The sequence below is a fragment of the Eumetopias jubatus genome, unplaced genomic scaffold (genome assembly GCF_037043125.1).
Source record: "Eumetopias jubatus isolate StellerSeaLion01/CBP00866 unplaced genomic scaffold, mEumJub1_p1.0 scaffold_16, whole genome shotgun sequence".
Taxonomy (NCBI): Eukaryota; Metazoa; Chordata; class Mammalia; order Carnivora; family Otariidae; genus Eumetopias; species Eumetopias jubatus.
The window spans coordinates 28,619,820-29,196,535 of record NW_028274822.1 but is presented as its reverse complement, the minus strand read 5'-3'; the positions used below and the strand labels follow the sequence as shown (position 1 = coordinate 29,196,535).

General features: G+C 43.1%; 1 protein-coding gene and 1 pseudogene across 2 annotated transcripts; one reads left to right on the top strand and one right to left on the bottom strand.

Moving 5' to 3' along the window:
• Positions 1 to 82,748: 82,748 nt before the first annotated feature.
• LOC114205116 (U4 spliceosomal RNA) lies at positions 82,749 to 82,871 on the bottom strand (annotated as a pseudogene).
• Positions 82,872 to 108,018: 25,147 nt separating this feature from the next.
• Positions 108,019 to 464,548, top strand: SETBP1 (SET binding protein 1). 2 transcript variants are annotated; one of them, XM_088019447.1, is made up of 7 exons: positions 108,019 to 108,077; positions 127,858 to 128,514; positions 291,226 to 291,279; positions 363,438 to 366,894; positions 441,084 to 441,254; positions 454,010 to 454,042; positions 463,926 to 464,548. In XM_088019447.1, the coding sequence occupies exons 2-7, from the start codon at positions 128,029 to 128,031 to the stop codon at positions 464,546 to 464,548; spliced, it is 4,824 nt and encodes a 1,607-aa protein (XP_087875573.1). In that variant the 5' UTR covers positions 108,019 to 108,077; positions 127,858 to 128,028. The 2 variants fall into 2 exon arrangements, with proteins under 2 accessions (XP_087875573.1, XP_027954212.1); XM_028098411.2 differs by lacking the exon at positions 454,010 to 454,042.
• Positions 464,549 to 576,716: the final 112,168 nt, after the last annotated feature.

Here is a 576,716-nt window from a genome sequence, read left to right as displayed (position 1 = left end):
AAACACAGCTTTGGTCTCTGAGTGAAATAGCCTCCTATCTGTCCTCCCTGCCTCTAAGCTCAATCCACCCCAACCTATCACTAACACTACCATCAAAGTATCCTCCAAACTATAAACCTGTTTATATTATACCCTGTTTTTAATCCCCAGATCATTTTTAGAGGGTTGGAAAACTTCAGTGGCTTAGCCACACCTTAGAATAAAATTCAAAGAACTTAGTGGCGTTTTCATGGCTTTTCTCCCTCTGGAGGCTTACCACTTCGCCTCCTAACATCTAGCCTCTCTCCCTCTCTTTCCAGAAATAAGCTTCTTTCAGTTTGGTGAACTGGTCAGATACAAACTCTTTACACAATGTCTAGACTCCTGGGATTCACACATACTGTTCCTCATCTGAAACATCTCCCCCTCTACCACACAGTTTTGCTCCAAAACTTTCCACTTAGCTCCTGTTCGTCTTTTAGCTGTCAGCTTTGGGAAGGCTTACCTTGGCTTTGAGTATGGGTTAAATTTCCCTGCTACATATCCACTTCCCCTGGTATAACTTTCATCACATTTTATTGGCATAACTTCTTTTCTCATGGCTTCCTCAAGACTATGGGCTCTGTAAATATCAAAACTTTGTCCTCCACATTCACCTCTAAGTTTCTATACATAGTAGTTCCTCAGTAAATATTTGTTGAACTATTTTGAAGTGAATCTAGTTGGAGGGGGCTGTGTTGCTGCTATCATTGAGCCTGAAGATTTAGAATAGTGAATCATGGAGTTGAGCAGAACCAGCATAAACCCTAAACAGAAGAGAACTCAGGCTCAGGTGATGGAACAGTGGCATGTCAATATAATAATAATCTACGAGATTTGAGTTGCTCAGTTACCTTACATTAAGTAAGTCCCTACTGTTTTACCACAGACTAGGAATCAGGGCAAGATTTAAACTGGGAGGCTTTGAAGTCAGGTAAATTTAGATCCGTTGCTTCTCTCTACCACTTTCTATGGGAGTTTGGGCAAATTTCTCAGCCTCTCTGCGCCTGAATTCCCTCTTTTGTAATGGAGAAGCTAATGCCTCTTTCCAAAGACCATGAGATCAAATGTATAGAAAACTGAATACAACTCCCAAACTCTCACATCCACTAAATATTCATTTCTTCCCTCTCCTTCTCAGCTCTTCCTCTTCCTCTCCCTCTCTGAAGAAACTTGGACAAATCACTTCTTCCAGAGTCTTCATGCTCTCTGCTGTAAAACTAAGGGATTAGGAGAAAGCAGTGGTTCCCCAAACTGGTCAAACCCAAGCATCATCAAGAGAGCTTTGGCTGAAAAACTCCAAGAGTGGACCTAGAAGTCAGTTTCTTTCCTTATAAAGTTCCCCAGGTGATCCTGCAGCAGCCAGCCCAGCCCAGAACTGCAGTCCAGTATCATGGAAACACTAGCCTTTTCCAGCTTGAATAGGCAATGGTTTCATTTTTCTTCCTACTTCTCACATGGAAAATGTTTATATAATAAATCAGAATATGACTCACCTGGCTGGCATTTTTTTGTTCCACCAGACCAAGACTGGGCCGTAATTGGCAATGAAGATTGGCTCTCCGTGTGTGCAGGTCTGTTTGCATGCATGTTTGCATGTTGGAGGCGGAGGAAGGAGAAGTATACAAAATTTTTTACTTGCCTCAAACACTTCCTTTGTTGACTGGCATGAGCTAGACCTCCCAACAATGGAGTCACAGCAGGATGGAGCAGTGAACTGCCTACAGAAGGCTGTTCTTAAGTTGGAGACAAAGTAAAGGAACCTTTAGCCTTCTGCTATTATTATTTTATTACACTGGCGGCTTGACCAATGATCATTGCCTTGTTAAGTCAACACCAGAAGATATGGTCATTATGGACTCATAGAACCAAGAAGGGTTAATAAAGACAAAAATCAAGACTAGTTCAGAGATTGGTTGTTAATTTAACAGAGAGTATGAATGGAACCAAAGCCCATGAAGAAAAAAAGGAAGCTGGGTATCCACCAGATACAACAGAAAACACAAAAACTGAATGAGGCATGCAAGTGATTCAAAGCCCGTAGAAAAATCTGAACTCTAAGCCAGCTGAGTTATATGGCAAATTCCATAAACATTTCGTGAACCCAGATGTTATGATAAATTGATGAAAATCTATTAAGACATAGTCTATCCTTTGAAGAACTTTCAACCTATAAAGAAACCTGAGAAGAATGGTAATTAAGGACACGCTCTGTGCTACCTGCATTACACATGACATCTTAACAGCCCTGCATTGTGGATATCATCAGACAGGTTCAATGGCTTGCCCAATATTCAGAGGTAATATCAAGAGAGCTGGACTACCTCTTTACTAATAGATGGACTGTTCAGAAACATCATATGTTATACAGAAGATATGTCTAAACATTTCTTTCTAGTGAATAATCAGAGTTCAAACACTCATCAAAGGGCTATTTCATTAAGAATCATTAAGCCTGATGAGTTTCTCTGTGACAGCCCAGAAACTTAATGGTAACTGGAGTTTTAAGGTCAAAGATTCTGATTCTTGAAATGCCATTGCCATTTGGGTGTTAACCCTAGAATTAGTCCCTGCCAGCCACGTGAATCTGTTCTTCCCTCTTCATTGAGCCAGAATAAGCAAAGAACTTTCCCCGTATTTACACCCACATGTTGGGTAAAATGACAGTCCAAACTCCAAAGAGTCATATGAAATGCTAGCTGGGCATTGGTGGGCAAAGGCTCGTGCCAAAAGTGCTGGAGCACTGGAGACAAAATTCACCCAGTGGCTCCAAGAACAAAAATCCACATATTTTCTTTCTTCCTTTACCAACAAAAAAAACTATCCCAAAATAAACAGTCTATCTAGGCTAATAATTGGACAACCAAGTATTCACTACTCCCCCAAACCCTTTTTAAAAGTCTCATTGCTAGAGCTGGAAAGAAATAGAAATAATCTTTGTGTCTGATTGAAAACAGGTTTCCTGATTCTCTTGGGCTTCCACATTTAACAGCTCATTCCACAAAAACAATCTCCCTTCTCTCTGCTTGGCCTAGAAAGTTTCTGACTTTATTGGTGCATTTTAACACACAGACTGTCCCCCTCCAATGTGACCTGTCATCATTGAACTTTGGATATACAAATCCCAACCATCCACTCCCCCAAATTAGCAGAACACATCTCTCTGTTTTGACTCGCATTAGATGGCCGCTACTGAACTTGAAAAGGTTGCGTCTCACTTCCTGGCATCGTTGGACAGGTTGCAAATCATAACCACGCTAATTAGCACATAGATTTCTGGATTTTAAGCATGCCAGGCAAAGGGAGATGTAAGGTAGAAAGAAAAGGGAGAAGAAAGGGTCACTGAGGGGAGAAAATGGAAGGGAGGGAGCGTGGGCAAAAGGAATTTGAGTGACGTTGTTTTATTCTCCAAAGCAGATACCCCAGGGAGGATTAGCTTCAGGGAAAATCCTTCACTGTTATCCTTACTTATTTGTTACACAGGAATAAATATTCTCATTCTTTCTTATTAGATCCTCTTTTCCTCTTCTTCTGGATCATGGAAACACAACAGGTTTGGGTAGGTACTGAATTAAATTATCCCTGGCCTTGCTATCAACTGCAATCAAGTCAATTGCAATCCTATCCATTACATAAATGAACTAGAAAAAATAGGTCTTTGTTTGGAAAGTTTCGGAGCTAAGTTTTACACTTGTAGCAAAAAAATAGAACACTACCATATTTTTTAAAGTATACAAAGGTGTGCATATACACACATATGTGTATATACATATATATACACACATATAATACACCTATGTATACACACATATATAGATATATGCCCATAAATGTATACATATAGAGATATGAAATGCTTCCAGTCCCCCAACAAATAAAAAGGGGCTTTGCTAGAGAAAAAAAAAAATTTCCCACAGCAGTCCTTGAAAGTGAAGACTTATTTCCTTGTGCCATTACTAACTCCTTCCTCCCTAAAGCCTCAGGCTAATGCATTCTCTAATTCGTAATATGTACAAATGTATCAGAAAAAGCAGACTGTATGTCTTGTTTTCAAACTTTGTCTCTTTGCTTTCTCTGTCCTCCACTCCCCGCCTCCTCCAGCCCTTCAAATAGCTCTGTCCTAAATGAACCTTCCAGGCCAGTCTGATGTTAAAAGGGAAATGTTTATCTTGGAGTGTAGAGATAATTGACAATTAGAAAAGAGGACGCTTTTAGCTCTTGGTCAGGGCACTGCGCTCCTGGACAAAGTGCTCTTTTCTTTGAGGCAGGGTGGAGTGCTGAGTGACTCAGGCAAGGATCTGTGCATGTTTACACTTAGGGCCTACCAGAGTCAAGGACTGGAGCTTTCTGGGGACAGATTTCCCTACCAACTGGTTTCAAATAATATCAATAACTCCTAAAGGGCAAGATCAAATGGCTCTAACTCCTCCTGGTGAGGAGTTCTAACTTTGCCTCCCATGTGCTGGTTTATGGAAATTGACTGGCAGAGTTGAACCCACACATGACCCCAGCTTTTGTTTTCACCTCCCACCAGAAGAACATGCTATAGAAAGAATCAGCTTTCTCCCTGATTCTAATTTGAAGAGTTAGAAAATTGAGGGCATTTAAAACAAAAACAAAAACTGTTATTACACTATTATCTCAAATGTGGTTTGTTCCATTATAAATACATTTTTATTTTATACAATTTTTATACTACTTTCTCTTCAAAATCCACAGCCATTACTCTTCCCAACAAGTGCACTATTCTAATGTGTTTAATAAGCTTGTTTTTAGTTTTTATGTGCTCTTAAGATTAGGTATATTTTATATAAATACATGTATTTTAAATTTTCTATAAAAGTTATTAAATTACATATCTCTGCTTTTTTCTCACTGTATTTTTAAGGTCCATTTATGACATTTTGTGTACATGTAATCTATTGCTATCTACCAGCTCTTATATTTCAAATGCTCTTATGCTGCCCAAGTCCAGAAATGACTGAATCTACCTTTCAAAAGAAAATTAAAAAATGGTGATTTGCTCTATCATATATTAAGACATACTACAAAGCCATAATAATAAAAAAGTGCATTTAGGGGTCAAGAACAGACATATAAATCAATAGAAATCCGAGACAAATGCCTACGTATATAGAGATGTGTGATATATCATAAGGAGTGCACCATAAACAATGGGATAAGGGGAGATTGTTGAATAGGTGATGGTGGGAAACCTTGCTCACTATATATGTAGAAATAACTTGGTATTTAACACCACACTCAAGATGGAGTATAGATGAATTAAAGGCCTCCTTGTGAAAGGTTAAAACTATAAAGTTCTAATATGGAAATATGAATAACTTTGTAACTCGGGAAACCCTTTTAAAAGAAAATCTCAAAAGTGGAAAGGTAAGACAAAAAAAAATGTGATTTATAAATAATTAAGGATTTCTGTTCAATGAAAACCACAAGTGACAAAGCAAATTTTGAATTTACCAACTGGGTAGTAAGAAATTGCTATTGCTTCTTTTCACTTGACCTACTCCAAAGTCCAAAGAATACTCATTCACCCATTCTGTTCAAAATTAGTGAACATATCAGCCTTCATGCTCTCCAAGCTCTGCATGGTTTTAAAGATTGTGACTGAAACACCTTATCTTTTCAATCTAACCCAACTAGTAGCCCCAAAAGGGAAAAGGGAGCCTTGGAGAGTTTCCTGATTATTAAGCAAAAATGTGTGCAAAGAGATATTTTACTTGTTTCAAAGCATCAGAACACATAAACTCATTTCTTCCCCTTCTGTCTCAGGCCTGATACTAAGCATGCATGGAATTCCTTAGATAGTTCCCCTGAAAGAATTCTGAGCTTGCAGAACTAACAGAGGTTAGGAGTGTGTTGGCAGGGGAGAAATGGCTGAATTTAAGACCAATTTTGTCCTCACTTTCAAAAAAAGGATGCAGGAAGAAGTGAATATTTGCTATTTAAGGTAGTAACTTCTTTCCAAGCTTCCTTAGTGGCACTTGTAAAATAAGAATGTGTTCAATTATAGGCATTGAAAGCTAGAAGGAACCATGAGAGACCATTGATTACAACAAGGGAACTGTGGTGAAGAGTACTCAAATGACTAGTTAACTGAGCTAGGCCCAGACTCACAGCTGACTCTTTGCCCTGTTCCACGATTGTCTGACTGTATTAGCGGGAGGCGGGGGCGGAATTCAAAGTGCCATGGTGACCTCACAGTGTTGCTGTCAAACATTTTAAATTCTTAAGGGAAACAGCAATTGTTGACATCGGTCAGAAACTATAAAAACTACTAGGCTCAATGCAGTTCACAGTTTCATGTGTTTTACTCTTCTTGATGGCACCGTATCTTAGCAAAGCTGGATTTTCATCTGTTCCTGTGATTAATAGCAAGTAGCACACAAAGTCAATGTGAAACAGGAAACAAAGGCGACAGCATCTGATTCCAAGGTTCGAGAATTTTACAAAGCCCAACAAGTGATTATAGTTATTTAAGAATGAAATTAAAATATTTTTTCATATATATATATGAAAAAAATATATAACTATTATATATATAGTTTCTCAAATGGCTATTGTTAGGACATAAATTGTATTAAGTTGCTTGGACCTAACTACTTCATAAACAGAAGCTTTAGCTCTTTCCTTTGGCCAAGGAGCGCTGTGCTGGGCTGGGTTGGGGTGGGGGGAATGCTGAGACACAGGGTACAAAAATCAAAGATGTTTTGCCATATTCTTTAGTCTGTCAGAAGGGTAACCTACTCTATAGTTGTAATGGTGCCTCTTCAGAGCCCCTTGAGACTTGGGATGGGGGATCCTGAAGACTCCCATCTGAAGCTCAACAAAGCAGGTTCTTATCTACCTGTTTAACACTTTGCACATATCCATAGCCTTTTATTTGGAGAAAAGGTTGAGGAGCTGGGGACAAATGGATAGAACCCATATGTATGGTAGACGGACTGAATTGGGATTAGGAGATGAATAAATTCCTCTTATTAAAAATGTCAGAGTAAACATGATAAATGTACTCCTGATCAAGAAGAGGATGCTAAAAATACAACACCAAGAAGTACCAGAGGGAGCATTAAAAATAACCCTTAGTAGCTCCAATGGAAACCTTCCCAGGCCTAGCCTCAACTTCTAATTTAGTCCAAGTTTAAAAGTATCTTTTGTTTTAGGGGCCCCTGGGTGGCTCAGTTGGTTGAGCCTTCGACTCTTGGTTTCAGCTCAGGTCATAATCTCATGGGTTGTGAGATGGAGCCCTCAGTGAGACTCCACGCTCAGCACAGATTGAAGCTTGAAGACTCTCTTCCCTCCACCCCTTCCCCCACTTGAGCACACACATGCTCTCGCTCTCTCTCTAAATAAATCTTTTTTTTTAAAGGTATCTTTAGTTTTATCCTAAATAGAAATGATTTAGATTCAAACTCACTAGCCCTTATTGACCCACAGTTTGAGGTGTTATTCATTTCTGTGGCTGGTATTAACTTGTTTGAAGTCACCTAGACTTGAATTATTTTTGTAATTCTAGAACTTAGAATTATTTTTGCCTCCTCCCTCTGTCTTGCTCTCCATCATTAATTCAGGCTCTAAATCCTATATGTTTTATCTAAACCGTCCCTCTCTCATCCACCCTCACCCTGCTTCTTTTCATGGTGAGACATTTAGCTGAAGTTAGGATGTGGTGCTAATTTTTTTAAGATTTTTATTTATTTGACAGAGAGAGACAGAGCGAGAGGGGGAACACAAGCAGGGAGAGTGGGAGAGGGAGAAGCAGGCTTCCCGCAGAGCAGGGAGCCCGATGCGGGGCTCGATCCCAGGACCCGGGGATCATGACCTGAGCTGAAGGCAGACGCTTAACGACTGAGCCAGCCAGGTGCCCAAGGATGTGGTGCTAATTTAGCCAAATAAAATGATGGCTTTTCTGAAGGGCACGTAGATAGTTATAGTAGTGGAATAAAGGAAGAAGCTATGAGTGTCATCTCCATGCAAGGGGTATTTGGGGCAGGAAAAGAAAAGGTCAAGAAGAGAACTCGGGAGAATACATATAACAGCATGAGAAATAGTGACCCCATCAGGAGAGACAGAAAACCAGTCACCTAGAAAAAAAACATCATAGTTCAGGATCATAGACACCAAAGGAAGAAAAGGATTGACTTAAGTTTCAAACTGTATTCATATATCATGGCGGTCAAGGAGAAAAGGAAAATACAGAGAAATAGAATTTCTGGTCTAAAACAAACTACCACCCCACTGAGGACAGAACATAGTCACAGAACAATTTAAGAGTAATGCAGGAGCAATATCATCTTAAAGGCAAAATATCTATTCATTGGGGCCAACAGCAGGGATGATCAAAAAAGTACAATTTAAGGTTTCTATTATTTCTACATTCTTTTAAAGCCTATTACTTGAGCTCCTTTGAAGCTATTTATAAGGTGTTTAAGATATGTATTTTGATGAGGAGGAGGTCTATGGAAGCTTACCATACATTTATACAGAGGAGTTATAAGAAGGCTTATGGAGTCATGGAATGTTAACACGCACCAGTTCTCCAAAGATTTTTGTCATCCAGACATTGCAAACTGATAACTGACAAGCTATTTCTAGGCCACAGGCACTGTTCTTTCACTCAACATTGTGTTTTGTTTATTTTATTATTTTGATCCTTCTACCAACAATTAAAAATAAAGAGATTTTACATTAAATTCTTTATTTCTAACTTCTTTTAAACAATCAGAAGGTGCCTCTGTTGTGGAGCAGCATACCGACATGGCAGCAATCAGCAGATGAATCATAGTTGCCCCGGCTGAAGGGGGCCCAATCTGGCCTGATTCCTCATTGGCACACCTGGCCTGGTTCTTCTAGATATTCTGGTTTGCAAGCCTGCTACAGTGCGATCTATCTGCACATTATACAGATGAGGAACATCCTGGAATCCAGCGTAACAAAAGAAACACACAAAAGAAAAGACACTTGCTCAAAACCCATGGCTCACTAGAGGCAGAAGTTGCCCCAACCTAGAATCTCCCCACTCCTACTTAGGCATTTATGGAACTAGGACATTGTACAATGTGACACACTAGGAAAAGTCCTAAGAGAGAATAATTCCATTCCCAGGTCTATTGCTTATCTTTGGGTGGGTGACCTTTGACAAGTCTGCCCAACTTCCCTCATCTATACAACTATAGTAATGGCATGTGCCCTCCTTCACTGTACTTACAATAGAATAAAATATTTTTAAAATGTTCTCTAAAAATAAGGAAAACAGTGATTTTTAGAACACTGGAATTAGCCAAAAGTCATAGGTTCTAGGGCTAGTTCCTCCACAAGCTAGTCGTATGACCTTTTACAAGTTTCTTAAACTCTCTGGATTCAAATGCAAATATTTTATTTTCCATGATCTTTGCAAGATTAATCTCATTCATCATTTTCTAAAATGTTTCTCTTGAACTAAAACCTTTATTACTTGGGCCAAACCCAAATGTGAATTAAACTAATAGAGAATAAAAATGGACTATTGAGCTGGGTCTACTTTATGGGCATGTCAGGAGCACACAGAGATGTTGATAAGGTACTGTCATTTGAAACCTCAGCATCTCCCACCTTGGCACAAAGCAGACCTCATCAAGAGTGGAGCTCCAGGGCAGAGGTCGGAGAAGAAAAATAGAGATAGAAATGACTGGAGAAGTGCTTCCAGGGTGCTGAGTCACCCAGAACAGAGCATCTAGCTGAGCTCAATGGATCTTTTCTCAGTTACCTGGAGTGTTGGCTGGAGCCTGCTTGGCAGTGCCTCCTGGGAAGACAATTTTTAGTCCATCGATTCATTTCAGCTGGGCAGTTTGCCCTGGTACTTAGGCACTCAGACAAAAATGCCCTTAATCACTGGTAAACTCTGGGATGTAGAGAGGGCCAGTGACTCAATCAGCACCCCAGGTCTGCCTGAAGGAGAAGGATGGTCTAGAAAGCTCAGAGTGTCAGTCACTGAGAAGTCACAGGAACTAAGCCTTGACTTTTCAGGCCAAAACCTTAAATAATCCCTAATTTTAGGGTCAGGAACATTCTACCTTAAGAGCACTGAACTTTTTCTTTTACCCTCAGTCAAAGCAAGAGCAGCTGGAGAGCGGGTTTTCAGGGCATTGCTCACGCTGTACCCTCTGCATATCCCTGTGATCTCTGGGGGGCTGACTACTACTTATCCCAGGGTGTGCGTCCTCTAGGAGGCTTTTCCTGGCCGCCTCCTCTCTATTGGGATCCAGCCCCTACCCTGTCCCTCCTCAAAATTTTGCTCACTTTCCACTATTGTATCACCTTCACAGCATATTGTAACTGCTTCTTCTCTTATTTACCTCCTCGATAAGATTCTTTGAGACAAAGTTTCTATTTGATTATCCATCTGTAGTGTCTAGCGTATGAAATACCGTTAAATCCTGAAATGCTTATGGAGGGAAGGAGGTATAGGTGACTATTATGATGAAAGTGAGCCATGTTTTGACTGAGGGAACAAAATGGTGCAACCAAGCTGGTGACCAAAGTCCCCAAGAGCAGTACTGATAGCAGAATCCAGTGTCTGCAGGATCAATACAGTTTGAGGAAAAACTAGTCCTAGAACAGAGAATTAAAAGGCCTTTGGTCTTACTTTCGACCCCATCACACAGTAACTGCCTAGTTCAGGGCCAGACAACATGTGCTAGGCTTCAGCATCTTCATCTGAAAGTCTTCAGAGGACAGGTGAGATCCTTAGTGTACAGGTATTTTGAAAGCTTAAAACGTCCTATGAATGCAAAGGATTATTAAAGTCTCTATCCCCACTGTGAAGGAATTAGAACTACTTCCTCTCATCGATGTGTGGCTCCTGAAGCCCTTTGATCAAATAAGGGGAAAAAAAATTATTTGCTGCTTGCTTAATGAGAATGCTTTTATAAGATTTCTTCATGAACTAAAATTCATGAAACACAGAGATTATACCATATTTACATAATCATCAGGACGCCTTAAGCAGATAGAACATCATAGAGTCCTCAAAACATAATCATGCTAGCTTTTTAGGAGAACTTCAGAAAGGCCAATCAGATAGGATAACCCTAATTTACAGATGGTTAAACTGAAATTCACTGAGGTTAAGTGACTTGCTCAAGACTGTATACTTGGTAAACATCTAGAATAATGCTAAGCACAAGTTCAAAAACATTTATAGAAATATGGTGCTGGAAAAGGTCTAAAAAGTAAACAATTCCATTTCCATACATACTTAAGGGAAACTTTCTGACAGAGGATACATGTAACAGCTGACAATCACTTAAACACTCTTTATTTTCCAGAAACAAAATGCTTTCCCTTTAATCTTTCATCTCGGGAGCCAGTTTACTCATGGTATAAAAAGAAAATAATTAAAATATAGTCCATAGGTTTTTAAAGGATGAAAACAGATAATGTGTATGAAGTGCTTAGCAAGGACAATTCCTGGCACATAGTAAATATTCAGTAAGTGTCAGTTCTTCCTTATTACTCTTACTCCTATAATTTTCTTTAGTCTACTTGGGTTTCTGATTTGCTTTTTCTGGATTCTCTCCAGCCACTTGCATCATTTTGTTTCAGATTCTTTGACTGTTTCAGGTGACTAGGGTGAAATCTCTTTTCATGATTTTCTAAATCATCCTTGGTGGAGTGGAAATTATTGGTCTTAATCTCTCTCTGCATCATAGAGACTTAGCAATGTGATGAATTGACAACAGCTGAGTCAAAGACAAAGCCTTTCCAGAAAGCTGGATTTTTTTTCTTCCAGAATCTGAAAGCAACCTATTTGGCAACTTGCCATTACAATAGCATGACTGTGTGGCATCCGGCATCCTAAAAATGTAGATGAAATTCTTGTGAAATAAAGTTTTACAGTGACAACTGATTCTGATTTGAAGCACACTACATGAAGTGTCTTATGTTAAATCCTTCGAGTGTGACCCAGAATGTGGGCAAGACCACCCATTGGAATGTAGAAAGAAACTATTGGAATCTGAACTTATGTATTAATGCAATCTCTTCTAGGACTTTTATCTTTAGCGGGTATTTAATGTCTGTAATATATTACTACAGTTGCACATGTACAGAGTTTCTTAGTAAATGTGCATACATTTGGGCATCTGTGATCATAATTTTTATAGGTAAGGCATGTAATCAAGGTTTTGAAATCAATGGTTTATAAAAATCCTGAGATTAGCAGATGTTCAAAAAGTTCCTATGTCAAAATCTTCACCAGTATCCATGAAAATAAAATAGAAAAGATATGCCTATTTATAAAGTAATGTTGCCATTTTACTGTTCTCAGTATGAATTTGAATTTGATAAAATTAGTTCAGTTGCCTAAATCTCTACTCTCTACTCCTTTATAAAACCTAGTTCAGATTTATTACAATCATTGTATAGAAAAATGGGTGCAATATGATACCAACATTCAAAGTAAATATTCCTAAGAGCTGATGGAAAACCAAACCGCAAATCCAGTGAAGATCTTGACACCCTTCCTTTATAGCAATAGACCAAACCTTAGTCAATACTTTTCACAAATTTTCATGGGACAAACATTGACAAATACCAAGTGCCAGGTAACCAAGTTACACCTCACTTCCTTTAGACAATGCTGTCATAAGCCTTGTTCACCTCTCACTTAAGTCTGAGACAATTCCAAATGCATGGCCTCCCCTCCAAAAATGAGGAGACAAACTGTGAAAAATGTCTTCTCCCTGCTCCTCGGTGTAGTTAATCACTTCTAGGGATTGGCAGGTATCTGAGGATCTTTCAGAGAATTTTCTTCCCCATTTGCTGTTCTTTTTCCTCCCCTGGTGGTTTAGTGATGAAAGGTTACAGACTGAATGTGTCCTCCACACAAATTCATATATTGAAACCCAACTCCCACTGTGATGATATTAGGAGGTGGGGACTTTGGAAAGCCATTAGATGATGAGAGTGCAGTCCTCATGAAAGGAATCAGTGCCCTTATAGGAGACCCCAGAGAGTTTCCTTGCCTCTCTATGTGAGGACACAGTGGGAAGATGGCCATGCGCGAGTAGGAAGCAGGCTCTCACCAGACACCGAAGCTGCCAGTGCCCTGATTCTGCACTTTCCAGCCTCCAGAACTGTGAGAAATCTTTGTTGTTTAAGGCATCTAACCTATGGTATTTTTGTTATAGTACTATAAATATATTAAGACAGGGAACATCGTAAGGTAATCCCCAAAGATCTCTACAGACACCTAGAGACACCAGAATCTTTCAAGATTACTTTGGAGAAATATACTACCACACTGACTCCATTCTAACAGTCTCCCTATGACCAAGCAGGCCTGGCAACCTAAATCATGGTACCCTGTAAAACATAACCTTCCACAAATGAATGTCCAAGGCAATGTTTCCTAACCTTTTATGAGTCATAAACCCTATAGCAGAAATCATTCTGAACGATCACCAAAACGTTTCGCTTTCCTTCCAGGCACCAGGAATACTGCATTTCTCAACATTTTTGAATCTAAATGGAGCTATGTGACAAGTTCTATCCAGTAGAATGTACAAAGAAGTGATGGAAGCTATGTCCAAGCCAGGATCTAAAGTGTCCTACAGAATCATCCTTATTCTTTATCTCTTATCATTATCTGACTAGATGCAGAGTATCCACTGGGGAATTTTAAAAAAGATCATGGAGACAAGAAGAACACGAAAGAAACTGAGTCACAACCCATGAAAGGAGAAATTGATAAGATGGACTTGATTAAAATAAAAAACTCCAGCTCTACAAGAGACAAAAGAATGAAAAAACAGCCACAGTCTAGGAGAAAACTCTTACAAGATACATATCTTTGATAAAGGACTTATATCCAAAACATACAAAGAACCCTTAAAAATCAACAATAGGGAAACAAACAGCCCAACCAAAAACAGGACAAAAGATCTGAACAGACACCTCACCAAAGATGGCAAATAAATATATGAAAAGATTCTCAAAATCATTTGTCCATTAGATAATTGTGAATTAAAACAAATATGAAATACTTCTACATACGGATTAGAATGGTTAAAATTCAAAAAACTTACAGTTTCAGGGACAGCTCAGAAAAGGTAAATCAGGACTGAGATGCTTCTATAGAAACTTCTTTCCTCAGAAGAAGCCAGATCTCACAGGATCTCAGATTTTTATGAGGGCCAGCAGGAGAATCCTAAAATGAGAAACACCTGGGTTCTTCCCTCTCTCCACCTGGACCCTGGGTAACACACGGATCTTTCTGCCACGTCCATAGTTTTGTCTTCTCCATAGTGTCCTATATGGTTGCTGTCATATGTTGCATGACCTTTTTGGATGGCTCATTTCAGTTGGTGATATGCATTTGAGGCTCCCCATATGTGTCATCAATGGCTCAGTAGCTCATTTCTTTTTGTTGCTGAATGATATTCCATTACCCAGATGTACCCCATTTTATGTCTCTTTTTGCCTGTTGAGGAACATCTCAGTTGCTTCCGTGTTTGGGCAGTTATGAAGAAAGCCTCTGTAAACAAAAATAAATAAATAAAAATAAACTGACAATACCAATTGTAAACAACAGATGTAAATCAACAGAAACTCTCAGTCATTGCTGGTGATTACAGCTACTTTGGAAGTCACTTTGGCAGCTTCTGACAAAGCCAAACCTAATTTTACCATATGATTCAATAATTGCCCTCCTAGGTATTTACCTAAATGAAAACGTATGTTCACACTAGAACCTGCACATGAAAGTTTATAGCAGCCATATTCATAATCACCAAAAACTAGAGGCAGCTGGGAAATTCTCCAACAGGTAAATGGATGACTCAACTATGATACATCCATATAATGGAATGTTACTTGGTGATTAAAAAAAGGATGTGATCCATGGAACTATGAGGAGACATGAGTTAGTCTTGGATGTGTGTTACTAGGTGAAAGAAATCACTGGGACTGGTTGGGCACTGCTTGCTCTATGGTTCCAGTTGCACCACATTTTGGAAAATACAGAATTGGTGGAATGTTAGTAAGATCAGTGGTTAAGGAGGGATAAAGTGTTGAGTAAGTGAAGCTCCAAAGATATTCTGTGGCATTGAAAACATTCTATATGTTACTGGATGGATGAAATGTGGAATGTGGCAAAACAAACTGTATTACAAATGCCTGAAACAACTCTATAGAAGGGAACAGGGGCAAAAGGTGGTGACCTAAATAACTACAAATGAATAGAATCTGCAAGACCAAGGGAAAAACAACAACATCAACAACAAACTAACATAAGTAATGAACTTTTGCTAATAAAGTGGTCTCCCCGGGGTATACAAACACACACACACACACACACACACACACACACACACGTTAACAATTCTGACACCACTATACATAATGGCAGAATTAGGAAGAAAACGAATGGCAGTTGGGGGAGCCAGGTTTCTCATGCTGAAGTGGGAGGTTACAAATAAACAAGAGACGAGACTGATTTCATGTGGTAATGGATTAGTGTTCAAGATACCAGTAAGAACTTATGTTTAGTGTAATATAGATGCAGACGGTGACATAAAGAAAAACTTGTATGTTTATGTATATATACATACATTTCTTTGCACTGTCGGATGATCCTGCAGCAATAGCATACCCAGCACCCAGATGTTATTTTCTATTATCATTGTCAGTAAGAGGCCCAGAGTCTCTTGGAGAAGTGGCTGATTCTAGGACTAGGGCAGAAAATATACAATATGTACCTGGAGCATCTCCCAGTAGCAGTAGGGGAGTGCTAAAACACACACACAGTGAAAGGAGTATGAATAAATTAATAAATGGGAGAAAGAGATTTGTCTCTTTCTCCCAAATTACAAATAATTTACATAGATACTGCACCTTCAAAACAAGTGTTTGAGCTGCATGTAGTAACTTCCTTTCAAAGAGCACAGTAGACATGGGAAGGGGGTTGGCCAGGGAAGAGTAACTTTGCAGTGGAGATTCACAACACAAACTACTTTAGCCAAGTGATTAAGGTGATCACCAACAATGATAAGTCATGTTGATGAAATGTATCCTTGATATGATGCAATGAAAATGGTATTTTACCTCTGTAATCTGCCTCCCAAATACCCATAACCCCAGTAAAAATAAAAAAAAAAAAGTCATTTATTATCCATGTGGAACAGAACATACTTTCCCAACCTCCCCAACCAAACTGAGCTGGCCATAAGTGAGAAACAAATATTTAAGCCACAGAAACTTTTAGAGTTGTTTGTTCCAGCACCTACAAAAGTTGACTAACACAGATTCCTTTGAAAATAGATGACAAACGTTCCCTTTCTTCATAGAACAGTGCAAGTATGTCCATACACACAAAAGATGGGGTGCAGATTTCAAAAGCATATTAGGGACCCCATTATACTTTTTGCTGGGATGAATCTAGTAATCCATATCAACACAGGGTCCTACCTAACCCCAGTGGTGCTTTAAAATCCTTTCACTTCACACACTTTATTTTGAATAATTTTTATTTGGGGTTTGCTTGATTTGGTAATTTCCCTCTCATCATGGCCCAAATAATGTGAAATCCAATTTCTCTATTTTGGTCTATCATTCCCAGAAGGACAGATGGGTAAAGCATGGCACGTAGTTGTCCAAGGTGTCCAAAGTGTCCAGTAGTGCAGAAACTTTTCCTTCCCACTGGGAAAAACTGAGCGTTTAGTGTAGTATTGGCTCACCAGGACTGAGGACAGCTATGGGCTTTGGTTTAACTAAACAAATTTTCTAGCTTCAACCATGCCAACAAAACACCATTTCCAATATGGTTCCTTTATCTGTCCCTCTTTTATGTCTGCAGACCTGAGTAACTTTACCAAGTTGTACTTGATGTTGAGAAGCAACTAAAAAGCAACCACACCCCAACACTAACATTGCCATGTGTCATCTCAATGGCATAGCCATACTCACCCCTAACTTCGCTTTCCCCAAACTGTCCCCTTCACTCCTCTTATAATCAATATCTGTGTCACCAACTCGTTTGTTCTCCTAGCTCTCCCAGGTTCATCAATGGCACCTGGCAGTAAACGCAGTATTCAAATCAATTGTATAATTTGGCTACATTCAAAAAAAATTGTAGAATATGATTTTGAAATTTTCCCAATACATAAGCAATTTGTAGAAATAAAGGTGCATTTACTTCTGTATCAGCTTGTTTGTGAATTTTTAATTATTTACTGGTAATCTGAGCAGCTTTCTTAACCAGCAAACACAATGTGGTACAACTGACAGTTATAATTAAATTGTGGTGGCTAGAAGCCCAGGTTTTCCCAGACTTCCTCTCCCTCAAGTCGTTCTTGCAATCACTGGAGAGGTTTATATATATCAAGAATCAGCTAGCCAAATCAGGATCATCCACAGCTTCCAGTCCCCAGTAGCTCCCCAGAGCAGATGCTCTTAGCTCAATTAGGCTTTTATGCTGGATGCTGCCAGAAGAAATGAGAATGCACCTGACCCTGATGCTCCTGGACCTAAAACAGAGCTGCTACACCTTCAAAAAACCCATGTGGCTGCTTATCTGGCAGCAGATGACCATTCCTACTTCTGGAGTTGGAGGCTGGGAAGGAGTCATGAACCCCGAAGACTAAACACTTTTAGTGCTACAACTCTCAACTCATACACACACCCAGTCATCTTTTCCTAGAGTTGCTGGAGCAGACCAACTCCCAGCTTCAGCTGCTAGGCTGTATTCAGAAGTTCCATTTCACAGGAGGCTTTTTCACAGGAGCTTCCTCCATCCCTGTGCCCACTTATTCATGCAAATGACCACAAAGGAGAGAAATGTCATTTTGTTCTCATTACCTTGACTGTATCTAAGCCCTAGTATGGGTTCAGGCAAGATAACTTGGTAAGTACTCCATTGCACACCCACATAGTAACAAATAATAGATACAAACTGGTTATACAATAATAGGACTTTCTGCAAATTATTCATAAGTATTACTTTTATCTTTTAATTGTCCTTTATATTTTTATTCTAAAGAAAAATAATGCATACTTATTTATTTATGTATGTGTCTATGTTTCAGAATATCACTGGACCCCCACATGCTAAAGAAGAAATCATTATCCAAGGGAAAACAGAAGTCAGAAAGTTTTTCTTCCAAGTTTATTCATTGTTAACAGTACAGTGATTATTCCATCTTGATAAACAGAAAAGTAGCTTTATCTACATTATGGGATTCTGAAAACCAACACTTTGCCTTGTCCATATAAATGATCAATTTCCAAATTGGTCCTACTATTAGTTTTATTTTTCAATGTCTGAAAGAAAAGATATGAACATGGTATGAAAATATCAGTCACTATTAATGTAATGTAAAGAATATACATGAAGCGGAGGGGCGGAGCAAGATGGTGGAGGAGTAGGAGACCTGGATTTCATCTGGTCTCAGGAATTCAGCTGAATAGGGATCAAACCATTCTGAATACCTGCAAACTCAACAGGAGACCGAAGAAGAAAGTAGCAACAACTCTCTGAACAGAGAAGCGACCACTTACTGGAAGGTAGGACGTGAGTAGGAGTGAATCCGAGGCAATATTCGGGAGGATAGACGGCAGGGGGAGGGGGCCTCCGTCGGCCGCTTCTGGCAAGTGCTAGAGCCGCGGGGCACAAAATTGGAACGTTTAGAAGTCGGCTCCGCTGAGGGACGTCACTCCAGTGGCTAAGTGGGGGGTGGAACCCTCGTGGGACAGTGTGGTCTCAGGACCCTTGGTGTCACAGAAAGACCGGGGGTGCCTGAGTGTGGCAGAGCTCCCAGGGATCGGAGCAGGGAAGCCGGCTGCAGAGACGGAGCGAAGGAGAGGGCTCTCAGCTTGGGGTTGACATAAACTGTTATCAGTGACACAGGTCACTGCTCCTCCAGCAGGGACCCAACAAGAGACAGATCCGGGGAGACTCCTCTTCCTCCCCGGGGAGGAGTGGCGCGGGAGCGCACCGCAAGGATCTGCTGGGTTTGTAGACTCCACACGGGGTCGGGTGCCAGACATAGAAAAGCTCGGTCACAGGCCGGGTGAGCACGGAGTGCGGCCAGAGACCAGGGAGGCGGGAGTGACTGCTTTTCTCTGGGGGCACACTGAAGAGCAGGACCCCGAGTTCTCAGCTCCTCGGAGTGGAGATTGGGAGGCCACCATTTTCACCCTGGTCCTCCAAAGCTGTTCCTAGAGTTTGCAGGGAACAAAAGCTCCTGAGAACAAACCCGAGCAGCTTGCTTAGCCCAGACCGACATGGGTGGGGCAATTCCGCCTCCGGCAAAGACATTTGGGAACCACGGCAACAGGCTCCTCCCCCAGAAGAACAGCACGAACAGCCAGCAAGCCAAGACCAAGGTTACCGATCACGGAGAACGGGAGAACACCAGCGCTAGGGGAATACTGCACATAGAATTCATGGCTTTTTTTACCATGATTCATTAGTTTTTCAAAGTTAATTTTTTTAAACTGTTTTTTTAATTTTTCTTTTTCCCTTTTTCAACCAACATCTTATCAATCCCTTTAAAAAAAAACATTTTTTATTTTTCATTTTTAGAGTCATATTTTATCCCTTCAGAGTAGTTACCCTTATTTTTGCCATATATATATAAGTTATTCTCTCTTTAAAATTTTGAGATACAGTTTCTTCGAACAGATCAAAATATACACTAAATCACTAGTGTATGGCTTTGATCTAGTCTCCTACCTGATCACATTCTCTCCCTTTCTTTTTTAAATTTTCTTTCGTTTTTCAAACAACTTCTTATCGTGTCAATTCCTTTTATAAAATCTTTTATATTTTTCATCTTTACATTCATCTTCCATCCCTTCATTGTATCAACCCTTATTTTGTACGTATATAAGTCTTTCTTCCTTTAAAATCTTAGGAGGCACTTTTTTCTAACAGACCAAAATACGCCCAAAATCTAGTGTGTGGCACTGATCTATGCACTAGCCTGATCATATTTGATCATATTCGGTTTTTTTTTTTGTATTGTTCTGTTTTTGATTTTATCTTTTCCTTTTTGTTTTTTTTTCTTTCTTTTCTCTCTTTTTTCTTTCTTTCCCTTTATTTTCCCCTGGTTTCACGTCTTTTCTGATTTGTATAGAGTATATTTGCTGGGGCCGTTGTTAAACTGTTAGCATTTTGTTCTCTCATTGATCTATTCTCCTCTGGACAAAATGACAAGATGAAAAAAATCACCTCAGCAAAAAGAAGAAGAGATAGTACGGTCAGCCAGGAACCTACTCAATACGGACATGAGTACGATGTCGGACGTAGAGTTCAGAATCATGACTTTAAAGATACTAGCTGGGCTTGAAAAAAGCATGGAAGTTATTAGAGAAACCCTTTCTGGAGAAATAAAAGAACTAAAATCTAACCAAGTCGAAATCAAAAAGGCTATTAATGAGGTGCAATCAAAAATGGGGGAACTAACTGCTAGGATACATGAGGCAGAAGAGAGAATCAGCGATATAGAAGACCAAATGATGGAAACTAAAGAGGCTGAGAAAAAGAGAGAGAAACAACTACAGGATCACGAGGGCAGAATTCGAGAGATAAGCGATACGATAAGACGAAACAACATTAGAATAATTGGGATCCCAGAAAAAAAAAAGAGAGAGAGAGGGGCAGAAGGTATATTGGAGCAAATTATAGCAGAGAACTTCCCTAATGTGAGGAAGGAAACAGGCATCAAAATCCAGGAGGCACACAGAACCCCTCTCAAAATCAATAAAAATAGGTCAACACACCGACATCTAATAGTAAAACTTATGAGTCTCAGAGACAAAGAGAAAATCCTGAAAGCAGCTCGGGAGAAGAGATCTGTAACCTACAATGGTAGAAATATTAGATTGGCAACAGACCTATCCACAGAGACCCGGCAGGCCAGAAAGGACTGGCATGAGATCTTCAGAGCACTAAATGAGAAAAATATGCAGCCAAGAATACTATATCCAGCTAGGCTCCCATTGAAAATTGAAGGAGAGAGAAAAAGCTTCCAGGACAAACAAAAACTAAAGGAATTTGCAAACACGAAACCAGTCCTCCAAGAAATATTGAAAGGGGTCCTCTAAGCAAAGAGAGAGCCTAAAAGCAGCATAGATCAGAAAGGAACACAGACAATATACAGTAACAGTCACCTACAGACAATACAATGGCACTAAATTCATACCTTTCAGTAGTTACCCTGAATGTAAATGGGCTAAACGCCCCAATCAAAAGACACAGGCTATCAGATTGGATTAAAAAACAAGACCCATCCATATGCTGTCTGCAAGGGACTCATTTTACACCCAAAGACACCCACAGATTGAAAGTGAGGGGGTGGAAAACCATTTACCATACTAATGGACACCAAAAGAAAGCTGGGGTGGCAATCCTTATATCAGACAAATTAGATTTTAAAACAAAGACTGTAATAAGAGATGAGAAAGGACACTATATCCTACTTAAAGGGTCTAGCCAACAAGAAGATCTAACACTTGTAAATATCTATGCCCCTAACATGGGAGCAGCCAATTATATAAGGCAATTAATAACAAAAGCAAAGAAACACATTGACAACAATACAGTAATACTGGGGGACTTTAACACCCCCCTGACTGAAATGGACAGATCATCTAAGCAAAAGATCAACAAGGAAATAAAGACTTTAAATGACACACTGGACCAAATGGACCTCACAGACATATTCAGAACATTCCATCCCAAAGCAATGGAATACACATTCTTTTCTAGTGTCCATGGAACATTCTCCAGAATAGATCACATCCTAGGTCACAAATCAGGTCTCAACCGGTACCAAAAGATTGGGATTATTCCCTGCATATTTTCAGACCACAATGCTTTGAAACTAGAACTCAATCCCAAGAGGAAAGTCGGAAAGAACTCAAATACATGCAGGCTAATGAGCAACCCACTAAAGAAGGAATGGGTCAACCAGGAAATAAAAGAAGAATTAAAAAAATTCATGGAAGGCGCCTGGGTGGCTCAGTCGTTAAGCGTCTGCCTTCGGCTCAGGTCATGATTCCAGGGTCCTGGGATCAAGTCCCACATCGGGCTCCCTGCTCGGCAGGAGGCCTGCTTCTCCCTCTCCCACTCCCCCTGCTTGTGTTCCTGCTCTCGCTGTCTCTCTCTGTCAAATACATAAATAAAATCTTTAAAAAATAAAAATAAAAAATTCATGGAAACCAATGAAAATGAAAACACAACTGTTCAAAATCTTTGGGATACAGCAAAGGCAGTCCTGAGAGGAAAGTATATAGCAATACAAGCCTTTCTCAAGAAACAAGAAGGGTCTCAAATACACAACCTAACCCTACACCTAAAGGAGCTGGAGAAAGAACAGCAAATAAAGCCTAAACCCAGCAGGAGAAGAGAAATAATAAAAATCAGAGCAGGAATCAATGAAATAGAAACCAAAAGAACAGGAGAACAGATCAACAAAACTAGGAGCCGGGTCCCTGAAAGAATTAACAAGATTGATAAACCCCTGGCCAGACTGATCAAAAAGAAAAGAGAAATGACCCAAATCAACAAAATCATGAATGAAAGAGGAGAGATCACAACCAACACCAAAGAAATACAAACAATTATAAGAACATATTATGAGCAACTCTATGCCAGCAAATTAGATAACCTGGAAGAAATGGGTGCATTCCTAGAGATGTATCAACTACCAAAATTGAACCAGGAAGAAACAGAAAACCTGAACAGACCTATAACCACTAAGGAAATTGAAGCAGTCATCAAAAATCTCCCAACAAACAAAAGCCCAGGGCCAGATGGCTTCCCAGGGGAATTCTATCAGACATTTCAAGAAGAATTAATACCTATTCTCCTGAAACTCTTCCAAAAAATAGAAATGGAAGGAAAACTTCCAAACTCATTTTATGAGGCCAGCATTACCTTGATCCCAAAACCAGACAAAGACCCCATCCAAAAGGAGAATTACAGACCAATATCCTTGATGAACATGGATGCAAAAATTCTCACCACAATACTAGCCAATAGGATCCAACAGTACATTAAAAGGATTATTCAACACCACCAAGTGGGATTTATCCCTGGGCTGCAAGGCTGGTTCAACATCCACAAATCAATCAACGTGATACAATACATTAACAAAAGAAAGAACAAGAATCATATGATCCTCTCTATACATGCAGAAAAAGCATTTGACAAAGTACAACCTCCTTTCTTGATCAAAACTCTTCAGAGTATAGGGAGAGAGGGTACATACCTCAATATCATAAAGCCATCTATGAGAAACCTACAGCGAATATCATTCTCAATGGGGAAAAGCTGCGAGCTTTTCCCCTAAGGTCAGGAACGGGGCAGGGATGCCCACTATCACCACTGCTATTCAACATAGTACTAGAAGTCCTAGCCACAGCAATCAGACAACAAAAAGAAATCAAAGGCATCCAAATCGGCAAAGAGGAAGTCAAACCTTCACTCTTTGCGGATGATATGATACTGTATGTGGAAAACCCAAAAGACTCCACCCCAAATCTGCTAGAACTCATACAGGAATTTAGTAAAGTAGCAGGATATAAAATCAGTGCACAGAAATCAGTGGCATTCCTATACACCAACAACAAGACAGAAGAGAGACAAATCAAGGAGTCGATCCCATTTACAATTGCACCCAAAATGATAAGATACCTAGGAATAAATTTAACCAAAGAGGCAAGGGATCTGTACTCAGAAAACTATAAAATACTCATGAAAGAAATTGAAGAAGACACAAAGAAATGGAAAAACGTTCCATGCTCATGGATTGGGAGAACCAACATTGTGAAGATGTAAATGCTACCCAGAGCAATCTACACATTCAGTGCAATCCCCATCAAAATACCATCCACTTTTTTCAAAGAAATGGAACAAATAATCCTAAAATTTGTATGGAACCAGAAGAGACCCCGAATAGCCAGAGGAATCTTTAAAAAGAAAAGCAAAGCTGGCGGCATCACAATTCCGGACTTCCAGTCCTATTACAAAGCTGTCATCATGAAGACAGTATGGTACTGGCACAAAAACAGACACATCGATCAATGGAACAGAATAGAGAGCCCAGAAATGGACCCTCAACTCTATTGTCAACTTATCTTTGACAAAGCAGGAAAGAATGTCCAATGGCAAAAAGACAGTCTCTTCAACAAATGGTGTTGGCAAAATTGGATAGCCACATGCAGAAGAATGAAACTGGACCATTTCCTTCCACCACACACAAAAATAGACTCCAAATGGTTGAAAGACCTAAACGTGAGACAGGAGTCCATCAAAATCCTAAAGGAGAACACAGGCAACAACCTCTTTGAACTCACCCACAGCAACTTCTTCCTAGCAACATCGCCAAAGGCAAGGGAAGCAAGGGCAAAAATGAACTATTGGGACTTCATCAAGTTAAAAAGCTTTTGCACAGCAAAAGAAACAGTCCACAAAACCAAAGGACAACCGACAGAATGGGAGAAGATATTTGCAAATGACATATCAGATAAAGGGCTAGTATCCAAAATCTATAAAGAACTTATCAAACTCAACACCCAAAGGACAAATAATCCAATCAAGAAATGGGCAGAAGACATGAACAGACATTTTTCCAAAGGAGACATCCAAATGGCCAACAGACACATGAAAAAGTGCTCAATATCACTCAGCATCAGGGAAATCCAAATGAAAACCTCAATGAGATACCACCTCACACCAGTCAGAATGGCTACAATTAACAAGTCAGGAAACGACAGATGTTGGCCGGGATGCGGAGAAAGGGGAACCCTCCTACACTGTTGGTGGGAATGCAAGCTGGTGCAACCCCTCTGGAAAACAGTATGGAGGTTCCTCAAACAGTTGAAAATAGATCTACCATACTATCCAGCAATTGCACTACTGGGTATTTACCACAAAGATACAAATGTAGGGATCCGAAGGGGTACGTGCACCCCAATGTTTATAGCATCAATGTCCACAATAGCCAAACTGTGGAAAGAGCCAAGATGTCCATCGACAGATGAATGGATAAAGAAGAGGTGGTATATATATACAATGGAATATTATGCAGCCATAAAAAGGAATGAGATCTTGTCATTTGCAACAACGTGGATGGAACTGGAGGGTGTTATGCCTAGTGACATAAGTCAATCAGAGAAAGACATGTATCCTATGACCTCACTGATATGAGGAATTCTTAATCTCAGGAAACAAACTGAGGGTTGCTGGAGTGGTGGGGGGTGGGAGGGATGGGTTGCTGGGTGATAGACATTGGGGAGGGTATGTGCTATGGTGAGCTCTGTGAATTGTGCAAGACTGTTGAATCACAGATCTGTACTTCTGAAACAAATAATGCAACATATGTTAAGAAAAAAGAAAAAGAAGAAGATAGCAGTAGGGGAAGAATGAAGGGGAGTAAGTCGGAGGGGGAGACGAACCATGAGAGATGATGGACTCTGAAAAACAAACTGAGGGTTCTAGAGGGGAAGGGGGTGGGGGGATGGGTTAGCCTGGTGATGGGTATTAAAGAGGGCACATTCTGCATGGAGCACTGGGTGTTATGCACAAACAATGAATCATGGAACACTACATCAAGACCAAATGATGTAATGTGTGGTGATTAACATAACAATAAAAAAATTTAAAAAAATAAATAAAAATAAAAGTAGTCCCTTCTTAAAAAAAAAAGAATATACATGAGGAAATTGTCAGAAAAATGTTAGAATTTCGTTTGCCTTACACAAATCATTAAGTATAGAATATTAAGAGGTCAGATTATTCTGAATACTAAGATAAGTGAGAAAGCATTGGATTTAGCAATCTCATTCTAACTCATAGTTGAAGAACAGTTAATGGTGTTGGCATATGTAATTAATCTACTAGGAGAATACAATACATTGCAAGAGACCTCCTGGGTTTTGGTTTGCTTCCAAAATAATTTGGAAAACAATGTAGAAATTTGTATACTCCTTAGGTTTTCTTCCTCTACTCAATATTTACTTTGTAATTCAATGATACTAATGACTTATGTTTTTATAATACTTCATAATTTTTAAAGACCGTCAAATCCATTGTTTTGCCTGGACTTTCAAACATCCCTGTAAGAAAGTAAAGCAGGATTAACACCTGGTTTTAAAATGAAAGAAAAGAAGTATAGGCAGGAGTGACAAGTATTGGCAAAAACAACATAAATAGAAAATTGGAGTCTAGGAGCGCCTGGGTGGCTCAGTCGATTAAGTGTCTGCCTTTGGCTCAGGTCATGATCTCAGGGTCCTGGGATCAAGTCCCACATCGGGCTGCCTGCTCAGTGGGGAGCCTGCTTCTCCCTCTCCCTCTGCCTGCTGCACCCCCTGCTTGTGATCTCTCTCTCTCTCTCTCAAATAAATAAAATCTAAAAAAAAAAAAAAATTGGAGTCTAGAAATCAGTTCTACAGTACATCAGTAGATGTTTTTATACTCCTTACCTTCTCTAAGTCAAATGAACCAAAATTTGACGCTGGCTTCAGCTTCTTGAGTAACCTAAGTCAAATTAGTCATCAATCCTAAATCTCAGTTTCCTCATCTACAAAATAGGAAAATTTATTGCAACTTCATTAAGGTATGTAAAATTACCAGATCTTGTTTTTTTTTTAAGATTTTATTTATTTGAGAGAGAGAATGAGAGATAGCATGAGAGGGAAGAGGGTCAGATGGAGAAGCAGGCTCCCTGCTGAGCAGGGAGCCCGATGTGGGACTCGATCCCAGGACTCCAGGATCATGATCTGAGCCGAAGGCAGTCGCCCAACCAACTGAGCCACCCAGGCGCCCATAAAATTACCAGACCTTGTATAAGTGCTTAAAAATACTCATTCTTTTCCTCTCCCTTTTATTATTTCCAGAAAGCCCCAGTCACACCATCACAGTCCCTTTGAATCACCAAAAATCTACAATCAGTATCCATCTGGAACCAGGAAAATATTAAGTTGGGAAACCATGTTGGGTAGGAAATTCAGTGCGATGAGTCAGTCTGCTGGGAAGCACTGACATTTCTCTGAACTTTGTCCTGCCCCAACTCCTTGAGACAGTTTGCTTCATCTGCAGATCCCTTCAAGGACAACCTATCTCAAAATATTCACCTCCTCCCATCCAGCTAGTCATGGGTGCCCCTGGCATGCATCACTTTATTGGCTTGATTAGGAAGGGAATCCTTTGGCCTGGGGCTGGATCCCACAGAGCTACAGCATATTTCTTTGTCATTCTAATTCCCAGCTAGACTTCTGAGATTTCAAGGTGCCATATGATCAGAGCAGTCAGTGTGATGCAGGAGAAAAGCACTGGCCAGGATGAGGGCGACATGGGTTAGAACCTTAATCAACATCTAGGTGTTGACTCAAGAAAGCCTTTTAACTCTCTGAGCTTCCTAATCTTCATATACAGAACAAAGATGATGAAGAAGTGGTAGATCAGTCTTTATAATCTTACATGAGACTATGATGCAAAGGGGCCTTGCAGTTTGGGACCCAATGATGTCAAAGAACAAAATTACACAAAATCTAGTAAAGGAACAAAAGTGGCATAGGGAATCTAAGGTGGTAAAAGGGTTAATAACATCTGTCATCTGTCAAGGTATAAACCAGGGGCTGAAAGACTTGTCAACCGCCAACAAAAGCATGGGAAGGAGCCCTAGATGAGATGGGTAGATTTGGTGGAGGGAATACCATGAGGAGTGTGAGAGAGAGAGAGATGAAGGAGAGCAAAACTTCAAAGAAATCTGAGTTGCCTGAGGAGAAAGAACCAGGCAAGGAGCCAGGAAGCCCCTTTTGCAGAAAAATATACTTTGGCCACAAGAAGTAAAAGGTTTTGGCTGGCCTGCTTATTCTATGTCCCTTCTTCCTCCCAACAATTTTGTATTCATTGCCAAATTATTCATCCTAATTCACCTAAATGTGCCTGGGGGATCTTATGAAAGGCTTTGTAAATAGGGTATAATTTGACAGAGTCTTAGGAGATGAGTAGAAACTCAAAGGGCCATTGAACTCCAAGCAGAAGGAAGGACAGAGAGGATCTATTTCATGAAGCACCTCTTCTGTTGCAGATACTGTGCTAGATGCATAGCATGCCTCTCCTATAAACTGCATACCACCACCAGAAAGAAATTACTATCCCCATTTTCCAGTTGAGGAAAAAGAGGCTCAGAGAAGCTAAGGAATTTGCCTATATTTACTTGGCTCCCAAGTTTAAAAACTCCTAACTTCAAAATGTATTCTAAGTCCATTGTGCAATTTCTCCTTTCCCACTGCACCTCTCAACACATGCAAAGGCACAGAGTTACAGAAGAATAAGACTCAAAATGCACTGTCTTTGCTTTCTCCGTATAAACAGAAGTACAGTTAGTGGGATGTGACATTTGGAGATGTGGTTTAAAAGATAGGTTGAGACCACATTAAAAATTGTCTTGAGAGGCACCTGGGTGGCTCTGTCAGTTACGGGGCTGCCTTCAGCTCAGGTCATGATCCCAGGGTGCTGGGATCGAGCCCCACATTGGGCTCCCTGCTCAGCGGGAACCTGCTTCTCCCTCTGCCTGCCACTTCCCCTGCTTGTGCTCTCTCTCTCTCTCTCTCTCTGTCAAATAAATAAATAAAACATTTTTTTTTTAAAGTGGTCTTGAGAGCTTTAATGTAATCTTGTGGACAAGGGGAGATTGATGTTTTGAAGGAATGACAGAAGACAGGCAAGTTGATAGATAATTAGTCTGGTCTCTAGTCCTAGTGTCTAGCATGGCCTTATGCCTCATTAGGTGTCTTTAGGATATTATAAGAATCATTTTATTCTTGAGAAGGGTCATCATCTAAAACAGGTTTGGGTCTTTCCAGGCTACCTCTGTTATCTGTGATTAAATGTCTTTGGGGTCTGTCATCAGACATCAGGACCAAAGGTCTAAATGTATGAAGCCCATTCCCCTAGTCTAAGAGGGTGACGAATGCAGTTGCAGACGTCCTTATCAGACTCCGGTCAAGGGAATATTCTCTTTAAATAATGGTTCCTTGGTGGGGACCCCATCAGGAAGTCTCTATACCTAGTAGCATTCAGAGAGTGTTCTCGTCCCCACTGGAATCTTGGATTCATGTTTCTTTCATGTTTTACGAACCATAACCCCTGCTTTCTAAACCAAGACCAGCCTGTTGTAAGTTCTATTGTTTTTTTACATCGTGCTCTATACAAGAAAAGCAGAAGCTCATGTGTAAAAAAAATAAAATAAAATAACAATAATAGTAATTATGGGACCAGTGCCACATGACAGCCGCAATAACAGCTTTCAAAATCCTTTGAGTGCAAAAGTCTTACTTGTTTTATGAGCCGACACATGGAGCTAGTCTTAAAAATAAAAAATAAGAATGGTTTCTTGCAGTTCAGATTTCATAAGAAAAAAATTGCATCTTTAATTAAGATTTATGGGCCTCAGTAGGGCCCAGCAAGAGGAGAGAAATGGCTCAAGAGTGTAAAAACTAACAGTTAAAAATGGGGAAATATGATTAAGGGCCTTTAATTCCTCCTGCCTCTTTTGCAGGGTTTCCAGTGGCCCCAGGCAAAACCAGGCACTTATTGTCTTTAAAACAGCATTATTCTTGGCATAAAATGTTTATGAATCAAGATGAAACTTGTAAGGAATAATAATATCAACCTTACTTGAAAGGCTTCTCTTGCTAGAAACAATATTTAGTTTAATAAAAAAAATTTCTTAAGAGAAAAAATATGCATAAAAGTTTATATGTAAGGAAAGATGTATATAAATTGATATCTTGCCTGGTGTTGGTTTAGCATTTTTCAGTTTTCAGAGTAGCATATGCTGGATCTTGCTAGATCTTGTTAAAAAATTTGAGATGTAGTCAGGGCAGATATTAGGATCTCTACTTTGAAGATGAAGATTCTTTTCCAAAATTTTAGGTTACTTGTTCAAGAGTAGAAAGGGACATAAATAAAAGTTTGATTCTAAGTTCAGTGTTCATTCCACTGCATCATAAAGCTATTCCTCTAAGAATTTATCTGTGCATGTTATTTCTACATCATGTATACATTTTTTAAGTTTCACTAGGGACATTTCTCAAAAATGTAATGAAGAAACCCTAATATTATGTATTTCAATACTCCACATATTAAATATGAACAATAAAGGTATCTTGTGTGTGGATATTAAAATGTGATCGTGGAATAATATACACTTAATTTGATACAGGAAATGGAATTCATCAAGTTTCAGCCTACACCCCTCCTCAAGACATTGAAAATCACATTTGAGGAAAAAATCATTCTAAAAATACCTGTAGCCATTATTACCCTCACCATCACAAATACAATTAATTATTCAATCTTGTGTTTGTTGTCTTACTGAGAAAGGATTCCATCTACTCTTTCTCTACAAATAGTGTATGCTAGGGAAAGAACTGTGTCATTAACACTTGTTACTCTAGCTGAAGGTGAGAATGCTGTCAGTATATGATTTGTCAGTTATGTAGGACTTGCTTTAATTTTTTTAAATTGCTTCCTTAATGCTTCAAGGCATGTCCTCTTGATCTCGTACTTTGATATTAATACATAAGCCATCCCTTTCATGACTGAATAGATTTAATTATTCCTTACTCAACCCATCTTCTCAAAGTCAAGTTCCAATCCAGTTCTAGCTCTACCACCCACATGACTAGCCTGTTCCTTCCAATGAAAAGGAGGAACACCTGTGGATGTACCTATGCAGCACTGGAATTTTAACAACCTCCATTTTGCTCCAAAGATTCACAAATCTGGTGGTCACTCTTCCAACAACCTCACCTTTCCAGAAAGAGAAGGGAACTCAAAAAGTAGATGAAAAAGGCTCTCCAAAGGGCATTCAATATATTCATTAGGCATAAAAGCAGTCCTTATGTTCTCACCATTCTCACTTGATGAATCACTTCCATGACTTTAGAAAATATCCTTAAGAAGATGATTCCTAAATCAATTCCTTTAGTCCCAAGACTGCTTCCAAATACTAGCCCTAAAGAGCCATCTGCTTAAGAGACAGTGCCACCTATGTATCTAACCACCAATGCAAACTCATTATATCTAAAATTAAATTCATGATTGTGTTCACTAAACTCTCCTTCTTTAGGTCCTCTTGTTGTACTCATTCTAATTCCTTCACCCAGTACTTGCTGTACTCATTCTAATTCCTTCACCCAGAATACCTCCATTTCTATCAAAATCCCTTCCATTTTTCAATGATTGGTCTGAATTCCATCTTTTTGATGCAGACTGATGATCTTTTCAGCTAAAAAGGATCTCAATCACTTTTGAACTTCTAAAACCTACTGTAATTCTAATTGTTACCCAACTATCTAAAACCAGTGATCTCTGTGATGTCAATAGAAATGCCTTTTTTGAAATATCTTTGCTTCAGTTTTAGAAATGAAAAAGGTGTTTAAGGGGAGCTGTCTCTAAAGTAAGTTGTGCAAGGTGATCTAGTGAGATGCAGAAAGAAAACATTAAATTTTCTATTTAAATCTATCTTAAAATTAAGAAATTAATTTTATCTATATTTGATATACAAGTTGCCTGCATTGAACCTTGTGTGAAAATGTCTCCTGTCCCATGCAATGCACAGGATTTCTCAGACAAGAGCAAAAAATCCTTGAATCCAAAAAGTGGACACTGGGTGCCTCATTCTTCCATTTGCTTTCCAATTAAGGCCAGATGTTGCAGTTCATTTGTGCCTAATCAAGTGGATTTATGGGTAAGGTTGTCTATTATTAACTACTTTACCTTAACAATAAAGCAGACTAGTTTAAAATATTTCTTTCAAAGTTATTTGGAAGAAATAAGTTGAAGTTAATAACAGTAACACAAGCACAAATGAATAATAAGAAAATGGCAGAGCTAAAATATCCATGTATAGAATATGCTCTTTGTGAGGAATATTATGAGAAAAAAACAACGGGTTACATAATTAGAATCATGGCAACATAGACTTTTAACCTCATTCTAGTATGTATAGAGCCTTGAAATATAGCTATTATAGTTATGATGTCATCATCCTTGGGGGTACATTTTATAATATTGTATATTTTATCTTACATCATTTAAAAATTATATTTTAAGTATATTTCTAATATTCATAATCTATCAATACTATAGTGTCTTTTATAGTTTATAAATGAATATTCACATATTATGGGTGTTTTTTTGTTTTGTTTGTTTCTTTTTATGAATAGAGATGCACAATTACATAATTCGAAGACCACTGCCCTGGAGAACTGATTCCCACACCAAGGGCTTCTGGATAGTGCACTGGTGGAGAGGTGCTGGTGATGATGGTAGTACCAAATCCCTAGTGTCCCACAGAGATTCAAGTTGATTGGGCAACCCAATGCCACGGGCCCAAATCTAGTGCTTATATCAACACCACCACTGCCACAGATCTCAGCCATAAACATCCTATAGGAAATTGGCCAGACCTCAAATGCTGAAGCATTGTAACAATTAAACACATTGAATTCTTGGCATCCATATTTTTTTTTTTTTTACATGATCCCAGAGCAGCAAGGTCAGAAGACATCACAAAAATCTAGAGCCGGAAATTTTCTCCACTTAGTCCTGCTCTTCACTATGTCAAAAATCCAGTATCTTGCCACTACCACTTCTTCCTTAGCTCTGACAAATTTTATCTCCTGGGACCTTGTATGATCTCTCCTTTCTTCTAACTATGATCAAGACCACCCTAGACTATCAGACATATTCTAATAACTGTGAACTCAAAGGGAAGTAGTAAGATTCTCAGTTCCTTTCTATCAAGGGTCTTAGCTGCCTCTTTGTAGTTTCATGGATTCAAAAATGTAGGGAAGATGCTGTCTTCCAAGCTCCACATGCCAAGACCTGAGACACAAATGAAAGTGAGAAATTTAGAAGAAGGTAGACTCTTACTTCCTCCATATATATCCTCAAAGCCCCCAAGCTCTTTCCAGGCATGGGACCATTACATGGATTTTCTCATTTCTTAATTATAATTCCATACAGGACAAGGGAAAACAGCATAGTGTTGAGGTTTGGGGCACAGCTTAGGGGCCAGATGGTCTGGATCCATCTCACTGACCTGTTGACCTTGGGCAATCTACATGGTCTTTCTGGCCTACAATTCCTCCTTGTTGGAAGAATAAAAAGGAAACTGAGGCACTAGAATTCAATGAACTAATTCTTATAAAATACTTTGAACCAGATTATCTTTCACATGAAAGTACCTAATAAATGTTAGTATTAGGAATTATTATTATCATTATTATTATAAATTTTCTATTTTCCAAAAACCTCAAACACCGTGTGTTGTTCCCCATATTCATTTGCTTAATGGTTAAATTAAGAAATAATTGAATGAATGAATGAATGAATGATGCCTTTTGTCTATTATATCAAAATTGTTTTAGAAGTGTGAATTTCTTTCCTTAAACATAATGTAAGTTCCACAATATTAAGATTGTTTCTAATTTGTATGTCTTCTCCACAAGGCCTCATAATGTTGCAAATATTTTTTGCTTCTCAATAAGTATGGGATAAACACACATGCAAAATAAGAAAGTATCTGCCAAACAGCCAATGCACAATTTTTCTTCGTTGGTCTCAAATTTCCACGACTTTAACCAAGAAAGATGACAACTGATAACAGGAATCTAAAAAATAACATGTTCCCTTCTCTCCTATGCAATTTTTTAGATGCCTTGTATTGTCTGTCTTCCCTCTGGAGTTACCAGTATTCCACCAACATATTTTTATTCATCGGGGAACTCCCAGGAATGACTCCAGAAAAGACCTCTTAGACCTGCACAGACTTATCACCAGCACTTGCATGTGGGAAACTTCCTACAGTGCCTCTACTGTGTGGCCTCAATCTAAAAAGACATAAAAACCAGGAAATCTCTGGGCTTGATCAGAGCCCTAGAGACATACTGGTACCAAGCTGAGAGTAACTGAAAAGGTGAAGACATTGCAAAGTACAGGAATATTAAATACAACAGAAGAAATAGCAAGAGAGGAAGTGATCAAGATATTCAATGATATGCTGCCTGAAAACTGATTGTTTCTTTCCTGTAAAATATACTCATTCCATGTGATGTGAGAGCACATCAGTGAAGTGAAGTTACAAAAAGTATTTTTAGAATGCAGAGGAGAAATATGAGCTTAAAGATAGTTTCTGGAAAGCATACCTGATGCCTGGGGAGTGCATTAAAATATATGCCTGTATGATCTCAGGTGTTATATCATTAATAATATATGCCTCTAAGTCCATGGTAAAGATACTCAAGTATCTTAAGGCACACAGTCTTGAAGACACTAATAAGAGATTCTTATTTTCCTTGTGTTCATGGTCCCACATCTGTCTACCACATGTTGGTAGAACCACATTCCCTCGAGGGGAAGGGACCAAATGTCCATGCTGCCTGGTTAGCCAGAGCCAGGAAAATAAACTAGTGATGTGGTTATCCCCATATATTTGTTTTTTTCTTAGAGCCATTTGACAATTGAAACCTCAAAAGTAATGTCTATTAGTGTATCAGTCATAATGGATTAGTAGTGCTATGATAACAAACATCCCCAAAAATCTGTGTCTGAGAACAACCAAGTTTCATTTCTTGTTCATACTACATGTCCATCTTTGATGATCAGAGAGCTCTGCTCCACCACATGTCCACTTCAGGCCCCAGGCTGACAGAACAACCATTACCTGGATGTTGATAGCTTTGATAGCATTGGGAGAGCGTTCTCTGGTGGGTCTCATCTGTCCTGGAAGACATACAATTCCTCTTACAACTCATTGGCCAGAATCAGTCACATGCCCCATCCAACCATGAGAGCACCAGTAAGTTTAATTTTCACATGTGCCTCAAAGGCAGAAAGAAATAGTGCAAATATCACTAAGAACTCCTTCAGTCAGCAATGATGAGCAAATGTCGTATTATGAACTTAACACCAAGGGCAGCGGGGGTTGGAGGAGAATACAATCTGATCTTTGCCCTCTAAGAGATAGCAATCTTTTGGGAGAAAGAGAACATCCAGAAAAGTTACAAAAGCTAACTAGGAGTGAAGACTGTTTAGTTCTAGAATGCCAGAATAGCACATAATTTCCCCTTTAATATGCTGCAAACTATAACTGAAAATTTCAAATTATACCCTTTAGATCATTAATAGTTCCACATTCCATTCTTAAATTTATTCAAATTACTCTTTTCTAAAAATCGTTATGTTATTGGATAGCTTTCTCTTCACTTCTAATATAATTAGCAAAATTACTACCATGAGGAGATTTTACACACATACACAAATTTATACACCTAAAAAGAACGAATGAATACGCAAAAACAAGGGAGGCTCTCTGAGAAACAATTCTTGACAGTGGTATAACCTCATTCCCAGCACAGGTACGGGTATATGTGCAAGATTGAAGTTTGTACTTCTGCATCACTACTAAGTTTTCCCTGTCAGATTTTGGGAATCACTTCAAACAAAACCAAGAATACTCAGCTTGAAAGCATTAAAATATAAGTGCATTTATAGTAAGGAGTGTATATTTACCCCAACTGCTCTTAATATACTATGTTCCTTAGGAAAGTAACATTTATTCATTAAGTTTCATCATATGTAAATTGAGTGGTAAACTCTATGACATCATCTCTAGGGCCCTTCCTGAGCTTGTATTTCATTCTAGAGAAAAACTGCTATGGTAGTTTAAAGATAAGCGGAGAGGTCTTTATGCAGTCAATGGGAACAGAACGAGTATGACATAAAATCATAGAGGTCATAAATAATAAACAGCCTCTTTCCATTTATTACACACACACATACACACACACACATAGACAATTCAGATACCCTTGCACTCATACTATTTTTCATTCTAAATTCACTCCTTTAAGGGAGAAAATTGACAATCATTAACTCACTTTTCCACTTTCAGGTGAAGGAAAGAGAATCAGATCTGGAAGATTATACAACTACAAAAGCTCTTTTTTTTTAAATATATGAAATAAGAATGCAGTGCTTATCAGATCCATGGTAGATGTTGTGAAATAGTGAAAAACTGTTATCCTAAATGTGTCCAGCATATTCTGACATTCAAGAAGCTTACACACATGACGTGAAGAATTTAAGGAAAATCAAAAGTGAGATTGTATATATACACACATACATATATACAGAAAAGGTTTATAAGAATAACCCACACTGACTACTGACTGCAAGATATTTCAAGAAAAATAATAAAACAGACTGTGATTAGCATATCTTGAAGCATGGGTTACATGCCAGTAGAAGAGGGAGGTAAGGAATGAAAGAAGGTGGATGGTCATACTTGCTGAGTGAGTAATATCAATAAATATATTCACATAAGAACAAGTGGAGGGACTTCTTTCAAGCAGGATGGAGTAGCTTGTGGGATTTCCCAAAGAATAAATAGAAAAGCCTTATAAACATTAAAAGCATATATTTAAAGCTAGGAGGAAGCTGCTGATTCAATGATGATTAGATGAACCAAGATTACAGAGAGTGAGAACTACAGAGAGATGGGCTGGTGATCTGTAGCCACTCTTTCCTTAGGAACATTGGCTGATTCTGGATACAGGAAAAGAGGAGGAAGATTCAGGCCAGATTTTGCCTGGTCAGAGGACTCCTACTGGGGACTAGGTAATTAGCCGATTTGGTGGTCTCACAGGGTTGAAGAGACCATATTAGATATTTGAGAAAATTCATACATCTCTGATTTCTCCCTCAAAATATTTGCTAAATTCTGAGGCAACTCAGGGTGGAAAGTTAAGAAATAATTAGGAGCCTCTGAAAAGCAGAGCAGAACTTTTGGTAGTAGGGCAGTTTATGTCTGTTCTAAAGACAGAAAGATTAGAGTTCAGAAACCACATCTCAGCTGACAGTTCTTCAAGGGTACAGTCTAGGAGAGGAGCGAAACAAGGCAGATTGTGCCTTCCAAAAACTGCAACCCAGCCTCAGTTGAACTCAGTCCCTGATTGGAATAATCAGCCACCCCTGAATCAGCCTAGCAAAGGAAAGGTTGAATCCTCTCAGAAAGAATCTATCATATGGAGTCACTAACAATGTTTTAACACAATATCAGGCATTCAATCAAAAATTACTAAACATGCTAAAAACAGAATGATATTGAAGATGATGAGAAAAAAACATAATAATAAACTGACAGATGATCTATTAATGCCTTTGGAAGAATAAAAAATTTGATGTTAAAGTAATAAATATGTTTTTAAATAGTCAAAGATATGAATAAAATGGATTAAAAGTAGAAAAAAATCTCCAGAAGTTATATATTTAAAAAAAGAATCAACAGAAATTCCAGAGCTTAAAGTATCCGAAAATAAGAATCCAAGAGATAGGTTAAAAAATCATTAAAACACAGACATTGGATCAGATAGATTAGATATAGATATACAGAGATATGGATTAAGATTAAAATATAGATATCATCAAACTGAAGTACAGAAAATAGGAATGGGGTATACAAAAAAATGTAATGAAGCATGTGAATCCAGCAAGAACAAATATAACTGGATACTCAGAAGAAAAGGAGTCAATAATGGGAAAAACAATATTTGAAGGAATTTTCCACTCTACTTCTATGACAAACAAATAAAAAAAATTGTAATGTGTCATTTAACATTATAATGGCATCAAAAACATCAAATACCTAGTAATAAATCTAACAAAACGTGTGTAAGACAGGAACAGTGAAAACTGTTACGAGAAATAAAAGAAAAACTATATAAATCAAAGAATATACCATTATCATGGATTATGAGAACCAATATGATATTAATTCTCCCAAATTGTCTAGAAATTCACATGAATCCAAGTAAATTACAACATGGTGTGTTTGAGTGTAAATTGACAAGCTTGTTCTAATTCTTTATGGTCATGGAAGGGCTAAGAATAGCTCAGGTAATCTTGAAGAAATATAAATCCTCTTGTTGGTCTTCAGCTAAAGGATTTATACTTCCAGATAGCAAAACATATTATAATATTATAATACTTGTGAAAGTGCACTTTTGGCAAAAGGATAGTAAAACAGACAAAAAGGAATAGAACAGAATGAAGAATGTAGAAACTGACCCATATCTAGAAAAATCATCTAATTTATGACAAAGATAGGAATATAGTACCTTAGGAAAGAGATAGGTCTTTCAATAAGCATTTTTTGTGGACAAAAAATATATTGTAAATAAAATATCAATGCCAAATGGACTGTATATCTCAATGTGAACAGAAAACCAGTAATTACTTGGAGGAAATCATAGGGGGATATCTTTATGACTTTGAAGTAGGCAAAGATTGCTTAAACATGATACAAAAAGAGCTAAAAAAAAAAAGAATGCTGATAAATTGGATTTTATTAAATTTAAGAATTTCTGTCTGGGGGAGGAAGAGCAAGGTGGTGGAGGAGTAGGAGACCTAAATTTCCTCTGGTCCCAGGAATTCAGCTACATAGGGATCAAATCATTCTGAACACCTACGAACTCAACAAGAGATCGAAGAAAAGAATACCAGCAACTCTCTGAACAGAAAAGCCACCACTTTCTGGAAGATAACACATGCGGAGAAGTGACTCCAAAGCGCTATTCGGGAGGATAGACGGCGGGGGAGGGGGCCTCCGTCGGCCGCCCTTGGCAAGTGATAGAGCCGGGGAGCACAAAATCGGAACTTTTAGAAGTCGGCTCCGCTGAGGGATGTTGCTCCAGTGGCTAAGCGGGGGGTGGAACACTCCTGGGGACAGTGTGGTCTCAGGACCCTCGGGGTCACAGAAAGACCGGGGGTGCCTGAGTGCAGCAGAGCTCCCAGGTATCGGAGCGGGGAAGCCGGCTGCAGAGATGGAGCCAAGGAGCGGGCTCTCAGCTCGGGGTTGTCAATAAACCGTGATCCGCAGCACAGTTGGGCCACTGCTCCTCCAGCAGGGACCCAACAAGCAGCACATCCGGGGAGACTCCCCTTCCTCCCCCGGGAGGAGCGGAGCAGGAGCGCACTGCAGGGATCGGCTGGGTCTGGAGACTCCCCACGGTGTCGGGAGCCAGAGATAGAAACGCTCAGTCACAGGCCCGGTGAGCACGGAGTGCAGCCGGAGACCAGCGAGGCGGGAGTGACTGCTTTTCTCTGGGGGCGCACTGAGGAGCGGGGCCCCAAGTTCCTGGCTCGCCAGGGCAGAGATTGGGAGGCCGCAATTTTCACTCTCATCCTGCAAAGCTGTACCGAAAGCTTGCAGGGAACAAAAGCTCCCAAGAGCAAACCCAAGCAGATTACTTCGCCCGGACCCCAGCAAGGGCAGGGCAATTCCGCCTCCAGCAAAGACCTCTGGGAACCATGGCAACAGGCCCCTCCCCCAGAAGATCAGCAAGAACAGCCAGCCAAGACCAAGTTTACCGATCAATGAGAACGGCAGAACTCCAGCGCTAGGGGAATACTGCACATAGAATCCTTGGCTTTTTCACCATGATTCTTTAGTCTTTCAAAGTTAATTTTTTTTAACTTTGTTTTTCTTTTTCTTTTGAATTTTTCTTTTTCCCATTTTCAACCAACATCTTATCAATCCCTCTTTTAAAAATTCTTTTTTATTTTTCATTTTAGAGTCATATTCTATCCCTTCCTAGTAGTTAACCTTACTTTTGGTATATATATAAATTGTTCTCTCTTTAAAATTATGGGATACAGATTCTTCTAACAGACCAAAGTATACCCTAAATCTCTAGTGTATGGCTTTTTTCTAGTCTCCTGCCTGATCACATTCTCTCCCTTTTTTTTAAAATCCTCTTCTTCCTTTTTTCAACCAACTTCTTCAATTATCCATCCCTTTTATAAAATCTTTTATAATTTCCATCTTTACAGTCATATTCCATCCCTTCATCGCATTTACCCTTATTTTTGTACATATATAACTTTTTCTTTCTTTAAAATTTTGGGAGTCACTTTGTTCTAACAGACGAAAATATGGCCAAAATCTAGTGTGTGGCAATAATCTATACACCAGCCTGGTCATATCTGATCATATTCTGTTTTGTTTGTTTGTTGGTTGGTTGGTTGGTTTTTATCTTTTTCTTTTTCCCTTTTTTTTTCTTTTTCCTTTCTTCCCCTTTCTTTTCCCCCAGTTTCAGGTCTCTTCTGATTTGTTTAGTGTATATTTCTCTGGGGTTATTGTTACCCTGTTAACATTTTGTTCTCTCATTCATCTATTCTCCTCTGGACAAAATGACAAGAAGGAAAAAAATCACCTCAAAAAAAAGAACAAGAAGGAGTACCAACTGCCAGGGACCTAATCAATACGGACATTAGCATGATGTCAGACCTAGAGTTCAGAATTATGATTTTAAAGATACTAGCTGGGCTTGAAAAAAGCATGGATGATATTAGAGAAATCCTTTCTGGAGAAATAAAAGAACTAAAATCTAACCAAGTCAAAATCAAAAAGGCTATTAATGAGGTGCAATCAAAAAATGGAGACTCTAACTGCTAGGATAAATGAGGCAGAAGAGAGAATTAGTGATAGAGAAGACCAAATGATGGAAAATAAAGAAGCTGATAAAAAGAGATAAACAACTACTAGAACATAAGGGCAGAATCAAGAGATAAGTGATATCATAAGATGAAACAATATTAGAATAATTGGAATCCCAGAAGAAGAAGAAAGAGAGAGGGGGGCAGAAGGTATATTGGAGCAAATTATAGCAGAGAATTTCCCTAATATGGGGAAGGAAACAGGCATCAAAATCCAGGAGGTACAGAGAACTCCCCTCAAAATCAATAAAAATAGGTCAACACCACAACATCTAATAGTAAAACTTATAAGTCTCAGAGACAAAGAGAAAATCCAGAAAGCAGCTCGGGAGAAGAGATCTGTAACCTACAATGGTAGAAATATTAGATTGGCAACAGACCTATCCACAGAGACCTGGCAGGCCAGAAAGGACTGGCATGAGATCTTCAGAGCACTAAATGAGAAAAATATGCAGCCAAGAATACTATATCCAGCTAGGCTGTCACTGAAAATAGAAGGAGAGAGAAAAAGCTTCCAGGACAAACAAAAACTAAAGGAATTTGCAAACACGAAACCAGCCCTCCAAGAAATATTGAAAGGGGTCCTCTAAGCAAAGAGAGAGCCTAAAAGCAACATAGACCAGAAAGGAACACAGACAATATACAGTAACAGTCACCTTACAGGCAATACAATGACACTAAATTCATACCTTTCAATAGTTACCCTGAATGCAAATGGGCTAAATGCCCCAATCAAAAGACACAGGCTATCAGATTGGATTAAAAAACAAGACCCATCCATATGCTGTCTGCAAGGGACTCATTTTACACCCAAAGACACCCCCAGAATGAAAGTGAGGGGGTGGAAAACCATTTAGCATGCTAATGGACACCAAAAGAAAGCTGGGGTGGCAATCCTTATATCAGACAAATTAGGTTTTAAACCAAATACTATAATAAGAGCTGAGGAAGGACACTATATCCTACTTAAAGGGTCTATCCAACAAGAAGATCTAACACTTGTAAATATCTATGCCCCTAACATGGGAGCAGCCAATTATATGAGGCAATTAATAACAAAAGCTAAAAAACACATTGACAACAATACAATAACAGTGGGGGACATTAATACCCCCCTCACTGAAATGGACAGATCATCTAAGCAAAAGATCAACAAGGAAATAAAGACTTTAAATGACACACTGGACCAAATGGACTTCACAGATATATTCAGAACATTCCACCCCAAAGCAACAGAATACACAGTCTTCTCTAGTGCCCATGAAACATTCTCCAGAATAGATCACATCCTGGGTCACAAAACAGGTCTCAACTGCTACCAAAAGATTGGGATTATTCCCTGCATATTTTCAGACCACAATGCTTTGAAACTAGAACTCAATCACAAGAGGAAAGTCAGAACGAACTCAAACACATGGAGACTAAAGAGCATTCTACTAAAGAATGAATAGGTCAACCAAGAAATTAAAGAAGACTTAAAAAAATTCATGGAAACCAATGAAAATGAAAACACAACTGTTCAAATCTTTGGGATACAGCAAAGGCAGTCCTGAGAGGAAAGTATATAGCAATACAAGCCTTTCTCAAGAAACAAGAAAGGTCTCAAATACACAACCTAACCCTACACCTAAAGGAGCTGGAGAAAGAACAGCAAATAAAGCCTAAACCCAGCAGGAGAAGAGAAATAATAAAGATCAGAGCAGAAATCAATGAACTAGAAACCAAAAGAACAGGAGAACAGATCAATGAAACTAGGAGCTGGTTCTTTGAAAGAATTAACAAGCTTGATAAACCCCTGGCCAGACATATCAAAAAGAAAAGAGAAATGACCCAAATCAACAAAATCATGAATGAAAGAGGAGAGGTCACAACCAACACCAAAGAAATACAAACAATTATAAGAACATATTATGAGCAACTATATGCCAGGAAATTAGATAACCTGGAAGAAATGGATGCATTCCTAGAGATGTATCAACTACCAAAACTGAACCAGTAAGAAATAGAAAACCTGAACAGACCTATAACCACTAAGGAAATTGAAGTAGTCATCAAAAATCTCCCAACAAACAAAAGCCCAGGGCCAGATGGCTTCCCAGGGGAATTCTACCAAACATTTCAAGAAGAATTAATACCTATTCTCCTGAAACTGTTCCAAAAAATAGAAATGGAAGGAAACATTCCAAACTCGTTTTATGAGGCCACCATTACCCTGATCCCAAAACCAGCCAAAGACCCCATCCAAAAGGAGAATTACAGACCAATATCCTTGATGAACATGGATGTAAAAATTCTTACCAAAATACTAGCCAATAGGATCCAACAGTACATTAAAAGGATTATTAAACACCACCAAGTGGGATTTATCCCTGGGCAGCAATGTTGGTTCAACATCTGCATATCAATCAATGTGATACAATACATTGATAAAAGAAAGAACAAGATCTATATGATCCTCTCAATAGATGCAGAAAAAGCATTTGACAAAGTACAGCATCCTTTCTTGATCAAAACTATTCAGAGGATAGGGATAGAGGGTACATACCTCAATATCATAAAAGCCATCTATGAAAAACGCACAGCGAATATCATTCTCAATGGGGGAAGAACTGAGAGCTTTCCCCCTAAGGTCAGGAACATGGCAGGGATGTCCACTATCACCACTGCTATTCAACATAGTACTAGAAGTCCTAGCCACAGCAATCAGACAAGAAAAAGAAATCAAAGGCATCCAAATCAGCAAAGAAGAAGTCAAATTCTCACTCTTTGCAGATGATATGATACTGTATGTAGAAAACCCAAAATACTCCACCCCAAAACTGCTAGAACTCATACAGGAATTCAGTAGAGTGGCAGGATATAAAATGAATGTGCAGAAATCAGTGGCATTCCTATACACCAACAACAAGACAGAAGAAAGAGAAATTAAGGAGTCGATCCTATTTACAATTGCACCCAAAACCATTAAGATACCTAGGAATAAATCTAACCAAAGAGGCAAGGAATCTGTACTCAGAAAACTATAAAATACTCATGAAAGAAATTCAGGAAGACACAAAGAAATGGAAAAACGTTCCATGCTCATGGATTGGAAGAACAAATATGGTGAAAATGTCAATGCTACCTAGAGCAATCTACACATTCAATGCAATCCCTATCAAAATAGCATCAACTTTTTTCAAAGAAATGGAACAAATAATCCTAAAATTTGTATGGAACCAGAAAAGACCCCGAATAGCCAGAGGAATCTTGAAAAAGAAAAGCAAAGCCGGTGGCATCACAATTCTGGACTTCAAGCTCTATTACAAAGCTGTCATCATGAAGACAGTATGGTACTGGCACAAAAACAGACACATCGATCAATGGAACAGAATAGAGAGCCCAGAAATGGACCCTCAACTCTATGGTCAACTAATCTTCGACAAAGCAGAAAAGAATGTCCAATGGAGAAAAGACAGTCTCTCCAACAAATGGTGTTGGCAAAATTGGACAGCCACATGCAGAAGAATGAAACTGGACCATTTCCTTCCACCACACACAAAAATAGACTCCAAATGGTTGAAAGACCTAAACGTGAGACAGGAGTCCATCAAAATCCTAAAGGAGAACACAGGTAGCAACCTCTTCGACCTCAGCCACAGCAACTTCTTCCTAGCAACATCGCCAAAGGCAAGGGAAGCAAGGGCAAAAATGAACTATTGGGACTTCATCAAGATAAAAAGCTTTTGCACAGCGAAAGAAACAGTCCACAAAACCAAAGGACAACCGACAGAATGGGAGAAGATATTTGCAAATGACATATCAGATAAAGGGCTAGTATCCAAAAATCTATAAAGAACTTTTTAAAGTCTACATCCAAAGAACAAATGATCCAATCAAGAAATGGGCAGAAGACATGAACAGACATTTTTCCAAAGAAGACATCCAAATGGCCAACAGACACATGAAAAAGTGCTCAACATCGCTTGGCATCAGGGAAATCCAAATCAAAACCTCAAGGAGACACCACCTCACAGCAGTCAGGATGGCTAATTAAGAAGTCAGGAAATGACATGTTGGCGGGGATGCGCAGAAAGGGGAACCCTCCTACACTGTTGGTGGGAATGCAAGCTGGTGCAGCCACTCTGGAAAACAGTATGGAGGTTCCTCATACAGTTGAAAACAGAGCTACCATACGATCCAGCAATTACACTACTGGGTATTTGCCCCAAAGATACAAATGTAGGGATCCGAAGGGGTACGTGCACCCTGATGTTTATAGCAGCAATGTCCACAAGAGCCAAACTATGGAATAGCCAAGATGTCCATTGACAGATGAATGGATAAAGAAGATGTGGTGTATATACAATGGAATATTATGCAGCCATCAAAAGGAATGAAATCTTGCTGTTTGCAATGACGTGGATGGAACTGGAGGGTATTATGCTGAGTGACATAAGTCAATCAGAGAAAGACAGGTATCATATGACCTCACTGATATGAGGAATTCTTAATCTCAGGAAACAAACTGAGGGTTGCTGGACTGGTGGGGGGGTGGGAGGGATGGGGTGGCTGGGTGATAGACATTGGGGAGGGTATGTACTATGGTGAGTACTGTGAATTTTGTAAGACTGTTGAATCACAGACCTGTACCTCTGAAATAAATAATACATTATGTTTAAAAAAAAAAAGAAGATAGCAGGAAGGGAAAAATGAAGGTGGGGAAATCGAAGGGGGAGATGAACCATGAGAGACTATGGACACCGAGAAACAAACTGAGGGTTCTAGAGGGGAGTAGGGTGGGGGGATTGGTTAGCCTGGCGATGGGTATTAAAGAGGGCACGTACTGCATGGAGCACTGGTGTTATATGCAAACAATGAATCATGGAACAGTACATCAAAAATTCATAATGTAATGTATGGTGATTAACATAACATAATAAAAAAAATTTCTGTCTATAAAGAGAAACCAATAATATTTAAAAGGAAAGTCAGAGAGTGAGAAAATATTTTTTAAAGATTTTATTTATTTATTTGAGAGTGAGAGAGAGAGAGGGAGAGATCACACAAGTTGGGGAGAGGGGCAGAGGGAGAGGGAGAATCAAACTCCCAGGAGCAGGGAGCCTGACTAGGCATTCAATCCCAGAATGTTCAATGGACTGAGCCTCCCAGGTGCTTGAGAAAATATTTTTAATACGTCAATCTAAAAAAGACTCATGCCAAAAAAAAAAACAAAAAACACCAGACTCATGCCAAGCATATATAAAGAACTTTATTTAATCAATAAGACAGAAGGGAGGGCATCTGGCTTGTTCAGTGGGTAAGAGCATGCAACTTTTGATCTCAGGGTTGTAAGGTTGAGCCCCACTTTGGGTGTAGAGATTACTTAAAAATAAAATCTTAAGGGATGCCTGGGTGGTTCAGTCAGTTAAGCATCTGCCTTTGGCTCAGGTCATGATCCCAGGGTCCTGGGATCAAAACTCATATCAGGCTCCTTGCTCATCAGGGAATCTACTCCCTCTGCCTGCAGTTCCCCCTGCTTTTGCTCTCTCCCTCCCTCTTTCTCACTCTCTCTGACAAATAAATAAATAAAATCTTAAATAAATAAATAAATAAATAAATAAATAAATAAATAATAAAATCTAAAAAAAAAAAGTCAGCAGGAAAATGAGCAAAAGATTTGAAAAGGGACTTCTTAAAATCCAAATGTCAAAATGATAAATTAACATATGAAAAGGTGCTCAGGTTTATTAGATATCAGGGTATTGTAAATTCAAACCAAAATAAGACACAACACAGAATGGCTAAAGTGAGTAATGATGACTAGAACTCTTGTACCACACTGATGGAAGTGTGAATTATTAATAGTCACCTTATCTGCTACAGCTAAACAGGTACACAAAGTTCAGGAAAAGAACACTGATTGTTAAATAAGTAAATTCACATTTTTTAAATGACTCATTTTATTTTAACACAAGATATTGTTACAACTTTGATGCTTTAGCACACAATCACCTAAAAAATCCAAATATTTATAGACGTATGAGTCAAGTTTCTCTAATGCCAATTGAGCAAAAAAGCAACATTCTTAGTATTCGTGTGTTTATCTCCCATGCTGCACACATCCCTTGGGTTCTGTCTTCCAGCTCAAAATGTCAACCACCATTATAATACGTGTTATTGACAGAAAACATTTTCTCAACAGAATTCTATGTGCCAGGAATAAATGTTTACAATGGAACTACTTTGGCTTTTTAACATTGAACATAATATATATTTCATCCAGGGTCCATCTATCCCACCAAAGTTGTATGTCACAAACAGCTGTCCCAAATGTCCAAACCAATATTAATCATCTAACAAAATTATTAAACTTTATAAAACATCATGGTAGTTATCTTTGCAAGCTTATCTTTTAAACAGCATAGATGTCTAAATATTATCCAAGACTTTAGGTGTTAGTGGAGATCAGAGATGATCATACTTTAACACCACTCAGCAGTGGTAACCAATGACCATATAAACAATGCATGTCCATCTTCTGGGCCTCCGGTGCTCTGCCCTTTTCCTCTTCGCATCTTAACTTCCCACCAAGATTCTATGATCTTCTGTATCATCAAACAATAATAATTAATAATAATGATCCACAGAAGCTATTGCTTTATCAGTAATACCAACAGTATGAATTGAAGCTACAGGGAACAAATGTTTCAGCCAAGAGAGGGTTGAATCTTTACAGAGGTCTCAGTTCTCTTGGTTTATGGAAATAAATACTTATATTCTGTTTGGGTCAAAGAATGTTTTTGCATGTAAGGCAAATATAGTTTGAGTATTTCCCTCTTCCTGTAACCTCTTTTAAAATCTAGGCAGCCTTTAAAGGAATAATATACCCAGTTCTGAATACTTAATGTAAGTTTGATTCCCAGATTGCTTTCTCCTAGAAGGAATGACATCTTAAGATCGTTAAGTCCATGAGAATGACATATGACCGCTTATATAGGGGATACAGAAATTGAAGAGTAGAGGGGTAAGTGGGAAACACAAACATCGCCTTCCTCAAAATTATCTGAGGGACCAAAAAAAATAGAAAAACACAGATTGCTCTTTCTTGCTTGTAGCTGCCCCTTGAACATAAGAAGCCCTCCCATGTGGCACTGGGGTTGACATCAAGACTATAATAAAAGGATGCTGAATCCCTTTCTAAGCCAAACACTGACTGTTAGGCCCCAGGAGCTCAGAAAAGATGTGAGAAAGAGAGACTTCTTCTGTCTCCATTGAAGCTGGAGTTTACAGCAGCCAAAGTCATTTTACCCCATATTTGGCAAAGCAATCCAAAGGCTGTATCCAATCCTGCAGCTAGGCTAGTCTCAACTTTCAGCACTGTCTGCAAACAGATTTGGGAATTGCCAACTGCCTGATTCCACTGGCCTGGGAAAAGTTCTTTAAGCTGAGTGCTGCTCTGTTCTATACTTCAGTATTGTCTTTGGGCTACTAGGTGAAATAGAGAACACTGATTGGACAGGATTTGAGAAGTGGCACATGGGCAGGTTTTGAGGAAAGTAAATTCTCTATTAAAATGCAGTAACTACTCCTTACTTGCTCTTAACATTTTTAGTGAGTCAGTCAGCTCTGAACGTTGGGTCAGTGAGTGTGCCCAGCCCTAAATGACACACCCAAGATTATTACAGTTGAAAGGGGAGCGAAACTGTGAAAATTATCTCCAAAGAAGAGCAGGTCTTTGTGAAGCCAAGCCAAAGCTTAGCATCCAGTCTTAGTACTCTAGTCTCAGTACTCCAGGTTTTAGGTGAAAAAACAATCAGAGTAGGGGGACAACAATAACAAAAAAGTCTGTGAGAGGAAAATGGTGAAAATTCCGAGTCCTGACCCTTTAAGACTGATAGAGATGTATCCTTAAGGTAAAGAGAGAACTCAGGCCCTCAAGAGAAGTCCTGCCCTTAGGAAAAGTTGTCAGGACTATGGTTTCAGAAGGTCACTAGCACCGGTTCCCATGACTTTCTTCTTGTAGGCTCCAGTCTACTTCTGGCCCAGTAATCCCAGACACACCAATTCTCATTAGAATCAGGGTCTTCTATTGTGTGAAGCAGGATCTGACCCTGCCTGAGTTCCCGTTCCCACTTTGTCTTTGTAAGCTAAATTTTGGCTTCTTGCCCAAGTTCCACCATCCAGTGTTTGCCACTTCCTACTTTTGCTTTTGCTAGTCCCATCCCCTGTAAAGATTTTGCCTCCATCAGCTCAGATGGGAATGCACCAGCTTTGCTTGCCTGGAAGTTTTCATACCACCATGAATTCTATAGGATTATCCTGGGAGCCGGTGGGCTAGAGGACTGGGCAGGTGGTGGCACCAGAATCTCTGATAAAGAGAAGCAGCTCCAGTCTTCAGGTAAACTGAAAGGGCTAAAGAAGAGGACATAGGATCACAGAGACAGAGCTCTGTATCATCCACAGCAGCCCCGGGCACCAGCAGAACCCACCTGGAAGCCCCTGCCAATGCACACTGCAGAGCTTATTAGCATTTTAAGGAGGCCTGGAAGCTTCAACCTCCCAGTTGGAACATGATTTCAACTGCCAGCTTAAGGGAATCAAGGCATTTCCCTCCCTTTATTTACATGTAAAGCAGAAAGAAGCACAACAGTTACAAGTCCCAGTGCCCCTGGGAGAGGAAGGTGTGATAATCACAGGATAATATTATCCCTCCAGAACAGCTACTAGGCTCATCCAGCTGTTGCCCTCAGCTAGCCAGCTGCTCAGAGGACCATCTTTTTTGGGGTGAAGGTGGGAGACACTTTCAGGCTTGGGGATAACTGAGTGAGGCAGCAGGGTGAGAGGTGATTGAAGTTAAAGGCAGGGCCAGCACACAGGTTTGGACCTCAGGCTAACCCTTCAGATCCTTTGAACTGACAGTGATTTTTTTTTTTTTTTCTCTTGCTGGAAGAAGAGAGGAGAGAGTCTTCCTAGGAGAGCCTCCAAAGGAGGGCAGAGAAAGAAAAGCTCTGAGGTACTCACCAGGTAGGAAGGAGAAGAAACTCTCAGCTACCCTTTGCTGAGTTTGAATATCCATCCCTCTATGTGTATGTCCTGCATTTATGATGCCCACCATGATGGGAGGAGCAACCGATGCTATTACCACAGAACTTCAAGAAGGAACCAGACCCTGGTCTACGCATTGGTCTGAAACTGGAAAAATACATTACATTCCCTTATTAGCCCAGCCTCAGTACGGTTCAAAACCCTCACACTGAACATTTTCTTCTTTTTTTTAAGATTTGACAGAAAGAGAGATAGAGCACAAGCAGGGGGAGTGGCAGGCAGAGGAAGAGAGAGAAGCAGGCTCCCCATAGAGCAGGTGGAGCCCAATGTGGGACTCGATCCCATGACGCCGGGATCATGACCTGAGCCCAAGGCAGTCACTTAGCCAACTGAGCCATCCAAGCACCCAAGCATTTTCTATAAAACAACTGGAAAAAGAAAAGAATAGAAACAGCTTTGTTAGCAAAATAAAGATGCATTTTCCTAACTAACCTAAAGTTTAGTCATAGAGGTGGCTGTCCCTATACTCTGCTCATCTGCTTCCAGCTGGGAAGGATACCGAACTGTGGTAAGCCCCTCAGACCACCAATCCAAAGCAGAGTTTGGTTGGCATTGCCCCTGAGAATGATGGAACACAGTACCCCAAACACTGGTATTATTGACCTAGAACGTGAACACCCATAGATTCCTCTGGCCATGAGCATGCTGCATTTGAAATATCCAGTCCCAGGAAAGTAATTTTTGTTACCTGCCCTGCAGAAGATCTTTCTTTGTCTTTGGAGTATCTTGAATTATCTTTTAAGTTGCCACTTTCACACCCCCTTACAGTAGTCTCTGACTTCTGCATTTGCAATCACTCCTCTAAACAATTTTCTCTGTCTGGGTGGCTTGTCTGGAACACCTCCACCTGTCTGTCATTAAGCTTCCTTACCTAGTGTTTCAAGTTTAAAACCAGGTTTAGGGTTATTTTACAATTATGTCTGAAGGCTGTGTGTCTCAATCCAAGTATTTATAAACTGAGAGATGCCTCTCATTTCGTATCATTACAAAGTAATAGCTCCACTCAACCTACCTTTCTCTATCACTAAGAGATGGTTCTCAGATTCAGACACTAATAATTAGAGGAAGAGCTCTCTTTAGGATATATGGAGAATTGTCCCTCCATCAGTGGTCTCTGTGCTTTGAAGACCCATGAGTCTAGTGCATAGTGGGAGGGTTAGGGAAGGGAGGTGATCTGAGGTTGTATTAATCAGGGTTTAGTGAGGGAAGCAGTATCACCACAAGTATCATGGAATAAGGAATTCCCATAAGGATTAGACCTTATGTGATTGAGGGAGTCACTGGAGAAGTAAAGGCTTGGAGTGGAAGGGTCAGAGAAAGATCATTAGCTAGCATGGTGTGCCAGAATGAACTGGAGCTTGCAGGAACATCTGGAAGTTAAGAGCACCTAGCTGCTGCAGTCCGACTGTGAAGAAGCCTGTAGAAGTCTGCAGGGCGCCTGGGTGGCTCAGTTGGTTAAGTGACTGCCTTCGGCTCAGGTCATGATCCTGGAGTCCTGGGATCGAGTCCCACATTGGGCTCCCTGCTCGGCAGGGAGTCTGCTTCTCCCTCTGACCCTCCCCCCTCTCATGTGCTCTCTCTCTCAAATAAATAAATAAATAAAATCTTTAAAAAAAAAAAGAAGTCTGCAGAAAGCATTTGTATCTATGTAACTATTGCCTCTCTGAGTTTGCAAGAAAGGGTAAGATGGCAGACCACGAATGCTGTTGGTCAGCAAGGCCACCCGTTGAGATCAAGATCAAACTGGAACCCACATGCAACTCTGTGTCTCTTTCATCACTTCTCACTGACAACCATCCCAACTTCTGCTTCATATCCACTTCCCAAATCTAATGCAACTTCACTTTTGAACCCAACCCAGAAAAATCTCAGGCATTCCCCAAGATTCTGGAAAATCTAGTTTCTGGTGTAACAAAATTAGCAATAGAAATCCAGTACACTTGTATTTAATCTGTAGCCCCTCCCCATTCTCCCATCACCATCATCACTGAGGCAGAAACTGGTTTCCCGCAGAGATCCATAGCCCTCCCAGATCTAAACACACCACCTCCCTTTTGTGATTGACATCTGTTTAAACCTGGATTTCCCCTAAGTTAAATAAACATTAAGGGGTACAGAATACGTAGGTATATGGCTTTGTTTTCCTTCAGAGTTTCATTCTCTTGGCACAGTCTGACTGCAGGTGTCTGTGGGATATACCCATAGGATATGCTATGGGATATGTCTATGGAATATGTCTGCCAACATATATTTATCTGGCCTGATCCCCATCCACTCACTTACACTTAAATTTCCTGAATTTCTTCTCCTGAATACTTCTAGTGAACCTCCTAGTGAACCAAAGAGAGGATCTATAGAGGGCTCTCTGCTGGTTCCAAGTTTTAATCTGAGGGACAGAGTGAACTAATTGCTGTCCCTGCCAACAATTGCAAATGCCAAGGCCAAAATTCAGGAGCAAGTTGTGATAGGACAGAGTTCTAGCAGGCTCCATCCCTTCTCTCCATGACTTGCTGTAAAATGCAACTCTGCCCCATGGCTGCCCTCACTCCTTCATTATATCTGAACTGTATCTCTCTTTCCCTTTTATTTCCCAGTCTTACCCAGTCCCTTTCCTTCTCTCCTCGCCCCTCACCATTTCCTTCTCCATTTCCAAAATACACAGCCCTTGAAAAGTCCCCTGGGAGGTATGAATACAGTGTTTCTTACTGTGACAAAACAGGATCACCTGTTTTGAAATCCCCAGCATTTTATCAACAGACTCTGGGCCTCCGGTTCAGGCCTGATAAACCAGAACCAGGTGATGGATCCACGAATTTGAATCTCTAACAAGCATTCCAAATAATTCTTATGCAAACCCAGTTTTTAAAAGCACTGCCCTAAAGGCTTTAAGGAAATAAGTTACTGTTACTAATGGTTGGTCCCTGTTACCTAATCCTTACACCATGAAAATAGTTTACCCTCCTTTTGTTTAAATATCTTCTAATTGCATTTTTCAATATGTTGTGCTTCTGTTGAAAACAGTCTTGAGCATCCAAGAGGACTAGCATCCAAAGACTACAGTCAGTTGGAACCAGGTGATACTGGAAAGGGGTCATTAGGAGATAGCGCTGGGTGTGAGGGAGGAGGGGAGGGGATGACCCACACTGATGGTATTCACTGGAGGATGGCCCGGGCTTCACGCTCTTGCTGTTTCCCCCATAAGATATTTTCTGTGACTTTGGAGGTCATTATTATGTTCTGTTCTTTTTCTAATTGTTCAAGTTTCCTGACTATCTTAGTCTGCTCAGGCTGCTGTAAGCAAATACCACAGATGGGAGGGCAGGGAGTGGGGAGGGGTTTAACAACAGAAATTTATTTCTTACAGTCCTGGAGGCTGCAAGTCTCAGATCTGGATCTGGAAGTGTCCCGTTTCTAATGAAGCCTCTCTTCCTGGCTTGTGGACAGCAACCTTCATGTGGCTTTTCTTCTGAGTTGCACAGAAAGAGATGCAGCTCCAGTGTCTCTTCTTATAAGAACACTAACCATATGGATCAGGGCCTCACCCTTATGACCTTATGACCTCATTTAACCTTAATTACTTTGTTAAGGCCTCATCTCCAAATGCAGTCACATTGGGGATTAGGGCCTCAACATATGGATTTGGGGGAGATCCAAACCTTCAGTCTGTAACACTGGGCTTAATGCCGGAGCTCCAGACTAGGTGGATGGCTCTCAGACTCAAAAGAATCCCAAATTATCTGCAGAGGACTTGGGCATAAGACAAGGGGTTCATCTGAATGAGACTCAGAGCCTCCTTGTAAGAATTCTTATTAACATGATGCACATATCACTGCCTCCATCAAGACATCCATCTCGTCATGGAATGCTTTTCTCAGGCATCTCCCCACCTTATCACCCTGGCAGGCCATTCTCTTTGGAAGTAACGGTGGTTCTCTGTCCTTTGGCCCTGGCCTTGCCCTCTCTTCTGAGCTGACAGGAACATCTACTACAGGGTTTCTCAAACTTGGCACTATTAACATTTGGGGCTGGACAATTCTTTGTTGTGGGGGGCTATCCTATATATTGTGGAAGGTTTGACCTCTACTTGCTGAATGCAGGTAGCACCCCTTCTAGTTGTGACAACAAAATATGTCTGTAGACATTGCCAAATGCCCCTCTGGGGACAATACTGCCCATGGTTTTGAACTACTTAACCTAAACATCAGCTTCCGCATTTTACCCACATTTCTAGGGACTCAAGTACCCATTCAACATAAATCTTGAGCCTTAGATAGCCTGATTCCTGTTCTGTTTTTATCACCATTAGGACTCTCAGAAAAGTATAATGGCGTGTCAATTTTCTCCTTCTAATGCTGCAAAGTGCAGCCTGCAAACCTCTGAGGCATCCGAGGGAATGTGCTCCGAGAATTTGACCAGGCACACAGCAATGCAAGAATTTAGAGAAGTGATTTGCCTTTGAATATTTTCATTTATAAAATGAGGGGGATCTGATTAGGGCTCGTTAAGTTCCCTTGCAGCACTAATATTCTATGAAATGTTCCAATTTCTGTGTAAAACATCAACAGACATTAAAAACAATTATACTTCTGATCCACAGTCTGGATAATTTAGCTAACTCTGAGAGTCAGATTTCTAGGATGTAAGAGCAATAAAAGTTATAGCCCCTGATCTTGTAAGTAGCTCAGTGTATTGGTCAGGAAGTACGTGAGTATTACAAATGACAAAGTTCAGTAGTTCACAAACAGATGAACAAAGCAGGGAAGACTTCACAGAGGAGTTGGGAATTAAGCTGAGTCTCCAAAAACAATCAGGGTAAGGGGAAAATGAAGAGTGCTTTGAGCTGCTTGCTTCGGATCACAGCTCTGTGTATTAGAATCACCTGGGGGAGTTGTTTTGCTATCCCCCTGCTCAGGCATCACCCCAAATCCATTAAATCTAGTCTCTAGAGATAAGGCCTGGGGATTGGCATTTTTTTCAAAGTTCCCTAGATGATTCTAATCTGCAGGAGGTGTTGAGAATAACCACTAAGCTAGGCAAAGCAAGATGAGCAAGGCTCTCATTATTTTAATGTTATAATAACACTTAGCACCTGCAAGGTCTTTTCATGCTCTTGGCATTTAACTTGAAACATATATTAATTACTTACCAAAAGAAAATCCCAAAGGGCCTCTCCTTGGCCCTGACATTAAGCAGGAGCATGAACACCTGGGGGCTCTATGGGTGCCTCTGTTGGCAAATGTTCACACCTGTGCTTCCTCGCCCACCCACACAGCAGTAAGGATGAAAGCTCCTTCAGTGCACTCCTACAACACCCTGCACATACACACACTGCAGGTGCTTATCAAGGTGCAGGGCAATGTATCTGTGCCCCTTCATTTTCCCGCAACAGATGGTGCAGTAGTACATACACTACTGCCCAGTGCCTTTTGAGTGGCTGGAAGAAGGAATGAACGAAAGGAAGAAAGAAAGAAATGCAGCCAAGGATACCGATACCAACTCAGTTTCAATATCTTCTGCATTTTGGAGATGGCCTCACCAGTTCTCTGACCCCCTGAACTCTAGATCTGACCTGGAAAGCCAGATGATAGCTTCTTGGCCTCTAATGTCATTGAACTTGATCTCTCTCCTATGTTCGCCTATAGAGTGTGGATGGAATCCTCAACCTCCCCTCTCCCTTTGGAAGGAACCTCTTACCTGGCAGACTTTGACCTGGATGCCAAGTTAGACTCTAGGCATGATCTCCACATCTGGCAGAGTCTCCAAGCTGCCACCCATGCCCCAGACAAATAACTGATCTTGAGCATCTAGGTAGAATGTGCTGACAGTATGCTTATTTCATAGACAAGATACTCGAATTTCCACTTTGAAACAGTTTGCCCCAATATACTGAGGGCTGCTATGGCAAATATGAAAACCAAGCTATTCCTGCCTATAGCCGGTGTACAACTGCTTCATGTACTCATGCAGGCTTTTCTTCAGAACTATTCCACAACCTCCTTCCTGGAAAAATAAGCTTTTGTTTTTCTCATGTCATCAAAATCATTAAATTTAGTAACTGACTAATCTTGTATTTTCTTTTGGTAAGGTGTATTATCCTTGTCACCCCCTCCCAAAATTATAAGCTTCTTGAAGATAGGGGCCCTGTCTTTCGCTTTTCAAACATCCAGCATAGCAACTAGAATGTGAACTCTGAGACAAGGGACTGGTTGTTTCATTCACTACAAGGTCTTTTTAGGCTTCTTTAGCACATAAAACATTTCCCGAAATGTGACAAACAGCAAATGAACGTTTGTTGTATATGAAAGTAGTAGCATGAGGATGTAGTTTTACTATTCAGTGTTTACAATTGTTTTGACGTGATAATTTACAATGATTCCTATCTCTTTTCAAAACCAATCATGGACAAACCTCCAATTTAGGCTAAATATACCATTGGGAAGGTTCCCCAAGTTTCCTTTCTGTACTTTTTCTTAACAGCCCAGTATCTATATTCCTGCAATTAAATCTGGCTATATAAACTTATTCCCTACACGAGGCTGATCTTACCCTACAAAGTATCACTTTGAGCAAGAGATCACTACTCTAACAGGACACCTTCCCCCCGCCCCCCTTTCATCCCAGTAAGGTCCACCACATGCACTGGCTTAGCTCAGTCATGTTGTGGAGAGAAAACAATTACACAGAAGCATGTAAAACTAACAGGCCTCTACTCTATTTCACAAAGCATCTGCATTTTATTTTATTTTATTTTATTTTTAAAAGATTCATTTATTTGAGAGAGAGAGAGCATGAGCAGGAGGGGCAGAGGGAGAGGAAGAGAGAATCTCAAGCAGATGCCATGCTGAGCGCTGAGCCCCAAATGAGGTTTGATCTCACAACCCTGAGATCATGACCTGAGCTGAAACCAAGAATCAGATGCTTAACCATCTGTGCCATGCAGGCACCTCAAGGTCTCTGTATTTTCAAAAAAACATTTCTTAACCCAAAAGATATCTTCGGAGATGGGAAAAACAGTAGTAAAGAATTGTAGACTTAAGACATTTTTGGCGAGCGATGCTTTTTATTGGAAACTGTCCTCTATTATAACTGAAAGTGCCCTTGTTTTGTCCTAGCTGGATAATTAAAGGCAATCACTTTCCCTAAATTTTAAACTTCTTATTGAAAAAGTGATGGTATTGAGCCACAACATTAGTTTTCAAATACACGATCTTCCATTTCTCTACCCTGGGATGGGGTGTTACATGGGGCAGCTAAGAGAGACTTCACTACAGAGACTCATTGAATTCACATATGTTCCAGTAAATTGAATAAGTAACATCTCAACAATATATTTTAATGTATATAGGTTCTATTATGATTTATCACATACAAATTCATTTAAAGAAAACCTTACTGAATTTAAAGTGTTTGCTGTTATGCAAATACTCCATCACAGGATATAAACTATACTAACAGACTCCTATTCATCAATACTGGGAATCACCAGTCTGAAGAGTCACTATAGATGCTTCCAACTGTTTCAGGGGAGAAAATAGAAGTTACTCTGGATATACAGAGTTTTAATATTGGAATTATGAGCTTACCCAGCTTTTGGAAGAGCTTGGAGAAGAGAGTTCATTGAAGTCAAAGCTGGGGATTTCAGCCTGAATCCTCCAAAGCCAACAATTCATAAGAGCTTGCCAGAAACTCCATTCAATCCACAAGAGTCTTCATGAAGCTCCCACCAACAATGTCAATCTGTAGCAGTAAACAGTGATTCTCAAGAACTCACCAGAGAACTCCTGCATATCTCACACTTACTCACATGTCTGGCAGCAAGAGAACAGTGACTTCTTCTCTTTTGTCTTCCAAATCTATGTAAGTGGCAGATGCTAAACTAAAACTATACATGAGAGAAGATCCTGGGAAATGTAGACTTTGGATTTTCCTCTGCACTGCAAAGGAGACCTTAGAAGGGTGTGGTATTGGTGCCAATTTGTCAATAGACAGTCCAAGACTACAGACAGAGGACACCATTTGTCAACCAGGCATCCATACATGCCCATTTTGCCCATTTTAACCTTCAAATAGGATATTAAGATCATTTTGACTTACTGTGGTGCAATTATAACTCATACAGCCAAAGACTTTTTCTCACTTTTTGCTCAAAAAGTAGACACAAAGCTCTGTCATCTCATCTTTTTTTTTTTTTTTTGAGAGAAAGAGAGAGTGAGTGAGCACAAGCAGAGGGAGGGGTAGAGGGAGAGGGAGAGAGAGAATCCTAAGCAGGCTCCACACCCAGCATGGAGGCCAACGTAGGCCTCAGTCTCACAACTCTTGAGATCATGACCTGAGCCAAAATCAAGAGTCGGACGCTTAACCAACTGAACCCCCGAGGCACCCACGTCATTTCATCTTTCAATAATGCCCTTCATCTTTTTTTTTAAGATTTTATTTATTTATTTATTTATTTATTTATTTATTTATTTATTTGACAGAGAAAGCGAGAGAGCACAAGCAGGGGGAACAGTAGAGGGAGAGGGAGAAGCAGGCTCCCTGCCAAGCAGGGAGCCCCATGTGGGGCTCAATCCCAGGACCCTGGGACCATGACCTGAACCAAAGGCAGACGCTTAACCATCTGAGCCACCCAGGCACCCCAATGCGCTTCATCTTTAAGCTCAGGCCAAATTTCCATTGGTATCTTGTTACTTTTTAGCCCTGAATTATAGGGTAATCTACAATTAATATATCTCATATTAGAAATAGGAGATTGGGAAAGTGAGAGGAAAGAATAGGTAAACATGTAAACCACATAAAAGCAAGGAAGAAAATATGCATAACCATAAAGTTCTCATTTTTGCCACTAATCACATAGCCAGAGTTGACTTAATAATTTCCTTCTTACACTACACATTCCATGTTTCCTTTGTCCTCATTCAGAACCTCAGCTGGTTGTGAATCTTTACCTGGCAGGGTATTATTTCAAGACTGGATGTCCAAAAATGGTGGTTATAGAGGTTCCATTGAGGGCAGGGAAATCAAATACAAATCTAGGCTACACCTATTTTAGTGAAGATACATTATTATTCTTCATATGGGAGAGGAGGTCCAATCTAATCACCTGTCCAAAACCACATAAGGGTTTCATTTTTTATCTTTTCTACAGGCAATTTTGGCATTCTGCTATGTAGCAGCTAGATCAGTCTTAATGAATAAAGGCCATGTTGCTGAGTTCATATATAACTCCACCCCTGCCACCATGGGCCCAGATTCTGTTCATGAATTCATTGAGCAATGACTGAGGTGTCAGGAAAGAGGCTAATTGACAGAGCAGCATAGGTCTTCTCAGCCACCTGAATTTTGGGAACCTCTTACCAGTAGTATTTGGTGAGCATTTAATGGGACATAAATATCCCCTTATTTTCTGTGCATTCTGTGAGACCTTTCCACAAACTTCTCCCACAGACTTTGTTATTACCAACATTCTAATCTTGTTCCTACTAAGTCCATGACCACCTGGCCTAAATGTGACTGAAAAAAAATGTGTATCCTTGGCCATCTGTCCTCCAGGAAAAGTGAACAAAGAAGTGCAATACTCTTCACCACTATCTCAAATGCTCTCCTGAGACTGGCCATGGTACCCACTCACCCTCTTTTGAGGGTGCAGAATTATTCATAAAACAAGTCCATTTTTTTCTTCCTTGGTCAGCTAGAAATAGAGAACTTCCCATGGAGCAATACATGCTGATTGAGGAAGCTATCAAAGTAGCAAAAATAAGTGCCATGAAAATTATATACATATATATATATTAAAATGACACATTGAAGCTAATACCAAAGGTGGAATCTGTTTTCCCATCTCTTGAATCTGGGCTATCTTAAATAGAATGTGGCAGAAATAACTTTGTTTGAGTTCTGAATAGGCCTCCAGAATCCTCACAGAAATCCTTGCATTTCTTGGAACTCTGTAATCTCCATGTGAAAAATCCTGTCACTTCCAATGTCCCAGCTGATAACCTGTCAACAGCCGCACAGATGAGTAAGGCCATCCTAGATCATCCAGCTCTCTGCCGATCTGCCAGGTGACAGCAGACACATGAGCAAATAATAAATAAATTATAAATTAAAAATATAATAAATTAAAAATTAATTAATTAATTAAAAGCCCAGAATAACCTTGCTCCAAAATCCTAAGGATTTGGGCTATGATTGTCCTGTTGATATTGCACAGTATCCCCTAACTCCTACAGATAGTTTGAGCATCACTGGATCTGCTTGACCCTACAGCTCAAGAAGTAGAACACCTTATGCCTTCTAGAAAGCTTTATCTTTATCTGGGCCCATCTCAAAACTGGTAACAGGTAAACGGGTCAGATTAGCATGCACTCATGTGTATCTATTATTTCTAGAATTTAGAGGCTCACAGGTACTGTGCCCCTTTCTTAGAGGTACAAGATGCAGCAACTTGCTCTTCACTTCACTTTGCAGAGAAATCCCAATATCCCCCAGACCATTCAACACCTAAAAACTTCCTCAAAATGGGAAATACCTGAATTTTTATGGGCTTAATTTTCCACCTTTATGACTTCCATATCATTTGCCAAAGCATCTAGGGTATTTGCTGCATTGTGATCATCATTTCCAAACACCATCATGTCATTTGTGTTACTGATTCAGGTCATTCCCCATGTAATGGTGAGACAATCAAGGTCCCTGCATGCTGAATTGTGACGAAGAGTTTTTAAAGTTTGAGGTAAGACAGTGATAGCAGTAATACTGCTAACCATGCCAAGTAAAAGCAAACTGTTTATAGGATTTTTTTTTTTTTTTTGCTAACAGGTATAGAAGATAAAAATAATCACCAGAGCAATAGTAAAATACCACACATCAGGAATTTAATTGGTTTGTTCAAGTTAAAAACAACAACAAAAACAACTGAAACAGCAGCTACATTAAGTTCACGAAAATTGACTTTTATTCTCCAAATTCTATCTCTTTCACGCAAGGCAGGCATGCATGTTTCAAATCTTTGATCATATCGTTAATCTCTGAAATTTCCCCTAGTGTGTTATATTGATTATGGTTTTCTACTTTTGTTGAGATAAACTACCATTTGGTTCTTCTTATCATTGTACCTATCTTTCCACAGGTCAGGAAGCCAACATGGAAGGTTTTGCCACTTTCTAAACACGCTTATTCCAACAATTCATTCAGAGACTAGAAAATAGTGGTGTTTGGGGTATCACTATACCTATTTTTTAAAATATTTTATTTATTTATTTATTTGAGCGAGAGAGAGCATGAGTGGGGGTGGGGGGGAGGGAGGAGCGGCAGAGGGAGAGGGAGAAGCAGACTCCCTGCTGAGCAAGGATCCCGATGTGGTACTTGATCCCAGGACCTTGGGATCATGACCTGAGCCGAAGGCCTACACTTAACCAATTGAGCCACCCAGGTGCCCCTACCTATACGTATTTTGAGATAGAACTTAGGCCAAAACTCTACTCATCATTTAAGCTTCATTAGCTTCTACTCTACATTTGTAGAATAAAAAGACATTTTGAATCCTCTGGAATTGGCCTCAATGTAGATGTCCAGTAATCACTCAGAATTCTAGGTATTTCTCAATGCATCCTCACCTTTATTAATGACCACAACTCAATCTGAGGAAGAGCAGGAGGAAAATATATGATATAAATGTTGACAGTGGAGCAGAGCCTTCATTGTGGTTACAACTTTCCCTTTACTTAAGAATCATGGAATCTGTGGCATTAAGTCTGAGAATTGGGTTAGGGGCTATGACTTTCTACTGTGATTACTCCAATTCAACAATAATCTCTTTATTCCCTGGTCTTACACCTATAATCTATTTCCACACACAATTATAAATTGATAAAGTATCAGAATTCTTCTTGGGTGTATGGAACTACCTTCCCAATCATAAGTTATGTTTTATTCTTATCCTCCTGGGTTTTACTAGGAGTTAAGTCTAATTATGGTTCTGGAAGCAAAGAAAAGTGGTCCATGAGTCTAAAAAAGAACCCACATTTCTTGCTTCATCCATCTAAATCTTACCAAGGCATCCCCACTGAACATGGGAATTTTTCTCAACCACTCACCTTGGGTACTTTCCTTTTCAGTTCAGCATTGCAAGAAAAGAATCTATTTAGAAATTATTTTTAATGTTTTAAGTGTTTGAATCATCCCAGATGTAAGTGATGTTAATACTATTTCTATGATTTTTCATTGTTCAGTTCAAACTGGAAAGGCATCCTGAAGCTGAAAACAAAAGCTAATACTTGGAACATGGCCAAGTCACATGAGAACCTAGATTCAATTCAACTGGACTCAAGGGTACTTTTTATTTACATAGAGTTTACCTAGTATGGGATATAGGCTAAATGATTAGATTTTTACAGATTAGATCTCCCAGGCAAGGTGTTACCAAGAATTACAAAGAAATGAATTGTCTTGATTCAGAACTTCACAACTCCTGATCTATCTGACTGTGCTTTTCTCTTTTTCCCAAGATAATATTTATCAGAGCATATACATAAACCAAGAAGAAAATTTTCACTTTAGAAATGGCAGAAGATAAGAGGACTAGGGAAGACTAATCACTTAAAAAAATACTTTTAGAACTATGTATATATATAACCCACTGAAGATAACATAAAATAAATACAAATAGCAGAAGAGATTTCGATTTGGGTTTGGCAAATGTTTTTCTTATATGTACCAATTCTAGTCAGTCAGTAGTGGTAGTAGTTAAGAGAGCCTTGTGAGAAGGATTCTGAAGCTGAAGCCTCACTCGGGGAAAAAAAGTGCCATGATCAATTAGTAATGTCAGCCACAGGCCAGGAGCAGAGATTGTTAACACTGTATGGTTGCCATCTTTGGCTAGTGTTATAAAAACCTTGCTAACCAATACAACTTAGCACATTTGGCCATATAGTCTTCCCTAAGTTATGATTTTTATGTCATTCTCAAAAATCACCAGGGAGGAAAGTAGGCCAGATTAATTATTCACCTTTTACAAAGGTGAACTCTGAAGCTTAGAAATCTTCAAAGCTTGGATTGTGGGTAACTTGCTGAAATGATCACTACCAATAAACTAGTATGTGGTAGAAACCACACCAAAACACATCTCTCTGGGTCATACATCCAAGGGTTTTTCTAATAGTCCATGTAGTATAAGAATAACTGGTTTTAGGGAGGGCATGTGATCTGACGAGCACTGGGTGTTATACACAACTAATGAATCATTGAACACTACATCAAAAACTAATGATGTACTATATGTTGGCTAATTGAATTTAAATAAAAGAAAAAAAAGAATAACTGGTTTACTTCTTTTTAGAAGGAAAGAGAAGACATGAAAGTGACTCTTTAAAGATATTGTAACTATTTCTCCATAGGCTAAGATAAATAAGACTGCACCTAGCATTGAAAAGAAGATGTTAGAACATCACTGACCCATTCCTTATGTCTGCCCTCTAAGGCCAATGCCTTGTTTCATAGGGACACATCTAACTGAAGGCTGAACATTTGACTTGGTGCCTAAGGGCTGAGCTAGCTAAGAAAAAGAGATTATTGGTGTGAAAGATAAATAATAATGCTGACCATTCATGGGGATGCAACCATTGTAAAGTACTTAGAAAACAAAATGTGGTATTAATGCTCATTAATACTACTACCAAAGCTAGTTTCATGTTGCTATCGAGTATCAAGGTTCTCAGGGTATTCATCAGACATGCCTTGCTTGCCTGCCCACTTCTGTAAGGTAGCACGTTAAAAATCCTAACTCATTACCACATTCATTTTCCCACACCTATTCCTGTTCTCCTTGAATTCACTGTCTCATCTTTTTTCATGGCCTTAGCTTCACACTATATCCAATTACGAAACAATTTTTGGTTCAGTCATCAGCATTCCACAAAATGTCATTAAACCATAACCAGTTTCCCCTCTTTATGATCAGCTTTCATTTGTGGCTGTCCTACCCAAGTACAGTAGGCAGGCTATATGCCAATGGCTATTTAAGAAATGCCAGTAAGACACAAACACCTCATAACTATCTAGTCTTTTTATTTCTGCAAAGCAGTCTCCAAGCTAATCTCTCATAAATAAATATATGAGAAAGACAGGGCAGGGCTCAACACTATAGGCAGTTGAGTAAACCAGCACATGAATAGTTTAAGTGACTCTCAGGTTCCTATTCATGTGAAAGGGGGCTAAAATATTCAGCTCCACAATTAGGGCAGATTAGCACAGTGCCTGATAAATCAAAGACCCCAAAAATAAGTCCTGTTCCTGTAGGACTGATGCCCTTTATCTACAATCCCTCAAGGAAAAATGGGATTAGAAACTGACCATTATTATCAAAGAGCATTTATTGAAGGACAATTATAATAACTACTCACATTTGAAACTGCTTGGCCATTTGAAAATCACTTTCCCATCCATTAGTCCATTTGTTCCTTCCAATAATGCTCTGAAGAATGTATCATCATTATCCCACATTTTACAGATGAGGAAAATGAGCTAGAGGGAGGTTAGGTAAACTGCTCAGGATTATATAGCTCATAAACAGATCTGGTCTGCAAACAAAATCTACCAACTTTGAAATCAGTGTTCCTTCTACTGTACTGTGTTGTCTTCCAAAAATATGAGAGTCATCTCTGGGAAGATTTCCAGAGAAATGTTAAATTCTCCATCACCTCCATCACCTCTGCCTATACCTTCTTGAGCCCACATACTACCTTGTGAGCCTTGTGAGAAGGATTCTGAAGCTGAAGCCTCACTCAGGGGGAAGAAAAGTGCCATGATCAATTAGTAATGTCAGCCACAGGCCAGGAGCAGAGATTGTTAACACTGTATGATTGCCACCTTTGGCTGGTGTTATAAAAACCTTGCTAACCAATAAAACTTAGCACATTTGGCCATATAGTCTTCCCTAAGTTATGATTTTTATGTCATTCTCAAAAATCAGGTTTTCCCAGCTTTTAGAACAGGGCCCCAACCCAGTAAGCAACTGGTAAAATGCAGCCCATGGACTTGATAACATTCACTTTCAAACCATGTGTATGTGATTTAGAGGTCATCTGGTTATGATCTTTTTTCTTTTATAATGCATTTTTAGATAACAATCTCTTCAAGTGCTTTCCAAAAGCCTGTTGTCTGCCAAAATGCAAAATTATACAAAAATATGGCAGAACTTAGGGAATTTAGCAGGGAGAGCAATTTAAGGTACATGAAGGCAAGACTGAGAAATGGTAGGCTCCTGTTTGTAAATTACTAACCCAAAGGAATGAATTTTCCAGAAGCTTTCAAAATAAGAATTAGTTCATTCACTCATTCCTGCAAATATGAGTGTTTAACTTTTTACTCACAGGCTTGCAAGATGCTGCAATATGATAATGAATGAGAATGAATGGCTTCTAAAATTATTCAGTTAATGTCTTCCTGCTTCCCACAAGTTCATTTATTTCATATGGCTTTTTTTTTTTTTTTTTTTACTGAGACAACTTGGGCCTCACCTTTCCCACTGAAGGTCAGAGACATTTGCTCTAGAGTGGTCATTTCATGCACTGGAGAATGCCTTTGCTTTAAACTTTGCCAGTATCTCTTTTTGTCTGTTGGTTTGAGTTTTGTTCGGATCTGTTGTGTTTTGTTTTTTTAAGGGAAAGCTTGCTAACCGGCAAGGCCCAAGATGCCTTTTTATTTATTTATTTATTTTCTTTTTATTTGTAACTTAAAGAATCTCAGACAACTGGTAAAGATCAGATTAAGGATGGTAGGTCCTCTCTCCCACCTTACCCTAAAGCTTACTGTCCATTTACTTTACAAAGAAAGTCACATGAGAGGGGGAAGAAAGAATTTGGGTTTGAGAATCATCACTAGAAAAGAGATTGAGGATTGACTACTAACACATGGAAGTGACTAGAAGCAAACAGACCAGAAGATTACCATGTTTTTGAGGGAAATGTACTCTGAAAGAAAACTGACTACTTAGGACTTAAAGCAACCATTGAGTCCCCAGATTAGCTGATAATAGGTAATAAAGGATGGGCAGCCCTCAAGAAGAGCAAACTCCCCAAACCAACTTTAGATATGGTCATTGAGAAAATGTTCAAAGGGGGGCCACCAAAAACAGGGCACACAGGCATTTCTCCCAGAGGCCCAATCAGGGTGTCATCCAGAACTTCCCTACCCACTTGCCATAAGGATCCTTTACAAGGACTGCATGGCAAGACTTCATCATTTATGTTCCTCCTTTACAATGTACATTGGAGATGGAGGGTGGGTTGGGGTGTGTCAACAGGGTTAGACGGCAGAAAACTTGTCTTTAGAGTGCATAGGTCACCAGATTATAGGGAGTTATCCAGGGACCTCATGGGTGGGACGTGTGTGATCCAGAGTTCCTGCACATTGAGCTAGATGCACTGAAGGATGGATCCTTGGGTTGACTTCCATGAGCCAGGGACAAGTGTTCTCTGGAGAAGTGCAGGGATATTTGATACCCAGAGAATTGGCTTGATTGAGAAACTTCCATGCTCACCATTGTTTATTCCTTTCCTTTCTGTGCATCCAGGGAGACTACATATTCCAGCCACCATTGAAATGGCACAGGGCCATGTTTTGAGTTCTGGTCAACAGAATAGACTGATGTATATCATGACTTGGCCTGGCCCATCTTGTATCTTTTTCCCCCTACCTACCAGCTAGAAGTAAAAGATTCTAAAGTACAAAAGATGGTAAAACCACCAGATGAAAGGAATCTGGATCCTAAAATCATGACATGGAAGACAGCCCACCAAACACTGGGGTGAGAAGAAATTAACTTCTATTGTGTTAAGCCGCTAAGATTTTAGGATGTCACTGTTTGGAAGTTTGTGACACCTAATAATTCATACAACTTTAATTTGAATCCTGGGGAAAGGGTTTGAATTTTATTTCTGTCTCCTGCAGCTCCTGGCACAGCTTCTAATGCACCTTCCACACAAAGCAGGAGATGAAAAGAAATAGGTTTTCAATAAATATACAAAGAAATGAGTGAAGACAGCTACATCAGAACGTGGAAGGATAGAATGAGAACATTTGCACTCTATTAAATCAACAGTTGATTTTCCCTCTACCTTTCATAATTAAATTAAATAGGGGAGATCCCTTAGTTATTTCAATCAAATCAAATAGGGGAGACCCCTTAGTTGTTTCATCTGCTCAAGGGGTTAACACCTACTTCATAGCAATGTTCTGAGAATGAAATGATATAATACAGATGCAAAGTACTGAGCACAATTCTGAGCACAAAATGAGCATTTAATCATTAGTACACTGTTCTATTATGAACTGTGAACTCTACATAAAGTGGTTTCTTAGTTACAACAAACCATGCCTCTGAGAACAGAGAGGAAGTACTTCTCTTGAAATTAAAACCTGTTTCTCATTCATGTTGTTATTATCCCAAAGGCTCAAGCACAATCTTACACAGAGAGTTGTAGGTAAGGGTGAATTGCCTTCTGTGGGAAGGGCAAGGAAGAGAAGAAATTACTTGAATTGTATTAAGAAGAAACTCAGAAGTAAGAATATAGATAATACTAATAAATGATTCGATTGAGTTATTATTTCTGTTAAATAGAGTGTTGTGGTTTTGAATCAACATTAAGAAAATGTTTATGCTCATAGATATAAATTCACATTTTATTGTTAATTCTCAAGAACTTAACATAGAATTGCAACAAGTCAGAATATTGCTATAATGAAATTTCTTTAAGGTCCAGGATATAATAAAAATCCATGGAGCGGGCACCTGGGTGGCTCAGTTGGTTAAGCGACTGCCTTCGGCTCAGGTCATGATCCTGGAGTCCCTGGATCGAGTCCCGCGTCGGGCTCCCTGCTCGGCAGGGAGTCTGCTTCTCCCTCTGACCCTCCCCCCCTCATGTGCTCTCTCTGTCTCTCTCACACTCTCAAATAAATAAATAAAATCTTTAAAAAATAAATAAATTTAAAAAAAATCCATGGAGCAATGTTCATTCAAACCTCAAATTGTGGGGCACCTGGGTGGCTAAGTTGGTTAAGAGTCTAACTTTGGCTCAGGTCATGATCTTCGGGTCCTGGAATCCAGCCCCGCCTGGAGTCCGAAGGCATCGAGCCCCACATGGGGCTCCACACTCAACAGGGAGTCTACTTGTCCCTCTGCCCTTCTCCCCACTCATGCACTCTCTGCCGCGCACTCTCTTTCTCTCTCTCTCTCAAATAAATAAATGAAATCTTTAAAAAAAAAAACCCACTCAAATTAATTGAGGATAAACCTACATAGACATTCATTTAACATTTCCTACTTGGGAGTATTTGGACGGCATCTCAACACCCATCTCAAGCCCCTGGGAGACTCCCTTATGGGCATTTAAGTAGAGTTAAATAACACATATAGAAATAGTTACTTTTTTTCTAATATTTTCATATAATTCATGTTAAAAATAATTTAGTTATGAAAGGTAGAGGGAAAAGCAAATTATGCTGGCAAACTCTTGAAAATTCAGTCTCAAAACTTTAAAATAGAAGTACATTACAATAGATCAGAAAATGCTCTGTGTACTTAATGCTATGTAAATTTAAATGCACATTTATTACCTATGGAATGGGATGAGATTCAATGGAACAGATCCAAATAGTAGTGCATGTCACCGAAGGGATGTAAATGTCACTGATTTCAGCAAAAATTTCAACTCTGCAGCTCTCTACCATGAGGGACAGTGGGGCCTTTCAATCTCAACCTCATTTTGTCCTCCTGGGTAAATGAATGATCTTTGGTGTCTCTGGATGTTGGGGATGGGTTGCCCAGGCATATTTCCAAAGCCTCCACATTCTTTGGAGAGAAGATATTATCACTTCTCAGTGTAGAGCCTTGTTATTAATTCAGTGAATCATGGGAGAAGAGAGTCGTGGGTGGGCCTCATGTTTCTTGAGCAGCGACGGCAGTGATGCAGGGTGGAGGTCAGGCAGGGATCCAGGACCAGCAAGGCTGGGAAAGGTGGTGATGGAGAGATGATTCTGCCTTGGCTTATGTGAGGATGTGTTGTCAAGAAAGTCTGGGCTACATGGCTAAGTGCCAGCATTCCAGGTTCTTTCTCTTGGCCTGACAAGGAGACAAGCACAGAGTTGATCAGAACTTGCTCCAGGAATGCACTGAGAACACTGACTCTGTCATTGAGAACTGATTGCCTAGGGCAGGTCATCAAGACAGGAGTTCACTTGGAAGCCTAGGGTGTGGACAGCCCTGGGAGCAGACAGCCTGGAGAGCTGAGGATCTGGTTCACCAGGTGAACACTGACAGATACTCCACACTTACGCAGGCAGAAGGCTGTATTTCAGAATGTCAGCTGCAAGGCAACTGGTAGGACTAAGCAGAATTGTCAAAGTCATGAAGGGTTAGCAAAAGTGACCCTACTAAGCAGAAAATATCAAAGAAGGACTCTGATCCTGGTGAAATGTTCTTTACCTTGTTCTGTGTTTCCCCTGGAAGCTGATTAGTCCCAGACTTACTCCCCCATTCATTCACTCCTCATTCAATGTTAAGCACCTATTACGTGCCTGCAATAGTCTAGACACCAGAGAAATACCAATAAAAACAAAACCAAAACACAGGCACAGCTCTGTCCTAATAGAACTTGCAGTCGACAGTTAGTGGACAGAGAAGCAGAAAAGATTTTTTTGTAAAAGTAAAGAAAAAGATGTGGTTTGCAGAGAAAAGAGAGAAAAATAAAATAAGAATAGAGGTCAATAGAATCCAAGAGTTGCTATTTTACAAGTTCAGCTCTGTTTCTCTGCCTGAGGATGTCCTCTGGAGCTAGGGGAGTATGCTCAGCCCATACGCAGGGTTGCTATGCTAAAAGAAAAAAGTCAATTATGATACGACTTCACTCATATGTGGAATTTAAGAAACAAAAAGAGGATCATAGGGGAAGGGAGAGGAAAATAAAATAAGATGAAATCAGAGAGGGAGACAACCATAAGAGACTCTTAACTATAGGAAACAAACTGAGGGTTGCTGGAAGTGAAGTGGCGGGGGATAGGGTAACTGGGTGATGGGCATTAAGGAGGGCACACGATGTAATGAGCACTGGGTGTTACATGCAACTGATGAATCACTGAACTCTACCTCTGAAACCAATAATACACTATATGCTAATTAATTGAATTTAAATAAAACGAAATTTTAAAAGTATGATTAACTAAGTGGCCATTAAGAAAAGTACCAACGACCAGAAATTTGGCACCCTGGGGCAACCCTTTACCAAGGAGAGATGTAACTTGATGGATAGACGCCTAGACTTTCTGACCCTCAGTGGGACAGCTCTGAGGCTCATTCACACAGATTGCTCCCCATTTGCCCACAGAGGCCAACACATGCTTTACTGGGTTTTCTTCTTTCTGGCCTTTCTGCTTCCCAGGTTGTTTCCAAACCCAGTTACTTGCTCTCCAGTTCTCTCCACACTACTTTCAGGGGGATCCAAGTGAAAAGGTGACAGTGCCCTAAACAAGGGTTGGTAGTTCAGGTGAGAAGTTGTTTGACTATTTGGAAGTTGAATAAGTAATATGCATGTGTTGTAGAAAAATAAAAGAGAAAAACATTATCTGTAATTCCACATTTAGAAGTAATACAGTTAGCCTTTTGATATGTATCATTCCTAGCAGTGGAGTCTGCTTGGATATTTTGTACATGACTGTTTATAATTTTTACAGGAAAAGAATCATACTGAACATGCTAGATTTTAGCTGATTTCTCACTTAATGTATTACCAACATATTATTTTTCAGGAAACCCAGTGAATATTCTTATTAATCCAAATACTTAAAGGTTACTCTACATAGCATATTCTATTCTACGTGGTATAAATTTTAAACTAATTCCCCACTGTTGAATATTTCATTTATTTCCAATTTCTCAATACTATCAACAACACTTCAGTGAACACCGTTGTACAAACATCTTTGAACATTTGTCTGATTATTTCTTTAGGATAAATTCTAAAAATGAGACTTCTCTATGACAGCATGTTTATAATTTTAAGTACTTTACATATTGCCAAATTCGGCCACAAGCTTTTACTAATTTACATTCCTATGAGAGTGTGTTTCTCTTTAATCAAGAACAATACCCTAATGCACTTTTGGAGGGAAGGAGAGAAAGAAAGACAGAGAGAGAGAGAGAGAGAGAGAGATTGATTCTGGAGTGCACTAAAATCCATCTATGTTCCTATTAATTATTTAATTTTCATTTTTTTGATGCGTAATTTTTAGAACCTATCAATTTGCTAACATTTAATTAATTGAAAGATTCGATAGTTAATTTATGAACATTCTAAAACGTAAACTATTTTTTAAAGGGTCTTTTTTCTTAGAAAATAAAGCAAAAATATTACCTAACAAAACCTCTGTACCATTTTCCCATTAGAATCCATGCTCCTGGTTCCCTGTATTCTTTTATCAAAGAAATAATACAGTTCTCATAAGCATGAGGTAGGTCCAAGGTGGCTTCCATAATTCTGAGCAACAACAAAAATTTTCAAGAAGAGTAATTTACTAAATTCCACACAAACAATACACAAATCCTGATCTCAAAAATAACATTAGCTTTATGGTTATTTTTGCTTTCACCTGGTTGTTTTAAATCACATTTCTATAATTACTAATGAATATAAAACATATATAAATTATATACACACACACTTTGTTTTACGGTTTTATCTTTTGTTCCATTTTTTCCCCAACTTTACTGAGAGATCATTAACATGCAACATTGTGAAGGCTTAAGGTGTACATGATGATTTGATATATTTGTGACATAATTCCTACAGTAAGGTTAGTTAACAAATCCATCTCCTCAAATAGTTACAATTTTTTACATGTGTGGTGAGATTATTTAAGATCTATTCTCTTAACAACTTCAAGTATATAACATTGTATTGTTAACTATAGTCACCATGCTGAATATTAGATCCCCAGAACTGATTCATCTTACAACTGGAAGTTTGTACCCTTCAACCAACATCTCCCCATCCCCAACCCCTGGCAACTTCCGTTCTACTCTCTCTCTATGATTTTGGACTTTTTTTTTATATTCCATATGTAAGTGAGATTATAGCGTTTTTAATCTTTCTCTGACTTATTTCACTTAGCATAATACCCTCAAGGCCCATCCGTATTGTTGCAAATGGCATGATTTCCTTCCCTTTTATGGCTGAATAATATTCCATTATGTGTATATATATAATACATATACATAATGTATGTGTATGTACATAATACGTATATAATACATACATACATATATGAGATATAGATATATATACATATCCATTCATTTCTTTTATCAGTTCAAGCATCCATGAATGCTTCCACATTTTCTTTAACCATTCATAAGTCGATGGACACTTAGGTCATTTCCATGTCTTGACTATTGTAAATAATGCTGCAGTGACCATGAGGGTAGAGAGGATAGAGATATCTCTTTAAGATAGTGATTACATTTCCTTCAGATATATAGTAACTCTATTTTTAATATTTTGAGGAACTTCCATATTGTTTTCCATAATGGTTGCACCAATTTACATTTCTAACAACAGTGCAGTAATGTTCCCTTTTGTCCACATCCTCACCAACATTTGTGATCTCTTGTCTTTTTGATAATAACTATTTAACAGGTGTGAAGTGACATCTCATTGTGCTTTTCATTTGCATGTCCCTGATGATTAGTAATGTTGAGGATCAGTTTGGGTCCTTGGCCCATTTTTAATTGGATTGTTTATTTTTTTTAACTTTTTATTTTAATGGATTATTTTTGTTTTATTTTGTTGTTCAGTTGTATGAGCTGCTTATATATTTTGGATATTAACTAATTATCTAATACATGGTTTGCAAATATTTTCTCCCATTCTGTAAGTTGCCTTTTTATTTTTCTGATTGTTTATTTTCCTGTGCAAAAGCTTTTTAGTTTGATGTAGTCCCACTTGTTTAGTTTTGCTTTTGTTCTTTGTACTTTTAGTGTCATATCCAAAAAAAAAAACTATTGCCAAGATCAACATCAAGGGTTTTTTCCCTAAGTTTTCTTCTAGGAGTTTTACAGTTTCAGGTCTTATATTTAAGTCTTCAATCCACTTGGAGTCAATTTTTGTGGTTAGTATAAACAGGAGCCCAGTTTCATTCTTCTGCATGTGAATATTCAGTTTTTCCAATACCATGTATTGAAAAGACTATCTTTTTCTCACTGAGTATTTTTGGCTCCCCTATCAAATACAGCTGACCATATGTACATGGATTTATTTCTGGAATGTCTGTTCTATTGGTATAGGTGTCTTGTTTTTATGCCAGTACCATACTATTTTGATTATTATAGCTTTGTAGTATAGTTTGAAATCAGGACGTATGATGCCTTCACCTTTGTTCTTTTTTCTCAAGATTGCTTTGGCTATTTGGGCTCTGTTGTTGTTCCATAAAAATTTTAGGATAATTTTTTCTATTTCTGTTTAAAAATGCCATTGGAATTTTGATAGAGACTGCATTGAATTTATAGATGGCTTTGGGTATTATGGAAATTTTAACAATATTAAATCTTCCTATCCACAAATACAGAGTATCTTAAATTTATTTGTGTCTTCAGTTTCTTTCATCAATGTCTTACAGTTTTAAGTGTACAAATCTTTTCTCTCTTCAGCTAAATTTATTCCTGCATCCCAGGGACAAATCCCACTTGATCATAGTGTATAATACTTTTAATCTGCTTTTGAATTCAGTTTGCTAGAAGTCTATTGAGAATTTTTACATCTATATTTATTAAGGGTATTGGTCTGTAGTTTTCTTTCCCTGTAGTGTCATTATCTGGCTTTGGTATCAAGGTAATGCTGACCTCATAAGATGAGTTCGGGAGCATTCCCTCCTCTTCAAATTTTTGGGAGAGTTTGAGAAGGACTGGTATTAACTCTTTAAATGTTTGGTACAGTTCACCAAGTTAAACCATTCGGTCCTGGGCTTTTCTTTGTTGGGAATTTTTTGATTATTGATTCAAACTCTTTACTCATTATTGGTCTGTTAATATTTTCTATTATTATGATTCAGTCTTAGTAGATTGTATATTTTTAAGAAATTATACATTTCTTCTAAGTTATCCAATTGGCTGACATATAATTGTTCATAGTAGCCTCTTATAATCCTTTGTTATTTCTGTTGTATCAGTTATAATATCTCCTCTTTCATTTATAGTTTTGTTAACTTGATTCTTCTTCTTTTTTTCTTGGCTAGTCTAGCCAAAGTCATCTCTATTTTGTTTACTTTTTGAAAAACCAACCTTTAGTTTCATTGATTTTTGTCATTGTCTTTCTAGTCTCAATTACCCATATTTCTGCTCTAAACTTTATTATTTCCATCCTTTTGCTAACTTTGGGTTTAGTTTGTTCTTTTTCTAGTTCCTGAAGGTGTAAATTTGGGTTGTTTATTGAAAGCTCTTTTTTTACTCTTAATGTAAGCATTTATCATTATAAAATTCCAGCTTAAAAGTGCTTTTGCCACCTCCCATAAGTTTTTGTATGTTGTGTTTTTAATTTTTGTTTTTCTTGAGATACTTTCTAATTTCCCTTTTGATTTCTTCTTTGACTCATTGGTTGTACAGGAGTGATCAGTTTGATTTCCACCTAATTTTTGCTTTAGACCCAATTTTTCAGTTTTCTTCCTTCCTGTTATTGATTTCTAGTTTTATACCACTGTGGTCAGAAAATATACCAGATATTATTTCAATCTTCTTAAATTTGTTAAGGCTTGTTTTGTGGCCCAACTTATGATCTATCCTGGAGACTATTTCATGTGTGTGTGCTTAAGAAGAATGAGTATTCTGTTGCCGTTTGATGGAATATTCTGTATATGCCTCTTAAGTCCATTTGGTCTATAGTGTTATTCAGGTCTGCTGTTTCCTTATGAATTTTCTCTCTGGATGATCTATCCAAGGTTTAAAGTGAAGTATTGAAGTTCCCAAGTATTATTTTATTGCTGCTTATTTTTCCCTTCAATTCTACTAATACTTGTTTTAAATATTTAGCTGCTCCAATGTTGGGTGCATACACATTTATCATTTTCTATCCTTTCGATGCATTGACCCCTTTATCACTATACTGTGACCTTCCTTGTTTCTTGTGACTAATTTTACTAAGCCTATTTTATCTGACATAAGTATAGCCACTCCTACTTTCTTTTGGTTACCATTTGCATGAAATATCTTTTCCCATCCCTTCACTTTCACTTATATGTTTCCTTAAGCTGAAGTCAGTCTCTTGTACACAGCATATTGTTACATCTTGGCTTTTTTATACATTAAGCTACTCTGTGTCTTTTGATTAGAGAATTTTGTCCATTTACAATTAAAGTAATTATTGATAGGTAAGGACTTACTATTGTCATTGCATTCATTGTTTTTTATTTTCTAAGTTACTTTGTTCTTTCTTCCTCTCTTATTGTCTTCTTTTGTGATTTATTCTTGTGGTATCATGCTTTAATTCCTTTCTCTTTATCTTTTGCGTATCTTCTTTAGACCTAAAGCCAAACAGGGCTGTAACTGAATCTTCAGGAGTACAGAGCTGTTTTCTGTGTCTGTAGCCAAGACCACAGTCAATGAGTCAGCTGCCTGGTTGCAAGCCTGCCTTCTAAAAACAGCTCTCCTTAGTCTTGGACTACACTGGAGTTTCACAATCTTCTTTCTGGATCCCAAAGTTCCCAGGGAGGTACTTTTGTCCATGGACAGATGCCAAATTATTGCTGTTGAGGGAAGGCTACCCACGAGGGGCATATTATTCAGCCATGTTCCTAATGTCATGGGTGCCTTTGCTTTATTTTCTTTATTGAAGTAACTTCCTCTTTTCTTATAGATTTAAAAGAGTTTTTTCATAATAAATTTAACTCCTTTGTAATAAGAAAAAATGAAAATAAGCATGATATCTTAAAAATTATGAAACTGAATAAGGTAGCTATTTTGTAAATAGCTATTTTGTTATTTTCCTTAACTTCTATTCCCACACACAAAAAAATTCATTGCTTATGGTTAAAGTAATCATCCTTCTAATCTCCAATTGGCTCTCCCTTTGGGGTTACACTAAGAAAGGACTTTTTTTATCTTGAATTTTCTTTTAGTTTGCTAATGGATTCATTTATTAGCATTTGAATTTCTAATCTACCTGAAATTTATTTTTATATAAAAATCTAATGTTTAAAGTTTTATCAATATTTTCAATGTCGTGACTGAATAATGTCAATAATAATAATAGCTTACTTTTTTCCCCAGCATTTACAATGTGCCAGATATTGTTCCAAATACATTTACATACATTAACTGGTCTCTCTGATTTCATCTGATTTGAGAGTCTACTTTTACCATCAAGTAAATTATTTTATGTCTTGGGTCTATTTCTTCTCCGGAATTTGATCTCTAAAGCACGTGTTACACAGGCAGCTAGAAAGGGCTTACCTCCTCTGATCTCAACAGGGTGAAAGATCTATGCAGGGAAGGATGCAGTTTAAAGCTCTTTGAGGCTACTTTTTTTCACTCTCTACTGTGTATCTTTTATTTGTGTTCATAATTGACAAGGTGTCGTGTTTGATCTTTTTTAGTTTGGTTATTTTTTCTCCCTATGAAAGTGATACATATTTCTAAGGAGGAAACAGAAAACCTAGCAAACTAAAAAGACAGCTATCATTCCACCACTTTCAGTATTTTGGAACATTCCCACCAGTCTTATTTCCTGGCATAGCTGGTTGGGAGAGGGGATTATTTTGTATACTTGTGATTATACCACATATATGATTTTAATTTTTTTGTATAACATTATGTTATAATGCCACTATTTTTTCTGTTAGCATAGAAGCTTTAAGATTTATGTTATTCTTCTAATGGAAATAATAGTCATTTTCATTTAGCTAATTTATTACCCTAATGTACATTTTGTTTGTTATCTTTCCTTTTGTAGCTATGTAATGCTGCTGTGAACATCTTTGTGCATAAAGCTTTTCTGTGCTTAAAATTATCTTCCCAGAATATGTTTCCAGAAGTGACTGTATAGGGCCAAAATCCATGAACATCTTAAGAATGCATATTATTAAATTGCTCTTCCAAGCATTATACCAATGTGCACACTTTCTAACAATGTATGACTGACTCTATATCACAAAGTTATGTTAATATTACATATGATCTTAAAGAGGGCACGTTCTGCATGGAGCACTGGGTGTTATGCACAAACAATGAATCATGGAACACTACATCAAAAACTAATGATATAATGTATGGTGATTAACATAACAATAAAAAATTTAAAGGAAAAAAATTTATCACACTGTAGACATATTTTTGACATAGTTGAATGGAAAAAAAAGCAAAAAAAAAGTGTACAAAATTGTACTTATCCTTAGTATTTTAACTTTGCTAAATAGGTATTCATATAGACAAAACCAGAAGAGAGCCTAGAAATATGAGAATTATTTTTTTGGAATGGATAATATTCTGGATATTATTATTTCTAATTTGTTTTGTTTTTATTCAGCAGTTCATTATTTTCACTCAGTGATCTAATAAAACTTTTTCCATTAAAAAAATGTTACATATGATCATTTTGGCCTCAGATAATCTCACCTGTGTTTTATACCCATCAAGATATAGCCTCTCTGGTTTTTGGTCACAAATCCCACCCTTAATTTCAGCCATTTATTTCACAAATTCAGTGAATTTGTTCTGGCTATATAGATAAATTCCTGATTTGCAGTTTAAATGAAAGTTTTGTGTCTATAAGTACAATGGTTTCTGTCTTAAATCCAAGAATGATCTGCACTGGAGTTCTGATCATGAAGCAGGACTCCAGAGTAATGGATCCAGATGCTGTCAGTCTTACCAGTCATATTGGGGGAAGATTGTCTTGTCTCCCAGAATTTTGGAAACAACACTGGGAAGGTTAAAGCAAAGCTACAAGACTGGGCTGCATTTCATGAGAGAGGACTATTTCTGGAGGGGAAAAAAAAAAAACAAAACAGAATCCTAGACAGGAGGACAGTAGTGCACTCAAAGGAAAAGCCATGACTATGGATTCAGACCAATATGGGAGAAAGAGAAGTGGGAAGCTGGCAACAGCAATGCTGGAACCAGGGGGTGGGGTGCTAACTTCTACATCTGTCTACCAACATAGAGTCTTCCACTGGGGCCTGAGAAGACTTCATTTAAAATCTCATCAGCTGAAGTCATTACTATACTTCTTTCTTCTACCATATTTACTTTGGAAACCTAAATAGGACTGAGCCTACAACTGAGTCTACAGATGTGAGCCCAGCTCTGAAGAGCTAGAGGCAGCCTCAGAAGAAAACAGGTGAGAGATGGCAGAACACACTGTTTGCAACTGAATATAAGGCACCACACTCAAGATGCCCCCAGCACATCTCTACACATTGGAAAGGATCCCTACTAGAGAGTCTAAGCCCAGATCCCTAATAACTATTTCAGTGGTCTTGTACAAATTGTTTAAGACTGCCAAATTTTCTCAACTATTGAGGGAGAAGACACTACTGGAAGATTCATTAGAGGACAATGTGAAAATAAATCATGGTACATTCACGGAATGGAATACTGTTATACAACTGTGAAAATAAATGGACCACAGACACCTATCAAAATAATATAATACCAAAAGAAAACAATAACAGAATAATACTGATGAATCTAAAGAATATAAAACTAAGTGAAAAAGAAGTTCCAGATTACATGTAGAATGATACCTTTTTCCATTTAAGATGATACTTTTTTTAAATGAAATTCAGTTTCAGATGAAATGAAACAATATATTCTAAACAATATATACTTTTAGATACACGCACATGTATAATAAAACTATATTTCAAAAAGGAGGAAATTATAACACAAAATTCAGGATAAGCATTACCTCCGGTGGGAAGATAGTGTGTGTGAGGGAGGGAGAGGCCCACACAGGCAGATGACAGATTCTGATAATGTTCTAGTTATCAGGTTGGATAGTAGATTTATGGTGGCAATTATAATTAACACGTAAATAAATGAATAAATAAGCCTAATACTAATATCATCCTACTATTTTTATTTATTCATTCAGCAAACATTTGATGGATTTCTGCCATGTGCCAGAGATACAGAAGAAAACAAAACAGAACCCATTCTTTGTGGAACTGACATTCCCACTTAGGAGATATATATTAAATGAATGACAAAAAGATGTATTATAAAATGTCAGTTGTGACAACTCCTACGAAGCAAAATAAAGCAAGACAGTGGGCCAAAGAGGGCCAAGGGGCAATCTCACGTACAGTAATCAGGGAGGGCCTCCCTGAGGAGGTGGCCATTAAGGAGAGACCTGAATAACATGAGGGAGTGAGTCATGTGAAGGTCTGAGGGAAATGTGTTCCAGGCAGAGGAAGCATCAAGGAGAAAAGCTCTGAGCCAGAGATCTACTAGTTATCTTTAAAGAACTGTGAAGGACAATGTTGGTGGGATGAACAAAAATGGTAGCAATTAAAAGAGGACCTCAGCCCCAAACAGGAAGGGCTCTTTAGGCTGTGGTGAGGACTTTGCATCTTATTTTAGCTGTAATAGGAAACCATTGGAAGTCTTTGAGCAGGGAACTAACAAGAACTGTCTTACCTTTCAAAAGGATCTTCCTGTCTACTGTGTGGTGAACAGATTGTTGAGGGTCAAAACTGAGCAAGACCAAATCTCTTCACATACTGCTGTATGCATTTCTCTTCCAATCCTGACATGCTAATGGCCAGATCTCAAATAAAATTGTTTGTATATGTGTATAAACAAGTCTCTCCACATATATATATATGTATGTATATATGTATATAAGCATACTTATATGTATTTTATGTGTATATTATAGCTTCAATAGATAATACATTAAAATATGAAAACTGATGAAGTGCATAAAATATTTAGCCTACATACATATGTATGTAGTGCCAACAGAATTTAATAGTACTTTATTCTACAAACAGAGCGATTGCCACATAAAAATATTTGACCAATGGAAGGTATGAACTTGTGAAATTAACACATTTGTGAAATATAATTTTCTTTTATTGACTAAGAGCCTCCACATGAGGTACATCCTCTTGGCTAATCAAGTACAACATCAACTTTGTGAATAAGCGTGCAGACAAAAACGCAACTCATAGGTAGGCTAATATTTTTTCTCTGTGGTAGACAGATCTATCTTGAGTCATGAAATGACACTAAGTCTTATGCCACCCGTCTTTTCCCTTGAATTTTACCCTACTTGGGCAAGAATGTATTTAAGGATGTGGGACACAAGCCCTATAAACAAGGAAAGTCTCTGGATTTGCAGATTATCCTTGAAAATCACTATATCACAGTATTACACAAATCTACAAATCATTTCTTTTTTAAAGTTTTATTTATTTAAGTAATCTCTACACCCACATGGGGCTCGAACTGAAGACCCTAAGATCCAGAGTCACACGCTGTTCCAACTGAGGCAGCCAGGTGCCCCGACAAATTATTTCTAAAGCCTAACTCTTCAGGGTTATTTCCCTCAATGTGGGAAGTCTCGTGAGGAATTCAGGTGTTATACTACGTTTCAGCACATACTCACATATATGTCAAGAATATTCCTGCCTTATCATCGTTCTACTCACTCCTTGGCATGACCTGCTGAATTCTCTGCTGGGATCCTGTATTTTAGAATCCAGATAAAGGCATTTTGTAGGCCTTTTATTATGAGCCAAGCTAAAGTCCTATCAATCTTAAGGGACTGTTGGTCACCCTTCTCTCCAACACCTCAGAATTAGTCATCTATGCTATCCAGGCTCACATTTAATTACACAATACTGTTCTCTCTTGCATAGGGTAAAAGTTTTGGCCCTAGTTTGATGCTCAATTGCTACATATTTTCTATGTTTTTCTGTATTTTATCAGGTTCTTAGTTAAGTGTCAATTACATATAAGATAACAAAGCATTTGGATCAGAAAAACAACAGCAACAACAAATATATACATATGTGAGATTATATGTATTAATATTACTAATTATATAGAGAGAGATATATATACATACATATTTGATTAAATGAATATACTACCTGCCCGCTTTGGAAATTGTAGAATCCACACAAAAACAATGCACTGTTACCTGTATTATTATTAACTAGAGTTAAATACTAGACAAATACACAAGCTACTACTAATAATTCACTCTAATTACCAAATGTCAGCAAAGTAGGTTGGGCCCCCAAGTCATCAGTCAGGCACATTCCTGGCATTTAGGAGGTCAGGCTCTGCGTTACTGGGATATTGGAGAAGACATATTGACCTGAGCCTCAGAAGGCCCTCCAGAAGACCTGGCCTCTGGGCTCTGCTGAGCCTGCTCCAGGGAAGGATTGCTCTGTTCCTCTGGGAAAACCTTATACTTTGGCAGGATTTGGCTGTGCATATCTTCTTTAGCTGTGAATGTTCATTATTTCCATTTGTACCTGAACCTATATTTATGGATAATCTATTGAGGGAGGAAATATGGCTCAGGTGAGTGGGAGTGACAGGGCTGTATTTAATGGCTACAGCAAATAACCTTCTAACGGCCGAAAGAGTGTCATATCTCACAGTTATGATGTCTTCAAAAGGTGATATTTCTGACTGTGTCATCATAGCTGTGAAAAGCATTTTCTCAGCATCTAAGAAAAATGGAAAGACCGTGGGTTGATGGAGGTATACTCTAGACGTATTGGCATTAATCGCAACACCCCAGCCTCAACTTTCACCCACTTTTAAGGAGAGGCATTTGGGGCTGGGGGTGGGGTGGGTGGGACAGATGCAGACTTCCCAGGTTTTGAGGTGGGTAGTTCATAGCAATGCAACAACGATGGGGCCCTGCTTTGAGAAGGTAGCTTAGCAGAGTTGATTTTCTGTGATGGTCCCCACTCCCCTTCCCCATAGCTCTGTTCCTTCTACGGCTTTAAGCCAGAGTTCTGCCTCTGGCCAGCACCAGCGAAGCCTGGATGGAGTTCCTGGTCTATAGCCTCATCTCACCTGCCAAGCCTGTATCAAAGTACTTTGTGTTTCCAATCCACCTGGAAATGTGAACTGAGTTCTTCCCAATGTACTTGGAATGATGCTGGGTGTTATAAGGGCTCAAGAATTATAACACAGCCCTGGAGACACAAATTATACAGAAGCACACGCTTTACTGACTCTGTAAACTTGCACAAAGATATTCACTGCATAATGTAGCTATGAATTTCTTTTCTCTATTTTTTGTATAAAGGGTTCACTTTTGTAGTTGCAGCATACTACGGGGATTACTTAGGACTACGGGTTCACCCTGTTACCTCCACCAGTGCTGTTCCTGAAAATGTATTCCTTTCCTCTCCACCTGGCTGCCTTCTAGATCTGACTGCATCATACCTCCTTCATGGCTCTAGTGCACGTCTCCCTCTGCCTTCCTTAACCCTTTGAGGTCGTACTGTTCTAACATATTCTATTCCCGAATCTTTGACGCAGAACTTTTGCAGTGTATTGGTAATACAAAAGTGTACTTTTGACTGACTGTTTCATGTAGCTTATCCCTTAAAACCTACAGGGGGAAGGACATACTGTACATTTTTTTGCATTTCATTAGTCCAGATTAAGTACAGCTAAAAAGTCTTGGCATGTAAAATTTGATTTCTGGTGGGTAAAGTTCCTGCTTTCTTAACCACACTCTGAATCTAACTAACCGTCTCACTATAATAACTATTATTATGTGTCAATATAGACAAAGAAACTTTTATTATCCCCATGTACCACAAACAAGAAAACTGAGGCTCAGCTGGTTTACTTATCTAAAGACACTTATAGCACACGGGAAAGTGTTCTTTATTGCACCATTTTTTTCTCATGAATATATAAAATAAGGGGATAAGAAAAAGAATGTGGGTGACCACACATAGTTAATTTCCAAACTGTAATAGCAACTCAATGTATTAATCACAGAGAAAAGGTCTCAACCACAGGAAAAAGTAGAGTTTAGGAGAATGTCCAGCACATAGAATACATTCGATAAGTGGTATGTATTATTATTATAATACCTATTGTTATTATTATTAGCAATAATCGTGCCTCAGATAAACCTCATTGACAATGATATTGTCACTGTACAAAGTTCTATTTACTATTATTATTTTATCAGAATCATCTGGGAAGCTATTTTCCCCCCTAAATTCACAGAACTTGCTTTCAAGGATATATTCAAATAAATTGGGGTGAGGGAAAAGACATAAAAATAAACAAGAACACTTGGAATAAGTCCCCGGATGATTCTGGTACATCACCCCTGCCCACCCCCTACTAACCCTTCACACACACACACACACACACACACACACACACACACACACACCTCCTACCATTGATTCAAGGAACTCAGAGAATATAATCAGTACTGTATTGCAGAGTGACTGTGGGACTCCACATAATAAAGGAGGAATGTTGACCCAAACGAACAGAGCCACATATGTCATCCACAAAATATGTGATGCAGAGGGTCCACTGGCAGTTTGATTGCTGCTTGTTTGGAAAATGTGGCAGGATTTCTGTGGTTCTGTTGCTGAGGAGAGTTGTAGTTATTCCAAGTGGGTGTCAGCAAAGTTTTGGGGGCACGCCTCCGCATCATGCCTGTGTCTCTATAAACAAAAGCTCAACAGGAATTAAAATCTCTGTTTCATGGCTCTAAAAGAGGGATATCATTTACCAAGTTACACACACAACAGCTGAAGGGTTTCCCCTTAAAGCAATTTGCAACTTGCAAAAGTCATTGTTCAGCTCTTGGATTTCCCCAATCTAAACAAGTAGGAATAACTCAAGTAGAGAGCCTGGTGGAAAATATTACAGGCTACGCTCCATGCATGCATAAGCCTTAAATCAAAGGCAGGACAGGTAACTTGGTTCTATTTGTTTACTGGAATTTCCATGAGCACATAAGAACAATATCCCATTTATTGTTCAGCTTTCTTGTTTCAAGTTATATTTAAATGTTTTTATTCATCTCAACCCAGACTTGTTTCTATTTCTAGTGAGTCTTTAGGTACTGTGTAAAGTAAAATTTTAGCTATTTGTGAAAAAATGCAGGGAACAAACAATTCAAGAGAGTTATCTACACAAGTAGGTATTTAAGCATCAACATGTACTTTATTTTAACCATTTTTAATGAAAGTCTTTATTCTTTCATAGTATAAATGCCTGCTATAGACCTGGCATGAAAAAGCAGGGTCTTCACAACTTATTGGGGTATGTAGATGTGTTCTTAGATAAATAGCTCTCAACTGCTGTGCTCTGAGGTTCTTGTGTTTAGTTCAGTTTATACAGCTCTTATCTCAGGCCATGATCTGTCACTTTCCCCGGGCAGCATGTCTGACTATGCCAGTCCCTTCTCTATTTCTCTTCTTACCACCGCCATGAAATCCAAGCCAAATTGACTCTACAGGGGGCCTTCAAAGGGCCTCTTCTAAGAGGCAAATGCTCAAATGTACATATAGCTATTTGTGGAATCTATTTTGCTACTGAGAGCCATTGTTTGCTCGTTTCTGTTTCTGCATTCTGTGTTCTGATGGTGAGTGAGATTAGAGGTAGTGAAATCCCAGAAAGACGAGAAGTTACTGACCTCTCTAGACTGCATTTATTTTGCAAATACCTACTGGCTTTATGGAATTTCCAGAATGACAAGGCAGAAATTATCTAATAATAGCTGCCATCTATGACACGTCCACCAATGCTAGATCTTTAACCTGAATGATCGCCCTGGATTCTCACTACTACCACTAGCGATGTTACTATGACAATCTTAAGAGAAGTAAGTGAAGTTTTAGAAGTGAAGGTATTCATCCAAGAACACAGAGCTTCTTAGTGGCAGAAATGAGATTTGAACCTAAATGTGGTTTGTCTCTAAGACCTGTGTTATTTCCATTAACCTTGCTGCAGATAGTCAGTAATTGAAAGCATTAAACTGTGGCAAGATTATCCTGGGATTGTATATTCCTGTTTCCTTGCCAAACTTCTTTTAAATATTATACTTTTAGAATATGTGGTGACCAACCATGCTGTATGTTTTTTCTTTAACTGCCAAATAAAGTTATTACTCAGAAAATACTGAAAATATCCATAATAAAGAATTTCTTCACATCAGGAAATAGAACAAAATGGCACAGGTTACTAAGAGGAATTCACAATTCTCATGGATTTTTCCTCCTCTCTCTCTCTTGTTTTATTTTTTAAATTTAATTATGGATAAATAATGAATTAACATGGTTCAAAAAACAAAAATTATTTTAAGAAAATATATAGAATCAAAAGTCTCACTGCCTTTGGTCCTATCTCCACCCATCCCCAGAAGCCATTGACAAGTTTATATATCTTCTAGTCTTTAATTAAGTCTCTATAAGTATTTCATTTTTGAAAGTTAGCATAATATTCATTCTTTATTTTTTTTCAGCTAATGGTATACTCTGAAGACCTTTTCATATCACTACATAGGGAGGGCCCTCATTCTTCTCTATTTTCAGTGTATTCTATTGTATGGTTACACCACAGTTCATTCAAGCAGTTTCCCATTGATGGACTTTTAGGGTTCTTTCCATTTGTTTATTCTCATAAACAGTGTTGAAATGAATAACTCTGGACAAAAGTCATTTTGCGCTTGTAGAAGCTATAGGATCCGTTCTCAGGAATGAAAATCTGGATCAAAAAGGGCAAACACTTGTTATTTTCGATATTTTCAACTTGCTCTCCAAAAGGCTTGTGCTCATTTGTTCTTCCTCTGTGAATGACAGTGCTCGTTTCTCCTTGCAATAGAATATAATATTAAACTTTTGGATTTTTGCCCATCTGATATGTGAAAAAGTAACATCTCTGTGATACTTGCATTTCACTTATAATGAGGGATGTAAAAAATATTTTCATATGTGTAAAACATTTTTACATTTCTTCAACTGTGAACTGTCTGTTTATTTGCTTTGATCATTTTCCTATCAGGTTATTGGTCTATGAAGGGTTGCCCAGTGCTTTTTTTCTAGTCTTCCATTTGTCTTACGACTTTGCATGTGGTAGGGTTTTGTTTTGCTTTATTTTTGTTGTGTAGAAATCCTTTTTTTCCTTTTTTTAACATAGTAAAAAAATTATCAATCCTCTCTGCATGGTTTCTAGATTTTGACTCATAAGTTAGAAGGATGATTTTGACACTTTAGACCAGGCTCTGGATTTTATAATTTCTAAGTTTGTGGTGTGGCGTAAAGCATACTAGAATAGGACTCAGAAGGCTCAGGCACTAGGCCTAACTTGACATTCATCACTGGGCAAACGTTGCCAAGTTATGCAACCTCTTTGGGTACCAAGCTACAGAATCAACTAAAAACCACCCTCTTGTTTTTTGAAGGTGTAAACAGCTTATTTGAGAAACAGAAAGGGCTTCATAGTTTAATACCCAAGGTGATTCTTGTTCATTGATTAAGAACAAATAAGCCTAAGCAATGTGTGTGTCAGTCAGCTTGGGCTGCCATAACAAAGTGCCATACACTGGGTGGCTTAAACAACAGAAATTTGTTTTCTCACAGTTCTGGAGCTGGAAAGTCCAAGATCAAGGTGCCAGCCAATTTGGTTCCTGATGAGAGCTCTCTTCTTGGCTTGAAGACAGTTCCCTTCTTACTGTGTCCTCATATGGCAAAGAGAAGAAAGAGAGATAGATCTCTTCCTCTTCTTATAGGGCCACCAATCTTATCAGATTAGGGCCCTACATTTATGACCTCATTTAACATTAGTTACCTCCTAAAAGCCCTATCTTCAAAAAACAGTCCCATTGGGGGTTAGGACTTCAAGGTATGAAGACTGGGGGTACACAATCCAGTCCATAGCAAACTGGATAAACAAATTAACTCACTTTGCAATGCAGAAGCAGAATTTCTTCAGATATAAACCAAAACACTGATAAACCAATTCTCCAAAAACATCAGAATGGCAGTATCAGAGCATAAGCATCAAGGTTGGAATCATAAGGCCCTCTCTTAATTTTTGCTTTATTTTGGTTTGGTTTCTTGAGTTGGTGTACAAATGAGTAGGATGGAGAGTGGAGAATGTATTCCCAAGAAAAGCAGCTTTAAGAGAGTCTGATGAAAGCTTTGCCACGAACAGCACTATCAGACCTGATGCCATGCACCTGCTCAACTCTGCTCCAGGCAAAGATGCTGGAGGAGGCTGGCCCATCACCACTTCAGACTTTCTCCATCCCTGGAAGCAGCTCACATCCCAGCAGCCCCCAGTTGCAGAGACTCAGCTTTCAATCCATGTGACAGGCAGAAAAGCCAAATCTACAAGTACAGTAAAAAAAATTATGAGGCCTTCCATTGGCAAAATGCAAATATAAAAATGTAACAACATACCCTTCATCCACTAATTTTATAATTCTTTTGAGAAAAGCTGTAAAGTTTTTTCGCCTGGCTTTATTTCTCTTTCTTTATATACACACATAATGTTTCCCATTCTATTCTTTATGTTTACAGATAGTCTCTTTGCTCCATTACTTTCCTAAATCAGATGGAAATCACTTGCAATGTTTCCAGGGCTAAATAGGAGTAAAAATGGGGGAAAGTGGCAAATTGGGCATCAGGGATGGCCCTTAAGCAGGTTGTTTTTACATGGTAACCAGCTCTCTCCTTCTGAGGCTTGGTTGATCTGATTGATATTAACTGACCTGATTAGACTGTGCAATGGCCAGTCAGTTGATAATTGTCTCATCGACCTATATCACACTTTAAATTTCAGAGGACTGCCATGTTCACAGCCTAATATGATCCTGAGAATAAGTTGAAAAATTAAGTAGGTAGGAATCTGCACCCTCATTTTTTTTCTTTTGGTAACTGTGGACAGAAGAGGTCTAGATATTTGGTATCCAAGGTAGAACTCCAGTTCATGTCTTGGGCCTCCTGTCTTAATTGATTATTTTGGCTTCAGCTGCCTAGATTCAGCCTGAAGCTGGCTGTCATAACATGTTGACCAAATTACGATCAGTCAGAAACTCATGGCCTCCGATAATTGCTGCAGAACAAGGAGCTTTGGATCCAAGTAGATAGCTACACTATTCATGTCTGCTCATGTGCATTTATTATCAGAATTATCTGATCAAGATGGTTCAGACAACATGTGTCTATATAGAACAAAAAGATAGTGAGGAACTGAATCAGTTAACTATAGATTTCTGGTTGAGGGTCATATCTGCATTGAATCACTAAAACTTTGCCAAGGCTCTACTTCAATCTGTTGATGTGGGGATACTCTCCGAAGAAAAAGGAATGCTCTACAAACAGTCTCTTAATTAAATAACCATGGTTATATTAGGAATGATGGAAATGAAGGTGTCATGCTAAAGTGGGGGCATCTCAAGGAGTGAAAAGCGGGCTCAAAGTGTGAAAGTAGAATGATAGGCATACATGTGTCACAGAGGCAAATAAATAAAGGTGACTCGAGTATAAGGAAACCATGAAGAAGGTAGTAAAGACTACATATATTGTAACCATACCTGTGACAGTCACTCTGTTCCTCCTCTCAACAAAAGGGTCAAGCATGGAATCATAGAAATTCAACTTTTAAAACTCCTACAGAGTATAGTTATTATCTTTCTTATTATATTCATCACATTATATATAGTTTTAGAGAATTTGGAAAGTACAAAGAAGAATGGAGCATTTGTCCATATTCCTACCACCCATAAGTAATCACTAACTTGGTATCTTTAGGGTCCTCTCCCCTAGAAACCAGTTGGCTTATGCTCATCTTGGCTCTTCTTTCTACACGTCCCTCTGCAGAGACTCACCTGGGACTCAACTTCAAAACCCAGATGCCTTTTTTCCCTCTCTCCATCATCTAATCATGCCAGTCTTATATCCTGCTCCTTCCCCTCAATGCTTGACATCCAGATTTCCAAAGACACAGACAGCTAATCCGATAACCCCTCTGTGCCAATTAATATGCTGATTAATGGATGCTACTGTGCAAATGGCCCCACCCTTTAGTCTCTCCTGTGTGATCTGTACACATCAGCCATGATATGCCTTCTGCAGGATCTGAGACTTGACTCAAAGGAGAATATAGGTCACTGTCAAGGTCAGGAGGGGACTCTCAGGGTGAGGGGCAGAGTAGACCATCACTTGTTGCAGCTAACACTGAATCAGCTTGTTGGCCAGAGAGTGGCAAGCAGAGATTAAAGAACCCTGAGATCCAACCCAAACTACCTACAGAAAGGGCTTGAGTAGTGCTGGGTCTAAGGTGCTTAGGAGCTGGGAGGCAAACATTAAGCAAGTTATGGAAGTAGCACAACAGCTCTGGCCTTCTCTGAGCTTCATTTTTTTGCAAGGAGGAAATGGTAACAGCTAAATTGGGTCAGATCTGCTGCAGTGGCTTGAACAAAATAACAAAGGCAAAAGCTTGCTGTGCAAAGAATTTTAGGACACATGAAACCTCATGAGACCATCTACTCCATCCCTTGCCAAGCCAAGGCTTAGATGTGCCCAGAGAGACATCTGCCTTTGCCACAATGCTAGGTTTAAAGATGATGGTCTTGGATGTTCCAGCCTCAGAACTGTGGTGAAAACTCCTGACATCATCACTGGGGCTTCTGTATGTTCCTGGTTGGTAAGTTGGTGATAGATAAAGGGTAGCTCTACACCTGCTCCAAATGGCTGCTGGTTGAGATTTGGACATTGTAACTGGGTTAGAAATGAACAATGTACTAGACATGTTTTGCCTATATTTTAATATTTAAATTTCATAAGTATGATGAAGGCAGATATTATTTACAGAAAGGAAATTGAATCTCAAAAATGTTAAGTAATAGGCCTGTGGTCATGCAACTAGTAAAGGATCAGAGACAAAATTGAAATTTGGACCTACATAGTCCTGAAGAACTTTCTATTACACTAAGTTATCACTGAGATGCAAATGAATCTGGGAAATTCACAGATGTTTTCCTTTAGGTCAATCTCTATAAAGATCATATTATGCATATGATATTCACCCAAAGCTTAAAGACAACACATGGGTGGAATGGCAATTCATCATTGCCTTCAATAATTCCATTCACTCGGGGTGCCTGGGTGGCTCAGATGGTTGAGCGTCTGCCTTCGGCTCGGGTCTTGATGCCAGGGTCCTGGGATCGAGCCCTACATGGGGCACCCTGCTCAGCAGGGAGCCTGCTTCTCCCTCTCCTTCTTCTGCTCCCTCTGCTTGTGTTCTCTCTGTCAAATAAATAAATAAAATATTTTTAAAAATAATAATAATTCCATTCACTCTCAGAATTTCTCCCACCTTTTATTTTATTCACTCTTTAAAATATCTGTGAGTTTAGGGGCACCTGGGTGGCTCAGTCGGTTAAGTGTCTGCCTTCGGCTCAGGTCATGATCTCGGGGTCCTGGGATCTACTGCCCTCTTGGGGCCCCTGTCAGGCTCCCAGCTCAGTGGGGAGTCTGCTTCTCCCTCTCCCTCTGCCCCTCCCCCCACTCCTGTGCACGCTCTTTCTGTCAGATAAATAAATAAAATCTTTTTTAAAAAGTAAAAAACATTTGTGAGTTTAAAGCACAAACATAAACATTAAAGGTGGTTCAGAACAAACTCCTGGTTCCACATAATTTCCAATAACTACTTAGCCTCCACCCAAGACTTCGAGTTTTTTGTTAAATGACAAACCCATGTCAAACAGGGGTCTCCAGAGGCCTTTCTTTGCCCTATTCAGAACTAATGCTGGATCACTTCCAATTATTGTTTCTCTTCCTACCGTTGATGAAAATCAATGTGTTTCCTGAATGGCGAAGCCAGATGCCTTAGTTTTATCTGGATCGAGTTTGTCCCTTCCCTTCCCCTCCCAATGTTGGTTTTCCCAAGGAGTCCCCCTAAAAAGAATGCTATCAAGACATACGAGAAGTGCTCTGAGTTGGGAGTCCAGAGAGTGTTCCCAGAAATACTCTCATATAATTCACTTTCCCTACTAACCAGAATAGGGCTGGATGGTGATCTGTCATGCCCACCGTAAGAGGCATGCAATAAGGGGATGGAATTAACACTGTTATGTGAATAAAGGGCTGTCATTAACAGTATGAAATGAATTAATTAATACAATTACTAGTTTTTCCTTGAAAAACTTGAGCTCAGGGAACATAACAGAAAGTAGGAAAATATTAACTGAAGAAAGAGGCTGGGAGTGGGTGTGGAGCATGAGAAGCTGCAATGGGAAACCCCTGGCAGCTCTAGGTGTTCTCTGTAGTGGATCTCATGTTGCTTAAAAATCTTCTTTTCAATTCTGGCCAGAACCCTAGAGATTAACTCATGATGTGCCCCATAAAACTTTGTCAGAAGAGATAAGTCTTCAGCTAACTATTGATTATCTTCACTCTAGAACTAAAACTTTATTCTAGAAGTAAAACTAAAATTGATATTCCCTATTTGCCAATTTTAGATCCCTTAGGACATTAACCTAAAGTGTAAGTGTTAGATACTCATTCAGACACAAACTAATATTTTAACAGGAAACCTTTGGTGACAGTATCTTAAACAAAATTAAATCAGTCTATGGATAGTCATTTCATTTGATGAGACACATAATTTGGGCTAGGAAGGACCCTTTAATAATATAAATTCTTCCTTGCTAAAGAACCAATCAAAAGTAAGAAATGTATACTGACTTTGGAATTTAAGTACAATGAAATTTTACCTCTGTCTAATGTGGCCATTAAAATACAAAGTCATTATTACGATGCTATGAGTTTATTAAGGTACAGGAATATTAGCATCACATCCTGAAGAGCCCTGATTATTTAGAAGTATGTTAGGCAGTGAGTAAAGGAAACCTTAAACTGACAGAAACTGCAAGACAGTGGTTTCTCATGTAAAATCACAGTAGATGATTTGGGACTGGTATAGTGCTCCAAGTGTCAGGCTCTTTCTACCTGGTTGCTTTATAGTGGGTAGGCTCAACCTCATGGTCCCAGACGGCAGCATCTGCATTCTAGGTATTAGAATAGAGAAAGGGAATGTCAGTAAAGACATTTCCTGGAATTTCGTAGTCCGCTGTTGGTACCATCACATTGGCTAGAATCACCTGACCACACTTGGCTGCAAAGGAAGCTGTAAATACAATTTTTATACCCAGTGTTCATCAAAATACTATTTTTTGAAATACTATTGAACAAAGGTACTATTATATTGGGGACTAATGGGTGATATTGAGGCACAACTAGCAGTATCTACCACAAGTCCTATTAAGAATTAGGCAACAACCAGACCAGAAGCCATTGCATGTTTCATGGGTATATGTGGGTGGGTGGGAAGGTATGCTTTTATTATATATTTTCCATAGAATCTAGTATACATGTTTCCTCACTGAAGTGTTTCCAGTTAGAAACAAGACATATACGTGAAGAAAGATACCTAGAGGAACAGGTAGGAAATTGGGAGAGCTGTTACATGGTAAAAATGGGAAGTATAATGGTTTTGCAGAAGATAATGGCTTCATTGGTAGGCTTCTGGGAAGATCGGAGATTTGAGCAAGAGCCATAAGAATCCTGATACTCATAGGTAGGCAGAGAAGAGTAGGAAAAGACATGGGAAGCAAGATATCCCATGGGAAACAACATAAGATGAGCAATGTCTTAGAAAGGAGGGTAGGTCTAGTTGGGCTCCGACATCCCTGCTATACTGTGTAGGAGAAGCATGTTCCATTTTTACTTCCTTCTTTTTCAAATATTTATTTAATAAAAATATTTAATCAGTGCCCAATCTGCACCTAATACTATGTTAAGAGCCATGACTCCATTTAGAACCCTTCCTTTGAAAATCATGGAAACTAGTCAAATGAGGATGTTAGGGGAATATGTAAAATTATAAAATGTTTCATTTATAAAAATCAGGTAAAATAAAGATAGGAAAGAGTTAAGAAATGTAGTCCAAACAAAATCAAAATTGGTAATTAATCTGAATTAATCAGATAAGAGAAAAAGATTACGAGGTTAAAAATAAATGATAAAAGTCTGATTAATTAAGATAATTATTCCCTCTTGCCTTTGTCTCTGGAGTGTGAAAAGCAATATCCTTCTTGCCTTCCTCCCCTCTCTTCTTTTGTTCCTTTTTTTCTTTCTCCACATAAGTATCACCACTAGACTATAAACTTGAGAAAAGCCAGGAGTATATCTTTCTTCCTTGCTGCTCTACTTCCAGGGTACAACACATTGAAAATGCAAAAACTATCTGTTGAATTGAATTGAAACTTTACTCACTAATATGTATATATGTATTTAAGAATATTGTTTATGGAACGTACATATATACAAGCCCAAAGAGATATAATTAAAAATAAACTCATCAACAAAATTATTTTTTCAAAACCCAATACTACCTTTTCCCCATTTAAACAATGACTCAAAGCATCTCAGAAATGCATTTATGGGGGCGCCTGGGGAGCTCAGTCATTAAGTGTCTGCCTTTGGCTCAGGTCATGATCCCAGGGTCCTGGGATCGAGCCCCGCATCAGGCTCCCTGCTCGGCCGGAAGCCTGCTTCTCCCTCTCCCACTCCTCCTGCTTGTGTTCCTGCTCTTGCTATCTCTCTCTCTCTGTCAAACAAATAAATAAAATCTTTAATAAAAAAAGAAATGCATTTATGCATGCAGGTCAGTGGTAAGAAGACCTAGTATATGGTGCTGGGAAAATTGGACAGCCACATGCAGAAGAATGAAACTGGACTATTCTCTCACACCATACACAAAGACAAACTCAAAATGGATGAAAGACCTCAATGTAAGACAGGAATCCATCAAAATCCTAGAGGAGAACATAGGCAGTAACCTCTTCGACATCGGCCACAGCAACTTCTTTCAAGACATGTCTCTAAAAGCAAGGGAAACAAAAGCAAAAACGAACTTTTGGGACTTCATCAAGATAAAAAGCTTCTGCACAATAAAGGAAACAGTCAACAAAACTAAGAGGTAGCCCACGGAATGGGAGAAAATATTTACAAATAACATTACAGATAAAGAGCTGGTATCCAATGTCTATAAAAAAGTTCTCAAACTCAACACCCAAAAAACAAATAATCCAGTCAAGAAATGGGCAGAAGACATGAAAAAACACTTCTCCAAAGAAGACATAGAAATGGCTAATAGACACAGAAAAAAATGCTCAACATCACTAGCCATCAGGGAAATACAAATCAAAACCACAAAGCTTTACACCAGTTAGAATGGCAAAAATTAATAAGACAGAAAACAACAAATGTTGGCGAGGATGTGGAGAAAGGGGAACCCTCTTAGACTGTTGGTGGGAATGCAAACTGGGAGAGCCAATTTGGAAAACAGTATGGAGGTTCCTCAAGATGTTAAAAATAGAGCTACCTTACGACCCAGCAATTGCACTACTAGGTATTTACCCCAAAGATACAGATGTAGTGAAAAAAAGGGGCACATGCACCCCAACATTCATAGCAGCAATGTCCACAATAGCCAAACTGTGGAATGAGCTGAGATGTCCTTCAATAGATGAATGGTTAAAGAAGATGTGGTCCATATATACAATGGAATATTACTCAGCCATAAGAAAGGATGAATACCTACCATTTGCATCAACATGGATGGAACTGGAGGAGATTATGATAATTGAAATAAACCAAGCAGAGAAAGACAATTATCATATGGTTTCACTCATATGTGGAACATAAGCAATAGCACGGAGGACCACAGGGGAAGGGAGGGAAAACTGAATGGGAAGAAATCAGAGAGGGAGACAAACCATGAGGGACTCTGGACTCTGGGAACCAAACTGAGGGTTATAGAAGGGAGGGGGGTTGTGCCATTAGGTAACCAGGTGATGGGTATTAAGGAGGGCACATGTGGTGATGAGCACTGGGTGTTGTATGTAACTAATGAATCATTGAACACTACATCAAAAACTAATGAAATACTATATGTTGGCTAACTGAACAATAAAAACAAAACAAAGCAAAAACAAAAAACAAAACAAAGCAAAAAAATGACCCAGGGGAACCTGGGTGTCTCAGATGGTTAAGTGTCTGCCTTCAGCTCAGGTCATGATCTCCAGGTCCTGGGATAGAGCCCCATGTCAGGCTCCCAGCTCAGTGGGGAGTCAGCTTCTCCCTCTCCCTCTGCTCTCCCCTTGCTTGTGCTCTCTCTGTCTCTCTCTCTCTCAAATGAATAAATAAAATATTTTTTTAAAAAAGACCTAGTATATTTTACCTGGTAAAATTATTTCCAATTTATGAATCATGAGCCTACACATGACTGCATGAGAGACTACTTACTGTTCTTCAAAATACCATCTTTGGGCTTGTTAGTTTACTATATATTTGTTGTCTTTTTTATTAATTTCTGCTATGATTTTTATTTTCTTCCTTCTACTTGTATAGGTTTATTCTGCTGTTCTTTTTCCTCATTTCTATAGATGAATGATGAGATCAGTAATCTTTCAGGTTCTATTCTTTTCTATTACATACATTTAAGGCTGTAAATTTCATACCAAGCTTGACTTTAACTGCATTTCAAAAATTTCAATGTATTATTTTAGTTATTACTTAGGTCTAGTCTATCATTGTGATTCCTTCTTTGACTCATGAGTTGTTTAGAAGTATATTGTTTAACTTTCAACATTTGGGATTTCATGTTATTTCTTGTTATCTCTTTACTGTAAATTTCAATTTAATTCCATTTTGTCATAGATCATTCTCTGACTTTTAAAATGTTTAATCTTTTGAAATATGTTAAATCATGCTATGTAGTTGATGTTACGTGCATGTCTTTTCTGCATTTTCTATTGATTTATGCTTTAATCTGGATATCTTTTATTGAGCTCACTTCCAGCTTACCAATTCTTTCTTCAATTGTACCTATTGAAACCTCTCTGTCACTGAGTTTTTTTCCTTCTAGAATTTCTATTTCTTTCTTTCTTTCTTTTTTAATGGAAAGTATGGATTTGGTGAAATTCTGCAACTTTTCTTGTCTTAAACAAGTTAATTGCAATTATTTTACAGTTCATGTCTGACAATTCCAAAATCTGGATCAACTTTTATTCAGTCTTTATCATCTCTTTTTTCTTTTATCCATCTCCTTAGATCCATAGTAACTTTTGATTGAATGCCAGACATTGTGTATAAAAATTACAGAAGTTCTGACTGATGTTACTTTTCTCCAGGTAGCATGCATTTTTGATTCTTATAGGCAGGTCAACTGAATTTAATCAGGCGTTGAATTAATTTAGAGCTGGGCTTCTATTACTGTAAGGCCTAGTCTGTTTCTAATTTACCCTTGCTCCTCCTAAAATGAGAGCCTTCAAGGACTCCAAATGAAAGCCTGGGAATATTTACCAGTCCCCTCATTCCTAGTAGGGCCTGAGCCATAATATTTCTTCTTATAAGTCTGGCTTCAGAAAGCTCTGTTTACCTTCTTAGCCTCTTAGTGTGTTTTCTTCTTGACCTCACAACCTCTTGCTACGTGCTGCTTAGGAATCATCACATTTCTCAAGAGGAAAAGCAGTACAGGAGTTACTTGCCTGTGTTGTACTTCTTTCTGGGACTCTGGCCCTTCAAGTCCTGGCTGTCTTAGAAGTCGTAAACAACATTTTTGTTTTCCCAGCCTCATGATATTGTCAGACCCTACAACTTTTCAATGTTTTAGTTATTACTTCCTACTTGGTTTCTCAGACTCTTGTTCCACGTGGGGCTTCTGAATCAGCAAATGTCTTGAGGGAAGAAATAGTGCAGCATATCAGTCTTTCCTCAATGCATTTTCTTTCTTTGGGGGAGCTGGCACTTCAGGTTTTGGCTTCCTTGGTTGCTCTTAAACGCCTTCAAACAAATGTTCTTTGTTCTTAGTGGGTGGGTAGGTATGATACAAGCCACTTCATTACAGCGAGAAGTGGAAGTAAATTTATCCTGCCATGTAACTAAAAGCCTACCGTAAGGCATCCTAAGTCTTAACCTTAAGTTCTCCTTAGTCAGTAGACGTGTGGAATGGTAGAGAGAGCTTGGGAATATCAATAACAGAGTAGAGGGGGATACAGGTGGGAGGCTCCTGGCTACAGGTTGCAAATAATCTGATATCTACCACTGTAGATGGTGAGTAAACCAGCTATTGCCTCCCCTGGCCAAAACTCTTGAATGTCCTGAAATGGCCTGCCCTCTCTTTCTCGGCTTCTCCTTCTCACCAAGGGCGGAGTATCCTGACTCTTAGTGTGTGTGACCAGGTAGGACTCCATGTTTCTGGCATCCGTTCTTCAGGGTGCTAAGAGCGAGGTAGACAAATATATCTTATCTAGGCACTATAGAAAGGAATTGGTGAAAAATACAGAAAATAGTTTATGCAGAAGTTTGCAGAGGGAGGTATCATTTGCTAGGGAAGAGTTGCAGCAAAAGAGAAATCTATGGTAAGCATAATCTCTAGCAGTAATTGGTAGCCAATACATAGTTTAAAACTGCTGAAGCAAAGTGCTTGTTTCTCTTCCTGATTCACCTAAAATCCACTGGGCAAGATAGAACACTTGTATTCACGCAAGTGACAAAATAATACTGATTTTTTTTTAAGTGAACCAATTTTCCATCATTTACTCTTTAAACCAACTAAAAGCTGGACCTTAAGTAGAAGCTGTTTTCCAACATAAATGAAATTGTGTTTACAATGTATAAGAACTTTTTAAGCAACTCCCCTTACTCTGCCTCCTCAATTCTTCTGCTTGGTGTCTTCCTCACTTTTCCACAATAGGCACATTGATTTCCACATAAAAATTCAATCCTGCTCCAGGTATCAAAGCAATCTGATTTAAGGACGAACTTAAGTAGTCTTCTTATTCTCCCCTTGAGCCAATCGGGTGATGCTTAGAGGCTGGTCATTGTGTAAGTAATGTTGGAGCAACTTAACATGCCCTGGTACTAAATATTTTATTTCCTTCCAGGATGTCTATTCCTGTACTGATCATTGGACATGACTCATTGCCCCACCAGAGCTTCTGACCACCAGTGCCACTCCACTTGAGTTTCAGAGTCAGAGATACCTTCTGGGACATCACCACCCTACAAGGCATTCACAGGACTCCACTTCTGCTTTAATCTCTCTTATGACCACCATTTCTAATGACCTGACTTGCATGGTATCCCTTTGCCAGATCTGCATTTCTGTATCACTCTGACAATCTCTTTTTTCTCCCAGGCCAAGAACAGATCTTGCAGGTGCTACCTGTAGAGTTTTGTTACCTGCCTTCACTATCACCATTCTCTGCCCACCTCTGGGCACACCCAAAACTTTATCTTTGACCCTTTACTGAAGTGGTGACTAAACATTGATATCACTGTTGGAAGCTTGCCCTACCTTATATGGCTGATCCACTGCTTTTAGGGTGCTTTCCCCACAAACTCTGCTCTACCCTCAGAACAGATACTAAGATCTGACCCTTTTCACACCTACCCTGGTACAACTAATACATATATAAATCTTTAGATAAGGAATACAATTGCCTTTTATCAGTCTTTTGTTTCACATGAGTGAAAAGATTTGGTCACCACTTTCATAGCGAGGAACCCTTATTTAAAGAATAGCATTACATAAATAAGCCAATGTTTTATCTTATGCACAAAGGTTAAACAAAATTAACTTTTATTAATTTGTGTACTTTGTTTCTCCTTTGTTCTTTCAAACTTGGGTATATTGGTTTGAGATAATTGCATTATGTATCACAACTCTGCAACCATATACAGGTTGCTCCAGTGGTTAAAGCATTAAACACAGATAGTAATAATCTTCAAAGGATGATATGTCACCATGAGCAGAATTTTGAGTGACATGAAGAAATTATAATTCATACAGAAGAGAGAAAAAGAAAATCTAGGTGGATAAGATAATGTGGGAACTTCTTCCATTTGCCTACTTGCCATTCTATGTATCAACCACTGTGTTCATTATCTTACACACATCATCTCATCATTTAGAGAGAAGGAATTGACTGTTAAGAAACTGAGGACAAGGATGGGAATACATGTACATGCACAGAATTTAATTGATGGAAGAAAGTTTCAGGACCTGATGGACATCTTTTCTGCAGGGCAGTTTCTTCTAATTTTAAGTGCAGATGATACAGATTGATTACAGACAATATAATCGATAATAATACCCATAATATTGTATATAAGGGAACTCATTTACTTATAACACTATGTGAGATGTTCAGAAGCTGGCAACCTTGGTAAAATTAACTAAGGGTCTGCATAAGCAAACCTACAAGTTGTCCTATGTCATTGTTTCTGACTGAACTTAGAATACTTTATATTCAACTTCTCTGCAGACCTGAAACTAAAGGTTGTGAGTTCTTGTCCAGATTAAGAGTGTGTCCCAGGTTAGGATGGTATCTAACCCTTCTTTACACTTCTCATAGTGCCTATCATTATGTACCCAGTGGCTTCCCATATAGATGGATGGATGGATGGATGGATGATAGATAGATAGATAGATAGATAGATAGATAGATAGATAGATAAATGAATCCTACATCTTTCCTTATGAATATATGTCATTACGATAATTGATTTTGCTTTACAAAAAATTTTACCAACTATTTTCAGAAATACCCCATATACAAATTTATACTTACAGCTTATGCCTAACCCTTCAAACTATTTTTTCTTTTACTCTTTTCCTCCAATACATCTTCTTACTATCAATTACTACAAGATAAAAATTAGAGTAATTGCTGAGATAATATCAGTCTAATTTTGAAGCAGTCAACCTTATTTTCTTTCCTTTGGGCCACAATTCAGAATAAAAATAGACAATCACAAAAATATATGCCAAATTATTTTCTTAAAGAGAACATCCTCAAATTTCCCTTCATAGAGGTGCTCGGTTGCTGAACCTTCTAGTTCTTCATTCTCTTTTCCTAGTCTGAGTTGATCTACAGAGGAAACAACCAAGCCCTTGCAGCGACATATAATGGGAAGGACTCTGTGATTGCAGTCCAAAATGGTTTCTAAACCTGGCTTTGTCACCTGCATGAAAATTTGGGAAAGTCAGTTTATCTTTCTCATTCTCACTTTTCTCTTATCTGTAAAATGAATTGCTTGGTCCAGATGATTTCTAACAAACCTGCCAGCTCTATAATTTGAAGATGTTACTGTGATTCATTTAGTTTAGAAGACTGAAATCAACAAGTTCATTCAATACATTCTAAAGAGGTGATATGAGGAGCATCCAGGTGTCTCTGTGCCGTTTACTAGCTAGGCAATACCATAATAGAGCAGTTTGTATGGAGCCATGGTTAGAAGGGTGGGCTTTGGAGTCAGGCTACTGAGCTTGGAAGCCTAGGTCCACTAATTACTGGCTCTGTAACTTTGAGCAATTTGTCTCCACTTCCTCAGCTGGTTCAGTTTCTTGGCCCTTGTGTGCAATCACTTGCAACTGGGTTTGATACAAAAACATTTCTGAGTATCCATCTAGTTTCAGTATCCATAGTACTATATTTGATATGAATAGCTTAAATATCAAGGGACCAAGAGTGACTCTGTGGATTCTAATCCCAGAGTCTGGAATAAACCCATTAGCCAACAAGCTGGGCTCAAATTAATGTTTGCTCATGGCCATCCTCCTACCATTCTAAAAGCTGTCCTCCCTCCTATGACCATTAGGTCTTTCTAATGCTCATATGACAATGGTCAAGCCAAGACCCAACTCCAATCAGCAATAATGGGCTGACAATTCCACATGTTTATAAAATACTCCATGGTAAAAGTGAGCTACCCAAGTTGGACATCCCAGATTTCTCTCTATTTATGTCCTGTTTCTTTTTTGGCCATTCAAGTTGACCAAAAATTTCTATTTTAACTGTAGCTTACTTGGATTTCTCTTCTCAACTCTTAGTTTCATAGCATCATATGGAGAGATAGCACATTAAAGATCATATCAGTCTCTTTCCTAAGAAGGAATCCTTTCTACATCTTTGTATTTGTGGATAGCAGGTATACTTTGTATTATCTCTTGTATTTTGAATTTACTGGTTCACATATAATCTTGTCTGCCAAAATTGATTACAAGTGCATGAGGGCAGGACAAAGCTGTATACAGAGGATTCTTCTACTATTAAGAGCTATAGCTGGCCTTGGGTAAGAGGTTAAGAATAAATCACAATGTCTCTATTCTTCAAGTTCAACCACCAAGAAATGAAGGGGAAATGACCATCCTGATTCTAACATCGCATGGATGTCTTTTACTAGCTTGAAAGTTCCCAAGGTAAAGGACATTCTTAATAGTTTTTATATGCATAGTACTAAATACAGTTCAAAAACAGTAGGTTCTCAGTGAAACTTTACTGACAAATATGCTATGTATCTCTTGAACTCCTATAGCATCTAGCATAATCTTGGCCACATAGGTACTTATCATACATTATCTCATTTAACCTCACTTAATCCTCACTAATGCCCTAAAAGAGGTGAAGTTTTTATCAGTAGGTCTATTTTTTAGATGAAGCTGAAGCTCAGCGAGATTTTTCTCAGGATGAGTTAACCCAAGCCTGCCTAACTTCAAAGCTCAAGTTCTTCCCATGTGACAAGATGACCTTATGCTGGAAATACATACATTTGCTGAGACTTTTAGCTCTTTATTCTAAACACACCTGGAGTGTCAGCCCAGCCCATTCCCCATTGTAGCCATATTCCCTGTGGTCCTCCTGAAGAAACACTTAAGTCTGGAGAGTCTTGTGTGTGCCAGCCCCTTGGCCTCAGTCATAGGTATCAGGAACACACCTTAGATGCATGGGAGGTGATCAGGTATTTTTTTCTATGAGAAAATGGGAATCACAAAAAAGATTGCAGTTGAGGGTTGTCATGGAATATAAAATAAACAAAAGTCAGACATATGCCAAAGTTTTAAAGGAGCAAAGCCAAGGATCTTACAGAGAAAATTTGTCCCTGGAAGGATGAAACAGACAGAAAAAAACACAGGTAAGAGTCAGTTTGATGCTGGAGAGGGAGAGAGAGAGAGGAGCTGCCTGGCAACTTCCCAGTTCCCAGGAGGCCGGTTACATTTCCTATATCTGCCTTCCATGATGTTCCCCTGAACCCTTTCAATAAGTTCCCCTCACTTTAAACAAGCTCTCTCTATATCACCTTTCTGTGCATACCTCTGCCTGTTATGGCCCAAGTAGGTAGATTCTTGGGGGAAATAAAGAGCCAGCATCTCCCCGTGATATTTCTCCGGGATCTCCTTTTGGCTTCTGTGTGCTATAAACATAAACTCTTTAGAGCTGGGCTCCTAAGGCTCAGCTAGGAATTGGGGGCATTCCAAATCTTGCTGCAGATTTGGGGCACTCTGAAGTCACAGTGACAAAAAATCTGCCAGGGAGCTAGAAAATGAAAACCGAGAAGAATGCTCCTCCCCGCACCTTGTTGCCTTTCAAGTATCAAAACCCGCTCTCTTGGAGCATCTACCAGAAACCACATGCCAAGAATGCTTCTTTTACTGAATTTCTTGCAGCCAGGAAGGCAAAGTTTCCTAAAGTACAATCCAGCCGTTGTCAGACCTGGAATTCCCTTCCTGGGACAATTACATTTTGCTCCTGCTTAGCTCCGTGTTGCTTAGCAACTGCAGTAGCATCAGGAAAGCCACGGGAGAGAAGATTCCTTTCCAAAGTGGGGCTGGGGTGGGAGTAATCAGGAGTGAAAATTAACTTCTCATTTCCTAGAGAGAAAAAAGATATGATGTGGACTTCAGAGGGGGTGAATTAGGCTGCATCTGGAGAGAGTCATTTAAATATCCACATCATGCTGAATAATCAAAACCAGTATTTGAACAGAATTATCTAACTTTGCAATGTAACTTTATACCTGGTATTTCCTGTAAGCTTCATGATGATTGATACCTTAGGACAAGATTACAGGTCTCAGTTTATCCATGAGGAAACAAGATAGAGGGTATTGAAATAGTGTGCTCAGCTTCACCCATGCAGTTAGTGTCAGAGCAGGACTAGAACCCAAATCTACCACTTCTGTCTCTCCACTATAGCCTTGATTGATTCACTCATTCATTCATTCATGATATAGGACCGATGTTCATCTAATATGTATAGACAGGCATGATGGTGTTTAAAAAATTAGAATTTTTAAATAATCACTGCTCCAAACTCACCCTCATGCCCTTCACTCTATTGCCCTGTCCCTCCTGAACCTCCACATGATCCAAAAGGTAAAGAGATATCACCTGGATGAATAAGGCCATGTGATGTGTTCATTCTGACCAATTAGCCTTATGTCATATCAATTGTTAAGTGTTTTTGAGAGTCCACTAACCCTTACCGGACATACACTGGGCTCCAAGAACAACTATATCTAGTGAAGATATAGAGGTATAATACAAAGCCCTTGACCTCAAGCAGTTCACAAATGGTGGCTGGAGGGAAGTGAAAAATAAGGGCACACAGTATCTTCTGGAACACTTCTCATAGAGAGAATTCATTACTATTTAAGACTATCTGTTCTCATCTTAGATCCGATCACAGAGTTCTGCATTATATTGAGCTAAGATCTGCCTCCCCATTACATAAGCTGATTAGGACTTGCTATACCCTTCAGAGCAAAGTCAAACAAACTAATTCCTATTTTTCCTGAACCTTCCTTACATTTAAGGACAGCTTTCACATCTTAATTCAATTGCTCCCAATATGTTCTCACTGTCCTGCTGGGACTCTCCTATGTCCTGGAATCAAAGATGGAGAAAATTCTATAGCTGGCTTGATCCTTAAACATACTCCCAATTTCTACATTTCCAGAATTGCCCCCAAACTCCAAATATGGCCCCATCACTCTACAGTTCATGATGACTGTCACCTCCTTTGGTTAGGTGCACCTTCTATTCATGTACCTTACTTACGAGGTTAGGAGCTTTCTAAGTATCCGGATCATATTCTGGGGGCATGTGCTTTCTATTGGATCAGTGATTCTCAAAGCTGGTTGCATATTAGAAGCACCTGGGGCATTTATTATCAAGACCAGTTAAATCAACATGTGTCCCAAGCATCAGTAATTCTCCTAGGTAATTCTGATTCACAGTAAGTGTTGAGAAGAGTGACATTAGATAATACTACCTCATTTTTCAAAAAAGGTGAGCCTCAATACTGTATATGAACCCAGAAAGTGGAGGTGACTAGCTCTGAGCATGTGATTATATTTCTTGACCTCAACTTCTTATAAAGGAAGAATGGATGGGTTTGACTCTTCTTTCTACCCTCAGCTTCAGAGAGGTGAAAATGACATAATATACCCTTGTACTTTGAGCCATACCTTACTTGAATATATGCCCTTTATCTGGTTCTCAAGTCATGTAGGGAACAATCATCTTGCAGGATCTTGCAGATCCTTGCAGTATCTCTGATGGGGGCCCTGGAGCAGGGAGAGGGTGTTTCATGATGGTTATTTTATAGGCTAGGCGCATGGATGCCTACATCACAAAGCAACAGCAAGCCACCTATTTGGTGATATCAGAGGAACATTTATTCTTATCCATACTTATTGACATTGTCTATGCAAGACACAGCTCAGTCCTCAATGGTTTATTCTTTGTTTGGAAAAACAGATTACAGGGGAAAAAATATATGTGTGTGTGTAAAGGGGAAAAGGCAATGTGTATATTAAATAGATAATAAATGTGCAACAATTCTAAAGAGGATATGATTTCTGACCTTTCCCTACTACTGCCGAATCTGTGTTCCATGAACTTTATCCATGTCTCCTTTCTGGTATTTCTATACATTAGATGTAGTTAGAAGTTTGCATGACGATTTTCCCCAGGTGGTTGTGAATTCTGAGTTAGAATCTCTAGTTGTGCTACTATTGTGTCCTGCACAGTCCATACTACATAATTATTTGCTGAGTGATTGAAAAATGCTATCATTGGAGACTGTGTAGAACTGAGATGTGTGTCGTGTGCATGCCCATCAGCTGCTCAGGTTGTCCCATTATTTTCTCCAGGATCCTGGGGCCCTGGAAATTGGTTTATTAAAATTGCATAGCAGTAATTTTCAGACCCACTTCTTTACCAGCTTCAGATTTTTTGTGTGTGTTTTAGGGTCCAGTTCTCAGATAACCAAAAAGTGGCCTACTAGGGAAAGAAGATAAGAATTGCTGTGATATTTAGCTAGGATGTGAATACAGGTCCTGTTACATCAACATACATCATTCAGGGATGGGGCTTTCGTTTTTAGGAAGCCTTTATTATTATATACCAAAAAGTATTATATATTAAACATTAAAATATAGCCAAAATATATGTAATATATGTGTGTAGGTGTATATATCCATGTAGGTAAATATGTATATACGTATGTGTTTTATATGTAGATACATAAAACAAAGAGCAAGAGGGTTCCCTTTTCCTTATCTTCCTCTCATCTCTCAGGATTGAAAAGATGAGCAGCATGCAAGGAAGGAAACTGGATGAGAAGTCAAGGGACGCAGAGTCTTTTTATGCTTTGCCTTAACCTAGTGACTCTGGACAGTCCATTGCATCTCTGTCCCTGTTTTCTCAGCTTTAAGATGATGAGGTCTAGCTAGGTGATCTCTAAGGTGAATTCCCAGGTGAGAACTCCTCAGGTGAACTTTTACTGTACTATAATTCTATAGACTTACTTAGCATCTATTATAGTGAATTTTTAATAAGGCATGTGCTTCTTTGAGCTGCTCTTCAAAGAGACACAGCACAGAAGGAAGATCCTGTAACTATACCTGGGTTACAGAAAGGCAGGGACTTGGGCAACAAGCTTTAGTTCTGGCTCAGGGGACATCAGAAAGCATAAGCTCATGGGCAAACCCTGCTGATGCCTCGCGCTCACTTCTTCCATTTGGAAAGTGTAGGAAATGGCCCACATGCTATCTCAGTCCTCTGTGGGCTTGAGTATAGGATTTCAGAAATCTGGGTACACAAGGAAATGGGCAAAGGTCATCTGATTACAGAGTATGGTTGTTTTGACATTGTATTTTGTTCCTTGAGCTCCACTTCTATCAACAACTCACTTTGCCCTGATGATTTTTTTTCTAATTAAGCATTACTTGCCCACCAATAATAATATTCTAATATAAAAGGGTAGCCAAAGACCTGTTGAAACCTTGCCACAACAGAGGTCTTGCAGTGATGAGTAACAGAAGACAAGTTTGGGGCCAATCAGAAGATTCCTCTGAAAAAAAAAAAAGAAGACAGGAAGGGCACTTGGGTTAGAGGGGGGTGAACTATCTTTTCAGAATCAGACTGAACCTCATCCTGGGACACGGACCAGGTTGGGAGTTGGGGCATCCCTCCACCCAGACCCCTCTCCCTTGCCCAACTGCACTGCAGCATTACTGTGAGCAGAGTGAAGAGAATGAAGATGCTCTGTAGCAAAACTTAAACCAGCAGCCAACCCTGAGGTCAGCGGCTGAGGTCGTTGGTAGGGGGACATCCCCAATCACTACCAAATCATTCCTCAATCCAAATGTCCAAAACTGTCATATAGAAGGGGCTAGTCAGAGTCCTCCCAGAATCTGAGGTCTGAGTACACTGTACCTGGAGGTCTTTAAGCAAAACCACTTGCAAATCTTCCTGAGTCCTATCTGTCCTATATTGTCTTATAATATAGATATCCCTGAGGAGTGCCATTCCTCAACTGCAAGTGAGTAGCTTGAAAACCTCCCCTTTTGCAACCCAAATACAAACATTCAAAGGGATTAAAATACCACCATATTTTGTATGAACTGAAGATACTTCATCTTATTCTTTCCACCACCCTGAAGAGGGAACTGCATGCCGACCTGCATTTGCCATCTCTCTGCGTCTTTCCCCTCATCAGGCGTCCAATTTTTGTGAATAACAAAAACATGCACCTAAGCAACTGAGTGCGTATATGTCGCTTAACAAAAATAAATAATAAAATAAAATAAAATAAAATAAAATAAATAAACCCCTGAAAGTGAAATGCAATTACCAGGTTAAAAAAATGCACCCAGTTTCCAGAGCCTATCACATCTCGCGCCTCATCGCGCAGCTCCCCCCCAACACTGCTCCTGTTGTGTCAGATAGTGGCAGTGTTGAGCCCGGGAATCCGCGCCGAGCCCGCGGCGGTCCCCGCGGCCGCCCAGTCCCCGCGTCTGACTCCGGCGCGCAGGAGCCACTGGGCCGCGAGGGCGCTGGGGAGCGGGAGGGGCGCGAGGGGCGGCGAGGGGTCACCGGTCGGCCTCCACGAACTGTTTTCCTCCTCCCCCAGCAAGACCCCACTCCCTCCAATTGATCGAAATTCACCGAAATTCACCGAGAGAGGGAGGGTGTAGGGAGAGGTCGCTCGCTGGTTACTGGTTGCGCCTCCCCCGGCTCGAGCCGGGAAGCGGCCCCCGGTCCTTGGGGCGAGCAGTGTGGGCGCCCGCGCCCCCTCCGAGGCAGATCGCGGGGTGGCTGTCCCCGCTCGGCTCGCCGCGCGGCCGCTCCGATCCTCCCCCCTCCCCCGCCCGCGCCCTCCCCCTTCCTTTCACTAGGACTCCGGGACTCGGGAGAGGGCGCGGGAGGCAGGCACACGGGCCCGACCCCACTCCAGCGCTCGCCGGGGACGCGGGCGGGCGGCGAGGGGACGCGGCGGGGGCGCGGGGCGGGCGCGGCCATGGAGCGGCGGCGGCGGCGGCGGCGGCAGCACTAGCGACCGCGGGCGGACGAGCGGGCGGGCAGGGCCGCCGGGCGCCGCGGACCGACCGAACTGCACAGCTCAGCAAAAGCGCCCTCGCCCTCCGCGCGCCGCCTCCTGCGAGCCCAAACCCGGCAACATTTTTTAAAGCTCCAATCCATCCTTTGAAGAAAAGAAAAAAAAAAATAGCATTGGTCGGAGAGACGGGGATATATATATATATATATATATATAATTTTTTTTTTTTTTTGGCTCCTGCTAAAATTAGCCGGGCTCGCCGCGCGCCTGTGTGCGAGTGTGTGCGAGTGTGTGTGCGTGCGGGCGTGTGTGTGTGAATGTGATTACTCCAGGACTCCTCGGGCTCCGGAGACGCCATTTTCCCCCTTGATATCTCTCTCCATAAATCGGTTGCGCGGCGGAGGCGGCCGCGCCGGGCGGGAAGCGCGGGGCTGGCCGGGGCGCCCGCCGCTCGCCGCCGCCTCCGCGCGCCCGGGGGCCCCGGCGCCCCCCGAGCGAGGGCGGCCCGCCCGCGGCTCGCCGTTTGACAGATGCTCATCGCCATGGAGTTGCCGCAGCAGCACCTTTGGGGGCTCGGGCGAGCGACGGGAGCCGGGATCTGAGCGAGCGCCGGCGCCAGCGGAGCCGGAGCCGCCGGGACATGGGTGAGCACGCGCGGCGACCTTGGCCCGGGAGCACGGCGCCCAGCCTCCCGCGGCGCCGCGGGCCCCCGCACGCCCGGGGCCGGGGCGGTGTGAGTGCCCTGTGTGCAAAAGTTAACGTCGCCTCGCCGGGGCTTTGACTTTGCACCGGGCGGGAAGGGGAAGACGGGGCCGAGGGGGCGGGATACCGGTCCCCGCCAGGCTGCGGAGGATGGGCGCGATTCCGGCCCGCCCGCGGGTGGGCAGCGATGCTGGCTCGTTTGGAGTGGCCCGTTGGTGGCAGCGATGGTGGAAGCGTCGGGCGGGAGGGCTGGGAGCTTATTGAGTTTCGCCTAATCTGATTCCCCCCCAACCCCCCCGCCTTTTGCACCCTCCCTCGGTCCAGCCGCCGGCTGCCGGGGCTGGCGGGTTTGGCGTTGGTGGAGTGGACTCGGGAGGGGGAGGGGGTAGGGAAAGGGGTGGGAAGGCAGCAGGACGTATATATATATATTATTTTGGGGGGTCTCTTTGTAACTTGCAGGTTAAGTGGAGCTAGAGAGCTACATTGTAACCTAGTTGGATTTTTTTTTGGGGGGGGAATGTATGAGAATCTAACGTGTCGTTAATAGAAAGAAGAACAGGGAAGAAGTGGTCCAGCCGGCGAAGGTTGGTGTGTGCTTGTGTTGTGGCTCTGTGTTAGTCTTTCTCTTAAAATCTTAATCAATGCATCTGAGTCTTTCTCGTGCTCTCCGGTTTTGGGACTCTGAAAAGACAGGAATTCCCTTAAAAGCAGACGACTGCCTTTTTTGAAAGCACGCATTGTGTGTGTTTCTAGAGGAGCCCTGGGCTGGAGAATTAACGGCAGGCTTCCCCGTTCGGTGGTTTCCAGTGGGAAATCACTCCGGAAAGGGAGCCCTTCAGTATCGATTTATTGTTTTTGTCTTTCAAACCATTATCTCCTTGGCTAAAATACTGTCTGAGAAGTTCCACAGAGACAGAGTCAGGTAAACTGGACTGGGCAGATCTTTAGCAAGATGGTGATAACGGTGATGCTGTTTTGGGTGTCTGTTTGTGATGGAAGCATTGCTGGGTAATAGCAATTTCTGATCGGTAGAGCATGCTGGTTCTAAAAAAATAAGTGACTTGCCTAAATGCTGTCTTCCAGTCCCCCTCCCCTACACGCTGCAAACACCCCTCCTCCCATGACCCACAGGCTTACAACAATTCTGAAATCGGATCCTACTGGAAATATTTTCTTTGGAGATCGGAAAGTTGTGCAATTGGAAGTGGAAGATGAGGCTAGAGGTACCGGGGGTGCGGGGAGGGGGGTTCTTATTGCCCCCTGATGCTGCATTTATTCTTTATGTGTGTCTGTGTGGGTTCTGAGGGTGTGTATATCCATCTAAAAGGACTGTTGAGGGAAGGATTTCCGATTCGTTTCCGCTTCAAATAAACTGTCCTGATAATCTCATGGTTGGCGTCTAATGCTAAAAGGCCAATTTGTGTGTCTCTTTATCGCCTCAGAAACTCTTCCAAAAGGGCCGTTTAATTCTAGAAATCTGTAACAGCTACTTTTCCTTCCAAGCCCCCACCCCCTCCCCTCCACTCTCCACACCTTTTTTCCCTAAAGTTTGGTTGGAGTCTGTGGTCTTTAAGGAAATCTAATGCTACTTGTTTTCCTCTTACATTATTTTTTGTTCTCTTCCTTTTCATTCCTTTGCTCTTTATCCTGTATTTCTTTTTTTCCCTGTAGATTCGTACAAAAAAAAAACTAGTTTCATAAAGTAGCTGTACTAAAACTATCTTGCTGTTGGGGACCCACCTCCTACCCTCCTTTAGTTCACACAGGTAAATCTGATTCGCCCCATTCAAACTCATCTTCATTTGTGAAGCGTGTGTGCACACGCACGCGCGTGTGCATGTGCGTGTGTGCGCGCGCGTGTGTGTGTCTTGGGAGGTGGGGACAGGAGTGGAGTAGAGAAGAGGAACGTGGAGAGGAAGGGTGGTGTTCTGTGCAGGCCACATCTGCAACACTGGGGCCAGACCTGCACGGTCTGGGAGTTTCCTTTGCTCACCCCAGTTAGCTGTCTGGCTGGGATGGGGAGGCGGGGCCAAACTGGCCAGGGGCGTGTAAGGGAGGAGAAAGTTTGTAGCACTTTAAAATGTAGCCAGTTTACAGTCCCTGGTCACTCCCTCCCCTTTCTCCTCCTTTCTGTGGCTTCCACCATCCAGAGACTCCTGGAGGGAAGCTTGATCTCCCGCCCTGACGCAGGAGTCCAAGGTTTCAGAGCGAAGTTGAAGATGTTGTGTTTTCCTCTGTACTTGATGAAATTGTCTGCTACCAGAGAAGGGCGTTAGGACAGATCAGAAGAGTAAGGTCGAACATAAGAGTATGGGCAAACTTCAGGGAAGGTAGCCTGAGAAGATAGGGAGACCAGGTACTCTGAAAGCGCTGCTTTGCACCTTATGCCCCCTCCCCCGGTAAGACAAAAAAATCAAAGTCTTGGGCAGTTGAGTTGGTGCAAAAGCTGGGCTGTGGGCACTGCTAGCCATTCTAGTAACCTGAGCTGGGCTGGGGGGAGGAGGTGGTGAGGGAATGCAATCGGGAGCCAGAGGAGGGAAACGGACTTGTCTCCCGGAGCAGGGAAAATAGACGTGTCACTGGAATAAACAAACTGGAGGTGGGGGAGGGGATGACTTGTAGTGAACATAAGGGGGAGTGGCTGAGAGGGTAGGAAGGGGCCACTTCTGGCTTGGGAGAAAATATCAACTGCCTTATATGTTCATAAATGGGCTAGGCAAGTGAAGGGGTGTAATCCGATCTTTTGTATGTTAACATCACAGTGTTAACATAGGAAGGCACTGCTGGCAGGCCCAGTTTTGGACTTCACACAGGGGAATCCTAGGGGTATCCCTGAGTGAACCTCTTCGGTGATAGGAGGGCTTTTGGTCATGTACTTGCATTATTCACAGCAAGCTACTTTGTAAATCACAAAGTGAAACACAAATTTACTTTGTAAATCGCCTGACCTAAATGAGGGTTTCAAGAAAGAGAAAACAGTGCTTGGAATATTTGTAGAGTTTAGCTGAAAACTATAGGTGGAGAGAGGCAGGAGGCAGGAGTTTGCTGAAGAAGAAATAAATAGGTAGGCATTTCCCCTGGATTCCTGATTCCGTTTCTGCTGTTATCTTGACTTTTAATTCCATTAGGGGCTGAATCGATACTTCACTGGCACAAAAATATACCTCTAGGAGAGTTCTTTCAAGCCGGTCATTATGTTGAGTTGTACTTCAGTCTCTGCTCCAAAGCTTCTCTATAATATGCAAAAAGAGGAAGATGAGAGTGGCTAGATGCATGGGACGTCCTTTCTGGATTCTTGCAGAGACACTGAAACTTGGCTGGGCCTCAGCCTCCCAGAATGCCAGTTTTTCCCTTGGAGACTTGAAGTTTTAATTGAAACCAGAAAGCTATTGAAGGCAGACCCAGCCAATGAAACCTTGTTTTCTCTGCTGCTCAGGAATGGGAAATAAATAATTTTTTGCTGATGGCATTTCAAGTTGCTTCAGTTCTGCTCCTGCCAGAAGAATGGGGTAAATTATTATTAACACATAGGCATTGTCAGGAGTTGCAGGGCCTTAAAAAATGGGATGATGTTATTGATGTTATTGAGTTTACTCAGTGCCCCCCTGTGTGGGAGAGGTCTATGGGGTCCGGGTGGGGGGGGCAGCTACTCTTGTCTGGGAGCGGGACAGCCCTTCCCTGAAGAAAAGGAAGCCTCATAGAGTCCTTGCCACACATCACTGTGCTTGGTTCTTTGGTTCCTGTGTTGAAGGGAACAAAGCCATCCAACTTTGCGCCCATTCTGCGGTCTGTTATAAAACCTGGGGAGCTTCTTAAAAATAGTTTAAGCCAGGGTTGAGTGAGGAACACCACCATCCTACATATTGCCATGGGTTTGAGCTTCCTTTAGAGCTATTTCTAAAGGCCTCCCTGGTGTTTCACAAACTCTTCATCAAACTGCAGACACTTTGGGTGGCCTAACACTTGATAAATGCAGAAAAGAAAACACCAAGGTGTCCAGAGTGCACTACTTCATGAATACGGGGGGTAGATGCCACCCTACGGTCTTGTTTCACTCTGGGTTTTCATTTCCATTTTCACTTAGCCCTCAACTAGATTCTGATGGCCACTTAGACATACCAAGTTGGGGCAAGATGAAGTTTGGGGGGAACCGGTGACCTCAGATGACCGAGTGCAAGTTAATGGGCCCTTAGAGTTCTTATCTGGAATTTTCAAAGGTCTTTCAAAGTTTCAAGTCAGAGCAGCGTCCCTTTCAGAGTTGGTTTTCTTATATCCTTAGAGGTTGCCCTCCAAGGTTGAGGGAGCATGTTTTTAAGCGGCCTTTGGCTTAGAAACCCACAGTTGACTTCCTGTCCAGTTCAGAGAAATGATGCCAGGGTCAAATGGAGAGCGAGAGCAGCTCTGAGGTCCACAGGACACCTTTTGAGGAAGCAGGTAGCCCTTCCTAGGAACTGATGATGGATTGTGATCCACAGACGCTTGAGAAATAATTGTAGGCAAAGCCAGCTGAGCGGACCCCAGGTAGGCTGAGGCTTCCACCTTTCCAAGTGCCGGGAGGGATACTGATGAATGGGGAGCAGATAAGAACTTCAGAACGGTGAGCTTAAGAGAGATGTTTCCCTGACCCAACTTCTGCCATCAAAAGCGCTCCCTTTCATATGCATGGCTCTTTGTTCTTTTCAAGACATCTTCCTGTCAGATTTGCCCCCTTGATTCTCCTAAGGAGGGAGAAGCAGTGTATCCCCATTCAGAAGAGGAGGGACTGACACACTGTCTTGCTGAAATGATGCAAGGTGGTGGCCCACCTGGGACCTGAAGGCTGTGTTAAAGTACGAACAGCATCACACCTGAAGTGACAAGATCTGCTCTGGATCCTGCCCTCACTACCTCCCGCCTAAAGGACCCCTGGCAGGTTATTTAACCTCTTTGAGCCTCAGTAACCTAATCAGGAAAATAGGGATAAAGATGCTTACCCTGCCTACTTCACAGGGGTTGGGAGGATTAAACAATACCAGCTAATTTCTGTAATTGAGCTCTGAGAAGATTTCCAGGCTGCCTCCTGGAAACTGGTGCCTGGAATTATTATCTTGAAATCAGTGGAATTATTAGATGCCTTGTATATGCCATGTGTATCTAAGGCTCAAAGTCTCAGGTAATATCCAGTTTGGGCTCACAGATGTATCGGGGCTCAGGAAAGGCTCTTCGCTAGGAATGAGAAGAACAAAAGGAGATGCACAGAGTGGGGGCAAGCAGGAGAGAGAATGAGGGGCAGGTGCTCCATAGGGAGCCCCAGTGGCTGAGCAGTGACATTCAGGACAGAATGGTTAGCCTCTCTTAAGAGAAGAACTCCTAGCAGGATTGCTTCTGTCCCGGCAAACCTAGTACATTGTCTAGAATGAGGAAAGTTCTCCACAGTCCATTTGCTCCTGACCTCCCCTGGATTGCTCCTCTTTCTCTTTCCCGTGATTCCTGGCTCGCCCTGTCCAGCAACCTGTGTGTAGCACGCACCTGGCTGCATTCTCCAGTGAGCCCCGTTTTACGCAATGCTTGCTGATCTCTGCTCCCATCAGACTGGCTTCCTCGCTCACCTTGGGCCCTCTGGACGTGTGTCTGCCTCCGCACCTGGGCTCACTCTGTGTGCTGCCTCCTCTCTGGAGGGTGTCCCGATGGGTCCCTTTTAGCCCAAGCATTTACCTCTTAGGACATCAGAACCAGCTCTCAGCTCTGCACCGTGGTCTCCAGAGCACTTCGGGTCTCAAGCACTTGCCTGGCAACCGGCTCACGTGGCTTTGCTGTTTGTTGTCACTACTGCCCTGGGCCGTGAGTCCTTAAAGAAAGGGACCAGGTTGGCCCCACAAAGCCCTGCCGCTCCTTACAAGTGATTTCTGTGGCGTGAATGAATCACAGAATTTATGCAGAGATAGAATATTAAAAGTAAATGTTGTTTAAGGTGGACCGGAACTCTGCACCATGAAGCAAAATAGTGTGCGCCTCTTAAAGAGAGTGAATAAGAAAAAAAAAAGAGTGAATAAGAACCACTTATGTTAATGGCTTTTTATACTTTTGGCTATCTTTCAGGGGCAATCACCCACTCTGTCTCCCCCTCCAAGCCTAAGAGGTAATGATGTTTTACCCCATGTACATCCTAACGGGCACTGATTCACTCATTCATTCAATCATCAACTATTTATGAAGTGCCTACTAGAGCCTGATCTCCACACTAGCACACCCAGCTCTTGACTTTCTCTGAAAATTCCAGTTGCATTTTTTTTTTTTTTTTTTTTGTCTACCACACTCATTTTGGCACTTAACCATGCAATCTTCTTTGTTGCTTTAGTCCAAGTGCTTCTCCACTTCTCAGTGACTGAGTGAGCCTGGCCGCAATGGAAAGGAAGCTGGAGCAGAGAAATGCCCTCGGCAGGGACAGGTCCTGGGCAAGGCTCCTGAGAGGCAGGCTGCAGGCTGGGCTGGCCACCCATTAGCCTATGATGGAGGACGGGCTGAGCTGCCTTTCTAAGTCCCTAGCGTGAGGCATCCTGAAGTGAAAGAGTTTGATTGCTATGGAGTAAGGACACCGTTCTGAAATTCTGTGATTGTGTAGCTAAAAATGTCCTGGGAATTTTGAAGCTTTTTTTTTTTTTTTTTCCGTAAAGCTCAGAGCTTTGCAGACCCATTTAGTGACACCCCAACAACCATCCAAACCAGCCCCACTGAGGAGTTGTGCACTTTGCTAAGTGTTTGCTGTGGTGGATAAGTTCTAGAAATGGAAATAGGGTCAGCAGAAGCTCCCCTGTTAGAACCAGAGAGCCAGACTTGGGGGACGGGCATGGGGACGGGGAGAGGAGGAGACAGATGGTGGGCTAAGTGCAAAGAAATACCATTAAGAATACGACAGAGAATAGTGTGGAAGGAAGAAAAGGAAGGATTCTCTACGTCTTTTTTGAATACTGGCCCCCTTTGCTGAGCTAACTGCATTGGGACAAGGGAGGTAGTACAGACGGCTCGGAAAATCTGGAGTATATTCCGTATCTGGGCTTTGCGGCTGCCTCCTGCGCCAAGTAGGCATCTGGAATCTCTATTTCCACGGACCTCCTGGATCTGGGGGGCTGGGCGTTATTGTTTCGTGTGGATTCCATGGGGCATGAAGGCTGAGGCCGTGCCCGTGCTCCTGGCGTGTCTTCTCCATCCCCACAGCAGAGTTTGCCCTGCTCTGGCGTGTGTTCAGTAACAGCCAGTGAGTGCGTTTCTGTGCATTCTGAGGTCAAAGGTGGTGATCCCCAGTTTGTCCTGAGCGAGGAGCCTCTGTGATTTGGGTTGGGGTGGGATCAGGAATGTCGGGCTTTGATCTGAGGCCCTGTGACCTGGTCCCTTTCTTTAAGGACTCATGGCCCTGGGCGGTAGTGACAACAAAGTTCAGCAGGAATTCTTGCTCACTGAGGAGGACATGGTTGGATATTTAGGAAGAGGGAGGTTCTGCAAGCTACCAAGATGTGGCAGTTACGTTTACACAAAGACTTATTTGGGATAGGGGAGAAGAAAAGCAGGCAACACTATTAGCCTAACTTGGTGAAAAGCAATTTCTTCACTGTTCCTTCTATCTGCCAAAGATTTGCAGTTCGGTCAGTGGAAAGAAGATGCTTGAGTTTGAACTTGGGGCTGGAGAGATGGGGAGACTGGAGATGCTGAATTTGATAGATCCAACACAAGTGGCCTGATGAGAACGTTGGGGCACCATTGTTGTGCTTGTAGCAGAATAATGAAATCTGGGTGGCACGCCCTTGCAGTTGGTGGCTCTGCCTGTGACGGATTGTTATTTGAGCAATGAGAGCTTTGATTTTTTTTTTTTTTTAGTATGGATTAATAATGTTGGCCAAAAAGAATGATTTGTTGTGAGAGCCCTGTGGGCCTTCTTTCTGCTCATTACTTTGTACTCAAGAGCTTGCTTACAGTGAGTTTTTTGATCCACGAAAACTTATTAAAATCTCAACATTGCTACTCTGCAAGCCATTGTTCCTGACACTTTAGGTGGAAAAGGTCTGGTAGGAGATACGACTTTTGCCCTTGGAGAGTGGACAGTATATCTGTAGAGAGACACGCATAGCTCCAATGGAAGGCTTCAGTCTGCAGCCAAAGTGGGAGCATGATCTCATGGAATTGTGCTATTTGTGTGATCAGGAGCAGTCAGGGAAGGCTTCGAGGAGGATGTGGTGTTGGGTTTGACAATAGAATTGGAACAGGGGGAGGTTCTTGGTGGGTAGAATAGCTTTGGTACAGGAGCAGAGGTGGGCCAAAGTTCACATGTGAATTTGGCATTGCCACAAGCAAGTGAATGCTACTCATGAACAAGCAGGGCAGCCGGCAGGAGCAGACAGCCCCAATGACGAAGGTCCAGCTGGCTGAGATCGAGGGGCAGATCACCCATGGGAGTCTTCTTGCTGGTGTGAGGTCTTCTCAGGGGGAAGGACCAAGCCCAGGGCCCTCTAAGTTGAACCCAGTCTAGCTGTCCAGAGTTTTCATTCAAACTCATCAACTTTTCAGCCCTCTGATTCAACAGACTTTGTTAGCTCATTGCTATTTAAACATGAGCATGACCAGACCCTGATAGGTTCTGGGGAGATGCCAAGAGATGGAGAGGACACTGTCTCTGCCCTCAGTCTGGTGGAAGACTTTGTAAGAACTTATGAAAACCAGCAGAGGAGTAGCAGAGGACAGTGGCCTAGGCCTAACTGAACTGCAGTGGGAGCACTGGGAAGGCCAGAACGTCAGGGGCTGGACAGATCCCAGAGACCTTCAGGGAGTAGGTGGTGCCTGCACTGGGTCCTGAACACTGGGACATTCTTGCCTAAGTTCAGAGCCACAGCAGAGAAGATACTCAACTTGGTAATGTAGGGGCAGAAAGAAGACCACTTCCCAGAGACCAGGGTTCTCTGGAATGTCAGGGGACAAAACCAATGAAATAGGGCCCTGCGAGAAGGCGGCCAAGGCTGCATGTTGAGATGGGAGCCATGACCAGTTTTCAGAATGCAAGGGGAGTGGATGTGAGGAGCAGAAGGATGTGCCATTCAGGGAACGTTCACACATACCACACAAGAGAGAACCCCAACATCTGACTGTCCCATCCACCACTGAGCCTTGTCAGCCACCAACTCTTCAGTCTGGGGTTCAAAAGAGGCATCTTTAGAATAAACAATAAACTACATACAAGCATTCAGAATGGAGATCAGCCACTCTGGGGAACAAAAATGCTCTGCTACTGGTATTCATCAACAGGGGCTTAATGTATAATTGGAGAAAGACATATACAAGTTTTCATAAAAATGCAGTATTTAAATGGCAGTTCAAGATTGCTGAAGGAGAAATATAAAGTCAGTGGAAAGTAAATGACATTTGGAGTCAAAGAGCACTATATCAGTGATTTAAATTCATTTCTCAACTTCGGTTTTCTTATCTTTAAAATGCGCACATCTCAGGGTTAAATCCAAGAAAAAACCTAAAGCACCCATTATATACTAGATGCATGTTAAAACTTAAGATCATTTTCTTTGCCAGGTGTCACTCTCTATTCTGCTTGGACAGGAAATATTATGATCACAGTTAACTTCTTACAGGTCTACTATATTTCAGCTACTTGGGTGCTATTCTGCATGTTACTTACTGTTGTCCTTGGACAGTTCTGTGAAAAGACTAAGAGGGCGGGTGAGAGAGCTGATGCCCAGGATTTGAAACGATGTGGTGAGTCAGATGGCAAAGACTGGTCTTGGAGCTCACATCTGTAGAAGTAGCCAGGGGTGCTCGGTTAAAAGGTGGCATCGCTTTGTATTTTAGAGACGTTATCACGTAAAAGTAAGACTATAGGCTTTGGAATCGTATAAACTCTGAATTTGATTGTGGATCTGGTAGAAATAGTGTGGGCCCTTGACCAGGTTATTAACCTCTCTGGACTATTATTTCCACATCTGTGAAATGAGGACAGGTCTTCCGTATAGCAGGGCTGCTGTTTCAATTAAACTCATAATGCCTTTTGTGCTCATTGGTTGCGTTTTAAACCCTCACTCAGGGCGAGTGCGTGCTTTCCTTGACTACATGGAGGAGCACAGGCAACAGGTGATACGCCAGAGGTAGAGCTTGCCCTACGAACTTGGGGATTGGCCCAGCCAGAGCTTTAAAGATCTTTCCCCAGGGGGCCCCAAGGCTCATGCTCTTGTATTATGTTATTGGTTCCCAGAGGAGGCACTGTTTTTGAAGCTAGAGCTGGAACTGTTGGTTAATGCATAATGTGCAGCTTCAGGCCTCAGAAGTTTGATTCTGCTTCTCACCCTATTGTGGAGATCCCTGAACACTGGGGCTGATCCTTCGTTTTGTATTAGGCTCTGCCAGATGGAGCCGTAGACCCAGCACGATCTATAAGGAGGTGGAAGGTACCAGTCCAGCCTTTGGAGGACTCTGGTTGTCAAGTTGAGGAGATAAGGCTTAGCACCTGAGAATGCCAGAGCTGGAGGGGGTCGCAGAGTTTACCTTATTTCACTCCTTCATTCTACAAATGAGGTTGGGGAGACCCAGGGAGAAAAAGGAACGTTCCCAAGGCCACTAACTCCAGTTGGCAGAGCAGGGAATTGAGCCTGTAATTTGTACTAAACTCGGTCATTTTCCTCTATAAGACAAACCGGGAAGAAGAAAAAAGCAATACTCAAACAACATCAAACGCTCAAGTTAGCAGGTACAAATTAAACTATTTGTATGTGCTTCCCATTGTATAGGGAGATTGGGGAGGTTGGCCCCCAACCCTTGTGCCTCAGGCTTTCCCCGGGATCTGTGAAGAGAGGCAGCAATTAGCCAAACACTAGCTTAGATGACACAGACTAGGGAGGAAATCAAATTTACCCAAATTTTGAGCATCCACCAAGGTGATCCCAGCATGTTCTTTCATAAATATCTTATTTAATCTTCAATTACTTCTGAAAACAACCCTTGAGGTAGGTTTATAACCCAATTTCCAAATGAGACTTGAACAGTGTAAACATATTTTCTAGGAACAGTTACTAAGTGGGAAAGAGAGGCGAAGTAATCTAAACCTGGGACATCAGATCAGTGCTACTTCCATTCTTCTTTTCAAGGGGAAACATGGCTTGGACACTGTCTGTCGGATCCTTACTGTGTGTGCGCTCCTTGTGCTCTGAAGTGTGTCAGAGATCCATGGGAAACCCAGCCCCTACCCTTGTGGAGTTCCTGGTCTGGTGGGAGAGATAAATAAGTAAATGGAACATTGTAATACAGTTTGCCAAATGCTTTGATAGCAGAATGCCTAGGGAAGTGAGAGCAAGACCATCTGTGAGTGTGTGTGTGTGTGTGTGTGTGTGTGTATGTATGTGCACGTGTGTGCATATGTACACACAAGGGAAAAGGAATGGAAAAGGAAGATCTAGCCGGCCTTCATGAGGGATGTGAAACTTGACCCAAATCCTGAAGGATGACTTAGAGGTGACAATGTAGAGAAAGGAGAAAGAGCAGCTGGAGGAATTAGTAGGGAATCCCATGAAGCGATGCAAATCAAGGGCCTTGTAGCTCAGCAAACACTGTTGGGGAATGTGGGGGGTGGGGTGCAGCACTCAGGGAACACTGCTTGGAGGAGGTGATCTGTGATCAGGAAGGTACCACCCAGGTACATGGTAGAAAAAAGCCACTGAGTCTGACCTTCATTCTTTGCTGTGGGCCACGGTGTGTTTGTAGGGTTAGAGACCCATGGTGCAGAGCCACCTTTGCCCTCACTGACTGAGAGCTGGGTAAAGGTTGGGTCACTTGATCAATTTATCAGTGTTTATGGAGCATTTACTCTGGGTGTTTCTGCAGCAGGAAGGATTTCAGGGACACATCACTGAGAGTCATGGGCACCTGAGTCAAATGGCTTTTGGTGGCCTCTGACACGGTCTCTCATTCAGCATTTACTCAGCGAATAATTTGGAGTGTTGCTCCATGGATCAGGGAGTGGGCTAGACTCCGGGGATTCCATGGTGAGCCAAACAGACATAGTTTATGCCCTCAGGGACTTACCATCTAGTGCGGGAGGAGTAACAGCACACCGCTGTTACTGTTCTCCAGAATCCGAGAGGGTGGGATCACTGATAACAGCAACAGCCCTAGACAAGAAGGATTTGACCTCCTTCTATTTAGATGGACGGAACGTAGAGTCAAAAGCAGCCCGGTGCTTTCTCTGTAGGGGTGCAGAGTTACAACCAAGAGTGGTACGCGTGTTTATAAAATATAATAAATGTCAGTGAAGAAAAGCTCTATGCTGTAAAGGCACAAAATAGGGAGTCCTGATCTGACCGTGAAGCTCAGGGAAGTGCCATTTGACCTGGGCCTGAGTAATGAAGACAGGAAGGCTCAGGCCAAGTCCATCAAATGGGAAAGGCCACTCCTGACTCCCCACCTAAATACCTTAGGTGACATAAAGAAAGATGAACACTCATCCACCCCCCCAAACCAAAGTCAGACTATCAATCTCCTGAAAGTATCTGAGAAGGGATGCTTATAACTTAAGGCCAATGAGCCTAGGTGGAACTACATTAGCTTCCCCAGCTGTCATGAGGTAGGATTACGCTCCATCCTTTTGCACCATTTGCCTTCCAAGATCGGAAACTCCTAATTTCTGTCAACTAGAAAAACTGGCAGTCGTCGGGTCTCCTGCATGGGCAACTTTAATAAGACAACTGGAGATGGCTTCTTCCTTCCTACGGGCGTTATACGTAATCTCAAAAGTCTACAGCTTTCAGAAAACAAATGGAAAAGACAGAAGGAGGGAGGTTTGGGAGGAGTGGAAGCAGGGCATTGACTTCTGAGCAGAGACGGCTCCTGAAGTCCAGCTCTGAGGGAGACATAAAGAGCCCTTGTCACAGTGCCTGTTGGGCATTTCAGCTCTTCAGAGTGTCAAAGAATCTGGCAGAAGAAGCCCTCAGAGGCCAGCAAAACAGTCGCAGGTAGATGTCTACTGTCAGTGGCGTCCTCAGTAAATGCTTAAAACGCCCTGTTCTCCAGATTTGTTTTTCAGCTGCTATTTGTGGAGTTTGCTGATTCCTGTGGTGTAAACGCTCCTGCCGTAGCCAATTTTCAAGCAACCAGCCTGACCCCATTGCATGTGGGATTGGGAAGAGAGACCCAGGAGAGGCCCTCTAGCCCCTCGAGGCTCGCTCTAGCACACCACTGTTACCGTTCTCCAGAATCCGAGAGGGTGGGATCACTGACAACAGCAACAGCCCTAGACAAGAAGGATTTGACCTCCTTCTAGATGGAGGGAACGTAGAGTCAAAAGCAGCCCGGTGCTTTCTCTGTAGGTCCAGATTGCTCTGTAGGATGCTCTCCTCGTTGAGAGCATGAGCAAAGAGGAAGAAGCAACATGAGGCCTTTGAAGGAAAAACACTCAAGTAAGGTAAAAGGAGCAGTATCATGAAAATTAGTTACTCCAACTGCAGAATAAGAATTTTAGGAAGCTGCCAGACAGCTGCAACAGGAAGAAGCGCGACCCCGGTGGGCTAGGATTACAAGTAACGGGGAGGGAGGGGTCAGGGTGAAAAGGCATCAGAGTCAGCTAGCTGGAAGGAGGATGAATGAGGTAGAGAAAGAAGGCCAGGACATGAGCTGTGTAATAGCAGAGTGAAACGTCCCTGGAAAATAGAATTACATCGCTATTGTGGAAGGTAGTTTAGGGTTTGCTCTCCCACAGTGCAAAATCAAGAAATGAAAACAGTGAGAGAGAAAATGAGGGCAACGGAGGACAGAAATGGGAGCTCTAAAGTGAGGATTATGGGGAAACACTGAGAAAGAAGCCTGAACCATTGAATAGAAGAAATACCTAAAGGAATGATCAAAGAGGATGTTCCCAAACTAGGAAGAACCTGCCTCTGTAAATCCAAAAGGCTCATCGTGTTGTGGGAAAAATAAAAGGAAAGAGATCCACGCTGTACTCATTTTGTCATTAATAAAATTCTAACATGATGGAAGGAAAATCTTCGACTATAACAGCATAAAAGAAGTTGCCTACAAAGGAAACAGACCAGGCTGGCCTCCCTCCATTTTCTCCTCCGTGACTTCAAATGTTAGAAGACAGTCTTCAGAGTTTTGAGGGGGAGAGGTCCCGGCCTGAGGATTATGCTTCTACAGGTAAAGATGGGAGAAGTGCCTTATGGGGATTTGCAGAGCAGAGAGCCAACTGAGGTGGGGCCGTAGGGGAAGAGTTCTGGGGGAGTGGGGAAGGTCAGGAATGAGGCAGAGGACTCTTCCCATATTTGTGATGGTTTGCCTTTAAGACTGTATGGGGTGCAAGTGTTATTTTTATTTTTATAAGGAGCATGTGGTTCTATTAAAAAAAAAAAAAAGATAAAAACCATAACCTAATAAGGTAGATCAGGAAGACATTAATTGCATCTTGTTAATGAGACATCCAGGCTGAGAGAGTGCTTCTGAAGGCTCCTGCTTGACAGGATTAGGTCCAGAATCCACATGTTTTGACTTCTGTTAAATATGCCACGGGCTTTGCCAGTTCCACCATATTGTCTCTTTGGAAGCTTACAGTCCAGCTGACGGATGGCCTGCATGTGGGTGGTGCCCTGGGAGCAGAGCAGATGGGAGAGGTGGATGATGGTGGGAAGCCATGTTGGTTTGTTCATTTCTTAATTTGGTCAACCAGCATTTCTTGAGTGTCCGGTATGTGTTGGGCACTGTGCTAGGCATGGGGATTTCAGGCATGAATCAAATGCCACCTATGTGTATTCTTCTGAGACTCAGAGTACTGCTGGTGAGGGAGAAAGACTAAACGCAGAGTTTTCCTTGGTCAAGGCCGGAGGTAGGGATAAGCACATACATTACGCAAAGCCTAAGCCCATCAGAATCATCTGGAGGGCTTGGGAAAGGCCAGAAGGCGGGACCCTACGCCTGGAGCTCTGATTCAGTAGGTGGAGCCCAAGAATTTGCACTTCTGCCACCAAACTCTGGGATTAGTTAAAAGAGTTCCCTGAGGCTTCCGGCTTAGGAAAAATTCATCCATCTTGCACATTTGGAGGGTAGAGAGGATGTATTCCTTGGGACTCATTTAGGTTCTGAGACACATCTAGCCAAGCAGGATTCCCCTGGTCCCTCAGAGAAATAATTCTGAAGGTCCACACTATCTAATTTGGACTGCCCCCATAGGTCTGTGGCTGTGCAGGGTAAAGTTAGAGTCTTGATTCTGGAAGAGCCCTCGCTCCTTTCATTGCTGAGCTAAGTATGGAGTAAGGGACTCCAAGTGGCCTGTGTAACAGTCACTGTGAATGGCAGAGCCAGGAGTAGAGGGCAAGTTCCCAGACGCCTACCCCCCGCCGCACTGTGTTCCTTTCCAACATCACCACCCTGCTTCTCACCCCTCTGTTTCCCTTAGACCTGCTGGGCAGTTATTTCCTTAGCAAGTTTGATTACTCCTATCCCCTGCCACCAGGTCCTGCAGGCAGCCACTGAAGGGTTAACTTTAGTTGGACCCAGAGCCCCGAGCCAAGTACAGTGTGTCCATTGTGCGCCCGCCCCCTCCGCCCCCTCCGCCCCCTCAGGAGGAGTCGCTGACTGCTGGAATGTGACAAGGCAGAAGGTTTTCACCTTGCCTCGTTGACTTTCCTCCTCTGTGAGTGTGCGAGTGGGTGCATGTGCTCACGCTCATGTGTTGGCAGGGGTGCACCACAACACAACTCTCAGTTGTCTCCCTGACTCACCAGAAAAGTGAACTGTGAATTTGGGTTGACCGGTATGTGCTGGGAGAAGGCAAAGGGAGAACAACAGCTTTGTGTGCTGGTGAAGTAAACAGACAGGTTAGGTTTCTTTGCTCTTCCCGTTTGAAGGCTTCTTTTTATTTTTTTAAGGTGAGGGGTGCATGTGGACATGGGGGGCTGGATAATAATCCTTAGCATGGACCTTGGATTTTGCAGAGGGCGCTCGGGCGGGCAGAGAGCTGTAGTTGGAGTCCTTAGAACCACAGGACTTGGAATAACTGTCAGGGGGCTAATTCATTTTCATTCAGAAAGAACTTGAAGTCCTTCAAGTACCCAATCCTGCACTGGGTGCTGAAGCGAATGTAAGAGCTGTGCAACCACAGTCGGTCTCAGCCTGAGCCTGAATTGCAATCGAGGAAGGAAAATAAGATTTGTGTACTCAAAACAGCAAGAAGACAATGCCAGACTAGTATTTAGTGGCAAGCTGTGCAGCCGGGTGCAGTGTAAGTGAGGCCAGGGAGCGAATGCTGTGGTCCAGAGTTTATAAAATGTTGCTATGGAGAAGTGAAGGCTTAGGCATGACCTTGAAATATGGGAAGGCTTGGGTCTGTTTGTTTGTTCCTTTGTGCAACAAACATTTGGTGAGGACCAACTTATGCCAGTTGTTGCATGGGTTGGTGGAAGGAGATACAGAAAAGATTCTATAAAAATACCAAGGTGGAAGAATTCTGTGTGTGTGATGCCACTGTGGAGACTGGTTTGATTTGAACAGGGAATGTGAGTTCCAATGAGCCCTAGGACTGGCTTCTTCAAGTGAGACCAGTGTGCAAAGTCTGGAAGTGATGTGTTCCTGAACACTGGGATGATTTGAAACTGCATTACTGTTTGATTTCTGGTATTTATCATGTCATACTCAGACTGGTCTGGTTCAGGTCCCCATGCAGCAAGAATTGAATTTCAGCTGAGCCTCCTCATGGTCCCCCTGCCTCTACTATCAGGTTCTATTAATCCATCCTTTACACTCCATGCTGGAATTATCTTATCTTCCTAAAGCACAGCTTTGATAGTGCCCCTTCCCTACATCCCTTAAATGGCTTCCCATTACCTGTAAGATAAAATCCAGCTCATTAGCATTGCATGCAAGGGTGTTCCTGATCCGGCTGTAACCTTTTATCTCCAGCTTTACCTTTCACCAGTCCCAATTTCGTACAGCATCTCCTGGCTGAACATCAACATTCTCTTTCCTGAGCATGACCCTGCAAGTTCCTGCCCCAGGCCTCGCCTCATGCTGTCCCTTGTGTCTTCCTTCTTCCCACTCTACCTGTTGAAGCTCCTGAAGGTCAAAGCCATTTTGTGCTCTCCTTGAAACCTTTCTGTGTGCTTTCCCATCGATTTATCTCTACTTTGCCCAAGGGGGAAACGTTTTCTCTTTCCTTTTGTTTCTCCTTTACTACAGGACATGTAATATCTGCTCTGTTTCAGTTATTTTCCAGATCTCTCTTCAAGAACACGAGCTCCCTAAGGAAAGAGATTGTATTTCCATTGTTATCTCAGGGTCTTGACTGGAGGAGCACTGAAAAACAGATTGTTGGATTTTCACTTTTTTTGGACCTCTTATGACTTGAGCTTTAAGTGTTGGAGCATGGTCTTCTACAAATTAGTTAATGATTTATACCATCAAACCTAAGGAACTCTTACAAGGGAATCTTTTTTTTAATGGGAGATACTGTCTTAATAATATGCCCATTTCACACTGCTATCCCTTCCTCTAAAGTTAGATTTCATCATCTTCTGTTTCATCACAGAACCTGCAAAAGACATTCAAAGTTCCAAATGGATTTAGTTTAGGAACTTTTAGTGGAGAACTTGCCTCACTTTTTCCCTGACACAAGGATAACTTCACAGGCTGTGCCAGGGAATTAAAATGTAACACTGAAGATTCCTGCCAGAGGAAGTAAACCACCAGACACGACCGCGAAAACATGGCTTGCAGTTTGGATGGATTTGGGGTACAAGCTGAGAAAGATCCATCGGACAATTGCTGCTTGATGAACAGGAACACTTTCTAAGGCATCCGGATGTCTCCTCCAACAGCTAGTATGGTCCTCAATGCCAAAATGAATGTTGACTTGCATACAACTTTTTAAAAATTATATAAAGTTTTGGGGAGGTGGGCATATCAGTCTAGATGAGACAAATGATCTTAAAAGTAAAAGAATCTTTCATTGTCATCGGGCCTCACTGCCCTCCCCTGCCCCTAAGTGGGGACTTGGTCCATTTGGAGCCTGGGGCACAGGTGGCTGTTCAGTCTTTGTGTGACAGATTCAGTGAAGATGCTCTTACTCTCACTCGGACAGCCTGTTCTCTTCTAGAAATGCTGCTTTCGTCAGGTTTTCCCCTAAGAGGATGCAGTTGTAAATGTGTCTTTCTGTAGGGCCGAGCAGTTTCCAGGAGCCGAGTACGTACCTGGGCGCCTCTGGGGAGCAGGTTCATGTTGAAACCCTGGCTGTCTTGCTGGCTAGCTTCCTTACAGGATGTCAGCTGAAAATGTCCTAATTCCAGAGGGAGAAAATACGTGCCCGGTCTCCAGGCTTCGTTTTTGGCTGTTCTGAATGTGTCTTTACAATTTTTGTTGGGCATTTTCTGGTGGGCACATGTGCTGGTTAATACCTTACGTTGCTGGGCTCCAAGGTAGAAACCAAAGGTGTGGGGTAATGTCTTCTGCTGGGAAACCTCAGAGTTTTGAGCCATTTAAGAAGGCTTGAGTGTGATCTTACCTGCAGCCTAAGGGTAGAAGGAGACAAAGCCTTGAAGTTTTGTGCGGCCTCAGGGCTCTCAATTTCCTCTTGAGAATGAGCATTGGGCTTCCTTTGGGGCTTTGAAAATGATGAGTCTGAAACTGGGAATAATGGGACATGGGGTGAGTAAGGATGAGGGATAGTTCAGCTGATCTTCTCATGGTCTGAAGAGAACCTGACTGATGTTTCTGGTTTCCTCTGGGAGGAAGGCAGAATCAAAGATTCCTGGGGGGTGGGGAGAGGTGGGGAGGCGCGGCGGGGAGAGCCATCCCTGACATTTCCAAAGGCCTGTGAAATGCTCCCTCTCTCCCTCTCTTTCTCTTTTTTGTTGTCGTGTAGACAGAATGCTACTTCGTTTAAGGACCAGAAAGGGAATTAAAACTGTCCTGGATGGCTATTTTTATCTAAATAATTGATCATGACGAAGTATCTTTTGTGTGGACAGAAACATTTTTAGCGATTGTTTTGCATTAATCACAGCATTTGAGGTGCTTTTCCACCGAACTCTTCATGTTTTCCTCTTTCAAGCCTGCATCTAAGCTTTGCATCTGTTTTAAGAAATAAAGATCATTTTGTGTAATTGAAATAATTTAGCATGAAAAATGATAAAGAAAGAATGGTCAGGAGGTTAGGTGAGTGTCCTTCCACCAAGATGACAGAGGGTTTCACCCTGACCGCTCGGGGGGGCGGGCGGGGGGGTGGTGTTGTGTTCAGTTTGCAAAGTGTTCTTCACATGTGAGGGGGAAGTGGTGCAAGAAGCCAGCCCAATGCCATTCCCACAGACCTGCCTCAACACTTCAGACTTCCCTTTCGTCATGGTTGGTTTTGATGGTGACTCAGCTCTCGCTGTGGTTTCAGTATAAAAACCTTCTAGCTTGGTATTGGGCTGGAGGACTGGCTTCTCCTCTCTTTATTCTTGGGCCCATAGCCATAAAAATTAACAATTCAACGAAGGGGTGTGTGTGTGTGTGTGTGTGTGTGTGTGTGTGTGTGTGTGTGTGTGTGTGTGTGTTTCCCTCACTGCCAATAGAATCCAATTTGGGGATATGCATGTTCTGTTTGATTTTTTTCCCATCACTTTTTTTTTTTTTCTGATGGCCGTAGATTAGAGGGAAGGGGCTTCTAGAACTTACATTGAGTTCCTTTTGAGGTCATTTTCCTTCCTGCCACGACTAATTAATGTCTCTGCTTCTCAGTTGCAGATCTGACCTCTTCTGAACACGTGGCCGTGTCTCCATCCCTGGGACTCTGAACCCAGCAGCTGGACCACTTTGTCCTTGGGATTTTGGACGACCTCTCTTCTCACCTTTCCCTTTTCCCCTCTTCCATCCCACCTCCTGAGAACTCCTGAAGACTGTAGGATTGTCATGGAGTCCAGGGAGATCTTAAGCAGCTCCCGGCAAAGGGGGGACGAGTCGGAATTCCTGCCTGTCTCCTCGGCCAAGCCCCCAACTGCTCCTGGCTGTGCAGGAGAACCTCTGCTCTCTGCTCCGGGAACTGGGAAGGGGATCCCAGTGGGCGGAGAACGCATGGAGCCAGAGGAGGAGGATGAACTGGGCTCAGGGCGGGATGTGGATTCCAACTCAAACGCAGACAGCGAGAAATGGGTTGCAGGAGATGGCCTGGAAGAACAGGAATTTTCTATCAAGGAGGCAAACTTCACAGAGGGGAGTCTGAAGCTGAAGATTCAGACCACCAAGCGGGCTAAGAAACCCCCAAAGAATCTGGAGAACTATATATGCCCACCTGAGATCAAGATCACCATAAAGCAATCTGGCGACCAGAAGGTGTCCCGTGCTGGGAAAAATAGCAAAGCCACGAAGGAGGAGGAAAGAAGCCACTCCAAAAAGAAGGTAGGGAGCCCTGTCTTGTAGGCTTTTTGTCTATTCATTTTTGCCATTCTCCCTCCAGCTGTTAAAGGTCTGTGTGCTTATTACTTATTTATTTTGGAATTATCAATCTCTTTGATGGAATACTTAGTGCCGTCTGGGAGAAATGCCTCTGATATCTTGGTATGGTGTCTAATTTATTATTATATCTTCTACCCCCCATGAAAATCAATAGCCTCTAGAATTATAATTCTGGAGCATTCCTATTTACTGTGTAGCCGCCAATTGACTGGGTCGGACCTGGCTAACCTGTGACAAGATATTTGCATCTTTTCGTAGAGTTAAGCGTGGGATGTGAAAAATTTTTGCTCAGTCATAACAGTCAAGAACCTATATAACCTCCTTTTGGTTTCAGTTACTGCTGTAAGTCTTTCTAAAATAGGCAAGTCACTCACTGGACTGAGGAAGCCATCTTCATAGGATTTAGGCTGCTAGAAGGCAAAAAGATCATTGCTCTGAAAACCAGTGGTGAGCCCTGGAGCTCAAGCTAGAGAAAGAAAAAGGGGCCAGTGACTGACCCTAATCTTTGTTTAACACAGTGTAGATTTTTTTAAGACTGGGCATTGAATGTACTCGGTTGTCATTTTCCTCCTAAAAGTCAAATAGGCAACAAGCAGCTCTATAGGTGGTGTCATTTGGTTGGGATTGAATGGGTCCAGGTTTCATCGTATTTGTATCACATCGTATTTCTATCACAGTGACCTCCCTTCTTGGGAGGGGTATGGCACTCAGCCGTGATAGCAGGGGATGGCCCTAGTCTGGGAAGTGTTTGTCCCTAAAACTCTCTGGGGCTGGTGAGTGCCTCTGAAAGGGGCCCTGTTGTTTTCAGAGGTTTTGGGTTCAGGGTGGTAAGAGTTCATCAGCGTCTTTGTAACTTTCCCCCCACATCTGATTCATTTGGGCTCTGGATATGATGGATTAGCTAAAAATAGCACATATGAATGACCCTCTCTCCTTTAGGACTCAGAGATAATCCATAACATTTATGTTTCTAGTGGTTTTTGAGCTTCTCAGTAGTCGCTCTCAATAGAACTCCTAGGAATCATGTCCTTTCTTTGGTGTGGGGCTTGTGTCCTTCCTCATGCTAAGTGTTTTGGCTGATATGTTGCATTTAAAATCCAAAGGCTTGGATAAGAAGAGATTTCCTAGGGTGACCAGTGCCTTTCAGTTCGTTCAGACTATCCCAGTTTTAAAACCCAAAGTCCTACATCCAGGGACCCCTTCAGTCTTGGGCAAGCCAGGACAGTCTTTCGTCTTATTTTGACATTTGGAACACGCAGTCATTTTTAGAAGATGGCTTGTTTTTACAGAACGTAGAGGTAGTGCTTTCCCTCTCCTGTCCTCATGACAAGTTGTGGTGGTTTCTGGGGTCTCTGTCATAAAACCAAAGGTTCTCTAGATGTTTGTGGAACCTTCTGAAATTCTTGAAAGAGAATGCAACAGTTCAAACTGGGCTCCACTTAGAAAGTGAGGCTTTGCTTTGGAGTCGGGTCTCTTCAGCTTTGAAAATGAGTATCTTTGTCTCTGGCCACTGAGATGGCCGGTTCTTTGTGTATTGTTGGATTTTTGTGTGGGTGGGCAGTCTCGAAAACTGTGGTAACTGTTTTCCCTCCATCCCCCTCACTGCCAGGACTTGAGCAACAGCCCACGGTTTGGGCTGTGCAAACTCAAACTCATTACCCTAGAAAGAGCTTCGTTGTCCTGATCAGATAGCACCTTACCTACAGCCACAGGGCTGTTCCCAAAGATAGCCTTCTGCCTGTTTGAATGCCCCAGAGTAAAATTCTGGATTTTGTGACATGGGGATGATTTCGAAGCTGCAGTGTGGTGCAATGGACCTCCATCCTCATATCTGAAATTCTCAGGCTTGTCGTCCTCACCCAAAAAGCCGGATGCCCTTTGTGTGCTTTACTGGAAAGAGGTGAAATCACTTCTTTGAATGTGTGACTTACCAAGTGTTTCTAAGTCTTAGGAATTGGAAAGGAGAGAAAGGAAGGGGAAGGACTGAAATTTAGCTCACAGTGCTGCGTTATGCTGACACTATAAAGGGAGGATCTATAAAAGTTTTAAATTCCTAAGAGCTTGCTTCACGCTGTACGTCTCCATCCTTCCTACCTTTATTTATGCCTGGAGCTGTTACTTTCCAGAAATGAATGCATGAAATTATCAGTACTGAGTTTTAATCACTTGATAGATGATAGAAACATTCCCTGATCTCTATGGGATTAGAGTGTTAACTTTATTACTCTGCAGAGTTCCTGTTGGTTTGAAAAGAGGGAGTTAGCCAAAGCTGAACTTGAGGTGAAGTAGGAACCTTGCTTACTGTTTCAGTGCTTGGAAGAATTCACTTATTCGTATGAACGTGAAATACGTGATCAGTAACTGGGGATGGGGGAAACGATGAGGATGGTATTTCGTAAGCAACAGATGAGTGTCTGACTCTAAAATCTAGTCTTCTGGATTTTTTTTTTTTTTTAAGTAAACTCTGCCCCCAACGTGGGGCTCGAACTCATGGCCCTGAGATCAAGAGTCTCATGCTCTACTGACTGAGCCAGCCAGGTGCCCCCCCTTTTTTTTTTAATAAGGCAAGCCACTCATTGAAGAAGTATGCATGGAGTGGCCCCTGGGACCCAGGTCCTACCTTGGGAGCGAGGAGGGAGGCTCTATTGAGCTGATCGTTGAGTTGGTAGAGATGCCCACTTGGGAGTCACCTGAATATTCGTGCCGACTGAGAGCAGGGGTCGGCAGACTATAGTCCGTGGGCCAAATCTAGCTCTTGGCCTGTTTTTGTATAGCCCGCAAGCAAAGAATGGTTGGAAAAAAATCAAACAAAGAATAATATTTTGTAACATGTGAAAATTATATGAAATTCAAATTTCAGTGTCCATAAATACAGTTTTATTGGACCAGAGCCACATCCATTTGTTTACATTTTGTCTGTGACTGCTTTTGCACTAAAACGGCAGAGTGGAGTGGTTGTGACAGAAACTGTATGTCCCACAAGACTCAAACTGTGTACTATCTGGCCTGTACCAAAAGGAAAAAAAAAAAAAAAATATATATATATATATATATATATATATATATATATATTTGTTGACCCTTGGTTTAGGGAAAGGACATAGAGTTTCAGGATAACAAGGATTTTGTTTGGTTTTGTTTTTAATGATTCCACCTCCAAACTTGGAGGCTGGGGGAAATTGGGTGCTACATCATTATGTGCTTTTTTTTTTTTTTTTTCAGACCCATTAATTTTGTTCAAGTCATTGTTTGACAGCCTCAGGCAAAGATAGCTCATATTGGATCCCAAATGATTTTCTTTTTCATTGGTTTTTGTAAAAAGCACACTCCTTAGGCTAATGATAGCATTCCTTACATACCACAGCTAGTGTTCTGCTAGGCTAACTGTATTTCTGTGTGTTCTGCTACTTTGGGGGGAAGGTGTATGCGTGTGGCATCCTCAAGAGCTTTATTCCAAGTTTCAAACCTAACACCAATCCTCCCAAACTGGAGACAGCCATTGTAGCTGTCCAGGCAACATGGCCCCTTGAGTGGTAGGATGGCAGGAGGGGACCCATGAAGATACCTCTTCACTGGCTCAGGGATGCATGGACTCTTTCTAACCAGGGGTCAGGTCACCTCTCTTCCATATGAAATTAGGATGGCCACAGAAAATGGAAGTGGGTTTATGGTGAATGCATTTACGTGAGGTGTAAGAGCAACATTTGGTGAGAAGTGGAGGCCGAGAAGAGCATTCGGAACATATTCCAGGACCTCAGAATTGTCCTTTGGATGGACCTGCTTTGCAGATGGACTCAGTAAAGGCAACTCCCTCCTTACATCGTTGCCTGTTAGGCTCAGCCAGGCAAGTGATGAAGTAACATGAGCTTCATGTACTTCCCTTCTAGGTCACTCAGTCCAAACAATAGAAAACATGAGACTGAATCTCTAGAAGCAAGTATAGCATGTGAGCATAGAATGTTCCAACAGTGACAGGTTTTTGAAAGGCTCTCAGGTGGGCAGAGCTTAGCAGCTCTCCTCTTTCCTGAGGACTTCCCGCGGGAGTCAGGGACTCCCACCCAGGTTCAACAGCATGAGAGGAAGAGGGGACTCTTAGACCGGCTCCCTTCAGTGACCCAGGCTGGGAAATGTGGGTGGGAATCTGCACCAACTGGCTTGGTGGCTTTGCATCTGGAGTATAACCTTGTTGAAGCCCCGGTTTCTTTATCTGTCAAATAGAGAAGATAATTTCCACATGATATAACTCATTGGAAGATTTTAGGAAAAATGGATAATCGACAGAGCACACATCATAATAAACAGTTTGGATCTATGGAGCTATGTGGCAGGCCCTCTGCTAGCTATTTTATATGGATTCATCTTCACTGTTAGTCCTTACAGCAGTCCTGCCAGGCAGATATTACCTACTTACGGATGAGGAAATTGAGGCTCATTTGCTTCAAAAAAGCAGGAACCCAAATGGGCAGGGTTGGTCTTTGAAGCCGGGTCTCTGTACACCAAACCTAAGGCTATATTCCAGTCCCAAAGTGACCACACTCTAAAAGACCTCTGGAAGGTAGGATATAAACACTGGGGCATTTCTTGCACATCTTCCATATAAGTTAGGGTGACAGGATCATCATCTGGTATATTGTCCTTAATTCCAAGTGTTCCAGGATGTTGGAGAGAAAATTCAAAGCCGCATGAGTTAAAGTTTTTTTTTTTTTTCCTTTGTTCTGCTTTTGACCAAAATACAACTTCTTTGGATTTAGTTTTCCCTTTTCCCAGCTTCATCAGGAGAACCTATTTCCTCCAACAGCAAGGACTTTAACCTTGTATCCACCAGTGGCCTGCTGTGGTCCTAGAAACATGCTCGGGATTTGTTCTTGGCAATCTCCCTACACCATCTTCATATGCCTATGGAAAGACTCTAGCATTCTGCTCTGAGCACTCCTAACCCTCTCTTAGGAAGTTCAGTGGGTCAGACATTCATTTACTTATTCTTTAAAGAGTACCTTTTCTGTGCCAAACACAAAGTATGGATGTAGATGGGAAGCGAGGTTGGCATCAGATTGCAGGGAGTGATGAATACCAAATAAATAAATAAGTGGGTTTGCATTTAAGTTGGTAAATAATGGGAATGCTCAGTGGGCTTTGAAGTGGATAAAGGGAAGTGTTGGGGGCCCAGGAAACATAATGACAGTGATTCAGGGCAGAGAAACTAAAAAGGGGAGCCTTTAGGTAATACAGATGTCAGTGAGGGTTCTCCATTTTTTCCATGGGGTGCTGAGAGGCACATTTCTCTCTTGACTCTCTGTGGTGATAGCAGTTTGGTGTATTAGGTAGTTGGAAGGGGGTGTGGGGCAGGGGAAGAAGGTAGCTCAGAATGCCTGATATCTGACTGCGATACCCATCCTCTCCTCCCCTCTGGCCCTGGGCACCCAGCAAAGAGCCTTCCGTCCTCTTTGTGACTCAGGTGTCCCTCCCTTGCCATCATTTTGCCCAACAGCCTCTCTGGTCACTCCGATGTACATCACTTGACTGTGGGCTTGCCCTCCCTTCTTCCAGGGATGAGAAGGTGGTGTTTCCAACTCTTCTTCCCCCCACAATACCCTCAACCTGATAGGAGAGCAGGTCTTGCCAGCTTTTCTTCACAAGAGACTGAATTTACCCTCTGATTAATTTTACGTTTTCTCTCTATAGATTTTTTTTTTTTTTTTTTAAGGAGCACATTCCTATTTAGTCATCAGAGTGCCTGAAAATTTTCGTTCCTGATAGGTTTCTCCCTAGTTATTTTATGGCTAAAGCTGCATGAGGGGTGGTGAATGACCCTCTCCACAAAGTATCTGTCTCCAAGGGGCAACAGGGGACATTTGACACCTGGAGCTGAAGGTGTGGGGGATAGAACACTGGACTTGGGGATGGGAGCCCTGGACACTAGCTCTGTTTCTGTCACTAACAGTTTCAGCAAGATTGATTCACCTTCCGGGATCTCAGGGTCTGTATGTTAAAAAAAAAAAAAAAAAAATAGAAAAGAAAAAAAGAATGAACCCAAACCAGCTTTTGACCTCTGCAGCCTTATATCTGTTTAAAAACTGGAAACTTTAAGAGCCATTCTGCTAGATGGGGCAAGTCTTTAACAAAACTAGTTACTATAAACAAAATTTTTGACCTCTCTTTGGACCCGCTGTTCCATCATCAGATTATTTCCTTTCTGCCCCAGTGTCAAAAGGCTCACGATCGTGGGAGCAAGTGTCGGAGTTGAGTTTAGAAAGTGGTGAGATTTACCAAACGTGGGTTCCATGACGATATTCTGGGAAACTTTGGTTCTTCCTTCCCTTCTTGTATTTTTCTTTTTTTCCTCTGTATTTGGGATTCTCTGGGGGTTTAAAGCACCATGCTGGCTCTTTTCCTCTTGGCTGTGATATTCCTTTGGTAGTCGGTCTCACTTTGGACATCCCCAAGGAACATTCTTTGGTGAACGCCATGCTATTGCAGAGAAACTGGCAGAGTCATTAGTGGGGAAACTGTGTTCTGTTCTGATGAAGAGCCATTCATTCCCTGAAGTAAGGAATGAGGGATCTGTTAGCAAGAGTCCCTGCCCCGAGAGTGGATTAGAGGTCGGATCCCCTGTATTTTGGACCGGGTTCTCTCTGTTGGTGGAGGAAGAGTCTAACCAGGGCTCTGTATGACCTGAGGCAAGTTACTTAACCTCTTGAAATGAGGTCCCAATTGTGTGAAAATCAGGGATAATAGCAGCACACCTCCTCCTCCTTGGAAGAGCCTGTGGGCACTTAGCCCAGCCTCTCACTCAGTGTGCCTTACTCTCACTGGGCTAGCATCCACCTCATTTGGGCCACCCAGAGGACCTTCCTCTGCGCAGACACAGCTGGCCCACGGTGACCCGCAGTGGTGCCGGGCTCCTGGGGGGGGGGGGTCATCTCAGAAGCTCCTGTGTCTCTAGGCTGGTCCTGCTTTTGTTGTGTTACAGGCTGTGTTGAATTGTGTTCACTGGCTGGCAGTCTCCTTTCTGATGCCCCACAAGCATCAGCTAGGAGAGCAGATCACCAGTGGGTTGGGTCTTTTTTTTTTTTTTCTTTTTTCTTTTTTTGTTGGTGGTGGGGATTGCTATAGGGATTTATTTAGAGATGGTTCAAAGGTCTTTCGTCTCTGCGGTTCTTTATCTGCTGAACCAGGATTGCTGCTGAGCTCAAAGCTTGACTCAAAATGAAAGTGTTAAAGCGGTGTCCTAAGAATGACCAAGTGGGGTTCAGTGGGCGCTGCCTTCTCCCCTGGCCATGTTTCCAGCTTTTGCAAAGTCTCCCCCCTTCTCTGTCACTGCGATTTCATGTCCTCAGAAAGTTCTCTCAGAGCTGCTTTTCCGGTTGATGTTCAGTTTCACTGCCTTTTTTTTATTTTTAATAAAAGGCAAGAGAAACAATCCCTTTTGGCTCTGCTCTACCCCGTCCTTTGGTTCTTCTGATTGCTGCAACTTTAAGTTCAAACGTCCTGCCTTCAAAGCACTGCCATGCAGGACATCCCAGGCCATCCCAGAATGTCCCCTGCCTGCCTGCCTTGTGCGTGAGACACAAGTGGCTTTGGTCAGGAAGTCATTGGGCCTGGGCGAGGGCATAGGCTGAGAGCCTGGGGATGTGGCAGGGAGGTTCTCAGAGCCAGGACCCCCGGCCTTGGTTCAGGCTCCTGCCTGCGTTATATATAGAAAACAAACAGCACGAGCCAATGAAGTCTCATGTTGTTTGGGGGGTTTCTTTATTCACAATAAACTAAACATTCAGTGTGATCATTTGCACATGGCCAAACTGCTTTGAGGAAGGGGTTTCAACGGGGATGGTCTTTGGGGTGACCTGACTTGGAAGGTGGCTGTTGAGGCTCTGGGAACCCCCCAACCCTGCACCCCCCGAAGAGGAACCAGTGGCCAGAGGGTGAGGTTGCCAGAGGGGAGGGCAGAAGTTCAGTGGAGCCGGTCCCCGGGAGGCATACAGACAGACACAGCACGCAAACACCCACATGGACTCCCTGTCATACCCAGCGTGTGCCAGAGTCTGAATTATATGTCCTGGCTGGTGAAGCGGTGAGCCCTCCGTGCAAGTTGAGGCCACTGTCTGAGCGTGTCAGAACATGGCAACCAGAGCTGTGTGTCGTGGACAGGTTTGGGCTACAGACGTTCTAGGGCTCCTTCCAGCTTTCCATCGTATTCCAGGGAACTTGCCCTCTGAAGGTGAGGGGCCTCCCTGTATACCTGAAGTGTGCTTTTCTCTCTGAAGTCCCAGGTTTGCTTTTTTTTCTTCCTGCCTACCCCTCCCTCCCCCGGGTCGACTTCCCTCACCTCCCCACCAGCCTATGACCTCACCAGGGGAAACAATGGAAGCCTTTATTTGCTCTGAAAAGTCCAGGCAGTTCCCATCTTGCTACCTGGCCCGTGAGGCCGTTTGATAACCATCATTAGTATCAAATGCAGATTGCTTCATTGTATTTCCTAGACCTTGTTTATTGTGTTTTTCCCCAGACCATCTTCTTTGCCTCCTACAAGTTTCTAGCCAGCCTCACAGTGGGGGAATCAGAAGTAGGGAAGGGGGAGAGAATACTGGAAGGGAGACAGACAGGCAGCAGCTCTGTCCCTCAAGGTGCACCACCCCGCCTGGCTGATAAGAGGTCTTCATTTGCAAATACAAACGTGCCCAGGAGTGTGGGAAGCTTTTTGCGCCGAGCCAGTTGGTTCATTTGCTTAGTGTTGTGAATGGGAGCTCAGCTCAGGATTTGTAGTATTTTTCCTGACAGACTGGACCCCCCAGAGAACCACCCAAAGGGAATGGTTTCTCATGGGGATCATTGGTGTAGCTAAAGGGAATTTCTTTTTGACATATAATAGGAATTTCCATGTTTCCATCCCTGTCCTTTTTAAGGAGCGAGGAGGTGAAAACCAATGTATGTGAGTGTGTGGCTCTTCCTTGTACCTTAGGTTCTGAACTTCCCTGTCTTCCTACCAGATGGCTGCCATTGAATGGATGGCAGGTCAGCATCATGCTGGCATTTGAATGCTGGCGGGCCGTGAAGGAAACCAAGATTGGGAGATCCAGAAAGGGTCTGAGACTTGGGGTTAAATCCATTGAGGAGGACATAGGCCGGAATTTGGCACCAGCTCAGGGAGCAGGGGAAGGCTGAGCACAGAAGTTGTAGGTCAGAAGAAAAGAAAGGTCCGTGGTTGGGTCACCCTTCCAGAATCACGGAATTCACTGAGAATCAGAAGAGCCTCTGAATAATTCCATTCAACATCCCTCCTAAACAAACAAAAGATACCTCCTAAAATCCCTCATGGACAGTTATTTGGCAGATGCTCAGTGGCCCTCAGGGAGGAGACTTGGTATCTCTTGAGGCAGTCTTGGCTTTAGGAGAGCTCTTTCTTATGTTGCACCGAAGTCATCCTTTTATTTTATTTTTATTTATTTATTTTTAAAGATTTTATTTATTTATTTGAGAGAGAGAATGAGATAGAGAGAGCATGAGAGGGGGGAGGGTCCGAGGGAGAAGCAGACTCACTGCTGAGCAGGGAGCCCGATGCGGGACTCGATCCCGGGACTCCAGGACCATGACCTGAGCTGAAGGCAGTCGCTTAACCAACTGAGCCACCCAGGCGCCCCGAAGTCATCCTTTTAAAGCTTAACTATTTCCAGTCCCTGAAACTATTTCTTGGAGTTCATGGTTTCCCGGTGCCAAACCACCTTGGTTCCTCTGCTAGGAATGCTGGTTTGTCATTGTTTCTCCTAAAAGGCATAGATGGGGAGGTGGGCACTCACAGAACAGAGTACAGGACCCAGGACCAGGAGGTGGTCTGCCCTTGCAGAACGCCAGGGGATTGTGACCTTCTCTGCTCTAAGCACACTACCTCTATTAACAGGACCCTGGGCTATCCAAGCTTTTTGGCAGCTTCATCATTGTTGGTGTTCACCGAACTCAAGGTCAAGGAAACTCTCCAATTTAATTTTGCTTTATGCTCTTCTTGCTGGTCTAAATCATCACATCCTACATTCAGTGGATTTTTTGGACCAAAATTCAGGTGTTTGCATTGTTTTTATTCTCATCTCTTTGAGCAGAGTTCTAGACAGAGAAGTGAATCAAATGATAGTGATGATGGTCTTATGTGGGTCTGTGGACTCCAGAAGAATCACAGAAATAAGGCAACTTTGAAATGTAGTTGGGCATCTCACGCAGAATTCCTCTTCTATGCTTTCTCTAATGGGATGTCTCTAGACCACTCTCCACCATCTGCGAATAGCCTTCTTGGATCTAACAGACAGGGTTGTTAAAGGTATTCTGTCAAAGGTAAAGCATTTTCTTCCAGCTCTTGTATAAGCTCTCTGAGGACAGGCATTGTATCTTTTAATATCATATTCACTTATTTTATTTCCCCAGCCCGGATGTTAAACACATTCATGTTAGCTCTGTGCCAATGAAGATAATTCTATGGAAGACACTCTTTTCTATCAAAACACCTTCTCCCTAGTTAGCCTTGTATATTTTGCTTTGGTGCCTTGGAAACATCTGGAATCTTTCGTCATGTTGCCTTTTTTTGTGCACTCATCCTGATATACTGTAGCAGAGCTGAGACATCTAAATTCTACACGAATCTACAGAGTCGTATGGTGTATTCAGCCTAAGTGCTGTGTGGGGTATAGAAAGACCTTATTAGAAAGAATTGATCTCAGGGCATTTAGGGAAAAACCTAGGGCAGTTTAATAAACTGTCAAACTGTCAAAATATCTGTTGCAGATAGAACATAGTATGAAAAATTGGTAGCAACCATTACACCTGCCCAGCACCTTTACAAAGTGTTCACATCTGCTCAACTGTTGCCTCTTTCTGGTTTGTTCTTAGGATAGTTCCGTGAAGTAGCTATTGTTCCTCTCTGTTTTATAGATTGAGGAAGGGACTTGGAGGGTTTTCAAACGGCTTGCCCCGAGGTTACAGGTAATTACCAGGGGGGTGTGGGGGTGAGGGGAGCCTCAGACCCTCATCGGAGCCTCAGACCCTCATCGGACCCTCAGGTCTCCTGGTTTCCAGCAGCAGGGAGCAATCGTTGAAAGATGCACTCTAGCTGGTTCTGCTGAGACATCCTCCAGGAGAAAATCACTGAGTCTTATGCCATCCACCTGCTTGTTCCTGCTGCCCACCCCTGGCCTAGGCTGTGAATGAACCTGGGCATTGTGGCATCTTCCCAGAGACTCACAGCCCCTTTCTCGACTGCCCACCACTGTCTCCCCACTGGAAGACACTCGGCAGGGCACCCCGGCAGTGAGGTGTGGTAGAAAGTGATGGCTGGCAGCATGGCACAGGGCTGTGGGAAAATAGGTTCCCCTGTGACTCAGTCGAGAAGCTGTTTACCGTGCACTCAAAAGTGTCCTGGCTCAGACCGAAAATGCGGGATGCACAAAGAGCCCCTCCAAAACAAGACTCCGAGAGCACTTTCTGGCCTAAGAAAGGAAAGGAGGTTGACTACCCCATACCAGTGTTTCTGGGTCCGAAACCCTGTTCGGCCTTTAATGAATGAATCCCCGTTTTCTCATATTGAAAGTGGGATTAATACTGTCCCTCTTCCTTCCACATCGCTCTGAAGATAATCTGAGCAAATGCTTCTGAAATGTTTAAAAGTGCAGGGGAAATCCGAGGTGCTCTTCTGTGGAGCCGCCCTATAGTCGATTCCGAACAAACTATAGTCCCTAATTAAACTTTTTCCATGGCTTCCTCCCATAGCCCCTCTGTGCCTGGCCTCTTTCTTCCCCTGCTCTGAACAAAGCCCCCAGACACGGCCGTGATGAACAGCAGCTGCGGGTTGGACGCGGTCAGCAGCCTGGTCCAGATACCCGCCACATGGTGTAATTGCCCTTTGTGAAATTCTGGGGTGAGAGGTCAGCCCCCTTTGCCCATCTTTGTCACTTCGCAGTCATCTGTATCCTGGTAGCAGTTGTGTTATCCCAGGATCCTTCCCGGACCCCCTCCCCTCGCGCCCCCCCCCCCCCCCCCCGGAGCCCAGGAAAAAACCATCTGCTGAGTTGGCTTTCAGAAGATTTTTTTTTTTTTTAAATACCAATTTCCCTTTGTTCCGAGGCAACCTCCAATCAGAGCTGGGGTCTGCTGGGTTTGGCGAAAGGCTGGTATTGTGTTTCGTGCTCCCGGAGGAAAGGTTGTCCACTTGCTTTTCTCTTTGATTCGATTCCCTGCCATTCTGCTGGGGAGTCAGGGGTTGCAGCTGCCGCCGTCAGCTGTAAATAGGGGACCCCCTTGTTTAAGAACCTACATGTTAATCCTCTGGCGGGGGAGGGAAAAAAAAAACCAACAAAAAACAATAACAAAACAGACAACCACAATGAAAACCAGCTCTCACAGACGTCTTTCTTCCTGCCCCTGCCTCATCTCGTAAGTCACGCGAGATCCTACTAGGTGCTCAACCTCGGGCCTTGCTGTCGCTGAGGTTTTCTTGATGAGTTTTTGGTGTCTAGCCTCTTCTGTTTCCTGATTTCTTGCTGAAGAATATGAACTGCCCAGGAGCGGCAGAGGAGAGTTGTTCTTTGATGGAAAACCTGAATGACAGAGAAAGGCCATTGGCGGTGTGGGGTGCTTCTGGGGCCTAACAGTGCCTACCGTTTTGGTACTTGGAGTAGCTGGGAACTTTGTCAAGCATTTGACACATATTGTCTACTAAGTCCTCCCCCTAACCACAGTGGAGATGTTATTAGTGCCGTTTTACAGATGTATGCAATGAGGCACAGAGACCTCCGAGTCGCTTGCCTCAGGTCTGAGTCAGGAAGCCGTGATCCCAGCTTGCCCATCCTCTGCGCTGCAAGGCGGGTGGCCCATGGCCGCTCACACAGGGCTTGGGTGGACTGAGCTTAGCGCGGGCGCCGGAGGTCCTCACCTTCAGAGCCTGCCTTCCAGAACACCTGTGGGCGAGGTGCTTTCTCAAAGCTTCCATTTCTCTGTCTGTAACACCGGAACCGCAATAACTAGATGCCAGGGAACCCAGGGAGAATGGGACAAGTCTCGTGAAAGCTATGTAAAGCTCTTCAGTCTCTGAAGCTAGGGCTTGCTTTTACCCTCTACCCTCTTTTTCTATCACATTCCACAAAATGGGTAAAAGATTTAGGAGATGCTCTGACACATCCTCTCGAAGTTATCCTGCAGATCTGGCTCCTGCCCTCCCTGTGCTCACTCCCATCTTTACTCACGGGCCTCTGCTAGGCGTTGGCCCTTTACAAACACAGGGGTGTGTTTTGCTCCTTTATGGTGATAAGAAGAGGGGTCAGCAAGTGACCACGTGATGAATTCCATACATTGGTGAAAATCCCTGAAATCCAGAAGGCCGTTTTGAAACATGCCATCTCCTCTGTCTTCTTCCTGTTGGGCTGGGACTATGACCCAGAGCACCGGAGGGGCCTCCAGGTTCCCCTAGAAATGGAGTATAAAATAAAACCAACACGAGAGAGAGCAAAAGGCAGGGGGGAGGCTAAAGGTTTCTGTTTTGCTTCCTCCTGAGGATACAGAATTTTCCTGGATAACTTAAAATATGTGCATGTGTCTGTATCGATTTTAGTATCTTAAAATATATTGTAGGCTCCTATTAATGTAGATTATAAAAACTGTAGCAAGTTAACGGAGCAATATACTCATCTGGGCTCTGGAAACTAATAGACTCCTTGCTCAGCAGCTTACTCTATGAAATGAGGTAATTTTTATTAAATGTTCTCTCCTTTACTTTCCACTACAGTCCAGGAGTGAACACAAATCTCAGCTGGAGGAATTAGAAGACCGGGTGAGGGAGGTGGTAAGCCCACAGACTGGCCAGACAGTGGGCCAGGGGTCAAGAGGAATTGTCCCTTCGCTCAGCTCTGCCAGCTGACTCGGGCTGCATACTGGGTTCACTGGGGGCCCGTTCTAGCATGGTGTCAGCCAAGGCTGCAGATCCCAGGGTTGTGAGAGCAGGAGGGGCAGGAAGAAGTAGGAAAGGGAAAATGTTGACTCCAGAACCGTGGGCTCTAACAGAGTCACAGAGCGAGGATGAGCGCCCCTGCTGATGGTGACTGCCCCACTTAACTCACTCTCTTCCTTCTGCATCACTGAGCCATTCACTAATGGATGCATTCATTCATCACCGGTACTTCCTCAATAACTACCTATTGCATACCAAGCACTATTGTGGTGCTATAACTGGGCATTATCTCTTAAATGTCCCAAGGGGGTTAATGTTGTCTGCCTGACTTGCAAGCTCTGTCTAAGTAGAAAATAAGACAGATAAGCTTCTCCATGTTATCTCCACCAGGAAGAAGGGTGCCAAAATTCTCAAAAAATACCTTGTAGTTGATGGGTTCTTTGATAGAGTGACAGGGGCAGTCTGTGACTAATTAAAAAAGAAAACAAGAAACGCTATGTGAGATGAGCTGTGAGTTGAAGGTGTCCATTCTAGTAGACACATGTGGCTTTATGGTATTGATGTCTTTAATCAATGGGATGTCCTTGGGATTGTCAGCATAGAAAGAGGAAGCGAGAATAGCAAGGGTGGCTGGAAACCTGAAAAATCACAGTCACACACATTTTGGTACAGGGACCAGAATCCAGGAAAAGCAGTGGAGGGGACAGAAGTGGAAAGGGCTGGTGTACTGGGGCGAATCTGGTGCAAGGGTGGAGGCCGCTGGAGAGCTGGCCACTCCTGGGGGAGGAAGGGAAGGACAGCATCTAGGAGAAGAGGTGTGCAGGGGGCTAAAGGGTAGGAAATTGCATGTGCTTAGGGGCCGTGTCAGCATGTTAAGGTCTGGGGGAAGGGGCTGTCAGAAAGGCTCCAGTGGTCCAGGTGACCATTGCAGAGGAGGGATGGAATAGTGGAGACCGTGGGTATTCATGGAACAGCCTGGCTTGTGGTCCTGGACCTTCTCAAAACTGTTTGGTGCTTCACCCCAGGTACTGGCAGGTTCCTGCTGGCACGGAAACCAGTGCCGGCAGCCTTCGAGGGGCAGTGGTACGGTTGGGTCTGGAGAGGGGCTGCTGCAGGCCAGGCCGGCTGGGCCCCCTTCTGCCTCCTGGGAGGAGCAGGTGCCGAACCTCTGGATGCCTGGCTTTCCTTCTGGCCTCATTCCTGAATGACAGCTGACCTTAGCTCCCAACGTGAGGCCTGTAGCAGATTCCTTTCTGTCTGGGCCTGTGGCTGCTTCTACTCATCTCAGTTAATGCACAGAGATGATTGTCCGTCCTTGCAGCCTCTCCTCAGGAGAGGACGGCTCAGCTGTGGGGCTTCAGCCCCAGGCACTGGAGGCAGGGCTGGAGGGGGGCACACATATTCAAGGCGATGGTCCAGGTCAAATCTAATGCACGTCAGAGAAGAGGGACCTACAGGCATGTATGTCCTGCCATCCTATTTCTCTGAGGAGTTCTGTCTAAGTAGATAGTATGGTCTGGTGTCTGTTAAAGAGAATTCGGTTACAGGCACATTACGTGTGTGTGTGTGTGTGTGTGTGTGTGTGTGTGTGTGTGTGTGTACAGCTTCTGGGAAGATAGATATTGCACACGCTGTAATAGAGGCCTGACCCAAGAAGCAAGAGGTTAAGTCTCTGGCCTTGACCTAAACCCCAACCCTGGGTTTCCTCCTCTCGCTCTTTTTCCTTGGGGCCCCATCTTGAAATGAAGGCAATGAAGCAGAAGGTCCCAAAGTCTTCTTCAACTCTGATATTCCAAGAAATCCCCATATAAATACTGATTCATACATATGATTCATATGTATGAATTCATACAACGTATTTGCACGTATAACTAGGAAACATATTAATATATAGATGCGATTTTATCTCATCGTCAATGTAATGATGTGCATAGCTTTTTTTTTTTTTTTTGGAATAGCTGCCTGTAAGTATCAAATGCGTTATTTATTTGAGAAAAAGTAGACCTCTGCAGCCACACCTAATATGAAAGATGACCAGGAATGAAAAAGGAGGGGAGTCATGTGGGCATCTGGACAAGTGAAAGAGTGCAGAGCCATTGCTCCCAATTTATATGGACTCATCTGGTCTCCAAAGAAACCTCCAAGCTTCCTGTCTTGCTGGGGGTGGATGCAAGGGTACATGCCCATGTTCTGCCCGATGCTGAGGTATGTACAGAGCCCAGGGAAGGATGGAGGAAGAAGGGGGGCTTGGGTGGATCTTGAAGAAAGCGTAGGACGGAGGCAAGAGGGAAAAGTAACCCGGGGCATTGCGTGAGCCCCGCTGATGGAGGGTGGAGTGCTCACAGTGTGCCTTCAGGCTGCCTGGCTGGTCTGCAGTTTACCTGGAAAGCCTGGAATGCAGAGAAGCCTCGGAGGTCCAGATTAGGGAGATCTGACTTTTTTTTTCCCTGAGTGCAACAAGAAAGAAACAGAATTGCCCCCTCCGGCGCTGGGGAGAAGAGCGTGGCGGAGTGGAGTGTGCGGGCAGCTCTTTAGGAAATCCTACTACAGCCAGGACAGGAGGGAAGCGAGCCCAGAGGTGGACAAGAGATAGAGGTGAACTATAGCACCCAGTGAGGTGAGGAAGGGCCCTTGGTGTTTGCTATTACACTGAAGAGGCCCAGAGAGCCATCAGGCAGGTGAAAAGGGGCCGCCTCTAACATTTTGATTTCTGGGACTTAGAGAAAGCTCAGTCATTTTCTTAAGAATTCATTGATTGGATTTCTAAAGAATTTGTAAGTGTCTTACTAACACTTAGCAAAAGTTGACTGGAAAGTGCCTTGAGAGAAGAAGAGCTTAACGCACGCACACTGAAACCCAGTCTTCTTGTCCTGGGATTTTTTTTCCACAAGCAATGCCGAGCACGGGAATGCCGAAAAGAAGGTGTGCATCAACTTGATCTTCTTGTCCCCTTATAAACTCAAGGCGGATGTCCTCTATGTCGGGGTTGTTGCCCAGGGTGTGGGGAGTTTGGATTTCATCCGGAAGGTTGAAATGTTTCTGGTCTGTTCTGTTTTCTGCTCTGCTTTGCCATCCAATTCCTCTGCTATCGCCGAGTTCCCCAGCTCAGCACAGGGCTCAGTAAATCTCTTCTTTTCCACAAAGCTTTCAGGGAAATGGGGAGGAAAAGCCAGCATATGTTTGCCTTCACCATCATCTCTCCTCAGACCTTTTTTAACCACTTTACATGCGACCCACCCATACACAATGTGGAGGAAACAAACTGCACTTTTTCTGTGTTAGAAAGGAGCAAAAATACATTTAGCTATGATGGGGAATTTCCCCCACCCTCGGAAGGTGGGGGAACAGGGCAATGGTGTGAAAGAATGAATTAGTTATGGCAAATCTTGTTAGTGTCCATTGTAAGCAGAGAAGCTAAGCCATCTGTGGCCACTTGCAAAATTGTTCCTTGTTTGTTCGGGCTCCCCACCGAAGCAAATCTTTGTGGCTTCTGATAATTTGCATACTGTCACTTGTTTGCCAACTGGAGGGTGTCTGGACATGTGTATGTGAGGGGGTATCTGTGTGGACATGTATGTGTGTGCTGAAAAGAACCCACTGTTGGTATGCTGTTGAAATAAATGTCTGGGGGGCTGGCTTAGACGGAGCTCTGGGCTTAGGAAGAGAGGAAGGAGCCTTGGGGGATCCTGTTTATATTATTTTTAGACCTTTCTACTCAACATTTCCAACTGTGCTTCGTGTGCTTCCCGAGTCCCTTGTTGTCCTGATTCCTCTCCCATCCTTGCCTCAATTTCTAAGTCCTTAATTGGTGGTGTGTGTTCTGCAAGAAGCAGAACGTGTTCAGGGCAGCTTTACCATCTTAGTTGTAAGCTAAGCGAGATGCCACTAGTGTGACCGAATCATGCTGTGTCACTGAGACGCTACTGTTTTACCTCCATTCATTCTGGATGTGTTTCCAGTGGACCTCTTGTAGACGAGTGGTATTTCAGATGCTGTAGGGGTCTAAGCGCTGCATGACCTTTATCACCCCTGTCTTCAGGGAGTTTCCACAATAAGCAGCACATGCTCTGTGGATGACGTGAGCACCGTTCTGGAGGTCCTGAGTGAAGGGATTGGTCATTGTGGACCAATGGCCACTGAAGGCTTTGCATCTTTGCATCTAAGGGCCCGTGCAAGACAGATGATTGTGTAGGGTGTACGGTCAGGAGGGCTCCATGCCAGACCTCTGAGATGTCCAGGCTGGCCAAAGAAATTGGCAAATGCAAATCTGCAAAAATCAAACAAAAACACTCCTTCTGCTTATCATCAAGCCATCCTAGGCGAAGGATGTTATAAAAGGATAACAATCTGAGATAGGAGTCGGAGTTCTTCCACATTTGTTTCTAGCTGCACGGGTAATTTATTCTCTCCGTCACGATGGCGGCTTACTTGGCCACACTGCACCTTACGATCTCCTTTGAAGAAAAGGTATCATGCTCTTTCCTTCTCCTTCTCTTCCTCTCACTTTCCTTTATCCCAGGCAAACTCTGACAAAGAAAGTTGGTGCTTTCATCTCTGTGGAGGACCTCTTTTTTGTACTTCTGCGTTTTAGGGTGGCATCCTCCATAGCTATGTGAGCGGGTCACATTGCCTCCCACGGCTTATTGGCTGCACATAAAGAATAGTAAAGATGAAGGAAACCTTGAAGCCCATCAGATCCCTCTCCTCTTTACAGATGAGGCAACAACCCAGATCAGGGATGTTTCATGATTTGTCCAAGATCATATGGCCAATCAGTGACAGTCTGGAAAAAAAGACCATTCTCTCTAGTCATCCCAACACTGGGTGCTAAAAATGAGACAGGACACTTGATTGCTGTGGCTACTCCTTGCCACCGTGTGGGCTTCTGCCCTGCCTGCTTGCTTGGCCCATCTTATGGCAGCTTGGCCCTTCTCTCTTGAACCCTCCTGAACACACCATGGCTTCGCCCGGGAGAATCGGATAAAGGAGCCTTTTATTTCCCAGCTTCCATGTGCTTGCAGCATTCAGAGAAGAAGGCCTGGCAGTGGGAGTGGGGTGGAGAGAAAACATTTGTCTTTCAATACTGGCCTGACATGAAAGCCTCACTGATGGGCACTTTGAGAACCCTGCTAAATAATGGCCACCGCCAAGACGAAAGATAAAACTGACCCACTAGTTATTGTGGTTACTTAAACATGATTTAACCTGCATTATCCTGGCTGGGACCTGGGGGTCTCGTTTCTAACAAGCCAAGAGACAGCACAATTAATTACATGGGAAGGAGCACTATCAGACAGCAAACTAGTCATTGCGAAAGCAAAGGTCCTTAACTATTCCCTACCTTCTCCAGACCTGGCAGAAACCCACAGAAATAGCACAGCTCACATACTGGTGGACACAGGCAAGGATGGAAAGGTGATGCGTGCTAGTGGTCCCGGTGTGGGTTGTGAGCGGGATTAGGGATCACCTGGAACCAGGGAGGCTGTGGTGATGGGGGATAGGGGTGGAGGTTTGGAAGGGAGCGGTTGTGTGATGTGGCTGAAGATGAAAAGTCAACTGGGAGCTCTACATTTTCACTGCCCTGGTGGATGTGATTTCCATCCGATAGTCACCAGGGGCCTCTAACCTCAATGATGTGCCCACTTGCGGTAGTTAGGATGTGGAGGTGGGGAGCTAGAGTCGAAGGAAAGCTGGGAAGGTAGAGAGGCCAGTGAGAATGGGGGCCCGGTTACAGGAAGTGTCCCGTCCACTGTGACTTTTAACCTGCAAGGAAATCCCAACAGCCTTCCTCCGACTGGAATTGCTTTAGGGATGTCGCCATATCTCCCCTTGGTTAAACGTAGTGGCCAGAAGAGTCAGCTCTGGAATGGAGTGTGGAGCTGGAAAGATGAGAAGGTAAAGCCTGCAGGGTTTCAAGAGGGCAGGGCCAAAGGTTAAAGGAGAAAGGTCAGTAGCAGGCGAAGACCCAGGATTGAAATATTTGCTGAAGGCTGACAGGCAACAGAATAGAGGCAGACAAGTGGCAAATTCCTATTTTCTCCTCTAATTGAGAAAATATTTTGAGTGGTATTCAGTCAGACTGCATAATGAGTGGGGGTGGGGGCTGGAGATGGAGAGAGTATGAGTGAGAGAGAATATTACCAAAGTACTGCGGGAGACCAACGTGACTACAGAGTTCAAGGAGGCTTGCAAATGGGCCATCCTCCCTTGGCTCCTCATGGACCAGCTCAGCCTTCATTTCCTCACCCCCTCATTCAGCACGTGGTCACCGAGGCCCTCCTTCAGCTGGAGGGGCTAGTGGCTGCCCCCAGGGTTTAGTGTCGGATAAACAAGACAGAGTCCAGTCGTCCCTCTCAAGGCTAGCCAGGGTTGGACGGACGCACGCCATTCCAGCAGTCTGTGACCTTGACTTGATGCTGTTACTGTTCTTCTCCTTAAAACCTGAACCTTATATCCTCTGGGTCTATGCAGAGGTTAGTGAATAAGTTTCTATAATCCTGCATCTAAGAGATGATATAAAGAGAATTGGTGCTTAGTGGGTTTGCTCTGCACTGCCCAAGGAACTGGGGAGCAGTGTGTGTGGATGGGGGAGTGTGGGTGTTGGCAAGTGGTTAGGACGGAGAGCAGTTGTTTCTTGACTCAGCCAGAGCCATCCCTCCTGCTTTTTCTTGTAAGAAATGGCTGCAGTGTGTGTAAGTTTCCCTGCTGGTGGTAGGAAGCACCAGTGGTCTCCTCATCCGGGTATTTATGAATTGCAAGAGCTTAGGGCTGGGGAGGCCGGAGGGTCCCTTTGCAGAGGGGAGCCCACAGAAGGTAAGTGACGTCCCCACGGTGACTCGCGAGATTGTCGCCGAGCGGGGACCCTGCCCCAGCCCCCGGCCTCCCCAGCCTGCTGAGTGTACTACTGCCTCTTCCAGGAAGTGATGACTCAGATTATTTTCATCAACATCTCTCACCCCTGCCCCCCTCCATTTTCTTCCCACAGCCACCAAAGCCAATAATAGACCAAAGCAGTTTCAATTTTAGGCAATTTCCTTTTTTACTTAGAAATCTATGGTTAGTGAGGGGTGATGGCGGCTGGGGGAAGGAGGCCTAAGCTTCAGAGGGGATGGGCTTCTCCTGGCTGTCAGGTAGCCTGGAGGAAATCAGAACCGGCTACCTTCATGGAACCTTGAGTAGGTCTCTGACAGAGTTCTTCCACTCTGAAGTCCTTTGGCCCTTAAGTTCAGTCTTCCCCACCCCCTGCCAATTCAAGGCCCAGTCCTCAAATTCTTAATGTAAGTTTTAAACTTTAACAACTAATTCGTGTGAGTAGTTACAAATAATTTGTAAGTGTCATTCCAGGTTCTGGATTTTAGTTCCAGTAGACCTAGGTACATAGTACCTTTTTTTTTTTTTTCCCAAGAAGGTAGAAACTTTGCTTTGTTGCAGGGCTTGAAGTTGGAAATCATTGAAAGAGATTGTGAATAACCTAGTAATCGTTGCTGTCTCTGACATTTTGTATATTAGGCTTCAAGCTAAGCCCTTTACGTGTATACAAATGTATACAACAACCCTAAGAGGTACGTCTTATTATTCTTATTTTGCTGATGAATAAACTGTGGCCCTGGGGGCTTAGCTAGCTTGCCAAAAGGCATATAGCAAGCATATAAGAGAGTTAGTACTCCAAGTCAGGTCAGTCTAATCTTAACATTCATATTCTTAATCACGAAGCTATCTGAGACCTCCCATTTGCAGTTTGGAGGTCATCCACAGTAATAATATAGCTTTTAAATTTCATTAAGTGTTTGAGTCCAAATGGCGTGTACTTGAAGTTTATTAAATTTGTAAGGTACACAAAGACTTCATGAAGGCCCTGTTTTAACAAATGCCTTAAGCCACACAACTGTGTGCTCTGTTACATCATTTGTTTTTAAGACTAATACGTGGGGAAGAGCCCAAGATGAAAGAACCTGGCTAAATTGTTTTGTATCAGCTACATTCCCACTCTGGTTGCTCCTTTCACAATCTGGGGTCAACGGGAAGATAAATCCCTTTGCTGTGGGTCTTTGTGAGGAGGACGGAAGACTGTGGGGATGATGGCCATCAAAGGATCTCGGGAAGTTTAAAGCATTATCCAAATGGGGGAAGAAAATATGCTCGCAGCTTTTCTTTTCTATTCTTTTCCTTTCCTTTCTTTTCTTTTATGTTATTTTGTTAACACTCTAAACAAGCTTCAGTCTCACTTTCCAGATCTTTCTCTTTGAGATCCTTTTCCAGAATGTTCACTTGGGTAACTAGAATGAAGCCTTTTTAGTTGGAATGTTTGGGTAGCTCAGTGTTCTGGTTCTCAGGAAGAGTTATATATATTTGACTCAAATATTTGGTCAGGATGTGCGTAGGAATGTGTATGTTTTTGTGTGCATATTTTGATACCCAAACAAAACCATATTTTCTGGTTTTACTGTCACTGTCCTTATTCCTGTCACCCACTTTGGGGTAAGAGATTATGATAAATGATAAATCTGTGGAGGTTTCTGTTTTCAAGACCTTTGCATCCTTTCCAACAAGATATTGTTGCCAAATATCTTGTGTGGTTCCTGAAGATGCTTTCCAATGAGATTCTAAGCTTGCTGTTCTAGAGGCAGCCTGCGCTGAATGGCCAGCATCACTTTTCAGTCCAGGAGAGTGGGAAGTAGGCAGACTCTCTCTTTCTATGAACCACTGTTGGAGGTTTTCAACTGTGTGATTTGAGGTATCCAGAATGTTCCCTCCAACCTCAACAAGAACAGGAATTACTTAAGCAACTCCTATTGTGTCTTCACCAAGCTCTCAAAATACCTTAAATGTGAAATCTCAACCACTTTTATAAAGTTAGATGTGAAGGGGACCCATGCCAATATTCCCAGCAGACACTTAGCCAGCCTCATCTGTGTTTTCTGAGTGGCCTTTCTATTGTTGGATAGTTCTGGGTTTCGATGTTGCTTCCCTTATTGGGTCAGAGTAATCTTCTTTTGTAACCCTACTTTTAGTCCTGTCTAACCCTAAAACAGAAGCTATGCTAGAGAGTTGGTGACAGTTTTCTAAGACCCCAAACTAAAACCCAGATCGTATTGAAAAAAGAGACTTGATTTGAGGGGAAGTCCTTAGAAGTACCATTCATGCATCCCCATGTTTGTTCTGCTGTCACTTATTAGGTTTACTCTAGAGAATTAATGAAGGGTCTATCAGGAAGAAGAACAAAGTCTTCTCTCGTTTAAGACCCATTGCTTAGAAATATTCTGAGAGACTGAATAATGCACTTCTTCTCTATTGTGACCACTTTAACACAGCTTGGCTACTTTATTCAGATTCCTATGTTGTACTGGCTGATTCATTCCAGATAGCAGGGCAGACAGTATGTAGACAGTAGAAGCCCACCTGGTGTTTAGTGACCGTGCACTATTAGAAACCGGTGGTTCTCAGAACTGGCCATCTCCTTGGGTATCATCACATCTCTCTACTACATTTATTTACAGCCTATTAAAAATCACAGAAGGCATGCATGTTTGGGGAAAAAAGTTGATGTTTTGCTTCAAGTGCAAGTAATCAAATTTAAGGTGCATCTGGGCACCTGTTATTAATGTCCCATAGCGATCATTTATTTGTTCCACTAACATTTGATGAGTTTGGATTCTGAGGTTGTCATTGTACTCCACATTAGGAATATAAGCTCACATAAGACACATTGTCTTCCATGAAGAATCACACAAACTTGAATGAGATAGGCAAACAAAGTGGAAATTACAAAATAGTGTATTAAATGCAGTGAACAGAAGGAATGCTCCTCTAAATCACACCGGGGTTGGGGAGAGAAAGCTTCAGGGGTGGGTGTGAGGTAACCCTTGAAAGTTTTCAGGGGCCAGAGGAGTCAGCTGGAGTAAGAAGAACAGTCATTCCAGAAAGAAGGGATAGCCTGTTTAGAGGAATGGGTGGTGAAGCTACAAACTGATTGGATTATAGGAAACACAAGTAGTTCTGCTCAAATTAATGATGCAGAGAGTGTGTTGGGAGCACACAGGAAGGCAAGCCATCGGAAAAATGCAGATAAGAACTAACTGGTATTTATTGGATCTTTGCTATGCGCCAGAGAGAATTCTAAGCCCTTCACACATATATATCATGCAGTCCCCATAAAACATCAAGAGATGGCTACCCTTATTATCCCCACCTTACAGAGGAGGGAACTGAGGCACAGAAACCTGAAGCCATTTGTGTCACTGAGCTAAAAAGAGGTGGAGTTTGGATTTGAACCCATGAAGGCTGGCTCTAAAGTTCACTCTGAATCGCTGTTCGTTGGGCTTGGTGTATGAGGAGATTGGACATTATCTCAAAAACTTGGGTCTGTTTTAGACACAGGAAAGGCATGGACAGAATTATGTTCTGGAAGGGTCACAAGGGGAGCCATATGGACAGCAGATCATAGGGGAGAGAGGCTGGAGGAAAGGAGGCCAGTTGGAGGTCTTTGACATAATCTAGGTGAGAAGTGATAAAAACCTGAAACACACTGGTGACAGGAGCCATCATCAGAAGGGAATTGATTCAAAAAGCGTTGAGCAGGTAGGCTCTGCGGGACTCAGTGGCTAATGGGATTTGGTTGTTGAATGAGAAGGTGGAATTTAAGTTATCCCCTAGGTAAATGGATACCACCATTCACAAAGAAGGGCAGGCTTGGAGTAAGGATGCTAAGGTGATTCAGTGTGATTCCTGTTGTTTCAAGGGCCCATGGGACACTCGTAGCGAGCCTGAATGTTGTGGGCTTGGCACCTGTTAATAGCTGAAAGCGTAGGTGTGGCTCAGTTTGCCTGGTGTAACACGTGGAGCCTGAGGACTGTGGCGGGAGCCTCGGGGATCACAGGCATTTAAATGGTAAGTGGAGGGAAAAAATAAAAATGTTTTCAAAGGCCGATCTGGCTGGAGCAGGAGAAACCCCAGGAAGTCCACAGGAGTGTGTGGTTTACGTAGCACAGGCTTTGGCAAGACTGGTCACTGTGATTTTCGGGAGAGTGTTTTCAGTGGAACTGTGGTAGTCTTCTCTCTCTCTCTCTCTCTCATATGCACACACCAGGATCAGAAGCCAGTGAAGAAGGGGATGCAGAAAATACAGTGTAGACCAGTCCTCCCAGAAGTTTGCCTGTGAAGTGTAGCCTTGTGCCAATATGAGTCAACTTCTTGAAAATACATTCCGGAGATACCTGGAGTAGAGAGGCTGGGACAATCTGCTCTATTGAATAGGACTTGTTTTATTGTGGCCTGGGCCTGATACTATGGAATACGAAGGAAAATTATATAGCATAAGTTCTGCCCGCAAATAATTTTTATTCTAGTTGTAGGGATAAGACAAACTTGCGAAAGTAAGAGAAAAAACTTGCTAAGCTGCCAGTCAGTGGGCTGTCAGAGAGGGGACAGATCAGAGTTTGCTGGAGTCCTTGGGGATGCAGGAGTGAACTCTGTCCTAAAGGTTGGAGCCAGGAAGGATCAGGGAACATGGCATGAGCTTTGATGCAGAGATGCATGGAATGGTACCGGTGGCCTGGGGAGGGGGGCAGTGAGGAGCCCAGCTCGTGCCTCTCAGACTTAAGGCTTTTCTTTTCTCCAGTAGTCTCCTTGACTGCATGCCTTTGTCCGGAGTCCTTCAGGAACTTTCCATGTGCTCCCAACTTGTGTTGCTTGGTCTCTCCATCCAGGAGGCTTGTATCACTTCTGCCTACTCAGAGGGAGGCATTTTATTTTGATGTCTGCTACCTGCTTGTACTTTTCTTAGTCCCCCAACAGATCTTTCTTAATTTCAGCATTTCCCAATGGTCCAAGAGGGATATATCAAGGGGAAAAGCTGTGAGTGACGGTGAGAGACAGAGGAGTTAGATGACTGGATCATGGCGGCAGCCCTTTACAGCGGAGGCAGACATTGTTCTAATAATTATCCACTGTCGTGTAACAAACTACTCCAAACTTAGTGGCATTAAAACTATAGCCATGTTATCATGCTGTCCAATTTGTATCTCTGCTCCTTAAGGACCGGGAACTCAGTCGGAGTGGCTGGGACAGCGTAAATTTGCTGGATATGTGACTAGGGCCTTGGCTCTAGCTGCTGGTGGGGTCTTTTTGCTCTTTTTCATGCTGTGTCTGCCGGGCATGTCTGGGGCCTGGGCTGTGATAGTTAGAACAGCTGGGGCTGCCTGGGTATCTCTCTCTCCACACAGCCTCTCAATATGGCTGACTTGAGTTTCTTTGCAGCACGGCATTCTCAGGGTAGTTGGACTTCGACCATGATATTCTTCCAGAAGAATCAGGTGAGGGCTGCACAGCTTCTGTACCAGCCTCAGAATTTCCAGATGTCACTTCTGTCACATTCTGTTGGTCCAGCAAGTCACCAAGCCCAGTCCAGATTATTATACTGTATAAAAGCCTTGCTTTTTCTACACGGTCGTAGGAGGGAAATGCGCCACTGTTTAACCGATGTGCTCCTGACAGGACACGAGTGTCTACAGAGGAGTTTATAAGATTGTCACAAATCTGAGCTGGGAAGGCGTTTGTCCAGTAGTTTAAAGAGCCCTGAATTAGGAGCCAAGAGACATGGGTTCTAGTTCTTGCTTCATCTTCATCTAACCAACCCTAGAATAACTTTGACTTGTGGATAAAAATCCTGGTCATATTGATTTTATAGTTTTCTAGACCAAGACCCGGGATTGAACAGAGTGAGACTAATTGTAGAAGTTAGGGAATAGTCTTCTCTCTCTCTCTCTCTCTCATATGCACACACCAGGCACACACAAATTCTTATATTCTCTATAAACTGGACAAAGGATTGAATGGCTGACTAATCACCCAGATTTTGGTCTGTTCCTGTTTCTGCCACTTCATCAACACATGATCTTCCAACCTCATTTTCCTTATCTGTCAAAGGGGGATGCTATTACTTACTACTTGGTCAGTTTGTAGCCAGTGTGAAATAAAATGTTCCATGTCTGTTGAATATAGACTCTCCACAAGAATCATCATAGTCAAAAAAAAAAAAAAGAATCATCATAGTCATTCTGATTACTTGCCCTGATAAGAGTCAGAATTCCCATAAAACCTGGCCGGTCTCTTTATTATGAAATACTGGTGGTTGTGTGTGCGTGCGTGCGTGCGTGTGTGTGTGTGTGTGTGTGTGTGGTGCGGGTTCTCAGGTTTGGTGTCGCGGCTGTCTACACCTATTTGATGCATGATGTGCCTGTGCAAGTATACAAGTGTGTTGGACTCTGCATGAAGGTCTGCATGAAGGATTTACAATCAAAGCTGACCTAAGAAACTTAATTACCACTCAAGTAGATGATCACATATACTCATTGTGAGGCTTGAATTGGTTGAAATTTCTATCTGAATATGATATTCCAGGAGTTTATTTTACCGCTCCTCGAAGATTTCTCTTTTCTCTAACGTGCTGCACTTGACTGCAGAGGCCGCCCGCCCTCCAGCCCCCACCGTCTTCTGCATGTACAATCACAAACTCCCAGCTACGGGAACTTGGTGTGCGGAGCAAGCATCCGGCGAAGGAGGAAACCCACAGCCTGTGTCCCAAAGGATAAATTAGTAAAGATGTTTGTCAAAATGCACAGAGTGCTATTTCTCACCCTTGCGCTTTTGACAGGAGCAACCATATTGTATGTTGCATTTATTTAGACCCTCACTGCTGAGGATAAGTGCTCTGCAAACATGCCCTATTTAGCCCTCACGGCAGATACTGCCGCTTTTCTGAAGTCTTTAATTCAGTGAAATAAATTACTTTAAAAAGAAGTGCTGTGCAGCCTCTCAGAGCAGTAAACAGGAACAGTTCAGGTCTTTTCAGGAACCTGAAGCCAAGGGATGGTTTGTTTTTTCGGTCTCCAGGAAGAGCCGGGACAGAAGGAGGTATTGACCTGGCTACTTTGGCTGGCACCCATCGGGTCCCTCCCTGGCGCTCACATTCCCCAAGCATGTAACTTAACACCTGTCCTTCTGCCGGCAAACAGCGCAAACAGAGCTCACAGTGATGGCTGAGCCCCCTCCCGCCCCAGCCCTACAGCGGCTCTGCACCCTTTCCCCTTTCCACCTATGATTTCAAATCCTGACAAACCAGAACCAAGAGAATACATCCCACCCACCCCACGACCCAGGATTCTGATTTTAGGCCAAGAAAATATTTAATTAGGAAAACAACCCCCAGGGGAGGTCCTAGGCTCAGCACATCCCTACATTTCTATTTTGAGACTGAGATGAGGAGAAAAAATGTGGGGATCGCAGAGATCCTTCGGACTCACAGGGGGCTTTCCTCTCGCCCAGAGATGGGCATGTGGGCTGATCAGCATCCTCTCTCACTATTTCGATGCCAGCCCCCATGAGCTACACAACACCCCTGCTATTTCCGTCTGACATAGCCAAGCTGAAACTCGGGTCAGTAAATAATTAATTTGGAAGTTGGGGATGTCAGTGGAAAAGTCAGCTGTGATGAGCTCACATAACAAGCCCCAAATGTGATAGCCACTCTCTGGCCCTCTGAGAGCAGACCTGCCAGCTCTGTTAGACCAGGACTGTCCTGTCTTCTGGCCTGTCTCTCCACGTTAAAGTCAAGGGACTGTATCTGTTCGTCTTCGAATCACACCGTTGTCCCCAAATGCTTGCGCACACTGGGCAGACCGGCGTTTTCTTTCCTAAGTCCACCAGGCCCATGCAAGTCGGCATGACTCACGAGAGAGATGAGTCTCGGTTCCAATATCTCTGTGGGTTTGGGGAGGGGTCAGGCTGTGAATAAACCATTACGTGGCTGATTCTACATCCTTCTCTTTCACCGCAAAAACCTCAATTTCCCTTTTTGTGGAAAACAAAACCCTCTTTCAGCACTTCGTCAGCGGGACTGTGGCCTTTGAATTACACGGTGTCCTTGGAAATTTTAAAGATGAATCGGCTTTTGGATGGAGTGGCTGGGATAGCCCCTGCCCCCTGTCCACTGGGGAATGACTGGTCTCCACTTCTATGCCTTCTGACCTCGCTGCCAATTTCATGTGTAGATGAGGAAATTGATTGGCCTATGAATGCTTTGTGAATCCACAGACGTGTGGCTGAGAGGCCCTCGCCGCAGGACCAGCTGGATCAGAGAGTTCCCTCACCCCCACCACAACCTGAGGCCTCCCTGGAGCTGGTGGAAGGAGTGAGCGATGTTGGAGGCAAATCCCAGACTGCGGCAAATGGGGACAAAAGCTGGGACCAAAAATCAGAGGGCCTCTTGAGGCCTCGTCCAGGGGGCTTTCTAGCACACTCAGTTGAGATCATTTCTAGAAGGAGTTAACAGAACAAAACTGGACACAAACGGAATAAGAATTTGTAAACTGTAAACGTGATGTGAGGGTGAGACGTGATGTTTTATTGCTTGAGAGGGTTGAGAGTTTCTTTCCCCTTTTGCACATCTAAATGTGTCATTTATAAACTGTTAATTAAATACCTACTCTGTGCTCGTTTTAGCTTCCTCCCTGGCCTTGCCAAAGACTCCATGTATATCCTACCGGCTGTCTGCTATGTGAGCTCTCTTGTACACTTTGGGAGTGTATATGGATCGACTTAGGCCCTTGTAAATGCCATTGCTCTTACGAGACATAAAAAGACAGTGAAATGTCTTAGTATGGCATTCAAAGATGCTTCCAATTTCACCCAAACTGCTATTTAAAGACTCATCTCTCACCACTTTCTGAGTGGCCTGTTCATTGCCTGACCAAGCTTCCATTTCCCACCTCCTTTCTTTCTTCACATTGCTGTGACCTTAAATGCCTTTCTCCCTGTCCCTCATGGAGCCAGTAGTCACCTCTCCATGAAAAGTCCTCTCCCTTCCTGTCTCTGCTGAACTTCTATCACCAGTTACTTTGTAGCAAATGTATCCCCATTGTCCCATTTCTTCTTTTGGATGATTTAAATTTTATTTATTTGTTTGCTTCTTATGTTTTCTCCCATTTAGACTGGAAATCTCTTTTAGGGATAAAGGATTTAATTTATTGGCATTCCCCCACAGCTCCTAGCATAGCACCTTGCACATAGCAAGTACTCAATAAATACTAATTGACTTTATATGATTAATGTCTGGACAATACAGAATTTATTCTTTTTTCTTTTTAGAGATTCTGTTTATTTATTTATTTATTTATTTAGTGAGTGGATGCGTGAGTGGGGGGAGGGGAAAAGGGAGAGGGAGAGAATGTCAAGCAGATTCCTTGCTGAGCGCAGAGCCTGATGTGGGGCATGATCCGATGGCTTTAAAAGTGTTTTTACCCCTCCATATATATAGTAGCATCGAAGTCTTTACCAAGCCTTGAACCAGGGAGTCAGAATAATACTACTTGTTGTAGGTGCACAATCTGGGGTTTGCTGAATGTCAGTTTTCATTTAGAGATTATATACGGTTCACTATTTCTGAAAGATGATCTCTGAAACATGGAATTATGGACCACTTTGTAACAGGGGTCAGCCAAATCTGAACAGTGCGTTGGTGCATAGCAAGGATGAGGGAGGAGAGGCTCTGAGCACGGAGGTGGGAGACCTGACTTCTAGTTCCTCCACTTCCACCTGCTAGCAGCTCAGCCTCAGGCGAGTCATGTTATTTCCTAGCTCACTTGCTTCTTCCTTACAATTAAGGTTCCATTAACTGCCTGAGGTTAGAGGTCAGAACCTCTATTAAATCTATTAACTTTCCTTTCTATATCTAAATTCTTTGATTCCATGATTTAATAAGATTAACCTTGCTTGCCATCACACAATACATTCTAGCAAATAAAAGTTCAACGGAACTGACATTGCAGAAACCAGTGCCAGATATCTGAAAGAAGGCAGACAATGGCCATGATAAGAGTGCCATGATAGGTTGCAATGGGCACAGTGAAGGTCAAATCCTGGAGTGGCCACATTTTCCTAGGATGAGAATGAGAAGGATCACAAACACCTTTCGAAGAGATTCTGGATAAAACCTGTGAGGTAGCATGGCCCTTCCTTTCTCATGGAAGCCTCACCCAGGTACCCAAGCTCCACAGAGAATAGAATGCTATTTGGTACCCCATGCCTGCTGCTCTTGGGTTCAAGGAGCCTCCAGAAAGATGTTCTGGTTGGTTCTTCATGGGGCCCTTTCCCATAAAACATCTGGGCTGAATTCGGTATGAGGAATGTACACTGCCATCCTCAGATACTGTGGCTGGGAGGAAAGATCATATTTCTTGGCTCCTGTTTTTAGTAGCTGTCGACCGGTGCTGCCTCGGAATAAAGAAGAACATTTTTACCTCCAAATACACATCAGTCTACTACCCGTCTTTTGGGATGGCAAAGAAGATGCCATATTCCTTAAGAGACTTGGGAACAACTCCTTCTTGAGTGTAAATTGTCTCCCTTGTGTTTGCCTTGTCCCTATAAACTGTACAGAAGAACACAAGATGTGGTCCTCAATGGCCCAACATTGACACTACTGTTGGAGAGACCAGGTGTATAGACCTGAGAGTGCTGTTACCCTAAGGTGGGGGTATGCCGTCATCTTGTCTCGGAAACCTTCTCTGATGACATCAACGCGCTGCGCACTTCCTTTTCTGATTCCACATTGTCTGTATTTTATCATTGGTAATATAGATTCTGTCACATCTCACTTTTTCTATTTTCACACTCCTTTGAAATCAGCATGTATTTCAGTTATATGTAATGTTACGTATATATATTTTATCCCTTCAGTAACTCTAGAAATTTATCAAAGCAGAGGTCTTGACTTATATTCTTCTCCTAACCCACAGCCCACTTAGGATAAGATGTAGACACACAGGTGCTGACCAGGAATTTGTTCGTTGATTGATTCATTGCTACCATGATTCTGTTTCTCATGGAGTTTGCATGGTTTGTTGTTCTTCAAAGGGGTGACATGGCCAGGGCAGAGAGGACAGATATGACTGAGAGGTTTATCAGGGACTGTCTCATAAAGCCTCTCTGACCTCCACTGTGCCCTAGGCTGATGGGGCCACTGTGTTGTCTGTGCTCCCTATACCCTTGGTGTCCTCCCTCTCCAAATGTTTGCCTCCTTAATTCTCTCTCCAGTTCAGGAGGTAGGGCCTGGCACACAGTAGACACTCAACAGATCCTTGGAAATGAACGAGTGCCGAATGAAGTAATGAATGAGTATTGAGCTCTAGGAGCTCAGATGCGATAGATCAAGGTGAGGAGGAGAGGCACATGCAGTTGCAAGTCTGTCAAGTTGCTTGGTGGGTGCTGGCCAGCAGGCCTGGCTTATTGGAATCCGGTGTTGAGTTTGTCCTTCCCTTGTGGGAAGGCCCAGTTTTGTGACCCAGCAGATACAGCTTTCACTACACTGTAGGGCCTAGCCTTCTTGGCTTACTGCCCCCCAAAGTGATGTGTTAGTCTCTAGAAGTATGAGTGGACTGGTGGCTGAGGTGGGTGTAGCCCATTCGGACACAGATGGTCAGCCCTCGGTTACCTGCTCTAGGAGGGGAAACATGGGTAGCCTGGTTTTTCCATGATATGTAGACTCATAGACTGTGTTCTCTCTCTCTCTCTCTCTCTCTCTCTCTCTCTCTCTCTCTCCCTCTCCCCTGATTGGCCCTGGGAGTACATTGTGCCTGTTTGTGAGAGGCCATATGATGTAGTATAAAATCCACTGGATCCCAAATTGGAAGACACAGATTCTACTTCGAACTCTGGCCTTCCCTGAGTATGTGACCTTAGAAAAGCCACCACGTCACCATTCCCAGCTTCTGTTGGTAGGCTGAGCGCACCGGAATTCATCGTCTCAGAGTCCAAAGCTAGGACTTTTCCAAGGTAGAATGGGTTGCCTTTATGGCAGTGAGGGTTCCATAGCAGGAATTCTGGGCCTTGGAGGTGTGGTTTTGTGAGATGACCATGAGTGTCTTTCCAGCCTGAGACTCTGATGGGGCAACTTTCAGCTGATTGGGAATCGCATCAGCATGGGCCCAGCTGATGTCAGGGGAGGGAAGTAGGATTACACTCTTTGTGTACAACCCATAAGTGAATTAATTACCTGCTGTGGCTATTCTGATGGGGACAGTGTCATCCTCATTGCTCACTATTTTGAATCCTCTTTGTTCAGGCCTGTTATTTGTTGGGCATCTGCTTATAGGCTCATGCCCTTTCTCTTCCTCTATTGAGAAGCTGGCACCTGGAGTCCCTGAGGACTTGCCGTGGAAACTACTACTGTACTGGGGCTCAGGGTGCCCTGCACTGGCCGTGTCCCCCTCTGAGGAGGCTCTGGTGGCACTTGCTGGTCCAACGGCGGTTGTTTGGAGAATGACTTCCACTCCGTGGTCACGTGTGTCCTGTGTCAGCATCTCTTCCCACTCACTCTGTACAACCTTGTGCCAGTGTCCATGCTGCTAGAGATCCTTATTAACATGAAAATGCTTCTGAAGCCTCACAGTCCTGAGAGGAGAATTATGTCACCTCCATTTTGCTTGATGTCATTTTCCTGAAACCATAAGGGGATGCATTTTCACATTTTTTATAAATATCTGTATTTTATGGAGAACATACATTGACACACACAGACACACGGAAATGGTCACAACTCCTGTATTAGCTTCCTGTTGCCGCTGTAACAAATTACCACAAACTCAGTGGCTTAAAATAATCCAAATTTATTATCTTACAGTTCTGGAGGTCAGAAATCTGAAATGCATCTCAATGGGCTAAAATCAAATTGTTGGCAGAGCTGTATTCCTTCTAAAGTCTAGGGGAGACTCTTGTTTCCTTTTGTTTTCCAGCTTCTAGAAGCTGCTGGCATTCTTTGGCTAATGGCTCCCTTCTTGTATCTTAAAGCCAGGGACTCATGCTGAATCTTTTTTGCACTGCTCTCACTCTGCTTCTACCTTTTCTGCTTTCTCTTCCACTTTTATGGAGATTCATGAACCCACCTGGTTAATCCAGGACAATCTCCCTTTTTGAAGGTCCACTGACGAGCAATGTGGATTCCATCTGCTATGTTACTTGCCTTTTGCAATGTCACATTACATATTCAGAGGTTCTGGGGCTTAGGACATGGGATATCCTTGGGGGTCCATTCGTGATTCTGCTTACCACACCTTCTTTTAGTAGTGATGATAATTTGGATTAAGAAAACATTAAAAAATCTTACCTTGCCTTTACCTCCTTGATCTGAGGGTACTCCCCCAAGCACAATCCTTTATACATGGAAATGAAAATAATTGCTTTTTGTTTAATCAAATTTGCCATAATTTGTAGAACTATTGGCATCGTAGCACCTTTAGGACATATTTTAATAATAAGACCTTTGTATATTTGTAAAAGAGTCTGACTAAATATTTCCATTCATCAGAGGTTCTGGAAAATCTGCTTTTCACTGCAGTGATATCTGAATTTGGATTCAGATCCTTCACATTTGAAGTACTCTGAAAAGGATAATTTGGCTGTGCTACTTTAATCGAATGGACAAAGGATACAGAAGAGATTGGCGGTGCATTTATTAGATTCACAAAAAACCTGTATACTAGGTTATAGTCCAGTAAGTGCATGCCAGATCTCGCCAGGTGTCTGAAGCCCAGATAGGAGCGATTCTGGGTACTGGGCAAAAGACTTGACTCTCAATTCTCAGCGTTGCACGTACACACACACGGAGTGAGGGAGTGGCCTTGTGAGCTTCCATGATGATCCAAAGAATAGGGAGTTTGAAGAACAGACTTTGGTCTGAAAAACAGGAAGTCTGTCAAGAGTCGTTCTGGAATACCAGAGGCTGAGGTACTCCTGTCTACTGAGAGTTGTCACAATTCCCTGGGCCTCATCTGACCAGTCCCTGGCAGGGAACCCTCCCAGGAAACTTGCCAAGGTTAAGCATTTGCAGGTTTTGCCGGCCTTGAGTCTGGAGGTGCTGAAGTTTTGGTTATTATTCTAGAGCGGGGACCATGCCTGATGGGGCTCCAAGGACTTGATAGCAGTAGAGTTACATTAGCTCCTTTTGGCATTCCGAAGTGAGACGAGGCATCTGCTTAGTGTTTTGCTGACAGCTTAGAAAGTTTTACGTTTTACCTTTACACTGATGGCCACAGTACATATTACATACTGTGGCCATTACACCAGGAACGGAAACAGCAAGAAAGCTGGTATCAGGAGAGCTGAGAACTGCCACTGTTTAACACTTGTGATCAATTGCTTCATTCCCTCATGTTTGGAATGGAAATAATGATTCCTGCCCAATTTATCTCCGGAATTATCATAAAGACCACATATGATGTGGATGTACTTTGAAAGTGTCAAGTATTGAATTTCCAACACTTCAAAAGAGAGTCAAACTGAAAGGGAAGGGTAGAGGTGAGACAGTCCAGTTCGATTCTCTGATCCTATGTTGGGTTTTGTTGTTGTTGTTTTTTTAACCACCTCTCCCGTGGATAATGGGAAAAGGTAGGTTGTCTTTTGTTTTGAGTCACAAACACTGCACTTTAATTGATGTTTCATTAATTGATGGAACATCATTCATGGGATGGAGTTCATGGAGTGTTAAATGGAAGGCATACATGTGTGGGGGTGGGTGAGCTCAAGCTGTGGGATCCATTATCTGTTTATTTCTCAGTTTTAATTGTTTTTATTTTAGTGTTTTATCTCAAATGGTGCTCTACATTCGCGAAACACTATTGGACGGCTCTACAGGAAAAAGAAGGTTGTATTTGGATAACTAACCTTACATCTTGATTTCTCTATATTCTTGTCGATGTGGACTGGAGGCCAGTAGATTCTAGGAGCATGAATTGTTAGAAATGCAAGCAGCTTCAAAAGGATCTGGCCCAGAGGGTTTTTAAAAAAGAAAGAAAAAAAAACATTATGGCAAAAGTTGGGCATTCTTTTGCTATAATATAATATTTTCATTCAATCAATGAATGTTTTTGAGGACTCATTCTGTGCCAGGCCTTGAGCTAAGTGCTAAACACACCAAGATGACAGACTTTGCCTGCCTGTAAGAAGTCCTTGGTCCAGAGCGGAGAGGGGCATTAAACAATTAGTGTTCAGTCCTCGCGCTGGGTCTGGCTGATAGGAGATTCTCTAGGATAAACCAACAACAAATAGGAACCGTCTCTAAGATTGCCTGGGGGTGGCGGTGGGGCTGTAAGGAAAGGCTAAGTATTTCCTATCTCTTTCTCTAGATAAATAAGACTGGGTCCATAAGGGACTAGCTTTCACTGCCTGCCCCATCAGGACCTCTTTTCCTTCTCCATTCTTTGCCAACCTATGACCCTGGAAGCCTAAGATCTATTTTGTACCATCATCCTTCTTATTGTTATTATTTATGACGGTCATTGTTTTAACTGCTCCAAGGAGATAATTGCCTTAGTTGCTAAGGCAACCCAACATATTGGGTATAAGAGCAGCCAGCAGAAAGGGTTTGCCAAATTGCAGGGCTGGGTGGGAGGTGTGGGGTGGGAGAGCAAGGGAGCTCAGCTGTGGAGCTTGAAAATAGCCATGTTCAAATTATCTCTGCATTTCTTCCACTGAGGAGCGTGAAGCCACTTGGAATCCAGTGCCTGCCAACTCCTCACCCACCCCTGACGCTTCCTATTTTCAACCCAGCTAGTGCACTCTTTCACTAACCCTCAGCGCTCAGCCAAGAGCTTCCTGGGGTTCCAGTTCCCAGACTTGCAACTCCTGTCTGCTGCTATTCAGCCGTGGAAATGTTCTTGCCCTTGATTTCTGGGGCCTGCAGGGGTGGAATTGGAGGGGTCGCAGCACACAGGAGCGTGCCTGTGGACCTCCCCCCCCTCCCCCCCCCCGCTCTGGGCACTACTCATTGCCCATGGCAAACAGGTCCTAGTGTCTGGCGGTCTTGCTCAAAGCTTGTAATCTCCTCCCTAACTTGGGGAAGAAAACATGGACCGATGACAATGACCTTTTTTCCATTTTAATTTTTGAAGAAAATTAAATATCTTCAGAGGTCAGCTTTGCTGCCCCCATTAAGTAGATAAATGGAAGCCCAGGGAGAAGAAAATAATCAGATACCTTGATGCTGCAAAAGTGGCTGTTCCAGGCCTCGAACCTCAGGCTTCTTTCATCCTACGCCTCTGGCTTTTGTCCTTGGCTACTGACCATCTTAGTCTGAGGTTCAGGTGATTATGCTCCAGCCTCTGTGTCCTCGAGTTAGCTTTTTGTCTCCTGGCCGCGGGTCCTTATGCCAAGATGGGAAGTGCTCCAGGGGGAACGCTGGGGCAGGAAGATGCCGGAAACAAGTGTATCTTACTGGCTAGCTTTGCTTGGCAACATTCGGCCATCCGGAAGCAGTTACTGCCATCAAATAGGATAATGGACAGAGAGGTAAAGGCAAGATGATAAAAGTATTTCTCACCAGAAGATCTGAGCGTGTGCGCGTGAGTGATTCTTTCAGCAGCCCCTGTCTCCTCTTCCTTCCTGCTCCTCGAGCTCCCGCTTGGCCCTGGGGATGTGTGCGGGGAGGGCCAGGCTGCCTCTGTGTCCTTAGTAGCCCCCAGGCTGTCTCCCTAAGGGTGTCCCAGGGCCCTCTGCTAGAGCGCCGCCTTGGAGTTGATCTATCTGAGCAGGTTAAATAAACAGGTCTGTGTTTGGGTTAATTATCACTGGTTCTGTTGCTCTCCATTACTGCTCCATCCGGGACTCTGGCCAAGGAGCAGATGGGAGAGGCTGCATCCTCACCCCTGCCTCTTCATTGTGTCTGGCTCTCCCTCCTTCTCTCTCTTCCTCTCTCTCTCTCTCTCTCTCTCTCTCTCCCTTATTCTCCTCCCTCCCCTCCTCCATTCGCTGCTTTCCCTTCCTTCCCCACTTCCCCTCCTCCTCCCTCTTTGCTGTCTCTTGCTCTCTCTCTCTCTCTCTCTCTCTCTCGTTCTCTCTCTCTCTGTCTCTGTCTCTCTCTCTCTCTCTCTCTCTCTCTTTCTCTTTTTGGCTGAGCAAATAGGCCAGATGGCAGTGAGGGGAACAGACAACAAGTGAGGCATGGCATATGGGGAGCTTGTTTAATTTCGGCTCCTGGAGGGAAGTAGATTGGAGGAGGTGAGCTAAAAAGCAGAAAATGGAAAGGAGAAGGGTAAAAAAAAAAAAAAAAAAAACCCACAAAAAACACAAAACCACCACCACAACAACTGACCCTTCCAAGGGGGAAATTGGATTCAATTTACTATTGTTGGCTAGTGAAGGCAGTTGAGAATGAAGTGAATCTAAAGCAGAAAATACCCTTTGTGCCTCTCCTAGGTTCGGCCCCCTCCTCCAGTTAGCCCCCTGGGCACCCCCTCTCAGTTCCCCAGGGCTCCAGCTCTGGAGCGCTGGTCTGAAGGGGGCAGTGGGTGGTGGGCAGGATTTCTTATGTAACATGGTGAATGGCTGTTTGTATGTCAATTCCAGGCAGAAGTTTGGCCAGCAGTTTAGAGAGAGAGAAGAAAAATAGAGGTGTCTGTGCCCACAGTAGGGGTCGAGGGAAGACTGGCCCCCAGTTACCTTGGTTCTTTTTTCTGCTCTGAGCCTCTGTGCCTGGTTTAATGTGCCCGCTCAGTTTGATTCAGCTCTTCATCAGCAGCTGCCCACATACCCACACCTCGCCCCGCCGACCCTGTGCACTCCGGGCACTTGCACGGAAAAGGCCAGGCAGGCTGTCGGAGAACAGGGGACAGGGACCACGACAAATGGCCCTTACGCAGAAGCCCTTCGTTTTTCATCACTATTTATTTGTCCTTCATGGTGGCCGCCTAGAATGTCCCACTTCTTTACCTGGAGTTTCTGGACAGGTTCTGGCCCGTGCCTTGGTCGCTGCAGCACACACGTTCCCCCAGTCGGGCACCGTTACCCTGTGACCACAGATCGGACGCTGTTACTCTGTGACTCCTAGCACACTTCCCCTCGGCCATTGCTGGGGGCCCCTACTCCCAGGAGCAGATCCGGTCCTACCATCCAAAGAAGCAGGGGGCACGGGGACTGGCAGAGACCGAGGAGTCTTAACAATGACCCTAGGAAAGAAAGGAGAATACAACCCAGGCTCATCAGCCTGCCCCCCTTCCCTGTAGGAGCCTCCCCAGCTCCACCAGGCAACCCGTTCGTTCAGCAGCTGATAACCGGATTAGGCAGCAGAATGGGGCAGATGAGTACCCCGAGGGGCCCTGCCTGGGAACAGGGGCTCCCTGGCCTGGCGTGGGGGCTGCCACTGTCAACACTGTAAGCTGCTGCCTCGGGCAGGGCATTTGCATGTGTGTGCCCTCCTGGCCAGGCCGCAGCCAGTGGGAAATGCCTGCCGTGGAGGTTCACACGGGCCCGCGGCTGCACAAAGCCCCGAGGCCAAGCAGCGCGGTGGCCGTCGCTGGCGAGTGTTGCACCCTCGGACCCTCGCGGCAGCATGGGTGCCACAGCGGCGGCTCACGGCAGAGCCGGATGCAGCCTTTGCCCGAGCGTGCCCGGCTGCTTGGGCCCGAGCCTGAGCAAGCACCCTCCTGCCTCACCCAGGCTTCCTCTCAAAAAGGTCTCTGGCGGGCCCGCTTTCAGTGGCAGGCCGGCAGTTTGATCTCCCCTGAATGCTGTCCCCTCGTTTGAGCCTTCGATTCGATGAGAAGATTCGGGGCATTGTCCAGGGTGGCGGGATGTCGGATTGATTTCGGGGCCTTTGTGTGGACGTGGGGCTCCTGAATGAAGCTGTTATATGCGTCTGGGGCTGGCGGGCAGGCTGTCCGGCTGCAAGCTGGGCCTCCCTTTGTTGTGGGGGCCTCATTGAGTCCACGGAAGAGGCTCATTTCAGGGTGATTTACTACCACCCAAACACCAGCTGTCTGTTGTGCGGCTGCCTCAGCTGCCCCGCCCTGCTGGCCCCCTCCTGGGAGACCCCCGTCTCCTTCTGAAGCTCTCAGAGGCCCCCCCCCACCCTTTTCTTTAAACACAGGCTCTCTATTCACATTCATATATGTATCCATTCCTATTACAGATTTGTGTATGTGTATAAATACATATGTGTATGCAGATAGATACGTAACATTCTTTCTTGGGTTTGTTTTTTAATAGGGGGCTGGGGGCTGAGGCAGTGAGAGCTGCGGACTGGGAGCTCTGTCCCTCAGGAGCTGTGTGACCTTGGGCGAGTCACCTGATCTGTCAGAGCCTCAGGTTCTTCATCAGAAAAACATGAGAGCATTCTTTTTGATAGGAAGATAGTATGGATACATTTCTTGAAATATTAATGTATTTTTAAGATACAGGAGGGAAAGGAAAGGAGGGTGTCATATTCCTCTGACATTTTTGTAAAGCATTATTCAGTGACAAATCAAGCCACCAGGCAGTGGGAGCAGGGAGTTGTGCTAAATGACCAAGGTCTCTCAACCTTGTCAGGTGACATGCCAGGTACTGGGAAAGCAGCATCCAGGTCAGCTGCCCTGAGATCTCAGAGTCCAGGTGTCGGTAAGCAAGCTGGGGCCAAGTTCTGTCGGAAGTGCTAATGGTGGCTCAGTCATTAGGTGTCTGCCTTTGGCTCAGGTCATGATCCCAGGGTCCTGGGGTCGAGCCCCACATCGGGCTCCCTGCTCGGCGGGAAGCCTGCTTCTCCCTCTCCCGCTCCCCCTGCTTTATGTTCCCTCTCTCGCTGTGTCTCTCTCTGTCAAATTAATAAATAAAGTCTTTAAAAAAAATAAATGGACATCGAAGAGGAGCACAGGAGGAAGCCTTGGGTGAGGGGTGGTGCTCAGGGAAGGCTCCTGGAGGAGGTGGTGCAGAATTATTTTGAAGTTCAAGGTAGTCTGTATGAGAAGGGGCCGAGAAAGTTATTCCATGGAGCCTCAGCGGCCATCCCTCTCTGGGCAGCCTTCCCTGATCTCAGAGGCTGCCATGCACCAAGGAGCCTGGAGAGGGTTTGGATGGGGTAGGGGACATGATCAGCCGTGCCAGGTAAGGAGGTTGCTCTGCCATGTCTGTTTCGGGTGATTTGGGGGTGGATAAGTTGTAGATCAGCCAGAGGACCATTTAGAAGGGGACTCTCATAGTTCAGGCAAGGATAGCGATTAAGGTTTGGCACCTTAATTGGGGAGACATTTATGATGTGCAACTGACCTCACGACTGGTTCGCTGTACAGGGTTAGAGAGAAAAGCATGGCTCTGAGATAGTACCCAGATCTCTGTAAAATAGGGCAAATGATAGCACAAAATCCATAGCATTGCCAGCCTGGTACATAATAAACACTCAATAAATGTCATCTCTAATGATGATAATTATTATTGGTTTTTTAGGTGACTGAGTGAGTGGTTTCTTCCAGGCCATGTCCCCAAATGGGGAGTACAGGAAAAGCAACAGATTTTTGTGGGGGGGGGGATGGGCATAGTAGGGTGACTGAGTTGATAAGTTTGTGGCATAGTTAACCCTTCACAGGTGTTATCTAATGTAATTTCATGGGGAGCAGAGTCTGGGTTGGAACGACCTCTTGATTCCCCCATAATGGGTAGCTTAGTGCTCACAATATGCAAGGCACATTAAGGATATTTGATGAATTTGTAGATTAATGTATATTTTGAGTCTTAACAATCAGGAACTCTCTGCTTAGATAGAGATAACTATTTATTCGGCAGATATTAAAGAGTGCCAGTCGGCGCCATGCATTGGAGACAACAGTGAGGCATGAACAGGTGGGTATGTGCCAACACAGAGATTGTCATCTGATGTGGCCGTAAGGATGACAGAAAAGCTACATGCTCATGTGACTGAAGAGGGCTATAAATGTTGATCTTGGCTGTCTATGCATTACCTTGGGGTAGGGGTGAGAGACAGGTACACCATGCCATGGATGCAGGAGGCATCCTGTTGTGCTGAAATATCCTCATGCTTTTGCCTAGTGCTTGGTGGCCAGTGCCAGATCTTGGCACAATGGCTCCTCACAGGCCAGCCCCGGCTGTCTAAAGCTGGGCTCTTTGTGCTTAGGGAAGCAGCAGGTCCAGGGAGAGGGGGTTGGAGGGGCAGGGCTTCCCAGTTCCGGATGACACCAGCATGGACCATATCAACTCTGACCGCTTCCTCGTACAGGTGGTGACCTTGCTCCAAGGGCCTGCATTGTCCCCATGCCATCACTTTTAGAGGTACCTTCATGACCCATAGGGAGGTTTGCTGTTTTCTCCTACATGTGGCTTGACATCCTCATGAGCTTTTCAAAGTTTAAATTTAGAACAACTATAGGCTCACACTTCTGAGACCTGCTCCAGAAGGTGTTACAGCAAGTACTAGAGTCTCTGTCGGTATCCCAGAAAAGGGAACTGAAAAGACCTTAGAAATCCTTGGAAGAAAAAAAAAATCCTCCTTTTATTGAGAATGAAAATAACTCTAGGGAGGAGAGGTGCTGGCCCAAGCCACACAGCTAGGAGATGGCAGGCAGGCAGGGAGAGGATTCTACCCAGACATCCCCACCTCCCAGTCCCGAGCTTGCTCTGCTTCTTATGAACTGCTTCATATTGCTCTTCACCTGTGAAATGAAGGAAGTTAGTGCCCCTCTCTGTTTCTTCCTTTTCCCTATGAGAAAAATGAACTGTTGAACTAGGTCCTCGTTTTACAATACGTCGTCTGTGGAACACACCAATCCAGAACGTTAAGAGGCATTAGAGGCCAACAAAGATTCCATGAGCAAAAAAGATTGGGAAACACCCCTGGCCAAACAAAGCTAAACAGATGTTTTTGCAGCCGAATGTCTCAGAGCCTTTAATATGTTAATGAGCATCATGGATCTCTAAGTGTGGTTGAGTTTATGGTGTTTCACAAACTCATTAGATCACAAACTGATGCCTACCAGACCAGCTACCCCTGGACCACTCCCAACTCTGATTCTTGTGTGGAGACAGCCTCCTTGGCAGAGAGGCGTCGATCTTTGGGTCAGTGGGTCTCTGTAAAGACAGGCTACACTAATTTTTCTGCCTCGGGAGGCTGGATGGGTTTGGGAGACACAAGGCAAAGATTCTGGAGAAGGAAACTTTGTGGAACACCAATTCCCTTAACTGTCACTAACACACCCCCTCACCCTCCCACCCCCATCACCAAAAGAGAGAGGAAGGAAACGAGGAAGGGAGGGCCAGACCACTAAGATGAAGAGGTGGGACATGAATATCTGTCTTTGAGTTAGGGCAAAAGATGAATCTCTTTGTCTCCTCATGAATCAGGGAGGACCCAGTTTAGAAATGTAGCCCTGAGAAAGAGGTAAAGAGGGGATGAACCAGGCCATTGGTTTATGTTTCCAGAGGAGGAAGAACAGGGGGGATATCTGAGCATGCTAGTTTTAGCAACTTTGGCCCCTTTCTTTTATTAAGAAAACATCAGGATGGTTTCTGGTCTTGGTCATACCTCAAGTAGCTGAAGAGTCCATGGCTTTGCAAAAAGTCGATTGATAGCATGAGCTCAATCTGGGACCATTCATGATGCCTCTCAGAAGGGAGATTGTCTGTGTGCTGGCACTGTCTGCATGTTCATGCGTGCACCTCGAAGGAGCAATGCAAGTAAAGGGAACTGTGTCCAGAGCTCATTTAGCTTCCACCTAATTGGGTTGGTATTCCAGGACCTCGGATCCAGACATAAAGATCAGCCTCTGATAAGCTGCTCTTGGCAACTTAGATTGTGTCTGTTATTTATTGGGCAACACAGGATGGATCATGTAACAAGACATATTTGCACTTGCTGCCTGGGCATGTGGGAGGACACACAAGTAGACACAGACTGATGAGGAAAGGGGGTAAGCAAGTGTCTCCCAACGGCTGGTATGGAACCCTCTGCTAGCTCTTCTTACCATCCATTTCCCCGCATTCTCTCCATGACTACCAAGTCTTCTCTGCTCATCGGCAGAGTATTTCCTGGAGTAGATATTATGGAGAGAAAAGGGGTGAGCTTACAGGGTGTTCTCACAGTAATGCACTGTGTATATACAGAGCAGCAAACTCAGCATCTCTCGGCGTCCTTCCCCCTTTCCATGCTTGGAAGCAACAGGCCCTCAGGACAGGTGCTTAATAATACTCGTGACCTCCTCTGCAGCATTTATAAGATATGATCATTTAGTTCTGTTCCAGTCATTACCCCTTTCTGAGGAGGTCAGTGAAATCAGACCCATTTTACAAAAGAGAAAACAAGGCACAAAGAAACAAGTGTGACTCTGGGATTCAGAGAGAGAAACCAAAGTGCAGTCAGTGTATGCTTCCGATTCCCAAATTCTGTGATGTGGGAAACAGATGACCAAGGATGAAGCCCCCCTCACCATCCACCATACCCGTATCTCTAGCTGCTCTCATCTTTTTTCAGGAGGGAAGGAACAATTAGAGATCTCTGACCCCGGGAGGTTGAGCTTCTTCTTGGATTTTAGGGAGGTAGTTTCCTCCTTTTGCAAGAAAATACGGAGGATCTATGCTGCCCACAGGGTCTTTGCTGGGCACATGAAGGAAAACTGATACATAATGTGTGAGTCCTTTCCTAAAAGAGCTTGCAGTCTCTTGAGGAATAAGGACATACAAATGAAAACTGAAATGCCATATAGCATCAAATCTAAGACGCCACAGACTATAAGACAATTTCAGAGATGTTAGAAAGAAAAAATTGTGCATCTGAGAATCAATGGAATATGGTAGTAATACAAAAGGTAAATAAAAGTAGAAGCTGATTATCCAGAGTTGTCCTACACTCTGTGTGTTCACTCACCAGTTGTTTCTTGCTGATATGCCAATGCATGAGGAAGTCGCCAAGGAATGGTACAGAAAGTCACTGCTGTGAGTTCCCAGTGAGGCAGGCTGCTTGGGGCGGGAGCGGGGCACGGTACTAAAGGAAGGATTTGTGGATGATGTGCCCCTAGATGAGGCTTTGAAGAGCAGGGAAGATGTCACATGAGTAGAGAGGAAGAAGGTGTGGTGGGGGCTATTCTGGGGGTAACAGGCTCTGGGGGTAAACTGCCAGAGAAGATCGTGGAGACACTAATTTATTCATAAGGGCATTAAAATATTGGTATTAGTCAGCCCAGGCTGCTGTATCAAAATACCACAGACTGGCTGGCTTCGGCAACAGACGTTTATCCCCCACAGTTTGGGAGGCTGGGAAGTCCAAGATCGAGGTGTTGGCCTATTTGGCTCCTGGTGAGAGACCTCTTCATGGCTTGTAGATGGTTCCCTTCTTGCTGTGTCCTCACGCGACAGACAGAGAAGCTCTGGTGTCTCTTGTTCTTCTACGGCCATTAATCCCATCATGGGTACTCCATGGTCTCAGATAAACTTAATTACTTCCCAAAGGCGCCATCTCCAAATGCCATCCTGTTGGGAATTAGGGCTTTCACATCAGAATTTTGAGAGTCTTAGTAAGGTAGCATTATCAGGTCGATGTTTTGAGGAGCTACGGACATCTGCTTTCATCAAACCAGATGCCACTGGGATTCTTCTGGGTTTCACGTCTCAGTTCCGTACAGCTGTCACCGAGTTCTGCTCTATAGAGGATGTAAGGTGAGGGGAACACATGGCCTCTGCTCTCAGGCAACTTTGCTGCAAAATTTAAGGGGTACAACATTTAAAGTTGTGAAAGATTTTCAGAATAAGGCCAGGTAAGATGGAAGGTGTGCGAGATACTGACAATTGGTTATAAATTATGAGCAGATAAGAGATCAGCATGGGCTTGTTCAGTAGGGCAGGCTTTCCCAGGGCAGGGGGGATTTGTGCTGAACCTTGAAGGTGGCGGGGCTTATGGAGTGGGGCTGGTGGAGTGGAGCAGGGCATGGGTAAATACACATGAACGTGGAGGAGCCAGGTAGTTGGGGGTCATTAAGAGGTGTAGCTGGAGGAGCGTCATCCAGCATTTACCTATCGCATGCAGGACATGGCAGGGCAGAGTTTGTGGTTGATGGTGTGGGCAACAAATTGTCCAGGGTGTAGTCAGTGAAAGGGCTAGAAGTGCAAGCGGGGGCAGGAAGATAAGGAAAAGCACCTTCCACATCAGCCTCACTGCTGTTCCCCACATCTATGGGAGTGAGCTAGGGGGAAGTTCACAGCTTCCACTATCGAGCTGGAAGATCTTTGCTGCTTCGTCAGCAGCAAGATTTTGAGAGAGTTTCAAAGAAAGAAAGAGAGAGCTGGAGGGGAGAAAGTAAACAAGGGAGCCTATTGGAACGAAAAGGGTAGGGTGTCTGCACTCGGATCAGTGCCCATCCTTTTGCTTTCTGCACCCCTTCCTCTTCTCTCCCGTTATTTGGCAATTTATCTCATAGGGCTGTGGCCTCTCTTTTATTGCTGCTTATAGTTATTTGCAGGTTGTATTGTTCTTTGACTTGCCTCTTACTGGCTTTTTAAAATTGTGTTGTTATTTGATTCATGTCTCCTCTCTCCAATTACAATACCAGGTCCTTGAAAGCAGGAACTGTCTTTCCGTATTTCTCAAAGTCTTGGGTTATATTTTCTTCTTCTTAGTAAATACTCAATAATATTGACTTCAATACTTTAGGGAAATAGGTAGGATACAATTTTTAAGTAAAAGAGAAAAGCGAAAATATCTACAATCCACATCTCTTTATTTGGCTCATATTTATTTGACGAGTTACCCTCCCAGTATGAGACACTTCAGGACCCCAGTGGCACTTGCATGCCTGGCTCATTGGAACATTGGACTGGTGGTCAGTGCTTGAGTGGTCCCACCATCTTTTTCATGGGCAGAGAGCAGGCCAGCTGTCTCTGGAATCATAAGATGCAAAGTGCATGTCATGGTGAGAGACAAAGGCAAACAATAGGCTTCTGCAGAATGTGGCAATTCTTGGGGGATGATCTAAGTGGAGTGCTGGGGGGCACTTGAGTCTTTAGTTGAGTAGAGAGATTGCACTCCAGTAGTGGCAACTGCAGACTTTATTTGTGCTGTTTCTATGTTGTCTCTTAAATTTGAGTACATGTGACACATTTTATATATTAGTTTAAGAGCCCTAGGGGTATCAGAAGAACTCTATATAACTGACTGGGAGCTAAAAAGCAGAAAAGTACTTAACAAAATTAATATTTACAGAGAAGGTGTGATGGAAACCGAGATAGAGAAGCATCCGAGCGTGTTACAACCGACTGGTCCATGGAGTTTTTAATCGAGGGTCCACGGTCGCTCAGGAATCCTATAGGTGTTTTTGAGGTTGTCTTCTAACCTTCTGGAAATGGATGCACAGTTTTGTCTGTATGTGAATTTAAGCATTTTCTGGGAAGGGAATCTACACCTTTCATCAGATTCTTAAGATCGTCTGTGACCCAGAAATGTAAGGAGCTACTTCAAATTCAAACTCCTCAGATCTACAGATGAGGAAACCAAGGCTTAAGGAGGGTTATTGACTTTTTTCAAGGTCCATCAAAGCTGGAACAATCATGCAGGCTTTCAGTCTGACAGCACAGCAGTCTCTCCACTATTCCTCTCTGACAGTTCAAGAAGTCACCTTTGCTTGTGGATTATTTCCAAAATCCTACTGAGAAGGATGAGCCACTAAAAAGAGATTAGAGATTGATTTCCTGCCAGGGCCTCTAATCCACCAAGGCTACTCTTGTGTAGGAACCAATGCGAACCCGCCACGAGCTCACCACAGAAGAATAGGGATTTTGTGCAGTGAATCACAGAACCCTGGAAGGATGATCTGGACAGATCCTAGAAAGCAGGCGTGAAAATGTTCCTCCACCCTTGGTGAACATTGTTTTAAGGAGCCTGACTCCCAGGGACAGGGATGTGAGAATAAGGAATAGAAACCTCGTCTGACTTGTCTAATATCGTAGAAATGCCTTTGCCTCGCCTGTGAGAATCTTGTGTATTAGAACGAGTACTACCTCAAACATAATAGAATCACACCATTATCGAGCCCTTCCAGTCCATTGCTTTAGGTGCCCACACCTAAGGAAAGCTCTCCCTCAAATCCCCGACACATGGACATTGACTTCCTACTCAGTGACCGGTGTGATCGTGGCAGTGATGTTTTAGGTGAGCATGAGCTTTGTGTTGGAGGCAAAGCACGTGTGTGGCAAAGCACATGTCCTGTGTGGAAGTCAGGGTCAGTGTCTGGGGAGAGAATAGTGGGACACGAGATGAGGATGGCATGTGGTGGACCAGGGAGGTGAGGGGGGAAGGGAAGAGAGCCAGATCGCAGTCACGAATGGCAAGGAGGGTGAAGAAACACGACCGAACTCTGGTAGCAATTTGAGGCCATCCCACTCAATTATGGCAGGAGAAGTCTGGTTAGAGGTGGCTGTTTGAAGGATGCTAGACATCTGGCTACCCACCATTCATGGACGGCTCAAACTCTTACAGAGTTAGTGCCTATATTGCGCTTAAGTATAATCTTCTTGTGTTCCTTACAGATTGCCTCTGTGCAGTTTCTTAAAATCCCATCAACCAGGTCTTTCTTTTCTTCTACAGGAGACCTGTCACGCGGAGCCATAGTCTTCTGGATCTTAAACAACCTTAGCTTCTCCAGTTTCTGCTCACTCTGCAGGTCATTCCTTGTATCAGTCCTTAAGTGAGAGACACTCCCTCTCTGAATGCCTTATTTAAATATAACTCAAGTGTCAATGAAGTGGAATCCATTCTACCAGATGTAGTCTGGTGAGGGCAGAACCCAGTGGGATTTGTGAAGGGTACTTTAATAACCATCTTGACTCCTTAGGCTGTGCCTGTAACTTAAACCTAATTGGCTTGATCAGTGCTACGTCAGTTTTGGGTCAGTGTTCAAACCATCTATGAAGATGCTTTCAAATGTGTTCTCTGTCGTTATGCTCTTCCATGTTATGTCATCAGTGGAGTTGACTTTAAAAACAACAACAACAACATCCCACGACTTCATTTCAGTGGATAGAGAAATTGAATAGAACAGGGTTTAGTTAAGAATTCTGGGCATTCTGATAGAGAAGTCCCGTTTATGTCTGTGGTCTTGACCTCCTAAAACGAGCACCACATACAGTAATTAGAACATATAAATACCCAGCCCAGGGCATAGAACTCCATCTCCAGAATTTATCTAGACCCAGTCACCCATGCCAGTGCTAACTTTGTGGTTCTCCTTGGCTCTCCCATTTCCTCTTGGACTCTGCATCTCAACTTCACAAAGATATCGCTGATCTTGATGACCAATTTCAGATAACTTTTTCCTGTTCAAACTCAAAATCATCCCTCGGGTTGATTCTGGAATTTACCATGTCCCAAGCCTCATCATAAAGAATAAAAGACATTCCTCTTCAGCCTACTGTGGATTGGAGAATGTGATCAATAGGTTAATATTGATCTGCTGATCAATCAATATTTTATCCTGGCATCTTTGCTGATTTTCTTGAACCTATCTACAAAATGTCACATACCCTTAGCGTACTAAAAAAGAAGAACCACTAACTTGTTTGTGACCCTTAGTAGGTCACTAGGACCTCAATGTACCTGTTTCATATTTTGTAAAATGAGGGATCTTGGACTAGAACAGGTTTTCTGAAAATGTTTTCCAAAAATGGGATGTTGCTACGTGTTGGGTTGGAAAAAAAAACAAACAAACAAAAAAAAACACGAGGAGAGGCGGAAACTTCAGTGAGTGTTTTATAAAAGCTTGATTAAAAAACAAATTAAACAAGTTTCTTTATAAAGCATTTCTCAGAACCTCTCACATCTTAATGCGCCTTATGAAGCCCCAAGAGTGATATGTCATATGCAGTTTCCCCCAAACACTATTTGATCATGGAGCACTTTCCATTGAGACAGATATTCTGTGGGCAACTCTTTTGAAAAACAGTGAACTAGCTGGTTTTGGCCGAATCTTTAGGGATCTCTGTGCTGACAAGTGCATTCTTCACTCAGAGAGCCCAGGGCTGGATGTGAAGGGCAGGTCACTGCCCAGCCATCAGCCAGGCTCCAGTGCCCACCAGGAGAGCTTGTCCTTCTGCTGCAATTATTACAATGAGGAGGGCACCTCCTGGCCATGCCTGACATTGAAGAATGGAGCAATTCCCTGTACGTGTCTCTCCCACCACCCCCTCCACTCCTCCGCTTGTCCCCTCCCTAGCATTCAGGGCATCTGCCTTGTGAAGCTCATTAACCTCTTTAATGATGCAATATCCTTTTTCCATATAAACCTAGGTCCTGAAAATTCACCACTCTCAGTGCTTCCCAGGAGGAGAGCTTTCAGTCATGCCTGTGCTCTCTCTGGCATGGGGACATGCTTAGGGGAGCACCAGGGTGCGGTTTTGTGGATTTCTTGAATTTCCAGAATGACTTTACTGATGCACATAGGTGACATTTTGGTGCCCTGAAGATGGATTCAGTGCTAAATCCATTTGACAAAAGGCAGATTTCACATTTCTTTATTGTTTTCAGGGGGAGTCACACATCTGAGTCCTGAACCATCCAAGATTAGAAACAGCTCTTAGGATAAGCCTCTTTGACTTTGTTCAGAGGTACCAGGTGATATAGGGCAGTGGGGGAGAGGATTTGGGTTCACTTTTGAAATCCACAGCCCCCTCCCTTCTGCTTTGAGTTTAGGTTTAGGGCTAGACAGGTTGGGTTGGCATCTCAGTCCTGCCACTTTGCTAACAAGTTGGGTGATCCTGCACAAGACACTTGGTCTCTAATCATTTCTGCCAATGAAGTATGATCTGAATTAAATTACTGAATTAAAACTACCCTTAGTAGTTTTTAACCATCTGTGGTCCACAATACAGTTACACTCCTGCTGGGACACATCAAGCATGGCCTTATCTGGAGCCTGCTTTACTGCGGATGCCAGTTCTCTAGACACCCCTCCACTGCCCACCAGCTAGCTGTGGGTACACGCATGCACACATGCACCCAGCTATGTGTGAGCCTGTATGCTCTCTCTCTCCTGCCAGGCTCCCCGACGGTTGATGGGGTTGTTTTTATGAGGTTTAAATAACATTCTGCTAATAAGCCTGGCAAACGTCTATTCAGCATTTACTTTGTGCTTCTTTACTACGTGCTTCATCTGCACCACCTCATCTAATCTTCCCTCCAATTCTGAGGGAAATGTTTAGCAGATGATGGAGCGGAGACTTAGAGAGGTTAAACAGCTGGACTGAGGCCATGCCACTGGGATTTAAACCCTGACTTCATAGTCCAGGCTCTCTACTCTGTTATAAAGTAAGGGAAGCAATTCATAAATCGTAACGTGCTCTGCAGATCAGGGACCGTTCCTATGGCTGCTAACCCTCCCAACACTTGAAAGTGTGCTGAAGGGTAACGAGGAGAATCAAAGTCCCAAGGTGCCCCAGCCACATCACTGATGTTTGCTAGGGAAATGTGTTTCTCACCACCCATTCCTGGTTGGAGGTGCACATGTCTCTGAGGGTCCTAAGACTGAGTAGTAGGAAAACCTCCGTGTCACTCTCTATCCAGAAAGAGTTGGAAAGTTCCAGCTCCCCCCTCTCTCATCTGTCACCCACTTAGAGTCCTGCCCGAATATGGGGAGGGTAGTCTGGGGACAGAGACTACTGAGGTAGAAGATGCTGTCAGGACACCACAAAGCGCAGGGACAGGGCGGAGCACACTCCCGAGCTACAGCCAGGTGGAAGGAGATGACCAAATCAGTCAGTCCTCAGATCATTTCTTTGACTTACCCGCATTTTCCTTAGGGCAAAAAAGCAAGCAGTAGCTGAGAATAGATCTCAGGACCTTAATCTTAAGACTCTAAAAGTCAAAGGGCTAAAATAGCTGTTTTTTAAGATCTTGCTGTTTATTTAATAACTTGCATCAATGAGCCATTGCATATTCTTGACAAAGTCTGACGGCCTCTGTTCTGTTTCTGATTTGATCATTATCATGTCTTTTGGGGAATTATGGACCTGGGCTCCCATCTATGTTTTCCAAGTAAGAGAAGATAGACTTGGGCAAAGGGCATTTCTTCCACTGTCCACTGATGAAAGGGACCTACAGTTTCCTGAGATGCCCGCAGGGACCATCATAGATGCTGTATTTGTGTGATGTCGGTTCATGGTCTAAAGGCAAACTCTATAAGCAGTTTCTCAAAGTAACCACATCCATCAGAAATCTGAACTTATGCATTTCCAAACTGGAGAACATCATCTTTCTTCCTTTTCATTTATAATTGGTGAATTAGGTCCTTTTGGGCCCTTTTGCGATGTGGAAGGGAGACGATATTTATTTTGAGTATCAGATGGAATCCATATTGGGTGGGATCAGTCCTAGAGGTGCTGTTCAGAGGGCATGGGAAGGCGGCAGCCCCTGGATTATCTGTGGTGGTCCACGAGCAGTGATCACTGCCTTCCACTGTTTTATCTCAGGAGGTGTGTTTTCAATCAGCAGACTGTTTACAGCTCTGCAGCTGCCCCCAAGAAATGCCGGGTCTGCTAAGCTTTACCGCGTGGGGGGAATACTTTCAACATGTAGAACATAATCCCTCACTAAAACCTTAAATTATCCAAACTGAAAGAACTTTCAGGGTTTAACTAGCTTTTCTCAGTGAGGTGGTTTGTTTTCATTTGCTTCATTTCTCCGCTTTTGGCCTTTGAGCTGACTCTTGTCAGTTTCGTTCCTATTTAAAGTCAGTTTCACCTTTCAGTTCCCTTCTTCCACCTCAGCCTTGCAGAGTTTCATTTCCTCATACAGGGTGCACACGGGGAGGCGGGGCTCATCATTAAGTCTAAAATAAGAAGATTTCCCTGAAATATGATCAAAATATTGGACAGTAAGGGGAAGGTAATTTGATTTAAGAACAAATCACTCATTCAGAATCTTCAACCTTCATATTTCTCATCTATACCTAATGGTATTGAAGTAGGTCACGGTTCTCATAGTTCTCAACTCTGGCTGCGTGTTGGAATCACTGGGAATTTCTGTAAAAAACAAAAACACCCACCACCACCAACAAAAAAAACCTGATGTCTGCGCTTTATCCCATACCAATTAACTAGATCATCTAGCAGTGAGCTCCAGGCACTGGTATTTCAAGTTCCCCAGGTGATGTTGATGTGCAGCCAGGGTGGGAACCACAGGCCTGGATGCTTGCTGAGGACCTTGGCACCTTCTTGGCTGACCGCTTGTCAGGATTATTATGCTGGTTACAGCAGCACCAACGGGGCAGGCGTAATGTGTCTCCTGCCAGTCCCCTCTCCTAGCTTGGTAAATGCTGTTTCTGAAACCGTGTTTGTTTTAGAGGTGATCATCCAGAATATGGATGGTGACCATCCCATTCACCTTAAACTTCTTACTCCTTCCTTGTTGGGTTAGAGAGAGGGGGCCTCTCCCTCAGCAGGCCTCAGGCAGCTCTTCCAGGATGCGAGGCAAGGAAGCTGGTCTGTGTGGGAGCTCTGCAGAGTGCAGACTCAGTGTCTGTGCTCCAGGAGGCTCAGCCCAGCCTCTAAAGGATCACCCAGGGCCTGTCCAGAAGCCTGCCTCTCCTTGGTAACCCAGGCTGGCAACACAGTAATGGCCCGCAAAGCTAAATTCTAACTCTCAGTCAACTGACCTCATTTCTAGCATCTAAGAATGGAGCAAGGCTCTGACTGACTGAAACTCAGTGGATTTCCTTAACTTTAAATGCCCAAGTGCTTATTCTGAGCCATTCTGGTTCACACACCTCCTCTTTCCCTTCCCTTCATCCCCCTCTCCCCAGCCCCTTGCCAACCCAAACGTGAGAGAAGCACAAAATCTAAGCCAAGTTATAAGTATGGTATGGAATACCGATTTATTTTTTAGTTGTTCCACAGTCCATAAGTGTGGACTTTTGTTTTGTTTTGTTGGGGTTTTTTGAAGGTGAGTGAGGAGTTAGGGAGAAGTCTTTAGGACATCATCTAACACACAGTGTTATTTCATTGACATGTATGCTGATTTCCACGTTACCATTTTCAGTTTGACAAATACAGGTCATGCAAAAAGAAGCAGGGAGTCTCAAATAAGATTTAAATTAGGTTTATGGTAACAGAAACATTTTAACCCTTTGCAAATGGCTGACGCATTTGATATGGTATCGATCATACATGAGGTCTTTGATATTGAAGCTAATTATGAAAATGGCCACAACATTTGCGAGTGTCTGCCGTGTGCCAGGAAGCAACTTAGAAACCTCACACAGAATCATCCCTAATCTTCACCACAAAGTAGGCGATGCTGTTTTAGTTTTACTGATAAATAAAACAAGACAAAAACCAAGGCTTAGCAAGTTTACAAAACTTGCCCAGGGGTCACATAAGATAGCAAATAACAGCCAGGAATCAGTCCAAGTTGGTCCCGCTGCTAGCGTTCTCTCCGTACCCCCACTGATTCCGAAGAACTGACTATAGGGTCCGTCATCAAGAGAATGCACCCTTTGAGTAAGGGGCAGCGATGGATTACAATGCTCTCATTGGGTCTATGCTAAGTTCTACCAATGTATTTCCTAAGACAACCCACCATATTTTGTCAGAGATTTATTTCACATGCATATTGATTCTGAATAGAGTTTTCAGAATCATTACCCTATATGAGCCTCGTGGTAAAGATAAGAGGTAGGCAGTGCCATTGCTTTACCCTTTTATTCCCCTAAGGAAGAAGACCAAAGCAAGGAGAAATCGATTGCCTTGTTTATATTTACAAGTTTTTTCAGTGGCAGAGCTGGGGCTGGGGACACAGGCCTTCTGACTCCTGGTACAGTGCTCTTTCCATCACTTGTGACTGATGGAAGATCTCTGTGCACAGCCTGGCCTCACTGTTGTACCCTGGCTGACCCAGGTGAAAGGCACAGAGGCAGCTATATTAGGACCATCAGGTAACAGACTGGACTAGCTAGCCAGACTGGTCTTTCCAGCTTCATCTCTCACCCTGGCCAACTCACAGTTCTACCAAGCTTCTAAAAACTTTTTTTTTTCCTGCTTCAAGGTCTGCTAAGTTCTTTGCTCACTCCTGACATGCTTTCCTGTCCTGTCACCCTCTAATAAACCCTTCCAGTTCCAGAACCCCTCACCTCAGGTTCTGTTCCTCGGTCACAGCCAGTCTTTGGTATCTCAGGCCCTGAGTTCCTAAGATGTTATCCAAACAGTGCAACGCATTTAGCACTGAGCACATAGAGGTCTGAGTTTTGTTCAGATCCTGAAGTACACATAAAGCTAGAGATATTTGTCTTTTCTATGTGCTGAGTATGGAGATGGACATGTGGGTGGGGGTTCTTAGTGTGGCTCCATGGACCCTATGGGCCCTAGCAGACACGCACCATTAGCTTTGCTCTGGTATACTCGATAGTATTATCTCAATGGTTACTAGGGTATTCAATAAATAGATAGATGATAGATGATAGATAGATAGATAGATAGATAGATAGATAGATAGATAGAATCATTATTTTAAAAACCAGAATGGGTCAAGTGTTTCCCATTGAGGCTGGGAGTGTGGGAGTTGTCCCCAGAAAGGAAAGACTATGCAAGCCCATTTCTGGGGTGGCTGAGCCAAGGCCTTCAGAACATCTTGAACAGTTCTGTCACCATCCACACTTGGCCTGGGCAGAACCAGGAACCAGTATTTCTGAAGAGTGGATCTGGGTGTCAGAATGTAAAGGTCTTGAATTAAACTCAACTATTGACTTGCTTTTAGCTCTTAAGCCCCATCATTCCTTGTTAAGAGTCATTCACTCATCCTCTAAATAATTGTGGAGTACTTATTTGGGGCAAGGCGTTAAGTGATACACAAACAGAGATCATGAAGATAGGGTGCCTGTCACCAAAAATATATCAAGTTAGCCGGGCACAAATGACAACACGTATATAATAAGTGCATATGGGCAGGACAAATAGAAAGGAGAAATTATTCTAGACTTGCAAGGAGCCTCACTTACAGAAATATTCCTTGATGAATGTAACTGGGCCTCAAAACTATCTTAAATAGGCAGAGGTAGGGCGGGAGCCATCCCAGTCCAAAAGTAGGGAAGTGTTCCAGGTGTTGAGGGAAGAGTAAGTTACTTCATGTGTTGGAGTGAGTAGTTGGGATTATGAAATAGTGAATCGTAGAGGTCATCGAATGCCCGGTCATGGAAGTCAAACTTTGGTGGACAGAAGGGACAATATAATGTGGCATAGCACCCAAATGAGTGTTTCAGTATCTTCCCATCTAAAACGAGGCCAGGTAAACAGATTGCTCCCTCTCCGCCTCTGCTTGGTGGTGAGGAACAGGGAGGCAATTAGCACCAAGGCATCTGCATCCCTTAGGTGGAAGCAAAACAGCACCAGCTACATAGAGCATGGAGCTGGGTTACTGGAGGCTGATAGTTATCATATTGACTCTCTGAACTCTGGCTGTGAACAGTTTGCAAACCCAAGAGGGATGGTAAGTGACAATGGTTGTTTAAAGCTGTGAAATCCTTTCTCCAGTTCTCTTCTGATGTACGCTGAAAGCCAGAATTTAAATAATCTTTGGAGAGATGCTCCTAAGCTTCTGATAACATTAATTACTATCTGCCCTCTTGGCCTCGTTTGTCACATTTGATCCTTTCCTCCATGAACCTCTTTTCCCTTGGCTTCTGGGGCAGCACTGTGTTTTCCTCTGAGTTCTGCCTGCTCCTTTTCGGAACCTCTTGCTGGTCCTGCTCATCTCCCTGGCCTCTAAACACTGGAGTGCCCTGGGACTCTGTCCGCCATTCCAGTCTTCTCTCTGGTATATGCTCACAGGACGTTGATTACCATCTATACACACAAGACATTCAAATGTCTCTCTCTAGCCTGGACTTACCAGCAGAAACTCCAAGCTTGTATATCCATTCTGTTTTCCACAGTAGACACTCCTCTGCCCCAAGCCCACAATGGCTCCCATTTCCTTCTGTGCAAAAATCAACTGGCCTCATCTCACTATGCTCCACCTTGCAGAAGGCTCTAAGCACCAATGAGCTTCAGGTATTTGGTTTTTGCTGTTTTCTCCCCCAGACATCTGCAGGGCTTGCTCCTGACCTCTCTGCTTAAATATCGGTTATCCATGATGCCTTTGCTGACCACTCTATATAAAATCACAGACTCTACCTCTTCTGACTTTCCCTGTTCCTCCTAACCTATGTTATTTTTATACATCACATTTATCTCTACCTGATGTGCTATGCATTTTACTTGCTTATTTGTTTATTAGCTGCCATTCTCTACCAGAATGAAAGCTCCTTGAGGGCAGACTTTGCTCACTGGTATGCCCTAGTGTCTAGAACAGTATTTGGTGCAAATAAATATTTGTAAAATGATTCATGAAATCATCTCCTTTAGATACAGAACTCAGAAGAGACAGTCTGGGTTAGGATCTGGCCCAGGATGAACTTGCTCAAAGGTTACTGCCAAGGAGAGTCCTCAAGGTGGAAGTCTTGGGTAGAGACCAGGTTTTGCTGCAAACATGCTCTGTGGTTTTAGGCAATTTGGGAATAAATCTACTAAACCACAGTTTCCTCCTATGTTGAATGGGTCCTGATATCTTACCAATAAGATGGGAGTAAAGATTAATTGAGGGCATGGATGTACTTCTGCCAGTTAGAGGGTTGATCCTTTTCTCACCCTGAAAAAGGAATCAAACTTGGCTCCTCTTTTTTTCTTGGAGAAGGATATGTGTCCAGTCAATTATATTTGTCTTCCTTTGGCACAAGAGAGTAACGTTGGGTTTTTTGTTATTGTTGTTGTTTCTAGCTTTAAGCAGGCATTTTGTGGGTGGATGTGAAGACATTTGGCTTTATTTTGAGGATGGTTTCTTATTTTATCCTCTCTTGTTTATGTAGGTTTTTTTTTTTGTTGTTGTTGTAATGTGATAAATGGCCAGCAACTTCCCTGAACCCTGTGGAAATGGTATCCAGGCTACAGAATAATTATTTAGTGAATGGTGGATCCAGTTTATGTTGGCACAGATCAAATTAATCATGATTAGTCATGCCTTCTCTGACAGTAACCTCATCCCTTGCAGAAAGACTCCTCTTTATTAAGAAGTAATAGCTGTGAGGAATGTCTGAGCCCCACTCTGGTTCACGGTACTGTGGTTTTCCCCATATCTTGGCAAGAGAGATGAAATCCAGATTTAATCCCATCCAGATTAAAGCAAACAAACAAACAAAACCTCCCATGAGGCCTCTCTCTCCTTGCTACTGTTGCCTGCCATAGGAATACAACTTCTAGAATGAAAAAGAAAAGTAAAAAAAGAAAAGAAAAAGAAAAGAGGCTTTGCAGTTTGTTCCCCCACCCCCTCAAAGGGAACATAATCAATAATTATAATGGTAATTAAAACAAACCTCAAGGAAGTGGTGTTTCATTATAGTGGGACTAAATCCACAGACTTCCTATCCTGGTTCCCTCGCCAGCGCTTGTGTCTTAGGCACGGGAGTCGCTAAACCGCTATGCTCCTTATCATCTGAAAGGTACTTCCCCCTCTGGGGTGTGTGTGGATTGGCTTCGAAGAATAAGGCAAGCTGTTGCCCAGGAACCTTGATGAAGAAGCCTCCTCTTCAGCTTCAGTCCAAATGGAAATATAGAACGTTTTCCTTTGGAAAATAGAGAAGGACAACATGGGCAGGCGACTCAGGGGATCTGGCTTCCGTTCTGGTTGTGAGACCTTAGGAAAGCTCTTAACTTCCTGGAGCCTTTCTTATTGCATCTGTAAAATGGAATGGTAATACAGAACATTATTTAGCCTTAAAAAGGAAGGAAGTTCTGACACCTGCTACAACATGGATGAACCTTGCGGACATTATTCTAAGTGAAATAAGCCAGTCATAGAAAGACAGATGCTATGAGATTCCACTCATGGAAGGCATGTCGAATGGTCAGGTTCACAGAGACAGAAAGTGGAATGGCAGTTGCCAGGAAGTGGGGGGAGGCAGGAGGGAATGGGGAATCTGTGTTCAGTGGGTACAGAGTTTCAGTTTTACAAGACAAAGAGTTCTGTGGATGGGGGGTGGTGATGGTAGCACACCAATGTTGAATGTTCTTAATGCCACACTTAAAAGTGGTTAAGAAGGTAAATTTTGTGATATGTGTATTTTACCAAGAATTTTTTTTAAAAGATTAAAAATGGAATGATAATAATCTCTAAAAATTACGTCTTTGAGTTTATGATCTATTATAGTTCCTCAGAGTGGTGAGGAGTCCATGAAGAAAGCATTGGAGGCCAATATATAGGGTCCCAACAGATTTGGAAATGAGCCCCGCATTTCCACCACGACACGTATTTGGAGGCCTGTCTATGAGAGGGAGTGGCGTGTGCTTCCACAGAGCAGATTTAGAACCCATGAGTAGGAGTGACAGGGAGGCAGAACCTTGTATCATGTAGGAAAGTTTTCTTTAAAAAAATAAATAAAAAGGCTGTCCAAGAGAAATGAGCTTCCTCAGGAAGTAGTCAACTCCCTCTCACGGGGGTGTCTGAGCAAATGCTGTGGTCATGTGCAGAGTCCTTCCTACTCGTGGGATGCTGGATGACATAACTTTAAATTGTGTTCCTTTCCAACACTCTGCAGTTCTCTTCTTCTCCCCCTTGTCACTGGCATGAGTGTTTCCTTTCATTCCCCTAAATAACAGCATCTATTACTACAAAAGAGAAAAACAACTCTGGAGTTATTAAGGACTCTACTGGTTACGTGGGAGTAAATTGAATTATCTAGAGACAGATCAAATCTGCTTGTAAGAAACTGTTTTGTTCTTAGAGGAGTCACCAACTGTGACTTGGACCTCAAACTTAGGGTTTCCAGTTCAGCAAAGGGAAGGAAATCAGCAAACTCAACCCACCGAATTGGCTTTAAGCTAAGGAACACTTTACCTCCTTAAAATGGCCATATTAAATGCCTGTAAGAAAAAGATTTTATCGGTTATGAAATTGTGGTGTTATACGTGCTTATAACGTTAAGCTTTGTGATTAGTGCCAACGGAGGCCACTGTATCGGCCAGGGCATCATAATTCCGAGCTAGAGGTGTGCTGTTTGAGAGAGTGTGAAAGTTTTGTTATTTTTAGATCTTTAAAAATTAGGCATCATCACTTATTACAGGGTTGATAACAGGTGCTTTTTACATACTTCTTGGGAATACAGTGAAATAACTTCATGGTATAAAGTCTGTCTCAGATAAGCCTTTAATATACTCATTTCTTGAGCTGGCCAGTCTTCTGTCTCTAATGAGCTGATAATTAAAGTCAGAGTCAGTTCATTCTGAAATAGGCTTAGTGCCCTGAAAACTTTTGGTGAGATGAAATTGGAATTTCATAGAATACTGTGACTACCTTTCTCATATTACTTATCCTAATGTTTTGGAATATTCTGATGATTTATCTTTCCCATCACAGACTCTAAGCTCCTTGAGATCAGGGTTTGTGTCTCTTTCACCTTGGTATCTCTGTATCTCTGTATAGGAGGACAGTAGGTATTCAGTAAATGAACCTCAGAATGAATGGTGAAAGTCTATAATCATCCCCTGTGGAGAGAACCCATACCTGTTGTTGGTAACTGGGACGGTGGTCTTTAAGATGTGATTTCAGGAACCCTAATGCACTGGGGGGCCAATGTTGGGGGCCAAGAGTGTGCTAAACCTAACCATAGAAGCTTTGCTCCTGATCTGTTTTACATATTAGGATCCTGTGTGAAGTTTTCTCTAAGAATATTCTGGAAAACACACATGGACAAATACTTAAAACATTAGGAGATGCTTTCATGGTGTACGTGTACGTGTGCACCTATGTGGTGTGTTGTATATTGCAAAGCTCGGGATGAGGTATGATGTTTTCAAGTTTCTTTACTCAGTTTAACTCTCCATTAAATGCTCCTCTCATTTGCAGGAATTGGGCTGGTCACAATACAAATTGTTCCATTAGGGATCTGTCAAGACTAGCTAAGGATTTTGTTCATATTTATCAAGTTTTTTGGTGATTACCAAGTGTTTTGTTCTTTTCTTTCTATGGAGATTTGAACTTCCCATTAGTGGATTTATACTGATCACTGCTTAACCGTATCAGGCAATGAATTACACAAGAAACCGACAGTTTCTGAATTGTTCCAAACCCTATAAACTATATAGAGAAATGTATTTCATCAAGGACTGTTATTTTGACAGTTGCTTCTGGTTCAAGAAAATCCCTATGTCTCTCATCATTCCCCATGCCCACAGGGGTGCTGCAGTGATAGGCTGATAGACTCTTTTATGTCTGCAAAGGGCTGTATGAAGAGAGATGGGCAGGGTGACCTGTGCGGTATAATATACCTGCTGCTGACTTTCTTTAAGTGGCAGAAGAAGGAGGTGCCTGAGGAGTTGGGGAAAAGAGAAGAAACAAGCTGGAGGGTCAGCTGAATGGTCAGAGCTGTGCCGGGGAGTCTGAGGGTGCCAGGCCTGGGATTTGGTGAGGTGGCTGGTCCAGAAAAAGAATTCTTACCTATGAAGAGTTCAGGGGGCCCCACAGTTGGACACTTCCCATGGGAACATGGATAGATCCCTCCTACTTAACATATTTCCAACCCCGTGTGTGTGTGTGTGTGTGTGTGTGTGTGTGTGTGTGTGTGTGTGTGTGTGGTCTTTACCATTTTTGTCTTTTTTTCCATGGTAGCTCAGCCTCTAGATACTTTTCGCTTAGCCTGAAACTGATCTTTACTATTTGGTACAGTTTCTAAAAACCACAAGTCCCTTGGGCACAAAAAAGAAAGAAGTCCTGATATGCTCTTCAAACTACATAAAAAGGTCTTTTTAAAGTGTATTCTTTATCTCTGCTCTTAGTGGGTGGAAATTTCTTAGACATGTGTGAATTCAAAGAGACCCACCTAGATGACCTTGACTCAAGTCAGGGTATTCTGGAGATTCTAATTTTCTACATGCTTCCTCCTTTTCGTCCACCTGCATGGAAATCAGTGTCTGGAAGTAGGTTTGGGGATAAAAGTGAAAATGGGGAGTATAAGATTAAAATTTTTATTCTTCCCCATGACTATTCTTAAGAAGAAATCTAATACAAACAACCCAAAGAGACACCACACGTGAAACTCAGTTTGCTTCTCACCATTACGTCACAGAAGTTCAGATAGGGCCATTTTTCTGTTGTCACGAGATGGAAAAGGCTGGGGGCTGCCTGGCAGCCTTTCAGACATTCATCTCTATATGCAGCAGTGAGGATCCTCCTTCAGGTCGCACCTGTGTGCCTGTATACCTTCTAGGCAGCGTAAGTGAATGCGCCCCAGCCTCTCTGTGGGCCCAGGATGGACGTTTAATTGCAGAGATTCCAAAATCTTCACTCTCAACCCCACCATTGAAAGGAAACCCTAGAATATTCCTTACTGCTAGCGGGGCCTGAACTTTTTTCAAAAGAAAAAGGAAAATGCTCTCCCCATTTCCTCTTTCCTCTCCCCTCAGCCAAGTGAAGAAATAAAACACAAAAAAATGCAGAGTCTATGGGAGAGAGACCACTCACTGCTTTGTATTCAAACTGAGCTGTCGGTGACTGGTAACTGATGTGTCCATGAGAAGAGTTTCTGCAGAAGTAATTGAGGAAGAAGAGAGTAGGAGGGCCTGGTGTCTGGCATGTTTAGGTGAGAGACAGCACAGAACCAGAAGTAAAGGATGCTGAGTGAAGGCCAGGAGCCTAGAAAGCGCAGCATCTACCTGGTTTGCCTGAGCCTGGCCATGAGATGGTGAAGTAACATCCTCTCCTCCCCTGGCTCTTGATCAGCTTGGCATCCAGCATGTTCTGAGTTTACCTATTTTGTTTAATTTGTTTTCATTTACCTATTTTTCATCTGGTACTTGCCTTTGGCTTACCCTTTTACTCTAGAATTTGGTATTTTTTTGTAGTGTCCTTGGGACTGCCAGTGGCTTCATCGATTTGTCTTTTGTGCTTGGATGATACATGCAAAGTATTTTTGCTTTTTGTTTTTAGCACTTGCCAGAACAAAACATTCCCCAGCCTCAGTTGTTCACGAACAACTCACAAAATACTTTGAGTCATTCCTTCAGAAGTGTCAGTGATAACTATATAGATGTCAGGGAGCTCAGTAAACCAAATCTTGTCCGAAAGTAAGGGTGACATTATAGAACAGGCTGTAGAGTAGGCCACTGCACGTTTCATATAAACATCGCAGGAGAGTGGTGACAGAAAAAGATGGATTGGAGAAGGTGTTCCTGGCCCTCAGGAAGGCACGAGGACCTAAGTGTGCCTCCAGACTCGAAATTGTCACTTGAATGCAATGCAGAGAACTGCGTCGCACTTTGAATGGGGGTTCTGAGTCCGCGGTGGCCCACGGTGGGCGTCACACTGACCTGCTATGAACTAGGCTCCCTGTCCTGGGCCCCGTGTAAGGAGGGCGATACTGTGATCTCTGACTTCCTATAACACTCACTTGCAGACCGCTTTGGGGGTCCCTGACCGCATCAGAATTAGCTGGGAGCTTTTTAAAAACACAGATTCTCAAGATCCACTCCAGACCAGCTGAATCAGAACTTCTGACGGTGGGCCTGAGGAACAGACACAGACATACGCACAAGCTCACAGCCTCACACACACAGTTTTAAGTTCCCCAGGGGACCCAGGTGAGCAGTCTGTACGGGAAGCTCAGAGGAAATAGGCAGAGAGCTTACAGTTGGCAAGGGAACCAAGCCAAGGCCAGCCATCTCCTTCACTGCCTTGGGCCCTGCAAAGGGACATTTGTCATGGGGAGTTCCCCAGACAGAGGTTTGGGATCCTCATGGAATCAGGCACAGGGATGGCACAGACGCCCGCAGTGCCGAGGACGCAGGGGACGCCATTCATCTCAGGCCTCCCTCAGCCCAGTGGGACCAAGTCAGGCCTGGGGAAAGTCAGCAGAAGGCGGAGCCAGCGTTGTGCCCTGTGTTTTCATCAGCATGTGACCCTTTCCAGCCTTATCAAAATCTGCGTGGGTATTTCCTGCTGACAGGGCCCTGGAGGTGCAGCGAGAACAGAGGCCGGCTGGGAAGGGAATGGAGGAGAAACTCTGTATTGTGGATTCAATATCAGCTCTGCGATTTCCCCCCCAAGGGATAAATATTGTGCTTTGCAGCTTATATGATGGAACAGACTTCCTATGTGTACGATTCCAGGAAGAGAGTTAATAAAATCTCTTGATACCTTGCCTCCCCGGCAGCCTGTATTTGTCTAGCAGTGAGGCTGTGTGCTGTTCATACAGTGCTGGTGTTAGGTTGACATTTGTTTTGACCTTTAAACTTTATGCTTCCTCCTTCGCCATGCTCTCCCCCGCCTGCCTCCCCACCTCCTGTTGTTCCTCAGTCAGTGAGTTTGATCTTCCGCGACCTGGGCTTTGCCAGAGGTTGACTCTCCCAGGCTTGGATTGGGCGGGGTGCAGGCTTTTCCTCTTTTCTCGGCGCAAGGGTCATTGTGTGACTGTAAAATTATTGTCTGGTGGCAGCTCGAGAGGCATTTCACATGTGGGGAGTGTGGAGAGTTTTGTTTTTTCTTTAAATAAGAAAAGGAAAAGAAAACACCTCCGGGATCCACATCTGCCCTGGGGAGTGCAGGGTTGGGCCTCCTGCCTTGGCTGGAGAAGGTGTGAGCTCCTCAGGAGTCCTGCCCTGGGCCCAGCGGGGATGGGGAGCCCATCCCTGGGAATGCTGGTGCTTGTCGGGGAAAATGAACATTCTTGGCGCCGAGGCTTCTTCAGGTCCTGGGGGTATTTTCATAAGAGTGTAACCCCGGGGCTAAAGGAAAATTCCACTCTTGGGCAGCCTGATATTTCTGTTCTCGGTCATTCTCCCCAGCTGCTAAGTGCTGTGCTTAACCTTTCAGGCTTTGCCCTCAGACTGGCTGCGTTTCAATCCAGCTCCGTGGAACACCACTGGGCAACCTTGGATGGGTTACTTCATGTTTCTTCACCTCAGTTTTCTCATCTGTATAATGGGACTTATGGGGGCATATTGAGAATTAAATATGACGGAACATACAAAATGCCTAGAACAATACCTGGCATTAACTAGACACCCCAAACATGTCAAACCTTAATGTTATGACTTCTCCTTAAGTATCTCCTACCTGAAAGTATCTTTAATTCCATTGGTATTTTCAGAAATTGGACTTTTGAGGGTGAACTGTGCCCTTTTGTGTAGAAATATCCAGGAGAGGTTCATTTGTTCTTTAATCCTTTTACTTTTTTGGTGTCTGCTAAAGACCAGGACATTTTCTTCATGCAGCTCCATGGAGTGGATTGTTACCATCCCTCACTTTCCTTCCCTACCTACTCCTGTTGAATAAGGGTCTGTAATTGTCCATCTATGGCCTATGGCGATTTATAAAAAATATACGTAGAGGCTGTCTGTAGATGAAGCATGCTCACTAAGGGTGCCCCTAGACCTCCCACCTATGGAGTAGACTTCAAAGCTTTTCCCTGCAGGTGTTTCTTGTGCTGTGAGCAACCTCCTTCACCAGTACATTTTGGGGCAGGGACGTCCGTGGAGGGCATCCTCAAAGGCTGTGACTCTAACCAGTGAGTTTTAGTTACAGATATGCCCCCAGAGTCCTCCTGGCAAGATTGGCTCACAGCCAGGCACTAAGAAAGGGTAAGGAGGAAACTCCAGCAGACACTGTAGTGCCGGCTTGGCAGGACTGGGGTCTGTTGGTCACCTGCCCACTCCTTCACAGCAGGCAGCACACTGAGGTTTTGTTTTAGTACATCTCTGCTACATCAACAGAAATTTGCTTTCTTCTTGCTCCCAGAACGTGGAGAAGTGGTAGTTGGGATGTTTGGAGCCTCACTCTTTAAGTGCTTACTCTCAATTAATAGAAACCAAAACCAGAACCTAAACAAATACCCAATCCAACCATTAGGGCCCTGCTGACTATCTCAGGGTAGCTGAAGAGCATATGGTCAGATTCCACGTAAGTATTCATCTCTCTCTTTCTGCCCCGCTCCCTCTCCCCTTCTCTGGAGGTGTGTATTCATTTCTGTCTTGGCGTAGTCTGGCATGGCAAGGCATAGTTCCTAGGTGACTTGTTGACATACTTCTGTTCTTCTACCACAACCACTTAGAGGTGTCCTGGGACAACGTGGCCATTGAATCAGATGAAAAACAAAAGTCTGAGCCAGTGGTAGATCATAGTTATTGGAGGGTAATCTGAGAAGGAGGAAGGGAGGCCCAAGATTTGTACACTTCTTCCTGGTTTGCTATGGGCTGCAGCTATGGTTTTGAAGATGTTCTTCTTTACAGGATGATAGTCTTTACTGCCTCTTTGAATGTAGGCATGGGTCTCAGCACAGTCAGGTGGGGTCGGTTCCAACCAGAGCCAGGGGTGAGGGCACGGGAAATTGTTCTACGCATAGAACTTTATTGAAACATTCATTCCTGACCTATATCCACGGAAGATCCTTCAGGAGTGTGTGTGTGAGTATGTGTTCTGATCTTCACCCCATACCAACCTGAGCATTAGACAGCCACTGTTACCGATGATTGTCACTAGCTCTGACATGTCTTGGGGATGAGTGAGAGCTATCATGCAGAATGTGACTTGGCAGTAGCTTATTTGTGGAGAGGGTGGGAATACCTCAGGTTTGGGGCACTTTGAGTTGGGGGTAAATCGAGGGTCATCTAACCTAACTCCTCTGCGGACACTCCGGAAGATACTCTTCACCCAGATTGAAAATGTCATAGAGTTTGGAAGTCAGAATTTGAACCTGTGTCGTCATCTAATCCCAGAGTACATACTCTTGACACTTAGGCATCCAGACAAATGACATAACCTTGCTATTTGAGTGAGTCACAAGTCTCTAGATACTTAACAATAGATTCATGGGATTCTACATTTTTACTTGGGTTTTATTCTAAGTCAAATCACTTCAAAGTTTATATAATGCTTTGCAGAAAGGATAATGACAACGTCCCTGGAGGCAAATTTAGATTTTTTTTTTAAACTTTCCTGAAAATGCTAACGAAAACCTTGAGAAGGCTGATACTTTCAAATCAGTGCCCCATGCCTTGCCATGAAGGTCTTGCCAGAAATTAAAACCTTTAGCCAGTGGCCTGGATCTTTTTTTCCTTTTAACTGCTATTGGGGAAAAAGTTCAATGCTTATTCATTCAATGTATTTTTTGACCAGTTATTTTATAAAGGCTCTGTACAAGGTCCTACATATACAAATTTGAGTAAGATGCTCTCCCTATCCTCAAAACACTCGCCCTCTTCTGGGAGAGACAGACAAGTGAATCAACATGTGGATATTTCTGTGTAACAAATGCAGTTAGCAGGATGCAGAAGGTGCTATGGTAACATAGCTGGGGAAGTCAGGAAGGTTTCCAGAAGAGGTAATATAAGGTTATGATGTCTGGACTCCTCTCTTTTTCTCACTGTGTGCCTGTAAGAATTCAGTGCTTAAGTTTTGCTTACTTTTTTTTCTGCCATGACTTCTTCCCTAGCCTTGTTTCCACAAATGAATTAAATATAACTTTTGTCCACCTTAGTTTCTGACCTCTTTTTTTTCTAGTAGATGCATACCTGGTTTTACCATGCTTCACTTTACTGAGCTTCGCAGAGATTGTGTTTTTTTACAAATTGAAGGTTTCTGGCAACCCTGCATTGAGCAAGTCTATTGGCGCCATTTTTCCAATAGCATTTGTTCACTTCCTGTCTCTGTGTCACATTTTGGTAATTCTCGCAATATCTCAAAATCTTTCATTATTAATATGTTTGTTATGGTGATCTGTGCTCAGTGATTATGGCTCACTGAAAGCTCAGATGATAGCTGGCATTTTTTTAGCAATAAAGTATTTTTTAATCAAGGAATGTGTACTGTTTTTGGTTTTTTTAGAGCTAAAGCTATGGCACACTTAATAGACTGCAGTATAGTGTAAACCTAACTTTTATATGCATTGGGAAACCAACAAATTCATTTGGCTCACTTTTTTGCAATATTGGCTGTTTTTATGGTGGCCTGGAACCGAACCCACAATATCTCTGAGGTGTGCCTATAGTTTTCTTTTACCTCATAATTCCTTCACTCAATCCAAGTAATTAAGATGGGGCATAATTTTCAAACTTAGGTCAGTTGAGGAATTCCCAACCTTGGGAAGCACCATTTTTGGTCATTTCCTTCACCTTAGGCTAAAAAATAGTCATACAAACTGGGTTTAGAATGATGAAAATAAGACAACCCGATTTGGAAGGGATGTTGTGTACCTGATGCACTTCTAGATGATTTTCTCAGCCACCCAGTCAGGTAGGCTTGGGCAGATCTCTGCTCAGACTTCTGTCTTTGAACTTTGATCTCTCCCTACAGTGCTCAGTTCAAATCGCCTCCAGAATGACCCCATCTTGCTTCTGCCTCTTAACTGCCCTCCAACATTCAATGAACAAGGGCATTTTAACTTCATTGGTATTTACTTGTAATTCTCTTTTATCTCTTGTGAGGTGGTGAGGTATGGCTATCTATGTGGAGCTGCCCTGGCGGGGAAGGGGGTGGTCATCATGAACAGTCACCCCCTCCTTGAGGGTGTTGTGTGGGCAGGCAGTCCAGGCCTGGACATTAAGTTAAGCACTTTTTTAGGGCACTTTTGCCACCGGCCTTTTCTCCTTGCCCCTCACCCCCAACCCCCATCTCTTTCCATAGCTCAGTTGGATGCCTGGCCCCGAGCGCTCACATTTAGCTCTTCCTGATTCGCTCCACGGCACAGCCCGTGCTTTCCACGAGGATGGCCATTCAGACCCAGCCTCGATTGATTTTTGCTAAAAGGCCAAAGAAAATATGATTTCCAAACCAGACAGAATCTACTCTCATTTTATTTAGCGGCACTGTGAGGTGGAACTGTCAGGGTAAGACTCTATCTAGCAAGTTAGAAACTCCCAAAGCCAGAGGGACAGGAAATTTCATGGTAAATATTTAAGCTCCTGGGCTCCAGGGCAATTGGAAAGTTCGTGTTAAGAAGCTTTCCTCTTTCCCTCTAATTCCCCGTATTCATCACTTGAGCCGTGCCATTTGGGTTTATCCTTTATGCCTAAAGAAGTCTTGCCTTTTAATCTGTTAGCCAGGAAAAAAAAAATTGTAAAGAAATATAAAATACCCTAAATAATGCCACGGGGAGATAATATCCCCGGGGGAACATTTAGCACTCAGATGTCCCTAACTGCATGCACGAAGCTGCTGGCCACCTTCACAGAAGAGGATACTCGATAGAGGATCAGCAGGGCTTGGGGGCTAGTCCTGGACATTCTGCTTAAACTTTTCTGCTTGTGCCTCAGTTTCCACACTGGTGGAAAAATTTCTCCTTAGGCTATCTCCTAGGAGGCCCAGAGGATAACATTAGACAAGGAGGGAAGAAGTGCTTTAGAGGTCAAAGTTGGGCAGTAAAAGTCAGATAGAAGTATGGGGTCTCCTCATTGCCGGCATCACCTTGGTGTGTGATTTGGTGTCTTTTCAGCAGGGAGCACTACCTTCCTCCCAAGTACAGGAGGAGAAACCAGGGATCAAAATGTGAAATAACTTTGCCCAATATCCCCCCACTTGTAAGTGGCAGAACTGGGTCATATACTCAGCTCAGCGCCTGGCACTTAGTAATCCTCCCATCTGCATGGACCATTGTGTCATGGCTATTAGGGTCATCCTCACGGTTCTGCTGTGTTTCCTTGTGAACCTGACTTTGCTCCCTGCACAGGTACCATCCAGGGTGTGTCCTTGTAGGGTTGGGAACGTTCTACCTATATATCTCCTGCCGGTCTACTCTCTCCCCCAGAGCTGGCACCGCCACCCCTTTCCCCAGTATTCTGAGCAGGTAAACTGAGGACACAGGAGGCTCCCGGACACCAGTCAGGAGGAAAGCAGGGGTTGTGACAAGCTAAAATAGGCACATTTGGGGGCCAGTGATAAAAATCTGATTTTGAGAAATTTGTTTATTGGATCAGAATGCCACTGATTAGTACTTTCCATGGAAAAATAGAAGTTGGGGAACAGGCCTTCCCGTTTCTGAACCCGACTGTTATATTTACAACCTCTGAGCAAATTTCTGGAATTTCCCAGACAGATTCCCTGGGGCATGGAAATCAAGTTCCTTGTGTGTGCATGGGCTGGGGGGGCGGGCTGCCATGCCCTGAAGTGTCTTTATCTGCTGGGCCCCCTCCTTCCCTTCTCCCTGAAGGAGACAGTGCCAAGGCTCGAGGTGTTTAGTTTGGCTGAGTTTGGAGGCACTGATACTGAGCTGGCCTTGTATGAAACCCACTTGCTGATTCCTTTCGTCCCAAAGTGGAAAGTGTAACAGCCTCTGGAGGACATAGAGACATCCCTCCTTTCCATCCCTCTCTTATTCAGCCTACAGGGTGCTGAGGCCCCGAGACCCACTCAGCAGACTGTTCAAGCCGGAAGGACGCCCCTAACCACTCACCATCCCCTGCCTCGAGTTTTATTCTGGGCATTTTGTAAATGGGCTCAGTGTAGAAAAGTTCACCAGAAGCTTACCAGTGAGAATTTGGTGTCACTTGCTTGGCCTATCCATACAGAACTCTCAGGTGCTGAATCCTAAATATTTGTTACTGCTAGCACTTGATTTTCTTGATCTCATCTTGTGAATTTTACTAGGAAGGCGAACGCCAAAAAAAGCCGTGTTTTATTTTTTCTGAGGTCAAAAATGTAATTTTTTTAAGTTGGCAAACCCAGGGTTGAGACACGCTACTTTCCATTAAATGACTCACTTTCTTTTACTCTCGAAAGGTCTACTCTAGTTTTCGTGCCCACAGCCCGCCATTGCTACCTGGGGGCCACAGAGAAGGGCTGGGGAGCTGGGGGCGGGCTCCCACGGGGGGGTGGGGTGGGGTGGGGTGGAGCAGAATGGTGGAATTTGTCATTGCTGCCCAAAGCCCGGGGCAGACCTGGGATCTCTCCACTGGAGCCCCTGCAGGGACTGAGCTGCCTGCTGAGGTCTATTTACTTAGCGCGCCCCCCCCCCCCCCCCGCCGCCCCGAGCATTTAATCCTGTTCAGTGTGGGGTGATGTCACTGGGTCAGAGCCTTGGAGCTGGGCAGCCGAGTGGAAGAAGAAGGATGAATGGCTGGTTGAGGCCTGAGGTGTTGGGTGGCCACTGAGTAGTGACTGGAGCAGCCTCCCGGCCACCGCCGCGTGTTGATTTTGTAGTGAGATCATTACCTTTCCTGGGTTGTTAAATGCAGTTTAATCTTCCTTAAGACAGGGCTGGACAATGTTGCTTTTGTGACTTCAGAGAGTCACTAGACAAGTTAGAAGAGGCCGGGTTTCCAGAATTTCACCAGGAGGAAAGCACAGCCCTGTCAGAGCCGGGGATGGGGGGGTAGGGGGTGGGTAAAGCTTCTGTTCTCCGGAAATGTGCACCATGTCATCTTCTTCAGAGCCTCGCACTTGGCCGGGATGTGGGCGGCTGAAGGGCATGCGTGGAGCCCCCGCAAAGTGCTCCAGGCTGGGGAAGGCTTGCCTGGGGCAGAGCATAGCATAGCACACCCCCCAAAACCGGGACTATCGGTGTCCGGGGTGCGAGAAACACCTCATGCGTCACAGATGTCAAAATACATAAACTGCCTTGGTGTGTATTAGTTTCCCTTTGTGACTGAGGGGAGTCTTGCAGTTCCTTTTTCTTTTACAATAATAGCCTGCCAGTGGTTACTTTGCAGACAAAGTTGGCCAGAGAGGACAGATAGGGAGAGGGAGGGAGGGAGAAAAGGGGGACAGGGAGAGGGAAAGATCGCTAGTCCAGGCTGCCCACTGCTAACTGCAGGGAGACTTTGTTAAGAGGTAGGCTTTGAGGAGCTCCTTCCCTGCCTGCCTACCACCAACATGACCTGACCTATGCCCAAGTGTGCGGTCCTCCACTTACACAGAAACAGGAAACGGGCAGGCAGGGCTCTAACTCTGCCTCCCCCCCGGAGGGGGGGCGGCAGGGGGGCACAAGTTGGGGGAGACCTGGTTGTGCTCCATGACGATGATCCTCACAAGGCTCCAGAAAATGGGATCTTCCTCTTCTCTCCTTCATGTACCTTCCTGATCACCCACAGAGGAAGAGGGACAGCTGAGAGGTGAGGAGCCCCATGTCCCTGCCGACTCGTCCCATCCTCGCCCCTCTGAATTGTGTTTCTCATTTTGGAACTGTCCTTTCTTTCTTCCTTTCATCCTTTGGGTGCTTAGGATTTTAAATTATCCCCATCACTTTTTAGGATAACGAATCTTAAGTGTTTGTTTCTTCCAAAGGTCCCTTTTTCATGCTTTAGGACGTACCCCCTTGTTTTTGAGTTCCGGAATTGACTAAGTCTAGGCTAGAACTTTTAATTTCAGTTGTGATTTTGTGGCATCCCTCATTTGAACTGTCCGTATTCGCATCTTCATATATTCATATTCTACCTCTTCATTCGTCTACTCATCCACTCATCCATCCTTCTGTTCAAACAGTGAGTGTTTATATAAAACCGGCTACCAGTCAAGCACTGTTCTAGACCTTGTCCTGACAGTGAGCAAGACACACCTAATCCTGGCCCTCATCAGGTTATAGTCTGTTGGAGAAGAGAGGTTTAAACAACGAAATGTGATAAAGCTGTTGAATGTAGGGCAGAGGAAGCGATGTGCCGTGGCAGCCCAGAGAGGGCCCTCACCTCGTTGGTGAGAGTCATAAAGGTCTCCCTAAAGAAGTGGTGTCCAAGTTGGGAGCTGAAGAGTAAGGAGTCAGCTAGGTGAAGGGTGCATTGGGTGGGATGGCACAATCTGGCTGGGTCAAGAGAATGAGTTCCAAAGAAAGGGGGCAGTTTGCTCAAATGGCCCCAAGGCAAGAGTAAGTCTGGCAAGGGGAGGTGTGCAGCCAGGACTGGGGGAGGGAGCAGGAGCGGGGTGGGGAGATTAAGGGGGTTCATGGTAGGGGTCTTCTGGACTTCATCCCAGGAGCTCCTCAGATGTTTCTCATTGAAGAATTTAAGCAGGGAAACAACATGACCTTAGTTAATTATTTCGATGATTGTCTTTTTTTTTTTTTAAGATTTTATTTATTTATTTGACGGAGAGAGAGAGCACGCACAAGCAGGGGGAGCAGGAGGGAGAGAGAGAAGCATACTCCCTGCTGAGCAGGGAGCCTGATGCGGGACTGGATCCCATGACCCTGGGACCATGACCTGAGCCAAAGACAGACGCTTAACCACCTGAGCCACCCGGCATCCCTTCAATGATTGTTCTGTCTGCTATGTGGAGAATGGGTTGTAGCTAATAAGGGGGAATATGGGAGATATGCTCACCTAAATGAAATTCTTAGAGACACGAAAGAATTGGCCCACAGTGTTCTAATTGGCACCACTCCCACTTGGATATTTTTTTAATGTGTCCCTTTTTTTTAATCACTAAAGCCACAATGTTGTGTTTCTTGAGACAAGCGCGCACACACACACACACACACACACACACACACACTGCGGGAAGGGTGCACATCATTTTCATTTAAGTATCCCCCATTGCCTAGCATAATTTCTGGCATAAAAGGTGCCCACTGAATGTTTGCCAAACTGATGAGTGAAGGAAGAAATGCATAATTCCTCATTAGACACCCTTTTGAAAGACTAGTCCCATGCTGTACATCACAGAATGCAAGGGAGAAGGAAATAGTGCAAAGAAAGGAACCAAGAGCCTGGGTTCTCATCCCACCTCTGCCTCTGAGAAGTGAGCAAGTGGGGCCAAGTTGCGGCTTCTTGATGCTCTGGTTCTCCAAGTGTAAAATGAAGGAGTTGGACTGGAGAAAGCCTATTCATCACCCGGTTTTGGTAATTCTATGACTTAAGGCGCTGTAATACTGTTTCAATCAAATACAACCCTTCCTATTGGCAACCCTCAGCATTTTGAGTTTGTCATAAAATGCCCTTTGCTAGAGGGATGTCCGAAAACCAGGACTGCTTTATCGTGGGTATTGCATTATTCCCTTCTGGTCTGAGGGATTAGGGAAAATGAAGTAGCTGTTAGGAATGCAGGACGACCTCAACCAGAACATTAGAAGCCACTTAGAGGCAGGCTGCTTCCAGCAGGGCAGACGCAGAAAGAAGGGATTCCATTATAAAGAGAGAGATTTGTTTTCTTCTTTCTCTCCCTTAAAGAGAAAGAACGGGGATAAAAGAAAAACCAGACCTGAACTTTCACATCCTGATAAGAATTTCCTGGTATTTACAACATGTAAAATAAACTTTTATTTTTTTTCTAAAGAAAAGCATTTTTGCTGCTTGGCCAACATGACTGCTTTGGGGGAAAAATACAGCCTTTTGGTTCCAATATGTAGATCAGACAGAACAAAAGAGCACACAACTTTCCTTCTTTTTAAAAATATTTATTTACCTCATAGGGGAAGGGGAGAAAAGTCAGGAAGAAACAGAAAGGAAGCCGTGTCAAGAGTGCTAACTCAAAGTTTCATGGCTGTATGGAAATTGCCTAGTTTGGGTGTGTTGTTTTTCCTCCTGCTGGGACTCCAGAGGAGGCCCCTTTCTGAAAGGACTGGTATGGTTCCAGTGGAGAGAGCTAGATAATCTTTTGGGCTAAACTCAGGCCATCAACAGAGATGGATAGAGGCATACTGTGTACTTTTCCAGGTGTCCTGGGGGAGGCAGATTCCTCTTCCTCTTGGGTTATACTCTAGATGGGCAGATACCACGCCAGACAAAGGAAGGTGGCATGTCACAACCACCTTGTCCTCAGAATAATTATATCTGGGAAGCTCTAACGGCTTTCATATATGTGACCCCATCTGATCGTCACTAGATCCTTACCTGAAAGAGTCTCAGTGAACTTCAAAGAGCACTAGACTAAGAGTCAGAATGTGTAGACTTCTGGGATTTTCCATGAGTCGGCCTCCATGTTATCCTCTCTAGATTCGCTTTCCTCATCCCTGTTCTCACTCTTCCCAGGATTACTAAAAGGATCAAATAAAATACCGGATTTGAAATTGCTCCATGAACTCTGGGAAACTTGACAAATATGAGGTATCTTGCACGTTGTGGTGGGCAGATAAGTGTTCTGCATATTCCAGGAATGGAAACACACTATGTTAATGGTAGCCTAACGTTCAGAGACTTACTCAAGGTCCCATGGCTTGTCTTCAGCAGAATCCTGGGTCTTCATCCAGGAAGAGGTATTTCCAGCATAATCTGTGGTTGCTTCTCCCAACAGTGGGAATTCAAATGAAAAGGAAATCAGGGAGAAGCATATCTACGAGGTAGATTTCATAAACCATCAAGTTGTTCATGGAGCTCCTCAGATGTTTTTGTTTGTTTGTTTGTTTGTTTGTTTTAAACTCACACAATAAAAGTCTATTCCCACAGCCGATCCAAGGTAGTGGTGATTGTGCTACATGGTAGAATGTCTGAGGCAGTGTTTGGGCAGTGACCTAAGGAGAGGCTTCGTACAAATGACAAGGGGCATGATAGTCTATTGTCCTTTATAGTTTCTTTAGACTTTCACATCTAGTAGAATATTTGATCCTTTCGGAACTCCTTAATATAGGCAGGAAAGACATTTCTATTACCCTCCAATTTGAAATACAGAACCTAAAGCCTTGGAGAATTTAAATAACTTGTCCAAGGTCATAAGACCTGTAGGGTGGTGAGTCTAGAGTCAAGTCTCAAAGATTCCTATCTCCCTGGTGCTGATGCTACCAGTTGTTCACGTGAAGCCTCGGGCAATTGGTTTGTTTCGCCTGCATTGTAGATTTCTTGTAGTGAAATTAGTCAGCCCTGGAAAAGGAGTGGGCAGCTTTGTTCAAGCAGCCCAATGCAGGGTGTCAGGTGGGGCACCCGGGGCCTGGTAGGCTGCGTCCTGGAAAGCCACTGACATGGTCTTGGCTAAGTTAGTGTCTTTGTTCTCTGATCTAGAAGATGAATAGGTTGGACTATTCTCTCTAGCTCTAAATATAATGTTTTGAGATATGTGGATGAAAGAAACTATAATTCTAACCTTTCCTAAAGATACACTATGGAGGGTAGTAGTTTTTCCTCATAGTATGCTGGTTCTAATAATTCACTTTATTTTGTAGCGTGCTTTAAATTTTTCAAGGGCTTACCCAGCTTGTTTCATTCATTCTCACAATATTCTTCAGAGAGGCTGGCCAATGAATGATTTTTATGACTTCTTCTGACCATTCTTGTCTTTCTGTTCCTTAAATAGCCCTAAACCAGATCTTCATCAGGGGCCTTGGACTTGCTATCACTCTGTTTGGAATACCGTTCTCTGCCATTACGTGACCCGCTCCTTCCTGTGAGTTGAGTTTGGCTCACAAGTCACTTATTTAGAGGGGCCTTTGCAGATTCTCCCACGTAAAGTCCCTATGGCCCAGTCATTCCTTGTCACACTGACCTGCTTTATTTCCTGCAGAGTACTTATTGCCCCCGAATTGTGAATGTGATTTATGTTATCATTATCTGTCTCTCCATGCTGGGATTTCAGCTTCAGTAGAGCTATTTTCCTTGGTCTGTATTGTAGAACAGTGCTTAGCACATGCTGGGAGCTTAATCTTTGTTGACTGAAATAAACATGGGAAATTTAGCAACTTGCTCAAGATGACATAGTCAAGGTGTGACGGACCTAGGACCCGAATTCCATCTCTCTACTCCTGTACAGTTCTTTCCACTTGATATTACTGCAGCCAAAATATATGCATATTTATACCTGGGGGTTCCTGATGACTACCGATAAATTTTAGAACGATTGTGAGGCATTTATGTGAAACTGCATGCATTTCTTAAGGGAAATGAGGAAATCCCTGAGGCTTATACCGTTTAGCTTATGATAACAGAACTTTATAATCTATGTGCTTTGTATATTCAACATCAATCATCCCATATTTGTTTAACTCATTTTTAAAGGAAGCTTATTTTAGGAGCACTTTCAATAGTTTTTATTGATGACGTTTGGATTTTAATATATATACACACCATCATGCACACACACTCACAAGAGAACATAAACAGTGACATATGGGTTAGATTCCCGGTCAAATTGCAGAGCTTTTCTCTCTGACAGACACTCAGAGCCTTTATGCGTGAGACATTAAACACATGAAGTTGCTGGGACATGACTGTTCCCTCCAAAAATCAGCCTCAGAGGTTACATTATGCGTATTTCCTTGACGGCCTGGTTTTCCTCGATCATCCACTATGAATCTGTTCTTTTGTTGGAGCTGGTTTTGGGGATCAGGGGAGTTGGGTACCACTGAGGTTACCTATTACTTGTATGGTTTATATACTGCCATGGGAAGCGAATGGCCTTTTGTTTGGGCTTTTTTTTTTTTTTTCTTTTTTTTCTTTTTGAGCATTAAGGAGATTCCCTATGGATGAAAATTTTTGAGGGTTGGTGAGCAAGGCTATGTTTATTGACTTACCAGTCTCTGGACTTTCTTGACTCTTCACTCAGCCTTCTGCTTCCCTTTAGAGACCAAATGTTATTAATCTATCACTTTAAGACTATTGTCCCCTCTCCTTGTTGATTTTAGTTGCAGTTCTTCTCTTCTGTTATCTCTTTATTGAGATAGAACATCCCCAACAGCACATGACATTTCCAGTTTAGGCTAAGTGTGATTTCGTAAAAGGACAGGTCAGCATTGACTTTTTCTCTTGTGTCTTTAGTGACATGTCAGAATTTTGCCACCTTGGATTTTGTCAGCGTGACCTACTCCTAAATGAAAGAACATTGTCATTATCCTGTAAGTCTTCTCCAATCACTCTCACCCTAACTCGAAGTATTACTTCTATTTGTGCAAGCTAAACACTTTTTAGTTCATTCTTTTTTCTCACCCACTCTCCCACGAGTTTTCCCCTGTTTTTGTAAATGATCCTGTAGAGCCCTATGTTTCATGGGGTATTTCTTCCCCTGGATCATTACTGTCTGTCGGTCCCACTATTGATTTTTCACTGATGCAGCTTGCTGAGATATGCCCATTGGCCCTACCCTTTATTTCCGGTCTCCAAGCCAACTTCCTGTTTGATAGAGCACCTCCTTTATTCCTTAGAAATGCAATATTTTAATAATTATTGGTCGATGTCTCTCCCAAAGGTTTTGAAAGCTAGAGAGTTGACATTCTTGATTTGCCCGGTATACATGCTTATTGACTCATAAAGAACATGTGCATCCTAGACTTCTTGGGTTAATATTGATGTCAGCCCAGATTGAGACCTAAGTGCTAGCACACATAGAAATGCAAACATGTGATTTTAGGGCTGTTGGATTTTTTTTCCCTAGAATTACATATTTTTCCATACCACTTGGTTGTGGCATTCTGTGTTGTTATACAGTTATAAGCAGAAGTCATTGGCCAAAGCGAAAGGGCAGATATGCCGTGGGGAACTTGGAGATCCTAGTTTTGGACAAATAAGCCTTCGTGGTTTAAGACCAGAGGAAGCAGGCAAGGTAAGACCTCAGGTAGGGCCTGTGGGGAGGGGAGAATATGTTTCCAGCTCTAAGACAACATCATCTTTGTTTGTCAAAGAGAAGCTATCCGTGGGAGAAAGAAAACTTCTTTTGGCATCAGTCAGGTATCCCTTGAAGATTTGGGCTTTCTTCTTTCCCCCCTCTACCAGTAAGTTCAGTGGCACAGAGTTGGAAGACCATATGCGACCAGAGGAGTGAGGGGATGTATTGACTTTCGCTTGATTTACTCAAGCAATTGAGTTTGTCGGGGGAAATGTGATCTTCTCCATCAGCTGTCATGCTGAGATGCTCCTGTCATGCTGTCAATAGCTTTCAGTTTCTGATCCTTCTCTGAAATTCGCTATCTGCGAAGAGAGCAGATGAAAGGTACTTTGGGTACCAAGAAGGAGAGCATTTTGAGCTGTTATCTGGGAATCCGTTTACAGACTTTGAAGGCCTGTCAATTTAATCATGATGGTGTGCAGTAATGTACAAGGAACAATAATGCTTTTGAAGGTAATTTAGATTTCTCTTTAGAAATGATTTTATTTATGAGAAGATGAGCATGAATAGTACCAGGACGAGAAAGGGCACTGCTGTGTAGGTGGGCTTGTTTCCTTAGTTATGGTGACATAGCTTAATTCGATATAGTACAGTAGCAATAATTGGAAGGATATTTCATTTATATAGCACCTGTCAGCCTGAAGTACTTTCAGAGTCTCCACAAACAGGCTCTGCTTTCCCTCTCAGAAACATGCTGCAGAGTTGAAGATGGAATTCAGACAAGCCCCAGAAGCTCTGACTAAATACGTAACTGAGTGGACTCCTGTGGTGGACAACCTGGGGACAGGTGCCCTTCCCTTTATGAGACAGGTGAATTACTGAAAAAGATACGTTATGTAGAAACTGAGTTTTTTGGGAAGTCGTTTCTTTAAAAAATAAATACTAACACTGTAGGTGTTGGCCACTTAAAGAAAGTATGGGAAAACCCTTCTTTAAGAAAGGAATGGAAAGAAAAAAAGAAAACATTTCCTGTAATGTGATTCGTCTGTTTCACTCATTTGGACTTGTATACATTCGTTTTTTGAGTTTGTTTTCAAGGCCGGAACAGAGCGACCGCTTTAAAGATCAAAGATAAAATGCAGCCCCAGAGGATAATTTCCCAGAAGATGCGGGGTGGGAAAAAACCCCTCTGGCTACTGAAAGAAGTTCACCCCCCGGGCGTATAGAATCTTTGTTTCTGGCTGGTTCCTGGGAAAGCCAGTGGTGATGGTCGAGAGAAATGGTGCCACCCCTCTTGAGCAGAGGGGAGGGGAGGCTGCCTCCTTTTGGAATCTTTCTCCACCCCTCCCCCCGCTCCGCCACCCAGCCGCAAAATGTGGAGGTAGGGGGAAAGGTGTATCTTTGGGGACTTACCCGGTGACTTTAGGGAATAGCATCTACTTCTTGACACATTATGATGTCATGGCAGAGCAGCGGGCTTGTTCACTGCAGAGCCTGCCGGGGAAGAGCTCCTCATGCCGGCCGCTGTGTCTCCTCTTGCTGAGGATCCTCTGGATGGTCGCAGGGTATACCTTCCAGTGCCTGAGCCGTTGGCCCACAGTGAGGGGGACAAGTGCCCGGAAGCCTGCCCTCACTCTTAACGGGGCTCTGCTGAGCTTCAAGACCTTATCTTTGCAGTATTTTGGCTCCCTTATGTTGTTGTCAGTTCTGCTAGAAACACTCCTACGAAGGGAGTGGAGTTGTTTACGGAAAAGACAAGTACTCCGCACTAATTTAATTAGGAAAATTATCACTCGTAAAAATGATCACTTAAACATATGAACAACTCTCCATTTAAGAAACTTCTTTTCCCCCATGGTTTAAAACCAATCGCTGACTAAGCAAGTCTGACTTATATCCATTGGCTCTGAAGTGATCAGTTGTAATATATGTATTAAGTGACAGCGTTTAAGTGGAGAAAAGGAAACATGAGGTTTATCCCTGCTTTACCCAAAATAGCTCTGTGACCTGAAAGAAATCATTGAACACCCCATTGCTCCACTCTCCCTCTGTAAAATGAAGGACAAAATGGTTGTAGGTGCACTTTGCAGCTCAACGTTCCTGAGACTCTAAAATGTAAAGCCACGTCAAATCCAGTTCTCTAACTGATGTTTCCTTCCTGTGTGTTTCAGCAAGTACACGCATGCTCTCTTGAATCTGACTTCATTCGGTTTATTGGAGGATGTAGGGAGAAAAGGGCGGGATCTAAGTGCTGGTCCAGACAATCAGTGGGGGGCCGCTCAGCGGAGTCTGTCTGCAGGCTGGGCCCACTCTCCTCTCTCTGTCCACCCTGAGCCTCCTGTTCAGGCAGCAGCTCGTCACCTCCTTGCTCTCTTGCTCCAGTTTTTCTCTGCTTGTCTTCTCCAAAAACAAACAGGAGAGTTTATTTTTCTGGGGCTTCTCGGTTCTTACCTGTTAACAGAGAAAGAAGGAGGATGGACAGGGTGCTTTTAGCAGCCCAGAGTCTGTCCCAACCTGTATGCATAGGAAACTAACTCCTCCCACATTCCTGAAATTTAGCAAAACCAACTCTGACACGCCTGGTTTATGTTAGTTTTATTTCAGAAAGTACTTTTCCACACTGATTCCTCCTGATAAGGCCTGCCTGGGGCTGCTTTGCTGGCCCCAGGAGAGTCAGAAGTCATTGTGTGGCAAGCTGTGTGATCCGATTCACTGGACAAACCCAGGAATGATGTAATTTACCCACATCTATTCTTCAAACCAAATCTCCACCCATTATGTGATTTTTCTCCCTTCGCCTTTGAGTCTTGGTAGCTGCTGCCGGGATTACGGTTCTGGGATCTCTGCAGGAGGAACAGCCTGTGTTTTATGTGGAAGAAATAGCCACGTATCCCACTGTCATTTCTTCCTGTGATTATTTTTACTTCAGAAAGGGGAATTTGGGTACTTCGGGTTCAACCTAGACAGCAACACAACAACAACAGCTGCAGCAGCAACAACAACAACAATAATAAAAACCCTCAACTGAATCAGTCTGTTCGTCAGCAAGTGTTACACAGTTCTTTCCTCTACCAGGCCCTTGGGAAGATAAAAGGCAAGTCTAAATACGACAGCATCCAACTTATTAGTCCCACACGAACTCATGTTTACAAAGATTTAGTTTCCTGAGCAGAAGGTATTTATTTGGTAATCATTCATTAATTTTCTCATTTTGATTAATCAAAGCCAACCAGAACTTCTGATCCATAAGAGCCAGTGTAATCATATAAGACGCTATCAACCCATACACAAGCGGAGAACTTTGCCGTTTTAGCTAACACGGGTGGCCTCCTCCCTGGTACCTGTAAGCCTCCTCTGTGCTGCTTGAGGTGGATCCCCGGCATTCATTCCCAAAGCAGTAGGGCAGAGGCTCTCCACACTGGCTGCATCTCAGAATCACCTGGGGGTGCTTTTAAGAACTAGGATGCCTAGGGGCGCCTGGGGGGGTTCATTCGGTCAAGGCTGGACTCTTGGTTTCCGCTCAGGTCACGATCTCAGGGACATGGGATTGAGCCCTGCGTTGAGCCCCGTGTCGGACTGTGCGCTTAGCGAAGAGTCTGCTTGAGATTCTCTCCCTCTCCCCCGGCGCCTCTCCCTGCTCACGTGCACTCTCTCTCTCTCTCAAATAAATAAAATCTTAAAAAAGAAAAGAGCTAGGACGTCTGGATATGACCGCCCTCCCCCCGCCAAGGTTCTGTTTAGTTGGCATTGGGCAGCTGACTGGACCTCGAGGTTTTTCAGAGGTGTGCAGCCCATGTTGAGAACGGCTGGGCCAGAACTTCTTGCCTTAGAGAAGTTTAGCATTTGTTGGGTGGGTGAGAGACAATGAACATCCCTTGAAAGAGAATACTCTGAAGAAATTTGTCACCTGGACAAACTGTAAGAGCATTTGTTTCCTCAAATATATTTACTTACTCAGGAATGGGTTTTTTTCAGAAAGGTTGATGGAACACCTCGTATGTGGCAAGCAGACTCTGGGGGCACAGAGGGAGCAGAGCTGGTGAGGAATCTGCCTGCATGGAGGTCAAGGACGGCTGACTTGCCAGTGGGCTACAGAGACTTTGAGGAACTGGTTGCCTTGGAGGCAGGCCTGGCAGGATTGGTGGAGAAGAACAGGGCAGAAAGGGGCCCTTTGTTGGGGCTGGAGAGAAGATATGAGACTTGGTCATCACACTTGAGACCGGCGAGGTGCTAGTACGTGACCTTGCTTTTTTATGCATTTCACAGTAGAAAATACATGAGTCCTGATCAGAATATGAAGATTACGAGTCTTTGGCTCCTTCAGAGAGGACACACCCCTTCTAGTGAACTTCTTTTCCTAGAACAGTGGTTCTCAGGGGCTGATTTTGCCCATCCCCCCCAGGAGATGCTTCAGCAATGTCTGGAGTTGTTCTTGATTATCATGACTGGGTGGGTAGAGCCCAGGGATGCTGCTGAACCCTACAATGCCCAGAGTGATCCAGTCCCAAATGTCAGGGTTGAGAAACCTTGTTTTAGAGATAAGGAAGAAAGATGGGAGAAAGGCATGCTGTGGGTATTCCTCTGCCTGTAATGCCTCCTCCCCTCCCCCCCAATACAGAGCCCTGTGCACACCTGTGCTCATGCACATTGGTGCTTTGCCTTGTGGGCCCCCTGCCAGCCCTGGGGAACACTTGCATCTTCCAGGGGTGGGGGCCAGAGTCAGGGCCTCCATACCTCCCCTAGAACACATTGTTTCCTTGAGCTTTCAGCACATTGGAGAAATTCCCATGGAGAAGAGGTGCCCTTTGGTGGCCCTTTTTTTTTTTTTTTTTTCCCCCTGCCCTGTGTTACTAGCAGCTGGGCTTCTCCCCGGTTAAGGTTGAAACTGAAAGGTTGATTTTTTCCCTCTGGCAGCAAGAGAGAGCTAACAGACTGCCCCCTGGACACTTAGAAATTTAGACCTTCTAAATAAAGTTTTGGCTCAAGTCTTAAAAAGCACAGGCTGATGTCAGCTGAGGCGGGTGGGTCAGTTGCCCTCAGGCGGTGGGTTCGGGGAGGCAGGAAACCGGTCTCCATTGCTTCTTCCTCCTCTCCCCGATGTGTGGAGCAGAGACCTGCACATGAATCCTGGTTCTGACACTCCTAGCCGTGCGGTTTTGGGCACATCATTTCTTCCCTGACTCTGCCCCATCTCCTATAACCTACAGTTCATTATACACATTGGATTTAATGTGTGTGACGTGCCTGATACATAGTGGGTACTTAATAAATGGTAGTTTTTTCAATGTTATCGTCTGTAAAGGCAGAGGATAGTCTCCGTATCCCACCCAGTTCCGGTACTCAACTATATTGCTGTGTTGTAAAATAGGCTTGGCTTGCATTAAGAAGGAAATGTTTCATATTCGTGGGAAAGAGAAGATACGAATGTCTGCATGTGTTCCAGGCAATTTTTAGGTGACATCGAATGACCCCCCCTCCCCCATCTCACTAAAAGGAGGAGCAAGAACCAGAGGGCAAGGTAAAGTGTCTGCCTTCTGGCTTAGAGATGGTCAGACTGTACCTGCGCCCCCCCCCGCCCCCCCGGGGAGTGAGCTGGGCACCCGACCCGCGCTCTGAGAGCCAGTGCCGGGACGGGGACCCGCGCCCGTGTTGCCCACTGTCACCTGGAGCACCCGGACCTGGTGCCCATGGTCCTCCCCCCTGCCAACCTGGCATGGGGACGTGTTCACTGTCTCTTGCCTGACCACATCCCCCTCTCGCCCTGGCTCCCCTCCATGAACGCCACACACAGAAAGTCTGAATATCCTTTTTGATGTTGGCTGATGTTAGAAGTTTGCCTCCCACCTTTTTTCCCCTCTTTCCAAAGGAGAACAACCTGAATACCACACACAGTGTTATCTCGCTCTGACTTTGAAGAGGAATTTCTCCCCTTAGGGCTCTATTCCTGGTGTAGCATACTCTAAGGAGAGAAAAAAAGTTTATCCCAGGGAAGCCAAATCAGCCAAGAGTTATTCAGAGTGTCTGACTGCCTGGTATATTTAGAAACTACGCAGAGGCCAGCTTTAAGAGTGCTTAGAGCCTTTCCAGCAACGAGTGGTCCTCTTTGAGTCCTTCTGCTTCCTTGGGGTAGCCAGATAAAGAAAGCGCTCCCTCCCCGCCCCCCCCCCCCTTAGCCTGCAGGGTCTGTCTGGCTATCATTATTTGGGTGTGATGGGATGGGAGATGAGGGAGACCTGTAGCTCTAGACTATTTCAGCCCCAAAATTAAAGACTGGGATCTCCAAATTGTTTCGTGTCCAAAGCGTCCCCCTTGGCGGATGCATGGATCAAAGCAGATACCCCTGGATCCTCTGAACCTGTCTTGTTGTCTGTAAAATGAGGGGACTGGACTCAATGCTCTGGACCTTCTCCGCACATTGAGATCATATGGGGAGTTTAAGACTATAGCTGCCACTGCTGCATCAGACCAGAGATTCAGATTCACAGAGTCTGGCGCACTTTGGGCCTTGGCCTGTTGTGTTGTCCGCGCTCCTCCTCAGGTAATTCAGATTCCCAGCAATGGTTGACAGTCAGTCACTGTCAAGTGCTCCTCAGCGGGTGGCCCAAGGACAGCCCAGCAGCAGCTGGGGACTCCTTAGAAATGCATATTCTTGGGGCACCTGGGTGGCTCAGTCGTTAAGCATCTGCCTTTGGCTCAGGTCATGATCCCAGGGCCCTGGGATGAGCCCCGCATCAGGCTCCCTGCTGGGCGGGAAGCCTGCTTCTCCCTCTCCCACTCCCCCTGCTTGTGTTCCCGCTCTCGCTGTGTCTCTCTCTCTGTCAAATAAATAAATAAAATCTTTAAAAAAATTCTTGGACCCCACCCCAGACTTCCTGAATTAGAGACTGGTGGCTGGGACCCGCAGTGTGTTCTGTCAAGCTCTCCAGGTCGTTCTTAGGCGTGAAAAAGTTTGAAAAAGCAGTAGGTTGGATAACTTTGGAAGGGTTCCTGCTAGGTTTCAAAATCCGTAATCCTCTAAATGGCCTAGATAGGGTGTGAGATCAAGCCAAGCCTGCACAGCTAGCAAAATAGTTGGTGGAGCCCTTACTGGGATCTGGGCTTTTCAACTACCATCCAGAGCTCCTTTAATTATCCAATTAGGAAGATGTTTAAGATTCATGGCATGTTTCTCTCTGTCTCTCTGTCTGTTTCTCTCTCCCTCCCTCTGTATTTAGTTTCTCGGGGGCCCCAGGATTGTGGAGAAAGTATTTTTATCTCTTTGGGTACCTGCAGTGCAGGATAACTCCAATGTAAAGAGAAAATATTATTTAATTCACAAATAGGTTCCCCCTTGCCATGTAGCGAGGGCTACATTATTATTGGCCACTTTATTGGTTTCTGTAGCTACTATGACTGAGCAGTTTTTGCTGGAGTTGGTTGGCAGGTAAATACCAGCCTGAGGAGTGTAAAGAGGGGAGCAGGAAACAGGAGGGGAAGTGGCCAAGGTACAGCACCTTTCTCTGAGGACACAGCTGCCGTCCCTTTAGCTCTTCTTCCAAAAGATCTACGATTGCAGTCATTGTCCCGCATTTTGTAAAACTCATTCTCTGTAGTGGTTACAGCAGTTTCAAAAAAGGTGTTCTTAAGTAGGGTCTGGAGTGAGTTTTAGGGCTGAATTTGAGATGTGTTAAGAGACAGTTTTGTCCGATTGTCCTCGAGATTAACGAAGAAGTTGCTCGCAGCACCGGACAAGAGGCAGAATGAGGGCTAAAACCTTGGCCTCCTAACACCCAGGCCAAAGCATTAAGGGTTAGGAAGAATAGGGGGGCTTCCAGGAAGCTTTGAACTTGCATACAATTAGGGAGGATCCTGGAGGCAATGAGCTGGGGGACCACAGGCTAACGGGGTGAAGGGAAAGAGCTGTAGAGATTGTTCAGTACATCTCTCATCTTCTAGAAGGGGAGATGGCAGCCCAGATGGGGAGAGGCACCTGCTGGGGGTCACAGGTGCTGAAATAAATCCCAGTCCTCGCGAGGCCATGCTTATCCAGTGCCTGTCTGGCACATCACGTTAGGTTTTTTTTTTTTTTCATTTTATTTTATTATGTTAATCACCATACATTACATCATTAGTTTTTGATGTAGGGTTCCATGATTCATTGTTTTCGTATAACACCCAGTGCTCCATAAAATCGCCAAAATAGGGGATGTGATGCTCCTCAGGCGTTGTAGTTAAGTAGACGATGTTGAGGAGGGATGTGACTGGGGATCTTGATGCAATTTTTTCAGACACAAAATATTTCTTAGGCTCCAGGATTTACCTGTCATAAATCTTCCTGGGGCTGTGAAACGAGGAAACATCATTGGACACAAGACCTTCTAACTGATGCGGTAGGCAGGGCTCGGCTCCAGTGGAAGATCACGGCTTTCCCAGATTTAGCCAAGGCCCTTACCCTCTGGTTTCAAAGAAAAAAAAAAGTACGATTCCCATGCCACAGAAAAGCAGGTCCCTACAGTGACTTTTCCTGAAGTGTGATACATCTAAAGTAGGAGAGTGGGGTCGTATCAGGCGATGGTGCTGTGAATCACGTCACCGCTTTTGCCATGGCATTTTACTGATCTTCCAGTGCATCTTGCCCCGGTCTCCTCACTGTTTTCCCGCTCATTGCTCACTTCTTGCACACCACGGCTTATCGATGCACCAGCGCCCACTGTGATTATTAAAAGAACATGTGTGGTCTCTTGGTCGGTCCGCCTCAGGTTCTCCTTTGGGCCCCATGACGTCAGTGGTCCCTGAAGAAGTACACCTAAAACCAAGTCTTCCTCATGGCCTGACCTGGGTTCCTTTCATTCACTACAGATTTTATTAGCAATAGAGTGTCGGTGGTGAGATAATTTTAGAGAGGGTTTGCTGACTCAAAGTGGCAGGGGAAACGATTTCCCCTTTCTGGGTCTCAGTCTGCCCACCTGCAGACTCTGGGGTTTCTGAAGTCATTTACTGGTTACATCCAGGGATGACACCATCTGATGAAAACCTGAGGAGCGATTTTGAAGTGGAAAAGGCTGTAGATAGCAGGTCTATTTTAAAATGCCTGAGAAGAACGCACCGCACTCTATGCTGACCCGCACATTTTGAAAGATTGAAATCATTGCTTAGAAAATCACCAACACACACACACACACACACACACACACACACACACACACACACACACACACACACACACACCTTGCCTTGTGCCGTAGAGTTCCCTGAACATAAATTCTTTTCTCCTGAATTGTTAATGATGCAGAGAGATCACCAGCGTCTTTGAAGTTAAGTGGAGCGCTTGCCCCTACACCAAATATCCCCAGACTGTGATATTTAGTGAGCCCTGCACTGTGTTTTTTAGTGTTTTAGCTTTTGATCTCACTGTCAGGATGCTAGTTCTTCCTTTTTCCACTGTTAATAAACATAACCAGTTCTTTCACCAAAGCAACCTTCCAATTTGTGCTTCTAATTCACTGGGGATGGAAAAACCCCATAATCACGCTGGAAACAGGTATCTTAGAAGTCACAGCAAGCAGGTCCCAGCCCAAGACCCGAGCAATTCCCCTCCCTCAGCATTCCCTTATTCGGTTGGCTTTGGTGAACTCACTTGTTGAGTATTTGTAAAGTGTACATCAATATTTTATGGATTGAGTTTCCCTCAGGATTGTGATTCCTCCCAGGGCCACCGCGGACGTGGAAGATCATTATATATGACTGAGTTAAGTACAGTTTCAGAGCTGAAAGCGTTCATGAATGTCACACTCGGGGACACCCGGGGATAAGTTGACCAAGGGCTTGTCCACCCGACTGAGTGTGCATGAGGATGACCCGGGCACTATGGAAACACCAGTGCTTGTTTCCCACCTGAAGAGATTCTCATCTGGGGGGTGGGGGTGGGGTCCCAGGATCTGTATTTGTGATTCTAATTACAGCCAGAGTGGAGAACCAGGCATCTCCTATCACAGAGGAAGAAAAAAGTCCCCAGGAGGGGAGGGGCAGGCGAGACAGCTTTGTCTCTGCGCAGTCAGCCAGCCGTCCTACAAATGGAGGGGTGCTGTTACAGGAGTCTTTGCATGGAGTCTTTCCTTGTCTAAACAGCTCTTATTCCTTCCCCTGTTCCCCAAGTGGCATGATTTCAGGATTTGGCCAACACATACGCATCCCCACTCCACACACACACACACACACACACACACACACACACACACACACACACCATTTTTATCAACTGTGGGGTGTTCTCCAGTGGCAAAATGATAATGAAAATCTCTTTCATTTCTTCTCCTTCTCCTCCCTGTTCTTTATTTCTGGACTTCCAACCCCCTTCAAGAGGGTTAAGTGAGGCCTCAGGAATGCACTTGCTCAATATTGTTCCCTGAACTTGATCTTCCAGTGATGTATTAATTAGCTGGGGCAGTCCACCTTCACAGACAGGTTACAGGTAGGTCCTGGTGTGTGTTAATGCTTAACCAGAGATGCTCAGCAGTGGTCTCATTTGTGGCCTAAATGTAAAGAGAATGTGGTTGACTTTATTTTATAGATGTTTTCTTATAAGTGTTGACATATTGGTTTCAATGCCATATGTCAGCATATTTGCTATGAGTTGTCTCACATATGTTTAAACTTTTGAATAATAGCGTATACTATGTAAGTTACAAGTCCAAAGCCTCAATTTCTACATGACCATGCTTATGTTTTCTCGCAATGTTATATGGTGTGACTTCCACTCTGCCATTATATGTCTCAAATTGTCCTTAAAAATCCATGCGCGAGGGGCGCCTGGGTGGCTCAGTCGTTAAGCATCTGCCTTCGGCTCAGGTCATGGATCGAGCCCCGCATCGGGCTCCCTGCTCGGCGGGAAGCCTGCTTCTCCCTCTCCCACTCCCCCTGCTTGTGTTCCTGCTCTCGCTATCTCTCACTATCTGTCTCTCTCTGTCAGACAAATGAATAAAATCTTAAAAAAAAAAAAAAATCCATGCGTGAGATCCATTTTGCATAATTGCAGAGCTGTTCTGCCTTGTTCCCTGTGATCCTGAGGAAACGCCCCAGACACGCCCATGTCCTTCCCCACTGGGAGGCCTGGTGTGGGGCCTCCCTGTCCCGGCTGAGGAGTCGCAGATGCAGACGTGCGAGCTCCCAGTGTTCTTCTGGCAGGAGGAGCCGCTCTAGCTGGGGCCAACTCCCAGCTGCCAAGCCAAGCCTCGTTCTTCCCTTGAACCCAGAACCCTGGGGGCTGGTGCTCATGGAAGACAGGTGGGGAAAAGTGCGTTACTCTCCATGTGCAGGAGAGAGAGAGCAAAATTAGAGCAGCCAATGTTGTTCGTTTTAATTGAGGATGCAGCATATTTTACCTGCATTATGCTTTTATACCGGGTTCCCAATCTCCGTTTCCCTTCAGGGTTTGTCCACCTCCCTGATCCCACCCCAAATCAGTAGCCATCCTTCTCCTGGAATATTCCTAACCACGAAGGGGTTTTTCTTCCCCTGAACATGTAGCACACAGTGGGTGGATGGGGGTGTCAGCTCCTGGGGTTGGTCTCCCGGGAACACTCTCCCTGACATCTGAGCATTCACACCTGTGTTTTTCTGCTAAAAGCACATGGGACCCAAATATGAATCTAAAAGCCATGGACCTTTTTTTCCAGGAAAAAGATAACGTAGGCACAAAATGGGGTGTGCCATATCAGGAGATTCATGTACCCTCGTAGGAGGCCCATTAACCACACAGAATTCACTGGGGGCATGGATGGTGTGTTATCCTCCAAGAAATAACAAGGGTGAGAACATATTGACTTTTAAGATCTATTTTCTGGAAAAAAAATGTAACTCAAAATCGTAAAATCTGAGATTCTCATAGATCATATAATATAAGCCATTCATTTTACAGATGAGAAAATCGAGCCCGAAGAGAGATGGTGTCTCCCTGGGACCACATTGCAGTGCATTAGAGAGAACTGGGGTTCCTGTCCCAAAGTTCACTTTTTCTATCTGGTGTAATAACCTGCTTTCCGGTAAAGTGAAAGTTGACTTCTTGACTCCTTTTTGGATTCTTTATCACTCTGGGGTATAGGGAGAGACCCAGGAATTAAATTTATAGCCTGAGGTGAAAAGACATTAAAAAAAAAAAAGGCTAATCTAAAATATCACTTCCTCTTTCAGAGAAAAGGCATCATTTATCAGGCATCAGGGCTTTCAACAAAGGTACCTCCAGTCTTCTTTGACGAGCTGCATATTTGTGGGGACTGGGCAGCATGAAACCCCACACCCAGGCTGAATTTAACCCCGTCACCCTGGGAACACCCAGCTCTTCTCCAGGCATTCAGGAGACCAAAATAACTCTCTCGCTTATCTCCTATCCTGGGGCCTGAGACCTGAGCAAGCATTATCTGGAGATAAGTGTCATCTGCCCAAGGTCAAGCTCAGACTTAAGCTGAAGTCCCCGCACCTGCGTGTCCTGCACGGCCCTCCGCAGAGCACAGTGGAGGTCTCTCTGAGGCGCTGCTCCGCGACTGCCGGCTTTTGCCCTCCTCTGGGTCCTCGGTCAGTCAATCGCTTGCATATCTGTCTTAGTTCGGGCTGCTACAATAAAATACCATAAACTGGGTACCTTAAAACAGCAGAAATGTATTTCTCAATTCTGACATCAGAGCACCTGACTGGCTGGACTCTGGGAGGACCCTTTTCTGGGTGGCAGACCACCGACTTCTTGCTGTTTCCTTGTGTGGTGGAAGGGGCAAGAGAGCTCTCTGAGGTCCCTTTTATCAGGGCACTCATCCCATTCATGAGGGCTCCACCCTCATGACCTAACCACCCCCCCAATCCCCCCCCCGCCCCCGCCGCAAAACCCCATCTCCTTTCCTCCTTTCATCATCACATTGGGGGTTAGGAATTTTATGTATGAGTTGGCGGTGGGGGGGTGGTGGTAAAGCAAACATTTAGCCCATCGCAATATGCTTATTAGACTTGAAATACATAGCTGTCCTTGCGCTGGGCACTGTGGACGAAGTCTGGGGTGCCAAGAAGCACTGATGTATCTGAGAGGTAAAACTGACACTCCAGGATTTTTATGAACATGATTATTATTACCATTAACATCTTATATCTGTGTAGCCATTACAGTGGCCAAGTGTGTTCCCCACAAACGCTTACATAATCAAATGTGGAAAAAAAAAAGGCCTAAGACCTTTTGTGTGAGGGTCAGTAGGTGTGAGGGAAACAACATGTGACAGGGCCTTTGCACAGATGGTTCTCCCTTCTGGGATTCCCCTATTCCCTCTGCCCACCTCCTGCCCAGGTCCCTCCCAGACTTGCCTAGATGGGAGGTCAGCTCAAGTCTTGTTTCCCAGAGAAGCCTTTCCTGAGAAGCCTTCCTTTCCTCAGCCACCTCAGATGACAGAAATACAGGCGCTCTCGAAAACACATCCCTGAGTTCCTCAGACTCCTCTGGGCGGAACTCTGACACTCCAGATGTGAGCAGCTGTTGGGAGACCGACTGCCGTATCCCAGGAGCAATAGCCCAGGGGAACCAGGTCACCCTGGACTTGAAATGGGAGGGGCCAGTTCCCAGAACATGGGGTTGTTGGGGAAGGGGAGGAAGCTAGCGAAGCAGCCTGTACTGGGAGAATCTTTTGGTCAAGGGGCACGGCCCGCCCAGGGATGACCCAAGCAGGGAGGAAGCTGGGAGAATCATATGCCCTACCTCCTTCACCTCCCTTCCTGCATCTCCTGCTGGTGCCCCTCCTTGGCTGAAGTCGGAGGGCAAAGGAGCATGAATGTGCAGCCCACAGAGTTCAGCATCCCCAGCAGAGAGAGCAAAGTTTGAGGAGATGTGGAACAGACCCGGAGAGGCGCGTGCACGATGGCCAGCCCTGCGGGCAGGTTACCCCAATCTTCTTTCCTTTCGGCTCCTTTTCGGGTCAGTACCTCGGAAACCGTGGAAAGCTGTCCACAGCTGACTAATCATTCCCTGCCACGGTTAATATTTACTCTCCTTTGGCCACTGGTACCTTAGGGAGCAGGTGTGTCAGGTCCAGGGGACATGCTCCGGCACCGGGGAGACTGTCAGGCCTCTGGCTGGCTGCCGTCAATGGCTCCCCTGGCCTGAGGGAAGTGGGGTTTTTTTTGATGCCAGGAGATCCCAAGATTAATCACTCCCTGTGTCATGCCTGCTACTGTCTTGGTCTAACATAAAAAAAGAGCCTGCTAAAGAAGTCATTTCCTTTGATGTTTGGGGAAAGTGATGCATTGCTCTTTCATTTACATTTTGTTTTGAGGGCAGAGAGTTCCTTAAAGGTAGCGATGGGAAAACAGTGACTTAACACTGGGGTTCTGCTTACGATTCTCCAAGCATTCCCATATCTGTGCTCTGATTAGATCTTTACAACAACCCTAGTGGTGATAGGCATTGAGCAGACCACCAAAATGCAAATAAACAGTTTCAAACCTGGTAAGGACTGTGAACCAAGGGTCCCACGAAGGCCTGGAAGGCTAGGGAAGGTTCTGCGCCAAGACCCTGAGAGGGAGTGGGGGTGGCGTAGGCAGTGCTGAGGAGCTGGAGGGTCAGTGTGGTGCAGATGTGCAGTGCAGGGGACGTGATGTCATGTCCTGTCACGATGACATGATAAAGTGAGCTGAAGTTAGCCAGTGGGAGGAGGTGAGACTGGAAAGGGAGGGGGCACCTGCATCTGCCATTAACGGGTGAAGGGATTCACCTGCCGTTGCTTGCGAAGGGGTCTTTCTGGAAGCTCTACAGAGAAGGGATGGAAGGGGGCCAGAAATGAAATAGGAGGCTATTATGGTAGTTTGGCTTGAGGGAGGGGGATGGGAGATTAGATAGAAAGCATCACACATGTTTGGAAGGTGTTTTGGAGGCAGAAGAACAGGACCTCTTGCAGGGAGCACGGTGATGCTCCACAGGAGTCTTGATTTTGTTACCACTCAGGAGTGTGTGTGTGTGTGTGTGTGTGTGTGTGTGTGTGTGTGTGTGTGTGTGTGTGTACATGTGTACCCAAGTTTCTCGACACTGGGACCATCCATGTTCAAATGGTCCTGAAGGTTTGGATGTATTCTATTTTTTTTAAACCAAATATTAGGCTTGTTTATTGAGCTCACCTTTTAAAAAGAATGAGGTGTGGAAAAGGGATAATTTAACACATACTTTTTTATAGTTCTTTGGTCTTTTATTCAGTTTACACAGAATCCAAAAGGAGCATTTCCCACAGCATGGCTCTTAAACTGTTACCTTTCCAGGCAGACATGCATATAAAGTCATTAATGTATTTATGGGGACCATCTGGCCACTGGAAATGATCCATTTCATACCCTAAAGAGATGGAGATGATCCATTTCATACCCTTCTCTCAGCCCTTCAGTCCAGTCCAGGTTAAAGGAATTAGACAGCCGGTAGGTGACTTCTGGCTAAAGTAAGCTCCTTAACCCACCTGGCACTCACCTCCTCACTTGTGCCGCTTGGCCGGCAGGAGTGATTGGCGTGCACACCCTCCAGGGAGGGCTCAGACCGAGGCAGGCACTTCCATCATTTTCCCCATCAATGTCACTGGCCCTGTATTTGCTTCTGCAGGGGAGCCCATCATTCTTCTAAGGACCCAGACTTTCTCTCGGGCTAGTTTCTGCTTACCCTTCCCAGTCGTGTTTCCTGGAAGAAAGCCATTTAGCTTCTGGTTTGTAGATGAGGAAGTTGCTTCTTGGCAAAAAACTTTGTGCACAGGCTTTTGTTCCAGGAATTCATGGTGGAGAATCTACTGATAATTTGTCAAGGCACAGGATTAGGAACTTTAGTTTTGCAACAGTGCCCGACTATACACAACTGAAGAATAAGGAACATCTTTGCTGATTTTTTTTTTTTTTCTCTCCCAACTGGAATGCTTTCCTCTGTCTTCTCTGCTTACCAATATCCTATTCATTCTTCAGGAAAGGAGTCTCCTCCTCTGAAAACTCTGCCTGGGCTTCCCAAATTCCAACTGCCTCTTCTTTCTCCCTCAGCATTTATCTCGAACCCATTCGTCTATTCCCTGCACCACCTTGTGCGATTGCTGTTACGCACAAATCACACTGAATCTCCTCGAGAGGGAAGGGAATAGCTACGTGTGATTTTGTCCCATGCAATCGAACCAGGATGCCCTACCCAGAACAATGATTCATAATTACTTAGTATTCAGGCCAAGCACTGTTGACTTTCTAAACTATTCCCGGACTTAGCACTTCTCCTGTGTGGTGCCAGGGTTTTCGTTTCTTGGCCCTAAGGTATACAGGTTGGTAACCTGCCAACCCTCCAATAGCCAAACTTTTTTCCAGTAGACAGTTGGTCATGTTCCCCCAGCATCAGAGGAAATCTCTAGGTATTTCGATGGGTCAGCTAGGTCTGGGCATGCTTATGTAGATACCAGAGAGTATTCTCCCAAAGCACAGAGCCCTGTGAGGAGTTGAAGTAAAGACGAGAAAATGAGGGATGTCCTCAGGAGAGAACCCGCCATAAAAGATAAGGGACACAATTTGTTTGCAGGGGTTAGGGGCATCATGAGGAACCGTGAGTAATGACCGTTGTCTTCTGAAAATGCTGTCCTGTTAAACAGCAGACCATCGCACTGTGTTACCAGTCACATCAGTTATGTTCAAAATGCTGCTCTTTTGTAAATAAACACAGTGGAGTTATGTAGCTGTGAAGGCCCAGGCTCTTGGCATGGCTATTCTAGGGTTAGTAGTAAAATATCTCTTCAGGACTGCATGGCATCTGCCCCAATGGGACGCCAGTGACTTGAGCTACCCTGGAACTAAATATAGCCGATGCTGTCATGTACACAGGACCGCAGGGGACAGCCAGGCGGAATGTGCTTCTCGGAGCTACGGACTCCGTAGACCACGTCTCTGCCGGGGCCGCTTCCAGACTCATGCCCTCCCTCGCCTCCTCCAATCGCTTCTCTTTCTCTCCCTCATTCCTCTTGTGACTTTCCAGTTCCTGCTCTTCTTCCTTCCCTCCACAGTGAAAACAAAGAGTTGGACAACTTTTTTCTAACCTTCTTACATGCTCCTTATGTTTCCTTCCGGTCTTTCTTCTTCACCTCCTTTGCCCCATTCTTGTTCTCTATCCTTGTTCTTTATCTTTCTGTATTTTTCTCCAGAACCCCTTCATTTTTATCCATGTCTAAACAGAGCAGTTCATTAAAAGAAGCCTCCTTGTATCCTAGGTATGATTTACTGTTTTCAGGGAGAACACTCTTCACAGATTTAGACAATTACTCATTTTTTCCTTCAGTGGTGATGTCTTCTCACGGTTTGTTGGAAATGACAGAAAAGAATGTGGAAAAATGGTGTCGTGTTATTGGAACAATTTTTTTTTTCTCCCTTTCCTTTGACACACACCACTTTTTTGGCTAATAGGTTACTCTGGAAAAGAAAAGAGATAAAATCTGGGGTAAGTAGATTGTCTTCAGCCATTCCTGTCTCTTGGCAAAGGAGTTGCTCAGATGTGCGCCATTTTGAAGAAATAGGAACACTTGAAACAAGAAAAGGGACCAAGCTGGTATAGAATTGAAGGACTAAACCTTATATGCCTTAAAGTGAACTGTGTAGTGTGCACATGTTCCTGTGAGTCTATGAAGCAGCGTGTTGTGGGTAAGAAAGAGGGGAATAAATAAGTGGGCTTGGGCCAGTGGATGATACCAAAATGTTCTAGGTTCCTCATCATGGGATATTATGCACTGCTTCAAATTCAGTGTACCTCATTTCAAGCAGCAGATATTTTCCTGAAGAGATGTATAAAGTAAACTTTTGTTAATTGAACTGCAGAGTCAGGGCAGAGCCTAAGAAAGAACATTCCGTAACATTTGAGCTTCATTGTTAACAATGAAGCTCAGAGTGACCTTTGAATAGTAGGAGTGTTAGTATGTTTAAAAATCTGTAATGGCCGGTTAAGGGAGTTACCAGACAGAGAGAGAGAGAGAGAGAGAGAGAGAGAGAGAGAGAGAGAAACACGTGAGCTTGCCAGGCAAGGCTTGCAGTAGAGATTTTGTCTTTATCAAATAAACTTAAAGGAACTAGTTACAGTTAAAGTTTGAATGGGAGAGCCTGCCATTGTTGTTCCACATTGGATTGTTGCTGTTTACATTCCTTTGTTGAGCCTACATCTTCATAAGCTCTTTAGCAAGTATATGTAGAACACCTACGTCTTCATAAGCTTTTTAGCAGTATATGTTGAACACCTCTGTTCATGGTCAAGACAGGATCAGAGGCCATGGACACTGACAACTGATTTGTCTGTTTTCCTCTTTTTCCATGACTATATCTACTGCCTCGTCTTGATTTATAAACAAAACCTGGAAAACCTACAAAAATAAGTGTTTTGTGGTTTATCTAGGAATAATACAGAAAATATTGCTGTTATTTTTGGTGAAGAAAATCAATTTTGTACAGTTTATTTCAACCTAAATAAAATGTGAATTTTGTTAAAAAAAAAAAAAAGAAAACATTCTGGCAGACCATAACATGTAAAATGGGGTAAGACGGCTTAAAAGGAATCCTGTGGCTAACTTCTTTTGTAAGGACTGGCTTTTGTGTCTGGGATTCCCTCCCCCCCCTTTGATGGGTACCTTAAAAAACTTAATGTTTTTACTAATGGATCTCAAAGTATTTTTTTAACTCTCATGGTCTGTGAGAAAATCTACATTGTGAGGAAAGCAAAAGCCCATAAATGTGATTCAACTTGCCCCAAACACACAAACACAGAGCTTGAGTATTAGAAGGGACCTTGGGGACCATGAAATTCAGTCTTCTTTATAAGTGAAGAAACTGAGCTAAACGTGGAATGGTGATCTCTGACATAGTGTGCCTCATCCAGTCCACCCTCACTGGAGTTCTATTACGGGATGTTCTTATGTGGCCTAGCCTGAGCTTCTCCAGGCCTTGTTACTTATCAGTTTGCATGACTTGCTTTTCCTGGGAAGATGGGAGTGAGATATCACTAAAGATTGGATGTCCCTTTGGTGGGCGTTTGACACAAGGCTCCTCTGGAATCCTGGCCTCCCCTGGAGGACATGCTATGTTTGCTTTAACCCCTGGACACTGTCTGCCCCCAGGATCCTAGCTGTTCACAGTCCCCACACTCTGCCCACAAAACTGAAGTTTGAGGACGACTAATATAGGAAATTTCCTCTCTCCAGGGACTTTAATGTATAGAATGACGTTGAATGTCAAAATCCCTCAAGACCTCAAGGAACAAAATCATAGATTAATAGAAGTGTTTTCAGCATACTGAAAGTTGGCCCTGGTAACTTGGATGGAGAACCAGCTCTTTGCCTCTCAAACCACGTACCTGAGACATTGTATGTCTCCTAGCTGCCAGGCATTTGGGGGAACGGATGTGGATGCACGTACATGAGTGTGCATGTGCTCACATGTGCGTGCATCTGCTTCTCTTCTCCCAGTTCTTCAGTTTCTTATTTACATTCACCCCTCTTCACAAAGTCAGCTTAGCCTTTTCTAGAGGTGCCCCCAGCCTGGACACCTTTCAGCTTTTATTCTGTTCTGTTATCCTGATACCTTTTATGCATTTATTTGCATGCCCTGTTGAACCATTCTCTCTTCATGTTGGGCATTTACTTTTTCTTCTGAGCAAGATGGTCTGTTGCTTGGAGGTATGAGCTGCCATCCTTCTTCTGGATTTTCCTCCACAGCCTCAGCAAGGCCCTGAGCACAGCTCTGAGACTGTACGGTTGGAACATCTTGGGTTTGGGAGTCCAAAAAGAAATGGACTGGTCCAATTTGTTCATTCAATAAATAAGTTAAATGAACACCTACTCTGCTTGCCAAGTCAACCAGATAAGGCACTGACAGGGCTGGGAGGAGAACCGGCTCATCCAGCCTCACCTCCCCCCTCCTACACACACACACACACACACACACACACACACACACACACACACACACACTGAAATTCACGTATGTGAACCAGATGTCCAAGCAGAAGGCTGGCAGGTCCTCCGTGCTTGTCCAGACAATGTAATGGGCAGTCTTGAAATCATACCTCAAACTTTCCTTTCTTCTTTGCCCCTGTTACACACTTCTGGATATTTCCATTATTCTAAAGTAGCATGTCTTTCCATACATAAATGCATGCAGAATGTCAAAAGAGAAAAATGCCACATTAGGGAACTGAAGAAAAATAAAAACGTGGAAGGAATACTGATGTACCTGTGAGAAAAGCAAGAGAACTTCATTAATTTTTAAAAAATTGTTTTCCCTTATGGATACCTTTCAAACACTTGTTTTTTGTTTTTTGTTTTTTGTTTTAACTGTGAATCTGTCTTCTGGCACTGGCATCCTCTAGCAGGAGGAATGATCACAAAAGCTTGTCCCTGGCATCCTGTCTGAGTCTTCCATGCAACACTGTCTTCTTCTGCTCCTTTCTGGGGAAAGGTTACTTCTGAGTTCTGTTTGTGTGCACATGTGTGTGTGTGCATGTGTCTCAAGGGTCTTTTTTTTTTTAAGATTTTATTTATTTATTTGTGAGAGAGAGCGAGAGAGCACAAGCAGAGGAGTGGCAGGCAGAGGGAGGAGCAGGCTCCCCCGCTGAGCAGGGAGCCGGACGCGGGATGTGATCCCAGGACCCTGGGATCACGACCTGAGCCAAAGGCAGATGCTTGACTGACTGAGCCACCCAGGCGCCCCCTCAAGGGTCTTTCTCGCTGATATCACAGTGATCTCTGCATAGCTGTCTAAAAGTATTTATATCCCCGTTTGCTTGGGTTTTCCCACCTATGTGACTGCTAGTAACACTTAAACTCTAAACGTGCTGAAAACCAAGCCTACATCTTTCCCGTAAGTTTTGTTTTCCTACTGTTTCCATGACAGGAAGCTTTCCTTTCTGGTAGTGGTGCTTTAAGGCAGTGACCTTACAGTGGGAGGACTCAGTTTCCCTCCTCCTTGCCACCTTGGCCATGTCTTCCCATCTTTTTATATCTCAATTCCTACCTACAGCTTTACCCAGCCCCAACTGACAGCTTCCATCTAGGAATTCCACTAACACTTCCAGTAAGTTCTGGGCAGCCAGTGCAGAACTGGGCACATTTCAAGTGTGTTAGTTTTTACTCCCTAATTACACTGCGTGCTCTTCAAGGCAAGGATAGGAATCTTGTATGTTTTCTGTGACAACAATTTTGCAGAGCACGGTCTTGGCAGTATATTGTGAGCCAAGACTGATCAAGGCTCAGGGCACAGGGAACAGTACATATTAAAACCACATTTTATAGCTTCTACATATAGTTTCTTTTCTGATTATATTCTTACATCGTAGATCTAAAGTTTATGTCCACGGATTTCATCTTTCCATCTTAAGAGTTTATTTTTTGTTGTTTTCTGTTAAGATCTTAGTAGCTACTCTACCAAGAAGCATTTTAAATTTGTTTTACTCAATTTAGAATCATGGAACCTTTTCCATCCTATCTTAAATTATCCATGCACCATCATAGAGACATTTCCATTCATATTTGGTGGCTTTTTTTTTCCTTTGAGACACTTTAAGCCAAGAGTACTTGGCAGTTTCACTTTCACTTTGAGAGCCAAAAAAACCCCCAAATGGTGATAGCATAGAATCCCCTGGGCCAGTCAACAGTTTATCCTTGTGAATTTATTTGCTGAAGCCCCTTTATACCTCCTTGCTTAATTTTTCAGTTATTCCCCATGTTGGGGAACTGATGGGATCACTCATTTCTAAAAGATCTATACTGCTGACTTAGGGTATTCTGTACCTCCTGGAACCTAGCACTCTCTGGGGCCTCAGGGACTCCTGGTACCAAAGGGCATGAGGTCAGGGCACTTTAAATAACTGTCTTTGTTATTATTATTTATTCTCCCTGAGCTATCTTCACAATAGTAAGTTGTTTTCCATAATTTTTGTGTACGGATATAACCAATTTTGGCAGCAACAAATGTTATTTCTGAATCTTTCCTAAATTATCTTGACCTTCTGATCACAAAAAGAAGAAATGGGTCCTTTGGGATGTGACCACATGGTAATGTGGAAGAAGTCCAAGAGTAAGACAGAGAATACATGTCTCGTTGGCCCTGTCCCTCTGTCTCTGCCTAAACTCAGACCCTCTTTGACATTCACTGTTTTGGCACTCATCAGAGATACAGGGGTCATAAACTTGGAAGCTGAAGGAAGTGAGTGACGTCACTCAGGAGGGTTAGGCACGATGTAAGGGGAAGAGGGACAAGTACGCCTTGGCTGGTTAAAGATGGCATTCCAGTTGGCACTACCGAGAATCACAGCTCTGGAGCCGCGAATTGGTGAGCTGCCCAAAGGCCCCTGCCTGGGTCTTGATGCTGAAGAGCCTGGAGGAGCAAGCCAAGGAGTTTGGACTTCACCCTCAGGGCAAACGGAAGCATCGGAGCTTAGAAATAAGGCAGTGGGATCCTCAGATCTGCCCCTTAGAAATATGTTCGTTTCCAATGTCAGAATAGAGACTAGATTGGGGGTAGGAGACTGGAGGCTCCTGTGGTTCCAGTAACCACTCCCACTCTGTACCTTAAGTGTAGAGGTAGTAACAGCTTTTCCGGTCATCACTCTTTGTGCTCCTCTTACATGTAGCCACATCATTGTAAATTCATTCCCCTTAACTGTCCTGGTTTGGGTACACCATCTGTTTCATGTGAAGACTCTGGCTGATACACCCTCCTTCACACTTCCTTATAATTATTTGTTTCTATGTTTGTCTCCCCACTAGCCTGTGAGCATCTGAAATGCAGAGGGTGACCATGTGTCTTCATTTTTAGATTTTCGCGAGTTCAATTGAAATTTGCCATTGGCCAACTAAGTTTTATTTGGAACAGTGATTTCAGAGGTGGAAAGGTCAGGGTTCAACAGGTTAGCTCAGGAATCCTTCGAAGGGGACACTTGAAGTGAACCCAATAAGGATCTGCTGGTTGGGATATATGGAGAGAAACTGAGGGCAATTCTAAGAACATGAGAACATGTATTAACAGGAAAGCAGGAAAGACCCTTCCAGGGGACCGCAAGAAGAGAGCGACTTTCCTGGAACACGTGGTGGGTTGTGTGGAGAATCAGCAGGAAGTACACTTGGAAAACCCTGTTTCCCTTCCCAAGTTGCTTCTCTTTCTAATTACATTTGACCCAAGCTAATCTTAACATGATTTTGCTGACCCCTGATCCTTTGCTGTATTAAGACCAGGAAAGAAGTTTCAGAAACTGACCCAAGAAGAAACATTTTCAAAACAAAACAAAACAAAATGTCATTAACCAGCTTTTGGTGAGTAACTGAGAGTCCATATAAATCCTTTATTTCCCCATCCTAAACACCACTAGGATGCAAATCCTAGGCAAAGTAGGAGTAGGTGTCTTCCAGTGGTATATACCTGTGGTGCTCCTTGTTTCTGTTTTAATTGTTGGCGGCAGAATCCTGAAGGGCAATTTTTGGCTGGAAGGTTTCCACTTGCCCCAGTGAGAATATTGTGCTTTGCTTTTCAGGCACTGGAAGGTTGAGATGGGGACATTTGGGAGGATGTAGCAGGAGTTTGGGGAACCAGATTGAAGGAGTATGCAAGAAATGTTTGGAAGACTCTGGGTAATCTGACTTTCAAAACTGCAATTAGATGACCCTAGCATCATGAGATCTCTCTTCATTCTCCTATAAAGGCAGCTCCAGGAAAAACCAAAAGTTCAAAAAATGAATTCCATAAATACACATTACCTTTGTGTTTCCAGTCTGGACTTAGATGTTTCAGGGAAGAGTAGTGTGTGTGTGTGATGCCTAATCTCAGACTTTAAAAGCAGAATTAATCTGCCAACCTGAAGGATGCCCTGGATCTATGAGGGAAGTGGGTATAAGGGAACAGGCCGATAAAGCTGGGTCAGGGGGTTACCCATGGCCTCCAGCATTTTGCTGGATCTAGGGAAGAGGCTCTGTCAAGCAATTTGTCCTTAATGAAGTCTCACATACAGATAATATTGTTCCTTTAAACAAGAGCTTTGTCTGTCATTGGCCACAGCTCATTACCCCCGTGTCCAGAAGTTGGAGGAAAAGCCGAGGGGTGGGTGGAGCAGAGGAAACTCAAACCCAAGTGTTAGGAGGCATGATTCATGAAAGATCTGGCCAAAATGGGCATGCGAATCTCCGGAGCCTGTGGGTCAGTGGATAATAAGCAGGTTATAAAATAGAAACACTCAGAATAAACCTTTTCAGGAAAGAATCTAATGCAGAAAGCAAGAGTCCCTGCACCCTGTTAGAACAGCCAGTGTGGGGACTGACACAGTCCTCCAGGCTCCCATCTGCTGTGCAAAAGGGAAATTTCCCTTCGAGCCTCCCTGAAAGGGTTATTTTCTCCCCCATTTGTACAGGTCCCCATGGATTTAATGGATTTTATCACTGCATTTGTTGGAAAGGAAAACAGCGGGAGAGCTCTTATCCTGGGTACTCTTTTCTTCATTTCACAAAATATCTCCACCTTTCCTCTCCTCCCAACACATATTCAACCTGCTTTATTTTCCTGCATGAGGCCTCTGAAATAGGCGGCAAGGGACAAGGGAGGAAAAAAAAAATCAAGACTTGAGAGTCAATGGCATTGAGTCTGAGCCTCACTTCTAGCTGGTGAGTGTCCTCCTTTCTGAGCATTCGTCTGACATGGAGGTATTGAACTAGATAATGTCCAAGGTGCCTTCCAAGTTCTAAAATTATGTCACTGTAAAGGATGGAAATGAAGAGTATACTAGAACCCCTTCATAAAGATGGAAGGAGAGTAACTTTATAACATTGAGCTGAAAGAAATATGCCCCTGTCTTCATGGTTTCCTGATGTCCATTCACAGTCAGATTCAAGCAACAGTTCAGTTAGGAGATCCCCCAAAACTGAGTCATGTAGGAGATGTCAATTCCCAAGGCTTTCCAGACAATCACTTTCACAGCCAAGTGAATAATGTTTGATTTAGGGATTGGAAGCCTTGACTGTAACATCTTTTGCTTCCTAACGTGTCATGTCCATTTGGATTTGGGAAGCAGTTTTATAGAACATTAGAACATTGGATATATCTTTGCATGTAGATCATTGTGTTGAGTGATGGAGGAAAAGAAAAGTTGGAATGGAAGCCTACAGGCACAGAGGTTTTTGCTCAGAAGTATAAAGAATAATTTTTTAAAGCCAGAAGGGACACTGGGTATCACCTAATTCAAGGAGAGGCTTCCGGTGATAAATCTCTTGGAATGTCGTGCAGACTTGTATTCAAATATGAATATGTGCATTTTCTGGAGAGAACCATGTGAATTAAAAAAAAAAAAATCTGAGCAGGGTCCTAGTGCCAGCAAAGATATAACTTTTCATTTACAGATTAGAAAGGGGAGATCCCCGAGAGAGGAAGCTCCCCATAGTTCATGTCCATCTCAGAGCCTGGACTTAAACATGGATTTCTACTTTCTGCTCATTCTGTTTGGGTCTTTTGCAGACACCTTGCCATCAGCATTTTAGACCAGACCTTAAATTTTAAATTCTTTGAAAATGTAACATACTTCATTTACTTCGGAAGAGACTAAACCCATCTAGCAAGGGATCTTCCAGGCTGCAACCCTGACCCATCCACTCATCTAACCCCATCTCTCTCTGAACATTCATCTCGACAGATGTTTAAATAAATAGACGCAGGGCACCTGGGTGGCCCAGTCGGTTAAGCCTCTGCTTCGGCTCAGGTCATGATCCCAGGGTCCTGGGATCGAGTCCCTCATCGGCTTCCCTGCTCTGCGGGGAGCCTGCTTCTCCCTCTCCCTCTGCCGCTCCAGCTGCTTGTGCTCTCTCACTCTCTCTCTCTGTCAAATAAATACGTGCATGTACACATACATGTGTGCTATCATACACATGTACAGACATGCACATGCACTATTCCATGTATGTCCCTCTGGCACTACCTCACATGCTTTGCGAAAGGAGGCAGACACCAATGAAAATGGTGAGTCATTTCAGCTCGCTAAAAGAAATGGTTATAGGGGCACTGGGTGGCTCAGTCAGTTAAGCGTCCAACTCTTGATTTCACCTCAGGTCATGATTGCAGGGTCGTGAGGTGGAGCCCCACATTAGGCTCCACGCTCAGCGCAGAGTCTGCTTGTCTCTCTCCCTCTCCTCTTCCTGGCACTCTCCACCACGAGATAGATAAATAAATATAAATAAATAAATAAATAAATAAATAAATAAATAAATAAAATCTTAAAAAAATAAGAAAGAACTTCCTGACTCAGTGTTTACAAAAAATAAAAGAAATGGTTATAGGTTTCCTGTGAGGCTGATCGTTATTTACCCTCCTTCTGCAGTACGGTCATGTGACTCTGACTGTAACCACTATCCCGTGGGTATGGGGCACATGTTACCAAGTAGAGTTTGTGTTTTTAGAATATGGTATTTACCATGACTGCTGAAGATACCAACAGATCTAAGGGAAGATGGGGGCACAAAATAATTTTATTTAAAGTTCCACTTAAACCTTTGCATTGACACTGAATACCAGCCTTTGGCTTTCTTCCCTCTACCATGAGGAGGATTAAAGCAACACAGCAGCTCATGGCCCCATATGGGGTACAAACCTGTCGTGGCTTGGTGTCTGCAAGAGGCCTCCAGTCAGGGTCTGTTGGTGGGGGTCCCAATAGGAATGGGCATTCTTGAGATGGCTGGTCTAAGAGTTGACCCAGGTAGAGAGGCCATTGGTTTCTCATACTCCTTAAGACTGGTGTGGTGACTTTTCTGAGCAGGATAGCCGGCCAGCTCAGCAGAGAATAACAGCTTCATCTTGTTGCCCATAGAAATGAGCTCCAGGAGGCCCAGGAGTATTTGACTGGGCAGCCTGAGCAGTTACGCCATCAGCATACCCAGGGCTTGCGGGGTTCAGGACTGCAGGAGGCCCAGAGGGCAGTGTTGTCTTGGGTGTCATGAGACATCACTCTTTGCCTCTATCCCAAACTTCTCCTCTCCCAGCATACAAACACGTAGACAGACTGACAGACAGATGTATACAGACACACACACACACACACACACACACACACACACACACCTGCAGAGGTTGTGCCTTGTACCATAGTGATACTGGTCTTATTCCTAAAAATGCTTGAATAAGTTCCCATTTTTTTCCAAATTCACTCATTTTTTTTTTATTGATACACAGGGTCCTTTTGGACATCTGTGCTTTCGTTAGAGTTCTGATTGATTTTTAGTGCTCCTTGGTTCCTCTAGAAAACAGTTGAGCAAGAGGAAATGGCTTCTTAAGCCATTGTGGGGTGAATTGTTTTCCTAAATGAGCACTATTTTTTATTCTCCCCATCACTGTGTTTGGCTTTCCATGTCAGCTTGACATGGTATGCTGTCCGCCTCTCTGGTGCCCCAAGGGATCTGTTGGTGCCTGGTTGAGCCCCCTTTTTTGGACTCAGGACGGTTGCTCATCCTCGGCAACACTGATGCCTGTCCCCAGTTGTACTTTGAATCACCTCCTGCCAACACCTTGAAAATCAAGTTTCCAGAGGTGAGTTGTGTTGAATCCAATACCTGAGCTGGAAAAGGACAAGTCATGGAGCAGTGTTTCTAAACATTTATCACTGGAGAGCCTTAGAGTGTGGGGTTGCCACGCTCAGCAGGCCTAGGCTTTGCCTCGTTTTGAGACCGTTTTCTTTAACATGAAAACCCCACTGGCGGGAGGTGGTACTCGGATTGTTGCTTCTGTGGCATTAACAGTGGGTGACTCCAGGAGGCCTCTTTGGGCCCATGTCAATGATGCATTCATTTTGAGCATCAGATACCCAGAGGACAGAGAGGGGACAGGCCGTGAAAAGGGAGGATGGCACTAAGCTCCTTCTCTGAGAATCCTTTCCCACTGATGTGCTACAGTCAAACAAAACTCAAGTTTAACAGACCATTCTGTGGCTGTGTCCTTTCAGACTGTCTTTGAAATTGAGGCGTTACCATCGGAAGATACCCTATGATGATGGCTTCTCTCCTAGAATGTCAGAGGATGTGCAAAGTTGGTTCTGGCTGCTTTCTGGGCGGGGGAAAGGCTTTTCTTCTGTTTCCTAGAGGAAGCTGTCCTTCTCTATCGAGAGACAAGTGCTGGACAGAGATAGAAAGAAAGAAGCCAAGAGCTTCGTGGCTCAGCCATAGGCCTGACAGACTCTCGGATTTCCTGCGGAGGGTGACAGTGTGACTGCATTGAACGGGTACTAGGCGGAGAGTAGGAAGCCTTCTGTGAGATCTTGGACCTCAGTGGTGCAATCTGTAGATGAGAAACTGTAATCATCCCCCAGCTCTATCAGGCTCTACATGTCTAGGATTTTGCCTATCATTAAAATGGGAAATTACACAGCTTTGCCTTCTGAGGAAAGAGAGAGTATGTGGGGATTGATCCAGCTTGCACTTAGTAATTAATTTATTCCACAAACACACAGTAATTCTGTAGAGTGTGCCAGACACTCTGTTCTGGGTTCTGTGGATGCAAGATTTGAGTCATCAACTCAGGGTCATCTGAGAACTGACACCCTAATAGACTGCATGTGTTTCTGGACATGGGGATGCTGGTGGGTTTTCGGCTCACAGATACCCCTGCCCCCCTCTCCCCCCTACCCCGATCCACTGGGGTGTTAGAACAGGCGCTGTCTGCCAGGCAGATTCATGAGTCCTTGGCTCAGGTTCCTTATTGAGTTTACAAACACCACTGATCAGGTACTAAAGTTTGCAAGTCCCGTAGGCCGGAAGTACAATGCTCAGTAAGGTCAAGGTTCCTTGTCCTCCAGGAACTCCCTGCTTAACAGGAGATCAAGGCCAAAAGTGACCAGAGACTGAGGTCTGTAGTTGAGGCAAGAACTGAAGGCGCAGAGAAGGGGCACCTGATTCAGTGGGAATATGGGAGCAGTGGGGGCAGTGGGAACAGGTCAGGTCATCAGAGAACCTCACCCAAAAGCAGCGGCTAGCATCTTCCAGAAGCCACCTCTAGCTTCTTCGATTTTGGCAGAGTTCTATAAAAAGATGTCAAGAACCTGCCTCATGTTAAACCTGCACCGGATGCAAGATAGTTGTTGAGGAAATGGAGGTTTCTGTGTGGGGAGAGGGGATCTGGCTCAAAGAAATCAGACTGGCCCCCATGCAATATAGCGGGTGCGCCCTATTTTCTGCGCTCGGGAATCATGCCTTTTCGTTGGAGAGGCAGGTTCTCCATCCACATTGAGGACACGCACAAGCGTGAAGGGCAGTCAGAGAAAAGTGATGCCTGTGACAGTAAATTCTTCAGATGGTCAGGAAAATGAAGCATTTGACCACAGAATGAGGTAAAAGGAAATGACTTTAGAGCCACTGAGCTTTGAGTTTAGTTTTGCTCCGTGGTCTCTAGCTGAGAACAGAAAGTCTTCAAACTTCCATTTCCTTACATGTAAAATGAGGGGGGGGCACTCCTGCCTCTTGAAGTTGCTGTGAAAATTGAGGTCTAGCCATGTGGGGGTGGCGGGGTGAGGGGTATCTCCAGCTTAGATGATGGTTTGATTCTTCACACCATGAGTCAGTCCTTCATCTTTAGAAGATGGGGGGAAACTTGCCTGGATGATATGCCGGACTGAAGGTAGAATGATCTCCCTCTGGAGGTAGGGCCTTTCCCCCATTATGAAGGCCACCCCAAGTTTTGTCCTCTCTTCCTTCCCCCCTCATTCGTTCAGTCCACTCCATTTACCCTCATTGGTGTGGGTCTCAGATTCAACACTCTTTGTGTGGCTGGCTTCTAGAAGGGGTTTCCATTGAAACACCAGTTGTAAGGCTTCTTGTTTTTCATTTAGCCATAAGTCTTGCATTTGTCCTCTTGCTGGATTGAGGTGGGGAGCACAACAGGGAGAGGATGGAGGAAGAAGCTAAGATTTCCTTTCTCTTCAGGCTCAAGGTAGTGCAGGTGGAGGTGGGAGTGGAAGTTGCTGTGTATGGTTGGGAGGACCTTTGGCCCAAAGGAATCAGAAGAAGGTTTAATAGAAGGCCAAGTCCAAGGGCCACATCAAATGCCTCTGGTTCCTTAACGGTTAATTTATTACAATAAATAGGGTAAAAGTTACCTATTCTTACACACCCAGAATGGGCAAAGCAGAAATACTGTCTATTAGCTTAAGTGATGGCATATTTGGCCTAGGAAGTAGGAGCTTCCAGTGGTAGGCAGAGACTAAATAAAATTTCCTTCCTATTTTTTGAAGGAAACTTCCTGACATTTTTGAATGTTTGATTAGTGGACCCACATGCTGAGTCCTTTAGAGTCAGATCCCTGTGAGCAGAGATACTTAGGGCTTCAGGAAGGAGACAGATACAAACTTGCTGCACTGTGAACTATTGCTTTTGATATTTTGTAGTGTACAACTTGTGCAGCTGTGCCTGGCATTCCAGGAGGTCAAAATATGAGCAGAATTTTTTTTTAATTGGATTGCATTTGATAATCATATTTGTAGAAGAGGCTCACCTGGTTGGTGAAATAGCATGAGCACAGGTGTGTGAAGGTGACTTACAAACAAGAAGTTTGTGGACTTCAGGGTCTTTGAATCCTGTTTAGCTGCACTTAATGTCAATTGAAATCTCATAGATTGGGCTATGTATCCTGCCGCTGGTATCAGAAACATATTTTTGGCCAGGGACGTCTGGGTGGGAAGATGTGGAGCTCTTAGGCTTGACATGTACTGTGCCAGGAGTTCAGTCTAGACTTGGAGTCCTGCTCTCTCCTTAGTTCAGAAATCAGTCAACTAACTGATACTAAGCTCTTACCATGGGCCCAGTACCTGTCAGGTGCTGAGGGATGAGAGGGGAGAATGTGGTTCTAATCCTTAAGGATTCATCTCTGGATGAGGAAACAAAAGTTAGACCACACAATCTGACACATAAGTGTGTGGTAGAAGTCATGCAGACTTCAGAACTCAGAGATGGGAGTTATGAGCAGGGGTTTGAATTGAACTTGACACTGAGTCAGATTTAAAGGAGTGCTCTAAGGGTGGGTCCATACCTGCTTCCTAGGGTCAAGGAAGGGAGAAGTGGGTGATAGAAATTCGGATTATCCAATGAAGACTTGCTGCTACTGTTTACTTTGGTCATTTTCTTGGAACTGGGGTTCCAGAAATTTAAGGTTTTGACACTACTCCCCCCTCCCAATTTTCTTGAGATATAATTGACATACACACATTGTGTAAATTTAAGGTGTACAATGTAATGATTTGCTGCACATATATATTCTGAAATGTTTTGCACGATCGGGTCAGGTAACACACCCTTTACCTCCCATAATTACCATTTTTGGGTTGCTGAGGTTACGGTTGACGCGACTTTTTGCTTCTAATACCTGTGTTTAATATCACCGTATGATTTGCATATGTGGTACCTTCTAGGCTGTGCCTCTCTCTTGTAGCCTTGTGTCAGAAGCTTATGGAGTCAGCAGGGTGACAGACAGAACCCTGGTGTTAAGAATGAGGATGGAGCCAGGATTATTGCCTTGGTCAACCAATACAATGACAATCTTCTGGATTTTCTTGGAAGTTGACACATATGTTTCTCTTGCCAGGCAGATGAGGATACTGAGACCCTCACAGGCAAAACGACAGCCGAAGGACACACGCATGCTTAGTGACGGGGCTGTAGCCCCTCTGGGCCTTCTGTTTCTTCATCTGTGATGTTACAGGCTTGAAAGACACGATCGGGGAGGACCCTCCAGCCCAGTGGCCTGAGTCCATGTCTAATGCAGCTTTCCTGATTCCAAATTAATGCGCTCTCCATAACACCAGGCTGTTTCCTTGGCTGAACAAAAGTGATTTGATTCCTCAAATCAATAAACAAATTAGAGAAACAGGAGAGAGAGAGAGAGAGAAAGAGAGCCTGGGAACCAAGGGACAACAGATGAGAGAAGAAGGCCTGGCTGGGAGATGGGAGAGGTGGGAGGGCTCCTGGGGAGCCTCTTACAGAAGCTAGAGCAGGGCAGAGCAGGGCAGAGCAGGGCAGAGCAGGGCAGACGGGGCAGGCAAGGAAATTGCAGCCTCCACTGGCCTTTTTCATTCTGGGAATCTGCTAATGGGTGGGAGAGGGGTTAGGGCAAACCCCTGAAGGGGGAGAGAAGGGGAGGGGAGGTGTATCAGGTGCAGGCCAAGGCTACAATGCAAATACTCCGGAAGGACCGAGGGGCCAGGCTGCAGGGGCATTTGTGAAGCACATCTTGGGAAAATACAGAAAGAGGTCTGCAGCTGGCTGAGGGGAGAAGGTGCAGGAGGGGAGAGGGAGGGAGCCCTCAGGGGAGGAGCTGACCAGATTCTAGAAAAGGCCAGTGGTGAGTTTTGTAGCTCAGTGATACCTCTGTGCCTCCCCTTACTAGAAGGGAAATTTCCCATTGCTGTCCAGTTATCGAGACAGGACACAGCCCCTCTCTGAGCACCAGGGCATCACAAAGAGAAGGAGTACAGCCTTTCTATGAGTGAGTCCTCAGCTGCCTGCTTTTACAGCCTTCAGAGACCAGGGTTCTGTGGAATAGAACGACCCCACATTGTCGCCTCCTTTCAGTTTTTACTCTTCGGGACCCAGTTTGAAGAACAACAACAACAAGAAGGCACTTAGGATTTTTTAAAAAAATACCTTTTAAATTTATCAGTTTGCACACCCCTCTTCCTCCCCGATGGATTCTTTCACCTCTTTCTGACCCAGAATGCTGTGTGTCTTGCTTTGAGTTGACAAGAACACATTAAACATGGGTCCAGCCACAGATTCAAGGAAATTGACCATCTTCCAGGGCTTGTTCCGTTTGGGGTCAGATGGTAATAACTGCCCCCACCCCCCCCCCCGGTTAAATCCAGATGGCACATAGGGATCTCTAGGCTCGCCCTGTGCATTCCCTCAGTTTGACAAGTAGCAGATCTGCACATCAGCACCAGCCCAGCTGCATCCTTGAGGGTAAACCAAGAGGCCATGGATCCAAATGATTTAATGTAGGGGTAAGGGTAGAGCCAAGGGCATGGACTAAGAGACGTTGTTGGGAGTGCAGGCCGCTAACAGAGAAGTATTGCATCTGAAAGCTGGAGGCTTAGTTACTTTCCAGACCAGCCCCCTCAGCAGGCAACCACAGCCCAGAGTGGGCAAGTGACTTTCCTAGGGTCACACAGTTCAGTATTGGGGGCCTCAAAAATACAACGTCCAGCCTCTGTCGCTGTCCATATGACCACCCTAATACAGGACTCAGGCAAGAATCTGGCCAAGTAAGGAGCCTTGCACTTGAGCATTGTACCTACGTGGGGAAAGCGAGGTGACTATAAACACTTTAAAATCAGAGAGTCATCTTGGTCTGGGATGACTGTGGGTCTCAGTTGAGCCAGGAGGTGCACTGTAGATAGCCACACTTTCCAAACAGAAATTGGGGCATGTGTGTCCTGGGGACAGTCGGCAATCAGATTATGAACTGAGAAATCAGAACTGTCTGGAAAAGTCCTCCACTTACGGTTCTTGGAAATACATAACCTTTCAGAGTATCTTTAAATCTTCCAAGAATAGACAGATTACTGTATATGATACATATTTTGCTATATATTTGCTACATGTCTTAACTATTTTAAGCAGGTGTTTTGGTCATTCTGCATTCATGTTGAGTTTTATAAATCAGCACTTTTAATCCTCTTTTACCCCAGCATTACATGATTTCCTAAATAGGAGGTGGCAGGCCAGGATTTGAAACCTAGTCTACCTCCATGTTACACACTCTTTCGTTAGTCTGTTCTGTCTTTTGAGGGGCTTTTTTTTTTTTTTTTTTTAATTATAGAGCTATTTCATCACAAAGTGTTTCATAAATAAAAAGAAATTTATTCTGGTGGAGATGCAGAGGATCATAAAATCACCGAACCTTAAAAAAAGAAGGACTTCAGAGTTGGTTGATCTCAGCCTCCTTGTTTTGCAGGTGAGGAAGTGAGGCTGGAGCTGTGAAGTGACTTTGGCCAAGGTCAGGCAGTAGTAAGCCCAAGACTGTCAGGGGAGTGTGCCTTCCACTCTGATGCATGTATTCTTTTGGTTTACAGTTGGTGTCCATGGCCATGGGGGTCGTGACCAAAGGTTGCCACAGTCATAGGTGTCCTTAGTGGGTTTTGTTTACCCATCCCCTACTGGTATTAACCACTTTTAAGAAGATGGAAATCATACCTGCCTACCTCTTGCAAAGTTAAAGGTGGCCTATAGAGAGCTCGGGGGCATGAATGGTTCTTTCTCTGATGTTTGTTATCTTCACAAAAGCATTTATAAAAACACTGTGAGAGTTCTTCCCGTGAAAAGAAAAGAAACACACACGCATGCACACACACACACACACACACCCCTAACAGGATTATGTTCCGTTGTTAGTGTGCCCTTCTAACCATCTAGCGCTGTGAAAACACACTACAGTTTATATCCGTTTGTTTAGATCCGTTTGCATTTGCTTCCACTTGATATTGTCACAAATACTTCCCCATGTTTTCTTAGTGATTTGAGTGACCAGATAATATTTCATTGAGTGCACACACACACACACACATACGCACCACATTTAATAGACTGCTATTATTGGACTCTTGAAAGCAGTTGAACAATTTTGCACGTAGCTTTTTATTCTCTGGGATTGTTTCATTAGGACAGATACTTGAGACTGAGAACAGACTTCCCTTTTTCTCTTGATGTTTGTGTCATGTCGGTTTTCCAAAGATGAATGGAAATGCCACCTTTAGTTGGGAGTGGGTGATCACCCGATTTCCTTTGATCAGCAGTACCAAGCACCAGATACCCCGAAAGCTCATGCCCTCTCCCAGGAGAACTGCTGAGTGCTTACCCACTGCTCCGTCATCTGAGAGTGTGGGTATAAATTTTCCTTCCCATCCTTCCTCTACATAGCATTGGGTCCTTTCTTTTTATAATAAGTCTTACTATATTACGTTTCCTTCTTTGCAGACAATCCCACAAACATTTTTGGAAGTAGGTGGAGGTGCACACAGAAATGGAAGCTCTTTTGATCTTTACACTGTCCTGAGTGGTGGCAGAGGGCACCCCTGTATGACAGTAGGACACTATACCCCAGAGGTCGGTAGCCCGCTCAAGGTCCTGTGGCAGGCAGGCAGCAGAAGTGAGACTCACATCCAGAACCTTGTACTGGGTCCCCAGCATCTTTCTTTTCTTTCCCTAGTTTTATTGAGATAGAATTGACATATTAGCACTGTTTAAGGTATACAGCATTATGAGTCGACTTGCATATATCGTGAAATGATTTTCACGGTGAGTTTAGTTAACATCCATCATCTCCCATGGATACAAAAAAAGAAAAAGAAAGGGGCAACTACCTTGGTCTGCTTTGGTTCAGGTGATAATGCTGTCCTCAGGTTAAAATACAGCCGGCAGGGCGCCTGGGTGGCTCAGTTGGTTAAGCGTCTGCCTTCGGCTCAGGTCATGATCCCGGAGTCCTGGGATCGAGCCCCACATCGGGCTCCCGGTTCAGCGGGGAGCCTGCTTCTCCCTCTGACCCTCTCCCCTCTCATGCTTTCTCTCTCTCTCTCTCAAATAAATAAAATCTTTAAAAAAAAAAAGAAAGAAAATACAGCCGTCAGGTAGGAAGTGGATGCTAAGCATTTCCACTGAGAAAGACGGTTCCAGAACCAAGTAGGTCTGCATGTATCCTACATGTACACCCTGAGGACAGGGAAGATTGAAATGATCCCAAGCCACAGCAAACAGTGAGGACCCATAGCCAAGGCAGGGCAGGCAGGATAACTCTTTCACAAAAACGGGACACCCCTGTTGTACGTGTCACTCCCTGCTGGTGGTGGAATGAGCAAGCAGCTGGAAGCCATACCAGGCCTGCTAGTCCAGGGGCTTAAGGAGGCTGGCTGGTTCATGGGGGAGTGGCTCTTTCTGGCTGGCTCAGCAGGAGAACATTCCTCACCAGGCCAGCCCAGGCTGGGCTTGGAGCCACCCAGCCGAGCGCCACGTGGCAGGTGGGCAGTAACATGGCCAGAGCTTGGCTTCTGGAGCCCAGGGCTGAAGCTACAGCCTTGTGGTTTTCCTGTTGTAGGGCGTCAGTTTCTTTCTCAATCACACAAGATAGTTAAGAATCACAAAGGTACCCAGGGAAGACCCTAGAAGGCAGGGAGGGCATCCATGCTCCTCAGTTTCCTAACTCTTGCAGCTTCTGATGGGGTGCTCCCCTGGCCACCAGATTCTGAGCGTACCGGCACCTGCTTGTCCTCCTCTATCTGGCCTGGGCCTGGGACGTCCTCAGTCCTAAGCCTAGTGTTTTTGAATGGAGGGGGGGGTGTTGGGCAGGAATGCAAGCAGGGGTTGAGACTCAGGCTCCTTTTCCCCTTTGCAAGCGGTGCACACAGAAGTCACAGCTTCAGGGAATCTCTGCGATGTTGGCGAAGATAGCACCACCGGCTCTGCTCACTCGGTCCTTTACACACACACACTTTTGTCAGAGCGTCGACCCTGTGCCCGAACACTGGAAGTGCAGGAATGGAATGGCTCTGGACTCCATGGTGGGCAGAGGCCATGTCTAGTTCACTTACAGGGAAATATCCCATGTCTACACAGTGGCTGAGACATGGTAATTGCTCACTTAACACTTGTCTCATGCCCCAGCTGAAGAGATGGTCTCTGATTTCAAGGAGCTCACAATTTAGTGCGGAAAGGCAGATGGATAGATAGTCCCAATGACATTCTGGCAAGTGACTTGATAGAAATGTATACCTGGTAGCTTGGGAGCCATCAAACTCACATTTCCTTTCATAGAAGTAAGAGGATTACAATTTCTTATTGGCAGGTAAGGATTCTGCTTCCCACAGGATGTCCAAAGAGATCTATTGCTTCCTGCAAAGATATGTTGACTCTGGAAACAGCATATGTTGGTGGAAAGCAGTCTGGGTTGGGGGTAGGGAGACCTGTGTTCCCGACCTCACTGGCTGAGTGGCCTCAGGCATTATCTCTTTGTGCTACAATTGTTTGCACATATAAAATCAGGACATTTACTCCTTCTCTACCTACCTCCCAGAAAGGTGTTCCTTAAAAGCCCCATTACCCACAGAATAAAGTCCAAACTCTGCAAGGCAGAATCCAAGCTCTTTACAGTCTGTCCTCTCTTTCCTTCGCACCTGGCATTATCCTGAATTTCCCCAAACATTCTTTGTCTTTCTCTACCCCTGTACATCTGTATGTAGTGCTCCCTCTCTCTAGAATGATCTTCCAGAATTGGCCTATCCAGAGACTTTCCAAGCTCAACAGTGGTCCCTGTTTTCTCCAGAAGAGTTGCTCCCTCACTTGTAGCTGCTCCTGTGCTCCTTCAGGCATCCTCCTAACAAAGCATTTGTCCCCTTTTCCCTTTTCCTGTTTATACACCTGTCTTCCTTCTCTTCTGGTTTCTCAAAGGCTTTGGGTTCCCCTCCCAAACCCCTGTTTCTGACACACGGCTGTGTTACGTAAGCACTTGTAGCCAGCATTGTTGAATGTATTGGAGTAGACCAGCTCCTGGGAGAGAAGAACCATGGGTGAAAATAACGAAGAAGCGGATTTCAACTGAGTGTTCGAAGGAATGTCCTCAGAATCAGAGCTGGTCATCAAGGACACGGATACCATGGGCGTATCCGGGGACTTGCATGTTGTCCCTGGCTCGGGATACCTGTGACAGCACAGTTCGTTCTGGTGTGGCTGTGTGGAGAGCAGAAAGGCAGAGGGGACTGTGGTTCTCTGGAGCCACTATCTGAAGGATATATCTCTACTGATTAAATTCCTACTGTCTCTCCCTCTCTTTCTTTGATTTCCTTGTAACTGTTCAGTCCCTGTTGAGTAACTTCATTTATTAGTATAACAGTGACTTATGCTCTGCAGAATGGAGTGACCCAGGCTGGAGCATGACTGATCTGGGGAGAAAGTTTGCTTTCTCCATTTGTGGACCTTTAGTTTGACCTAGCAGCCTCTTCCTTCTTATAGGGAGTGTGGGAAGAGGTGTTTAGGTTTGGGACTACCTATCCCTGACTCCTTCATCACCAGGCAGTCCAGGCGATGGACTATAATCTGGGAAATTACAACTTCCTGAGAGTAATATTCACATTGTCCTCCCTTCTTTATCTTCTAGCATGTCTTCAAAACTTCTCACAGTGTCTTTCACATGAATGTCCATTTAAATTTGTCTTCTAAAATAGTTGACAGTTGATATTTAACCATTGACTCTCAAACAAATTCTAATCAAAATGTCATGCGTGTTGCAGTTCTTTAGCTATTGATCCCATGATTCTTTATAGAATCCATCACTGGCCATGGACAAGGCATCTAGGTACTGCAGTTAGGATGCTAGAATGCGATTCTTTGCAACCTATTTTGCTAATAACCCTCCTGTCCAACCAGCCTTGCCCTCCAGCTGCCCCCACTGAAGATATTGCAGGTGTCAGCCTGGAGAACGGGACTCCAGCTCGCTCCCTACTGTGACAGAGGTAGTGCATGACAGTGGCTGGTCCACTATTGAAAACCTAGGTCTCTGACTGAGATGCCCCCGATGCTCTTCCCCACAGGGATGTGCATGGCTGTGGCCTAGAGTCACCAACTGTGCAGTTATTTCCAGTTTGAGTATAGAAATAAAAGAGACTTTACCTTTGCTTAGCTCCTTCTGAGTTATTCATTAGAATATATTGCTGCCTACACAAAATATCAAGCAGACTCTAAATCCTAGAGTAGATATTGGTTACTTGAAAGCTGTTAGCACTTAATAGCCTAAAAAGAAATAAACATTCCTGGCTTTGTTTTCTTGCAGGTGATATTAATGAAAAAGATACATGCTTCCATCAATCTGGGGGAGAATACCTAACAAAACAAAAACCAATGATAGGTTCCCCCTCCCTGTTCTAGTAATAGCGGTTATATTTTAAGAAAATAAATAAATGAGGAACACACCTTCTATTCAGCGAGACATAGAAGGCATTTATTTTTTTATGCCTAGCCCTGTCATTTGGTGCTGAAAACATTTGCTCTGTGATGAGGACTTGCATCCATTAAGGCTCATGAGTTGGGGGCTTTGGTACCACATACACATATGGGTAGGAAGGCATTCTAGAACATTCTAGAACATGCAGACCCAGTACAGCAGGACCTGAGAGGTGATTCTCAGGTCAAGGAAGTTAAAACCTGGCGACAACACAGATTCTTTGCTTTTCGAATGGGGGCTTTTGTGCAAAAGGGAACTAGGAACTATCTTTATTAGCCAGTGGCCAGAGAGGTGGAAGTGTGGATAACCTAGAACCAAACCGATCTTGGAAGCCAGTCCCCTTGATTCACAAATAAGAAATGATTTGACTTGTCTCTTCATTGTACTGCTTAGTTGTTAATCTGTTCTTGAGGTGAGCAATGGGCGTATTATAAACCATTTGGCTATGGGATTGGTTGAATTCAGAAGAAAACAATACTTGATGAATCTTCAGTGCAAAGGTACCTTGGCTTCAGAGCAACCATGGCAATAATTCCAAGTGTCTGAGAGGATGGCTCCCCGGTATCCTGATGATGTCCCTGTCATCCCTAACTCCACCCAGACTCCAGCTCTAAACGCCCGCGCTAATCTTAAGACTAGTTGTAGTGCCTTGGAAGGTGATGGGTGAGGGGTAGGGGAGGGGAGGATGGATCTTAAGGCTGCAGCCCACTCTGCCTCTTTGCTCTTCTTAAATCCTTTGGTGCCCATATCAAGCTTCCCCTCCACTGAGCCCCTCACAGTGTGCATCCTGCCTCCAGGAGCCGGTGCACGTCTCATCTCTAGTACACTCTACCCTTAGACCTGCTCCCTCGCTGCATGCAGCATCATGTAAAGGGTTTGGTATGATTTGTGTGCTTCCCTTACAGGGCTTTTTAATGTGGCAGGTACACTAGATTGTATCCTAGATTTCTAAGGGAAGGTTTTCCATTAACATTTGTTTTTAATTGTAATACAGTGCTCCATAGGTATTTGTTGACAGATTTCTCAATTGTCCTTCTATATTTCTGAAGGTTCAACAGAACATTTCCATGGGTGTGCCCTTAGCTTTTATTCTAAAGAACCCACTACATATTTAACACTAGCAAAATATTTTTCTAAATGAGAAGTTATAACTTTGGGCGGTCTCCTCTCCCTCTTTCTTTTTCTTTGCCCCAGGGCATTGCCCTCTTGAGGCAGTTTGGAAAAAGAAGAGGGGAAGGAAGAAGCAGGAGGAAGGAGGAGGGAGCAATGAGAAAAGGAAGACAGTGGCTAGGGAATCCGATGTGGAAAGGAGTAGATAACCGCAGACAGTAGGTAAGGGGTCCGGCACCCCGTGCTAGGAGAGAAAGAAGCAAAGAAGAATCTTGGTCTTGCTGGATTCATAGGGTCTACACTCTTCTGCATGGACACTGATCCTCTCCTGGACTTACTTGGGTTAGCTGCCTCTCAGCTCTTCTCCCGGCAGAGAGGGGCACAGACTCTCCAGGACATTGCTTACCAAGTTAGAGTCAGTTTTCCCTCTTTTATTAGGGAACTTGCTCTGTCTTCCTCCACTTGATCCCCAAGTGTGGACATTAGGTAAGGTGTTTCAGATTATGGTGACAGACTGGGATAGACATGCATACTGGTTGCTTACTTATCAAGAAGTTATACCTTGTCTGTTGCTAGAGGAATCTCAGAGGTTTACAAGCATAATACAAAAAGTAGCTGTTAGGGGAAGAGCAAAGCAGAAACCATCTAAACAGAGTGATAGCTCCCTAGTTCCTTCAAGGTTCTGCTCATCTACCTTGGGGGACTGACTTGGGCTGTAGATTTGCTGGAAGCCACGAGGAAAAGGGAAACATTTTATATGACCACTTTCATTGAACAAAGGGCACACATTCGCCTGCAGAATATTTCTGTAAGTATCTTTAAACAAGAATTGTTTCTTATATAGTAGACAATATTTTCAAGTCCAGTTTTAGAAAAGACAAACACTAATCAAGCAGATGGCTTTCAAACTGACCTTCTTGAAATGTAGAAGATATAAAGTTAAATTGGAAATCCATGAAAACATTTCCAAAGTAGAGTAAAATAATATGGTTCATCCACTTTGGGGTAACCCTCATCTGACCCATTCATCCCAAGGCAGTCATAAGGAGAAAAATTATCTCCTGGCTGTCGCAGATTTCTTGATGCAGATTTACTAGATGGTGCAAATAATAATAATAGGAATACTTATAATGCCCCCGCCTTTTCTAGGAGCTTTTTTATTCAGTCATTCTTTTATTTCTCAAAGTTTGCTGGAGCAGCAGAGTAGAACAGGAAAAGCATGGCCCACGGGATCACAGAACCTGAGCCCAATTCACAACACTGCTACACATTAGCTACGTGACCCAGGACGAGGGAATTAATCTCTCCACGCCTTGGTTTCTTCCCCTGCCAATACAGAGTCACTCTTACCTTGTTTCAAGGATTAAATGGAATTATGCCTAAGCAGACAACTAGCAGAGTACCTGGAATTTAGTAGGTGCTCAATGCTTGTTAGCTGAATCTTTTTGCAGCAAAAGACGATGGAATATGTGATGTCTTCTCTTAAGGAATTTCAGGGGAAGCCAATAGAGTCCAAGAGGAAAGTTCTGGTAGAAGGATTTTCACTAGTTCAAAATACACTTGGTCCTTTGGAATCTCAGTGTTGTCACCTTTCTTACAAGGGCAAAGAAAAGGGTGGATAGGAGGATGGAAAGACCCCCTGCCACCCTCTGTCCGAGCTGCCAGGCCCTCGGCCCTAGCACAGAGGTTCACTGCATTCAGCTCTCTGGTTGCTTTGTACCTGTTGGGCCTGCCCCCACCCAGGGCCCCTTTTGGCCTTTCCTTTTTCCTCTTTCAAAAGACCCCAAGGGGGTCCCAGGGCCCAGTGGCTGGACTCCCAGGTCGCCTCACAGAGGCCGTGTTGTCCAATAGAAAGGCATGTGGAGTCCCAGGGTGAGAGAGAGGAGGACATTATCAATCATGAGCTGCGAAAAGCCAGGAGAGAGTGGGAGGGCTAGGAGAGCAGGGAGGACTGAATTGAAGTGGAGGATTTTTTTTTTCCTGGTCCTGTTGTTGTCGTTGTTGAAGCGAGCGTTCTTGGACATCTGCCCAGACACATGCTGAGTTAAAGAAGCAGCAGGATAAATTCTTAAAGAGTGAATTGGGAGAGGGGCAAGAGGTGGGGGTGGGGAGGACTAGTGAAAAGGAACCGAGGAATGATTCCAACTCCCAGACAAAGGCGGCCCCTGTAGACCAGCCCAGCCCCAGCCCAGTCCTTCTGTGGCTCAAATATGGTTTGTTTAGCACAGAATCCAGGAACACCAATGCTCCCTAATAGCTGCTTTGGGCTCACAAAAGGGCCACGGAGGGAAGCTACAATTTCTCGAGCTTTCTTCTTTATATCCAGTGCAGGCTGAGGACGCTTTGGGGAGAGCTTCTCTCTCTTGCTTCATTGGCCCCGGAGATACTTATTGATGAGGCACAGTTCATGATACAGTAGCATAATAACGCAAGCACGGGGCTCCCCGGTGGTGAGGGCATCTTCTGTTTGGTGACAAATGTCTTTTTCTTTTTAAAGAGAAGAAACTTGTGGAAATCTCGCCTGGATTCTATGGTAGGAAATCAGGGACTTTCTAATCGAATTAACTGACCAGATCAGATTTGAGAATAGATAAATCAGTGAGGGTTGAGCGGCCCGAGGGCTCCATGATAGCTCACTCGCCCATTTCTTGGTTGCGACATATGTATCTCTGCTATCCACTGAAGTCCCCTTTTGGCCCAGCCCTGTACGAGGGCTTGGGAAGATAACAGGTGTATTGGGCCTTAGCCTGGCCCATCAAACCATAGATGGCTAGCATTTTCAGTAGGACTTAACAAACCATTCTTCTCCTGGGCAACCAAGTCCATACCACAAGGAGTAGCTGCACAGTTCATAGAGCCCTTGGGGGATCTAAACATTATCATCACAATATAGTTCATGTGAACGGCACCTCCTTGAGTCGAGCATTATACCTTCTGTGTGCCTCCTCGGCCTCCGATTCTCTCCTCCGTGCATGCACCCACCCTCTCTGCAGTTCAATAGGTGAGAGATGGAGAGCAGGAAAAATGGTGACAATTCAACAAAGTGATGCAAATTCAACCCTAGTTAAAGCTTAGAACTCAGTGGCCCCAAAAGAAGGAGGATGGGCATGCTGCTGTCCAAAGCATGAAATAGTAAGGGAGTAACTTTTCCAAACACAAACTGGGCCTTATTATACTTCCAAGGAAGTGTAGTCACCTCTCAAAGGACTCTTCTAAAGAGGCGCTATGCACTAAATATTGCCATTGTTCGCGATACGTTTGAAATATCTCTTTGTTGTCTTCAAGTCACAGGTTTGAAAAAAAGACACCATCACAGCAGTTTGTAACTTACATAGCTGACTTTTCCCAACAGGGCCCAAGGGATCTACAGTTAGGAAGTTCCGTTATGCTGAAATGTGGTAGAGCATGGCCTTGTAACATAGCAGTGAGAGCAATGGGGCTCAGAGTCGGTGAGTGGCGCCAAGTCCTGACTTGTCAGACCCGGCTCTTGAATCATAAGTCATCATCAATGTAGTGGATGAGAACTCACATACCGCTGAACTAGGTCCATCTTTGGATACGGTGATTCCAGCAGCAACCCAGGAAGCAAGGTGTTTATGATCCATTCTGATTTGTTTTCAGTAACTTTGAAAATGATTTCTTGAGCACTGAGTGCTTTTCCTGTTCTGTGTAATTGGAAGGGTTTGACAGAAGGGAGGTGGGTGAAAGGAGGGAGAAGAGAATGAGAGAAAGACAGGAGGCCTCTGCCGACTTGTGCTTTGCATCTTCAGACCTGCTATGGACTGAATTGTGTCCCCTCAAAATTCATATATTAAAACCCTAGCCCATGATGTAACTATATTGGGAGTAAGGAACTACTTAAGGTTGAAAAGTGGTCACAAGAGTGAGTCCCTGAGCCAGTAGGAAATAGTTTCCTTCTATGAAGAGACACCAGAGAGCTTGCTGGCTCACTGTCTCCATCATGTGAGGTCACAGTGAGAAGGTAGCCATCTGCAAGCCAGGAAGGGAGCTTGTACCAGAAACAGAACCCTCCCGGGGCGCCTACATGTTGGACTTTTGAGTCTCCAGCACCGTGAGAAAGGAAATGTCTGTCACTGAAGTTACTCGGTGTATGGTATCTTGTATGGCAGCTGGAGCTGACTGGGACAAACCCTTTATCTGGTGACATCTATCAGATAAGTGAAAAAGAATGAACCACACTAAAAGTTTCTTTCCCAACTCCTTGAAGAAGGCTGAAGCTTCGTTTAATTTAACCCAGGGAGTGAATGGAAATGGCTCCCACAGCAAGGCCTGTGTGGATCTGTTTGAGATTTTTGAAGCTGTGGATGCGACTTGAAGGCTTTATTACAAACTTGGTTGCTAGGGCACCTTCCCATGGCTCGTGATTGCAAATTCATCACATCTTATAAATGTTACCAATTCACTCGATTGCACTGGTGCCTCTCAATGATTTTTTCTTCCCCCTTTTTTAAATTTTTTTTTAAAGATTTATTTATTTGAGAGAGAGAATGAGAGATAGAGAGCACGAGAGGGAAGAGGGTCAGAGGGAGAAGCAGACTCCCCGCTGAGCAGGGACCCCGATGTGGGACTCGATCCCGGGACTCCAGGATCATGACCTGAGCCGAAGGCAGTCGCTTAACCAACTGAGCCACCCAGGCGCCCTTTACTTCCCCTTTTTGGTCAAGTATAAATTCTGTTGATCAGACTGACTTCTGCTGATAAAATGGATCTGAACTGAGTTTACTTAAACTTAAGTCAATCAAACTAGTAAAAATATTTTAGCTTTTTTTTTTTTAATTGCTTAGGAGAAATAATTAGTGAAGTGAAATCCTGGGGCTATTCATACCCCAATTTCCATTCTGCTGAAAGAAGAATCACCATGATCAGATTTCTGTTTTGGCAACATGCCATTTTTGAGCTCATACCATCATTAGGCACCTACTGTGTGTCTGCCATTCTTATGACAGGAGAGTCCCAGAAATGTGGGAATATAGCATTGTAGTAGAAAGTAGGTATCTTGAGCAAACAAGAGTTCTGAAGATTAAACCAGGGGTGCCTGGGGTGGCTCAGTCGTTAAGTGTCTGCCCTCCGCTCAGGTCACGGTCCCAGGGTCTTGGGATCGAGTCCCACATCGGGCTCTCTGCTCGGCGGGAAGCCTGCTTCTCCCTCTCCCACACCCCCCTGCTTGTGTTCCCTCTCTCACTGTGTCTCTCTCTGTCAAATAAATAAATAAAATCTTTAAAAAATAAATAAATAAAGATTAAACCAGGGTGAATTTCTGTAACAGAGGAATAAGGCGGCCAGTTGGTTTAGTCCTTGACTTTGATCCCTTTGGCCTGGCACAGTCCACCCTGTAAAATTTGGTCAAGCCCAAGGTCATTTTTTTGGTCAAAGTTTAGAATGTCTCAGATCCTTCTTCTGCAAATCCAAATTCTTGACTACTGCTTAACCCATCTTGTCGAAAGGGAATTGAGACTGGATACATCCTAAATAATGGAATGTAGATCATTATGAAATACTACCTCTGAGTTATTTTCCTCATGAAGAAGAGAGCACACTGTGACATCATGCAATGTCCCCACATGGCTTACACTGGGACCGTCACTCCTCTGCATGTTAGTAGACACCATATGGTAAAAATTTAAGATAGCTCAATCAGTTTTGGGGGGAAAACAGCTGGGTGCTTAATGGTAGAACCTCTCGGAATCCTTAATACAGTACTTCAGTCCACATTGTGAATCTACAAAAGGGAGGAGAGAGGAGGTGATGTAATGTGTGTAACATTTCCCAAACTGATTTGACCGTGGGACATTTATTTTGACCCAAGGTCAGAAAGGATCAACATTATACAAAACAAATTCACATTTGGGAAATGCTGCTGCAATTTAAAACCTGAATTCTTATGCAAGGCAGTAACCTTATGGAGGTACTCTTTACCCCACCATAAAATTTGGGGACTGGCCTAGCTGATGCAAAGGCTTTTTCCGGATTGTAATTTTATACCTCTCTTATGATAAAAAAATAAAATAAAAAAAAAACAGAAAAAACCTTAGAGGCATCTCTAAGGGGAGGATTTCACATGAAGGGAAGATGTGTAAAGATGTTTGGAGCTTTTCCAATCACACTGAAGTTTCCCCACCTCCACTTTGCTTATACAAAGGGTGTTTTCTGCTTATCATCCTGTGCATTGCCAACTTTTGGGCTTCGATCGGGTGGATGCTGGGTGGAGCAGCCCTCGGAGAGCAGAGTTACTGGGGATACTACTCTGTTTTACTGGCCCGACTACAATTTTCTTCTCATCCTCTGTAAACAATGAATACAGGAAAACCACACACAAGTTTTAAAACATAGTGTTGCAAAAAGATTGAAGGTTACTATGTACTATTGAGGGGAGGGGTGGGGAAGAAACCCTATACATTGAGAATTTGAATCGATTCCAAAAGTCTGGATTCACAAAACAGTACATTATGTTTTCTCCAGTTTGAAGTGTTTCCTTGGTTTCACGAGTTCCTTATAGAGGGAGTGGATCATTCCACAAAGCACTGGGAGGATGGGGAATATGTATCGTTTGGAGAAACTTAAATTCAATTTTCTGCTCAGTGACTTTCCAGAGTGGCTTATTTGGTAAGGCCTTGAATAGAGTCATCTTTCCTTTTTTGTTTTTATTCCCAAGCCTCCTTTAAAAAAAGAAGAAGAAGTGTAGTTGCACATTTTCTGAATCCAGCAGAGGCCTGTTTGTGAACATTGCCAGTGATGCACAGCTCTTGTCCTGGTCTCACCTGATGTAGAGTGGGATGGAGTAGAAGGCCAGCTTAGTTTGACTGGTTTCGGTGGATCCTCTTAGACCTAACCTCTCCCACGGGGAGGCCCCAGCACTTTACTGCCTCTCTCCTCTCTGGAGAAAAGCATGGGGTCTGGGGATATCTCTTAGTTCACAAAGTTTCAGAATCTGCCTTCCGAAGGTCTGTCTCTTCCATGACGTTTACTCCTAAACTTTCCCAACTTCTCTGACCTTTTCTTTCTTCGGGTGCCATTATGCCGTTGAATTGTGCTGCGCATGTCTGACACTTCCTTACTTAGGTTATACTGGGATTAATCATAATGGCAGCGCCAGAGGCTGACACGGATTATTGGAGTCGGGCAGGCCAGACCCGACGCTCTAAAACCGCCCCTTGCTAGCTCTGTGAACTTGGGCAAGTTGCTAATAATATTACCACAGGGCTCAGAATCCTCATTTATAATTGAAAAATAATTGTACCTCCCTCATCGGGTTTCGGGAGAGGATTAAGTTTGCGCTGCGCCTGGTACCATGTAAGTACTCCATAAATGGAGGCTTTTGTTATTGTTGGTTTTAGATTACACAGGCATATAGATTTTCTGAATTAGAACTAATAACATCTAGGTGACTGTGATACTGGTTATCACAGATTTTTAGAAGAACACTCTCCTGTCCCATCTACTCTTGGCGTCTTTGTAGCTGAGCGGCCCGTTGGATCACTCTACACTTCCTCTCCAGCTGTGAGGGACTGTAGCTCATACTTCTTTGTATTTCCCTGGTGGAGTGATAAGAACAAAATAGGCATTCAATAAGTATTTATTGATTACTAAATAGATTGGTCTAGAAAATGCCAAGAACAAGAAGCCAAGTGCTTCCCTTGGCTCTGGAGAAATGTGGTCTCTGGGGGACAGTGTATAGGACAAAGCCCTCCTGATGGTCCAGGGGATCCTTGATTGCCAGAACTTTCAGGTGAGGTTTGACACCACTTACAGATTTGGAGGAAAAGAACTGACGAGGGCCTCAGCTTCTAGCTCCCGTGAAACCCAAGCTGTTCTTGCTGTGGTCCAACACCAGTGATCATACAGTCACTTGGGGAGGTGGCGTAGCATGCAGATTCCCAGGCCAGGCCTGGGGCCACCCCCAGAGATTCTGACTCTGCAGACCGGAGGGGGCCTAGGAATCTGGACCTCCACTGAGTGCCCAGCGGATCCTAATGCTCTGTTTCCTGACCACTCTCTGAGAAATAGCTGCATCCGAGGGGTCCCCTCCAGCCCTTCCTCTGGTGAGGCTGAATTTCCTCAGAATCCCAGGATGCCAATGAGTCATGATAGAACTAGCTATCTGTAGTCACCCCCTCCCTTAAGCATCAGGACATTGGCTGCATTCAGCCTATGCGCCCAAACACAGTGTCCTCAGGGTCTCCCTCCGGGGCTTCCCTCCTCTCACCCTGCTCCTCTGAGGAACAGCTGATGTGCCCTCCAGGTTCTGACTGCAGGGGCCTGGTGGGGTAGTGCTGTGCTTGGCTTCCCACTCCCTGGGCCCTGCTGGTCCCTGAATGAGAAACAGCTGTCTGCCCCACCCCTCCCCCCACTCTGTTTAGGCTGGTTGCGCAAAATGCATGCTGTTCTGCAAGCCAGGCCCCAGCTCTCCCAGTTCTCTGGCCTCTGAAGCATGTCATATTTGTTTTTTAATCACATTGGACAAATGGCTGCAGCAGGCCAGGGCCGCCCCCTGGAGCCCAGTCTCCTTCCTGCCCTATCACTGCCCTGTGTTCCTGGGGGCCGGCGGGGTAGACGGGAAACGTCTGCTCTGATCAGGGGCCCATGATGTGGGGCCGTGTGTCTGAGAGCACTGGAGCTGGGCGTGCTGGAAGTCGGCTTCTGGGCCAGGGCTGAGACACCACCAATCACTTGGGAACTTGTGGGAAGTACAGAGCCTCGGGCCTCACCTCTGAACTTGGGGCTCAGCATCCTCCATGTTTCTGATACACACTCCGGTCTGAGCACCTTTGCTTCTAGAGTCTCGGAAGTTAAGCAGCAGTTGAGTTGAGGCTAGAAACATCTTTCTGGAGCGAGGGAAACTGCTGAGAGCCTAGCAGAGAGGTTCATTTTCCTCCAGTGTTGTGAGAAATGGGAGTGTGGCCTTTCGCTGTGGCCAGAGGGCAGGGAGGGTGATGAGTGAGCTAGACAGAGTCTGGAAGCCCAGGAGAGCAGGCGTGGATACCGGAGCCCACATGTGCCATGGCCTTCCTGGGTCACGTCGGCCTTGGAACCGGATGGGCAGTGGCAGGAAAATAGGGCTGAGCATTCAGAGCCCAAGCAACAACAGTCAGGTCACATGGCAGGTCCCGGGAGGGAAGGATGGAAGTGAGCCCGAGCTCCTGCCCACGAGGCTGGCATGCAAATGTGGATTAGTCGAGCTCAATCCAGAGAGCATGGCTTACCAGTGCTACATTTCCTGCATCGAAAATGGTCACTTTTTATTCCAAGCTCCTCTGGCTTATAGCTTACACTCTGTGTAATAGTTATTTCAGTTAGGAAGGGAGAAGATAAAGATTCTTTCAAATTATGAGGTTTGCCTCCGTTCTGCCTCTAGGACAGTGAGTAGGTTTTTTTGTTTAACAAATATTTGGTTTAGGATAGGAAAGGTAAGGCCTCCAAGGCTTGGCATGAAAGGAAGCTAATGGTTCTGCCAAAAAAAAAAAAAGAAAGAAAGAAAGAAAGAATGAAAATGTGTAGTGGAGACCAGGGTGGAAAGTGGAAAGGCTGGGCTGTGAAGAGGGGAGATCTGGATTCCTATCAGAATAGAAAATCAAAAATAAGAGTACCAGATCTGACTCCAGGAGTTTGCAGAAACCTGGGGGCAGGCATTAGACTTCTCATTTAACCTAAGACAATGGGGGTACATTCATTGTCTGTAGGCCTTCTAGGATGGTTCAGCTGACCTGTGGATCACCTTCCATTTTACCTTATACACAGAAGCTCCCAGAAGGCTGGGGTCTCATTCCTGGCTTCCTTCCTCACCAAGAATGTGATAACTGGGCCTTGCTTACAGAAAGCTCTGAGGACATACTTGTTGATGGGAATGGCAATACAGAAAATAAATCGAGAAGTGGCACAAGGAAATTTGTGGTGGTTAACTGCTAAATACATGCAAACTAGACAGAGAGTATAGGTTATAAAATGGTAAATGCCAACTCAAAGCTGGGAGTTCAAAGGAGGACTTGCTCAGTGCTTGCCAGAGTGCAGGTGGGGGGGTAGGAGGATGGTTAGGAAGTGCTAGTTCCGGAGATGATTTGTGACCCCGAGGAGTTATAAGAGAGGCACGGAGGTGGAGAGAAAGGGGCTAATCATTTCTTCAGCAAGTGTCCCTCGTTCATTAGGGACCAGCAGATGTAATAACTAATCAATCAAATAATTACTGCACTCAACAAAAGCCAGGCACTGTGGCAGGGACTAGAATTTCAGAGATGAATGAAGACTTGTCCTCAAGGAGTTGTGTGGGAGTGACCCACACTGGGAATGCATAAACTAGAATAGCATGTGGTACCCTGCTTACCGGAGGCCCACCTGAGAGACTGGAAACTGGCTGAGCTAAATTCAAAGGAGAGAGCTGGGAGCCAGGGCCAGTTGTCGGGAAAGGGTACAGTCTGTGGAAAGACAAGCGCTTTTGCTGGCAGGTGAGGGAGGAAGGGGTATGGCTGGTTTAGCAAGTAGGAGGTGGTAGAGACCAGAGACCAGGCTGGATTGGGGGTGGGGGGCAATCTATAGCAGGTCAGATGGGAGCCTTCTATAAGCTTCCAGGGAGCTTGGATTTCACAGAGCAGCTAAAAGCACCCATGGAAGGGTATCAGTGGAGGAGGGAGGTGAGGAAGGTTGTGTTTTAGGGAAGTCACTGCATTGGGAGGAGCAGTGGAGGCTCCAGGGCACAGGCAGAAAAGTGGCCCCTCCTCGCTCAGGACAGCTGGGGGTGGGGGAGCTCACTGCCTTCCAAGATGACAGTCAGAGCATCTTGCTGAAGCCCTGGGGCAAGTGCATTTTGTGAACTTCTTCGCACTAGGTCAGCCCTCAAAGAATGGTCAGGGGGACAGCATTGTACTTGCTTGCAAGGGCTTCCCTACCTCCCATTTCTCCTGGTTTCCTGCCTTTCCATTCACTGCCGCTTCTCTCTCTAGGATCTAGAGGAAAAAAAAGCCTGTCTGATTAAGCTTGCCAGATTTAGCAGATAAAAATATAGGACTCCTACAAATAATTTTTTAGTATAGGTATACATGCGACATACTTACAATAAAAAGTATTTGTCCTGTATCCAAAATTCAAATTTAACTGCTCTGCCTATATCTGATACATTTTAGAGTTTAGAGGTCCATCTTATTTACCTGCCCAGTGTCCCTTTCTCATCTGAAGGTGCTGAGGGCCTAAAAGGTCAAGTGGTTGATTTGCCAAGTTCAGACCTCCCTTAGGCTCTCCCAGAGCTGTGACTGCAGACCTCCTAGCTGCCCACTTCACAACCTCTTCTCCACACCTAGGAATGAATTAGTTAAAAGTGTCAGCCTTCCCAGAGGTATTTGCATTTTAAAAGAAGGCCTAGGGCAAAAACTCCCAGAGTGTGCATCTTTAAGAATGTAAATGCAGGTCTTACAATAGATGTGTGGGAAGGCATTCTGGTCCTGGATCCTTCTTGGGATTCAGTGAGTGCCTCTCACTGTCTGCTCTGGTAGCCAGGGGAGCCTGTGTGGGGCCCATGTGGCCTCTGATCCAACAAATAACCATGTGAAGTATTTGGCCATGGACAACAATCCCTTCTATTGGAATAATACCTCGCGCTTTTCAGAGCACATTCATAGACATCTTTTTGCTTAAACTTTAGAGGTTTTTTTTTTTTTAATTGTAAGTGATATTTATGTACTTTACATGTTTCCAATTTGGTTTTTGCCACCAAACAAACCAGAAAAGTTTCCACAAACACTGAATTGCATATCTGCTTTTTATAAACACACTCCAGTCAAATTTTCATTCTTTTCTTCTGCCCGCCAACCCCCTACCTTCCTTTTTTAAGAATGCCATAGCTTCTCTTCCCTTTGGTCATGTTTAGCACACTTCAGCTTCAGGACTTCTGCTGTCCAAGAAAGGACATTGGATTTGCAGATCCAGAAAATGGAAGAGGTGTAAGTCCACTTAGGCCCAGCCAGGCCCAGCCAGGTCATGTTGATGATGGAGCTCACAGGTGTGGAGTCCACAGGCTTCTCCAGCCCACTTCATTCTACTCCATTCCATTCCTCTCCCCTCCACTCCCCTCCATTCTACTCTATTCTACTCCACTCTACTCCACTCCATTCCACCCCACTCCACTCCACTCCCTTCTACTCCATTCCACCCCACCCCACTCCATTCCACTTCATTCCATCCCACTCTGCTCCACTCCACTCTACTCCATTCCACTGCATTCCATTCCACTCCCTTCTACTCCATTCCACTCCACTCCATTCTACTCTATTCCATTCCACTCCATTCCACCCCACCCTACCCCACCCCACTCCATTCTATTCCACTCCACTCCACTCCATTCCACTCTATTCTACTCCATTCTACCCCATTCCACCTCACTCCATTCCACCCCACTCTCCCCACCCCACTCCATTCCACTCCATTCCATTCCATTCCACTCCATTCTACTCTATTCCATTCCACTCCATTCCGCCCCACCCTACCCCACCCCACTCCATTCTATTCCACTCCACTCCACTCCATTCCACTCTATTCTACTCCATTCTACCCCATTCCACCTCACTCCATTCCACCCCACTCTCCCCACCCCACTCCATTCCACTCCATTCCACTCCATTCCATTCCATTCCACTCTACTCCTCTCCACACCATTCCACTCCATTCCATTCCATTCCACTCCATTCTACTCTATTCCATTCCACTCCATTCCACCCCACCCTACCCCACCCCACTCCATTCCGTTCCACTCCACTCCCTTCCATTTCACTACACTGCACTCCACTCCACTCTCCCCTGCCCACCCCACTCCATTCTTTAGCATTCTTAATCCCTCTTCTCTGCTTTGACAGCCATGGCTTGCCCACTCTTTCTTTGTCATAGTTTTTCTTGCTTCTCAATATTAGTCTGGGTAGTTCTAGGCTAATACAGCTTTGTAATTGTCTGTTTGGTAGTTGAGAAAAAGAAAGACCAGGTTTATGAACTTTCCAAGGGAAGGGCAGCACTGTCCTTGGCTTTTCCAGCTCCTGCCCAAGTTAGTTTTTGCTGTGATCTGTCTCTGACAGTTTTCTAGTTACACCCAGCCCATGAGGACCATGGAATTCTTGTTGTGTTCCTCTATACAAGTCACTTGCATTTGGTCAGCCTTGTCACTTACATCCCTATTTTCTTGCAACCGTATGTGGCCATGATGTTCTCACTGTCCATTTCCACTTCTTCTTTAAGGATCTTTCCATGTTAATTTATAAGTTGTTTGTACTCTCCAACCCCCACAAAGGATTGCCAGCGGGCATGACAGGCTCTACTCCACAGACTAAGAACCTTGTTTGATGTCTTAGAAACCAGCAGTGCTGGCGGGTCACCACAAAAGTGCCCTGGATATAGGTCCCTGCTCAACTAGGGCGGTCTTTGATATGTACTCCTTCCTTCAACTAACACCGACTGCACAAGGGAACTAGAAATTATGATCTGAGGACAGAGTAACAGTGCTTCATTCTGGCTGGAAAAGTGTCCACCTTCCCCCTGCATGGGAAAAGTATCAGCATTGTGATCCATAGCAAGTTTATTTCATTGTTAATCATTTATTAACACGGTATATATTTTTTCAATATAGCATATCTTTTATTTGATAATGAATCTGAGGTTATTATATATTCTAGTTCTGCAGAAACTTAAGAGAATATGCCTTTTGTATATAATCATCACATAACTGGCTGCCTTGCCCTCAGCGGGCAAGGTGGAAGGAAGGCCTGGCCTCAGCACACTGGACAGAGTGGATGTTTTGCCTCAGCCTGAAAGGTGATGCTACCCGTTTGCTGGAGGCAGGAACTGGGAGGGACAGATGCATTCATAGAACCAGGTGACAGCTGCTCAGCTCTTTCTTTTTTTTTTTTAAAGATTTTATTTATTTATTTGAGAGAGAGAGAGAATGAGAGATAGAAAGCACGAGAGGGAAGAGGGTTAGAGGGAGAAGCAGACTCCCTGCTGAGCAGGGAGCCCGACACGGGACTCGATCCCGGGACTCCAGGATCATGACCTGAGCCGAAGGCAGTCGCTTAACCAACTGAGCCACCCAGGCGCCCTGCTCAGCTCTTTCTGATCCATGTCTTTTGAGGCATTTCATCCTTTCGTGGAAAGTGTTGCGAGCCCTCTATCTCCTCACAGATCCATATCAACTCCAAGACATAGATACCTGCTAAATGATGTTTTGATTATCTGTCATTTCAGATTATCTGCCCCGGAGTCCTCAGTGTGCACAGAGACATATGCAAACACAGTTCTTTCTCTAGGCGTTCCTAGTTAGTATCCGTTCGGCTGAATTGCCCACCGTTACCTGTTACAGACTGTGTGCCCCATGTTTCCAGAATCCTCCAGTCTCTTTGCAACCTGTGCTTGTTTTCTCTTGCTGGCCTGTGCCTGGTGGGCCCTCCCTCCTCCCTTCTGTAGTGAAGAGGCTCCCAGTCTGGAAGGTTCTTTCAGGGCCCCTCTGCCAGAAGCATCCTATGCCTGGCTGTGCCCTTTGGCTTTCTTAGTCATCTGTGAAGCATATTTTGTAAGGCATGTTTAACACTCAACTGCATTCATTTTAGCATTTTATTATCTACTCCATGTTACCCACCATGTATTTCAATGTACAAGTCTCTCCCTGTTTCTCTCCTCCTTTTGGACTGCCATTTAAGACTGTGCTACCCTCACTGCAGACACTGAGTAGTGTCTTCCCTTTGGTAAGAATGGTGGACTTCAATGGAGAGCAGAACTCTAGAACATTCTGCCCTTTCTTTCTTCTGATACTTTCGCTCAGCTCTTGCTTTCATCCCTAACAAAATGGGAAGGGGTCTGGGCATCACATAACAGCTTTTGAACAGGTATCAAGGATATCTGGAACCTCTGCTGCAGTTGTGATGGGTCACTGGGCTGAAGCTGGGGGGCCCTTGGGGTGTGAGGGAGACACATGCTTACCACAGTTGCCCTGTCCTTGCCACATCTCTTAATAAGGTGATTTGCTACAAGGCCTTCTTGTTGCTGCTTAGATAAGCAGGCCCTAGCTACGGTCTGTGGTTCCTCTTCTTCCCTTGGCCACTGGGGTATGGGATGAGCTGGACAGTAATCTTCTTTCCGGCCCCTTCCTGAATCCAAGTGAGCAAGTCAACCCCATTAATTACTTCTACTCTAAATCTCATTGTTTGCTCCTTTGGCAAACACCCCCCCCCCCCCCCGCCCCGGGAAGACCCTTACCCCTCTATACCTTAATAACATAACGCCTGGAGCTGACAGCTGTTGTGGCAAGCAGGAGCCACGCACAGACAGATGTGATGAAGATGAACTGATCCCATTTTTAAGAGAATGAAATAAGCTCTTTAAAACTAATAATCAGGCTCTCTCTCGGGCTGATACACACTCAACTGTCGGTTTGAAGGATGAGACCCTGATGTGACTTCCCAGCAATGAATGATTTTCTTAATATCTTAAAAAAACCCAGCCTTCTCTTTGCTTCTTTACAAAGAATTAAGTATTACAGAGTAGACAGATGAGAGACCTGGGAAGGACTTCTGGGGAGCCTGAAATTCTCATCTGGCAGCATCTTTAGGCATGTGAATGAGCCACAAGCAATTGCACTCCCTGAAGTGGGAAGCCAGGGAGGTGGGAGACACCCTGCTCACCCTGAAAGTCAAATCCCCTCTCTCCCCAGGGGATGGGCAGGCCGATGTGCAGATATGGAAGGAAGAGATTGATTCAGGATGCCAGGCGAAACCTGGCACTGTCCCTGTGGCACTGCCTATGAGCCTGCACTGGCTTTTTGAGCACCTGCCAGCTCTCAGCTACTATTACAGTTGATACAGAGAACGGGGAGGTGGTCCTGCCCTTAGGCATCATCCATTCTCCTAGGAGCCCAGCCCTGTATTTGCAAAATGCATTGCCAGCTCTAAGGATAACACCAAGGCTGAGGCAAGTGTGTAGTATCATGGGATGCCCAGACTGTCTGAGGCCATTACAAGGGATTAAGGACCAAAGTGGAGCATCCAGATGAGTGGGTCCCCAAGATAAAATGGAGATGTAATAAGCATTCCTAGCCTGTACGGCTATTAGAGTACCTGTAAACACTGACTGAACAGATAGATGAATGAAGGAGGGACTCAGACTTGACATTTGTTAGATATCCAGAAATGACACAGAGGATTGAGTTGAACGTCCTTAGGAAGAACAGGGGTAGAACAGTCATAATAACTTGTGACTTTTGATGGACCACGAGAAGGGCTCTGACCATTTGAGGGCAAATTATCCTTTGGATCCACATTGTTCTTTATTTTAGCTATGGATTTAGTGTTTATTTTGCCTCAGAAGGAGCCCTGTGCTGAGAGTGTGGAATCCTCTCCTGGATTTCCATGATTCAGGCATGTAGCCCTCTGGCACATGTACACTACTATCTAGAAGGCATTCCACCTCTATCGTCTCGTTACTCCCCAGGACAAGGTCCATGTGACAGTTACATAGTTTCTACTGTTACAGATGCAGACCCTGAGTCACAGACATGACCTCACCTGTCCAAGGTCCCACAGCCAATGAGCAGCAAGGGTTTGGGCTCAAATTCCAGTGCATTATTGCTGCCCAGCACCACAGCCACCCTTGCTAGACGAGCGGTGACATGGTGCTCCCCCAAGAGGGATCCATGCTTGACAGCACTCCTCTCTTGCGGAAGGAGTCTGCTAAGCCAAGCATGGCCCACCGTTAACGCTCTCCATGCAGTGGGCCGAGGGAATTGATCAATGCCAGCTCTCCTCAGGTGTGGGCTGTTTCGGATTCCCCAGGATCCACTCTTATTGTAATGACACTTTACATCTTAAAACATACTTCTTTGTCTCAGGCCAGGCTTCACCAGCTGGAGTAAAGGAATTGTCTTTGGCTCCCCTGGATGGTGTCCAGTCATCTGGAGTAATGGGAGGGAGTTGGGAATGAAGAAATAGCCCAACTCTCACATTCCCAGTTCCCAGACCTGCCAAGAGTTTTGTAAAATTGTAAGAAGTATTTTAGAACATAAAATGCATCTAGTTCAGTGGTACTCAATCCTGGCAGTACATTTAGAACCACCTGGAGAGCCTTATAAAATGCCGATGCTGGGGTCTCACATGCCCAGGGACTCAGTTTCAATTGGTCTGGTATAGGTCTTGAGCATCATCAAATGCTTTTCAACTGCTGATGTATAGCCAGGGTTTAGAACCTCTGATTTAGTCTGTCCTTTATATGAAAACAAGGAAACCGATACCTAGAGAGTTTAAGTTTATTGCCTTGTAGTAGTTATCAGTTGCCATATAAAAATTACCCCGGGATTTAGTAGTTTAAAATAATAAACATTTATTACCTCTCAGATTTTCTGTGGGTCAGGACTCTAGGAGCAGCCTTGCTACATCCTTCTGGCTCACAGTCTCATGAGGTTGCAATCAAGAAAGATGTTGGCGATGACTGTAGTCATCTGATGGCTTGATGGGGATGTTGGATCCTCTTCCAAGGTGGGTCATTTACATGCCTGGCAGGCTAGCCCTACCTCTTGGCAGGAGGCCTCAGTTCTTCACCATGTGGACCTCTCCATCAAGCTGCTTGAGCGTCCTCACAACATGGCAGCTGGCTTTTCTTAGAGTAAGTCATTCAAGGGGAAGGCACAATACCTTCGATGCAAATCACACACCTCACTTCTACTATAGTTCATTCGTTAGAAATTCATTAGTCACTGAAGCCAGCCCACACTTAAGGGAAGTGGGACTAGGTTCTATCTTTTGAAAGGAAGAGTATCAAAGAATTTGCGGGTGTATTTTAAAACCGCCCAAGGCCAAAGTGATGTAACTACAGCTCGTGCCAGAGCTATAAGTCTCTTGATTCCTAGTCCATTGCCCCCCTCCACTAGTCTTATAATTAATTGGTTGATTCTAAATAAGGAGATCCCCATAAAATATTTAAGATTCCATCCATTACCTCCTTCCTATGAACAGGCTGGTTCTATAAAACATCAGCATCCAGAGAAAGGTCCCTGACTTGTCAGGCGTGTGACCATCCCACCCCTTGTGAGATTCACTCCTACTTGCCGCCTCTTTTCACCCATTAGAGTCCTCTGGAGGATCGGATTCCCTTGCCAGTGGAAATATATGAGCTCCCTGTGTGATATACCATAACTGCAACAGCACATCATATAATTTTCCCCGAAGGCTTGTTGCAGCCTATGTCGACTCATTTGTATTTATGACAGCTCGGGCGTGATTTAGTGCGACCTCACTTTGATAAAAGCCATTTAAAGCTCATAAATATGGGTGACACGCTGCCTCCCTGGCCAGGGGTTTTTAAGGAGAGACTGAGATTTGCATTGCCATTCAACTTTCATTGTTCAGGGGGAAAGAAAAGGAAAGAAAAAAGCAAGGGAGTGGGAGAAAAGAAAGGCAAGAAAGAGAGGGACAGAAAGACAGGGAGGGACGAAGACCGTCGCAGGTCACCACTTGGGCTGTGGAAATGGGGCTTCCTGCACTGGGAGCCTGCTCATCCCTGTTCTTTCCCTGGGAGGCCTGGGGTATGAAGGGCACCAGCTCAGAGGGAGGGCCTGATGGAGCACACAAGAGTGAATAGGTCACCAGACTTTATGAGCCATTTACTTCCTCTTTTAAAAGCATTGTTAAATCACAACCAAATTACAGTAAATTGTCGATTTTTATTAGAACAGGAAAGCCCTATAGCTTCACTCCTCACAACACTACTCTCTGGGGACAGGTTTACTACCGGGTGGAGCAGGTGACTACCCCGGTCATAGGATCTGAAGGGCACCGGCATAGGGCCCTCCCCAAACAATATCTCACAATGACCCTCAGGGTACTGAAATATTTAAGAGCTAACTTTTTTGTGTGGGAAGACTGCACGGGCTATGAATTCCCAAAGGGAAACTGTCTTCAGTGTACCAAATTAACACAAGGATTGTGGAGCTTAGGCCTCCGATTGTGAGGATGCCTTCTGGGTAGCAGAGCCAGGGTGGGTAGAGAAAGAAGCTGAAAGGAGAGACCACAAAATAAACATGCCCCCATTCTGTGAGTGTGCTCTGGTCTGGCTGCCCTGCTCATCTGTTGCCCTCACTGCCCAGCTGAATGAAGGAACCATTGTAGGGTAGACCCTGATCTCTCATGTGGATTCCCATTGGCTATTTAGTCAAAACCACCTGAAGATGCCAAAGTCATCAGCCATGACCCTTGAGCTGGTGGGGACCCTGGAGACCTCCTAGGCAGCCCTTTCATTCTATACGCCAGGAAGCCAGGGTCTGCCGACTGGTCTGCCAAGGAGACGGCCAGCAGCCAGATCTTTCAGGCCAGAGCTGTTTCCACATGCATGGGAGCCCTGGTGGGCTCAGCCTTCGTTCGCTGGTTCACTTCTCTTGTTTAGAAGTGGTATATGCGTATCAGGAATTCAAGAAGGAGAAACGTGGGAGGGCAGCCCACTAGGCAGTCACACGGTGTGAGAAATGGAAGGGGCTTCTGACAACATCTTGTCCAGAGGCTTCAAACGGGGATGCAGGGCTGGGGGGGGGGCGGCACAGATTCATCCCACAGACATCTCTTTCTTGACCCATGCAGTGTTTGACCACAATTTGCCAACATTTGAAAGTGAGGACATTTCTCACATGCATAGACATGCACATCCACACATACCACACCAATGTTAGAATTTTGTCTTCTGGTGGGAAGTAGGGCTGGCTTTGGTCCTCTAGTTCACTCCAGCTCCTCAGATGACCCAGTACCCTCAGATGACTTATTTGAATTTGTAGCCTCTCCCATTTTACAGATGGGAAAACTGAGTCTCAGAGGGATGAAGTGGCTCATCCATGGAGGCACGAACAAAGTTAGTGGCAGAGCAGGGACCAGAGCAGAATTCTGATAACCACTGTTTAAGATCCTGCTTGAAAACCCTGCCACTTGGGCCAGCCACAGCCCTCTGTATCCACACTCCTAGCCTCTTCTTGATGGTTTGCTGAAGGTCACATGTCTCTGCAGACAGAGGGCAAGCCCTTCAAGGGTATCGTCGTGGGAACAGGGAGGAGGACTGTTTATCTCTCATGGTCCCTCTCCAGTCCAGGCACACAGTGGGACTTCAGAAATGAGCAGCCAATTTGCACATGGAGAGGCTCAGTGCATCCTCATTGACTGTCATCCATAAATTCAGGAACAGTTCATCTTCACGAGCACCTTTATCAGAATGTCCCCACAGCAGACAGAGATAGGATATTATTTTGCACAAATTAAGTCTCTGTTTCAGCCCTGCTGACCTCCCAGGTCCACAAACACTTTTTATCTTTGATCCAGATTCTTATTTATTCCTCTTTCCAAAGGTTCAATTTTCACTCCTTTTTTTTTTTTTTTTTTGCCCACGTGTATGTGAGGGGAATTCTGTTCTTTGACTTATAATACACTTATTTGCGATAAGGGAATTTATTTTCTCACTCAAATAAATTAGTTGTTAATTAAAGCTTTTTGATGTAGTACAGAGAGTATATTTGATACCAGCAGTTATGTGCTCTTTGATTTATGGTTTGTCTAAGTTCTGTCAGGAATATCAGCGTACCTTCTCCCGCAAATATAGTCCCCTCCTTCCCTTTGTTGGATTTGTCCTTTCCCCCACTCTCTCTCTCTCTCTCTCTCTCACACACACACACACACACACACACACTAAAAACTATTAAGCTACTGCTGCATTGCTCTGACTTCAGTTAGAGAGAGACACCCTCCTTCTTGCTTTCTCATGCCGTGGTCTGTGCTCCTGGAGGCCATGGGTGGAGAGAGATGTGTGGAACCTCAGTCTGTGTGGTAGAGGGTAAGCTGACAGAAGTTTTGTAGCTTGAGCAAGTGTGCACTGACGAACTGAGATCGGAAGCCAGGTAGATCTGCTCCGAGGCCCAGCACTCATCATGCTGCAAGGAGAGACTGTGGGCTTTGTCCTCTAGGCTCTTTCCTCCAGCTAGAGGGGCAGGTCAAAACATGACTCAGTTGACCAACTCAACAAGGTAGCATACACTGAGTATTTCCATAAGGATGCTCAGTAATTGGAGTTTCAATGTTCGGAAGAGGCAGTTGTTAGAGAGTGTTGATGGCTGGGGAAGCATTACAAGACACACAGAAGCTTCCAGAACCAGACAATCAGGAATGGTTATGTGGAGGCTAAGTTTGTCAGAGGGGCTGATGCATATGGCCTAGGAAAAGTTTATTTTCCAACATTATGTAACACGCACATTTATGCCTGGGGCCAAGAAAGAGATTGGCTTGGTGGAGAGAAGGGTCTTGATATGCATCAGGGATTGATAAGAATTGATCCTGTGAGTGAGAGGTTTTTTCTGACTGGTAAAAAGGAGTTATACCTGGCTGTTTTCTTTGACTCTAGGGAAATTGCCAGAGAGTTCAGTGGCAGTGATTAAAGAAACAAATACTCTATTTTCTTTTAAACTCAGAAGTGAGGAGGTTTGATTGAATGTGGTTATTGTGCTACGCGGTGCTGCTCCTAACTCTGTTGGTTTTCCCACCCACAGCTAAATAGCGTCTCTAGACTGTGGTTTTTCCAGAGGCCTGGGACATCTCCAGGAGTCTCAGGCGACCATGCAGCCTCTTTTACGCTCCTCATTACCCTTGGCCCCTCAGAACTGCCTGATTGCAGTCATTTACGCACAGAACTTTCCAGGAAGCAGGAGGCTTCACACTTCATCTCATTAACCTACATGGGCACCCGTGAGCTGAATTCCCATTCAAGGCCCCAAGACATTCGGTGTGATGTCCTTTAGCAGATAGGCTCCGGTCCCTGGGTGATTAATTCCCCTGTTGGTTTGTACAGTGCACTGAATATGGAGGAGGAAGACTGCAGCTGGGGGTCTCCAGGACCAGAGGCCCCCTCAGGGGTGGCCCATTTCACACACCCAGCACTGCACACGGGGCGTGGTGTGCTCTGGGCTCTAGGGACCTTCCCCATGGGCAGCTGGCTCATTGCTCCCTCTAAAGCTCGTTCCAGGCAAGGCCAGCCCCCCAACCGCTGCTTTCTCATTTATCTATATTCACCAGGGAGCCCAGTTCTAATTAATTACCATCTACACTCTGCACTCAAGAGGGAAGCCTGCTTGGGGGAAGGCAGGGGGATACATGTAGAAATTCAATCAAGATCTTCAGGTTGCACAGCCTGTTGTTGGCAGCAACACTTCTTCCCAGGCTAAATGAGCAGACAGCATCCAGCTTGGTGCAAAGCTACATCTGAATTTGGCTTTCCTTTTGTCCTGGTGCCTAGCGGAGGGATGGCCTCCAGGTGCCTGAGAGCATGAGCCTCTTTGAGCCTCCACCTGGAATCTCAGGGCTCCTCAGGTTCAGGATTTTTGGAAAGAAGGTCTTGCCTGTAGCCCTGGGAGAGCTTAACCCTTCATCCGCTGCAGTCTCTTTTGAGATGGATCGGTGCAGTGGTTGAGTGCAGTGGTTTTCAGCCCTCGATGGGCTTCTCAGTGGCTTGTGGAATTCATATGCCCAGTCTTAGTCCTTCATTTTCTAAAAAGGTAATGTTCCCATGGCATCTTTTTAATAGTTGAGATACAATTCATGTACTATACAATGCACCCTTTTAAAGTGTACAGTTCAGTGATTTTTTAGTATATTGAAGAGTTGTGCAGCCATTGCCACTATCAAGTACCCACACGTTTTCATCACCCCCCCAAATGAAACCCATATCTATGAGCAGTTGCTCTCTGCCCCCCAACCCACCACCACCAGGCCTAGCACTAAGACATCACTAATCGATTTTCTGTCGCTATGGACTTATCTATTCCAGACATTCCCTGCAAATGGAGTCATACAATATCTGCCCAGCCACATTCTGAACCTTGTGAATGGAAATTTCTGAGCCCTATATGTTTAAAAAAAAAAAAAAAAAAAGATGATGAGGCACATCCAGGGTTGAGCACCCTGGGCAAGAAAGGTTGATGTGTCCTGCCCCCACCCCACTGGCTCTAACAGTAACTGCTCCAGAAATGGTTGTTGAATGACCAAGCCCACATTCTAGAGGAATCTCTCACAACCTAGTGTGATTAGGATGTCTTCCCCCAAAGACACTGTTCATTCCTAACTTCTCCAGCTAGCAGTTCCATCAATACTGCATGGAAATCTCAGCCAGAATCCACTCTCATCTCTACTTACTGAAATCAGTAAGTTGAATGGCCCTCAATGGCTGTTACCATCTCTCCAACCAGTGTAGAACATTTCTGTCTGGGGCTGTGGCTGGGAGCTAATGAAAAGTGTTGTCCTTTCCAGAGAACTCTCTAATAATGGGGTAGTCCCGGTCACTCAAAAGAACTTAACTGAAATGGCCATCCTGGGTTCTCATGAATGCCCCAGAAGAAAGCCAGATGGACATTGGACAGAGGAGATGAGACACAGCCTATAAGGGACGTGACGTTGAGAACGCTGTGGGGAGGGAGGTTGAGAACAGGCATGACACCACAGCAGGTGCAACACAGTTGGGATCCCAGTCTCCCTGATGTCTGTAGGGACTCTTCAGTGGTCTGAGTCCTGCTTCCCCACTTCACTTCCTGTTTTCCAAAGGAGCCAGTCCCAGCCAGAGGCCACTCCGACCACTCTTGTTTGCCTAGTGCCTTACTCAGATCTGCCATGGTGACTGCACTGTCATTCATTCTTCACTTAGTGTTTGCATGCTCTGCTCTGTGCCTTCTGGGTGAGAGCCTGGAGCTAAGTAGTCCAGGGTTACTTTTCAGTGGGTACATGGGGCCATTGGCTGAAAGTCCAAACTTGGCCTGCAGTTGTGTGACAAAGTGGGAATGATTTCCTGCGAACCCATCTCCAGTGCTGGGAACACACAGCAGACCCCTCCTAGTGGTGGCACAGAGAGATACCCATGCAGCGGTCTGCTCCACACATTCTTTTCGAGTTCCTCCGATGTGCTGGGCACAGGTGGGATAGAGCAGGGAAGAAAACAAGACCAGTCTCTGCATTTGGGAGGTTTACACTGAAGGAGGATGGGACAAGGGGTGGGAGAAGGGAGATAGACAATAGGTGACTTAACATTCATAATAAGATGTCAGCAATAAATGCACAAAGAAAGATAAAACAGGTCCAGAGGGTGGAGAGTGATGGAAGAGAGAAAGAGGTGCTGATGTAGAGAGATGAGCCAAAGAAGGCCTCTGATACACATCATGACCTGCAGGAAGTTAGGGGCAGGCAGGCATCTCAGGGAAAAGAATTCCAAGAAGAGCAAAGAGCAAGTACTAAAGCCTTAGTCCTCAACCACGGCTCAACATAATCACTGTGGCAACTCTAAACTATTCTCTAGAGTCATACCTTATCCTGAACAGATTAAATTAAAATCTCCAGTATGTGTGTATATGAGTGTGTGTGTGTGTGTGTGTAAAACTCACCAGTGATTCTAGAGTACAACTGAAACTGAACTGCTATATAAAAGGAACAGCATGGAAGGCATTGTGGCTGGAGCTGGGAGAACCTGCAGTCCAGGGGATGCGAGGGTAGGGTGGAGCGGCAGGCAGAGCTCAGCTCGTTCGTGGAGAGCCTTGAAGGCCATGGTAAGGATTGTGGGTGTTTTTAAAAATGATGGAAAGCCGCCAGAGAGTGTTGGAGCAGGGGGTACAGTGAGCATCATCCCTGCCCTGTGGCAGATGAGCACCTGTGGGACAGTGTTCTCTGTAGGGAGGTCTCGACAGAGGCCGGGAGGGGGCATGCAGAGAATCTGCCTTCACTCCTAGAGAATGTACCCACAGTTAATACATGTTTAGTTTTATGTCTAGAAAAGACATGTATTACCCACATTATGGGCTAGAAGTCACAAAACAAGAAGGCCTCTGAATACACCACGTTCTAATTTTTCCCCTGGCATTTAAGATGAAGGTAAATGCATCTCTAGGGGCACACACAGGGAGGGACTCAACCGTCTCATTTCTTCCCAAAGAGGTGGTTTAAAAAATGCAAACACAATGAAACAAGATGAGAAGAGTTGCAGATTACATTTCTGACAATGCGTAATCTCTGCTTGTTTGAGCATCGTCATTAGGAAGGCTTCTGATTATTCTGGCAGCTCTGGCTCCTAACTCCCCAAGGACAGAAAGAGCCATGAAGAGAATTACATTTCTCCAAGGATGGGGCCAAAGGTCGTTCTGTGCATTGGACAGCTGGCTCCAGTCACACTGAAGCACCATGGCCTCAAGTGTCGCTAACCCAATTGCTGATGGCCCTGTTGTCAGTTTCTTTACGCTCACTATCTATTACAAATAAAGCTGAAATTGTGGATTCTCAAAAATCAGGGAAGAGAATCTCCACCTGCTCTCCCTAGTCTCCTGCATTCATCGAAGTCTGTGCAGCTTTGTAAAGGCCGCATGGATGCAGCACGCGGTGTCCCAATTGGACGCCTGGGCAGGAGCCACCCTGATTGGCTGTTGGGTGTGGAGATGGGCAGGGCGCCCGTGTGCCCCTGTTGGCACCATCTTAGTAAAATACCTCGGGGCGTTTTAAGGAGCTCTTTGCCCCCTTGCAGTGCCAGTGCCTGAAAGACAGCCACCCCCATGCCCCCATTCTATTCTCAGATACCACAATGCAACAGAGATGGCACTGAACGGGGGAGGTAGAGGGCTGGTTTTTAAGCCTGGGCCTATCACCAGCCACAATTGTGGTGTTGAGCAGATGATTAACCTTTTAGAGCTTCAGTTCACTAATCTGTAAAATGAGAGGATTCTATTTGAATATGCTCTGACCTTTCTCCCGGCAGCATGAGTCAGGGACGGCTTGCCTATCTGGTGAGGCACTGAAGTGTGAGTGGGCAAAGAGGTGAGGTGGGCACGACCGTGCCTCAGCTCTGCTCAGCTATGGCCTCTCCAGTGTGGGGCTGAGCCAGCAGTGCAGAAGGCCATGGGGAAGAGTGCAAAGGCTCAGAGGCAGAGAGAGAGGAATTGAGGGGCAAATCAGCTCTCAGCCCAGTCACTCTCCAACATGTGGTCTTGGGCAGATGACTTAACCACAGATTCTTTATCGTTAACATAGGAGAACTGTTGCCCACTCAGAAACATTGTTGAGAAACAAATGAGATTTGTATGGATCACCCAGCACACACCAGAGCTTATCACATAAAGGCTGGCTATTACCACCAGTCACCTCTTCTGTACTGGGTAATTATTGGTTATTGATCCTTTTGGAGAATGAGGTTATCTTCCAGCATGATGAAGAACTCGGCCAGAGAAAGATCCATTCTCTTAGTATTTGAGTCTATTGTGAATGTTTCCAAATAGCCTCCCCAATCTTCCAGTGTAGCGCTCACCTCCCAAACTCGATCATTCTTGGTGTGAAGGACCCCACAATGTTGTACACAAGTTGGATCTGGGGTGTCCCTTTATCTCCTCAATCGGTGGTGAAAACTGTGCCCTTCACTCGTGACATACCATGGAATTTGTATCCCGGGCACCCACTGGGATCTTTAAAAAATGCATGTAACTCGCAAAGACTCTTCTCCTTGCTGGGAGATTAGAATCTGCCCTAACTCAAGATGCCAGTCCCACCCAGCGTTGCTGTGCACCCAGGTCCTATGTGCAAACCATTAATTAGGGCCAGGTTGTTTCTTGTATCCCCAGTGGGAGTGAGGAGCCCCCAGCTTCTTTGCTCTAGGAAAACCTTTTTGTAAAAAAGCAGCTCCTTGGTTTGTTTTCCCCACGTGGCCCCCTCTGCCCTACCCCCAGTCCTTCCCTCTCTTCTACCCCTTGAGAATGGTGCTGAAGTTTGGGTGGAAATAGAGCATCGCTAGGCGGCCTCACTGGCCAGGTCAAAATGCAATCAGCACATGTTTATGCAAAACTCGCTGTGCCTTCCATTCAGCCTTTAGCAGACATCCGTTACAGGTCTCTCTCCAAGGACTGTACTTGGCCTGGAGACAGATGCAGTCATAAAGGTCCAGCTCCGCCTTCGAGGAGCTCCCAGTCTCCTGTCAAAGACTCAGGAACCGTTCCACCCCAGAGCAGGTGTGGGGGGCTGTCCTGAAGTGTACTACACAATAGATGCCCTTGGAGACCTCCGTCTGGCTGATGGAGCTCAACTCGTACACTCATCCTCTTCCAACACTCAAGGAATTATGTCCCCTGTCGCCAGGCGCTAGTAGGACAATGCATGCTAAGTGTCTCATGAGCAGTACATACAAAGAACATGGTAGAAGAGTCGAGGGGTCTGGGAAAGTTTCTTGAAAGAGTGGCGTCTTCATTTGGATCTTCACGACGTCCATAATCCGGACTGCCAGAGAGAAGTGGGATATCAGGCTTTACTCACGCACGATTTATAAGTAGAGGGAAGGGCTGGGCTGGGCTTTCACTGGTTTTAGGGAGATGTGGCTGCGAAAGTTACCAGAGTTGGTGTGTGGGAAGGAATACATAAACTAGTAAAGGCCCAGAACGTCTCGATTCCTTGGCTCTTCCCGCTTTGTCTCCTTAGCAGGTGGCTTGCTTTCTTCTGTTGGCATGAGCCTGCGGTGAGGTCTCCTTCCCAGCTCTGCAGCACTTGGGGCAACGTCCTTTGTCCCGTCCTCTCTCCTGGCCCCTTCCCTCTTCCCAGTCTCATTCCTTCCCTCCACACACACACACGAGTGCCTGCCAGGCATGTTCTGTGTTCCTTGCTCTGGGTCTCGGTGGCCTCTCCTATAAAACAAAGCAGTTTAAGAATCCTTCATGAGTCTAACTAATGCTGAGTGAGCCCTGCTTGTCCTTGGTCTGCCTCGGGGTCCACCAGCTCCCCCAAGTCTCTGGACTGGGAAGGCCAGCCTCCAAAGGGGAAACCGGGACCGTGGGCCTCCCCCAGGGACTTCCTTAAGGCTGCTGAGCCTCACAGGCAAGGCTGCCCTTGCTGCTCCTGGTTCTGCTCAGGGAGCCCACCCTCCTTCAGATTGCCAGGGGCTGCCTGCCCCATGGCCCAGGCTCACGGCCTGCCATGCCCTCCCAGGTGCAAGCAGCTCTGGGACGCGGGCAGGAGCCGTGGCTTTGATCACACACACAATAACCTCAGCACCGAGGCATCCATGCTAATCACTTTTGATTACAAATGGATTAAACAGGACAGCAGCTGCACGGAGCTGCTTTGATTCAGGCCTGCTCAATAATGAGATGCACAGGCACAGGCTGGGAGGCTGGGGCCCTGGGCCCTGCCCGACCTGCCTCCCGCCTCCTTCAGGGTCACCTCTGGGCAGGGGGCACTGCTCAGAGACACAGGGGAAACCAAGGCAGGCCCGACAATCAGCTAGTGGTGCCCTCAGCTTCATTCAAGGTATCCCTTGCAGCCTCCTGGCAGGCCGTGCCCCTTGCCGCTTGTTCAGCCATATTCCTCACCCCTGCTGCAGGAAGCCCAGTCTGTCCCCCCCCACCCCACATACCCACCAAGCAAGGTGCGGAGCCACGGTTACACAGTAGCTGTGCTACTGAGAAGAATCCTAAGTCCAACTCAGGAGCAGCCAGACCCACAGAGGGCCCAGTGGCCCCTCCCCCACCCCTAAGCAAGCCCCATATGTGGTTGCCGATTTCTCGGGAACCAGCACAGCCCTCCGATAGAGACCTGTAAAATGTGTCTGGAAGACACAGTGTTATTTCTGGTATCAGAAGTACTGATGTCCTCAGTAGTCCCCTTCATGTGTAGAACAGGAAGGGCAGCAATGGACATTCATGGCCCCCCATTTAATTTTCCCACAAATCCTGTGAGCTAGCCAGATATTTGGGGACCTCTTTTGGAAATAAGGAAGCTGAAATTCAGACAGGTAAAATTCAGACCTTTCTTTCTTCAGGTGCCTTTGTGTACCCGTTCTGGATCGTTGGGGCCCAGCCCAAGCTCGGTCCTTCTGCCATGTAATCATCTATCAGTTCCTCTTTCCCCTCACTGGAGAATGTCCGGAGTACATCTAATTTCTGGTGATGGCCCCATGAAAGCGGTGAGCGCCTGTGTGTGTCTATTTTTGTGCACAGAGTGAACCACTCTGGGGTTGGTGGGGTATGAGCAGCTGCTTTGGCTAAATCACAAGGCTCAAGGGAGGGGAGGGAGATAAGAGGGATTTGGCACCAAAGCCAAGAGTTCTCAGGGCTGTAAGATGCACTAATAAATTTGACCTTGGGGCATTTCATGTTCGGCCCAAAGAGTTTGAAATAGTAATGGGGAATCCCCTGTTTCTAATAAAAGCTTCCACAGAAGAGACAGCATTTCCATTCACCTCTTGCCCACCCTTGCCCTCAGCCCAGGGAGGCACGTGGTCAACCTTATGCTGAGGTGGCCACTTAAAACCTAGTCACAGCAGAGCCATGGCCAGACCCCTCCGCGTTGCCCACAACCCTCCCACGTGAAAGGATTTGGGAGGGTCATGGGCTTGAGGGCAGGTAGGGGAGAGGGAGGGGTATAAAGCATAATGCCAGCTATCCGGTCTGGTGATGTGGCACAGGACGCTCTCCCCATTCTCCCACTTAAGTGGTCCAAGTTGAGCCTCCTCATGCCCCTGAAAGACCTAAGGAAGAGGGAGGCAGCCCAGCTCTCTGAAGCAACTGCCTCTCCCTGTGCTCTTGACAGCCATTTGTTTCATCACCCCGACATCCCTAGGAGGTGCCTAATGTTATCCACTCTTTATGGCAAAACAGGGGCTCAAGAGTAAGCTGCTTGAAGAGTTAGTAGCTGAACTTGACCCTGGTTGACCGTCGGGCATGGGTTACTTTGCAGGATACCCTGTCTCACCTGCATTCCCACTTCCCAGGTGAATACACTGAGCTCTAGGGATGTGACTGGAACAAGGTCATCGCACTAAGTAATGCCAGCCTTCAGCTTCGAAAGTCTAGCTTTCTTTTCACATTACAGATCGTAGAGGCCATTCCGATTTGCAAGCCATTCTCCTGCTTGAGACCCCTGAGCCTGATGTCCCATTTCCCCCAAGTGCCATTTCCACAGTTCCCTGATTAGCAGTGTCAACTGCATTTAGCTGGGATTTCCTCACGGTACATCTGGAGTTCTTCCTAGTGCGGATTTCTCAACATAGCCTACACGTGGATAAACCCCAAACTCCTCTCAAGTCTCCTTGCCCAGGACACCCTCAGCATACCTAGCGTTCCAGGACAAGCTGCTCATCAGTCCACCAACCCACTGTGTGCCTCCTGTTCTGCCCTGAAGCTCTCAGTTCCCAGCCACATCAAGATGCTCCCGGCTACTAACCCTTCCTACGCCACCACCCACCCCAATCATTCCAATCTTAACAAACGATAGTTCCATTCTTCCAGCTTCATAGGCCAAAACCCCTTGGCATCATCCTCCACTTGTGTCTTTCCCTCGCACTCTATGGGTAACCCATCAGCAAATACTGGAGGCTGTTCTCAAGGGGACCGCTTAACAGGGGAGCTCAAACCATGTCCAGTGTCTGGTCTTCTCCAGTGACTTGCCCGTGCCCTTTAGAGTAAGGTACTGTGACCTAAACGTTGGGATTAATACTTAATGGCTCTGTAGCCTGACTCCACACTCACCTCTAAGCACTGTCGCCCCTGCCCGCTCTGCTCCAGCCACACTGGCCTCCTTGCTGTTCCGCCAACACAGGAAGCACACGTTCCTGTCAGTAACTGTGCACATCATGCTTCCTCTGTTTGGATTGCTCTTCTCCCAAATAGCCCATGGCTCACTTTCTTACTTCATACCTACCTTCCATCCCCCATCGCCTTTCTTCTTTTTTATTTTTATCTTTTATTAAAATCGACAGCTTACACCATTATTAGTATTCCTATTGTTATCGCTTTATTGTCTGTCTCATTGAAAGCAAGGACTTGTTTTTTTAACTGTCATTATTATATCCCCAGTTCCTAGAAAAATAAATATTTATTGCATGACTTTATTGGATGAATATCGGCATCTTTCACATTTATTCCTTTCAATAGCTGGGCTTATTTCACACCAAGATTTGCACAGAGGACATATTAATTCCTGAGCTTGTTGGGATGTGTCGTTCCATACAAGTTACCTGGCCTGAGTTCCAGTACAGCTGTCAGTGGTCTTTAGCAGATAGACCCATGGGTACACCAGCGGTGTGCTGGATAGAGCCAGCTCATGGTGGTGCGAGTCAACTGAGCACATCTGTTCCCAGCTCTGCAATCAGTGCCTTCAGGTTGGTAGCCTGAAACAGCAGGAGTGCTTTACACTATGGGAGTTAACTGGCAAATGCCTTACACTTGGGTTTTGCTACCCTCTGAGAGTCAGTTATTAAAGATTTGTCAGCACAAGACTGATTAGTAACAATTACTCCTCCGTCCGATATGGTGTGCGTAGGGGGGCATTTATAAGCTCTGTGGTGATGACACTGGGAACCATATACAGAGAAGAAGAATCAAAAACACTTGGGATATCCCACCTGGGGATGTACAGATCTGATACCTGTAACCAAAAGTGCCAAGGACAGCTCCTGGCAGCAGGACTGAGCATACTGTAGCATGTGCACATGTGCAGAGCTGGAGAATGCATGGGAAAGGAGAAGAGGCTAAAATCCTTTGGGTTTGGCATCTGGTTCTAACTTGAGATGTGCGGCCTGGAGTGGGCTGATGAGTCCATCTGTTTCCTTATCTGTAAAATGGGGTTCACATTCCCTGCTTGACAGGAAGATCATGATGGTTTAAAAAAACAAGCAGTTAGTTTCTGTTCTCAGGACTCTGGGGACGAGTTTCAGTGAGGCATATTTCAACAGAATAAAGGTAGAGCTTGCTCTAGACTCTTGCTGCGGCACTAAAATAGCAAGTGCCACTTCCTCTGAAGTGTTCAAGCTGGGTGTCCATCTGTCAGAGAAGTTCGAGAAGGGGATTCCTGCTTTGGAGGGAGGCTGGTCTGGATAACCACCCCCCAAGGTCCCTTCCACAGTAAGACTTCTACAGCCAGGAACATGGCCCTGGGCAAGTCACTGACGAATTTTTTTGCCTCATTTCCTCCATCTGTCAAACAAGCAGGATAGTTTCTGTCCCTTTCGGTTTTGTATCGCTGTTGGGATGATTAAGTGAGATCATCATTTGAAATTTTTTAGCTTTAGGGAGTAAAAGTACTTTATCCATCTCATGCTTCCTTCTTGTTATAATGAAAACACTTTATAGCATGAAATAGGGCAACATTCCCTGTGACTTGGCTATGAAGAATACCAGCCATTTTGCACCTGGTTGATTACAGAGTACATAATTAAAAGACAGCCCTATTGTCAAACTCTTAAATTTTATGTGGAAATAAGCTGTGTGTCTTAGAATTGAGATTCCTGTTAGTATCACACAAGGTCAAGGAAAGCCATAGGGTGACTGGAGAGATGGGGCCCTGCCGTTGACATGACTCTCCTTTGCTGTAGCTGTGGTTCCCCACCCCGCCCGCTCTTGTCCCTCTTCTACCCCAGAGTCAGGCTTGCTTCCTATGGCTCCCATGTAGCAGATGCCCTCCAACTGATGGGCCTCTCTCAAATTCCTTAGATCTGGAATTTCTTTTTATCAAAAGACATGCAGACTCCCAATTTTTCTTGCCTGGTTAAAAGTGAAACATAGCAAATAGCTATCCTGAGAATAGTCACACGGTGATTATGATACAACTGATTGATAGTGGATACTTGCCTGAAACCAGGCTTCAGTCGGAAGGGATGTGGAGAGAAACAAGAGACCTCTTACTCTCTGAAAGACCAACGAGGGATGGAGGGCATGGATTCTTCTGAAGACACGCTTAGGCTTCACTAACTCCTCAGTTCTGCCAAGTGCCCTTCTTCTTACCATCTGACCGCTCCACCATCTTCTGTGATATCTCACCCCCAAGTACCTTTAGTGATAGGTGGTGTGTGTGAAGCCTGATAATGCCCTAGGTGAGCGGTGGGACCACCTATAGCCTTTCCCCAACTCACAGGCTGTCAGATCGTGAGGTGATCTTGCAGAGGTCCTCATGTCAGAGGTGGGGAATGCTAAGAGCCAGGTGGAGATGTGAATTGCATGAGGTCGCACTACCAGTGAATTGCCAAATATGACTGCAAAAGTGAACATCGCCAGTCCCTGTGGTAGGCCCTTTGTGTTTGTGCTATAAATAAATGGCTTGGGCATATGATTACTAAGGGTCTCAGACTGAGTTAGCAGCTACATCCAGTCCTGCTGATGCAGCATCTGTGTTGTACATTCATTTTGTTCATTCTCAGTGGGCAATGTATAGAGAGGCATCTCCAACTGAGGCAGCCAGAAATTATGGGCAAGTTTGTCCAAAAATGGGTGGGCTGTGAGTCAGGCACACATGAGACTTCAGGGAGAACAAAATAAGGATACCTTATTTGGAGAAGAGTTGTAGGTAGATAGAATCCACATTTGACTGAGCTACTTTGATAAAGGGGAGACCTCCATTTTCCAGATACCTCTGTGAGACGATCTTCTTGTTCTTGAGAGTGAAATCACAAGAGACCATTTTTAAGCAAACCACAGTCAAGGCAGGACTACATGAAACACAAACAGATACATGCACCTCCCCCCACCCCCAGGAAACAGCCAAACCGTTTCCAGAAGTCCTGTATAAAATACAAGAGGGAGAGATTTTTAACAAAGTACCAGGGTGTATATATGCCATGGAGCCATGCCTCCTTCAAAGTCATCATGATAGGATTCTAGTCCTACTTTCTGAAGGCGTTTTCCTAGCTTTATATATTGGGGGTCATCTTTAGAAGCTGTGGCAGACCCTGTAGCCTATCGTCAATGGTGAAGAACCACTCTGGAAACAGCCAGATGTCTGGGTCCTCAGAGAACTACTGTCCCAGGGAGTGGCAGGACCAAGTGAGGACTCAGCACTTGCAGGGTCTGTAACACCAATGCAAAAGCAGGGTCATTTGTGAAAGAGGTTGCACGTTGGTTGTGCGAAGAGTTTACAAATGGCAGCTCAAAGAGATTGTCATTTCAACCAAAAGCACAGCATATAAACGAGCACGTTTCACTTGGTTAAATAAAGTGAATAAGCAAATAACCAGATCTTCTTTAAAAACACTTAACTAATATTTCTGATGAAAACTGTAAGCAGAGGTATTTGGTAAACAAAGACTGTCTTTCAAATTTTAGTTTGTGAAGGTTGTTTCTTGCAAATGAGAGGAAGGACTCCTGTTTCACTTCTTTTATCTTTGATAAAGATGGTTGTCTGTCTCCCCTGAAGATTGTACCTGCTGCTGCCCAGCTCCATCATTCTGTCAGGTGCAAAACTGCCCTGACAACTTCTTCCTCCTGGTCCTCATGCTCTGCTGCATTCAAGGAGGACATAAGCCATGTTTCATGCCTATAGTAACAGAGATGGAGTACTTGGGATTTCCCATTTTTGTGTATTATTGAAAGTGCCCACTTATGTGACACAATGATATTATTCTTCCTTGGAATGCAACTATCCCCTTCTCATTACTGATTTGGTGTTTTTTTTTTTTTTTTTTTTTTTTTAATGAACACCTGCCTCCTTTGTGTCTTAGTTAGCGTCCCTAAAAGACAGAGATCTTTTCTAAGTGGGAGGAGGTGTGACCTATGTCAGCATCTAGACTGCTGGCAGCACCACACATATGGAGTAGTTAAGAATGAACATAGGCCTTGGTCTCAAATGGAATTAAGCAGACTATCTGGATCTCTCGGTTACTGTCTTGCAACTTTGAATAAGTTATTTCATGTGGCTAAGTTTCTGCTCTCTCATACGTAAAATGGGTGTACTCATGGTACTGCCTCATGAGGTTCTTGAGAAGGTATAATGATATGAGCTGATCCCTGGAAAGCATTAAATAGTTTATGGGGATTCTCAGCATCTGCGATGGTTCCTGGAACCTGGCACTTAGTAGCTGGATAGGAAGAAGGAAAGGAGGAAAAAAAGGGAGTGGGAGAGAGAGTATAAACTTGGTTAGGAAGAGAGGATACACATGATAAGCAGCGGTGTTTGTGGCAGACACTAGTGAGTCTTGGTCAGCCAGAAGTCATGAGCAGAGCTCCTTTGAAAATGTTATCTTTGAGTTCAGAGAAATTTAAGGGGAAGATCGAGACAGTAGGACATTACCCTAAATGCCTATGCTGTGCGGCTGCCCGGGGCTCATGGGAAGCCTGGCTCCTACCTGCGTGGCAGGTCATTTGGGGCACAGCTGTCCATGCTAAAAATGTCTCTGGAGCCAGGGCTGACTCCCTGGCATTGTAGGAAGGGAGAAAGCACCAATTCATTTAGGCATGCCTGAAGGGGGCCATAGATGCCTTAGGCAGAGGACTGGCCTTGTCATGATTCAGCATCATGATCACATTCCAGTTCTACCATTTTTGCCTCCATAACCGTGAATTATTTAACCAGTTTGAGCCTCAGTTTGCTCAACTATTAAATGTTGAAAACAGTACTACCCTGCATTGGTAATGTGAACATTAAGAGGGATAACAAAGCTAAAGCATCTACCTGGCACAATCTCAGGCAAAAGTGGGTCTTGAAAAATAAATTGTTTTTCATATTATCATTCCCAAGAGTTCAGGGTAGGCTTTCTGGAGGAGATCCTTCCATTTTACCCGAGGCTTACAGAAGCTCTGACTACTTGCATCTCCGAGGTTCCGCTCTCACTGGGTCCTGCTTGACTGTATCCCTTTTAGATATTCACCTGTAACTGATAAATTGCTCCAGATTTGGCCTGAGGGACCCAGATTCTCAGCCAAATTGGCCACATCGAGCTGAGGAGCAGAGCTTTTGACTCTAGTGTTCAGACCCTCTCTAAAGCAAGCACCTTCTGACTTTTCCATTCTCTGCTGTGAGTGAGCCTAGGGCTGTAAATCAATTTCCTGGGATTCGCCGAGGGGACACATTTGAAAGCCTTAATACTAGTTTTAGAGCCAAGCGAGCAGATCATCTGGTCAGTTCTAAGCAGAAACTCAGCAAATGATGAGAAGAGGGAGACAGGGGTGGATTCCCTCCCTGCCTCAGCATCCAGCCTTGCTTGGCATATGTTCAATGAGGGGAACCTCCTTTATTGGCCTTTTACCGTCTTTGGAAACAGCCCACAGATGCTTGCAATGCGATTTCTTCATTTCATTTGAAGGAAAGGACCTACAGCCCAGATTGTGCTCCTGAGAAGCAACATATCTTTAGCTCCTTCCTTTCCTGGTAAATTAGTTATGCTTTCTTAAGCATGTAGCTTGCTGAACTTCAGATGAAGAGAGCAGACATCACTGCCAGCAGAAAGCATAGAGAAAGGAAGAGAATGCATTTTTCTGATGAGTAACTCATGGCAAGTATTAAAGGCTGTGTTCCTAAAATGAGGTCTAATGTGTTCTTAAAATGAGTTCTAAAGGTTAATTCTCTTTTCCCCGGGTATATTCTGTTAGCACTGTGAATGGTGCATTCCCCTATCTAAGGGCCTTCGAAGATATGAGTTTTCCAAATTTCTTTTTACAAAGCTTTAAATCATCTTAACACGGAAGTCCAATATGAAATAACTGGATAAAGTGGGTTGGGGGTTGGAACGCCTCACCTCAGCTCGCATCTTTCACCTGCTCATAGTCCCCGGGACCCTTCTGTGGAATCCAGGGCTCCTCAGGGTACTCTTTGAAAAGCACTGTTCTCTAAGTTTGTTATGCATGGTTCATTTTGGGGTGTCGGGGCATCTCAGAGGATGTGATGGAACCTCTGATAACACGCATTCCCCAAAGAGGAGTGTTCAGAGCATTAGGATGTAGTGACAAAAAACATGAGTCAGCCAAACGAGGCTCCGTAGCCATTCTACTTCCTACCAGTTGTTACCTTCAGAAATGACTTAACCTCCTTGAGCTCCTCCTTACCGAAATCCTTAAGAAATGGGGCTGTGAACATCCATGTCACGTGTCACCATTTTATACCAGGTTGACCTTTGTAAACTTCCCACCCAACACCACACAAGATGCTCTCCGTGATATCTGTTTTTCTTGGTCTAAGGAACAAGGCATTTAAAAATAATTCTAATGGAAATTTCAAAGACGGTGGGACAAGCTTCTACAAGTTCACCAGTTTGAAGTAACATAAAACAAGACTCATTGTCTCAGAGAGTTCTAGATTAGGGCCTTAGAGTCCTCTTCTGTCATTAGGTGTCTGTGGTTACAGCTCTAATCTACAAGAAGAAGGATTAAAGACATTCCCACTCAGAAGTGGAAATAGTTGTGACTTGGACAATAACCAAATACACATACCACCATTAGAACATAGACTATATGTGCAAGGTTATATATGGAATTAAAAAAAATAAAAAAAAGTAAAGCTCGTTTGGCTGCATACCTAGGGGATTTTGTTAGAGATCTCACCTGTAAATATTAGAACCCCGTCATTTAAAAAAATAAATAAGAACTCAAGACCAGGCTTGCTTAGAGTTATATTCAGTTATTATTAGTCATCCTTGTTGCTCTTTGGGAAGGGATTCCATAGCTAAGGCTGGAGCTGTCAGTGGTTTCAGGTTCAACCTTTAAAATTCCATGAGGGCTGAGGGGATTTAGCAAAAGCACACTCAACTGGACCAGGATGGCAGCTTTAAGTGTGTTACTTGTTTCTTAGGCTGATGGGAAGCCAGCTGCTTGGCTTCTATACCACACATCCCAAATGTTTTGGCAGGTGGACTAATGCTTTCAGAATTGTAAGGTTGTTTACCTTGAGCTCGAATGTGGATACGACTGCAGGCTCACTGGGCTGATGAGTCTGTATCGCGGTCTGAGTGACCATCTGTCTAAGTTCCTGTCTGCACACCAGTCCAGTAATGGAGACGCGGTACAAGACCATCCCACCGCCTTCCCTTCCCTCCTTCTGATTAGGGATTCTTCCAGGCAGTATAGACAGCCTCTTAAAGGTGTGCGTTTGGCTGGGAGAGTTGCTGGAAAAGAGGAGAGGGAAGAAACTAGAGACAGTCTGTTCCATCTCTTTTGCATCCCTGAGCTAAGGACACTTTGGGGTGCTAGAAGTGCAGGGCCAGAGAGACCATAGAATTCATTCTATAGGCAGTAAAAGAAGACCCGGACAGGTGAAGTGAGCCCATGACAGATCCCACCATGAGTTGAGCTAAAACCAGGCTAGGACATGCGTCTTCTTCCTCCGAGTCTAACTAATACCCTTTTGTACAGCAGTGGCCATTTATTGGCCCTATGAGTGGCGGCAACCTGACGGTTCCGTTTCACCTCCCTGTTCCACTTTCCACATTTCCTTCTGCAGCACCAGTGGAGCAATGGGCTCACTGCTGGTGGGTGCTTCCAGAGCCTGCCGCTTGGTGGTCACCTTCACCTTCTTCCCTTTTTTCTTTCTTAACCCCTGACTTACCTTGCAGCTCCCTGGGGCCCTTTCACGGTCTCCCAGTCCTCCGTGTGAGGGCATCTAAAACTTTCTCTCAGTTGCATACATAGGGTTGGCCTTGTTCCAGATTATCCACTGGGTGACTCACAATCTTTCTGAGCCTCAGTTTCCTTTTTGCCAGGTTAGAGAGTGGGGCTAGTTGGTTTCCAACAAACTCAGTCACACATTTGATTGGGTGTTTGTCTCAGCTTGCTGGGACAGTGCCTTCCACAGAGGCTGTCCTGAACTGTGTGGGCTGAGGGGCTGGGTTGGGAGGGGGTTCAGGTTCCATCCTATAGACAAAGGAGGAAGCAAGTGACACTTCACAAAGTAAAGAGGGAGAAAAAGATCCATTTCCTATAAAATAGGAAAGGGGAACAGTTTGAATATGTGTGTGTAAATGGGGTTAAGTAGAAGGGGTTTTTTTTGAGAGAGTGAGGGTGAGTGGGGGAAGGGGCAGAAGGAGAGGGAGAGAGAATCTCCAGCAGACACCCTGCTGAGCACAGAGCCCAACATGGGACTCCATCTCACGACCCTGAGATCATGACCTTGGCCGAAATCAGGAGTCAGATGCTTAACCGACTGAGCCACCCAGGTGCCCCTTAAGTAGATGTTTTATTTAATGAAAGGATGGTATATTTAAAGACAGTTTAAAAATGGAGCGTTTATTTCCCTAAAGCCATCACTGCTGTGTTCTTTTATCTCTCTGCCTACCTGCCCATGCATCCATGAATGCATGCATCCATCTGCCCATGGATCCATCCATGCATCCAAACATCCATCACCCACCCACCCACCAATCCATCTCCCATGCCATCATTTATTTCTCTGGCCCACAAGGGAGGAAATATGGGGGAAGGGCAAATGACCTAGAGGATCCTCAGTGCAACCAGGCTTCAATCTGTCCAGCTGCTTGTCTGCAAGGTTGAGATCCTTCTGGACAGATGTCCAGGGTGACCCTTCTCCCCCCACTTTTGTGTCAGTGACCCCCCTTCCCAGATGCGTGTGTCCCAGGTCAGCCTGGGGGATCGGTGGGGATGTGTTAGGCTGCACTCGCCCTAGAGGAGTTGTGTCCTTTTGGCCAGGGGCCAGGAGAGGGGAAATGATGTTCCTGGGGCAGGCGGGCATAGGGAGGAAAGGGAGCTGTCTCCTCTCCTCCTTTGAAGGAAACTTTGAACGCTGTAGAAGTTAGCAGCTAGAAGGGTAGCTGCTTGAGGGGCAGTGCTGGAGGGCACAAGGTGGTGCTGGCTGCAGCTGGATGGAGGGGACTTTGGGTGAGGGAAGCAAAGGAAGACCCCCACACAGAGACCTGGGTGGCAGAAGAGCAGGAGGTGAAGAGACTCTTCTCTCGCCCCCTCAGGGCCCCACAGCTTCCTTCATCCTCCTCTCTGCTCCCTAACCCCCGCCCCTCAGGCTTGGAGACACCAAAAAAAAAAAAAAAAGAAAGAAAGAAAAAGAAAAACACAGCCACTTGTGCCAAGAGAGAAATTGCAGCTCCTCAAAAATGGAAAGCAGGGTCATCATCCTAATATTTTGAATGTGGACTGTTCCAGAGAACAGCAAGACGTGTCAGGAATGAGAATGGTCTGAGACAGGGCCCCAGGAACACTGGCCACTCCACCAGGGAGATGAAAGAATTTTCTCCTTCCTTTGCCTTTTAAATGTAATTCTGTCTGCCCTTCTCCCCCAACACCCACTCAGCCCTCTTGCTGGGAGCAGTGCAGACATTTAGCAGTCCTGGGAAAAGGCAGGATCCTTTTCATTAACTTCAGCCTGATTGAAGTCCCCAGAGCCATGGCAGATTGCATTTTCCTCCCTCTCTGCCTCCCTGTCGTGGATCCCTCCCCACACACTGCCAGGCTGCTCTGGGCAGGGAACGTGTTTTTCCAGTGGGACAGAATGAGGCCATCCTCTGAGTAGGGGGATGGTTTGGGCAGTGGCTTTGTGGAGGGACACGCTCATGTCCTCTTGCCCAGGCCTCAGTTTCCCCTGTGTTCTGCGCACATGTATCTCACTTTCACCAGAGGCAGGCAGCCAACTGTGTCTGGGGCCAAGGGTTTCTGCAGAGGGACTGGGGGTTAAAGGCCTCATCCGGGCCTGTTGTTAACTAACCGCGTGATCTTGACAAGTCACTTATCAACTTCTGCAAAATAAGGACTTAGTCTGGAAGGTTTAAATTTGTTTTAGTGGCAGAACATTTGTTTCCAAATTAATTTGTGGATATGAAAGAGAGAAAAGCAGAGCCGCTGTGATTGAAGGGAGAGAGAGGTGGACCCAGTGGGGGCTCTCAGACTCAACCACCTTCCCTTGATCCAGTTCCCCAGCAGAGGTGCCTCCTGACCCCACTGGGGACACGGTGACTTTTCTCATCCACCCAGAGAACTTCAGCTGTCTCCTTCAGGTCCTGAAACTCTTTGGGGGTCCAGATCTAGGTGGGCTGCAATTACAGAATACAGGAGGACTTCCTGTCCTGTATTTCTAAGCCCCATCTGAGCACGACACTTCAGTGCCGAGGGCCAGCCCTTTCTCCTTCCTGGGTGCAGAATGTGTAGACATTTAGGAAATAATCAGCTTGGTAGAGGGGAGTAGTCAAGGAGCAGGGTCTGTGTTTGGCCCGAGAGCTCATGTATTTGGTTACAGCAAGGGTAGAAGCGGGGAGCCAGGCAGGCAGGGGTTCCTGGCTGGATGTTTGGGAGAAGCAGACTTCTGCACACTGTCATTCAGGAACCCTTGAGGGAGGAGGTCGCAAGGTTCACCTTGGGCTGTTTCCCAGGTCAGGTAACACCTGGAATGCATGCTAGATTGTGAGGGAAGTTCAGAATCCCCAAGGTAAGGAATTCAGGAGTTCTAGTAGTTACTTGCTAACCACACCTGATACCTCCTCACTGCGTCCCCCAAACCCACTTGGATAAGCTAACACATCCAGATGGCCCCGGGCCCATTGTATGGTTTCATTCCCAGGAAGGGGAGCTCCCTTCAGTGTGGTAGTGGGTTCCTTCACTGCTCAACTTCTTTCTCTATATCCTGTCTTTACTTCAATTTAACCTTTGACACCGACACTGAAGTATAAGCCAATATTCACTCATAAACCTACAGCGGGAAGAGAAGAGCTTGCTCTCATCATGTAAGTTAATTAATTCATTGAAATATCTGAGTGCCTACTTCATGCCGGAAATGCTCTAGATACTGAGTGCCATTTGCTCTTGTTGACTTGAAGGGTGTCGTAAGCCGTCTCTCGCACTTCTGCTCTCCAGGCTCAGCAGTTGAGGCATTCTCAGTATTGACAGTATTTGACAGTATTCCCCTCTTTCCTTTTAAGTCATTTGGTCAACAGGTATTTACTGACTGATCACCAGTCTAGACTCCTCTCATCACTTTGAGGAATGCAGAAGTTACATAAGATATAAATCATGGTCTTATTGGGCATGGTCTTGTTAGGTGAAAAAATAAAAAATACACAGGACAGCACAAAACAGACCCTTAAACAATGTTTAGTTCTTAAATTAAGAACTAAATTGCATGTATCTGGTTTCCTTTTAAGAGAAGAAAAGAGGATATAGGCTTCCAGGAAGGTAGGATAGATCCTAATTTTGTTGAGCTAGGGACGTAACAAGTAATAACCAAAGATGCCATATCTCTATATCCAAACAGATGGATCTGGCAACTTCTCAATCCCAAAAGCGCTGACATGAGGGAATAGTGCATATGTTGAGATGCTTTGAACACGCTTGTGGTTGATTTCCAGATGAAGCATCTCAGAGCTAGGAGGAAGTAGATGTTTTGTCTCACGCATTCTCTCTGTCTGGTGAACTCTGTTAAGGGGCGGTGGGGGCGGGGGGAGGTGGAGAAAGGTGCCTGCCTGCTGGATTCGCAAAGCCTAGAGAATTCGAGATTTGGTCCTATATGCTAACACATGTTGGTGGCTCTGCCCTTGCAAAGGTCACTCCCATGCTCAAACCTCCCTCCAACTTTTCTGTCCCTCCTCCCCAGCTCCACCCTAACCTTTGCTCAAGCTCAAGTTAGAGGCCTAGACTGCATTGATAAGATCGGAAGAGTAGATGGTCATTGCCAATTAAATGAAAGAATGTCTGGAAGAAGGGTCCATGAGTGGTCATTCATAGGGATATGCTTTATGTTACTGCCTGTGGCACGTTGTCAAAAAAAGTAGCACTCATCTTTTTTGCTACACATGGCACCTCAACAAATTATCTCCAACATGCTATCATCCAGAGGCATCCTTGTACAGAAGAGAGAGGATGAGCTTTGGGAAAATAGAGTTTTGGATTTAAACCCCAAATGCATGTACTACCCGGGTGACCTAGAAAATGCTATTTATCCTCCGCAAAGTCTCAATTTTCCCCTCCGTAAAGTGGGGCTGCTTTCTATCTCACATGGCCGTTGTAAGATTAAAAAAGAAAAAGTGTGGGAAGCAACAGACACTCTGCTGGATACCCCGACCATCCTCGACCCTCAGTGTCTCCTGGTTCCCTCCTTCCTCCTTAATGTGTGCCGTGGCTGGCATGAGCAGATGCCAAGGGAGCGGGGTCGGGAAGGGCACGTTCTTTGTCCATGTCTTGGCCCTTGCAGCTGCCCCACCTGAACCGCCTTGTCCTGCGGCCTTTCCATTTGCAAGGCTCAGTTCAAACTCCGTCTTCTTTTGGCAGCGGCGCCTGACCTCTCCTGCTCTGTGCACGCACAGTTGGGTTCTTACACTCTGCTGCTACCCTCTGCTCACACTGACATACACACATCTGCTCCTTTGACCCAACTGTGGGTTAAAGGCGGGGACTGTCTTATGATTAGGTTTGGCCCTCGGTGACTAGTCAAGTGCCCCAGTGGCTTGTTGCTTGGCTATTTCATAACAAGCAGAGCGGCCAATCTGGCTGTCTGTCTGTCAGGATGAATGCCACCTTCTCTGGGCACCTGCAGCCCTGGGAACCTAGCCGTCAGGACTGGGTGTGGGGACAAAGGTACAGTGTGTACATTCTCTGCCTCATTTCTGCTCTATGCCGGAGTTAACACCACTTTACGTATCATTTTTGGCAAAGTGATACAGAGAAGCTGAACAGCCCAGTTGAGCTTTCCCGAAGGCTGGAGGCACTGGAGCCCAGCATGACTCCCTCTCTTTCTTGAACCAAACAAAATATTGTTACAGCAAACATGAAATCTTTCCTATTTTTCGCAAACTCTCTCCAGGCCTAACAAAGCTAGCAGTCACACTCCTTGAATCAAAATAAGCATCTGCCCTTTTTCTCTTTATGCTACAATTTCCCAGCATTTTTGAGCAACAATAAAGAATGTGATCATTTTAGTAATTAATCGTATGCTTCTATTTAGTGCTTTCTGGAGAGGATGCAAAAATATCAAAACATGAGCTTGACCCTTTAATATTGATTAAACACAGGGACACAGAAAATATCTAAACCATGGCAATTGGAGGCATAAGCCGTGAACACCTAAATAGTATATAAGATCAAAGGGTAATATATAATGAAGGGAAACTGAGTCACATGTAGGTGGGTAAAGGGAAGGGTTATTTTTACTGGTCTGATTGAAGAGAAGAAAAAGGAAAAAAAAAAAAAGAAGAAGAAGAGGGAGGAGAAGGAGAGGAAAGGGGAGGTGTGGAGTGGGGGGGGGGGGAGGAAGGGGAAGAAGCAGCCCTCCCAGAGGAGATGGTTCGTAACTGTCTCCTTAGCTTTGGTATCACAGGCTACTTTGATAGTAGGAAGAAAGTCAGGGCCCTCTCCCTAAGGAAGTGTTATACGTCTATAAATTCATGCACAATTTCAGGAGCCTGTGGACCTGCCAGAGTCCACACGTAGTCCCTGATCTGTAATTTAAGACCCTTAGTAGAATTGGTGGCACACAGAGAGAGGGCAGCAGAGGGAGGTAAAGTCAGAGGTGTGGTGGACACAAGGTGAGAAGGCTGTTGGGTCTAGGTTCCTAGCCCAGAAATATCATGTTTGCCTTTTGCGATTCTGCTTCTCGAGCTCCAGATCTGGGCAGTGGTTAAGTCCATTGCTGATCAGTTGTCCTGGGGATACTGTGGGCAGACGTGGAGAAGTATCACTCAGGAAGACTCCTTTGTTCTTTTCCAGCTCCTCACAGCCAGTGACCTTGCAGCCAGCGACCTCAAAGGATTTCAGCCACAGGTAAGTCCACTGATCCTTTTGTGAAGCTCGGGAGAGAGAAATGCCCCATAGTTTGGTCATGAGCAGACGAAGCTGGGGCCAGGGCAGAAACCCCCATAATGGATCTCCAGCTTCTCTGACAGTCTGACACTGTCAACCTTGACAGTGACCTGGTAGCTTGCCCTCTCCTTCAGCTTCTCCCTCCATGTCTTCGCAAACAAAGCCACCTCTTTCTGCTGTCTCTCAATATTTTATAGTGGGGGGGAAACATAGGCCAAGATGTCTGTAATACATGGTGGTGGGCAGCCTAGCGGAGGAAGAGGCTAAACCAAGGAGGTGGAGGGCAGGCTGGCGTTCTCCCTGTATTTCTCTTCTTGGTGACAGTATACTTAACATTTCTGAACTCTTTTGTGTGTAAATGACTTAGAGTCGAGGCGTGGCAGGCAGGTCAATCTCAGACTCTCGCACAGGCAGATGGTTGTGTTTTGCTGATCCTGGGCAGGAGAAAGCCCACCATTATCTCTGGCCAGAATGCTGTTTGGAGGTCATCACGGGCAGACCATGGAAGGGAGCAGGCAAGGGCTCTCTGAGGAACTCCTTCGTGATGGTAAAGATGGAAAATCACCCTCCCTGTCTCTGGAGGGGGACTCCTGTCAGTGCAGGAATGTGTAAGCACACACACACACACACACACACACACACACAAATACATAGCAGACACACAGAGGTCCTTGAGTTCCCCACACACCCCAGTGGAGACAGAGCATGTATATGCAAAGAGAGGTAAACCCAAGAGAGACAGCTGTGGTCCTCCATCCCTGCCCCTGTCCTTCTTTCAATATGAACCTTTCTATCACCTTTCCAACCCAGTGCCTGCCCTAAGGTTCCCATTGTTCCATACCTCTGTGAGGAGATATCATCGCTCATGGCAGACGCCTTCTGGGACAGAGCAAGTCATTTTCTGGTAGCAAGAATTCCATATATTTGGCAATGTTTTCTTCTTTAAATCTGTTTCACACCCAAGAGTTCACCATGCCCTCACTGTACTTCTATGTGGGGTACATCCTGTGTGTCCCTTTATCCTGCAGGGGTACTAAGGACCTGAGGTCCGGGTAAGAAGTGGCCCCAGATCACACAGAGAGCTGGGGACAAGAACAAAGAGTCGAAAGTGAGGGGTTTGAGAAAGAGACTGAACAAAACAAAGGGCTCCGACGGTGAGGGTCAAAGATGAATCCTTGCCCTGGTTTGGGGTGAGGTGTCCTCGGTGGATCCTTGTTGATCCATTGTTGATGCAAGGAGGTTTTAAAAATAGATAACCAGCAAGCCTTCTGGCAACTATTGACAACTGATACTCACTTATTCACATATTCACACAAATTTGCAGGTGCACTAAGGGAATGTGAAACAGAAACATAAGAAGATCAACATCAACCCATACCCCATCCACGGCTACACTCACACACAGTGGCATCCCAGCTAAAGATTCATTTTTATCCAAAAATTTATAAAAATGAAGAGGAAAAAAAGACTTGTGTGATGTTTTGTGGCTTGAAAAGGCACATGCTAGAGACGGAGTTTGTGGAAGGGATGTGTGTGTGTGTGTGTATGGTTTTGGCATCGATTCTTTCTGAGGTGGTCATTTTCTTGCCATGTCTATTGAGCCACATTTCTAGATGTTAGATTTAAAGTGAATTGTTTAAGGGAAGGAAAAGTTAGGTATATTTGGGGTACGTCCATAACATTTGAGGCCCTGATGCTAGAAAGGCAGCTTTCGTGCTCCCACAGATAACCCCACAGTAGCTGGTGCAGATGGCTCACTCCCCTGGTTCTGTCTGACCTTTCCACTTTATTCCATTTGTGTGTCATTCCCCTGAGGCTGGAGACATAAATGCATATTTTTCACTCCTCAGGATGCGTGTTCCTGAGGCCAGGAAGCCCTGGGAGTCTTGAGGCCAGAGTGTAATGCCCAGATCAAAGTTAATTCTTCACTGTTATTCCTAAATCAAAAAGGCCTGGATGTGTCTCAAGTCAACACCACCCTTTTGGGTGCTTTTCTGAACAGAAACAGAATGCTGCCCACATGCTTTGGGCTGCCTTCTCTCAGCCCCACTGCACCAAATTGTTGGCTTCTGTTATTTTCCTCTTTTAGTTTCAGATGAAACTGAGCCCCACACATCCTGATGTCTGCAGTAATTCACGGACACGTTCCTCTCCGGGAAGTGTGGCGGACTTTCAGGAGGGGAACTCACTGAGACACCGAGGACCCCCCATGTCCCCCCGGGGATTCACTGCAGTCGGGCCTGTCAGCTTTCACAGGATGCACACTTACCAAGTGCATGTAAAGGGTTTTCTTTTCCTTGATGCCTGTTCCTGCTGCAGCCGCTTAGGGAAAAGAGCCACAGTGTCCTCACTCATCTTTGACCGTCCCTGGCTTTGAAAGTGTGGAGTGACAACTGTATGGCACTACACTGTTTTGTCTCTCTGTCTCTGTACTTTCTGCATCCACACAGAGAAGAGGAGGGTAGGGAAGTGACTGTCTGTCTTTCTGTCCATGATTACTGGTTTGTAAAGACAGCATGCTCATTCCTGGAAATAAGCACGTTACTTCCAAGGACGAGCCTGCTGGCAGATGCTAAAGCTTCCAAGGCTTCCAAACAACAGTGGGTGTTCTCTCCAGCCTGGTGCACTTGGCCTCTGCACCGCACAAGGGAGAACCATCTCCCAGAGTCAGGCCGGGGCTGACAGGTGGCTCTTCCCAGCAAGTTTTAAAGGCCCAGGTGGAAAAGCTTCTGAAATTCACATCTAAACCTCTCAGGCCCTTCACTGCCATTTGGTTCCCACCCAAAACACATCTTTATTTTCTATTTGCTTGTTCTTTTGCCTTTTGAAGGAGCAGACACAGTGAGTCTCCTTTTCTTCTTATCTTTGGATGGTTGGAAATAAGGACCCTTATCCCCTTTTGCCCGACCATCCCTTTCCACCCGCCATGAGAATGAAAGCAGGCATCTTATTCCCATTAGTAAAGTCCACCAATTATATGCTTTCTTCTCCATTCTTTTTTTCTCTTTCTCCGCCCCCCCCCACCGCCCCCGGCCCCAGTATAAAACCTGTAAGTAGTCACAGTAGAAATTTTGGAATGTGTGAAGGGAGTCAAGAGATACAAGCTTCCAGTTATAAAATAAATAAGTCTTAGGGGTGTAAAGTACAGCATGGTGACTCTAGTCAATAATACTGTGTATTTGAAAGTTGCTAAGAGACTAAGTCTTAAAAGTTCTCATCATGAGAAAAAAAAAACTTGTAACCTGTGCAGTGATGGACACTATTAAAAAAAATAACTTAAAAAAGGTATCTGGGGAGTAGAGAAAAACATCAAAAATCTCTCACTCCACCCCAGAAATCTAGAAAATGACATTTTGTGGTATAGTCTTACGGTCTTTGTTGTACATTGATATATACGCATCTGTTGGATTTTTAAAAATGTGATATCATATTTTATATGCTTTTTGTTACCTTCTTCTTTGTTTGCATGCTTTCCATGTCACTGAAGAATCTTCTAGCAACTGGCCATTTTTGTCTGCTTGCTGGTCTCGTCATATATTTACCACTTCCCCCTTGCTAGACGTTGCATGACTTTTGCGAGCTGAGATCTCCAGGAGCAAGAGATCTCTAGGAGCAATCCCAGGCAAATGCTGAATCCATTGTCCTCATCTAGGATAACTGCCAAGGCTTCTTGGCAGTTAGTTCTTTGTTTCTTGGCTCCTGCAGAGATGTGAAGGCTTCTTCTTCTTCTTTTTTTTTTTTAAAGATTTATTTATTTATTAGAGAGAAAGAGAGCTGGGGGAGGGGCAGAGGGAGAGAGAGAAAATCCTCAAGCAGACTTCTCACTGAGAGCAGAGCCTGACACGGGGCTCAGTCCCAGGACTCTGAGATCGAGACCTGAGCCAAAATCAAGAGACGGCCGCTCAACCTACTGAGCCACCCACATGCCCCAATGTGAAGGCTTCTTAAATTTTGCAGTGGAGTGTCCATGTGAATGCGCCCATGGGCACTGGTGTGCACACTTACGACAGCCCAGGTGGGGAATGTGGTGAAGAACTAATCATAGCATGGGGCCCACACTCAGATGCAGGGTTTCACACGTCCAGGCTCAGTGCTGGGAAAGTGACCTTGAAAAAATGCATTCCTGCCAGAGGAGCAAGCCCACTAAAGCACATGGTTCTCACCTACTTTATAGACTCCCCATTGTCTCAGAGGAGAGGAGGATACTTCTTTTAGAAAAAATGGAGTTTTACTTCCCGTGTGCCTCATGACAGGATCTCACAGAGCAAGTGTAATAGTTATTCCATCAAGGGTAGCCATTTTTAAGGAATTTCCAAAATGTCCATTGCCTTTATGGCCAAGGGAACATGGTAGTGGAAGGTGAGGAGGGAGTACATCAGAACCCATAGGAAGACATTTTTCAGGGTTGAGAAAATGGCTTTCTGTCACTGAGTTGCCATTTTATTCAAAGGCACCCATGGAGTCCTTTATGTGGGGCTCCCTGCTGTGCAGATGCTTCCCCAGAATTCGTCAGTTCTGTAATGTTCTGCCACTGATACCAGCTTTGTGACCCTGGCAAAGTTACCTCATGTCTTTAGTCCTCGTTTTCCTTATCAAACAAAAAAGTTGTGTCGCTTATCTCACAGATAGTTGTAAGGATCAAATGGGACAATGTTGTGAAAGCAGCCTAGCATGATGCCTGCCGCACACAGTGAATTCAATTTTTTCTTGCATTAGAGAACTACAGGTTAAATTATCTCAGAATTCAGGAGAAGGAGAAAATGTATCTATATAGAGCAAGATAGGAAGTCTTCCAGGTAGAGGTGTCATTGTACTTGGGCCAAGATAGTGATAGTGAGGTAGTAAACTCATTCCAGGGCTGGGGAAGCCGGATGAAGCCCAAAACAAGGGTGGAGATGCTCGGGAATGTTCTGGAGACTTGGAGTAGAGACAGAAGTTACAAATTAGGTTGGAACCAAGTTGCAGAAGGTCTTAAATGTCTGGGGAGATAGTCAGATTTTTTCAAAACTGAACTGTTATTGAAATTTTCAAACTTATACCAAAGTAGGTGCAATAAGCTTCCATATATTACCCAACTTCTATTATCAATTATCCGACTTCAGTGGTTTGTTGCGACAAAAGCCCCGGTTTGTAGCATTTTCTGATTTCTGTGGTGTAAGTATCCCCACCGTGACCAATTCTAAGCTGCCAACGGTTTAATAACATGTTTGCAAAGTCTTTGATAGTCAGCTTTCTGGAGCTGATATGATTGGTTCCCAGCTCACTGCTGACCCGGCTTCCATAATAATTACCATTACCATTTGCCAATCTTACTGTATCTATAATCCTAGATAAATAGATAGATAGATAGATAGATAGATAGATAGATAGATAGATAGATACATACATACATACATCTAAATCTATCTATCTAATTTTGAATGTATAAAATTACAATTTTAAGTTTTGGGGGCAGTATTTTTTAAAAATTCCAGCCATCATGTTATTCTACTCATAGATACTTCAGTAAGCTTCTCTAACAACTAAAGGCTAAACACACACACACACACACACACACACACAACCACAATGCCATTATCACACCTGTCAAAAGTAACAGTAATTCCTTAATATTTTCTGATAGTCAGATTTCTCTGATTATCTTAACATGTCATTTTACAGTTGATTCATTTGAATCAGGATCCAGAGTTTAGAATTTATAATCCATCTGTTGGTGGAGCCGGTGATGGTTTGAGAGTGGGGAAGAGCCAGTGCCATGAGGGGAGACAGTTTCCTCATAGGTAGGTGGGACGAAGTGAGGAGGGAGCCCAGTAATGAGCCTGTGCCACGGGTCCATTTGAGACCTCGGTCAGTGGGACGGTTGCTGAGGGCCGATCGGTGGAGCTGGCAAATACTTGGCTGATTGGAGAAGTAGGGATGCCATCAACCAAAATGGGGGCCCAGAAGGAAGTGTAAGCTTAGAAGCTCCAGTGTTCATCCCTGGATTAAGAATAATTATGGTCCAGTGTTCATAGGAGGAGAGCTTTGTCATCCTTAAATGAACCTTACTCCATTTTCCTCAGGCCTTACTATCAGCTCTGCTCATACATCGTCAGGGGATAGAACCATCTGCATAATATCCTGGGCTCCACGAGTCCTAACCCAGAAGTTTTTAATGCAAGAACCCCAAATATTTTGTGAGGTGAAGCTGCTTTTTAGGAAGGTATAGCCATGGAGTTATCTGAGGAGAAAGATATCCTAACTGTGCACATCTCCAGAGAAGGGGCCATGACAGTAGCCTATGGCTTCATGATGTTCTGTGTTTTGATTGCTACAGATGGGTGCTCCTACACTGAGAAGTAGCAGGGCAGGTTGAGGAATTAGAGTTCTTTCCAAAGTACTTTCTTGTTAGCATGAATCCCTGAGTTCCTAAGTTGCCTGTCCTTCTGGATTTTCCAGAACATCTAGCCCCTGTTGGACTCAACAGGAGTTGTTGTTAATACCTGTTCACCCTGCCTTTGGTTGAGTGTACGTGTGACAACGACTTACTCAGAGTATGCTAGAGGCCAGTGTTCTCTGAACTTTACATGCATTATCACATTTAATCTTTATAACATCTTTGTGAAATCAGTAAAAATATTGTCCCCACTTTACAAGCAGAGAAGATGAAGTCACAAAGCCCTTACGTGGCAGAATTGGGATTTGAAGCCAGGCAGTCTGGATCAAACTTCTGTGTCCTAAACCACTTCTGCTGTGCCACACTGAATCAGAGCTTATCCCTGCTGTTAAGATCAGTCAAACCCGGTAATACACAGGCGAGCAGCCTCCTCTTCACTTTTGTACATTCTGTTGAATTTTCTTGAGCTTCGCCAGGTTCCAGGAGAACTCAGTCGGCACATCTCAGAGTAGTAGAGGGGACTGCTGCAGAGCATTGTGCATACCTCCATCTTGGCAAAGAATTTCCGTTGTTCTCATCCCCGCCCTTCCCAAACTCCCAAATACAGAATCGTGAAGGTTGCTGCCCCTTCTCCAGAGGAGGGAACTGAGTTGAGGCAGAGGGAGACAGTGTCATCTCTTGTCTCAGACACACAACAATGAGGAAATAGGTTGGCATGTTTTGAATTCACCACATAATAACTGCTTTTCCATGTGGGGAAGAATCATCCCAAAGCAAGACGGTACCTAAGGAAGTCCCACTACTGGTGCTTCCTCCCTTCCCCCGGTTTCAAAACTGGAAGAGACACTAGCGAGCAGCTAGAGGACTGGTTCTCAACCTTGAGTGCAGGGGGGGAAGTAATTGCGGGGAGGGTGGTGACTTGTAAAAACTACAGGAGCCAGGTTTCAGCCCGTTCAGTTAGTCTGGGTGGTGCCCAGATATTGGTGTTTGCAGAAGCTCCCCGGGACCTAAAGCCACCTCCTCATTTTCTAGATAAGACTGCAGCACAGAGAAAGTCTTGAAGAGGAGGGAAGGTAAGACCCCACATTCAAATAGTGTCTCCCCTGTGTCAGGAATGTGCGATGTGCTTTCCTCGCCCCCTAGCCCCTAACCCCCACATCGGGCCCCTTGAACCGGAAAGAAACGGCCGTCCAGGCAGAGGGAGCCTAGCTAAGCGTGGATTCGGTAAAGCCTATGCCTGTACACTTCGCCTGCTGTTCTCATTCAACAGTTGTGATTCGCCCAGTGTTTTAAACGAGTGCAAGTGTTTGGGCTTCTGGTCTCCTCTGCTGCCTAGACGTTCTTTCTGGACTCAGAAAGATATCTGAAAAGACCTGGCTTTACAAGGCTACCCCAAGAGAGAATGCATTTCGTTGGCCAGCATACCACAGCCCCTGACTTCAGGAGCCACACTGCTTTTCTCCAGACCTTTCTTCTGGCTTGCCTTCTATCAGCCGCTGTGTACCTCTGCTCCTTGTTCAGTACTATTCGGAGTGGGGGCTGCAGACTAGTGCTGGCCTGTCCAGTGTGTGTCACTGGCCCCGCGTGAGCTACAACTAGAAATGGAGTATTTAGAAACCTCTATAGCCACTTGATGTTTCCATGACATCCACGCATGTGATCATTTTCCTCCTGATTTATCTTTATAGTATTTTGTCAAAGTAATCCTACAAAAATATGGGCTGGGGTAAAAATATCTGGTCATTCATCAATAATCGTTTGAGAAGCTCTGTTCTAATTACGCAGCTTCCTAGTTTTATCAAAAGGGTAGGCTCTAGACTCTTGTTTTTCTTTGCCTTTTTCTGTGAGTTCATGTGAATATATTTGTATTACAAATAATGTCCCCCCTCCCTCCACAGAATGGCTCCACCCGTAAAGGTGTCTTTCTGTTTGTAGGATACCTACACAAAACATGGATCTTTTCCCATAATTCCTAAGGCAACCCACTTAATTATTTATCTTTCCAGACAGGGATATCCATGACAATAGCAGAGCATCTTTAACAAAAATGTTTTGCTCACGTGCATACACCTACCCTGTATTCAACTGACACTTACTTACATGAAATCAGCAGCTTCATACTACAGGTATGCCTTTTTGCATTGTCTGCCTTGACAGTGTTTTTAATGTTTTGTTTAAAAAAAAAAAAAAGAAACAACACAGCATTGGCATTTGGTCCTGGAGAAAGAAGTTCTCCAGGTGTTTCCAGAGTGTCTGGCATTTCAGTGGAATATTCTGAAGTCTTGATAAGTTCTCCTGGGATACTAAATCTCTTTAGACTTCAGTGAATATTTTATTTCTCCCAAGATGCTCTGACCATCTGAGGGCCTTGCGCAGGTGGGCTGAACTTAAAACCAACCTAATGTGCAGAAATTCACACCAGGAAAATTGATGGATGGCAGGTGGGTGTTGGGAAAGGAGGGGTTATTCATGTGCAGACAGTTTTTCCACTTTATCAAAGGAATCAACATAAATTATCCCTGCTAGTATATTCAAAAATGATTGAACCTTTCAAAATCCAATTTAAGCTCAACTCTTCAGAATAGAAATATAACCAAAGTGAGGCCAACCAGTGGGGATTAACTTTGAATGGGATTCTCTTCTAACTGTAGTCTTCGGGTCTAAAACAAAAACAAAAAAACTTAGTAACAAAGGTATAGGATTGGATGAATTCTATCCTCCCTGAGACTCAACACATTAATTACTCTGTGACTTCTTCCACTGTCTTCATGTTTCTGGTTCCCTATTCTTGTTTTTCTCTCCAGTCCTTTTGTTAAGGGGCCGCAATGGGAACTTAAAAATTTCCCTGTTGCTCTGCTTGCTTGAGGCCTGGAGTCATTGATATTTGGTGTTGTATCTCAAATATGTGTGTTTATCAGTGGATTGAGTCACAGTGTCAGATTTCCCTGTGTCTGGATTTTAAAAATGATGCATCATTTTGTTCTTTACATTTTTAGATCAGACATGACTCACATGCAGGAAATGCAAATTCACAGACCACCTTAGGACTTGAAAGAAGATGTCCTCCTCATATTTCCTTTAGCAGGATATTTTCAAGCCTGCCTCATGAAAAAGAAGGCCCAGTGCTCCAACTCACTTTTTAAATTCTTTCCAACCGTACTGCCTAGCTCACATTTCAGCCCTCTTGTCCTGTCACCCATCTACCCAACCCATTTCCTACCACCTTGTTCCAAACAAAAGGGATCTATGGAGAGGTGTGGGAGACTCCCCCCACCCCTTGCAGGAGAAGGGCCCCTCCTAGTAGAACAGCTTGCAGTCCTCAAGTGGCGCCTTTCAGCCATCTGCTGGCTTGTGTCTGGAGGCTGTATTAAGCCTGCAAACAACCTCCACCATAGTTTTTCTGGTATTTCCCTGCTAATGACCATCTCCTTCCTCCACTTTAGCTCTGCACATGAGCTTCCTTCTGCATCTCCCACCTTCCTGGAAATATTTGTCAGAACCTCTGGCAAAACCACCAACAGGTATCCCGAGCCAATGATGCAGGAGATGGAAAAACTTGATGTGTTGCCGATATCATCTTTATCATTGTAACTAGTAAAAATGGATGCTTATTTAGAAGTAGAACATAAACCTCTCCCACCCTTCTGTATCCAATATCTAGCACAGGGAACATTAACTATTGCTTTATTGTTTGGTAGTTAAGAGCACCAGTGCTGAGCGCAAACTGGTAAGTTAGAATCATGGGTCTGCCGTCTGCTAGCTGCGTGTTATTTCACTTTTCCATGGCCCAGATTCCTCACTAGTGAAAGAAAGGTGGGGCGCCTGGGTGGCTCAGTCGTAAAGCGTCTGCCTTCTGCTCAGGTCATGATCCCAGAGTCCTGGGATCGAGCCCCGCATCAGGCTCCCTGCTCCACGGGAAGCCTGCTTCTCCCTCTCCCACTCCCCCTGCTTGTGTTCCCTCTCTCGCTGTGCCTCTCTCTGTCAAATAAATAAAATCTTTAAAAAGAAAGAAAGAAAGAAAGGTACCTTTCCAATGGGAATTTGAGGAGGATTGAATAGATAGACCCAAAGAATAGTGTCCCGCATCTGGTGAGCACTTCATCAGTGTGAGCGATAGTGCTTATGACTCTTACAAATTGTGTAATTAGAATTGACCCTGGACTGCTCAAGTCAGGTTTGAGCACAAATTGCAGCTCTAGACTGGAATTTGGGATTGCCAAAGAATTAAAAAACGTAAAAGCCAAACAAAAAGTCTAGATCTCTCTTAATCTTTTCATTACCTGGTATATGACGCTTACCAATCAAAGAGAGCAATGGCAGACACTCTGGCCCTGAATGAATGACCCTAGAAGGCGATGGAGGAGGGTGGAGATGGACAGGAATGGATAAGGGGTGGAGAAGGACCATGGGCTGGGAGACAAGAACACCCAGAGGTGCCTTCATTGATTGCTTCCTTCTCTTACTACCCATGACACTTTCTGAATTAGCATCTCCTTTCTTCCCCATGGAGAAGAACTAGCCGTACATATTTAAATGATCTTAAATAGGGAGGGGTACCTGAATGGTGCAGTCAGTTAAACTTTCGACTCTTGGTTTTGGCTCAGGTCATGATTTCAGGGTCTGAGACTGAGCCCCGTGTGGGGCTCCACACTAAGTGTGGAGTCTGCTTGGGCTTACCTCTCCCTCTCCTTCTGCCTCTCCCCACCTCTAAAATAAATAAATAAATCTTTTAAAAAAAATGATCTTAAACAAAAGTCCCAAGAGCTTTTCAACCACCAGAGTATTGCCTCATCTGAACCAACCCCCTTTGGGTCCAGTGATCCTCAGCATAATTCTGGATGTCGACTTTGGCTCTAGCCATGTTGAAGAATCATAGGCACAGTGACTTAGTGCCCAGAAAAGTCAGCGAGGAACTGTACCAAAGGGCATTTCAATGGGGGCTGTTCAGAGAGACTGTGTTAGGGATCGGGGATTTGGGGGGGATTTTATATGATGGCTTTCAGATCCATAAATTCAGCTGTTTCTATATTAAAAGTGAGGCAAGGCATGATTCATGGAACCTGTGGGTTCTAGATTTCGTGGGCCATCAGACTGACATGGCACCTGTGGAACAGAGGCACCCTGGCCATAGCAGCCTGTCTCCAGTAAGCAGTCTGTCGTTGACAGGGCAAGTAGCTTGCTGATGGAAACGAGAGGTCTGTGCCCAGACTCCAGCCTTGTCTGTACTGTGAGAAAACACAGCTGGCTAAATTTGGCTTTCCTGCCCTTCCTCTGGGTAGCAGCAGAAGTGCCAAAGTGAGGAATGGGGTGGGGGATGAGCATCATGTAAAGGAAAGAATGTGCATGCTTCCAACAAAAAGTACATGCTCAATAAGTATTTGTAGAACCCACTCTAGGCATGCATGTGCGGATACCAGGGGTGTAAAGAGGTCACCCAAACAAAAATGAATGTATCTACATTTTTATATTTCTCTAATGCCTTCTAGCCTTGTGGTTATAATGAAGGTGTCATCTATTATTTGTCTGATTTTTGGAGCTAACAAATTTCATGAGCCGTTTTTAGTACAGCCGACTCTTTGGAGGTTTACTTGTCTTTCACCATTGTTTTATGGTCTAACAGGAGTGTTCAAGTACCTCTGGAGTTGAACCCAGAAGTAGACAGCTTTGAATTAAATTGAAGTTTGATCCCCCCCCACCCCTGGCCTCCAACCTCCTGCAATACTGGCATCTTGTGACAGGAGACCAAGGCATGGGGGCAGTAAGACAAGTTGGGGGGGCAGTGTAGAAAACAGAAATGCCTGTGAAATCTTAGCCTGCAGGCGTCTGGAGAGACAGTGCGTTTCATTCTTGATAAACTCCAGCAGAAAAGAGCAATCAGCCAAACGAGAGCTGGACAAATTAAATGGCTGAGTATTATTTCAAAGGAGAGCTCGGGCAGCATCAGAAATCCCCCATCAGCTGTAATAACACCAATTACTTTGCCGATTGCAGATTCCACCGTGATGTGTGTAGTGCAATCAGGCGTCGGACTCTTGCAGGGGCCTGGTGGGTTTTGTTTATTCCGAATGTGCATTTGTAGAGCATCTTTTGCACCCAAAGGCTTCGAGCTCCGAACGTACTCCTCTCAGTCCAGATTCATACACAGCTGAGGGAGATTATCTCTGAGATGGAGGCGGGAGCAGCCTGGACCCAGTGCCCCTCTCCCTGGAAAATGCCTGGATTTAAATACAAAGAGCACAGCTGGGTGTGGTAGTTTTTAGTGAGTGTGGCAATCTCTAGAAAACCTGGCCAGATTATGCCACCAGTAAATAAATATATTTTTTCTGATTACAAGCAAGGCTTCTTGGCATGTTGGAGCTTTGGACAGATCACCATTAAACAGTAATAGCAAACATGAAGCTCTGGGAGGAGAGAACTCGCCAAGAGTTCATTAAGCCTTAAATACTGGCGAATGGGGGGTGCGGGGACCTTCATTTTCTCCCTTTGAGAATCATTTGGTTGGATGTCAAACATACAGATCATTTCAAATATGAGAAGAGATCGTAAGAGAGGAAGATACCCTCCTCCCCCCCAACATTTTAGCAAGGGAAATAAAATTTGGAGAGTGTACAGGAACATTCATTTTCTAGTTACATTTGGCTCCGTAGAAATTAACGGGTGTGTGGCTCCAGCTACTTTGGGGAGTGAGCTGTGATTCTCCATTTACACTCCCGACTGAGGAAGGCGCTAATCAGGGGCATTTACTGAGCGCTTTGGCCTGACTGACAGTTGGCGTGGAAGCTGTATCTGTGGTTGCTGGGGGTGCAGACGAAGAGCTAAAGGCTGATTTGATTCCACTTGTGCTCAGCTGTCATCTGAGGCCAGAGCCTGGAGGAGAATGGGAAGCCATTCTCATCCGTCTGCTTTGTGACAAGCAACCTTTGTGTCATCTTATTTTTTTTTAACCTGCCTCTTCCTCCTTCCCGACTACAGTAAAGGTCCCTTCGCCTGGGGAAGTAAGGATTCTCCCGAATTCAAAGACAGCTGCCAGTGAATCCAAGCGAGTGGCCCAGGGCTCCCCCAGCCCTCCCTCTCCCAGCTGCTGCTGAAGGCGCCCTGCCCACCAGACCAACATCGGGGCAGGTCCTATTTTAGATAGGAAGGCAGACACGGGATCACGTGGGGACAGGGGAGAGGTCCGTAGGACATCGGGTTCGCATGGCATGGCTCATGCTCTGGGCTTTGGCAGCCTTGCAAATCATTCATTCCAGGAGTGTGTTTGTGTGTGCATGTACACACATGCACATGTGTCTGTATACATGGTTGTTTCCCCTAAAAAAAAAGTACTTCAACCAGTGCATTTGGTTTGACACCAGCCTTTCTGCAGGTGGCAGCTATTTAGATAACGTCCCTGGCTCTCAGATAAGAGGCAGAGCATGTCTCCTGCGAACCGCTGGGGACAGCAGTGGTCCTCAGAAATCACGAGATAACATACAAAGCATTAAATGGAGGGGCGAGCCTCAAATCATGCCATGTGGACTCTGCATCTGGCAACTCAACAACCAACGGCAAGGGACGCTGCTGCATCCAGCCTCCTCATCAGCACGACCTGGAAAGGATTCAGGGATCTGTTTGTCTGTGGGGAGAGCATTTATTCACAGGTGAACTCAGAGGACAAGCTCTGGCTTGTTGACGTGGCCTCCACCAGGAGCAGGGCGCTCCAAGCTGCCATCCATCAGAAGTCATCCCAGTGGGGTGTCATCTTGGGTGTGCCCCCTTCAGGCTGGGCCAGTCTCAGAGTCACTAACATAGCTCAGCCGTGAAACTCAATTCTCCTCCTGCAGCAAGTAATCATCTCCCACCTTCCTCTATATCTTTTTTTTTTTTTTAATGCCACAAACAATCCAGCAAGGTATGGAACTTGGCCCTTGTACCAGTTGTAGTGATTCTACTTACCCTTAAACCTGTATCCATCTTGATCAGCTTGTCAGAACGTTTGTTCATGTTTGAACTCATCTTCACTAGGTACAGGACCATCTACCAAAAGTTGTGGCCAGAGAGGCTTTTGAAAAAGGTATTTTATTCCTTGTACTTACGAAATTAATGGAGTTAGGCTCTCAACCTATATGCAGGATATGAACAATAAAAATAGCTTGTATTTATGTAGCAGTTTTATATACCTTCTTGAGCACCAGACGCCGGTGAAATAGGCAAGGATAATTAACTCCATTTTACAGAAGAAAAAGTACAAGTGGAGGCAGATGAAGAGATTTGCTCAAAGTCTTCAGCCATTGAGAGGTAAAGTGACAGCAGGGCTTCACCGTGACCTTCAGACTCTGAAACCTTTTCCCCCTTTTGTTCTTTGCTCTCTTGGCCACAGACATAAGATGGCAGGGTAGCTGGTATTGTTTACCTGTAAATGCATGTCTGTGCATTTCTGTCCTACACAGAGAAGAGATTTAGAATTTCTGCTGAACTAATTGTTCCCCAACAGAAAACTACAACCAATGGGCGGTTGTTGAACGACACATATTTCGGGTTTACTTAGGAAGAATTTCCCAGCAAGGGAAGGAACTTACCTGCTGTGCCTAGTTAGTGCCCCATCTCTGGATGCTTTTGAGTGGCATCTGAAAGGAAGGTGGTGCTATAACAGAGGGGGATCTGCAGGTGCAGGTCCAGGTGTGAGACCTGAGACTGCATCTCAGCTTCAACACTTACTAGCTTTGTGATCCCGTTCAAGTTCGATGAGCTCTCTGAGCCTCAGTTTTCCTATGTGTACAGTGGAGGGAGCAATACTCACCTCACCTGGTGTTAAGAATGATTAAGTACACATGTAAGGGACCTAGTGCTTTGCCTGGGACAGAGTATTTTCTCAGTACATGTGACTGTGAGACCTCTCAAGCTTGGTGTTTCTCCAAGACATTACCTTCTATGTGTCTATTTCCCTGCCATCCTTTCTAAGCAAACACCCACTTCATGGGTGAGGGAAGTCAGCCCTAGGAGTTTCCCAGTAGCAGCATTGAGAGCTAGGGGCTGCAGTTCCCACTCCCGGACTGGGGCCCAGAACCTTTTTAAACTGACTTTAGATTCAGAAAACAGAAGTTATTGGAAAAATAGAACTGGAATCCCCAGCAACTTTGAGTAATTTGAAGTGTACCATTAGGGAAATAGTTCATATGTTTGCCAAAAGATGATACATGGACAATGTGTTAGTGAAGATACTCTTGTTCAAATAAAACTTCTTCCAGTTTCCTAATTACGCTAGAGCCTGCTGGCATCTTGAAGAGGTCCTTCCAAAAATAGGGTAATGTGGGTAATCTGAGTCTCTCTGTATCTTATAAGTTCAGTGCCTAGGTGGGTGTCTCAGTTTCCTTGTATCCTCAAGATGACAGCTGAGCACAAGTGGAATCAAATCGGCCTTTAGCTCTTCTTCTGCACCCCCAGAAGCCACAGATACAGCTTCCACACCAACTGTCAGTCAACTCACGTGTCTCACTTTCCTTACCAAATGGAGGCATGTGATGCCTTAGAAGTCTTCCTCCAGCTCTAGTCTTTTACCCTTTTCCATTCTGTCCCATCCCATCCCATCCCATCCCATTCCTTAGAGATCTGACTTCCAGAGGCTATATAGGATTAAATGAAGGTTTTAAGGGTAGGTATAGCTCTGGGGCACCTGGGTAGCTCAGACGATTAAGTGTCCAACTCTTGATTTTGGCTCAGGTCATGATCTCAGGGCCACGAGATTGAGCCCTGTGTTGGTCTCCATGCTCAGCACGGAGTCTGCTTGAGATTCTCTCTCTCCCTCTGCCTCGCCCCCTGCTCACCCTCTCTCTCTCTCTCTCTCTCTCTCTCTCTCTCATAGGTATAGCTCTTCCATAGCTCACTGCTTGGGAGCACTGGCTCCTTAAATCTTTACTTACTTTGTCCAAGAGTTTCCTTGACCCACTTGATTAAAACCTTTCCTTTTCACTTTTTGATGCCTGCATATTTTACCCAATTGGATATGTACTTTTATATTCATATGTAGAAGTGGTTTCGATTTAAAATTAGAATCTGTAGGCCTTGGGTCTGCACAGAGGGGGTCTGTGGGAAGAGCCCCATCACCTTTCAGGTGTATTCGATTCCTCTTAATCTTCAACATCCATCGGAAATACAGAGAAAACCTCATCTTCAGAAGTTTCCGTAGCTTGCAGCCACTTCTTTTGAAAGGTTGCTGGACTGTACACTTACTACTATTGTTAATTAAAAGGATGCCAGCTCTTCTGTTTGATGCCCCACATAAGTGACAGCTTTCTAAAACCCTCCAAAGAGCTTCCCATTAGACACCTCCAAAGTGACCCTCTAATTCCTGGTGAAGGATCTTCCACACTGAACTTAGCAAAGACCCTTGGTTTGCTGTAGACTCTCAGACATTTGCTAACTGACTGAATGAATAAATTGGTGAATGAGTGAGTAGTGTCACCATGTGATATTTGGGAAGAACTTGGAGTTGGTTTGAGCTAGAATTGGGTCTGAATTTTGGTCTTCCGTTTAGTGGGTGTCAAGTGGGGACATGAACGCCCTTTGAGTGTTGCTAGAAGGATTAGAAATGACCAATGTAAACTGCCTGATACAAGGGAGGTGCCATTTAAAAGAAGGCTTTTTGAACTCCCCTACCTCGTGCAGTGCCTGGCACCCAGTTAGCCTTTAGGAATTATTTGATGACTGAAGAGAGCCTAGCACCATTCATCTGAGGCCAAGAGTCACTGACAAAAAGAAATCATACCTCCTTCATCAACTGGCCCACTATTCTCAGTTGGGGAAGTCCCCAGTCCCTTGGTTGGCACATCAGTCCAGCCAACCAGGTGTTTATAGCTCTCTCTCTCTATTCTGAGCATGAAAAAGATTACCTGGGAATTCCCTTCTTGAAAAGACTGGGGACTCCTACTCTAGGGCAGAAAAAGTAGCTCCAGTAACAAGATGACAGAGCAGAGAGCTTTTCCCCGTTCTCAAGGAGGGCTCAAGTGTGGGAAGGCAGGGTGGAGCATGAAAAGGCTGAAGCCAAGGGCTGTAGCAGGTCTTCAGGATAAGAAGACAGTAGCATGTACTGGCTAGGATCAGTTATTCTAGGGTGAACATCCAGGATGGGTATTCTTGGACCAGTAACTGCAAGAGAAGGCACAGGCAGAAAATACAATGAGGCAGTGGCCAGCTCTGTCCCCAGCATAAGATGCCTGGGACTTATCCAAGTTGGGAAAGAACAGATGGATGCCAAGGGCCTAATCCAAGGTGGTCAAATGAAGATCACAAAGAGGAATAGCAGCAGGACATCCAACTGCAAGTATCAGGAACCCAGGCTCCAAAATATAAGGGCTCAGTCGGAGGAAGGTAGGGTTCTTGGGTGCAAGATAGGAGAGCCAAGCTAGAAAAGATCTGAACCAACAAATAAAGGAAGTCATTTTCTGGGCTCAGTAAGGAACTTACACATTAGAGGAGCATCCAGTCTCCATCCTCAATGACAGGCAGCCCCAGCCCCTTCCTTCGTAGAAAAGTCCAGAGTGCTGGTCCTATTCTCTGCCAGGGAAGATGATAAGTTTCTACACCAAGCCTCCAGGGAGTTGAATTATATAGGTTGAGCCTGCAGCCATGTACTTCAGTTGGTGAGAAGTAGAGCTAATGAAACCCAAACCAGGGGTTTCATCACCTTGCGAACCAGTTAGCTCTGCCTGCATGAAGGCGTGTTCTTAGCCCCTCATCAAATGTCACATATTTGGCCACTTTTAGAGCACACTCAGGGGTTTTGTTTTGTTCAGGTCAGTGCTTGGAGGAACCTTTTTACAGGATCCCCTGAAATAGTGTTTCGAAGCTGATACAGTTCTCTCTGTTCTTTAGCTAAAGATTTATCTTCCCTAAAGCTTTATGAATTGAATTCATACCAAAAGGAATAGGCTTCCCATTGGTGCAAAATAAAAAGTTATATAGCAGATAAAGGAGCTTTGTGCTTTTATTAAAACGGCGACAATCAGCCTGTTCATTTCCTCAGACTTAACCTTGTCTACTCAAGGCCTAATGCCCCTCTATTATGTTTATCCCTTGTGTTGACTTCTATGAGCAGTGACTGTCATTGACATGGCCACTGAAGATTAATAACATCGATGCCACTGACAGGTTTTGCCCAGGGGTTTGGAGCATAGAAACTGATGGGTAGTAAATTGGAGGTCCAAGAAAAAGGTACAAAGAAAGGGGGTCTGGAAATAGTTGACAGCCAATCCTTCCTGGGAGCCAAGTCAGCTGATTGCTTTAGTTTTGAAACCTTCTCCTTGGGGACTAGAGAGGTGGCTTGATCCATGTCCCAAGTGATGCCCCCTCACTCTCTCCCAAAGGTGTACGGAGTCCCAAATAACACCCCTGACCACTCACCAGCAAGTGGAAGCTTCTCTCTCTCATACTTTCTTATTCTGGAAGAAAAACAGCCAGCTGATTTTATTTACCTGTAGGTCTTAATTGACTTGAAAGTTGAATATCTTCCCTAACAAATTTTTTATTTTTTCCCCCTATTACTGTAAAGCTGCATCCTTCCCACCTTTTTTCCCTTTAGCATTTCAAAACAGAGATAAACAATTTTGCTGATGCTTTTAGGATTTCTCTGATTCTTTCATTAATCTCCAGGGACACCAAAAGGCCTCTAAAGGCTTTAAAAATGTTCCATTTTCTTGCCAAACTAGGAGGAAAAGAATCAAAAGAGGAAGTTAATTTTGTACCAAGATGTTCATTCTTCCCTTAAAAGTTTAAGGGCTGTCATTAAGAGCCTTATTTACCATCCCCACTCTTGCTTGTCCTTAAAACCAAAAAACAACCAAAAAATAACTTGATCAGTTAACTTAGATTGTTTTGATTCCCTGCAGAGCTCAATTTGAGCTCAGTCATGAGGTGTGTGTACATCAGAAATGCTGTCTGTCGATGCTCAAGTCATCATGTGCCCCAGAGGTCTCTCTCTGAGCATCGCTAAGGGGTGGCAGGAGTGACTCCCAGATGTGAAAGCACTGACTCTTCACTCAGAGGGGCTGAACTGAGGTCCTCATTTATTAGATTCTGCTGTGAGGGGCTCTGTAGATTGCTACACTAAACTGTTGAGGGAGGTAGGACCCTGTGATATGCAATTAACCCGGAACAGAGTTCATATATATATATATATGGATGTCCAGGTATACATAGAAGGGACAGATAAAGGTCCTGTTAAATTTAGATGTCAGTAATTCATTCCCCTCTATGTGGAGAAGCTCTGTTCCTTGATTTTGACAAATAACTGGCCATGAGAAATTCTTCTAAAATTCCAATTTCCTTGAAAATTTTCTCCCTCTTTATTGGATAGTATAGTTTCTCCCAGCATTTAATGGACGAGCTGTTGTTTTATGTATTCTTATTCCAGTAGTTTTTTTTTTTTTTTTTTTGAAAAGCAGGGTAAGAACACCTTTGTAAAACATAGAAAGGTAATTAATTCTATATGTTACTAGATTCTTCTGCTGTCAGGGTTTTGCTCCATCAAAGAGGTTATCTTCTTGCTCTCTGCCTGGTGAGGAAATTTTAGCAAAATAGGGAAACCATTTTGGAGCACTCTGAGATGTTTGTGTAGATCCTATTAAAATGATATATTATCAAGTTGTTATTAGGACACATATGCCCATTTTTCTCTGTTCTTTAATTTAGGGGATCCCCCAAAGTAACCTAAGCCTGCAGCTAGCAGAAGAAAGGTGAAGGGGTGACCTTTACACTATAGCTGACCCACCTTATCTTACACTTGATAGTGCTTTGTTGCTTAAAAAGCAATTTCCTAGTGATGGTTGCATTTAATTTTCACATCAAACCCGTAGCCTAGTCAGGGTAATTACTTTTATCCAAGTTTTAACACTAAGGAACTGAAAATCAGGAGATTAAAAGATTCTCCCAAGCTCCCAGTGTCAGTGACCCTACTGGCTTGGAATTTACATGGGTCTTCTGATTCCAAGTCTAGAGTTCTTGGCAAACACAAAATGCCAAAATGTTGACAAGAAGGAGAAGCACATTAAATAAGACAAAAGCACTGTATGTACTCACTCATTTGGTCACCTATGTTTGTTCTACATTTTATCACATTATATTCAGTCAGCAAATTTTATTAAGTGCCTACTGTTTGTGAAGCGTTCAAGGAAACTGGTTTGAGAAATAGGCCTTCAGTTGAACGGAGTCCTGATTTGTTTGTTTTCTTCCCTTAGACTTAGTGTTCAGGTAGAAATGTTCAGTTCCACCGCACTCTCTTTACAGATGTGGACACAATCTTACACTGTAGGCAATGCCCTGGGGTCTGCCAGTTCACAAGGTGGGCAGAAGCAAAGCAGGATGAGTTGGATCTTGAAGATAGAGCAGGATTTTGATGGAAAAGAGTGAGCTGAGGAGGAGAGAATTTATAACAAATGCAAATTATATCTACTCTGGTCCAGACACTGTGGTGGACTTACTATATCCCAATGCAATGCCTGGTCTCCTAGAGCAGAACAGACAGGAAACAAGTATAAATAAATAAATATAAATACAGTGTTAATTGCACTACTTCTCGCCAAGCACTTCCTGATCCTTTTCCTGGGAAACCTGTCTTCACAACCCGTCTTCCTCCTCCCTATCCACATAAACCTGGGAGCATCAGGCAGGAGTGGGTGAGGGTCTCATTATAACATAACCCGACCTTGGCTTGAGAGGAAGTCCTATCATGGGGTTTTGTTCCAGCTGCAGCATCTAGACTTGTCACGAGTGGGTCTGTTCTACCTAAGGGAGACAAGGTTCCCATAATTGTGCAGTTAACATAGGCTGTGACTGTCCTATGCCTGAAACAAAATGTGTCTGAGGCCTCTGTGATGCCAGTTGGCTGTAAATATTTATCAGATTTCCTGGGCAAATTGCTTGTTTCTGTTTTTTCCTTTCCCTGTTTATCTGACCGATTCAGAGTCCTACTTCAGAAATGTCAGACCTTGGTTCTGTATAATGGAGGCATTTTTTTCCTCTTTAGGTCACATGTCTTTTCACAGAGATTTTTGTCTTAAACAACTTGAGATGGGAACTGTAAAAGACATTATTTTTGAACGTTTGAACATTGCTTTTCACTTTCTCAAAGGAGTTTGCCCATGATCGACGAAAACATATTAATCAAACCCACCTATGAGATGAGAAACCCAGACTCAAAGCTGAGGGGAGGGGAAATCCTGGGTCCTCTAGTGTGAGAAAAAGCAGCAGAAATTAAGCTCAAATGTCTCATAAAGTGAATCCTGAATAATCCATTCAGCATTCAAACGTTTTGACAGTTTTTAGGCATGAGAAGGAGTGAGCAGTTTACATGGAGCCCAAATTATCTCCAAAGTGTTTGTTTGCTATTAAAGGGATGAAACAAAAGAAAAGAAAACAAAAGAAAACAAAAGTCCCCTGGCTCCTCACTGTAGACAAGAAGAAGTTCTGTTGCACAAAGACCAAGCTGTTTGTCAGGGGACAGTCATGTGGCTACCCAAGTTTTTATTTCATCAGGAACTTTAGGACTGGTCATGTATAAGAATTAGGGATGGGAAGCGAAATGTCTTCTAGAGACTTAACACAGACTCTCTGGGTGGTGCAGACAGGTACAGCCAGCACTGAAATCATGTCGATGTGTGTATGGGCATAGCTTTATGCCTTATAAAGCCCATTTATCTGTGGTATCATGTAGAATTTTAGCTCTCAAGAGGCGCTACCCGATTTGATCTTTCTACTAATTCAAGAATTCAATTGGGCACACCTACTAGGTCATCTCATCTCTGTTGAACTGTTTCTAGTGATGGAGAGCTTCCTGTTGGGCCAGGCAACTTATTTTGTGGCTGGACAGCTTTTATTGTTTGGAAATTAGTCTCTATATAGAGTTCAAATCTATTTCATTGAAACTTCTATCTACTGGTTCTATCGTAACTCCTGCACATGAATTTGTCTTCCTCACACACACAATAAATTTTCAACCATTTGAAAGCAGTTATCAAGGTTCCCCTAAATCTTCCCATCTCCAAGCTAAATACCTCTTGTTTTCTCGGGCAAGGCTTAAATGATAGTCTCCATCTCCTCCTCAGTTCTGTTCACCTTTCCCTAGAATAGACTCTTCTGGTGTCTCTCTGACTCTAAACAACGTCCTCAGAATTTGGCACAGTATTTTAAATGGGCCCTGACCAGTGTGATGTGATTGTTAGCAATATCCACTGAAATTTTCTACTTAAAACCTCTGCCATCTAGGATTAGAATGACTATTTCAGAAACCATTGCTAACTCAGAAAGAGCTTGTGGTCAAATGACATCACCAGTCTTGTTCCCAGAACAACTTGGAGCCATTTCTCCCCATTCAGTTCCTTCCATCTTCTGAAAAACAAATAAAAAACCGAAGTGAACAATTTGGTAGTTAGAACAGATGCTATCACTTCAATTTTTAAAATATTAGATAACATTACTGACTGCTTACGAAAGGCCAGGCATTGGCACTGTTCTAAGCACTTTTCCTGTATGAACTCACCAAATCCTCAAAATAACCCTTGAGAGTAAGTGCTATGAAGGCTCCACTGGAAAGATGTAGAAACTAAAGCATGGAGAGGTTCAGTAATTTGCTCGAGTTCGTACAACCTGTAACTAGGGGAGGGGAGATTCAAACAGACTGGCCCAGAGCCTTCATCCTGCTTTCTAATTGGTGCACAGCTGGTGGTCAATGGAAATAGACCCTCTGTCTCCTGGCTCCTAGATCCATGTACTTTCCTCACCCCAGTGGGACCTTTCTGTAGTGGCAAAAAGTCTTTCACTTTTGTTCCGTATAGTAGATTTTTTTTTTCCAAATGGAGACTCATGATCCATTAGCAGATTGTGAGTTCAGTTTAGTGGGTTACTACTAGCAAATGAATGAATGAATGAGAGAAAGAAAGAAAAGAAACAGGGAGGGAGGGAGAGAGAAGGGGGGGGAGGATGTCAAAATGTATCATACTTACTAAGCAAATTTTGTTTCATAAAATTCTTATTTTATTGTACGTGAAACAGACACACAATACACACGGCTATGTGTATACAATTACAATTAAAAAAATGTAGTTTGGGGGCGCCTGGGTGGCTCAGTTGGTTAAGCGGCTGCCTTCGGCTCAGGTCACGATCCTGGAGTCGTGGGATCGAGTCCCGCATCCGGCTCCCTGCTCGGCGGGGAGTCTGCTTCTCCCTCTGACCCTCCCCCCTCTCATGCTCTCTCTCTCTCTCTCTCCCCCTCTCTATCTCATTCTGTCTCTCAAATAAATAAATAAGATCTTTTTTAAAAATGTAGTTTTTATTGTTCCTTATGGTCTAAGCAGTTTGAGGGTTTCTGTCCTACGTATTGGCCATGCCAGACTGTCCGTTTCTTTGCTCCAAGGTTAAACAGACTGTAGGGCACACCTAAGTTTCAGATCTGCATTCTTGATCTGCAGTCAGTGAGAACATAAGTTGCAGCTAAGCTGAAAGTTGAAGCAAAGAACCTCCGAGAGCAAAGAGGTGAGGACTGAACTTAAAAATAAAGAGCTGTTCTAATGACAATTGAGTTTCCGTTCAGCAGCTGCATAGATTCCTAACTCATCTCAAGTAAGTCACTGCTCCTGTCCGCAAGCTGTTGGCCAGAAGCAGCCAGAGAATTCAGGAAATGCTACTCTTTTTTCCTTTGTGAAGCTTGGCAAAATGACATTAATTTAGCCAGCCGTGCAGGAAGCAATTGTAAATATAAATGTGTTTTACATATTCCTCCCAGAGGAGACTTGCCTTTGCCTCCCTAGTAAACAGGGGATGCCTAGACTCGTCGTGTCCTTGGTGACCTTACTTGGATCATTTCTTTTTTTTCTTTTTACCCCTCAGTGTAGCACTGGCCTTAATTGAGGTAGTAATACTGAGCTTGTTGGATTGTCATGAAGTTTCATTTGTATGCATAAAAGACCCCCTCGGTGCTCCGTTAGGAATCATAAGGAGGAAAAGAAAATTATTATGTTGATTAATTATAGGCACATAGAATTCCTGTCAGCTATGTCCACTGTGATATGTAGATGGTAGACTTAAAAATATTAACTCTCCATGGTTATTTCCAGAATCATCTTAGGCATTTGGAAAAACACATTCTCCCATTTCATTCAATTAAGTAACGGGTAGGAATGAAGCAAGTGCGGTACACAAATCTCCATGAATCAACAAAGGGCCATCAAGAGAATCTAAATGGATTTCAGCCACTGAGAACAGAAGATCATTTAGACCCAACTCACTGTTGAAAACATAAGTGAAAAATTATGATTTCACAACAGACACCATGGATAGAAGTCTTGAACCAAGTCATGGAGAATTTTGGAAAATTAAGACCAGTAGAAAGTAGCATGTATTTTGAATCTGTTCTCTCTCTCCGAGTTTTGTCCTCAAATATAATCAGGTACTCAAGTGGTGTTCAGTCTTCTCTGTGATTATGGTTGGAGTACAAATTGGCAGTAACCTTTGACAGAGGAAGTGAAATGGCTGCCCGAGGTGCCACAGCAAGTTGTTGGAGAAGGTAGTTGGAGAAGGTAGAAGGACTCACACATGAGCGCTCTTTCCACAACCCCACGCTGCCTCCAAGTGGGAAGGTGGCAGTGGTGTTAGGATGGAATCTCTCCATAAATCACCATCTTTTCTTCCAACTGGACAAGTGGCTAAGTATTTAGGATGACTTATAAACTTAACAATGTAGTGTTTAACATATAATTTGAAGACCAAATGACTTCTCTCCAGGGAAACTAAAATACTTAGTTTTATTTATTTCAGCCAATGAGAAAAAAACACTTGGGATGCGTTATAAGCTATTCGTTAATATCAAGTGGCAAATCCAAAGACCTTTTTAAAGAGATTTGATATAATGGTGGGGCAAAAATCAATTCCCCATTCCTCCCTGTTCACCCCACCCTCCCTACACACATTGCCTGATAAGAACACCATCAGTCCATCAGTGAAAGCATTGGAGAGGAATGTCCCCTCACGGCAGGGCTTTGTGGGTACTACGTTCCTGTAACATTTGATCCTCTTACCATGACTGATTGTTACATACTTCACGGACTACTCCTGGCAGGTGGGATGAGCAGGGTGGTATGGGGGAGATGATGCGAGCAACCTCTCAGCACACGCAGTCTTTGAATCGGAGTTGAAAGGTGTCTGGGAGGTCCACTGTTCCAGCTTCTCATCTCATGAAGAACTGACTCTGACAAAAGGACATTCTACCTCTTCTAAAATTTCCAGTAGCTTCTTCCATTTCTGTACCATTCTGATTTTCAGAAAACACCTTATGTTTAGCTGAAATCTTTCCTCCTGGTACCTCTCACCCATTAGCTTATTTCTGCCCACCGGAACAAACAGTAGAAGTCCAATCCTTCTTCCGCGCCTTGGTCTTCGATATATTGGAAGAGAACAGTCATCCTCCATTCTCCCCACTCTCCATCCAAACTTTGATTCTCCAGGCTGAATATCCATGTTCTTCTTCCTGCTAACCTCGTACCATTTTTGTCACCATCCTTATTTGTGTTCCTCTTACTCCTCTACTCCGGTTTGTCAGTGTCCTTACTCAGTACTCTTTGCTTACAGATATTTAAGCAGCTACAATCCACCCACCTGTACCATCATCACACACACACAAGGTTCTATCAAAACTGTGAGGCTTTATCAGAAATGTTTACCCAGCTGTCGCCCAGAGCGTGTTGGCTCACTCCTGTTGGGACTCTGCTTCGCTTCTGGCTGGGCAGCTGTGCACTTCTAACTTTTGAATTCCTGCCTTTTGCAGAAGAGAACTGCGGAGGTTGAGATTGTGTTTGAGCTCCAGAGCTGGTGCGTTTCTCCGCTTTTAAGTTCTTCAAGGTCCACTTGGGACTCTTTAAAACCCACATTGTTGAGTTATATCCCAGTCTGTGGCCATGAAACTCACCGCGGGCTGCTTCCCTCTCCCAAACTGTAAGCCAAGGCTTCAGGGCATCACTGCGTTTGAGAAAAGACAATCTGGGACTTACTATATATTAGAAAGGGTGAAGATCTAAAGCTTTTGTGGAGACAATATGGTGTTTCTATTGATCCATGTGAGTTGAACATATGGAGGCTCCGAGAAAAAAAGTCTGCCCTATTTAGCGACCCGGGGCTGATGAGAAGGTGTGTTACAAATCCGTATTCCTCCCAGCAAGCGGTCTGGGACACATCAGCTCATTTTACTGATGAGTTCCTCGAATCAAGCAGGGGCCATCATCTCTCACCAGTTTATGGCATTAATTGAGTTGTGTGAGAAACACTGCAGGTGCGTCTGTGAGGGGGAGAAAATGCAGAAATGCTGTTCCTACTTTCGGAGAACAGGGAAATAGAGAAGAGCGAGCAGACGGGTAACTGGCAGCAGATGAACAAGAGCAGATGTGTGATGGCAAAACAAGGTCATCTTTGGAGATGGAGGTAATGTGGGAAGACAATCAGGTCCTGAGCAGTGAGCTTTTCCTCTGAGTTATGGTGACCATATTCACTGAATAAGAACTACAGACCCATGGCCTGAGAAGGGATTTTAATGTACTTCTGGGTGTGCTGAATTAGTATAATTTGGATATTAAAATGTTGAGATTTCTAGTACATGCCTGTGTTCCCTGGAGGCAGTAAGTGAGAATATTGGCTGTTGCAGAAAGCTGGTGGGTACAACCTAGTCATAGTGCCCAGACTTCTGAGAGGAACAGACACCCTGACTGGAAACTCAGATGAGCTACTAACTTAAGGCACCTTTGCCTGTAACCTACCATGTCTAGAAGTGTAGAGATGCCCATTTTATTGTCCCTTCACATTCTTTCTGGGTCCCACAGCAATGACCCATAGTGATCAAGGGCCTTTTTAGCTACACCATTAATTGAGTCTATATATTTATAAATCATAAGCTTTTTTTTTTTTAATTTTCTTTTTAAGTAGGCTCCATGCTCAGCGTGGAACCCAACACGGGGCTTGAACTCACAACCCTGAGAACAAGACCTGAGCTGAGATCCAGAGTCAGATGCTTAACCACCGGAGCCACCCAGTCACCCCTATAAGTCATGATCTTTAAACCAGTGTATAATGTCAACCACTTGTGAGTTTCCTAGAAGTAACACAGAAATACAGTGAACAGACAATGAGAATGTGGATGGCTAGCCACTTGATTCTCAATTTTGGTACACATGAGAATCACTTGGGAAAATTTAAATATAGATAGATGGTAGATAGATTCCCTGTCTCCAAACTCCAATTTAGTACGGCTGGAATGAGACCCAGAACGTTAGAATTTTAACGAGCCCTCCAGGTAAATCTGCTGCAGGGATCCCAGGTCCACATCTTCAGAATATTAGCTAGAAGAGAATGTCTCCAGGGGCCCAAATTTCCCGAGTTTCTGGAAGGAAGCCTGCCTCCGGTATTCGCCCTCCCTTCTTGCAGTCTGTGCAAGGGCTCCAGGTTCTCCTGTACAGACTCTCGCCGAGCGTAGTTTGGAGCAGAGTAAATTCCTTTTAGGATTATAGGATTAGGAAGCTGAAAGGTGATTCAAATTCTTGATTAAACAGAGAGAAGGAAACAGGAGGGGATGCTCTGGAGCACACACATCACTCCAATGTGTTTTCTCTGTAATTAGAGGAAGTGATTGCAAAATATTTGAAAGGATTAAATGCTCAGAGAATATAGTGATCAAATAACATGAGATGCTGCATTCTTTAAAATGATCACTGGCTTGGCTTTGCACATGTTGTTGAACTGCTGTCACTTACTCCTCAATAGTCATAGGATGCATGCCCAGATGGAAATGCTCTCTGCCATGAGTTTGGGGAGACAGCCCCAGGTTTCACCTTGGGAGACACTGGGTTCTAGTTTGGGGTCCTCCACAAAATTTTGAGTGGTGGCAAATTAAGGTATACTGTCTTTATTGCTCTGCTTTTTCTCTTTGGTAGAATTACAACAGTAGCGGCGCCTGGGTGGCTCAGTCGTTGGGTGTCTGCCTTCGGCTCGGGTCATGATCCCAGGTTCCTGGGATCAAGCCCCGCATCGGGGGGGGTCCCTTCTCAGTGGGGAGTCTGCTTCTCCCTCTCCCTCTGTTGCTCCCCCTGCTTGTGTGTGCTGTCTCTCTCTGTCAAATAAATAAATAAAATCTTAAAAAAAAAAAAAAAGAATTACAACAGTAATGCCTGCAATGTCTGGCTTCACTTTGGCCTTTACTGATAGCTACTAATTCAGCAGTAATTTACAGAAAAGTTATTTTAAAGCCTCTCTGGGACAAGGAGAGCAATTTTTTAAAAATATAAATAATCATGTTTATTGAGTGGCTTCCACATACTTTTTGGGAATACAGAGATTCGTTTGTCCGCCAAGAAGATAATGGGGGCTAAGGAGGGCATAGTTCAGGGTAGTTGGAAATAGACTTGGTGTGGTTTCTCAAGAAAGAAGATTCCATCTCCAAAGGAAAACTGCAGTAGTTGGCAGTGGCAGTGCATGTTGGCCACGGTGTATGAGCCTGGGGGGTCAGCCACGCAGGAGAGAGTTCCAAACATCAGAGCCGGCCAGGTCAGAACTGGGTGCTTGCTCGGGTCATGGGAGTGTGGCCTGTGACGTCACAGAGGGCCCTGCACTGAGAAGGTGCCACACTTGGTTGGATTCTCTGTTCTCATCATCTTGAAATTCTTCATAATTTTGGAACAAGAAGCGTCACCATTTCATTATGCATTAGGCTCCACCAACCGCATAGCCAGTCCTGATTCAGATTCTGTGTGCCCTTGGGCAAATTACTTGACCCTGTGATCTAGAAGGGACCCAGAACCCATCTGTATGATTATGGTGGTAAAATACAAAAATATATATTAAGTGCCTTATTTATGGAAGATGTTTAATAAATTTATGTGTAAAGGGAAGAAAGAAGACCAGAGCTGGAGATGGCCAGCTTTTCTATAACGGGCCAGATAGTAAATATTTTAGGCTTTGCAGGCTATTCTGTCTCTGTTGCAAGCACTCAACTCCACCATTGTAGTTTGAAAGCAGCCACAGACAATACTTAAATGAATGGGAGCAGCTGTGTTGCAATAAGACTTTATTTAGTAAAACAGATGGTCATAATTTGCTGACCTCTGGACTAGAGGCTAGGGAAGTAGAAGACAAAGAAAGCTGAGACGAATAGACCAGTCCTTTCAGAGTATGGTCCCAGGACACGCAGCATCTCTCCCACCTGTTAGAAATGCCTGTTCTCGGGTCTTACCCCAGATGCTGTATGTGGGAATGGGGCCCAGCAATCCAGCAATCTGTGTTTAACAAGCCTTGCAGATGATTTTGATGCAGGGCTTGTGTTTGAGAGCCACTTCCCCTAAAACAAAGAAATTCAGCAGTCCAAATGTGAAGCAAAGAGCAGACGTAAGAAGGCGCCAGCAACAGATTGCGGATCATTACAAAGGCATGTTATCTTGATGCTGCATTATGATGCTGAATGCACCTCAAATGTTCCTCCCGTTGATCCTGGCCAGCAGCCAGGGATCCATGAGAGAATAAGGTCTTACAGAAAATGATTTGGGTGACTGGTTTTTCTCCATTCTCCCCAAGACGAGACATAGCTAGTACCATTCTAGATGCATAGAAGAGCAATTAATGTATTACATACAATGAACTCCATGGGGCATTTGTCTTCAAGGAGTGGTCGCCAGACCAGCAGCAACAGCATCACCTGGGAACTTGGTAGAAATGCACATCCTCAGGTTCCACTCCAGGCCCATGGTGGGAGTTGTAACTGACCCTTCAGGTGATTCTGAGCACACCCAAGTTGGAAAACCACTGGGTTAGGGCGCTCAGGCTTCATTCTCAATCCTGCTTACAAAGGGCTGCCACAACCACTCAGTGCAGGAGATTGGGTGGGTATTGAAATGATTGCTCCGGGCATTTGGACAGTACCAGGAGGAGGGGTGTGGATTTGAGGCCAGGCCTCCTGATTGTGAGTCCAGGGCCCCTTGTATTCTGCCAAGTAATGCTAGAAACAATCAAAATCCCTCCTCTGCCCCCGTGTTTTAATTTAACATATGAATCCGCTTAACTCCACAAGGGCCATAAAGTGCACATGGGTCTTAAATACATAAAACTGAGCAAAAGTGTTTAATCTGACACCCCGAAAAGATTCTCCTTCCTCACTTGAGCTAATAATGTTATTTTAGTTTAAGTCTCTTGCTTTTGGGGGAATTAGCTGCCTCTCACTTTGATAGGTTCCCTCCTTGCCACTTTACCCCTCCCAGCATGAGGATTCATCCCTGGGTCTGCATTAACGTGCAGCACCGACTGTTCTATGCTTTGTCTCTTCTGGGATGAGACTGGACTTTCTTGTCCTTTGTTCAGGCAGGAGCGATGACATTGAAAAGCTGAAAAAAAAAATAAATACATAAAGTCAGCAGGAGATAGACTTTGGAGGTTCTAGCTTTTGAGGCCAAACAGACCCATCTCATGAATTGGGTCTTTTCCTGATCCTTTGTGTTTGTAGCATCATCTTTGCTGCAGGGGAGTGACTTCTGTGCCCTGGAGGGGCAGCGCTTCGGCTCATGGTTATGTGGGAGGCAGCCTTTTCCTCTTGGCTGAAGCTTTTGGTGGAGATGGGGGTAAGGAAGGTGAAGAAGTGGGTGATGTGACCCCTTGCCTGTGGTCTTTAACCCACTCAGTAGGCCTGGAAAGATCCTGAGGATTAATGTATCCCACCTCCTAAAATCCACCTATCCTGTCACAATAGCCCATCGTTTACTACACTTGATGCATAAATATGCTGCATGTATAAACAATACGGAGAGATTTGATACTGGGCTGATCTGCTCTGCAATAATTATGACTTGACCAATTAGAAATAGTACCCAGGGACAAGCATTCCTGGTATGTACCATTAAGAACCACCACTTTTCCTCTTTCATTCTTTCCCCACCAATTATATATCTTAACATATCTTTTTAATTCTCTTAGGAAATGTTCATTCTCCAGTTACCAAATCGATTATTAGACCTAGTTATTCTGACTCATGTCCCTTTCATGGGCTCATGTCCCTCTGGAGCTCCAAAGTTCACTATGGTAGCCACTAGTCACATGTGGCTATATAAGTCTGAATTAATCAAAATTAAATAAAATTTCAGTTGACCTTGAACAACAAGGGGTTAGGGGTGCTGAGTCCCCACGTGGTCGGATATCCGCATACAATCTTTGACTCCCCCAAAACTGAACTACTAATAGCCTACTGTTGACCAGAAGCCTTACCGATAATATAAACAGTCTATTAACACATATTTTGTATGTTATATGTATTATATGCTGTATTCTTGCAATAAAGTAAGCTAGAGAAAAGAAAATGTAAAGAAAATCATAAGGAAGAGAAAATTTTATATTTTTACAGTACTGCACTGTATTTATTGAAAGAAAAATGTGTGTATAAGTGGACCCATGCAGTTAAAACTTGTGTTGTTCAAGGGTCAACTGTAGTTCAGTTCTTTAGTCACACTAGACACGTTTAAAATACCCACTAGTTAGACGTGGCTAATGGCTACCACATTGGATAGTGTAGATGCACAATATTTACATCACTGCAGAAAGTTCTGTTGAACAACCCTGCTCTGGAGCTCTGCCCTTACCTCCATCCTCCATCTCTCTTTCTCTTTCTCTCTCTCTCTCTCTCTCTCTCTCTCTCCCTCTCCCCCTCCCCTCCCCCCTCTCTCACGCAGGAGTGTCATGTAAGCTCTCATGTTCTTTCCTTCCATCACCTCTAACCAGCGTGTATATTAGGCACTCATTTGTACATATTATAGTCTGACTAATTACTAACACCATTTGCTATGTGTACATTTATTTTTTTTAAAGATTTATTTATTTATTTATTTATTTGAAAGAGAGAGAATGAGAGAGAGAGCATAAGATGGGGGAGGGTCAGAGGGAGAAGCAGACTCCCTGCTGAGCAGGGAGCCCGACATGGGACTCGATCCCGGGACTCCAGGATCATGACCCAAGCTGAAGGCAGTCGCTTAGCCAACTGAGCCGCCCAGGCGCCCTGCTATGTGTACATTTAAATATGAATAAAACCCTTCAGCTAAATTGGGTTGGGGGCAGAGAAAGTGGAGAGAGAGGTAGAGTGGACTAGGGTTGGGCGGAGGTGGGTGGGGACACTTCAATGGGCCTTTGAGTTGCCCCAAATCACACATGGTAAATAGGCATTTTCTAACCAGCGTTTTCCTATGAAAATGTTGAAAAATACAGAAAATTTGAAAGAATATGATGAACATCCATATCCTGTTTACCATCAAAATTTACCAATTTGATGACCTATTTGAAAAGCAGATGGCAGGCAGCATGACCATTTACCGCTACCTACTTCAGCATGCATCTCCAAATAACAAGGGAAGTCCCGTACATACCATGTTACCATTACCACACACATGAAATGAACACGAATTCCAAAATCAGTTAAACATTCACTCACACCAAGTATTTCCATTGTAATCATTCTTTCCATGTGAAAAACAAATTTTAGGTGCACGATGGGGATTTTGTTTCCCTTCTACTCTGGGCAGCACCTTTCTGATATGTATACACCTGCTGTCTCACTCGAGGAGACCAGAGGATTTTATCTTCCTTTGGTTGCCCCAGATGTCAAGGAGAAGGTGTATAAACACATCACTATCTGATATTGCCTACAGTGTGGATCCCCTTCACTTACCAGCCATCCTGTGAGAGAGCTTGTAAACCAAGCCACAAGGAGCCCAAGGGGACTTCAGGGAGGTGACTCAGATGATGAGAGAGAGAAACAAAAGAAATGTAAGGAGCAGCACTTGCCCTCAAAGACTTTATGAAATAGGCCAGGCTTTTGAAGTGGACAAATACCATGGTCATTATCATCATAACACCTGTCATTCACTCTCTTTTTCTCTTCAGTCAGCTTCCTGCACCCTCCTTGTCCCCAGTGCTTAGCACAAACTAGCCACAAAATAAATGCTTATTGAAATTAAAATCTTAAAACAACCATCAGAACAGATTTCATCTAATGTCACATGGTAGGTGCTGAATGAATACCATATTGCTTAAATTGAATTATCAATCTTCTTTCTGAAAAGTCTTTGACACTTAATACCTGTACTGCTCATTTGATGGTCTGAAGTTGTTAGTTAATCCTTGACATTTCATTTATTTTTTCTTATATGTAGCTTGCCTCCACATTAAATTATAAAGTCTGTTGGGCGGGCCAGGAGCCATATCTTCTAATTCCTATTATCCTACGTAAAACCTGCTACAGTGCTGAGTCTACAGCACTAGCCATATATATTTGCTGAATGGATGAATGGATGGATGAAAAGATGAATGAATTAGCAGAATTGAATTTTACAAACAGGAAGTATAATTACTTTAGAGACCGGGTTTAGTGTGGATCTATGCTACAAAATCTATGACACTACCTCTTTTTAAAAGTTAAGGGTGAAATGAAAGGCTGCTCTGTGACTACTTTTTCGTGTAAGCATAAGATTTCTGGACTTCTGACAACATGGGTACACAAAACACAACACAAACACAAAGCTACCTGTCGCTCCATGCTTGGGGGGTCAGTGCTCACCTCTTCTTGTCTAGGCATTTGTAGCTTTTATTCATTTTGCCTTGAATACCCAGATCTTGCAGGTGTAACACTGTTGGTTTAAATGCCCTCCTTAGAGCATTTTTCTCATGTTGAAAGATGCCAAGTTGCATTATAAATGAGGCTTATATTACCAAAAAAAAAAAAAAAATCCCCTCCCAAAATTTAAGGCCATTTGCACAAACTTAGCAATGCAAAATCCTATAATTATTTGAAATTAGCTAGGCACGCAGGCACAGGCTGGAGTGGGTCTGACTTGATGACAGTTAATCTGAAAGAAGACCTGGTTATTTATATTCGTTAGGGTAGGCTGGACAGACTAAACAAATATGTGACAGTTTACAGCCAAATGTTTCTGGTCAGTGATTAGTACCTCTCCATGTAGTGATTCAGGGGCCCAAGCTCCTCCCATCTTGTGGCTCTGCCATCTGCCAAGGTCTTATCTCCTTGAATCAAGTAGAAAAACAAGAGAAAGGGGCATGGCAGAGGGCATCCATTTCTCCAAATACTTGCTTAAGAAATGGCACACATCTCTTCTGCTCATATGCCACTTGCTAGAATTTATTCTGGGGACCATCTAACCAAAGGGAGTCTGGAAAATATCATCTAACAGTCTGCCCAAGAAAGACATGAATTTTTTTACGAAGAGCTAGCAATCTTTGACACTAAGTTTTAGGTGACTTCAAAATGAAAAGGGTAAAAGGAAAATGTAAGCCCCATGAACGGAAATATCAGGGTCTGTGGTAAGAGAGGCAGTAATTTCAGGAAAGTACACGGGTCCAGCAGTGGCCAGGTACCACATTTACAGGGAATGTTGAAAACCCAGCGCTGGAACAGAAGAGGACAAGCCAAGATGATGGGAGTTCAAGAAGCCTGTCTAGAAGAAAGAATGAGTGAAATTAGAGATCTTTGTCCTGGGCAGGAGGAGTGTAGGAACACGTTGGTGATTGCTAAAGCTCTATTAGAAGAGGAAGTTGGCATCCTTTGGGGAGTTCCAGAAGCTTGAATGTTCACTCTTTACAGAATTTAGGAGGGTAAAAAATATGTATCCCCAGGTCCTGTCACATCGCCTAAAACATCGTAGACACTCAGTAAATATGTATGGATGGAATTAATTAGTTCATTAATTATCAGGACCCAGATTTCCATGGTGGATCCTGAGAGAGTTCCCTGACGAGTAAAAGGCTCTAATACCAAAGGCACGAAGACTTAGCTGGGGAAGCCGGAGTGCTGCAGCCTTGATACAGCAGAGATGCCTCAACGAGACACAGCATTCACAGTTTTCAGCATCCACTTTTGACGGTCCCTCCAACTGTGATCCAAGGGCTCATCATCCCAGACCAGGCTTTTCAGAGGTGCTATGTTACAGCAGGTTCTAGAACTCTAGCCAACATCAGAAGGAGTCACACAGAAATGAATTGACCTGACGATGTGACAGAGGAGTTTCTCAGAACTGGAAAACACTTTTGGAAAACAATTCTCAGCCCCTTACCTCTGAGCTGATGCTACCATGGGTTGCAGTTTAGGATTTTATCTCTCCAGACTTTGAGCTGTGCTGCCTCAGCATAGGAGCACTCACAGCCAGTGGTCAGACTCAGCGGCCGGCCACCCTTTCCTTTCCATGGGCCCTTGCAGCAATCCTGCAGTCCAGAAAGGTCAGGCGCTGTGTGATGAAGCCTCTGAATCCTACTTAGGAAGTATCCAGGCTTTGGGTAGTTGGGGTCACTAAGCACCAAGATTCCAGGAGACACTGGAAGTCTCTGCCTTTCCAGATGAGTCTGGAGACTGCTTGTGATTCTTGGAACTTATTTAGGAGGAGTCTGAAACACCAGAACTGTACTCTTGAGAAGGCTCCAGGGAAGTGGCTAAGGGCCACCTTCTCCCTCTTCTGATAATGGCCTCAGCAACAACTGAAATGACTAGCGCCCACTCTCTTCTCTCAGCGTTGTTCACGCTCTTAGCAACTTTTTTACAGTGAGTTCGCCAGGTGAGAGTTGAAGGGAGAAAATACTTCCACAAAGATAAAATTTTAGATAAATTACTCTTCAGATCTCACTTTCATCAAGAGAGACTGCCAGAGCACAGAAAGAAGTGGCCTCCTTTTTTTATTTTTATTTTTTAGAAGAATGAAGAAATGCAATATAATAAGAAGTGTCCCAAGTTGTGTTAGGAACTAAAATATGGCTGGAACTAATATAAAATTAGTTTTATATGTTTATTCATAGCTCTCTTTATTCTAGACTTGATTTTAAATGGCTTCAAAGATAGACAAAACTTAACAAGATAGGAAACATGAAAAGATACAAAAGAAGAATATGAAAATGGGGATATAAATTTAAGTGACTAGACTAGTCTAATCCTGTTTGGGTTGTCGGGTCAATGATTCTGTGACCCTGGTAATTCTCTTAAGCTCTTATTTTGCTTTTAATAACAGATTTAATGAAGTATAATTACACACTATAACATTCATCCTTTTGAAGTGTACGATCCAGTGATTGTTAATATGTTTGCAGATTTGTGCAGTGGATACTGCTATCTAATTGCAGAACATCTTTGTAGTTTCCACTGCCCCCCACAAAAGATCCTCTATCCATAAACCATTACTCTCCCTTCTCTACTCTCTCCAGTTCCTAGCAACGACTAACCTACTTTCTGTTTCTAGATTAGCCTGTTCTGGACAATTCACCTGACTGGAAGCACACAATACATGACCTTTTGTGTCTGGTTTCTTTCACTTTGCATAATGTTTTCAAGGTTTATTTGTGCTGTAGTATGTGTCAGTATTTCATTGTTTTTTATGACTAAATAATATTCCATGATAAGGATACACCACATTTTATTCATTCAACAGCTGATGGACATTTGGGTTGTTTTCACTTCTGGCTTTCATTAAAAATGCTGCTGTGAGCAGTTATGTATAAGTTTTTATGTGAGCCTGTGTTTTTAGTTCTCTTGGATATAGACCTTGGAGTGGAATTGCTAGGTCCTATGGTAACTATGTTTAGCTTTTTGAAGAAGTCCCAGATTGTTTTCTAAAGCAGGTACGGTGCTAGTAACATCTGAGGATTTCCTTATCTCCATATCCTCACCAACATTTGCTCTTGTCCATCTTCTTTAGGTACCCTAATAGATAAGATGTGGCATCTCATTGTGATTTTGATGTTTTTCCTAGTAGCTAATGATGTTAAGCATCTTTTTTAAGATTGATTTATTTTTTGAGAGAGAAAGAGCATGCAAATAGGGGAAGGGGCAGAGAGAGAATCCTCAAGTAGACTCCCTGCTGAGCGCAGAGCCCAGGCACACAGGGCTTGATCCCGGGACCCTGAGATCATGACCTGAGCCGAAGTCGGACGCTTAGGTGACTGAGCCCAGGTGCCCCATTTTTTTAAAGATTTATTTATTTGAGAGAGAGAGAGAGAGTTGAGCATCTTTTCATTGCTTTTGGCTACATGCATATTTTGGAGGAGGAATGCCTATTCAAAATTTTACCCATTTTTAAATTGAGTTACTTAAAATAATTTTGTAGGAAACATTCTGAAATACAAGTCCCTCATCAGATCTATGAGTTGCAAATATTTTCTCTCATTCTGTGGGTTGTCCTTTTATTTTCTTTATGGTCACCTTTGAAGCACAAAAGTTTTTAATTTTGATGAAGTCCAATTTATTTCCTTTTTTTCTTGTTGCTTGTGTTTTAGTGCCATACCTAAGACGGCTTTGCCTAACCACAGATCAGGAGAATGTACTCATGTTTTCAGGAGTTTTACAGTTTTGCTGTTACATGTAGGTCTGTGGTCCATTTTGAGGTAACTTTTGTATATGGTGTGAAGTAGGGATCCTACTATAGGTGGCATATACAGTTGTCCCAGCACCACTCATTGAAAAGAGTTTTCTTCCCCATTGTATTACCTTAGCACCTTTATCTAAAGTCAATAAGCAATACATGTAAGAGTTTATTTCTGGACAGTCAATTCTGTTCTCTTGATCTGTGTATCTGCCTTTAGATCAATGCCATGCTTTCTTGATTTCTGTCGTTTGTAGTAAATTTTGAAATCAGGAAGTATGAGACTCCCAACTTTGGTATTTTTCAAGATTGTTTTAGCTATTCTCAGTGCCTGACATTCCCATATTTTAGGATCAGCTTGTCAATTTCTGCAAAAAAAAAGGGCTGTCCTAGGTCTTTTAGGCCTCCATTTTCTCATCTGTTTAAAAAGATGGATGATCTGTGCACTGTGGAGTTCTTGTGCAGCCCTGAAGGACATGAACTTGCTTTAAATGTTAAAAATACTAAACTAATTAAAAAGAAATACTAAACTAATTTTAATCCTCATTTTCTGAAAAAATCTGCCTTTGCCCTTTTTATTATCCTCGCATTGTTAAGTTATGACTGGTATTACCATTGTCCTGCTTCTGGACTCATTGGAAACGATGATACCTTCCAGTTTACACAGGAGCCAGGATGCTGCTGGGGCCCTCTGTTAGAATTACAAAATTCTGAATCCATACAGGGAAATGGCCTCACCTACCTGAAGGTGGGATAGGGTTACTGTCAGAGAAGAGAGAAGGAAGGAGCAATTGGAGGGAAGGAAAAGGAGAAATGGCGAGCTGGCGGTGCATAGAGAGAATTAAACCACAAATGGGTCTGTGTCTTGAGAGGTTAGTATCTGGAGAGGAGATCCAAGTGGAGAGCATTTCCCTGCTCCCCGCAGACTCCACCCCCCCCCCCCCCCCGGTAGGAAAGCCCATTATTAGAATAGATCAGAATCCAAGGATCCAGTTTGTGAATGTGTGCTTGGCTTCCTTTCATTCTGATTGCAGACTCCAAATGCAAACCAGACCAGTGAGACAAGGGAGACCATCTTGGTCAAGGCCCAAGGCTGTGAGGTTTTCTCATGCAGGCTGCCCTTCTGAACTTGGGACAGAGTGGCATAGCCTTCCTGCTTTGGGGCTGGACTCAGAGTGACTGGAAGCTGAGAGCAATCCAACCACAGCTCTTCCTTCTCCCTTTCTCTTCCTACTATTTAGAGTAACTAATGTTAGCACCACAGTTACATTAGCTAAGTTTATGGAAGGTAAGACATTATGTTACGTGCTTTGCATGCAATATGCTTGTTTAATTATAACCACAGCCCCATAAAGTCAGCACAGTTATTATTATCCCCATCTTCCCGATGACAAAACTAAGGCACGGACAGGTTGTATCTTATGTCAAAATTACAGAGATTTAAAGGAGGCATGTCCAGCATTGATCTGAAAGACACTATGTCAGAGTTTGCCAGGCATTCTTTTTCTTGTCTCTTTTGGTTCAAATGAAATTTTATCACTTTACCTATACGTGGTGATCATAGACGCAGCTCAGTTCTCAGAAATTAAAAGATGCTCAAGGTCTAAATCCTTTGGCTCCAAGGAAACATGTTCCAAGTCTCCCTCAGACCACACTATGCTCTCCTTTCTCTGAATTCCTGTGGTATTTATAAAAAGCTAGCCCTGATTTCATAACCACTGGATGAGGTGGTCTGGAGGCTGCGACGCACCTGCTTTCTGGGTGGCCGGCATCAGGGACAATGCCCAGACGGTGCCTCGGCCCTCTCCAAGAATGTTTCCTATGGTGAGCAGGAGGCTCTCAATAAAGATGCACTGACGTCATTCTGTGACCCTCCTGGTGTAACCTGCCATCAGCACCACCACTGTTTGATAATAACAGGACACCCTTCAGGGACTAACCACGAAGGACTGATTCAAGAGACAGTGGTGGGATGAAGAGAGGAAGGGAAGGCCAGGGAAGGGGAGCTGCTCTTGGGGCACTTTTCCTCCCTTTGCTGCTTCATTTGGGCCAAACCTGCTTTTCCCAAACCTTTGTGTCTTTGTTGGAGTCAAGAAGATGAAAGGAGCTGTTTCGTGGATGACCCAGAGCATATACCTATTGACTGGATTTCACCCTAAGTAAACCGAACTGGATTGAAATTCTGCCCCATGTTTGTTAAAGAGCCATGCCCAGATATCTGTGAGGCAGGCAGGTGTCTTGCCAAGGTCAGTGTCAGGGGTACCTGTGACAATGAAGCTTTCCTGTCCTTCTTGGCCACCCTTCTTGTCCCAGGGCAAATGCAAACGGGCAGAGTTTTTGTTTGTTTGTTTTGTTCTGTAAGTACACACAAGAGCTCCTGGTTTGATTTGCTGTTGTCAGCAGCCAGAAAGGGTTATTTCTCCTTTTAGATCCCATCTAGTGCCTCTTCACAGGGAATTCTAGCCAGTGACTCCTGTGCATTTTCAGTTTACAGGCCTCAGGGTTGCCTCCCACCCCGTCCCCCCTGCTCACCCACTCTGCACGACTGGCATTTGCCAGTCTTTGAAGTGATGGGGAAGGTGATGGCCAGGAGTCCTGGGGGTACTGATGTGGCGCTGGGGGTACTGACGTGGCACTTGGGTTTCCCTCAGAACCCTGTGTGTGTGCCCATGTGACAAAGCGGTCCAAAGGTGTGATTTCTTTTGAAAAGAGAGGAAAAGTGAGAGAGAGTTTCCATAAAATCAAAACACCATTGGGCCTGGCCCTGAAGTTGAGGGGAGGGTGAGGGAAACTTTGTAACTATGCCAAGAGGCATTTTGGTCCATTTTGGTCCGCTCTGGTCACCCCTGTTGTCTGTAGCTCACTGTGGCTCCAGTTACCAAAATGCCCCCAGCTCCCAAACTGGGACCTGTCTTGGAGTGTAGAGTGGGCAGAGAATTGAGAGCTGAAGGGCCTTTAGAGAGCCATTGCACTGCCTTCCTGCCCTGCAAATGATGTTCTCCGATGAGGAAAATTAAGTGACTTTCGAAGACTCTCCACAGATTCCAGGTTAGAACCCGGAAGCTGCTTCTGCTGCCTGCCAGCCAACTGTTTTCAGAGCACCTGCGAGTTTTGTTTTGATTCTTACAGATCAGGAGCCCTTCGTTCAGGCGGACGATGGCTCCTACCTGAAAGCTTGCTTCCCCTCAGCCCTTTTCTCTTACTAAGAGTGGGCTCAGAAACAAAGAGCTTTATCTCCCCAGTACTAAGGCAAAGCAATTGCATTGTTTAATTTGGAGAAGTTGAAAACAGCGTCTCATCAAAGGTGTAGAAATGATACCACCCACCTGGGCCTCCCACCATTAGGCGGTAATGCTTCGCCTGTCTAAATTCTCCCAGCACTCCCAGACCTTACTATGAGCCTCTCTGAGCTCTCCAGTGAGATTCTTCATCATAAAGGGCCTGTTCTACACTGTTCAGCTTCCCATATCTTTTCTCTAGTAGACATTGTACCAATATTCACCATTGCCTAACTACATGCTGGGGACTGCGACAGATGCTACGGAGGAGGCACAGACTTACAGGCAAGTCTCAAGGCTCGTGCCTTGAGCTTCTTGGGGCCCCTGCCCTCAAGGCCGTCTCATGGTTAGATTCAAGTGTAAACTTCCTAATTCAAACCATTGGCACTGTGGGTGTCCTGAGAAAAGAGAGAAGTGGATGTTGTAGTATGTAGTGTCAGCTTCATGAAAGACCAAGGATGGAGGTAGGTTAGGACTGAAGGGTGGTGTGTGTGGCTGGAACACTTAGTGAAGGAAGGCCTGGAGAACAGAGAGGAATGCTCTTGGAAAGAGCTAGAGCAGGAAAGAAAGTGGTTTTTTCTGCACTCCAGCAAGGGAAGGGCTGAACCGTGAGCTCACCCTGGCTGCCCCTACCTATTCAAATTAGAGCCTTGTGGTGCCACTGAAGCAGTAAGTAGAATGTGGGTCTCTGCCCTGAACCCGGAACTGTATGTTGTTTCCAGTGTGTTCTCGCAGACATCTTTGAATGGCCCACGGTGACCACAGCTGGCCACGTGAAGGTCGGGGTGACACAATACTATGGCTGGACCCATTCCATTTTTAGTTACTAAGGAGGCTTGGTTTCATGAGTTTATTTTTTGTTTCCACCCTCCCTCTACTCCTTTCTCAGCGTTTTGCAATACAGAACTTGCATGCCATTCTGGTGAGCTTAACAAAACAATACAGGGCTCAGGACAGGCTCCCAGACCTGGCCTTGTGGTGTCTTTAGCTTTTGTCCCTGGATGGGGGACAGACTCTAGGCTTGCAGGAGAGTGCCTGGAGCTGCAGAAGCTATCCTCATCTCCCCTACCCCAGCGCAAGGCATGCCTTTGTTTCATGTTCTTTGTATGTAGTTTCCTTCGGCTACTTGTAAATGCTTTGCGCAGATGTCAATTCAAAGTAAACTGCAGTATCATGAGTTACCTGGGATGAGAGTCTTTGTCATCCAAAACTTGACCATCACTATTAGTTGTTGCTTATGAACACACTAGCCTAGGACAGAATTTGACTAATGAAGCAAGGCCCTGGCCTCTAGGAAATATTCCGTTCTTAGGCAACACAGAGTACACTTGAGTGGGGAAATCATGCATTATATTTTGTTTTGCCATTTCAACACTCAGGTTTGAAGTTTGATTTTTTGATGCAGTTTGTTTTTCCTGGGCAGGATCAAGGTCACGGTTTCTCTATGTGGCAGGGAAAGGTTGGCAGTAAACGAATGGATTTGGCATCGCCTTTGCTCTTTGGGTGGACTATCACCTTCTAGATTCAAATAGAAGGAGAGACATTTTTTCCTAAGAGTCTGTGTAATGAGATGATGGTAGGAGTGATAGGGACAGATAAGCATGGAAGCCATCAGATGTTACTGATTAGACCAAGTTTGGGACTGAAGTTTAGATCTGAGGTAAGGTTTTTTGTTTGTTTGTTTGTTTGTTTTGTTTTGGTTTGGTTTTAGAACATTAAATCTAGAAGGAGCCTAAAATGTCATCATGACCAATCCCTTCGTGTTATAGACCAAATAAATTAGTGACAGAAACAGGACTTGAAACTGGGCTTCAATTCCCAATCTAGTGATCTTTACAATAAGCTTTCTCTGAACACTGTTATGCCAAGACTACCCAGGCTCACATTCTGACAATAGATGCCTTAACACCTGGCTCATGGAATGAGCTCTGATTTTCGAAATCAAGGCCTATTTTAATTCCTTCATGGATCATAGACAGTGAAGGAGTCCATTAAAAAAATATTAAAGTTTACTAAGTAAATGGCTCAGGTTGTGACTGATATCATTACAGCATTGTAAATGTGTGCATTAAATTGATTTGAATATAATTGTGGAAATAATATGTTGAAGAAATATCATCTACTGTCCCTTAGTAGGCAGCCAGAGATTCCTGATATAATGGGGCATCCTCAGAGGAGCATGCAGGAAACATTTGCCCACTCTTTTTTCCCTCGCTCCATTATGCGCCAGGTGACTGCTGTCCAAGCAGTTCTCTTTGATTTCAGAAATCTACACAAGGACTTGTCTCCGAAGGCTGTGTGGGGTTTCACTTGGTGACTCAGAGAAGCATTATAAAACTACTTTTCTTTTCCAAAAGGACAGTATCAAGTGGAAGGTACAAGGCATTCAACTAACCAGTGAGTCATTTAATAAGTATACACAGGTACTTAATAGTGTGCCCAGCCCTATGCCAAACACCACGGGAATTTAAGAGTGAACGTGACCCCAGACCTCAAGGGGTCAGAGCATTGTTTGGAAGAAAGGAAATATAAATCCATAAATATAATAGTAAATTATTAGGGGTTTGTGTTAGGGTTCTCCAAAGAAACAGAACCAATAGATATATGCACCGATATACAGAAGGAGATGCATTCTGTGGAATTGTCTCAATGATTGTGGAGGCTGGGGGGGAGTTCCGATCCAAACCCAAGGCCCAAGACCCAGGGGAGCCAATGGTGTATGTTTTGAGCCCAAGTCCCAACATGTGAGAACAAGGAATTCCAATGTCTGGGGGCAGGAGAAGAGGGATGTTCTAGATCAAGCAGGGAGCAAATCCACCCCTCCCCTGCCTTTTTGTTCTGGTGGGGCCCTCCACAGACTGGGTGAGGCCAATTCGCGTTGGTGAGGGCAAGTCTTACTCAGTCTACAGATTCAAATGCTAGTCTCATCTAGAAATATCCTCACAGACACACCCAGAAATAATGTTTCACCAGCTCCCTGGGCATCCTTAGCCCAGTCATGTTGACACATAAAATTCACCATCAGAGGGCTCAAATGTTCAGTATTGACTAATTGTAGCGATCAGATGCTAGACATTCGAGATAAGACGTAGTTGAACAAGAATCCAGGGCGAGCTTCTGGCAGACGCCAGAACTGGGTTTTACTTAAGTGGAATGTGGTTAGAGTAGAGGAAAGGGAGGCTTGGGGAGAGTCATGCACACGCACCTACTCCACTTACCGAGTGCCCTGGGCAAGGCACTTCACTCCTTTCATCTCCTCTGTCCTTGTGATAAGCCCACTAGGTAGCTATTGTCATCCTCATTTTACAAATGAGGAATGGGGCAAGGAGACTAGACACTCATCCCATATCACCCCACTAGGGCCTAGGAGTTAAGATCTAACCTACTAGACAACGCCAAGAAGTTTCTCCTCAGCCACACTCTTTCCCTTTCCAGTTACCCCATCAGTGTGCTAGTCTCAGTCCCAACAAACACCTGTCCTTCTTGGGATTTCTCGTTTCCAGACTGACTGAAGTTTGTGTGACCAGGAATCCTGATTCCACAATGAAACATTCCTCAGAGTTTTCTCCTAGAGAAAAATCCACTGCCTACTGCCCCCAGATGTTTCTTTCCTTCCTTCCATCTCTCTCTCTCTCTCTCTTCCCCCCATCTGTTTCTCTCTCTCTCCTTTTTTTCATTCCACAAATATTTATTAAGTCCTTCTCAAGCCCTCAAATTTCCTAAACATAATTTGTGTAAATATGGTTCCAATCCAGGTCACAGGGGAATCTGATACTGAGATACCGCCTCATGTCTGCAGATGAAGCATGAATTGGTGTTGCCCTATTTGGGGAATGTGGGATAAAGTGTCCAAGAAACAGCCCAGCGTAGAGAGCATATTTTCAGAGCAGGCAGTATAATGAGGTTGAATGAGTCCTAAACTATGTTAGGAAATCTATATTTAACTTTCAACTTTGCTGTGACTCTTCTCCATCTCAGAGCTGTTTGAGCCCTTTATGCTGCACTTTCTTCAAGTATAAAATGGGACTGAGGATCCCTTCCCTTTTGAACTTTACAGAGGTATTGGGAGGCATGAGAAGTAACGTATGGGTGAAAACTGTTCCAGAAAGCATAGAGCACCCTGGGCCCAGTGACACTTACTTGCCGAATGAGCTGCTTTCCTCGTTCCCAAACCTCATCAACACATGGCTACTGGCCAACTTACCAACTCACTGACTACTCCATGCTCTATTAATTGACTCTAGGGAACCCCATCAAAGGAAGAAACTAATAGATAAAATGGCTTGAAGGTAGCCCCATTCTCCAGAGAACCTCCTGAATGTCCCTCTGAGTGGACATCCGGGGAAGGACACCCTCCTCAGGTTGCTGTGTGGGGTAGAAAGTGGGCCAAGGTACCTGTAAGCCAGTTGAGCTGGCGGGGTGGCTTTGCACCTGCCCTTTCTCTCTAGGCCTCAGTTTCCTTATTTGTAAAATGAAGGATGATTAACTGATTTGGTGGTGTTGAATGGCGCTCTCCAAGGGGTCTGTAGGGTCCACTTCAGGGCCATTGCCTGGGGAGAGATGGTTTAGTGCAGGGTAATTGGGAGCGTTTCCAGCCCTCTGATCACAGGGTGGCTCAGGCCTTATCTCCCTTTTTTGTTTATGTTCCAGCTGAGATGTCATATAAACCAAGGATTACAAAACTAAAAAAAAAAAAAAAATCTTTTTTTAAGCATGGGGTGAAGTGATATTCAAATGCCTAACTCTCTGGCTCTATAATCCAGTTAATGTGCGAGTTATCTTCCATCCCCTTCCCCCAGCCATGAGTAAGTGCAAGGGGTTCAATGCTCTGACTTCTCCCCAGTCACTCCCAGCGGGAGGGTTGGGGCTCTGACTTCTGGCTTCAGGGATTTCTGAGTCCCACAGCACGCTCGGCACCCTCTCCTGCATGTTCCCCAGGCTGCCAGGGTCTGCCTCCGGCATGGGGGCTGGGAGGTGCCCTGCTGTCCTCGCTCTCTGTGTCAGCAACTCACAGCCAGTGTACAGCAGGGCTCTGCGGTGCCGCGCTCCCAGGGCATGATTGCAACGTTCACGGTGACTTTGGGGACTCCCGGGAGCCAGGTGGAGCCAGAAGGAAGGAGGAGTGGAGAGGCAGTCCTGAACATGCCGGCCCTTGTTGCTGTGGGCTTGCGTCTCCCTGAGAGAGAGCCTCATGGTGCTCACGTGCCCTTACATGGACTTGTTCACCATGGCCTGCCTGGAGCACGCTGCCCTCGGCTTGTATTTTTGGCGAGCTTAGTAAAGTAGAGGAGATGTTTGAAAGCCAAAAATCCTTCCCGGTGCTGCCGAGCCATCCATACTTTCCTCTCCATAAACAGTTGTCAGAATTTGATTAAACGACCCCCCACACACCATCTATTTCAAAATAATCCACAGGACAGCCTGTACCTCTGCATAATGTGTGTTTGCCTTGGGGTCTGGTCATGGTGCTCTGGTTGTGCTTCTTGGGGGCAGGGTTCACCAGGGTGGAGTGAGAGCCTCAACCTGAGGAAGAGGGGCCCGGGCTTATCTGGAGTGATCTGGGGCTCAGCTTCCCTCTCGGGCTAGGGCTCCTCCACAGAAGGCCCCCTCAGCCCTGGCCTGACACAGATCCTGCTGTGAGAAGGTCCCAGTGCAAAGAGCACTGGACTGGGAGTCAGGAGAAATGGAATGGATCCCGCCCGACTGCTAACAAGCCACTGGGCTGCCAAGAAAGGAAAGAGATTGCTGTGAGCGCCATGGGTGCTTTGTTATTGGCGATGCTGCAGCACAGATGGCTGGCCGCTGCTTGGAAACACCAAGAAAAGGAACCCAGGTTGGACCAAGAAGCCTCAAAAGTTCTTTGCAACTGAATATCGCCCATTCTGGCCATTTTGCTCAACTCTACCTAAGCCACAGAATTGTTAGAATGAACAAAGTGGTGGATCCAGAAATCTCGGACTACTAGAACATGGCAGGCGGGGTGTGAGAGTTTGTGTTTCAGCTATCAGCTTTAAACCTGAATTGATGTCTGAGCTGCACCCCACAGATGGCCTCATTGCTGTCTCAGTGGACACTTCACTCTTCCTGGATCAATTAGCTGAGATTATGACAGCTATTAGCGGACTCTTCCCCTAGGACCTGATACCTGCCAGCCCTACTTTGGATTTTGTCAGAGATAAAGAAGCAGCAGAGGCACCATAGCTGGTCCCAGCACCCCTTATTGTGTCCATGTGTCTAATGCCACCTGTCCCTTCGCTAGACCATGAGCTCCATGTGGGCAGAGCCATGCCCACTTCCTTCCCCACTGGGTACCCATCGTCTAGCCCACAGAATCTCACATGGAGGGGCGCCTGAGTGGCCCGATTGGTTAAGGTCCAACTCTTGATTTCAGCTCCAGTCATGATTTCAGGGTTGTAGGATTGATCCCTGCATCCGGCTCCAAGCTCAGCATGGGGTTTGCTTGTTCTTCTCTCTCTGCTTCTCCCCCCACCCCACCCCACCCCCACTCTCTCTCTGTGTCTCAAATAAATAAATAAATAAAGTCTTTAAAAAAAAAAGAATCTCACATGGAGTTAGTGCTTAGTAAATATTTATTGAATAAAAATAAAATACACTACGAGAATTAAGAACTAGGGATCTGACTCTACATGTACTAGTTGTTGAGACAAGTGTTCATTTCAGTTAGGTCTCTGCTTGTGTGTCACTTCCTCAGAAGGGGCACCCCTGGCCAGCCTGTCTCAGTCAAAGCTTCCCATCTTTAAACTTTGTCTTCATATCTTGTTTTACTTTTGTCTTAATAATTAATGTCAGGGAATTCATTAATATACATGTACCTATACATATATATATATACACACACTACATGTGCTTGTGTGGAAATACACTTGTGTATTTATAAATCGGACATACGTATGTGTATGTAAGTATAACACATATATAGATGTATATATAGGTTTCTGTTTGTTCCTCTATCTCCCTTCTCCCCACTCGAGTATAAGTTTCATTCCTACATCTAGAACGAGACCTGGCATCTAGTAGTTGCTCAAAAAGTGTCTCTTGGATGAATGGATGAATGAATGAATGTTTATGAGACAAGATGGACTTGGATTGAGTCTTTTAAAACTGGTTATCATTTGACTAAGCCCACAGGAAAGGGAGAATCCTATAGATGAGGGGCAGCAAGATCAAAAGCTGGTTAATGAAAAGAAGCATAGCAAGAGCCCAGTGGTTTAAAAATAGTATCTGTGTTGATTTATTATCATATGGGTGACTGACAGTTGTCAGTGGTTGTCCAGTGTGGTTTGCAGTGGTTTGCAGCTTCTGCCAGGACCGGCCATGAAGGTCCCTACCAAGTGGGTTCAAGCCCGTCAAGGAGAACAGCCGGTTACCGGGAGTCTAGAAAGCTCCTCCACTCAGGCTTCCCTGGAACTTCGGTCTTGAGAATATAGTAATAGATTAGCTAGAAACTAGTTCCCAGCATTGAGAGAGTCACCTTAACTTTTTGCAAATGACTTGCTTGCTTACCCATTGTTCAACTTTCTTCCTTTGTCCTCGTATGTACTCAAATGTATCTACTAGAATATTACTATTAACAGGGATATGGTCTCGTGGAAACTGAGCTGAACTGACAAGTCTGCAGTGTATGTTTCAGTCCTTGCTCTATCATTAACCAGCTGGGTGACCTTTCTAGTTTTCGGTTTCCTTACTCATAAAGGGAGGCAATAGGGCTACGTCAATGTTAAGACACTTTAATTCTCAAATTGAACCTCAAATTCTACAATAAAACCTGGACTTAGAAACGAAGACAATTTCTAAACTCTACTGTCAGGTCCGTTGTGAAGAATCTACCTAAAATGTAATAAATGATGGGTAAGTTCCCGAGCTAGTAGCAAAACGTGCACACATATTTGAAGGGGAAGGTAGTTGACTCTCCCCAGCGTCACTGGTAGTGGGTGTCAAGGGCTAAATTCTTCAGGGGCTCAATTCTTTGGAGGCTAGCCTTGAGCCTTGTGCCAGGGACTGGACATGTCTGATGGACTGGGGCGGGGGGACGGGGGGGCTTAGGGAGGGTTTCAGAGGCAGCAGGTCTTGGAGCAGCTGTGTTAGGGTGGCTAAAGGAAGAGCAGAAGGCACGCATGGAGCACTTCCAGACTAAGGTCTGTGCACTAGGGGAAGCCTGCGATCAAAAGAACAAAAACGCTTTGCTTTCAGTAGTGCTTTACAACTTCTGAAATGCCACCACAATTTTTTTTATCATCATAGTCAGTGCAGGTGCTAAATGTTGTAAGGGATCCCCTCAAAAGATTTACAGTCCATGAGGGAGAATGGTAACAAGTAACTACACCATAAGGCTAGCCGTGCTAAGTCCTATAGGATATGCAGAACGAATATCATGGGAGCCCAGGCAGACAGAGGGATAAATGGCATTGTGAGGCTTTATGAAGGAGGTGGTATTAGAGTTGACTTTTGCCAGATGGGAAACCAGGCATGCAAGGGGAACAGAGAATGGCTTTCCAGGGTAGAGAGAACTATGTGGCCAGCATCACACATGGAGGGTCCTTTATGATGGGGTCTGCTATGGTGCGTGTGTTTCAGGGTGTCATTTAGCCTGGCAGAGGAATTTGAACTCTATTCAATGAGTCAAAGAGCAACCAGAAAAGACTTATAAGCATAAGTGGTTACTTTGCTATGTAAAAATAAAGTAAAGAAGCTTAAAGTAATCTCCATGTTTTCCAAGAGCTTATTATTTAGTATAGAAAAGAGCATGTATATATGAAGAGATGAAGAGAACGTAAGCTATCTCTCCCAGGATCTCATTTGTTCCTCACTATAACCCTGTGTAAAGCATCGTCATGCCCATTTTATACATATGGGCAAATAGAGAAATAGATACGCTTGTAAGTGACTTGCCCAGAATGCCTCACATATTAATTATAGAGCCAGAACAAGGGCTTCAACCTGGAGAGTCACAAAACTGATGGTCTTTCTAATAAAGTACCTACTAGCCATGTCCACGAACCCCCACCAAGATCCTAGGAAGAGAGATGTTCTCTGCTCTATCAAGTGTTACCATGTGAACTGCAGCCACTGTTGGAATGTAACGTGCTGAAGTTTGCGAATAACCGTTACAATGGAGTAAACTATCTCTTCCTTCCCTCCCCCAAGTCACTGGGGCTAGAATCTTAGCTTTGTGTGGCCCAGTTAAAAAATCTCTTTTCCCCAGTTCTTTGAAACAGCTACTGAAAGGACAAAGGCCCTGTTTTTTTAATTTATTTATTTATTTATTTATTTATTTATTTATTTATTTACTTATTTACTTATTTACTTATTTACTTATTTATTTGAGAGAGCGAGAGCAGGAGCTGGGGGAGGAGCAGAGGGAGAGGGAAAAGCAGACTCGCCGCTGAGCAGGGAGCCCGAGGGTGGGCTGGATCCCAGGACCCTGAGATCATGACCCGAGCAGAAGGCAGACACTTAACCCGACTGAACCACCCAGGTGCCCCCAGAGGCCCTGTTTTAATGACAGTTTTCCTTGCCTAGCTGAAGTGAGCCCCCCGTGAGCAGACACACAGCATAGCTTAGCTCTTGCCCCTGGGTAAAGCGTCTTTCTCTTCTCTCAAGCTGAAGGGGCACAGGATCCGTAAGGTAGGAAATCTAATTACATGACACATATTCTAGCTTCAGATAAAATGTTGGAGAAGCAGAAGCATTAGGGTAGGTACTTACCAGAGACAATAGTGTCCTCCAAGTGATGAGAAGAGTATTGGGATCCCTCTGGAGAGTAATTGATCCAGGGCTCAGAGATTCCACAGGTTGATCATCAAACCATGGATTATCCCAATCTTGAAAAGAGCCACTTTTCTAATTGCCACAAGCCAGCTGCCATGTTGGTGAGTGTGTAGCAAGGAGCTGTGGTGTCATGATGCTACAGATTTCTAGGATGGCAGTTCAAGGAAGAACTTTAGAGATCATCTCATCTGATCAAACGGTTTTATGTTGGAGGAAACGTACAGGAAAATGAAGTGAGTCACTGAAGATCAAAGATTATGACACCCTGGGTGCCAAGAGGACATGTAACTTCCCCTGAACGTGTAGATTTCAGCTCAGTACTATTTGTGTGGCGTTAACTAACTCCTTTTCTCCTGTACAGGATGGCAAGAACAGTATTCCTATTTAATTGGCAAACCAACTGGGCTCAGAGATATGTGTGCCCATATCACTAAGGAGTTAGCCTTGCATTCTGTACCAACAGGCAAGTGTCCTGGTGCAATTGAGTCTTTACATGGCATTGACTCACAGTCATTTGGCCAGTTACTTGGGATACATTTGTCCTGAGCCAACCACGCCCTTTAAATTAATTATGCATTTGGGAGCTTACTGACAAGTCAGAGTTACTGCATTTGGAGGCAGAATTGAGTAAAGTTTACTGGTTGACACACTATTGAGCATGGAACCCTCAGCATTGAACAGTAAGTAAATAGTTATCTTCACACACTTTCCTTCTCTTCTGTCTATGGACATGAGTGAATCCTTAGCCTCCCCTTACCGTTAGCCAGAGCTTCAAGAATTTGTTGTTATTGAAGACGAGATACCAAGTAAGTTAGAACCCACAGTGCCTCTCGACCATGCCATAATGCCTCCTGGAAAAGCTAATGCAATCTAAAAGATAAAAAGAAGTATCTTTGATACTCTTAAGGAAGTAAGCCAATAACCCTCAAACCATTGTTTGAGGGTTAAGAAACTAAGGTATTGGTTAGTGTTTATAGAAGCTCTATACCTGCCAAAGAGACGCCCTCTCTAGACCTTTTTTTTTTTTTCATCTCCTGCCAGATTTTCTGCTTTTCAGGAAATCCCTGTAAGCCTGCTTTTTATTTAGTTGCAGATAGACACAAACAGGAAAACTTCAGGATGACCCGGTCATATATGTTGGACCCTTGAGACCGTGACCTCCTTTCTACTGTGCTAAGAGGGGACGACTGCCATCTAGTTAATAAGTGATGCCAGGTTGGAGGTTAGGCACCTCTGAGCTCCCAGGTCCCCAGGCTCTTGTCATTCTGTCCTTCCCACTGATAAACAGGCTTTGGGATCGGGGAGTCAAATGTCATCCACCGCCTGGGGTTTTTTTGTAGAGTCAGCTCAAGCAAACCCTAAAAGAAGTGGCTAGAGAGAGAAAATCACCTCAGCTGTTTTTAGGGCTTTCAAGAATGAGGTTTCTCGGGGTGTCTGGGTGGCTCAGTTGGTTGGGCATCTGCCTTCGGCTTGGGTTATGATCCTGGGGTCCTGGGATGGAGGCCCAAGTCGGGCTCCCTGCTTGGCGGGAAGCCCGCTTCTCCCTTGCCCTCTGCCACTCCCCCTGTTTGTGCTCGCTCGTGCACTCATTCTCTGTCTGTCAAATAACTAAAATCTTTGAAAGAAAAGTAAGAATAAGGTTTTTCCTACATCTTTAATCCTAAATGAAAAATAATTGTGGTTTAGAGTTTACAGTGGTGGAGCCCACACAAACCTTGAACATCTTCTATCACACTAGCCATTTTGTTTTATGGAGTGGGAAACTGAGGCCCAGAGGGGCAGTGCGTGCACTAGAAATCAAGGTTCCTGACACTCCCCCTAATGCTTTATGCACACTGTCTTGAGCTCCCCTTGCCTTCTGGCAGCCAACTTGCCGGCTCAGCAGGGCATGGGTTCACTCTGAAGAAACCTGCACATGCTGTGCCCCAGGGATGTCTCAGGGCCAACTCCTTTGCTCATTTGGTGAGAAACAGACTCCCAGAATGCATTGCTCATGCATCTTGAGGAGAATTGGTTCCTCTAGGCACCCAGTTAGTAAGTCACCTCGTGTATGGCCTCAGATGTTCTTCCAGGTAGCTCAGAAGAGCACAGTCAGCTCTTGAGAACCATGAGAAGGGAGCGGCAGAACTTCAGAGATAGGGGGGCACAGCTTAGCTCTTTTTCCTTCTTGGGACTGTGTGAGGTTTTCTTCTTTTCTTTTCTTTTTCTGTTAATTTCACCAGAATGACCTAAACTTTCCAGGGCCTATTTAATGGCTGAGAAAGTTGCTACAATCTTGCCTGGATTTTTTTATTTTCAAAACCACAGTACCCAAGCTGTCTGGTACATACCCATGAAGCAGTAACCATAAAACAGAGGGACAATTAAATCTTAGTTTCATCTCCAGAATGTATACTTCCCCCCCCCGTAAATTCACACATTATAAAATATTTAAAAATGCTTTTCATTTCCCGATACATACAGAGCTGTGGGGAAGGGAGAGTAGGGGTGAGGGGAGGAGGGCAAGCCGTACCCTGCTCCAGAACTGGGACCCACTCAACCCACAGACTCACAGCAAAGAAACGAGGCTGGGTAGTCAGGCTTCTTTTATGATGGGCAAAACGACAGTTTTTATAGCACACTAAATAAAACCTGCTTTGGAGCTGGAAGTTTATTGCCAGAGTGGGGAGGGCCATTGTTTTGTTTTCGGTTTCCCTCCCTTCTTCTCCCTTCCTTCCCTCCCTTTCAGCTAAGACAGGGAAAGATGTATGGTGAGGTTTTAGGAGTCCTCAGTAAGTGCATAGGAAGAATACGATTTTTGAAGTTATACTAACTCTTATCCTAACTTATCCCTGCATCTCATGCTGATATTACGGGGAGTACGTTCGGCATTCTTGATTTTCCAAAATCATTAGAAGAGTTCTCAACCAAGCAATGACAATAACTTGCATTTATTAGTGCTTCATGTTTTTCAAAATGTTTTCACATCCATTAGATCCCCAGGGCACCCTGGAGAGGCAAGCAGGGCTGGGATGATCATTTCTCTATAAGAGAAAGAAAGATGGATGCCCATAAGGTTAAGTTAATTGCCTAGGTCACACCACTAGTTAAGGGTTGAGCAAAAACTGCAACTCAGATTGATTAAATAAAAAGGAAGTAAATTAAGATCCTTACCTGGGAAGTGGGGAGTTGTCAGGGTCTTAGAATGAGGGCAAGGTAAGGCTAAGACATCAGTGTGAATGTAGATGTTATAGAAGGTGGATTTCTGTTGACTGCAGCTGCCAGTGGGATGTACCTTTGTCTTTAAAAGCCTTGTGTCTTGGTGCATTATCAGCAAAGGCAGGGAGAAAAAGACCTAACATAATTAAGCACCCGTTAGGTCACAGAAGAAAGCTTTGCACCATAAGATTTTTACCTGATGGTTAATGCCATATCATTAGCAAGTGTCTGGACAAGGTGCTCCCCATCTCTAGGATGCAGTGTCCTCTGAATAACAACGTGGTCCCTGAGGGGCTCTCCTGGCTTCCTCAGCCCCCATCTTTTCTTGGGTGCAGGGAATTGCTGAAGACCAGCCTGAAATTACCTGGCCTGAGCCATGGTTAAGCCAGTGGGCCAAGGAAGAAGGTCCTCAGGGTAACTGCTGCTAGAACAGTTATTAGTGAGGTAGGTGTCTGAGAAGGGGGCGACTTAAGGAGCAAGTGGAATGTCCAAGGCCAAGCTCTCTAACCAGAGCTGACAAGGAGCTGACAAAAAGGCAGGCACAAAGTCTGAAAGACATGGTGCAGCAATGAGGCTGGGTCTGCAGAGGCTCCAAGTTGGCCTCATGTTGGAGGCAGGTTCAAGAATCCAGAGCAAAGGGGAAGGTCCAGCAGGTGCAAAAAGGCTCAGCAAAGTGCATGGGTTTGCTGGAGACCCAGAGCATAACATTAGACCAGAGGGTTTCATGACAGTGCCTTGCACCTCGTCTGCTTGTGGAGGAGGTTTCACAAGGGAGATAGAAAGAGCAGCTGGAGATGAGAGTCAGGAAACTGTGGAACAACCCTGGCCCTGATTATCTGTATGAGTTTAAACAACCCATAGTGTTCTAAGACTCACTGTCTTCATCTGCAAAAGGAGAAGAGGATCTCCAACATCCTCCAACTCTGAGATTCTGTAATTTTGTGACAGCACCGTATCTTGTCTATAATTAACCAGATATATATTTGCTTAATGAATAGTTCTAGGATGAATCGAGTCAGATGCATTAGACCATTACCTAGTGGAGGCAAATGTAGATTTTCAGTCCACATCCAAATTTCCCTGTCACCATACAGTGATGCCAACTGCCCACAGACAGGCATAGATAATATGTGGTGCATCTTGTCCCCATGACTTTATAGCATGGCAGCACCCCCACCCCAGAGTAACTCAATGAAGACTGTACAATGTCTGGCTTTCCTTGCTTTGGTGCAGGAGGAGCTGAAAACCCCTGTTAAGCTAAAGCATGACAGTCAAAGACAAGTGGATGAATGTGTGTCCAATTTACAATGCCTAGACAAATGACTAACACTCTAAGATATTTGTACTCCAGGTGGGTACCAGGTACAACTGGAGAGACCAAGGCTAAGCCATTTGGCCCAGAATGACTCTACAGAATCATGACCAGTAAGTTTGCTTGGACTGGATTCTCCTTCAACCCAGTTAGTGTCTCTGTGGTCATCGGAGACCTCCTCCCAGACCTTGAGGAGAATCACACCCTCAGGAATTTTAGCTAAAACTCTTGTCAAAGACGCTATGGGGATCACTAGGGGAAAGGGTACAATGGCCCCTCACCCCGCTTACCGGGGAACTGCGTTTCTGATAAGAGTGATAGCAGTAATCAACAACATCATAATGTCGGTAATAACTGGCATCTGTTGAACACTTACTGTGTGTTCTGTGATAACGTGTTTACCAACATTTTATTTTATTCTTCAAACAATGCTATTAGGTAGGCAGTGTTACTTCCCCTATATTTCTCCGTTTTAGAAGTAGGGAAGAAACAAATCTCAGGTCACACAGGTAGTAAGAGGCAAAGCTGGGATTTGAACTTCGATCTTTCTGATTCCTGAGCCTGAGTGTGCCCTCAGGAGCCTCCGCTGTATAGTGAGACTGAGATAGCCCTGACTGTGGGTAAGGCACTGTTCGATATGCTCTACATAGATTGTTACCACGGCTTCGCCTATTGGCCTTATGAAGTGAGTATATTATTATCCCCGTTTTACAGGCAAGAAACTGGGGCACAGAGGTTAAGTCACTTGCCCAAGTTTACACAGCTAGTAAGACTTGGACTCAGTTGAGATTTGAACCCAGTCATCTTAGCTCGAGTCCGTTCTCATAATCTTCACTCAAGTCCGTGCTCCTACGTGCTCCACAGTTCTGCTCCACCACCTCTCTGAAAATAGATAGAAGACAATCCACAAGTGACAGATGCCACATCACCTTCCGCAGGAAACGTCCTAGAGAAGGCTCAAGAGCACCGATTGAAGAGGAGATTCTGAGGGCAGTCAACATGGGTTGACCTGGGGACCCACGCAGCGGTTACACCAGGACCATCGCTGTGCCCATTCTTGTCCACTCCGGACGTGAGCTTGTTCCTGTGGCACGACAGGGGCGGGACTGCATCCAAGTCAGCCCCCACCCCCGAGGCCGGCGCCCTCATCCCTGCTCTGCCTCCTTGGCCTCTGAGAGCCCGTGTCCTCTTCCCAGACTCTCGTCGGACGAACAACGTGCCGAATGCCCACAGTTTGCAGTGTTTATGGGAATCTTTAAAAGCTGGATTTTCAGGCGAATTCAGCATCTTCATGACATTTCAGACTCAATTTATAATCAACGGTTATTTTAGCTCTAATGGCAAAAAGCACCAGTTTTGCAGTAAAAAGCATTTATGAAAAGGGAAGAAGGAAACATGAGGTAAAGAGGAAAAAAATACTTCTTTCCCTCCACCCTCTCCCAAACTCCTCCCCACCCCCTAACAAGCAAAAGCTAGATGGCATCTCTGGGCTTCATCTTGGAGCCCTGTCCTGCGCTTGCTGGCATTGATGACCTCACGTTGGGCTTTCCTCTGCTCCCCACCCGGGAACAGAGCTGAGCAATTCTAAACCCCCCTTCCTTGTAGAAACGCTTAGGTCACTGTGTTTACCAAACTGGGCTAAAGTAAGGATCTCTGGGCCCCAGCCCAGAGCCATGACTCTGAACTTGCAAGAGAGAGGCTGGGTGAGCTGTTATTTAACACAGTCCACTGGTGATTCTTATCCACCAGTGAGTTTGAGAAATGCTTTGTTCGGGGAGTGAGGGGGCAGGTTAACTATCTATTTCCCTTACGCATTTAACTTTCTTTCACTTTCTTCCTTTGCCATTTTTGGCTCTGCCTCTGGATGCGCTTAAGATGCTGTAACTCTCTTATACATATGGCATTCAGACCTTAATACTTCACCCTGTTAATTCTACCGCTTAATCACATGCTACTGATTCTCAAGGAAGAGCAAGAACATGTTCTGCTCCCTCCTCCTTTGAAGACGTGGAATGAAGAACAAAGCCACAGGGGAGGATAGCTAACAAATTTTTGAAACCTCACTGTTGCTCCATAACTTCTTTAGGATAAATCTGCGATTGCAGCTCAATGCCTTCACTGCAGAATGTGTCCGAGGCCAGGACTGAGCCCTGACTTCTGCTCTGTTCCCCCGGGGGTACCCAGCCCAGGGCTCCCGGGACCCAGCTGGAGGCCCAGAGAAGCAGGGGCAGGGAGGGCAGAGCCTGCTGCTGAACGAAGGTGGAGGAGCATGGAGCTGGCCGTGGGATTTTGGTTCAGCAAGGTCCCTGGCACCTGAATGGCTCAATCAGGAGGCCTCTGGGTCCCCTCTGGAAGGATGCGACCATGTTGCTGCTCTCCCATTAGTCCCGCCAGGCCTGCTCCACAACTACCTTGGAGGAGGCCACCTTGCAGCTCTCCACTGCTTTCTCCCTTTCTCTAAAGTTTCTAAGTCCACTTGCAACTCTTCTGCTGAGAGGCTGGTTTTTTATTTGTAGGTCACATGATTGAGAGCCCAGTTTTTGTCATTCTTTTCCCCCAACAGTAGCACATTTCCAGACTCAATGAGGAAGCCCCTTAAAGTCTGGGAGTCGTGGAAGGGGGCCTAAGAACTCCCTTCCAGGGGTGCATTCACTCGCAGTTGCAGGGACCTGGCCCTCAGATCTAGGCCAACACATGAAGCGATGCTTGTCTCCCTGGCTTGCCAGACTATCCAAGGGGGACAGACTTCGGCTCAAAATAGGAAAGCACTGCCTAGTAGAATAATGTATTTTGTGCAGAAGTGAGCGCCCTGTAAGCACACTGTCAAGTAGCTCCCAGGGAGGCCATGAAGAAAGACCTTGAATTCTGAACATTGGTTTAGGTTGAGGGGTAGGAGGTGGCAACAGACTTGGCTAAGAGGGCCTCTAACATGGGTGATTGCAAGAAAGCATCACCTGAGATTAAATGAGGCTCTCCCTGTCTCTGCCACAACCCCCATTTCAGCTGGATGTTGCTTTTTAGAAAAGCGCTTTACTGAAAAATACATCGGTATGATATCAAGCCATATTTATACAATACCTACTGTGGGCCAGGCACCAGATTAAATATTTGACACCAACTTTTAATCCTTTCAACTCCCCTTTGAGATAGGCACTAACAAACAATCCTAAAATTTGTATGGGGCCACAAAAGACCCCGAATAGCCAAAGCAATCTTGAGAAAGAAGAACAAAGCTGGAGGGATCACAGTGCGGATTTCAAACTACACTAGAAAACCGTAGTAATCAGAAAGTACAGCACTGGCATAACAACAGACACATGGATCAATGGAACAGAACAGAGCCCAGAAATAAACATGTGTATACAGTCAGTTTACAACAACGGAGCCAAGAATATACAACCGGAAAAGGACAGTCTCTTCATGAAATGGTGCTGAGAAAACTGAACAGCCACATGCTAAAGAATGAGATTGGACCATCATCTTATATCACACACAAAAATTAACTCAGAACAGATTGCAGGCTTGAGTGTAACACCTGAAACCATAAAACTCCTAGAAGAAAATAGGCGGTAAGTTCCTTGACATAGGTCTCATTGATAGTGTTTTGAATCAACCAAAAACAACAAGAGCAAAGATAAACTAAAAAGCTCCTGCACAGCAAAGGAAACCATCAAGAGAATGAAAAGACAACCTAACAAATGGGAGAAAATATTTGCAAATCATATATCTGATAAGGCATTAATATCCAAAATATGGAGAGAAAAAAGATATAAAAATTATATATACGATTTAATAGCAAAAGCCCAAATAACCCAATTTTAAAATGAGCAAAATAATTGAATAGACATTTCTCCAAAGGAGACATACAGATGGCCAGTGAGTACATGGAAGATGCTCAACATCAGGAACCATCAGGGGAGGACAAATTAAAACCATAGTGAGATATGACCTCACACCCAGATGTGGAGGAAAGGGAACCCTTGTGCACTATTGGTGGGAATGTAAGTTGGTGCAGCCACTGTGGAAAACAGTATGGAGGTTAACTCAGAAAATTAAAAAAATGGAACTACCATACAATCCAGCAATTTTACCTCTGGATATCTATCCAAAGGAAAAAAAAAAAGACACTGCTTCAAAAGATATATGTACCTGCATGTTCATTGCAGCATTATTTACAAAAACCAAGATATGGAAACAATCTAAGTGTCCACTGATGGATAAATGGATAAAAAAGATGTGTACACACACACACACACACATACACACACACACAGAATATTATTTAGCCACAAAAAAGAATGAAATCTTGCCATTTATGACAACATGGATGGACCCAGAGGGCATTATGCCAAGTGAATAAGTCAGACAGAAAGACAAATACTGTATGATCTCCTAAATATGGAATCTTAAAGACAAACAAAACAATCTCATAGATACAGAGAACACATCGGCTGTTAGATTGCAAGAAGCAGCGGGGGTAAAAATGAGTACACTGTTTTTTGTTGTTGTTTGTTTTAGGTTAAATAAATTGAGTACTTTTTTAAGAGAGAAAAGTACTGCTCTTCGTTGCTAGATGAGGAAGACAAACACAAGAGGCCATGTGACTTGTCCTGTTAATTGTGGGGCTGCACAGAGCCCAAGCCCCCTCACTGAACTGTCGTCTCTCAGCTGTCCCTTGGATCTCAGGAATGGTGATTCTGGTCGAGGGCTTGGGAATTGAGGGTCTAGACCACATCTCAAATGGTTGACCTTGGGCACCACCTTGGAGCTTGTTAGAAATGCAGCATTCAGCTCCACCCCTGAGCTCCTGAATCAGAATCTGCATTTTCAAGGGACACCGAAGTGGATCTTGTGCAATTGAAATTTGGGAAGTTCTGAATTCCAATGTCACTCATTTGTTTGGTCTGGTTCTTTTCATCTGTACTCTGACTGCCCTGTCCCTTAATCTCCTTCCATAGTTGAGATGGGGAGGGAGAGGGAACAATGAACAGACTCTAAATCTGAAATAATGCCCATACTCTTACTGCTTTGACAAATTCCTCTCACCTCCAGATATTTTGGTCAATTCTCATTAAAGTCCTGATTTGTACTGCCTGGGAAAGGGACCCGGGCTAGTTGGAAGGGGAGGGAGGCAGCAGAGACCACTGGTCAGGTCCACTTGGGACCAAGTCCTGTCCTGGGTCCCTGAGTCCTGCCTGCCACCACTGCCCACTCTCCTGCCCGCCCCCCTCCCCGCCCTGTAGGCGGCTCCCCCACCAGGAGAGTTCCTATGAGTCCCTGAACATGACAGTCCCTCCAGCCACAGCCGATGTTATTAATTTTTAAAACAAACTTCCTGATTGAGGTTCTGGCTGCCTCTAAATTGTCTCTACAAGGAGACTGTGTACTAATTAACCCATAGAAACAATCAATGATGTACCTTTTTCAAGTTTCAGGGTGATTAGAATATGAAAATGAAGAGCACAATGGTGCAGATGTTTTAAAATCACAGCAGACAGCAATTAGTGACACGGAAACCAGCTGCTTATCTCTCCAGATAAAGCCTCTTAATAGGGAATTACACTGGAGGAGTCATTACCCAGATGGATCTCGAATGATTTACAGAGGAGGCGGGGCAGCGCTAACTTTGATTTGTGAGCAGGTTCTTGTCAAGCTTCCTTCCTTACCTCAAACAAGGTGGATTTGTGGCTGGGGTGGAGGCAGGCTGCACCTTTCTACTTTTTGCCTGGGGCAGGGATGTTGCCAAGGATAAGGAAAGGAGAGAATGGGGCCTGCAGAAGCCACAAGCACCTGCCTCCTTGATTCAGGCTCCATTGTTTTGGGATCAACTCCCTCAGCGGTCCCTGTGCAAAGCGGGGAGGGAGGACTCTAGGAAGGGGAAACAATGAGTAGCTGCTGCTTCAGGTGTTCCTTTGAGAAAAAAGTCCCGAAGTCCTACAGAGTGGCTTTGGGGGTGTGTGTGTGCATATACATGGGTGTTGGGTATAAGGAGTTCTTAATAATCAGTGCTTGATGTACTCTGTCTCTCTCTTTCATAGTTGAGGTAAAATTTACATATACTGAAATGTATACATTCAAGGGGTTTTGACAAATGTATACAGCTGTGTAATTTGCACTCCTATCATCATTTAAAATATGTCCATTATCCCCAGAAACTTCCATCCTGCCCCTTCACAACCACACCAGTCCCCACTCCACCTTATAGACAACCACTGTTCTGATTTCTATCATAATAGACTAGTTTTGCCTGTTCTAGAACTTTACATAAATAGTATGGTACAATATGTACTTTTGGGGGGGGTCTGGCTTCTTTAGCTCAGCTTGTGTGTGTGATTTATGCATGTTGTGGATTAGCTCTACCCTTTTCTTTTTATTGATGGATTTTGTATTCTCCTGTTGATCAACACCTGGGCTGTTTGCAGGTGCTTTCTACTCAGAATTAAGTTGCTGTGAAGTTTCTATGAAAGTCTAATTGTGGATAAATATTTTCATCTCTCTTGGGTAAATTCATAGGAGTGGAATTGCTGAGTCATAGTGTATATTTAGCTTTAAAAGATGTGACCAAATCAAGTTCCAGAGCGGTTGTACCATTTTGCAACACCTCCGGCAATGGATGAGAGTTATAGTTGCTCCTTATCTTTGTTAATACTTGTCAATCTTTTCAATATTAGCCATCCTACTGAGTATATAGTAGTATCTTCTTGTGGTTTTAATTGGCATTTCCCTGATGACAAATGATTTTTGAGGACACTGGCGTGTGCTCACTGGCCAGTCCTACTTCTTTTGTGTTCCAAAATATATTGGCGAAGGTGTTTTGCTGTTGGGTGAGGTTCAGTTGGCTGCATGTTGATCAAATCTTCCATATATTTTTTTCTGATTTCTTTGGTCAGTTTGTTTTATTACTGAGAGAGGAGTGTTAAAATCCTTTTAATTGTGGAATTGTCTCTTTCTTTCTTTAATTCTCTTTTTGTCTCAAGTGTTTGAAGTTTTGAGTTGCAAACAAATTTAGTAGTATTGTCTGTTCTTGATGAATTGACTTCTTTTTTTATCATTTTGAAATGCCTCTGATTATCTCAGTAATACCTTTTGTTCTGACTATTTCGCATTGTATGGAGTGTCTCCAGCATTCTTAAAATAATGTTTGTGTGCTTTATCTCGTTCTATCCTTTTACTTTTAAGCTGTGTTCTTATATTTAAAGAGTATCTCTTGTAAACAGTCTATAGTTGGGTCTTACATTTCCATTCAGTCTGACAACCTGTCCCCTGTGTTGTTGTTGTTGTTGTTGTTGTTGTTGTTGTTTTGGAGTGTTTAATATATTTTGAGTTAATATAAGTAGTGTCGAGTTTGTCTACAATGTTACTATGTTTTCTCTTTGTCTTATCTCTCTTGATTATGTTTCCTCCTTTTTTGCCCTTTCATGGACTAATTAAGCTCTCTTTAATATTCCATAAATTTCCTTCTGTTGGCATTTTTGATATATGTCTTTGTTTTATTTTTAGTGGTTACTCTAGAGATTACAATGTGCACCAAGTATCACAGACTACTTTGAACTATTATCACATCCCTTCAAGTATAAGAACTGTAACAAGCGTATGTAGTTGACCCTAGAACAACAGAGGGGTTAAGAGCATTGACCCCCGCCCCCGTGCAGTCGAAAATCTATCTACATATAACTTTTGATTCCTGTCCCAAAACTTAACTACTGGGAGCTTACTGTTAATTGGAAGTCTTCCTGATAATGTCAGCAGTTGATTAACATGTATTTTGTGTGTTATAGTACTATATACTGTATAATCACAATAAAGCAAGCTAGAGAAAAGAAAAGGTGTTAAGAAAATCATAAGGCAGAGAAAATAGATTTACAGTAGTGTATGGTATTTATTGAAACAAATTTGCATATAAGTGGACCCACCATCACACCCACGTTGTTCAATGGTCAAGCGTACTTCCATATACCACCCTCTCGTGTTTTGTTTTATTGTTGTACACTTTATTCCTACAAATGTCATAAGCTCCGTGACATATTACCATTTCTGTTTTAAGCAACCATTTGTCTTTTAAACTGTATATGTGCCCACATATTTTCCGCTTTCATGTTCTTCATTTGTTCATGTAGATCTGAGTTTCCATCTGGTATTATTTCCCTTTACCCTGAAGAACTTCCTTTTACATTTCTTATAATTTCCATCTGTCGGCAGTTGATTCCCTCCATTTATTTATCAAAATATCTTTATTTTGCCTTCATTTTTGAAGGGTATTTTCACTGGATATAGAAATGTAAGTTGACTGTTTTGTCTTTATTTTAGCACTTTGGAGATGTTATTTCATTGTCTTCTGGCTTGATTTTTACTGACGAGAAGTCAGACATTATTTTTGTCATTGTTCCCCTATAATTTTGTGTCTTAATTCTCTGGCTGCTTCTAAAAGTTCTATCTGGTTTTCATCAGTTTGTTCACAATATGCCTAGATGTGGTTTTTGTGTGTGTTTGTTCTGTTTATTGAGCTTCTTCTCTATGTTAATCTGCATGTACTATTCTCCTTCTCTACTTCTGGGGTGCTAATTATATATGTTAGACTTCTTGATACAATTCCACAGGATACTGAAGCCTTGTTTTTTTTATTTGTTTCTTTGTTTTTTACATCTTTCTCCCTTCTTTCAGTTTGGATCATTTCTACTCTCTCCCCATCATGTTCACTGAACTTCTCTTCTGCATTGTCCTATAAGCTGTTAAGTTCATCCAGTGAATTTTTAATTTCAGATATTGTATTTTCCCAGTTCAGAATTTTCATTTGGTTATTTTGGTATAGTTGCCATCTCTATGCTGAGATTCCCCATATGTTCATCAATTATGTTCATCTTTTCCTTTCAATACTTGAATATTGTCATAATGGCTGTTTTGGGGGCCTTGGATCTATCTTGGCTCTCCTGGTTGTGGGTCACGTTTGCCTATTTCTTTGCTTGTCTAGTGCATTTTTTATTTTGTCCTGGATATTGTAGTTACTATATTGTAGAGATTCTGGATTTTGTTGTTTTCCTTTAAAGAGTTTGACTTTTGTTCTGATAGATAGTTAATTTACTGGCAAGCTAGCTTTATCCTATTGAGGATTCTTTTCAAACTTTGTTAGGGAGGGACGAACATAGTTTCTATTCTGGGGCTAGAGTAATCCTACTCTTAAAGAGTACCATTTCTGGGATATCAGCTGAGTTCCTGAATATTCATTAAAGTTGCCCCACTCTGGCTAAGCAGAAATCCAACACTGCCCAATACTGGTGATGTCAGGACTCTATGTTCAGCTTGTGGCCCCCTAGTAGCTGAACTCTGCTGGGCTTCATGGAGCCTTGCCCGCAAGTGCAGATTAAAAATTGGCCAAAGATGTAAGAATATCCCTATAAATGTTTCTGGGGTTTCTTTTCTACATGGCTCCCTCTTCTTAGGTACCCTGTCTCTCAAATCCCAGTTCCTCCAGCCCCAAACTCTGATCTCTGTTTTTTCCACATAGATCCCACATCTCTGGCTTCCACTTTTCTGTGCCCATCCTCAGAAAGTGCTCCCAGGTGAAGAAAACTAGGGATACAGGGGCCTCATGAGTTTCCTTCTCTCTAGAATCACAGCACATATTATCTATAGTCCAGTGCCTGAAAACGGTTGCTTCATATAGTTTGCTCAGTTTTATATTTGTTTCCATGGAAAGGGTAAGTCTAATACCTATTATAACATTGTGGCTGGAATGAAGTCAATGATCATTTTAAATTATGCAGAATTACCATGCATTCAAGGAAGCATATGTTAGGGGCCTCTGTCTTTGCACCAGCTGTTATCACCCCCAGGAAAAGGAGTGCATTAGTATCGCTCAAAACAGCCCCCAAATAGTAAGTAAATCAGGAATGGTTCATATGGGAACTAAGTCAAGGTGACTTCCCAGGGTAATTCACGTGACAGGAAATGAGGGCACATTCACTTTATATATGTCATTGGAAACTTTATGTCTGTTTAGGAGCTGGGTAGTGCTTCTGTTCAGGCTGCTATAACAAAATATAATGAGTGGGTGGCTTATAAATGACAGAAATTTATTTATCATAGTTCTGGTGGCTAGAAAGTCCAAGATCAAGGTTGGCAGATGCAGCATCTGGTGAGAGCCTGCTTCCTGCCTCATAGATGGCCTTCTTCTGTCTGTGTGCTTACGTAGTGAAGGCCAAAAGAGCTCTTTGGGGTGTCTTTTAATATAAGAGCATTAATCCCATTCATGAAAGCTCTACCCTCATTAATCACATTGAGTTCCCAGAGAACCCTCTTCCTAATACCATCACTTTGGGGTTTAGGGTTTTCAACATATGAATTTTGGAGGGACATAGACATTCAGTCCCTAACACCCACGGAATCAAAGGATCATAAGGCCCTGGTTGAAATAAGGTGGTACTTAGTGGCATTCTTCTATACCTACCATTAGCAAATGCAGGAATGAACCAGGCTAAAGAGAGATCTTCTGGGGTCAAGTTCAGTGGAAGCTGGTATATGCATTCTTCCTGTTCATGAGCCTAAAGGGTCATTTTCAAAGTCTTTAAGTGACAGAACCATCTCTTCCCACCCCCACTCTCTTAAATGAAATCCTTTGCAAGGCTGTTCTGTTTATTTGGGGGTTAAAAGAATGATGTGAAGCATCTCTCTTGCCCCATACGCTGGCTATGGTTCAGAAAAATCTTTTCAAAATCCAGGACTCTGTGGAGTCCTAGTCCATTTGAAAACCACTGAACTGGAACATTTGGTAATATCAGAACCTCTCTAGTCCCTAACCCAGACCCCCTGTCTTTGATATAATCCAGTGGTTCTCAACTTTTTCTGCTCATTGGGATGGCCAAGAGCTTTGAAAAAAGTACTACTGTTCAGACCCCACTTCTAGAATCCTGATTTAATTGGTCTGGGTCAGATCCCAGGCATGGTGTTCTTTATGAAGCCTCCTGGATAAGTCTAACGTACAGCCAGGATTGGGGACCTTTCATCAGACAGTTTCTGGTTACATTCCTTGTCTCCCACACTCAGTTCTTGCTCAGCCTTGAGCACTTGCTTCAAGCCTCAGAGATAAATGCCAGGATACCCCAGGGCTCTGGGGATTGGCCTGCATGAGTTGGGGAAATAGAAATCCCAGAGTGGGAGGTCATGAACACCTGCATTCCAGATTCTTTCTGGGAGGACAGTACTCTCATCCACCCATGCGGATGATTTTTCTGCCCACCTCACCTTGCAGTGGACTTGGAATACCTAAAGAGGGTACCGTGTTAGAGTTTCTTACTATGTAAATTACAGAGAGTTCAGAGAGCAAAACAAGAATGCTCAATGGTGCCAAATTGCATATCCTAACGGGCCTATGGTGGTTTGTTCTACATATTTACTACCAAAAAGTGCTGCAAATGTCATAGCAACCACAGAAGAGCCCCACCCCAGAGGAATTATGATATTCAAACATTAGATCAGTGCTCTTAAAACTTCATTGTGCATCGGAATTATCTGGAGAGCACGTTTAAAATGCACATTCCTTGATCCCACCCTAAAAGATTGCAATTTGTAGATCCGCAATGGGGCCCAGGAGTTTGTATTAATGACCAGTACCTTAGGTGGTTCTGATACAGTGATCCAGGATCCCATCTTGAGAAGCACCAGTTGCCAAATTAAGAGCAAAAGCTCCCCTCGTGACTTCATACCCAGGCATATTTTCCTACTCTTGTAAAGCAAAATATCTCACGAACAGTAAATTTAAATTATCGGTGTCAGCAGAAAGTAGCACAAACACAGCTAACCCAAAAGAGTAGTTTATTGCTCACAAAGTCATGCTTGATTTTTGATGAGTTATATGATTTTTCTCAGACCCAAATAGCCCTCTTCTCTCATTGTGACAACCCTTACTTCAGATAAGCCATAGATAAGGCTTGGTGACTCATTTTCTTCCCATTTGTATGGATTTTTCAAGTTTTTATGCAGCGATCTAATGCTTGTTTTCAAAAGTAGACAAAAATCAAGTGCTTTTCCAAAAGAAATCTAACTTGTACAAAATTTAAATGTATATGATACATTGGTTGTAGGGGAGGGGATAGTTACCTACTTTACAAAATAATTCTTCACATTCCAGAAGAACTTGCTTCCATAAACATATCCTTTAGGAAGGAAATCTGTCTAGTTTTCAAAATGGTGGTTCACTGATGAACATTTGGCATCTAGGCTCAATGGGCATGGAAAGTATTTTTCTTATAAGAGTAAGCCACACCTTCAAAATGACTGTGTGGGGGCTCTCGGGTGGCTCAGTTAGTTAAGCGTCTGCCTTCGGCTCAGGTCATGATCCCAGGGTCCTGGGATCCAGCCCCGCATTGGGCCCCCTGCTCTGCGGGAAGCCTGCTTCTCCCTCTCCCCCTGCCCCCCGCCCCCCTTATGCACGTGCGTGTGTGCTCTCTCTCTCACTCTTGCTCTATCTCAAATAAATAAAGTCTTTTAAGAGAAATGGCTGTGTGTTTCACAAATAATTTATGGAGGTGGGGGAACAGCCAAGAGATAACACTGGGCTTAGTTGGTACTAAAAGTTTTCCACAAAAATAATTGGCCTAATGTAGAATATCATCAGGCCTTCCCTTATTTGGTAACCATCTTAGGCAACACCCTTGCTGTGGACAGAGGGTAGTATGGAGGCCTTAAAAGATTAAGGTCTTACTCCCAGAAAAATGCAGAATCTAAGGGGAAAATGGAAATGAGTGCTAAGTGGGTCAGTAAAGCCCCCAGCCAGTGACCCCCATGGGAGCCCAGGACCAGAGCACTGGCGGGGTGGGAGGGGAGACTGTACGCCCCCCCACCCCTCCCCTGCCCCTGCCAGCATCGAGCTAGGGGCCCGTTTGCCATGTCCATCTCTGTCTCAATGGAGTAAGTACTCAATTCTCAGTGAAGGACATATTGGAACTGACAGCTTCACCATTGTGTATATAATATGTCATGGCTGACAGATGAAGAAATGGGATTCTGTGAAATGCAGCAGGATGTAGCCATCAGCCAAGGCTGGAGAAAAGCTGTGTTCTCCTGGACCCCTTACAGAGTACTCCTTCTTGGTCCCCCTTACCCCTTCTCCGCAGCCCATCTCAGTGCGGGGCTTTAAAGCACCATTTCCCCCTATTAGTCCTGATCCTTTGTTGTGCTTCCCTTTTGTCCACGCTGCCCTTTGATTGCGGAGCTCTCCCAGCAGGGCAAATTGCAGCTGAAATGGTAGAAACAATGAGATCAGGCAGTGTCCAGATGGAGGCACCGGGAACCAGGCACACTTAACTGCATGACTTTGAGCTGGGCTGCCCTGGGTGTAAGTGAGCAGGCCCCACCTTTCAACTATCACAGTGAAATCCACCCCCCTGACAGTCACGTGGCCTTCCTCAAAGGCAGAGTTAATTGGAAAGTGAAAGAATTAACAGGAGATGAGGGAGAACTAACAGTAAAAATTGCATTGAAGAAGAGTTACCTTGCAAGTGCCTTTAGTCCTTCAGTATTGGGGAAGGATTTTTTTATTCGTTACCTAATGCATTTGAGTGCTCCAATTTCCTTATGAGCCATTATCAAACGAATGATTGGCAGCTTGTTATCTTCTGTGTGCAGCCACGTATTTTGTCATGGTAATAGGCTTCTCAAACATGATTTTGTTTATTCACTCAGCAAACATTTATTGGGAACTTTCTAGGTGGTTTGCTTTGTCGTGGGCACAGGGGATAAGAAGATAAATGAGTCTGTGACCTCAAAGTACTTACAGTCTAGGAGAGGGAGATAGAAAAGTACACAAATAAATGGCACAGAGCATTAGGAGGATTGTGATGGATGTCTTTATGAGAGACAATGGTGCATGCAGAAGGAATGACATAAGAAAATAGGCTGGAGGATGTTGTAATATACAGGTCATTAATCTCACTACTGACCAAATAAAATACCCATCACAAAATGCGTGTTCCTTAATTCATTTAATAAACATTTGTTGAGTGCCTACTATTTGCCAGGCACTGTGCTTGGTACTTCTGTGATGGTGTATACAGGCTAGAAAGGGAAACCGGCATTAATTCAATTAATGCACAAATCAAATATAAAATTAACACTAAGATAAAAGTCCAACAAAGATGACCTACAGGGTTTCATGAAAACTTATAAGAGGAGTATTTCTGTAAGGCAGGGGGCCTCCTATGATCGAGCTGAGAGTTGAACACAGAGAGTTAATTAAGGATTCTGCTAGGCACCAAGAACAGGAAGATGGAGCAATAGAAACAAACAAACAAAAAACTGGTGAGAATCAATGACCAAGAATTCCAGGTTCACTATGAAGCCTCTTTGTGGACTTCTGTGACCAGGTCTAGAAAAGTGGGAGAGGTGGAAGGAGTACGGGAGACAGGGTGACTATAAGTCCTGCTTTGCTGGGGTCCAAAAGAGTAACTCAGATTTTTGGTCCCATGGCAATGTTTAGTAAGTGCCACGACTAACTCTCAAAAATGTTCTAGTATGAGTTATCAATTATACTGTTGCTCTAAAGAGTAGGACATTTTGTTTCCAAGCCCTTTTGTAGACTTGTCATCCTGTGAGTATATAGCCAGTGCCAACTAAAATCTAAAGCACAAATGACAAATCAGCAAAGTTCTGATTCATAAAAAAAAAGATAAGTGGCATTTAATATTTTACGCCATGAATAAGATTTCTGTTTTTAGTTTTTTGTTTTTGAAAATGGGACAGCAGCCTATGTGCCCAGCAGTAATTCCTAGCAAAGTCAAGTGACAGGATTAGTTCTCTAGAAGTTGATGATGGTGGTGTCCACTAACCATTGCAAGAGGAAGAAAAAAGGAAATACATTTTTTGTCTTAATTTTCTCCTGGGCTTAGCTTGGGGGTGATTCTCTCAAGATACTTAACAAACAGAATCCAATACTAGAAGTATAACAAGATTTCTCAATATCAGAGAGGCAGAAAATAAACCTAGGGATTCCAGAAATTAGTGTGAAGGAAACCCTACTTGCTTTACTGCATTGAATTTTACCCATAATGCTTTCTGACATCTGTGTTTTGATTCTTAACAGGGACTATGGTGAAAAGTGTTTTCTAATGAAGTATCAATGCTGGAGCATCAATGGCAAACAGATTGGTATAGATAGATGACAGATACATGGACAGATACATAGAGATAAAGACAGATACATGTTACAGGCTAAAACTTCCTAAATCCACTAAGCCAATCACCCTTTACTTCTCAGTGGAGATATTACCCAAAACTTTCTTCAGTTTACTAGTATCTTCCCTTCTTTAACAAATCTTAGGGTAATGCATGCTGTACATTTACTACTTGTGTGTATAAAACATGACTTACAATAAACTTTGAGGAATGCTTCTTTTGTACTGGTAGCATGGCTTAAAATCTATCGGAAATAACGTTAGCATTTTTACATTAAAAAGTTTTCTGTCTTGGGGCACCTGGGTAGCTCAGTTGATTAAGGGTCTGACTCTTGGTCATGGTCTCAGGTCATGGTCTCAGGGTTGTGGGATTTGAGCCCTATATCTGGTCTGCGCTCAACACAGAGTCTGCTTGAGTTTCTCTCTCCATCTCGCTCTGCTCCTCCCACTCATGCTCTCTCTCTCTCTCTCTCTCAAATTAATAAATAAATCTTTAAAAAAAAAAGCTTTAATGTCTCAAAATGATGTGTTCAGTATCTACCCCCTTAGTGATTTTGTAGACACTAGTTATGTTGGGCCTCTAGCACAGGTTCTGCTTTTCCCAGCTGAGGAGTCGGTCCTAAGGAAGGTGCCAGAGTCTGGAGACTTTCCTTTAGAATTCACGTAGGGAAAACACAGCTGACAAAGTTCGAAGGAGTGATCTTGAATGACCGTGCTTTTTTTTTTTTTTTTTTTTTGGCACATTCGTCCAGGAGACTCAAAGTTCCTTTTGAGACTGTCCAAGAGTTTCCTCAAGATTGCTGTCAGTGCCCAACGCAGGCTTCAGAATGCCTCAGAGGGCTACCTCCCAAACACTGTTCCACTCCTAGAGTCAGAAGGATTGAAGGTCTTTTGTGCTTCTTTCCTGCTTCATTTCTTCTTCTCTGTGTCCTTGACCAGCCCCCTTGGCCCCACACATTCTTCAGACTTCCCTCCCCAGTCCTTCAGCTCGTGCTGTTTTCCCTTGTTGCAGTGGTTCTCAGGGAGCTACTTGTTGGAGCACAAGAGATGCTGAACTCCAGGGTAAAGTGCAAACAGAAGTGAACTTTCGTAGGAGGAAGCAAGGGAAGGACGTGAGTTGGATGGGAAGTGGGGACAGAAATCAGAGGCAGCTTGAGTTAGGCAAAGGGACCAGGGAGTCAGGAAGTTCACAGTCTCTCCTGGACTCTGCCACCATGGGCAGGACTCTCCATTATACAAATTTCAGCTCTTCCATGTGTACGGTCTGGAACTGGCCTAAGTGATGTGCGGGGCCTGTTCTCTCACGAGAGAGTTCTTATTCCGAGATTGCATTCAACCAAGATGGGTAAAAGTTCCTGTTGTTGGGGGGTAAGGAGGAGTGAAGACAGCGACTAAAGCATCTTTATTAATGTTACAAATCAGTGCAACGTATTTTTACTTCTGCAAATGAGAAAACCTCCAAAAGCATTCTGGAATTAAAGGTGGCTGTTTGCAACTTTCAAATAAGTAAGGCTTTTGACATTGAATTTTAAATAGCTCTAACATGTTCATCTTTGTTTCTCTCTCTCTGTGTCTCTGTCTCTCTCTCTCTCCTTCTCCACCCCTCTACCTTAGGCTTACGAGCGGCCACAGAAACACTCAAATCTCCACTATGACCCAGGCCTCCCACAGGACGTCACCAGTGACACCTTAAAACCAAAGCACCAGCAAAAAAGCAGCAGCCAGAACCACATGGACTGGTCCACCAACTCTGACAGTGGACCTGCCACTCAGAATTGCTTCATCAGTCCAGAGTCTGGCAGAGAAACTGCAAGCACCAGCAAGATCCCCGCTCTTGAGCCCGTGGCTTCCTTTGCAAAGGCCCAGGGTAAGAAAGGCAGTGCAGGGAGCACGTGGAGTCAGCTGTCCAACAGCAAAGATCTGCTCTTGGGAGGTGTGGTCCCATCCCCAGGCAGCCACAGCTCCCCAGCCCCACCCAGCAGCTCTGTCGAGTGCAACGGACTTCAGCCCTTGGTAGATCAAGATGGAGGAGTTGCAAAGGAGCCCCCAGAACCACCTACCATAGGCAGCAAGAAAAAGTCCAGTAAAAAAGATGTGATAAGTCAAACCATAGCAAACCCAGACCTGGACTGGGTCAAGAATGCCCAGAAAGCATTTGACAATACAGAAGGGAAAAGGGAAGGCTACCCTGCAGATAATGCCCAAGAGGCATCACCAGCCAGGCAGAATTCGAGTTCTGTCAGTAATCCTGAAAATGACTCAAGTCATGTCCGGATTACTATCCCTATCAAGGCACCCTGTCTAGATCCAACCAGCCATAAGAGGAAAAAGAGACAGTCCATCAAAGCAGTGGTAGAAAAGATCATGCCAGAGAAAGCCCTGGCTTCTGGAATCACTATGAGCAGTGAAGTGGTTAACAGGATACTTTCCAACACTGAGGGAAATAAGAAAGATCCCCGGGTCCCTAAGTTGAGTAAAATGATAGAGAACGAGTCCCCCTCAGTTGGCCTTGAAACAGGCGGAAATGCCGAGAAAGTCATGCCAGGAGGCGTGTGTAAGCAGCGGAAGCCACCCATGATCATGACGCCTCCAACATGCACGGACCACTCTCCATCGAGAAAGTTGCCAGAAATCCAGCATCCCAAATTTGCTGCGAAACGGAGGTGGACGTGCAGCAAACCAAAGCCCACCAGTATGCTCCGGGAGGCAGTCCTGGCCACCTCCGATAAACTGATGGTGGAACCACCGTCTGCCTACCCCATCACCCCATCCAGCCCTCTGTACACCAACACAGACAGTCTTACTGTGATCACGCCCGTCAAGAAGAAGCGGGGGCGGCCGAAGAAGCAGCCTTTGCTCACGGTGGAGACGATTCACGAGGGGACTTCCACCAGCCCGGTCAGTCCCATCAGCCGGGAGTTCCCTGGCACGAAGAAAAGAAAGAGACGACGCAGTTTAGCTAAGTTGGCCCAGCTGGTGCCAGGACAGGACAAGCCCATGAGCGAGATGAAGTTTCACAAAAAAGTTGGAAAGCTTGGGGTGTTGGATAAGAAGACCATCAAAACCATCAATAAGATGAAAACACTCAAGAGGAAAAATATCTTGAACCAGATCTTGTCCTGCTCCAGCAACATTGCTCTGAAGGCGAAAGCTCCCCCGGAGACCAGCCCCGGGGCAGCGGCAATTGAGAGCAAATTGGGCAAGCAGATCAATGTCAGCAAGAGGGGAACCATCTACATTGGCAAGAAGAGGGGCAGGAAGCCAAGAGCGGAGCTGCCACCCCCATCCGAGGAACCCAAAACAGCCATCAAGCACCCAAGGCCTGCTTCTAGCCAGCCGGACGTTCCAGCCGTGCCTTCCAACTTTCAGTCCCTTGTGGCATCTTCACCAGCAGCTATGCACCCACTTTCAGCGCCGCTAGGTGGGTCAAATGGCAACCTGAGCCCTGCCAGCACTGAAACCAATTTTTCAGAGTCGAAAACTATGCCAAATCTCCAGCCCATCAGTGCTCTTCCAACCAAAACCCAGAAGGGAATCCACAGTGGAGCCTGGAAGCTGTCCCCACCCAGACTGATGGCCAACTCGCCTTCCCACCTTTGTGAGATCGGGTCACTCAAGGAAATCACGCTGTCCCCTGTGAGCGAGTCGCACAGCGAGGAGACGATCCCAAGCGACAGTGGCATTGGGACGGACAACAACAGCACGTCTGACCAAGCGGAGAAGGGTTCAGAATCCCGACGGAGGTACTCTTTCGATTTCTGCTCCCTGGACAACCCGGAGACCATTCCGTCCGACACCAGCACAAAGACCCGGCATGGCCACCGGCAGAAGCATCTCATGGTGGACAACTTTCTGGCCCACGAAAGCCTCAAGAAGCCAAAGCACAAGAGGAAACGGAAAAGCCTGCAGAATCGTGATGACCTTCAGTTTCTGGCAGACCTGGAAGAGCTCATCACCAAGTTCCAGGTGTTCAGGATCTCCCACCGGAGTTACACCTTCTACCACGAGAATCCGTATCCCAGCATTTTTCGGATTAATTTCGATCACTACTACCCGGTGCCATATATCCAGTATGACCCGTTGCTCTATCTTCGCAGGACTTCAGACCTGAAGTCAAAGAAGAAGCGTGGTAGGCCTGCGAAAACCAATGACACCATGACAAAGGTGCCTTTTTTACAAGGGTTCAGCTACCCTATTCCCAGTGGAAGTTACTATGCACCCTATGGAATGCCTTACACATCAATGCCTATGATGAACCTTGGTTATTACAGTCAGTACCCAGCTCCCTTGTACCTATCACACACACTCGGAGCCGCTTCCCCATTCATGAGGCCGACAGTGCCACCTCCTCAGTTCCACACGAGCTCCCACATGAAGATGTCGGGGACAGCGAAGCATAAAGCAAAGCATGGAGTCCACCTGCAGGGACCTGTCGGCATGGGTCTCGGTGACATGCAGCCGGCCCTGAATCCTCCCAAGGCGGGTGGCACCGGTCTGGCCAGCGGTCGGCTCCACAAGAGAAAACACAAACACAAGCATAAGCACAAGGAAGACCGGATCCTGGGGACCCATGACAACCTGAGTGGTCTCTTCGCAGGCAAAGCCACGGGCTTCTCCAGCCACATCCTGAGCGAGCGGCTGGGTGGTGCAGACAAGGAGCTCCCATTAGTGAGTGAGAAGAATAAGCATAAAGAGAAGCAGAAGCACCAGCACAGTGAAGCCGGCCACAAAGCTTCCAAGAACAACTTTGAGGTGGACACCCTGTCTACACTGTCACTTTCTGATGCCCAGCATTGGACCCAGGCCAAGGACAAAGGGGACTTGAGTGGCGAGCCTGCGGACTCATGCCCAAAAAGGTACTCCGGCAGCGGGGGCGACAGTGGCGGCACCAGACCCGAGAGCCTGGACGTGTTCAGTGACATGAACCCTTCGAATGACAAGTGGGACAGTGACATGAGCGGGAGTAAAAGGAGGAGCTACGAAGGCTTTGGGACATACAGGGAAAAGGACATCCAAGCCTTCAAGACGAATCGCAAGGAGAGGAGCTCCTACGACTCCTCCCTGTCTCCAGGTAAGGCCACGTTGCTCTTCAGACTCGGCTGTCTTATTATTTAATTGCTGGCCTTTGCTCTTAAGGAGGCTGCCATCCTCGGCACATTGCATTCACCGTTTTGCAGAGAGGTAGGAACTAAATGAAAATGGACGTTCTTGCACATTTGATACATGTTTTTTATTCGGCATTTGCTGTCTTTCCTCTCTCAGAGTCATGTTGGGGAACCGTAGGCCCAGAGACACCCCCATTAGTTACCTAGACTCCAACCACACCCATTGCATTTATGCTTTTTATTCAATATGCCATTCTTAGGTCCTCATCCGATCTGATGGCGCAGTTTGCTAGTTGGATGAAACCTCTGAAACTCGCTAAAAAATGCCAACAAGATCCCAGGGATGTCAAAGCTGAATGGGAGTGATATCTCATTTATCTGGCAGGCCACCTCTAGAGGTCACACATTCTAGGTGAGAAGTCTACAGCAGAGCCACTGGAAGCTCCTGACCAATGAATCCTCTAGTGTAGCTAATGCGGGAGCCATCGCCCCAGGCTCTGTTGTCCTCTCTTTGTCCATGGACATTTGCATGGGCCCCCAGAGAGAAGCCCTACCTCATCATTTCCCTGCAGGAAGGGGAGGGAGCCTGGCCAAAGGGTGTTGCAAGCCTCCTGCCCCCATGGGACCTTACTGCTGTCTCTCTTGGCATGTCCGCAGGGAATGGGATTTTTCCCACTAATCTCTAGACTTGAAGTACTGGTTGCTACTAGAAAGAGCTCACCCCTTGTCAGTTGCTGGCAGAATTTCCTTCCTAACTTTCCCACCCACACAGGCCTTCCTTGCCACCGAAGCTTGACACTTCTGCCTAAGTATCCCTTTGTCCCTGTCCACACATCGCATAAGTGATAACAATCTTAGAGAACAGAACAGTTGTTCATGAGGGAAAGAGTAGAAGCTCCTTTCCTAGGAGCTGCAGAAGCTAAAAGGATTCTCATCCCTACCCCCCCCCCCCCCGCCCCCGGATAATACAAAGCACTCTGGCCATAGCCTGGTTCTAAAAGAGGAATCGTCCCTGGTTCAGGCTTGGGTGCAGTATCTCTCCTGTTTATGATGTGTACCTCTTGCTCGCTGTCTTCCTTCCCGGGGAGTCCATCATTAGTGAGGGTGAGGGCAGTCTATTCATGAAGAATTAGAGTCATTTTTCTAGGCCGGCAGACTTCAGAAGAAATATGATTATGAGTTAGAAAGCACTTAAGGATTGCCCCAAATTGTCACTAGCTTGTGAGTTGCTATAGTGGTAGATGCTCTCCTTGGTTAATGAAGAGACCAATTAGCAGTCGTATTTCCTGCTGAAGGTGATAAATGTCCCACACTTCATGTTTGCCCAAAGAGGGTGTTCTCATCTGGGTTTCCCTGTTTCTCATCATCAGACTTTGTGGAAGGGGACTTGTTTTTTATGCAAAGCCCAAATTAAGCCCACCTGGGCAGGAATGGCTAGATTAAACTTTTTCGTGAGAAAAACTGTTGCTTTCTCATCCAGTATAGTGAAATTGAACCACAGGTCCAAAACCAGCCATGGACAGAGGGTCTTCTTATTTTTTGTATTTTCTTGGCACTATTTAGCAAAAAAGTAATGGTGGCATGTTATCGCTAAGAACCTACAAGCAAGGATCCTAACTTAATAGACCTGAGACATAAGATCTCAGAAGCTGAAACCTCTATCCATTGTTGCTCAGTAGGTTTCTCAGCAGTCTTACCAAGATTTTCAGTGGTTGGACTGGATTGCTGGCTGCTGGTCGACTCCACAAGAGTTCCCAGCTAGAGATCCTTCCCTGATTCCTGTGCGTGTCTCTGAAGGTGCCCACCTCTAGCGTACGGCTCTCTTGGGGTTGGCACTCAATGTAGTGGCCATTGCTTTCTTCTAAATTCCCCTTCTTCTTCCCATCTTCTCATCTGTTCTTCATCTGGCCACATCAGATGGAAAGAAACAGGCATCGTGACAGTGTCCTAAAAGAAAGCTGGATTCAACCTAGAAATTGGGTACGAGGCCCAACTCTGTTATGTGGGCCCTAAGGCATGGCATTCTGTTTCTTTGGGGTACTGTCTACCAGCTGTAACTGACAGGATTGAGCCAGACCTCTTTTGTATAGTATGTTTCAGTTCTTAAAACCATTTCACATACATTTCTTCATAACACTTACCCTACAATCTTAGAAGAGAGGTATTTTCATTCCTATTTTACAAATCAGGATACTGAGGCTCAGAGATCCAGTGACCTGCCCAGGTTTAGAGTCATGGTTAGAATTATGATTGTAATAAGCCGAGGGCTTTGGCCACAGCACTGCAGTTGACCGCATGCCACCCAAGAGCTAAGCCAAATCTAGAACACACAGGTCCTGGTCCTCAGCTCAGTGCTCATATATTCCACCATAGCCCTTCCTCTCAGATACCCAACCATTCTCCAGTTACATGCCTTTCCCTAAGGCATCTGCACGGTGATGATGTGATGATTGCAGAGAGAGTAATTAGGGAAAGATGACATCCCTTTATTCAATTCCCAACTAGTGTAAAAGGACCCCTTAGGGCTCAACCTTTTCTAGCCATCCCCTTGGAAACATCGACATGGACAGGCTTCCCTCTGTATTCTTACTGCAGTGCACTTCTTGGAGTTATTTTCACCACTGCTTTGTGCCTATCTCTATGTTATAGGAGTTTATTTTTTCTTCAGCATTTTAGTGAATCATAATCGTTGGTGGTTTCTATGTCTATATGACTTATGTCAGTTGTCCCTGCACATCTTGTTGAATATCTTACTGAAGCAGATCAGATTTTCGATCATTCTCCTCCCTTCCAAGCTTTGGCCTCTCTTCACCTCTATTCTAAATGTTCCCTCTCTTTCTGAACCCCCAAAGCATCAGGGAAAAAACACGTCTTTAGCAGCACTTAGGATTCAATGTCAGAGTTTGTCGAGTCTCCCTGAAGAGTGCTCACCTTAATGTGATATACTCCAAAGAGTAGCAAAACCCATTCAAAGGTGAGAGGCAGGTGGAATGAGGCTGAGGTTATGAGAAATCTTCCAGAGACATTACCTGAGTCGAGGTGCTCTTCCATGAATGATACTGAGGGTTCTGTTTGAAAACAAAGGCATCAGTATTTCTCACAGCTTCTCTCCCTCCACCCCTTCCTTCTCCACTCTGGATTCACTCCCTTAGCATCCCAATGTCCTATTTCACATGAGCTAGTCTTCTCTGAAATAGATAGAGCATATATAGTGATGTCATCCTTTAGCCCATTGAGGACCAGATTTAGGAGCTAAGTCAAGGGAGGACTCTGAGCATTCCCTGAGATCAGAGCTGATGGAAGACACCATGTAGATGGAAGTCATTACCATTATGGAGACAGAAATTAGAGACTTCATTTAGCTGCACACTCCATTTCCTCTTTCCTGCTTGGAAAAGCATCCATTCTCCAACCCCCCAGCCCCACAGATGGATGCACTGACTTGTTAGCCCCCTTACAACGCACCTAGAGCTCAGAAGTCACAAAGACTCTACCATTTTTCTGCGTTTTACTCCTTCTGCTTTGTTTGTTTCAGAAGGCAGTGGCTCTTCTGACCTGTTTTCTAAATGGATACCATCTGCTAAATCTCCATTTATAAAAATGCTTGCCTGGGACCAAATAATGGATAGGTAGTGGGAAGGTACCATCCACAGACTCCCAACGTTGGAAGAAGCCTGATGGGCTCTCATGTGCACCTCTCTCCCACAAGGCATCACCATCTCTCGTAGACTGACAGGCCGCAGGTTTCCCGAAGAGCAAACCTGTCCAAGTTTGACAACACATAGTCAGAGTGATGCCACGTGCTCTCAAAGCCGACTTTCTTCTTAGCTGGTGGAAGGAGTCTCTAGTGTGAGTGATGTTCTTCCTGTTCAGACCACAGAATAATCTTTGCATACTTTGATCTAATATTTAGACATCCTAACCACTGCTGTCCAGGCTCCCATCAGATGTTGGAGAAACAGTGAAAAGAGTCAGTTTACCTATATTACCTCTCAGTCCAATGCCATTATTAGTCAAGGTAGCCATCCTGAGTCCCCAGATGTCAAGTACTTTCCTCATGATGAATGGATGCTGAGAATGAATCCTTAGCTCACCTCTCAGATATCAGAATCCTGCCACGTAGGTAGCTGGAGTCCCTTGAGCCTGGATGACTCCACCTCTTCTTGTGGCTTCTCTCTTGCCCTTTGCCAGCTCCTCTTATCAGCACCATGGGGCATTTTGGGAGGCAGTCTCTGTTGTCACTCATAGGCAGGAAATGGATGCCCATGCCAAAAATAATACAAAACCCTCCTCCAAGCAGGCATCCAGATGAGGGAATTAACCACATAGATGAGATGACATGAAAACTATACAAAAGAACCATGTGTGGGGAACATTTTCTACAAATGGAATAGAAGGAAGAAGAAGACTCATGAGAGGAGAAAGTTGAGGCCAGGAAAAAAGACAGAGTGAAAAATAAAAAGCTGATGAAGTGTAGTCTGTTTAATCTTAATCCAAGTTGAATTCTGGATCATCCTGTGGGAGGAAATGAAAGATAAATTAGCTAATGGCTGCTGTGTGGTTTAACAGGATTATGAGCACCTGGCCCAGTCTTGTCTCCTACACTAACCAGCTGAAAGACCTCTTCATCTTTCTCACTCTCTGTTTTCCCAGGTGAGCCTATGGTAAGAAAAGCTCTGACCAGACCTGACAGTCTCAGATTCTAAAAGTCTCAAATTTATACAATGCCATTTTTAAATGCAAACACATGCGCCCATGAACGTGCACACACGTACACGCTCACGTGCATGCACACACACACACACACACACACACACACACACACACACACACACAGATTGGACAGTTAGGAAGAAAATGCTCAAGTTATTGGCCAGGTTGGCCAATTAATTAACTGTGCAATGAAATTTCAAAATAGGTCCCTCTGGTCCACGTATTAAATTATGTGACTCACCCCATTCATCTTTGGCTCCAGCCACTTCATCTAGCCATTTGAACTCACCTTTCACAAAAGGTGGAACTCTCCATACCTGACCCCCACCAGCAAGTTAGCTCACTCTTTGTGTATGCTGCAGCCCCAGTCATCACCCTAGAAAAAAGGTTAGAGCACTTGTGCGACCGATTGCATGGGAACAGACAGAGCAGGCTGGCATTTATATTTAGACTCCAAAGTAAAAGAATCTTAACAATGTAATATAAACACCTCATTTTGCTGATGAGCACGCCGAGGCTTAAGAAGGTCAAGTGACTCATCCAGTGATACATATCTAATTGGTAGAAGAGCTTAGACCTGGAAGCGTAACACCAGGGAGAGGGGAAGGCAGAGAGAGAGAGAATAAAAGAAAAAGAACTAGAAAGGTGAGTTGTGGGAGAGATGTTAAGCTATATGTTTTCTTTTGCTGGGAGCCGTTGTAAAAGGTAAGCATCTATTTGACAATAATTTGGTTTCCAGGCTGTCTCTGGGGACCCATGTTTGGGACTGGAAACAATCTTTGTAGGCTCTGATGGAAGTCATTTTTTTTCCTTTCCTGTCTTAACAATTGCACATACTTATTTTATCAGGCCTCCCAAGGTTCCTCCTAAGGTTTTCTCTTGGAAACTAGGAATTAATCAAATTAAATGTTGTGACCCATAACTTTCTGGCAATGAAAGAAAAAAATCTTAGACTCCCAGCATCTCTTTTTCCACATTAAAATCAGAAATCAAGCCATTCTGCCTTGGGAGCAAGAAGTCCCCAGGCCATTTATCTTCCCACAGTTGGCAAACGTTCCGCTGTCCTGTTGGAAGTTTTTATTTATACCTTTGTGGCTTTGGGGAATTATGCAGATTCAGGTGTGGGTGCAGAGAACTTACAGTTTCAACAGACTTGGCTTTGATACAGCATGGAGCCTTTCTTGGCTAGAGAAATCAATAAAGCTCGCTTTCCAAAGACTGGCATGTCATTAGGCAGAGATGAGGATGGTGCCTCTGGAAGGACCCTCCAGAAACCCATCTCTTTCACTCTACAAATGAACAAGGGATGAGACTGAATACTTGCTAGGATTGTAGCACAGGCTCGTGCCAATATAACAGTGCAGATTGGCTGAAGTCAAGGGGAGGGGGTGATAAAGACAAGGGAAAATGTAAAATGGGTTTCTTTGGTGGCTGATACACACACACACACACACACACACACACACACACACACACACACACACACACACAGCTTGGTGCAGTCCTGGGGGAGAAATTCAAGGATTTGTAACTGGATACTTTTGCCCTCAAAGAGATTATAATCCAGAAGTCTCTCCTATTAATGCAGAGGAGGAAACCAGATGGAACTGATCTTACAAGGCAGGCTCTCAGGGCCATCAGAGAGCCTTAGAAGAAGCACTGGGGCTGCCCGGATGAGGGTGAGCCACCTCTATGTCTTCAATGGGAGTAGAGAGCTGGAATCAGGAGATGCTTCTTTGCAGTAGCTGCCATTCAAGATGGGTCCTGAAGGATGGAAGAGGCTTTTGGAGAGTGGAGATGGTGTGGGGTGGAGGGGAGGCACAGTGTAGAAAGGAAACCATGTAAACAAAGGTATTTAGGTAGAAGTACCCAAGAACTATTTGAGAAATGGGGTTTATTCCAGTCTTTTTGAGGTTAGGATCTGCAGTTGGGGATCATGACAGACAAGGTCAGAAGACAATGTTGTCCTCATGAGTTAAAGTGTTTTTCCACCATTCCATGAGGCGTGTGCTTATGGAACAGGACTTGTCCTTCATCAAGGCAGTGGGAAGTCATTTTTTAAATAGGCAAAAGTCATGAAATTATCAGATTATACTTTGTCTTTCTTTTCCTGGCCACTCTCTCCCCCCTAGTCTGGGTTGGGCGAACTTTGCACTCTCCATATGATATTGTAATTATCCATTTCTTGTTTGGGTTGTACCCACCACCCTGCCTTTCCTTCCCCACTGTAGCACCCACATTATAAGTATCTAAAGACATCATTACTCAGGTACTCAAGCGAAAAATAATGAGTCATTCTTGATTCATCTCTTTCCCTCTCTAGCTAAAGTCGAAGATGATTCCAATATGTTAGCTCCAGATAACTGTAGCATATGAACAGAATTACAGAAATCAGAGAAAGAGTCTGGTTGGTGTGCAAGGAAATGAATTGTGAAGGCAGCAGTTGACAGTGCTGTACAGAGCAAGAGAGAGAATTATAGGGAATAAAGAAAAGAGGGTGGAAGGCGGGGGACCCTGTGGCCCACCTAAAGAGAGAAGCAGAATAAGAGCGGATGGGGAAAGACGCAGAGCGGAAATCCTGGAAACGTTGGAGGAAAACCAAGGGGTCAAGGAAGAATGAATTTAAGAAGAATGGGGTAGCCCTCAGGACCAGAAGCTACAGAGAGTTCATGCGAGATGAGAATATGTATGAACATATTGGTGGCCCTGAAGCAACAGAAAAACTAAATATTATGTGTTTAGTGCCTCGTATGGTTAAGGCTTGGTGGGCTGTGTGCCAAATCCAGGTGAGAAGGAGTTAACAAGTGGGTGATGAGAAAATGGGGCTCCAGGTGCAGAAAGTGAAACTTTGCTGTGGTTCTAGCCATGCGCCAGCCTCTAAGGACACTGTATGTCTTAAGTCAGCCCTTGGTGGGAGGTGGTGCAGCCAATCTTAGTACATCTTAAGTCTAATGTCCCCCAATTCTGGGAGCATGAAAAGAATGCCTGAACCTTTTATACTGTCATTCTGCCTTCCTGTGAAGTCCATGTGTAGAAAAGATAAAGGCTATAGTATTTGAGAAGAGGCAAGAGGGACTAGGCCAGCTCCCCCTTCTCTGCCCCACAGACACACAGGCACTTAATTTCTGATCATGGTAACATCTATTTGAAAACTTCTGAAAACTCCTCCCTGTGGTGCCGTGGGATGCTTGTTGGCTGCACTCCTGGGAATGTGTGGAAGAACAGTCCTGGTTACCCCAAGTTCTGATAAATGCATCTTTTATTGAACATTTACTGTGTGCAAAGTATTATAGACTAGAGTCCAACTGTTCGTCCTCCAGAGGTCTTGACTACTTGGAATAAAATATATGCTGGTTCATCAAGAGCCTATATTCTCAAAAGTGATTGTGAGCTCTTTAGTCACTTAATATATATCACAGTGCCAGGGACAGTCAGAGAGACCAGAAGAAAAGAAAAAAGCAACGAAGGGCTCCTACCTCAAGTTCCTTATACTATACTGAGAAGAGGCTAATTCAGCATACATAAAACAACCAGGGAGTACATGCAGACCAGATTTAATCCATGCTAACTCAGTGGCTAACAGTGGGGGCTATAGGGATCCAGGATCAGGAAAGATAAGAGTGTTCAAAAGACAAAATCTTGGAGGTGGACCTCGGAGAGTGGGAGCGGAGTGGATGAGTGTGGCTGCAGGTGGATGAAGATGCACAGTTGGGCATGTGTGGGCAGTACACGAAAGGCTCCCGGCTAGATTGAAGTTAGCAGTTGGGTGGGGAAGGATTTTTAAGAGGCACAGCTGCCACGCAGAGGATGTGGAACCGCATCATGGAGGTGGAGGAGGGGGCACACTGACATGAAAGGGGGCTGGGCGTGAAGGGCGTTGAACTTGGTGCTAGGTGCCCGGTGAAGTGATGAAGTACCAGGAAACATGACGATCCTCAAAGACCTTGCCAAGCTCTCAGGAGACAAGAGATGGATATATACACATCTGCAAAGCAATTAGAGAGAATAGTGAGAGTCCACGCATTTCATCACTAGAAATAAAAGTCCATTCTATGGGAAAAAAGGATCCATAAAATAACTTTCAGAGTAATAAGTCGCAGGTTGTAAAAGCAAGTTGGTGTTGATGTTTGCCCCATTACATAAGGATCCAGAGCAAGTCGGAGGCATTAAGAGGGGATCGATCGGGCAGAGCGAGCACGTCCCTCAGGCGGCCACTGCTGTGGTTTCGTGCTCTTCCGTGAAGGGGCTGCAGAGACTGGGAAGGTGGGCAGTGAGTCCGCGCAGAGATGGGGCTCCCCTCGGGTCTCCCCTCGTGGATGGAGGATCTAAGGACACAGAGAGATAAAAAGCTTTCCCCAAGGCTGCATCCTCATCATCCTTACATCTGAACAGGGTGCTATGCTCTTCAAAGTGCATTTCCTTACTTTTATTTGATCTTCCGAATCCACTGAGGTTTGCAGATAGATGTTGCTCTCCCCCTTGACAGGCAAGGAAATCAAACCCAGAGGGTTAAAGTCTTTGTCCAAAGTCATTGAGCGAGTTTTGCAAAGAAAAAGTGCTGGGTCCCTAGTTTCCTGATTTTTCTCATCAACTCTCTTTTTTCACTAGATTTTCTATGTCTCTGACAAGGTCAGTAATATGACTCAGCTTCTAAGTTATCCTTAAAGCACCCTTGCCAGTGGATTAAATGAGAGAGCCCAGAATAAAGCACTAGCAATTCGGTGTTGGCTGAAATTAGTTTCTTAATAGGAGAAGCTCTTTGGAGCCAGGATCAGCCAAGTCCAGGATGTGAGGCTGATTCTGTGTGCAGAGCCTGGGCAATAGATACCCCAGATGGGGCATGGATACCTCCGAAAATCACAAAGGACACACAAAGGAGGAACAAGAATGTTCTTCTTCACTAAATCACAAAGCTCTAACATTCTGTTGTTTTAAAGAAAAGTTTTACACAGTTTGAGGGACTTTACCCATCTCCTCATAAACATATGGAAACTTTCATCTTGAGAATGATATATGCTAAAAATGAAAACAGAGTGGAATAAGTCATTACGGAAACCATGGGTTTGGGGTTGTATCTCAGAAGTCTGAGAAATTGATAGACAGGAGACCTCATCCCCTTTCAAATGTCCATGAGAACTTGGGATGTGGGCTGGAAGAACCGTTGTCCTAAACCAGTTTGTCTTGTCTTATATTCCAACACCAGGAGGGCAGAAGGGTTCTCTTATAGAATATACCTTTTGTATTGTTAGTTATATTTTTGCTTCATTTATTTACTCTAATTACACACTTAAAAAAGTATCAAGTGGCTAAAATGTATAAGACATACTACTAGGCGATGTTATGACTGTACGTCCTTCAGTGGAGATGTCATAGTCCTAGAAGTCTGTGTCCATATGGCTTCTACGAAATAATGAACCCCTTTCATGCTAGACACTCTTTTTCTCTTTGAGGTCCCAACAACAACAGTAAAAATGGATTCCCCACACATAGCATAAAGCAAATGAGCATTTGGAAAAACATTTACTATTTCTATTACTAACTAAAACCAGATAGCTGTTAGTGTAGAATACTTGGAAAATTTAGGAAACCATGTATAAGAAGAAATAAAAATCACCTATAATCCATTTAAATAACCACTATGCTAATGTAGATGCACAGGTCCCCAACTAATGGTCATTGTTCCCCTTGAGTCCTTTCCTTTCTGCCCCTCTCTCCAGAAGAAGCTAGAGAAAGCCAATCCGTGCTCCCCTCCCCCATTTTCTCTCTTCTTTCTCCACTCTCCCCACCACCACTTTGGTTGCCTGATCTTTTCAACTTCCTCTCAGGTACCTTCCCAGAATTGACCCTGATAACTTTTCCTTCTACATTCTATGTCATTGCCCTAAGAGGGGATTATATTTTTTTAAATAAATGCAGCAGCAGTTGGGCATGAAAACCATCCAGATTTCCTCACTGTCCTATTTAAGATCTCCACAAGAATCCAAGTGCCAGGACAACAACCGGGAAGGAGACAGATTAGTCACGGCTGAAGATGGTTGCCAAAATGTTTTCCCAAGAATCGCTGAGTGTTGGGTGTTTCTTCTCAGATCAGAATCTGACAAGGGGGTGGAGGTGGGATGCAATAAGTTTTCCGGAGCTTGAGACCAACAGCTCCACACCGCAATGGGGAATGCCACCAGTCGGTGTGGCTTGACGAATACCATGCCCACTTTCCAAGTAGATGCACACAGAATAAGCCCAGTTGTAGCTGCTCTAATTGGTCAGTGTTGCTGTCACTCATACTGAGAGTATTTAAAGGGAAGGAGCCAGCTATTAATTATAGGTTTAGGACACAAAGGATTACCTCATACTTGCTTATTTTCCTTCCTGGAATACCTATGGATCTTCCTAAGGTGAGATTTGCTATAAAGCCAATACTTGCCATTGTGAAAAGCAGCTCTCCTCTTTGTTTTTTCTTCAATTCCTCCTCAACCAGAAAGTTAGCATCTCCCTATGCTATGAGCTGGGCATCAGGCAAAAGAGAAGACAAAATCTTCTAGGAGATTTCTTAAGTCTTCATGGATACTGCAAATAAAATCGCTGAAAGAGCTTTTCTCATGGACTTTTCCTCCATTATTTTTCTAGTTCCAGTCGATGTTAATTATAATAGAAGAAAGTCTGTCCCAGTGGTCTTAGAGAGGAGAATCTTCTTTCTGGGTTTCTCTTCCTGTTACCGGTGAGGACTCTTGAGTAATGCCTCCTCCCAGGAAGTCCGCCAGCACAACACCTCAGTGCCACCTGCGTGGAGAAGTTACTCAGACCCCAGGAATTCATGTGGCTGACTTTCCATGAGCCCAGAGCTGTGCCATCTTGGTCCCTAGTGCTACTCCTCTACTTCATTTTTCATTTCGTCGATCATTTTGGCAATAATCAACTCAGAGCAAAAATCTAATTGCATCTATCTTCCCCTTACGGCTCTAACTAAATAAATATATTAATTATTGAAATAGAAAAAGAAGAATGGAGTCGTTTCCATGAAATGTCTAGGAAGGCAGCCATAGGTAAATGAATAATTGATGCCAGATGTAGAAATAAAAATTCCTCTTGCACGAAATCCAAAATTCCTTATCTGGCTTCAAAGAGCCTACATTACTTACCGTCACTACCTCACCTTGTCTCCTGATATTTTCAGCTTACTCCCTTGCTAAATCTCCTCCTTATCCTACAGAAAGTACCATAATTAGCCCTTCTTCTGAGTCTCCAACCACCACATTGCCTCCTTCTCACAGAACATCCTTTTCTTTTCCATCTGGCTTCCGATCTTACCTAGTCATTTTCTTAGCCATTCTGGCATCTTTCTAATATAACCCTTAAGTCTTCACTTTATTTCACTCATCTATATATGGCCTTGAATAATTTACCTTTATTTTAGGTAAGGATGTCTTGACTCACTCAAATAAAATTTGGGTTGTGGGGGGATCAGGATCATGCCGTCCTCTGTGCGTAGCTTACATGACATTAAGAGGATACTGAGCATAGATCTTACTAAGGAACCGATTGCCAGATTGATCTTGAAGACCACCACAGGTTCCTGGCACACACTTTGAGAAACAGCAGCTTAAGAGCAAGTTCAGCAGCTTCTAAGGCGGCCTAGGAGAGCCAAAAAAACAAAAACCAAAAAACTCTCAGGAGTTAACAGCTCTCAGATGTAGATTTGGATGCTAAATCCTCCAATTACTGGTAGTGTGACCTTGGACAACTTAGCCTTTTTGATCTTCCTTTTCCTCATCTGAAGAATGAGGCTATTAATACCTACCTGGCAGAGTTTTGTGAAAGTCAAATAAAAGCAGAATGTACACAGGAGCATCCAAAACACTGCTTACTACGTGATTGTTAATAATGTTCATTTCCTTTCACTTCCACTTTGGATAATATATTCAAGCACAGAAAATACAAACCAGCAGATTGCTATAGAAGTCTTCTTTAAACAGCAGGCTTTCCCTCCCAATTATGCTCTTACTGGGATCAGTTAAATCCCTTTCTGAGCGCACACACACACACACACACACACACACACAGAGGGGCAGACATCAGCTGGACCACAGTTGTATTTGATGACAAAGATAAGGTGTCAGGATTATACAGTTACGGTGAATAAGTAACAAAACACACATCTCACCCAAAGTTCCCTTGAAAGGGGTGGCAATTTCAATCCTCTGGCATTTGGTCCTGTCACAGCAAGAGTTCGTTAGCACTATTCAGTAGCACCTGTTTTGTAGACCGTTTATCTACTAACCCCAGACATAAAAATGCAATAAGAGAAAGCATGGATTTGTATTCGTCTTCTATTGTTGCTGTAACAATTTATCACAAATGTAGCAGGTTGAAACAACACAGATGTATTATCTCACAGTTTCTGTAGGCGGTTCGTCCACGGGGCTCAGCTGGGTCCTCTGCTTAGAGTCTCATGGGGCTGAAATCAAGGTGTGGGCAGGGCTCTGTTCCTTTCTGAAGGTTCTAGGGTAGGATCCGCTTCCATCTCATTCAGGTAGCTGATCCATTCAGTTTCTTGTGCTTTTAGGACTGTGGCCCCTGCTGGCTGTTTCAGGGGCAGGTCTTTGCTCCTAGAAGCTGCCCGCATCCCTTATGCTTTCTCTGTGGCCCGTCCATCAGCAGAGGTCCAATCTCTCTGACTTTCCCTTCTCTCTCATCTCTCTGAGCTCCAGACATGCCTCTCCCCGCCATGCCCCATGCGTGGGGCATCCTGCCGTTCCCTGAACACAGGCTCCAAATACCTTCTGACTTCACACATGCTCTTTCTTTCTCCCGGGACACCCTTCAGAGGGGAAGATACTCACATTTGCTTCGTGACCGATTACCTGTGTTGTTTGTAGATTTCTCCTTGTGATCTGGTAGATGAAGGTCTACCTCGTGGGTAATTTTGGAAACACAGTTTTTAAAAAGTCAATTATCAAACCTCACGCTGCTAAACTGAATGGCAAAGAAGTCAGAAGGGAGACCATTCACTTTAGACTGGAGTAGCTCATGCAGTGCTTCACAAAGGAGGTGTTGCCATACCGGGGCCTGGAAGAATTGGTTGGATTTAGACAGATGGGGAGCAGAGAGGAACAACTTGGGGGGAAATATGAATATATATTTAGTATTCTTCAAAAAATATTGCCTTCATCCATTACATACATATTTTAAAACTTTTGAGAATATAAAAATGAACAAGATAAGGCGCCTGTATTCGTGAAGTTTATAGTCTTCTAGTTGAGGCAGAAGAGGAGAAAAACAAAAAGTAAATAAAGTAATCAAATCACAAAATGTGTTAAGTTTAGAGAGAACTGGCAAAACCAGCGGGGCTTGGTCGGCTTGACTTGATGGGCTCACCGTGTGGAGGGTTAGGGAGGAGGCCTGCTTGGGTAGGTGTGGCCTAATCAGAGAGCTTCTTGCCTCATGCTAGGGTTCAGTTAGGTGCCACCAGCAAGAGGGGACATCCAGGGTCAAAGAAATGGCATGGTGATCACGGTGCCTTCTGCAGTTTAGTCTGGCCATGATATGGCTGACCTTGATCATTTAAGTAGGTCCAGGCCATCTTGCAATTCTGTGATATGTCTGAATAGCTTAACAAACCCTTTCACATAATCAGGTGACGGTGGCCGCTAATCCCTGCCCGAACGATTGAGTTATAATGACTTGCTCTTTGCTCCTGCCCCTGGTGGGCTAACTGGCAGCCAGAACCTCAGTGTGAAATCCGGGCGTAGCTCGCCCACTCGGAGGAGGTGGCTCAGAATGTGTATTAAATCAAACTATTTCTCACTCTTAATTCCTTTTCACAGTTCAGAATCTGTGTTTTATTCCATGTGAAAAGGAAAATAACTCTCTCGCTTGGATTTCTTGCTGACATTTCTCTTTGGCGGAGGTCAGGAGTGTGTGTGTGTTGGGGGGGTTGTTCTGAATGCTTACTATGCCTCATAGTACAGATCTGTGGCATTTTCATAAAATACCAACCACCAAAATTCTAGTAATCACAAAAACGTGTGCTTTCTCCTTATAGCCACTAAAATTCTTTCTCTCATTAAAAAAAAAGAAAGTTCAGAAATTAAATTAGAAAGCTAAACTTGATATCTTTAAATTCTTTTGGTTTCAAGAAGAAGAAAAAAAAAGCTACAGTTTTTCTGATTTCCCTTCAGCTGAATGTTACTCCTGAATGGGGAAAATTGTACAAAAAGTCTGAAGAATTGCGACTCTAACATGAGGGGAGGATTTGTATTTCCTTGCTATTAAATGAGAAGAAGAAGAAGCCCGCAGTTATGTCTAATCTTTAGGAACGCAGTGCCCTGTCCAACCCACAAACTGTTGGCAGTATCAGAACGCTACACAAAATGTTCTTTTAAGCTTTTTCCCCCCCTCCCAAACCTTTCCTGTGAAGTTATAAATCTCAGCATTTAAAGACTCTTTTATTCAAATAAAGTATGGACTTTAGGTTGGGCCCCTTGGCGTCCTTTCTGCTGGCTGTCTGCTGGAGAGATGGTCCCAAGAAAAGTAGGCATACTTAGCTGGCTGGGGCCTAGGTTTGACTTGACTTGTGAAATCCCATTTGTCCATCCTATACCTGGGCCCTACTCTGTGAAGCTGTGATTTAATAGCTCTGTGCCCAGAGGAAGTCTTGCCCAACCCCTCATAACATCCTCTTGATTGTTTAGAAAATGAAATTGTTCTGAAGGTAACCACCCCCACCGCCTGCCCCCCGCAGTTCCTCATCTTGTTATAGCTGGCCTCCTGATTCTGTCTACACCACACTCCCTTCAGCATCACTGCAGCGAGCAGACCTCTGTGGCCTCAGGTGTAGCTGTACCTGGAGGAATCCCAGACAACGTCCATTAAGGTTCAAATAGGCAAGCAGATGCCCTGAATCTGCCGCTGCCTTGAGTCAGAGAATCCGAATTCTCCACATCTGGTTATTTTGCACTTTGAGATAGTGACTTAGAGTTTGCAAAGTATGTCTATGCCCTTTCTGTCCTTGATCATCACAGCCTCATTTGCTGAGAACTCACATTATGTCCTCATGGAACAGGCCCAGTGGGTTTGCTTAGGAAGCTTCTGATTGAGAGGCGTGTGCTATCATTGGAAGGAACTGGGAAAAGAAAGAGGCTGGCCAAAGAGATAACTCCGCCTCTGATTTTGCACGTTCAAACGGGGATAATAATAGATCCACAGCATAGCATATGTCTGCTTATAAAGTTGTAGCATAGTGTCTGACTCATAGAAAAAAATGCAATAAATATTGGTGGTTGTAATTATTGTTATTATTAAGCACGTATTATGCACTTATGGTATGCCATATTTTGTATACAGTGATTCCAGTTGGCTTTCAATCACAGGATATATCACTGTTGGTATAATTTCAAATAATGTGATTGTTTTTAAACAAATATGTATTAAGCATCTGCCTACTTTGTGTCAGAGACTCTTAATACGCAAAGGCCCATATGACCCAGTCGCTGCTCTTCAGGGGTCTCCATTCCGAGAGAGAGATGCACATGGAGACAGAGAAGGAAATTGGGATATTTCTGGTGCTGATACGATGTGTGCCCAGGGTTCAGCAGGGGCAAATGAAGAGAGTTGTCAGTACTCCCTGGACGGCAGAAAAGGTGGCATTTAAATGAAGTTTTGAGGGTCAGGTGGCTGGAAAGAGATGAAGAGCCGATCCAAGCATTGGCAGCAGTGTGAATAAAGACTGGAGTCGTGATGCAGCCTGCCTTGTTGGGGATGGGAGGATGCTGGGTGGCTGCCCATGGATTGAGAGGTGAGGGAAAGCCAGGGGCCATCTAGAACTGCAGGCAAAGAGGAGGGGCTGCTCCTCCAAGCAGAGGGCTTTGGACTGTTGACCGTGTACTTTGGGATACCATCAAAGATTTTAAGTTGGCAGGGGGTGGAGGGTGCGGTGATTGGTATTCCCAGAGTTATATTTTAGAGCAGGCTTTTCAAACTATCTGTGCTCCAGGACTACAGGACTCCGGAAGCATGGGGAGAGAGGGTGGAAGAGGGAAGTGTCTAGATTTCTTCACCTTGTATACCATGATGCTTTCACTACATAAAAGGCTTTGAGGTTTCAAACTAGGGCCCAGAGAGGTTCTCCGCTGATTCAGATCTGGTAGACCGCTCTGAGCGACTGATGTGGCTTCATGAGCCCCGCCCAGGTGAGGTGATTAGATCTACCGGAGCCTGGTTAGACAAAACCCAACTGAACAACAAATACATAGAAGAGGAGAAGGGGAGAACCTGGTCTTTTTAAAACTAAATAAAATGTATTTATTTTTTTAAAGATTTTATTTATTTATTTATTTGACACAGACACAGCGAGAGAGAGAGCACAAGCAAGGGGAGTGGGGGAGAGAGAGAAGCAGGTTCCCGCGGAGCAGGGAGCCCGATGTGGGGCTCGATCCCAGGACCCTGGGATCATGACCTGAGCCGAAGGCAGACGCTTAACGACTGAGCCACCCAGGCGCCCCCTTTAAATAAATAAAATTTAAAATAAAAACCATCACAAGCAAGAACAAGATGAGTGAAGAGTAGATTAGCTTCATCTAAATAACACAGACCTTTTATAAATTTCATTTTTCATTCAAATCTAAAATATGCACATGGAGAAAACGAAAAGCAGTAAGACAAAGATACCTAAGTAAAAATACTAAATTAGCCTGCGAGGGGCTCTCCTTAAAAATTGGATTACTATCTTTTTGCCCCTCATGAAGGCACTTGTTGAAACCTGATTTGACCAAGACGCGTTTAGTAACTTCCATGTGTGTAGCCCTGTCATGAGTGTCACAAGGTGTATTAAATTCAATAAAGGGCACAAAGATAGGACTGGAAGTCTTCAGATCCAAAGAGACAAGCTCTCTTCCACTCAAATATTTGAATTTCTCGGAGCTTAAGAGCCCTTCTGTACTAAAGAAGAAATCCATCATTAAGAACCTGTCAACACTTCACCTGTGGGGACCATTCATTTACCATTTACCATAGAGATGGACTTTAGACTCAGTTCTACTGTCTTATCAATTGATTGCCTTCCATGAAAATAAAGTCACTTTTAAATACCATTTACATTTTTTCCTCATGGTAGCTCTCCAATCATTTAACAAATGCATTAACTATTAAGTTACTAAACTTTGCATGTAGAAGATGTGCTTGAGACTGCATGATACCCTAAAACTAATCCTTGGTATTAACCAGCAGCCCAAGAAATGGTCACAAGTATTCTGTGGAAAAATAGTTTTATTATCAAATAAGTTTATTAAATATCAAAATAGACAAAAATGTATAATTATCTACAACACAACATCTCATAACTTTTAACATAATTACGGGCAATGTGAATCCATCCATAGAGGAAAAGTCACTTTTTCCCAATGTATCTGACTGTACAACTCTTATTTTTCCAAATCTACCCATTCATATATCAAGGAATACTGACATTCTGCAGAAATAGTTTGGAAAATGCTAATCTAGTTTAATCACCTAAAATTAAAAATGGCAGAATCAAGCCTCAGAGGGTCAAGCGTCCTGGCTGAGATCAAGCAATAGTAGCCAAGCTAGGACTAGAAGACAGGCGTACTGATGCCAAGCCTGAGCCCCTTCCACCTTGTAATCCCTCTGCCTTGAGGAATTACTCCCCCAAGCCCCTATTGCCACCTTCCATAGACTGGGTGTGGTTATCAGTTCACAGTGAGACCAGCTTTAGGAGAGGAGCATGTGTATGTGTATATATTTACACATACATCTACACCAGAACTCCTCAGGGCTCCTTTTACACAGCCCCAGGAAGTTCACTGGAGTAGGAAGCAGGTGCAGGGAACAGCAGACCACAGCCACAGTGGGTTTGGAGGGCCCTTGTTTGCGGTCCGCATTAACCTTGGGTTGTTGCAAAGGCCAAAGCTTGGCTCGCATTTGAGATCTGAAGCTCTGACATTCAGGAAGCTCCAAGGCAAATGAACCTGAGTGAGTAAATAATTAAACCACACACACACAAAAGCCAGTACTGAAAAAAAATGTTAGTGATCTGGTGTAAACTCCAGAAAGCCAGGCTGCAGGGAAGTAATCTGGCCTTTACCTGCCCCTCTGTGCCTAGTCTGGGCACCAGAACGCAACCAGAAGGACATTGGTGAGCCATCCCGTGTGTGCGGGCTAAGAATGGTGAGACAGGGCCACGTCCTCAGGGCTAAGGTATACTGTTCGGGACAAGTAGGGAAATAACCCATCGTCTTTATGATAGTAGATGTTAGGGGCCCCAGCTCTGTCCCTCACCGGCTGAGTGGTCCAGGCGCGTTGGGCCCTCCTCCGTAGTTCATGTCCTGTCAGTTAGCTCTGCGATACGTGTGTGATGATACACTGCATCAGAGATGTGCTATGGTCAAAGCAGTGGCTTCATGTAAGATGCTGAAAACAGAGCCTACCATAAACCAAGTGCTCAAAAAGTACTTCCTTATTTGTTGTTGTTGTTGTTGTTGTTTTATTCTGGGGCCCGTGGACCCTGAGGTTAAAATACAAAATACTGCCTTTGGAATCACACCTGCAACCTCAGCTTACAGAATTGACTCCCAACTCTGTAATTTACTACCTCTGAGACCATAGCATAAAACTTAACCTCTCTGTGCCTCAGTGTTCTTATCTGTAAGATGGGGGGAAATGGTGTCTACACTGGCTACAAAGAGCTGATGTGTATGAAGAATGAATGAGAGTTTCTTATCTGTAGTAAATCATCACTACAGGCAGCTCTTCTTATCTCGGAGGTTTGTCCTATCTCAAACCCTGAAATGATCCCTTACCCTTCACTGTGGGGCCGACTCAGGGCATTGAAAGGCTCCTGTGACCATAAAATTGTTCCCTCGGGCAGGTACTAGAAAAGAAAAGAAGGTGTCCTGTCAGATGTTCTTTCTGATCCCAGGTAGAAAGAGCCCACAGAAATATCTTTTGGATACGTTCTGGTCTATTTTGGTTGGATACAGAAAAAGAAATAGAGGAAGTGTGTGTACACGACTGATATCCTGGGGAAAGAAAAATGGGGAAAGGAGCAAAGAAGGGAAGGACAGCAGATAAGTTTAATCTAAGTTTGGTTAGAAACTCTGGCCAATGTTCAATCAAGAATGAGCAACAGCCAGAAAAACTCGCTGCAGCTGGCTAATGTCCCAAATCGTTCTGTAGGCGGAGGGCCCACGGGTGGGGAAATGCTGCTTGATAGATGGATTGGATTGTGAATAAAATGCTGCCTTCCAGGCATGAGCCTTTGAATTACCCTGATATGTTGATTTAATTCAGATCCTTGATGTTTCCTGAACATTGACTTTTTAACTTTAATTGTCTTCTGATTTATTAGTAGTTCGCTGTGCTTTTTATGTTTCCCTCACAGAAGTTTAAACCTGGCTTCCCAGGAAGATCCTAGAACCTGGGGTAGAGCTTAGAGCAGCCGAGCTCAATGCACAGGGGCCAGTCGGGCCTGCACAGGCTAGTGTCCCTGACGCTTTAGCCCAGTGCCTCGTGCGAGAGAGCCACTTACTGCCACTGCCAACAAGAAGCGCTGGTGACCTGGAAAAATCTTCCCCAGGTTCCAGAGGACAGTCTGCAAACACCAAAAAGCTCAGTGGCGTGGTGCACCTTTCCACATAAGGGCCATATGCTCTCCCTATTCTTGAGTCTGAGATTAAGTACACAGCATCAAAAAAACCTTCCACATCCCTAAAATAGATCCCCCCTCCCACCGCAGCCAGGGCTGCGCTCCGCCCGTGGGCCAACACTAGGTTGGAAAGAGCCAGGGACAAAATAGCTCCATCATTCCTGCCCTTGCAAGGGAAACTGACAGTCACAATTGATGACATAAAACACTGAGACAGGCTCATATTTTAAGTGTCGATACAAACTTTACCCTCAGAGGTCCTGATTTCAAGAGGCACCAGATCAACGTTCATTGCAAACCGGCTTCTGTTCTGTTCCCACTGCAGGAAGGGGCAGGAGAGAAACCGGAAGCTGGGCTTTTTAACAAGGGGTCTGTCTCTGCAGAGGAAACAATGTCACTTTATCTTACATCTTGTAGTGAAAATAATCGCGAAGCCCAAAAATCCCGAAGCCCAAAAGGATGAGCATTAGGAATCTAATCCTATTAGCGTAATACCACTCTGTATTTACAGGGCTCACAGTGCCTTTCACCTCCTTTATCTGCCATGATCTTTACAATGTGCCTCTGAGATGGGTGGGGCCAAACATGATCAGCCCCACTGAACAGATGAGGAGACAGAATTTCAAAGGAGGACCATTCTTGAAGGTCAAAATAGAAAGCTGTCTTGATGTCCTTCCGAACAAAGTGGACAACACGGAGCATCGTGACTCTTTGTAGGTTCATGTGGCGATGCATGTTTACCAAGCCCTGTTGGGTCCCACGTGCCCGCGCATGATGGCACTCAGTGGATTAGAGCTGGTGGCTGACATTTGTTTAAAGCTCTAGGATGCGGTGCCATTTGACATTTTTCATAAAATATCCCTTCATTATCCCACATCTCTTGATAATAGGCACTAGGAGCCCAATATTTTCCAGTTTTATTGATGTACAACTTTGTATTAGTTGAGGTGTACAACATAATGATTTGATAAATGTACATATTGCAAAATGATTCCCACAATAAGATTAATTATCTTCCATCATCTCACATAGCTACAGATTTTTTTTTTCTTATGCTGAGAAGTTTTAAAATCTACTCTCTTAGCAACTTTCAAATACGCTATACAGGGTTGTTAACTATAGTCACTGTGCTATATGTTACATCACCTGGAACTATCCCAGTTTTATAGATGAGAATAATGAGCCCTGAGAAATGAATAATTTGTCTAAGGTCAGGTATATAGTAAGTAGCTGAACCCAAATCTGTCTGACTTCAGAGTTAGTGCTTTTCTTTGCCTGCCAAGGTGCTGATTTGAACAACTCATTTGTTGCACAATTTTTGGTGGAGTTGCCTCTGAGCGCCACCCCCCCCCCAAGGTGGGCTTTTCCTCTCACCTCTGGTCTCCTGGTCTAGCAGTTGAGCACAGAGCAGGGCCGGGCTCCCATCTGGTGAACACGAACTCAACAGCTCCGTGAAACACTGGGCATTCTGGCCCTACAGACCCAACCCAAATCTGCATTTGCCTCCCATTGCAATCCAAGAAGTCAGCTCCACTCTGTTCAGTATTTTTCTGTTTGGAACTGTATTCCTGGAAACTGCCTGTTTTTAACTTTATCCCTGTGCCTTTCATATTTGTTTGGCCCTTTGTTCTAGGATGGCTTCAAAGGAGTTGCCTTACTTTCATCAAATACAGCATGCTTTTTGCAGTGACCATTAGAAGTTTGACTCGGCCTGAGGCTCAGTGCACAATCTTGAAACAAAATGGTAGTCAGTGAAAATTTCTGAATACCATTATCTTTATAATTTCAAAGACAATTTGGTGTAAAGTTTGGTCCATGGAGATGATCACAAGGCCACATGATTCCACTCTATATAGTGGGGTGATTTTTTTGTACGTGTTGAACAAATCTGAAATTTTGAGCCATATTGACAGAGCTGGTGGTTTTGCAGAAAGAATTTGGGAAGAGGGACGCCTGGGTGGCTCAGTCGTTAAGTGTCTGCCTTCGGCTCAGGTCATGATCCGAGGGTCCTGGGATCGGGCCCCGCATCGGGCTCCCTGCTCTGCGGGAAGCCTGCTTCACCCTCTCCCACTCCCCCTGCTTGTGTTCCCTCTCTCACTGTTTCTCTCTCTGTCAAATAAATAAAATAAAATCTTAAAAATGAAAATTAAAAAAAAGAAAGAATTTGGGAAGAAAGTGTTCCAGACCTGAGGGCTAGCAAATAATCTACACTAATATAAAAATCATAAATGGCTCTTATATTTAAAGGCTCTGAGAGAAACAAAACATGGTCTAGGTTCAAGAAAACTCAGTTGACACAATTTAATATTCCTTATTTTTCTTAACACCACCTACTATGTATACATATATTGACTGGCAGGGAGGAAATAGGAGACTATCTTGTTTCTCCATTCATGATCTTTATTTAATAAATTTGTAGATATAGGAGTTCCTTCCTGGTGACTAAATTCATACTTCTGAAAACCTCTGCAGATGCTAATTTGGAAGTAAGGAACCTTCAGACTTCATTCACTGAGTGGATACTGTCCAGCGTCACTGTGGGCACGGACTATGTGAGCACTGTGTTTAAGAGCAGTGAACAAGAGACATAACATTTTATTCTCACAGAGCGCGTATTCTGGTCTCCAAGGGCCCAGCCAGTAAGCAAGGCGTTAAATATAATCTCAGATATGGAGAAATGCTGAGGAGAAAATTAAGTAGGTTCAAAGGATGTAAGGTGACCGGGTGTGTTCTGATACAAGGGTCAGGACACGTATTTTATAAATTGCCGAAATAAGACTCAGGAAATAGCAGTTTGCACTGTCAACTATGTTCGGGGCTCAGCATTATTTCGTTACAACTTGCATCTCATTACAAACTCTGGTTTAGTGAGGTAGGAGTGAGGAAATTTTACTACAGTAGGTATTCAGAGAGCCAATTTCATAGATCATAGAATCTCAAAGTTAGAAGGTAACTTAGAGGCCAACCCCAAATAGATTTTCTGATTCACAAATACCTTCTGCCATATTCCTCTGCTAAGGAAAAAATTCTAGCCTCTGAAAACTCATTACGGGGTCAGACAGCCAAGCCCATTTCTGAAGAGCCCCAAGCCTCCCTGGCTTCTCTTCTCCTCCAACAAGCAGGAGTATAGAGTGGCATTTCCAAAGGCCTTTTCCTTTTTCTCAAGCAGGGAGGCTGTTACCTTGAATGAATGCATGGACATTTCCAGCAGGAAGACAAGCACTCCACTCCTGCCTCCAGCTTCAGGAACTCCTTCGTCATCTCTAGATCAAGGTTAGGCTTCTGTGTAGCAGGTAGAAAGGCTGCAGAGCATGGTTTAGGGAAATGGCAAGGGCCCTAAGTATGAAGGCAGGTTCTCTAGGCCTTTGTGGGTGCAGCCTCTACAAATCATTACTTCTCTCTGGGCCTTGGTGTATTCACCCGTAAAGTGAGAGCATTGTGTGAGACCAGGTCTCCCTTGAGAACTTGTTTGAAATGCATCTTCTCATGCCTCATCCCCAACTGGCTGAATTAGAACCTTCCATGCTGAGCACGAGAGACCTGTGACTTCACAAGCCACCCCCCCCCCCCCAGATGCTAACAACCACTGAAGTTTGAAAACCACTGTCCTGGCTGATCTTTAAGCCCCTGGATTCGAGCTGCAGCACGCTGTGACTCCCCAAGGCCAAGCAAAGAAAGCTGGCCAGCCCCCTTGCCCGGTCCCACTGTAATCTCTCCCGTTCCAGTGGCTTTGCGCTCTCTCTCCTTGGATCTCTGAGCCAGGCTGCAAAGCCATCGGCTTCAGGAGGTGAATCTCTCAGGACATGCACCTCCCTTGAAAAAAATCTATATCCGGTCTTACAAGGAATCAATGCTTACAGTCACCTTGTATCTAAGCAAATTGAATAAAGCTGAGAGCTCGAGCAAACCTGCTTATTTATCTCATGACAAGGGAAACAACTTTCAGTTCTGCAGGACTTGACACCTTTGTCAATAAAATCTGCAGATTGCACAGTATAGAGTTGTTTTAGAATTCATCTTTCTGACAATAGCAGGCCTTCCCAAGAGCAGAACAGCTCGGGGTTATGGCGGCCGCCCTGTCTTGGCCCGAGCACCACGGACTGCCTTGTCCAGGTTTCAGGTCTTACATAGGTATCATTCCGTGAATTTGCATCAGCCCAGAGAAGAATAAGAAGATAATTTGAAAGCATGGGCCCCCTTTGGGTTGCTTTTTCCCTTTTCATTCCTCTAAAGGTGGCGACCAGATTTGATTTTTGTTTTTTAGGGAAGCGCTTTGTTTTAATAGCTGATTAGCCTGCAATGAGGTCGAACTTGTGTTTTGTTTCTAATTAGCAATAAAAACAACAGGGTATTACGTTTGCGGTTGCTTCGCTGTAGCATCTTTCCAAGATTTTCTATTCATGCTGTTCGAAAGTGCCATACGTATCGGAAATGTGCATTTGTATTCAGAGCGGGCTTATTGTAGGAAGCATAAAAAAAAAGCTCCCCATAAAGCGGAAGTTTGAGGAAGGTGGGGTGGAGTTAAAGGTAGTAAAAGCCCTTCAATTGCTTGATCCTGTGAATTGAAGCTCCTGGTGGAGTGAATCACCATTTGTGGCTTCACGGCTCCAGAATAAATGACTCTTCCAATAACATTCTCCTATACGGGTATAAAGTATACAAACTGGGTGAGGAAAATGGTAGCATCATTGAAAAGCAGAAAGCCTGGAAAGCAAGAGTATGGCAAGGAGCTGACCTGGGGAGGCAGGGGACCCCGGCTGGAGGATCCACACACCTTGGTTTTGTAGAGCAGTCGCCTCAGGGGGCCGGAGTCCAAGCTCCATCCCTCCACATCTAATTTGGATGATTCTGTGATTATTATATCATTTAGATAGGTATTCCCCACCTAGAGTCTTTTTTTTTTTTTCCTTCATTCACGGCTCTGGTTTACCTTGCTTCCCGCCCACCCCCACCAACTCTTCTGAGTTTGCATGAGTTGTTGAAAAGCCTGTTAAACCAAGGAACAATGCAACTTTTGGGTTGTGTCCATACCAGTAAAGTAACGGATTTGCTGAGCACTAAGATAGATCATTCTCTGGGTAGGTAATTATGGAGACGGAAAGCCCTATGTGTTATGTATGTCCCCTCCAGCTGAATATTTGACTCTTGCTCTTATTTTATTCCTGCTCCCAGTATGTCATAGAATTCCCTGCGGGCTTATGAAGGCTACTTTTAAAGACTTTTGTGACCTCCACTTGTAAAGGCTTTGGAAGTGAGTACGACATTGTTGGTGGAGGGGCATCCGAGCTTCACTGAGGAGGCAGGAGCTCCACTTGCAACGTCCTCTGCAAACCCAGTGCATGGCCTGAGGACACCGTTTTTGTTTCCACATGTGATTTTATAGGTGGCAACACCAAATTCTAGAGCAGTTAAGGGACTTGTGCAAGATCACAGGATAGCCTAACTTCACTCACAACTATAGTTGCAATGACCATAAGTGTACTCTAAGGAATTACTGGAAACCCCTTTCTGAAATTTCCTGTCGACCTGCAACCTCCAGACTCCCAAGCCTTGCAGGGAACTTATTGGGTGGGAGTCAGGCTAGCGAATAAACCCCACTTAGGAACACGGTAAAATGAGGAGAGGGAGAAAGTGAAGAAAGGCATTTTAGTTTCTAGAATAATAGGATTTGATGCTTTTGTACATATCAGAACAAGACGAGAGAATTGAAAAGGCATGAAATAATTTTTTAACTAATAAGTCAGGGCTTACCAAGTGTTAGGTGCTATTCTAAAGTGTTTTCTGGGTATGATCTCATTTTCCTCTGAGTAGCCCTAAGAAATGGGTGTTGCTGTTATACCCATGACACAGATCGGGGAATGAGGCCCAGAGAGGTGAGGTCAACTTCCAGGGACAAAGAGCTCACAGGGAGCAGAACAAAGATTCGTCTTAAGCCAGCCTGACTCCAGAGTCTGTGCTCTTCAGCAGCGTACCACGGCCCTTCCAGCGGGAGCGGGTTTGCAGGTATAATTTCAGTCCCTCCAGCTGCCACAGCAGCCCTTGTCCCTCTTGCCCAGGAGCACCAGAAACGGCCATCAGCCCAGGCTGTGGCTTCTTCTGGGCTTAGTGACAGCTAAGCCATCAGCCTGGTTAAGTAACCCCCTACTTTTTACCCTTTGCCAATGGATTGTGATGGTAGGAAACTTTAGGAAGAAGCCCAGCAGATAATCCCTGTTCAGTGCCCATCTTTGCACGGGGGGACCCATCTTTTCTGAATTTAGGTTTTGTCATTTATCAAAAGATGATTGTTTCCTGCCCTGCCTGTCTTATAAAAGGTGCAGAACCACAAGACCATATATGATAGAACTAGAAAACGGTGTACGATAATAAGGTGGTGCTATGGTCGGGTTATGATTGTTATTATACACCACAAGGGTGTGAAGTGGATTAAAGGGGTCCTACATCTATGAAGTACTTTGCTCTAACAGTGCCTGACACATACTGGGCACAGGTTTGTGATTATGTTACTAATTGTTGTCATTACTAATGTAGCCTGCTATGGTTTGAAGTTTATGGTATGAGGCTCAGTCCATGCTCCATTTGCAGAGAATGTTCACTTGACTCTGAGATGAGCAGCAGGTACAGTTGTGTTCATTCTCAGATAACTTGTAACTTTATTAGAGTCTCACGTTGTCCAGATTTTGCTTCTCTAGAGCTGTGCTTGCTATTTCCCTGACTCTCTTTCCAAGTGGCCCAGATAACCCTGCATGTAACGATATAATTATAATAATTAATAATAATACTAATTCTGGCTTAATGCATTTATTAACGTTGATTATTTTAAGCCATGGAATCCATCGAGGAGCACAGTCATATTTTTATTTCGTATGAACCTCACCCAAGGCCACAGTGACTTGTGTAATGATTCTTACTCCTCTTCTCTAAACGATCTTAATTTAAATCTATAGTACAACTGTTTGGGTTTCCACTGTCTAGGCGCCAGCCTGTCCGTTGTTCAGTAATCACTGAGTGATCCACCGTTTAGTATCCACAGGGTTACTTTTAATCAGCTTTTAGGACTCTTGTTCATTTTCACTGTTCAACCTTTAACCAGCTACACCGTCATAAGTACCACGATTCCCTCCCAGATATACGATGATGGCCAGAGAGATCCTTCAGGGGAAGTTACATAAGACTTTCTGTTTTAAAAGCAATATTTGGAGAAGAGAACTAGAGTCTATAATACCCCATTAGAGTCTTGTTGCCAGAGGAAAAGAGCAGGCAATTCTAGGCTTTTGGCTTTAATGCGAGGAAGAAAAACACACACTATGCCACAGTGTATCCTAGGAACAATTGTCAAGTGATATTGCTTCTACTAGTGTGCATAACCAAACCTCTCCATCCCAGCGGCACTGCTCCTCGAGATGTCACCGTGTCATCTTATCCCAGAGACGTATTCTCAGACTAACATATTTAAAGGTCCTTCTGCAGAACAGCCTTCCGAGTTCCTTTGTTGACTACTCTCCAGTCATATGTGATATTGAGATATACAGGCATAAGGTGACATAAAACAGTGAGACTCATGAAGCCAGTGGCACCCAAACCCTTGAACGAGGGTTGTTGCCTGCCCAGCAGTGACTAGATAACAGAGCTTCTCGACCAGCTGCCTCTGCTCAGAATATTTTGGAGCTCTCTTCGAAATTCTTTCAAAGCCCCGGCACATTCTTTTGAATATCTGAAATATCTTCATCTTTGGGAGGGAGATGTGATTTATGGAAACAGCCGAATCACTTGGAGCCAAGCCTGGCGGGGAGGTCAAGATGGGTAATGTTAGTTTAGAATTACCCATTTTAGTTAGGAGTGCTGTCCAGCTTTTTTTCTCAGCCATGACTGGTTTGGTTCTCTCAGTAAAGATCAAGCGGCTTATTAACCTTAAACTTGTGGTAGAAAAATATACATCATTAAAGCAAATTTATTATCAGGAACTCAATTCTTTATTCCCATTTACTGTTGCATTTTGACAGAGTAGCACGTAGAAGCATATATAGAGTGTGGGCATGCGTGTATGTTGATTCTATGTAAATAGGCAAATCCATCTCTAGTTCGGCAAACAAACATAGATAGATAGATAGATAGACAGATAGATAGACAGATAGATAGATAGATAGATAGATAGATAGATAGATAGATGATTTCTCATGGGATATTTTTTATTCCCTTTTCCCAGACAGTTTCCAGAGTCCTCCTATAAATGTGAACCTTTTTCATTGTTGATATTCCTCTAAGATAAACAATTCATAACCTTTTTTTCTTAAGGTTACATGCTTATTTTAGGTTCTGCTAAAAGTTATAGACCCTTTTTGTAGAAAAAATAGAAATGTATCCACATTTAGGAAATTTGGAAAGGAGGAGATGTGGATGTCACTTTCCAGAGTTTTGTTTTAGGACTTAGAAAGAAAAGTGGCTTAAAATTCCACATCATAAGATATATTTATAGAAACATGTCAAACATGACTTTTCAAGAAGAAGCTGCAAATTATTTATTGTATAGCATCTTTACTTAAGTAACTAATTTTCAGATTGTCTGAATAAGGCTAAGAAAAAAATAAGTGATGATAATAAAGAAGGAGAGAAGTTAGTGGATTACTTTGTATTAACATTTGACATTAAAATAAAAAAAATTTGTTTTCAAGAGATAGACAAGATATGCTTTAAAAATATTAACTAGGCTAATATTAAATATTAAAATATTTAGCTAGGAAGCTAAAATTGATGAGAAAACACTAAGGCAAAGAGGTAAGTAGTCTTAAATTTGATGGATTTTTCTGGGGACATTAGCCTGTCCCTGGATGGCCAGACTTTTTGGTTTATCAGGCTGCATGTACGGAATAGAAGACAAATGTAGTGCCCATACAATGCAGGAAGTATGATCCAAAATCTCTTCACAAAGACTAGATTTTATCATGCAAAGCTCTCAGTGAAACAATAACTAAATTATAACCCACCACCTCACAAAGAGAGAAAGGAATCTTGCCTTTCTCTGTTCTGGTTGGAGGCACCAGGCATCTCTGAGAAATCTTAACCACAAGACATTTCTCACATGAATGAGAGCCAAAATAGATAGCGTTTCTGTGTGTGATCTGAAAATGACCATGCCAGAATTTTAGTTTAAAATGCTCCTGGGTTGGTAGAATTGATAGGTAAGCACCTATCAGATGTAAGTGTGAGTTGTCTCTGGAAAAATACATTTATAAACTATGACTCAAAGAATTCTCACACATAAGATGCTAAAAACATGAATCATAATAAAATATGATCCAAAATGAATGAAGGAGCGAGCTTTTGTAAGAATCAGCAGAAATAAGAAAGAGTACAATTAGACCCACTGAGTCTGCAAAAATATGAATCATCCTCAAACATAAACTAAGCAAGCTTAATATGTTTGAAAACATAAAGTAGGGTATCAAAAGAAGAGTAGGTAGAATAGACTATGAAATAAGACAAAGTAGATTTAAAAACTACCCAAATATAAATTCTAAAAATGAAATATGTAATCGTTTAAATTAGACATGCAGTGACAGAAGATAAATCAAATTAATCATAAGTGAAGAGAGAATTATTAAACTGGAAGATAGGTCGAAAGAAATTTTATATAATGTAGATAGAAAATAGTGGAAAATAATAAGCAAAGGGTTAGAGAATCGTAGGCTAAAGAGTGCATTTTTCACATATTTTATTGAAGGTCCAAAAAGGACATAGTAGAAAGAATCATCCTTAAGAATGTCCAGGACTTGGGGTGCCTGGGTGGCTCGGTCGTTAAGCGTCTGCCTTCGGCTCAGGTTATGATCCCAGGGTCCTGAGATCGAGTCCCTCATCAGGCTCCCTGCTCAGTGGGAAGCCTGCTTCTCTCCCACTCAACCTGCTTGTGTTCCCTCTCTCGCTGTGTCTCTCTCTGCCAAATAAATAAATAAAATCTTAAAAAAAAAGAATGTCCAGGACTGATGAAAGGCATGGACCCCCAAAATTAGAAAGCCCAAGAAATTCCAACAGGATATGTGTAAAAAAAAAAAGGTCTCCAGGTAGACCCACTGTAATCAAACAGCAGCCAGGAAGAAAAGATAAATGACCTTCAGAAAAACCACCATTAGGCTTTTAGCTGACTTCTCCAGGAATAATGAAATCCAGTAGACAGTTGCAACCTACATTTCAAGTGCAGAGAGAAAAATAAATTGTCAGACTGGAAAAATATTAACAGCAATACAATCTTTCAAAAACAAAAATAAGGATATTTTAAGCCTGATAAAACAGAATGTTTACTACAGATAGACTCTCCCTAAAGAGATTTCCAGAGTATGTACTAAGAAGGAAGGAAGGAAGGAAGAAAGAAAGAAAAGAAAGAAAGAAAGAAAAGAAAGGTAGATATATATTCCCACAAAGAAGGTCTGAGATGTGAACAAATATAGTGAACAAAGAGAATGGGGAAAAAGTGTGGATAAATTTAAAAATACAAATACTGTCTATACAAAACAATAAAAATAATGTCTAATGTTAAGAAAAAGATAGAAGTGAAAATACTAAATAATTATAGTATAAGTGCTTAGGAGTAATAAGGTTAAAATACTCAACGTTTATTGCTTTGGAAAAAGCTAACAATAACTAACTTTCAACGTTATTACATTAAATATGGGTTTCAGAATGTCTAGAGTAGCCATAAGCGGGTAGATTTAAAGGTGTAACTTACAAGCTGGTAAGGGAGGGGAGGAGGAGAGGGAAGGAATGACCCAAAAAATAAATTAAGAAAGGAAGAAACATAAGAAAATGAAAATTGTGTAATATAAAGCACAAATAAATCCAAATAAATCAGTAATCACGGCAAACATAAAAATTTTTAAACGATCAGATTGGATCCTCAAATTCATAATCTGGAAGTATACTGGTTATAAGACATGTACCTAAAATATATGGAAACGTATGACTGAAAATAAAGGCATGGGAAAATTATACCAGCTAAGTAGTAATAGAAAGCTGATGCACTGATATACTAATATCAGCCAAAGTAGCCTTTAATGACTTTTGCCTTAAAAAAAGTTAGTGGTGGTCAAAAGGCTCATAGCACCACCTTAATGATATACTGTTCAGTTAAAAGCAAGAATATTTAAAAACTCTAACGTGTATGTTCATAGTAACATAGGTAAAGATTATATAAAGTAAAAATGATGGAATGAAATTGACACCCGATCTCAGAATGGAACATTTCAACCAGTTATTCTCAGTAATAGATCAAGCAAACAAAAACGCATTGAGAAAGGATATAAGATATTGGAGAAAACAACTTGCAAGTCTCATTTAGTAAATATACACAAATGCCACATCCAGCTACTAGAAAATACAACAAAGCATACACAGAACAATAGTGAAAATTGATGACATGCTAGGCCATAGAGCAGAGCTAACAAATTTCGAAGAGTCATGCCATGGTTCATATTGTCTAATGAAAGGCAATTAGATTAAAACCCAATAATGAAAAGGAAATTTTGGAAACCTCAAATAGCTGGAAATTAGAAAATACACTTTCTAAATAACTCCTGGGTCAAAATATTTGGAATTAAATATTAGTGGAAATACAGCAATATTAAAAACTTGTAGGGTATAGCTACGTTGGATTTTAGAAATTTCGAGGTTTAAAGATTTATTTTAGAAAATAAAAAAGGTTCAATAAGAAACTAAAGCAAGAAAAGCTTACCATGCAACTTGAGAAATTAGAAATTATTTTTAAATGAATATACTCAAAGAAAGTAGAAGAGAAATCATAAAGATAAAAGCAGAAATCGATAAAATACAAAACAGAGTCAACAAAGCCAGACTTTTTTTAAAAGACTGGTAAAACTAATGAATGTATAATAAGAAAATTGAGGGAGGAAGGGATGGACAGAAGGCAAAGAAAGATAATAGAGAAAGAAGGAAGGATGAAAACCAGTGTTCTGGAGGTGGACAGCTGCAAAAGCATTTAAGATGAAAAGACTAGGGCGCCTGGGTGGCTCAGTCAGTTAAGCATCTGCCTTTGGCTCAGGTCATGATCCCAGGGTCCTGGGATCGAGCCCCGCACTGGGTTCCCTGCTCAGTGGGGGGAGTCTGCTTCTCCCTCTTTCTCTCCCTCTGCCCCTGCTCATGTACTCTCTCTCTCTCAATCACTCTCTCAAATAAATAAATAAAATCTTAAAAAAAAGAAAGAAAAGACTAATATATTATGAACAGCTAGAGCCAACATATTTGAAAACCAAGATGAAACAGGCAGTTTTAGAAAAGAATATAACTTACCAAAATTGATTCAAGAGGAAATCAAAGAAACAAATTTTCCTTTAATCAGTAAAGAAATTAAATCTATAGTTTTAAATCTTCTCAATAAAACCTAGTCCAAAAGAATTGTAGTAGTTTTACCAAGAATTACATGCTTTCTTTTTTTTTTAGAGAGCGAGAGTGTGCAAGCAGGGCAGGCGTGGGCAGAGGGAGAGGGAAAGAGAATCCCAAGCAGGCTCCATACCTAGTGTGGAGCCCAATGCGGGGCTCAATTGCATGACCCTGAGATCATGACCTGAGCCAAAATCAAGAGTCTGATGCCCAACCGACTGAGCCCCCAAGAATTCCATCCTTGCACAAACTTGCCCATAGCACAGAAGAGGAAACTCTCCCCAAGATGCAGCCTAGATCACTATCAGACAAATACAGAATGAGAAAAACAAATACATAAATTGTCAATCCCCCATATAAACATAGATACAAACATCCCAACAAAATAATAGCAAACCTAATGTAGCCACAAAATTAAAAGGATACATTCAGACCAAGTTTGATTTAAAGTCAGGAATATAATTTTGATTTGACAATAGAAAATATATTAATGTGATGCCCCATATTAACAGAACAAAGGGAAAAAGATGATTATCTCAATTGATACAGAAGTCATCTGATAAAAGTCAACATTCGTTTGTGACAAAAGCTTTCTGCAATCTGAGAAAGAAACTTCCTTATCCTGATAAAGGATATCAAGAGAAAAGCCTCCAGTAGGCATCATATCTAACAGTGAAACATTAGAAGCCATCCCTTTAATATCAGAACAAGGCAAGGTTGCTCATGGTAACCACTTCTGTTCAAAGTTGCATTAAAGGTCTCAGCCAGCAAGATAAGGAAAGTCAAAGAAATAGATGGTATAAGGTTTGAAAAAGTAGAAGGAAAACAGCTTATATATGATTACATTTAAATCCAGAAACAATACAGGTACAAGTTATCAAAATTGATAAAAGCATAATATATAGTTACTAAATGAAATGGAAAAGCCTTTTTGATATATATTTCTATTTGTTGCTGGTACATAGAAATGCAGATTTCTGGGCCCCTGGGTGGCTCAGTCCATTAAGTGGCTGCCTTTGGCTCAGGTCATGATCCTGGGGTCCTGGAATCGAGCCCCGCGTCGGGCTCCCTGCTCAGCAGGGAGTCTGCTTCTCCCTCTCCCTCTGTGCTCTCTCTCCCTCTCTCTCTCTCTCTCAAATAAATAAATAAAATCTTAAAAAAACTTAAAAAAAAAGAAAAAGAAGAAATGCAGATTTCTAATAAAAAATAATATGGGACCTAGAAATAAATCCAAAAGAATATGTTCATGATTTCATTTTTAAAACTGAGACTCACTAAAGTACATTAAAAATGAAACTGGAAAGCTATTTATTGATGGATAGACTCATTATCATAAAGGTATCAATTCTCTCCAAACTGATCTGTAGGTTTAGTGGAATTCCAATCATCAACAAGAAGATTTTTTTTTTTTACTTTATAAGATAAATCTAAAACTCATATGAAGAGCCTTTATGTCAGATACTGGAATAGCTAAAGTCCTCCTAAAGAAGAAAAGATGGAGAGACTTACCCCACCATGTATTAAAATACACAAAACACTATGTATTAAAATATACTTCCAGATGGATTGCATAATTAAATGTGGTAGATGAAACTTTAAAATTTTAGAAAACACTTTATGACCTCAGGATGGGAAAGTATTTCTTAGGGCAAAAAGAAAAAAAAGTGAAAGCCATAAAGAATTGATAAATCTCTCTTTAAAAAAAGGTTATCAAAAGACATTGTAAAGAATGATAACCTACCAACTGGGAAATTATTTGCATTACATATAACCAACAAAGGAGGATTCTGAATATTTACAGAATTCCTACAGTTTAGTAAGAAAAAGACAAGCAACCTGATTAAAAAAAAAAAAACAACCCGGATGAAAGACAAAAAGGCATTTCACATAGGGGACACCAAAAAATTGTCAACCTCATTTGTAATCAGGAAAATGCAAATTAAAGCCCCATCCACCAGATTGGCAACAATTAAAATCTGGTAAAACCAAGGGTTGGAGAAGTTTTACAGCAATGAGAATTCTTCATACCCTGCCAGTGGGAGTATCTGTTGGTACAATCATTTTGGAAAACAATTTGGCATCATTAAGTAAAATGGAAGATGTATTACTCAGCAGCTCCATTCCTCTAGAGGAACTTGTCGTGCACACATGTATGGGGAAAAAAGTGCCAGAGCACTCAGGGGGCACCTTTAAAAAAACAAAAAACAAAAAACACTGGGCACAACTTGGGTGTCCATTAACAGGTAAATGGATCAATAAAGTGTAGGTTATTTATACAAAGGAATGCTATTAGCAAAGAAAATTAGTAACCCAGCCGCAGCTATATATATCAGCCTGGATGAATGTTAGAAATAGAATGTTGACCACAAAAAACGTATGACTCTTTCTGTAAAACTCAGAAGTATGAAAAAAGAAGCAATATAGTGTTTATGGATCCATAAGTCTGTGTATATATGATAGATCTGTAAGGAAGGGAAGGTTGGGCAGGGTTGCCTGTGGATTTTTGTACATCACGCAAAGATATCCAGCCAGAGGGGGCACTGAAGCTAGAATCTAGACCTTTGAAAGCTACTTCCAAGCCTCTTACCCTAGTGTGAGCAATACATCTCAATTCAAAGGAAGGGGGACATTTTTCAAGTTTACTCAAAGGCACCGTGTTAGGAGTGGAGGTAAATTACATGGGAGTGTCACAGGTATTGGCAATATTCTGGGTCTTAAGCCAGGTGGTAGTAAATACATAACTGGCTATGTTATTTTTATTTTGTAAGTGAACATATGAAGAACACATTTTTAAAATGTACATAGACATACGTACGTACAACATACATGGATCATCACACATATAATGTGTCCAGTTCAAATTTGCATACTGTATAGAAATATATGCATTATTGTATGGGTGTATGCTTTGAATCTATGAGGTGTGACATATCTTATAATTTTAAAAATTTGTATAAAGTGTGTGACATTAAGTTTTCTTAACATGGTTATTTCGTTAACTACTTAAAAAAGGAGTGAGTAATGAATTTCCTATGGCCATGACTATTCATCTTGGGGAAATAGTATATATTTTATATTACATACTTCTATCACACATGTAACTTTGTCAAATGGTTTCAATCGATCTTTGTCAGGAAAATGTCTTTTCCCAACTTTAAGAAATCAAAACTTAACAGGCCCATAGTGAACTTCGAATGAGGCTATCCCAAAACCCCAATACAGAAGTTAGGAAGTTAGGTTCTGTTAAACATCAAGTAGCTACTAGTTAGTCCTTGTTAGTCTCCCCCCCCCCCGCCCAAAAAATATAAAATACTCACAAGGCTGCAGAGAATGGCATCTTTAAATAAAGTCTAATAGCCAAGAACAATGTTTACCTGGAAGTTGAAAAGCCTTCTCAAAACAACCTCTCAGAGAATTACCGAAACTAGAATCTGCTCACACTCGCCCAGATTTTCAGTAAAACAGGGCCCTTGGTATACAACATGCTTAGAACTTGCAGAGAACAGGAACTGCCTGTGTGGAGTGCAGAGGCCTTCACTTCCCTCCTGGGCTTCATTCAGCTCTCTGGTCACCTCTGGGAAGTGTCTCTGGGCCATGTCAGCGCCAAAGTGAAAAAGAGAAGCCCCACTGCCTCTCCCTTCACTGCACCAGGCCCTGATAGGTCTACCCGTGAGGACCTATCACAAGGGCTTTCACATGTGTCTTCCCATTCGAGCTTCTCAGCACTGCTGTGCAGAAGGCCTCCAACAGCGGAGGTCAGCATTTCTGCTGCCTACAGCGGAGCACCTCAGGTCCTGAGATGTGAAATGACTCTTGTAAGGTCAAGTAGGGCAGGTCTTCTGGCCCCTCCTTCAATAGTCTTCCTTTTCCAGGCACCTGGGTGGCTCAGTCAGTTAAGCATCTGACTCTCGGTTTCCGCTCAGGTCATGATCTCAGGGTCATGAGATGGAGCCCCACGTTGGGCTTGGTGGGCAGTCTGCTTGAGATTCTCTCCCTCTGTCCCTCCCCCTCTCCTCTCTTTCTCTGTCAAATAAATAAATAAATCTTCTAAAAAATATATTCCTTTTCATTCCAAGGAGGACTGGTTAAGGCAGAAGCAAAGGAGGAGAGGGAATGGGGGAAAAGATTAGGGGCTGGTGGAAGAAAGGGGCAGAGGGGAATGGCAAAGTAGGTAGAAACTCCCAGGCAGATGCAGTGACAGGAACCAGGGGTGGGTCTCAGCCAAAGGCTGAACCCCAGCATGTTTCCTTCCAGCCTGGCACTCTCCAGCAGGGAGCAGATTAAAATGAGGGTCAGCATTTGCCCTAAGAAAAGTGGTGTCTTTGAGGATGAGCAGGCCCACTGGACTGTGTTTGGGACTGAAAGTTGAAATTTATGTCTCTGTATTCCAAGGCCTTATCTTTGTTCTCAGCAAGCCCTATCAGGCCAGCAGCATCTGCCGCTGGGATACAGGCTGATCATCCATCTCCCCAGAATAGGCATCCCTAGTACCCCATGGGTGTCACTCACAGTCAGTCACCAGGACATTATGATGGGCTTAGGTGTTCCCAGAAGCCTACCATCTCAGGACCCCACTCTCCAACAAGCACACACACCTTCCACTTGCAATAAACAGAGGCCTTATGCTTGGTCTCTTTGCCAGTTGGCTCCCAGCTCTAATCCTTAAGCACTGCAACCCATTGCCAGTGTGATGCTGAGTATTCCAGTGTAACTTTTTTGCAAAGTTCTAGCCAAACCCTGGCAAGATGCAGTTGAAGAGAAGAAAAAACAGTCTCCCCTCAGGTGGAGGTCACTATGCAATGGTACAATTCTTGGAATCAAAAGATTGAGTTTTTTAAACTAACGATTTGATCTCCGTTGCCTTCGTGTAAATTGGAAATGGATACCATATCTTTAATGCTAATTAGGCATTGCATTACTTAGTCTTCCAGGCCTCATGTAAATAACAATTAGCAATAATGTAGCAGTTGTGCATGCTGGCATCTTCTAATCCATACCATTGTATACCATTCCAAATTCCTTTGCATTAATTAGGATCATAAGCCAATCAGTACTAATTAGGAAGAAAATAAGTATAATAATAAATGCAGCAAAATTAGTGATTTGTATCTGGTCGGTACTTCCATCCCTCCGCAGTTCATCAAATAGTCTTAATGCGTAGGAACTTCTTGTAATTGAAACTAATTATGAGGTTTCCCCTGCTACTTTGAGCCTCATGTTCAAATCCCACAAAGCTCATTAAATAAGTAACAAAACTGGAATCTTTAACACATATTGTAACTTGGATCGTGTTAATTAGCACCGCACGCAAAAGGCAACGAGAGGCCGTTTAGCAGCCCCTGCTCTCGTTGAAGGGAAGGGAGATTGGGATCTTTACAGTTCTTCAGGGCTTTGAAGAAGCCCGGCCGGTAGTGGGTGGGCACTGTGGTGAGCGAGTTTGTGTGGTATTTCAGGGGCAGAGAGGGGGCATAGAATCCGAGGCTACGCTCTGCCTTCACCAGGGGCATTTCCAGCAGCACCAGCGTGCAAGGAGAATACATGAGTGGGGTTGGTGGCCCGGTTACAGGGGAGTCTGGTTACTCCAGCAGCTTGCCTCAGTCTTGACTACCCTGTGGCTACCTCTCCCTTACTTTGGGCCAGTTATAGAGCTTTTCCCTTCAAGGTTGAGTGGTGAGCATGAAGGACCCCAGAGAATTCACTTGCCCTGCACAGACTGAAATTGTATACACATAAACCCATGTGTCTGTTTCTAGTCAAACATATGTACCATTCAGTAGACATATTGACTGTATTCACAGCTTCCAGCGCTGATCTAAGCGACTGCCGTTCCTTTTCCATATACAGCTAGATCTGTAGATAGCTCTCTAGGCCTCACTGGAAAGATGCTTAGACAAACACTCACCCCCCAGTGTATCTCTCGCCCTCCCCTCCATGCTGTGAGCAATCTGCAGTCAAGCACTGGGGATAATGCTGTGAAGGCTGGACACAGGGACGTCGGTTATGATGTACCCACCTGCAGTACTAGAATGGCATCACAGTATTACTTATTGCTGTTTTATGAGAAGGAGTTCCAAAATAATCCTAACAGAAAACACTTGTTACTCTACAACTGGGACTTCTCAAGTTTGATGGCTTGATGAGAAAAAAGACAGGACAGATTTCCAGGTACCCAGTGCAATCAGGGCTAATGATGTCTTAAGCTGTTAACATTTATGTTATTTATTTAGGGATAGAATCTTCTGGTCCTTATGTAATAAACAGTTAATAATAATAATCCTGAGCATCCATCTAGCCTCAACTAGAGTCTTACTCCTAAATAAAGCTGCTCCTACTGTTTATTCTAGCTCACAAAAAGCATTCCTTAAAAAAAAAAAAAAAAAAACTCGCTTAGCTGTCATTATCAGTAAGACCTACTTATGCATGGTTCCAAGTTGTTTGATGAGAATCTTACAGGCAAGTTTGGTCTCCCTAACAACTAGTAATTATTCAAAAGCAGGAGTCTTCATGTGTCATCCTGCTTTTGAGACCCGTAGTTGGCTAACCCGGGCTGAGAACCAAAAGTTTCCAGTAAGTTCTGATTCATTGATTAAGTGAGCATTATTTAAAAGAGCATTCAGAATACAGCATAAGAATGACACTTTGAAAGTACAAAAATATCATTTTAATTATTATTATATTATTCTCAGGATTTTAAATGTTTTGTATTATGAGTGGGTGGGAATGTGAGAAGTCTGCAGTCTTGATATTATCTACTAAATGATAGCTGGAAAGAACTCTGGGGCATGTGCCGTGTATATCTAAATGACTTGAATTATTTTATCTGACATTAATGGGTTATGAATGTAAGGCTTTGTCTACACTTCAGCACAATGGGATAGAAAGTTAGAACGACCTAACTCATGACGAACCCTCCTACCAGTGCTCCAAAGCAAAGAGGAAAATAATAGTTACGAGTTTGCCTGCACTGCTAAAATTAGCTGACCTGGTTAATCCATTTCAGTGTTTGATTCAAATGGTCTGTGTATCACAGCCCCCAACATGACACACCAGTACTTTTGAGGACATAATTCTACCGCATGAAATGCTGAATAATTGACAATGAAACTAATAAGGGAACAGTTAGACCCTGCCACTAGAAGCTTACAGTCTACAAGTTTTCTTATCAACAGTTTGTGACTGATCATAGTGAAATTAAATATAGCTGAGTTACAGCGTTTGACCAAGAGAGAAAAAAAGCACAACACAAAAGACTTGTTAGTCTTTCTTTACTTAACCAGAAGTTATAGTTGCCAATATTCTCTTGTCCATAGTCCAGTGTTACATTATATCACAATGCTATGTTGGCGTGCCTGCCTCCCCCTACTAGCGTTGGATTCTGACGTCCTTGCTGGCGCAAAGGCCAACAATGGGTCTCAGATGGTGTTTACACAACAGGGATCCGACTTGGCATAAGGAGGCCTAGACTCTGGCCTTCTGAGACAAAACTGCCATCCCCGGTCGAGGATGAAACGGGAGGCTGGTCTTGGTTATTAGGGAACCAGTGCAGACGGTGGACTCGGACAGAGAAGTGCACACTTGGGTCAGCAGAATCAAGTCAGCAGGCGGAGGCAAAGGCCCAAGGGAAGAGCCGGAGCCAGGGATGAGAACCGGGCCCAGGGGCAAAGCAGGGGCTGCAGTAAGCAGCCAAGATGCCGATGCCGGGCAGCCCGTGTGTCACCCAGAGGTTTTTCTGGGCGCTCCTAACTGAAACCAGAGCAAGGATTGGAGGAGGTGGGGAAGGGGACTGGGATAGATTGGAGGCTAGGTAGAGCCCCGTGGGTCCTTACAAAGCTGCCCCCAAGTCATGTTCAAAATGTATCTGTCTAAATCTTCCTAAATACAACTTTAAAATTAATATACCTGTATGTCTTAGGCTTTATAAGAACATCCCTCAGAGTTCTACAACTTTTCCATCTTATGATTTTTCTCACTGGAAAAAAAAAAGAAAGAAAGAAAGAAAGAAAAGAAAAAGCAGAGGAGTTGTCTAGGAATATAATAAAGACCTAAAGCAGCCACTAAGATGCTACTAAAAATCTATATAACTAGACCCAGGGTGCACCCCTGAAACTGCACGCAACAGACACGTGCACACACACCCCTCAGAAACGTTACACTGGACAGAGTGCATACTTTACATTTTTATCCGCTCAAACGTGGTGCTGAGTTCCAAAGACAGCATGAGCAACAAAGGTGAGGTCAGGAGGTACTGAAGGACCCAACGGAGTGGAGATTGCAACAGCACAGGTCCTGCCTGCTTTGCAATAATAGTCTGCTTCTTTGGTATGAGTTCGTTTGTTCCTTCGTTCCCTCATTCCACATTTGCTGAGCCCTTCCTCTGAATCCAACACGGCACTAAACACTCGAGCTGCAGACGACGGCAGTGTAGCCTAGGGATCACTGCATGAATTTGGGATCAGACTGACTTGGGTTCGAGTCATAGCTCTTCCACCTACTGTGTAAGACGTTTCTGGCAAGTTGCATAACCCCCCCCCAAACCCTGGTTTCCTCATCTGCAAAAGGAGGACAATATTAATTTCTGCTTCACTGGGCCTTGGGAGGATTAAATCCAATGATGCCTGAAAGACTAGGTAGGCCAGTGCATGATAGGAAGGAGGTACACAGGCACTGTTGGTTGTTTTTGTTGTTGCTTTTAAATGTCAGTACTCTGAGTAGAAAGCGGAGGGAGGCAAATGCTCACTCACAGGAAGAGTTTTCCAGCAGTCAGGGCTGGCCACACAGGATGGACCACTTGATTAGGTGGCGGGGGAGGGGGGGCTCTCATTTAATCCCTGCCTGCGTTCAAGCAGAGCTTTGATTTCCCATCTGCTGGGGATGTGATAGAAGGGACCCCTGTCTGAGGAGGAGGCTGGGACAGATGTGCTTTACAGGCTTTTCCAACTCTGCCCTCCCCATCCCGTCATTCTCGAAGGGAACCGCACTGGGAGAGGAAGCAACACTTCTGATTGCACCCTGTGTGCTGGCCCACTGCTGGTTGCTTTAGAGTTGTGTTCTGATTTGAGCCTTGCAAAACCCCTGCAATGAAGATCTTGCTACTCTTCTTCTGCCTCAGGGAAACTGAGGCTCAGGAGGGCCTGGTAACATGCCCAAGATGGTGCAACCAGGGAAAGATAGAAAAGACCTTAGATCCCAGATCCATGCTCTTTCACTGCACTACACTCACTCTGAGTTAACTCGTTCAGAGAATACTCAGGAAAGTTGTAAAAGACAGTGAATTCAGAGCGGGATTTTATCCCCACAGAGTTAGAGGGTGAGGCTCCTCCTTGCATCTCTAGATCCTGTGCATCATCCAAAGCCCCTGCATCCAAAAAAAAAAAAAAAAAAAAGATAGAAAGAAAGAAAAGAAAAAAAAAAATAACTTGCCTAAAAATACCTCAAATCCAACAAGTCTGAAAAACTCCCTTAGAAAATCCTCACTTCCGCACAGTGATCTCTTTTTGAAAAAACAAAGCCACTCCATCATCTACCTACACTGATGAGAGACAGGCCCAAACCGAGCATTCCAGAAATTCACTCTGGAATCCCATCTGTCAGATCTGGGATTGGAACATGGCAAGAGGTGGAAAGGGTGGTGGAGGCTGAGGATTGAGGAGATTTTTTTTTTTTTTCTTTTTGTCAAGAGAAACAGATTACATTCTTGAATCCTTTGCCATGTTATAAACAAGACTAAGCGCACAGCATTCCTTCCGAAGCACATGGCCCTGTTCTTAAAACACCGGTCTGGTCTCCCCTGGAATTTAGTGTTTGTCTCAATACTCTTCTTCTTATCCCTTGGGATTTATTATAATTCGGTGCTATTAATGGCGGCCAGGAATGGAACAGCTCTTTGTTCATCCCCTCTTCCCTCATCTCTCTTTCCACACCCTCCGTCTTTTATAATTGTGTTTGTAAGCCTGTAAACGTTTCCAAGAGCGCTGCCAAATTTTAAGTGCTGCTTGTTATTACATCGTGTGGGTGGTTTTACCCTCGTACCTGGATCCGCCGGGTTTTGCTGGCATGTTGTGGCTCCTTCTCCAAAGCGCTCAGACCTCAGCAAGGACCTCACCCGAGCAGATACTACTGATCTTTTCTTTTCCTCCTTTTGGTTCTTTTCACCTTTTCAGGCCAGTTGTCAGGGATCGGCTGGAAATGTAATCCTCAAACTTGGCCCAAGACCAGAACAGTGGGGGCCTTAATTCTCGCTACTTCTTTGGAGACTGGTAGTTCAGGACTTGGGTTGTTGGGGGGCGTGGGATGAGTACTTTAGTATATGTGAAGTATTAGTATTAAGTAATTAGATTAATCCGTTTTAAGAAATATACTGATATGTACAGAGCCGACTGATGAGGTCTTTGTCTCAAGACGATACATCCCTTTCCACAAAGCTGCCATTGGTCAAAGAATTTTTGGAATATTTCTGGAATTGCTTGGCATTTTCTTTTACATGGTCTCAGTCAGGGAAAACCTTTATCCTCTGTGCACAGCACTAGTGAATCAGTGTATTTTTTAATTCCCAATTCGTGATTATTACAGGATCCTGAGACTAATGTTGTTGGTTGGCTCACAGTCTGGTTCGAATGGTTCCAAACTTTGAGCAACATGTGAACAATGACAGTATCATTGGGATGCATTATTTGCTTTCCATGATGACTCCCTTCCATTACAACTCATCTGTGTTCAAGGAGCATGGCAGTCTTTGCAACCCAGCACCATGATGAGCCCACTACATGGGCAGTGTCTGCCCTGGGCACAGCTTCATAACAGCTGCTTCCCCCTGTAAACATGTGAGGAAGACCACCTACATCCTCACAAAACATCCTCATGTGAGTCCACGAAAGACCCTACTTGCCCTTCCACATCAGATGCTTGAGGAATAGCGATGTCATGAAAAATAGAACAGTAATAATCTGAAAGTCACAGGGTGGGGTTTTTTTTTTTATCCTTTTTAAAAGATTTAGTTGCACAAGGACTCAAATGTCTATTGACAGTGAGAGTTTCATGTAGTGGCTCTCTTTTAAAATTCAAGAGAGGTAATCTTTCTTAAAGTTATGCTCTATGATTTGGGTATGGAGAGTCTTTGGGAAAGAGTATATCCTACCAGGACAATGCTTCTCCCCTTGGGATGATTTTGTCCCCCAGAAGACATTTGGCAATGTCTGGAAACTTTTTTTTTTTTTTTTTTATTGTCACACAGTGAGGAAGGGTTTCTACTGACACCTACTGAATAGAGGCCAGGGACACTGCTCAATATCCTGCAAGACACAGGACTACCTATCTCCCTTCACAAAAAAAGAGGGGAATAAAAGAATTATTTAACTCAAATGTCAAGAGTGCTGAAGTTGAGAAACCTACACTAGAACAGGTTTCACCTGATGGATCAAAGAAGCATATGGCATAAGTGTGAAGATAGCCCTGGCAAAATACCATGAACACCCTCTCCTTCTTTGAGCAAGATTTAGCACAGGGGCCAATTACTGTGGCTCTCTTCCATTCATACAATGAAAATCAGGATGTTCCAAGTAGATGTTGCCCTCGGCGTTCTGAATTCATCTTCTCTGCCCCTGTGTTTGGTGTGGACATCACCCTCGTTTAAACATGGGCGTGGCACATCCTATTCCGTGCACTGTGCAGAAGACACAGGACATCTCCACTACCCATGCTTTTGTAATCTCCACCTTCGATTGTGTAACCAGATGCCTCTTACAGAGTCAAAGAATATTTGAGCTGAAAAATATCTTCTGGTTTTCTTACCTGTGAGAAAACAGAAATCTCGAGAATTCAGCCAGCTCTTGGGGTAGATAGAAGCTGAGCCAAGATGAGAATCAGGTCTTCTGAGGTCCAGCCTGGGGCTTATCTCACCACCTTATTTTTTACCACGCTTCCTTCTTGTAGGCATAAAGAGCAGCAGCCCCAGGTCAGTTGTACCCAGCTTGTAACAGATTTCTTTACATGCCCAGGCAGTGAAATCACGGGCTCCACTCAAGGGTGAGAACATATTTCTCTCTGCTGCTGGACCCTGCCGAGTCTCTGGACTGTAAAGCTCAATTCCCTGACTTTTCTGCTGAGATTTAGAGAATGGTTTTCTTCAGCTCACTCCTCGTGTCATTTTTAAAATGTCATTAATTGATAGCAGGAATGATCCTGATAAGCTTCTCCATCATTATAGCCAGGGAACATATCAGGAATATAACTGATGTAGGACTAAGGAATTTGATGGATTGTGATTGCTATTTTAAAGGTAAATGATTAGAAGCCTGGTGATCTGCAAAGTATTGTAAGGGTTTTGCCACAATGTCTCGGTAAAGGAATGAAACCTAATGTTGTGACAAGACAGACACCAACCACCATCACTACACAATGAAAAATTTTATAATAAGGGCTCACAACCTCAGGATACTAATTACATTTTTTTTCTTTGAAATTCACCAAAACTAAAGTCCTGATGGTCAACCCTTTTAAAATCTCCCAAATTGAGGTGCTTGTCAAAACATTCTCAGGTTTACCTTCAAGTAAGTGAAAGGAAGCATAGTATGTGGTATTTCTGATGGGAACACTGAGCAGAAGAACCTTCAGCCCACCCGCCGGAGAATGGGTCTGGTTTAAGAGGAGGCCTCTAATAGAGTTCCGGTTATGGGGAGACTCTTAAAATTGAAAAAGAACTAGGCCACCCAGACCAGCTCCCAGAAAATGCACACTGGATCTGGGCTAAGGACTTTATATAAAGGAGGAGTCTGAAATAAAACTCAGGGAAAGGGATGCAAGTACCCTAAACATGGTTGGAGGGGACAGAATGCCAAACCGCTTGTAGACTCACCAACACGGAATACGCTTAAAAATCTATTCAGAGCCTGACTCAAGCTCTCCCTCCCCTGTGAAGTTTTAAAAACTCTCTTAACCAGAAAATCCCCCCTTCTGCTCAGCACCCCTAATTAATATATATCTGTTCCTACTACCTCGCCCTTCAGTTGTTCTTTGTAGTTGTTTTGAGTCTCTGCCACTACATTAGTTTGTCAGCGCTGCCGTAACAGGGCACCACAAGCCGGGTGGCTTAAACAAGAGGAATGTCCGGTCTCATGGTTCTGGAAGATACACATCCAAGACCAAGGTGTTGGCAGGATTGGTGCCTTCTGAGGGCAAAAAGGGAGAATCTGTTCCATGGCTCTCCTTGCTTCTGGTGGCTTCCTGGCAAACTCTCACACTCCTTTCACCGCAAGATCTGCCTTCGTGTTCATATGGCATTCTCCCTGTGTGTATCTGTGTCCAAGTTTCCCCTTTTCATATGGACTTCAGTCATACCAGATTAGAGTCCACCCTAATGGCCTTATTTTAACTTAGTCACCTCTGTGTAGACTCCGTCTTCAAGTAAGGTCACGTTCTGAGGCACTGGGGTTAGTTAGGACTTCAGCATGTCTTTTGCTGAGAGGAACATAATTCAACCCATAATAGCAACTAAACCTTAAGGTCTTGAGGACAGGAATTATCTTGTATTCATGTGGCTCTGTTACACCAGACTAACCATGCAGCACATAGCAAATTTGTTGGTTAATCGGAGATGCAGTGTGAGTCATGAATAATGGTCTGTCCATGGTCTGTCCAGAGGATGAGCAGAGGGGTGCTTTGTGGAAGAAAATAATTTTAAAAGTTTCACCACAATATGCCCTACTTCCACCAGTTATATACCTCCTCACTTATAAAGTACAAAGTTGAGAAAACTCTGTGACTTAACTGTGCCATTAGTAGAAGAGCTAGCGTTCCATCCTCAGCCAACTCATTCCTGAGCCTACACCTGTCTCGCTGCACATTGTCTTTTCTGGAAATCTATTTCTATTTCCAGCTGACCCCAGTCAATGGATCACATTTGTGTTGTGCAGTTGTTATCTCTTTAATCTGTCCTATATAGTACATACTACATTAGGTGAGTGTTCTTTTCCATTTGTCTTCTTCTGCCTTCCTCTAAATATGCTTACTCAAAAACAATACTCATTTTAAAGGCTGATTGATGAGATGAAAAAAAAAAGATGTCCAATAATGCTTAAAATTCCACTTTGATTATTCTTCTCCTGTTTAAGAACTTAAATTGACTCCAGAGAGCCTAACAGACAAAGTCTACATTCCTTAGCTTGAACATCAAGACATTTCTGTGCCCCTTTCCAGCCATCTTGCCTTATGTCCTTGCAAAAATCCTTTGCATCAGGACATGGTGTCCAAATTCTATCTCGTCCCTAGTTTTCTTCATTAACCTCCTGGGTGTTGAGTAGGTTAAAAGATAAACTGAGGCTTACTAATTTTTCAAGAGTTTATTTGAGCAAAAATCAATTCAAATTGAGCAGTCCCAAACCAGAAGTGGTTAGGAGCACTCCACCAATAGGATCTTGGGAAGGACTTTTATACAGAAGAAACAGAAGCAAAGAAAGGAGATTATTTGATTGGCTCTAGCTTAAGGGGTTACCTTATTTGGGAAAGCCTAGTTGGCTGTTTGTGATCCGTTGTTTTTAGGTTTTGATTTCTTCTTCACCTTGAGGCATTTTAGGGTTAGGTTTTGGTTTGCTTACATAGGCTACTAAGGCATTAGAACCACCTCAGTCTAGTGGCCTCATTGTTTAATTACATTAACAATTACATAGGTATAAAGTCTCAGTGATAACTCACAGAGATCCTGACGAGTCTAGCCTGAAGCCAGTCCTAAAATGATGTGTATGTAGCCTTGATCAGAGACCAGGGATGTTCATCAAGGGCCTGAGGGAAATTTTTCCTCAAGTGTTTGCTTCCCCCGTTCCCCCCCCCCCCCCCCCCGCCCCCAACCTTGAATCAGGATTAAATCCAGATGTACTTCCCGGAAGGGCAGCCCAGAATCTGCTGTCAGGAAGGTGATGATGCTAAAGATCAATCACACCCTGTTTCTCTCCCAAAGACCAGCTTGAGGAGGTTCAAAGAACACAGACTTTAGAGTTTGATTAACCAGACTTGGGCTCCAAATGTTGACTAGCTCTGACCTCAGGCAGAATATTTGAAATAGCTAAGCCTCCATGTCCTCCTCAGAAAATCAAGGACGATAATGCACACCTCAAGATATAAAAGGGGGAGCAAACATAAATCCCCCAACTCCCCCGTTCTCTGTCTTCCAGCCAAGGGCAAGGTTCTGACTGCCCTATAAGCCAGAAATAACAGCCCCCGATCCTTGAGTGGGTCAGCCAGGTGTGGAGGAGGGCAGGCCCGCCTCCCCTCTTCACTGTCCATGTCGGGTTTGGAGCTCATCCATGCCACAGCAGCTCCGATCGCAGAGGCGGAAAGGTGAGGCCACACGACCGCCAGTGTCCCCTCGGCTCTGGGGCGGGCGGGAGGTGCCGCCTGACTCCAGAGCCCGCTCCCGCCGATGAGAAACGGGGGGAGCATTTGCCACCTTGTGCTGTGGTGGCAACGCTTCTTTTAATGAGGGCTCCTCAGAAGTCATGTTCTCAGAAGGGAGGACGCGGGAAGAGCTGTGTTTCCTCGCAGCCGCCAACCGTACCTACAGGGCACCAGAAGGAGTTTCGCTCTCCACACTGGGCCCCGCAGCCAACCTCACAAAATGCTTTTTGGTGTTTGCCAACGGGGAGCCTCGGTCTGCAGCTGCAGCAGCAGGTGCTTGCTGCCAGGATCCCCGTGGCAACCCAGGTGTGTGCCAGGTTAGCGGTTCTGCCTCAGAGAAACGACCTCCATCTCCGAGGCGTGTGGCCCGCAGCACGGACTGGAGCTGTGTCCCCCCCACGGTGGGAAGATAATGACTGTGCGGGTTTTTATGGGGCATAGTATAACCTCAGTGGGTGGCTCAGTGGTAGCAGTGGTTTTTAGAGGGTATGGAAAATTGCAACACGCTTGTTGCTGTCTCTTGTTTGAGGGATTTTCGGTTTCTATTGTCATTATTTCGTCCCATTCGTTATTATTCACGGATCTGCTCAGGCCCTTGGCTAATATGTTTATGACTCCAGGAGGGCTTTGCTTCCAGCCACGTGCTAAATTCAAGTTTCTGTTTGTAGGTTTTGCAGCAGTGTTCACATCCGGGATCTTATGTGGGGCTCTCTAGGAAATCATGAGCGAGATGGATTAGGGATGGCTAACCTGGTCTGTTGGATGTGGAAACTGAGGCCCAGAGAGTCACTCACCCAGTTGTATGCCCTGTGTGATGGAGCTGGGACCCCCTCTCAGGTCTTCTGAGGCTCTGTGCTGCATCCTTTCCAGCCGGCCCGCTGCTCCGGCCTCCCGCTGGCCCCTGTGTTTCTGTTTCCAGTTGCCAGTGAACTGTTTAATCACATGTCTTTTCCTCCGATCGGTTGTGGTCTTTCCTTTGGTACACAGATCAATGCCTGTTAACCACACTCACCGGCCTCCGAGCCTCTGTTCCTGAGCACAGCAGGAGGAGGAGGAAACGGAAGATGCCGAGTCATAAAGGCATCTTGTCCCCTTCCCCATGCCCATCTTCTCCGTGGGCTTCCCTCCCTGCCCGCAGGCCCCCATCTCCCTGCTTCCAGCGACTTGTCTGCTCATGACTTGCTGTACCTCCTGGAGGTGCAGGCTAAGTGGGGCATCAAGGGAGGCTTAACCTGGGCCCCAGAGCACTCTGGTTAAAGATTGTCTGGTGCTCTTGTTCCCAGCATATTGGTAAATTCACATCCTAGTGGACTGCTCACTTTCAATTCTTCTCAATATGGGAGGAATCCTGGGCCTGGAAAATCCATAAAAGCTGATAATCCCCAAATTACATATGTGTACACACACACACACACCACACACACACACACACACACACAAATGCTTCCTGTCACTTTTTTCTGTAACTTTTTAAGAGCTTGACAGTGATCTGTGTCAGGACATTTTTTTGCCTTAGGCAGATGTTAAAATGTGTTTTCATTCCTTAAACAAATAACTAAGTACACACCGAGGCAGCCCAGAAGTTTATCAAAACATGGTCCTGAGACAGCATGCATCCCTGATGGTTCTCATGGGCGTCACCAAGAGACCGGTTCCTGGGACTCCTCCCCTCATTCTTAGTTGCCAGTGAACTACTGAAAATAACAGCCAGAGCAATAATACTAGCAAACACTAGGTGAGCATTTGCCACGTGCCAGACATTATCCTAATTCCAGTGCAAGCATTACTTACTTCTTCCTCACGATGACCTGGCAGAGTTGGGTACCACTCACTTTTACAGATGAGAACAGTCCTGGCTGCCATAGCTGGTGTGGACTCAGGCAAGAATCCAAAGGAAGGCAAAGCTCTTATTTCATTTCTTTTTTAGGCTTCATAGCAAGTTGTTCGTTTATTTGTTTTTACCACTTTATTCAGGTATAATGTACCTGTAAAAAACTGTACAAATGCAGTGTATACAATTTGCTATGTTTGGGGATAAATGTGTACCATTGAAACCACTGTGATCAGCATAGACTTATTCACCAGCTCCCAAAGTTCCTCCCACCACCTTCACGGTTATTTTGTTGTGGTTGTTGTTGTTTGTTGTTGTTATAAGAACACTTAACATAAGGTTTACCTTCTTAGAAAATTTTAGGTATTCAATATAGTAGGGCTGGCAAGCCTGTAATTTTAAAAGGCAAATGTTAATTTTATAACTGGATGCTAAAGAATTACATGTGAACTTCATGTGACCAAGTCAAGTCAAACATTCTACTGACATGGATGCTGTGGGGATGCCACAGAAATATGCAGCCCAATTCTAGGGTTAGAGGTCCTATAGTCTGCTGGTGGTAAGCTCTGCACCTGTGAAAACATAAATCACAAGTGAGGATTCTCCTTTGGTGGGAACAGGGCTGTGTTGTTAGAGATACAGGGTTCCGGTGTAGAGCAGGGATGTAGGTTGTGACCTTAGCATGCACCATGGTGTCACGTACCTGATAAAGATTTGGTCAGTGGTTAAACCTGTAAACCAGCAAGACCATGTAGACAAGTCTCTGTAGTGCAGGAATACTCACAGCTGCAACCCCAGTTACTCAGAGAGTGAGGGGCACACGAACCATCTTATAGCAGGGACCGCGTTCCCTGCTGATGCGCGACAGCAAGACAAGGAAGCGGTGCCCTCGTGGAAATCAGTGCCCTGCTGTCTTCATCCACAAAGTCTTACTTAGAAGAAAATAAAAAGGCTGAACTAAACAGTATGCTCCGTGTCATACTTGATTTATGTACAGGTAACAATCTCTTTCTCAGGAGCCAGGTAACAAATAGCCTGCTGACCAACAGCTGGTTCGCAGACTGTTCTTTGCTCAGCTCCATTCTAGGGCCATACCTTTTAGGTCCAGGGCTTCCCTGAAAAGCCTCCTCCCAGGCACAGGTGCCCCTCAGTATGCACCGGCCCTGCGTGTGGCCTCAGAAGCCAGACAGCTGAGGTCTGAGTGCTGCCTCTGTCCTGCTGTGTCATCTTGGGCAATCCCTTATTCCCTGGAGACCACAGATGGCGATTGTATGAATTAAAGAAAGTAATCCATGGAAAGTGCCTAACATGTAGTAATGGTTTATACCTGTTAGTTCTTGTTGCTGTGGCTGCAGATAATGTTGTTAGAAACACTTGTAAACCTTTTTATTAAAAAATAAGGCTCCCGGTGAAATAAATATCTTGGCACAAAATAAAAAATAAAGATTCCAGATTATATTAAGGCATCCAGGAATGGTAAGAGAGTGACCTCTTTTTAATTCCTCAGCATAATCCAGGGGAGTTGAGAGATTTAGGGGCAGGCATGAATCTTGGTGTGTGAAAATGTACTCAGGATTTGTTTTCATTGGGTTTGGTGAGACACATAGGCAGGAAAAAGGTTGTCATGAAAGAAGTTTATGGTCACATATCCCTTAGAAACAGGAAGTCCATCATGCCATGCCTGTGGCATGCAGGCCCATCTGTCAGGAAGCACCAGGGCAAAAGCCTTTATTGTGGTCTTCATGGGAAGGAATGGTCAAGGTAGACTAGGAAGATTTGGTATTGGCTGATTTGAGTGATTTCAGCAGCGTTCGGGGTGTAGAGGTTGCCCTTAGTTGCCTGGTACCTAGCTCTTGGGTGCTCTTAGGGTAGAGGGAGAGTGGCTCAGCCTGTGGATGCTCCATAAAGGGTGTCATTGGAGAATATCAGCTCTGGGACTGATGGGTCTGCTGAAAGGCACGCTGCCTGGGAAGTCGTTTGTTGTCTCTAGGAATTAGCCAACCCTGGGAGAGGCAGTCTCTCCAGGATCAGTAAGGCCCCAAATGTCAAAGCATCATAAAACACAGAAAATAAAAAACATGATTAATACAGGTGGCATTGCAATCCCGGATAGTAGCAGTAGGGTTGGTGTTTACAAAAGGCATGACCATAGCTTCTGTCGAGCTCACAACCAACTCAGACAGCTTGTGGTTTAAAGAATACCAGGGCCATCTCCATAGTAGGGAGTAGGTGCCCTGACCCCACTACCATTTCCAGGGGTCAAGATGTCTTGGGAAGCCCCAAGAGCTCACCTCTTTGGGCTTCAACCCTACCTACCTGTTTTACCTTTGATAAATCATTTCATGAGGGGTTCTATGAAAATCTGGTTGCCTCGACCTGGTGGCTGTCTGAAGAGATTTGTTCCCAGAGCTGGATCCACTGAGGCACAACTCATTAGGACAGTATCTGATTAGGAGTAGCAGTCACTTGTTGCACGTGCCCTGGTGCCAGGCAGTAGGGCATCCCCAGTCATGCTGTGTAGTCCGAAGGTGTAATGGTTGTCGTTGACAGACCACTCACCCACCAGGTCCCTCCCTGCTCTGTTTTTAAATCTGCTTTCAGAAAAAGGCATGTGGTGTCCAAGACACTTGGGAGTACACAGATGTGATTAAACAACCTGGTTTCCTCTCAGGTTCTGCCTTAATTCAATAATCCATTCATTCTTTCATTCAACAAGCAAATGATGTTTGGCAGATTTTTTTTTCCCCCGAATTCCCAGGCAGCATAGCAGAGTGAGTCACGGAGCTTTGGGACTCAAATTCTCCAAAGTGAGAAGGGCACGGAAAGCCAGTGTCGGCTGTACTATCAGCGGCCAGAATGTAGGCTGAGCCAGTTAGTGAACACAGACTGTAGCCATCTATTAAGCAACCACTGGACTTCATACAGTCCATGGCAAGGAGGTGGAGATTCAAAGGCTCAAAGGAGTCCGTTTCCTTCCCATGTCACCCTGTGAGTTCTGGTCGGCCTCACTGGCCACTGCCTTCCCCTCGCTCTGACCTACCATTCTGCACCGAAAGAGCCAAGGAGGAGGATGTGCTGATGAATCAGGGCACACCCACCACACCACGGGAAGAGTAATTCAGGGTATGTCCTCCTGCTGTTGGCTCAGGACGGCGCATTTCAATTTAAGCCCAACCAAGGAAAGGCATGGTTGATATAGATAGGAATAAATTAATAAATAATGTTCTTATTTAGCTGGCAAAGGTGGTTTAGCTTCCTATTACCATCTGGTCCAGTAGCTACTTATTGAATTTTCTCCTTGCACACACTCAGGAAAACAAAACATAAAGGGAACTCAGTGTTTAGTTCTTAAGAGGGTCAAGTATCCAAGAAACCAGGATTGTTTGGCACTGTTCGGTGGTTGAGTCTTTGAAGCCACCTTGCATGCATTCAGATTCTGACCCTGCCCACCTGCTAGTTGTGCTAGTAACAGAGGGTGAATTGCTTACTCCTTCTGCGTCTCAGTTTCCTCGTCTGTAAAATAGGAATAAATATAATATCCCTTCCACATAGTTTTGTTGTAAATATGAAATGAATTAATACATGTAAAGGTCTTGGAGAGTATTCTAGTAATAGTGCCTGTGCAATTGAAGTATTTGCTATTATTATTACTAGCACAGTTGTGAGATAAAGAGCTTCAAAAACTGGAATTCGTGCTTTAAACAACTAGGGGCGAGCCTTCTCTGGCCTCTCTGTCTTGGCATCAAGCGTTCCCTGATCAGTGCCCAAGCCTTCTAGAGCATGGTGAGGAAGCGTCTGGAAGTTGAATCACCTCCCTGCAGGTTTTCCTGGATTCAAGGCACAGAGAGTGAGTGGAAAGGAATGGCTCAGAACCTGGCCAGACCAGAAGGGAAGGAGCTGCATGGTGCAGGCATCAAAGTGCTTGAGTAAGATGAATTTCTCAAGGGTCATTTCCACTGTCTTTAGGGTCTGAGCCAGATAGGGTGTTAAAGTAGGAGTATCAGATCATCTCACATTGTGGCCCAGTTCAGAAACCTGGTCCCTCTCCCAGCTGTATGTATTAGAAACTGATGCCTGGGTCTTGAGCTGCCTTTACCACTGTCACCCTGAAACCTTTACATAAGAACCTACCCTTACATGGTGTTAAGAAGAACTCTTGCCTTTCCCAAGGCCTTAAAATACAACAGACACATACCTGATTTTCTCTGGGTGATCACAGCATGCCTCCAACCACCCCACCCATGCCCCGGGGCCTGTTAGCATTGTCTAGAATTGTTGGAAGGCTCAGAGGGCTTTTGAAGATATATAAACAACCATGTTTGTGCAAAGTAAAAAAGGAGTATTAGACCACACTTAGACCTGTTCATCTGTACTTATCAGTGTTGCCCACCACCAACGACTACCTGTAGAGTGAAAGGCAATGAGGGAGGGAGTCAGTTTGCAAAATTCTGCTTTAGAAACAATATTGGGTTAAACAGAAAAATAGATTGGTGTCTATACGTACTTATGCCCATAAATCATCTGTTTAACAGAGAGAACGTAAAGAGATTTGACATTTGGTCATGGGAATATTATACTGTTGAGTCAGATGTCTTTATAAGGCATTTTTTTCATTCAGTTCTTATAATTACCATACAAAAGGAATTATTATCATGTATACTTAAGGAACACGAGACCCACGGTCCGACCCACAGTGTGCACCCACTAGGAAGTTACTCCCTAACACAGACAGTCCCTCGGAGCATTACCGAAAGATACCAAACAACAAAAGAAAATACGGCCCAGGCGTGATGAAGCTGACCAGCTACTTGTTTTGCTTTGTAGAGGCAGATAATTAGCTTGAGCTCTTGCGGAGCTTCCTATGAACTGGGCTGGTGGGGACGGGGGAGATTTTCCCTTCCATATACTATTTTAGGAAAGCCCAAAATTAAATCTAATTTCTGCAGCTGCCATTCGAAAGCAGGATGGCGGCAGCAGCATCTGGGGGACAACAGAGGCCCACGGAGCAGGGCAGAATATGCCGGGTGCAACTGAGAGCCCCAGGGCAGAGGGCAGAGCCACCTGCCCTAAAGTGGCCCCCAAGCCGACACGGAGCCTGTGCAGAAAGTGGGAGGAGAGGGTGGCTCCCCAGCCCCCACCCTGCATCTCACAGAGCATCTCGCAGAGCTCCTGGAGCGGGGGGAGCCTTCTGTACCTTTGTTCTCTCTCCGCCACGGCTTGTAAGTATTAGCCTGATGTTGTTTACTTCTTCTCCCCATCTCTCCAAGGAATATGATTCACACGTTTTCAGATTTATTTGAACAAAATGCAATAAATATGCTGCTTCAATTTAACTGCTGGCCTGTAGCCAGGGTTTTTAATGAATCTGGCCTGTGCTACTGAAGTGTTCCAGGATCTCCAGGGCTCTGGGCACTGTGAGATTATACACCCTGGTGTGCGTGCTCGCGCGCTCTCGTGCGCACACACACGTCCCTACCTCCTATTCCCTGGAGGGCCAGTGACTCACAGTCAACTACAGGTTTTTCAGAGCCGACTCTGGTTAAGATTAGCGGGAGCCTTTATTGTTCAAGGATTCCTTCCTCCCCTTTTCATGGCTGCATGGAAATACCATCTTTAATTTTTTCCCCTCTGTTGGAATCGCTGTACCCACCTCCAAAAGCTGCCATCATGAGCCTGGTCTCTTTTCCTTTGTTTCCTTACAAATGGTCACTAGACCAGGTCCAGCCTGTGAAGACTCCCATATAAAAAGAGCTGGCTCTGAGGGCTTAATGTGGAGCTAAAAGGACTCCGAATTGATTTTCACCACAACTAGCCATGCTTTTGAGAGGTGGGAGCAAACAGGAAGAGGGATAGCCAAAAACGTAGTCCCAGGCAGGGCACCCTTTTCCAGAAGGACAGGGAGGAGAACAAGAGATGGCTACAGCAGACATGAGGCACCCATCTCCTGGACCCCACCTGCCAGGAAATACAGCCAACAGAGGGTAAAATTGAGGGATCTGCAGAATGGGTCCCACTTGGGGACCCCAGCCTCCTCTCTCTGTAAGGAAGATGATCACCAGGACTTCCTTCAGCTTCAAAAACCTGAAACTCCAAAGTTTTGTATCCTAAAGAACACTTAGGCCATTATGGATGGGCATCCAGGAGCCCGCTCAGAGGGAGGGGCCTTTTGCAGGGAGGGGTGATTTTAGGCCCTGGGTGTGGTTGCCCACTGGTGATAGAGACAAAGAGGAGGCTCCAAAGACATCGCCTATTAATATGGTGGCCAGCTGCTGCCTCGTTGCTAAGGACACCATCACCCATTTCTCCTTTCAAAGAATACACCATAGTCTGATCTCTTCTATTAATACCAGTGACTTTTATTCATGTCAGCAGCCCACGTTGGCTTTTTCTCTCCCAAACTTACTATCAAAAGCGAATTACAGATTGTTCGGCAGAAGTCTGCCCACCTCACTCCATCCCCATCTCATCTAATCACATCCCCTAACGCGGCCTCACAATCATTAGGCAAAATAAGCAAAGAAGCTTGTGCAGGCAAATAGCACGAAAGGCCTGGCTGCCCTTAGTGCCTGGGGACGAGGAGCAGGGTGCAGGGGTCCAGGCTAGAAGCGCCTCACCAGCAGCACACAGCGGGACTGCCGGGAGCCTCCACTTGCTCATCAGTGCCATGACAGAATCCATTAAGTGATCTTTCCAGCCCCGAGCTTCTGTGGACTGCAGACTTTGGGTGGTTTTCCCTTAACATCTTTTACGCTCATAGTATTTGAGAATTAGACACTTACAGTTAAACACCCTCCTTCTCTGTGTTTCACTTTCTGGAAGTGGAATAATAAATAGCTCTTACTTCTGCTGTGATTCCTCAAATCATAAAAATTGCATCCTCTTATTTATAATATTCATAGAATTGTAGAATGTTTCTTACATAGACCAGGGGGGAAAAAAACACACCATCTTGGTTCTACTTCAAGTAGTAGTGTGAGTGGTGTGGTTCTGTGTGTGTCTCTCTCACGCCCCTCACAAGCACAGATGCAGCTCTGGGAAACACGGATTCGTCAATCACGTGATCTCTTCCTAGCCCTTTGCTGGGTAAACACTGTTAGAAACCTATGAGAAATATAGGACACAGACTCTTTTCCCAACTTACTAATTATCTTATTGGGAGGTCAGGATTACTGCGCATAATAATAATGATGATGGTGATGATGTTAACAACAGCGTACCTGTTAGGAGCCAGGCAGCATGCTAGGTACTTGATGGCTCTTTACTTCCTGCAAGCCTCGGCAGTTTCCATAAGGTATCTCGTGTGTATTTCCATTTTACCCACAAGGAATCTAAGGCTTACATTAATTCATTGGCCCAAAACTGAGCCATGATTGAAAATGTATGCGTTTGAGAGGTCATGTAACCAAGGGTTGAAGTGAATGTAAGCAAGGTCGACGGAACCGTGGTATAGGTGGATTGCTCCCTGCAAGGTCGGGGATATGGAAGTTCTGAGTCAGGAAGGTTACCTGCCACTTGAGTTCCTTTTTTTTTTTTTTTTTTAAGATTTTATTTATTTGACACAGAGAGAGAGAGAGAACAAGCAGGGGGAGGGGGAGAGGCAGAGGGAGAAGCGGGCTCCCGCTGAGCAGAGAGCCCAATGCGGGTCTCGATCCCAGGACCCTGGGATCATAACCTGAGTTGAAGGCAGATGCTTAACCGACAGCCATCCAGGCGCCCCGTTGAGTTCTTATTGAAAAGTATAAGCAGGAGCTAACCCTGGGCAATGGGGAGGAGGCACCAGTCCAAAGGTAAGGAGAATATGGACCCATAGTAGATGTTAAAAGGAACCCTGGAACACCATTGCTTTGCCACCTGCAATCCTCTTAAGCCACCGGCAAGCCTTTGATGAGCCCGTTGGAGAGAGACAGCGTCCACCTGCCCCAGCCTGGACCCCAGTCGCTCTTTACGCTGGATGTCCTTCAAGCAAATTCCTGGCTTGACAAAGAGCTGCCCCCAGATAATTTTGATTATTTTTCAAACGGTGCTTATAAAAACAAACACATTCCACTTATTATATAACCAAGGCTGGAAAAATAACGTTTTACTGTCAGTTTTATTACTTGGGAAATGTAATAATTTCCAAGTTTGAGAAATACAGTCCAGGAATTTTTTTTTTTAACTTTTGTAAATTCTTGCATTTGCTTTATTGGCCCTTCTTGGCTATTCCATTTGCTCCCTGAATTCTGGTTTTAGCCTCCTTTCTCTTCTTAGGGAAGCTTAATTCTCATGTTGATGTCAAATATAGAAGCTATTTTTTAGCTCTGTGTTCGTGGAGATTTTCCACAGTTGCAGCCTCATGGCACATTAATGCCGAATTTTTTTCAACAAGTTCTATGACTTCTTAATCCAACATTGGGCCATTATCTGCTTGTACCCAGGGCTAGCTAGACAAAATTAAGAAGTAAGCCATTTGCTGACAAGAGGTCTTTTCTTAAACCTTTGCCTAAAGAAAGGCTCGCACTCTTTCTGTCCTTTTTTTGGAGTCCAGACACTAAAGCATCAATCTGTATTCCTTATAGCCATGAGGTAGGAAGCCTGTTGAAGGGAAAGCACTTGACCGAGAGATTTGGGTTCAAGTTCCTGCTAACGTTTAGTTGTTGTGACACCCTGCCTGTGTTTCTTAACATCTCTGGGCCTCATTTTCCTCGCATATAAAACTTGGTTAATATTATCTACTTCATAGGGTTGTGGGGAGGTTTAGATTAAAAGTGACACATGTAATGAATCTTCAACCAAGGGCAGTTAGTCAGTCCTGAAGTAACCAAAAGGACTTCATTAAAAAGCGGCTTCCCTGTAAGGCAGCTCTAAGGTGTGCCCTCCTGAATCGTTGTTACCACAAGGCGCCCACAGCCCTGGGTATGGGACACATGACAGAAGCACACAGACGAGCCTAGACCTGACTGTGCTTCTCAGGCCTTTTCATGTCCAGTTACTATTGCATTTATTTGGTTTATCTGGTAGAAATGAGAGCTCTGTTGTCTTCTCAAAAATGGAAGTGATTCCCACTGTTGGCTCTCAGCTCTCCCATTACAATGGCCAGATGATTTCCCTCCCGTTGAAAATCACAGGAGACCCTTCTATTGACCCGAGATGCAGAATCAGGGGGACTTAGAGACCATAAGAAACCCTCAGGACCAAAGCGAGTGGCATGCCCAAAGTCATAGAGCTAAAGATAGTGAGCCTGCAAATCCCACCTCTGAGCTTCTGTGCCCCTCCCCCTCCACACCCTCCAGCTTTCCTGGTGACCTTAAACCCTGCACTGAGCACAGGAAGTCGCCCCTGTGGGGAGAGCTCCCGCCCAGCATGGTTCTAAATGAATCGCTGGGCCAGTGTTCAAACTGTTTCTGACAATATCAGTGAAACATGGCTCATTATCTATTGCACGTTCGCCCATCAGTGTGGGCTGTTTCTGTGTCAGACTCACCCTCCTGCTTACTATTCCTGTGTCTTCATGCTCAGAGTTTCACCTTGTGTGGTTTGCCTTTAGTGAGGGTGATAATCATCACTGCCCTTTCTCAATTATTACACTAATTCCTGCCCATTTTTATGTTGTATGGCACTGGCGTCTTTACCAAGGTCTGCCAAAGTTCCTTCTTCATTGTAGAGGCTCAGTAGATTTTTTTTTTTTGAATGAACAAATGGGTAAATGAATAAACACATGAATATTCCCAGCACATATCAATCCAGTGGTATTTATAACTTGCTAGACTGACTTCAGCTTACAAATTAAACAAGCCATGAAATTTGAATTTAGTAAAAGAACTGGCGGTGGGGGGGAGGGCCTCTGTGCCAACTAATAACCATCTTGACTATTTTTTAACAAGTTGTTAGCACGCAGTGGTTTAAAGCTGTAAGGTGTCTGCTTCTTCAGGCACTGCCCCGGGTGGCCTGGCGTGGTCCTGTGCCTCTGCCCGGCCCTCTCTGCTCTCCTAGTAAGGCTGGCAGCTTGCCGGTCCTCCGGTGCTGATGGAATGTCCACTCCCACTCATTGCTCTTATTTGCTCTTCTCTCCCCTAACCTCTCACTTTCTCTCCTGTGTTCAAAGCTTCTTTAATGGTCTGAGACCTGAGCATCAGTCAGAGATTTTGTATTGGGAATAAAGTCCTTCAAAAAGTATCTCAAATACCCAGCCCATGAAGATGGAAAGAAAAAATGAAACCTCAGGGCAGGTGTCTAAAAACCCACACTTGGAGAACACATACATTAGGTGGGGACTTACCTTCTGGGAAACATAACTTCCTAAAAGCCCTTACCTCCAGCTGTCCAAATGAACAAAACAAGATTTGTTTTACAAACATATGATTTAAACATGGCTTTGGGTGTCTTTACAACCTTCCCCTCAGCGTCTCCCCCATAGTGCTTTGAAGGGAACGTCTAATGCAGAATTTGCCCGATAAAGGCTGAGGAAGGGAAAACGAAACAGAGGGAGGCAGATGGGAATTATTCACAGTAGGGCACACTGGCTAACCGTTCCATGTCAAAGGTTCAATTTCCATCCTTGATTTTAAAATATTTTCTGTTGGCTATCTGCTCAGAAACACCCCGGGAGCAGCCTCCTTGCCTCTAAGGCAAGCCGTGGTAGAGAACTTTGTGTTTCTACATGGAAATCCTTCGGGACTTGCCACGTCCCTCAAGTGAAATCCAGACTCCTGGCACCATCCCCAGCCTGACCCAGGTCCCTCTCTTCTGTTACACTCCACCTGCCCACTCTAGAAGCTCTACCTCTATCGCAGCCACCTGTTTTATGCTTTGAGCCTTTACACCTGCTGCTGTTCCTTCCTGGGATTCCTTTCGTGCCGTTTCAGCCACTACCTCCACACTGTTAAAAGACCCAAATCAGATGTTACCTCCCAGTGAAGTCCTTCCTGACCCAGCAGGGAAGTCACCCATTCCCCTGCTTCCTCATGGCTCTTCTACCTGATCCCATTGTTCTTATCAGAGAGTAGGGAAAATTAATATTTATGGGTTTGTCTCCAGCTCTCTGAGGCTGGAGACATCTTTGTATCCTCACATTGAACTGGGGGGATGGCTACCCTGATTAATTCCATTATTGACGAGAAAACGAAAGCACAGAGAGATTAAGTAAGCTGCCCAGGTTCAGACCACCAGTAGCTTGTAGAACTATGATTTGAACACAGGGAATGTGGGCTCACAGCTCCCCCTTTGAATCACTTTGAAATGCTGTTTTTCCATAAAAATGATCATACTGGTTACCTTGTTACTTTTACTAGGGTGTCTTATTTTTTTTTAATTCTTTTTTTAATAATGTAAATTCTTATTCTTAATCAACCAGATCAATTAATCATATTTGTATATGAGCTATACAGGTAATAAATTCCATCTTAAACTATTGTTCTAGGAAATATGCTAGTGTGGCCCCAGGTGCGAGGGAAGGTAATGTAGGTGTTCTTCGCAGCTCAGGGGAGATTGTTATTTTTATTTAAATTTCTTGTTCCTACAACTTGGTTTTTTTAACTAAATATTTGACTACCCAAAGACTGGACTGTTTCTTATACTTTAAGGGTCCCCCAAAGGACCTGGAGTTGCTGTGTTCAGGGTAGGCACTGAAACTTTTGCTGAACTAATTAACACAAGAACAAAACTGCTTCCTTGTTGTCAACTACCAACAAGAGAAAGTGTCATCAGGTTGAATATTTAAGAGTCAAGAAGCTGTCTTACTGGGATCCCAGCTTTGAGAGCGTTGGGAGTTCGTTGGGATGGTAGAAATGCAGCGATGACTTGGCCAGCAACCTCTCTTCCAAACTGCCAGTCCTTCGTTCAGGCCTCTGGTGGCCTCCATCCTCATCACCTTGCATCTTACAGATATTATCTCATTTAATCCCCATGATAGCCCTCTGAGGTGGGTGGTTCATTAAACTTTTTTTTTAAATAAGGAAATTGAAGCTTTGAGAGGTTAAAAAACTTGAACAAGGTCAGATACCTGGTTTAGCAACAGAGCTGGGATTTAAACCAAGGGCCTTCTGACTCCAAGGTCACGGCCTTTTTCACCAGCTTAAAACTTTTCTTGAAAGGAGTCTATTCCACAATTACTGGCTATTACATTTGGATTCTGATTCCCTTTTACACAGAATATTTTTGCCTCCATGTCTTTATTTTACTTTCCTTATCCAACATCTCCCCCCATTTTTAAATAAAAATAAAAAATTTCCACATATTTTTTTAAACTTTTAAATATTTGTCAGAAAGAGAGAGAGAGGGAACACAAGCAGGGGGCGTGGGAGAGGGAGCAGCAGGCTTCCCGCGGAGCAGGGAGCCCGATGCGGGGCTCGATCCCAGGACCCTGGGCAACTGAGCCAGCGAGGTGTCTCATCCACAGATATTTTTGATCCTGAAAATCAAACCTCACCTTCCTGGTTCTATAACCCTGGATAGTTTGCAGCTACTTCTCCTGAAATGCTTGTTCCTTTTTTTTTTTAAATAGCATCCTACAATCTCCAGTCTTTGGAATCCCATTTATTGGCCTTCCAAATGAAATCCAGAACACAGAAGCCCTTATTCTTTTTTTTTATTATTATTATGTTATGTTAATCACCATACATTACATCATTAGTTCTTGATGTAGTGTTCCATGATTCATTGTTTGTGCATAACACCCAGTGCTCCATTCAATATGTGCCCTCCTTAATACCCATCACCAGGCTAACCCATGCCCCCACCCCCCCTCCCCTCTAGAACCCTCAATTTGTTTTTCAGAGTCCATCGTCTCTCATGGTTCGTCTCCCCCTCTGATTTCCCCCCTTCATTTCTCCCTTCCTACTATCTTTTTTTTTTAACATATAATGTATTATTTGTTTCAGAGGTACAGATCTGTGATTCAACAGTCTTACACAATTCACAGCACTCACCATAGCACATACCCTCCCCAATGTCCATCACCCAGCCACCCCATCCCTCCCACCCCCCACCACTCCAGCAACCCTCAGTTTGTTTCCTGAGATTAAGAATTCCTCATATCAGTGAGATCATATGATACATGTTGTTCTCTGACTGACTATTCCGCTTAGCATAATACCCTCGAGTTCCATCCACGTCATCGCAAATGGCAAGATTCCATTTTTTGATGGCTGCATAATATTCCATTGGATATATACATACCACATCTTCGTTATCCATTCATCTGTCAATGGACATCTTGGATCTTTCCATAGTTTGGCTACTATGAACATTGCTGCTATAAACATCGGGGTGTACGTACCCTTTCAGATCCCTACATTTGTATCTTTGGGGTAAATACCCAGTAGTGCAATTGCTAGGTCATATGGTAGCTCTATTTTCAACTGTTTGAAGAACCTCCATACTGTTTTCCAGAGTGGCTGCACCAGCTTGCGTTCCCACCAACAGTGTAGGAGGGTTCCCCTTTCTCCGCATCCCCGCCAACATCTGTTGTTTCCTGACTTGTTAATTTTAGCAGTTCTGACAGAAGTCCTTATTCTTTATCTCTGTCTAAAGACTAGATCCTCAGGAACTGGACTGACTCCCTGTGAATATTTGAATCAAACGCAACCGTCTCTTCACCAGTTCCAGACCTCCCCAATGACTTTCTCTCTCTGATTTCACGCCCACCAAGGACTTTTCATCCCCATTGTCCACTTCTGTAAATTTCCTCACACTCTTCTCTTGAATGACCAAGAGACCTCCTCCGATGCACTAACTATTAAAATCCTCCCCTACCTTTTATCTGAAATCATATTCTCAGTCTTGCCTCATGTAATGGCATGTTGTCTGTTAGCCCTGTGTATGCACCACACACTGATTGGAACCAACAGAGGCATTATCCAAACCAGACATATTCTGGGCCACTTTGGGTCTGGCAACAGTGAAATTTCCTTAGAGGATGGTTGGAAAAAGTGCACTGCCTCCCATTTCTTGAACAGAGGCTTGCATAATCAACCAAGTAGAAAGAAATGTTGAGGTGCATTTAACCTCATTAGTTTCAGTAGAACTGACTCTCTCCAGTCCATCAGAGTTGAGCTACATTAGTGAAACTCAACTATTTCCAAATCTCATTTACATAATGGATGAGATGTGAAATGAGCCCAACGTGAGGGGAGCCGCCCGGAGGCACTAAAGTTTATCACAATATGTAAGAGTCCTTTTAGATCATTGCATTAAATTTCCACTAACAAGGTAACAAATTAATTGTCTGTATTACTGTACTAGCCCAAAGTCTATTGAGTGCAGAGTATCAGTGAGGAAGCAGTTGAAGTTTCAAGAACTGTGGGCAAGAGGGATGTTTAGAGGGATGTGATGAATGCTACCTTAGCTCTCTCTTCTGCCCCTTTAAGAAATCCTCGGCACCTCTGTAATCTGATGGCGGACTTTGGCTTTATTAGTGAGGTAAGCGAGGATGAGTAAATCAACTGTATCAGACAAGCCTCAGGACATCTAGAAATTGATCATTCTGCCGAAATAAGCACTCAGTGTTTATTAGCTGGGAGTTCATCACTATCACTTCTCCTCATCCAATTCCTAAGAGATTTCAAAGCCATCATCATGGTATTAGCTCGTCTGACTGAACTACTAGAGATAAAGATTAGGAGATCTATCTAATGATGGGTCTGAGTTTCTGTGATTTTCTTCTTCTATTGCAAAGAAGAGAGCTTTTCCAGCACACATTCTGTGTCCATATGTGTATGCCTGTACACAATCAGAATGCATTTGCCTTCTATAGGATGGATTTAAATACTGGAACGAAGTAGGTAGTTTGAGGAAGAGGCCCAGTAGAGGTTTTGAAACAATACAGTTTGACCAAACATAAATCGATGACTACTGAACAAGGGGGATATATGCTAAACTGACATTTCTAGCTGACACAGTGTGTCTATACAGTGGGTGATATTGCACTCAGAAGAATAATTTGATTCTATAACCACATTATAATCCTAACACCCATACATGGTCAGACTCCTACAGATATGTCCGTGAGAAATGAGTGCATATCGGACTGATCTTTCACAAACGGGTAAATATGCATTTATCTATTTATACATATATTTATAGACACACATGCACTTAAGCTCCTGATATCAAGCGCTTTTCTCAATGTGGCTTCTAAATAAGCAGTAATCAAAATGCAAATAAGGTGACCCAGTTAGCATCAAGATCTGTATTACCATGCAGATGTGTTCTGCGTCTCCACACTGCAACGGTAAAAAGGAAGACACTACAAAAGATGCTTATATTAACCAGCCTTGACTGCTAAGCCCTTTATATTAGGAAGAATCTAGGGAAGGCATTCTCAGAGTCAACGGTCTTATAGATTGGATCAAATCTCTAGTTTTTGGCTTGGTCTGTTTGCAAACTGCCCGGTAAGTGTACAATACCGGGCGTGTACCAAAAGAGCAAGAAGATGGCTTCTTTGAAATCTCAGGATGGAACCCTTGCAGCTCAGTGCCAACATGCCAACCTGAGACAGGCCAAAAATAAGGCCGGGGGTCAGAGTCAAGGCTCTGCTATCCTCTCCGTGACACGCTTGACAGAGCCAAATCTCAGCCCCTGTCTGGGATGAGTTGCCCAGGAAGGACCAGACTAACTCTAAACTTGCTTTGATTTTACTTTACTGAAGCTTCTTTGTGTTTATCTGTTGATGAAGCCTGTGACATGCTTATGTACATGACAGCAGCAAATTCCTAAGCTACCTGATCTCTAAGGACATAACAAGAGCATACTTGGTGCATCGTAGTATTAAATTGGTTTTAATTACATGTATGCATTGTTTCTTCCCTAGTGAATACATCTTGAAAGTCCCTTTGTTATATTTTTCAGAGAACAGCTACCACTCTATTGTCTCCACATTTTTTTTAAACGTGGGAGCAGTTATATCAGCATACTGTTTGGTTGTCTGTCCGCCCTTTGTCCTTCTTTGGTGTGTACACATGCATCTGTGTGTACATGTGTGTGTGCATGTAGGAATCAACTTAGGCAGGCAAGGGTTCTAACCTGAGCTTAGAAGTATCTATGAACTTTAAGCTGTTTACAAAATGTGTTCACTGTGCATATATATATATATATATATATACACGCTTTTTCCCCCTAAGAAAAGGTTCTGATGTCTGAAATTCAGGAAGATTAAAAACCTCTTACTCAGTATGTCTCTCTTTGCAATTTTGAAATCTGATGTATTTCCATTCTGGATGATGTAATTGGGTGCTTCTAGAAAACACCTTTCATCTGAGATGAACTTTTCACTATGGGATCAGGAGAGACTGACTTATGCATGATTAGAATTTACTGCATCAAGACTCTGTGAAGTTATAAATCTCTGTGAGGTTCCAGTGGACAAAATATTATCCTCTCAGCCCATTTCTGCACTCCTGAATTAAGAGAAGGAAGAACTAATCAGATTGTTTAGCGGTTTCTCTGAATCTAGAGAGTGCGGAATCAGAATAGTAGAGCTAGAAGAGATTCTGACCAGTAGGAAAATGAAGCTTAGTGAGATTCCACGTCTTGTCCGAGTTCATCCAGTAAGTGTGGGGCAGATCCTGCAATAATTCAGTGTCTCAGAACTTTTGTCTAACACTCATATCAACAAATTATTTGTCTCTGATACAACTTATTGACGCTAAGTACTCATTGACTAATTCCTTTGTGTCAGCCATATGCTAGGAAGATAAAGGAAAAGAATATAAAGTCTCTGCTTCCTAAAGAGTTTAAATCTTATAGGGGACACACATAACTTGAACATATGAAATAAGTTTATAATGAGAAAACTAGTACTAAGACGATATAGTGCTAAGAAATAATAATAATAGTTAACACAGGTGAGTGCTCATTATAGCTAGGCACCATGGTAACTTCTTTTAGATGTGTGTTAGTTTTCTATCACTACTATAACAAATTTCCACAAACTTAGTGGCTTAAACAACACAAATATATTACTCTACACTGTTGGAGGTCAGAAGTCCAAAACGGATTTCACTGGGCTAAAGTCAAAGTCTCAGTAGGGCTGCATTCCTTTCTGGAAACTGTGGGGTAGAATCTATTTCCTTGCTTTTTCCAGCTGCCAGAGCCTATGCGCATTCCTTACCTTATGACCCCCCTCCTCCACCTTCAAAGCCACTAACGTAGCATCGCGCTGACCCTCCTTCCAACACCACATCTCTCTCTGGAACTCTTCTCGTCCGCCTCCTTCTTCCACTTTAAAGGACGCTTTGATTCCATTTCGACCACTTGGTAATCACGGATACTCTCTGTATGTAAGGGCGGCTGAGTGGCCACATTAATTCTACCTTCAGTTCTCCTTTGCCATGTTACATGACACATTCGCGGGTTCTGGGGAGGAGGATGTGGATATCTTTGGGACCTGGGGTTTTATTTTCTGTCTACCATAATGTGTAAACTCATTTAATCCTCACAACAGGTTCATTTCACAGATGAGAACACTGAGGCACAGAGAGTTGATAGGACTTGCCCCAAGTCACACGGCTAGTGAAGCAGGTAGTCTTCTTCCAAAAATATATTCTCTATTGTATATTCTCTATTTTCTACTACATGGAAATAGGGGATTAAAAAAGAGGGCTGTGTGTGGACTAAAGTAGTTAGGGCAGCTTCCCCCAGAAGATTTGGGTCTAGAACAGATGTGTTTTCTCTTTGCCCATTCATCCACCCAACACTGTTGCGTATCTAGTATCTGTCAAGCTACGTGCTGGGGAATCAAAATAAAGCAAGACATGGTTCCTGACCTGTAGGCAATGTTGCGTTTGCCTCCAGGAATGTCAGAGAAATCAACCAGTAATGACACAAGAAGACAGAAGTCTGTCCAAGACGATAAGACATAGAGAGGCTCTAACTCTACCCAACAATGGGTGGTGGGTTTCATTTTTGCCAATGGCCTTTCCAACCGTATCTCCTAGTGTGTGGTTTTTATGACTCATCCCAACCACCCTTGTCTCAGCTGCACAAAGAAGGCTTGTTATTCCTGCTTCTACTCTTGTTGTTTCCCAGTCCTGGTAGAGAGAGCCTCCTCCTTCCACTTCTAGTGATTGAATTTTGTCTGTCAAGACTGGGGTTTCTGTATTTTTGTCTGTCTTCCTGAGTGGATGACTATTCATGTTCTCTGTGCTTAATGGTGCCTGGCACGCACAGGTCCTTAATGAATGTTGAATGAATAAATGGATGAGCACAGACCACCTCAGATCCCACGGAGATCTCATTTTCCTCCTAATTCCCGAGGGACTCATTTGGCTTCCTGTCTTGTTTGGTTTTCAGTTTCCTAAGTCTTTCTGTCCTATGTCACTCTCCACTTCTAAACTTTCTGTGCAAATACAGGGCTCACATCTTCCGAGTTGTGCTAGTAAGCGCTCAAATAATTGTGAATTTTAAAATGATTAACTCTAGGCTCACTGAATAGCATTCTGTTCAAGAGTAACCTTGCCTGAATTTCACCTCACAAGGTCCTAGAATGAAGTAAAACTTATTTGACACAAAACACATGTTGAGAGAGTCACTATGACGGAACAGGCTGTTTACTGTCCACGGCACTGGGCTCAAGGGGGAGGTGGGGTTGAAATCCATCCCATGCTCCTCCCTCTGGACCTGGAGCAATGGAGTTGCATGTGCACACAGGAAGCCAGGTCTTTTTCTAATGTTCACAGTGGTGCCCTCCCTTTGCTGAGATTTGGGTCCTTGGAGCTCTATCCCTCAGATACTGTATGAGTGAATAGCAGAGGCTCTGCCTTTTGATGATTAAAAAACACCTTAAGATCTTTCTGTGTCCTTATAAAAAGTAACAGCTGCCTTTGTGCTATGCCAAGTTTATTAGAATGCAATTCTTAGAAAACAGGGACTTCAATGGTTTTGACAAGTGCTGTGTCCCCGGTACCAATAAACATTCAATAAATAGTTGTTGAATTAATGAATACAATGATGCAACAAAAATAACATTTTTCTTGACTTTGGCACAGAAAAATATTGTTTCCCAAATTCTAAAGGTATCACCTAGTGCTTGATTCACGTTCTTCTATAACATATATCCCCCTATGTGCCATGAGTGAAGTTCATTTGCAAACAAGAAAAAAGAGCAATGGATCAATCCAACAATTAGTTATGAGAATGGGAATTATTATCAAGTTTTCAAGAGTTTTTTTGTCTTGTGCAAAATATGTCACTTACTGGTTTACCCAAAAGGGAAAGAAAAGAACATCGAATTGAGTCAACAGGCATGGATTTCCACGCTCTTTCTTCTGCACATGTGATGTGTGAGTTTGGATCAGAAATCATCTGGTCCTCTGTGGCTCAGTTTCCTTATCTGTTATTTGGAATTTCACCATCTGCCTTTTGTCATCCACAGAGATGCTGCAGGGGCAAATGGCATAATGTATGTCAAAGCTCTTTGCAAGATTAAAAGCCACTGACTGCTCAATATACCTCCCAGTGCATGCCAAAGCCCTGCATTCTGCAGCATGAAGGGGGCCAGGGAGGTGGCTGAGGAACCCAACCACCATCTCAGTGGTGTCAGGCTCTCTCACTATCCCAGACTAAGTTTTGTCACCAGGAAACAACTGCATTTGCAAATCATATAATTAAAAAATTAATTAAGGTGTTCAACAAGCCTATATTAATGACATAGCATTTTCTAGATCTACTGCTCTCTGCAGTGGATGTTACAAAAGGAATTACATATGATCACTAGTGATGATTCCATTAGCCCCTCTGTTTTAAAGAAATTGTGACATGAGGACCCATCAAGGAGTCAGGATCTAGTTCTTACCACTTCTTACCAACTGTGTGATTTTACCTAAGTTACACGACCTCTGTAAACCTCTTTTGTCTGATCTAGGAAAGGGGAGTATCCAGTACTCCTCCTACAAAGATTTTTGTTTGTTTGTTTGTTTTCCCCATAAAGAAGATGAGATAAAGTAGCTTTATAAACCTAGAGCAACATACAAATTACTCTAAGGTGAGGCTGGTTTTTATTATCCAAGGTCACAGAGCTCATTAAAGGGATCCTGGGAACATCAGCCACCATAGACCCTGCTTTTCCTTCATGACCCCTGTGACCTTGAACAAGCCGGGGAAGAGGTAATTGAACAGCAACTACTACTTTGGAAGAAACAGAATCAAAATATTGAAGCTATTGACTCACCCTTAAGGCAGTAAACAGTGCTTTGGTCTCTGACCTTTTCCCATCCTGGGGCAGTCAATAACCTGGCCGCTAGATGCAGCGCCTGCCACTGATTCTGATTTGGGAGTACTTTAACCTTGAACCAAACTCCAAGTAACCAAGGCAACAGGAAGTCAGCTTCTGCATCGGAGGACTGGGAATCCATAAATCAAGTCCCTAATGCAAACACTGTGTGCAGGTGGAGGTTTGAGGGGATAAGTGGTCTATGAGAAATTACGTTTGAAAATGAGTGACTGTCCCTCGATACACTACAGCACAGTTTCAAAGACTTTTTTACAAATGTATCAATAGAGGTCAACAGGTTATTAGAATGTTTTCCTATAGGTTTAACTTTGAAAAAATATTTCCTCTTGGCTCTGTCTTTTAATTATGAACAGATGTTGGATCCACATAGTTATTAGCATTGTTATTTCCTCCGTTAAAAACGTCCTGGCCTCCAAATATGCGAGCCTCAGTACAGCCTGTCCTGAGCTGGGGTTGACGGATGTTTCGAATGCAGGCGCCATGTGTGTTCTCCACACAGTCTGCTGTCTGAGGTGGAAGTGACCCCTTCCCACATCAAAGCTATGCTCACCTTTACTCAGGTCCCGGGGTTAGTTGAAGTAACACATCTCAATGATCCAGGGGTTCTTTCTGGTGGACTTCCAGCTTCACGCATCTCCCTCCTGCAGAGAGAGGGAAGCCAGGCCCATGCTGAGAAGAAAGGTTCCAAATGTCCCAGCACTCCGCCCTCATCCCACGTCTCCGAGAACTTGCTTCTGAACTGTTTCACGCATGTCCGGTCATTTGGGCCCCTGTCCGTGGAACCTCAGCTCCCACTTGGAACAAAGGGAAATGAAGACTTCTGGTGGCCAGGCTGCCCGGTGCTCTCTCCCCGGGGCGGGGGGGGGGGGGGTCACCCACCCCAGGCCCCCGAGCCCTCGGCCCTCAGGCAGATTTTGGGGATTCCGAATGCTGTTAGATTTGTCTTTGTTGACAGCTTATCTAATATACTTGATTCATGTATGCTATTTCTGAGATTGTTTCCATAATCCTTTCAAAACCCAAAAATGTCTGAGAAAATGTCAGGGCTCCTTTTTTTCCTTTTTCCTAATTGTTTTTCAAATTCATTGGATGGCAACTAACAGTTCCATAATCTAGAAAATCCTAAATTATCAAGGGTTTCCAAGACAGCTTGAATAGTGACAATTTGAATTATGGAGTTTTTAAGTGTCATTTTATTACTTTTAACATAAACACTTGAGTAGCAAAGTATGCCCAATAGAGGTATGATCGAATGAACTTTAATGAAATGATGTGGACTGAGACTAATTTGGATGGTGAACATTTGCATGAAAATGGGTACAACGAGAATGACTCGAAATCAGTTTGTTCCCAAGTGGGAGTTAAATATCCTCCTGCTCATCCTGTTTGCGGCTTGTTCCCTGAGCCTGTCATAATTTGCGCAAAGAATGACCTGCCCAACCTGTGTCTGCAGGTACAAGGATGACGCATCAGTGGGTTTTTCCAGAGGAGCTGTTACCCAACAGAACTCTGGGACGGCTTGGACTTCCACAGGCGCGCTATGGCTATGGAGGGCCCACCTGCCTCCATTTAATGGAAGCGTGCCCCGGGTAGCACGGCGAGTACCCAAGTGGGGGGACCGAACTGGGAGGACTTCCATCAGACCCGGGGCTGCTGTCCCCAGTTGAGATTGTTAGCAGCCAGACGTTCAAGCATAGCATTCTACCCCAAAGCCTGTGCTCTGGTAGACTTCTAGATTTTTACTCCCAAAGTCTGTTTATTTTCTCAAAGGAAACAAAGTTTAATATGTTTGTGGCTTGAAAACTATTAACAAGAAAGAAGGCTAGGGAGTAAGTATAAAAACTCCCTCTTCCTCACCAAACTTTGCTGCGCTCTCCTTCCTGAGAATAACCACTGTTAACTGTTTGGCTAGGTCTCCTTGTGGGTGGTTCTGTATGTGTGTTACATGTGTTATGCGTGCGCGCCTAGCCCATCCCTGACACCCCTGCATATTTCACAAATGGACGTCCTGCCCACGTTTGCTGCCCTTCCTAGCTTCCTGATGGTCATGCCTTGCAACCTTTCTGTTGCAGAATTTGATGTCCGCCTACCTCCACTGTCAAAATGCTATGAAAAAGAAAATCCAAAGAAGTGTAAATGGCATTGTTATTCACAACACCAGAGGGGGAGTTTCAGAGGGTGGGATGGAGAGTGGGAGGAAGGTAGTAGTAGGTCAATGAAAATGTCAACATGACTTTCTTCCTTAGATGCTTATAGGTGCTTTTTCCAGGTGCGATGCTAGGGCCTGTGCACCCTCGATGTGAACAATGCTGTGGGCTGACCAGGGCAGTGGACAGGTGTTAGAAGATGACCAGCTGGGCCGGGCTGATCCATGGGTCCTGGATTTAGCATCTGGCTACTTGCAGACTCCCAGCCCTGACATTAGGGCTGTGTGACTTTAGTTAGTTATCTCTTAACCTCTCAGAAATGTGTTTCCCTCATCTGTAAAATTAAGAAACTGGTATCTTCTGCGCTACACACTTCATGGGGCTGCCACTGACCACCCCCCCGCCCCGAGCTGCTTTCACTGTGGTGGCAACGTAACATTACTTGGGGAGAGGACTGAATCACCCACGGTGGTTGGGTTGCAAAAACAAGGGTCAAGAGCTGTGGGATAAAGCCCCATTTGTTGTTGCTGTCAGTGGCAGGTAGCCTAGAAATGAAGAAATTCTGCATGGATGACCATCTGACATGGATTCAGACACGCCCAGCCTCTGGACTTGGGCTTGGATGAGTTGGGAGCCACATTCCTGCAGCTGGGGATGCAGACGGGGCCCAGAAATCCTTGGGCAGGTCAGGGAAGAGAACGGAGCCTGCCAGCTGCCTTCCATTGCCCTGAGGAAGCCGCAGGCTGCAGTACCGACAGTGGTGATAGTAAGAGTAATAGGAACAGGAAACACTTCCTTGTCCGGGAGTCTGTGCCGGCCACTGCTCTAAGCACTTTACGTTAATTGCCTCCGGGATCCTCCCAACCACCCCTGTGAGCCTATATGGTTCCACCCCATTTGTACAGCTCAGGAATCTCAGAGCTTGGAGAGGGTAAGCAACTTGCTTATGATTACACAGCTAAAAAATAAGAGAGCCTGGGTTCGAACCTCGGAAGCAAGGTTCCAGAAGAGCTCTCTAATATGTTATATAGTTCCAGGTCCTTACAGAGGCGCTTCACAAGAGGTGCTTTTCAGCATCACAAAGGCATGACTTTTGATGCTTCTTAGGACCAGAGGCTGAAAAGCCCCCAAATCAACTTTCGCTCGGTCGTGGGGACTGCTATTACACACCAGCCCCCACAAAGGCATCTTTTGCTCCAGCAGACCAGCCTCTCGTCTGGATCATCTTCATTCCCCACCCAGAACTTAGTGTGTGCTCTTCTTGGCGCCTAGAATGCCTTTCCCTCTTCCTTGATGCTTTAGCATAAGCTCTGGAAAGCCTTCCCTCACTTCTCCCCACACTAATCCCGAACTCCTTAGCGCTCCCCAAGCACCTAGGACATGAATGGATGAAGGACACCCAGGCCTGCCCTTCTGTGCCTTCCAATTTTTCCTTCTCCTTTAGTCTCATGTCCCCAGCCAGATGACATGAGAAGCTAGGGTGGGGTGCCCTTCTCCCCTTCACGCTGCACACAGCACAGCCTCCGTGAAGATGGGCTTCTTGAGCCATAGGAGACAAAGGGTAGCTGCTGGCCTCTCCTGCTTCACTGGGCCTGCCCCCCTGCTTCCACGGAGCCAAACTAGAATGTTGTCACCACTGATCTCAGCCACAAAACCAAAACCAGTCATGCTGCTAATATTTTTTTCCTTTAAATGTTCTAAAATTTCATTCTTGTTCTACCAGAAGGAGGTCAGGTGAATTAACAATTCTCTCAGCTCACTTTCAGGTTTTCTGTTGTCTGTCTTCCTGTTCTTTTCAAATAACTGCAAGCTTCGGGATTGTTCTTTTGTAGGGATGCCAAGCCCCCACCTAAAAGTGGACCAAACGGCACCACATAGTAAGAATGAGGGCTCCGCGTCCACCATGATGACCAGGAAGAAGCCAGCCGCGGTTGACAGCGTGGCAATCCCCCCGAGCCCAGTGCTATCGCTCCTTGCTGCATCTGCAGCCACGTCTGATGCAGGTGAGCACTGCGCAGAGGCTTTGGGTCCACCCCTATGAAGGTGGGCACGGAGAAGGCCCGCGGGGAATGTGCTATGGAATGTAGCTTCTCCGCTTAGCAACCTCCCGTAGACACCGAGCATGCTTCTGCACTGAGTTTTCAAGATCAGCTCAGGACCTGGGGGCAAAGGCCCATGAGTAGCAACTGAATGATAACAGTATTAATGGCTTTTTATCAAGCCTTAGTAATTATTAATCTCTGCATCAGGGCCTTATCTGTGTTAATTTCACGTGACTCATAAAAGAGGTCTGTGAAGTAAATACCTACGCCCTCAGTTCAGAAGAGGAAGCCAGGAGTCAAGAAACTCGCCCCAGGAACCTGTGGACAGTCAGGATGCCAACATAGGTCCAGTACCCTTGCTCTCCACCACTGGATTTGATTAGCTCCCTTGCTCACTGGGGGTGGGAGACAGTGATCAGAGTTTCTCAGAGGCCTTGATTCATTCCACCCTATGATGTCAGGAATTCCTCAGTAGTCACCAGACCCTTCACTGGCAGTTGATAAAATATAAACTCCTTCAGACGTCCCAGATGCTCTGCCTTCTGCTCCCCACATAATCTCCCACCAGTGCCTGCACCAACCCTCACTTTGCCATGTTTATCCCTCCTGCCAAGAAAGTGGACCTTGGGCTTGGCTTAACGCTGTTCTTTGAGGACAGCCTTCCTCAACTCCTGTCTACATCCCACAGACCTTGAAGGCCCAGCCTCCCCGCCGAATGCACGCAGCACCCACTGTCTACCATGTGTTTACTACCTACTCAGAGACTACAGAAGAACTGTCTTCTATTCACTTCTATTGTACATACCTCAGAGGTGGAATCCATGATTTAGTTTCTTGCTTCCTTCATGGCATACAGAATGAGGGCACAGCGTGGACTTACTGCACTGGTAACTGTTCAGTGTATTATAGTATTTAGAAATGCCTATTATGATTAGAAGCCCAGGAAGAGGCTCATTATTGATATTCACTCTAAACTCATCTTCTCAGTGAGCAGGATGCTTAGAGCAAAGAACTCAATTTGTCATCATCCCTACCTCCTTCATGGAAATTACTGGTAATTAGAAAATGTGCCCGATTGAAATAACAGAAGGAAATATTTGGAGTGACATTTCCCAAATTGAGTTCTGCAAAATATTAGTAAGTGTCTTGTGATAACAGATATTTTCATAGTTAAGTGAGTCTAGGGAATGCTGCTTTATACCTGCTTCCTTTCCGTAGGGCTTTTCAGAGCCTTTAATTGACCAGTGTCTGCACTGTGACGCTTCAGGGAGGAGAGACTCAGAACTTTACAATCTTAACTGACCACAGAACCCATTTTTCTGGCAATAGCTCTTAACATCTCTTGGAAGTGCCATTCTCCTCAGCCATTTGGGAAATCTCGCTTAGGAGGAATGGGATAGTCTCTCAAACAGGATCGTGAATCTACCCGCTGTTCACATGCTAGGTGTGAAGTGAAAGTTCTTGGTGGAAATGCCAGGTAAATGATGCCTGCAGTGAGAACAGGAAGAGGTCAGAGGGAAAGTTGTAGGTGAGTGAGGAAGAAACTACTCTGAGACTTGACAAATGGGAGCACCTTTGCAGGAGAGTATCCAGGCAGAGGGAGCAATGTGGACATAGTCCTGGATGAGGAGCTGGTGCCAAGCCTGGAACTCTGAGAAGCGATCACTTGGCTGGAGTGAATGATTTGGTTTGGAGTCTGCACTATCCACCCCAATAATTACTTATGCAACCTTCTTGGTTAAGCTCTGGAGACTTCCCTTTATGGATTTAGAAATTAGCCTGTATATTTCTGCCTTTGCTTGCCAAGCCCAGATATTTCCCAGAGGCAAAAGACAGGTGGTCCCCCCCATTTTCCTCCCCTCTTGGCTCTTTCCATTCAGAGTGAGAGAATGCATTCTTGGGACCCCATGCTTTCACGGGCTCGCCTCCTCTATTTGCACTCAGTCATTTACAAGTATGCCAAACAGGCATAGAAACAGGTGGGTATTAAACTTTTAAACCTGCCTCTCTGGTAATCAGAGCTGAGCCAAAGCTCTCCTTTTTCAGGATGCAGGAATGGGCTGTTTATTTTTGGCAGTGTTAAAATGAGACCCTCATTGAGAATTGCATAGATTTGGTCCATTTCCGGGTCTCAGGCTGCTAAGCAGAACTTTGGGGAGAAAACAAGCCAGAGATCTCCCCAGGTGCTGGAGGCCAGACCTCCCTGAGATTCCGCTCCTCACAGATATATGGCTTCCCACAAACCTGAGAGAGTTAGGGTCACACAGCCTGGGCTCGTGTCCAACGCCCTGTTTCACACGCGATGCACACGTGATTGCTTCCAAGATTCAGAGATCTGCCTGAGGTCACGCAATTGGATCGGAAACCAAACTTCTTGATTTATTGCCTGGTTTCCAGTGGATTCTCCCTCTGTCATAGCCCCAACATTAGCAAAGGCGGATTTCTTTCTCCCTAATTATAGACTCCTACTTCTTTTAGGAAATAGTGAGTGAAACTCATCATTTGATGCATTAACCACAGGCAAGCACACAGTAGAAAGTTAATAAATAGTATCTTGGTTTGATTTCTTTCAGTTGTGTGCTTGTGCATTAGTCATATATATTTCTGCTGAGACAATTCACTTCATTTTTGTTTTCTTTGGGGTCCCTTTCTCATCTTTCACTATAAGCAAGGTAATTTAGAAGTACTTCTAGCCTGGGGCACCTGGGTGGCTCAGTATTAAGCATCTGCCTTTGGCTCAGGTCATGATCCCAGGGTGCTGGGATCGAGCCCCACGTCGGGTTCCTGCTCAGCCAGGAGCCTGCTTCTCCCTCTCCCGCTCCCACTGCTTGTGTTCACTCTCTAGCTGTCTCTCTCTCTGTGTCAAAAAAAAAAAAAAAAGTACTTCTAGCCTGTTTCCAGTAGGTCATCATTTTCACAGAGTGGTTTTGAAGACCCAGACAAGTGCACAGTGGGCGGGGGCGGGGGGGGGAGGAAAAGAGAGTTAAACTAAGTGTCTTCAAAAGCAAAAGTAATTTAAGAAATCATGTATTGAGATACAAAATATACTGAAGGAATTCAATTAATTAGAAATTCTTTTCCTTTTAAAGTAATGAATGCAAACATATCTAGTATGGCCCTGACACATAGTAGATGCTCAATAAATAATCACTGAGTGAAATGGATCGTGGTGAGGCGGTAGCTTTGTGATAAAACAACACTAGACATGGAGATAGACATTGGAGAAAAACATGCTCCATCTTGGAAGTTAACAATCAAATGGAAAACATTTGACGGACATGTGGTAGGCTGTTGGTTAATACTTGCCAAACGATCCGTCAGTCTAGAGTTCTAACAGTATTTTTTCAAATAGGTGATCTTGGGTTTTAAAAAAAATTGCCCACCTTATTTTATAAACATTGTAAAATGGGAGAAATGGATGTGGGTCAGAGGTTTAAAAACATGTATTTTCTAGCTCAAGTGTGTGGGGGGCGGGGGTGGATGGATGGGTGATTTTGTGTGTGTGTGTGTGTGTGTGTGTGTGTGTGTGTGTTTTGTTTAAGGCAATTTTTTAGCTTCTCGGAGTCTGGGAAGCATGCTTATAAAGTTATTGATTTGAAGGAAGAGGCAGAAGACGAGCTGCAGGAGAGGGAGGCCAGGTGGAGAACATGTCAGTTTGTGAGCTACTGGGAGGGAGGGATGGCCGTGGCTGCCACTGGGGCTCAAGCAGGTCAGCCTTCGTGATCAAACTGCTCAATCGCTCTCGATCAGCCACAGTCCCCGGCCACAGTGCAGGGTCTGATTCAAGCGAGCACTACATCATCATTGTGAGTAATTAGGGCTAATGCAGTAAAGGCTTCAATAAAGTTTGTTCAAAGTGATATAGAATTTGAAATAACTTCTATTGCGCTGTCCCAATCGTGATTTAATAACCGTATCAGATAATCCATACCTGAATAAATCAGGCTAATTTTTCTGCTCTCCTACATATTGACCTAACTTCTCAGGAATGTCATGCAATGTGGAGAGAATTTGTGATTTCACGACCAAAACATCCCCCACCTTTGTATTTCAGATGAGGCTACATTAGTAAATACATTAAAAATTCTGTAGGAACTCAGTAAAACGCCAAGAAAACAATCTCTACAGTCCTGCACCTGAAAGTCTAGTTGGAACACACACACACACACACACACACACACACACACACACACACACACCCTCAATATCCTTTCATCTTAAATCCAAGGAGAAAAAAACATGTATCAGGGTTGCTATCACTGATCAAATCTCAACTGCTCAGGGTGTGGCCCAGTAGAGATAACAGCGGGAGGCAGGTGGGCACAGCTCATGGTTTCTATCTGTTTCGTATGAAGGCTAATCCATTATTCTCTAAAACTATATGATTGGCCTTGTTTAAAACTACCAGAGCCTATGAGTAAGTGGAAATACTGGGTAGAAGGATGGGTAAAATAGATGAGGGGGATGAAGGAGGGCACCTGCCGTGATGAGCACCGGGTGTTGTATGCAAGTGCTGAATCGCTAAATTGTACACCTGAAACTCTTATTACACTGTATGTTAACTAACTGGAATTTAAATAAAAACTTAAAAAATAATAATGAAAATAAAATAACAAAGTACAAAATAAAGGACAAAAAAACAAATTTCACAAGTATATTAAATGCTTAGACATTTTGCTTCTGAAGGCAGAGACTGGTCTTAGGCAAACCATTTAATAATTAACCAAACTATCAGCACCATTGGAATGGACATACACTTGTAATCAAGATGCAAAACCTTAGACTTGACAAATTACCTTCACAAATAAAAGAATACATTCTTCAGTTTAATAGAATTAGAAGGAAATCCAGTATCCTAGTAGCTGGAGCAAAATAATCACGAAAATTGCTTCTGGCCCCCATATTCTAGCATGCCTGATTTTTCGACTAACCAACTTCCATCCATGGAGAGGGGCCCGGAATAATGAAATCATATTCAGATGCAAAAAGCAATGAATTCTTTTTCAATAAGAATTGTAAAATTATTTATTTTATTTGCTTTGTGCCTATGTGAAATCATCATCTGATGCTCCTAACCAAAATAGTGTATCGATTCAGCCAAAAGTCTTGTCTTTTAAACTGAAATAGAGCAAATAAATGTACATGTTAGTAGGATTTGGAACATCCAAGGGCTCTAAGTATACAAATTGAAGAAGTCTTTAAATTATAAAATAAATTCCTGCAAGGCCAGATTAATCACTTAAAATATACAATAGAAAACTTTCAGAAAAGTCCTAGGGAAAATAAAGCTTTATTTTATTTTATTTTTAAAGATTTTATTTATTTATGTGAGAGAGAGAGCATGAGCGGGGTGAGGGGCAGGGGGAGAGGCAGGCTCTCTGCTGAGCAGGAAGCCCGATGCAGGGCTTGATCCCAGGACTCCAGGATCATGACCTGAGCTGAAGGCAGATGCTTAACTGACTTGAGCCACCCAGGTGCCCCCAAAGCTTTATTTTAAAAATGAATTATTCAGCTTGCCTGAAAAGTGCTGCCTATGGACCCATGTGGAAGCAACACAGAATGACTATTTGCCTAGAGAGGTCTCCTGAATGTGGGGCTTATGGAAAAGCCCCCCTCCCCTTGGCTCTGGGCCATGAAGAGACTCAATAGGGTTGGAAGCTGCTGTGCTTCCCTGAAGATCCCATCACAGCAAAGGCCTTCTGTAAAACCTCCAAAAATTCTTTTTATTTTTGCCCCAAAAGGAGGAAATAAGCTCTTTTCTGATTTCATTAATGGACAGCTGAGCTGTCCCCATGGCCGCAGCTATAAACATCCCAGAGAAGGACCAAACTCTCCAGAATCTAGCCCCTGCCTTCTGCTCCAGCCACATCTCCTTGGAAATGTTAACCAGCACCAGACTCCTTTGGAATTCCACTGTCAGAGTGTAATTTTCAAAAAAAACAAAAAAACAAAAACCCTAAAAACTCATGTCCAAAATTCATTCAACTCTTCAACAAGGAAACCAGCTTGGTGATAAAGCTGATCCAAAGAAGAATTAGAGGGGCAGGACGTTATAGGAATGTAAGCATTGGAGAAAAAACATCAAGCGAGATTGCTCAGTTAATGTCCTAATGGGCGATAAAATCATAACCTCCGGGTTTATCTTTTCTACCAGTCAGAAATCATTTGCATATTTTCTGAGCAAAAATCTTCAGGTTAACATATTACCTGGCAGTAGTGGTTAGCAAATCCAACAAAGGTACATTTCCCTAGATAATTAATCCTGGGGCAGCCCTGTAAAACGACGACTCTGGGAATCCGAAAAGACACGCACCCTTCCATTGGCCTTGTTTCTAGGTTTTGGCCCATTCTTCTTCACTCCACACACGGGCCATGCACTGTTCTACTTGAATGCAGGTGTTCTTGCTTCAGATAGTCTACACTGAGAGCTGGCTGGTCTCAGTCCTCAGTGCTCACATCTATAAAATAGGGGAAAGCATACTACCTAGGGTAGAGAATCGTGGGGAGGACTAAATGAGATAGTCCTTGTGAAAATCTTAGCAGGGTGCCTGCGCATAGCAAGAGGTTAGCAAATGAGCTCTGTTGTAGCCACTGCTGCGCTTGCTATTATTGTTGCCATCATCTGATTTCCATGCTGGAATGTTCCTCATCCACCCTTCAAGCCACGTAGATGGCTAATTCATGATCATCCTTCAAGACGCGGCAGGGTGCCTTCAACTCTAAGAAGCCTTCCCTCATAGCCACTTGGAGATCCACCCCATGGCCAAGTTGGATGCCACATGCTCTGTCCCCCCGGGCTCCCTATTATAAGCCCATTGATGACTGATCCCTACATTTAATATGGTGTCTGTGCTCATGCCTGTGTCCCACACTGAACCATCCCCTCCCCTATTGTCAGATCTTATTCAACTTTAAAACCCCAGTACCTGGCACCCAGGTGGACGAACAATAGATAATCACTGAATATTAGACAAAATGAACTGAACAACAACTGTTTGCTGCATAAAACCATCTGGTGCATGAAAACACATACTTTAGCGTTATATTCATTTGAGTCGAGAGGCAGTGATTTGCCTTTATTTTCCATATCAGTACCAGAAACAGCAAACCATCCTAAGAATGTTCAGCAGAAGCAGCTCCTGAAGGGGACCTCTGGGGCCTCCAGAGTCTTGTGTTCAGTAATGCCGACCAGTTCCTGGCTAATCCACCGGGATATTCTCGGGGGAAGATTATTTTCAAGGTGAAGTGTCAGCCTATACGGCACAGCCTGTTCAGTACGAGAGTATGTGCTTCTTCAGAGGAGAAGGAGCCTGTACCTGCATCTCCCCTCACTCAGCTTTTTTATGGTATTTGGGGGATGAGCCACTCAATGGAAAGCTAGGCTGTAATTTAATTACTTTATATATAAGTGTCTTGCATTGTTACCAGAGTACTGGTTTCCCAAGAGCAGCAATCATATTTCCTGTTTCGGTTTTGTCCCCTTTGATGAGTATCGAGTCTCTCATAAATTCCCAGAACCTTGTGTTCTACGGGACGAAAATAAGAGAAGCAAAAGCCAGGCTATTAAGCAACCTGTAATCATATTTGGGTGTCAAGAACCTTGCACAGTGCTGGGTGCGTAGCAAATACTCAATAAACATGTCTGGACTTGATTTAACTTTTTTTTTTTTTCTCCAGAGTTGAGATTTTAGGAAAGACAGAAGGTATAATAACAGGTTTGAAAAGTGCTGTGTCTGTGAGGAATTTAACTCAATTTATCTTCTCCGAATGCTTCATACAGATTATGCTCCCAACCACCTCTTGCCACAGTCAGACCCTCTTAAAAATAGAGTAATGATAATAATACATTTTCTCTTCTTCCCGGTGATGGTATCATTCCCACCTCCATTGAAGCCCAGTGGGAGGTTTGGCTGTGAGGCGTCACGCGCAGGGGGAGTCAGGTGCGATTACTGTAATGAGGACTCCACGCAAGGCGAAATGCGGCAAAGAAAACCTCCCCTACGTGAAGCGATTTCTATTAAGATACTCATTTTATATCAAATATTCAAGCTCCTCTGTAAATCGGAAAGAATGAAAAGAAACTTCTTCGAGAGGGAGATTTTATGTGGCCAGGAATGAAAGGACACAAATATTTTATGATCAGTTTTGAGATGAAAGTGGTGTGCCTGCCTCATTCGCTGGCTCTTTCCGTTTCCACAGGTCTAATTAGATTGTTGGTTTAATGGTGGCGAGATAATTTAGTGGCCACTGAAAGCAACTGTGTTCATGAGAAGGGGGAGACCGTGCTTTGGGTTTCCTGTAATTAATGGAGAGTTTTTGAAAAACTTCTTGGTTCCAATGAAGTTGGCATAGTGTGCCCAGCCGTTGAGAAAGGAGGCGAGGTTTTTCCTGCTCATTGCTGTGGAAATGGCCTCAGGCAACATGGAAGAACTGTGTAATGACTGTCATTAAGAATGATCTTTAGTGGCCCAGGCAGGCTGTAGTGAGTCTACAGCAAAGAGACAGAGAGAGAGGGATAGGGAGAAAGGAGGCAGTGAGGGAAAGTAGATTATGAGACCGACGTGACAGAAAGACAAACAGACATTCTACCTCTGGGAGCCACTGAAATAATCCCACTGCATCCTCCCAGGGCATCTCCTTCTCTTGTTGCTTAAACTGGAGTTGACCCGACAAGATTGGGTTAGACCAGCCTCAAAGGGCCCTCTGCCATCCCCTTCATGGCCGACGGTGATGAGGAAATTGAGCCCAGAAAGATGAACTGAAGTACAAATCTTACCTGTGGGGAATTAGGAAATCTGGACTCTTTCTGGTCACCACACGGATATATAGTGGAAAATGGATTTGGAATTCAAGGGCCAGGGTTATTGTACAGACTTGCAGGATTTAATCATTCCTGTAGGTAAGTCGCTGAGTCTTCCTGAGACTTCTGAGTCTCAGTTTCCCTATCACTGAAAAGGGAAAAGTAATTTCTGCCTTTTAGGCAGCGGTGAGAAAGAAATAGCAGATGAAAACACCAATCACGTATTCAAAACAATATATCACTGTGTCATGTCCCCTCTCATGTCAAGAATGAAGTCATGCCGTGTCATGATTTAATCATGTTAAGTCATAATTTAGTCATGTTATGACTCAGATCATAACATCCATTAACTATCTTTGGAAGTTTTATCCTCACTCCCTGCTCCAAATACTCCTATCTCAGAGCACAGTCAAACCCCCCACCCCTACCAGTAAGGGTATTAAATGCTATATCAAGTTCATCTTACTGGAACTTCTATAAGGCTTTGTTACAATTGTCAAATAATTTTTATGTACGTGCCACTCTGATACCTACAGGTATAAGATCAGCCCCTGCCCTGAGGAACTTTCACGCTATTTGGAAAGGCCTGACTCCAAAACATGAGATGACCAAATAATATTAACAAGTGAATAAACTGAAGAATAATTTCAGATGCTAACAGAGATATCATTGAACAATTGACAAGTTATTAATTTCCAACCAAATGGTACTAGGGAGCTTGAGGGACATGGTAAAACGATCCGGGAAGAGAAGAGCTGAAAGAGCTTTCTGGGGATGGATTGAATTAAGTAAGCAGACAAGCCGATGGGGCAGATTTACAGCATCTCTGAGATAGGAGTATATGTGGAGATGATGAGCAATGAGGATGCAAGAGAGGTTTGGCGTCAGATTATGGAGTCCCTGAAATTCTAGAATGAGGCACAGTGACCCTTGGGAGAGGCAATGAAGGCAAAACAGCAACCATGAGTCAATAGCTATCTGCAGTTGTACTTTGGCCTACAGGGGTTATACATTCTTAAAAAAAATTAATTTGTCAATATCAGAAGACTTACCTCATAATCAAGAGTTTTGGCTTTTTGAAACTCAGACTACCTGATGACTCTGGGCTCGGATTCCTACCTGGCAACAATTGACTGATACAGAATAACATCCACCCCATTAAATGGGCCATATTCTCTTTTGTTTCTCATTCTTCTCCTTCCCCCCATCTTCCTTCAGAGTCCTGACCAACTTCACTCATTATCCTGGCAGCCTGGCCCCCTAGAAGGAGCCATCAAAGGCATTTGGACTGGACAGAGTAACAGGATCAAAACAATGCACAGGGATACCCCATCTAGCAGAAGTAGCATGAGTAATCGGTAGTAACATCTTATGTTATTCAACTATGGAATTCGGAGGTTTGAAGAGGCCTTTGAGATTGTGAAATTGAGAGGAAATTTGGTACTCTGATGCAGTCAATAGTAGAAAAGTAACAGGGAAACCCAAGCTTTCTTACTCTCTCTAGCTCCCCATCATCTTTGCTTCCTTAAGGAAATATGGTACGAAACTGGCTTTGAAATAGGGCAGCCCTCGCTTGAATCCTGAGTCCATCACTTCTAAGATGTGCGCCCTTGGGGAAAACCATTCAACCTCCGAGGTTCCCATTCTCATCTCTGTACAACAGAGGTAGTAATGTCCTCATGCGGATGTGATCACAATTAAATGAGGAAATGTGAAATACTGCAGCCCGCTGTGGGTGCTCCAAAAATGATTGTTTCTTCCCCTTTCCCTTAGTCTCATATGGCTGCAGGAACACCACCTGGTATAGTCTCACCCTTAGAGTCTACGGTGTGATACAAAGTAGATGTTACCAAAGTAAATGTCGAGTAAATGAATGATCAAAAAGCCAGCACACCCTGCCCCTAGCAAAGAATGGAAGTCCTTGTTCTCACCTCCCCACCCCCACCCAGGACTCCTAAAATGTGACATCTGTTGTTTAAATGTCCTTTGTAACTCACTCTGTTAGTTTGTTTTATGAGGTCTGCTTTTGGAAAGGAGCACAAGGAGGGAACTCGGCTGCCTCTCCCTCTCAGAATTTCCACCTGTTGAATCCTCTTCCCCAACAATTTTTGCATGTGTCCTTGATACATCGTTCAACCAAGGGAGACCAGATAGCCTTCATGCAATAATGAGGAAACACGCATTTCTGCTCCCAATGAGCAGTTTCAAAAGACAGAGAGAAGGTACTAATGAGGGAATTTCAACTGCTCATTGATCCCAGCGATGTCTGAACACCCTGTGTGGCCTGGACCCACGGCTTGCCCCATAAAAATGACAGAGCTCAGAACAAAAGAGAGTAAGCCTCATATTACCTTTCAGTTCAGCAGGGGATGCCAGGCCAGCCTCATGCAGTGTTCCTGGGTGGCTAGGTATAGTTTCCAACTCCTCCAAGGAATTTTCTTGCCCTCCAATACCTGGAGGTATTTTGAGAGGAATTTCCTTATTTTGAAATCCAGGTTTGTTAGTGCCTAAATAGCCACAGTCCTGGTCTTTGTCTCATGCGTGATGCCAGAGTTAAGTGATTTGGGCTTTACATATGGAAAGTTCATTTTGTTGTGTAATTAATGGGAAGCAGACTTTGGGAAGCTGATGATCCAGGCCCTTATTTATATGAGAGCATATGTCTATGTTTTGTTTATGACTCACTCTCTTACTCCACGCATTGTAACTTGGGTTTGTTTACACTGACTTTTCCTAGAATCCAAGCCACATGGTATATGAGCCAATAATTTATGGTCTCTAAAAGGGAAAGATGATGAATGAGCTTTTTCCTCTTAAATTGTCAAATCTTAAACTGAGGAAGAAGTATTTGCTGCCTTGAGTCTGTCCAAGCTTGTATTTGGGGGAGCGGGGGGGGAAGGTAATGGGAAAACTTAAAAAAAAAAAAAAAACTACTGGCATAGTGCTCGGAACTTGAATATACGTATAGATATTTGCCAAGAAAACATATGACCACTCCCCCACAATATACCATGTAATTCTGATCCAAATGTTCAGCAGTGAAAAGACCATTCATCCTCTCTGTTCCTGTCTCTCTATCTCTCTCTCTGTCCCTCTCTGTCTCTCACTCCCAATTTTTTTGATGTTAGATAAGTATTATATAATATGTACATGTCTCCCTTTTCCAGAGGCCCCATAATTTTAACCAATCTGTGGGCTTAAATGTTCAAGCTGCTTTTCTTAAAGGCACTTAGTAAATTCCAAACTTATTTTTGGCGTTGAATTTCCACTTCACCTATAGAGTGGTTTGGATATCAGTCTATATTTCACAGTACTTCCATGTTTTTGGTCATCGCTTAGATACTCCAAACAGTTAATGGTGCTCTGAGGAGAGTAGGGAACAGCTGAAATATGTGAAGATCTAATTTAATTTATAGTGATTTGGATCCCCTTCAATAAATCCTTTCATATTTCACACACAGCCTTTACAAAATAGACAGTAAGTGTTGGTTTAGGTCAAGTCATGTAGATTGATTTCAATTCAAGTAAGTCAGCTGAGCTGTGTGCTGGTCACATGGGGGAGGGAGGCACAGAACTGAGTGTCCAGCCTGGCATGGAGTAGGCTCAGTCAATGCTTCTTCCAAGAATGAATAAGAATGGATAAGGCATGGTCCTTGTTCCTTAAGAAAACACAGTTTGAAAGGAGAGAGAAATGCAGATTAATCCCACAGTCTTAACACAGGACAGACTATATGAAATGCTGCCAGAGAGATACAAGCAATGTAGAGGGGACCAGAAAGATTAATATTGAAATGAGAGTCCTCATTAAACTGAATTCCAGCAGAAATTGGAGAACACTAGACGCATACTGAGTATTGTTTTCTTTTGTTGTTGTTGTTGTTGTTTTTCCTTTCCTTGTCTTTCCTTTTCTCACTAGGGCAGGAGAACTGCCTCTGGATAAAAGAAAAATGTAAGACTCCCCGCCCCCCCCATCCAACATCAGATGCAATATCCTCTCTGACAGAAATAATAGAGTTGGGCACACACCTGTAGGCAATGCAAAGTCCTTGTTTCTGTGGCACATCCATCATCTGCTAACCAGACAGACACAAAAATATGTAAAAGTCTCAAGCAATGGGTAGACAATGCTTGTTGTTTTTATGAAGAATACTTGTTGTGTACATTGCCGTCTTTTTTCTTGAAAAACCTCAATAAAGAGAAAAATAATAGCATGTATTTTGAGTCACTTGAATCATGCTCGGAAGGAGTTAAAGGGGCAGTTGTTAACTCTGAGGGTATTCAAACCCTCTGGAAATTCTACAAATCTGGGCAGTCTTTGAGAAAACAAAATTAAGATTCAAAACTTTCGTAACAGACTAGAACACTGGACTAAAACCAATAAAATTAAACTTTGCAGATTTAAATAGGAAGTTTGTATTTAAGCTCAAGAACCAATTCCACATAGCAATAGCCAGGTTTGGTAGCAGTTTATATGAAAGCATCTAAGGGAGTTAATTGAGCTTCTATTTAATATGAGCCAACAGTGTAATGTTGCGGGGGGGGGGGGGACTTCGAGGGCTTTATTTATTTATTTTTTATGTAGCTCTCATTAACAGAAGTATAGTGCCTTGATCACGGAAATTAATCAACCCGATCTTTCTGTATATTCATACTCGGAAAATCAGTTCAATTCCAGGCACCAAAATTTAAGATGAGATTTGGCAGACGCTAAAATCTCCAGAGGAACATGATCAAAATGGAATATAGTCTAGAATTCATTTCATATGAAACGCAGATGAAGAAAGTGAGGGGTTTTACCTGGAACAGAGAAGGCTTGGAGGTGTTTGACTGTTTTTGTTTGTTTTGTTTCTTTGTTTTTTTTGTTTAACAGAATTGTATTTATTTAGTAAGGGTCCTGCCAAGAAGTCAAGATATTTGTCTGGAAGCACAGAACTGAGGGGTGGAAAGTCTAGACTAGAACCTTATTCTCATAATGTCCCAGGCAATATGTTTTCTATCAGGTCATAAATAACCAGCCTGAGTATTTAAGTAAACAAATGCAATTATTAAAACCAGGAAGAAAATAAAGCATGGATTACCTATCATTTGATGTAATTCTTCAAGCGCCAGCATGGTCAACAGGATTTATTTTAGCTGAACCTAAATATTAAAAATGTGAACATTTCCCGAAGATCATGTTTGGTGCATTCTTCTTTGTTCTTCTCTGTTTTTCTTTTCTTTCTTTCTTTTTTTTTTTCAAAATTTAAAAGAGAGAAAAATCTCTCCCAATCAAGTACGAACACACAGCTACAATAATTGGTGTATTATATAAGGGATGGTATTTATGGTTAAGGATACAGTTATGCCACGTTTGAGAGGAAAGAAAAAAAAGAAATATAAAGAGCCCTTTGAGAGGGTGCGACCACCCCCGCCGTGTGACCACCTGGCGTGCTGTGAGACTCAGCAGATGTAGCGTCAAACTTTTTGGCGTTAACTGCATTTCTCTCCAGCCTCTCAACTTGTCTAGTCAGTCTGCTGGGGCTTGAGCCACAGGCAACAGACAAAAGCCAAAGTTAATTGAAAGGAACAGAGGAGGCCTCCATGGCCCTCATATGCCTGTTTCGGAGTGCCACTACTCACAATCCTCTCCGCGCCAACAGCCCAGGAAGCCACGGTGGCCCTAATAAGCATCACCCCCAGAAAGACTCCCAGCTCTGAAAGACTCCTCTGTGGACCCCTCCGGGGCAATGCCTACTAATGAATATGCCCAGTGCGCCTTAGAGACAGTGGTGTCTGCTGCTGGTGCCCTGATCTCTGAGCTCTCTCCCTCCCCCCAACCCTCTCAGCCACCCCCTCCCCCCCCCCCCCCGGAGTCCCAGTTACCTTCCCTGGAGGCTCTCAGAGCAACCTAGCTCTGTGTTCTTGCTCAGAGCCCGTTCTCTCTGGAGACAAGTTACCACCGCCTTTATCTGTCCAAAGCCACAAGTGGTTTCCCCCACACTCAGCTTCTGAGATGACTGGCATTATTCCCCCGTGGTCAGAGAAGTCAAGGATTCTGAAAACCTGGGCAGCAGGACCTCAGGACTGCCTAACCGAAGAAAGGTCTGCCTCCAGCCCCATTGTAGAGGCTCTCCATGGAGAGGACACTCTTCCAACTGCCTCGGAATTACATGTGATTCAATTACAGCGGCTCTAGGGAATATAAAGATTAATGATATCCAGGCTTTGGTCTCCAGGAGCTTATGATGTGAAATAATCCAGCAAGAAATCTTAAGCAGGCATGTACTGTGAGAAAGGCCCTGCACTCTTTGTTAGGAGGGGATGAAGAAGAGCACACGGTGTCTGTCTTCAAGGAGCGTGAAGCCTTCATATGCCGTGCACTCCTAGAAAGGGAAGATCTTCGAGAATGAAATACGCAGTGAACAAACGCTTCAGGAGTTTAGAAAGAGAAAGGACAACCTCAAAGCAGCCCCAGTTTTTGATCGTGTGGTGATGTCAGTAACAATTTTGAACAGTTACCCCATGTAAATACATATTCAGAACGTTTGCACTCATCTTTTAAAATACAAACTTTAAAAGGTTGAGATACATCTGAAATCATATTGTTAAAATGATTTTAAAGTTCATTTCATTTTGTATTATTAATGAAACAAAACTATTTTCACTGTCATCAAAATTTTACACTCATTTTAATATTTCTAATAATGTTTCAGGAGGGTCGATTGAATGAGTTTGAATACTTCTTTTTGAAAACCTTGGGTTTTGTTTTTTTTTTAACACTTGTGATAAAGCAATTTGAAGCTCTGATTCCAAATTCTGTTTGTTTCAATATTTGTTAGTAGATGTTGTAGGTTAAAAGGCTATTTCACATAAACATATGTCCAAAAAGAGAAAGTGCATCATTTTGCTTAAATCAGAGTACTATTTTTTTCAATCCCACCCATCAATTAAGCAAAGGTTGTTGTTGAAATTTGGCTAACCAACTTCCTTAACAATCAGATGGTCTTGCATATCAAAAGGCATTGCATTTTTTAATGAGTTCAAATCTCTGAAACTCTTCATTTGAAAGTTAACTCTGTTTATGAGATTTCTTAATTTGCAGATTTAAGGGATTTTATAGGTTACAATATATCATTTCGGCAACAAAATTGCCAAACAGTGGAAACATTTTCAGTTTTCAAAAATGCTGTCTCAAGTATTGAGTTTCTTCCTAAAAGCAGTTAAATTCTTGCCCATTTTACCCTAACGAGACATTAAGTTTTTGTTTGTGTTTTTTACTGACAGCCCATTGACAGCACAGAAGAGGTGAGAACATTTAGAACCCTTGTCTTTTTATACAAGAAATTGCCAAAATTTATCTCTGAAAATGGTAATTCTTATACAGTTTGCTAAGGGAAACCGGTAAAACTCCGCATGGCATATAACTTATTTCATGGATATTCCTGATCTTATTTCAAAGTATTTCTTTTTTCTTTTCGAAGACCTTGATTTTCTAAAATGAACCAAGAGGGCTGACCTATTGTAGCGTTTTGAATGTAGGACACAACAACACCCCAGAAGTAATGAACTGACAGGATGCCTGTCAACCCTTTAAATGAATGTGGCCTCTCGTTCTTCTCCTGGGTCCCCTCTGCCCAACTGTGACAGGTGACACATCATCCAATGTACAGTTCTCATAAGGCCGTCACAGTTGCTCCAAATATTAAGCATTAGGATGCTTAACTTAGTTCTTATTTTTTAGATAAAATGTAAGTAATATAAATAGACACTATTCATATGTTTTTCTTGTGGTTGGGTGGAGAGTCTCCTGCAGGGAGAATGCACACGGCACTAAGGAAGGGGCTCAGGGAAGAGGTAGTCAGAACTGGAGAGGCACAGAGAGCATGAGCAGGGTGGGCAGGGTGGCGCAGGCAAGTGGGAGGCAAGTTCCCGGATCCCTCATGCTGGTAACGCCTCCCAGAAAATCTAGGGGAGGCACCCTGGTGGCTCTCGCCTCTTCAGAGCTCCCCATGTAAAATGCACATCCCACACTTCATTTCTCCATCAGCCAAAAGGCCCACTTTGCCGCCACCCATCGCTTGTCCTAGGGAGAATGTGAAATAAGAGCACAACCAAACCAGGGTCCCCCAAGCCACTGAGGCCCAGACAGGAAGTTCCTTCACAATAAACCCCTAAGTTTATTAGGAAGCTGTCCTGGGAGAATCAAGCAGGGACTGTGCTTCAAACAAGCTAGTCAGGTTTCCAGAGAAACCCCAAACTCTATTAAGATGCCTTTAAAAACAGAATGAAAGCACCTTTCTATCGTGACAAATCTCCCACATCTGCTAACCCTTAATTCTAAATTACAGCTTTGAAATTGGAAAGCAGTACTATAGCATTTATGCTGATGACCAACAGCAACTCAGATGTGCCCTGCCTTGCCGAGGCCTCAGCAGCAACTTGCCATCTTTTTTAAAAAGAGCCTTTAAGGCCAGGATTGTATAAGGTTAATTTAAATTCTAAGGAAAAAGGAAGAACGTGTGCATGCCAAGGCAAGTTGCTTCATACTCCCATTAAAAAATAAAAGGCAGCATTAGGAAAACAAGAGATCGTTACTGAGTTAAGTATGAAGTTCCCCCAAAAGGCACGATTTCATGGGAGAACATTAAACAAGTGAATTCCCTTGAGCTTGTATTTGCTGACCACGTAGTGTATACCAGATCGTGTACTACTGTGGGAATGAGCTTGTCCTGGGGACCCTGGGAGTGCAAAGAAAAGACGAGGCTTTGGCCTTGGAAGGATCTTAACGTGAATCACCATACAGTGCAGTTCCCACCACAGCTCTCTGCCATGACTGAGGGAGATGGTGTTCCAGCCCTTTCCACCCTGGAAGGCAACTCCAGGCAGCTCAACAGTCCCCATTATTAACTCCTCCTCCCCAGAGGGATATTTAAACAGCAAGAAACATCCTAATGAATCTAGAGATGAATTTACTTCCCTTTCTGATGCACCCAAAACTTTCTTGTTTAAATTAGGGTGTGTCTTGCCCATGGACATAGTAGTCTCCAAACCACTAGCACCTATTTGGGGGCAACTTCCTGTGTAATGAAGTCCTGTTAGCCTTTATCTTGCTCATAGTCCCTGTCCTCCATCTGCAAAGTCAGAGCGCAAAACGCAGGGCTAAGTCCAGTCTTTGATTATCACAAAAGATGTGACAAAATCAACAAATGCCGATGAGCCAATCCTCTGATAATGGGAGCAGAAAGATAGAAAAGCTAGATCTGGGCCCAAAACCAAGTCAACCATTTGCATGACAATTTTAAAGACAGAGAAAAGTCTAGAAGATGATTTGCTTTGCAGAGTTATGAAGACATGAATTTTCATTTTGCCTTGGCCACTCATAATTATTTTTTTTAAACTAACAAAGAACAGGCAAGATATGGATCCATTATAAGAAGGAGAGCAAATATGGAATCAATCTTTGCTGCAAGAGCTCAGAAATTACTGTCTAATAATGAAACAATTTGAAGAGAGAAAAATCTGAAAACATTTAGAGGGACAATGAAGTCATAAGCAATAAGGAGAAAGATTTGTGAATATCAAACCCTGCCAAGTCCAAAGGCCCCCCACCCCAACACCACTAGGATTTCAAAATCATTAGAGAGAATAAATGTTGTAGAAAGCCACCTCACATTTGGGAAGGCAATTGATAATGAGAATAGGAAAGAATGACAGCAATCTTTAAATCTAGAAGGGAATTTTGAGAGCATCTAGTCTAACTGTCCAGTGTAATAGATGAAGAAGGGGCTAAGAGGGTCGTCCTTGTTCGGATTGGTTTCCAGCTGCCCCCACAGAGTCCTGCTTGCTGCCCTGCACCCTGCTGTGGTTCACATGTAGTGGGAACAAACCTGAACTGAAGTATTTGGATTATACATACAAGGACAAAATAATATTCGCGATGTCCAGGAGCTGTGAACCACCTCCTCCAAAGTTTATAATGTCAAAAAGAAAGAGGGATATTAAGTCTTCACACCTGATGGCATCAATGGAGACTGGGCCCTGATATGTTTAGTCAGCTGATCACAGCATAAAACCCAGAGCACTCATTCCTTCTCCTGTCCCATTAAGGCAAGAGGGGAGCTACCAGCAGGAATTTTCTAGGGAGATGATGCGTGCGCTTTCACCGAGGACATTTCTTATCCTTCAAAAATTATTTAGGTGAAATAGAACCCCAGCACTCTACAGTCCTAAGATTCTAAGAAAGACATTTTATTGGCACTTACCGTGTATAGGTTTTTAACCGTATATTATGGAATTACTGAGTATATACCAAAGGCAGACTAGCATAATAAACCTCTGTGTACCCATCACTCAGGCTCAACAATATCAATTCAGAGTCAATCTTATTTCGTCACTACTTCTACTTACCTCCTCCCTTCCTTGTTAATTCCGAAGCCGATCCCAGATGATACCACGTGACTTCATCTATAACTATTTTAGCAAATATTTCTAAAAGATGGGTACTTTAAAAAATGATCATAATGCAATTACCAAACACCTAAGAAAATAAACAGTAGTTAAATAATATCATGAAATGCCCAGACAGTATTCAGATTTCCATGAATTCATGAAATATGATCTCCTTTTGACAGTTTGTTTAAACTGGCGGCAAAATATGGTCCTTTTGCTCTCAAGTCTCTTTTAATGTACAGTTACACCCCTTCCCCTGCCTTTTTCTACTAAAGCATTGTAGTTACTTTAAACCTCCACACCTGGATGTTGAAAATGGAATAAAAATTCAAGGGATCTGTGTGTTTTTAAAATGTTATAAATACTATATGTACAAGTACTTTTATTCACTTTTGTTATCCAACATTTTTTTAGATTTAACCACATTGATACAGTATGTGTAGTTTTCTTTTGACAGATGTATAATATTCTGTTGTTTGAATGTATCACAACTGATTGATTACCCCCTTTAACATTTAGATTGTTTTCAGTCTTCTGAGCTTCAAGGAACATCCTTACAGGTCCTTGGCCTCCTGCTACAAATGAGTAAAGGAGGCAGCCTGGACACAATCTCTGGGGCATTGAGCACTCCCATCTTCATTGCTAGTGCTCACTGCCCAGCTGTTCTCCAATATGATGATAGGAGTTTCCACTCCCACCAACCATGTGCAAGGTCCCCACTTCCTTACAGCATCACCAGCATTGGGTGGTTTCAGACTGGTCATTTTTCCTAATATGGGTTCATGCATATGCAGTAAAAGTGTAAGTACAAGCATGAGAAGGGGAGGGGAGGGGAGGAGACCGGAGGGGAGGGGAGGGAGAGGGAGGACAGGGAAGGGAAGGGAAGAGAAGGGAGAAAGGAGCGCTGACTTAGCTGAATCTATAATATTTTCTTTCCTTAAAAAAATAATGTATATATTGTGAAAGTTAACATTTGTTCAGTGTGAATGGTGGGTGCAAAGGAGTTGCTAATGATATTTTTAGTACTGTTTGGTACGTTTACACTACTCAGAATCAACTTATTTCATAATCACTTTCCAATGGAAGGGCTTAATAAAATATTATGCAGCATGTAACAAATGACTGAATATGGTATTATCTCCTGGGTTCCTTTTTTTGTTCTTTTTTGGCACTTCACGCTAAAAAGAAAACCCGGCAAGAGACAAGCTTGTATTTATCCCCAGTGACCTGCAGCTCATAGAGTTTTCCAGTCAAGGTTTGCTCGGTCAAATATTGCCAGCTAATTGCCTAAAAATGTTTTACTTTTTACCTGTATGCTATATTATATATTACATAACATTTTCTCCCCCCAAAGATGATATAAGCTAATGAAAAGGCAAAATGCAAATGCAATCTGTATTTGGAAGAATGCCCCAGGTTTTGTGGAGTACCTCTGACTCCTTCTCATTTACACACCAACTGTGTGGACAAGGTAAATTGCCCGGCTGGGACATGGAGGCTTGCTAGCTTTTCTTGTCACTCTATTTGCAGTGGTTGCTTTAAATTCCAAACTAGATCTCTTTTAGAGAAGACTGTGATTCTAAGGCAGCAATGATTAGTGTGATTCATCAGTCCAAAAACAATTTTGAAATGCCATCCATGGGCAAGGCACCATGCCATGCTCTGTGAGGGACATAAAGATGGACAAAAATTGGTCCCCGCGTCTGAGAACTTACAATCGAGCAACCTTTTTCTTTCACAACACTAACTACAAACATTTTATTTTTGTACTCAGAAGCTCACTCTGGCTTTGTTCTATTTTGATCTTTATAACATTTTAAAGATTGTTCAGTAGTTATTCATTGCTCAGTAAGTCTTACAATGACCTTGGGCCAAAAGCAGTAACATTTTGACCTGTCCTGTGGAACTGAGAGCTTCCCACTCCATAAAGCCAGTGGCGTAAATAACTTCAAATAATCCCCTCCTGGAGTTCTGTGTCAGGCACGGCATGAGAGAGAAAGGGGGTAAAGCAGGGAAAGGAATAAAGTGGGAGTGCCACAGAATAAGCGAGAGCGGTATCCATGTTTTCAGCATTTTTGTTCCTCATTTCCCTTCAGAGATGTATTCCGCCTCTCTATTGGCTGGAAAAAAACATGGAATAACACAGCGAACCATAACACATTTCCTCTCAGTCTCGTCATGTTTAGTAGGGTCAGCATCTTCTCCATGGGTGTCTCTGGGGTTGAGCATTTAGGGTGTATCACGGCAGCAAGCAACTAAGTGAGGACACACTTCTTGAGTTCATAAAAATGGAGGGGCCGGTGTGAAGGTGGGGCAGCAGCATATGTGTGAGTGCCCGTGTGTGTGTGTGCGCGTGCATGCACACACATACCCATGGATGTATATGTGTGCCTGCTCATGAGCAGCACAGGGAGAAAAAACTGACCTAAAGGAGGAAAGGTCTGCTACATCTTGAAGCCATTCACACTTCACAGTGTCTGAACTTGCAAATGAAGGGGTTCTAAAGGCTGGTTAGTGGTGGTAGCAGTAAGGACTTCTGGAGACTAGAAGTCTGACTCCTCAATACAGGTGCATCTGGCCCACAGGACATGAAAAGGGCTCTTTGCAAACAACAAACAGCCGAGTAGTGGGAGCGTGAATGACTCAAAAACACCTGGCTGATTTCCCTCGAGGTTTCCAGAGGATGAATTGGTTAAGAAGGAGTCGGTCAGTTGGACACTATCAGGCAGCTTGACAAATGCAGAACGTTGGGGGCAAAAATTAGAGAAATGGGTGTCATCCCAAATAGAGTGTCCCAGAAAATAAATCCCCCCTTCTGTGGAGGAGGGTTAGAAGTAAATAGGTTCACCTACATACATACTCCCCATGAGGGTAAGGTGTGTCTTTTTTGAGGTTGATAGTAGGTAGGAATGATCCAGATTGCTTGCTTATAAAGGATTGTTGGCCATTTTTTTCATTCACCATCTTCTACAAAAAGAGAAAGCATAACCTAATCCTAAATTCAATCAGATCAAATGTCAAAGGGCTGAATAAAAAATAAAAAGTTATAATAGGGAAGGGTCATGGGAACACTGATTCTGACCTTGACCCCCAGGGTAGAGCTTCCTACAAGCTAGGAGCTTTGGTTTCTAAGTCTTAAAAATGGGAACAAGAGTATTTCACAGAATTGTTGTGAAGATTGAAATGGTATAAATAGGAATGCCGTGTCCACAGAAGATATTTAACCGGTGTTTATTTTTATTATTTTCCATTTTCATAAAGAGGAAGAATAGATACTGGGTCACATCCTCAGCATTGCTTCTCCAGAATCTTCACAGCCAAATACAGTGCCAGTTGTCACTGCCAAGGCTGGGTTTGGGGCAGCTTGCCTCCAGTGCTCAGTCTTCTCTCTTCCTCTCCCGCAGCCAACTCCTCCCTGAAAAAGCGCTTCAAGCGGCGGGAGATCGAGGCCATCCAGTGCGAGGTGCGCAAGATGTGCAACTACACCAAGATCCTGTCCACCAAGAAGAACCTGGACCACGTGAACAAGATCCTGAAGGCCAAGCGGCTGCAGAGACAATCAAAGACAGGCAACAACTTCGTCAAGAAGAGGAGAGGGCGTCCCCGAAAGCAGCCCACCCAGTTCGACGAGGACTCCAGAGACCAAATGCCGGTGCTGGAAAAATGCATCGACCTTCCCAGCAAGAGGGGGCAGAAGCCGAGCCTGAGCCCGCTCGTCTTGGAGCCAGCGGCCACCCAAGACACCATCATGGCCACCATCGAGGCGGTCATCCACATGGCCCGGGAGGCGCCGCCCCTGCCCCCGCCGCCGCCGCCGCCCCTCCCGCCCCCGCCCCCGCCGCCGCCGCCGCCGCCCCCACCCCTGCCCAAGACCCCCCGAGGAGGAGGGAAGAGGAAACACAAACCCCAGCCTCCCGCCCAGCCCCCGCAGCAGCCGCCCCCGCAGCAGCCCCTGCCCCAGGAAGAGGAGGTGAAGGCCAAAAGGCAGAGGAAGTCCCGAGGGAGTGAGAGCGATGGCCTTCCCTAGGGTGGGTCTGGGCGTCTGGACCTGGGGCCGGGGGAACTGACATATTGGGGAGTGCAGGGAGCCGGGCTGGGGCGGAATCCCACACTGCAGGGACACCGATGCCCCTCTCTCCTGAAGCTGGGCAGGCACAATCGAGCCAGATGACGGGGTGGATCCATCAGTAGCTCTTGGGAAAGCAAAGCAGGGGGACGCCTTCAAAAGAAGCTTGTCTATGCTTTACAGCAGTTCCAAACCACGCGGCACTTCAGTATGGCTCGATCCTTTGCAGGTGAGCAGAAGACCAAGGAGGAGGAGAAAGAGCCGGTAGTACTCTCTGACAGCCACCTGACCTCCTGCATCCAAGGTGCGTCTCTGATTCCATTGCATTTGCTGGCCAGGAAAATTGAAAGGGAAGCACCCTCAATTAGGAAACATTCCAAGGGGAGAAAAGCTGCAGATTTCTCGACTGGCTTTGTTGTAACCCATTTCCATTTAATTGGTTTTTTACTTTTATTTTGGTTTTTCCAAGCTTGGCTAGGCTTTGGGGCACCAACATCATCTTCAGGTGACCTGAATCTTTCCGTTAACCATACAGTTTCTCAGATGGATTCGTCATCAGAAGGTGGAATTCTAGTGACAGGCAACCTTAGACAGGCATTCACATTCTTCCGTATGCCTCCTCTATACCACACACTGATATTTAGCGTAGTCAGTTCCTAGTTTTCCTTTTGCCCATTGTACTTCCATATACCTTTTCATTAACTTACTTGCTGCCTTCTTTTCCTTGGTACACACCTAAATAATGTAAACTTTATGTGTGTTGTAATGTTCACCCTTGGCATGCTGTCCCAAGGAACTTGGCTTTGAATCCCAATCATTGTGAGACAGATACTCAGTATTGATAGAGCCTTTTTAATAAGTGATTTAGAGCAGCCGAGGATATGTTGGCCGGGGTGTCAACCAGGTTATTTTTATACTTAAAACATATCAGCAGAGAATAGGCAGAATAAAATGGTTTTAATAAACCCACAGCAAATGGAATAACTGACAAATCACCAAAAACTGAAACCCCAGACCCACCAGAAAGACAAATGTCTAGCAATGCCTTGGTATGTGAATTTTCATACAAGTAACTATCATAATAGGTCGTTGAAAAAAGGAAACAAAAAGACAGTAGAATAAGTCCATTATCTCTTGATAATTATTTCTTAAAAGCAAAATGGGAGTAAGTGTTCTTATTTGAAAAAAAAAAAAAGAAAAGAAAATGCTCAAAGGGTATCACCACTCCAATTGTATGAAGCCACCTTGGACAAAGTATCCAAATTGTGGTTGCCTTAATAAACTAAAACATTTTTGTACATAATGTAATTATAAATCTATCAGTCTGCATGGATGCAAACTGTGTGTGACAAATCGTCTTTTAAATGGTCAGTTTCAACTGTACATTTCTCATCCAAGTTGTACTCTAGCCATCGGTTTAGCGTGGACAGATATTCCATCTCTATCACCCATTTCCACAGCTCAAGTAAAACATGTTAAGAAGACTCAGAATGAATATGAAGTTACTCCATTGCCGTAGATGTTTTCTAAAAGTCAGATGTGGAAATTTCAAATAAGTATTTTCAATTTCCTCCCTTCCTCCTCCCCTAACCTTCCCCAAGACATCAAACACCTGGCATGGTAGATTATAAAAAGAGAGACACTGAGAGACAGAATTCAGTTTTCTAATGGGAATTAGAATATCTGGTTTACCTCCAAATTAAGTTTCTTTACAGGAAGTTGGGGCTGGCTGGAAATTGTATTATCACTTCAGAACACAACACTGTTTCCTTAGAGAGAGATGGATTTTTGTTGGGAACACAGGAGAATAAGGGATGGGGTATCTATGAAAGTAAATTTAAAAATCCCAAGTTAATATGCTTGAGAACATCACTGCTTTGTCATGGCACCAACAATTGGTTGAAATTACTCACGCTATTCTGCACTGTCACCTTGGACTTAACATCATTTGCTCCCCACTATGTCAGTCACATTTAATCCTAGCAATATGTAAGTTTAAAGGGATGCATTCTCCTGTAGTTGAAAGCTTGTATCATAGATACTCCATTTGTGACCTAGGTGGACCTTTGGCATTTCACACAAGTTGAACAGCAAAATCAAACCAGCCATTTTCAATTTGTCATTCCCAAGCCATGTCTGAGTGGTTCTAAAGTCACCGGAGAGGAAGATTTAAATTAGCCCCACTCACCCCACCATTGCTATGAAAGAGCAACCATTTTCATTCCAATTAAACCATAAAGGGGGTTCTCTCCTGTCAGACTTTGAAAAATCAGTTCCTTCATTCTTTCTTTTGCCCTTCTTCTGCTATTGTAGTACCATTTCCCCAACCAAGACTGTGAGTAGACTAAATCTTCCTGCAGACAGGAATGAGCTGCCACTCTCTAAGCTTCTTAAAGAAAGACCCAACCCCTAATTGACATTAACATCTCTAGTTGGAGAGAAATTTCAGATAACTTAAGGATGCATTAGAATTTCCAGACCGAGGTAAAGTATTCCTGGAGGGATACAGCAGGCTTGTAACTTATTCGTAAATTCAGTTCTACAGTTGTCATGTGAGTTAAATGCAAATCCTCCACGCTTATGACCCTAAGAATAGATGAGAAAACTGCAGAGGACCCAGGGTGAGACATGCTGAATAGCCCGTGGAAGGTAGGAAGCAAGTCCCAGCACCTGCAAGCTTCCTCTCTCCCCTGCCCAGCCTCCCCTTCAATGTCATGTGACATTTTCCTTTTCCTTATACCTTCCATTAACTTAACTCATCTCATTGGTACAACCATTTCCTGGTTCTCTAAGTAACCCCTTCCCGTTAGCCTCTCCTCTCCTGTCCAGGCTCAACATTGGGCCAGTCTAGTTTCACCTCTCATTCGCTGCAGACCCAGGATGAGAACCCCAGCCATCCTGACCCGGACCGGGGAGTCTCTAGCCAGTCAACACTGCCTTCTGGGGCTGCATTTTTATTTAGAGAAGATGTCATTTGGGATGCATGGGACTCCATAAACACCGCCACAAATTATTTCATTAGAGATCTCTTGTTGGTGGTGGGTTTTTGTTTTGTTTTGTTTTCTGGAATACTTTCCTTCCACAAGCAGGTGTGAACCCACTTATAGGGAGTCTGATTAGGGGTGAGCAAAGGATGAAACTGAGATGTAAAAGCCTCCTTGTAGGTGATGATGGGTCTCTGATCCACCTTCCTAAGTGATTGAGGAGCCACTTGCTTTTCAACCCCTCATCTCAAATGAAAGATACAAAAGTCGAACTTCCTCTAATAACATGGCTCTGGCTACAACCCAAGGAAGATAGGTCAAAAGAAAGGAGAGCATGTCACGGGCTGGTTTGTGACTTGGCAGGACCGGAACCCAACAGCCACTGACAGCCCAGAGTAGGTGACTAAGGGCTGACAGAGGATTAGCATGTTAACTTGGCTGCTGTCTGGAGTGGGAGGCCACGTTCCGTGGCAGCCGGAATTTGTGTTCTGCACATTGCTGGCTCTATAAATACGATAAGCAAGTGGTGACAGAATTATAATATAAGGTGATGTACTACATGCAGATCATAAAGGATTTGGTTTTAGTACTTTAGTAGAAAAATCCCACTCCTACAGCTTATTACCCAACAATATTCAGATAATGAGTTTTTGGAGAATATTTTTTTCCCTACCACTAGGAAGATTTACCTGGGAACTGTCTAAAGTCTATACATATATTTCCAAAGCCTTTAAATGCCAACTGTAGCATGGAGAGAGACGGGGTGGCAGAAGCCGAAATGCCTCAAAAGCCATTTAAGTGTTACACTGCAGGATTTTCAGTCCTTCTCATCATGTAAAAGTAGATAAATATAGACATTATTCTCAACACTACCCTATAGTATCACAATGGTCCAAATGCCAGAGCTTACAGATAATGTCATCACAGTGCCTAGAAACTCGAACTGTAATATACCGTAGCATTTTCTTGGTGTTTTTTAAAGTTTCTTTCCACAATACAAGGCTCCCTCTGCTTCTTGTTTCTTGGAGAGTTTGCCCCACTGGTGAGTCTTCCCTCCCGTGGGACTCGGTCATTTGGGGAACAGTCTTAGAAGCACATATCAACCAAGGAAGAAACTTCCTGGATATCGATTGCCCACTTCCCCAGGTATAATAAACACTACGGTGGGGGGGGCGGGCGGGAAGGATTGAGAAGAGCTGCCACCGGTCAACACAGAAGGGCAGTTCCAATCTAGGTTGGTGTCTTTCTTTTCTTCCTTTTTTAAAAAATCTATTTCTTAAATAATAATAAATGCACATGATGTGTTAAATATGTATATATATATTTCAAAAGAAAAAATGGGGCACAAGATTGTCTTATAAGTCGTGCTGGCTAATTTTTAGTTTGTATTCATAAGTGGTTTTTAAAAGCCTTTTTTAAAGTGTAATTTGCATGTTCTACTTTGATTGTATGTAAACATATTTTAGAACAAAAAATGTATTTGTATTTTATTGAATATAGAGGCAAGAAAATTGTACATTGTTTGAAATGTTCTTTTTGTAACAGTTTTTATTCATAAAGCATTTTTGTACATTTAAAATGAACACGGACTTGCTGTTATTTGAGGCGTAGATACATCTGGCATGCTTTACTGTCATGCTCCTCCATGGTCTTAGATGTTGGGTTTTAAACATTTTTTCTAAAAGAAAGCTCAGTCTTTTTCGCTACCAGATCAGGTTAGCACAGTATAGAGCACTTAACTATTAAAAAAAAAAAAGTTAATCCTATTCATATGTTATTCATTGTGTGAAATTAAAGACATTCAATTCAGTCTAACATGAGTTGTGAATTCTTTTGTTTTATTTTACATCTGGTTCACATCACTAAGGAGTTTAAGAGTATTTGGGGGGTCTTTGCTCACACAAACTGGATATAGAATCATTGAGAAAATTCTAACCAAACTTCTACCTCTTGTACGAATCTGGGAAGTACATTTGGGGCAAGATTTGAGTCTGATTTACTGGTTTACTGTTCAGAATATATTACACCTGGACGTAAAGCCAATGGCTGATTCAAAGAACCAGTCAGACCTCTGCTGAAAGCAATTAAAGTTTGTTGTATAATGTTGGAGACCTATCCTGTCCTAAATTTTTGGAACATTATGGATGGGGATTAAGCTTTCTTACCAAATATCCCGTGATGTCAAATATCTGAAGGATAGATCCCTGGCTGGATTTAAAGTTTGGAGTCATAGGAAAGGCTAGTTAATCAACCGCAGACAGTTATAGATCATCTAGCCAAAGTCTACCAGTCTGAACAAGACCCTTGAGGACAAGGGCCAGGAGTAAGAAGTCCTTGTTCTGAAGGAACTTACAAGGCCTGAGTGTGAAAAACCAACTCGCAGTTCTAAGTGAAATGTAGCATGTGGTAAGAGTGATGGGGTCTCAGAAGAAGCGGGGAGCCCCCAGGGTGGTACTTTCTTCTCTTCCCACTCCGTTCCAATTTTGTGTTTAAAGTTGTTTTTTTAAAGCCCTATTGAAGTAGTACTTGTACATTCTACTGGGAGAGTATGTAAACATACATACGTTTATGTATTTTTCATTTTCCTTCTTTATCTAACCTGATGTGCCACTTTCAAAAGCCAACAAGGTACATAGGAAATGTCATGAGCAGGTTTCATCCCCTACTATCAATCGGACCTGCTGTGACCTTTATTAGGACTCTGGGTATTTGTAGCACCCACAGTGGAATAACGGAAGTCTGGCGGAATGGATGGAAGTCGTCAGAGTTAGGCTATCAGGGCAGCCTCAGGATGGTCAGGCACTGGCGCTTTAGGTAGCCTCCTGGGACTCAGAGAATTTAGTCAGCAACTTCTAACTAGAATTGCCCTCCTTTCCCTCTCTGCCAACTATCTTGCACTGAACCAGGAAAACGTAAAGCCTTATATAGTCCTCTTTCCAACTCGGGTTCATTAGACCAGTGGTATTTCTGAAATCAGCAATGACTTCCCAGACTGCCCCTAATCTCTTCCCACCAGCAGGAACAAAGCTGTTGCCTTGGAATGGATTGGCCCATCTTTGGGGGGTTTTAATCCGTCCACAGAGTGGCAATGTGCTGACAAAGATTCTCGGGAAAGTCGGATGTGTTCACACATGGGGCTGGTATGAATCTCAGTCTACCAATAGGTGGGTAGAAGGAATAGATATCGTTAAATTTCTCTGCAACTCAACATTATTAATTTTTAAGCCCCCATTCCACCAGCATAGCAGAATCTTAGTTCCAGACCTAGGGGTCCTCTTTCTAACCCAGAGGGGAAATCTTGCTCCTACTTCCTTCCAAATTGTTTCCCTGTGCCCCAGTCCTTTCTACTTCTCTAGTTTCTAGGCATTTGAAACAGAAAAGCCAGGGGGGAAAAAAAGGCTCTAATTCTTTTCCCCTCTGCTTTCTGCTGTCAGATACATGCCCTGAGGGGATGAGCACAAACCAGCCTCGCCGCCTGTACTGGGGGAAGGACACCAGTAGCACAGTGGGCATATTGGAAATCAGTTACAACTTTAACAATTTTAACCTGTCACGCATGTGATAGGGAGTGAGGACAACAGGATATGAAAAGCTAAAGGATTTGCCCAAGGTCACAGAAGGCTCTTTACAGGCTGGATGAGATAATGACCAGGTGCAAAAGGGATCAGGAAGGGGGCAAACTGGGGTGTGCGTCTCCACTGTTACCAGTAACACTTTCACTTTTATGGGAAATGCCCACAGCCAGGGTTTTGTTACACAGTGGTGGCAGTGAACTTCCTAAAGTGTCATGAGGACTTTTGTTTACAGAATTAATTAGAGGGAAAACTGCTTCCAAGTCTTACTGACATTTATCTATGCTAAATTGGAAAGTAACAAATTAGAAATAGTAAAACCTCAAAAGGGTTAGAAACCACACAACTTCTCTCATTACTAAGCTTGATATTTTAAAATGTAATTCTCCCATTTTTAGTGGCTAGAGCAGTAAAATAGGAATCGAGAGCCTGGGATATATTTCTGCTTGGTCACTAAAAGAATTCTGTGCCCAGGTGCCAAACTTACTGGAGTGTCCCTTGCTTACTCTGAAATGGGAGGTTAAACTCAAGGATATCTGCAAGTCTAAAGTCTCCAATGCCGTCATTTTGTGCCTTCCAAACAGGTCCCACCTTGAGTTTCCATTTTCATCCCCCACCATTGTGTAAAGCCAATGACAAATTGGGTTTGTCACCTCAGCATAGTCTATCCTATCCTAATCTGATCAAAGGATGTGAGGGTATGGAAGATCAGTGGGAAAAAAACAGAATCATGAGATATATATATTATATATATATATAATCAAGTTTTTCCTTCCTTTTTTCCTTATTTTCTTCCCTATCTGCACATTGCCAAGTACCAAACAATGTAAGGAAGAACAAGGAAGACAAAAATCTCACTGAGCTTTATGCGAGCAAATCCAGATCATGAACTCCCTGCTCCCATTCTCTACCTGTCCAACTTCTCCATGTCTTTTGAAGTTCAATTCAAACCCCACCTCCTCTGGGAAGTCTCATGTCTGCAACCCACAAATTCTCAAACCACTCTTTTGTTACTGTTCTTAATAATACCCCATGTGACAGAGTATAATCCTCAGCCAGGGCGACCATGTCCGGTTGTGGAGGTTGTGCCCTGCACAAGCAGACCTGGCTGAGAAAGAAAGTAGGAGCTGAAATCCAGCCTGCACAGTCTTTGTGAAGCCGTGCATCCTTGCTGTGGCATCTTCACCAGGTAGGCATCTTTTTCTCATTCTCACAAAAGTGATTTTGTGAGAACAAAGCTTAAAAATTTGAGATCTGTGCATCTCTGGAAGGTAGAGATGATCTTTGCTGTTGCTTCTCACCTTGCCCCTGAGATCCCCAAGACCCGTCTCCCAAGATTTCCCTTGCTGCGTTCGTTAATACTACTCCAGAAGACCCTAAATCCATCCCCAACTGGAAGAAAACAATGAAACTAGACGTGATGGTTCATTTTATGTGTCAGCCTGACTGGCTGCAGGTTGCCCAGATGAAACACTGCTTCTGAGCATGTGTGTGAGGGTGTTTCCAGGTGAGATTATTTGAACCAGTAAGACCGAGTTAAGTGGATTGCCCTCCCCGGTGTGGCTGGGCCTCATCTGGTGCCGTGAGGGCCTGGATAGAACAAGAGGAAGAAGGGGGAATTCACCTCTCCTTTTGTGCCTCACTGCGGAAATGGAACCTCTCAGTGCACATCTCATCTTCTGCCCTCTGACTGGGATTCATGTCGTCGGCTCCCTGGGTTCTCAGGCCTTGGAGTGTGGACTGAAGGACATCACGGGCTTTTTTGGGCCTCCAGCTTGCAGACGGCCGACTGTGGGACTTCCCAGCCTCCATTACCAAGTGAGCCAATTCCTATAAAAAATCAACCTCTCTCTCTCTTTCTCTCTGTACAGAAGTATAGTCTCTTATTGGTTCTGTTCCTCCTCTGGAGAATCCTAACACAACCAGACACCAGCCTGTGCAAACATGTCAGGTAGTGTCAGAGTCCCATCCCATCCCCATGAATATAACTTGCTAAGCTAGTGGACGTCTGATGTCTCAGAAGGTCTCCAATATTCCAAAGACTTTGGGAACTTTGATTTTGAAATATTTACAGCTTCCCGGGAGGATGCTCAGGAATATACACATAAGTCCACGGCAACAGTCTCCGAACTGCCTCCCCCACCCCATGTCAACATCCCATACAACCACAGTATAATAACGAAGCCAAGACATTGACGCTGGCACAGTTCACAGAGTGTATTACCAGTTACACATGAACTCGTGTGTGTGTACGCACACATAGATCTATGCAGTTTTGTCACATGGACGGCCCTGTGTAAACACCGCCCCCATCAGTCAGCATACCATCACCACAAAGATTTCCCTCTGCTGACCGCTCCCTCCCTCACTGCCGTAATCCCTGACAACCACTAATGTGTGCTCCAGCTCAACAATTGTCTTATTTCAAGAATGTTACATAAATGGAATTGTGCAATATGTAGCCTTTTTAAAATAAAGTCTATTTTTAGAATAGTTTTAGATTTACGAAAAGTTGGAAGATAGTTCTCATAGACCCTGTAATAAGGCCAGTTTCCCTTATCAATAACGTCTTACAGTATAGTGTGGGATCTATGTCACAATTAATGAAACAAATTATTACATTATTATTAACTATATATAATCCAGATGTCTGTAGTTTTTAGCTCACATCCATTTTTATGTTCTGGAATCCCTTCCAGGAGACCACATTACATTTAGTCATGTCTCCTCAGGCTCCTCTTAGCTGCGACAGGTTCTCAGACTTTCCTTGTTTTTAATAACCTTGACCATTTTGAGGGATATGAGCCTCATGTATGTCCCTCAGTTGGGTTAGACTGGGGTCATATGTTCTTGAGAGATGACCACAGAGGTGAAGTGTAATACTATCAAGACTCATCACTGCTGATTTTAACCCTGACCACCTGGCTGGCAAGTTGCTTTCACCCCTCTCCCCCCACTTTCGCATACTTTGTTCTTTGGAAGGAACTCACTACACAGAACCCACACTTAAGAAATGGAGAGTTATGCTTCTCTCCTTCAGGGCTGCGTATCTATATATTACTTGAAATCCTTATGCACAGAAGAGTGGGGGTGTTTTTATACTTTTTATTTTGAAATAATTTTAGGCTTACAGAAAAGTTGCTGAAACAGTACAGGGTTCTATTTAATGCCTCCACCCGGGTTCCCCTACATAGCCATAGTACAATTATCAAAATTAAGACATTAACTTTGGAACAATATTATTAGCTGAAATACAGACTTTAGATTCTACCATTTTTTTCCAAAAATGTCTTTTTTTAATCTTTAAAAAAATTAATCATGGTAAAATACACATGACAGAAAATTTACCAATCTTGACCATTTTTAAGTGCAAACTTGTCATGTTAAGTATAATTCACATTGTTGTGCAACTAATTTCCAAAACTTTTTCATCTTGCAAAACTGAAACTGTATGCATTAACAGCAACACCCCATTCCCCCTCTCCCCAGCCCGAGGCTTTCCACTTTCCATTTCTCTGAATTTGACTATTCTAGATATCTCATATAAATGGAATCATACAGAATTTGTCTTTTATACCCACATATTCATTTATTTAATCATTGATTTATATTGATATGGACTCGTGGATATTGATTTTATATTCTAGGTTATATTCTAATACCACCTGATTTATTTTGTGGCTTAAATTATTAGAATTATAGCCATTGGGAATTCTTTCAATTGACTCCTATATTTCTTTGACATATCATTGCATGTGCATAATTTTTTTGGTGGGAGGAGGGGTGGTGGTGGCATTTTTTACTTTCTGGGTTTATAAGATGTTCCAGGCTCATCTTGTGTATTTCCTGTGCCAGTCCTAGAATTAATCATTTCTCTAAGGCTCTAAGTTCCTTTTATTAAAGAATGGTATTAGAAGCCAAGATATGGGCACTAGGGTTTGCATATTGCTCTTAGTATGTCATTACTTCTTGGCCCTCTCAGCTGGCAAAGCAAGGAAATATATACGTGTATACTAACCTGTGCATGTACACTATATATAAGTATTTTTAAATGCAACCATCTGTATCTCTATTAAGCTAAACATGAGTCTAAACCACTATCTCTAACTGTAATAAATTACATGATCATTCTAGCCTTCTTCTCTTGCTTATCTGTAAGCTCCCACTCCAGCAGACAAAAACCCGGTTCTCATCATCTGCCATTCATTTACTCAACTGTTTAATTCCAGTATACCAGTATCAGAGTAGTTGACTTACAGCTATGCTTTCGAGTTGGCTTTTTTTTTTTTCACCTAGCATAATTTTTTTGAGGTTTATCCAAGTTGTGTGTTTTGGTAGTGGGTTTCACCTCATTACTAAGTGGTACTCTATGGTATGGATATATCAGGGTTTTTCAACTATTTACCCATCGAAGGACATTTGGGTAGTTTCTAATTTGGGGCTATTACAAATAAAGTTGCTATGAACATTGATATGCAAGTAACTGTGTGGAAATAAGTTTTAATTTATCTGGGAAAATTGCCCCAAACTCCAATTGCTCAGCTATATGGTCGATCCATTTTTAGTTTTGAACGGAACTGATAAATTGTTTTTTAGAGCGGTTATACCACTTTACATTCCCACCAGCAATGTATGAATAATCCAGTTTCTCTGCATCCTCACTAACATTTGATGTTTGTTATCACTACCTTCCATTTTAGTCTTCCATTCTGATAGGTACATAGTGATAACTCATTGTGATTTAAATTTGCATTTCTATAATGGCTATTAATGGTGAACATCTTTTCATGCGTTTGCCATCTGTATATCCTCTTCAGTGAAATGTCTATGCATGAATTTTGCCCCTTTTCCAATTAGATTTGTTTTGAGAATGTTTTATATATTCTAAATATAAGGCTTTATTGGGTATGTGAATTGCAAATATTTTTTTCCTAGTCTGTAATTTGCCTTTTCACTGACATTTAAAGTCTTAAAACATGAGTGTTATTCACAGTTTAGCATGAGGAAACAGGCTCTGCAAGATAAAGGACTTGTTTTTTAAATACACAGTTATTAAGGGCATAGCTGGGATTAGAACTTGTACATGCTAACTCTTAGCCAAGTGCTTTTCTCTAATGACCATAATCTTGGTGATGTCACACTTGGTAATGTGTTTTCCTTTCTTGGTGCCAAAGACTCTTTCAATTAATAATAGATTGTTATTTGGAAGAAACTTTAGAAAGATTATAGCTCAAGTCCCTCCATTTACAAATGATAAAACCGAGCACAGGGAGATGAAATGAATCAGCTGTATTCACATGCTTACTAATTAATGATGGAACCCAGCCTAGAGCCCAAGGCCTGGCCTCCCAGTCTGATCCTTTCCTTGTCCTACCACATGCGCCCTTGGTACTCCTCAAGTCTCTCCATTGTTAGCATGCTCATGTCCTAGAGCTTAGGGGTGCAGAGAATAATGACCTCAGAGCTCAGAAAGGAGCTCTTCACCTGGAAGGGTGAGGGAAAGTGACAAAGTGCCCCGGAAAACAAAATGGCACCAAAGACAATTGATGTGGGCACCTGGAGAGCCTTAGAAGCTTCACCTGTGAGGATGCACAGGGGCTGCTGGTGCCTGTGAATGTTATCACTGCACCCCCAAAAAGATATTTATTTCCCCACAATATCTGTGACAATCTTAACAGAGACTGTTTGTGCCTAATAGTTTACTGTTATCTTGATTCAAAATGCTAAAATATATTTCTAAATATATTTCTCTTAAATAAGTGAATTATCCTCAGTGCAGCAATTTATGTATACACCTTCCATTGCTCTCTTCATCACTACCCCCCTACCCTCTCACACACATCCAGGCACACACACACCCTGATGCAGGCTGGGGGTGCAGTGGTGATGAGCCACATTGCTAGGGAAAGAGGCTCTGCTGCTCTTTCTGCCTGGGCTAGAGCCTTTGGCTTAGGAGAATGTCGGTTATACACTGTTGGGTTCTTGGTGACCGAGGAAATGTACATGTTTAGAAATAACCATGAGGCTCCCAAAGGCTCTTTAAACTCTCTGGGTCTCTGAGGACATTTCATTTTATTTTTTAAAACACTGGGTGTTATACGCAAACAATGAATCATGGAACACTACATAAAAAACTAATGATGTAATGTGTGGTGATTAACATAACAATAAAAATTTAAAAAAATAAAACTATGTATTATAAAATAAAACCGTAATACAGAAACCACACCAAATATGGTTTCTTGAATCACTGTAAGGTAAGCACTCTGTAAGCACCACCCAGGTCAAAAAATAGAAACTATTAAGCTACCCTAGAAGTGCTTCCATGTTCCTCATCCCAACTCAGCCCATCCCTTCTCCAAAAGTCTCCTGACTTTTACAGAAATCGCTTCAGTGTACTTCTTTATGGTTTTATCAGCCAAGTATACCTTCCTAGACATGAACAGTTAGTCTTACCCATTTTTTAAACTTGCTCTGTTTTTTAGGTCTCTTTGAATGTACATGTCTCCCCTTCATCCCTTACTCTTCTTTCCATGGTCCTGCTGAAGAACCTTGGCTATTTGATGTGCAGAGATGCCCACAATGTGGATGCTGCACACTCCTGGTATAGTTCAACATGTTCCTCTGTCCTCAGAATCCCCTGCAAATTGGCAGCTAGATCCAGAGCTATATCCAGAAATAGCTGGAATCAGGTCTGATCCCTTAGGAAAGATTGTAGGTGGAATTGTATCCATTTATCAAGAGGCACCTAATGTCTGGTTGTCTTTCTGTAATGTTAACAGCTATCGATGCTTGATGCCTAGAGCTATTAATTTATTAAGGACTGAAAAGTGGTGACATTTTAATACTGTCATTACTTTCCACTGATTAGTTGGCATGGTTTTATAAAGAGGTGCTTTCCCTTGTCTCCTCTTCAGTCACCTGGTGGCACAGTTTATATAAGAAAAGCAAAAGAAATATTTGATTTTTCCTTTTATTTTCTGGATAATGAGTTCTTTCCCTATCATCCTCCAAAGGTGACCAACTGGTCTTTTTTAATATTATTTTGAACTCAGGGATTTAAACATATTTGAAGGGTTTCACTCCATTGCAATTATTATCATTATTAAAGCTCCAATTGGCCCATCTGTGGCCAGTTGGAGTCTCTTCAAGTTGGCTCCTGAACGTTTCTTGTCTAACTCCAGCAGTTTCATATAAGCTAGTGGCTTTGATAGCTTCTTGGCTATCTGATATTACGAGATGTTCTAAGCTCATCTTGTAATTTTTTCTGTTCAGACCTTAAGCCATTTCTCTAGGAGCTTTTGTTTTGCTTTGCTTTGTAAATTTTTAAGTGAGAAATGGTATTTCAAGACCAAATTCTGAGCACTAGGGATAGATAGATAGATAGATAGATAGATAGATAGATAGATAGATAGACAGACAGACAGATATAGATAGATAATCTGAAATAAATTTGAACTGAAAATATCAGTATGAACTTGGTGTGTGTGTTCATACTGATACTTCTAAATCAAATTCCTGAATTTGAATCAGAAGAGTTTTTACTAAAACTTACATCTGTGTTTTTCTTTAATACCATGAATCTTAAGGACATAAAGGCAAATGAAATAGAAGAACCATAATTATTCATTTTTTTCTAGTCCACATCATATATACAACAGTCTCCGTGGAACAACATGATACCATCATCAATAGGGTTTTCTAAAAAGTGGGGAAAAAATAGCATGAGCTTTCTCCTTCTCCCATCTCTATTGCTGTTCTCTGTCCACATTATCAGAACATAAAGAACACATATGCTTGCTCTTTTTTGACACACACTGAATCTTAGTTCTACAAGTAGCTGACTATTTAATACTTAACCACTGGAATTTGGCCAATGTCTCTACTTGTTTTGGTGTCTGAAGCTCAAAATCAAGTAAATTCCTGAGAAAAGATTCTTGGGAGTATGATTTCCTGAGTCCTTGCAGGTTAATGGGATGGTGTCGTTTACACTTGAAAGTCCATTTGTTGTGTATAAAATCCTTGTCTCACACCTTCTTTCCCTGAGTCTTTGAAATAGGTCCTTCCGTCTCCATTGGCATGAAACGCTGCTTTTGAAAATGATGATCCAATGTTCTTTCTTTGTAAGTCATTTGCTTTTGCTTTTGCTTTAAAATCCAATCTTTTTACTAGAATATGTTTTATTGTTGGTCAATATTCTCTTAAATATGTAACTTAAATTTCTTTTAAGGAAAGTTTTTCTGAACCCTATTTTTTAAGATCCTTTATTCTGCTTCCTCATTTTGGTTTTCTTCTTCAGGGACTCCTGTTACCCTTCCAGGATCTTCTTTGTGTGGCTCCAGGTTTAGTCACAATATCACACATCCTTTTCCCCTCTTCATTCTACTCCCTTTTTTATTTTAAATTTTTTCCTCCACTTAACCTTCAATTTCTCTTCAGGTACTTTCATTTTGTGTTCATTCACTTCTGCTTTCATTTTCATTTTTTGACATATTTTTATTGATTTCAAATCTATCCCTGAGTCCTGTCACTTCATTTCTGAGGTCTTTCTAATTCATGCTGTTCTTCTTTTATATCTTTTAACATTTTCTTCATATCTTTGAGCTCATTCTGAAACGGCAGTCTAGGGTTTTGATTTGTGGGCACGTTTTACTGGAATATGTTTAATTCTACCTCTTGATTCTCTTTTTACTATAATAGATTTTAAAGGATTTAAAAGTTGATACTTTTCTGTTTCTAATTTTTATTTGAAATTAGTTTTCCTAAACTTTTAGAAAGAGACGAGGGTGAGGACAGCTTTTCTAACTCCATATCACTTCATCTTCTGTGTTTCCCTGTTGTGTTAAACATGTTGGTTTGTGTTCTAAGATTCCTGCCCCAGCTTCCCTTACCCACTCTTCTCCAAACCTTCTCTCTCCATCCTATTATCTCTATCCTCTCCAGTGCTGGTCATTTTATTTTTTATTTTTATTGTTTTAGTTTTTTTTTAAGATTAAAAAATAATATTTTTAAGTAATCCCTACACCCCATGTGGAGCTCGAACTTCCAACCCCGAGATCAAGAGTCACATGCTCTACCGACTGAGCCAGCCAGGTGCCCCTCTGGTGTCATTTTAAATGACACAAGGGTTTGGCCTAAGTATTTTCTCAAGTGTATTCTCAGTGGCCACATGCTAACCACTGGCTAGAACTTAAGGGGCCTAGAGGCCATCTTTTTTTTTTTTTCAATTTTATTATGTTAGTCATAATACAATACATCATTAGTTTTTGATGTAGTGTTCCATGATTCATTGTTTTCGTATAACACCCAGTGCTCCATGCAGAACGTGCCCTCCTTAATACCCATCACCAGGCTAACCCATCCCCCACCCCCTCCCCTCTAGAACCCTCAGTTTGTTTCTTGGAGTCCATAGTTAGAGAGCATTGTTGCTCACAAGTTAATGTTGTCTCCACCTTTCTCTGTATGTCTGACATGCCCAATGAAAGAAGATGACTAGGCCAGGACCTCAGGATTTGAGGAGTTACAAGGAGAAAAAGGATGTATTTAAGTGAAAATAGGACCCACGCCTGACCTTAAACTGTGAATGTAGACTGCTGGAAAGGGCAAAGAAGAGGCATCCCCTGGCATGTCTCATAAACAGGAGGAAGGAAACATAAGCAAACATTCTGTAAGCTATGCATGCGCTATGATCGTGGAACAGAGAGATCAGATCAGATGGATGGTGTGGGAAGATGTCCTAGAAGAGGAAGAAAGGATCAGTGGGGAATAGAAGTGAATAAATAAGAAAGCATCATTATGTTAAAAAGGAAGAAAATTGGGGCTGAAACGACTGAGCATTTGTGATACGTTTTAAAAACAATAAACCAGGATTCAAAATTCCAGAGAGACTGGTTTGTGCTTATGGTCTAAGTCTTATATTTTCATTACGTGCTCCCTTTAATACTTCGTACTGTGCACATAGAATACTTTCAAATTTGCTGAGTCAACACAATAATAAATTACCATAGGCCCACTCCATAAAAAAGTCTGTGGGAGCCAATATAAATACAGCGGCCATAACACAGGTGCTGGCCCTCAGATGGCTAACAGAACTGAGATAAAACATTCACAAACCAGCGTGGCTATGACTTACCATCAGCACGGCTCAATTAAAAAAAATACTCTCCTTTTCAATATTTTTATGAGAGGTCCTTTTCACTTACCTATGTGAAGCAAGCAAAGAGCAAATGACTTTAAACTCGAATAGAGGTAAATGTCAGTACTTAATAAATGCCATTTTTCTTCCTCTTTCTCTCCTTCCTTCCTTTTCTACCACAAATGCGATACTGTTTCTCCTAGACCAGGAGTTGGCAAATGATGGCCAGGGGCCAAATCCAGCCTGCTCCCGGCTTTGTATGGCCTACAAGCTAAGAATGGTTTTTACATTTTGATTCAAAAATCAAAAGAAGAATAAGATTCCATGTCCCATGAAAATTGCATGAAATTCAAATTTTAGTGTCCATCTATAAAGTTTTATTGAAACCCAGCCAGCCCTACTCATTCATTAACATGTTGTCTGTGGCTGTGTTCCCACTACTGCAGAGTTGAGTAGTTACGACAGAGACCCTACAGCCCGCAAAGCCTGCAATGTTTACTGCCTGACCCGAACAGAAAGTGTGCTGGCCCCTGGCATGGACTAACTTAACTGTTGGTCACCAGGAAGTTAAAACACAGGTTGTGTGCACACAATTCAGCTCATTAGGAAAGTTGCTTTGTAGCATTTGACCCAGCTCCTGAGAGGGAACATGATCCCCATCTCATTTTTATAACTTCCTACCCCATTCCCTTTGGTGCCATGCTTCAGGGGCCCTTGATCAGTGGGGCTTCTAGTTCCTAGACTAGGCTGTATTTACAGGTGTCCCACTACCTGAAAGCAGGATGTTCCTGTGAAATCGTTCGTAAGTGGAAACAGCGTAAAGTGAAGAAGCTGTTAACTATGAGTTTATATGGAAAAATGTTTGCACATTCCCAGACCCCAAAAATAACCTCTCTGAGGCTTTTCTGATAACTTAGGACACATCTTGCTAATGGATGCACAAAAATCCATCGAGATAAAGCATCTGGGCACAGTTTAAAGCCTCGGCAGTTGATGCCAAGATGCTGAGTGTGGTTGCTGGGGCTGCCTGCTCTGCTCGGGGTGCGCGCTGCCTCTATAACATAATTGGTGGCTGCGAAACAATGAACGCTACTTTTGCATTTCACCTTTTTTCATAAAAGCAGAAGTCCTCTTCGAATTTCTTTTGGTTAGCAAAACAGGTACTGATGTAGGTCTTTCATAGAAGCCGAGTGGTTTAACGCAAACTTTTGGAAAAGCAGGGACAACTGTATTTGGACTGTTGTTACTGGTCCCTCGGTGTTTCCATTGTGTCTAGTTTTCCAGTCCAGTGAAAGCCCCCTGGCTTCCAGAATCCCATCCTGTGTTCTACCAGATGAACGTGGTTGCCCCTCTGCCCTCCTGGAGCAGTTAGGCAGGAAAGCCGGGGAATCTAGTCCTGATTAATAATCAACTGTCTCTTACTGTTTTCGCTCTTGTGGGTGTCTACTCATGCCTAAGGCAGGCACCTGCTTCGAAGCACAGCCTCTGTGTAGGATTTTGTTCTATCCCTCCTATCCAATGCCAGGCACAGCCCCCTTGAAGATGATCAATATCCTTTGTTGATTGACTGACTGAGCAGTTGAGCCATTGACGTGTCAGCCTGGGGTAACAGAGCAATCAGAAAAGCCTTCCTATGAACACTGTGCCTTGGGCTGTGTTTGTTTGCTTTGTGCTCTTTCTCCTTTGAGTTCCTCTGGGTTCTCTGGATTTGAGTAGCATTTGAGAAGGAGAGAAGATGGTGCAAGTGAACCAAAGAACTCGCTTCCATCTGCCTTCAATTCTCAGACTGGGGAAACATTCCCAGAAGGCCCGGTGCATGAGAACCTGACGTGGTGACAGAACGTTCTGTCTCCCTCTTATTACATGAGCAGCACACAGAGTTTCTGCAGGCTCATAAATCCTGAGGGCCTTTTCCAGCCGCAGCGCTCGGGCTGCTGGCCCCCATTCCAGGAAAAAAAACACTTTGAAACCCCCATCAAAAGGGAACATTGTGTTTCTGCACATCCAGGCCCACTGTGGGCTGATTTCTCCCAGCACAGGTAGGCTGGGCGGACCAGTTAAGTCAGATGTGCTTTATGATCCCTAAGCTCTGGCCTGTTGGAAATTTGCAGAAAAATTCAGTTGCCCAACACTGTTCACTGGTATGTCTTGTGAACTGAAGTATGTATTATGAATTTGCTAAATTAAATTTTCCAGGAGAAAACCCAGAAAAGTGTTCCCCAGGGGCTAACACAATGTGGTGACTCAAGAGGGGAAGTGGGGAAGACCAAGTTGTCCAGCGAGGGCCCAAGTCAGACCTGAGGAATCTGTGGTGGGCCCCAGGTGAGCAGCTCCCCAGCTGCCCTGCTTTGGGGGCTCTCCCCTGGCTACTGAGGGGAAGAAAGTCTGGTGCCCAGCCTGGAGGTGGAGGGAGGGAGGAGGGAGAGAGAAGTAAAAACTCCGTGGGCTTCTTGTTCTCCCCCTCTCTCTTTCTCTGTCTCACACACACCCACCCCTCCCCCCCACACATACGTGCACCGTCAGCCATCAGCACCAGCCTTGCCCAGCGCCCCTTCCCACACTACTCACCTCCCACGCCAGGCAGCTCTTTGGTCTTGGTTCTGCCTTCTCTTCTGCTTCTTTTCCCATCAAGATTTGTGGCGTTCCTGGCCACATCTGGAGTATTTAGTGTTTGGCAACACATTAAAAAAAGACATGTTGTAGCAGAAAGAGTATTCCATACTGGTTTGAAGGCAGAGCGCTAGATATGAGAACTTGGGCAAGCAATACATTCAGTTCCCTCTTCTGTAAAATGAGAGACTGTAGTATCGACTTCCCAGTGTTACTGGGACAGTAAAATAAGACAATAGCTATGAAAGTCCTTTATGAACCACAACACAAGTGGAAAACATTGTTAGTATGCCCGGCAATGTTACGTAAGCTGCTACTGTTAAACTTGCTACTACTGTGACCACTTGTCCTGCTAATGCTACCAGTGATTTTCATCGAAGGGCTGGATGGTGAGCATGAAGAATCTGGAAACCGCATCATACCTGAGAAGGATGGTTGGACAAACAATCTGGAGTTGGCCCAAGCAGAGATCTCAGTGGGAAAGTAACTGTCTTCAAGGATCAGAAGCTGTGCCATGTGGAAAAGAAGGTGACCTTGTTCTGGGTCCCTCCAGTACAAACCCAAGGCCACAGAGGCAAGGAGAAGTATTTTATTAAAGGACAAGAAGAATTTGCTCTTCATGTAATTGTTGAACAATGCAAAATACCACCTTGGGACACACTGGACACACTGTTTTCGGAAATGTTGAGGTGGACAGAAATGAACATCTCTACAGAAAGACTTGGTCATTCATCCATTAATTTACTTATGCAACAATCTCTGTGGATGGCCTACGGAAGGGCAGGCCGTGCTTTAGGTGCCGGGAACAGCACAGTGAACAAGACCACCTCTTGCTCTCTGATTAGATTAGATTAAAGCATTGGGTAGAGGTTGGATGCTACTTCGTGGCTGTCAATTCTTTTTGCTCTATCATTCTGAGTCTTCTAGAGCACTATGATTTCACAAGTGTGCAATGAAGAGGAGAGAAGGGGACAATCAACATGGTTTTGCCCTGCATGAAGATTCTCCCTTCAGCCTGGCAGGGAATGGCTCTGGCAGTAGAGAATCGGTCATGGAAGAAGCCTCTAAATCCTTGCGAATCCTCTTCCCTGAGTGGCTCTCCTTGGCTGAGAATGGTCTGAACTTTCCCAGTGAGTTTCAGGGGCTGGCTCTCCTGGGAGCTGGACTTACAAGAAGCCCCCAAGACCTCTCGGAAGCTTCTGCAAGGTGAGCAGCAAGGTTCTTGCACTCTAGCAAGGGTGACAGCAAACAGGGTGATGTAACCCTCCCCTGCCTAAACTACATCTCTTGCCCTCGAGGTAGCTTACAATTCCCCCAGGCAGCCTCTCTTAAAAATGCAAATATTCCTGACAGGAATACACAGTACTGCCTGCATTCTAGCAGCCAGCACTTCCTAAAATTCACCCTCCAAAAATCTCATCTGGCCATCTCCTTCTCCTTCCATATCACCTCTGCCTCTCCACATCTTGCCTAAACAGCTGCAATGGCCTCCTGCCCTCCCCGCCATGAACACTCACACCCCTCCTCTCCTTGACACCTTCATGACAGTGTCCTTCTCCACGACCTGCCACTCAATGATTAACCTTCAGTGGCTCCCTGTTGCTGAGACCATGGTCTTTAAAGGGGAGTACACATGCCCCAGGACTCTGGGAAGGAAATACTATAACTTCTGTGGATATATTTTTCTAAAAAGTAGGAAAAATAATCTTTAGAAGAAGCAACATATAGATCAACAGAGGGTCCTTATCCAGTCCTTTGTCTGATTGTCATGGGTTCCTTAGGGCTCCTGAGGTATTTACAAGGTAAGGAGGTGGCTCACTGGAGTTGGCAATGGCACCCTCTGGGTATCCATTTGCATTAGTATACCGAGAAACCAAAGACCCTAGAATCGGAGAGACCTGGATTCAGCCTTATTCTGCCATTTCTTAGTGGTGCCACCTTGAGAAGGGAACTTACATTATCTCTCAAAACCACAGCTTCCTCTTCTGTAAGCTGGACACAAAACACTTAGCTCCTACTCATGCAGTAAAAATTAAATGAGATAATGCATGACTTCTTTGTAATTGCTAGGAAATAGTGCTCCATAAATGTTAGCTATTTTATCAATACTGTAATAGAAAATTGCCTAATTTATATTTTTGTCCAGGGTTGTCTTTGACTAAAATTTACAAAGTGCTAGTATTTGAATGACTGAGGGATTCAAAGATCATCCAGAATTGGAGAGTCAATGCAGAAATCTGCATGTGAGGCAGGATTTGTAGAGGGGAGGATGTATACGACTGAGAAGTATGCCATTATGTTTATAAACCATATGCCAAACGTCCAAAGTATCTATTCATTCATCTAGCCTCTTTCACTGCCTCCCCGTCCCCTACTCTTCCTTCCTTCCCCCCTCTCCCCACTCCCTCCTTCCTTCCTTCCTTCCTTCCTTCCTTCCTTCCTTCCTTCCTTCCTTGTTTCTTCTTCTTTCAGTCAGGATTAGAAGAAGGAAGAGAACTGCCCAGGTGAGGAGAGAAGAAGACTCTAGCATTTGTGGACCATTTCCTCAAGTACATGAAGCTCAGTTCCTAAACGAAACCCTGAACCATAAGGGCTACAGATGGGTGAGATGGTGGTTTGAGATATCCAGGGCGTGTGGAGTTTGCTATTTTACAAAAGAGTTAAATATAATAGTAATTGAGGGAAGCAGTTGGATCAAAAGGAATTATTTGCTAGGCAGTTTCAAAACCAGAAAATGCTTAAAATGCAAACCACAAAATGAAGAAACCTCAAAGGTTAATGAAAACCTGCAATAATAGACAAAGGAAATGAAGAATTGCAACACAGCCCTCCTTCCAAATCTATTAAGCAGTCATACCAACACCCTTCCGAGTGGGGGATGCCATCCAGCTCCATTTATTCTGCCTTGGAACTGCTCAAATAGGGACAAGATGTTAAGATAAAATGCCTCAGTGTCTTCTCTCTTCACTAGACCAAGAATAAAGACACTAGTCCCTCCAAACATCACTGAGACAGCACAGGCTTGTGCCTGGTAGATGTCCCACAAGGATTTGTTGAATGAATTAGAATTCCTGGGTCTAACCAGTTAAAAGTCAGGCATTTACTAAGAACCAGAGAGAAGAGAAGTAGAGAGACTGTGTGGTAGGTCTAAGGTAGAGCCAAAAATACTGGTCCAGGGAAGGCACTTGGACAGAGTGAAACAATCCAAAGTCAGAGGAGTAACCATAAAATCTTAAAAGTAGTGACAGGGAGGCTGGAAAAATCAAACTGGATATCAGGTTCTAGATTGAGAGGAGAGAATGCAGTGCTATAAAGGGCACAAGTTCAAGATTCAGGAATTCACGTCCAAAAAAGAGGACGTGCAGCCCTGAGAATAGGCCTGAGGCTAGCAGACACGGGCTCAATACGCATAGAAGAGTGACTTGCCCCTGGATGGCTAGGATTTATGCTTCATGGCCCCTGGCCCTACTGCCAGCCGAATGTATTCTTGGAACAGTGCCATGTTCCCTCCACTGTAGTCTGGCAGTGAATGCCTGAAAATCAAGAATTGTGACTTCCTGCCGATGCCTTGTCTAGTGCCCCATGAGAAGTCATTGAACTACATATATTACAGAGACGGAGGAAAGACCTAGTTTGCATGACACAAAACAGCCAGGGCATGGGAGGGAGAGAAAGCCAATAGACAGCTGTCAGGAGGCCTGGATCAAGGCCTAACTCCATAACCCATTCATTTGTGGCTTTGGACAAACCTTCTAGACTCTGTTTCAGTTCACTCACAAAGAAGATAGGGATAAAATGTCTTATAACTTGCTCCTAGGGATACTGTAGAAACTAAATGAGATCCCGCAGCTATAAGTTCTTTGTTGACTTTAAAGGACTATTCAGACATCAGGACTTGCTTCGTTTGGACAGCAGGACATCTAAGTTTTCAGCCAGCACCATCCTAAAAATGTCCAATTTCTTTCTAAGGAAGAACTGAATTTTGTTGGTTTTGGTCTGTTTTATTTTTCTCCCCCATTTTTAACCTTCTCCTGGGAAACTGATGGTTGGCCTGATCTAGGTTTGGCACACTCATCCTTTTCTTTACCTGGCACCAGTCTTCAGATGCTTTGATGTCAGACACTCTGGTTAGCATCTCCAGCACATGCTGCATTTCCCCATGTCTCACAAGCTGTCAGGACAACAGGAAATTTTACAGTTGGCATCAGAGTATAACTCAGCCACCCTGGACTCTGTTCTCTCCAAGAGATAAGCTTAGTTGACTGTGAAGACGAATGGAGGGTAATTCTGCGGAAAATCGCAGGGAATTGGCCCATTTGGGTGCCATGTTGTGGCGATCTTGTGCACATTGGGCGAATTGATTTTCAATGAAAACATCACCTCTGTCTATTCCTTTTTGCTGACAGCACACAGAAGGAATGCTGAGCCAGGAGAAATGGTTGCAAAGTTTGGCCTGTGGTCTTCCCCACAGCACCCCTCCCCACCCCTGCCACAAATACACACAAGTATCTCCCAACAGATGCCGCCTCTGGAGGGGGGACACTCAACTGCCATATGATTATAGATTCACCCTTGTGTGCGTTTTCCCTCCTCTACCTCTTTAACCATTGTTCTCGCTCCTGTGGGCCCCCAAGATTTGTTCCCACGGAAGATCCTATTATCATTAATGAAGTCTTAGAGTAGTGTATAACGCAATGAGCCCAAACAGTGAATCAAGAGGCTTGGGTTCAGTCCTGAGTGTTCTGCTGTGCACCGGAGGGCATTGTTGGCCTCTTTGAGGCCCAGCTGCTTCCAGTGTCAACAAAGGGAAGGATAATAATGCCATACATAGTTTCCTTACCGGCCTTATATACTTGTGGGTGTTGAATAAAATTAAAAATAGAAAGGCACTTTGACAATTATAATGTCACGGTAATTTAGATGGGTTTTCATCATTCCTATTAGTAGTAATAATAGAATTTGTATTGGTAGTTGCAGTAGTAGTGACCTGAGTAGCAGTGGTCTTTATAGAATCAGAGAGTCTTGGTGTCAGAAAGGACCAATTTCCCGCCAAATACAGTATTGTATTACCTACTCACTTCATTATCAGAATTACTATTTTATATGCTTCTTCCATTCTGTTTTTTTCTCTAGGGCATTCACTGAAGCAAAACTAATGTCTTCCTATCCTCTTCCACGTCTCCCCCACCCAAATCTGCTCTTAAGGAATGATCTAATCTCAGTCAACAAAACCTCGTGGTAAAAGTAGTAGAATAAGGATCCTAAAACCTAGAGAAGAAAAAAAGTGCAAAGGAAGGAAAGAAAGAGGCCCAGACAGAGGAGGAGGAGGAGAGCCTTCTCCTGGACTCAGAAGCTCATGGGGGAAGAAAAGAAAGAGAGACTGTGTTTAATGTCGCATGAGGACCGCCTCCAACATCTCCCTAGGCCAGGGGCAGTTTGGCCTGTGGTCATTTTCGTAGCTGGCTTAGATTTCCTCACTATGGGAAAAGATTGCTCTTATAAAAGTCCCGGCAGGGTTGGAATACAGGTGATTCTGCAGTTCAGGGTAAAATCTCTGTGTTATTTTACACAATTAATTACTTCCTTCACATTTGCTTTAGGATGCTGTTTTCAGATCTGAGTGAGCCACAGGAAGTGCTAAGTCTCCCTGGGCTGAATGGATGGACTGTGTCCTGGTGATCAAAATTCATTTCCAAGTTATTTCCTGAAATGGTGTTTTGAAGTCTGGGTCATATGTTAGCTTTATGGAGTTCCTCTGTGACACGTAACAACAACGCAGGTAGGCAATGGGACATTATTCACAGGAAGGTACCTTGGGAGTTTACTGCTTCTTGTCAAACTGCATTAAGGGAAATGTTTAAGAAGTGAGATTTACTCAAATGCAAAATGCAAGCAGGTTAGCTCACTTCCCAGTTGGGAAGATCTTCCATGGCAGAGCCCACTGTCTACAACAAAGCCTTGGTAAAACTCAACTGAGAATCAGAGAATTCCATATCTTGGGGCTAGTGGGACCCTAAGGGATCAACTGCCCCATCTGCCAGGAAAAAAAAAAAAACCAAACATATTATTATCCCAAATTTCCTGATGAGGAAACTAAGGCACAGAAATTTCAGTTAGTCAGTCATACCTCTGATAGGTGGTAGCCAACAGGCTCAAACCCAGGGGCTCCATCCTAAGTAGAGAGCTGCCTCTTACTTTTATCCATAATCCTCCAGGATTACTATTATGGGGAACAATGAATTACTCTTTACCCTGGGCTTCAGAGAGTTCTGGAAGCAGTCACCTTTGGCTTTCCTAACATAACTATCAGTGTTTTCTCTGCACACATTGGGCCGGCACCATGAGTTGGCAGAATAGGAAGCTGTCAACAAGATGTGATTACCTTCTCAATCCTCTAGGACATCCAACACTTGAAATACCTTTGCCCAGGATCAACATCTCTCTCTTTATTAAGCAAGGAGACTTAAAATGCAAATATTTCTGTGGCAGCATGCTACTCGAAGAGAACAGGTTTGTAGGACTCCCCAGGACCAACTGGCTGTGTCACCTACTAGCTGTATGGCCTCAGGCAATTACTTTTATATTATCATTTAGTCTGCTTCTTTGTTAAACAGTAGTAAAACATTTATCAGGTGAAGTTTGTATCTGATTGAATGAGATCATAAGATCCTGGCATACAGAATAGATCCAAGGATTCCATTTTGCCAAGATAGAGAAATAGGGCAGTCCTTGGCTCCCTTCCACAGGTTAACTCTTGAAGAGCTGTAGAGGCAAGAAGCTAATATGAATTCCAGGAACTAGTAGTAATCACAAGTGAGGAATCCTCATGAGACTGATGCATTGCAAGGTGCTCAGCTATAGAGGGCAGTGAGGCGTAAAACTGGAAGGAAAGATTATATCCTGTTCTTGCTCTCTCAGCATTGGCATAACTTTGGACAATCATTGCCCACACCTTTGTGCCATAAATCTGTAGCAAGAACCCAACAACCAGGGCCGGTCAAAAGTCTTGCTGGTTGAGTAACTGAAAAGCAGGTGCAAGGTGTTGGTTGTCCTTGGGCATTCACTGCCACCTCCACCCTCCCTCTTCCCTGTAGGCCATCAGCCTATTAGTTTGCTATTGCTGCCTTAACGAATTATCCCAAGCTTAGCAGTCAGTTCTGTGTGTTAAAGCCTCAGTCCAGCTTGGCTTATTTGGGTCCTCTGTGTAGTCTCACTAGACTGAAATTAAAGTGCTGGCAAGGTTGTCTTTCCTTCTGAGGCTCTTCCCAAATTCAGGTCCTTGTGATTTGGGGACTGAAGTCATCCAGGGGATGGTCATTGCTCCTGAGGCCTGCCTGCATTTCTTCTTTTGCTTTCTACGTGGCCCCTCTCATGCTCCAAATTTCCCCAACTTCTTTTTTCTGCCATCTCTCTCTCACTTCAGACAGAGAAAGTTCTCTGCTTTTAAGGGCTAATGTGATTAGATTGTGTTCAGCTGGATAATCCAGGATAATCTTCCTGTTTGAAGGTCTGTAACCGCTGCTGCATCTGCAAAGCCCCTTTTGCCATGTACCACAACATACTTACATGTACTAGGGATTAGGGCATGGACCTCTGTGGGGAGATCATTCTGCCTACCATAGCTGGCATGTATATCAGCATATTTTTTCCAGGAAGAGTTATTCCATCACCTGCTCAGAGCTAATGCCTTCACCTGTGTGTGATCTGGATTCTTCTCCTCTTGCCTTCATTCATTGGTATTTCCTTTTTTTGCATGTATTTTTAAACTGTTTTAAACCACAGCTCATTCCCTACACCTGTAAGCATTTTCTAGTTACCCCCTCCCATCTTTTAAAACCCTCTCTCAAAGCTTTATCTCTTTATCTTTTTTTTTTCAAATTCTCCTCCAAATAACATTCTGTACTTGTCTCTATCATTCCTTTATCTGTCCACTTCTCAATCACCATAACAAGCCCTTTGGCCTACAACAACCCAAGGAAGTTTCTCCAGCATATGCCATTAATGACTTTCTAACTTTCTAACTCAAATGAATGCAAATCCATGATTTTCTTATGTAATCTCTCTCTCTCTCTCTTTTTTTTTTTTTTTTTTTACATTTGATGTTATCCATGATGCCCCCTTGGTCCTCAAATGTTCTCAACCCCTGGTTTCCATGTCCTCCCCATTTCCACATTTCTCTCATCCCCTGGCCACTCTTGGGTTTCTCTCACCCACCCAATTTTTTAAATGCTGGCATTCCTCAGAGTTCTTTCTGAGGTCATCTTCTCCTTTCACCTCATAGGTTCTCCTTACGCAATCTCAGCCAATTCTGACACTTGCATTGCCATCAGTATGCTCTGGGTTCTCAAATCTTCACTATAAACTCATGCTTTTCAATTGAATTCCATATGCTTTTATCAAACCACTTGCTGGATATTTCCACTTGAATTTACCACTTTTCCCCCAAATCTCTTCTCCTTAGTTTATCTACCTATCAATTTTTGTAAAAAGAGGCATAATCCTTGATTCCCCTTTCTTTAACTCTCAACATGAAATCAGGGACCAAGTCCTATCCAGTAGATTCTACGTTGTTAGTGCTTGTTACATCTTTATACCCTTCACCCTCACCACTAGCATTTATACTGGCTAGGTTTTACTGAGTCTCTTTGTATGGGAGACATTGTGTTAAACACTTTTCAAAAATTATTTCAGTTTATCTTCACAACAATCTTGAAAGGTAGACAACATCATTTCTGTTTTTTAGCTGAGGATACCTAAGGCATGACTAGGCTAAATGACTTGGCATGGGTCACACAGTTTATAAGTAGCATCCCACGTTCATCAGGTTCCTAAATCAATGCTCTTTCAAATGCGCTGTTGCAATTTACTATCTAGGCTCTTAGCATCCTTCATATGGACTCTTGAAAAGTTTTTCTAACCAGTCTCACTACAACCCTCCTTGTTCTCTGCTAATCCCTCCTTCACACCTGCAATCAGAGAATATACATAAAATGAAAATTCAATCACATTACTTCCTGGCTTAAAACCTGTCTTTAGATTGCCTTTGCCACACTAGGATAATTCTTACCTCTTTAAATAGTCTCCTGTGTGATCTGCTTTTGTCTCCAACTTATTTTCTTACCTTATCCCATCTACTCCACACATCAAGCTTCTAGCTACTCCCAAACTTGTTTTCTTATTTCACACTACACCCTCCACTTGGCGGTCCTCTTTCCTACCTTGTGTTCTAGAGAATCACCCACCACCATTCAATAAGCTTCAGCTCAACATTCCCATTGAAAGTTCCAACCCCCTGATAGAAACCTTTCTATGCTTTTCAAAAACAATGCAATTATATGCTCTTGTGTGTGTGTGCATTCACCATGCCCAGTACATATTTTTTGGTTGAACTCAACTTTGCTGCACTTTATTTGTTTATTTACATGTCCTCCCTATTTTACTGGAATTACAAGTTCCATGGATCAAGGAACACATACTACTTGTATTTACATTCTTAATACAGTGCCTCTCATATGTGAGGATTCAATGCTAAATGCTTGAATACATGAAAGATAGCAACTTGAAGGCCAGACTAAACAGTCTGGATTTTATTCCCTTGACAAAAAAGTAAAAGAAAAAAGACTGAGCTTTGGGGGGCATTTGCTTGTTTTTGAGCATGAGAATGCCATGTCCAAGGCAGATTTAACTGACAGCAATGTGCAAGATGGGCTGCAATGGGGAGGGCTAGGCACTGGGAAATCTTTACTGGGTCATTTCTATAGTCCAGGTAAGAGATGAAGACGAGATGGAGGAGATTGCTGGTGATGACCTCTAAGTCAACAGTGTTCAACAAGAGAAAAAAAATGAAAGTATCATGGTGATTGTGAAATAATACACTCTCTTGATGTGACACGTCCACAGGCAAAGAACATGGAAAAAAACAAAAGTGTCAAGAGTGATTTCACAATGCCTTTGGATTTTGGAAATGATGGGTGGATGGGGGTAGAATTTATCATGTCTTTTATAAGTCATAAATATTCCTGGCACCAATTGAAACTAAAGGCAGCAGCCTGAGTGTTTATTTAGCTTTTATGGTCCATTTATTGTCTCATATTCCCCCGGTCAAGGATAATTATTTCTTAATTAATCATATATAAACAGTCTATATCCTTTGCAGAACTGGCTACTTAAAAGAACATTTATCATAGCAATTGGTCCCAAAAACCCAACTGCAAATCAACCACTTTCAGCTGGTTTTGCTCTAGTTGACTCCTGATCATTTTTTGTATTTCTAATGGCTTGGTGGTGGGGGTGGGCAGAAGTTGGAAGAGGCTGAAGAATGTATAACATGTAGAATCATCCATTTTTCTTGTTATTTCCTTTTCCATTTTTCCTTTTAGGAAAAATGCCTGAGAATAGTAAGAAAGAAAGAAAAAAAGACTTTATGAGTTGGGATATTGGCAGTTTGTCTTAGGGTTGGTCATAAAGTGATTTTATTTCATCTACAAGAAAGGCCCCATCAAGAATTTGCCCAACAGAGCATCGAGGATTTTTAGGGCAGTGAAAATGGATACATGGATACACAGATACACGTATAATAATGGATACACATCATGATATATTTGTCCCAATCCATAGTATATACAACACCAGGAGTGAGCTTTAATATAAACTATGGACTTTGGATGATCATAATCTGCCATCATGATGTTAAGTTCATCAGTTGTAACAAATGTGCCACTCTGGCAGGGGTAGGCACGTTGATCATGTGGTAGGCTATGGATGTGTGGGAGTATAAGGGAAATCTCTGTACCTTCCTCTTCATTTTGCTGTGAATGTAATATTGCTCTAAAAAAATAATCTTGAAAAATGTTTGCCTGAGGAGAATAGTCACTACCCTTTCCAATCTCATGGGGTGGTATTTACAAATGACTCACAACTGCAGAAGTGGGCCAGTGCCCATCTTGGTATGAATTGTATCATCCTGGAAAGAATGTAGTCAGTGTTTCATCTTCTTGGATTCCCAAGTGAAGATGCAATAATAGCATTTTGGCATCAAATCAAGGAACATCTAATCATTTCGTCTAGGGGTTCTTCAGTCTATTTAGAAAGTGCTGATCAGCTTTCTCTACCTCCTGTGGACAATAGCTGATTGACATACAATATAAAAGATTTAAGTTAGTCTAAAGTCTGGGATATACAGAGCCTGATCCCTTGGGAGCAGTTGTTGCCTGAAGAAATCAAAAGTACTTTATCTTAGAAAACATAAGGTCAACTCCAGGCCTATAGGGCAAAGGTTAAGTCTAAAGGACAGTGGCTTCAGCTTTCATATAGATCCTTCTCTCTGAGAGCAATGATGCTACCTCCTAGATCCTCATATGCCCTCTAGCAATTAGTACAGTTTCTGACTCTAACAATAACCATGATGGTAAATATTTTTATAAGACTTACTAGGTGCTGAGTACTAGTCTAAGTACTTTGCACATATTAGCTAATTTAATTTTATCACTAGCCCTAATAAGTAGGCTTCTATTATTGTTCCCATTTTACAGATAAGGAAATTGAGGCATTAAGAAAGTAAGCGACTTAACCCAAGTTTACACAGCAAGTATGCGCAAGTACTTCATATATGTGAAACAACTGGGATTGAACTGAATTGTGAGTGCAAAGATGAATTGAGCCAGATTTTCTCAGAATATGTGTGACTACTTGCACTGCCTTGGATCCAAGAAGATGATCCCTCCCACCCAATATATCACATAGAGAATTAAGAACTTAAGAACTTATTAAGAAATTAAGAATTATCAACTAGGCAGGCCTTCTTTACAGCCAACTGCACATACTAGCTATGAGGATTAACTGGCATTGACCGGGCCTTTAGCACAGGTTTCATGGCCAACTCCATTGTTCCTAGTGGAACCTTCTGTGTGCCTCCTTCAAGTAAGAATTGAGGGAAGGCGGAGCAAGATGGCGGAGGAGTAGGAGACCTGGATTTCGTCTGGTCTCAGGAATTCAGCTGAATAGGGATCAAACCATTCTGAACACCTACGAACTCAACAGGAGATCGAAGAAGAGAGTAGCAACAATTCCCTGAACAGAGAAGCGACCACTTACTGGAAGGTAGGACATGCGGAGCAGTGAATCCGAGGCGATATTCGGGAGGATAGACAGCGGGGGAGGGGGCCTCCGTCGGCCGCTTCTGGCAAGTGATAGAGCCGCGGAGCACAAAATCAGAACGTTTAGAAGTCGGCTCCGCTAAGGGACGTCGCTCCAGTGTCTAAGCGGGGGGTGGAACCCTCGCAGGACAGTGTGGTCTCAGGACCCTCGTGGTCACAGAAAAACCGGGGGTGCCTAAGTGCAGCAGAGCTCCCAGGTATCGGACCCGGGAACCAGCTGCAGAGAAGGAGCTGAGGCGCGGGCTCTCAGCTCGGGGTTGCCATAAACTGTGATCCGCGGCCCAGTTGGGCCACTGCTCCTCCAGCAGGGACCCAATAAGCGGCAGAGCTGGGAAGACTCCCCTTCCTCCGCGGGGAGGAGTGGCGCGGGAGCGCACCGCAGGGATCTGCTGGGTTTGGAGACTCCACACGGGGTCGGGTGCCAGAGATAGAAACGCTCAGTCACAGGCCGGGTGAGCACGGAGTGTGGCCGGAGACCGGGGAGACGGGAGTGATTGCTTTTCTCTGGGGGCGCACTGAGGAGCCGGGCCCCGAGTTCTCAGCTCCTCCAGGTGGAGATTGGGAGGCCACCATTTTCACTCTGGTCCTCCAAAGCTGTACCGAGAGCTTGCAGGGAACAAAAGCTCCCGAGAGCAAACCCGAGCAGCTTCCTTAACCAGGACCAACAAGGGCGGGGCAATTCCGCGACCGGCAAAGACATTTGGGAACCACGGCAACAGGCCCCTCCCCCAGAAGATCAGCACGAACAGCCAGGAAGCCAAGACCAAGTTTACTGATCAAGGAGAACGGAGAATTCCAGCGCTAGGGAATACACATAGAATTCACGGCTTTTTTACTATGATTCATTAGTTTTTTAAAGTTAATTTTTTTTGAATTTTTCTTTTTCCCTTTTTCAACCAACATCTTATCAATCCCTTTTTTAAAAAAAAACATTTTTTATTTCTCATTTTTAGAGTCATATTTTATCCCTTCATAGTAGTTACCCTTATTTTTGGCATATATGTATATATAAGTTGTTCTCTCTTTAAATTTTGAGATACAGTTTCTTCTAAAAGATCAAAATATACCCTAAATCACTAGTGTATGGCTTTGTTCTAGTCTCCTGCGTGATCACATTCTCTCCCTTTTTTTTTTTAATCTTCTTCTTTCTTTTTTTCAAACAACTTCTTATCAATTCCTTTTATAAAATCTTTTATAATTTCCATCTTTACAGTCATCTTCCATCCCTTCATTGTATCAACCCTTATTTTGTACATATGTCTTTCTTCCTTTAAAATTTTAGGAGACACTTTCTTCTAACAGACCAAAATACGCCCAAAATCTAGTGTGTGGCAGTGATCTATGCACTAGCCTGACCATATCTGATCATATTCTGTTTTTTTTGTTTTGTTCTGTTTTTGTTTGTTTTTATCTTTTCCTTTTTCTTTTTTTTCCTCTTTCTTTTTTCTTTCTTTCCCTTTCTTTTCCTCTGGTTTCAGGTCCTTTCTGATTTGTATACAGTATATTTGCTGGGGACATTGTTAACCTGTTAACATTTTGTTCTCTCATTCATCTATTCTCCTCTGGACAAAAAGACAAGATGAAAAAAATCACCTCAGCGAAAAGAACAAGAGGTAGTACCGTCTGCCAGGGACCTACTCAATACGGACATGAGTACGATGTCGGACCTAGAGTTCAGAATCATGACTTTAAAGATACTAGCTGGGCTTGAAAAAAGCATGGAAGTTATTAGAGAAACCCTTTCTGGAGAAATAAAAGAACTAAAATCTAACCAAGTCAAAATCAAAAAGGCTATTAATGAGGTGCAATCAAAAATGGGGGCACTAACTGCTAAGATAAATGAGGCAGAAGAGAGAATCAGCGATATAGAAGACCAAATGATGGAAAATAAAGAGGCTGAGAAAAAGAGAGAGAAACAACTACAGGATCATGAGGGCAGAATTCGAGAGATAAGCGATATGATAAGACGGAACAACATTAGAATAATTGGGATCCCAGAAGAAGAAGAAAGAGAGAGAGGGGCAGAAGGTATATTGGAGCAAATAATAGCAGAGAACTTCCCTAATGTGAGGAAGGAAACAGGCATCAAAATCCAGGAGGCACAGAGAACCCCTCTCAAAATCAATAAAAATAGGTCAACACCCTGACATCTAATAGTAAAACTTACGAGTCTCAGAGACAAAGAGAAAATCCTGAAAGCAGCTTGGGAGAAGAGATCTATAACCTAAAATGGTGGAAACATTAGATTGGCAACAGACCTATCCACAGAGACCTGGCAGGCCAGAAAGGACTGGCATGATATCTTCAGAGCACTAAACGAGAAAAATATGCAGCCAAGAATACTATATCCAGCTAGGCTCTCATTGAAAATTGAAGGAGAGATAAAAAGCTTCCAGGACAAACAAAACCTAAAGGAATTTGCAAACACGAAACCAGCCCTCCAAGAAATATTGAAAGGGGTCCTCTAAGAAAAGAGAGAGACTAAAAGCAGCATAGATCAGAAAGGAACACAGACAATATACAGTCACAGTCACCTTACAGGCAATACAATGGCACTAAATTCATATCTTTCAATAGTTACCCTGAATGTAAATGGGCTAAATGCCCCAATCAAAAGACACAGGCTATCAGATTGGATTAAAAAACAAGACTCATCAATATGCTGTCTGCAAGAGACTCATTTTAGACCCAAAGACACCCCCACATTGAAAGTGAGGGGGTGGAAAACCATTTACCATGCTAATGGACACCAAAAGAAAGCTGGGGTGGCAATCCTTATATAAGACAAATTAGATTTTAAAAGAAAGACTGTAATAAGAGATGAAGAAGGGCACTATATCCTCCTTAAAGGGTCTATCCAACAAGAAGATCTAACAATTGTAAATATCTATGCCCCTAACATGGGAGCAGCCAATTATAGAAGGCAATTAATAACAAAAGCAAAGAAACACATTGAAAACAATACAATAATAGTGGGGGACTTTAACACCCCCCTGACTGAAATGGACAGATCATCTAAGCAAAAGATCGACAAGGAAATAAAGACTTTAAATGAAACACTGGACCAAATGGACTTCACAGACATATTCAGAACATTCCACCCAAAGCAACAGAATACACATTCTTCTCTAGTGCCCATGGAACATTCTCCAGAATAGATCACATCCTAGGTCACAAGTCAGGTCTCAACCAGTACCAAAAGACTGGGATTATTCCCTGCATATTTTCAGACCACAATGCTTTGAAACTAGAACTCAATCACAAGAGGAAAGTCAGAAAGAACTCAAATTCATGGAGGCTAAAGAGCATCCTACTAAAGAATGAATGGGTCAACCAGGAAATTAAAGAAGAATTAAAAAAATTCATGGAAACCAATGAAAATGAAAACACAACTGTTCAAAATCTTTGGGATACAGCAAAGGCAGTCCTGAGAGGAAAGTATATAGCAATACAAGCCTTTCTCAAGAAACAAGAAGGGTCTCAAATACACAACCTAACCCTACACCTAAAGGAGCTGGAGAAAGAACAGCAAATAAAGCCTAAACCCAGCAGGAGAAGAGAAATAATAAAGATCAGAGCAGGAATCAATGAAATAGAAACCAAAAGAACAGGAGAACAGATCAACAAAACTAGGAGCTGGGTCTTCCAAAGAATGAACAAGATTGATAAACCCCTGGCCAGACGTATCAAAAAGAAAATAGAAATGACCCAAATCAACAAAATCATGAATGAAAGAGGAGAGATCACAACCAACACCAAAGAAATACAAACAATTATAAGAACATATTATGAGCAACTCTATGCCAGCAAATTAGATAACCTGGAAGAAATGGGTGCATTCCTAGAGATGTATCAACTACCAAAATTGAACCAGGAAGAAACAGAAAACCTGAACAGACCTATAACCACTAAGGAAATTGAAGCAGTCATCAAAAATCTCCCAACAAACAAAAGCCCAGGGCCAGATGGCTTCCCAGGGGATTTCTACCAAACATTTCAAGAAGAATTAATATCTGTTCTCCTGAAACTGTTCCAAAAAATAGAAATGAAAGGAAAACTTCCAAACTCATCTTATGAGGCCACCATTACCTTGATCCCAAAACCAGACAAAGACCCCATCCAAAAGGAGAATTACAGACCAATATCCTTGATGAACATGGATGCAAAAATTCTCACCAAAATACTAGCCAATAGGATCCAACAGTACATTAAAAGGATTATTCACCATGGCCACGTGGGATTTATCCCTGCGCTGCAAGGTTGGTTCAACATCCGCAAATCAATCAATGTGATACAATACATTAACAAAAGAACAAGAATCATATGATCCCCTCAATAGATGCAGAAAAAGCATTTGACAAAGTACAGCATCCTTTCTTGATCCAAACTCTTCAGCGTATAGGGATAGAGGGTACATACCTCAATATCATAAAAGCCATCTATGAGAAACCTACAGCGAATATCATTCTCAATGGGGAAAAGCTGAGAGCTTTTCCCCTAAGGTCAAGAACGCAGCAGGGATGTCCACTATCACCACTGCTATTCAACATAGTATTAGAAGTCCTAGCCACAGCAATCAGACAACAAAAAGAAATCAAAGGCATCCAAATCGGCAAAGAGGAAGTCAAACTCTTTGCGGATGATATGATACTGTATGTGGAAAACCCAAAAGACTCTACCCCAAAACTGCTAGAACTCATACAGGAATTCAGTAAAGTGGCAGGATATAAAATCAATGCACAGAAATCAGTGGCATTCCTATACACCAACAACAAGACAGAAGAGAGACAAATCAAGGAGTCTATCCCATTTACAATTGCACCCAAAACCATAAGATACCTAGGAATAAATTTAACCAAAGAGGCAAGGGATCTGTACTCAGAACACTATAAAATACTCATGAAAGAAACTGAAGAAGACACAAAGAAATGGAAAAACGTTCCATGCTCATGGATTGGAAGAACAAACATTGTGAAGATGTCAGTGCTACCTAGAGCAATCTGCACATTCATTACAATCCCCATCAAAATACCATCCACGTTTTTCAAAGAAATGGAACAAATAGTCCTAAAATTTGTATGGAACCAGAAGAGACCCCGAATAGCCAGAGGAATATTGAAAAAGAAAACCAAAGCTGGCGGCATCACAATTCCGGACTTCCAGCTCTATTACAAAGCTGTCATCATCAAGACAGTATGGTACTGGCACAAAAACAGACACATAGATCAATGGAACAGAATAGAGAGCCCAGAAATGGACCCTCAACTCTATGGTCAACTCATCTTTGACAAAGCAGGAAGGAATGTCCAATGGAAAAAAGACAGTCTCTCAACAAATGGTGTTGGGAAAATTGGACAGCCACATGCAGAAGAATGAAACCATTTCCTTACACCACACACAAAAATAGACTCCAAATGGTTGAAAGACCTAAACGTGAGACAGGAGTCCATCAAAATCCTAAAGGAGAACACAGGTAGCAACCTCTTCGACCTCAGCCGCAGCAACTTCTTCCTAGAAACATCGCCAAAGGCATGGGAAGCAAGGGTAAAAATGAACTTTTGGGATTTCATCAAGATAAAAAGCTTTTGCGCAGCGAAAGAAACAGTCCACAAAACCAAAAGACAACCGACAGAATGGGAGAAAATATTTGCCAATGACATGTCGGATAAAGGGCTAGTATCCAAAATCTATAAAGAACTTATCAAACTCAACACCCAAAGAACAAATAATCCAATCAAGAAATGGGCAGAAGACATGAACAGACATTTTTCCAAAGGAGACATCCAAATGGCCAAAAGACACATGAAAAAGTGTTCAACATCGCCTGGCATCAGAGAGATCCAAATCAAAACCTCAATGAGATACCACCTCACACCCGTCAGAATGGCTAAAATTAAGAAGTCAGGAAATGACAGATGTTGGCGGGGATGCGGAGAAAGGGGAACCCTCCTACACTGTTGGTGGGAATGTAAGCTGGTGCAACCACTCTGGAAAACAGTATGGAGGTTCCTCAAACAGTTGAAAATAGAGCTACCATACGATCCAGCAATTGCACTACTGGGTATTTACCACAAAGATACAAATGTAGGGATCCGAAGGGGTACGTGCACCCCAATGTTTATAGCAGCAATGTCCACAATAGTCAAACTGTGGAAAGAGCCAAGATGTCCATCGAGAGATGAATGGATAAAGAAGAGGTGGTATATATACACAATGGAATATTATGCAGCCATCAAAAGGAATGCGATCTTGCCATTTGCAACGACGTGGATGGAACTGGAGGGTGTTATGCTGAGTGAAATAAGTCAATCAGAGAAAGACATGTATCATATGACCTCACTGATATGAGGAAATCTTAATCTCAGGAAACAAACTGAGGGTTGCTGGAGTGGTGGGGGGTGGGAGGGATGGGGTGGCTGGGTGATAGACATTGGGGAGGGTATGTGGTATGGTGAGTGCAAGTGTGGTATGGTATGTGCAAGACTGTTGAATCACAGATCTGTACTTCTGAAACAAATAATTCAATATATGTTAAGAAAAAAAAAAAGAAGAGAGCAGGAGGGGAAGAATGAAGGGGAGTAAGTCAGAGGGGGAGACGAACCATGAGAGACGATGGACTCTGAAAAACAAACTGAGGGTTCTACAGGGGAGGGGGGTGGGGGGATGGGTTAGCCTGGTGATGGGTATTAAGGAGGGCACATTCTGCTTGGAGCGCTGGGTGTTATGCACAAACAATGAATCATGGAACACTACATCAAAAACTAATGATGTATGGTGATTAACATAATAATAAAAAATTTAAAAAAAAAAGAATTGAGGGTAAACTTGTATTCTCTCTTCCTCTTCTTGGCCCCCTTTGCATTTTCCCTGTCCAAAGCTGGCCTGTAGATTATTCTGAGGAAAGGAACCATGCCTCATGTTTATTTTCCTAATACTGTTGTATAGACTACAAAAAAGCATGTTAAATAAATATTTAAGAATTGGAAAGTTTAATGAATTCTTTCAGAGCACTAAATTCTAACTTAATTGTAGAAACAAAACTTTGTAAACCATCCAGTAATTCTCCTCTCACTTAGAGGTGAGGAAACTGGAGTCCACTGGAGATAACTGTCCTCTCTAGTACCCAGCTGGCTAAATTGTAGGAACCTGGAAATTAGGCTAATACAGGATATTTTTCCTTCTTCCTCTACCTTTCCTCCCACTTCTTTTCTTCCTTCCTCTTCTTCCTCTCAATGTTAATGTTCCTGATGTTGTGCTAAGGGCTCCACTCTGTCTGTCTGTCTGTCTGTCTATCTGTTTGAAAGTTTGTACCCTTTACCAACCTATCCCTATTTCCCCCACCCCCAGCCTTTGCAACCACTTTTCTACTCTCCCTTTCTATAAGTTTTACACACACACACACACACACACACACACAGACATATAAGTGATACCATGCGGTAAATTTCTTTCTCTGTCTGGCTTATTTCACTTAGCATAATGCCCTCAAGGTATATCCATGCTATTGCAAATGGTAGGGTTTCCTTCTTTCTCATGGCTAAATAATATTCCATTGTGTACATAGGTAGGTGTGTGTGTGTGTGTGTTTGTGTGTGTGTGTGTGTGTGTCACATTTTCTTTATTCATTCAACTACTGATGGATACTTTGGTTGTTTCCATGTTTTGGCTATTGTGAATAATGCTGCAGTGAACACGAAAATGCAGGTATCTTTGATATCCTGTTTGCATTTCCTAGTATATATCCAGGAGTAGGATTTTAGGATCAATAGGTTAGTTTTATTTTTAATTTTCTGAGGAACTTCCATATTGTTTTTCAGAGTGACTGCACCAGTTTATATTCCAACAGTGCAAAAGGATCCTTTTTTCTCCATGTCCTTGCCAACACTTGTTATTTTTATCTTTTTGATGATAGCCATTCTACCAGGTGTGAGGTGATCTCTCATTGTGGTTTTGATTTGCATTTTCTTGATGATCAGTGAGGCTGAGCACCTTTTCTTTCTTTCTTTCTTCTTTTTTTTTTGAGCACATTTTCATGTACCTGTTGACCATCTGTATTTTTTTCTTTGGAAAAAAGCCTATTTAGTTCCTTTGTTCATTTTTTTAGTCAGATTATTTATTTGTTTGCTGTTAAGTTGCATAAGTTCTTTATATATTTTGGACATCAACCCCTTATCAGATATATGGTTTGTAAATATTTTCTCTTATTCCACAGAATGCTTTTCCATTGTGTTTATGGCTTCCTCTTCTGTGAAGAAGCTTTTTAGCTTGATATAATCCTTCTTGATTATTTTGCTTTTGTGACCTTTGCTTTTGACCTCAAATCCAAAAAAATCATTGCCAAGACCAATGTCAAGGAGCTTACCCCCATGTTTTCTTCTAGTAGTTTTATGGTTTCAGGTCTTATGTTCAAGTCTTTAATCCACTCTGAATTGATTTCTATGTGTGGTGTAAGAAAGTGGTTTCATTCTTTGACATGTGACTGTATGTTTTCCCAGTTAACCATTTGTTAAAGAGACCATCCTTCCACCATAGTATACTCTTGGCTCCTTTGTCATAAATTAATTGATCATTCATGTATTTATTTCAGGCTCTCTATTCTGTTTCATTGATCTCTGTATCTGTTTTTATGCCAATACAATATGATTTTGATTACTATAGCTTTATAGTATAGTTTGAAATCAGGATATGTGATGCCCACACATATTTAGGCTTCATAAAAACTTTGTAAACTGAGTTTTTTTGCCCCTATTTTATAGACTTAGAAACTAAAAGTTTACAAAAGTCAAGAAACCAACCCAAGGCACATAAAGAGCAAGTTATGAAGCTGGGTCTGATACCAAATCCTTTGTTCTTATCTCATCAATTCTGAGAATGATGTGAATTCCTGAAAGAGAAAACTTTTTGTACTGATAGGGAAACACCACCAAGATATACTGATAAAAAGATAATCAAGGTATACAGAAAAAAAGCCTAGAGTATGCTATTTTGTGTAAAAAAGAGAGGAAAAAAATATATATCTGCCACTGGCTTACACATACTAAAACATTTATAAGAATGAACAGCAAATTAGTCACAGGAGTTAATTTTGGGGGAGAAATGGAAACTGGGCAAATAGAGCAAGGATGGGAGACTTCTGCCTGTACTTTAAAAATACATTTTAATATTTTAAACATGTACACAGATTATCTCTTACATTTTTTTAAAATTTAAAACAGGTCTTAAAAAGTATATGACTTTTGGTCTTGGCTGTTTTGACATGGGGTGTTTTAACATGGCCTTAAATATACAGCTTTTGTGACTGTGTAATCGCATGTTGGACACACTCCATTCCATTATTGAGCCATGCCAAATCAAAACCGGTACAGAAGCCTGACGAGGATTAGGTCCAGAGCTTCTGCTTTGACCAAAAGAACTTGAGAAATTTGAGAGTCATCGTGATGCTGATTCCACAGCTTTTAGTTCTCTGGCTGCTACAAGGTCTCAGTGTTCACCGTGTTGATATAACCACAGCTCATGGCCAGTTCTTTAGGCTTATGTGCTCATACTCTTAAGTTTTTCTCTTGACCAAAAGTGGATCTGCATCCCCAGAGTAGATTCACATTATTCAGGTTTATAAGGGTCTGAAATATAGAGCACAGAGCCAGCTTAGTGATTGATAATGAGCCATACAACAGAAAAGGCAACACATTCTCTCCCTCCGGGCAAAAATACATGGCAATGCAAACTGTATTAACAGATTGCTTGATCCATATGTCATGTGCTCAAGGGAGATGAGCTCTGTGGTGTTGAGCGGAAGGTCAAGGCTGATGCTACCATCTCTGCAGTAGGGACACTCCTGCCACCAGGAGGACCTAGTAGGGTATGTTCTTGAGTCCAGACGTCTGTCCCCTGGTTATGGCTTGGATGGGCACTGCCAACATCTGCCCTGGGACTCCACTTTGCTATGCTTCCGATATCTTCTCCCTGTAGACAGGTTAAAATGTTCAGCCTGATTTCTTTTGACCTGGTGATTATACAGCTTTTTAAGATGACTCTGCCCAGTTTAGTTCTAATCACCAATTTATTGAATTCTGTGAATCTACAATGGCTAGTCTCATTTCCCTTAATTCTCTATTTTAGTCTCCTCCCTGTCAACTCCATGCCATACCTGTCATGAATGGTCTGCAGAACCCCTGTCTCCCACGGCCACCTCCCCATCTCTCCAGGCTTTTTCAGTCTCCTCATGTACTCTCCCTGGAGGCTGACCAGTGGTGGCCAGCTAAAAATACTCAAGAATGATATCTGTCATCCAATCCGGATGCTTTTATTCCTTCAGTCTAGAAAACTGTATTTTCAACTCCTCTGTTTACATGAGAAAGGAAATACTTTCTGTTTGTATTAGGACTGCACATCTGTGTAAGAGTGAGTTGATAGCTGCAGCAAGAGTCAGGGAGGGGATAGGGAGGAACTCAAAGGCAGTTCCCTAAAGGGGAAGGGGAGTGGCAGCAAAGCTCATCTGTCAGAGAGTAGTGAGAGAGCCAACCATGCCCTAGGTCAATCTCAAGGTTTTGTGGAGAGCCAATGCTAGAAGAGAGAATCCAAAGGAATCCAAGATCACCAACTCTATCCTCATTTCTTACAAGGTTGCTCTGCTAAGGATAGGTCTCTAGCATTAAAAACAAAAACAAAACAGATTGCTTTGGATAGATAATATTTCCAAAGTCAAAGTTTAGAAAGGTGTATGGCAGTGCTGGTCCATGAACTGTTTGCTTCTGGTACATAAGAGAAATTCAGAGTAAGAATTAGAGAGTTCGAAACTTTTATAGCAATGTGACATTGTCAACCCACAAAACCAGTGAACTCCAGTCCAGGAAAAGGCCAGAGACTGGTCAGATGTCATCAGAGTCACATGGTAATTAACATGCAGAGCGAGCTGATTGCAAACATGCACAGTAAGACTACATACTGGACTGTGATGAGTGAGGGGACAACTACTGATGCTCCCTCCGCCCACAGATAGTTTGAAAAGCACTGCTATATAGTGAAAAGTCTCCCTCCTGTTCCTATTCCTCAGCCATCCAGCTCCCTCCTGGAGGCAACAAATGTTATTGGTTTCTTGTGTGCCCCTGCACAATTCACAAACATACATGTATATGTGTGCATTATACACATACATGCAAATGGTAGCATGCCAAATGTTCTGCCGCTTGCTCTTTTATTTAACAATATAGCTTGGATGTTTTTTTCCCTCAGTTTCAAAGACAGCTACACAACAGTCATTTGTATGGAGGTACTATAATTTATTTAACCACTTCTTTATTTTGCTATTCAGATAATGCTGCAGTGAATAATCTGATTTATATTTGATTTCACACAGGCAAATGAATCCTTGACATTGAATAGCTATGAATTTTTTAAAGCAGGGTGCACGCATAGTATGCATATAGTAGGCATTTAATAAATGCTAGCTGAATTAAGTAAAAAATACAAAAATTGGTAAAGCTTCTGAGGAGAGAGGGCAAACAAGCGAAGCCTTTGGTGCAGCAGGGAGTTGGCCTCGTGTGGTGGGGAACACATGAGAGGACAGCCCAGAGAGTGCTCAGTGCCACCTCTGCCTTGCTTTATAAGAGGGCAGCAAAGTGGCAGAAGTGGGCCTTGAACTCAGGTCCCTTCTGTCCCTTCTTCCTGCCTCTTTAGAGGTTCCCACTGGGAAGCTCCACTCCTTTTCTGTCAAACTACACGGAGCTCCCTCATAACTTGTAGGTTCGACTTGCATCTTTCCTCTGCCTTTTCAGCACCAGAAGACAGAACAGTGAAATGAGTTCAGGCTTTGGTGCAGACAGAACGTCCTGGCTTCAGTGCCATCTCTAGCTGTGTGACTTGGGCAAGCTGCTTAACTTCTCCGTTTCTTGTATCTAAAATGCAGGCTGTAGTGTGTCCTCACGGAGTGGGGAGAATAAAATCCACTAGCTCCTGTAATGCTCCTGTCCTGGCGCCTGGGATGTAGTAAGCTCTCCGAGAATTTTAGTACCCCCAGCCCTCCCTTGTCCCACATCTAGGCACTCTGTAAGTGCTCACGGAACGGAGGCTAATTACATAAAGCACCGCTGTACACTTCTGTGCCTCTTCCCCATGCAGGTAGCTGCATTCGGTTCCCTTCACGCCTCTAAGACGCATTTGCTCCCAACTCCTAGAGGCTCATTAAAATGAGAAAAGCACAAGGAGCTGATTTTCCCCCAAGGAGAGACAGGCAAGACACTACAGGAAACAGAGACTGCTGCTATCCTAGGAGTTCAATGAGAAACAGAGTCATTAGAGCCAAGGCCTGCTGTGCAGAAAACAGGCTGAAGTGAGAGCCAGTTTGGATTCAATGACCCGAAGTGCGTGCTTCCCATCTATTTGCTGCAGTCCCACATTACATTAACAATTGCCAGCTTAGCTGCTCAAGGTACACAGGAGGGACTGAACAAGTCTTAAGCTCAGTGCGGATGCCTCCAAAAGGATCCCCTTAACTAAAAGCTCCTTGGCCAGTTTAGTCAGGGCGAGTGAGTCAGAGTGTCGGTGGTGGTGTGCTGGCCCGCGGTGGAGCTCCCATTCCAAACCTAGGCCACGAGCTCTTTAGCTCAAGGACGCTCAGATGCTCACAACGGGCACTTAAAGAGCACTTGCTGGATGAATGGCAAAGGTGCCTCTACAATCTCCTGTAGGATTAATTAGCAGCTTCCTGGCCTTTGGTAAGATATGCTTACGACTCAGCAAAAGTCCAACACAGGTCAAAAACCTGTGTAACGGCCATTACTGAACAGAAACTGAAACCAGGAACCCCTGCCTTTCATAAACCATCTAACTCCTACTTTCATGAAAGGTATATTTTTGAAATTAAAGGTGTACTTACACCCTCAGAGAAGATATTTTATTTTGCCTTAAATACTGAGAACGATTTGGCTCAGGCCAATGTGGGCATGATCTCTGTTAGCCTTTTGCTGATACACACGTAATACAAATGTCAAAGTCTCTAATACCAGTACATGTCCTTGGCTCTTGAAGGAGACTGGTAAAAGAGGATGATCCATGGATGAAGAGGAGGATCTGGCTTCTCCAGGAGCAATTACTCAGGGCTTGTAGTGATGCTAAACTTTTCTACTGAGCCCTGTATCATCCTCCATCTTTCCTCCCACTGTCCATGCTTCCATCCACCCATTCACCCATCCATGCATGCATGCATCCATCCATCCACATGTATAGAACAGTTGCTATATGCCAGAAACTGTGCTACAGGGTGAAGGATGAAGAAATCATGCTCTCTGTCTTTAAGCACCTGTCCAGGTGCTCCAGGAATGATAGGAGGCCATGTGAATTCAGTGCAAGGAATTGTCAATGAGATAGAGAGAGTCTGATCAATGATGGATATAAGAACACCTATTTACATCAAGATTTTTGTGAGGTTACAGTTTTGTTGGGTCCTCTCTATGTAATAACACTGGCCAGAGGCTGCTTACCTGATTCATTCCTGTTGATTACTGCCTCTCAATCAAGGATTCTGTTTAAGGAATGCCTAGCTTTTGGTAAACACCTGAAGCATAGGAATCATGTCTTCTAGAAGGCCAAACTTATTGCTAAATAAATGTATAATTAATAGATGCCTATCTGGCTTGTTAGAGCTTTGGTATAATTTTCATTGGTTTCATGAGTACAAATAGGAGACAGTAGCAGAAATGCCTGTCACTCCTCCACCTGTCATTTCCTCCTCATTCATACCCATCTCCTAGAGAACCTCCTCCTTAAGACTCAATCCCAGTATCAGGGGTTCCATAAACCTGGCCACAGCTGACTGTGTCAAGCTGGGACAATCAGTGTCTCTCAGAATTTAAAAAAGAACTCACAGATTAAATACATTAAATTAATCAGTGTTCAGTGCTTCAACTAGAAGGCTGTATAAACCTGGGGTTGTGGTGATTTGGGGGCTGTTCTGGTTTACACGATGGATATATGAGCAGAGAAGCTCATCTATCATAGAAAAAAATGAAGCAGCAATGAGAAACTCTACCTCTCAACCCTCTAGGTCTTATGACACCCTGCTCTTATAGTAGCTACTGGGTTCTGAGTTACACATTTACCTTTATAACTCTCTTTCTAAAATTTAAGCGAGTTTGGGTGGACTTCTAATACTTGTCACAAAAGGATAACTGACTAATATAGGGAGAATAAAGGTCTAGGTCCTTATTAGGAATATGTCGAGATAAGAGGCTATTTCTAGAAGGAACATGGAATGTGGAGGTCGGGATGCATTAGTCTATGAAAATCCAATATTCCAAATAAAACAGGGAAAGATGTCACATTAACAGCAGTTTTTGCCCCAGTTCCTGAACGATTTGAATCTAATGCATTTAGTCCACTCCTGCCTTCCTGAGGACCTATTTGGCATCAAATCATCACACTGTCTTCATCTATAGCTATACCAGCTTGTCAGTATCACGTCTTGTGACTTTATTTTTATAGCAGCATTATCCAACAGAACTTTCTATGATTATGGGAATGTTCTATAGCTGTGCTGTACAGTAAGGGAACCACAAGCCACATGTAACTATTGAGTACCAGAATACAGCTAGTGTGATTAAGGAACTGGATTTTTCATTGTATTTAATTTTAATGGATTTAAATGTAAATGTAAATAGTCAAATATATTTCCACATGTCAACACTTTGCTGCCTTCGTGTTACAACCCACTCTTATAACCATGCAACGGATCCCCATGCTTCCTCTCTTGCCTCTCCATTAAGGTCCTTCTTTGCAGAGCTGCTGGAGAGATCTTTAAAAACACAAATCAGATTTGGGCACCTGTTCAAAACCCTCCTGTGTTTGTAATTAAATGTGGAATGAAATCTAAACTTCTTCTGTAGCCTGCAAGGTCCTACCTGAGCTGGTGCTTGCCTATCTTTCCCAACTTTTTCCTCCCAACTCCCCCCACCACTCTGTCCCATACTCACAACCCTCTGGCCTCATTGGTCTTCCTCCTGTCACCTCAACACTTCAGGGTTACCATCAGTTCAGGATCTTGATTTAATGTTTTTTGTCTGCTTGGAATGTCTTCTCCCACATCTTGCTGTGGCTGGCTCTCTCTCATCACTCAGAACTCAGTTCATGCGTCATTTTCTCAGAGAGACATTTTCTTTGGGTCGCTTCAGCTAAAAAAAGTTTCTGCCATGCTGCAATGGACTTTTCTCTCTCTTTTTAAAACTGTTTTATTTTTGTTCAAAGGACTTACTACTTTTTGGAATTTATTCTGTGTTCATGTATCAATCTGACTGTTCATCTATCTATCCATCCATCTACCCATTCATTCATCCAAACATTCATCCAACCATTCATCCAACCATTCATCCATCCATCCATCCATCCAGCCAGCCAGCCAGCCATCACTTCTGTATATCCCCACAATAATGTAAGCCTTTAAGGAAAGAGGATTTGTTTGTCTTAGTCACTGCTGCAGACCCAGAGCCTAGAACCCTGCCTGGTACATACTAGTCACTCAAAAATATTGGTTTATGGATGGAATGACTGCCCATTCAGGATTTGTACTCTTTGGGTGCAACCCTCCTAAGACTGCCTTCTCAACCCAACACTGGACCCACTGGGAAGATCCTGGTATGTCAAAAACTGAACTTCTGACCTTTCTCCCCAAGCTGAGTCCTCTGCTGTTGTCTCCCTCTCAGTGATACCATCATCTTGATGATTATGCAGACCTAAAACATCAGTGTCATCCCTGACCCCCCACTTTTTCTCACCCCAATCCTATCTATCAGTAAATTCTGTTGGCTCAAATGACCACTTCTCACTACCTGTACCACTTTCTCCTGATCAAAACCACTATCATCTCTTCATCTTTTGCTCTGATCATAGTAGGGCTCTCCAACTTCTCCAACTTCTAACCTTGGACCCTTCATTCTAACCTCAACAGAATGATTCTGTTACATCAATCACATCATGTCACTCATTTGCTCAAAACCCTCCAGTGCCTTCTCATTTTATTCAGAGTAAAAGCCAAAGTTACCTCAGAGAGACTCACAAGGCCCTACACCATCTGACCCCATCCCTCTCAGACATCACCTTTAACACTGCTCTCTCTGACTTGCTCCTTAAACTACACTGGCCTCCTGGTGTAAAGAAAATGCCAGGCACATCCCATCTTGGGCACTATGCGCATGTTGCCTTTTTTAACCGGAAGCTTCTACCCAAGCCATCCCTATCCCCTTCCCACTTTATTTTTCACCATTGCACTTCTTATCTTTTAATATACTACATGATTATTTATTTGTGCTATCATTTTTTGTCTGTTCCCCCTAGCATGTAAACTCTACTAGGGCAGGGACTTCCGCTTGCTTTTCTATTTGTTTTATTCATGACTGTATTTCCAGTACCTAGAACAGTACTATGCAGCAGAATTCAATTAATGTTTCTTAAATAAATGAATGATTAAATGAATGACACATGACAGAAACTTAAAGGTGATTTAAGTAGTAAATGAGATTTAATTTTTCTCTAGTGAATTGGTTTTCTAGATAGATCAAGGTTACATAAATTTACTAAGGATCAAAGGTTTGACTTACTCAAAGACTTATGTCCCAAAGTCTTGAGGTTACTGAAAGACCAGTGGATTGATCCAATTATCCAATTTCAGAGCAGAATATTCTCTTTAATCTTGGTCATTTAACATCGATGCTTATTCAGACCCCTGGCTAATGTATCAGTCAGCTAGCTACAAATGCAGACAGGAAGAGAACTCTATAAATAAGTCAAGAAAGTGAATGAAAAATTTCTTCCATCAGGGTTTTCTTGTTAGCATTGTTTACAAATTGCAGGCTCTACAGAACTATTTGCCATTCTAGAAGATGACACTGGGGGCCCAGAAAGATTCAAAAGGGATATTGAGAAAATGTGTACTTTGCTACAGGGTAGGAATTGGTATTCAGACCACTCTATTCCAAGAAAAATACCCCTGCACGTGGACATAGAGCTGCATACACATCAGGAAAGTTTAAGTCTACTGTCAAGGAGACAGAGGAAAAACAGACAGACAAGAACTGCACTGCTAGCCTTTCATATCACCTCAACTGTACCAACACTACAATACCCACCCTCAGCCTTCTTAGATGAAAGTAACAATAAAGCAAGGAACGAGATATATGCAAGCAAGCATGATGTATACCATTTAAAACATGTTGTGATGAGCACTGGGTGTTATGTGCAACTAATGAAGCATTGAACACTACATCAAAAACTAATGATGTGCTATATGTTGGCTAACGAACATAGTAAAATAAAATAAAAAAATAATAAATCAAGGATGTGTAGAGGTCAATAGTTTAGTTTTGTGAAATCTGGTTAGTTTATATAGTAGAGTAGCCACAGAAGAACCCCTCATTCACATCTGTGAATACCCAAACCTCTAACTCACATCCTTGAGGTCTAATGAACTGAACCATCCATATTTTGACCTTAGGTGAGCATCCAAGTAAGCCACTGGCTTCTCTGGATCCACTTAGCATTCCAACTCTCCATTAGGGGGAAAAAAGAGAAAATAAATATTTCCTGGGAATTGATGATTTTGTAAAGCATTTTGTGGTCTGGCTCTACTCTTTCATGTTTTTACTCGTTTGTTCAGTCCATTTGCATGAAGTATCTATTTGGATTGGATCTATAAAGACAAAGAGAGGATAGGAGTCTGGTTGTGGAGTCCAATATGTAAACAGTAAAGGTAGAGTGACAGCTTCCCTGTGGCTGAACACTTACATTGGAGAGCCATCCTATCTGAGGAGTGGTTTCTAAAGCCAGGAAACAGGATTCAAAATAAAAATTATCTTGAAATCCTGAAGAAACACCACACTGAGGACCAATTTACAACTTCTCAATAAGTTCAACTCAGCCAGTTTTTCCACCAGAGAACTGTTCCTTGGCTGGGCACCAGAGAAGTGGTTGGCTTTTGTTTAGGGGTCATGTGGAATACAAAATACAACCCTTCAAAGAGCATAATCCCAGTCAACATGGGAAGATTCTCACAGAATAAGGCTCACATGAGAACTGAGACCAACGTGAGGCAGATACTCATTAAGGGAAATGGCCTACAGAATCACCACATTATAGAGCTTAATGCTCTCCCCACCACCCCTTCTTTCCTTCCCTTCATCCTCATCTCTATTTTGGCTAAACACATATATTTGAATATGAGTAATTCCAATGCCTGAATGAAGCAACTGGTTATACTGGTGTATTGGATGCTCCATACACTTCTCAAATCCTCAGAATAGTTGTATAAGATATACGTTATTATGTCCAAAGATGAGAAGGCAGATAACTTGGCCAGGATCACAGAGCAAGTAAGCAAAAGTCCTTGTATCAGTCACAAGTAGCACAATAAAATTGGACATTTGAGGATGGTGAAATAAAAGAACTATTTTCAAAGGTGTGGGAAGAGTTCAGTGAACTACAATGGATAGTGCAATATCCTGGTCTAGTGATAGGGGTGGTCTTACCACCTGTCAGCCTGAAGGAGCAAGGGAAGCCTTGTGGTTACGGAAGCATAAAGAGAGAGAATTATTGGGAGCACTGCTGCCAGGAGCTGTGGCTTTAAGTTGAGAAATGCAGCCAGCCCAGGTGACCAAGCAGGGAGGGAGCTGGGGGAATAAATATTCCCCAACTTCTCTCATTCTCAGTCAGCTGCCTTTTTGCAAGGTTCTGCATGAACGGAACCAATCAGAAGGCAGAAGGCAGAAGGCAGAAGGCAAGAGAACCTGTTGAGGTGGTCCATACTGCTCAGTATTCTGGGACACTGAAGCGGGTGGGTGATGAATCAGGAGGGGCAAATGAAAGTTAATGAGAACACTTCTCTACCAGAGAGTAAGTAATTCCTCCAAATCAGTGACAGCAGTGTCTTACTCACCTTCATATTCCACTGAACAGTCCCTGCCATATCACGAATGATCAATAAACAAATATATTAATACTTTTCCCTTCCTTTCCTCTCCATCCTTCTGTCCTCAAAACCTCAGGCCAAAAGTGAAAATGGCATTTCCAGCCAACTACAGGCAGCTGGTGATTATCTAATAAGAGAAAGTGTTTTGCCCTTCTCCACCCCTCACCAGAGTTCGGGTGGTGCAAGTGGAGAACATTCTAGAGCAGGATTCCCTCTTGGAAAAGACTCCATGTTCTTTGCCCTTTTGGAGTTGGCCTGGAGGCTGGGAACAGGGAGGGTGGACTGTTTCTTTTTCTGGGGTGGTTTCCAAGCCATTTTGTAGAGCATCAGCAACTTTAATTTGGGTCATAACCAATGTTTGAGAACCAAGCTATTCAGTGAACTTCTTTACAAGATGTTGAAAAAAGAAAACAAAAACCACTGTTTTTCAAGCGACCAAAATTGTTGTCAGAAGCATTTCAGATTTGAATCATATTCAGGAGAAAAATGTGGTAGAGGAGGTCTCCATATCTGTTCCTTCAACTGGTACGTATTAACTGTCTATCAAGTGCCCTTATACCATAAACAATCAGCTAGAGAGGACATTAAGGAATGAGTAAACATAATTTAAAGGCTAACACCAATAATGATTTTTTTTTTCTCCTCAAATCCCCTCCCAAAAATCCAGTGTCTCATAAACAGGTCAGTCCTGCTCTGAGGAGGCTGTCTTGCTCTAGTTGGAGTATTTGTTTCTTACAGACCTTTCATATGGTTTTTGATGATCTTTTAACTACAAGCAGCTGGGATCTCGCTATTTGTTAAAAATTTATGGACACATTTTGCACAATAGGAGACTGTGTTATGGAATCTTTGGGCTTGAAGATTTTGGGGAGGTCATCTGGTATGGTCCCCTGTCTTTTTGTACTCAGTCTTTCCCATAATAGATAGGACTCTTCCTGAGGGTGAGGGCCCAGAAGAAGAGAAATCATCCTTTCTTCCAATCTGCCTTGCCTTGCTGTAAGAAAGCAAGCTACTCTCTTTAATCTTGCCTGTTCAGAATTAAAAATGGAAAGTACAACAGTTTAATACATTTTATGACCTTCATGTTTTATTAAATTTCATAAAGGCATTCCATTTGAAAGAGGGTCAGATTTTAAATTAAGGCTCTACAACAAATATTTAAACTCAGATTTAATAAAAAAGTTATTGTGTATTCATGCAATTGCAATTGATTATAGAAGACTTAGGTATTGAAATTTTAAAAGGGTAATAGATATTGTAAATGGATAATAATGTTTAACAGGATACTGAATTTGGCATTTATTTGGCCTATTTTATGTACATTTTGAAAATTTATGGAACAATGGCACATTGTTTTTTAGAGACAAGTGCTTCACACATAGAAGGAGCATAATAAATATTGATAGAATGTGTGGATTATATGGGTGAAAAAATATCTGCAAACCTTATGTTCTTTTTTTTGTTATGAGGACTAATACATTTGATTAATTCAATGTAACAAAATTTCATAGAGAGTATAATTTATTCTAGTATTGCTAAGCTTTGAAGGAGTTATATGAAATGTTTGTGCATCCTTAAAGAAATATGGAATTCCTGAGAAGCTATGTGAAATGTTCATGCATCCTTAAGGAACTAGCATTGGAATGGAGAAGCATGATCAGAAAGAACAAGAAAAAAGAGATACCTGGCTCTGTTCCAGTAATCAAGGGAGCTGAAATGGTAAGGTTTAAGACTTTATGAAAGAAGTAAAATTGAGGCAGCTCTTGAGTAACTTCCAAAGGAGCATATAATCCACTCTCCTATTTTACCATAACAGGCATTTAAAGATTGTCAAAGGATTTGTCAAAGATTCTCAGCAAGGCAGCATACAAAGGTTATTTAAAAAAAATTAAGCTTCTTTCTCCATTCCAGTGTTTATATCTATTGAAATGTTCTCTTTCATTTTGTTTCTAAAAGTGTGACTATATGGTGCCTACATATGATATTCTTGTATTTTCCCATTTATGGCTCACTGACCTCTTTAATCTGTGGGTTGATATCTTTCATCAGAATTAAAAAGTTCATGGCCATTTTCCCCCAAATACTGTTTATCTCCTATCCTTCTCTTTTCTTCTCCAGTGATTGCAATTACATATATGTTAGATAGTTCAATTCATCTCACACACCTCTTTCTGCTCTTTCTTGTTTTTCTTTTCTTCTTGTGCTTCAGTTTTGGTATTTTCTAACAACCTCTCTTAAGTTTCAATGATCCTGTCTTCTATTGTGTTCAGGCTGTTAAACCCCTCCAATTTCAGATACTGTTATTTTGTACTTCTAGAGGGTTCATTTAATTATTTTTTAAAAATAGATTCTGTTGAAATATTTTAGCTTTTTATCCATTCCATCCATTTTTCCCTCTATTTTTTAAATTTAACATAGTTTTTTTTGATGTCCTTGTCATTAATTCCAACATCTAATCACCTCTAGATTTGCTTCTGTTCATTGTCTTATCTCTCTATTGTCAGTCACTTTTTTCTGTTTCATTTTATGTCTAGTAAATTTTGATGGTATGCTGGACATTTTAAAAAAATGTTTCACAGAAGTTTTGGATTATGTTATCTTCTGTTAAAGGGAGTTGAATTTTATTTGGTAGATGGTTAAATTACTGGTGAATCCCCTTGATTCTGTTCAGAGCTTGGTAAAAGCTCTGTTAAAACAGACCTATTTCAGTTTTTTTTTTTTCTTTCTTATTCTCAAGGCATGGACCTTATACAGTAGAGCTTTTTTAGGATCTCTAATTGTCCAAGGTGTTTCCCAAAGTACCTCCACTCCCCCGTGAGGTCTCTGTAATCTTTGATTAGCTCCCAACCACCTAGCATTTGCTATCACCCAGACTTCCTATAGTCTCACGTTGTATCTGAACAGGCCAGTGGTTGGCCCAGGACCTGGGGGCTATTTCCACATAGATTTTTGAAATGCTCTTCCTGTGGTTTACCTTTCTCTGTCACCCTGCTCCAAAATCCTAGTTATGTTAGCAGGGCCAGACTCTGAATTTGTTTCCTTTGCCTAGTAAGGTCACTATTCATTATTTGGGCTTCTCTTTCCTGCATGAGAGCCTAGAAAACATCCTCAGGGAGAAAGTCTGAGTAACTGTGGGTATCATCTTCTGTGCCTTCATTCTTTCTCTTTTTTTTTAACTTAGGAATATTTTTATTAGTTTAATACTAAATTCATTTTATTTTAAAGGAGTTGACATTTTGCAAATACTTGTTTCTTTTGTAATGTTTTTTAGCCCTAATTATTCTGTGTAGGATATTCTTTGCTGTTTAAGCATTTCAAATTTTATGCAGTCGAAAAGGTTTCATTTATGGGAAAAAAATTGCATGTGCTCTCTGGCCAGCAGGCAGCCATTGCTGAACTGTCCATTCTAGAAGGGGACAGTCATTTTTTCTACACAGGATGCTGTACTATGACATCCCATCCCCCACAATCACAGATGATTGGCCAGGTATCTGCACTTGATCCAACCCAGGCCAATCCAATGATATTTTCCTGGAATTAGAATCCAGGATCCAAATAAACCCAGTAGGTTTACTGCAGGATCCTTTTTTTCCTTCAAATTTTTATTTAAATTCTAGTTAGTTGACATACAGTGCAATGTTGGTTTCAGGAATAGACTTTAGTAATTCATCACTTACATCCAACACCAAGTGCTCATCATATCAAGTGCCCTCCTTAATACCTATCACCCATGTAGCCCATCCCCCACCCATCTCCCTCCATCACCCCTCAGTTTGTTCTCTAAGAGTCTCTTATGGTTTGTTTTCCTCTCTCTTTTTTCTTGTTTTTCCCCCTTCCATATGTTCTTCTGTTTTGTTTCTTAAATACTACATGACTGAAATCATATGGTATTTGTCTTTCTCTGACTTATTTTACTTAGCATAAGACACTCTAGCTCCATCCAGGTCATTGCAAATGGCAAAAAAATTCATTATTTTTGATGACTGAATAATATTCCATTGTGTGTATATACCACATCCTCCTTATCCATTCATTAGTCAATGGACATTTGGGATCCTTCTACAGTTTGGTTATTGTTGATAATGCTGCTGTGAACATCAGGGTGCATGTACCCCTTCGAATCTGTATTTTTGTATCTTTTGGGTAAATACCTAGTTGTGCAATATGGCGTCGTTCTCTTAAAGAGCATAGCATTTCATTTGGTTGCTCCTGAAATTCTGCAAATAATTATTTTGATATGATCTATCCTGATTTTATAGTTATTTGGTGGGCAGGTGAGTCTAGTACCAGTTATTCTGTCACAGCTGGAGTCTCCCTACTAAAGAGAAGTTCAAACTCATATATACACATGCATTACTTGTACACTCACATGTATGTGTGTGATCGCAGATGTATATATGTATACAGCTTGCTTATGTGTGTAGATATGTACACATGTGAATGTGTGTACCTATATCTATCTATCTACCTACCTATCTATCTATATCACACTCATACAAGTTTGCTTGTGCATATTCACATGTATGACTGTAACTATGCATTCACACACACACACACACACATACATGACTGATGTTTAATTTACGCAGCTAGAGTTAGCTTTGGGTGATTAGAGGTTTGCCGTCCTACTGCCAGATAGTCTACTGGAGATTTATTTGGTAAATTGAGGATTCTTATGAGGGTTAATTCATTAGATATCGATTACTTTACTGTAAATTCCTTGAAATAAGCTCTCCTTCTGGTTAAGTCTTACACGGGTAAATGCTAGAATTCGCATTCCCGAACAGATCTCCAGTGTCTCACCCAGTGCTCTTTCCACAATATCAAATTGTCTATTTTTAAAAGGAATTAGTCTCTTCCTTGTATTCCTCACTCAGCAAGGTACATGATTTCTTGCTGCACTGAGTATTGGCTACTAACTGAGATGTTCTGAGTGGCTCTCTGGAGACTCAACTCCATCTTCCTGTTTTGGTTTCAGGCACAAGCTTTAGCAATCTTTCCTTTAATTCTTCCCACAGACAAGGGTGCTCACTCAAGGGTGAAGAAAAAGAGAAGAACTAACATTCAGACAGAGGAAAAGGCTAGGACAAAGCAAAAGTGAATGGCAGTCATGGGCAACTTGTCCCTTCAGGGCCTTTTGATTTTGATATCCCCTGTCATCTACATCTGGTCTTGTCCCATCATTGCAGATCCAGAGGTCTTCAAAGCACATCCCCTTCACTTTTCTAACCCTCAATTCTTGAATTCCTGAATAACTCACCACAGTTAAATTTCTGAAGGACCGAGAATACAAGATGGCTAAAATCCTAAGCTTCTGCCCCCAGTGCCCTCTAAGCACCTTGGAGATGAGGATATTACCATGCCCAGAGTGAGGGAATTAGGAACTTTGTCAAGTAAAGTAAGTTGGAACTCACTCTTTTGAGTTTTTTGTTTTTGTTTTTTTTTTAAGCAGTTAAATGAGTATCCTGGTCAAAGTTTAGTTTCACAAACTGTTTATAGGTCCTAGAAAGCTGTACATGGTAAGAAAACCTATTTTCCATATAGCAGGCAAACTTAGCTCTTAAAAATGTAAATCATGTCATGCCTTCTTATAGCTTAAAACCCTCCAGTGTTTTCCATTGTGTGGAGACTAGACTATAAGTCCCTCTGTGATCTGGCCCCTGTGTTCTCCTTCTCCTTCTCCAAGCTCCAGCCACAATGAGCTTCTGTTTCACAAAGTAGGCCAGTTTACTCCTGCCTTGGGAATTTTTTACTTTTTGTTTTCAGTGCCTACCTTTGTTCCTTCCTGTCATTCAAGACTCATTTCCAATGTCACCTCCTGAGAGTGGTTTCCAAGACCTATCACACTCTGTTGCATTTCCAGGTGACACTTTCTTCAGTGATCTTGGTTATTTGTGTGTTTGTGACCTGACCTCTCCTGTCCCCATGAAAATGTTCTTTTTGAGGACAGTGACTATTTTTGTTTTGTTCACCACAATGTTTGACTTCCAGAACAGTGACTGGCTCAGAGCAGGTGTCCAATAAGGTGTTGAACAAGGAATTAATGAATCAATGAACAAGTAGTTTCCTCTGGCATGTTTATAAGAATTTCACTCATAGATTCATAAAACATCTAAACTGAGAAGTCCATAGAAAGCCTGTAGTTCAATTTCCACTTAATGCAGCTCCCACATCCCCTACAGCATTCTTGGGAGCTACATGTGCAACTTTATGCAGTAGCTTGTTTCACTTGGGACAGTCTTCCTAGTCCCTCACTCAGTGCAGATTGACTTTTATTTACTGCACCATTTTCACATGTTCATCTGGATTCTAAGTGCTTAGGAGACCTGCAGAATCAAATCAGAAGGGAAGGGAGGGGACTGTCACAGAGACAGGAGAAAGACAGGACATCTCACAGTCTGACAGTGAAAGAGAAAGACAAAACTCCCTAGATCGCATGTGAAAACTCAAAACCTGGAAGCTGTATCCATTGAGGTAAGGGATGCACTTCAGTACCTGCAGGGCATCATAATATCACAGAAGAGGAAAGCACTGATGAAAACCCAGGTATTGCCATTGAACTGGAGACGGGTCAAGTCCACATTAGTAGAGTGATCTCAGGTAACAACCTTGTAAGCTCCAAATTGCTCACTTGAACATTAGGGAAATAAAGTCTTCTTCAGAGAGATACTATAGGCATTGATACAATCTTTGTAAAACACTTAGCCCTATATACTGACATGGAATAAACCTTCAATAAATGTGAGCTACTCCTATTACAGTAATAATGTTCATTGTAATGGCTTATAAGTAAAAGAATAAATTCTGTGCAGTAAATTTTATGAATATCCAACACTATTCCTCTTTTTAAGTTTTAATATAAAGTAAATAAAATTTCAAATATCCAAACAACCTGGCACAATTCATAGCAATGCTAATAAAATTTTATTTTTATAATTTTTTTTTTATTTTGCAAACCCCCTTCATGGATAATCTCACATTTGATGATTCACAGCTGCTTATTCACTGAATAATGTAAAACTTTAGCAGTATTTTATAATAAAAGTTACCTGTATGCCAGTGCAAGAAGCAGCTGCATCTCCTCAGTCTTAATGTTTTGTTTGGCCAAATCAGATTTCCTATGCCAGAAACTACAGAGCCAATTTGTTCTCTTGAAAGCTCACATATTAAACGTAGGGAAGAAAAGTCTTTATCTTAAAAAGGCAGCTTGGAGGTGTCAGTTAAATTCGCTGCCGCCCACAGAAGCTTAACCTGGAGAAATCAGAAATAATGGAGGATTAAAGATTATGCGCCTACAGTAATTTTGGAAAATGAAGGAGTCCCTCAGGTAGAAACATGATCCATTAGCCCAAAACTTTTCAAGTTACAGCCTATAAATATTTGAAGTGTTTAACTTCTAAGGAGGCAAAGGAATTATTCAACCCAGTACAAGGAGAGGTGATGAAGAGTAATGGCATGACATTAACAAAGAGAGCATTTTTTCAATCGGGAGAACAGGTAACGCAAAGGCTCTGCTGAAAACGGAGTCTCCTTGACTTAGCAGAGTTAAAACAAGATGGCACTTTATGGCAGGAGCTGATGGCTAGTTCCGTTTTAAGTTCCTGTGGCTGGTGACCTGGTCAGAGTACACTGAGTGATTTTAATGGTTCATTCAGCACCTTTTAAATCAGTTTGAGTGAGCTAGTAAAAGGAATAGTCAGAATAAGTAGAAATGTTGGTGATTCTCTGGCACACTGACACCCACTTTTGCTGTTTTTCTTATTCAACACTGATGTAATGAATACACGCCATTTTGCCATTTTATCTATTTAGTTGACTGTTCTCAGTGATAACTAAATGAGGGAAGGAAAAGACCAAGAGCTGGGGGTGGTGAGTGGGAGGAGGGCGAAAGGAGGCTATTAAATGGATTCTCATGCACATGTAATCAGTTGATGAATATGAACACTGCCCTGAACAACAAGCACGAAGGCAACTGTTCCTGTTTATACAACTAGACTTCTTTCCAGTTCCCTTTTCTGAATCTGTGCCAGTAAGCCTGCATTTTATATTATCAAATACAAGGAGAAGAGAAAACAAATATAAAGAATAAGAGGACCAGGAAGGAAAGGAAAAATAAAATAAGATGAAAATTGAGAGGGAGGCAAACCATAGGAGATGCATAGGTGAATAGGGGGAAGGGATAATTGGGTGATGGGCATTAAGGAGGGGACTTGATGCAATGAGCACTGGGTGTTATATGAAACTGATGAATCACTAAATTCTTCTATGAAACTAATAAAAAAAAGAATAAGAGGACCAGGGTCAGGATATTTCTGACCTCTAATTTATCAATCTTGAGTTGATACTGGGGTTTTCAAATGTTTAGATGATGTAAATGCAATTCTAAACAAATACTGTATGATTCCATTTACATGAGGTGTATCGAACAGGCAAAAGCATTGAGACAAAGTATAATAAAGGTTACAGAGGCTGGGAGAAGGGGACGGGGAATTATTGTTTCTGTTTGGGATGAAAATTCTGGAGATGGATGGTGATGGTTGCACAACTCTGTGAATGTATTTAATGCCACTGAACTGTACACTTAAAAATGACTAAAATGGGGGCGCCTGGGTGGTGCAATCGGTTGGGCATTGACTCTTGGTTTCAGCTCAGGTTGTTATCTCAGGGTCATGAGAGGAAGCCCCAGGTGGGTCTCCATGCTCGGCATGGAGTCTGATTAAGACTCTCTCTCCTTCTCCCTCTGCCCCTCCCCACTGTGGTCATGTGTGTGCACACACGCACTCTCTCTCAAATTAATAAATCTTTTTAAAACTGGCTAAAATGGCCAATTTTTACGTATGTCTTACTACAATAAAATTACTGTTATTATTATTTACTTTGAATGTTAGCTCTGAAGTCAAGGGATTAATTTTGGTTGATTTGGAATCAAATCAAGGAATTTTTTTTTTCAAGAGCAATTTGTTCCCCAAATTCCTTAGAGATCCAAATCATTCCCTAATCCCCCCTTTCCCCATTGCCACCATCAATAATTTTCTAATATTTAAAGTAAACTTAAAGATTGCAGTCAAATATTTATTGTAGCTACATACTGATGTGAAATTTATGGTATATTATAACTTATAATAAAAAAGAATTCATTCATTTACTAATTCATGTCATGAACACATCTAAGCCCCTACTGGCCAAGATTTTATTCTAGGTAGTAAAATAAATAATGGTGGTGGGTGCAAAGATATTAGTGATATTAGTCGCTACTCTTAATGAGCTTAATGTCTATTGGGGAAAATAAGACATGTACACCAACAACTGCAAAAAATGTATAAAGTAACATGTTGAAGATACTTCAACTGTATTTAAATAATATCTTACATTTGAATAAATTTTACCATTTAGCAAACATATTTGCATAAAAGGAGGCAGATCTGTTTTAACAGTGAGTCTTTGTAGAGGATTGGAATTCCATCTAGGCCATAGAAAATAGCAATTACATTTATCAACATTTTATAGGTTACAGAAAGTTTATATAACTATGCACAACTTAACAATTTTAAAGATTATAGATACTACATTTTGAAAAGGGGCACTGAGATTTGGAACCAGACCTAGATTTAATTTCCAACTCTACTGATTACAATGATGTGATTAAGTGTAACTTATTTATTCTCTTGGAGTTTCAATGTGGTTTCCCCGAAAATAGAGGCAGTAAATCCAAAATGGTCATGTACTGATAACTGAGATTATACATGTAAAGCACTCAGATGTAGCAGCTGCTCAGTAAATATGAGTTGTTTTTTCTAGTTGCGGCTGCTCTAGCTTAGGTTGTTATGACCGAATGCTGACTGAATACATGATTTACTTGGTGTGATCCCTGGGCCTGGCACACCAGTTCTAATCATAACATCGTTCCTCTCTGAAAATACAATTTGGCTCTTAGTGATTTGTGTTTCATAATCCTTTCTGGTGTGGTTTCCAGGAATATGGCTTGATGAAAAACAAGGACTGTCTTATATGAGTGTGTGTGAATACCTATATATATATATATATATATATATATATATAAAATATATTTCTACTATTTTCAAGAACTTAAGTAATGCAATCTAGTGTCTAGCAAAGTGTTGGAGAACAGGGTTCCTACCAGATGTGTTTGAATGACTGGCTATCAATCATTTGTAATTAGCACACTGTATGTAAATTTATGCAACTTAAGTGCTTGAAAACAATTTATTCTTGTAAGTAGATTAAATTGTCCTTTTTACAATCCTGTTTACATTGGTAATTTATTTAACAGGCCCTCATTTCATTGATGGTAAACTTTACCCCTGCCCAAGTTCAAATCCTCTCATTTTGGCTAAGTGCCATCTGAATTCATGAGGTTATATTGTACTAAGAAAAAAAAAAAAAGGTGGAGTACCAAATTCCATCAATCAAGGGCTGGCTGTCAGTGACAGGAAATTGGCACATGCACAAGGACCCCTGACCAGATGGTAGACATCTGTGCTTTTCTCATCAGCAGGGCCAGGTCAACTGTGCACCCTCCGTAGATAGGCCTCAAAGAGTTAGGGCCCCATAGGTGGAGGGCACTCAGGGCTGTTAAAACATTTGGGTTATGAGCAGCAAAGAGGAAACTGACACCTTGGGATGCCTTTAACTTTCTTTTCTTTTTTAATTATGTCTTAAAACTTAGGACAGGCGCCAAGTTTGATCTCCATGAGAATTTTCAAGACCGAGTTAGTACCTGCATCTTCAGAATGCAGAGAAAGATACAGGGGACAGTCTTCCAGTAGAGCATTCTGTTAGAAAGTGTCCTGGGAGGGAGTCCTGGGGACTTTGGCTCTAACTTGACGTGAGAACATGAGTTACTTCACAGGTTGGAATCTCAATTTCTCTGGCAAAATGGGAAATATACTTTTTGCTGAGAGTTTCAGGGTCCCATGAGCTAAAGGATATGAACGTACTTCTTAAATCCAAAGAGAACAGAAGAAAGCATTACACCACAATCCTCTTCAAATACTTAAATTCCAGTTACCCTTCATGACAAAATTTTGTGCTCCATGAAAACCACCTCTGTTCTTGCTACCTAGGTCATTGCTTTCCAAGTCTAAAGTGCTAGAACCACTAAGATCTAACAGGTTCTTATACTGTTCTTGACTCTGCTCTGAAATGGGAAGAAATTTGAGTGCAGGAGCCATGTCTTTCATCCTCTTTCACAGGAAGATGCTAAATAAAAATGTGTTAACTGATTCATAGCTCTGACATTTCCACTCATATTCACAGCCCACTAGGCTGCAGTACTTTTCCCTGAAATCTCTGGCTGAAATCCTGTTAAAAGGACAAGCAGGATATTTCCATTCTGGGGCCTCGTCAGTAAGCATCAGCTCTGCCAATGCCCACAGATGAATCTCTGCCTCTTCTGTTCTATGAAAGTGAAGGGACCCCATCAACAGCCTCTTGCTCTCTGAGAAAGTCATCACTGAGCTTCAAATGCACTTGAAAATCTGACTCTCTTTAAAGACTGTTGCAACTGAATTTTCATCAGCAACAATGGTAGCAAGGACAATGAGAGAGAGGGAGAGAGAGATTCCTTATCCTTGTAGTGATAGGGGAAAAAGCAGTAGGCAGAAACATTATAGATCGGAAATCTAATTCTAGCTCTGCTTTTAACCAGCTCTGTAACCTCGAGGAAGTTATTTCATGAGCCTCAGTCTCAGGTTCTACTCCTCTGAAATACTCATTTGGACCAGATGGTCTCTAGTGACCCTTATTGTTCTACTATTTAATGATTCACAGTAGAAAAGATCACAGTTAGCATTAATAAGTCCTAAGAGGGTATGGAGCAGCCAAGGAGGCATGCCAACTCTTACAATTTTTTTGAAAACAAACAAACAAAAAACCCCGGGTGGTTACTTATGTGTTAGAATTAGGTCTCTGGTATGACAACCTTTAGAACTCTAACAAAGGTAGAATCTCTGTGCATGAGCAAGACAGAAAGTTTACTTTTATGTTTATTTGCTTGTATATTTGTTCATTCATTCACATATTAACTTCTTCAACAAGTATTTATTGAACACTTAATATGTTCCAGGTAACATGTTAGGTACTGGGGATACAGCTGTCTACAAAATAGATTTTTTTTAAAGATTTTATTTATTTATTCATGAGAGACAGAGAGAGAGAGAGAGAGAGAAGCAGAGGGAGAGGCAGGCTCCCCACTGAGCAGGGAGACCGATGCGGGACTCAATCCCAGGACCCTGGGATCATGACCTGAGCCAAAGGCAGATGCTTAACCATCTAATCCTGTACTCCATGAAGCTATATTCCAATATTCTAATAGTGGCAGACACTAAATAAATAAATAAATAAATAGATATATAGATAGATGATATGTGAGGTAGGGTTAAGAATCTGAAAAAGGAACAAAGTAGGATAAGTATATAGAGTCAGGAATGGGAAGGTGCTATTTTCAATGTAGCAGGGGTGTTTGAGAAACAACTAAAGAACTAGTGGCTGGAGCCAAGAGAACAATGAGGAGAGTGGTAGGAAATGAGGTCAGAGTAGTGGTGGGGCCAGATATTATAGTGTCTTATTATAGGAAGACAGGTGTTTGTGCTTTTACTCTGAGAGAGATGGGAGCCATTGCAGGGTTTTGAGTGGAGGAGCGTTATAATCTGACTTACATTTTAGAAGGATTATTCTGCTGCTTTATGTTGAGCAGATTGTGCAAATGCAAGGATGGAAGCAGAGACCAGTTTGGAGGCAATTTAAATAATTCAGAAGAAAATGGATGGCTGTCAGATTAGGGAACCAGTAATGGAAGTGGAAAGAAGTGGTCTGGAATCTAAATATATTTCCAAGGTTGGGCTTACAGAAGTTGCTGATGGATGGGATGTGTGGCACCAGAGAAAGACAGATGTCAAGGATGACTCATAACCAGGATGACTCTAAGTTTTTCTGGGTGAGCAACTAACTGGTAGAATAGAGATGCCATGTGTGAGGGAGTGAGTGAGAGCATAAGGGCTTTGGTGGAAGGCTCTGAATCAAGAGTCTCATTTCAAACACATAAAACTTGAACTGCTTATCAAATACCCAAGGACGAATGAGAAGGAGGTAGTTAAGGACATGTGTCCAGAGATCAGAGAGAGAGGTCAGAGGTATAGATATAAACTCAGGCATCATCAATGTAAATAGTATTTAAAGCCATGGGACTGAATGAGTTCACTAGGGAAAAGAGACTAGAGAAGGCAGCCAAGAACTGAGCCTTAGAGTGCTCTAATATTTAAAGATCAGGATGGTAAGAGAGTGATCAGTTCTGTCAAATACTGCTGGAAAATTAAGTAGGATGGGGGATTTTACTTAGAGTCCCCGCTGTGACACAGATGACTTTTTCTCCCTCATATACAACTATGATTCCTACCAATAGCCTTTCTTGCTCATTTGAATATGAGAAATGACCCCTAAACTAAAACTAAAACCTTCACCTACCACTTGTATGAAGGCTCAGGACTAGCTTCTATTTGGGATGAATAAGTGTGTGTGTGAGAGAGAGACAGAGACAGAGACAGAGAGACAGAGAATCAGAGAAATATTACTCAGAGAAGTACAACAGAATTACACATTGTCCCTGGCCTTGAGGAGTTCCTCTAGAAAGAAAGATAAGAGAACCACTAACAAGTCCATGTGGATTCAAAATACACTTAAATAACTGCCTGCAGAAAGCCAAAATGGAAAGATTAAGCAATCAGGTGCTATGGGGCTGGGAAGGATCTATAATGCCTGAAAATTATTGTGACTGTCTTTGGGCAAACTAAGAAATTAATTTATTTTCAGGAAGTCATGCCTTAGAGTCATTTCTCAAGTTATGTTATTACATTCTAGCTTTTGCTTAAGAATATCCAAAGGCGTTCCATTGTCTAGAGGATAATCTCTCCCCACAGCCCTGGCTGGTATTCAAGGTTTCTCAAAAACTCATCACAATCAGTCCTTTTAATTATTCTAACTTACAGTGAGTTCTCCCTTCAAAGTCTTAGGTCACTATCTACCTAGTATTCATTAGCTGTCTTTAAAAAAATTAAGACTTTACTGTTTTAGAGCAGTTTTAGGTTCATGGCAAAATTGAGAGGAAGATACACAAATCTCCCATAATCCTCTATTCCCACACATGCACAGCCTCCCCCATTATCAGCATCCCCCACCAGAAGGTACATTTTTTACAACTGATGAACCTACACTGATGTGTCATAATCAGCCAAAGTCCACAGTTCATGCTACCTCTCACTCTTGGTATTGTACATTCTATTGGTTTGGACAAATGTATAATGATGGTATCCATCATTACAATATCATGCAGAGTATCTTCAGTGCCCTAAAAATCCTCTGTGCTGAACTTATCCATCCATCCCTTCAAACTCTGGCAACCACTGATCTTTTTACTGTCTCCATAGTTTTAGAATGTCATATAATTGGAATCACACATCACACAAATGGCTTCCATTATGTAGTAATATGCATTTAAGTTTCCTCCATGTCTTTTCATGTATTGGTAGCTCATTTCCTTTTAGCAGTGAATAATAGTCCATTGTCTGGATGTACCAGTTTATTTATTTACCTACTGATAGACATCTTGGTTGCTTCCAAGTCTTGGCAATTATGAGTAAAGCTCCTATGAACATTCGTGTACAGATATTTGTGTGGATAAGTTTTCAATTCCTTTGGGTAAATGCAAAGGGGAACAATTGCTGGAAATGTTTAATTTTATAAGAAACCATCAAATTATCTTCCACACTGGCTGTACCACTTTGCATTTCCACCAGCAATGAATGAGATTTCCTCTTGCTCCATATTTCTACCGGCATTTTGTATTGTCAGTGTTCCTGATTTTTGCCATTCTAGTAGGAGTATGGTGGTATCTTGTTAATTGTCTTGTCTTTTAATAAGTATGTATCTTATTTCCTCAAATAGATTGTAAGCTATGGGACAAATGAGACCATATTTTCCTTCTTTTTTCCCTCTCCAGTATCAGAGAACTATTATTAAATGTGTACTTATTGATGCTACTTGAATGGATGCACAAAACAAAAATCAAATATTTTCTTTACCTACTATTTCTAGTCTTTACCCAGATATAATGCAGCTAAGAAAACGATGAAGAGGAACATTTTGGAGTGGTGGATGAACCACTGGGCAGGTATTCAGCTGCTGTGTTTCTTTAAATTTAAGAAAAATATTCAATGAGGGAATTTAAATCAAGCATTGTCTGTATTATTTGTGCTCAGAGAATTTATGAAACTTCTCTCAAAGCCACCCCTCCTGACAAGTTAAGTAATGAGTTCATTCCACAAAAAGAGAAAAACACTGCCTTGACCCATGGACCTTAACTAGAGTGACCAAATGATTTATCTTCTGGGCTGGGACAAATTTTGAGAGTGAAAGGGGATGCTAATAAAAATTCTATCAGATAAACAGGCATAAGCCAGGACTGTCCTGGATACCCTTTGGGGTCATAGACTCCTTGGGAAAAGGATGGAAACTGGGTTCTTTCTATAGAAAAATTTTATCTTAAGTTATAGCATATATTCACCCCCAATAGCCTGTCCAATATACTGACTGAGAGTCTCTAACCCACACTATCTTATGTCCATCTGAGTGTGTTGCTCCTTCAGTAAACTCACAGCCCACCTTAAAGGGTTAAAATGATCTTCAAAGTTCCCCAAATTAAAGCAGAAGAACAACAGAATACAGCTATTATTTTCTGAAACTGATACATTCTTTCAATTAGTATGCCTATAAAGCTCATACCTATGGAGAGAATCCTGTTTTCTATAGTTTGCATTTTAAAGAGGGAGATATGTTTCCATTTAGGGAAATATGTTTAATATTTTTCTAACTGTTAAGAGCATAGTAATTATTTTTGACATAGATTTATATTTTTAGGTACTTTCAAAAAGCAACCCTAAGCTCTTTGTCTTTGATCTCCTTTGGCCTCCTTGACATGTAGTTATAGAGTCACCTAACCTGTCGTGATGTCGGAGGGAGCGTGGTTACTGTACACATCACGCCAGTAAGTGCTGCTGTCACATGCTAGGCTTCTCTGGGAAAAGCGTTCTTAGACTTTATATTTTTTGCGTTTTCAGATTTTTTAATGTGGTTGTAATCATTTCATTGTAAGGCTCAAATAAGGCTATATGTGTATTCCTCCATTCTACTTTTTGTCCTTTCAATTTTCTAAATAATATGAGCAATGAGCAAAAATGTATGCTTGGCAAGAAGCAGTCATAGGATGTCACCAGTCACTCATCCCAAAAGATACACACACAAATACACATGTGCATTTTGCAGATAGAGTTTTATGTCTCTAGGACTATTCTTTTAAAATAATAATTTTTTTAAAGATTTTATTTATTTATTTGACAGAGAAAGACACAGCAAGGGAGGGAGCACAAGCAGGGGGAGCGAGAGAGGGAGAAGCAGGCCTCCTGCAGAGCAGGGAGCCTGATACAGGGCTCGATCCCAGGACCCCGGCATCATGATCTGAGCCAAAGGCCAGGCGCTCAATGACTAAGCCACCCAGGCTCCCCTTAAAATAATAATTTTTAAATCTAAAGTTACTACTTCATTGTAGAAAATTTGAAATGACACTACTTCTATAAACTAGAAAGTGTTTAAATCACCCATAATTCTACCTTCTAGAGATAATTGCTAATAACATATGCCTATATATTTTTCTATTTACTTTCCTATGTATAGTAAATACATTTAAAAGGTTTATATATATGTGTGTTTGTGCATACATACATATATATATATACATGCATACACGCAATCTCCTGCTTACATTTTTTAAGCTTATATAAAAGTATAGGGATTTTACAAAAATCTATAACTTAGAGTCAGAGAACATATTAATGATCTCCTTGTTTAATGTTATATTACAGATGAAGAAATTAAGACATGGATTTTGCATCTACTTTTTGATTTTTAAATGAATAAACACACAAAGAACCTATATTTTCAGTAAGTAAATCTATTTATTGATGTTTAATCTCAAATTTAGAGGTCACGTTCAATAAATGTATAGATTCTCTATGATAACTACAACTATACTCTTTTGAATAGTACTTGAAAGATTACAAAGAACTTCCTGGTATATTATTTTCTTTAATCTCCAGAGTACGAGAAATACCATTATTATTATAATTCCCATTTTAGACATTAGAGAATTGAGGTTCAAATAGGTCCAACAGTATGCAAAAAATCATACAAGATGCTTTGATTTCAAATTGTATGTTGTTTTTAGTATAGTATTGTAATTCAGGCAGTAAAGTTTAGGAAACAGAGCTGATCCTTAAACGATCTTATAATTTTGCCAAAGAGACAAGAATATACGAACAGACAGACAAACAAAAATACCTAGAATTCATTGAATATTCGCTAGGGGCAGAGCCCTGTGCTAAAGAATTTTCTTGCATTATCTGATTTAATCTAAGAACTATTTCCCCAATTTTACACGTGAAAACACTGAAGTTTAAGAGGTCAATGATAAATTGGCTAAAGAAGGAGGGTTCAGTCCCAGGCAGCTGGACCACATAATCATTATACTGAATAATGATCTAAATGCAATAAAGCTTCTTCACTGAACATCTTGAAGTTTTCTGTGCCATTAAATCTGACATCTTTCCCAATGCTGGAGTACTGGGAAGAAGCTTCATAGAAGTTGTAGGGTGTTAGGTTATTGACAGTCAAGTAGAAACTTAAACTGGACTTTGACATTGAGCAGCCACACATGGATGAAGTGAGAGTAAGAACAGAACAGTTGTCATTGCAGACGTGGCAAAACCGAGAGAAAGGTAGAAACAAGAATGTGGCATTTCCATTCAGTACAGAACAGTACGTCAACTTGTGCAGCCAGAATATTGAGACCACATCATGAGTATGTGTTTAGAGACAGATCAGGAAGGGCCGGGAATGCCTGGATGAAGAGTTCGGGCTTTGCCATTAAAGAATTGAGGGCCACTGAAGATTTTTAAATATGAAAGTCTGACAATGGTTTGCCCCTGGGGAGGTGTGCCTGGAAGGGGCGGATGTCTAGGTTAGTATAATTGACATTGAGCAGGAGCAGCTATCAGGAGTTTCAGCCTAAAAGCTCATCTTTGGTTTTGCCTACAGTGTTAAGGAAAAGAATCCTTGCTGTCCACAGTTCTATTGCAGCTACAGCCTGAGGCAAGGTTGGAAAAAAAAAAAAGATGTCAACCTGATTTCTTTCGTTGAAAAGCAAAAAAGAGAGCATAAACTCTGCTCTTCTTGAGCAGTACGGATTTTAGGATTCACATTTTAATGGTTCTCAAGCCTGGCTGCACGTTAAAGTTACCTGTGGCACTGTTCAAAGGCACAAACACTCTGGACCCACCCCTGGAAAGTCTACTTTGGTTTCCTTAGGGAGGAGCCCAAACCCTGAGAATTCTGAAATCCCCCAGAGTATTCTAATGTGCAGCAATGGGTCAAGAACCATAGCTGTAGTGGAGGAAGTTAAAACTAGTGCTGTGTGTGCCTTTCCTTATAGTCTTAAAACAAAATCGCCTTTCTAAATCAGTTGTTAAAACCTGAGCATCCAGCCTCTTACAGCCAGAAAGAACATGGTCAAGTATTTTCCAGGGTATCTGTGGATGCTTTAATTTACATTTCTGTGTAACTTTGCTGCAGAGGCCAGGAGAACAAATGGAAAAGCTTAACTGTCCTGTCAGTGTTATCCCCCCCTCCCTGATTCTACTTGTTTTACCTTTCTCAGTATAAAGGGCAGGAGCTAATCTTACCATCCAGACCTACTTTTTTGGCCCCTCTTATTTTCCTTCCACTAACTTTGTCTACTCATTCAACAACTATCGTGTTCTTAGCAATAGGCACCCAACGCAAGTAAAACACTCTTTCCTCCAGAAGCCTTCAGTTGAATTATTCTCCAGGGCTCAGCCGAGGCAAGTCTTACCTCCTTCATGAGTCTCTTCCTGGTGGACTTCATCCTGAGATCTCATCTTTCCTCATTTATTGGTACCTACGTCAGGAACAGGGCCTTGAGGCATCAAGCTTTTTGTATGTAGGGTTTTCCCTCTTCCTCCTCAAACTGCAATGCCTTGGGTAACTTTACATCCTGCTCAGAGTAGACGCTCCATGAACCTTCTCTAATTAGGTCTTCTATGATAAACTTCTCCCATGCTCATCATTCCTTAAGTCTGCTTTTGGGTCCTGATGCTTAGGTTGTATCACACTCTCTCACTTTTGTTAATTTTCTGTTTCTCATCTGCTCCTTTTAAACAGAGTTAGTGATTCAGGACTGGAGCTTTTTTTGATGCAGCCTCCACAGGCTCTTGGATCCCTCCTTTTAGGATAGGACCTGGAAACTTGTATGTTTTTTTACTGCTCCTACATGGTTTTGATGTTAGCCAAGTTTGGAAAGAACTTTCTAGAGCAATACTTTAAATTTCTTCTGCTGCTATGCACAGTAATACATTGACTATTACACTGTGACTCAATACCCCACATACCCATAACTGAAACATATATATCTACCTTTACTATATGTGAGGTATTCTTGTATTTTCTATTCTATTTTTTTTTAAATGGTGATCTTACAATTCTCTATTGGGTTGCAACTGCTAGTTTCAAAAGTACTCTTCTAAAATCTAGCACAGAGTTGCTCACATAAGTATTTAAAATGCTGGTGGTATAGATTTATATCTTTTTGGTTGTTTTACTTATAGGGAATGGTTTTTACTTAAAAATCTTTCCCTATCTCATTTCTCTCTCTTTTAAGCTAAGTTATGAGTGTGAGCCACTTCCCTGAGGCTGCTTACTCCATTCCAGTTCTCTGTTTCTTTAAATCTTCACAAGTCCTGATGCTTCCAGGAGACATTTCTTTGGAGAACCCCAGCCATGCTCCAGCCCATAAGGACAAGAAAGTGCTTTCTTTCAAAACCATAAAGACCCTACCATATATCTTCATTTGTGTGTACGTATGTCTTCTTTGGTGGACTTCAGCATTCTAGAGAACATAGACCTTGCCTGCCTCTACCTTTATTTCAAGAAATGGCAATACTGCTGTATACCATTTGTTTGTTCAATATATAGTTGTTGAGTGGTTGTCTTGTGCCTCCTAGCTTGGTCTGTGTGTAATAAAACTTGACATCAATTTATTCAGGCAGAGACCTCTTAATATACCAAGCTGTCACTTCTAGCTTTCCAGTTGAGAGACAAGATGGTTGACACTTGCACCAAGATGGACTGTGTCACCTCTTCTCCAAAGTGAGAAAGTAGGGAAAGGAGTGAAGCCAAAGGTAATCTACAATACAGAAGCTGATTTATTCTTTTCTTTTTATATTTGCTGGATGAGGCCCTAAAAATAATTGACCAGTCAAATCACTTAATCGCAGAGGTAGAGGTAAGAACAGTCATCTCAATTGTCCATTCTGTGCTAACTGGACCAAGAATGGTGCTAAGAGTATCCCTCTGAGCTTGAAGCTCTCTCAGACATTTGGCAAAAGCTGATGCAAAGCACCTTACCTAGCATGTTGGATTTCACATGGATATTGTGGGTGCTGCCCAGAGAAAATATCTAGATTAAAAACTTGGTTTATGAGTAATATACTGTACTCTGCATGAAATTCATAGGGTTAAATTTGGCCTTGTCTTTTTAAATGTTCCATTTTAGATACCTACTTTATGGTAGGCTGTATCATGACCATATTACAGAAACTATGTAGAAAAATAATAATAGTTAAGATAGAACATCTCCATGCTGAAAGACTGATTTTTTTATTACAATGAGATTTAGTTAATTTTATAGGACCATTTTTATATCCATGCACGCACACACAGGCATATACATACATATATATATACGTGTGTGTGTGTGCATATGCATAGATAGATAGACAGATAGATGGATATACTAACCAACACCATTAAAGAGGTCCAAATTCTGCTGGGCATGTGTAGTTGTGTAGGGAGAGAGAATGAACTCCTCTAAACTGTCTATTGATATTTGAGACTGATAACTTCTTTGAATGAATTGGATTAAATAATTGCATGAAGATCATAAGATACAATTTCCTTTTGATTTTTATAAATTTGCTTTACAGATTTCTTTTCATTTATTCAACAATAATTTATTGAGTACTCATGATGTGTCAGGCAAAATGCCAGGTTCCTGACATTAAGAAGCTCTCAATCTAGTGAGAAAGCATGTAAACAAAAAGGTTTTTTGAATGATAAGTTTCAATAGAAAACATAATAAAAGCCTTCTTAGCTAATGTAATTCAAACCTGTATTTTGAATGTTCAGGAAGTTAGTTAAAGAACTGTAAAAAAAATTCTAATGCTATAAATGCTATCCATTTTGCTTAAAATGATAATTAGTTTTAATGTAAGTCCAAGGATTTTTTTAATGGGTTCATTAATTGGAGTTTCACATGCTCTTCCTTACATAAATCACATCTATATACAGTTTCCAATTTTATTGTTCTTTTGTTTTAAAGAAGTGAAAAGTTAAAAATACATCAAAGCAATCTGAGCTTTGAACACCTCTGGAATTTTATGTTTTTGCTCCAACTGTTATAATTTTCACCCATCCCTAATTTGACTTGCTTTTATCAAGTCTTTCTAAACCAATTAACTTGATTTTCACAGAAACAATACCTCCTTTTATTCCACACCATTATTTCATCAGTCTAAATAATATATGATTGAATTACATAATTACAATGAAAAGTTTGACTGTCATAAACAAATTTGGGAAGGAACATGGTTGGTTCTTGGGAAGTGTGTCATTCGAATGCTGGTCGGAACTGAAGTATGTGAGTGCACTAGGTAGCTGAGTGCCAGCCTCACACATTCAACATGCCCTGTCTGCTCTTGTAGAGGAGAAGGAAAACATAAGTTAATGTAAAGAATTAATTATTTGAAAAGTTGGGAGAATTCCTAGGATAGTAGGTACTTGAGAATGAAGCACAGTGGAGTGAGGGCATAAAAGAAGTATCTAACTTGCTGGGGAAGTTAGAAACAGTTTCATGGAGGTGATGGTATTAGAACTGGATTTTGAGGCTTGAATAAGAGTTTTCTACATGAAGAAGAAGGCAAAGGATATTCCAGTCTGAGGAAACAGCTTGTACAAAGGCACAGAGTCAAGAAGTATTTGAGGAAGATCTGGAAGTTGGGGATGATTGCACATAGGATTCGATGGGCAGAGTAGTGAAAGTTGAAGCTGGAGAAGGAGAATGGGGTAGGATATATAGGAGTATACTAATTAGTTAGAAGCTTAAAATATAATTTGGAATACATGATGATTTATTAATTTATAAAAGTAAGCAGAGTACTTATTAGGTATATACTAAATGAATGCAAAAGAAGGCAGTGAAGTTCCTGTTACTGTGTATCACTTTTGGCCGAATAACCAGGTCAAGATTAAATCTTGCCTAGAATGTAAAATATATATAAAAAAATTAAAATTGTCTTCCAAATAGGAGGTTTGAAGTAATGCTTGTTATATGAAAAGGCTTTGTGCGTCTCAAAACTCAACATTAAAAAAAATCCAACTAGAAAATGGGCAAAAACATGCACAGACATTTCACTGAAGAGGACACACAGATGGCAAATAAACACATGAAAAGATTTTCAACATCATTAGCTATTAGAGAAATGCAAATTTCAACCGCAGTGAAATATCACTACACTCCTATCAGAAGGGCTAACATGAAAAATAATGGTGAGGAAAAATGGTGGCAAGGATTCAGAGAAACGGGATCATTCATAAATTGCCGATGGGGGTGTGAAATGACACAGCTACTCTAAAAAACAGTTTCTTTCAAAACTGAAAATCTACTTAACATCCAACCCAGAAATTTCAGTCTTGAGTATTTATTCTAGAGAAATAAAGACTTATTTTCATGCCAGAACATTACACAAATATTCAGAGCAACTTCGTTTGAGATACCTCCTAACTGGAAACTAACCCTGCGTCCTTTAATGGGCATAGGGTTAAATAAACTGTGGTAATCCATACCATGGAATATGATTCAGCAATAACAAGAAACAAACTACTGGTATACACAAAATGTGGATGAACCTTAAGGAAATTATGCTGAATAAAAAAAAAAACAATCTCAAAAGGATGTATAAGGTGATTACATTTAGGATTTAGGTAACATTCACAGAAAAACATAATGATAGAGATGGAGAACAGATTAGTGGTTTCCAGGGATTAGGGGTGTTGAGGAGGGCATGGAAAGTGTGGCTATAAAGGGATAGAATAAGAGAAATCTTTTCTTAATGGTACAGTTGAGTATATTGATTGTGGTGGTGGTTACATAAGGCTACAATGTGATTTCATAGATCTTTACACACACCCCCACATAAATGAGTGTATATATAATTGGTAAAATTTTAATAAACTCAATGGATTATGCTAATGTCAAATTCCTGGTTTTAATAAAATAGAGTGTATAAGACGTTAACACTGAGGGACTTCCCTGCACATATCTTTGCAGATTCCTGTGAATCTAGTTATTTCAAAATAAAAAGTTTTTTTTAAAACTTTGTGCATGTGTTATAATTTTGACATGTCCAACCCATTGTGCCAAGTATCAATGCTCAATGATGTCTGTCACCTGGTAGTAGCCTCTGTGTTGGTAATTCTTTGCTAGGATGTGGAAAATCTATTCAGTATTAAATGTAAGCTCAAAGCCGTAATACGTATCATGGAAACACCTGTTACCCTTGCTAAGTGATACGCTCTGTGATGGCTAGCTTCACAACTTCCTATTACCTTGTGTAGTATGGTTCATGGCAAGATAGAATTGTTCTTGGAAAATACGCATTGATTATATTGAGTGATATCTGCCATATGTCCAATCTCAACATACTCATGCACCTTTTCTTTTCGTTTTTTCAACACAGGGCTTGAACTCACGACTCTGAGATCAAGACCTGAGCTGAGATCAAGAGTCAGATGCTTAAGCAACTGAGGCACCCAGGTGCCTCATTAATGCATCTTTTCTTTAGGGAAGGGAATATAATACAGCACATTCTAAAATAAACTGAAACCTAAGTGGTATCAACAAAGATGCCTCTCTGACCAATATCATAATAAAAGAAATCGCTTCATATGAATATATATGAATCAGGAAAATTCTAAAGTCTTTCCTGGAGTTTCATTCCATATGTAAAGTTAGAGCAATCTTCATTTGCAGGCCTGTAAGGTGGGGTTTCAGGGTTGTCATAAAGATGTTATCTTTTACCCACTCCCCCCTGCCCCTTTAGATGCCTAAACTTTCACAGAAAAAGGATAATGCTTTTCCTTTCAGATGCAGAAATCAGACATTCTGCAAGTCCCACTGAGGCAGGGGCAGGGGAGGGGGTGTTGTTGTGGGGGCTGGGAGTGGATAAATGATGACTTATATTTCTCTTTAGAGTTAGGTTACTGGTATAAGGCACTTTGATGATTACAGTTTAATTTGGAAGATAAGGGTCACCTGAAAAGAGGACAGAGACATGGCCTCTGAAGAGAGCAGCAGAGATGGAACAGGGAGATGGGAAAAATGACTCACAGCAGGATCTGGAGATAGAGTAGCTGGTTCTAACTTCAAGTTCTGTTGCTTGTTAGCTGTGCCGTGCTTCCGCCCTTTAAAACAGGTATACTCATAGCACTACCTTATGGGATAGCCATGAAGAGTACAGAAGCCCAGAGCCACTATCGTAGGGGTCCACAGTCAATGACAGGCCATGGTAGTGGTGGCGACAATGGTTGTAGAATTGTTCAACCCAAACTCTACACAGGATGCCTCTCATGTACTCTTTACATTTCCCACCTTGGCTCCCAGTCATGAAGGACTATACAGATTGCAGACCCTGGGCTCCTACAAGTCCCACTTTCAACAAAGAAAGATGCAACTCTATCCAATACTTAGAAAAATCTTTCCAACTCAGTTATAACTCCCTGAGAAGCAATAACCTCTTCTTTCGGTTTTGAGTGTCTCTGGCAGGGTTTAGTGTGCTACATACAATTGATCAATAAATGTTTGTTGACAATCATGAAGAAACTAGAATATCTTAGGGGTTTTTTGAGTGCATGAAGCAGAAACCTACTAATGGCAGTTTAGCGAAAAGATACAGGAAACGTCCATAAAACCCAATTGTCAGATATGCAGCGGGTTTTATGCCCAGGACCTGGAAAGCTGACAGGCAGCCATTCTTTCTCCATCTCTCTAGGACGGCTTTTCTCCACACTTAAGTCTTCCATTCTTCTTTCTGCATTAGAATATCTTCCTCAAGGCTCTTAGATTCAGCTCCCCCATAATGTTGGCTTGAATGTGGCTTTGGTATCCTGGCACCGACTCCAACTCAGAAGAGTTACAGTTTAGTGCCTAACACTCCCTGACTGGCTCCATCTCCATTCTCCTGAGAGACTGAATATGCCTGACCCCCCTCATTCAGGTATTCATCTCTTGTTCAATGAACTGTGACAAGGGAGGGGTCATGTGGTCTGAGCGCTGCTCCTGTGGGGCTATGGGTATAGCAGCTTCTCAATTAGAAAGGAGGGGAAGGGAGAGTATAAAGGGTATCTTTAGAACAAGGACATAAATATTTCAGATTTTTTTCCTAGAAATCAAAGGAATTTTTAAATTGAATATGAATGCAATTTGCTAAGTGATTTCTAGGATAGGTCTTGAGATTGATCCAAGGTTAGAGTCAGGTTATGAGGACTGTCCTCATGTCTGTGCAGAGTAAGTGCTCCTTTGCATTTGTGATTTCAGGGCTGGCAGCAAAAGGCCCTGCTTCAAGCACTTGACCTTAAGATAGGCCCATTGTCCTTTGATAATCCAAATGCTACGCTTTTGTTACTTTTGCCCCAACTGTCAATGAATGTACATTTTCCCTGCCACAGGTTGAGATCTTCTACCTTCCAAGGCATCAAGTGCCTGCAGCAGCCCTAATGCGCCACCGTGTTGTGGGTCCTGACTCTCCCTCCAATTCCCCTGGTCTTGTCTCGGTCTCTGGTGCCTCAGCTGCTCTCTGCAGCACATTAAAGACTTGCTGTCTCTATTAGCCACCAATAACGCACTAATACATTCGTTCTCCTATTACCTCGGACACTAATTTGGTGGAATTGGATAGTGACAGCACATTGATGTTGTTGAAGTTAATGACCCAGCAATTTACAAGATAAGTCACATTAGTAGTCAAATTGATTGTAATCATTGTTTCACTGAGCAGAATCTGCATTAAGTACAGTATGTTGTGCTCTGTCCTTCACCACCCCATTAATGGAGAGAAAGAGACAGTCAGAAGAATCCTCGCCTTTCATACCTTCCCTCAAGTATCTGCAATGAATATATTGGGACTTCTACCTTCTCTTACATATTTAACAGAAAGATGCTAAGAACACATGGGAAAAATAGACTTTTAGGTTATATACCTGTGAATTCAACTAGGTCACTCAAATCATTATGGTTATTTATTTCTTCTTTTATTGGATACTTACTATTTTCTTGGTCTTATGATTTGCACTAAAGGCTCCAGGACAAAGTAAGACATGGTTTCTGCTGTCAAAGAGTTCACATTTAAATAAGAATCACGCACCTGATGAGACAGTAGAAGACTCTCTGAAATTCCCAGTGAGTGGAATAATCACTTCTGAGGAGGGAGAGATTGGAGTAGACAGGGAGAATGTCATGCTGGAGACAGAATATCAGATGGGGATGAAAATATTGCTAATATTTTGATAAATATCCGTGATCAATTCTTTATCCTTTAATTTGTAACTAGAAAGTATTATTTAAAATAGGCTTACCTCTTGCAGTTATCTAATTTTGGCAGATTACTGTGCCTTGTTTTCCTCCACTATTAAATGGGAATAATATTGTTGGTCTTATATATAATATAAGAATGATCAAAGAGGACACAAATGAATCTTCCCAGCAGAATGCTGGCATATAGTATTTCAATAGAAGTTACGTGATTCCATATCTGATTTAATTTTTTAAAGAAAAATTAAAAGCCAATTGAAGCCAAAATAGAAATAAGGTGAACAGTCAGACTTAAATACACCGTTTGGGTTATAAATTCAAAAGATACATCCCTGAAATGATTGCCTCATCTGTGGCGTGTATCTGTGTGCACATGTGTGCTTGTGTATGTGTGTGCGTGCATATGGCTGTGGATGCAAATCAGCTCTAAAGGCAATGAAAAGAGAGAGATTCTAGAACTGTTTTGATAGTCAGTAGACTAGCGTAGTAGGATGTGAGAGGGTCGGGAGAGCTAAGAAACTGTGTGGTATGACCTCTTAATTTCACACATGAAGAAATTGCAACCCAAAGGTGGGAAGAAATGGACTGCTCCATGATACACAATTAGGAATACATGAAATGTGGATTAGAACCCTGGTGAACTCACTCCTAGAAAAATATTCTTTCTACTACTTTAAGACCCTAACGTGTCTCTTATGAATGATAACACTGATTATACATTCTGGCCTATTTTCTGAGTATTTAGTCTCATTTCTTAATTTTCATGTACGCTTTTAAAAAACCTTTCCTCTCCTCTGGTTACTAGGGTCTTATTCTCACTCTTTCATTTCTCTGAAGCACAGGAACCTCTCCACATCCTAGCCTCTGCTCATCTGACCTTGAAGACCTTACTTTCTCTGTTAGTTATATTGCCGGCTGCATTGACTACGGCACATGAGCGTCCTGATCTGGCCTGAGAACCCCATTCTGCCACCAGTCCTGATCAGTCTTCAAGTGACTTCCCTGTCATCAGGAGCTGTCCAATTACAAAGCATCCTATGTCCTTACAAATTAAAATGATGATGTTTGATGTTTCCTCATTTGAACTCCTGCTTTTGTGCTGTCAGAGAGATGGGGCCTGCATAAAATCCTCCTTTTGACTGGATGTCTGCCTGCTTTGCAAGCCCGAGGACCCTTTAATTAATGCCAATGAAAAGGTTAAAAGCAAAGGCAGACAGAAACAATATCAATAATAATAATAATAAATGGGTTCCTTCTAGTCCAGAGAAGCCAGAGGGAAGGGCATGTCAGCAACTTACACTGTGATGTATTGTGGGAACGCAACCGCCCACCCCAACAGCACATACCAATTATAAATATAAAACATGCTTCACTGCCTGTTGCAAAGGCAGCCTGGCAAAATTGAATGGCAAAATTACTGTCCACCCATGTTATACTTTTCTATAATCTCATCATAATTAAAAGTTGTTGGGGATGCTGTGCTTCCCCTAATCTTTGTTGGTCTCCTTATTCTTGTGGTTTAGGATTCAAATTGTCAGGACTGGGTTACTGTGGTATAACAGTGACGTGAGCCAGAAAGGACCAACAAAGTCACATTCAAAAATGCTGGTGAGATATGGAGGAAGAGGCACAGGCAGGAAACCAAAGTTGAGAGTATGTGGGGGAAAAGTCTTGGCTCGCAGGGAGGACATCAGGTAATGTGTAAGCATTCGGACAGCAGAAATGGCGTCCCTAAGAGTTACAGGATAAAACAGCAGAATGAATCACCAGCCTCAGCATTTAGAGACAGAGACAGTCAAAAGGGCAAAGGCAGAAACAGGTGCCCGGGAGGTTTTAGAGCTTTTGATATATGAAGCTAGACTTCAGAGCTGGCACAAGGAAAGTGGGGGTTTAGAAAGAAGAGTGCAAGTGCCAATGGCATGCTAAGGTAATGACAGGCTAAAAATGTTAATACTAGAACACCAGAGTAAGCTGCCATCTGCCATTTGGTGCCATATTTTCTTGATGAAATCACCATCTTGAAAGGATACCTGCATTCCCATGTTCACTGGAGAATTATTCACAATAGTCAAGATATGAAAACCATCTAAGTGCCCACTGATGGGTGAAGATAAAGAAAATGTGGTATATAGAGACAATGAAATATTATTCAGCCATAAAAAGACTGAAATCCTTCTATTTATGAGACATGGATGAAACCTGAGGGCATTATGCTAATGAAATAAGTCAGACAGAAAAAGAAAATACTGTATGATCTCACTTGTATGTGGAATCTAAAAATGTTGGACTCATAGGAACAGAGAATAGAATGGTTGTTGCCAGGGGCTAAGGGGTTGGGGAAATGGGGAGATATTGGTCAGAGGGTATATACTTTCAGTTATAAGATGAATAAGTTCTAGGAGGTTCTAATGTACAGAATGGGGACTGTAGTTAATATTGAATTATATACTTGAAGGGTACTATGTTCTCACCATAATAGCAACAATAACAAAATGTCAATTATGTGAGGTGAGAGATGTGTTAACTAACCTTACTGTGGTAAACATTTTGATATATATCAATCATATATATATATATATAAAATCATCACGCTGTACGCCTTAAATTTACTCAATGTTACATGTCAATTGTATCTCAATAAATCTGGAAAAAGAAAACCAAAACATGTACAAAGAATGTGTGGCCTCCAACTGTAAAGTATGATATTCAATATGTATCCATTAGACCAAAGGAATTAACTGTACAATATCCATATCCTTACTAACATTTATTTGAGAGAGAGAGAGAGTGCACACAGGAGTGTGAGCAGGGGGAGGGGCAGAGTGAGAGAGAATCTGAAGCAGACTCTGCACTCAGCTCAGAGCCTGACATGGAGCTTGATTCCCATGACCACACGATCATGACCTGAGCTGAAACCAAGAGTCAGACACTCAACCAACTGAGATACCCAGGCACCCCTCCTTCATATTTTATCATGTTTTATTATTACGGAGAGAAATGTGTTGAAATTTCCCACACCTCTAATGATGTTCCTGTCAATTTCTCCAGAATTGTAAAATATTTGCTTTAATATCTTTTTAGGCTATTTTAGTGAACATGTATGAATTTAGAATCTTTATATAGCCTCCTGGTGAACTGAATATTTTTGAATCTTTTATCATTGAATTGTGACCAACCTTGTTTCTAATAATGTTCATTGTCTTGACATCTATTGTGTTTATTATCAATATAGCTACACCAGCTTTCTTTTGGTTAGTAACTGTGGAGACATCCCCTTTTTGCCCTTTATATCATCTTTCGAACTTTCTATACCTTTACTAAGGTATATCTTTTGAAAACAGTCAATAACTAGATTTAGTGTTTATTAAAAAAAATCCTGTCTGACAATCCTTGTCTTATAATTTGAGAGTTTAGTGCACCTAAAATTATTGTGATTACCGATAAGTTTGGACCTACTTATATCATCTGATCAGAGGCTTCAATTTGTCTTGTTTTTTCTTCAGTTTTTCCTCCTTTCTTGCTTTCTGTTGGATTGATTTTTCCCCTTTTTTTCCCTTTATTATGTCATTTTTTTCATTATATTTATAAACTATGTTTCTGGTGTGTGTACAGGTGTGTGAGTGCATATGTATGCTTACAGTGATTATTTGAACATGCATTTGTAACAAAGTCTAACACTAAAAATTTTACCTACTTCCTAAACAATACAAAGGTCTCAGAATATTTTAAATATGATCAGCTTCCTCAACTAATATTCCATTGTTCCATTGTTGTCCAGCATCTTAATTTTAGCCAGTTTTTCCTCCAAGTATACATGTTAATTGTATTATAAAGTTTGTTTAGATTTACTCCTGTATGATCCCCTCTGTATTCATCACTCTTTTCTTGCATCCCATTCCTTCCATCAGGGATAATTTTCCTTCTGGCCCAAAATAAAGCAAATCATGTTTTTGATGTCACTTAAGAAGTTTTTGTCAGTGAAGGAATACAAGCCAGGAGTTTCCTTTGTTTGCCAGTTTTTAAACAACAAATTCAATTTCTTTAATAGGTAGAGATATGCCATTGTTGGGTCAAGTATTCTATAAATATCAATTAGATCAAGTTGGTTGATAATGTTCTAGTTCAGGTCTTTTATATCCTTATTGATTTTCCATCTGCTTGTTCTAGTTATTACTGAGAGAGAAGTATTAAACTCTCTAACTTTAACTGTGGATTTGTTAACTGTGGATTTGTTTATTATCTTATGCATGGGAGAGGAACTGGATTTGTCAGACTTATTTTCTCAATGTCTGATTCACTGTTAGCATTGGGTCTTCTCTTTGTGCCTGAGACTCACAGAGGCTCACTCTGGATGTTCTGCCTGCCCCCTCACCGCCCCCCCCCCATAAACTACTGTTATCTGTTACTCAATACTTGCTAGCCTGGTTGGAGGCAGGGGGAACAGGGAGGCATTTTCTGTTGTCCTGGATTAGCCTTAGTCTTAGGCAGAGGCTTTGTCCCTGGGTCTTATGTGTGGGGTCTTCTCCATGACTCTGCCTCTCTCTCTCAATGGTGGGGGATCTCTAGTGTTCTGGAAACAGATGTTTTCTTGTCCCCATCTCTTCCCCAGAGACAGTTTTTCCTATTCTCTTCCCCTAGCTGTGAGATGTGTTCACTTGTATCTTGAGGGTTACAGGGTTTTATGCTATTCTCCTAGCAGCTTAAGCCTTTTGTTCTGTAGGAAAGACACAGGAACCAAACACAGATGGGACTTTTTGCCTTCCCTGCAGTTGCTGCTGTTCCCTCTTCCAGGCCTGCACCACATAGAGGGCTTCCTCTACTCTCTCACCTTCCCCCATCTCTCTTGTGAGTATCCACTGTGGTCTGTGGAAAAAAGCCTGAAAGCAGGTCTCATTTCTTTGTGTCTGTGGCTTCCGGTGTTTCCATATTCTCATGCTATGCCATACTTAGCCTTTTGCAATTGTTACAGATTTTGGCTGAGTACTTCCTACCAGTTTGTATGATGCTCAGCACCTGCCCCAGATGATCAGCAAATGCTGGTGCCCTGTCTCTTCCTGAACACTTTCCCTTTCCATAGGTTTCAGGCTAGTCAGTTGCTAGCTCTGAAAACTTAGCTGATGGCTTTAAGAAAAATTATATTTTCATAGACTACTCAGCTCTTTTTTATTCTAAAGGTGAGAATGATTTTTTTTGAGCTTTTTACATTCTACACAGATGCCAGCTATTTGTGTTTATTGTTGTCTGGTTGGCTAACCTACTTTTTATGGTCTCCTGTTCCCTGAAAATATTTTCAAGAAATTTTAATATTTTTTAGACATAGATATAGTAAACACAGTTATATGGTAGTATTTGTGCAATATTTATAAAACATGGAATCTTTGGGACTATATTTTTGTTGTCTATTGTTTCTGCCAGTTTGTGAACACATTCACTTGTTTGTGTCCCTGTTTATATTGACTGTGGGCTGGTCATTTTCCTTGAAAATTTATTTGTAGTGGCTCCCCAAGTTGTGGGATGAAGATATCTTCCTCTAGAAAAAGTTCATATGTATTTTGCTGGATCTTTTTAAGTAAATTCATTACTTTAAGTCAATTCTTGCATAGTTTAAGGTTTCTTTCATCACCCTGGGGATTTAAAAGTGGTATGTACCCCATACATGTCTATTGACTTGGGATTAGACTGATTCTCTCTCCTTTCTGTCTTTCATTCATTTCCCCTCTTTTCCCTGGTTCTCCTTGATAACAAGGCAATTATCCCCCAGTTTTAGGAAGGTGAGCTGTCAGGATGAAACTGACCAGAAAGACTCATTCATACTGACACATGGAGACACAGAAATATGGTAACAGTTGAATCCAAAGAATAAATCCTTCATGATAAAATATCATACCCTCACAGAAGATAATTAAAGGAGACAGTCCATGGAAGACAGGGAGACAAAAAGGGTCTCTTCCAAGGGACCCTCCAATCTCTGATATTAACCATCTTTCTCACACAGCCAGGTCATAGCTGGCCCAGAAGACCAATTCCTGTGATGCAGGCTATAGATAGGAGATAGCTGGCTGCTGGATCAACAGCTTGCCAGGTGGTCTAAGAATCGGAAGGTAGAAACCTATGCAGGTACAGCATCACCACTTTGTTTGGGGACTAGGCTGGGAGTTTCAATTGGCTGGAATGCATTCTACAGAAAAAGGTCACTGAGACTTTGCCTGAGTCCAGCTTCCCAGAACCAGTCAGTGGTTTTCTGGGCTTTTCTGCATGCTGGTTACTGAAGCCTTTTTTCAATAAGCCTACTCTTCATATTCTCCATAGGCCTTCACAAAGAACAAATGTTGATCTTACAAATTTTTTTTGACATAAAAATCTATACCTCTATAGCTCTCCCTAAAGCAAGACAGAGTTCAGAGTTTATCAAAATCAATAAAATTTAAGGAAAGGAATATCATTACAGGTTGGCAAACCAGGAACATAAATAAGGGTCAGCTTTCTCCATTTCCTACCTTCTAGTAGATGAGAACTTTAAGACCTGAAATTATATTTTGGTTGCTTAGACTTGAGGACTCCAGGATTTGTCTTTGAAATTCACATCTTGGCTTTGTTTCAATTTGTTAAAATCATGAAACAAAAGAAGAGATTTTCTCCTGTGTTCCTTCAGGGGACTCTGCCTACTCATACAGCAGCAAAACAGCCAAATATTTATCAAGAAATTTATCCTGGAAAGCTGTAATATAGCCCTAGCCCCATGCTAACCCTGTGCTACAGGCTTAGATGGTAAAAGAGCAGTGTAAATCTGATTTTTATTTAATCAGAAGGGATTGTTCAGTCTAGAAGGGACTTAAGGTAGCTTACCAAGATATGCAAAATTCAGCAAAATGGCAAATAAATAAATTAATTATTTAAAATAAAAAGAGAGAAATTAGGTGAGAAGTGAGAAAGAAGGAAGTAAATGGAGCCAAACATCCTGCAAAATCTGGAAAATCTGATGAATTACACAAATTACATAGTGTCTCACCCGATAAAATTAGATGAACTGTTAGGGAGACCCAAAACTCTCCTAATACTAACACCAGCTAGGAATGTCTCTCATGGAGCATCATAAAGAAGACCCTCACTAAAAGAATAAACAACACTTTTACAAAACAAAACAAAAAAGTATTTGGGCAGTGAAACAACACATAGTCCTTGGAAACTTTTCTTATGGGTCCCTTCAGCATTGACCAATGATACTGTAGGAAAGCACAATCTGTCTATGTAACACCACAGGGGAACAAAAAGTATATAATGGGAGTCCCAGGCGTGAAGGAGTGTTTCTGAGTCTTGGGAGATTATAGAATGAATTCACAGAAGACGTGTCCCTGAAGATGGACAAAGGAAATGATGATATTGGAAATCACTATCTTGTACATATTTGAAGTCTTCTAAATGTACTGAGGAAATGCAGGGCAGATACAGGAAATAAATTTGCCCAATAACTCTAAGTTCTTTAAGAGCTAGTGTGGTTAAGACTTTGTATCCTTAACATAGTGTCTAGGACATAGTAAATGCTTGATCAGTAGAAGTCATTGAATTAAGCCACAGTAGGAGGCAGAAATGTACATGGCAGGCACAGACAACAGTGAGAAGAAGACTGGCCTGGCTGAAAAAGAGGACTCTTGCTGGAGAGAAGTTCAAGCATCTCCTCCTCCAAGAGGCTTTTCTTGACCACACATCTTCAAACTGAGTCAATCACTTCTCTAAGGAGCTGTCTCTGCCTGCTATGGGCTCCTACAAGGGAATTTCCCCATACATTCTGACCACTTTCTTACTGTTCTCCACTGCCAGACAAGGAGTTCCTTGGGTACAAGGGCTCAGAATTTTACACTGTTGTATCCCAAGTCTAAATTCTCAATTAATGTGTAATGAATTGAATTCATAGGAATATTGGGCCTGGCTAGTCCTAAAGGGTTTGAACTCCATCCCATAGGAAGACTTTGTTCTACAGAAAAGAAATTAAGGCCCTTGAACAAGTGAGCTAAGTAGAAAACTTTTCTAGGAATATTTGTTGCAAGAATGGAGACCTGGAACCAGGAGTAACCATGTAGTAAAAACAAAACTAAAACAGTTGTCTCAGCAGGTATTTTTTTGAATCCAAATAGCCCATGCAGATAAAAAAAAAGTTTGAGATTGAGTTTTGGTTAAGTTATATTTCTAAGTTAAGTTATATTTCTTCCTTTCCTTATACACACAAAAAATTATTTTCACAAGTCCAAAAATAAATGTCCTTACATTATATGATTATACATATACATACACATATGATTATACATATAAAGATATGTATTCACATACCTTTAATATGTTTTGGGGAAAACTATAAAAACAGCATAAATAAGGCAGTACTGAAAGCTGCCATGAAGTTTGTCTGTTTTGAAGGGAATGAGGAAAAAAGGGAAGTCCTATCTCTGAGACACTGAAAAAGTTGGGACTTTTTCCTACTCCAACAGTAATGTTGGGAAGTCACTGAACATCCCTGTGTCTATTTCCTTATTCATTAAAGGAAGGATATAAAACAATAACAATTTCCACACCTTACTCATGAGGCCACTGAGGGCAGGGACCTTGTCTTATGTCCTGACACTTAGCACAATGGAGATGATCAATAAATATTTGTCCAAAGAATGGATAAATTATATAGTGAATAGTATAATGTCAGGGCAAGGGACTGACATTATTATTAAAAATAAAACCATCTATATGTGTGCCATTCCATTTGGAACTTCAGCCACAAAGAGAGAGGCAGTTTTTGCTCATGGACTGGCATTTGCCGGAACATGGCTGGTTATGAGAGAGGCACAGAGGGTACTCGTGATGGAGAAATAGTGAGACAATTTAATCCTTTAGCTTGGTGCCTTGGTTGATGTCTACAGAGCCTGGTCATTTCTGTAGAGTATTCTGGATTCCACCCAGCTTGCCAGAGGCTTCATGTCAACAGCCAGAATTAATGTGTGTCTAATTTTAACTCAAGTGGAGCAGACATTTATTTTGGGAAGACAGGATCTTTTTGAGAATGGTTGCAATTGCCCATGAGCTGGGTCAGAGCTGAATTTCTTGATCATCTTCCTTATCTGGTGGGAAGATTTTATTGAACTTTCACCTGGCTATGATACGATCTCTTCCTCTAACTTTCTAAAGAAGGATCAGAATTTATTTTTAACTCCTCAAGATGCCTTACCTGTTGCAAACTTCCTGGAGTCCATCTCGTTTAGCCTTCATATATATCTGAAGGAATGTTCTAGCGGTAACCTTTGATGGTATTTCCCTTCACCCTCCAGGGTACAGCAGCTGTAACGAGAGGAAGGATCACCAGTCTGAGAGTTAGAAAGACCAGGAATCCATTCTCTGGTCCTCCACTTATCAGCAGCATAAACTAAGGTACCTCAGGCATGAGACCTGCTAAGAGCCTCCATTTATTCTTTTATAAAATATATATTTATGTAAAATAATATTGCTTTTCTTGACTCTGTAAATATGCCTGGAGCTTATGTTGTTCATCTTATACCTACACCTTTCAAGACATATGTGAATTATTATTCTTGGAATCTCTGAGGCTGATTCCACAGTCGTTCTTTATATTTTTTTTGTACTGCTTTAAAGATGGAATTGGGCATGGAAAAAAGAGAGATAAAGGAAATTTCTCAAGAATGCCTTCAAAATAGGGTTGTTTCTATTTAGAATCCAGTGTTATCAGTAAAGGCCCAAAGGAGGGCAGAATTATTCCTTGGTAGGATGCTCCTGGCATTTTACTCCCTGCAAGATGAGTACGGATGGGTGTTCTCTCAAGACCACATGCTATAGTGGAGACACTTGCAGGGTCATGGGGCAACCTCATTGTGAGAAGTATTCCATTCAAGGTAAGAAATGTCTACTGGAATCTTCTCTATGCCTGAGCATATGGTATATGTTGTGGGCATAACTATAAGAAATGGTCCTTCCTCTGAAGGAGTTCACAGTTTATTGTGGATATACAATACAGACACAAGAAATAATCAGAGAACAATGATAGTGTATAATGAAATCTAAGTGAAATGCAACCCAAGTAGGGTGGCAGAAAGAGCAATGGAATGTCTGAAATGTCAGCTCAGGTTCCACTAGCTCTGTAAACTTCAAAAAACCATTTGTTTTTCTAGGCCTCATTAGTTCATCCTTTAAATAAAGGATGGTATAGTGTAGCAGTTAAGTGTGGAACCCGGCCAACATACATAGTAGGCACAACCTTGTCAAGTTCCTACAGCGGTCAACCTCCCTTTCCTCAAGGCCAGGTGGGCACATTCAGTTTTCTACCTCTGGATCATTTGGCCCCTGTCTTCCTTCCCTCCGTGGGCCTGGAGGACGTTACTCCAGGACGTTACTCACCCAGCAAGCCTTAAATGATAGCCAACAAAGCCTGTCCTCACGGGATACCGAGACGTATCCCAACATGGGATGGTCTTGAACTACCTCACAAGGGGGCACCTGTGCCACTGCGAGCAGGACACTGTGCGTTCACACCCCAGCACTCAGCTAATGTAGCATCTTCATTAAATCCATGAGGATAGAGGTGAACACCCTGAGGGATCCGACTCCCAGCCCCTCAGGGGGCTTAACCAATCAGTGGTTTGAATCATGAGACTCTTGGTCAAGAAATCTGCCACTTACTTTGGGAATCATTCTCTGGATACCGTTTTCTCTCGCGTGAACCTCCACTGCTGCCCTGGCGACCGCCTCAGGTGCAGCCAAGGAGCCCCCCAACGAGCCACCTCCATCTGAGGGGACCGCTGGCTCAGCCCGGGAGCATGAGGAGCAAGGGGCGCATAAGGCTAAAAGCAGGTCACGGGGGCTGGAGAGTTGGAGGAGGCCCTGAAGGGGATATGACTGGTTGGTCCAGGATCTGTAACCCTGCAAGCTGGGGTCCCTCCTTGGGGCTGGGGGCTCCTCACACCCTCCCGGATCTCAGAACGTACAATCTGCCGGCAGTCCCCACTCCGGAGACCTCTTCCAGTGCGCAGCCGTGAGCGGGCACGTGGCGCTGAGACCCTCTTGGCGCATGCGCATCAGCGCCCACTTCCGGCCTTGTTTAAGCTCTTTCAGACCCGGAGGTGAGATGGTGAACTGTTTTGCAGCGCGGGGACCAGCTTCCTGGGTGAGTTCCCTCCTCCTGAAACCGGCACGCCTCCGGGTCTGCAGGGCCTGCCTCTCTCCAGTCGCTCCTCGCCTTCCGTCCCGAGGGCCAGTTTGTGAACAGCCCTGGAAGAACACAGGCCTGGCGGGGCTTCCTCAAGGCCAGGGTAGGTGTAGCGCATGTAAGAAAGAGCAAGTGGGTAAATGCCCTTTCTTGTAGTAGAAACTTGATGTTAGGAGAGTCACGAGGAAGGCGTGGGTGTTCTGATACTTGAGGGAGTATTTCGGTATGAAAATCAGTTATGAGAGGGGCACTATCGCTACAGAGATTCTGCAGGTGGTGAGCATTGCCATACTGTCTCCACATTGCAGAGAAGTGAGACAGCCAAGCAACCCTGAAGTTCTTAAGCTTCGCCTGCAGTGCAAATGTGTTTTATGATTTCCTAATGAGATGGCCAATGTCCATTCCCATCCCTTTGTAGGGAGTCTGCCTTTCCTCTCTGGCAGCTTTTATTCTTTCTTTCTTAGACATTTTTTAATTTAAATTCAATTAATTAACGTATAATGTATTATTGGTTTCAGAGGTACAGGCCTGTGATTCATTAGTCTTATATAATACCCAATGCTCATTACATCACATGCCCTCCTTAATGTCTATCACCCAGTTACCTCATCGCTGCCCCCACCCCCAGCAACCCTCAGTTTGTTTCCTATGATTAAGAGTCTCTTATGGTTTGTCTCCCTCTGTGGTTTCCTCTTGTTTTATTTTTTCCTCTCTTCCCCTATGATCCTCTGTTTTGTTTCTTAAATTCCACATATAGTGAGATCATATGATAATTGTCTTTGTCTGATTGACTTACTTCGCTTAGTATAATACCCTCTGTTTCCATCCAGGTCATTACAAATGGCAAGATTTCCTTTTTTTGATGGCCGTGTAATATTCCATTGTATATCTATATACGACATCTTCTTTTTGTGGGCTCTTTCCATAGTTCGGCTATTGTGGACATTGCTGCTCTAAACACTGGGGTCCAGGTGCCCCTTCAGATCACTACATTTGTATCTTTGGGGTAAATACCCAATAGTGCAATTTTTGGGTCATAGGGTAGCTCTATTTTCAACTTTTTGAGGAACCTCCATACTGTTTTCCAGAGTGGCTGCACCAGCTTGCATTCCCACCAACAGTGTAGGAGGGTTCCCCTTTCTCCGCATCCTTGCCAACATCTGTTGTTTTGACTTGTAATTTTAGCCATTCTGACTGGTGTGAGGTGGTATCTCATTGTGGCTTTGATTTGGATTTCCCTGATGCCGAGTGATGTGGAGCATTTTTTCATGTGTCTGTTAGCCATCTGTCTTCTTTGGAGAAATGTCTGTTCCTGTCTTCTGTCCGTTTCTTGATTGGGTTATTTGTTCTTTGGGTGTTAAGTTTGTTAAGTTCTTTATAGATTTTGAATACCAGCCCTTTATCTGATATGTCATTTGCAAATATCTTCTCCCATTCTGTCAGGTGTCTTTTGGTTTTTTTCAACTCTTTCCTTTGCTGTTCAGAAACTTTTTATCTTGATGAAGTCCCAATAGTTCATTTTTGCCTTTGTTTCCCTTCTCTCTGGCAGCTTTTAGATGTTACTCTTCCCTTGAGTTTCTGAGATGTGATAGCCGAGCATTCAGGTATGTTGTAGTTTGCAATTCTCCCCGTGTTTTCAGATCCTTACAACCCAAGACTTATCTCTCTCTGTTTTCCTTAGTTTAGAGACATTTTTCTGCAGTATTTCTTTATTCCCTCTTCATCATTCTTTCTGATTGCTGTTTCTGGAACTCAAATGGATTTGGAATTTCTGGATCAAGTTTTCCTATTGCTTAATATTTGTCTTATATTTTTCATCTTCTTGTCTTCTGTCTGTATGAATTCCACTTAATATTTAGCTGACTGGTTAGGCCTTCAGTTGTGTCTTTCTTCTTTTGTTTTTGCCATTATATTTTTTATTTTAAAATCTTTGGTTCCTTGTCATAGTTACCTACTCTTGTTTCATAATTTCCATTTTTTCTTTCATAGCTTTTTTGAAGAATGTGATTATCTTCCTGAGAAAATTTAAATATTTTAAGAGCTTTTCAGATTACTTTATCTCTAATTTCTTTTATAATATTAGCTTTCCTCAGATAATTGGTGGTTGTTGGTTAAATGCTTGTCACCAAGAAAAATTTTCCACACAACTTTCCCACACGAATTTGCATTATCTATGAAACCCTCTTTGTGGAATGGCAAAATAGTAGGTGCCTATCTTCATTATCACTATAGCAATGGCTTCTCCTGTCAGTCTGTATTTCTCTTTTAAAGATGTGTTCCTTGTTCTTGAATTTGGCTTTGTAGTAAATAACTTCTTCCTTATATATGTGATGATTTGATACAAGAAGTGAAAATTTTTACAAAATGCCCCGTCCAATTTCTTAAAATCAGAAATCCGAAACTACCTGTTTCTCAGATCTCCTACAGGTCTAAAATTCTATAATTCTTTAGGTTCCCTTAGGTATATAACTGTATGCTGAAAAATATTGCATAGGTCTTAAATCTTCTCTTTGTTTTTCATTTTTTAAAAAGGTTAAATCAAGCTTGTTTTGCTTGTTTGTCAAGCAAAATGGAGTCTGCAGTAAAATATTATAAGACACTGAGTTTTTGTTTCTTGGTGTTTGGCTTTACATCTGTTTATTTCCAAACAAAACTGAAGCCATGTTTAATTTTTTTGTATGATCTAGAACTGCACTATCCAATACGAAAGCCACTAACCACATGTGACTATTTAAATTTATCTTAATTAAAAAACTAAAAATTCAGTTTCTCAATAGCACTAGCCACATTTCAAGTGCTCAGTAGCCATATGTGGATAGTGGTTACCATACAGTACAGCACAAATATAGAACATTTTCATCATCACAGAAATTGCTGTTGGCATATTGATTTAGATCATTGAGGTCCCAGGGATATAAACAGAATTTGTCTTTACAAATATATGTATTTATATTTATATGGGTGTGTAATTTCACATATAATGTTGAGTTTTTTTTAGTGAACGATATTGAATATGACTAGCAGAGCACCAAGAATATAGTTCTTTAATATGGTGAATGTATTTATTTAGATCCTTTAGCTAAAACCTTTTCCATATGAATAGGCTGTGAGTTCTTCACTGGTAGAATTCCACCTGGAGTGGTCCCAACTCTACCGCTGTCTATGGTTTGTACCTCCCTGTCCTGAAAGATCAGGAATCAGGATTGATCACAGTAATGTAAAAGACCTACATATTCCATTACTTGGGAGAAGCAACAACTACATCTTGTATCCATTTTTGTCTGAATAAGAAAACCACTTCCATAAAGATAATGTGTTAGTGTTCTAGGGCTTCCAGAACAAAATAACAGACTGGGTGGCTTAAATCACAGACATTTATTTTCTCACAGTTCTGGGAGCTAAAAATCCAAGTTTAAGGTGCTGGCAAGTTTGGTTTCCTCTAAGGCCTCTCTCCTTGGCTTGCAGATGGCCTCTTCACATGGTCTTTGCTCTATGAGTGTGCATCCCTGCTGTCTCTTTGTACATCCAAATTTCCCCTTTTGTAGGGACACCAGTCATATTGAAGAAGGGCCCATCCTAATATCCTCATTTTAACTTAATCATCTATTTAATTCCCCCATCTCCAAATACAGTCACATACAGTACTGGAATTAGAGCTTCAACATATGAATTTCGGGGGTAATAATCTATCCCATAACAGATAATGTCTATAGAATTGAAAAAAACAATCATGGTCAATTCCTCATATACTAGGAGGTTAGGAGTTCTGTTAAATTTAATTCTTTGTGTACTTGGAGGATAAGTGGAAATTCCCAGTGGTCTCACCACATTGTTTCCTTATAACTGAAGTCTGTTGTGTATCGATACTTGTTTTTCCCCACTAATAAGGAGACATCAGAGTCTAAGGATAAATATTCTTCTTAAATAATGGAGAAGGTTAGAGAGTCATCTTGGGATTGTCATTCAACTTCTTTGAATCTCAGTGTCTTCCATTATAAAATGGAAATAATCATAATTGCCTCATGGTGCTGTTTTCTGAGGTAATGCCTGTGGACACTACTAGCACAAATCCCATTTCATAGCCCATGCCTATAAATATCTGTTGGAAACAGAGGAGACTGAGTTTGTGCTGACTTCCAGATAACCTATACTTTAAAAAAATTCTTTATCGAGGTTTTTCTTCCATTTTCTGATAAAATTAAAATATTCAGCCAATGTCATAAGATCCATATAATTAAATAGTCCAGTTAGATGAACTTTAGCTTACTAAGGTTTGACAAAAACTTGGGAGAATTTGGATGAAATACATAGAAGACATTTTTCTCTTCACCGGAAGATTGGTGGTGCTCCCTGCACACAATTCTTAGGGAATCATCTAGTTGGAAATGGCCACTATTCCTGACAGTCTTCTATTGGGAGAGTCCCTGTGCTCTTACAGTCCATCTGGGAGCTCCCTGGAGGAGTTCGCTCTGTTATATGTCTTCTTGACTAATTACATCACTCCAAGAAATAACTGGGAAAAGAACACAAATACTTTTGAATTGGAAGGCAACATGAGCCAACCTCCTCCTACCCAGTGGAGGTATCCTTTCTCCTGCACCTTCACCTTCCCTTTGTCAGTGTATTAAGCTCATTCTCTGACAAAAAACATCTTTCTCTTCTAGGATCTAATTGTTAATTGTTAAGAATTCCTAATATATATATTGAGAAAAAAAAAATCGTCCTGCCTATCTCTTCTAATCCTGGATGCAACCTCCCAGCCTAGTCTTAAAAAAAAAAAAAAGCCACATTTATGGACTAGAAAGAGAACAAACTCATTGATTGAATGACGGCATTCACATCCCACTGACAGCAGTTTTACAATGCTGCTCTTAGGACCATCCCTGCGGTTCAAGTTTGCCTGTTGTGAATTGAGTCATTAAAGGTGTGTGGGTGAGTTAGTGATGCCAACCTCATGGAGAGTTGGCTGAATGATTAATGGCCTTGCCTTCTGATTTTAGAGGTTCCCATTAATTACAAGGGATTGAGTCTTTTTCGTGAAGAGTCTGTTATAGCTTCTCCTGCCACCTCCTCACTTCCTTTTAAAAGTGAGTAAGATGAGTATTTTTAATTTTAAAGTGTGGAAATCATTTCTTGTCATTTCCTTTTGGAAATTTCTGGACCAAATCACCCTAAAAACACATCTCTTAATCCTATAATATCCGAACAGTTCTGGAAAAAGAAGAAAACTGGTAAAGGTGCCAGTGAATGTACTTCTGCAGCTTCGTCTGTGACATCATTACCTTTATCATGGAGGACTTCAAGGACAGCATTACAGAGATCTTAGTAAAACCAGAATGTTAGTATCACCAGAATTATTAACATGTTGAAGAAGCTTGCATTTGCCATCATTGTCTCTTTACCCTGGGTAAAGAGTTAGATGAGATGAGATCATGATGTGGAGTGGAACTGGCCCCAAAAGATGAGCCAGGAAATCTGGGTTTGAATCCTGGCTCTGAAATGAACTGGTTGTATTGCACATAACATTTTTCTGGCCTCAGTTTTCTCATCAGAAATAACAAATGGAAAATACAGATAAAGTAATGTGAAAGACATGGAAAAATCTATGTAATTATTAGTCCAATTCTTATTTAACTTCCACTCATTTCTTGTCTTATTACCCTTTATGATTCCTGGATTTTAACCATTCTGTGCAAAATTGAGGTTGTCCTCTTGGATAAACTTTCAAAGTCAGCAGCAAACCGACCGATGGGACTGGAAAGTAGCATAGTAAGGTGAAAAGTATTTGGAGTCATACATTCCAGGGTTCAAATTCTAGCTTTATTTATCCATGCAATCTTAAATAAGTTACTTCACTTTCTTGATTTCATCTCTAAAATGGTAATAATGCAGTTTACTTCAGAGGATTATTGTAAGGATGAGAAAGATAATATATATGTAAGAAACTACACAGTGCCTGGCACCTAGCAGGTACTCTTTAAATATTATGAATACATGAACACCTCTGCTCCTTCCCTCTGTCCTTCTCTCCTTCATTCCATAAAAAATCACTTAATCTCTAACCAGCCAGTATGGAACATGTGACAAGGGATGCAGGTAGAATAAATAGTAGATTTGGCTGGATCCAGAAGTCAGCAGGGCAAGAAAACGGTCCACCACGATCTTGCCCATCTGTTATGGGATGAGAATTTTGTGAGGAATTTATTCTCTTCTTTCATCACAGATTCTGATGGGTCCTCCTTACAAGAGAGTAGAAGAGCAGAAGTAAGGGCAAGGAAAGATCCTTGATCTTAAAAACGTTTCTATAATTGCTCTCCTACACTATCTCACTTCCCAGGCCAGGACCCTAGGCTGAAAGTAAACGGTCAAGTTCTCTGAGCTACTTAGAAAAAATGCCTAAAAGTTGCATTTTTTTCTTATAATTCACGTGGCAAATGAGGGACTCTCAGATTCTATTTGCACGTAACCATATTGAGGGCTTGCTTATTGTCAGAATCAAGCTACTTGTAACCTCTTCCCGGTAATATTTCTCTAGTATGAATAGGTCACAAATACTCAGGGCCATTCCTGCCAATCTAACAAGCCGAGTAGAAGCTGATTCTAGTGGCCATTAATCTCAGGGTGCACTGGAATTAGGTATGCATCTGAAAGGTTCTGATCAGACCAGACGCAGCCCAAGGTAATGTAAAGAAGTCTGCATGATAAATTCAGAGACATGGACTCTAGTCCAGACTCCACCACGACTTGTTTGGAACCTCAGGCAAGTCTTTTGAGCTTTCAAGGACTCAATTCCTCATCTTTAAAATGTGGATAACGATCATTACATCTCTTTGCCTCACAATGCTATGATGAAGATTAACATAGATTATAGGTGATTATAGGTGTGAAAGTGTTGTATAAAAACAAAACACTATTATTATCTTTAATAATAGTCTTCTGAAGTCTTGCCATAGCTGTCCTGGGGCTCTAATCTATGGGAGCACTTTATAATGAGGTCTTTGGGGAATTTCGCTAACCAAATTTCCTTGGATGCCATTCAAATTGGACCAGAATCATAGTATTAGAGAGTGTTAGAGCTGGAAGGGATTGTAATACATCTAGTTCAACCCTCTCATTTCACAGATGAAAAAAAGGAGTCCTAGATAAAGAGAGGGACTCACCTTAGGTCACCCAGCTACGAAGTAGAAGAGTTGGTGTAGGAGCCCATTGGCTCTATACACTCTGTACCCTGCATTTTACTTTTACATGGAGAGTGCCTAAGCCAAATCCACTTCTCCCCTTCACTACCACAGCTATAGCTTGACCCCTCTTCAGTTCTTATCTGAAGTCTTATTTAGTTCTTCTTCTTTTTTTTAAAGATTTTATTTATTTATCTATCAGAGAGAGAGCAAGAGTGCACAAACGGGAATGGGCAGGCAGAGGGAGAAGAAGCAGGCTTCCCGCTGAGCAAGGAGCCCAACATGGGACTCAATCCCAGGACTCTAAGATCATGACCTGAGCCAAAGGCAGACGCTTAAGTGACTGACCCATGCAGGCATCCCAAATTCTTCCTAACTTTCAATCTGTCCATGCAACTTCATTCTACTTCTGGCCACTGGGAGCTTTTTGAACTATGGATCTGTTTATCTCTTCCAAACAGGTTTCCAGTTATTATTTAATTCCTTTAATCTTCTCATTACCTTCAAAATAAAATTAAAGTTTCTTAAAAATAGGGAATAGGCTACCCAAGGATCAGCAATCCTTCCACCTGACCTCCAAACTCCCTTTCACGTGGACTTTACGTTCTAGACCTCCTGACTTACTTGCTGTTAGGCACGTGTTCCATGCTTTCTCTTCCTTCACTTTGAGAGTGATCTTCCCTCTATTTGAAGCTGTTTCCCCCCTTTCTTAATATGCTAAATCCCTCCTAGACACCCATCATGAAACCTTCCCTTCCACTTCCATGCCCCCAGTTATAGGTGCTTTATTCTTACCCAGACACACCTGTATTATAACATCTCCACATCATGGGACCTAGGAGGCAGAAATTGGGGCTCGTGCAACTGACCTTTAAGTCTGTGCCAATCCCAAGCTTCTACCATTGTATGTGATCATTGGGGAATGAAGCTTCAGGGAAGACTTTTTATGTAGCAGTAGGGATTTGAAGGATAAAGGGGAGACAAAAAGATACATCAATTTTTACATGTTCGTATATTGTTTCATAAGATAGTTAATGCTGTCTGTTATCCAAGTTATCTTATACTGTTGTTATAGGCAGGGCTCATGTATTTCTAATTCTTGACTCTTGCTCTCTTCCTGTCCCCACATCTCATGCCCAAACAGGGCTTTAGATGCAGAAATGTGGTGGGGCAGATTGGTATATTTGCCTTAGAATATTGCAAAGAAAAATTGCTACCTTGTCACTTCTGCAACAAAATGATTCCACTGTCTTCTCTCCCCTTCTTTTTCTTCCTCCTCTTCTTTTAGGTAGCATCTCAGGGGAACTAGTAGGAGGGATGAAGAGGAACTCTTCCAAGTTACTCAGAAGGAACTGTTTAGCTGTCACTAGTAACCCCATTTATCCTAGACTAAGTGGAAAAAACTATTCTAAAAATAGGATTCAGTAATTATAGCACAACCCTACAGATCCTACAGATTTTTAGTTTCTGCAGTGTTTTAAAGCATGATTGTTGGATGTCATAAGAACTTATGAAGCAGGTAGAGACCAATATTACTATAGCTATTTTCCAGATAGAGAAACTGAGTCTAAGAGGGTTTAAATTACATGCCTGATTGGAAATGCTGGGATTGGAAGCTAGGGCCCTGAGTGCCCATTCTGTGGTCACCAAAGCCAAAGTTCTGCCACAGATGGAGAGGACTGAGCCCCTGTTCCAATCACCTCCTATTCACTGCCTTGGTGAGGGAGGGATCCTCCTCCTTAAATAGTACAAGATGGTTGAGTACCTGATACTTTGACACTGGGCAAATGAGGTTGATAGCAGTTAGTTTGTAATAAATACTCACAATCTGGGGGTAGAGAGAGGGGGAGAGGACATTGCACACCATGCAGGCCCACATGGGGATTGCACTTGGGATAGTGTGAACAAGCAGAGGCGCAGGGAAGTAGAACTTGTAGTAACAAGAGGGTGAGGTGATCTCTGGTTCCCACAGGAGGATATATTTGGCTCCTTTGAACAAGTCTTCAGGCTGTCAGGGAAGTGAAACCACTAGGCTGAGGGCTGAAAGTGGTGTAGTTGGTCCAGCTGTTAGGGGAACTAGCTGGGTGGGCAGCCTTTCTACTGGATGGGGGAGCAAAAGAACTCACAGTTGGGCCTCTTCAGCTCTGTGGGGCCCAAATATATCAAGGCATCACGTGAAATTTTAGGTCTTATAAATTTTAGGTCCCACAGCTCCCCTTCCTGTGCACACTGTATCTGCTCTGCAGAAAATACTCTTACTCATTGGCATTTCCATTAGGGCTTTCACCAAGATTTTCTCTTTCACACAAATGACTGTTCATAAAAGAATTCTGTCAAGGAGCTGGCCTGTCCCTTGATGGCCCAGTGGATAAGGAAGCCTGACATTAATTTATTTGCCTAATGAATAACATGGTAAAGTCTTGGTTTGATAAGTGCACCACTTACACCAAGGTCTTTCATTCACATTCAGCTTCGTAAAATGGACATCCCTGTAGAAACTAATTGAATCTTGTTGGTGCCTGGGATAATGAATAATGTCAGCACACTTCAGAGATTAAAGATCCACACCAAAGGGAAGTGGCAGCAGAAGAGATTAGCTGTGCTTCCTGGAGACATCAGTTGCGACAGGATGGTCTCCCGTGGTTGGACCATGTTCCACACTGCATGCACCAGGATAACGGTAAAACCTTCTACTTTCTCCTTCCTAAAAGCCTACACATTTGAATCTCAAGATTTCAATGATAGCACCTGATTTCAGAGAATGTTTATGTTCAGTGACCTGCACGGCAGCTCACAGGGAAAAAATTGTAGCTGCATTTCCAAACAGGTTTCCAGTTATTATTAGGGTTGGGTTTTGGCTCCTACTCCAGACCTCCTAATGATTATCAGGGCTGTAACCTGTGGGGCTAGATGGAAATGTAAGATGTTTATGTCCTCTCTTCCTACAGATGTTGCCTCTGCACTAAAACTTGTAAGGGGTAGGGTCACTGTAGTGGCCCTGTTAACTTGCATCTGAGGGCATATAGTTTCTTCTGTTTTTGTCTTTGCTACACTGTGATGGGCAAATAGATCTTGGACTTACGCAGTAATGGAAAAGGGCAGGCCTAAGGAAACCATGACTCAGTGTCCAGTTAAATGCTTCTTATCCCGGCCTGTGCATGAGAATGGTCTATGGGATAAATCTCTCTCTATATATAGGAAATTGTGCTCCTCCTATTTCTGCTGAATCAAAATGTCAGGGGCAGAGGCTATGCAAATGACTTCACATGTGATTCTCGTGCATAGCGAGGCTTGAGAACCCCTCATACCTTTTGCATGGGGAGGATCCAGAAGGGACTACACATCCGGGAGAGCTATAATTTCAGATCAGAGGATCGGTTAAAATGGAGCAGAGCAAATGGGTCCAGAAGAGAGAAAGCAAAGTAGTCAAAAGTCACCAGGAAAGAAAATGAAATCCAAAATCGAGCAATAATAGGGCAACTACAATGAGAAGGCTGCTATGAATGGCTATAGATGAGAAGATAGGTATGAACTTTATTCTAGATAGGGCCTGTTTTCCCTTAGTCCTTGGTTTGTATTCTCCATCAGATGGAGTCAGGGCTCACAGAGGTTGTTGCTAGATGGCAGATTTAGACAGATTCTGATTCCAGGAAGCCTAAGGGTGGGAGGGCTGAAGGGATGGGGTTTGTTAGAATAAATTCTATAAGGTGACACCTAGATTCCAAATAAAATAAATAAAAAATTCATGCGTGCATGCACATGCGTGTACAATGTCCATCCATTATACAAAGTGCTCTTGGCACAATTAGCTACTTTTATTAGTAAATAACTTATGACAGAATTTTACTGGGGGACACCAAGAAGTAAAAATCACTGCACTGTTATTAAATTCCTCAGTGAATTTACAATCTGACTTTGAAGGCAAAACTCATTCATATTGATTATTATAAAGGCAGGAGACATCAGGATGGGTTGAATTCTTCTCTTACTAAACGTCCACATGCTCCTGCACTCTGGAGATACCAAATGACTTCTGGTTTCCTAACATGCCAGGCAGTTTCACATCTTTTTGTCTTTACTGATGTGCCCCATCTGTGTGAACTAACCCTAACCAGTGAGTCAGTTATGGCCACCCAGCAGTGCCTTTACCTCATTTAAGACCCAACTTCAGTGTCAGTCCTCCTTCCAATCTTTTCCCCACTTCACCGGTCTTCAGAAAACTACATCTCCTCATTCGCAAGTCTGTCTTCCTTCCTGAATAGGCCCTTTTGGTTGTGACTGGTTACAAGGTTCACCATTGAATCATATCTTGACTTTTATCTGTTTCCTGGGGGTGGCCTCCTCCATGTTTTTGCAAGGGGATGGGAAATAAACACACAGAATGCTTAAAGCAATTTCTTTTTGTTCCACTTGCTGTAAATGTGCATTGTATAGCAGAAATGCTGAGGAGCATCAAGGCTATTTCCTAGTATGAAAAAAAACTAGGATTGCAGTGAATGGATGGCAGGCAAAGGACTTTGACTACATTCATCTCTCAAAGCAAGCCCCTTAATTATCTCACTGTCTGATGAGATATCTGATGCACAGATATGTGCTTCACTATTTCCTGATTTTAATGGTGTATAATATTGATTTAGTTAACATTTATTGACAGCTCACTGTGCCAGGAAAAGTTCTAGATGTTTTACGTGTATTAGCCCATGTCATCCACACATTACTATGAGTTAGGTCTTTTTGCAGCTGAAGATACTGAGGCTCAAAGCAACATAGCCAAGAACAGAGATGAGTTTTAAACCTAGGTTGTCTGGATCTGAAGCCTATGCACTTAGCCATTACATGGACTTTCGGTGGTAAAGCTGGGAGAATCCTGGCCGAATTGGGACACATTGGTCTATGCTCCAGGATTAGGGCAACTGCATTGCAGTCTTGAGGGCCGTATTAGTTTCCTGGGGCTGCCATAACAAAGTACCACACACTGGGGGACTTAACAGAAACTTATTGCTTCCTGGTTCTGGCAGCTAGAAATCTGCAATCAAGGTATTAGCTACCTCTGAAGGTACTGGGCCTTCAGATCTGCTCCAGGCCTCTCTCCTTGGCTTTTAAATGACCATCCTCATATTCACATGGTGTTCTCCCTGTGTATGTGTTTATCTTCAAATTTCCCCTTTTTATAAGGACACCAATTATATTGGGTTAGGTTCTACTCTAATTACCTCACTTTAACTTGATTACCTCTGTAAAGGCCTTATCTCCAAATAAAGACTGGAGGCTAAATCTTCAACATATGAATATGGAGGGGGATAGAATTCAGCCCATAACAAAGACCATCCAGTAACCAGAGATTACAGGTCAACATCAGGCCATGGAGTGAATCAAGGGTTCTCCATTTTACTGCATGTTAGAATCACCTAGGTGATTTAAGACACACACACACACACACACACACACACACACACACGTTAGAATCACCTAGGTGATTTAAGACACACACACACACACACACACACACACACATGTTAGAATCACCTAGGTGATTTAAGACACACACACACACACACACACACACACACACACACACACACACACACACACACACACACACCACCTTCAGGCCCCACAGCAGCCCAATTAAATAAGACTTTTAATAGTGACCCAAAGCATTAGAAAAAATTTTAAAGCTCCCCAGATTATTCTCATATATAGCCAGGACTCAGAATCCCTGATCTATCTGAGCTGAGGATCCTGCAAGTAGCAAGACCAGGAGAAAGAAAGTTGAGGGAAAGGGTGGGACATAAGCAGAGGCAGGGGTATGACCAAGGGGCTGTATCAGTAGCAAAATCTGCAACTTGGTTTGGGTGTGGAGCGCAGGAAGTCAGGAGACAGAGGAAGGTGAGACAGAGTGAGGCAGAGGTAATGAACGAAAGCAAGGTGCAGACTTGGGCCTAGCTGTTCAGTCCTCCAGTCCTGGTAGGAGCAGTTTCCCAGACAGAAAATGGGAAGTAACTGACCAGTGGTGCAATTCAGGGGCTAGAGCTCAGGTGTCTGTAGGGGACTGCCCCGCTCTGATGCTGCCATTTATCCACATTATGGACTCTGCCAGTGTGTCCACTGCCTCTCGTCAGGAGAAACTCTGAGTAAGAGTCAGTAGCTGAAATGTGCCGGCTCACGAGTACCCCACTTTCAGCAGATATATGTTGTTTAAAAATTCACATTTGTAAAATAGCTGTATTAGAGAATATTTGCTTTATAAAATGACTCACAATGGGACTCTTTTAAATAGCAAGTTTCCCCTGGGCCCAACTGATTTTATTTGCCAGAAATCATTTCACACAATAGTTTTCCATAAGCACATCTAAATTGTGAACAAAGTTGTAGGAGATGGTATCTTCTGACACTTAGCAGTTTTGAACTTAAACACGTAATTTACCTCTCTGGGACTTAGTTTAGTCATTTACAAAATAGGAATAGTACCAGTCCTAATGAACTCAGTATTTTAAATTAATGAGATGGTATGTATGAAATTAATGAGAAAATGCTGAATGTCTTAACAAAAGATAATATTTAAGGAAGTTATCAATAGCACTAAAAAGTGACTTGAGAAAACGTCATGACTCCATCGACATTTATCATTGACATGATATTGCATATAAGATGGAGGTGGTTTGCACAGTGGATGGCTTCGGGGAGGATGCTTAATGGTGTGGGCACTGCTCCAAATCAGGAGCCGGATTCCCTGCCTGTACCACATGGGAGGACTGAGGAAGAGCTCAGCAGAGAGAATCCGCTGGAGAGGGAAGTGCAGACCCATCAAGTCATTTCTAGAATTTCCAAGCAAAGCAGGCAGCTAACATCTTGTAAAACATAGGAAGGCAATTCAGGGCTCCAGAAGCACACATTCACATGGAAGCCTGGGCATTTGCAGATGGAAAGACTGAAAACTTGATAATAAGGGCCCTGGAAAAGACTATAAAAGTCAGCACAGTGAAGAAAGGCTGTGATGGCTCACAGAAGTGGGGTTAGCAGAAGGGGTGTTGCAGGGTGTATCAGAGCAGAAGGCAGTGTTATCAGATGCTCTACTAAAGGGTTACCAAACTGTCCTTCAGAACAGAACTAGGAGGTAATATTGGAGACTTGCTGGTCAGTATTTACAGCTAATTATTTAAAAGCTTAAGATAACTCATAATGAAATCTATACCTCTCATTAACAGTTCATTTTTGACAATTCTTTTTGCCTAAATAATGAAATCTTAACAAATAATCTCTCTGAGTCCTGTTATATACAGAATGGTCCTACCTCACTTCAAGGGAAGCTGCTGATGGTCCAGTGGACACAAGCAATAAGCAGTATCCTTATGAGATGGTATTTGGATGGAGGGGTATTTGGGTCTGGCCAGCCTGCACATTACACACTCAGCCCTCTTCCCTCCTCCCTGACCCACACCCTCTCCTGGCTACTTCTAGGGGACTAAGGGAAGTTATAAACTGATGGCCAGACAGATTTTCACCTCTCTCTTGCTGTCCCTTCTCAGCAGCAGCACAAACACAAGAATGGACCCCAGAGCCAGAGGGTCAAGCAGATGCAAAGTAGAAACAAAGCATGTGGAAGGTGTGATGGGATGGCCCTCATCTGAAGAACTAATATTTATAAAGGCAGGTGGGAATACATTTTTATAAAAAGGAGGCAAGGGAGTTAAAATGGGAAACATTTGTCTGAAGGAAAACGCTGAAGGTCTTAAAGAGGGCTTGTCAGCAGGCTTGCTTCGACACTGCCTAATCATTCTTTTCTGAGTCTAGCTATTTCTCATCCTATATTTGCTGTATTTTGGGGAAGATTCCAGAGATAAAGCAGGCTAAACGACATCTGGGAATTTGAGTGGGAAACCGAATTTCCTTTGTCAATTGCATGGAAGTTAAAATAGGCAAGCAGGGGGATAGCTTTTGAGAAAAGAGACCTTCAAATTCCTGAAATCGTTATACATGTTGAATTTGTTACTGTCTCAGGTCATGATCTGAGTCAGCCAGAGAAAGTTCTTTAGAATACAGAGTTTGGTGATACACATGTCTAGAAAGTGTCTGAACATTATACTAGAAGTCACGGTAAATGAATTGTCATACTAACTCCATCTGATTTCTTCAAGCACATGAGTATATGTTTTGGAAGATGTCTAGTGGTCTGGCCTAAGAAATTTAAAATACCGTGCAAAGTAATCTAAAAGCAGATTCGGCATTGCAGCTCTGGCTTGGATTGATTCCTCTCACCAGGGTTGGAACACACTCTAGACAATGTCAAGCCCCTGTTGTAATGCTCATGTCGGAGGAGAAGGTTTCCTAAATCTGAAGGTGATAGGATTTATTATCTGACTCACAGTATATATGACCATATGACTGGGTATTTTATAATTATTTTCTTTTTTCTTGTAAACTGCATTTTAAAAGTGATATGCTATACTGCAAACATCGCTCAATATAAGCACATGGTCTTCAAGATCTTTCTGGATCTGACTCAGATTCTACTCTTGAGTTTAATTGGCTGGACTTGGTAAAGATGCTGATCTGCCCTGATAACCACAGACTGAGTTCGAATTCCAGTCTCATGACTCATAGGTTTGTGGCATTGGGCAGTTCACCTGCAAGCTCCCCAAGCCCTGTTTGTACCACAGTCACCAGGAAGGCAATACGAACATCCCATAACACCTGGGAAGAATAAATGAACTAATGTATGTGGGTACTCTGTACTGAGAGTCATTCTCAGTATATAGTCCTGTTCTCTTGATATGAGATGTGGTTACTTACTCCTATACTCTGAGGCCTCTGGCCTTGGCCCTGTCCCTAAGCTGATTTGGCTAGAGGCCCAAAGAGGGCAGCACCAGCCTGTCTGAGTCTATGGGGTTTTGTCACTCTGGTCTGGCCTCATAACCTTTTGGATGTGGTGAATTAGGATAGTGTCAGGAACTCAGGGTTGCCTATAGGGTCCCCAGGAGAATGTTATAGTCAGTGAGGGAAAACAGGTAGCCACATCATGGCAGTTGCACAGAGAATATCCTCGTTTACACTTCCTACTGCTCCACTAGGCGGAGTTACTGCTTCAGTCCGCCACTTGATATATTTTACATTGATGGCATGAGACATAAGAACTTTCACATGTATTGACAGTTTCTTTTTTACTATATGTAAATGATATCATTTTTTACTATATGTGAATGATACCACATAATTCTCATGTGCAGCTGGGTCCACATCAAGCCTGGGTGCAGCCCTGGATATCAGTCCCCCACCACAAGCTGTTGAGCATGCCTCTAAACAACCAGTGAACTGACCACAACCATAAAGGAGAACCATGAGTTTGAGGGCTAATGTTTTCCTCCTAGAAGCTCAAAACAGGAAGGCGCATATAAAACAGAGCTGACAAATACTGGTATGCAGACTGTGTCAAGCGTTGGGGCTACATCCTGGCTTCAGTTGTGTTCTCCCCCTCATTGCCACTGTAACGGGGGTAGTGAGGCTTATTTATTAATAAATCTACACTCTCCATTTTCCACAACAGAACAGTCTGAGTGCACAGCCGAGGGGTGATTTCTGGCTTGGGAGCTCTCTAGGGAAATGTGGGGACCCTAGGCCATCTTTCCCCAAGTCTCACCTTTCACTAAAGGGCCCCTGGCAATCCACTTCCCTTCCTCCCCTCTTGGCGGCAGCTCTCCCACCCTTCTGATGACTTCACTGGTGCTTATTCAGGGTTTCCAGGTAGAGTCTGGTTTTGTACCAGATAGGATGTTATTTGAGCATTCTGCATGGGAAACAAATGGAGGCATAAACGTTTGTTGTCATTTCCCAGTCAGGTTTTGCTGTGGTATGTCATAACCTGACTCGAGCTCCGATTTTCTGTGTAGGCCTCCTCTATATGCTGTTGTGCTCCTTTGTCGTTTGGAAGCTTTGTCATTGGATAACTAAGTGTGAGCCTGACTGGGGCATTATTGCAGGCCCACCTCTACTGAGCCTGGCTGGCTCAAGCAACAGCCAGTTTGCTGAATAGCTTGGTGGAGAGTTCATCCACCTTAGTGTTGCCCTGAATCTGCAACTTCATAATCATGCTGAATAGTTCTCTTTCATAATCATATGGTTCATGACAGTGTCACTCTCGTCAAGCTTTATCCTTCTCATTTATTGCAACTTTCTTTTAAGGTAACACATAATTGGCAAAACAAAAACAAAAACAAAAAAACAGTTGTCTCACCTTTAAGTTTTTTTATTTATTTCCTACATTGCCCTAGGGCAAAACAAAAGAATATGGTTTTTCATATTTATGGTTAGGGCAAACTACTTACCACTTTGTATAGCCAACAGCGTGGGGCATCTGAAGCCAGATTTTTTACTTGAATTCTGGCTAAACCACATAGTAGCTTTGTCTATGAACAAGTTGTTAACCTCTCAGTGCCTCAGCTACACCATCTGTAAGATGGAAATAATAATTAATGCCTACCTCTTATAGTTTGTGTAGGTTAAATTCAACTGCAAACAAGGGTTAGAACAGTACCAGGCATACAAGAAACACTTAGTAAGTTATAGCCTTTCATTATATTTTTGAGATGTACTTAAATCCAAAGAATAGAACCTACACATGTAATTCCTTACATCTTGGCAAAAGTGACTTCCTTTTGAAATTTACCATTTTGTGATTTAAGTGCTTGCAGTATGCCTGATCATGAGAAATCATCTTCTTTTGATGAGGTATTTTATTTTATTTATATTTATTTTTATCCCTTTCACCCATTTTGCCTGTCTCCTCACCCTCCCCTTTGGCAACCACAGGTTTTTTCTCTATATTTATGAATCTGTTTCTCTTTTTTGTTGTTTTGTTTTTTAGATTTCACACATAAGTAAAATCATACAGTACTTATCTTTTTCTGTCTGGCATATTCCACTTAGGATAATACCCTCTAGGCCTAACCATGTTGTCATAAATGGCAAGATTTCATTCTTTTTTATAGCTGAGTAATATTCCATTGTGTATGCATACCACATTTTATTGATGCATTCATCTGTCGATGGACACTTAGGTTGTTTCCATGTTTGGTTATCATAAATAATGCTGCAGTAAACATTGGGGTGCATATATCTTTCCAATTAGTGTTTTCATTTTCTTTGGGTAAATACCCAGAAGTGAAATAACTGGATCATGTGGTAGTTCTATTTTTAGTTTTTTGAAGAACTTCCACACTGTTATTCATAGTGGCTACACCAATTTTCACTCCCACTGACAGTGCACAAGGATTCCCTTTTCTCCTTACCACCACTTATTTCTTGTTTTTTTGATACTAGCCATTCTGCATGCTATGAGGTGATATCTCATTGTGCTTTTGATTTGCATTTCCCTATTGATGAGTGAAGTTGAGCATCTTTTCATGTGTCTGTTGGCCATCTGTGTATCTTCTGTGGAAAAATATCTGTTCAGTTTTTTGCCCATTTTAATCGGATTATTTGGTATTTAGGTGTTGATGATGAAGCATTTTAATCAGGGTATTGTTTTGGTGGGGGAAAAAATGAGAGCTCTCTTTTTATGAGTCAGTCAGTGACTTAAGAATCTGGTGATAGAAATAGACTTAAAAATGAAGAAATGTGTTTTCAGCATATATCTGCTGCTCCACATTTATTAAAACTTATTAGATACTTTAATTCCAGTGTCAAATGGTATATAAAGAGTATGTTATGGCCTTGGATCATAGGACCCAGTTCAGTGAGAAAAGAGAGTAAACATGTTTCATTTACTGCTCTGTGTGGCCACAGCTCAGTGCTGGACTATACATAGTAGCAGACCCATGAGTGTTTATTAAGTAGATACACAACCACTAAACCGTTTGAGAGTTTGAGTCACTAAGAAATTAACCATATGTGGTTGCTGTGTTTATGCACATTCCTCTCATTCTAACATTCTGGGGATAAAAAAGGGCTTTGAAAGAAAATGGCATTGATGAAAAGCTGTGTGGTTTAAAGTCAATTATTTGCCAAAAGATAGATTGTCAATGAGGAACTTCCCATATGAAGTTTTTTTTTTATTTTAAGTTTTTTATTTTTTTTTCATTTTAAGTTTTACCAAGTTTAATTTAGTATTCTCTGGAATTTTTGTTGAAATGATTTGGTGACCCAGTCCATTCTGACATTGAGTCCTGTGACTGCAGCATGTCACCTTCCATAGCTGATTCCATCATTGATCTGACAGTCAACATTGACATGCCTGCTTCTCACCCAGCACTCTTCCTCTGCTCACTGAGTCACCCCTTTCTAAGGTTGCTCCTGCTGGTGTCACCTCCAGAGCTCTTTGATAGGGTTGTAATCACAGTGTCACAGTGACATGAGTTTTTTTAAATGCCCCTAGAATAATAACACCTCTTTCATGTGTCTCTCAATCAGTTTATGATAGGTTACCTGATGAAGGATGCATACAACAAGATATAGTGAAGTCCTACTCAAAACCATCTCTTTCCTACTACACTTGGCCTGTGTCCCTGGAATAATCCAGGGCATCCCTGCTCCCTTTTTCTGTAGTTGCTTCTCTGTGCTGAATACTGCCCAGAGAGTAAAGGGTAGCCTCAGTCACTGGGTACAACAAATGGGTGATACCATCTATCCTTTTTCTTCCCAACAGAACCCTCAGGCAGTTAGGAAAATAGTACCCCAGAGGCACACCTTTGCTAATTTGCTCTTTTCAAAGGGAATGATTTTATTTTAGAACCTTGCCAATAACAAAAACACAACCTCAAAAGCACTAAACACCTCAAGAGAGCTACAGATAAAATGTCTGGTGTTAAAGGAAAGAGAAAGAACCTGGCTGGGATGATGAGGAAAGCCTTTTTTAAAAAAGGTGGTAGCTAAAGGTGGTTCTTGAAGAAAGATCTTGGGAAAGGCAGAAATAAAAGACTTTGGGGACATTTTGAGCCATGGCTCTGTCACTCTGCTACAGAGTATCCTTGAATAGATCCAAGGTCCATCGTTTATTCATTTCTAAAGTGATAGTGTCACAGTAGATTCCTAGGGCTTCTGCACCCTTCAACTTCACAAACCAGGGACTGTGAATAAGTAGGATTTAGAAAGGCAGAGATGGTGTGAGCATTAGAGACAGAAGCAGAAGAGCAAACAAAGGTTCAAAGTGTGTTTGGGAAATGATGAGTACTCCATGCAAGGAGGCAAGGCTTGAAAGAGAACAGACTCAGCATGGAAATGAAGTTAAAGTAAAGGACTTTATTTTGAGGAGAGAAGTCAGTTGGTACCCTTGGTTTTCTGAGGGCAGGAATACACAATATTAAATGTTTTCATACAGACACAAAAGGAACTTACTGTCTTAGGAGATTTTCAAAAACATTAGGAGGTTGGGTCCCCTGCAAAATGGATTGTTTAAGTTAAGAGCAGCTAGGACAAAATTGGCAAACTAAGAATTCAGCTTTGCAAGTGACTTTAGTAATTTTTAATTCACTAGAAAAAACTAGATCAATTTATATTTTTCATTGTACCTGGTAACAACTGATCAACTGTTGTGAACCTTAATGTTAATTTCCATTGAATCCCATCCTATTTTCTTGTGGGTCTGGGCTAAAGTGGTATGATTATGTTAGCTTGAGGAAGAAGCAGACTGAGATTTAGTAATTGGGAGCAAGTACATGGGTTGTGAAGGAGTCTCGGAGGAATCAACCAATTATGAAATAATAAAAAGCACCATTGGGGGTAAAAGGAGATGCAGAATGTGTAGCATCTAGTTCTGTCTCTCACAGGACTAATAATCTAGTTAAGGAAATCAGATGGACCTATACGGTCAGAATGTTGGATAATAACGTAAGTGCACATAGAAGGGTTCAAATGCAGTTCTGTGGGACTTTGAGGATAGGAGAAGGGACTCTGGTCAAAGGTAAGGTTACTAAAGTTAGCAAATGAAAATATACCCAGTTAAATATGAATTTCAGGTAAATACTGGATAATTTTTAGCATAAGCATATCCCAAATACTGCATGGAATATACTTATACTAAAACATTATTCAAATTCAGATTTTAGTGGATAGAGTGCATTTTATCAGTCAACTTAAAAAAAAAGTCTATTTTATCCTATGACTTGATGGATATGAAAATTTGCAGAAAGAATGAGATATTTAGAAGAAAGAGAAAATATATAATTTTAGTAATTTATTAAAATTTAATAAGGGGATGAATTTAATAAGGGGTGGTGAATAAAACAGGTAGTCTAAAATTTAATAATTTATTAAATTCTATTTAATTCTAATTTAATAAGGGTTGGTGAATAAAACAGGTAGTCTAGAATGGAGAGCTTATATGGAAGAGAAGGGTGGACCAGGGGAATTCATCACTCTAATTACATGGAAATTTAAAACTGATAGGTCCAATGACCTCAGAGTTGAAGATATAAAAGTTAGATAGATATAATCTTTATTTTTTTGTAAATATAAAAGTTCATGGACAATTAATGCTGGAAGAAATCTTAACAGTCATCTCTCCCCTCATTTACAGATAAAGAAAGCACAGCCCAAATTCACAAAGCTGAGACTACAGTTCTGCTCTCTCTGTTAATTCTCAGGCCAATGTTCTTTCCTTTTCACCATGCTGTAGTTTCTTATTTCTCAAATAAACTAGTAGCTCCAAACCAACAATGAGCCCAACAATTTACTGGGACATAGTGGTGAAAGCTAAGTAATGAAATTTTTTGCTAAGTTCTCCCATGAATCCCTCAAATCATCTCAAACAATTTTGGAAACCTTCCTCAGGTCTTCAGATTTCTCTAGGGTACAGCTCTTTTTATTAGCCCTCAGGGGGCAAATTGCCAGTGACGTCCTAAATTTAGAGACGCTGTTTTCCTTCAGAGTTCTTGTGGTTATTTTCCACAGACAACTAAATTCTCCACATACAGATTAGTGCCAGAAAATAATCTTCCATGTGTATCAATGTCGTAAGCAGTGATTGGCTTGGGTTGAGCATGGAAATAAGTCTTGACTTCACTCAAAGAATTATTTCCTTAGTGATTTCACTCCCTCCCTAACCTTTGTCTTGCACTCCCTGCAAGGACCCTCACATTAAGCTGGCACCAGGGATTTGGCTCAGGCTATCTCCCAAGTGTGGCCTCCTCCCTTCTCTATGACCAGCAATATGTTCAGCCAATAATTTATAGAAAAGAGCCCAATAATCCATAAAGTTAATTCAGTGTTCCCCTTTTGGGTGTGATGATGTTTCTTAGGAGCCAGTGTCATGAACACAGTAAAAAATAAAGAGTCTAAGTGGAAATGTCATCTCAGTAGTCATCAAGGATGTTGAAATCCTGTTTTATCTGAATTTTCATGGATATTGGTGGTAACTGGAGCTTTTCTAGAAACCCCGAGCTCTACTGGATTATCTACCTTGTCTGCATATTTACTTGGTCATAGAAATTCATATTTTCATTTATTTACCATTTTTGGTATCTTCCATTTGCAAAGCACTGTTGTGGCCTCATTAAAAGTTATAGCTGGGGAAGGAGGGTATTTAGAAATTGTCTATATTCTTCCCCTTATTTTACACATCAGGAAATTGAGAACCAGAAAGAGAAATGACTTTCCCTAAAGTCACTACTTGTGAGCAAAGCTGTGACGAAATCCTAGTTCTCTGTCTTAAAATCCTGACTTATTCATAGATTGCCTCAACCCTAATGGAAATGACTTCGTAAAATGTAATTGTTGGAATTGTATCGCCAACACAAAAATAGCTACTAAAGATTACAGCTGGCATTTGGAACTTTTACTATTAAATAAACACTAAATTGGTACTATTAAACTGCCAAATGCTCTCTCCTAACTTAGGATGAGTAAAGACAAGAGGAGGAATGGATCAATGTCACACCTCTTCTAAAAGGGCAAAGTGGAAGCCACTTACTGCGACTGTTAGGATGCTAATGCCATTAGCTGTCTGTCAGGTAGTGAGCTCTCTGTCAGCAGGAGTGTTAAGCAGCTAGATAGCCCTTTGGCAGGAATGCTGCATAAGGAATTCTGAAATGGGTGAAAGATAGTGCTGATATTTTTGATGTTTCCTCCATCTCTAAGATTGTATAATCAAGCTTAGGAAGTCTTAAAGTAAAACCATTTCTGGTCATTTAAATCCAGAAGCAATGATAATAACAACAATGAGGCATTATACAGGATGCCCAGCAATAGTACCTGTTCAACACAGAAGGCCAATATCAGTTTAAGTTTTACCTCTTGTCCGCATGCAGTTGAGAGTTAAAGTGTCACGAGTAGAGATCACCTGAGAAAGTGTTTATAAAGGAAACAAAACTTCATGGATGGGAGTGGGGAGATGACTCAGCAAAATATCCTGACATTTAACACTGATAGGTCTGCTGTGAACCTAGGTGTTTGGGGCCTAGAGGGCTGTAGAAGAGACCAGGGCCTTTGGGCTGTAGCAGCTGGCAAGACTGAGCACCTGACCTGCACCTTGAAGCATGAGTGGGGCAACACAAATAATTATTAATTATTTTCAATCCAGGGATAAGTATCACTTAAGTGTAAATTTTCTTTAAATGCTTAGAAAATAAATTCA

What these genes read in the sequence shown, in the direction of transcription:
- SETBP1 (XM_088019447.1), top strand. Translation starts at nt 128,029, where the DNA reads ATGGAGTCCAGGGAGATCTTAAGCAGCTCCCGGCAAAGGGGGGACGAG. An exon ending in CGACTCCTCCCTGTCTCCAG is followed by an intron (nt 366,895 to 441,083) that starts GTAAGGCCACGT and finishes GTTCTTTTGTAG; the next exon opens with GGATGCCAAGCCCCCACCTA. An exon ending in CCTCTGGATAAAAGAAAAAT is followed by an intron (nt 454,043 to 463,925) that starts GTAAGACTCCCC and finishes CCTCTCCCGCAG; the next exon opens with CCAACTCCTCCCTGAAAAAG.